This window comes from Pteronotus mesoamericanus, unplaced genomic scaffold, assembly GCF_021234165.1.
Source record: "Pteronotus mesoamericanus isolate MK-2021 breed Mesoamerican mustached bat unplaced genomic scaffold, CSHL_Meso_final contig_1018, whole genome shotgun sequence".
Classification (NCBI taxonomy): Eukaryota; Metazoa; Chordata; class Mammalia; order Chiroptera; family Mormoopidae; genus Pteronotus; species Pteronotus mesoamericanus.
The window spans coordinates 1,781,199-2,342,975 of record NW_026555002.1 but is presented as its reverse complement, the minus strand read 5'-3'; the positions used below and the strand labels follow the sequence as shown (position 1 = coordinate 2,342,975).

At 57.9% G+C, this 561,777-nt stretch overlaps 2 protein-coding genes across 5 annotated transcripts; one reads left to right on the top strand and one right to left on the bottom strand.

Moving 5' to 3' along the window:
* The first annotated feature begins 111,645 nt into the window (after positions 1 to 111,645).
* On the top strand, positions 111,646 to 526,836 carry AGAP1 (ArfGAP with GTPase domain, ankyrin repeat and PH domain 1). 4 transcript variants are annotated; one of them, XM_054571244.1, is made up of 19 exons: positions 111,646 to 112,267; positions 247,631 to 247,689; positions 251,519 to 251,606; positions 252,284 to 252,295; positions 265,818 to 265,903; positions 268,342 to 268,483; positions 271,381 to 271,515; positions 306,398 to 306,525; positions 307,641 to 307,796; positions 314,416 to 314,508; positions 366,497 to 366,601; positions 383,738 to 383,906; positions 401,967 to 402,125; positions 429,484 to 429,645; positions 478,377 to 478,531; positions 481,688 to 481,778; positions 485,247 to 485,469; positions 524,193 to 524,448; positions 526,631 to 526,836. In XM_054571244.1, exons 1-19 carry the CDS (start codon positions 112,105 to 112,107, stop codon positions 526,832 to 526,834), a joined length of 2,586 nt encoding a protein of 861 aa, XP_054427219.1. In that variant the 5' UTR covers positions 111,646 to 112,104; the 3' UTR covers positions 526,835 to 526,836. The 4 variants fall into 4 exon arrangements, with proteins under 4 accessions (XP_054427219.1, XP_054427228.1, XP_054427230.1 ...); XM_054571253.1 differs by lacking the exon at positions 252,284 to 252,295; XM_054571255.1 differs by lacking the exon at positions 401,967 to 402,125.
* A 27,193-nt stretch (positions 526,837 to 554,029) lies between these two features.
* Positions 554,030 to 556,093, bottom strand: GBX2 (gastrulation brain homeobox 2). Its single transcript, XM_054570463.1, has 2 exons — positions 555,571 to 556,093; positions 554,030 to 554,553 (listed from the first exon to the last, which is right to left on the bottom strand). The coding sequence occupies exons 1-2, from the start codon at positions 556,091 to 556,093 to the stop codon at positions 554,030 to 554,032; spliced, it is 1,047 nt and encodes a 348-aa protein (XP_054426438.1).
* Between the last annotated feature and the right edge of the window lie 5,684 nt (positions 556,094 to 561,777).

Here is a 561,777-nt window from a genome sequence, read left to right as displayed (position 1 = left end):
TCCCCAGCCGCTGGGGCTTCGCAGCCATCCAACGTCATTTGGAGAGAAGCCATATTGTTATTGTATAACACAAACCATATTTTACAAAGGCAATTTTCAAGATGTTGCAATCGGGCCATGGACCCCGAAGGAAGGTTCTGCTCATGTTCTCCGGGCATCTGCGGAACCTGGCCAAGAACCCCTCCGGCGAGGAGTTAGCCCGGCCCTGGTCCGCTGACCGCACACGAACGTGCCCTAACTCTCCCCCATCTGCCCTCCCCCAGCGAGGGACAGGGCGTTTTCTGGGCGACTGTTAACTGCCCCGCACGAGCTCGGGGGGCTGTGTGACTTGCTGACCCCGGGTCTTGGGCCTCCTGGTTGGAAAGCCTGGGCATCTCATCGATGGCCGCAGACAACGAGCAGGACATTTCACCCCCATGGGCAGGGGTTGGTGAGTGGCGGCGACCAGGGGAAGGATGTGGTCTCGTGCCCGGAGGAGGAGGTGGCGAACTGGCCCTTCTGTTATGGAAGCGATGAGGTAACGCGCTCCCAGAGCTGTGAGAATGTTCCGCACCCTTGTCTGATCCCACTTCTAGGAACCTGTGAGCGGACTCCGTCAGAGGTACAGTCAAAGCTTGGAATTCAAGGTTGTTTGTTTCAGCTTTATTTATAAAAACAGGAATTAAAACGAACTAAAATAACTGGCAGGGTGGAAATGATTACAAAATTATCAGCCATCCCTTTGTGCAGCCATCAAAATCCAGGCCTTCACTGGCATGAGGCAATGTCGAGTGAAGAAAGGACATAAAACTCTGTTCAGTGTATCATATGTATATGGAAACAGTATATCACATACATGTATGGAAACAAAAAATGCTAAGAATAATTCTATACGGGGAGAGACAGCATTGGTGATTTACAGTATTTTCTAAAATGTCTCCAATGAGATTTGGTAAAACTAGCTACAAAATTCTCTCGTGCACATTTCATATTATTTATTTTACTATTTATTTATTTTTTCCCCAGCTTTATTGAGATCCAGTTGACACATAAATTGTATAAGTTTAAGGTGTACAACGTGACGAATTGATAGATATATATTTCAAAATGATTACTGCATGAGGTTAGTTACCACATCTATCACCTCACATAACTTTTTTTTTTTTTTGTAGTGAGGACATTTAAGATCTATTCTCTCACCAGCTTTCAAGTATGCAGTTCAGTATCGCTAACCACAGTCCCTGGGCCGTATGTTAGATTCCAGGACTCACTCATCTTCTAACTGGAAGTCTGTGCTCTTCGACCTGCCTGCCCCCACCCCCCACTCCACAGCCCCTAGAAACCGCCATTCCGCTCTGTGTTTTAGTGCACGTTCATGTATTAAAAATTAACACATACAGCGCTGACTCTAACATGGTGTGGATTCCAATAACAAAAAGAAAATGTTCTGATCAGAACAGATTTAAAGCAAAACTAAGTACATAAACCTGAAACACCTAGGACCAAGCGACCACAGGTGATAGAAAAGGAGCCGAGGAAAGTAAAAAAGAAGAAAGGAGAAGGCAAACCTCTCCTCGTCTTCAGACGATCAAGCTGACACCTGCTAAGACGGTGGGCTGGGAGAAATCATGCCATTTAAAGGGAATGAGTTACTGAATTAATCAGGAAAGGGTGTGCTCAGACCTGCTCGCGGGCAACGCGGTGGCAGAGCCTGAAGTCCGGGGACGTAAGCTGTGACTCTGAGTTTCAGCCGCGAGCCCTCTGTTGGCCAGAGGAGGGTGGGGACCCCGGTCTCTCCTCTCTCTCTCTCTCTCTCTCTCTCTCTCTCGGCACCGTTTTCTTCTCCCCAAAGAGCAGAACCACCACCAGGGACCTCGCTGAGCTGCTGCGCAATTAAATTAACTGCATGTGAACTCTCATGTCATGATATGTATAAATAGCTGCTCAATAAATTTTCTTTTCATTTCCTGTGCCAAACAGCACAACAACAAAACATGTGAAGGCAAATTTATGAGACAGACGGGGAAGGTGGACGGCAGCGCAGTGGTTATATGCACTGTACGCAGCTCAGGGCACCCAGGGTCAAACACGGCGGCCGCCTCGGGTAGGAGTCCGCGCAGCGCCAGGCCGGCGCGGGCTTTGTGAGGGGCGCGGCCCCACCGTGGGGTTTGTTTCCAAGATGCAAGACAATATTTATGGGAAGAGGTTCTGGCTTTCCAAGGTCATAAAGAAATCCTCAATAAATTTTAAAGAAGTAGAAATCTTATAATCCACATTTATGACCCCAATATAGTACCTAATATTAATATTTATGTTTACAGCAGAAAAATGCTATTCTGTGCAATATTTCTCATGCTCTTCTGAATAGTAATTGTATATAATGAATGAAATGAAAATTTTAATAGTAGTTTATTTGGAAAATAAAACACTGTATGTTGAAATAAAATTGTAATAATAAGTGAAACTATGCCTTTAAAAATGTAATGGAATATTAGATTTTGGATGCAGAGTTAATTTATGAGCTCTGATGTAATAAAAAAAATCACAAAAGAGACATTCAAAAGATTTAGTCATTTAAAAATGTTTAAATACATCAGTGAGAACAGTCCTCACAAAAATTGATTAGAAAAAAATTAAAGATGCCACAGATAAGGAGACAAAGGATTCCAAACCACAGAGCATACTTCATTATTAAGGTGTATAGAAGAGAAGGGGAGCAAATAAGAATATTTCATTAAATACCAATATTTTCTTCCAACGGGCGGGACGTCTCTCCTCCCAGGGACACACTCATTCCTTACTCCCCAACAGCCACCCTCCGAGGGAGACAGCGTTTTCGCTTCCACACCGCAGGCGGGGAACGTCTCACCCACGGCCACACCGGCCACACCGGCCACACCGCCAGGAAGGTCGGGGGGCTGCATCCAGCCCCGGGCCGAGGGAGCACAGGCATGCGTGGAAGTATAGGAGTGTCAGGGCTTTGCGTGTCTAAAACACAGAAACCGCTATAAGACAGATGGGACGTGTCTATGCAACCGAGAGGTCGGGTAATGCTTTTTTAATCCTAATTCCAAGAGCTTTACTGTCATAACAATACTTGAAAAACATGCACATTTTTCTAAGTAGCAAATTTCAATGTAAAGTGCTGATGAGAATTGGATCTTTGAAAAGGCCCCAGGAGGTGAGGTTTTGCTTGCCCTGCCTGGCCTGGACGGGCGGAGGTGGTGTTGCAGGGCCCATAATTTGCCTAAGACAGTCCAGCTGAAAAACAGTCTGCCTCGTCGGGGCACACTGGATGACACGGAGTAAAGACGCGGAAACACAAACTCAGTGCGATACTTCCGTGATAATGACAAAGTCAGGGGCGGCCCCCCCCCCCGCCCCCATGCAGGCCACTTTGTCATTTTCAAAGCGCTGTTTTCTGTCCCTCCCTCTGAAGCATCAGGACTGCGTTCGCCTTGCCTAACCTCAGCGGTGGTGAGGCTGAGGGGGCAGAGACAGCAGCGACCGCTCACGGTCCGCCTGGCGCTCTGAGCTCGCCCGCGCCGCCTTCTATCCCCTGGGCCGAGCTCCCCGAGAGGACACGCGCGCCAGGAAGCCAACTTTACGGACAGAGGGAAGGGCGACAAGGGCATTCGAGTGAGATCCCTAAGATTGCACAGCGGGGGATTGGGCTGGGACTCAGCAGCTCTGGGTCTGGACCCGCAACCGGCGCGTGTAGCCCCTAAGGTAGCGGGTCTCAGAGCATGGTCCCCGGTTCGGTGCGTTCTATCACTCAAGGCCTGGCTAGAGGTGCAGGCCACGGGCCCTCCGCTCCGTTCTGCATCAGAACCTCTGGGCGGAACCCAGAAATCCATGCTTTTGCAAGTCCCTGGGTGGTTCTGACGTGCCCATCCCTGCGCACACGCGTGCGTGTGTGTGTACATACACCCACATATACATGTACCTCCAAACACACATATGCACGGCCGTCAAGTGGGGAGGCAAAGGCTTAAATCCAGGCTCCGATCCAACTCCCATTTCTGCAGCAGCTTTCCTCAGTCTTTCCTGAGCACTGAATCACTTGGGGAGTTGAAAAGCAATTTGTCAGCAATAAAAACAAAAGACACAAAGAAACCAAAGGCGTTGTCTGACCCCACCCCTACTCTCAGGGGGTGGTGCCAGGCACTGTCTTTGTTTAATGCTCCCCAGATGCCAGGCAGCTGTTTTCCCAACTGTCTTCTAATCCTGGGCAATCGGCTCATACCTAAGAGCCAGGCCCTAAGAAGCGGACTGGAAGCTGGAGGGGAGCTGTCGGCTGAGGGGCCGCGGTAGGGGTCAGCCTCCAGTTCCCCAAAGGCATGGCCACTGGGTCACGTCTTTAGGGAACCTGCATGTTTTTGTGTTCGCTAAGTGTTTGAACCCTAAGATGAGCCATGTGCTCACCTCTGGCCAATCTGAAGCCCGAGAGCAGGTCCTCCTGGTCTCCTTCCCCAGGGCAGGGTCAGGGGTCGGGGGCCGGGGGGAGACCTGGTGTCTGCGTTTCGGTATGACCCTTCCCTGGAGCCTCGGGGTGGAAGTCAGGTTGCTCCCTGGCTTCCCTGGTACAGGTTCACCTCTGTTCCTGTGCCTTTCATGCTTCTTTGTGGGGTTGTACCTTTTTATGGTTTCAGTGGTATTTCAGGGAGAAGGGTTACTCCATGCGTGTGTTAAACTTCTAACCAGAAATCTGCACAAAACGTCCTACCAAGGTCCTTCTTCAGCCCCGTTTTGTGTCCAAACTCACTTCCTTGACTCTAGTGAGGTGGCCACCTCCCATCCTCAGGCACGTACACCGCTCTCTCCTGCCCCAGGGCCTTTGCACGTGCTGCTCCCCCTACCAGGGACACTCTCCCCTCGCATCCTGCCTGCCTACCGCCCTCGCCCTCGCAGTTCCATCTGCGGCCTGCACTGGCAGGGCATGGTCGTGTGCTTGGCTATTTGATACAGATCTCTCTTCCCAACTCAGCTGCAAGTTCATGAAGCCAGAAGAACGTGTCTGACTGCTGCACCATTGCTTGTGTCTCTTCTGCTCCTTGAGTGTTTTCTGAATGAACAAATGGATGAACGGGCAGGTGGGGGCTGGAAGGTGTTGTCCTTCTGACAGCAGCGTGAGGGGAAGGGCTTCGCAGGCTGACGAAGCGGGCGCTTCTCAAGGCTCAGCAATGGGAGCGCCGTTCAGACGCACCCTGATCCACGGTGGAACGCTGCAAGCAAACCGAAGCAGGCTTTTGCTGAAAACATCTCTGAGCCCGGAACCATACGGATAAGTGACGCCCTCCCCGTACACACTCATTTAATATCCAGCTCCTAATTTTAACATCCTAGATCAAGCAGAGAGCTAAGTACCTGCGTTCAATTCTTTCTTCTGCGTCTCACCAGTAATCTGCCCATATAACACGTTAAGATCTCAGTGAAAAGGACACACAATCCAGGCGGCGTTAGTGAGCTGGGTTTAGCAACAAATGGCGGGAACGTTCCATACAAACCAAAAAAGAAATGCAAGTGTAGACACCATGGGTGGGAAGAATCGCTGCCCCTTGCAGCAAGGAGCCCCGGGGGGCGGAGCGCGGTTCTCTGAGTGGGGGCCCTCGGGCAAGCGCCTGCCTAGGACGCGTGGATCGGGGCGAGGGCCCCGTCCTTGGTTACAGCGCTCGAGGGCTTCTCGGGCCGATGCAACATTCAGTGGCCGAGACAGGACCCGGTCTCTCCTGTCAGCCTGTCCAGATGGCGCCCCACAGACAGTGTGGATCGGGACCCGCCTCTGACAAAGGCTTCTTGTTGCTCTATGCCACTTAGACAATGCTGGCCTAGGACCAGAGAAGCTTTAATTCCTTCTAATTGTCATATTCTGTGCTTCTATTATGAGTTCTGAACCTCAGCGACTTTTCTCACGGAAGACGCCATTGTGCCTTGCTTGATGACAAGTGGCGAGCGGGGGGCGGGGAGGGGGGTACCCAGGAGAGAGGCGAGGAGTCTGGGATCCATGCTGTCCCCAAATGAAGGTGACATATGGTGGGAATGAGAGAAATAGAACCTCATAGATCTTAGGGAAGGAAACTGGGTCTAAAACATTTAGAGGGAAGTCAGTCGGGTGTAGAGCACACATTAGTTACCTACCGCTGCCTAGCCAATCACCCCCAAACTCTGTGCACGCGCGTCGCATCGTTTCCGTGGACCAGAAATCGGAGCACAGCCTTGCAGCATCCGCGGCTCCGTGTTGCGACAGGCTGAAAGCAGGTGACAGCCAGGTGCTGCAGCTCCGTGCGGACAGCGGAGGGATCGGCCTCCGAGCCCAGGTGGGCGTCGGGAAGATTCAGTTGCTCGCAGGGTGGCGTGCCTCATCCCAGTGTGCAAGCTGAAGAGACGGCAGGGAGTCTGCCGACAGAACGCAAGTCACAGCTTCAGGTGACCTCGTGAGGAAAAGGACGTCCCACCTCCTTTGCCCCACCCCGGGGTCAGGTGTGGGTCTCTCCGTGCAGGCCGCAGCAGGGGAGGGCCGCATCTTTCTCCACGCTCCTGGAAGGAGGGCCTTCTCAGGCGTGTTAGGCCAGCATGGACAGGAAGACGCCACTGTTGCTGTGTCGGGGTCCGGGGCGGCCCCAATGAGCTGGAACTTGGCAGCAGAAACGCAGCCTGAGGTCAGCGTGCAGGTGGGGCTGGGTCCTCCCCTGGGGGGCGCTCCGTGCCGGGCGCCTTCCCAGCCTCTGTCAGCCTCACGCGTCTCTGTCTTCACTCTCTTCCCTCTGCACGTGTCTGTCTTTGGGTCACCACTTCCCCTTTTTATAGGGACACCAGCCACTATTAGGGTCCCCTCTAATGACCTCATCTTAACGTGCTCATCTGTAAAGGCCCTGCTCTCAGAAACGGCCGCTGTCAGTGCTACTGAGGGTTGGGCCTTTGACATCTTTGGGGAAGGCCACGATTCAACCCAGAACAAGGGCCACCGCAGATTTTCTTTCCTGCCATAAATCATGCTTGACTACAGCTTCGGCTCTTTTCAACTGGACCCCCGTTTGGTCCGCCCCCCCCCACCCCAAACATTTTAGTTATTTTTAAATGAGGGTGAAATTCATGGAACATAAACGAACCATTTAGAAGTGAACAATTCAGGGACCCTGAGTCTGTTTACCACGTCATGAAATCATGACCCTTGCCCGGCTCCAAAACATTTTCATCTCCCCAAAGGACACCCTGAGCCCACCATGTCGCTGCCGCCCCTCCACCCGCCCCGCCTCCGTCCCAGGGCTGCTCGCCGAGCGGGCCCAGGCAGGACACCGTGCGGAGGGCGGGGTGGGTGGAGGGACGGGGCTCTCCGGAGAGAACCGCCCGGCTGTGTGCGCACAGGCACGCACACACTCACATGCACCCACTCACGCGCATGGTGAGGTGAAGGCACTGTGCCCAGCCACTCCGCGGTCCACACTCCCTCCCCACGCCTGGCCGACCGCGGCCTCACCGGCCTTAACAAGCTGCACTGCTGATACTTAAGCTGCAACCTGTGATGGCTCCGCCCGCGGGACCAGGGATGCCGGCAAAGGGCCATGGGGCCGCTGCCCTTTCTCTGCCTCTGGGCTCTCGCTCTGCCACCGCGCGTCCCCTGGTTCTGCCGTCAGGTGTCCCTTCCAGGCGTTCGGGTGTCCGGGAAGGCGGAAACTCCTCCGAAAGGGCTCAGGTCTCCCCTCGGGGACCTTCCTGACAGTCCCCTCCTCCAAGAGCCCACCTCTCCCTTCCCTTGCGGCCTCCCCACGTCTCTCCTTGCCCTTGGGCCCCCCTCGCCTCTCTGTGTGTCCTGGCCTCAGCATTATCCTTGGCATTTGCTACAATAAACATGTGTTTGTCTCTCACTGCTGGGAGTCACTGTGGAAGGAACCGACCGCAGGCCATGTAGGCAGGTAGGCGAGAAAAATCGCTTCTGTTTTCTACAACAGCACAGGGTGGTGCAGTGGGGGAGGGGGCCACAGCACCACAACCAGGCGAGGTCCTAGCCTCATTGTCTTTGTGTCCAGGACCTGTCCCAGGCCCGCTGTGCCTCCCCCGCCATCCTCCAGCCAGACACCTGCGAGCACACGTCCCCCACCCGCCCGCCCGCCCTCCCTCTGGGGTCAGGCCCAGCAGCGTCATTGATGGGGAGCCCAGCCCATGGCCAGCCGAGCCTGGGGACCTCAGTCCCTCCTCCCCAGTCTCATGGAATCGCCTGCAGCCTGGACAGTCCAAGCACATGGCATCACTCTGTGTCCCTTAGAATGCCCACCCTCAATTTCCCACACTGCTAAGGGTTTGGAAGTAATCACCAGGACACCCTGTCCCTAATCTGCGGAGGCCGGGGCACGCCACAGCCGCCACCAGCTGAATGGGCAGATGGGCCACAGAAACCGGGGGAGGGCAGACAGACAGCAACACGGACCTCAGGAAAGTATCCTGCCAGCCTGGGAAAGGCTCCGGTGGGCTTCTCTTGGGATCTTTCTTCTTACAGTGTCTGGAGAGAAGGGCTCAGAGGAGACCCACCGCCAAGACGTCCACACCGTTTCCCAAAGCCTCGGCGTCCCCCGCTGGAAAAGCAGGCAGCGGCCGTCCCGGGGACTCAGTGGAGAGCTCAGTGTGCTCACCGACGCATAAAAGCAACGCTGCTGAGAAGGAAACTAAGTCAACAGTTGAGAACTGGAAGGACGCTCGGAGGCCCTCAGCCTCATTTCCTCTGATGGGCAATGTCAAGGGTCTGAAAAATGACATCATTTGCTGGGCCGTCAGCGGGTTGGAGGACGCGTCATGGCTCGCACACCACCCTGTCCCATGCACGGCTCTCCCAGGGGTCCCAGAGCCCAGCCCCGGGGGGCTGCCTCGCCAGGCCCAGAGTTCCCCTGCCGCCCGCAGGGGACAGGCCGCAGTAGAAACCAGGCCCATGGTTTCCACGGCCACTCTTCCTCGTGTCCCCAGCACAAGTCACCAAAGGGTATTTCCAGCCATGAGTGTAAAGTGGTTCACAGCACAGGATGCTCTTCAGGGGCAGATGTCACCGAATGCCAGGCTGTGAGGAGATAATAGTGGGTTTCCAGAAAAAAAAGAGGAAACCGGGATGGCTGAGCATTTCTGCTGCCTTTGAAAAACCACAAAAACCACAGCAGGAGCCCACGCGACAGAAGGAGGCTTCCTGCCAAACGTGGCGAGGGGACGATGACAGCTTTCCTTCCCTGGCCAGCGTCCTCCGCCGGAAGCAGAGGGCGCCTCTCCGGAGAGCACGCGGTTCCCACAGGCACCGAACACTCCTTCCCAAGAGACGGGGGGGCGGGGGGTGGGTGGCCTGTCAGCCTTCAGCGTGTGTCACAACGCAGCTCAGTGCTGACGGGACTCTGCAGCGGAGGGCAATTAGACGCGGGGACGCAGTCAAAGAGGACAGCGGCCAGAGGACACCATGCTCAGCATTCACAACAGACAGATGAGAACAAGACACATAGTCTGTTAACTAAAAACTAAACAGAGTTTGGGTTTTTTCTTAATATGTTTTAGACACAATGGAGTCTTGTAGGAGATTTAAACTTTCTCAGAAGCCACAGAGGTTCTTCTAGCTCCTTGCGGGGTGCGTTGCAATGGCAGCCGGTGGTCCCCAGAAGCCCCTCAACCGCAGGGTTAGAGGCTGTGAAGAGAGGGGGTCCTCGTGGCTGGCTCTTGCGGGCTTCTCCCTTCCCGCCAGCTGATGAGCTCCATGTGTGACCTCATTATACTGGCCAACGGCTCCAAAGGGCGTTTTGGGAAATGGCTTATAAAACAGGTTCTGATAAATTAGGAATAAACAGGAACCACAGTTTTTGGAAGCCCCAGCAAGATAAAGGGGAGCAGCTGGCATTTTCCATGGGCACTAATTCTTTCTCACGGGCTTCTTTTCTCAGCACTCAGTTGTTTTTTGGGTTTGTTTTTTTTATATACCAATAGTAAGTCTAATTGCTAGAAGGTCATGGGATATAAAGATAATGATGCAGCTTTTAAATTATAACAATAGTTAAGAGAATTTCAAGCCCAAGTTCAGGTTGAACTATAGACTTAAAGAGCTCTCTCCTATCCCAACTTTAGAAAAAATAAAATAAAAACAGTTTAGATGAGTTCACCAAATCATATGTCTCAATCTTTATTGAAGAAAGAGTGCTTCCGTATAGCTGTTTAATAGACCAGCAGAGTTAGCTTCAGACCACAACACAGGAGCAGTGATAGATTAAAGAAAAAAAAGCCATGTGATTATCTCAGCTGATATATAAAAAATATCTAGTGATGCTCAATACCTATTAATGGAAAATGAGCTCTTAGCAAGCTGGGAGAAGAAGTGAACTTCATAACTTCCTACAGTTTTATACCCAGCACCTGCAGCCAGCTTTCGATTCCTGATAGAGAAACTTGAGACACATTCCTTCTAAGATTGGTCACGAGACAAGAATGCCTGTGATTACTTGTGCTGACGAAGACCCAGTCAGAGGCCCAGGCCAACAGTAACAGGAGAGAAAAATCGATGAAGAATATAGGATTAAAGGAGAAGAAGTAAAACCATCATCATTTACAAGTGGAATAATCCCTTACTTAGAAAAACAAATAGGCTGCACAAACCTTCAATAGCATTTCCCTACATCAGTACTAACAGCAAAAAGTCAGAAAGGTAATAACTCATTCACAAGAACAACACATTCCTAAGTATTTGGGAATTAGCTTAACACAAGCTTCCCATGGTGAAACTTCAAAATTATGAGGAAGGACATAGAAAATGATATATGAATAATATCTGAACATATCTTTATTTTGTCTTAGCTTTTCAGGGATAATTATCATATCTAAAGAGACCCCACTTATACTTGAACGTCACGCTATGTCCTTTATGTCTGGTGGCAATGGTTAACAATAATGTATTGTATCCATGAAATCTGCTAATAGATCTGGAGTGTTCTTACCACACACACAAAAAAATTAGTAACTATGTGAGGTGATAGATATATTAATTAACTTGACTGTGGTGATCATTTCACCATATATACATATATGAAAACATCGAGTTGTATGCTTTAAATATATACAACTTCTATTTGTTATTTGTACCTCAATAAAGATGGGGGGAGGGATCCATTCTGCTACGCATTGTGACGTTTGCAACGACAGAATACATGGAGCAGTCCACAGAGAGCAGTATCTAGATTATATAATAACTCTAACAAATCAATGTGAAAATAGGTCAGAAACTCAAGAGCCAACAGAAATAAAATAGAAACACATTTCATGGGAGAGAAAACACAGTAAAATACAAGACTTTAAGAGCCTGAAATGATGTTCGATTTCACTAAAAAAAATGCACCCAAAGCAAAAATGTACATTTTTCAGGAATTCATATTGTTACGGGTTGAATTGCGTCCCCCTATAGCCTGTATGTTGAAATGCTAACCCCCAGCACCTCAGGACGTGACCGTGAGTGGAGAGAGAGTCTTCAAGGAGGTGATGAAGGTGTAAGCGAGGTCATCCAAGTGGGTCCTAATCCAACGTGACCGGTGTCCTTGTAAGAGAGATCAGGACACAGACACTCAGGAGAAACACCTTGTGAAGACAGCCCAAGGAGACGCCGTCTACAGGCCGGGGCGGGGGGGCCTCAGAAGACCCCCAATCCTGCCCACGGCTTGAGCTCAGATTTCCAGCCTCAGGTTCTTCCTTTGCAGGTCCCAACACCTTGGTCGTGTCTCGGGGCGATTTTTCATCCGTTCCAGGCCAACATCTCCTAAACATGAATTGAGGTGCTTTATAAACTACTTACGATACCAAAGATGACTAGATATAGAAGTTAGACTGTTTGGAACCTATGTACGGGGGGTAATGGAAACCATTACCCCCCAAAATACCATCGTTTTCTAGTGAGATGATAAAGATGGTCTCTGATTGGGCTCTGAGTTTTAGCAAAGACACAGGAGACAATGTCCCAGCACATACGACTGGACAAAAATGGTATCGGGGCACGTCCAGCCAGCGGCGTCCGTGAGCAGCTGTGACTCCTGAGAGAGAAATAAGGACTCTTTCTCTTTCATCGCCACCTCGAACTGTGTATTGTTGAGTTTCCTTTTCATTCCTTCATGATATCTTGAGTGGAACCCAGAACATTCTGCTTTTGCGTGTTAATACTCAATCCGGCTGAGAGCCTCCCTATGGGCACGACTGCATCTCCCCAGCCCCGAGCAGTGCTGGGGCCCCAACCCTGTCTGCCTGCCCAGTGCGGCGATGGGGGGGGAAGGAGCTGAGCTGGCTGTTGAGTTGACGTCCCTCTTGGTTGGGCGGCTACCGCTGCTGCCCTCTCACCCACGGCTGTAGCTAACTTCTGAGGGTCAGGAAGGGAAATCTTACCATCTCATGGGATTTATGGTCATCTGCTGTATCATCCCCTCGGGCAGGAGAGCCGCTGTCCCCAGGAGCCTACCCCGCAGCCTCCTCCTGGGCTGCCCTTAGCCACAAGCTGCCTGTGGGCGGGGCAAGGGCATTGGGGTGCTGGGCAGTGTTTAGCAGTAAGTCTTCCTGTAAAAAAAGGAGTTTGCGTATATACAAAGATAGTGGTTATTATCAATTTTACTGAAATAACGAATACATAGCACAAAATGCATAACTAATAAAATATGTAATACTCTTTACTGAAAATTCTATGTAGCCAATTGATTCTGATGGAATACTTTCTTGATTTTTGGTGAACTCTACCCACAGCCAGCCCATGGCTGCAATTGACAGACAAAAATAAAACCATGAAATTGCAACTTTATCAAAGGTATATAAAAGTTGTTTATCAAAAGTATAAGAAATTTTTGCTGAATCAGGAAATAGTTTCAGACATTTGAAGATAATTTCCTCAGTGTTTTGCGCTATTCACAATGTAGTGGCTAGAGTCATGCCCACTTTCAAATCTAACTTGCATTATTATTTTTGTCATCAATTTCTGAAGTCTAGGCCATGAACATGACGATAAATTAAGCCGGAGCTTGTAACACTCGGCATTTCCGCGGTGTGAATGCCCCAGGCTGCGGGCGGGGGGAGACTTGGGGCAGCAGGAAGCAGCCCGGAGTCCAGCTCAGTGACAGGTAATCTCCATCATGAGGCACAGATAATCACAAAGTGTAGTCAAATAATCAGGATGACGAGCTTTGAGTATTTATTACCTTTTTTAAAAAAGATTTTATTTATTTATTTTTAGACAGAGGGGAAGGGAGGGAGAAAGAGAGGGAGAGAAACATCAATGTGTAGTTGCCTCTCGCGCACCCCCTACTGGAGGCCTGGCCCACAACCCAGGCCTGTGCCCTGACTGGGAATTGAACCAGCGACCCTTTGGTTCACAGGCCAGTGCTCAATCCACTGAGCCACAACAGCCACAGCTGGTTACCTTCGTTTTTAATATAATTTGTTTTATGGTAAATTTACTCAATTTAATTTTTAATCATGGCTCATGACTGGCTCACAAAATTCCTGAAAATTTCACAGTCAATTCCCACGAGCGATACGAGCTGGCTCGGGGACACGAGGGAACTGAGCGACACGTGTGCTGGTGCGCCAACCCCACCCATGGCCCCCCCGAAGGGACCAGCCCTGTTTGCTGCACACAGGCCGGGACCTCCTCGGTGCCCCGTGCATCCCCCGGCCAGAGCCGGTTGAATCAGGTTGACCACGCATGACCTAGGAGGGTGGTCAGTGGACAGCCTGAGTCAGATGCTCTGTTTCTGGGACCAGAACCAAGGTTCAGAGCAAGAGGCAGCGGGTAGCAGAGCAGAAGAGAAGCCACGCGGAGGAAAACGGAGATGGCCGGAGGTGGAACTCAAGCCTGAGAATGAGGCGTCACAAACTCTTGGCTTAGGGCGCGGAGCTATCCACATTGTAAACCTTCCTGGGCTCCAGGTATTCAGATTCCCCCTTTTTATTGTTTTAATCTTTACTGTGCCCCCCACCTACACCACCCATCTCTGCGCTAGAAACAGACAACCTCTGAGACAGCTTTCACATTATCCACGTTAACCTGACGCTGCCTGGACACAAATGTGGGCACGAACCAGGGGCCACCGCTGTTTGAGGATGTCTCTAATTGCTTTGTTTCAAGTTAGAAATCCTGGACGCTGGAAACACTGTGGGTTCACCAAGGAGTATTGACTTCTACAGGGCATTGTCCCACAACCTGGCGTGCCAGAGAAGTGACAACACAAACGTGGGTGGCCGGCACAGCTCCGCAACCTCAGTGGCCAGCCACAGGAACATAAAGAATCTTAGACGAAGTTAGCCTTTGGTTACAGGCAACCATGAGGAACTTGCTATCACAAGTTGCCACGTGGTTGTAAAACATCTACTAAGAAGCAGATTTTCTCTGCCCCCGTGAGTCATTGTCCAAAATCTGTGTTCTCCTCTGAGTGCATGTGCAATGAGATGATCTAGTTGTACACTTTTCTTATGCTTCTGGAAAAACAGAGCACACAAGAGGCCTATTCTTTCCTCCATTCGCAAGCCTTCAGAGGCCATTGCCTCAGTTCATTGCTCCAGCTTCTTAGTTTAGAAAGCTGCAGTTCTCCCACGAGACGTGGGTAGCCCCTGCACACATTGCCCACCCGTCAGCGCGCCAGAAGTGCACAAGCCTGAACTTGCCCTTCGGACCAGGATGGCTCTGTCCAAGGCCAGGACACAAGAAATAGCGGTGAGGGCTGCGGAAGTCATGGAAAGGAGCCCCCAAGGTCTCCGACCACAGGGAGCATAATTGAGTGGCGGTCCCAGGTGCCGCCTCTGTGGATCTGGCGCCCCAACGTTGTAGAGGGCCCCACTACCGACAAGCAGCCCCCTGCTATGGCCTAAGTGCCGTGGGACCACAGTGCCCGCTGATTCCTGCTGGATACGCAGCTCCTACCACAGGTGGCCGTTGGTTCAAGGACTGCCCATCAGCCTGGCCACGCCGCCCTTGGAACGGCGCTGCAGCCTGAGCCTCTTCCAGGCCTCCCCCTGGCCCGTTCCTCCTTCCGTAGGGGCCAGATCCTCACAGTGAACTGCGAGCCCTCCTGCCTCCTCCGGGCCCCTCCCCTTTGTCTTCGCCCGTGTCAGCCCGCAATAAGTCCACCGTGTGTCCAACCCCTGTCCCAGGTGCAATGACTCCACGCCGGGCTCACTCATCTTCAGGTGCACAGTCTTCGGAGGAGCATGAGGAGACACAGGACCCGCCTGGGCTCGCTGGCCTCCTGGCTGGTGCAGGAGGCGGTGCCCCGGGCCGTGGACGCACCCAAATTCCTGGTCCATGATGTGGGTCCAGAACCGCTAGACCCAACCTCAGGATAAAAGGTCCCTTTGTTAGCCACAGCAGGGACAGAAAGTCCTTGGCATGGTGTCTGAGTTTCACTGCAGGGGGCATGGGGACCCTAAGCCTGTGGAAACCGTGCACACTCCTGACAGCGGTATTCTTTGGCTTTTGCCGGTTAGCTGGCCTTCCAGGCCTAACAATGGAGCTCATTCTTTATTTCTAGAAGGGCGTATGGCCAGTGTTTGTCTGTGCTACCTCTAGTCGTCCCCCCCAAAAGAAGGCCCCCTGGGCGCCAGCGCTGAAGGGCCTGGGCCACAGCCTCCGGGTCCCGCTTCAGTCCAAACCAGCCTCTCGCGCCGAGCGCCCAGGGGCCCGAGCTCACTCGCCCCCTTTTCCTAATTCCATGGTTCGCAGTCGTTTGTCAGCCCGACCCAGGAGTGAAACAAGCAAGGCTTCCTAATAATTCCATGTTTAAACAGCCTGAAATATAAATTATATTCATCTATTACAAGATAACAGGGGAAGAAAGTTCTCCTGCCAAGAATTTTCAATGAACCAGCTAGTGAGGTGTAAGGGCCTCTGGTCTGATTTTACTGATAAAGAATATGTTACCTCATGAGACCTGCGTAATAATTCTGAATAAATTCATGCCGGCATTCAACTAATATTTACCCATGTTTACTGTGTTCCAGGCTCTGTTTTTTCATGCTGGGGATACAGTGGTAGGAAGAGAGAAAAGGAAATCCTAGAATCCCAAAATCACAATAAGCGCAGAAACAAAGACTTGGAGCGGACTCTGTTACAATGCACAAGTTTTATGCGGGGATTTCAAAAAGGCTTGTTAATACATATTAATATTTTCTTAAAAATACTTTTTAGAGCGGCAGTAATACATTTTTAATGATGCAAGAGTCTTCCATATATGACGTAGACCAGGAAGGGCCTCCTGTGCTCGGATTCACGTTTCCTATCGAACAGTCCAGGCAGAATCACCCTGGCTCCGCCCCCTCGGTTTTATTTGCAACTGAAACACCTGAGCTGAAAACCTCAGGAGAGTGTGAAGGGATTGCTCCCAGGTGCTCCCAGGCAAGGCCCAGGTGCCTGGGGCCGTGAAGCCCTGAGTGAGCACCTGTCCCCTACCTCACCCTCTTTCTGTACTGGTGATGGAATGAATGCTTTTCAGCTGTGACTTGGTGTCACCTGTGACCTGGTGGCCGAGAGTGTGGGTGAGCCAAGCTGACATCTGTACCTGCCCCTCCTCCCCTGCCTGACTTTCCTAGAGAAGCCACAAGTAGGGATGGCGTCCCAGGAGCTGCACATGCCCCCAACAGAGTCCCACCTCGGGTTTCGTTCTCTGTGGTCATCATCTGAACTCTCTGTAATTTTCTCTTTGAATTTGTGTTTTATGAGTGAAACCCAATGGGACAACGCCGCCTGCCCCGGGGGACTCAGAGCTCGGCTCACCTCCCCCCAACACGTCCCCCACTCTCTTCCTCCCCAAGCTCAGCAGCTGCAATGGGGACCCAGCAGGGGTCAGCAGGTGCACGCCACCCACCGAGTCGGGGACGGCACCCAGGCGCCGTGGGTGCCTGCACTTACTCCCTCAGCATCTGCGTCTCACGACGGGAACCTGCCAATGAGAAAGGCCGCGGCAGGTAGAGCAAGGAAGTGCAGAAGAGAGGAAAAGCTTGTCCCTGCTTTTTGCACAATGGGTTTCAGGCTTTCCCTCGGCCCGGGGCCGTGCAAACTCTGGGCCAGCCCCGGACATGGACCCAGAAACTACTGCCAGGCCATCTTCACAGCTCAGAGGCCGCCGCCCTGAGCCACAGATCTAGCCGTGGCCACCTAGCGAAGGTAGCGCCCTCGGCACGAGAAGGGCTTGTCAGATTCGTCGTTGATTTCCCAGAATAGTCCAAAATGCCGGCGGTCAGTACAACTTGATAGAATTCACCAATTCAAACACATCGCGTACATAGGTAGTTGCTAATTGTGTTATTCCAGGCTCAAATCATTTTCTCTCTGATCTGTTGAGTCGTGAGAATGACGTGGTATCTTCCAATGCAGTTTTATCAGGACCTCCTTTAAATTCTCACAGACACTTTGTACGGCAGACAGCTGCGTTCAGTGCATCAAGGTTTACATGACAAATGCTTTTGGTACCTTGTATTGATATAAAAACTTTCTATTCTTCTCATGATATCTTGGCCCATTCATTATCAGCAACTTCTTTGTGTTTTTGATAGATCCATTATTAATATTATATAGCTGAATTTTTATATTTTTGTACCCAGTGTGAAAATCTTTGTCTTTCCATAGGCAATGTACTCAATTTGCATTTATTCCATAATAAATGCAATGTACTCAATTTGCATTTATTCCATAATAAACTAAGGATATATATTGCCTATTGGCTGGGTTTTTAAACATTATCTTCATTATTCTTGACTTTCAATGAGTTGTTCAAGTTTTTTAATATGGAGCTTTGTTTTACTTTTCCTATAGTTTTATGGAAGTATTAGGACCTATGTGTGTTCTCTTGACTTAATATTTTACAAGGATGTCTCCAAAGTCCATCATTTTCTTTTAACGCCAAGAACGAAACATCCATACCCTCCTGTCTTCCAGCGACAGGACCCTTATCCTGCTTTTGCTGCCTCACCCCCTGCCCCTGTGCTCTGCCTGTCCCACCCTGACCCTGCCCAGGTTCTGCGGGGTCCTGTGGTGTTTACTTTGGGGCCTACCCTTCCTTATCAAGAACACTTTCTTAAAAATTGCATGGACCGCCATCGCTACAACATCAAACAATTGAGCTGCTCATCCATTGGATCCACTTCCTTGCTCACGCCGTGTTTTTATCCCCCGCCTCTTGACGTTTTCCCTCCGGTTTGCGTTTCATCCTGCTTTACTGCACACTCGAATAATCTTTTTATGATGAACAGTTGTGGTATATTTTCTGAGTCCTTCAGTATTTTCAAATAACTGTGTCTTTCATGGGAACTACCATGGGTTTGGGAATAAAATTCCAAGGCCACATGCGCTTCCTCAGAACCCTATAAAAATCACTGTCTTTTCATTTTGGGTTGCAGTGAAAAGCTTAAAAAAAATGTTATATCTTTCGGCCTAAGTAATCTCTATTTTTTCCTGACTGAAATCAAGCAGGATTTCCTGTCTGTATTTGAAATGCACATGTCACTAAGATATGGCAAAGTGGGGGGCTTTTTTTAGTAGGCTTTCTTTGATACTCTTTTGGGTTTTTCTCTTTCCGATTTGATCTTTTAAAAGAATCTTCCCACTTATTCTTTTAACCATTGGCGTGGTTTTGAACATCCCCCCACCCAACACGCCATTGACTTCCTCTCGCTCCTCCTCCACTTTCACGGGGGGAGAGTGATCAGCAAACTGGGACGCAGGACCTGTCCCTGTTTTCTCATCTTCATCAGCGGAAGGCTGAATTGAACCATGAAGGTCACTCACGTAGCCTTCAGCTGCAGGTCAACGCGCAGTCACACCTGCCAGTGAGGCAGGTAGTTCAGGGCTGCACCTGTAGCAGACCCCTGGGCACGTGGTGCCTTGGAGGAGCGAGGCCAAGGGAACTCGCCCCTCTGAGTGCGGGCGGGATGGGGACACAATGTCAGGACATCTTGCTGTGGAACAGCGAGGCAGGCGTGTGCACAGGAGCAGCTGGTTTGCCGCCTTTGCCAGACCGATGAAGGCGATGAGCCGAATGTCCCCATCACCAGCCTTCCTGTGTTGGGGTTCTGTGGAGCCCCAGGGAACGTCACTCCTTTCCCAGCCGGTCGCCACCGTCCCAGCCTTTCCTCCACCCCCCAGCGGTGGGCGTGGGGGCGCCTGGCCCTCCTAGGGCTGGAAGCCCCGGGAGGCTGGAGTTACGGTGTTGTGACAAAGCTGGGGCGTGCCCGACCTGGGCTCCTTTCTGGGTGCGCTTATCGAAACCAGGGTGCGTGGAAGCCATGGCCCTTCTTTGCCTTCTGACCCCAGGTTAGAAATCTCTGCGCTGGAATTTTACAACCACGCTCCACTTCCTCATCCTCTATTGGGCAAAATGTCCACAGAGAAATAGCGGCACCACTGTCCGTCTCCGCCGTGGGACACTGAGGTTGTCCTCAGGCCGAATCCCAGTCCTGCTGTCCCCCCTCGGCACCAGGCGCGGCGCCCTGGGACTGGAGGGCCTCTGGGCCTCGGCCCCGCCTTTTAGGCAGATCGAGCGCCCTCTCTGTTCTCAGGACCTGTTTGCTCTTTCATGTCACTCATTTCACCACTGGACGGTTGATGGATGCTTCCAATCTAGTGACAAATGTCGAGTACGTGTGCGACGACTCTCTCGTCCTGCGAGGGCAGCAGACGTCGCTCGTCAATCATGGCTTGTTCGGTCTGACTCTAAACGCAGCCCTGATGGTCTGTCTTCCACTGCTGAGATGAACGGCCACATGCTTAGTAGTTTCAATGGTGCGCATGTATTAGCCTGTTGTTCTGCAGGCCTCAAGTCCTACACGGGTCTCGCTGGGCTAAAATCTAGGCGGCGGGAGGCCTGCGTCCCCACCTGGAGACTCTAGGGGGCTTTCCTGGCTCGCTGTGGTGGTCGGCAGAGTCCAGTTCCGTGCTGGCCTAAGACTGCGTCTCCACGTCCTGGCTGGCCGTCACTGGGGCCACCGCTGGCCGCCAGAGGCCTCTCTCAGGTCCCCGCCCGAAGCCCGGACACAGAACCAGCATCAGGGTATCGAGTCCCCGCGTGGCCATCTTTCTCACCCCCTTTCTGTGCTCCTCTTCCACTTGTAAGGACTCTCATGATTACTTTGGTCCCTGAGGGGCAACACTAAATACTCTCCCCTCTTAGTCACGTCTGCGAAACCTCCTCTGCCATGTCGGGTAACATGTGCGCAGGCTCCTGGGAACACCTTTGGGGACCATCGTTCTGCTTACTGCACCAACCCAACCCAAGTCCTGTTTCTTCCATCTTTTTGCGGGGAGAACCTCAGTCCATTCGGGCTGCTGTGGCAAAATACCACAGATTGGATATTTGTAAACAAGGAAAATTGATTTCTCACAGTTCTGGAGGCTGGAAGTCAGGAGTCAGGGGCCAGCGTGGACGGGGGGCCCTCCTCCAAGTTGCCTTGCGCCCACCCGAAGCAGAAGGGGCAGGCAAGCTCTCCGGCTCTTCTAGAAGGGCACAAATCCCACCCAGGAGGGCTCCACCCTCGTGACCTCATCACCTCCCACAGGCCCCACCCCCTAATGTCACCGCTTTTGGGGTTAGGACCTCGACTTCTGATTTGGTGGGGGGACACATTCAGACCATAGCAGGTATGACTGACAAGTGAAAATATATGACTTAGTGTTTTATTATACATATAGATTGTGAAGTAATCCCCAATATCAAGCCAAGCAACATATCTATCATCTCACAGGGTTACCATTTTTTGTTTTTTGGGGTGAGAACACTTAAGATCTACCCTCTTAGTAAATTTCAAGTATACACTACAGCCTTGTTGGCAATTTCACATTGCTGCACGTTAGATTTCCAGAACTTCCTTACCCTGCCTCACTGAACTTTGCGCGCCTTGACCAACACCCTCCATTCCCCCACCCCACCCCTGCCCCTACCGACCCCCATTCCACTCTGCCTCTGCACCCTTGACTACCTTAGGTTCCACCCGCAAGTGAGCTCAGTGCTTGCCTTCCTCCAGGGAGTATTAGTCGGCCTTAAGCAAAGGAGGAAATCCTTCATCCAAGGGTCCGAGGCTGCGCTGCTCAGGATAAACGCATCAGGAGAGCTAATGCACAGCATGGCGGTGGTGTTAATCATGCCCTGGGGACCGCTGGGGACGTGCCGAGCGGGCGGACGCCCCGCTGTCGTCCTGCACCCAGAAGTAGAAGCCCCGCGGAGACGATGTGTCGATTAGCAGGCTGCGGCGGCCGCCCCACCCCGTGGCGGCGCAGCACATCATTCTGCTGCACATTTGGACGAGATACCATTTTTATTTGAAATATCTTTTTAGAAAGAAGAGCATCCTGCCATGGGCCACCGCAGGGATGAAGCTGGCGGACGCGCTGCCGAGTGAAGTCGGCCGATCCCTTCCCACCGCTCCCCGGGCGCTGACTGCGGGCTGGTCGATGCTGGCTCTGGAAGTCAGTCTGTGGACGTTTTCGGAATAGAGAGATAGGTAGGTGTGGCGAATCGGCACCCTCCTCTCAGCGTGAACTTTCAGATGTTGGTTCCTCCCGGGGTGAACTGTAAGGAGATTGACATTTCCAGGACAGAGGCTGGCAATTAAGTGGCCCTCGAGGCCTGCAGAGTGTCATTCCGCGCGGTGCCTGGGCCTCCCGATTATTCCCACCCCGACTGGGGGCATCCGATTCCCACAGCGCCAGCCGCAGCTGCCTCCGCTCGACTTCCAGCCGCGCGGGGATTCTGAGACCATAGCTACCTGACAGCAGAATAACCATCAGCTCCAGAAGACAGCAAGCAAAACAATGATAAACGAAACAGCTGTTTGAACCAACTGTGATTTTTCTTTTCCTTTGACGGGTGTTTTACCCACTGACAACCCCAGAAAGAGCCTTCACAAATCAGGACGTGAGCGAAATAATGGCTTTTTGTGCTGGGGGTGACTTCCTGGATGAGGTGACTGACGTCTCCATGGGTCTCGGACAGGCAAGGATGTAATTAAGAAGCAGCTGATGCAGACCAGCAAATCCCCCTCCGACTTTCTCACACTGATGCATGGAATGAATTTCCTTCCTGGCCTTTAAACCGGCTTCCGAATTAACCATTGCCTGCATGTGCCCTCTTGGCCAGCGTTCGCGTTTTCCTTGCGTTTGTACACATTCGTTCCAGCAGTGCTGTTCTTTAGGCCTTAATGGGTTATCTTTTAAAGGATTATCCATGGATGTCATTAATCTGTTTAGAAATTTATGTGTTTAATTGATTTGTTGTTCAATGAAAGAAAACCTGTGCAGGATTTAGGCAAATCAAAAAATTCAGGAAGACTTAAAGTGAAAAGCAACACATTGCTCCCCCACTCCCTTGTCCCCAAGCCTTGTCGTTTGCCTCTGACGGGTGTCCCGTAGACCTAAATGCTATGCACGTACCACTCCGTTCTGACTTACCCACTTTTGATTTGCTCTCGGCTTTCTGTTATGATGTATCTTGTTAAGTCAACACCTCCCACTTCCCTCCACCCAATATAGTCGCATCGCTATTTTTAGTCACTTTCACAAACGTTACCCACCCCCTTAAACTTCCTCCACTCCTAACTCTGTTTCCACATCTGCTTCCCAACAGCCCAATCAATGCAGCGGTCCCGAGGGTCCCCGAGAACACGGGTGGCCAGGTGGGGCCCAAACAGGATGATTCAATATCGTAAAGATCTCGGCTCCTCCCACGTTAATTCATAAGTGTCAAAATTCCAATGAAAACATCAACGAGAAGTTTTATGAACCTAGGAAAGTCGACACTGATGTTCACATAGACAATTAAACACGCATGGAGAGCTAAGGAAGCGCAGGGAAGAACTAAGTCTGCAACAGGGTCTGGCTCTTCGGAGGGGAAAACATTCTAGAAGGCCTCTGTAAGTAAGGCAGCATAGACTCTCTCACGAATAGGCAGGCAGATAAATGGAATAGAATAAATAACCCAGAAATAGTCCCAAGTACGTATAGAAATTTAGTAGATGGTAAAGATAGTATTTCAAATCGCCAGAGCAAAGATGAACTTTTTGATAAACGGTGCAAGTAGGTAGCCACGTGGGAAAAGGTAAAATTAGATCCACACTTCACACGATATGCAAGAAGCAACTCCAAATGGGTCAGAGCTCAGCATGGAAAAGCTTGAAGCCACGCACACGCTGCCCCTAACAGGGGTGAGCTCTCTTTCATCTCAGTGGAGAGAAGGGCTTGCCAACTGTGAAACCATGGAAAAGCAACAAAAGTAAGGACTGATTAACTTCACTCCATAACATAAAAAAAATCCTCCACACAGGAAACAGAAATCACCATAAATAAAGCTAAACGAAAATAGACAATCGAGAGCTATATTCACAACATATATCGGGGCAAAGGATAGCATCTCTAATATAAAGCGTTCTTTAAAGCTGAGAGAAAAGTGACCAAAATCTGAAAGAAAACTGGGGAAAAAGCATGAGCAGACAACTTACAAAAAGATACAAAAACGGTCCAACAGCCATGAAAACATTTTCAGTCTCAATAAGAGATATGCACATAAAACTACAATGCAATTCCATGTCTCTACTATCAGATTGACAAAAATTCAAAAGTATGGCAATACACGTGTCAATGAAACTACAAGAAACCAGGCTGCTGCTCCCTGGCAAGGATGCGAATTGGCACAATATGTATGGAGGAGAATGTGGCCATTTCTAACAACCTACATATGTGTTTACCTTGGGATCTGGCCCCTGACGTATCAAGACAGGGCTGTTGGTTCCACACTGTTAGTAACTGGAAGCGATCTAGACGCCGGACCTGTGAGAGCGGACGAGTCCCGCGCAGCACACGCGCAGCACAGGGCGACGCGCAGCGTATGGAAGAATGACAAGGGCCGCCGTAAAATGCTGCGGAGGGATTTGCAGGAGACCACGTCGCGCAAATGAGAGGCGGGACAGGGATGGGGCGGGGGCGGGGCGGAGTGCACAGGGGCACAAAGCGGTGCCGCCACCTGTGCATAAGAAAGAGAGAATAAGAAAATGTATGTGTGTCTGCTCATTTGTGCAAAAAGACGCGCAGAAAGGATGGACCAGAAACTGATGGGCATCGGTCACCTCCGGAACGAGATAAAAAGGGCAGGAAAGGAGCAGGCGTCTGAGCTGGTTCTGCCTTTTGAAACCACATTGACGTCTCATATACTTAAAACTAATGAGAACAATAAAACCTCACCATGAAGCACAAACAGAAACAAGTGAACTCAAGTATTATGTGATTTCGAATGAACAGCAAGCACAGTGAAGGAGGAGGAGGAGGGAGGACAAACCCAAATAACACCGGCCGCAACAGGGTTTCGACTCTCTGTCCTTGGGCTAAAGACAGGAAGGACAGTGAACAAACACGGAACTCCAGCCGCGAGGTGCGCTTTGCTCAGCCGTGTGGATGGCACTTCTGAAACTGTATATTCCAGCGCTGAGGGAGTAAGTAAACACGTGGTGGATCATGGGAGCCAGGTTCCTCATTATCTGAGAAGGAAATTAAAACTACAGAAAGGAAGGAGATTAGAGTGAATCCTGATGCGATGTATTGGAGGCATCAGCATGAACACATGGCTTAAAAGAGAGAGAGAGAGAGAGACAGACAGACAGATAGATAGATAGATAGATAGATAGATAGATAGATAGATCGATAGATAGATTCAACAGATAGAAAATAAATAGATGAGTGGGTGGACGGATGGATGGATGAATACATGAATAGATACTGAGTTTTTTTTCTCTCTTTGCTGGGAGGGCATAGAAGCAATGATACCATGTAGTAATAATCAAACCTATTATCCAGATCTTGGGATTCTAAATACATCCCCCAATAAAAAGATCCAGAATTTCTTAGAGGAATGGCTAGTCTGGGGTCTGGGATGGAAAAGGTCTTGGGAAAGAGCCTGGGACATCCTGTGTCTGAAGATAAGGGTTGCTCAGAGAATGGCAGGAACGTGTCAAGGGCACACGGGGCCATCTTGAAAGCCCGTCCACCAGCCCAATCTGGGACAATTTGGGCATCAGAACAAATAATGATAAAATACACACACATCCCAACAAAAGGAGGAAAAAAATCTCTTTCTGGTAGTAAAATACCAACTAATACATGTAAAAAGAATCACGACAGTAGAACAATCACCATTTGGCAACCGTCATAATAAATACTGACTCAAGATGTAGCCGGTGACTCGGTGAGCGTGTATCAGCGCGGTGATGGTACGGGAACACTGCCCAACTTCACGAGGAAGAAAATGAGTCATAGAACAGTTACCAGATCAAGGAGGCTCGTCCCCTGTGAAAAGCCAGACTGAGCTAAGAGCTTGGGCCAGATGGCTGATCAGACAACAAGAGATTCGGTTGTTCCCTGCACAGCCCGTTTCTGTTGACCCTCGTTGCTAGGCACAGCAGAGAGGGTGCCCTTTGGGTAGGAAGGAGCTGCGGGGACGTGCGGGGCAGGCTGGGCCAGGAGCTACCAGACCGGTAGGGTCGCTTTGCAGCTCCCGGGGCGCCCACGCTGCAAGCCAGCATGCAGGCAGGGGGCGCTCTGCAACCCAGCGGGCGGCTGCGCGGCCGCCGTCCCCCGGCTCTCAGCCCCCACTCAGCAGCGCCCCCCGGGATTCATTAGCGCCAACAGCCTCCCCTCGCCCTGGAGCACGCAACCCTCGTTCTCCGGGGGCGGCGTTGGTCCCTGCGTGCAGAGGCTCTCCTGTGAATTGCAGCATTTTTATGAAGTTGGATGTTTCTTGCCACCGTTCGAATGAGACACATCGGGGCAGTCCGGGGGTGGGCGCCGTATGGTTAGCCTCTCTGTCCCTGAGGGCCACTGAGGGGAATAATGACATTCTTCCTGCTCTGACGCGATCATTTTAATCACGGGAACGTTAGCACCCCCGCCGCTCGTCCCAGCTCTGGGCTTCCCGGCTCCGAGGTCGGCCTGGCAGGGAATTCAATTAACGAGCCCCCCTGGCGGCCTCGCTTTCACAGTGGGTACAGCGGGGAAAGCAGACTGGCAGGGACGAGAAGTGGAAATTGCCGGTTTCCCCTCCGCCCCTTTGTCCCTGCAAGGGAGGGCGGGGGCTTTGTTTTGGTTCGATTGTCCTGTCAGAATTTCCACTTTCTGGCCTGTTCACTGGGTACCATCTGTTTAGCTAAAGGGCTGATCCCACGTTTCGGTTTTTGGAATGTTTGTCTGCCCGCTTGGCCGTCCGGCACCCTCCGCACACACCCCTCGCGTGGAGCGGGGTGTACCCCCCCGCGGCACCTGCGGCAGAGCCCTCTCTCCGGCTGGGGCCCAGGGAACCCCAAATGCCAAATCTGCACTTTAATTCAGTACTGACACAGCTTAGAGGCGGCATCCACATCACTGTTCTTTTATTCAATGTTCCAAAATCCTTTCTCACAGTGCTTCTTTAAACAGCCAATTTTACAAGGTTTATTTCGTTCAGAAAAAGCAAACATGCTGCTTTTCTTCTTTATAAAAAATGACCATATGTATAGTTCCCAAAAGAGTTGCATGAGCACATGGGCGAAAAAGTGGCAAAGAGCAGCGGTTGCCCAGGGCCCCCGTGCAAGACAACCCGTGTGGTGTTCGACAGAGCCGTTCCGTCTGTCGTTGGCCGTTCTGCTTCTGCATGTTTTCCATTTTTATTATAAAGATGTGTTGGTTTCCTACTTACAAGCTCAGGAAGTCATTCTTCCTGTACAGCAGTCAATTTTAGCTTCTTAGGGCGTTTTCATATACCTTTTAAACGCTGTAGTCCATTTAGAAATGACTGCATTTCGCTGTGTGTCATGTGCTCCTGTATTGAGTGTGCACCAATATTTTTTGCCCAAACTTTCAGGACAAAAACCTTTCTATTTAATTTTTTAATTCAATGTTTTATTTATTTATAGTTAGAAACAAAACCAATGATCATATTCCAGCATACTATTTTGTATACGGATATCGTTATTGCTTTCTAGACTTGCACTTTTAATGCATAAGCCTAAGTAAAAGAATTAAAAACATAGATACGGAATTATTACTGCCTACGTATAATGCACATCCTTATTCTTCCCTCAAAACCTTGGGCAAAAAAGTGCGCGTTACACAGCGCAGCATACGGTAGGTGCCTCGGTGAAAGACGAGGCTTTCCCCCATCGCTGTGAGAAGCAACAAGAGCTGTGCAGGGGTCACCTGGGTTCCACACATGTCCCTCCCGCCCTGTGGTGAGACAGCAACCCACCTCCCCTGGTGTATCCCGGTCGGAAACTCCTGCCAGGAAAAAGGTTCCTCCTGCTTGTGGGCCCTGGACCCAAGGCCTTCTATGCAGTAAGCCCAGCTCATAGTTCCGTAGGCCCCGCTTCCCCTGGCAAGAGGATGCCCCCCTAAGGGCCAGAACATCTTGTCCTGCTGCTCTCAGAGCTGTGGGGACAGAAGTCACCAGGCCCCTGGTGGGTCACAGGACGTCAGGGTAAGGGAGGCCGCCCCTGTTCCGCCCCGGGTTCCAGGGCGTGGTCTTCGTGCTGCCGGAGCCCAGGCTCGCCGGGCGCCCTGCTGCACCCCGGAGGGTGGCGCCCCGTCTCCGAACGTCGCCGTGCAGGCCTTTCCTGCACCCTGTCGGGCGGGGTCTCTGGGCTCCCCCCGGGCTCCCCCACCCTTCCTTCACCCCTCCGGGCGAATGCTGTGTTGTGTGGGACTCCATGCTGGAGGGCCAACTGCCTCCAAAGAGCCAGAGAGCGAAGTGGAGGCGAGGGTCTGAGACATCGCCAGCAGGGAACCGGGGAGACGGCAGAGGCTGCACCCCAGGCCCCGTGGGATCCCCCCGCCATGGTATAGGCACTGCCCCAGCAGATGCACAACAAGCTCCAGGCCACGTCTGGCCACAGGGCTTGAAAAGCTGAGGCCTAAATCGTCTCGCCGATGACCCGGAGGTAAGCATTCATGAGGCCCCGGTGACGCAGGCCCGGGGCAGAACAGGGGCGCGGACACCAGGCCGCTGCCACGCAGGAGGGCTGACGGCCGCTGGCGGGCCCTGAAATCTGGAAGGTCGTTTTCACAAGCCGGGGAAGGCGACGGGTGTCCGCAGTGAGCGACTGTTGGCAGACAGGACTGCGGCTGCGAAGCGTTCTCATCGTCGCGTTGACTTTGTGGAATGGTTTCTTTCCTTCCAGTTTCTTCCACACGGTACCTTCCCATCTTGGACTTGGGGCAGTGGTTACTTTTAAAAATTAAATACTAAAACTTTGGTAGGTCCTGCATAAAATCGTCAACATTTGTGGTGTATTTGAGTGACGTCTCTTTTTTCTATTGTCCTTTGTGTAGTGAATAGTTGCTGTTTGATAAAACTTGCAGTGTAATTTTTTAATTAGACAAATAGAAAATTGTTCCGTTACTAAGAAATGCGCCCGCGCGCCCCGCACGCAGCCGGGGCAGCGCTCATCGGTGTGGGAGAGCTTGCTTCCGCAGCCAGGAGACGCTCACCAGACGGGGGGCTCCCTTCTTTGGGGGAAAAAAAACGCAAAAAGTAGCCATTTGCCTTTTACGTTGGAAGGAAGTCTGAATGTGCCCTGAAACCTTCCCCGAAGGGACGGGTCTCCGGATCTTCATCACACCTGCCACCTGGGAGGACATGTCTCTCCGAGGCCTCCAGCGCACCAGCCACCTCCTACTCATCACTACATGATGTCGTCACTGCAATGGATTAATGTCACGCGCCGCAGGGTCCAGAGGGGCTGGCGGTCTATGACCGGTGTCCTGACAGAGGTATTGTTGCGCACTCAGGTGACAGTGAATGGTTGGGTGCCACTCTCCTGCTCCAGCACCGAGACCTCGTCCCCTGCAGCTGCCACACTAAGGCTCCTGCCTGGTTGAAGTGGCAGAAGTGGCCCTCCAGACCCACTCAGCAGGAGCCAGACCGGCAGATTGCGCGGGATTATGATGGGGCCCAGCTGCCCTGCACTTCAGGTCTTTGAGAATGGCAGCAACGCCCCCCCGCCCCCCCGCAGGATGTGACAGCATTTCTAATTTGTTATCTTGGGCTGGGCAAAGGAGGCAGTTGGAGGGGCTTCCACTTAACCACCTGACTATAGTAACTCTCAATTCATGGGCCAATGAACCGATATGGGGGTCTTCCGACCGTGAAACCTATCAATCCCAATCATTAACCCACAACGAGCGAGGGGGCAAATGGCACTGGAAGGTACCGCCAAAGCGCTTGGCGCATTCTGAGCTGGACTTTGGCCAGGATGCCGTTTATCACTCGGTCCCCACATGCCCTCACTCCAACAGGGGACACTTCGCCTCTCTGAGTATCAATGTGAACACAGACGCGTTCACCGGAAGTCCACAGAGAGCCCCGGTAACTCCCCTCTGCGGTGTCCAGGCACTGGAACAAAGGGCCGCGGTTCCTCCGGGGGAAGCCTGGGGGCTGGGAAAGCACACGCTGGGGTGATGTCGGGGAGCCCTTCCTCGTGGGAACCTGCGGGCTCTTCAGTCCATGGGCCCAAGTCTGAAGCCTGGCTCAGGCCCAAACGCTTGTGACACTTCATGGGCGAGACCACCCTCCGCCTCCCGCTCATTTGTTCTTGCTTCCTTTTGATTTCACATATGAAACCCACCCCTGTTGGCGGCCCATCCGCTCTCCCTGGGGGTGCCGCGTTTTGTTAAGTATTAAATATTAAATACAACTCTTGGCTGCCGCTCCCGCTTTGCTGGTCGCTCTCCTAATTGTGACCATCTGGCCTCTGGGGTTAGGTCCCCACTGCCTCAGGGCCTCCCACTCTATAAAAACCCCTGTGAACAAGCCAAGCTCTGTGACAGCCCCTCCCCCTGTCGGCTCCGGCCCAGGGTGGCTCGGAGGAGAAGCCGGAGGCTCCCAGGGACACGGGAGACACCTGAACTGTCCCAGTCAATGGCGGGTGGAAGGATTAAGCCTCGGGCAGGTGCGCGTGCTGAGGGGAGCAACTCAGGGGAGCCCGCCTTGCGCTTCTCCTCGATGCCCATGTCCCGCACACCTCACATGCCCCGTGGCCTTGCTGACCGGCACGTCCCGGCCCTTCCCGTGGAACACGGATCGTAACCCTCCAGCCAGTGCTCTGGCCGCTATCCACCCCCTGGGGAGCCCGGGGCAAAGACTGTCCACCAGGAGGCCCCGGAGTGGGCAGCGGGCACCAGGCCCTGGTTGCTGCCTGGCCACGCGCTCTCATTGGCTGGGAGCTGGCCAAGACCGGCGTGGGCTCTTCTCCAGCCCCGAGGGGGGTCCAGAGGACACGGAACCACTGGGGCGCAGAGCCAAAGGGCCAGTTCTTCTCTGAAGGAAGATCAAAGCGACAGACCTCCGGGGCTGCTACATCTCTGGTGCAGTTATAAGTGTTTCCATAATTATCTGTATGGTTTTTATATTTTTTTTATGTTTTCAAAGAACTACAGTCATTTTCTATTCACAGGAAAACATAAATGTATTTTATAAAAAGGAATCGGTGGGTTTGGCCCTTTCCCCACCATACCTTGCGGCCCCTGGGAACCTGGCAAAGGGCAGAGCTGCCCAAGTGGAAGGCAAAGCAAAGGGAAAAAGAGGTCATCGGGGGTCCACCCCCCGCCCCGATCAGTCACGTGGCTGGTAGATTACATCCTTGTGGGCTTTTGCGGCGACCCATGAGGCCCCTTGCACCATCTTCCACTGCCGAAACTGGAGCGGGGCAGGGTAGGGGGCGGAGGTCGCAGGGTGGGGCCTCAGCGCACAGTCAGGATGCGAAGAGACGGTGAGGAGAGGCCAGACGGGCAGGGCGGGCACCCAGACGGAGCCGGCTCCCTGAGACGCGAAGGTGGGACGAGAGGAGCTCTCCGCGGGGCCTCTGGAGAGGCGGAGACACTCAGCTGCTGGAGACAGTCGTTACCGCCACGGAACCGATTTCCCCGTGTTCCCGGACGTCTGTGAGGCCCGTCTGCCCAGCCTCGGGCTGGGGGCGCCCCTTAAAGCCCCCCGCCGGCCACACGGCTCTCCTCGGGAAGACAACGTCGCCGCTCCTCCCCGGGCTCCGCGAACAGGCGCACTGCGGGGCAAGTGCCACGTTGCTTGCTTAAGAATCCGCGTTAAGGAAGCTCCCACGAGTCTTCTCTGACAAGATGGAAGTAACACTGGTTTGTCTTGGGCACATCAATACAAAAATGAAAAGCTATTATCTTCTACCTGCCTCTGTGGCTGGGGATCCTCACGCCAAATCGAGCCCCCACTAGTAGTCGGTGATTCATTTCGGGTCCTTTTCCTTCTGTTAGATGTATTTTCTGATTTATTTCTAGGTAGTTTGTTGTGCTTTATGAATTTTAATTCTTAAGATGCCTTAAATCTAATGGAAGCAGAAGTATAATTCTTAAGTTGAAAAAAAAAATCCTGTCTTACGGCGCCGATATGAAGATTCATGAGTTAATATGTACACGGAGCTTTAAGAACAATGGAGAATAGGATTTTTCTTTTTAACACAGTCAGAACCGGAAGCGTTGTAATAACCTCCTCCACTCTGGAAGCTGGAGCAGGCTCCTTTATTCATTAATTCCCTGTTCAACAAAGCGTCGCTTACAGCGGCCACATTTTCCTGAAGCCCACAAACTTTGCACCTACCCAGGGGTTCTCTACAGAGCCCAGTAACGGGGGAAGAACACTCTGGGACTTTGGGGACATGATTTCTCATCAAGGCTTTGTGGTGACCTACCCTCCGGACCGGCACCAAAGCTCTCCTCTCCCCAGGCCTCCGTCCCCTCGCCCGTGATAAGTGGGTCGGACGGTGGGTCAAAAGTCCTGGGACTGCCTGGTGACAGCCTTCACCGCCTGCCAGGAAGAACGTCACACACAATACTTCTGGGCAGTTTCAGGGGGTTTGTGACACTAGAGGGAGCCACCCAGGGTGCCCTCTGAAGAGGCCCAGTCACCCCTTAGATCTCCCCGCTCTTAAGGTTTATAATTCCATGGTGAGGGCGCCCCGAGGAGGAGGGGCAATGGGCAGGTGCCAAGCCGCCGGCCCGCCCGAAGGGCAGCTGGCCTCTCGGGCCCCTCCCGGTCCCGCCCAGCGGGGCTGCGGGGAGAGAGCAGGTAGCAGCCCAGCAGGACAAGGGCCACTGTGCACGGCCACATGCTGGACATACTTCGCATTGTTTTCCTGAAACCAGAAATACCTCCTTGCTTGGAAAGGGTTACTCCTGGTTCCCAGGTGAGCTTGGCTGCGTGCCCTGCCGCTCGTGCCCACTTCACAGACTGCTCGCTTTGCTCTGTCCAGTGAGCGTCAGCCGGGCTCTAGTATCCAGTCGTTGGCCAATTCCATGAATCCAAAAGGCACCTCTGGAGAAGCTGTGGCCCACTGCTGTGGCCCTTTCTTATGTATCGCAATGTGATTCCTCTTACGCGGCTCTCCGACTTGGCTCTCAAAGGGAACGAGTCTCAGTGGGCACTCCTGCATCGAAACAGAAACCCTGGCACCCAAGGGCCACACTCCGGGCTGGGCCTCCCCTCGCTGGCAGACCCTGAGATGTGTCCCCCGACCTCCTTTCTAGGTGTGATGGCCAACCTCCCTTGGCCTCTTGAGCCCTGGTGGGATCTCCCACCTCCACTTCTCCTGCCCCGAGCCCTCACAGACCCCCCCACAGGAGCTCCGCCCTCTGCCATGCACCCCGACTGCGCCGCGTCCCCCCCGGGGTGGGCTGAGGCTATGCCCTGACCAGGCCTGACCTGGACTCTTTTGAGGTTTCAACGACGAGAATTCTTTGGGTTGCAAGTATCAGAAACCCAATCCAAAGCAGTATAAGCAAAAAATCTAAGGGCTGTATTCAAAGAACCCTAAGGTTTCTCAGGAACTCAAAGGTGCCCTGCCTGGTATGGCTCAGTGGACTGAGCACCGGACTGAGAACTGAAAGGTCACTGGTTCTATCCCCAGTCAGGGTCCATGCCTGGGCTGCAGGCCAGGTCCCCAGTTAGGGGCGTGCGAGACGCAGCAGATCAACGTATCTCTCACCCATCAAAGTTTCTCTCCCTCTTTTTCTCCCTCCCTTTCCCTCTCTGTAAAAATAAACAAATTTTTTTAAATTAAAAAAAGAAAGAACACAAGTATAAGAACGCTTCTAAGCCACAGAGACAAACGAGGCTCAGCAGGCCCCTCGGGGCCTCTGTCCATCCCCCGTCGCCGGCACAGCCCCCTGCCTTGCTTGCATTCACACAACGGAAACCACAGGGGCATGTCCAGCCATCAGGCGCCCATGTTGAGTCAGGCGCCTGCGGGGGACCCAGTCCCCTGCAGCCAGTAGGCAGGGTCGCGCAGCTCTGTGGTGGCACCTCCCGTGGCAGGCAAGGATGGAAGGATGACCAGTGAGCCAAGGCCGCAGGAAGTGGGGCGCTGTTCTGGGCGGAAAGAATGTGCCTCTGCTTTCCTCATCCTCGGGGTTCCTCCAGCCCCTGATTTATAAATGTCACTTAAAAGAGGCTTAGCTCCACCCAAACTGTTCTTCTCAGGGCAAAGCGGACTGCGCAGTAGGCACTACCTGGAGCACTGAGGTGTAAACACCCCTGGAAAAGGGTCCTTTTCCCTGTGATGACAACCAAAGGGACCCAAGGACAGGCTCTGCCACTCAGGCCCCTGCCTGTCCCTCCACTCGCGGCGCTCACGGCGATCGGCAAAGGCCGTGAGGATGGCACGAAGGAGCTCACCAAGCCGGCGGGAGGGAAAGCTTCAAAGCATGCACCCCGGAAATGGCACCTGCAGGGCGTCCTCCTTGGCACCGTGTCATACTGAGCAGGTCACGAGGTTCACATCGTCCCCGCTCCTCCCCTGTGCACATGTTGGCTGATGCCCAGGCTGCACCTCGGACCACCATCACCGTATTCAGGAGAGAAGCCTTCTCCTAAAAGTGTAAAAATACGTGCGATGCCACTCCAACGCCCGCTCTGGGAAGCTTAGGGTTGCTCTTCCGGGCTCCTTCGGCAACTCCGACTGACAGGCTTTCCACGCACGGCGTCTCCAGTCTCGCCAGAAAAGACCTCCAAGGGTGGTAGCTCTAATCTGGCATCTCTGGGCCCCCCGAGACCTCTGGATAGGGGTCTCCGGGTGGCCATCTGGGGAACCACGCTGCTGTTAGTGTTATGTATGAAAGTGTGCGTGTATTTCTCTACGAAGTTCTCAACTTTCTTCAGATTCTCAGTGATTTGTAAGCAGAGAGAGATTTCAAATGTCTATTTTCTGGAAAGAGCAACCATCGATCCTGCCTTGGCTGTCTCCAGATTTCACCCTGTCCATGTGCTGCGAGCCGGGGCCGGAGGATGGAGACTCATGGAAAACACCCACCGTGGAGACAGTTCTCGGGTGGAAACACCACGTCTTGGAGGCTGTGTGGGAAGGACCAGGGGCCCGGAAACTGTGGAACCAGTTGCAGCCTGGGCCCCCGCCCCTAGCATTGCCATCAACGCCACGCGTTCAACCACGGCTTCCAGGTAGCTGACGCAGAGCCTCGCTCCCCCCGTCGCCCCCTACAGCGTGCCTTTGAACTTGGGCGGTCAGCGGTTAACCTCAGATTTGAGGGGAGCGGGGTAGAGAGGAATGGGCCGAAAGCGTTGGGGATGAGCCTGCCTTATTGGAGCCTGACTGTATCACTTCGATGTTGCCAAACCTGTAGAGAATTGTATAAGGGGGTTTTTTTTTTTTTTTTTTTTTTTTTTTTTTTGAGACAAACCTCTGCTGGGAAGCAGGATCTCCAATGCTCCAGGGAACAACAATTTTGCAGCCTCCGTATGCCTTTGGAATTAAGGGGTGATGAAGAACTTGCTTGTTCCCAATGTGGAAACCTGCTAATAGAACAACCACCTCTGAGCTTCACCGTGGAAAATAGGAGGAAAAATCGCATGATTAGTGGAGGCCACGTTTCTTCTGCCCGCAACTGCGGGCAGAAGGGTTAAACTTTAAACCGTTAAAGGCTGAAGCTAGTGGTAAGCTCTGTTAGCACTTAAAAGGAACCAGGAAGACCCTGGCCTGGCAGTCGCCCACCACGGACGAATCCTGTCTTGTGGGGCAAGTCTGTGAATTGCATCAAAACCTGAGGCTCCAACAAAATGCCGTGTGCTTTCAGTATAAAATTTTTCTGATGAATCTCCAAAAATAATTATTCAAATTATGCTAAATTTAGGTATTGTTAAAATCTCTCCTAACCCAGTTTCCTCCCTCATTCTACATTTCCTAGAGTTCTAATAAAACACCAACTTAGAAAATTAGTCAACAATTAATTAAATATAATTAGTCAATGAATTTAAGTCTAACGCTACAGTTAAATGGGGCCGAACATGTGGTTTTCCAGAGTTCGCTCCTCCTGCCTTCTCGGCTCCAAAGACCCACTCTGCTGGCGCATGGGCATTTGTCATCAGCTCCATTAGCTGCTGCTTCGAACACTAAACCCTGGGCAGCGCTCAAGAATTAACCAGGGTCTCTTTAAACAGTGATTTATGGAGCGTGACCACGTGATTACCAGACTCAGGTGAAGCGCCCGTGGGTAGAGCGAGGCTCGGCCGCCTCCGGCGGGACACGCTGACGGAGACAGAGAGCCCCGGGGCCCCACCAGCTCCCAGGGCGTGTGCAGGACGGTCTGCGTGATGCCCTGGCCCGGTGGCCTGATGAGGGCCGCCCCGGCCGCTGCGTGCTTCTGCGCTGTTGCCTCTGCCGGTCAGTAACGCGCTCTCCCGACTCCCCCGTTGCGCCTGCCCTTGGTCTTCCCAGGAGCGCAAGGCCCGTGCGGGCTGGGGCTCTGGGCGCCTTGGCTGAGCAGTGTGGGGCGCCCCGCCTCCCTCTGGTCCCCGCAGAGCTGATGCCGTCTGTGCTCCTGAAGCTCCGGAGAGAGTGTGCGGAGGCCGGCTTTGGCCCCTGGGTGTCCAGGGCAGGCGTGTCCTCTGCGGCTGGGTGTCACCGCTCACGTCGGCCAAAGAGAACATTTCCAGTTTTGTAAGTCCGTTGTTAAACCATCGGTAGCTTAGAATGGGCCACGGTGGGAATTACCCCGCAGAAATGGAGAAACGTTAAGAACTCAGGCTTTGGGGTCCCCCTCCCCCGCCATAGAGCCAGTTGTCACATGTACCAGCATACACTGAGGCTGGGCCACCTCTCGGCCACCTCTTGGCCACCAAGAGACACGTGGTCGCGCCCGGCTTTCTCAGGCTGCGGGAGAGCCTGGGAAGCCGGCGCCGCGGGGGATCGGGTTTCCCGGATGGAAGTGTGGTCGGAGCCGGAGGCTACAGCCAAGGAATCCTGTGCTTGACCTGAGAACATGTCGCTCCTGTGGCCTCTCTCCTAGTCAAGTCACACAGCATTTGCTGGGTCAGCTCCAGAGAGGGCCTCTTGGTTTTCCTCCGTTTTCAATATGGCTCGTCTGGGACCCTGGGACGACCTTAGATGAGAAGGTGAGACAGGAGGTGGCTAACGAGCCCCCGTCACCCCTATCCTGGGAAAGGGGCGAGTTTCTGGTGAAGGGCAGGGCAGGATGGTGTGCCGGGGGGTCCATGCTTTCCCAGGGACACGCGCCACGGCCGCCACCCCGAGCCTCGCCTGTGTCCTAGGACGACCCTGTCTCCTTCCAGCCAGGGCAGCCTCAGCGTCCCTTTGCTGGTGGGCTTTCTGCTGGAGAAGGACAGCCCCCCGGGGTGAGCCCTTAACAAAAGACGGGGCGGGTGTGTGCGTTCCCATACGGGGTGGGCACGCTTCCGGGTGACGTACTCTCCCTGTGTCGCCCAAAGCTGCTCGGGGATTTAAGGTCCAGCGCCGCACGTGGTAACTGACTTAGCAACGCGCTCTCTCTGGGGCTTCCTCCCTTCCCGTCTCACTGCTCCCTCTCTCCCAGAGCCCCCAGGCTCACCTCCCCCCCCCAGTAAGCCACGGGGCCAGGTCCTCGTCCCCACGCCCCAGAGCCTGCCTCGGGGAAGGTGGGCTTAGACCTCCTCTCTCCCGCCGGAACTGCACTCGCCCGGGGCCTGCCGGTTTGTGTTCTCTGGTCTCACAGAGGAGCTGCGCCTGTGCCAGGACACAGTGACTGCGTGTCCCAGCCAGAGACGGCCCTCCTGCCTCAGAGCAGGGCCCGGGACAGCACCTCTGTCATCTAGCTTGTAGCCAAAGGCAGCGGCGGCGGCATCCCACACTGCAGCGCTGGCCTGCGCACCTGCGGGCTTGAGGGCTGACCACACACGTGTGCCTGAGGGGTCCCGCCCGCACCCTGATTTTGGATTCCTGGCCTCCAGGACGGTGAGAGAATAAATGTCTTAAGTCCCCCAGTTTATAGCGCTTGGTTAGGGCAGCCCTGAGAAGCTAAGACTGTACTTCTCACCTAATTTCCCCTGTACAGTGCCCACAGTGCCTGATTCGGGGGTCGGGGCATTATGTTTAAGGCCAGGGCCCATGGCCATCAGTGGAGGCGGACCTGCCACTCTTTGCAAACAGGAGCCTCCTCTCAGCTGGTGTCCGGGCCTCCAGCGGCACCCCCGTGCCGTCCCTGTCCCTGTTCGGTGCCCCAGGAGGCTCAGGGCAACGAGGGAGCAGATCACAAGGGTTTCTAGGTGACTCCGGGGTCTCAGAGCAAGTGTCCGGCCTCTGCGTGGCCTGGCCAGGGGTTGCGACCCCCGCAGGCCCTGGAGGGCTTCTCCCAAGACCTCTAGGTCAAAGGTGGGCAAACTTCCGTAGAAGAGGCACTAAAGCAAGAGAAATGGATTCTCATTCCCCAAAATGGGCCGCCGTCTAAAAATGAGCCCTAACCCAAAGCACTGGAAGGCCTCCCGTGACTCTGTCTCACCGTTGCTGCTGGAGAGGAAAAGTCCCATGAGTCACAGGTGCCGCTTCACCTCACCAGGGACCCGGTGGCTGTCAGCGTTCACACAATGTCCTCGGCACCTCCCTGCGGGATTGCAGCCCCCAAGGCAGGTGTTGCGTTGCATCCAACTCCCGACAGAAATGCTCGACTGGTGTGAGGGCACAGGCGAGGGCATGTGCAGCTCTTCGTGGCAGACCTCAAACTCTTCCCCGCTGCCACCCCCAAGCCTCTGAGGCTTGACTGCGTCACTGGGACTGCCCCTTCCGGCCCGCTCCCCGACATTTCTATCGGGGAGTGTCAGTGGTGGGAAAGGGGCCGGGGGCGGGGGGGGGGCGGGCCTGGCGCCCAGGCCATACAGGCCGCAGTGATTCTAGAATAGCACCCTTTTCTGTGCATGGTGGGATTGTCCTTCCCTGAGACCAGTTGTGCCTCAACTTGGCAAATCCTATCTGGCAAGTGCTGTCTTTCACAGAGGTGGACAAGAGTCCCTCTCATTTGGATGTCTGCGGGAGATTGAAGGTGACCTCGAGTCCTGTGACACTTCTCCCACTGAGAAGGGGGCAGAGGAGGACATCTAAGTCCCCTCCCTGGAATCAAGGTAGGTGCCGTGACTGCCGGACCAATAGATTGTGACAGAAGTAGCCCTGTGTCAATAGGTCATTACCTGAGCTCAGGCCTTCAGGGACTGACAGCCTCCACTTCCTGCCTCTTGCTACTGGATTCCAGCCACCTGGCTGCGAGGAGCCTGAGCTGCAGGGAGAGGCCATGCATAGACGCTCTGGGGCGCCCCCGCCAGGCCGCCTGCTGACTACCAGCTGCGGGCCACGTGAGTGCGCCATCTTGGCTGGAGAGTTGAGCTTTCAGAAGAGCCCAGCTGCATCCGTTCACACTGCACCTCTGTGGGCGGACCCATCGAGAACTGCCCTGTGGAGCCCAGTCAAGCCCCGGGCCCGCGCGCAAGGATGTGTTAAGTCGCCAAGTGTCGGGGTGGGTTGTTCTGCAGCAATCGGTGGCCAGCACAAGGGCTGGCACGTGCCCCCCTCGCCCTGGGATCTCAGTGCTCAAACAGGCTTCATGAGCCTTATTTCATTCAACAAAGATTTATTGAATATTTCCTATGGTCCAAGAGATGTTTCAGGCACCCAAGGTTCCGCAGTGAACAGAATAAAGGTTCCTGTTCTCACAGAATGTAGTTGAGCGTGGCACAGAGGGGGAGAGAAAATACCAAGTAAAGAAAAAGTGATATACAGAGAATTAAAATAAAGAAGCAAACATAACCTAGAATTATATGTATTTTTCCTGATATTAATATTGTTACTTTCTGACTACAAGCTACTAGCTTTCTTTCTGTTAATATCCATCCGGCATATCTTTCCCTATCTCTCTAATTTCAACTTTTTTTTGTCAGATTCTATTTTACTCTTGTAAACAACACATATTTGGATTATACATCTTTTACCAGTTATATTTATGCTTTTGTGTTTTTTGCAATCGTCAATATGGTTTGGACTTATTTCTTCCATATTGTTTTTCCTCTTTTTTAAGGCGTGCCTTTTCTTTCATTCTCAATAACTGAACTGCTCCCGCACCTGTTCCAGGTTTCTCTCTAAGGCCCGTTTCCACTCAAGCATCCGCAGCCCCTGATGCATCTGTTAGGCACTATATTGGTAAGTGACAATATTTCCCCTTAATTTCCGCCCCGTAGTCTTCTTGCTGTGCTCACCCAGAACGTGCCCCATCCCTCTGGATATAGCGTCCCCCTCTGAAAGATTGGCCCTAGGGTCATCTGATCTGTCCCAAGAAAAATGAAACTATTTCCTCTCTCGTTTAGACAAAAACTATCATCGTGGGCACGAAGCCTGAGGGGCTCCTGGGAGCTGGGCCCGTGGTTTGCTCCCAGCAAACTCACTGTCTGCCCGAGCCCTGGCCTCATTTCTCTACCGGAAAGCCACATCTCTGCCATCTTATGTTTTACAGCTACGTTATCTTAATGCATGGGCCAGGCTGCAAGGTTGTCCCCAACTGGACTTCACCTTGTTGGAGTCGGGCCACTGCTCCAGGCTGTCAGGACGGGGGGGTGTCTCCCAACATTGTGTCACCCACAAAAAGAGTCTTCTTTGTCCAGATTTCCCTCTCGGCGATGCCCAGCACTGGTCCAATAATCCTTTCTATTCCTTGTCTTATTTGCTGGAAATACAGTCTCCCCTGTTGGCAGTTTGTGGACAGGGTGAAGGAAAGGACACCCCAAAGAACTCACACTTACACCTTCCTCCCGAGTCTCAGTAGTAAGACCCTCACATAATGGGTGTGATGAGACACCTGTGGGAATAAACTGAGGGGTGTGAACGTGTCACAGAAAAGGCTGAGGACATCCAACAGGCCAACCCCCGAAGTCTCAGGAAGGAAGGACTGCGTTGTGATTGGCTTATAAGATTGAGTAGAAATCTACTCACGTGTATCGTTGCCTGTTTGTACAAAGAAAGGGTAGGTTGATAATGGCCATATACTTTTTTAATGAAGACTCTTAGAAGCAAACGTTACTAGTGTTCTAGATGTGACCATTTAGGGCTGAACTGAGTTTCCTAAAAATTCACAGATTGACATCTCAGAATGGGATTATATGTGGAGACAGGGTCTTTAAAGATGTTACGTTAAAGTAAGATTGTGAGAGTTGGTCCTAATCCAAAATGACTGGTGCCCCTACAAGAAGACGTGACTAGGACACAGACGTGCACAGAGGAACGACCATGTGAGGACACAGGGAGAAGGTGGCCGTCTCCACGTCACGGACAGAGGCCTCAGGAGGCACAGCCGTGCCCGCACCTTGGTCTCCGACTTCCAGCCTCCAGAACTGTGAGGCAGCAGACGTCTGTTGTTTAAGCCACGCAGGCTGTAGAACTTTGTTATACCAGCCTGAGCTGACTAATACAGACCATACACCTTGTTGGCAAGGCCACCTCCTGTGGCAGAGGCTCAGCTTCCCCTGTGCTGAGTCTGTGCCCCCAGAAGCCACCCACCCCGAGTCTCCCCTTGTGGTTCGTCTGTCACAAGCATTTACTTCATGGGCATGTTTCTCCTGAAACGTAGTGAACCAGCAGCCAGCTTCTTAACACAGACATGCATGTACACGTGTGTGTATCAGTGTGCACACCTACACGCTACAGCGCCAGAGAGAAGCATACCATGTTGAGATTCTGAAAATGCAAAGTTGAAAACGAGGCCTTGGGACCAACTGGTGAGTTAGCCCGGATTTTGTCCTCGTATGTGACTGGCCAGGTAGCCCACGGCAACGGCAAGCGCTGCTCCCCTCTCATCACCTACGGTCTTGGAAATAAAACACCAGGGCACACAGAGGTTTGGTCTGTCTGCTTTTCAAAAGCGAAAGGTTAACGATTTAAAAATTCAGACTGCCCCACGGGAAGCTCACGGGGACGTGGCTGTGCCGTGGTGGACGACGGCGTTGGGGCCGCAGGCCCAGCCCCAGCCCCGCCTGCCGAGGACGGCTCGCAGAGGGCCGGCAGGCGCCTGCCCGTCACCAGGGTTCTGGGGTTGGGGACGTCTCGGACATCTGACACGTCTTTGTTTCACACACTGAGTTATTGGCACGTTTGTGGCCAGGACGGAGGTCCGACACTTTTCGGCTGGCTTCGTGGGGCCTCTGGGTGCAGGGGAGGCACCGCCTCTCGCTCGGGATCTGGTGACAGAGCCTTCAAGGAACTTACGGTACCTCTAAAACCTCGGGGTCCCTGTCTGGTCTCCTTCCCCCCAGACCATGCAAAGGCTCTCACCTCCTCTCCACGGCCCGCAAGTCCCCGGATAATCCAGCCCTGACACGCCCCGACCCGGCCACGGCACTATCCCTTTGACCCAGCCCACCTGGGGTGATCCTTGGAAACGCAGCACCCATAAACAACACTAAGCCAGTGGGCGAGGCCGTGTTCCAATAAAGCTCTATTTGCCAAACACGGCCGCAGGCCAGATTTGGCCCCTGGCTGGAGGTTCCCAGCCCCCACCTAGAATATTCCTTTTGTGAGCTCCTCCCTTGCCAGCAGCATCACATGAGGGAGAAAAGGGACGTCGTAGTCTCGGGACCTTCCATCTTTAATGGCTCAACTGTCATCTCACTGGCTCCTGGGGCCAGGCCGCTGCCCCCTGCCCTCTGCCCTCTGCCCTCTGCCCAGCTGGGCAGCTGAGAACGCGCCCACTGCAGAGGAAGCCCTGGAACAGCGGAGGTGTCATTCCTGAGTCTCACCACTCGGCTCTTAGGAATCCTGCTCGTTAAGGCAGGGGCCTCAGTCCGGCAAAGGACGCGGGTTTCCCGCTCTGGGCATCCACCTAAACGCAGCGCCCCGGCGTGGAAGCGCTGGCACAAAACCCTCCTGCGCGGATCCCTCACCGCCTACCTCTGTGTGCCCTCCAGCTTTGTTTCTGTTACTTGCCTGGCTAAGCCCTTTCCTCTTCCTATTTTCCCCTCTTTAAACCTCAAGCATCATTGCCAAAGCGAAGCTTCACATCAGTTAATTAACCATCAATTAATTCTCCCCCCGGTGGTGCTGGAAATGACTCCAGTGGCCAACACGCTGAGCCTGCCGTGGGGCTGGCTCATCGAGCAGAGGCCTGAGGCTGTCACGAGCCCTCTAAAGCCATCGCGGTGTGCCCGCTCGCACCTCCCGCCGCGAGGTCATCTGTGCCGCGACAACAGGAAACAGCATGCGGGGAAACTGCGAGGAGGAGAGGTTTCTCTTCGAGACCAGGAACCGCGGCCCCGGGACTCCAGAAGAGCCAGGTCCATGAGGCCGCCTGCGCCGTGACTGCTGGGCCGTTACTGTGGGTCGAGGCTTTCCTGAACCTCTGCATTTCCAGAACATCTGTATTTCTAGAAGGACTTATCTAGAAGAGAAAAGTAGGACTGTGTTGTATGATACCGGGAACAGCACAGAGGCGGGTGACTGCAAATACTTGTTAATCAGATCTTGTCAAAGTGAGGCAATAAAATAGGTCAAGCCTATGGGCTTAAAAGAAATTTTGGGTCATCCTAAGGCCTTTAATTATGAGGCTAAATAGGCTATAAATTGAACAATTAAAATGAAATTCAATCACGGGGGCCTCTTTGGCGCACAGACTCAGAGGGCCGCGAAGCTAAAGCTGTATCCATCTGCCGGCTCCATTAACCCCAGCACCAAACGTGGGTAGAAATTAACATTTTTTTCAAAAGTATTTAGAGGAAAAATCCCAAAGAAACACAAACGTTGGGTAGAGAAAAGTGTGGTGTTTCACTTCGATCAGGAATGTGGGGCGCTGGGGAAAGCACCGCCCCACCCCAATGATGAGAGAAAGCAGGATGAATGACAAATGACAAAGTCACAGCATGTTTTGGCCTCTCAGGGGCCTGAGGTCACAGGGCGACCAAGCGTCCTGAGGTCCGAGGACGGGAGGGCGGCCCCACGGTCGGGCGCACACACCCGCTTCCCTGCGGCCCAGCCTGGCGGAGGAGATGCTGAGGCCGGAGCCGCAGGCAGGGCGTCGGCTGCTACGGGAACACCACAGCTGGCGTGTGGGCATGTAGGAGAGGACAGGCCTCCTCGTCCAGAAGCTGCTGATTCTTTCCCTTCACACGGTGCATGAAATCCACTGTCCCGCGCCATTGGGACTGCGCCTGGCTGCGCGACTTCCTGTGGCCGATGGGGTGTCAGCGGATGTGAGGCGAGCAGAAGAGGCATCCATGATGTCACAGTCCGGCTTGGCCTCTGGGGGCTTCTGATCTCTGCCAGGACAACGCGCCCTGGGCAGCCATGGCCCTTGTAGCCTGGGAGCCAGAATGAGACACATGGCACCAGCCTGAGTTCAGCTGATGATTGGAGTCCTGTCACCTTGCAGTGAACCCGTGAGCATTAGGGTAAATGACCGCTGTTGGAAGCAGCTGCGATCCGGGGTTGCTTATTACACAGCATTATCATGGCACTACCTGACTGATACGTGCTGTGATAAGGTTCTTGAAGGTCAATGCCTGGCAATAACGGAAGCCTTTCAGGTGTCAGTCATGTTTCCCATGCTGCCTTGTTTCCAGAGTCTTTCCGTTTCTTCTGCTCTGTGCTGGTGGCCCCCGCCCCTCTGAAAAGTCTTCATTGAGCACCTCTCTGCCAGGTCCTAAAAACATAACGCAAACAGCGCTTTATCCTCACCCTCTTACTGCCTAATGACAGCCATGGGTAAGTTAACAGTAAGTAACAGTCTCGTGGATTAGGGACCCTAATGGACCCATGCGAGGCTGCTGTGAGGCCGAACAGAAGGAGCAGCTGAGCTGGGTCATAGGGCCAGCAAAGGTGGCAAAGTGTAGTTGGCAAACGGCGAGTAGGTGTAACCAGGCAGAGAGTGGAAGGATGCCTCTCACACCGAGGGGGACGTCACAAGACCCTCGTCAGCAGAAGCACATTTCCCAACATGAGGTTGCTGCCCCAAATCCTTGCTTTCTTCCGCTGGCAAGCTGAGTGAAACCACAGAGAAACCTCAAGATAGATCTGTGTTTGTCTCAGCCTCCCTTGGGGAGCTGCTTGGAAATACCCATCCCGGGGCCCTTCTGGAAATTCTGAGTGAGCACATCTTGGAAGCGGCTTGGGCAATCTTTGTAAACAAGCCCTCAGAGGGTGCTCGGGCTCACCCGGCTTGGGAATGGCTTCTTTGCTCTCTCCCGGGCACCGCCCCGCCCCCACATGCCAGCGTGCTTGGAGGAGGCACTGGAGCTGCCACACCAGGCCAGCTGTGTGCAGGGGAGAGCCTCCCCGAGGGCCACGGGGGGCGGGGGCAGCAACCCCTCTTGTCTTCCCACTGAAACACCCCATCCGTGGTGGCTGGAAGTTTCCGTAGTTGTCAGATGCACGTGCCCACAAGGACGATGTGCGTCAGGGATTTTGTAGCTCCTGCGTGCAGCATCTCACAACAGGGAGTCTGCGCGGGCATGACCTTGGTTTGGGCTGGAGGGTACAGGAAGGCTCTGGATCAGGAAATTTGATCTCTCGCTGCTTCTGCGCTTTTAAACCCAGATTTTCAAATGGAAAGTGGGTTGTGGCACTTTACTCAAACATATCCCTGGAAACTGAAGAGTCTCACTAAGTCATTTACAAAGCAGCTGTGCTGTACTGCGCTCTGCTCCCCCGTGTGTGAGGACTGCCTACCCCCACCCCCTTCCTCGGGCCACATGGTCACACACAAACACACGCATCCACACACCCGCATCTTCACACACTCTCCCTCTTGCACACGGAGTTGCGGATCAGAGGAGGAAGTGAAGGTCGAAGCCGCCCCCGAACTTTGTACTCGCCGTAGCAAGGACACGTACTTTCGTCCTGTCCGAACGGGCCAGCTAGTTAGGGCCACGCGGGACGACGGGGGTTTATGGTGCATGGCCAGCTTCACAGTGTCCTCCCTCGTCATCTTCCTCTGGGAGAGAAAACCACCCGACTTTGTACGGAGACTCCAGTTGCCTGCCACAGCCGCTGACCTCGGGCGGGGGCGGGGCGAGGGGAGAGGAGGGCTCTAGGTGCGGCGGTGCGGCGCGTGGAGGGGAGGCAGGGCACGTTCCAGCGTGTGCACGTGTGGTGTGCTGTGGGGGGGTGTGTGAGCGGTGTGTCACGGGGGTGTGCGTGTGCGCGGGGAGCGGTGGCGGCATCAGTGTATATGTGTCGTGTGTGTGGTGGGTGTGACGTGAGGCGTGTATGTGTCTGTGTTGGGAGTGCGGAATGCTCTGTGTGTGTGATCGTGTGTGTGATCATGTGTGTGCGCAGGAAGACACGCGCATCCAGAGCAGCGGCGCAACGTCTGGGAAGGATATAGCTCCCTAAAATCCTATTTTCCAGGGTTTCCTGATTTTTCAGGCTTTCTTACTGAGCGTTGTCTTCCCAGCTTGGACCTAACTCAGGACGCATTTCTTTTCTGGAAACAGAAACCACCCAATCAATACACTTCTGAGCAGTATCAGCAAATTCAACTTAAGGGCGATGAAAGGTCAAAATGCCCCATCAGTTACTATAAGTGATGAGATTTCAAATGTCAGAGCAGCTCCCTCCCCGTCCAGCCGCCCCTTGGTCCCCACAGGGATGTTGCGCCGCCGCCACGTCCAGGCCGGCCTTGAACGTCACCCTCTATTCCTGCTGACCTTCCTGCGGGTCCCACGGCCAGGGCAGGACATTCCTGCTCCCCAGAACCCGGGTTTTCTTGTCAGGGCATCCTCTGAGGTCCATGTTCAGAAGACCTTGGCCAAGCAAAGTCTGAAAGTGGAGCAGAGAGGCGAATGGTCCCAAGTCCCGGGGCATCTGCCACGGGCCCGACTTCGCAGACAGCAGCGCACGGAAGGCCGTGCCCTGGGACCGCGCAGCCCTGGGACTTCTGGTGCCACTTCATGCCCGCTCCCCTCTGGGCAGGGCGCTCAGTGGCTCAGGTGGAAGCAGGCGGGAGGGGCCCCTGTTTATCTGGGCTCTTCCAAGAGAGGAAAAATGGGACTGTCCCTGAGCTAAATGTCCAAGGAGATGGCCCAGGGTGGTTGACGGTGGCCGCAAACAGCCCAGCTGGCGGAGCCCCCAGACTCACTCTCCACTTCCTTTCCAGCGTGGACCACCCCCCGGGGCTGCTGGCGTCTCCATCCTGGTGAGCGTGGCCAGAGGGGAGCCCGAGCAGAAGGCAGGAAGAGGGACGGAGTGGTTTGGGGGCTCCCTCTGCTCCCTTGGATGGAGTCGCCCCCAGCTGACTCCTGCCTACTCAGTAACACCCGGGGGATCAAAAACCAACCCCCCTTCTCGTTGATTGCCCCACCCACCGGCATCACAGGAAAAACACTAGACATGGCTGGAAAGGAGAAGGGCTCGCATCATTTCCCTGAAAACGCAAGGAGAGGGTGCGGCCAACAGCATGGGCAGGGGGTCGGCTGGGGCCACTCACCTGTCTCCATGCAAACCGTGGGGTGGGGAAATCTGCGGGGAGAGCGAGCGAGGGCCATCCGCACGCCCCACGCTCATCCCAGAACACCGCCCACATCACTCGAACCAGAGTAAGGGGTGCGGGGGTAGGACGGAGGGACAGTTGCAGGGGGAAGGCAAAAACACGAAGGGTGCCCGGATCCCGCCGAAAGCCAACGTGAGCCTGCTCCCCGCGGCTGCGAGAAGCAGGGGTGCTGCTTGGGAGGGAGCAGAGGGAGCACGGCGGGAGGGCGCGCCGCCCTCTGGGGGCCGGGACGCCCCCTCTCCTACAGCTCGGCCCCCCTCCGGCGCCGGGAGGGCTGTGTGCAGGCAGGCAGGCAGAACCGCATCCATCCAGACAGCTCTCTTTCCCTCTCAGCAGCTACGACTAAGAGACGCGCCCAGCGGTCTGCATGGTTTCCAGGGGAGCCCGCCTCGGCAGCTAATCCCAAACAAGCATCCACGGACAGAGGAGGATCCCTGTGTGTCGTAAGGGATCCGCCCGTTCCAAAGGGAAGAGCAAGTCCTTCCAGCCTATGCCCAGCAGAAGAGTGGCCGCAAGGAGTAGAGCCAACTGCTGTAGACTCTCCTGGGTTCTCACTGCAACGGGATGGACTTGACCTCCTTCCGATCCAGGCGGGCCATCTTAGAAAAGAAAAGCAAGAGCCACCGCAAACCCAAAAGAGACCAGTGTGGAAAATGTGACGACGGAACGTTTTCTGTGAGGGGCAGTGAGCAGCAAGTAGATGGTCTATTGCAGGAAGGAAACATGAAAAAAAAAAATGCTTCCATAACTACAAAGAAAGAGGAAAGCTGGGAATTGAGAGACGGAGTTGTTTAGTACATGCGTGTAACGAATGCTTCCTGAGCGCCCCAGTGCCCCCGGCTCTGTGCCAGGAGCCCCAGACACAAACACCCCAACACTGCAGGCTCAGGTTCCCGCTGGAGCGGACAGACCCCAGGGAGAGGCCACAGAGGGTTAGGAGACACTGATGCTGCAGAAAAGGGGGCAGGGATGGGGCAGATAAAGGGACTGCGAGTCCGCGGATGAGCAAGGCAGGCTCAGCTGTCAACAGAGCGTCCAGAGCGCGCCAAATAGGAGCAAAAACTGGCAGGGAGGGTCCTAGTGTGGGGTTATTTGGGAAGGAACATGCCAGGCAGAGGGAACAAGTACAGGGACCCCGGATGACAGGGCCTGGTGTGGCCAAGGGGCAGGAAGGCGCCCAGGGCCGCTGTGATGATGGGGACAGTGGCGGCTGATCGGCCAGGAGGTGGAGGCTGGGGGCCGGCCCGCATGTCGGGCCACAGAGGCCAGTGGGAGAGGTTTGTTTTCTACTCTGATGAGATGGGAAACCATCTCTCTGGGATTATTTTTGTGCAGAGGAGTAACCTGCTCACAGTTGATTGTAAAAGGATCAATACTGCATTGAGAGAAGAGTGGGGGAGAGGGCAGAGGTAGGGACATGGGGGCTCAGGAGTAAGGACACCAGTCCTGTAGGAGAAAGAGCAAAATGTAAACCAGGGCAGAAGCCAGTGGGGCGGGCAGAGGGGTGTTGGGTTCTGGATAAATCCTGAAGCCAATCCAGTACCAGTAGGATTTCCCCCTGTTTTGATGCAGAGCGAGAGAAGGAAAGGAGGTTTCCGAGTTTTCCAGCGGGAGCTACGGGCAGCCTGGGGTTGCCATGAACAGAGAGGAGCAGCAGCCAGGGGAGCAGGCCTGGGGAGCGCATCCGGGAGTCAGATTTAAACAGAGCCGGTTGGAAGGGTCCGCCCGACGCCCGTCTGAGTGGGAACGTCAGGTTGGAAGTCTAGAGTTTGGGAGAGAGGTCAAGTAAAGAGAGCTTGTAAATGTGAGAGTCTCGGCCTCCAGCTAAATCTCAGCTGGGCCTCACCTGGCCCAGATCAAGCACGTGGCGTTCCGACCATGTTACGTGAACGTGGCAGACGTCGTCACAACGTGGCACCCACAAACGGGCCAGCTGGATCACGCCGCGTTCTGGGAATTTCAGGTGCCCTCTCCTTTGAATTGGATATTGCCACTTACTTACAAAAAGCAATTACATAACAAAGTAAAATGAGTTCAATGCCTGCAGCATCACCTTTCTGCAAAACTGGCCGTGGCGATCTGCCCACCTGCGCGTGCGCCTGACTGACACTCAGCGCTGTGGTTCCACCGGAAACGTAGCCCATCGGTGCCCGGCCACGCCCTGGGAACGGACGCACGCCTCCTTTTACTCGGCCAGCCAACCATCGAAACCTTGGAAGGGTGCTTCAGAAGAACTCTGTCAGTTAGTGGTTGTTGATAAAAAAAAAAAGAATCAGAAAAACATGAATAAGTGAGAAGGTGGGTAGTGACCAGGGAACATTCCTGTCAACTTACACAAAAGACGTCATAGTTGCTGGGTGGATTTTGCCCAAGAGTTTGGAAGTTCTCGCGTCCCCTTTTCAGTGAGTGAGGAGGGATGCGCTGTGGATGGTCAGCGGGGCAGGGCATGCCGAGGCTGCTGGGTGAGGAAGCGTCCGGGGGTAATTTATGCGAACAGCGCTCAGGCTCAGCGCACGGGCCAATCTCTGAGCACCGACCACGCGCAAGGTGCTGCAGAACAAGAAATCAACCATGACCCTTTCTCCCACGTCTACCCGCCTCCACCCTCAGCTGCACTCTTGCCTTCTATCAGCTTCTCCAAGAGGCGTCCTACCGATCTGTATGACCCCTTCCAACCTGGGAGGAAAGGTGGAAAATTACACACACCCCTCCTGTCCTGGCACCTTCCTCCCCCGCTTGTCTGCATACATCCTGCAGAAAGGCAACCCTGGGAGCGGCCTGCTGACCTCGAAGTCTCCTCACTCTCACGGAGAAGGAAGGGAGAGGCCCTCCAGGAGCAACGTAAGGCATTGCAGACCAACGTAGGGGTCTGAATGCACCTGCCCCGCCGGGACATTTGGCAATGTCAGGAGACGGGTTCTGGAGGTCTCCATGGGAGGGGGCGGGCCGGGAGCGCGACCCAGGGAGTCACCTCGCGGCTGAGGCCAGGGATGCTGTCGAGCCTCTGACGATGCACAGCAGGGCCCCCACAGCCAGGGGTGACTCGGCCCAAATCTTAACAGGCGTCCAGAGAATGAAGTCCGACAAGGGGAACGATCAAGGCAAAGCCTTCAATATCCCAGGGGGGACATATAAGCAAATGCTGAATTTACTCGCAGTGGAGTGGGCTGCGTGGCTTCTATGTATTTTTTTCTCGCCCACCTTGATGCTCTGACGTTGGAGGAGCGGGGTCCATGTGAAGGGACAATGGGGCGCAGGCAGACGTCAGGGGGCTGTTCTGCAGCCCCGCTGTGAACCGTGCTAAACTGTTAAGCAGACCGGCCTGTGTCCTCAGCCACTCCTCCGTCATCTTGTCTCACGCGGGAACTAGAGGTGACCCTGCTACCAAACACAAACGCTCCCCAAGGTCAGTACTTTGAGGGCACTTAGAGGGAAAAAGGCCGTGAACACTGGCCGATGAAATTCTTCAAGGGAGTAGGAAAAACACAGACTCCCACGGAGTCACAGGTAAAGAAATGGGTTGGACCTTTTAACCAGATGTCAGGCTTGATTTTTTTGAGTGTTTTATTACTTCCTTAATAAATGAGCATCTAAGCGAAAGCAGATACAAAGTCAGAGTTGATTTTCGCGTTGGAACTGCCTCTCGTGTTCAAAGGGTGGCTGTCTGTGAAGGCTCCTGCCTCCCCAAGCTATGAATAATGTAGTAAAATATTAAAAGAGCCTTTGACTGTGGGAATTGTTTTGCCTCGTTTATCTTGCTGCCACTACAGAAGCTCGGCCTCACTGTTCAGACTCTGAGGACTATTCCCCACGCCTGGAGGTCTGAGGGCTTCCTTTAGGTTGGTCGGCTTTTGTCTCCCAGTTTTGCTGGACATAGCAAACGCCAGGACTAGAGGCACGAAAGGAAACAAGCTGCTTTGGCGTTGTGGGCGTGAGCGCCGCATCCGCAGTGAGCTTGCTTTACTGAACTTGGCCTTGGTCCTACCAAAGGGCAGGCTGTCTCCTACAGAGCAGGGGTGATGAGGGCCCACAGGAGCCCCCTTCGAGGCCACCTCGGCGGGTACAACACTGTCCAGGACCCCGAGCAGAGAGCATCTGCTGCAGAGGACATGGCGCCTAGACGACGTGGCCTGCTCCGCGGATGTGGTGCTTCTCCATCTGGACCGTGGCTCCCAGTCCCTGGGGAAAGGGCCCCTCCCACTCTACTGCCTTCCGGGGGGCCTGACGCAGGCCCAGGAAGCCAGCAGGGCGCCAAGACGGCGAAAAGATGACCCACAGATGCTTCAAAGGCAGACATTTAGTTAGTAAGAGGCTTACTGTCCCCATGCGCAAGACAAATTTATGTTAAATTAATGTTTTCCTTGGGCCTTGGGTTGGGGCTAAGAAGGCGCTTTTGGCAAAGGAAGCAGCAAAGGGCTCCACATTTCCTATTGGATAGGATGGGAACTAATGAGGGACGTAAAAGGGGGAGAAGGCTGTTGTGCCTACTGTGTGCAGGCCCTCAGAAGGCTCCTCTATGTGGTTCCCCCTCCAGCCACCCTGCGGGGTGGGGCATCAAGGGGATCCTGAGGCTTGGGCGCTGGGCAGCTGCACAAAGGCAAAGCACAGACGCGGCAGAGAGGCAAGAGAGGCCCTTCTGGGGCTCGTCCCACTGTGTGTGAGACCCTCCAGAATCAGACGCCTGTGTCAGTCGGGGAGGAGGGAAAAGCGAACCTCCTGACCCCGTCTCCCATTGGCTGGATTTGCCTGTGGCCATCCCCTTGGCTGCGTGTCCCCTTGCCCTTGTGTGGGCGCGAGCGTCCAGGGAAGGCCAGGGCGTGGCTGGCACCGTGGGTCCCGCCTTCCAGCAGCACAGAGACTGGAAGCTGCCACCGCCGCAGGGCCCGTTGTGGGTGCTGGTGGCATCAGCAGCGACCTCGCTCCAAGGCTGCCACGGGGCAGACGTCCCTGCTGGGTGCTCTGAAGGGGCACAGAACCTGAGTTCCAGCCGGGTGGCAGTTCAGGTGCTTCCATGTGGCCCTTTCTCTAGCCATGACTTTTGCTCCACATCTCAAGAAACCGGTAAGGGGTGTATCTCAGAGAGCTGGGGAAATACCAGGGTGCTCTGCAGACCCAGGCCCCCTGGGAGCTCGCTGGGACGTGGGGACCGCCCGGGGGCACCCTGGCATGACGGCAGCCTTCTGTTCACCAGCCCCAGACTTCGGTGTTGGCTCCCCCGGGCCGCCCTGGCTATCCCCGCACGCTGGGTGGCTCCCAACAACAGACGCCCGCTCCCTCACAGTGCTGGAGGCTTGAAGCCCAAGACCAAGGTGTTGGCAGGGCCACCGCCCTCTGAAGGCCTAGGGAGGATCCCTCCCACCTCCTCCCACTTCTGGGGGAGGTTGGCCATGCCTGGCTTGTAGCTGCGTTGCTCTGATCCCTGCCTCGGTCATCAAGTGGCCTCTCCTTGTGAGTGTGTCTCCCATGTGGCCAAATCTCCCCTTCTCTGAAGGACACAGGTCACTGGATTGAGGGTCCCCCCAATCCAGCTTGACCTCACCTTAACTTGAGTATATCTGCAAAGGCCCTATTTCTGAAAAAGGTCAAGGGGATGTTTATGTCGAGGTTTCCTTCTGGCCCGTCCGATGGCACTTGCAGCCCGAACAGGAGACCAGATTCTGGGCGGAAACCTGCTGTAAAACAAAAAGGAGAAACGAAAAATGTGTTCGGTTCCAGCTGCCTCCTGGCTGACTTCCCGGGGCCCAGTGGGGCATTGGGCAGCAGGCAAACCCCGTCACTGTGCCTCTGTGGGGTCTCCCCAAGTCTGTGTGGGGTGGGCAGCTGTGCTGGACAAGGGCCGGACTAGGGCTGCCCAGTCCAGCGTGGCAGCCGTGAGCCCCATGGGCTATGGAGCCCTTGCAAGGCGTCAAGTTCAAGACATGTTGCAAGACTCAACAAGCCAGATTTTGATGAGTTGGTAGGAAAAAAAAAAGAATGCAAATATTAATATTTGAATATTGACTACATTTTGAAATGACACCATATTTGATAGGATGAGATACATGGGTAATCTATGATTGTATATTATCATACAGTTTATCATACATAATACAATAGTATTATAATATGTAATAAATATATTGTTAAAGTTAACTTCACCTGTTCAGCTTTACTTTTGCACGTGGCTCCGGGGAAATTAAAATTACAAGGGCGGCTCGTGTGTGCGGCTCCCGGGACATGGCCCCCGGACAGCACTGGCCAGGAAGACAGCGGAAAGGGACCGGTCCTTTCACGGCAGCATTTCCCGAACCCTGAGCCTGAGACCCTGGGTCCCGGAAGGCGTTCTCCCCTCAAAGCTGCCCTCAGTCACGTGAGTCTGGGAAGCCCGGTCTCTTTCCTCCCTCCCTCAAGACAGCGTGCGTGCACGTAGGTGAGGGCCCTGGGCAGCATGTCACGAGCCAGACCTGCGCAGCCTGGCACGTCCCAAGTGCCTGGACTTTCCCTTCTGCGCGCGGACACCCCGCAGGACCCGTGTTCCGGGAGACCACTCAGAAAGCCTTGCAAGCCCACCAGGGGAACACGGCCACTGGGCCCTGTGGGAGTTGAGGGGGCTCCCTCCGCGGGACTGCGACTTCCCTGTGCTGGGCCAGGCGAGCTGAGGGTCCGAAGGACGTCTGAGCAGGATTGAGAAAGGCCCAACGGACGCGCGACCTGGCCAGTCACTGGCTCGGTTCATCACAGCCTGTTTTCAGGGGCAAGAAAATTACTGCGGGAGGGGCGAGAACGACCCGCCTTACGCACTCTAGGCTACGAGCACCCACCTGTGTGGCCACCGGCTGTGCTTATTTCCACTAATTTAGTAAAATATGATTTGCCTTCGGAAGCCAAGGATCCGTGTGATTTGAATGGTGTGTCTCTCAAATCCTCAACCAGCTGCAGAGGAGCTGGCAGTATCCGCGCTGCGCTGTCTGTGATCGGGGGTGTGGCTGGGGCGGGGCCCTAAAAGGGGCAGCGAGAGGCCTGCCGTGATCCCCACCAGACATTTCTCTGATTTAGGGACAGCGGTCACCCCTCAGTGGCTTCTTTGTCCTGGGGAGAGTCCCTTGAGGGACCTTTCTTAGGCCGTGGGAATAATGTCATTCACCAGCCTTGGCCCTGGAGAAGTGGTGGCTGGTGGGACCATTGTTGGTGGCTTCAAAGGTCCTGAGACCTGGGCCGCTTCTCCATGACACGTTGAGACAGTCGCCTGTCACGGCGCCTGCCCTCTCAGGAGCCCCGGTTGTAGCAGTGGTGCTAATTTCAGTGAAACAGACCTTTCTGGACGCCTCAGATATAAACCAGTTAAAGGATTGTCTCCGCCCGCTGCTCCCCTGTCAAGCGCAGCTTCACGCCCTGCCTGGAAGCGGCCATGTCGCCCCGACATCTGCCTGAAGATGGGGCTTCTCCAGACGGGGAGGGTCTCAGAGAGTCACAAAGGCCCCCTGTCACCCAGAGACTGAGAACAGGTGACCCGGGGCTTCCCTGGGACCTGCCTGGGACCTGCCTGGGAGCCCCATGGGGACCAGCAGGGGGCAGAGGCTCTGAAGCTCTCTCTCCACACCCTGGGCCACAGCCACAAGGCCACACGTAGTAAAAGTCCATTTCTAGCTTCCTTCTTCCCTCTTTGGGAGGTAAAAGGTAAGTTTCTTCATCACCTGTCCATGGAGACATTCATATAAAAGGAAGGAGTGGAGGGGGGAGCTCTCGGCGGGAGGAGACTGGAGGAGGGAAGCAGGGGGTCTAGATACGTTTCCCACCCGACGCGCCTGATTTTTGTGCAGTGCCCTGGGCCCTCAGCTGGGAGCTGCAGTGCACAGTTGGAGGCAGCACGGCCACTGGCTACCTGCTCGAGAGCAACGTCCTGACCTGCCGGTCTCCTGGGCCTCGTAAGGGTCTCCATGAGCAGGAAAGGTCCCAGGGGCCGGAGGGGGCGTCCCCGTGGGGAAGGGGTCTGGGCCCGCAGGAAGGAGCTCATGCTGAAGGTGCCCTGCTCTTGCCCCGGGGGCAGATGGGGCCAGCCAGACCCACCGCACTCGGCAGGGATCGGGGTCCCCAGCTTCCCTCTCCAGCAAGGTTTGGAGGCAGCTCTGGCCACTCAGCCAAGGATGCCCCAAGATTCTGGAACAACGCAAGGAGAGGGTGGGTCCCTCTCACCTGCAATGGAGGATCTCCCTGCATTCCAGGCCAGCAGGACTACCATGTTCTGCCACAAATGATGTCCGGGGGCAGATAATGAGAGTGGAGTTCCCTGCTGTCCCGGAGACAATCCCCCCAAAGGGCAGGACTGTGTCCACTTTCTTCCACAATGTCCCCGCTCCCTGCTGTCCACCAGCCGCTGACGGCTGCCGTGGGAGCCGGGAGTTCGGCACTGGATGGAACAGAAGCGTCTTCCTCCTGAACCACAGCGCCGCGGCCTGAGCCACCGGGACGACGAGGTCCAAAGCTCTGTGATCAGGGCCTCGGCCCGGCTGCCACCCACAGGCCACCGGCACACAGAGCTCAACGCTGGGGAACCACCCCAATTGTCCTTTCGGACCCTTAGCTTTAAAATAGAAGAGCAACTGCATGCATGAATGTTTAAAACCAGCACCCCAGCCTCCCCTTTGGTCTCATTAGAAGTGACGGCTGGGTGGGACCAGGGGAGGGGCCAGGATACTGCAAAGCACATGCACCCCAACTTCCAGATGACGCTGTGGCTGTGCCAACCCCACCTCACCGCCCACGGACCACGCCTCTCGCGCTCCCCCTCGGCTCCGGCCACTCTCTGCGCCGACGACGCCCAAGCACCTCCTCGCTTCCCGAGTCAGGACAGCTCTCTGCCACCCTGCCGGGAACAGGCGGGCACAGGGGCCATTCCAGGGCCTGAGGAGCCACCAGCAAGGGGAGAATGGAGGGCGCAACCTGGCGTCGCAAACCCAGGGCTCTGCAGGCCCGCTGCGAGGTACCAGGACCCCGCAGCGTTTGCTCCCCGCAGGAGGATGCGTACACAGAACCATCATGGTGCAGCGAGCTGGTTAGCCGGTCGGGCGCCAGGCGAGGGCTCCGGGGCGGCGCCATACTCAGGAGAGCAGGGGGTTGAGTCACAAGGCCAGACATCATCGCGGCTGCCTGTGTCAGCGTTAATGAGGCCCCTCATTACGTCCCAGGATGCACGTTCACACCTGTCCTGGCGGGGCTTCCGTGGGCGGGAGCCCTTAGGGGTCACCAGAGGAAACGAGAAGCCGGGGGAGGGCGGGCGCCGGGCCGGAGCCAAGATCTGAGGCAGCACCGCAGCCGGCCCGAACGCCTCCTCCCCCACGTCTGCCCTGGCGGCATGCACCTTTGTCACCGCCCCCTTGTCTGCCCCCTGCCCTGCTTCCTGCTCTTTGTGGCCAAGCTCTTGAAAGAGTTGTCTGCACCTCTACCCCCTCCGCTCGCTCTCCCCCTGCCCACACAGGCCGCTGAGGTCTTCCCCCCGCCCCTCGCCCAAATCCAGCCTGGTCCAGGGCACCCTTGACTTGCCGCTGACAATGCCAACAGCCTGGTGGCATCTTTCCGGCCCCAGTCTGTCCCTGCGCTTCCTTCCGCGCACACCCAACGGCCTGCTCTTTGTCTCTGCTTGGACATCTCATAAGCATCTCGAAGCCGCCCTGTCCCAACAGAACTCTCCTTGGAGCTCCCCACAGCACCTCCTGCACCAGCGCAGCGCCCCCCGCAGCGGTGAGGGACGACCCCGCCCACCTGCCTGACCAGGCCGCAGCCACGCCCCCGCTGGACGCATCTCTTCTGCCTCACTGCCCTCGCCCAACCCATCAGCACCTCTGTCAGCTCTGCCTTCAGAGTATATCCGGGATGCACCCAGTCCAAACCCCTCACCTCCCCCCGACCGGCAACACCTCCGAAGGGGCTCCCTCTGCCCGTCTCCACCGCCCTGTCGTCTATTGGACTTTCAACCTAAATTGGACCATGTTGCTGCCGTGCGCAAAGCCGTGGGACTCTGGTCTTCTGGTCAATAGAAGGGCTTTGTCTGTGTTCCCACGGCTGCATCTGTCCCTCCAAAGTGCTGGGGGACAGCAGACCGCACAGGAAATGACAGAAGGACCTAGAGATCTCTAAGGCTCAGCGTGGCGCGCTGGTGACAGGACCACGCCCGCATGGAGACACGGGGGCGCGCGCTGCTTATGAGAGCCCCAGAGGTGTCTCCGCGAGGGCGCGGGGACGCGTCCTCTCGTGCGCCGGCCGGGGTGCGAGGCGTGCCAAGAGGGCGGACGTGTTGACTGTGCTCGACTTCTTATGCATTTACCACATGTGAAGGGATTGGGAACAAGGAATGTGGCTAAGGAAACGTGCTTCATCACATGTCAGAGAAAACGCCGGGGGAAAAACGTAGATGACACCCAGGGAAAGGCGTCTGTCAGTGTCCTCGTCGAAATCAGAAAATACTGTTTCCAATTTTGGAGCTCTGTACTAGCGGCATATTTTAGGCTTCATCATCGTTGTCAGCTTTCGTTTTCGCAAAGAAAAGGAGCAGCAAGCACCGTCTGTAAGAATTTGCATCAAAGCAAGAGGAAATGGATCTCATTAATGTGGGGCTTTGCTCATTTCAGGAGCCTGGGGGAGGGGGCGGAGCCTCGTCAGGAAGAGCTCGCCAGTCACCGCGAGGAAACCATCCTGAGCTCCAACCGTGGGCTCCAAGCAAAGCATCACGTTCTCAAGGGTCCTCACCAAGGGGACATAGAGGGCTGCTCCTCTAAGTGTGACTGACTAGTTTCCAGCGAACAATGGTGTTTCTCTGCCAAAGTTTATAAATAAAGAAGGAAAATAAAATCTGGCTGTGCTCCTTCCCACGCAGGCAGCGCTCCGCGGCAGAGAGGCCTGAAGACCCAGCCAAGGACGTCTCGCACTTAGCCGGAGAGAAGCTAGGGAGCTTCCAAACCGGGGGCCTCCGACCTGCAGCCCGTGGGCCACATGCGGCCCAGGATGGCTGTGAATGCGGCCCGACACAAAATCGTAAATGTATTTAAACCTTTTTTTTAAACTCATCAAACTTCGTTAGTGTTTGTGTATTTAATATGTAGCCTAAGACAACTCTTCTTCTTCCAGTGTGGCCCAGAGACACCAAGAGGTTGGACGCCTCTGTTCCCAGCCTTCCTTGGAGGAGCCCCGTCTTCTGTAAGCTCACGCCTGCCCCGCCCTCCTCGGCGTCCTGTGCTGCCTTCTGCCAATGGAGTTCCTCTTCCATCTGGTCCTGGGCCAGCACCCCCAGAGCCCCTGCTATGTCCCAACCTCTTTAGAAGTGGCACCGGGCCTCCCAAAATGAGACAACGCCTCCATAGTAAGAAAGCTCGCCCCAGGCCAGGCATGAAGGCTGGGCAGGCCTGGTGTCTCCTGGCCAAAGTGGGTAAGAGACAAAAGAACACACAGAACTCAGTGGGGTTTAGGGGAAGGGAGGGTCCCACTCAGTTCCTGCAATGCACAAGATGACTTGAAGGAGGTGCCCTTCGGATGGGCCCACGTAAGCTTGTGAATGCCACAGAGAAGGGGCGCCCCCACGGAGCCAGGCAGGCACATTCGAGGGCAAGGGGTGGACGGTTAGAGCCCAGCGCGCGCCTGGCCTGGCTGCCGGGGAGTGGGACGGGGTCGAGCAAGAGAGGGAAGGAGCGGGACATCTGGAGTCAGCGCCTGAATGGCACGCTGTGGAACTTGAACTTGATTCAGAGTCTGAAGGACTTGCCGTCTTGGAGGCCACGGTCTGAGCATCACAGGGCCGCTCCCCAGGGAGGGAGGCTCAGAGGCTCCAGAAAACCCCGGCTTCCGATCCGGCATCGGCGTGATGGCCACGCTCCTAGGCCTGCCCTGAGCCCAGCTGGGTCCTTGGCCAGACCCCGACCGAGCAGACACGGGCCTCTCTCCTCCAAAGACTGTCAACACGCCGTACGTCGAGAGCTCCCCAGCCCTCGGGCCTCTTGATATCTGAGTGTCAGGCTCGAAGGAAAGCCAAGGGCCCTCCCTCCCCCCAGGAATCACGCAGCCACACAAACGTGTGGGTGCAGCCCTGGGCACCCTCCACCCCTCCTCACCGCCCGGGACACCAGGTCGAGGCGCCGGCCCTGGGCCGAGAACGGAGACCGCTGTCAGCGGCTTCTCTTCCCCAGCAGCCAGTGGCTGGCGTGTACTCGGCTAACCTGTGATACTGGGTCAGAATAATCAGGGAAAGTAGCAAGAATCACTTGGAGGTTGTGTTGCAATTACAGTAAGTATTGCAACTGCTATACTTATAATTGCCACTTAAATGAAACCCAAAGGCAAAAAGCAGTTCTAGAGCCTGCAGCGGCAGGCGCGGGCGGTCACCCGTGAGGTGGGACGTAAGCACCACCAGGCGGGTCCTCCTGGCCCAGCTCACAGTGTCCGTCACCCCGGCCCTGGGTCCTGTTGCCCCAAACTTGTTGATAGACCAGCTTCCTCTTGTCTCCTGCTTCTCCACCCGGACGGATGGGTCCCTCATCGACTTCTCAACACTAACAGGAGCCTGATCTGGTGTCCACAGTTCTGCCTCCTTGGAATGACCCTCTTCCCAGAGTCCCCAGGAGGATAAAACAGCCCCCCGGTCAGGATTTACCAGAAGCTCACCTGTTCCCCCTCCTGCAGACTCTAAACAGCCTCCCGCGCACCTGCAAAGCCTTGCTTTGCCGTCCTCCGTCCCCAGCCAGCTCAGCACGGCACCTGCTCTGCCCCGGGCTTCCCAGAGGCAGCCCTTGAACCTGAACTGGTTCGGCAGCGTCATTCTCAACTGCGGAAGGAGTTGAAAATGTCTGGGCCCGTACATTGTATGAGGTGGAGCCTGGGAATTATTTCTTTCAGAGGCATCCCGGCTGCTTCTGACCTCAGGTCAAGCCTGCGGACACTAGCCCCCTACGGAACCGGCTCCCACATTCTGTGCCCTCTGACATCGCTGCACAACTGCAGCGTCACCTCTGTCTCCATTTTTTCAATGCCATGTCCAGAGAAATTCCCGAGGGCAGGCACTGTGCTAGGCTCACAGGAGGTGGGGGAGGGAATGCGTGAGGAATTAATACAACAGAGTGCCTGCAATGGAAAAGCTCCTCGTCAACTGCAGCTGACAAAAAGATGGGTATGGCGTCACCATACGGAAGGCAGGGGTCTCCGTTAACATGGTTATCGAATCTCCATTGGAGCTCAGCAGAGGACAGCTAACCCAGCCTGCGGGCCAAGGAGGCTGCCCAGGGTTCTCCTGGAAGACCCACTCGCCAAGCGGATGAGAGAGGGGCGCTCGGCGTGCCAGCCATTCTCCTCTAGACCAGTGTTTTTCTGGGTCACCGGGAAAGCTGCTTAAGGCTGCCCCATAGCCTTAAAGTTGATTTATAAAATCTGCCTCGTATTATTGCCTATTTAGGCTGCTTCTGACGTTTTCCTATTCTAAACATATTACCATCTTGCAAAATTAAAAATAGTATTTCCCTCAGGAAAATTCTATAACATGCAAGTGCCTGGTCAGGATACTTAACATTTAACATTTTTTACTAACCTACTGCAGCTTGAAAGGTAAAAACTTAATTTTTACTTTAAGTTCTGTTAAATATTAATAGATGCTTTTATTTATTGGCACTTTTCAATTATTTATTTGAGAACTTGTCTTTTAATCATGGGTCTGTTGAAGCATTTGTCTTTTTCATCTCAAACAATTTTTTAATCTTACGAAGATACTGACACTTCATTACATATAGCATGTAATGTGTATATTTGCCATTCTTTTAATTTGTTGTTAACCTGTCACTTTGAATAGGATGCGCTTGGGGACACTGAAGCTGCCTTTTGCACAGGGAAATCGACCGAGGTTTTGCTTTATGACTTCTGCTCTGGACAGCAGCGTCTCACTGCTAAATGATGCTTTTAACTGCTGTGTGTTTAACAGCTTCTGCCCCGTTGTCCTGCGTTTTATGTCCTATCAGCATACATCGCAATTAAGTACGGATGGCATCAGCTCGTGACGGGCAGTTTGAGTGCATTCGATTTTTTTGTCGCTATGCAGGCAGCACCGGCTCCGCCTGCCCTGAGCGGCTCCTCCCCCTGAAAGCCTTCTGTTAGTAGGCGGCATCGCCTGGCACTCGGTCCCTAGGCCAGGAAGCTGACGGGCAGCCCTGCTCCCTCCTCTCCCTCACCCCACGGAGCTCATCGCATCCCGTGCCCCAGCGTTTTATGTCCCCTACGTCTTCTGTGAAAGCGAAACCAACATAACTGTGTGAAACGTGCACTTCAGTGGCTTTTCCTGTGCTCGCGGTGTTGCGCACCACGGCCCCTCTGTAGCTGCTAAGCTTTCCCGTCACCCCAGAAAAACACCCTGTACCCACTGCGTTGTCCCTTCCCACCACCAACCCGCCACCCCTGACCCCCACCCCCTGGTTACCACCAATCACCCTTCTGTCTCCGTGGATTTGCCTTTTCTGGAAATGTCACAGGAAAAGAACCAGGCAACCTGTGGTCTTTTGTGACTGGCTTCTTTCACTTAACCTCTGTGTCTGAGGTTCTGCGGAGCTGCCGCATGGATCGGTACTTCCCCTACATTTCTGTTCATTGTTCCCTGTCCATCCCTACGACCGCTGCTCGACTTCTGGGCTCTGCTCTCTCTTCCCAGGCTGTTTGACGTGAGCCCCCGCCTCTCCAACCATCTTCTCTCCTGCAGCCAAAGTGATCACTTCTTCTATGAACACGCCTCGCTCCCCACAGCGGCCAACCGTCCTCACGTCAGGCCTCACACGCAGGTCAACTTGACTTAAAACTCCACGGCCCTTGCTTCTCTCTTCTTCCCCCGTTCACATGCATTCTGACTATGCTGCCTTCGCGAACGCCCCTCGTCACGTTCACTGCAGCGTTGCTTCGTCCGCCGAGCACGGAGCGGGCGTCCGAGTTGCTCTGCTGCATCCACGGGATGGACTGTGATTAGCGTCGGTTGCTGCAAGGAACAAAGCTAAGAGAACTGCCCGCGGACGGCGGTGGGGGGCTGGGGCGGAGCTCTTCCTGGTGTGACTCCCTGAGAAGAACCCAGCATCCCTCGCACAGCGGTCCTGCCAGAAATGAGTCATCTGACACTCTCGTGAGGATGCAGTCGGACAAACTCCGACTGAGGGACGTTCTGCAAACCACTGGCCTGCCCGTCATGAAAGAGGCCAGTGTCGTAGGGCCCAGAGGAAGGGAAGTGACAATTCCAGGCTGGAGAGTTTAAAGAGATGTGACCGCCAAGCGAAATGGGTAGCTCTGGCCTGGATGCTGAACCAAAGAAAGAGCTTGCAACCCAGGACATGATTGGCGCAACTGCCGGAATGTCAATATGACCTTCGAGTCAAGGAATAAGCGTAGGGCTTGCTTCAGTCCTTGTCTATTGAGTGGTAGTCCTTATATCTTGCTAGAATGAGGGTGAGTTCAAGTAATTGCCGTGTAAAGATTACTCCTTAGGCAAAGTCTTCGTGATGGTTAATTTTTGTGCTAACTTGACTGGGCCACACATGCCCAGACGTGGTGTCAAACAATCCGAGCGTCCCTGGGACTATTTCTGAATAAGATTAACATTCGAATCGGCAGACTGAGTAAAGCCTTCTCCCTCTGGACTGTGGGTGGACCCTGTCCAATCACTGAAGACCAGAACAAAAAGGCTGCCCCTCCCCTGAGTAAAGAAGCATTCCCTCGCCTCACCGCTTTTGAGTTGAGATGTTGGATTTTTTTTTTTCCCTGCCTTTGGATTTGAACAGAAGTGGAGACTCTTCCTACACTTCGAGACTGCAGTCCTTGGGCAGAAGCTACCCCGCCGGCCCTCCCGAGTCGGCAGCGTGTCCACGGCGCGATTTGTTCTGGTTTTCTGGAGAGCCCTGACTGATGCACGGGGAGTAGAGAATCAATCCGTTTGCTTTACAGAGAAGAGATCTGGGCTCTGGAGAAGTAACGTGAACTAGACACAGCTCACCCGGTTGCATCAGGGCCGGGACTCAGGACCGGCTCCGCTCGGCCAGGCCAGGGGCGTCCGCGTCGGCCTGGCCGCCATGTGCTGCTCCCGTCACTCCCCCTCCGCCCTTCGCTTGGTCGTGGCCGATGGCTGATGTCAGACGACCTCTGAGAGCGATCAGCTAAAGATGCCAGCGGTCCCAGGGAGAGAGGTACATCTCCTCCGTGGCAAAGGGCGGCCCCGCCTGTGGAGCTGCGCCGGCGGCTCCTCACGGGTGGGAGGCAGCCACGTGCACAGCCCGCGTGTGCGGCTCTGTGCTTGGAAAGGCACGTGCCGGGCGCCTCCTGCCTCTGTAGACCCCCAGCGCCCGAGTCCTCCCCTATCGACTGCGTCTGTGTGTCCTTCTGCCACTCCGCCGCCATTTCCCAGGGACCATTATGCACCCTGCTATTTAATCAGAAAAGGGACTCAAGTCTCGCGATGCGGAGGGGCTGGAATCCTACCACGTGGATCTCGGCCAGACGTGCCGCATTACAGCCCAGGAGGAGGCCTAGCTGTCCAGGGTAGCTGTGCCGAGACCCACGTCCCGCCTTGTGCCCTCAGAGGCCCCTGGAGAGCCCCCAGGCTGAGGGAAAGGCTGGCATCCGTCTTTCGAAGCTGCCACCTGCACAGGTGCACAGCTGCTGGCTGCCTTCCACGGCTGGGCCGGACACCTCCCTGGTGTGGGTTGGTCCCACGGCACCTCAGGAGCAGCAGGTCGCAAAGAGGGACCACAGCCAAGAAGAGAGATGACTGTCTGCCCGGGGAGCGCAGGGTGCAAGGGGCTAGGCCAGACTGAGCTTGGTGCTATCAGTGGATGGTCCTCGGGGAAGGACCCTTTCATGTTTGGGCCAAAGCCAGGGCTGGGGTCAGGGGCCAGGGTTATGTCTCCAAAGGGGCAGAATTTCCAGTGGCGTAAACAGCTGGGACTCAGAACAAAGAAGATGCATTGTTGACCACGGGAAGAATCACTAAGGATGGAGAAAGAAGATTTGCCAAGTGTTGCGCCTTGGTGAATACATTACCTGAAACAATCCGGTTTATATAGAAGAATATCTTCCTCTGTATACAGGGCTAACGGGCCCTATCCACCAGCACAGCCGTCGACAACAAGCTAAGGAAATGTGTTTTGCAAACCAGCATAGCCTTGCATCCACTGCCGGTAGGTTTGATTGTCCAGCCCATGGTGGATGTTTGGGAAAAGTTCATTGACTCCCAACGTCTGGTTTAGCGAGGGCTCTTGTGTGCTTGATGTAACCTAACCCCACAGCCATTGCAGGAGGTGGCACAGGCTCTCCTGTGACAGCGGAGGGGTCCCTGAGAGCCACAGCGATGACTCCGTGTAGACCTTGGTCCCCGCCGGGGCGCAGCCTACGCTGACAGCGCCCGGGGTGCCCGCCCTCGCCCCTCACTACCTGGCTCCGTGGAGCCTGCTGTTCTCTGTCCCAGCCTCCTCCTGGGGGAGGTGTGAAAGGAAGCCAGCAGCACCCTCCCCCCACCAAGCTGATTCCCGCACACAGAGGCCATTTCTGTGCGTGGCCGAAGCCCGACATGACCACCGTGACAATCGGGGCTCAGCAGGGGCCACACGGCCTCCCCCGCCTGATTCTCTCGCCTGGTCTCGGCCGGAGCCTGCGCCCCGCTCCCTTCTCCGCTTTCCCAGCCCTTGTGCCAGGCCCAGCGGAAGCGCGGCTGCCCCGAGGCTCCCCACGGCCTGGAATGTATAATGAAGTCACCAGCCCGGGAAAGAAAAGGCCTCTGTTTCGGCGGACGATGGGGCCCGATTCCGGGACCTGCATTATGCGGCTCCGATCCTCCAAGATAAAGTGGTGACTGTTAGGGGTGTCTTGTGGTCTGGCAGCTCTGAGAGGGGACATTTCGTCTCTGCTCTGTGAGGTCCCTTATGCCCTCTGAATGGCTCTGTGGCTACACAGCCACATGACGGCCGTTGTTTTTCTGCCAGGATGGTATGTGCCACCCGGAAGGAAGAGCCTGACTCGTCCTTCCCCCCGCCCGGCAAACCGCGGAGCGGCAGGGGGACGCTCTGGGCGGAGGGGCCCTGGGAGCCATCTGGCCCACAGCAGCTCCCACTTCAGACCCAGGAAGCGCACTCCCACCTGCGGTGCAGACCAGAGGTGTCGCGCTGTCTCTGGTCCTAGCAGTGAGGTCACAAGGGGCTGGGAACACTGAGTTGACGGCCAATGAGGCCAACGGTCAGGAGCAAAGCCACGTCCACCAGGCAAAGCCAGCGTCAGAGCCCAGCCGGCCATTGGGTGGCCCAGAGCAGCAATCCCGGTGGGCAAAGCAAGGCCCACTGCACGGCAGGGAGCTCCGAGAGGAAGGGTCCGGGCCGGAGAACATGGCGTGCATCTTGCTCCGTCTCACGAATGGGCCGAGGGCCACCTCAGTTGGAACCACAACATGAGTCTGTTCATTCAGAATCCCAGTTCCCACTCCAGACCAATCGGAAAAGAAGCTTCAAAGCTCTGGCCCAGGAGCCTGCATGGCGAAAAGAGTCTAAGTTCAGCTGAGCTCATGAACATTTCACAGAGGGGCTCGGCACAATTCACAGGCGGCTTTTTCTGGGCAGTGGGAAGACCAGGACTTAAGAGAGTGCGCAGAAAGAATCTCCCTCCTCTCATTGTACTTATGTGTGAGGCCCCTTCTACCCTCCCACATCAGCCACTCCCAGGAAGGCAGCCACGCCAAAGGGTTAGGGTGCGCCCTTTAATTGAGATGTATCCTTAAGCAGTGCCTGTTTCTCGGTGTGTGTCCTTCTCCTGTAAGTAGGGTGGCCTGGTGTAGCTCCACAGCAGTTTTCCCGGCTGCACGAAGTGTTTAAGATGCATCCGTGTTGCTAAGGGAGCGCCTCCTCCACTGTGTCCAAGTGCCGTTCACCGCTCCGCGGTGTGTGTGTGACCAAGACCGCTGCTCTGCTGCCAAGGGACACGGGCGCCCTGGTCGGCTTCGCCCCCCGCACCGCATGCACACACACGCACCCACACGCACACCCACGCCCATGTGTGCACTGTGGACAATCTCCTGCTTGTCCATAACAGTGCAGCCAACATATGAGGGGGACCTAAAAACACCAAAATTACCCTCTGGAGGGCGGGCCCCTTGTAGCGCAGGCTTTCCCCACTGGGTGAGTGTTCTGGGAACCCGTCTGTACCAGTGCCCCAGCTGGTGCTGTTGTGAGAGGTAGCGTTCGGCTGCCGTGAATTTTTTTTTTTTTGAAGACGCTTTAAAATGTCACGGTGGGTGATTTATGAGCGCACCTGCCCACACCACGCTGAGCGTTCAGCAGTTTTTAACCAAAAACAGCCTGACCCCTGTGCCCCACCCTCCCTGTTCACCCTATCTCACCCCATGTGACTTTTTTTTTTTTTGTTTCCCCAGATGAAAAAAGTCCTCAAACAGAAACGTTTTGCCGATGTGGAAGAGGTGAAACAAAAAAACAGCAGTAGCACTAAAAATAGCATCAAAATCGACGGGTTCAAAACCTCTTTTGAGCAGTGGGAGAAAAAGGCCCCACAGGCATAGGGCATCAGATGGAGAGGACTGTGAAGGTCACCAAAGGTCAAATATGTAAGAATAAGCACACGATTTTTTTATAAATAAATTCCATGTTTTGAAGGTGTCCCCTCTTGTGTGTGTGTCTCAATGGGTACCCAGAGGCAGAAATGGCCTGCGTCCGTCCGTGGAAGAGACCAGAATGACGATGGACTGGAGTTCACTCACTGAACTGTCACGCGGGTCCCCAGTGGCTGTAGCCACCCGCCCTCCTACAAGCAACACACGAGGGTTCCTGTGTCCCACGTTCCTGCCCACGTTCCCATTATCCAGGCGAATAGATGGCAAGAGAGAGAGGTCTTGCTGTGGTTTTACTTAGCATTTCTCTCTTGACCAAAGAGCCAGTGTGTCTTCAGATAATTGTTATTTGTTGGTTGTTCCCTTTCGTAAACTAGCAATTCATGTCCTTCTCTTGCTGATTAGCAGCCTTCCCTTAGGTATCCTAAATATTATTTTCTTTCCACTTTCGGACATTACAAATGTCTTCTCTCCCTTTTATACATCATTATTGGCATTACAGCGTCCTTTTTGCAACTTAACTGACTGTGAATCACACATTGTACCATCCACCCGATTACAGCACCCCATTCGGTGGCCTCCGGCGCAACGCGGCGCTGTGGGGCCTCCCCAGGGCCATTCTAACAGTTTTTCCATCACCTCCCAAAGCAGTCACACACCCATTAGCAGTCACTCCCCGTGACTGCCCCGCGGGCCCCAGCCCAAACGCGCCAGCCCTAAGCAACCACCAACCTACCCCCCGTCTCAATAGCTTGGCCCGTTCTGGACATTTCACAGAAATGGGCTCACACCGTGGGTGGTCTCTGGGGACAGGCTCCTTTCCCTCAGCCTGCGGGTTTTACAGCTCATCCGTATTGCTGTGCATGCCAGCCCTTCCCTCGTTACTGAACATCATATTCCATGGTAGGGACAGGCCACGTGTATTTGTCCGCTCGTCCGTGGATGGGCATTTTGTTTGGGTTCATGTGTTGGCCATTATGAGTAATGCTGCTATGAACATTTATGCGTGTACATTTTTATGTGGCCATACGTTTTTATTTCTCTTACACACACACACACACACACATCCGAGGCGAAGATGAGCAGTAAGTTTATGGTCAGCATTGGCAGGAGCTGCCACACGGTCCCCGCTGTGGCTGCACCACTTCACGGTCCCACCAGCGAGGCGTGACGGTTCCGATTTCTTCCCCACCCAGGGGGTGCAAGATGGTAGCACGTTGTGTTTTTGATTTGCATTTCCTTGCTGGCTGATGATGGTCAGTATCTTTTCATGTGCTCGCTGGCCATTCGCGTGTCTTGTTTGGAAACGTGTCTAGTCAGGTTTATTGCCATTTTCAGGTTGGGTTATTTATCTTTCCATCATTGAGTTGTACGAGCTCAGTGCACTTTATAAACAACGAAAGATGAGTCCTTAATTGGGTGTAGTCACACGGGGTTGGTTTTGCTTTGTTCTTGCCTCCGAGCCTGTGACATAGGTGATTTGTCTGTGAAGTCCTCCCCCTCCCTAGGCCTCTCACTCACGTACCCACACACACACTTAACTGAATAGTTCACCTTTCTCGCTGAGGCCTGGCTCGATCGCATCTTTGCGTGTGAAGCCGGGCGGTGATCCGGTTTCATCGCTCTCCATGCGGTGGCCGCTGTTCCCAACACCCTCCACAGGACGCCTGCCCGCGGCTGACGGACGGCACCGCCTGGGCTGTGCATTAGGTTTCCGTACACACCTGCGTCTGTCTCTGAGCTCTGTGTTTTGTTTCTTGGGCCCGTTCTGTTCCTTTTGACTAGTTGTTCTCACGCTGATGCCATACTTGTCACCAGCCAGGCCTCTTTGGAAGGCCCTGGACTGTGTCCCCGCGGGACAGCCTTCCAGGTGCCATCCTCCGACCCCTGGGAAGCAGCCCTCTGCCTCCATTGGGGCCTCTGTAACCGTTTGCATTGGGGCTCCTGCAGGACTTCGGTCCCTGCGGAGCCCCCCCGTTTTCCAAGCACCCCGTAACACAGCCATGGGGAAACGGCAGTGGGGTTACGGCGAATGTCCCCCGAATAAGAGCCCTTTCGCTGGCCATTTGCTATAATAAGCCCAATCGGCCTTCAGACAGACGGGTTCCTGAATCAGCTTTAGGGGCTCCTGCAGAGTGTGACTTTAATGACGAGTGTCCCGACGTGGCGCCTCAGCTTCATCCGCACGACTGTCCGTGCTGTGCCCCACAGAGCAACAGGGTGCTCTGCCCTGGGGTCCCGGGGTCCCCGGTGCCGTGGGTAACCAGGGGGCAGTGCGTGCGGCGTCCGGGCCCGGGGGGCAGATCTGGTGCCCCCCTTCTACCGCTGAGTCCCAGGACGGGGAGATCCCAGCACGGGCTCTTCAGCACGACACCCCACAACGCGAGCCTCAAGCTTAGGAAAACATTGCACTCCACAATTGTCCAACACCACACAATTTTTTGAAAAACCATTTACCTCCTGCGTGAGACCGCGAGTGCCCTCTGAGGAAGCATACGAGGCCCCGCGTTCTCAGCTCCGTTCCGAAGGTGGGGGAACCGAGTGCAGGGGTGACGTGTGAGAGCCCCGTGACCCCACCGCCTGAGAGGGACGGGCAGACGGGGACAAGGCCGTAGCGTTGCCCACCCCCACGGCAGGACTGCGTCGGTCTGCTGGGGCTGCCGTGGCAGAACACCGCCGACGGGGGGCGTAGGCCACAGAATTGTGCTTCCACGGGAGGCCGGAACCTCCAGCTCCCGGTCCAGGGAGGGCCCCTCTTCCCACCTGCAGGCAGCCATCTGTCCTCACATTGCCTCCCCTCCTGCGGTCTGGGGAGCGGGAGGGAGGGGGGAAGGGAACGTGTCCCTGGTGTCTTTTTTTATACGGACACATCCCATCGGATCCGGAGCCTTGCCAGATGACCTTGTTCCCCTACGTTACCTCCCAAGCTTCCGTCTCCCAGGACAGTGGCGCCGGGCGAGACAGGGCTTCACATCGGAACAGGGTTGGGGGACAACTTACCTGAAACGACTTACAACAAACTCGGTGGCTTAAAACAACACAAATCTCCCCACTCTGGAGCCCCAAAGCCTGAAATCGAGATCCCACGGAGCCAGAGACGCAGGGTCGACTCCGTTGCCTGGCTCTTCCCAGCTTCCAGGGTGGCCCGCGCCCCTTGGCTCGTGGCTCCTTCCTCGAGTCGCTTCACCCCCTGTTCCCATCCTCACGTCTCCTACTCCTGACCCTCACCTCCCGCCTCCCTAGTACAGGGGCCTTGCAACGTCACTGAGTCCCCTCGGGTGGTCCAGGGCAGCACTCCCATCACAAGATCGTTAACTGGCTCACACCTGCGGAGCCCCTGTGCCAAGGAAGGTGACCTGGACCCAGGTTCCAGGGGTGAAGGCGGGGACCTCTTGGAGACTCTCATGCAGCCCCTGAGTTCACTCTTCTTGTTCAGACCACAGACGTCTCTGCTGTGAAATGAGGAAGTAGAACAAGTGGCTCCCTGGGACCCTTGCAGACATTGCCCTGCTGTGGCCTGCAGTCAGCCGGGCTCCGAAGGGCAATTTCTGGTTTGCTGCACACAGACGTGTCACCTGCCGGCCACACTTTCGCTGGCTCGGAGCACAGATGACCTCTGTTAGGTCACCGCGATTTTTTTGCACTGTTTTTTGTACTTTCTTAGGACACCTCTGTGTCAATACTTTGGCTCAGCAACATTATTTTCCAATTTCAGGAAAACTTCGAAATGAATACATTTGCTCAAATATTAGGTAACAACCCATTCTTCAAAATGTACTGTTTTTTCCTGCGAGCATTGATTAGAGCGTGTGTGCATGGTTGAACCCAGTCCGCAGTGTTTGCTGACATGTGTACTGAACGCGGTACATCGATGCCCACACGTGGACGCAGGGAAGTAGAAGGATGGAGAGTCAGGGCACCTGGCGGATCCGTCAGGGACCAGGCAGGACACCGTTCACATGAAGCGTCTGGCGACAGGATTCCTTGCCTAGTCCAGAGGGGCGGGCAGGGCTGGGGGACCCGTGAGTAATGGTGGGGAACCAGAGACTTGCCATGGTGGGCAGTCGTGCCAACCCCAGGGTGACGGGGACCAGGGAGGATGGGTGAGACCTGGAGCCGAGAGGCGGGATTGGCCACCGTGAAGGGTCAGAGCTACTGCCAGAGCCAGGATGTCAAAACAGGGGGTTGTGGGGAGGAGATGCCCCGCCTCTCACCCCGCCTCTCCCCCCGCCCCTCGTCTGAGGGCGGGGCCTCTCCTTGGCTGAGCCAAGCAGAAGCCAGCAGCGGGGAGCTCAGATGATGCAACTATGGGCGTTGGCCTGGGGCGGAGGAGGCACAGGGCAGCAGAAGAAAACAAAGAGCCGGCCTGCCAGGGCCAGGGGAGGGCACCGAGGGGCTGCCTTCCAGCCTGGCTTAGCCACGGAGCAACTCGCCTCCTTGGGAGAGCGATTCACACTCTCTGGCTTCGTTTTCCACACCTAAAAATGGAGCAGAGAACCGAAACCCACCCTCTCCATCTCTGTCAACTATAAAATCTAGGGCGTAAGATAGAGACATAAAAATAGCAGCATGGAGAGAGATAACATGCAGTCAACACGCCGCCAAGCCATATGCTTGCTTTCTGTAAACACATGAAGGAGTGTGAGGACGCAGCTTTCTAGGCACCCGTGTTAAATAAACCCGCCGGGCCCCTCGGCACACGGCTTACAGCCGGCTCGCCCAGAGTTCAGAGGAAACTCACAAATGTGAGCACACTCCAGCCTTGGGTCCGGCCTGATTTCCTCGGTGGGGGCAGAGGCTGTGTGCTTGCCCAAACTTCCTTGGGATGTGCATCTTTACAGGGACCGCTGTCATGAGAAATAACAAAGGTCATGAGGCCGATGCACGGTGGGACGTGGCCTTCTCTCCTTACGAGCTGCAGATTCACCTACGAGACGGACAGGTACCGATGTGCGCGCCAGGAGGAGTTTTGCAAAGAGCCTCCTGGGCAAAAGAGGATGAATGAAGCCCCTCAGCGCTGCTCACGTCCCAAGCACAGCGGATCTGAGCGTCGCTGGCACAAGGCTATTTCACTCTGGATGGTAGCTAATAATGCCTTTGACCAGAGATGGCCATTGGCAGCTGATAAATTTGCAGCGCTGCATCCAGAGAGCATTAGGGAAGCCAGCTTTCTGCCGCTTGGAGGCGTCCTCAGGTTGGACCCTCTGGCCTTAGCTCCCAGCTGCTATCCTTGAGAGAAGTCACCTTCCGGCTTCGTGGTCCTGGGACAGGTCCTTCTTCGTCAGTGCAGCAGCGACGTCCTCACCCCTCCCGGGAGCCATGGCCAGGTTTGGAGATGGAGTAACTGGAGGAAAACAGTCGCACCTGGTTGCAAATGGCTGGTTGTTAGCTCAAAAAATGACCACATGCATGGAAGTTTCTGGAAGAGCACACAGGCAACAGTGGATCCCCTGGGACATCATGAGAGCTTCCCTGGGAGGGAGGATCGAGGTCCTGGGGGAAGAGAAAGAACTTCACCTTCCTTACAGGTCCTTTCTAAACCTGGGATGGGCGTGTCTTTCTGTTTTGATTCAAAACGCCCCTCAAAACCTTCCAACCTCTCCCAGGCTCCGACCCTCAGATTTTCGGGGAGAAGGCACTTGTCACCGAACGGTTTGCGGAGAACCCATGATGCGTCTGCACATAGCACACAACCCCAGGGAAAGGTATGATGAGTGGGGTTCCTCAGGATCCCTGAAAACAGAAGCAAAAGCCTATAACACGTCCAAAGAGGGGCCACCTCAAGGGCGCGGACGGGCCCAGCAGCGGTGACCTCAGACGGCGAGCCAACATCGCCGCCCAACGCCGCCCAATACCGCCCACACGGGAGGATGGTTGCCGAGCGGCTGTGGCCGGCTCCTCCTACCGACAGGGCAGTCCCGTTGCTGGGTTCCCTTCAGTACCAGGACCGCCCGTCGGCCCCGACCCGCTTCCAAAGGACCGAGAGAGAGCCCACGCGACCTCGGGGGTCTGCCCAGGCCTCGGGTCCGCCTGTGGTCCTCACGTTTGCTGCCGCCTTATTATCCGGGGGTGCTCCCATGGGGAGGAATTCAGGGCTTCCAGAAGCCGCGGACTAGGGAGTATTCCACCTTGACCGCTTCACCTGCGGGCCCAAGCCCATGCTGACCTCTGCGTCGAGGTTCGCCTTGATCTTGAGTTTCAGCTCCCAGGGGCTCCCTGTGGGTCTCCTTCCCATTCCAGCGCCTGCCTCCACCGTCTGATTTTCGTTTGGGACGTTTATCAGTGTTTCTGAACCGTCCTGACCCAGTGCCTGCCCCACTATGCAGAGACAAAGATTGAAATACGTCTCTGGGATTTAATCCTTTCTTGAACCCAATGCTGCAGGCTAAACCGGGCTTTGTCACATCAAAAGCGATTAATGACCAAAAAAAAAAAAAAAAAAGTTAGCGCTGGCATGAAGTGCTCTCTTCTGCCCTTTTTATCAGAAGTCATTCCCCCAACGATTTGCCATGGTGGTGGTCACTTAAAGATATGTGACGGTCCACCGTGCCCCGAGCTCTGTGCCACGATGGCCCTAACCGCACGCATAGCTTTCCAAGAAACAAAAGAGACATTCTGCCCCGGTATGGTAACCGTGAGGTTTACCTGGATCACTCCCAATCGAAAGGAAAAAATGTTCTCTCCCTTAAAGGAGTGTGCCATTTTCTTCCACCCGTCAATCACCGCTCTGTAGATTTCTATTAGAAGCTTGAGGTTCCTTAGCAACCCCCTAGCAACAAAAGCTTACCTGAAATTGCATACGGCTTTCCAGAAATTGTTTTCTAAAGGCGCTGATTCCTTCCCCACATTTTCACCCTCAAGGAAATAACGTCTCTTTATTGCTTTTCCTGATCACAAAAGTAATACAAACTTGCTTTAGAAACTTCACGCAATCTACAGAGAGGAAAGTAGAAATTTCTGCTGGAACTGTTCTGCTCCCTCACTCCGTCCCCGCTGAAGAGACCTCCCTGCAAACAGCACACAGGATAGGTTTGCGCTTGTTGCTGTTGCTGTTGTTAGATGGAGCTGAAGTTCCTTTCATGGGTAATCAGTAACACATCTATTTTGGGGGGACAAAAATAAAAAATGACTTCCCTTCCTGTTTCAGAAAGATACATCCAGAATGCCAGAATTCCAGGCTGTTGTGTTGTTTTCTTTTCTCTCCCAGACAACAAACATTCCCTTTCTCTTGAGTTTCAACTTTCCACCCACCAGACATTTTATGTAATAAGAGGAGGTCCGAATGAGACCAGGGAAGCACAGGCTGGGATGGAAGAGTCTTTCGAGTGAGTTTGCTCAACCCAATCAGCTGTGTCAGCGTGTGAGGCATCAAGACCAAGTCAACTGAACGGGAAGGCTGGGGGTGGCGTGGTTCCTCGGCAGCGGCCGCGGCAGGGAGACGAGCCGCACACCTCTGTACCCAGAAACAGCCAGCCTCCTGCGACTGCCGCAGGGGGGACCGGTCAGCTCCCCCGACCTCGTTCCGATGGGGGCGGGGGGTGTGAGCGAGGGCGCCCTCGCACCGCCTGGCCCCGGGGGAACGCCTGTGACAGAGCGGGGCCTGGGCCCTGACTTCAGAAAGCCTGGCCCCTGCCCTCCGGTTTTCCATATCTAAGTCCGGGTCACACGCAAGGCCGTTCACCCTACGCGGTCCGGGCAGGATGGAAATAACGCTTAAATTAGCATGAAGATCTCAAAAGCACTAAAAAAGGGAAAACCCTGCTTTCCACCCTGGCCGGGTGGCTCAGCTGGTCCGAGTGTTGTCTCGAACACCAAACGGTTGTGGGTTCGACCTCTGGTCATGGTGTCTATGAGAGGCAACCAATCGATGTTTCTCTCTCTCTCCCTCTCTCTCTCTCAAAATCAATAAACATATCCTGGGTCAGGATTTGAAAAACAAAATTTCTTAAAAACTTGCTTTATTGTTGTTATTCATTTACTCAAGAAATATTATTAAGAATAAGCCCTTGCCGCGCCCCCCCCCCCCCCCCCCCCACGCTCCACGCCCTGTGGTCTCCCTGCGTCCTCGCCTCTCCGTGCTGTTCCCATCCCCGCCACAGTGCGAACATGCAAACCCGCAAACCCGCCCACCCGGGCGTCTACGGCAGCGTTACCTGCAACCAAAAACTCTGAAAGCCATATAAACGTTTAAATAAATCACAGTAGATTCACACCATAGTACTAGGTAGTCATTTTAAAAAAATAAACATGTAAGTATCTTCAAAACCTATTTTCAAATGTAAAAGGCAAATTGTTGAAGAACACTTAGGATAATCCTTATGGTGATTTGTCTTTCAAGCACTTACACTTAAAGAGAAGTTCTGTAAGGAAAACCACCATCTCACGCACAGGACTGGGTTTTAGGAAGCAGGGGAGCTTCTACTTGTCAGGTGGTGCCTTTCTGTGCTCTGATTTTTTTTCCCCCATAAGCGGTATTCATTTTATTATATAAAGTCTAGGATGAAACACTCCTCCGAACCTCGAACGGTAACCCGCAGATAACATCCCCACAGACAGGCGGGCGCTGTGATCGCCCACGCCTGCTGCTCCTGCTCCGAGGGCTCCCCGTCCGTCCGCAGGGCACGTGCGCGCCGCCAGGACGCCGAGCTGGCTGCTCGGTGAAAGCTGAGCCTTTTGATATTGGCCAGGAGCCCTGCAAGGTGGCATCAACGCAAATTTATCGGAGGTGATGTCTTGTTGAGGGGAGGAGGAGCCCGGGGGCGGGATGGCTACCCCTTGAGGAACTTCCATGTCCCTGGATCCCTGAGAACCATCTCAGCTTCACTGTGACACCCAACACACCCTCAACAAAGGTGGGTTCCCAGGAACGCGGGGTGGGCAGCCCTCTTGCTTCCATGGCCTCCGAGGTCGTGAGGGAGGAGAAGAGAGGGAACTAGAGACTCCGCAGGAAGGGTCTTCTCGGGCTTGGCGGTGGCTCGCCCCACTCCCGCCCACGTCCCCTGTCCCCTGCGCGGGAGCCCAGGCCCAACCTAACTTCCGGGGAGGCAGAGAAGGGCCACTGCAGAGAGGGGTGTTGGGCTGTCACCGACAGTCCCAGCCCAGACACATCGACCTGTGTCATGACACGTGCGCTGCTAACGCCCCTGTGAAGGGACAGGGAAGGCGCTGCCACCCCCTTCCGGAGACGAGCAAAGGGCCGGCGTCTCTGCATCAGAAAGCAGCCGGGGCGGGGCCTTCGCGCAGGCGCTCGAGCCAGGCGCTCCAGGTGCACACCTGACGCAAGCCTCCCAGGTGGGGAGGCAAGCTCAGAGGTGGGGATTCCTCCAGATCAGGGATGCCCGGGAAAGGGCTGGCGGGAGGGCCCAGGTCTTCAGACCCCGGACCCGAGCTGGGACTAACCCTCCCGGCTCTGTTCGGTCTGCAGGGCCCCCCGGTGGCCCCGGGGTTATATGTCACGACACTGGGAAGCCGACCCAAGTCACGCCAAGGAGTTCTTGGTGTGCGGAGGGAGACTGAGAACCCATTAATGTTCTTTCTTCCTGGGATGAAAGGAGATGCCTTTAGTCCAAAATTTACCAAGATTGAGTCAAACGTGTGTTTAATTTGGAAGCCAGACTTTCTGCGTCAGCTGCTTCTCGTCTCCCACGGAGCCCAGGCCAGCGTGGGAGCAGTGGAGGCGCCACGGGCACAGGGTCGTGTAGGACACAGAGATGGGAAACAGGTAGGAGAACCCGGATTCCTAGAAAGTGCATTTTCTTGAAGGGCCTCATCAAACTCCAGGGCATGGGACTCAGTAGCCTGTGGCCTAGGGTTCATAGAGGCCCCTAGGCCTTAAAATGAACTTCACTTCTTGCATAGGTGGCTTACAGGACATCGTGGGCTTTGGAACCAAAATGGCTAAGTGATAAAGCTATAATCGAGAAAGACCAGCACCCATCAATTAACAATCAGAATGTTCCAGCCATACTTTCCAGAACCTTTATAAAATGCACCTGAGTTGTGAACAAAGTAATTTGGCAGCTGAACAGCAAACATTTGTTTTCCTTGAAATGATTTACTCTTCTGACCAAGCTTTCTCAGCATCAGCAAATTGTTAAGCCCATTTTGTGTACTGTACACAAGTCAAAATATACTGGCAGCACAAGGTAAGCTGCTGTTGTTAAGACAACTGCCTTCGAGGCTGTGGCTTCCTGAATTTCTAGCAGCGCCTGCTGGTCATTCTCGGCCAGGGTGGCTGAGACTCCAGTTTCCTAAATTTCAAATCTGAGTGTGTTTGTCTGTTTTAAGTGCAACAGGAACACACACCCCTGATCACTTGCCCAGAATAGAACAGGAAGGAGAAAGCTGCCTGAAAACAAACTGACGCAGCTCTGCCCCGGCCTTCCCCGGGGACGTGCGTTCAGGGAAGGTGTCTGTGTGGACGCCTGCAGCCCCGCTCCACGCCCGCTCACCTCGCCCCGCCGTCTGCCGGGCCCGGGCCGGCTCCCGGGGAGGCCAAGGCAAAGGCCACGGTGCCTTGGCCCTACAGGAGCCGCCGGGGACCTCAGGAAGGTGGATAGTTAGCCAGGAACCGTGACACCATGTGGCAGGTCCAACGGGAGCACAGCCTCTGGGTTCACAGAGAAGAGAGCCAGGCGGACTGCCAGGCGGGCCCAGGGAAACCACAGAGAAGCGTGGGCGTGGGGACGGCGCCCTGGGGGTGGAATCGCGGGTCCGCCAGGCAGACAGGAGTGGGCAGCATGTTCCAGGAAGAGGGAAGGTGAGTAGAAGCGTCAAGTTGAGAAGGGGGGGGGGGGGGGAGGCTCCGGAAGCTGCTGGTGGGCCAGTTCCCTGGGTGAACCAGACCCCATGTGCTACAAAGACAAGTAGAAATAATTCTGTTCCTTTTTTTTCCTTTCTCTTTTCTTTTATCTTTTTTGTTGTTGTTGTTAATAACAGCTTTATAGATCTTTTATTCACTTACCATATAAGTCACCCCTTTGGGTGTACAATTCAATGGGTTTTATACACATTCACGATGTGGTTCAGCCTTCTTCCTCTCTAATAAGAAATTCCCTGCTCATCAGAACTAGGTTCCTCTCCTCCCCACCCCCTTGGAATCGCTAATCTACTTCCTGTTTCTATAGGTGTGTCTATTTTTGGACATTTTGTATCAATGGAATTATACAACACTGCAGTCTTTTGTGGCTAGATTGTTTCACTTAGCATAATATTTTCAAAGTGTATCCCTGTTGTAGCATGAATCAGTACTTAATTTCTTCTTACTGTCAAATAATATTCCATTGTATGGATATACCACTTTTTTTTTCTTTACTCATCCCCCCGTAGATAAACATTTAGATTATTTTCACTTTTTTGGCTATTATGAATAATACTTCTGTGAACATTCTCATGCAAGTTTTTGTGCGGACATGTATGTTCCTTTCTCCTGGGTGTGTACCTAGGAGTGAAATTGCTGGAGCATACGGTCACGCCATGTAGAACATTATGAGGAGCTGCCAGCCTGTTCTCTGGAGTGGAGGCAGCATTTGCAGTTCCCACCAGCAATGCATGAGGGTTCCCATTTCTCCATACACCTGTCGACATTTGTTATTTTCTGTGGTTTTGATTGTAGCCATCCTAGTGGGTGCGAAATGCTGCCTCATTCTGGTTTGGTTTATATTTCCCTAATGACGAGGTTGAACATCTTTTCATGTGCTTTCTTGTTTAAAGCCCCTCCTGAAGCTCAGTAAATGCCTGACTTCTTGACTTAAGAAGTGACATGAAGAAGCCAGCTGGACAGGTGAAGTAGTGCCTGGCCCAGACTGGCCACATCTCTCAAGCTGGGAAAAGACCCACTCACGTGCTGTCAAAGGGGAAGCTCTGAGAACGCACTGGTGGATTTAATTGCTGGGTTGAAGACGATGCTCCAGTCTGCAATGTACCGTGACTGAATATACTCGTACACATACAGTGTGTGGGAAGGCCGTTTAATACACAACTTAGCCATCAGACAGCCCTAAGTTTTGTTCTCTATTCTGTCACTCCTAAATTGTAAGGCTTTGGACAGGTTACATCATCTTAGCTTCCTGAACCCAGAATCTAGAGTCCAGCTCAGGTCAGGCAGATTACATAGGCTTAGCTTCCTCGTATGTAATCTGGGCAAAACAAATGCTGAACCCACAGGCTTATTGTAAAAATTATGTTATATAAGAACCTGTCACTTGAAGGTCACTAATAAATTTTGCTCCCTTTCTCTTTCCCCTCATGCTTGACCAGGGGCAGTTTCTCAGTAGCACATTGTCACAAACATCATAACTCTTCATGTTTCATAACAACAACAAAGTGCCCCCAGGGCCTCGTGGCGCGTCTCTGACCGCGTTTGCCCCGCTCCTTGGCAGGAGCGGGGTTCTGGGGGCCCGCAGCCGTCAGCAGGCACTCCTATGCCCCCTCCCAGGCTGGGCAAGTTCAGACAAGGATCTGATTGTGTTTTCCCCTGCCCTCCAGGGCCTCAAGCCGTCAGTGCTGACCGCACAGGGAACCAGCGAGATGGCTCCAATGGGACAGAGAAAATGGGCTGCGAACCCAGGAGGCGATCTCCCTGGAGCCGGGGTTTTGGGGGAAGGCCGTGGTAAAGGGGGTCCTGAGTTAGGGCAGGAAGAGGAGGAAGAATCGGGGGGTGAGAGAGGAAGGACATCACTTTCCCCCAAAGAGGAGCTGGCATGAGCCAGGCCTACGCAGGCTTGGGAGGTCTCTGGGTGTTGGCAGGAAGTGCGTAAACCTTTAGTTGAGCAGAATCCGCGTGGAACCAAGCAGGACATCGAGCCATGAGAACGGGTGCTCAGCACCCCTGCTACGCCCCACATGGCTCTCTGCCATTCAGTGTGACCCTCCGAGGCTTCTGGCTGCCGTGGCGTTGCCGGGGACCGCCTCATGGTTTGCGTGACTCTTCTTACGCACGGTCAGCTCACGGATGGTGTTACCGATACCGTCGGCCCCCTGCCCAGCCCGGGGGAGCCGAGTGGGGCTGGGGGCTGAGGCAGAGTCCCCTCGGAGCTGGTCATGGAGCCGGGGTGCCAGTGTCCCTTACCTGGCCCAGCTGGGACCGTCCCCCGGTCCTCTTCGCCTCCTCTGTGGCAGCCCCCAGCGCTGGCGGGGCATCCCAACTTCCCTGGTGGCTGGCTCTCGAGGTCACAGTCTAAAAGCTGTGTGCCTTTGGAGTCAATATATTATGTACCAAGTCTGTATATTATATACACACAAAATATACAGGCCATGGACCGACAGTTTGTGTCTCCTCCCAAATCCCCATGCCAAAGCCCTAACCCCCAGTGCAATGGTATTTGGAGGCGGGGCCTCTGGCAGGCGATGCCGGACAGGCAAGGTTAGGGGTGGCCCCAAGGTGTCATTTCAGACACCAGGTTCTCCATGGGTCCCCACGGGCAGCTGTATGCACACACAGGCCGAGGGAGAGGCTTTAGAATGAAACCTAGCCTTGTTGGCACCGTGACCTTGGACTTCGGCCTCCCAACAGTGAGAAATCAGTTTCTGTCATCTAAGGCCAACGGTCTGGGGCACCGCCGTGAGAGGCCGGGCGCGGCAGTGTTTCCTTGTTGGCGAAACATTTAGCACCATGTTGCAATTGCAGGGAAAAGAAGTTTCACTTTATAAATAGTGTATCAGCTTTTAAAGCAACTGTTAATTTTGTTAAAGTTGTTTCCCAAGAAACCCCTCTTGCATGGGGCAAAGGCCCCTCCTGAGACTGCGGCTCTGAGCCCACACCACTGGGTCACCTTAGCGTCTTGCTTCTGGATCTTCCAGGTCTTTGAAGTCACGAGGGAAGACAAACCCCTTGTAACATTGTCAACCACCTGCTTGTCTTTGTCTCTATGTGAGACTACTTTAACATGTCAATGTTTTTAATTTTGTTGTTTTTCCATTTTACACTAACATCCAAAATACTCTGTTAATGTTATCGTGTAGGACACACATTTTTCCAAGCAGCACAAATGTTTGGGCCTCTTAAACAGTGTTTCCCGAGCACGTCTGTTTGCAGCGCCGCGGGTCCAGGCTGGGCTGCGCGGGAGGGCTGCTCGCTCGCTCCTCGCAGGGGAAGTGGGAGCACTGGGCTGGTGCGGGGGGGCGTTGGGGGGCAGGTGGAGGAAGCCAGCGTCCTCTGTGAAGCCACCGAATTCGAGCATCGTCGCCCCAAGGCCCCGCCTGTCATTGCAGTGTGACCATAGCATCGGCCCCCACCCAGTGCGCCCTGTCGTCTGGCTCCGTTTTGATCACAGGCCCCTTCGTCAGGCCGCCCGCAGCTCCCACGCCGTCAGCGACAGCCTGGTGCGGGAGCTGGACGGCGCTGAACCTCAGCCGCAAACTCTCCAGCCATGTCGCCCGCACGCAAGGTTTTCATAAATAGCTTCAACAGCTGTGTTATCGAAAAATGAGAAAGCCCGGCCACAATGCACCCCGATGGCTGGAGAAGGTCTGGGTGCCATGGACGGTGGGACCCCCCGCGCCTCCCCAGCGGGCCTGGCCTCCGCGTCTCTGTCTTGTTCACCATCCTGCCCCCCGCCCGGGAGAACGTTAGAGCCCAGAGGAAGTCGCAGGCTCAAAATGTCAGCGATGAAAGGGACTTCTGGGTCACGCATCGGGCCCTTTTAGAGATGAGGGTATGGGATTGCAGAGATGCGAAGTGACCCGCCAAGGTCATCCAGCAAGATGGAGACCAAGCGGGGCTACAGCTGGTCTCCTGGCTCCCAGGCTACCGCCCTTCCCCCGCCCCAGGTGGCCTCGCTGTGACTTGCACAGAGAGTAACAGGGGGTCGTGCACAGCCCAGGCTGCCCTCTGTGTTCCTGTCTCGTTCAGGTGCAGCCGCCTGGCTGGCGCATCCGCTGCAGGAAGCTCCCTTTAGCCAAGAACGGCATCAGTCACTTCACTAGAAGGGAAGACACAGCCGCCCCCTGGGCCCTTCCCCTGGGTCAATGCCTTCTCCTCCCCTCCCCCTGCCCCCACACCCCCTCTCCTTCCAGGAGTTAAGGTACAAATGGGAGCTCCTTGCCCAGTGAGAAGGCAAGATTCAGAACGGGAGGTGCAATAATGGGAAAACAAGAAAAATGAAGAAACGTTTCACCACGTCGGACACATGTTCCCGAGCAAGGATCACAGTGCAGCCTCGGAAGGAGATGGCAGGAGAGAACAGAGCAGCCACGTGAGGGACGAGGAATGTCACTGGCGTCCCGGCTTCGTTCATCAAGCACTCAGCGGGCACCGACTGTGTGCCCATCCCCCGGTGCCCATCCCCCGGTGGAGATGCGAAATAAAAGATGAAGCTGTATTATCTCAGGCTTCAAGAGAGCATGTTGTTCTGAAGCGAGAAAACACATGTATCCAAATGGAGTGCGTGTATCCGTGGGAGGCGGGATGCGCTGTCTCACAGGAGCAGCGACGGAGCCCGTGTTTTCTCTGCAGGATGAGGTCCCACGTCTGTGCAGGGCAGGACGAGGCCCTGAGCCCCTGGAACACATGGGACCCAGAGCTGGCCTGCGTGGTTTGGGTGCAGCTCGGGGCCCGCCTTGGGGGCCACATTCAGGAGCTCTGGGATGTCCCGAGACCCTTTTGCGTAGGAAGCCTCAGGGCTGTGAGGAGGCCTTTAAGGGGGACCCAGGACTCAGGTCACCTGCATTTAGGCTAAGACAGTGCGACCCTAGCAGGCGGGGGCGGGCGCCTTGCAGCAAGGCCTGGGACAGACACGTCGGGAAAGAAGGGAGCGCGGCTGGAGCTGAGGGGGGTCCGACAGGTGCGTCGGGGGAGCCGGCGGCCAGGAGGCGCCTGGTGGCCTGCCAGCCGACCTCGCCCACGGGGCTCCTTCCAGACACCCGTCCCGTCCCTGCCCACCCACGGCGTCCAGGGCCGCCTGAAATGGCCTCTGGTTTCCTCCTCCCACTCACACATTCCATCCTGTCCCTCCTTGGCTGCCTTGCCCAGCACAGCTAACTGAGGCCAGACCCCTCTGACATCGCCTGGTGACTCAGCTCCCCATGTCCCCACTCCTGGCTCCCTCATCGGCTGTGATTCCCTGCAGAGGTACTGCCCGCGCCACCCCCGTGTAGCTCTCGCCCCGTCTGGCCCGGATCCCGGGTTCCCCGACCTCCAGGAACCCTCCCTGGGCTGAGCCAGCAGCAACCCTGAGTGGCCGACGGGGACCGAGCAAGAGAAGTGGGGGCGGCCGCCAAGCGGGTCCGGAGGCCACGGAGTCTTGGAAGGGCAGACATGGCTGCATGATCGGGGCGGGCAGGGAGGGGCCCTGGTGACAGCAGCGGTGGCCGGGGGCGACGGCGTCTAGGCCAAGGGAGGGCAGCGGGGCTCCGCCGAACCGGACCAACCGCAGCAGGACGGGCGCCAGCCAGCCCTGTCCTGGTGGGCGGGGGGGCGGGGGGCGCGGTGGTCAGGACATCGCAAAGGGAGGGCTGGGTGACCTCAGAGAGGCCTCCGCTGGGACGGCCTGGAGGCACAGCTCTGACCTGGCTCTGAAGCCAGAATGCGATCCCTAAAGAAAGAACACATTTTACCTGGTGCCCATCACGCATACACACCCCCCACACACAAACGAAACAGGAGTTTCACGAAACATCGGCTACTCGTGCGTAGTCCAACGCACTCGGATATTTTCTCCATTCTATTTCCTCTCTAAAAAAAAATGCAGGTCTTAACCCTGCAAACTGATGTCACGACCCCCTCGAGGGCCAGAACCCACACTATGTGAAGCCCAGGACAAGCGCCAGGTGCCTCTGGGTGCAGGAGAGCAAATGGCTGGCAGCCGCGCGGAGGCTCGGGCCCTGGATGGCTCAGGCAGAGCGCAGGCCTGAAGCCGAGGGCGGCTGTCGCCCCTCCAGGGTCCCGCCTCTGGGGGGCGGGGGAGAGAGACGTTAATCAGCGCTAGTAATTAACAAGAGAAGACTGTGAGCGCACGTTTTTACACACGGCTTTCCATTATAAAACAATGTCTATAAACGAAACACAACTGAGAAACTTTAGGACACTCACCTTGTGAGTGTGTTGCAAATTATTTAAATACACACCCATTCGTGAGTGTCTGCGGACTGTTCGCACATCGGGCTTGGCCCTAAACGGGAGGGATAATCCACACACACTTGGCTGTATGCATGTTTTAAATGATCGGAAAACTCTCAGGCCAACAAAAGTGGTCGAGTGAACCCATGTCACTACACAGGAAGAATACCCCGGCAGCCCCCAACTTCTTAACTGTATAAGGACAAAGCTCAAAACACTGGAATGTACAGTTTAAGGGGGCGGGGAGCTGCAATTACAATGAGGAAGAAGCTTCCGGTAATCACAACAAAGGGACTAACAATCATAGGTCCGATGCCGAGGAAAGGAGCCAGGTGCTGTGCACCCGGAGGGCCGGAGGCCTGGAGAAGCCCGACCAGCCCGTGGTGAGGCAGCCGGGCCGCGGTCACGGGAAGGCGGGGCCGCGCGGGGCGCAGACCGGCTGCAAAGGCGCACAGTGGGGCTTTCTGGGGCATGGGAACAGTCGATGCTTCAGTGCGGATGGTGGTTTTGGGGATAAGCCAGTTATCAAAGTTCACCAAATTGCGCTTTAAAAATGAACACCTTTGTTGTATGTAAATTAGGCCTTAATAAAGGCGATGTTTAAAAAATAACTGAAATAATCACCATGCTCAACTGAAGACAACATGATAATGTGCCGATAAGAAAAAAAGAAACCTGCCCACAAATCCTGGTCATCCACGTGCACGTGGGCTCAGGAGGAGTTTCTAGCTCCCCACGGCGGCCAGGTTTTTTAGACGTCAGCTCAACGACTCCCGGCATGTGCTAGCAGCACACCGGTTTTGGGTTATAAATATTCCGCTTCAGAAGCCGTTGGGAGCTCACTAGTGAGGGTACCCAGCCATAAATGAAACAGCCATCCTTGGATTTTTACGTACCTTGGCTCACAAGACATCAAGGGCAACTCGCTTCATCCCTGCACGCGAGACCCGAATACCACTTTGCCACCCGCCCCTCAAGAAGTAAAGTCCAATTCTCCACCCCCAAAAAGGAGTAACTTGCCTCTGGAGCCCCGTTGAGGCTCCCAGGCGGATCCTCCCACCCTCCAGGCAGAGAATCACTGGACACTTGTCACTGTCCTCCCACATCAGGAGCATGAAGGCGGTGCCTCACGCCGTGAGCACATTTGCTCCGGCTCCGTGGTGCACGACGACCTTCCGCTGTCCCAGTGCCTCACCCGCCTCCCACTCTGTAGAGCGAGTGAAGGACTTGCTGTGAGGCCTCAAGTCCGTCCGGGGCTGTTGCACCAGATCCCCGTCACCCTTAGGTAACCTGGCCGCGCCCACTCTCTGTCTCACCGGAAGGCGGCCTGTCTGCCCACACGGGCGCAGCAGGGGGCCCGGTTTCCTACGGGATGTTTGCTCCTGGGCGAGCGCTGCCCCTCTCGCCCCCCGGGAAGGTGTAGGCCAGGCCGTCAGCCCTGCCCCTCCCCTGGTTTCTCTGCACATCCCAGCTGTGGACCACAGCGGAGACTGGAGCGGGTGTCGCCAGCCAGTGCAGACAGAGAAGGAGGTTTGTGGAGGGAGGAGGAAAATCAGCCCCCCCAACCTTACTGCGTGTGGACATGCCGGGAGGAACACATGGCCCACACCACAGGGCCCAACCCTTCCAAGTTGTACCTTAAGCTGCACTGAAAGTCTGGCCGCACCCCTTGCCCCCCAGAACCTTCAGCTTGCTCCCCTAAATCCACCCCGTGACCTGGAAGCTAAGCCAGGCCTAAGTCGGAGCGCAGATCCGCTGGGCCGAGCCCAGGCCGCTGGGTGACGGCGGGACCTGCTCCATCGGGTGCTCTCCATAACTAATCGAACGCAAGGAGGGGTCGTTGGGACAAGCCCGCAGCTTGTGGGGTCCGATGTCATTGCCAGGTGGCTGGGGTCCGAACTGAGTTAAATCGCAGGACCCCCAGCTGCTGTCTGGGAACCGCTTGCGCATTGGCCGGGGGCGGTGGGGGAGATCCAGACCCTGGGATCGGAGTCAGAACCCCAGCGGCAGCAGTAAACGAGTCAACGTGGGACGTTCACCATGCACCGACAGGAAAAACGCGGATGGTAAAACGGCACATAGGACTGATTCCTGAGAAACACAGACGACCTTCGGAAGGGACGCACGGCAAACCTGTGGGCACCTCTGCGATGACAAGTATTTTCCCTGCTTTTTCTCCTGGTCTGTGTCTCCTGATAACTCACCAATTAACCTATGGTACTTGTATAATCAAGAAACGCAAAATTTTCAAACCGCACTTTCACGCAGTGAGACATCCTGGCCCGCGCCACCTTTCCAGCCGGTCTCCTCTCTGCCCCTCCGGCGCCTTTCGGCGGCAGCGCACGGCCGCCTATTGCTGCGGCGTCACAGCACGTAACCCCCTGATGTGTTGCTTTCTGGAGGCAAAAGAACAGATCAGCACCTTGAGGCAGAGGATGAGTGACCTGCAGATGTTTCCCTTGATGAAGGAAAAGCCTAAATATAGAAAATTCAGCTGTGAGGCTGAGCTTGTACTGTTCCATGACGTTTGCAGGTTCGTTCCCTGGGCTCCTTCCACGCACTGGGTGGGGAGCTGTCTGGTGGAAGTCCGGAGAGAAGGTAGTTTCCCACACGGCACCAGCTGGCTGCCTGTTTCTGGGTCACCTGGCACCGGTTTGCCCACATCATCCAGTTGGAAGGGGCCCAAGGGAAAGACCACGGTGGTTCAGGGCACAAAGGCCGGTCTTTGCCAAGAAAAACACAGGCCGTTCTGACTTCAACGGGGTGGGACTCGGCCCAAGGAGGCAGGTCCTCCCCCCGGTGGGGAGCACAGCTGAGAAAAGGGAAGCATGCCCAGGACCCACTAAGATGTTCCAGGAACTCATAAAAATCAACTGTGTGCCCCACTCCCGACTGAAGATCGAGTCACAGCTCAGAACACAACCTCCCCCGACTCTGAAATGTTTTCTTGTACGTTCATGACCGTTCTGCAAGTTTAAATGTTTATAGGGGAAATAATTGTGTAATTGTCCAAAAAGGCTTCAGCTGAGCCCTGAGTATGCCACCATCATTTCATAAAAAGAATTCTTCTTTTCCAGCCCAAGGGCAGATGCTTTGAGTTTGCGTAAACGCTGTGGGCCACGTTAGGTAGAATGTGAAGCTCCTAGATTTGCCTGGAAGCAGGGGTAGGAACTAACTTGGGGAAGTAAGGAGGGAAGGAGAAGAAGACTGACTGCCGGCGCCAGAAACCCCTCCGGCAGACGGCCTAAGGTAGGCGGGAGTGTGGCCTTTGTCTGAGTCCACCCTACATCAAAGACAGTGTTCCAGCAGCCGCGTGAGCTGTGAAATACGTGGAGGAGCTCGGTGTCCACCGGGTGTCTCACTGGGATAAAAGTAGAGCCTCTGCAAGTGTCCCTGTGAGTTTTAATAACAAGCTCACTGCTAAGAAGGTAGCCGAGGCTCTAGGAAGAACGGACCTTGCTAATAACAGGCTGAGCAACAAGGAAGAACTTCTGAGAGTCGTGACCCTCGCGGAACTTGGGAGACAGGCCAGCCCGGAGTTCATGGCAGCAGAGGAGGGGCCTGTGCACAGAGCCAGGTCCAGAGCCGATTTAATCTACGGAGCCGTGGCTGGGACAAAAGTCCCCAAAGAGGACGCTATCCCTACAAACGGGCAAAGCCAGGGCTTTGAAATTGTTAAACATTGACCACAACAAGGCAAAGCACGGTGGGAAGCCATCTCGTATGTTGACATTGGTCAGTCAACACTCTGCGGGTCTAGCTTTAGGGCAGCCACACACGAGTGTATGAACAGCGCTCCAGGACGCGCTGTGAGCTCTTCACTCCAAAGGTATGGTGAAGATTTTAAGAGGCCCGGGAGCGCCCGTGGAACGCCACAGGCCACTCAGTGCTCCGCCACACTCCCTATCGGAAAAGGCTGTGGGTTGGGCAGCGTGGCCTGTCTGGAGTCCTCACTTGCTGATTCCTTGTGACCACTTCACAGACGAGTCTTTAATAGCAAGCTCTCAAATTTTTCAGGAAACATACTGAAGTTTCTATAATCATATACCCCTTCTCTTCTACTTGCCACTTGGTAAGTAGCCACGGACCCCATCTCTTTACCTGAACTCCTATGTCAACTTCTCCTGCCCCTCTTCTCCCTCAGCTAAAGGATTTGTGCCTGGCACATCAGCCCGAGACCCTGCTTTGTCACCAGGCAAGTCCTCCGTGGCCCCATCAGTGCGTCGGCCCTGACGTGGGTGAACGAGTCGAACGATTTGGACAGTCTGCCTCGTGGAGTCGTGGGGACGGCCGGGGGGTAATGCCCAGGTCTCACCCGCTGCCTGGGACAGGGGAAGCATCAGGGGCCCATCACAGCTACAGCAGAAACCAGCTGTTAGCGTCGAGCAGAGACCAGCGCGCTCAGTCTTCCCCGCTCCCCAAACTCCTTGGGAGAAGGATTCTTGCCTGCTGTGTCTTGAAGGGAAAAACAAAGAAGCCAAAGAGACAAAAGTGGTCCCATAACGCGGGACCAGGAAGAGGCGGACAAGAAACAGAGGCAGAAAGACTTGCTGGCCAATGTCTGGATGGGGCCAGGGTGAGCCTTAGGATTTGGATGCCGGAGGAAGTCAAGGTTTCAGGGAACAGGTCGAAGCTCCAGAGGCTGTTCCTTGCAGGGCTCCAGGGAGGCGCCCAGGAACATGGTGCAAAAGCAAGATGTCTTCACAGCAGGTGGTTATAGGCTCTCTGTCTCTCTCTCTCTCTCTCTTTCTCTCTCTCCTTGAGTTCCCTCTGTCACCTTCTCTTCGGGTCCCAGGCACGAGTGTGGAATGGGCCATTTTGGGACCTGGCTGGGAGGAAGTCGCATGGGTGACGTACTGAGTTGGGGTTTAGTGGGTGCATTCACCTGGTTCGTGGTTTTGCACAGAGTTCCAGTGTAGGAGTGACTGCCAGGAGCGATCCCATCGCTTTCTCCATGACTCCCGCCATGGGCTGACCCGGGGGCCCCTTCAGGGTGACGTGACGGTATCCTGGGTTCCCAGCGTCGCAAGCATGTGTGCAAAGGAGCAAAAGTAAGTTTAAAGCAAGAAGCCAGTAGTGAGGCTGGGTAAAAACCAACGATTCCATGTATAAAATGACAAGGTGAGGTTTCAGTTCCCATGGACACCTAGGAACGCGGAACTTCTCTCCGAGCATCGGAGTAGCCATGCAGCCAGACGCCCTCTATGTTTCCTTTACCACAGGAACTGTGTACCCGGAATTTGTCAGAATTTCTATGCGAGTTGCACTAGCCTGTCGGAGGCACATCTGTGCATGAAGATGCCCATTTTATGCACCCCCAGCTTTTGGATCATGGTTTTTTGGATGTGAAACATCATGTCCTTACAGGGTCGGGTGGTTCTGGGCGGAACGGCCGGCACAGCTGCCGCCCACACAGCCCCACGGCCTAAGCCAGCCGGCGCCTCGCCGAGCACGCAGCGCGCTTCCGTCAGCCGGCGTCTGTGGGAAGAGAGCAACTCAATTGCAAAATTACATATAATCAAAAATCTGTTGTGCTGGTTTTACTGTTTATAAATAAATCCTCACTTTTTTAATCTCATTTTATATTCATAATTTTGCATTCTTCTTTTTTTAAAGATTTACTTATTTATTTTTAGACAGAGGGGAAGGGAGGGAGACAGAGAGGGAGAGAAGCATCAGTGTGTGGTCGCCTCTCATGAGCCGCGCACATGGAACCCGGCCCACAACCCAGGCACGTGCCCTGACTGGGAATCAAACCGGCAACCATTTATTTCACAGGCTGGCACTCAGTCCACTGAGCCACACCAGCCAGGGCTGTATTCTTCTTCTTAATGAGGGCTTCAGAATCAGGTAAGCTTCAGGTGCCACAAAATCAGGACCTGCCCCGGCATAAAACCATGGGGAGAGAACACGCCTCCCCTTAAACTCTGTGTTCTGAATCACTGTTAGACATACAGCCAAGTTGTAGCAGTAGGACACGCTGCTTCCAGCTCCTGTGAACACGAGCCTCATTTCATCAAGAACAGGAAGTCAACCTTGCTATGGCATTATTAACAGCAGACCTTATCAGAGGGGCACCAACTTTTCCTCTAGTCCAGAATCCAATCCAGGATCCAATCCGGGGCCCCAGCCTTCATTTAGTTTTTGGTTGTTAGTCTCCTCCGGGCTAGGACAGCTCCTCAGTCCTTCCCTGTCATTCACAACCTTGACACTTTGGGATCATCCTGGTAAGTTAGTTTGCAGAATGTTTCTCCTTGAAGGTTTGGCCAATGCTTTTTTTTGTTTTTGTTTTTGTGTTTTGTTGGTTGTTTGGTTTTTTTTGTTGTTGTTGTTTGAGATTGGAGCAAGGCTGTGTACATTCTTAGCAGGAATACAACAGAACGGACGTTACATCTTGCCAAGGGGTTCACAGTGCCAGCATGTGTTACTCTCTGTGACATTTACCTTGGATTCAGTGGTCCTCCGAATAAGTTGGTGTCTCCTGGGGTTCGCCATCTAAAGCCACTCTCTCTTCCTGGTGGTGGATAAGACTCTTGGGGAAGATAACTCTGAAGCAATGCAAACTCTACCTCTCCTCAAACTGTCTCCCACTAGCGTCGGCAGGGGTGCATCTCGCCTGCAGCCTCTATTCCAAGGGTGTTTGCTTCGTGGTTATTCTCTCCCTCCCTCCTTTTGTCTTTAGTTAGTCATTAAAACCCTCTTTTGACGCGCCCCCCCCCATTTATTTTCTCACTTCTCCGATTAGTTATTTACTCCAGTATGAACTGGGGTTTTTATTTGATTCTTTATTTGATTGTGTTAAAATCCAATACTATCGCCATTTATTTTGTTGCTCCACTGTTTCGTCTCTGGCCCCTTGGGGTTCCTTCACAGTGACTCCTGTGTCCTTTCGACGAACGCTCATCTTTTCTGAGCACTTCCTTGGCACCACAAGATGTTCTGGGCTCGTCTTGTATTTTCCCCACCCCAGCGCCAGCATCCGCACCTTCCCTGGTTCCTTTTATTGGAGAATGATGGTCAGAGGCCACAATGGGGGCACCAGGTGCGCTCAGCGTTACGGGGCGGGGGGGTTGCTTGGAGGCTCCCTCAGCTAAGAAATAGACACATAGATAATAATCCATGTGTATACACACCTATATTCCTCTAGCCCACACACCTCTGCAAAACGATGAGTTTATACTAACCCTCTGATCCCAAGTCTGCACCACAGGGTTCCAATCAGGTAAATCCACGGGAGAGGCTACCAGTGCCATGGGAATGACCACAAAACCAATTTCCCAGCCCCCGCCCTGCCGCCCCCTGCCCGTCCTGAGGTCCTGGGGCTCACGGGCGCTCCGGGCACACGTGCTGCGCCCCTCCCCCACAGGGGCGGGGGCTCAGCCCCCGTCAGGAAAGAGAGGCGAACCCCTTTGCCCTGTGTGTTGATCATAAAGCCAAGGGTGCAAAATAGAACTAAAATGGCCTAATTACAATTGCCAGGTCCCCACACGTGATGACTGCCAAAGGTTCAGATATATTAATGATGCTGGCAATTTGCTGAATTTTATTTCTAAAATTACCCTTTGTTGACATTGAAGCATTACCAATGTCACAGCAACTAACTGCATTTCAGGTGAAAGGGTCGCATGTAATTAGCCTTTCGAATAAGGGCGTTTGGAAATCCCGGAGCCGAGAAGCCCGCGTGTTGCGATGCCCCCCATGGTACGCAAGCTGATGTGCGCCCGATCCGCGGTGACCCCGAAATAGTGGCGAGACTCCTCCCTCAAAATGACAGTTATAGTAATAACAACCTCTTTCTCCCATGGTTTCCATAGGAGGAATTTTCCCTGAGCACCCTGGTTCCTTGCCCTACCTGCTCACCTTTCCCAGGGGAGCTGGGGTCAGGGACCCGGCTGGGAGTCAGGGACAGGGCACAGGCACGCACAGCAGCCCATCCCCCTCTGCCACCAGACAACGGACCTTCTGGTGGGGTCTGCCAGCCCCGAGCCCTCGAGGCCCAGAGCCACACCTGTGGAGGGGCGATGTCCCCTGCCTGTGTCCCTGCATGGAGCAGGTGGGTCTGGTTCTCAGCCTGGCACTGCCGCCCACGGAGGCTGCGGTTCTGTCTGGGAGGATGTGGGAGGTGGCCAAGAGCACCGGTCAGCGGAGACTTGGTGAGAACGGGCCTCGTGGCTCTGGGGTGGCCACGGTTCCATCCAGACTGAAGACAGTCCAAGTGAGACTTGACTTTGGTGCAGGTGTCTGGGCTAAACAGCTTTGGGCTGTTTTGCTTTTCAGCCAGAAGGGCAGCGGGCCCTGACCTTGACCAAGCACCCACACCGTAGCAATGCTGCCCAGCTGTGACGGATGTCGCACAGTGGGGGGCGGGGAGTCTGCCAAGGCCCGGGCCTTTGCGGAGGTGAGCGCCGCCAGGACCAAGCAGGTGTCAGCCACACGCGCTGTGTGGGTGGCCATGGCTTGCCATCTGCTGCAGCTTGACCTTGAGTCACGCAGGCGCAGCTGACGTTCAAACATGCACACCTGTGCTGCCCGGGAAACCAAGGCTGGAGGAGACCTCCTGGAAGGGCAGCGCATTTTCTGCTTTTGAACCCGGAGGCGGCTGGGTTCTACCTTCCCAGTGAGAGTGGCGGCTCCCTAAGGGGAGAGGCTCAGGCCAGGACGCCCCATAGCGTCATGCTTCACCTCCGGCCAATGAGAAAGCGGAGGGAGAAGCCTGGATGAATCACGTGGTCCCAGCCGGCTCTGGCGTGGTCGTTACAGGAGCCCTGGTCCTGGCTTTAGACCTCAGAGACGTGATGGGATTCACCTTCAGCAGGTGGTGGGTTTTCAGGAATAAATAAAAAGAAATAGGAATCTCTTATGAAACAGATGCTTCGTTTGGAGTCAAAGTAAAACAACTCGGTGAAATCGTTGCAAATTCCAAAGCTAGAAATGCCCATGTCTCTAAAAATCATCTTTGCTCAGAAAAATCAAGAAAACACTAGAATAACCTTTAAAAGTGGGGAGGCGGCTTTAGGCTTATAGTCAGAACAGGAGCCCAGAAAAAATAAAATTAGTCAGACGGGAGGTATGAAACTGGGCGCAGAGAGACTTGAGAGACAGGGTGGGATGTGAGCAGACACCCAAAACAGCGCAGAAGCAGCACCTGAGCCCTGGGGGCTGGGAAAGGCAGGCGGCTGCGCGCCGTCGCGGAGATGCATCCGGGGCGCGTGCGCTCGCGCGGCCGTGGGGAAGACGTTGTTGACAGGACCTTGGGTGCTAACAGATCAGGAAGAGCTCGACTCTGAAATCTCACAGATCTGCCCTCCACCGCTAGGGGGGTCGGGAGGGGGCCAGCAGCATCTAGGGTCAAATCAACCCAGAAACCATCACTCATGGTTCGACAGGTATTCAAAGGGGTTCCAGAAAACTGAACAGGTTCCCGAGAAGGCCACCCACACCACTGTGAAACCCTCAAAGCAGCCTCCACAGGTGCCTTTCGAGGTGACACAGCCGATGCTGTGGTCCCAGAATGCCCCACCCAGTGAGGACAAGCATCAGAAATGAACTCTCCAAGAAAGAGAAGGTACGGCCCAGAGGCCCTGAGCCCGGAGGATGGCAACAAGTCAAGGCCAGGCCGGGCTGCCATGCCCACCTGGTGGGCGGAATGGGTCCACTCAGGAAGCGGGAGGAGAACTCCAAGCAGCAGCTGGTGACCGCAGGCCTGGAACGGTCCCATTCTGTGTTGCTCATTTAGCCCATCTCACGCGGCAGCATGTGGAGGGATGTGTTTGCAAAATCGAAGCCACGGGAAATAGGAGAGGAGAGGAGAGGAAGCCTGTCGGAAAGCGGCTTCAACTTCTGGAAACTTGGAAGGAGTCGGACAGTGAGGGGACCCGGGCCACCAAACACTGTGAGGCCAGGCCCCGCTCAGGGAGGGCTCTCCGGGGAGCATCCCAGAGCAAGGGCTCAGGGTACCGCAGTCCCCAAACCAGAGGTTCCCCTGTGCAGAACGGGGAAAGGCCTCGAACAGGCCTGGGAGCAGGCCTTCCACGGTCCATGTGTGCGCTGTTCAAGAGGGCGGCGGCGGCTGTGTGCCGGCGAGTGGCCCCCGCGAGGTGCACGCGGCACCGCGTGAGTGGGGACGATGCCCCGATGGCAGATCCTCGCCGCGGAGCTTACCTCAGTGGCCGAGGACTTCAGGCAAGCGTCCCAGACAGACAGGCTTCCGGGGGGTTGAAGGCCAGATCCTCTCCACCCACCGCCCTTTGCCCCATGGCCTCGAGTCTCTGCAAGGCTGGGCACCGGCCTGCCTCACGAAGGCGCCGGTGTGTCATGGGGGCTCTGACATTCCTGTCCTTGTCACCCCTGCACTCTTTAAAAGAGAGTCACACAACCTGCTGAGACCTAGACCAGCTTCTCGGCGTGGACGCCCGTTTGAATCCCGAGGAGACTTTCCCAGACTCAGGCCTGGGTCTCAGCCCAGAGATTCTGAGCTAACAGGTGTGGGAGGTGGCCTGGGTGCCTGGCCTCACAGGACCAAAAAATCATGTGCACCCAGCACTTCAGAACGTGACTTATTGGAACTAGGGGCTTTGCAAGGGAAATTAGTTAAAAATCAAGATGACAACGTCTGGGTAAGGGTGGGCCCCCAATCCAATGACAGTGTCCTTATAAGAGACAGAGAAGGGCACAGAGAGGCACGGAGAAGTCCGCGTGAGGGCGAGGCAGAGCTCGCGGGCCGGGGTCCACCAGCTGAGGAAAACCGGGGGGTGGGGGCAGGACCCACCGGAAGCTGGGAGAAGGCACAGGACGCTTTCTCCCCAGAGTCTGCAGAAGGGATGCACCCGGAGGACATCATGACTTTGAACTTCTGGCCTCCAAGGCTGCGAGAGAGTAAATTTCTGTTGTTTTAAGTCCCCCACGCTGTGACACGGGGTTACAGCAGCCACAGGAGACTCACGGGCCAGCTGACTGTCCAGAATGGCGAAGCTGTCACCCCTTTTCCAACGGGAGAGAGCCCAGCGGCACGAGGTGCCTTGATCCACCCCCACACCCTGTCCAGGAAGCTGGTGGCCGAGTCCGAGAGGAATTAGAATCTGGGGAGCTTGGTTTTCAGCCTTTCACTCCTTTGACTTTTAACTCACAAGGGCAAAAAGAAACTTAATTCCAACGTCGATTCCTTTGGATTTCCGCCTCTTTGAAGTGTAGCTTGCAAGGGACCTAATCTGATTTTATTTTATCCCCAGAAACTTCTTCATGCATAAATGGTTTCCATTCAAATGTGTGGCAACTTATGACTGCCTCTAAATTTTCGGAGGATCTTTAGGGTGTCACTTGATCACAGCGCAGAGCCTCTGCTAGACAATGTCAAACAGCACAGCCGGATAGAATCTGAGATAGAAACAGAAGACGAGCGAGTGTGTGACCTTGGGGAAAACGCGACCTTGAGCTGATTTAACTCGCGCGGCGCTGCAGCCGATTTCCAGGCTGTTTGGGAGCAGCATCTGTACTACTCTCCAAGGTCCTTAAAGAATCCAGAAAAGGCCAGTGCTTGGCTTGGGGGTGGCCTCACTCCCAGGCGGGAGCAGCCAGGTCTTGAGGAGCTGCCGGCTTCCTCCCCTGAACCATGGGCCTTGTCTTGGGTGGCCCACCGGCCCACCAGGTGAGCCCAGTGGGTATAGAGGGTAGTAGGCAGGGTGCATGGAAGCGGCCCCCCGGCCTTCTCAGGAGGGGTGTCCCCGGAGGACCCAGCCTCAGCAGCAGAGCAAGCTCCGGCAGCCAACAGCACCAGCCTCCCCCCAACTCTCGCTGCGCTGGGCAGAGCTGCCTCCCTAAAGTCTCCACCCTGGCAGTCTGTCTTCCCCTGCTCTCCCCACCTAGACCTGCCCAGCCCCATGGGGTCAAGTGCATCACCTGGGCACGGGCTCACTCCCCTGCAGCCAAGTCCCCTGAGAGCCCAGAGGCTGCATTTGGGCCCAGCCTTGTCAGCCGTCAAGGTGGTGTGGGGGCCCCTCTGATCGTTGTCTGCCTTGGAGGGCTGCTGTTCGGGAAGCCGGGGGGAGGCGTGCCACTGACCGACCCCGGACACCAGCCCTGCTGCCCCTGCGCGAGGGCCGGGCCTGACAGAGGTCACAGTGCTGGGCTGAGCGGTCAGGCCACTCCGCAGGTGCGCGCACTGGGGCGCGGAGGTGCAGTGACGTCGCGCCGACTAGGAGCAGAAGGGCTGAAGTCTGAACCCGAGCAGCCGGACCCCAGACCCTAAGGTAATGCAGGAAAAGCATATGTGGACAGCAGCGAGCCATTTGCGGTGATATGCATTACGTGTGAGTATGACACACACCCGTAAGTAAGGCGTGAGTGTGGTATGTACACCCATAGGTGTGTATGAGTTTATACACAGACACACACACACACATTCACATACACATTTATCACACACATTCACATATGCATTTATGAGTATATGTGAGCATATATCTGAGCATATATATTCATAAGTCTTTTGATACATATATATCATATATAGTGAATGTATATGTGTATATGTATCCAGTAATTTCTCTTACAAGAATTTGTAACAAATAGTCAAAGAGCTATATAAACATGTATGTAAAAAGCTGTTTAATGCAGCTTCTTTATAATAATAGAAAATGGAAACAAGTTGAATGTCCAAAACAATAACTGGTTAATTAAATATATTACAACAGAGTCATCTCCCCGTGAAAGGGCTGTTTCAAGGCATCCAAATAAGACAAAGAGCGGCCGTAAGGCTTGGCGTTTGGAGAGCAGGCCGGTGAGCGGCGAGGGCCTGGCGGAGCTGGGAGCCCTAAGCAGGACGTGAGCAGGCCAAGGACCAAGGTGTCAAATCCCCAAAAGGTCCGGGAGTCAGGGGCGCCGGGCACCTCAAGGAGCGGGGTGGGCGAGGGTGTGGAGCTAAACAGGGGGCACCAGGTGAGGAGGTGCTTCCTCCCACCCTGCCCAGCCCGGGAGCGGAGCCTCTGGAGAGAGCAGGGCAAGCGGCCCTGGGCTTCCTGGGCGGCAGGGCCTCCTGAAGGCGGGAGGTTTAGTGTGGGCTCGTGCCCCAGGTGCTGAGGCCCGGCCCCTTCCTCTACCAGCTCCCGGGCACGGGCTGCGGGGCCCCGGTCCCAGGCAGGACGTGGGCAGCGCCATCTCTGGGAAAGACCTAAAGATGACAGCATCGGGGCCACCCTCCTCATTGCCCAGCTGCTGGACGACATTGGCAGAGACCGGGATCTAGTCCTGCAAAGGGAAATAAACGGTGCCCTTGGAGGAGAGCCAACTGGCATGGGGGACCCGCCTGTCACCCTGACCATCCACATTGGCTCGTGTGACGCTCCCAAACTGAACACCATGAGAGCCAGATGGAGGAGACAAGATGGGTGGAATGTTTCATAAATGCCAGTGGAAATGCGCCGTGTCTGGGGGCACAACCCGGAGCCCTGCTGCCGGGAGTGGAGAGGAGAGCGAAGCCGTTGGTCTGTTCATACAGGAAACGGCACGAGTACTGGAGGCAAAGTGTCCTAATTAAAGGGACCAGCACTCAGAAGAAACGTGGCAGCGTGTGCATTCAGAGGGCAACCCTTTCCCGTCGCAGAGGGAAGCAGGAGCACCGAGGAAACAGACCACCGAAGCTCCGGTGGGCCGGCGGCCCGTGGTTGGAAAGGGTTCGAGATGCGGGGAGAGCAGAGTTGTCAGAGGTCTTACTAATTCAATGACTAATGGTGACCCTCTGTGTTTGTTTTTATGCATCCGTGGGCGGGGGGGGGGGGGGTTGTGACCAAATAGAGAGCACTGATTACAATCACTGGTCCTCTGTTGGGACCCGGGAGGGCTCTTCTGGAACCCTGAGAAGGGACGGTCAGGCTGGGCGCAGTTCGGCACCCCCAGGACAGCGGGCCAGGCAGCGCTCAGCACCGGAGACCTTCTCCGTGACTCACAGGAAGTGTTCAGACAGCGGGTGCTGTGGGCTGAATTGTGTTCCCGAGAAAGAGGGGTGGTGGTCCCAACCCCCCAGTGCCTGTGCCAGCCCCCCCCGTACCGAGAATGTGACTTGATTCGCAAATAGGGGCTTTGCAGATGTAATGAAGATGTAAATGAAGCCAGGGCCACACTAAAGTAGGGCAGACCCTTTATCCCATGTGACTAGTGTTTTTATATGAGGACAAGAGACACGGAGGGATGTGGAAGAACATGATGTGTCAAGAGGCAGAAATGGGGGAGATGCGCCCACACACCCAGGGACGCCAGAGAGCGCTTGCAGAGCCCAGAGAGACACGTGGGACAGATTCAGCCTCGAAGCCCCAGGAAGGAAGCCCCCTGCCGACACCTGGATTTAAACCTCTGTTCTGCGTCACCATGAGAGGATGAATCTCTGCTGCTTTAAGCCGCCACTTTTGGTACTTGGCTTCAGCACACGAGGGACTTCAGAGGAACCCCTAGAACCAGGGTTAGACGCCACCCCTGAGCACCCCGCCCTCCACCTACTCACTTGGGAGCTTGCCGTCAACGCTCCTCGTGGGGTGGGGGTCGCACAAAACAATTGCTCCATTTGAGACGAAGTGCTGGCCCGCACGGGTTTCGAGTGCTTCATGCACACGCTGCCCGCCCGGCCGCTCTGGCGTGGACGGAGCGGTCAGGCCGCCTCCAATGCAGCCTTTGTTTGTTTTGTTTTGTTTTGTTTTTTACTGGTTCTTAAATAGAAGGCCAAAGCTCTCCAACCTGACTTTGAGACTCAGCGCTGGCAAGGAGGGAAGCAAGCTTTGTGTTTCATCCACGAGGACAATTTCTCATTGACAAGCAGAGGAAGGAAACAGCCGTGGGTGCCAACGATGTCAGCTTCCCAAAGCCCTCGTCCCACTCCTGGCTGTGCTTACTGTGGTTCAATACGGGGCAACTAGGTTCCTGACGGCCATGCGGTCCCTTAACAGCCGCAGGTCCATGGAGCGGGGTGCTGTCGAGCGCAAACCTGGTCTCCTTCAATACCTCCTTAATTAGATGCCTCTTATCGGGACGCAGCCAGGTTCCCTCCCGAGCCCCGGGGAGGCCTGCAGCTGAGCTAAGCGAGGCAGCCGTCCCTGCTGCCTGGGCCTGGATGCCACAGGTTGGCTCCCGCCCAGCAGCCACCCCGGCCAGGAGGGACCCCTGCAGTCACGTGTCCCTGGTGCACGGGGAGCCAGAACAGAGGATACTCAGCCGCTTCTGCCAGAGAGGAAAAAGCCTTCCCAGAAGCTGAAAAGAACTTCAAAATGGACCTCAGCACTTTTTTCATTTCTTTTTATTTTACTTTTGTCTGGGTACTTTGTTCTAAATTAACCTTGAAAGTGGTGAGAAGGAAGCAGACATGTTAACAGGGTGAGAGGGAGGAGGGAGAGGGAATTAGGGAAGACTCAGGAGCGGTTGAAGGAGGGCCTATGTGCCCTACATGTACGACTTCTGTCTCCATTGTCTGAGACCCTCAGGGACGGCCCATTCCTGAGGACAACAGGAAGTAAGTCACGCCAGGTTCGAACCGAGAGCTTCAAGATGCAGCCGCCCGTGGCACTGACCCTGAGTTGACAAGTAGATCCTTCACCCCTCAAACCCCCCACCATACACAGGCTGCCTAGGCAGAGACGAGGGCTCCTTGGGGATCCCTGGTAGACGCAGAGAACAGTCAAGCTGTGGGGGTGGGGGGAGAGTGCTAGAACATTCCCGATGGTCTCCGCCTCCAACCCCAGCAGGCTCCAGGACAAGGCTCCTCAGAGACGGCGGGTGCCTGGGCCTCACTGCCCCCTGAGCGGCGGCTGTGCTGCAGGAACTCGCGGCCGCCCTGCTGCCCCGGGCTGGAGCTGCGACGGGACGGTGGGGGAACTGCCGCTGCCCCCGCGGCAGGGCTGTGCGGGCGCTGGCGGAGCACCCGCTGCGGCGGGGCTGGGACAGAGGGCGGCCCTCCGCTGCACAGACCCCCATGTTTGGTGGGGTTGCAATGTGTGATGTTCCTTCAGGTCAAGTGGAGGCTGAACAGGCTCCCCGATGGAGCCAACTTTGCGGCCACGCGCTCTTGGTGGCCACGGGGGGCTGCAGCCGTGAGAGGCTGTAGGGCAGACCCCTGGGGCAGGAGGTGAGGAGAGTTACAATAAATCAGCAGAGAACAGACCCTCCAAAGAGCTGACACCTCCAGGTGCGACAAAGAGCCAGGGCTTGGGCACCTGCCATGGCCAAGAGCTTCGACAGCCAAGAGTGAACCACAAAGAACACCTGCAACCTTGAAGGTCGTCGGCTCCCTGCTGCTCGTCCCTTCTGCCCTGACTATGGAGGCCTCGGGGAGGGTGGGCAGGAGAACCTCTTCCCTCCAGGCTGGAGCTGGGGACACAGGCAGACCCTGGTTCTGAGACAGAAGTGTGGACGTTGGACGGGCCTGCGCCCTTTTGCCTAGGGAGGGGATCGTCATTCCCGAATGAGCCTGAGAAGACCCACAGGCGGCTGCAGCTGTGCCCGGGCTCCTGGGGCGGGGGCGGGAGGTGCGGCGAGCTGGCTGGACCTGAGGAAACAAAGGCAGCGCACGGCTCTTCTCCATGGAGCTCACGCACTCAGAGTGCTTGGGAGACAAGTCAGGGAAATCAAGGTGCTTGGATAACCTCACAGCCCAATGACAGGCCCCTTCTTACTGGTGGTACCGGAAATTCCACAACAACTTGTCTATTATAAAGCCCGCACACGCCTCCCCTGGGAGAAGGCACATCATTCTGGGGGAGGGCCTTCGGCCCTGCGGGAGGGGGCTTTGGCCCAGTGCTTCCTGCTTGTGACGGCGACTGGGCGGGGGGAGGCTGGGGCAGGCTGGGCGATAACGGCTGATGGGCTGGGAGCGCAGAGCGGCCGCAGGCGCTGAGGCTGACCCTCGGCCCCGCCCCTTTGCCTTGAGCTGGCTCTCCAAGGAACCTGGGGGGTATCTCTGTGTGTGTTTGTGTTTCAAAACCTTGGGAAAACCTGTGTGTATTTGTGTGTGTGCATTTTAGTTCTTAAAATCACACAGGGCAACCCGTTAACTGTTTCTCTATGTTTTCCGCCATCACGGTTAGGTTAAATAGTAGAGTCAAAACAGAATAGGATAGACAGTTGTCAGAATTAATGAGGAATGAATTTCCACCTCCTATGCGAAGGCTGAGGACTAGAGCTTCTGTTAAATAATCGCAACATGCTGAGATATGGTAACCAGAGACCCTGAAAGCTCTTTGTAGAGGAGAAGGTTCCGGATAATCAATGGGCCCAGCAGAGTGTCCAAAAATAGACTCCAATGCATGCGGGGATGGAGCTCATGACAGCGATGGCCTTTCAAACCCAGCGGGGTGACTGGGAAGGAGGTGATGTTGGGACAATTGGTCAGGCCCTTCCGGGGAGAGGGGAAGTGATCCTGACTGCTATTTTAACACCACAATAAATTCTAGATGTGTGTTTGCAATAGAGTAGCTATTGGGTTGGCCAAAAAGTCCGTTTGCTTTTTTTCCATACAATGGCTCCAGTAGCGCTTACTTATCTTTAACTTCACTTGGAACAATTTTGTTAGACTGTATTGTGATGGCTGTCATATCAGTGTGCATTTTAAAAAAGGTTACCAAAATTGGTGAATTTTTGTGCAGCCATTTTATTATTGAAGAAGATATGCAACGTTTTGGCATGTTATGCTTTATTATTTCAAGAAAGAAAAAAAATGCAACTGAAACACACAAAAAAAGTGTGGTGTATGGAGAAGGTGCTGTGACTGATCGAATGTGTCAAAAGTGGTTTGCAAGGTTTCTTGGTACTATTGACATTTTGGCTAAATAATTCTCTGCTGAGGGGCTGTGTCATGCATTGGAAGACCTTTAGCAGCGCCCCTGCCTCTCCCCACTAGAAGCCAATAGCAGGAGACAGCCGACATACGCAAAATGTCCAAGTCAATAAAGTCATTGGTGAAAATGAAAAATGTGTCTTTAATTTTACGGAAAAAACAAAACAGACTTTTTGGCCAACCCAATACTAGCCATGTGTGGCTATTTATTCTATAGTAATTAAAATTTAAAAAAAGTAAGTACTTATTAGGCACATTTCAGGTGCTCGAGAGCACCCTGTAGCTGTGACTACCAGAGGGGGTGAGGCAAAACACAGCCGCTGCCACCAAAAATGCCCGAGAACAGGCCTGCTCTACACGGGCACAAGGCGCACAGGCAAACACTTACCCACTAAAGCCCTAGGAGAAAAACCACATTTTAAAGTCTTGGAGTGGAGAATTTCTAAAAACAACTAAAAACCTAGAAACCACAAATTCCTTTGTTCAAATCACAAAGTAAAAATGAAAATTTTTCTCTGTATGAAAAATAACCAAAGTTACACATGGCGAAAACTCAGGGGTAGGTTCCTAATCCACAAGCCCACAACAAGCTAAGTTTCTCAATAAAATAATAAGAGAAAGACACACGCCTTACAGAAAAATGTGCCAGGGGCCAGGCATATCTGAAAAACCAAAGATAACAATAGCCCACGAATGCATGAAAAGATGCTTTTAACCTCACTCATGATGAGGGAAAAGCAAGTAAAATAACGAGGGGCCACTTTTGAACTACCATTGGCAAAAATTTTAAAGTTTGCATGTACTTTGGGCTAGAGTGTGGAAAACTTGGTGGGTGCCTACACTGTCAGTGGTTTGTCAGCAGGAATCTAAAATTACAATGTACCTTACCTTTGACCTGGCATTTCCTTCATCAAGCATTTACCCGAAACGTAAGCTTGCAAATGTGCTCAAAGTCATGGGCACAGAGTGATCACTTGCTGCAGTATATGTGACAGGCAAACAAGTTTCAAAAGCCTGAATGTCTACTCAAAGATCATTTGAAATAAACCCTGCTACAGTTAGACAGCAAGGTACCATGTGCCCACTGAAGACATAAGCGTGATAAGCACAGATCCCACTGAGAGATAATCATGAGAGAAATGTTCGGCAATGCACAGTGCAACCCGACCTTGGTTTTGTTTGGAGTCCTAGCGCCTGTACACACAGATTCTGCATATTCGCAAATACACACCAATGCTGGGCGAGCGCAAGAGCTAACAGCCCCTCCCAGCGAGTGCGCTGGTGGTGGGCAGGGCACCGTTTTACTTCTCCCTTTAGACCTTTCTGTGCTTTTCTTTCTCCACATGGGTATTCATTGGTTTCCGTTAGAAAGGAAAGCAGTTCAGAGAGTAAGAGAAGTGCTGTGGGCACGGAAGGCCGTCGTCCCTCCTGGCCTGCGTTTAATTCCAGAGCACCGTGTGCGCCTGGGGAAGAGGAGGGCAAGCGGACGGCACGCGTTGGGGGCCGCGGGACGACCCTGCCCGGCTTCCCCTAAGAGCAGGGCGCCGGCAGCCGGAGCTCCCGCTCCTGGTGTCTCAATGTCAGAGCGCCAGGCCAGGTATCGCCTAACTGTGGCCACCGGATACTTGGCCAGAGCACCCAGCTCTGACTCAGAGGAGGATCTGGTTCCAGGGAATGCTGTCATTGAGAGCCAATCAGGCGACACCCGGCTAGAGAAACAGCCGGCCAGTGGAAAGCCGGGGACAACTGAAGCTGGTCTTGGCTCAGGGCTTCGTGGAGCCTTTTCTGTTCGCCCAAGGGGAGCTCAGGGGTGCAGAAGGGCAGGGCAGGCTGCGGGGACCGCTGCGACAGGGCCCCTGCCGTGCCGGACGCGGCCCCTGCGATGGGCGCGTGCAGAGCCGCGGGGCCACGGCGCGAAGGGCCTCTGTGGGCCCGGCCACTCAGCCTGGGGCAGACCCACAGGCCGACGCTGCTGACATTGTGGTTGCCAACAAGTATAAGCCTTGTTTTGTTCTCCTGACAAACAATGGAACTCCAAGGACCAGGGGACATTTTTCAGATTCCCTAACATCCCACCAGCCTGAGTTAATGCGTTTCGTTTTGACATAGTTTCTTCCTGTCTCCTTCACATGGAGACATGTGTCTCTCGTTTTGAATTAAGGCATACACACAATGTAGCACTTTGCCTTTTTAAACCGTATCACAGAATGAGCCGCCCCATCTCCGGATGCAGAGCCCGCCGGCGTCCAGTTGCCCCGTCCTGTGTTTCGCCGAGTTGACCGCTCTTCCTGCTGCTGGCTAGTTGCGTGTCATTGAGTACTTGTGATTTACCACCTGAAATATAGTTCTCCAAAGAACGTCTTCAATGCTCACGGCTGGTCCTCTTGTGAAATTTCTTCCTAAAAGTACGCAGGACTGAAGTTACGAGACATACACAGGGTGCCGCCTCGCCTTCCAGTGGATTGCGATAGCGTTCAGTGCCTGCGAGCTGCGGAGAGCGGAGGGTCTGGATGGGGACAGAGCCACAAAGCCAGGACGGGGCTCAGCGGCAGGAGCTCACCGCTCACAGTTCCTGAGGCTGGAGGTCCCAGATCTGGGCGTCAGCCAATGGAGCCAGCTTCTGCGGGAGCTCCCCCTGCCCTGGCTCATCAACGGTCACCTTCTCCCTGTGTCCTCATGGGGCAGAGAGCGGGAGCACTCTCTCCCTCTTCTTCTACAGACACCAGACCTATCGGGTTAAGGGCCCAGCCTTATGACCTCATTTAACATGAATTACCTCCTAAAATCTCCGTCCACGGACACAGCCACCCTGGGGGTTAGGGCTTTGACATCGGCGTTTGTGGGGAGCTAGTTCAGTCCAGAGCAGCAGCCTCGCCCACTAGGGAAGCTCCTGGGCCACCTGAGCCCGAGGATCCCAGAAGCCACTTCTCTGGAGAAGCGCCAGAGCAGTGTGTGCAAAGGAAATAGGAGCCCTGCCTCTTCCATGGAGCTCAAGAGCAAGTCCACAGGCAGAGGGGTAGAGAGGCTCGATTCCCATAGTGAGGCTCGAGGGGTAGAGAGGCTCGATTCCCATAGTGAGACCCGCACACTGACCCCAGCTGGGTCGGTTTGTCATCAATGGCCATCACTAAATATAAGCCCCACCTGCCACTCAACAATGCACTCTCAGGTTCTCCCTCCTCCAGTCTTGTCGGCCCATGGGTTGACCTGAGGCCACCCCAGGAGGACCTTTCCTGCTTCCTTGGTTCCCTGGGGTAGCACCGTGAGGCAGGTTTGGTTAGTGAGAGAATCTCTAAAAGCACATTTGGACCCCTGACCTCTCCAGCACCTTGGCAACAGGCAACGCAAGAGCTCAGGCAAAGCTCAAAGGAGTAAGCGCCACAAAGATAAGTCCGCAGTGCGTGGCCTTCCCCACATCCGCCCAGTCGGCCCTACCTCCCACCCCACCGCCAGGCTAACACACCCCTGCCGGCCGCGGCTGACCCTGTGGGGGCAAGACCCAGAAGGGCGCCTGCAAAGCGCCCCTTGTAGGTCTCTGTAGGACTTCGATGTAGCCTGGCCAGGCAGCGCAGGACAGCCCTGTGAGGGCCAACACTTTGGCCATGAGGCTTCTGCGTGGAAGCGCCCATCAGGACCAGAGCGGGGCGGGGGCGCCCGAGGCTGCCCCTGCGAGCTGCCCCGCCCCCACCGGTACCCGCACCAGGGGAGGAGCCTTGAGCTTCGCTGCTCGCCCCACCCCCAGCCTCGGCACCTTCCATACAAAGGGAAAAAAATCCATACCTGAGATTTTTATGCAGGTAGTATAGATTTTACTGATTTTCCCATGGAAAGAAAAAAAATGCCAAATAGGTTTTAAAAATCACATCCTACAGTAAAATGTAATGAAATGTCCCCATAAGTCACATTGTTTCTCTCTCTGGGTTTTCGGCCAGACTGCCTGTCACTGGCTCCCTTCCTTGTCCTGTCTCTTCCCGCAGAGCTTTGCAAAACCGCCTTTCATCTTTGGGCGCTTATTGACTCTATTCTTCCCTGAACGTGTATTCCCCCTTTTCAGAAAAGCGACCCCGTCATTTGCCAAGACTTGATGAGCTTATTCTCCTTGCACTGGTTCCTGGAGCATCAGCTCATCTTGCCCATGAAGGTCAAGGTCAAAGGGAAGTTCAGGGCTACAAGGTAATAAACACATGAACCAGGGGAAAGGGAAACAGAAATCTGGCCCAGACCCTTGGACCGAAGACACTGAAGCCGACATAAAGCGTAACTTAGCTCAAGTCCACCGGAGCGCACCCTTGAAATGAGTTAATTAGTGATGAGAAGGTATTTACTTACACTCCGTCCACCGGGCGGCTCTGAGGGGAAGCGGCTTTCTCTGTCGTTTCCACGAACTCCCACGCCTGCAGCGCGGCCTCGCACAGAGCGGGCGCTCCATGAACATCTGTGGACTAGTTAACAGGCCCCACTTTTATGCTCAGTCCAGCTTAGCCCGTGAATGTATCTGTCTTGAAAAATAAAATAAGGTTGCAGAGGGCATATTTAACCTCAACTCTGGGGTACTGGGAATAAACGTAAAAGGGCATTTGACATTGTAACTGCGGAGTGTGTTAAATTAGCAAGGGATGACACTAACAGAGTGCACGGTGACAATAGGCAGAGACATAATCGTGATATTGTATCAGTAGGCGTTTTCCTGGCTCCATATTACAGATGAGAAAACTTAGGCCTGACGATTTTGTGCGACTGCTGCCTCGGCCGCTGGCCTTTGGGTGACTCAAGGGGAGCTTGGGGCCTCTGTTATCTTGTCCCTGAAGAAGAGCCGCCTGGAGGTGCTGGGCGCGGGTCCAGCGTCACAAGCACAAGGCTGGGGTGGGGGGGCCTCCGGGAAGAGCCGTTGGGCCGAGAGCAAGTGGGCCGTGGTCCTGTCTGCTGGCGGGTGGAGGCGGGTGCCCTGCCCGGCCCTGCTCCAGGTCGGGGGGTGGGGGTCGGGGGTGAGAATTGGCTACAACACCCACGTTACCCCATCCGGGACATTTTACCCTGGGACCGACTTCGTGTTCGCGTAACCAGGCTGGACAGAGTGATGGCACAGGTGGTTAAATAGTAGAGTCAAAACAGAATAAGAAGGATAGGACAGGTGGGTCTTCTGGAGCCTCAGAGAAACACCACTGAGGCCGGGCCGGACGGCCGAGCACTGGCGCAGAGGCCGGCGACCTCCCTGCCCAGGGCCCAGCAGCCAACACCGGAGGCTTTCCGGTCAACGCAGCCTGTGTCCTGACTGCGGGGCTCTGTAGGGTAAAAGCAGCTGTGGACGGCGAGCGTGGAAGCGTTCTAATAAAACTTTACTTAGACACTAAAATTTGAATTTTATATAACACCCACAATGTTATGTAAAAGTCTTATTTTGACTTTTTAAAAACCATTGGAAAGGCAAAAATAATTCTTACCTCACAGGCCTTATGGAAACCGGCCGTGGCGGGGAGCTGGGGGGAGTTAGCGTGCCGGCTCCAGGTGGCCAGCCCCGGCCTGTCGTTCTGACAGCCTCTCTCTCCCCGCACCCCGTGCATGGAGGGAGGTGTCAAACAGGAGAGCAGAGGGCGGGGGTCTTATCACAATGCCCCCTCTGCCCACGTCACCCCTGAGGGACAGCACGGAGATGCCCCCAGCTGGCAACAACCTTGAACGGTGATGAAGGAGTGTCATGGGCCCAGAAAGCAGTGAGGTGCCTGGGAAGTATTTTACGCTCCATGCCGGTGCCTTCTGCTTCTTAATTTCCCCAAAGTGAAGCTCATGGGGAATCTCATGTATGAAGGTAAAAAGGGGAGCTTTGAGGTAGAGGAGGCAGGACAGGAGCGGAGGGGAGGCGAGAGAGCCCAGCGCCCTCACCCCCATCTGTCCTCCGGTGGGCCTGCCCCCGACCTCCCAAGAACACAGCTTGACGGCCTCTGCTCTAAGTCTAGGAGGCGGCGCATCTGAACGACCGGCCGCTGCTCCCCTTCTGAAGGCCACCTTATGCCCCGGCACCGTACATGGAGCCGGCCCGCGGGCCGTTTGCCAGTGTGCCCCGATCCCAGGCGGCACGTGCCCGGGCCTGGCCCGCACTCTCTGCTGAGGGTGACAGAGGCCGCACGCGGAAACACATTCCCCTTCTCCAGCACAGTCTGCAGGCCGGGTCGCCGCGTAGCGAAATGTCGCCTTGCAGTCCAGAAGCAGTGCCTGGTGAGACGAGGAGGGAGTGAGGTCAGGGCGGGAGAGGAGCCCTTCGAGGGTCAGGGAGCAGCGCGACGGCCGCGATGGCCGCGACAGCCGGGGACCAGGCGTGTTTGCAATGGGCTTGTCTTCCCTACCACAGGACATGTCCCGGGACCACGCTAATGAGATATCCCGTGTGTTTTTAAAATTAGGAGAGACACTGCACTTAGAATGGAAGGCACGCGTGCTCGCGCTCAGAAAATAGAAAGCTGGGCTTTAAATTCGGGGTGTGTAGCTTCAGGCGGTAGCCTTGGGCAAATCACCGCCTCCCCGACCTGCCAAGCAGGGTCTCAGAAGGTTAAAGGAGATAAGGAGGTTGCTAGCCAAGTGCTTGGCGGCAATTGGATAAATATTTAAACTGAATTTATATTTAGAAACCAAGCGAAAATTGAAGAACAGAACAGCCATTTTTGGTTCCTGTTCTTTTGTCTACATTCAGAGGGTATTAAAACACAGTTTCCCAAATGTAGTCAATCCTAAAGTTTAACAAAACTCCAAAGATATTGTAGCAGATAATTTATAAAACGAACAAAAAGCTCAAGTATAAAGGTGCTTTCAAAACTACGTGCCCAGTGTGAGGAGAAGAGATGAATGTGGTAAGTATTACAGAAACCCCCCTCTGGCTGCCTCGGTGCATGCGTTCTAGATCATTCCTTGGTTTTCACATGATCTGAGGGACGATTATATAATTTCAAAAGTGTCTGTAAACTCCTCATTTGCATCTGGTTTCTCAATGTCTCATTTGTCCATCATCCAAAGCTCTGTGTCTAAAACCAGCTTTCTTGTCGGCTCACAGAGCATGTATAAGCAAATTAAGCTTCCATCTTATGAGAGAAGCACGCGTCCACGCAGAATCATCATGCGATTCGCACCTGGCACACAGTGACTTACACGATCGTGCCAGCGTGTGTCTGCGTGAACACCCACCTCCCACACGGCTGCAAAGCCGGGGTCGGGTGCAGGTTGCAGGTGTATTTTCATGCCCCGGCGTAGGAGCAGCATGGGCCGGTGTTCTCACGGTGCGCACGGAAGGCGGCTTGAGGAGGTTGCTAGGAGCGGAAGGCAGCTCTGCCTTTTACCTTCACTTGGAAAAAAGGAAAATGTAGCAGCAGCTGGCTAGGCAGAAACATTCGAGGGCAACAGTTGTGTGGCTCTTCCTAGCAGGCAAGGGCGGGTGGGGCGGCGGAGCAGCGGCGTTTCTGCGCTGGGGCAGCGCTCCCCTCTGCCCCGGGCTCCCGGACACCCCCAGCCTGGTGGGTCTGGAACCAGATTGAGTCTCACCCTTGCACATGTCAGGACTTGGTGGTTTTCCTAGGCTCAGTTCTGCCCCTGGGTCGGTCTCTCTCTACCCAATGATGCAGGTCAGATCAGTGACTTCACCTGTGGGGCCTCAGTTGTCTCTTCGGTGCTTGAAAGGACCCAGGGTTTCTGTTGACACAAAGTTCCCAATGGCTACCTGGCACGGGCGTGGGAGAGTGGCCTGAAGGAGTCGTGGGGCTGGGCCTAAGGCGGATTCTGGCAGCCCAATATTTCTTTTGAAAACGTTTCCAGTCAGACACGGGGGTAGCTGCAAAGGCAACTACCTTTACTCTCGACAACAGTAAATACATGTGGGATGGTGGCAGAGTTTACTGATGTGTTCTGGGCAGAATAATGTCTCCACCCTTCAAAGATGTCTGTGTCCTAACGCCTGCAACCTGTGGACATGTTCCCTTCCATGAAAAAGGGGAAGGAAGGGGGCAGGCGGAATTAAGGTTACTAATCAGATGACCTGGGAATGGGGAGATTCTCCTGGATTATCTGGGTGGGGTTAATAGGATCACAAGTGTTCTAAAAAGTGGGCAAAAGAGGCAAAGGAGGGCGTCCGAGTGACGGGAGGCGAGAAACACTCAGCCCACCTCTGCTGGCTGTGCTCTAGATGGAAGAAGGAGCCACAAACCAAGGAGCCCCAGGAAGCTGAGAGGGTACAGAGAGGAGTCCCACGCAGATCTAGCAGAAAGGAATGTGGTCGCGGCTTGAGTTTAGCCTGCTGAGACCGTGCCAGGCATCTGACCCACAGAGTTAGAGGGTAATACGTTTATGTGGCTTAAGCCACTGAGTTTGTGGCAGAAATAGTAAACTCAAAAATGTGTCTCGGAAGATGGGTCACGGCCATCAGATAAGGCTGCCTGGAGACAGCACAGAGAACCAGGGTGGGAACTGGACCCTTTCTCAAGGGGTCCCTCGTTCAGGATAAATACTCGATAAATAATGAATCAAGAAGCAAAGATGCCACATGCATGTACTCTCCCCCACATCCCACAATACTGATACCTTTTCACAGAGTTCAAGGACCCCTGTCTATCAATATCTATTACAGTAGAACAACTTAGTCTAAAGGAGAGCAGCTTAAAGCAGCAATCTTTTATTATGTCTCTGAGTTTCGATGAGTCAGGAATTCAGACAAGGCCCAGAGAGAGCAGGTTATCTCACTCGATTGTCTGGAGCGTCGGTCCAAAGTCTTGAGCTTGAACGCTGCAGTCCCTCTGAAAGATCTTTTATTCCTACGCAGCCTGTCCATGTGGCTCGGGCTTCCTCACAACATGGTGGTCAAGAGGCTCTTGGTAGGTGTGTCAGAAGGAGCTTGAGCCTTGTTGGGTTTAAATTGCGTGTCATTCAAGAGATGGTGAGGAGGCAGTTAAGTATGAATTTGTTATTTGAGGGTGAGGTCTGGGTTGGAGATATAAATTTGAGGTCCATAACCTGATTATGATAGTCAAAGTCAAAAGCAGAGCTCCTCGCGTACCTTATGGAAAAGAGAAGAGGTCCAAGGATGAGCCACCTGGGCCCTTCCGCCTGAAAGAGTAAGGAAGTAGGAATCGTAACGGGACCCGGAGCCAAAAAGCCTGGAGAACGTGTTACCCCCAGCAGTCAAGGCAGGGCTTTCAAAGAGGTGGAGGGATCAATGACTGCTGGTGGGCTCCAGAAAAGGAGGCCACCCACAGGCCTTTCAATTATTGCAGTTACTTAGGATCAGTGCAAAGCAGAAGGGATGAACGTGGCTGGCTGGGGTTTGGGAATGGGGAGGGGGACGCAAAGGCCCCTCACGCTGAAGACGTTAGGCAGCTTTGTTTGGGGAACTGTGAGCCCAGAAACTGTAACCCAACAGGCTGGGTACCCGGGTGCATAAGCCAGTCACGCAGGCTGCATGCGGACCGGGGGAAGCCTCAGCAGGTCTAGGCTAGCTGGTCTATGCGCAGCTAGTCCAGCTCCGCGGGGTCCCCCGGGGCTGAGCTGCGCAGGGATTGGGTTCGGGGCGCACAGGCGCGGGGCTGGGGATCCACGCGTAGCAGACGGTAGCGCTCTAGAGGCTGCGGCTTGGTACCTGTGTCTCATTTTTGTTTTTTAAAGGAAAAGGATACCTCGGTAGTCTCCGTGGTATTTCATCGCACCTAGTTCTCATCCTTGTTTGAACTTCAGTTCACTCATAGAGTGTGAACACCCACAGCCCCGCGGGAGCATTCATGTTACTTTCGGAAAAGGAGGCAGCAAGTTAAAAGACAGGGGTGGGCAACATACTGCCACCGGGGTACACTGGCAAGTCGCAAAGCCTGCTCGGGTCAGCCGCTGGGAAACAAATAAAAACGCGGCAGGCGGGGTCGCGCAGTGCCTCCCGGGTCCCGTGGCGCGAGGGCCCGCAGGGCAGCACAGGGATCCGCGGGGCGGGGCTGGGCAGGCGCCCGCAGAGAGGGTTCGGGAAGGAGCCGGGCCGCGCCAGGCCCGGCTGCGCCGGGGAAAACTAGCGCCGAGCCGCGCGTCCCTTCCTCGCGGTCCCCGCCAGGGAAAGACGCGGCGCGGACTACAAGTCCCAGGAAGCCCAGGGCCGGCGCGGGGCGGGGCCTGGCGCAATTCCCCGGGATCCGGCGCGCTGGGAAGCGCCGCGGAGGACGCAGCGGCGGTAACGGCAGCGGCAGTGGCGGCGGCGGCGGCCGGAGGGCGGAGAGCGCGCGGGCGGGCGGGGCGGGGGCGGGGCCGACGTGGGCCAGAGCCCTGCGTGCCAGGGAGGGGGCCGGCCGGGCAGGCGGCGAGCGGCACTGGGAGCGGGCTCCGCGGCTAGCACGGCGCCTGCGGCTCGATCCCCGGCTCAGCGGGCGGCGCACGGCGGCCTCGGCGCATCGGACGGCACAGCACGCAGCGCGCGGACCCACGCCGCGGCCCGGCGCCCGGAGCGGCGCGGCCACTGCCCGGGGGCCGGCCCTCGGCCCCGGCGCTCGGAGCGCGGCGGCTGCCTGGGCTTTAATGGCTGCTCGGAGGGGCAGCGCCTAGGGGTGGAAGCGGCTGCGGCGCAGGAAGGCGCCCGAGCGAGCCTCCTCAGGGGCCGGCCGCGCCTGCCGCGGCGCGCTCCATGGGGGCCCGCTGACCCGGGGCGCCGGGGCCCGCTCGCTCGCCGGCCGCGCGTCCCGGCCATGAACTGAGTCCGCGGGCCGGCCCCGCGCCTGCTCCGCCCGCTCCTTTCTTCTCGCGCCTCCTCCGCCCGCCGCCGGCGGGCCCGGCTCCCCGGGGGCTGCGGCGCCCCGGGCTCAGCGGCCCGCGGGCCCCGGGGCGCGGGGCGGCGGCGGCGGCGGGGGGCGCGCGGCTCCGGGCGCGGCGCCTGCACCATGAACTACCAGCAGCAGCTGGCCAACTCGGCTGCCATCCGGGCCGAGATCCAGCGCTTCGAGTCGGTCCATCCCAACATCTACTCCATCTACGAGCTGCTGGAGCGCGTGGACGAGCCGGTGCTGCAGAATCAGATCCGGGAGCACGTCATCGCCATCGAAGGTGAGGGCCGGCCGTCGCGGGGTTTCTGGAGAGCGCGGGGGAGCGGGCGCCCCCGGCGCGGCGGGGTGGGCGCGCGCGGGTGTGTGCGCGTGTTTACACACGCGCCGGGTTGTGGCACGCGGCTGCCCCGCCGAGTGAACACCGCGGGGCTTCTTACCCTGCAAGGCCGGGCGAGAGCCCGGGGGAGGCCGAGGGCCGGGTCAGCGCGCCGCCAGCCTTGCCGGGGAAGATGGTCAGCAGAGTCTCTCCCGTGAGAAAGTGGCCAGACGTGGTCGCATCCTGGGTCGCCAGAGTGACCCGACCCAGCCGATGCCTTGGGGGCAGCTGGAGGGGTTGGTGACACCGGACCGTGACAGCTTACCAGGTCACTGCGGAGCGTCTTGCTGGGCGACGTTGAAGACCTGTTTTGAGAAGTGCCGCTGCTGGGGGTGCGGCTCTGGCCAGCGTGTTTAGGAGGGGCAGGGCCGCTTGCTTCGCGTCTTTGCTCCATTCAGGGCCCCAGTGGAACAGCTGAGCTGAGTCCTTTGCTGAGAGGCAGCTCCGGCTGCAGGCAGACAGTGTGCTGTCCCTGCCCCTGTGTGCAGGCTGGTCTCCACAGAGGGTTTTCTGCACAAGTCCAGGCCGAATTAGGAGAGCCCCACGGGGGGTAGGGGGGTGGTGTCCCTCAGCCTGAGGGGCTCACCATCCTGTTCCTGGAAGCCTGCCACTCTTCCTGCACATCAGGCCAGACCGTGACCCCCAGCAGAGGGGAGGAAGAGCCTGCCTCTCCTGGGCTGGTGTTCTCTCTGGGCTCTGCTTCTGGATCGTCTCCTTGCTTTACCGACTTGGTCCTGCCAAGGTCTGCCTGGGAGACCAGAAAGTGCGGAACAGGGGCTGTGCGGCAGCCTTCCCTTCTCGTCCCTTTTTGCCAGTGATGGTGAAAGGCCTGCGGGGTGGGTTGCCCGTAACCCAGGACTGTCCGGGCCAAGGGCCAGTAGGGACCCTGTTGAGGGAGGCCTGGCAGAAGTGCATCCCAGAGTCTGGCTGCAGGCTCTCACCTGCCAGCCCCTCTCCATCTTTAGTGTGAGGGCCTCAGCCATGGGAGGGCTTTGCTGTGGCTGCACGCATCCTGCTCTGCTAACCCCAGGGCATCTCGGTGGACGCTTGGCCACTTAGGCAGAGAAGGTGAATGTCACGGTGCTGATTCCCTTTGGCAGCTCCGTGGACGCGAACAGAGGCCAGGCAGGCTGCCGATTGGCCGGTGGTGTCCACAGGGAGGATCTGAGCGGTGCTCCGGCGCTCTGTGGGGCCCGGCTCTCCGCGCACCTGGCCACGCTCCTGGCAGTGGGAGATGCGTCCAGAACTCCTCCAGAGGCAGGGGCTGCAGGAGGCCGTGGCCCTGCACAGGGTGCTGCCGGTCCGGGGCTGGGGCCGGGGCCGGGGCAGAAGCGTCCCTTTGGAAGCCGAGCTCTGTGAGGTGGCACTGTGCCTCTGTCACTTGTCTCTCTGCAGCATCCACAGGAGTCTGATGAAACACTTTGAGAGTCCGTGCCAAGTGCCTACTGAATGCACCTGGCCAAGGGCCCCCGTGGCTGCGTAGACGCAGCCTGCAGCCGAGTGAGACTCAGATGTCTCGTTGTCCTTTCCCAGCCTGGAAGCCCGGCTCTGGGGTCCGAGTGCGCCCAGCAGGGCGATTGGACTTTCTAGAAAGAGGATGCGGTTTCCTCCTTTTTTGGAACACTGAGTGGTTTCTGGATGATGGGTTTGGGGAGCCTGAGATCTGCCTTTACGATGGGAGACTTCAGTCCCCTTCTTGGCTGAATCCCTGTCACTCTTAGTAAGGCTGAGAATCAGGTCTGTCTTGCTGCTGCCAGGGTTATTGTCTTTCTGTTAGAAAAAGGAATGTCTTTTGTCAGGGCTGTTGTTAATTTAATGAGGCTTAAGAATCATTCAAATAGGCTTCCTGTTCTTTGCATTATTATCAACAATGATATCACCTTATTTGCATAGGACTTGAGCAGAAGTTCTCTTGCGTTTGTGACCTCAGGGTGTCCTGAGGGAGTGTGGGCCGCTTTGGGGTTTGCAGGAGGAGGAGCTTCCGGGAGGGGTGCAGGGCACTGACCTCCTAAACGTGTGACTGAGGTCATTCAGAGTTTGGTCATTGGGATGGAGAGCCAGGTCTGCGGTCACCCCAGGCACCTCGCGCGGCCCCGGCCTGGGGACTGGGGCTTCATGTGCCGTAATGAAGTGTTCTCCCGCCCTGTGCTGGTTGCCAGACATGGTTGTGATTTATGTCTCTGTCCTCAATGTTTTGGACATTGAGAGGATCACTCAGTGGTGGCAGCACAGCCATTCTTTTGTTTTGTTTTGTATGAGAAGAGAGCTGTGCCAAAGCTGTGCAGTGCAGCCGTGTGGGGTGTGGTCCTGCACTCACACCGAGTCCGAGGGCCGTGCCGGGAGGCGCCGAGACTGCCGTGCCTTTGCAGCGGCCCCGTGGGATCGCCGAGTGGGCGCCGGGAGCCGCACAGTGACCCTGCGACTTAGGTGCGCACCTGCCCGCGCCTGTGAACCTTGCAGGTCAGGGTGAAGCAGCGGCAAAACGTGACTCTTTCTCCGCGATAACATGTAACCAACCATTTCTCATCAAGAAAGCATATGCCCATCGTAGCAAATAGTTTGAAAATAGCTTGTCCCAGCAGACAGGGAAACAGCCTCGAGGCGGCCCGGCCGGGCTTCCCGTGCCTCCGTGTGCGCGCAGCGCGGAGTGGGAGTCGCTCTTAGGGCGTCACGTGAGCGCTTTTCCATGTTATGAAAAGTTTCAAACATGATTTCTCATGTTGGCGTGCTGTTCCAGCATTGGCTGTGCCATGATTTATGGAAAGTTTCCCTGTTCTCTGGCAGCCTCAGGAGTTTCTGCTGTTGGAATGAGGAGTGGCCTTGTCAAGGGGAAGAATCTTTTGGCGGAGGCTCGTTGCACAGCGACGGGGAGCGGGTCCGGATGGGGACGCGCCTACTAAGGCAGCTGGATTGCACGTGCGCGTCCGGTAGCTGAAAGGGCTTGCGGAGATTCCCCGAGAAGAGCAGGCCTGGCATCCCGTGTGTGGGCGCGGGGGCGGGGTTTTGTTCTCAGTCTTGCTTTAAAACGTTGCCTCGCCCACTGCCAAACTGCCAAAGTGTTTTCTTCATATCTTTATTTCAGACTTGGAGAGATTCGTTCTCCTGCCTCCCCCACCCCAGTCTGTGGAGTCTGAGGGAGCGTCGCTGATGGTTTTCCTTTCGACCCAGGCAGGTGTCTGGGGCGTCCCATGGTGTGTGGCGAGCTGTGCCGTGTGGCCCAGGAGGGGGCCTGTCCTCCGTGCCCAGAGGAGAGCCGGGGAGAGGCCTGGCCCCGAGGTGGGCAGCGTGGCTGGGTGTCCCCTCCGGTTCCTCCTGAAAAAGCCTGTCTGGGCTGGTGGGGTAGGTAAACGGGTCAACTGCCTTTCTGGTTCAGTGAAACTCGCTCTTCTTTTCCGGATAAAGTCTCCATGAGCAATCGCCCATTGTGATTGAGCTTCCCAGCGGCAGATGCCAGTGATAACCCAGCCAGCGCACTCAGCCGGGCGGGCTTGGACCCCCGGCCAGCGCTCCAGGTGGCAGGTCGGCGCGGACCAAGCCTCCCCCTGGGCCGCCAGTGCTTCCAGTGGCTCCTCGGAGCACCGGAGAGGTCACAGTGGCCTCGTCCTGGGTGGGAGAGCTCTGCCTGCTCCCCTGGTAAGGACGCTTTCCCAGGGGGGTCCCCGGGCTGGACCCCACTTTTGAGGGACTCAGGAAGATGGGGCAGAGGGCCTCCTAATCCCATGACACAGCTCCTCTGTCAGCGTCGGCACTCAGCGAGTGCGAAGTGCTTCAACCTGCATGAGGTCATTTCGTCTTGTGGTTTTGCGACACAGAAGCAGGCTGCCCCTGGAGACGGGCTGGGCTGGTCCAACCTCAGCGCTGGAGCTCAGCTCTGTCTGGGCTAGAAACGCAGCTCCTGGTCACTCACAGCTCCCACCAGCCCGGCGCCTGCCCCCCGGGGACGGTCTGTTGTGAGATCGCTGCGAACAACCAGAAGTATCACGTCCTCTGTCCAGCTGCTTAGCGGCAGAGCGTTGGCAGTTCGTGTTGCTGTCCTGCAGAGATGGAGTTCACGTGTTCGCTGCAGGTGTGCGTGTTTGGGGACCTCACATCTTTCTCCTGCCATGGAGGAGGATACTTGTTCTTGGCCACTATTGACTGTATTTGTAAGGTTTCAAATTTGATCAAATGGTGCAGATTTGGGGCCTTTCCATTACTGATATAAATGTCTCAGTTTCCCCCTTAAAAACAATTGTTGCTTTTCTGTTCATCGCTTCCAGATTAAATGTAAGGCCTACAGGCAATGGCCGACCCCTTCCCATGCAGGCGTCTGCCCCTCCAGGCTGGCTGATGTCAGCGTCTTTCCCCGCCTTTCCCTGTCACAGGGGACCCGCCTGCTCAGTGCCCCCAGCCTGCTTTGGCTCAGGTCCTTACACCCAGCTGCAGCCGGTGGGACTGGCGGCTGCCTGAGGGCAGAAATCGGCCGCACCCGCGTTCTGTCCTGCAGCGATTCCACCGCCCTGCCGAGCTTGGCCTTCGGAGGCTGCCCTGGAGGTGTTCGTGGGCTGGTGGACCTGCCGGAGGGGCTCCCCTTTTCCCTGGCATCTGGGTCCTTCTGCTCCTCATCGTTGGTGTCAGGGGAGCGAGTGAGGGCATTCTGCCAGGTCACAGAGCACGGATGTGCGGGCTGCGCTCCTTTGGGGTCTGGTGGGTTAGCTTGGGTGGAGGTGAGATTTTCTTAGTGCACACGGGGGAAGCAAAAGACCTGCTTGCTGGTTCCGGGCAGCTTGCGCCAAGGTTGGTGTTTCCTTACATTGGTGTAAGCAGATTTGAGACAGAGGGTCAGCTTCGTGCACAGGGACAAATGAGAGACAGGCCAGGCAGCGGACAGAATGGGGTGTCTTCGGCGTGCCATCGAGAGCTGTGTCGTCAGAGCTGAGCCTCCGGTCGCTCACACGGAGGGCTGGGCACACAGATTGCTGCCCCCACCCCGAGGTTCTGGCACGGCAGGCTGGTGGGGACACACTTTGAGGAGCACTGCTGGGGTGGCCGGAGCGACAGGGAACTGGGTGGCTTCCCGGGGCCAGCACCCCCCCGACCCCACCGCATGGTACCGGGGAGCGCCCGCAGCCCGCGGGTTGCTCAGGGTCACACAGCTTGGATACAGTAAAAGAGGGACTTAAATCCAGGCCCCAGTGGGTTCAAGTTCAGGCTCATGCTGCCTGCACGATGCCTGGCGCCCTGCGGGGAAAGCGGTCAGGTTGAGGGTGGACCTTGTCAAGAAACTCGTGTTGGGAGGTGGGACCAGCTGGTGCCCTGGTTCCTTCTGGGTCCTAGTCTGCGGGTCTGTGCCTTGGCTTTAGGGGCTGTTGACTTTTAGTGTGAGCTTCTTCCCAGTTTACCTGTCACTGCTCTTTCAGAGCTACGAGAGCATTTCTGTGGAAAGGGGGGCTCCGTGTCGTTCACGTTGTAAATGGGCCACGGCGGGGCGGTGGAGGGAGCGAGTGGGCGGGAGGGGCGGCTTCCGCAGTTGCGGGGACCTGCCGCACAGACCCTGGCCCTTCCATCTCACTTCTGCGTTCTGTCCAGACCAGCCTTTTTATTTTGCGAAGACTAAAATCTCTTATTCTGCATCCTCCTTTTTTCCCTGCGTACCCTGCAGGTGTTTATAGTTTGTCAGTCTGGCTCTGGCTCGTTTTAACTACTGATTTGGTCTTGTCTCGTGTTTCTTAGCATTCAGACTAACTCGTGCCCCCACCCCCGTCCCAACACACCAGAGCCTGTGAGTCTTTGGCCTGAGTGATTGAGTTTGGCAAAGCAGACGGGTCGGGCTTAGTTATTTTTAAAATCCAGCATTCGGGGTTCTGATCCGGTGCTTAGCTACGTAATTCCTTCCCTTGGTTAAGTACCTTTCTCCGAGAAGCAAAATGCAGTCTACAGATGTCCGTCTCAAATCTCTGCAGCATCTGTTATTTTTGTGCGGGGTATGAGTGCAAGGCCTTGTGTGCTGCCGTGGCCCGGCCTTCCGGGAGCTCCGAGGGGCCGCGGGATTGGCGGGGCCTGTTCCACAGCGTGGGAAGCCTGCGTGCGGGGCCGCGCGAGGAGTGACTTCTCGGACACACACTGAGGACCCCGGGGGCGCGGCCGGCACTGTGGTCCAGGTCTCCACCGCCCCGCGCTTCTTGCTCGCGGCCGACTGGGGCTGGAAGGGGGTGTCCCGGTGGCGTGTGGGGGCCGGGGAGGGAAGGAGGGCGAATACCACCCTCACTCGGAGAGGTTGTTAATGGACCCTTTGAATCACCAGCCAAATAGTTCGTCTGCGTTCGAGGTCAGGAGATTTTTCCATAAAGAGCAGACTAAATATAGGCCCCAGGGTGGGGCCCAGGGCCTGAGTGGGGGCTGTCATCGCTCCGATATTGTTTCTTCCACTGGTAACGAGGACACGCTGCCGGCCTGGGACAGGTGCCGCCTGCGCTCTCTGGGAACAGACTGGCGTTTTGTGTAACCAGGGCCCATGTGCATGCTGCGCGCCTCTGCGGTCGGGTGGTGATGGTCTTTTTTGGGCTGCAGTGTCGGGGTGTTCGCGTGGCATTTCTGCACAAGCAACTGTCTGATCTTTAAAGCTGCGCCTGGTTGTCATTAGCATCCTGACAGAAGCTTCTTTTTTCCCCACCCCCCAAGGATGGGAAACACCCTTTTCATGGTCCTGGGGGAAGAATTCCAAATAATGCCTGGCCACGGCCACCAATGGTTTATGTTTGGTCTTAGAAGTATCAGCGCGGCAGAGGCCCTTGCAAATAGAAGCACGTCGATTCCCAGCGGAGGACACGAAGCTCCCCTCGCCGTACCCTCCAGGACTGGTCCTAAGGGGAGGCGTGTCTTCAGGAGGTGACTTTGGTGTCAGTGTCATGAGCTTTGGTTGGGACAGACATGCTAACTGCATCGAGGATCCCGAGGGAAGTAGATTTCTTTCCCCTCTTGCATGCCTCCAGTGTGACCCGCCTGAGTTTCCTGAAAGTTCGGACTTGCTGCATGGCATCTGTGTGCAGGCAGGTGGTGGCCTGCAGCAAGATCGGCCTTGTAGGGAAGGCGACTTGGTGGCTTTTGTAATGCAGCGGCGATGGACTTGGGGAGAGCCCACAGCCCTGATATTCTGTTTGTGTTTCCAGTCGTCCTTTTCCATGAGGGGAAAATGGGCATATTTTCCAGGCGGGGCGCTTCCGGAAGTCTGTCCGTCCGCCTTTGTTGTTCTCAGAGATCTGGGGTGCCACCGGGGGCGGGGGCTCAGCGGCCTCCTGCTCTGATGCCGCGCCTGGTCGCCCAGGCCGGCGAGCCCGACCGCTTTCAACAAACAACCGGGAGCATTGTTTGCCTTTCAGCTCCGCCAGCCGAGCCTGGGTCTCTGGTTTCCCGTGCCTTCCGATGTGGAGCTCGGGGTCGGTGGGGCCGAGGCCCCCGCAGTCTGCCTCGCTGCTAACAGAAGGGGAGGACCTTTCCACAAACTGGCCACTGTGTGTAACCAGCATCCGGGTCAAGAACCAGAGGTGGCCAGCCAGGGAGGCCCAGCCCCACTGCCGGTTGTCGGAGGCTGCGTGCTGCCGTAGCTCACCGATGGCTTCTGCTGCTGGGCATTTGGGCAGTTCCCTGTTAGGGGCTGGTAGGAAAAGCACGCACATGCCTTCGGGTGCCCACGTGTTCCCGTTCCCGTCGGGTACCAGCTGGGAGCCGAGTGCTGGGGCCTCTCACCTCCCTGAGGCTGGACGCCGCCATCCTGAAACCGCAGCGGCAGGTGGGCGGCCCTGGGCTGGAGAGGAGAGAACGACCCCTCCTCGCTGGTCAGGGTCCAGTTTGCGGCTGTCAGGCTGGCGGTGGAGTGGCCGCCTCGCTCCTCGGGTTGCCCTGGTTTGTCAATAAACAAATAGTTCAGTGGCCAGTACATTTCTGGCACTTAGATGTTAGGTTTCTTAAATTTAGGATTGTCTGCAGACTGTTATTTCCTTGTTAGTCAAATAATTACAGCTCTGTAAGCAGAGCTGGGTGGGTGGACTCGCTCACCAGGAAGCACTCTCCTCTCAAACAGGACGGTACCATTCCGCTGAGACCGGCCCGGCCCCGCCAGCCCCCAGGGTCCCAGCCGACCTCCCTGTCGGCTGGGGTCCTCATTCTGGCTGTGCCCAGAACACCCCCCTGCAGCGGTCCTGGGTGTTAGGTAACCTTTTTATCTCTGGGGCTATTTGAAAGGAAACTCATTTGCTACTTTAGGCCTAAACTGCTCTGTGGTCTTAAATAGTTACATATTAGCACTGTTCAGTTTCTATTTGCTTAGTGCAATTATGGGAAGATACAAAAAGCAAAAAAAAAAAAAAAAAAAAAAAAATGATGGCTTAGGGAGGCCACTCTGGGCTGCTCTGGAGGGGGTCGTTCCTTTGTTCAGTGGGCAGGTCCCAGAGCGTCCCTGCCCCCACAAAGGCCATGCCCACCCCTGAGGCCAAACTGGGAGAAGGTGAGAGGCTGCGACTGGAACACAGACCCACTCAGATCCCCGGGTGTGTGCCTGTGTGAACTTCTCCAGTTGCTTTAGAAATGCAAATGTTTATTTTGAGGGATAGGGGTGGGAGGGCTGTGTTTATCTTCACTTTGTTTAGTATGGGAAGTGGCTAATGTGAGAATCAATAGGCATGATGTTATCGAGAACCTACCAAAAAGAACCTACCAAAGCGCAGTGTTTGAATCTGGGGCTACAGGCAGATGTTTGGGTCCTGAGCCTCCCTGCTCCACCCAGCAGTGCGCATGCCTTTCACATCATCTGGGGGGAGGGGGGCCCAGCAATGCAGATGACAGGGCAGGGTGGGAGAGGGAGGGGCCAGGACCGAAGGAGCTGGGCAGGAGTCCAGCAGTGGAGGGCTTTCCAGGGCCCTGGGTAGCAGCAGGGGAATGTCCAGACCCAAACCCGTCAGCCTGCAGAGAACTGGGGAGGCCGTGGGCAGAGTGAAGGAGAAGAGCCTTGTGAGCCCCGGGGGCAGGCCGGGCGCTCGCCCCGGGCAGCGGGCACCACTGAGTCAGGGTTTCTGTCTGGGGAGGGAGGCCTTGCGCAGCTTGGCGGTCGCCCTGCAGGGCCGGAGCGCGGTGGCGGCCGCGGGCTGTGGCAGAGGGGATGCCCGGGCGGGCCCCCACCAGAGCCTCTGTAGGGGAGGGTGGGGACATGGGCAGGGGAGTGGGAAGCAGAGGTGGGCCCCGGAAGAGGCGCACAGAGAGAGGAGCACCGGGGCGCAGGCCTGAGGTCGCCTGCGGGTCCCGGGGGGGAGGGAGCAGGGGCAGGGGCTGGGCTTTGATCCCGGGACACAGGAGTGATGAGCACTTGGGGGGATTCCATCCCCAGGTTTGGGTGGGAGGGAGGTGCTCGGCCACACGGGGCGGAGACCCAGGATTTGTAGCGGGGGACCGTGTCTCCACAGGGTGGGCTTGGATGTGTAGGTTCAGGAGCACCCCCCACACCCACCCCTCCGTCACGCGGGCTGAGAGGCAGGCCTCTGAATGTATGGCATCCGCTCCCTCCTCTGCAGATTCTTTAATGGGTGCCTAAGGCGAACACCCCCCTCGGGAGTACGGCCAGTGTGCCTCTCCAGGGGCTGAAGCAGTCCATGGGGTGCGGCGCGGGGCGACGTAGGTGACTGAGCTTCTGCTCCCGGGCCCTGGGCCGAGGTGGCCCCTGAGGTGTCCTGCTTGTCTAGCCAGGTAGTCTCCCGGCTGTGCCTTTTTCAGAACAATGTATCCATCTGCATCTGTATCTATGTTTGAACAATGTATCCATTTATATCTGTGTATCTATGTCAAAACAATGTTTCCATCTATGTCTGTGTATCTAAGTTGGAACAATGTATCCACCTATATCTGTATTTCTGTGCCAGAACAATATCCATCCATCCATCACTGCATATCTGTGTCTGAATCTATAGCTGTAGTTGTCTGTCTGTCTGGTAGGTGTATGTATTTCTCACTCAGCAGCTTAGTCCATGGGCTGGAAGAGCCTGAGGTTGGGCTGCAGAGACCAACGGGCCCTGTGCTGTGCGGGGCCAGGGCAGGTGCGTCCTGTGGGCCAGCGTGGGGGCTTGGGGCATGGAGGCTCTGCCGGGGGCGGGCCCAGGGGCTCGGGGAAGAAGCCCTGTGTGAACATGAGAAGGTGGGAAACTGATGACATTTGTGGGGGGGGGGGTCATTGACAGGCGCCACGTCACCTCGCCTCAACAGGAGGCCTTGGAAAACTGTCACCTCTGTCCGAAGAAACCCCACTGTCTTCACACAAACTAGTTCGTTTCCAGCTTTCGCTAAGATCCTTTCTCCTTCCCCAGGTGTGCGTCTGCACTGGCCTTCCTGGTCATGGGCTGCTGGGGAAGAAAACAATGATCTGTGTCTCTCTGCCCACAGGCCACATCTGTCCCTGCCACCAGCTCCCGGAGCCCCGCGCACGCTTCCCCTTTGTGAGCCGCAGCTCACCAGGAAGGACCTGCAGGGGGCGCTCCGCTCGCTTGGCGGGGGTGGGGGGCAGTGGGCCTGCCCTTCCCTCGGGGACCTTGAGGCTCCACCGGGGATGCGAGCCGCTCTGGACGTGAGGGCGGATGGGGCTGCCTTTCCTGACTGCGGTTCAGAGGCCCGCACTCAGAGGAGGGGACCCGTGCTTTCCCCAGAACCCCAGCTCCTGCTCCTGTCGGTTTGCAGAGGGCCGGCCTGGAGGTCAGAGGTGGGGCCTTGGTCTTCTGGGAGGACCAGGCGCCCCTCCCCTTATCCGTGGGCATGTTGGCCGCGTGTTTGTACAGAGAGGTGCATGTGCGTATGCGCGGCAGGAACGAACTGCTCCCCCGAGTCAGAGGAGCCGCCGCCACTGCCTGTGCACTCGGGGTCCCTCCTGGGTCCGCCCCAGGGGGACAGGCGTCCCGCAGGCTAGGGTCTGGGGTTTGGTGGGCAAGATGGCCTGGCACTAAAAGAGATGGGATTTCGTTACAGCTCAGGGAGGCTCTCTTTTTCTCAGCATTCTGTGATAAAATTTCCAAATGTGGAGAGGAATTGAAAGAACGCGTACAAGGGCGAACTCTTACATACCCATCGCCCTGGCGCTCTCCTTCGATTTCTCCGTCCACCCGGCCCGGCCTGGCCCTCAGCCGGCACTTTCCCCGGAGTGTGGAGTTTCCCAAGGCTGGTCCCGTCATGTCGTGGAATCTAAAGGATTTCTGGAGACAGGGCCAGTCCACGCGTGGCGCAGGGTCCAGGCGCAGTGCCGGCGCGGGCGGGCAAGGTGCTTATTAAGTGCGGCTCGGACGCGCGGTGTCTTGTCCTGCAGGGAGGCTGGCTGGACTTGCTCTTGATGGGGACAGCTTTCTGTTGCGTTAGTCTTGTTGCCTTTCGAACCTGGATGCCCCAGAAGCTGCCTAGAACCCCACGGCTTAGCGTGTGTGTCCGGTGGAGGGGGCAGTCCCCTCGGGCCTCCGGGGTTTTGGGGATGGGGCGGCGCTTTGGTTGCAGGAGGAGCTGCCGTGTGGATGCGGAGCAGTGCAGGCGTTTTCTTGCTGGAACGTGTTGCACTGTGACCACTTCCTGGAATGATGTCAGGGAGAGCACAGCCCTGATGACTCTCTAGGAGGCAGGCAGCCTGGCCCGGGGACCCAGGGCAGCGCTTGCCTCACTGACTTGCCGGGGACTGCTGGGAAATGCCCGCGTCCCTCTGGGTCTCAGCTTCAGAGGCTTGAACCCACGGGGTTCCACTGGGACCTGGCGGTTCCTCCAGTCTCCAAGGTGACTGCCCCCGCCCCACCCATTGCCCCTCGGTCCCTGAACCGGCCTGGTCTGGTTTGGGGGGATGGGAGGTTGGGGAGGGGAGGCCGGATTGCTCCAGGGCTTTGTGCGGAAGGGCTTCACTCTAGTTCTCCTTCGCCAGCACTCAGTGGAAATCCACCTGGTAGAGCAGCATCCAAACTGGGAAGAAACATTGTGTGTGTGTGAGATCCATAGGGTCTGCGGACAACCTAGCACTTGCGTGCCTTGTGTGACGTGTGTGTGCACACCTGAGTGTGTGCAGGGTCCACAGCGGAACTGACATCTCTGTGGGTCCTGGTCCCCGGATGAAGGTTAAGGGAGAGACAGGAAAGAGCAGGGGCGAGACTGTAACCCGGGTGATGGCGTGTCACGGTCCCTGTAACGAGCACGTGGGAAATGTGGCAGGGATGACGAAGGAGCCCATGCGAGTGGGTGGTCTGCTGGAGGTGTTCAGGCAGACCCTGAAGTCCGGTTCGGCTGTCAATCACGCATTTTAGGGAGGAGCCTCCAAAGCGGGCGTCACCTCCAGGCTGCACGGGGAGCTGAGTGAACAACAGCGCGATCCTGCTCTCCGCTGTTGATTGCAGAACACGATCAGGCCCAAACCCTGTTTCCCAGCCTCAGCCATTGTGCGAGCCATGATCTTGATGACCTCATGGTGGGCTGATGGTCCCCCACCTCCTCCTCCTCCTCTTCCTCAGGCCCCCTATGGCTCTCCCCACATCCTGCCCAGAGCTGGCCTGTGTCCTTCTCGGGGGACTGAGTCAGCAGATCCCTTCTCAGAACCATCCCTTGGCATCTTCCTTCCCCACAGCTCTGTGCTGCCATCCGCCTGTCTGGGACGCGCCAGGTTCCCCGGCTTCAGGCCGGGGGGGCTCACAGCTCTGCCCCAGATTTCCATTGGGATGGGCCAGCGGGTCTCAAGTGTCCAGCTGGAGCTGGCTTTTAATTTCCACTTTGTCACGGTCTCTTCAAAGTCCAAGCAGGCTTTTAGGTGAGGGGAGCTCACATCTGAATGTTTCAGTCGCCGACTCTTTAAGTGCAGCCAGGGGCTGAGTTTTTTCTAAGAGGTCGGTGGCTCTGAGAGCCCTCCCCTTCCTCCCCCCACCTCCAAAGTGGAGCACGCCTCCCTCTGAACCTGTACTCTGAGGATGAGAGGGAGGAGACAGGATTCCTTCCTCCCCTCAGGCTGGGCTGGGCTGGTGGGTAAGGAGTGTCCTGCCTCTGTCCCGGTGGGAGGAGTTTTCAGATGACCTGTCTGTCCATTTCGGCAGAGAATTCAACCGTGGGCAACCAGAATTCTCACTGAGGCTTGGCCCTCTCCGGGTTGTTCCTGAGTGCGATCTGAGAGCCCACTGACCCGGGGACCTCCGCCTCGCCACCACCTAGCTGGTCTCCCCTCCTGCCGCCCGCCCTCCTGTATTCCCTCCCCGCCACACCTCTCCCTGCCTCCAGCCTCTCAGAGCCTTAGTGCCATTTATAATCACGTGTGTGTGGACGTGTTTGAATGTCTCCTCCTCCCACCCCCCTGCAGACCAGGAGCAGGAAGGTGGCTCTGTTTTGTCCCTAGAGCGGCGGCCTGGGCAGGGCTGGTTGCCGGGGGTGGGGACGGAGGTGCTGGCTGTCGGGGCTGGGGTTTACCCCTTCCAGTGCGGGGGCAGGACCCTCCCGCCTGCCGTGGCTCCTGAGCACCAGCCCTGCCGGAGGGTTCTGTAGGAAGCTGCCGTGCAACGCTAACTGCAGCGAACTTTTCTAGAAACTTGTGTTCAGAAGATGCATTTTCCATGGTTACTGTTACCTTGGCTTTTGTTACATAACTGCTGTTAAATTCAGATGCAGGGCTTTCAAAGCTCAGGTTCCAGTATTTAAACACATCAACTTAATGCTGCCTTTTGGGGGCTTTCTGGACAGCAAAAGAGGACATTTAATTAGAAACTCGGGTTTCTTTGACCAAGAAATTCTCTCCTGTTCAGAAGACGCGATGTCTCTGAGGACACTCTTGGTGAGGCGCTGTCGTACGCTGGGTCCGCCTCAGCAGGGCCGCCCCTGCGGGAAGCCCAGCCCCCGCTCGCACTTCCCTCGACCCTAAGCCGTAGCCTCGTCTTTATTCTCCACAGAGATGGGAAGACTTGAGGGGTGGGTGGGGGGCTGAGGTGACAGAGCACGTCGGGCAGTGACCCCAGCCACCGGGGACGGAGCTCAGTGGGGGCCGTTCGTGCGCCCTCCTCGCCGCCCACACTCCGATCGCACGAGATTCCGGCCGTTCCCCTGGGTGCGCTGGAGGGCGCAGCAGCCTTCGCGGACCCTCTCCCTCCCTCAAGGCCCGGGCAGCCAGTCACACTCCCGCTGGGGCTGAATCCCTCCTGGGACCTTCCTGCTCCTTCTTGGGGGGGTTACTTTGCAATCACGTGTGGTCATGTCTCACGCGGAGCTTCTGCACCAGGGAGCAGCTGCTTGGGATCTGTCACAAGGGCAGAGTGGCCAGCGACCTGGGCCCTGTGTGCCCAGCCCGGAGCTCCGTGCCCACGAGCGAAGGACCCGTGGTGCGCTCCTGCCTGCAGAGGCTCCGCGTCACATCTCCGCTACAGACACCTTTTTAGGGAGAGGGACACAAACAGCGACTCAGAAATGCCACGCTCCGTGGGGACAGCGGGGGTGGGGCCGGTCCGAGGCGCTGCGTGCTCGTGGGTGCGCTGGCCCGGCAGCGGGCTGGCCGCGGGCGGGCACAGCTCTGCCCCAGCAGCTGGGCCAGCGGCAAACGACTCCATTGCCCGGAGGCATCTCTGACAGCTGCTCCTGCTCCCGCGTCCAGAAACTTCTCCTAAACATTTCATGAGTACCCTCCTATTTTGTTCCCTTTCCCGCGACTAATAAAATCATGACAGTGCCAGCTGCTCTTGGAGGGTGTCCGTCTTCGCGACCCTGTGGTAAGGTGCGAACCTGCTGGGTGTCACTTTACCCTGGTCACCCCAGGACCGAGGCGGCGGAACCCCCGTTTCCCAGGTCAGGAGCTGAGGGCTAGAGGTTAAAGGCCGGATGCGGCTGAGGCAAGATGCAGGCTCAGGCCTTGGCGACACGGGCCGCCAGGTGGGACGATGAGCTGCAGCAGAAGGCAGACGCCTGGGATCTGCAGGGGGCCTGCGGCGGCGCTGGGACCTCGGGTTGCCCGCAGTCCCTGCGCGTTCCAGCCTGAGGCCGGAAACGCGCGGGCGCACTGGTCTTTCCTCATGGAGGTTAGAAAGGGCGTCGCAGCCGCTGGCTTCCTCCTGCTCCGTCGCCGAGGTTTGGTGGCCCTGGGATGCTGACTGGCGGTTTTGGTGGCACAAGGAGAGGACAGGACGGCAGGACGCCTGCCCGCGATGACAGGTTCGTGTCTGTCGGGAGCGGGGAGCCTTTCCGAACACGGGGCTCTGAAAATTCGCCGAGCCCCGAAGCCCCGCAGCCCGTTGAGCGGAGGCTGGCTGGAGCTTGGATTTCAGCCCCGAGTCCTGTGACATTTCAGTCGTGGGGATGCAGTAAGCAGTTCATTTTTAACGTGGACACATGAAGTGACTTTTCCTCTGAGCTATAATTAGCATAACAGGGAGAGACTGATGCCCGGGGAATCCTAGGGATTTGCCCGAGGCCCCGCAAAGGCAGGTGGCCGGCCAGCGGCAGCGCCCAGCCCAATGCTGCGCGCAAGGGGGCGCTGCCTCTTTCTGTCTGGGAACCTTGGTGCCACCCTGCTTTCTTTCCCTCGCAGGCGTGGGTCCTCTGGGCGGGCTGGCACCGCCCCTCTTTTAGACAGGGACACCAGGGACGGAGAGAGGCATGACCTGCCCACGGCTGCCCGGCCCTTGACCTTGCCCTTGCCAGGCTGAGGTTCCCCGATCCCAGTGCTCTGTGCTCAGCATCCCTTCCAGTGGCAAAGGGGGGGTGTGTGGTCTGGATTCCGGTTTAGGCCCGGCCCCCTTCCAGGCGTGAGCCTGTCATTACGCTTCCCCGCCTGCGCGGGGAGCGGCCACTGTGCCCTGCCACCCGGTCCACGGGGGGCCGTGGGGCTCGTCCCTGGGGGCCGGGAGGGAGTGGGGAGCGTAGGTGGTGGCCGTGCCCCCTCTTCCGCCCCGGTCCCCGAGCAGGGCGTGAGGTGTGTGGCGGGCGCCCCCGCCGGAGCTGTGCTCCCCTGCTGGGGCAGAACTGCCCGCCCCTGGGTTGCGTGGCCTTGGGCAATGGATCGGTGGCCGGATCGGTGGCCGGCGGCACCGTCAGTGCTGTCGGTGACCTCTGGAGCGGCCGTGCTCATTCTGCACTCGCTTTTTACTTCATCCTACAGCTTCACCGCGTCGCCATCCGCAGGAGAGAAGCCACACAGGTCGAAGTTTACAGGCAGTTTGACACGGAACTTGCCCACCGCCCTGACGTTTCCCAGCCCTCTGTGACCCGCCCCCTCCCACCCCAGCCGCTCTCCGTCACTGTGGATTGGTTTACGTTTTCTAGAATCCAGTAGAGATGGAGTCGTGCGGAACGGGTCCTTGCTTTGCCTGGCTTCGTTCCGGCCGTGCGATCCTCTTGAGAGTCACCCATGTCGTTTCGTGTTCGTTCTTGCCACTGCGTGGCATTCCGTCCATGGCTTTCTGCCGTTTATTCTGTTGATGGCTGCTGAGTGAAGCTGCAGCCTTTGGCTTCCACACGCAGCTGCTGTGAACGTCCGCCAACAGTCCTTGGTCCGGGCTTCCGCTCCCCTTGGGTGAACGGGCTGGGAGGTGGGGTGGGCGTGTACCTTGCTGAAACCTGCCAGACCCTTTTCCCAGTCGGCTGTTTGACTGTACACGCCTGCTGGCAGCGCGAGCCGAGCCTGACCTGTGGGTCCAAGGCCAGCAGGCTTCCGGCAGTGACAGTGGGAGAGCACCTGTCCTTTATTTTTTTAAGATTTTATATACTTGTAGAGAGAGGGGCACGGAGGGAGAAACAGAGGGACAGAAACATCAATGTGAGAAACATTGATGGGTTGTCGCTCACATGCGCCCTGATTGGGGAACGAACCCGCAACCCAGGCATGCGCGCTGACTGGGAATGGAACTGGCGACCTTTCGCGTTGGGAGCCGATGCCCAACCCACTGAGCCACACTGGTCAGGGCAGCGCGTGTCCTTCAGAAAGAGGGTTTGGCATCCGTGTCTTGTGGGCTCTGGGGTGTCTTGTACTGACGGGTGGGGATAGGGGTACGGGGTGGGGGGAGGCTGCGGAGATTTGTCCCATATGGGCAAGGGGCCAAGTGGGAAAGAGGTCGAGGAGCCCAGGGGGGAGGAGCTGTGATCCCAGGTTCACGGATGTGAAAGTCAGACCTGTCGGCTCTTACAGACCGGCTGAAATGATCGCCATCTGGGTGAGGAGCTCCGGGCATTGCCTCCATAGCAGGCGCGAGGGGCAGGCCCTGGGCGCGGCGGGCAGCAGGTCCGGAGTCAGGCCGTGGCTCCCCCGCATCGCTTAGCGGCCCCTGGCCTCAGGGTCCCCGCCTGCAGATTCGCGTGTTCGGCCAAGATCAGTGGTGCCTGAAGGAAGGCAGGCGGCCGGTTTTACCTAACCCGGAAGATACTTGGCGGCGTCTGGAGAAACATGTATTTGTCACCACTTTTGGGGAGGCAGGTGTTAATGCATCTGGTGAGAGGGGACTGAAGATGCTGCTAAGCCACCTGCAGCACCGAGCTCCGCCCAGGACCGCCCAGGACCTCCTCAGGGCCGCCTGCCACACCTCTGCGGCCCCCCAGCCCGGGCCCGCGCGTGAGCCCTGCGGGTGGACGCCAAGGGCTCCTCCGGCCCGCGCTTCCTCTCCAGGCGGGGCCCGTGGCACTCCCTGTCATCTGGAAGCGTGTGCACCTGCGCGCACCGCCCCCCGGGTCTGCGCTGGGCCCTGGGTGGGGGAGCGAGGGCCCGCCTGAGTCTCAGCCAGCCCCTTCTCCCGTAGGTTTTGTAGGAAACTGGCCCCCCAGCGGGGGTGTGACTCCCTCCTGCCGCCGCCACTGTCCGGCGGGCGGGGGGCACCCAGCCCGCCGTCGCTGACTGCCCTCCCTGGCCCCCGGCAGTGTCAGGGGGCTGCTGTGACGGTCGCCTCGGCCCTGCTCTGGGAGCCACCGGCCGTTCTTAGGCCAAGAGTGACCTCCTGGCGACTTTCCAGGGCAAACCTTTTTGAGGGTGCCACTTTCTGGAGCGTTCCCCCTGTGATCCGTTTTCTGACGGTGAGGAGAAAAGCCCCTGTAATTTTTGCTCCTCAAAACAGAGCTTGTGGCGGGGTTCAGTGCAGGGGGGGGGTCCATGCCACGTTAGTGGCCACTTCGTGCCCAGAGGCCGCATCAGCAAAGTGCTGGGAGCCGGGCGTCAGTTTTCTTACTTTCGGGGGGAAATCCCAAGGATGGGAAGTGCTGGTTTTGTTGACATGGGAGTGAGAAAATGAACCCGGCACATCCCCATTCCTGTCTTGCTTTCCCTGTTAGGATGCGCCACGTGCAGGCCACTGGACAGGGACTTCTGACCCGGGGTCCTGCCACGGCTCAGTGGCCCCCGCGCCACCCAGGGAACCTGCCTGCTGCCTCCCTTGCCAGGACATTAAGATACCTGAGTGGAAATACTCCTCCTTTAAGTGCTCTGGGTGTTACCAGAAGCACACGCCGTGCCGCCGATGAGAGTGAAGGGTCCCTGGCCGGCCGGCCCCGCTGCCGGGCGGCAATGTTCTCAGGGACAATCTTGAGTCGAGTCGGGCACTCTCGGCTCCGTGAACGTCCTTCCACGGCCGGTTCGGCCACTTCTCCTCAAACCTAGTTCGTGGTTTTGCTGGGCCTGTTTATACTTTTCCAGTTCCAATGTGGCTTCACTAGCTTTTTCTTGGTACCAGCCAAGATCTGAAAGGCTTGAGATCGTGGAGTTTGAAAGTGGATCTTGTAACCCCCCCCCGTTTCCATGGCTGCCCTGCTCCGGCAGCTGGGGCACGAGGCGTGGCCTCCCCGTCTCCTCCCGGCACAGGTGCGCGCGCGTCCTGCTCCGGCAGCGTCCGTGGCCGGCGGCCAGCCTGGGGGCCAGCCCTCGGGGCCGGGAGCCGTCAGAGCGCGGCGGCTGTTCCTGCCTCAGACCTGCCGCGACCGTGGGTGAGGCAGGCTGCCAGGCGCTGCCCCAGGGCTCTGAGTCACGAGGTCCTGTGTGGCGTCCCCGCCCAGGCGGATGCCGCGCTGGGTTCCCACCCTGGGAGCTGCTGCCCCGGGGCGTCCCAGGTGTCCAGGCACAAGGGCAGTGAGCGAACGGCCGCCCGGGAGGCAGACTCTCCTGCAGACACAGTCCCTGCGGGACCACGGCCGCACACCTGTCAGGATCAGGAGGCCCCAGGGGCGGGGGGCGGGCGTTTGCTGTGGCGTCCCATCCCTGAGTTTGGACTGTTTGGCAGGCCTTTCTTAGTTAAAAACAACATGCGGCCTCCGGCAGTCACCCTTTAGAGAGCAGCGGTGCTCTTCCCGGTGAGGGGGGATTTCCTAGCTCCTCAGGCCTTGGAGTGTGACGCCCCGTCGGGTCCTGTCCAGGTGCTTTAGGATCCGCTGGCGCGTGGCCCTGCCCCTTCGGGGCACGCGTCTGATGCGCGTGGGTTTGTGTTCAGGCGATCAAGCACAGTGGTCCTAGCGCGTCGCGCCCGGTGCACCCCAGTGCGCCGGCGCATCTGTGCTCAGACGTCCCAGGAAGCTGACATGGTAATTCACGTCTGACAGCATGGCGAGCCTGTAAATAGATTCTAAAACAAATCTGGCCGGGCCTTGCCCTGCTTGAAAGCCCGTAATGGCTCACCAAGGCTTTCAGGTTGAAGCTGGAATTCCCCGCTACGACGCCTTTTTAGAACAAGTCACGGGGTAGATACAGACAGGCGCGCGCAGTTGCCTTGCTCTGCACCCAGGGCCCTGTGCGTGGGGCCTGCCTGGTCCTGCCCCTCCCTGCGGGCACCTCCAGGTAGACAGTGCACTGGGGGCCCCTGGGCTCCGGATGGTCTGCCTCTCTTTTCTTAACCCTACGGACACCTACTGACACCAGGTCAAGGGTCCCTGTCCCTGGAGGCCAGTCGCATGGCTCCTGACAGGGGCGCCTTTTGTGTAATTGTGGTGTCATCCGTCCCGGCCAGCAGGGGCTCGCAGCGGTCAGGGGCCGTGGTTCCAGGACCCCGCCCAGCGTCTCCTCCGGGACCGCTGTGTGGCGAGCGCTCTGCCGGCCCTGACCGAGTGAGAGGAGGGGCCGAGCCGGGGGCCGGAGGGCACCTTCCCTCGGCCGGCGTGCGTTGCAACTGCAGAAGGGTCGCTTCTGGCGTGTGACGCACATTCGGGGAAGCCCCAAGAAGGCGCTCAGGCCATGGGGATCAGTCAGCAGGGCCGTGTGCCGGGGCGTTGAGGTTGCCACAGCCGCCTTGTGGGGGTCTGCCTTCAGCATTTAGGGTGCTAAAAAGAAATTTCCTCTTACATTTGCATGATCTTTGCCCTAAGCATAGCCGTTGTCTTTTGGACAGTCGGAATTTGCATGCCCGTGATTTGGGGAACAAGGTCACACCGAACACATCAGGATCCCATTGCGGGTTGCACCGGCTGACATGGGGTTCCCCGGGAGGATGCGGGCGACTCTGAGCGGAGGGAGACCAGCTGGAGAGCTGGGCCTGGCGGGGGGGCCGAACAGGGCCCCTGGGGACGTCCAGGGGACAGGCACAAGTCGGTGTGTCTGCCGGGCCGCGCATTTCTGTCTTCGAGGGGCCGCCGCTGGGTTTCCCCTTTCAGAGCGCGTCTCCTTGGCTCAGATTCAGCTACTTCTTGGTCACCTTGATTGACAGCCCCATCAGGACGTCGGCGGAGAGGAGAGGCGCAGGTCCTTACAGGCTCATGGAGAAGCGATCTCCGAACGCCGGGGCGTGGATCCCGAGGGGGCAGAGCCTTGCCGATCGCAATCCTCCGCTCCCTGAGGACGCTGCAGATTCCCTCTGTGCTCCGAGGGTCAGTGACATGGACGCTGAGCTGTCAGGAGTGCACTGTGGGGCTCTCCTCCACCATGGGGTCGCCGCGGAGGGCGGGAGGGAATTCACCCTCGGGAAAGTCAGCCGCGCAGGCGCTGTTGGCGGGCAGTGGCCGGCGGACGCATCCTTGGCGCGCGACCGGATGGGCGGGGGGCCCAGTGGGGGCGGGAAGGGCTTGGTGCGCGGTCAGTCTGCGGGGCCGTCCTAACGGACCACACGGCCTGGGGGCGTAAGCAGCCGAGGTGCGTGGCCTCGCTGTCCCGGACGCTGGAAATGTGCACGCAGGGTGTGGGCAGGTTTGGTTCTACCTGAGGCCACTCTCCCTGGCTTGCAGGCGGACACTTTCTCCCTGCGTCCTCACATGGCCTTTTCTGTGCCTGTGCCCCCACATAGGTGCCCGTCCTATACGGGCAGCAGGCCCCGGGGTGGGGTTCCCTCCGATGACCTTATCTGGAATTCTTTCCTTGAAGACTCTGTCTCCACGTACGGCCACGTGGGGGTTAGGCTTCAGCGTGTGGTTTTGGGGGGCACAACTCAGCCCACAGCAGTGTCCCTCCCTGCCCCGCCCCCCACATCATCATGTGTGATTTCCCAGGACTCGCTGTTGATGCAGCGTTGCGGTGTCTCACGGGCCGCGCAGGTGGGGCTTTGTCGGCACAGCTGTGTGCGGACGAGGGGTGGGCCGCCAGCGACTTCCAAAGCCGTGCCTGGAGCCCGGCCCGGAAAGGACGTCCAGAAAAGGGGACAGACCGACCATCCCCCATCCCTTCTATCCCGCCCATCCCTGCCCGGCGTAAAGACCCCTGTCTGGCCGCATCCTGGACCGTGGGCCGGTCCTCCCGGGGCCCTGGTATTCAGTCCAAGTAAGGACAGTGTGGACGTTTACATCGACCCCCAAGCCTCGGGCAGTCCGCCGACTCTGAGTCTTCCTTCACCTGTGGACAGTGAGCGTCGAATGCTTTTAAAAAGGGGTTTGATAAAGCATTTTAGAGATGACACATACAGCTGGCTGTCAGCCCAAGTCCCACACCCCGCAATGGTGTCTGCCACGACCTTCTGTGACCGCCCCGCCCCCCCTCGCTGGCTCCCTGGAACCACCTTTGAGCGCCTCTTGTCCGACGCAGAAGTCCAGGCGGCTGCCCCCGCGGGCGGCGCGGGGAGTGGCCCCCGGCTCCCAGAAAGCCTCTTGGGCTGGCGTTGCCGCCGGAGCCCCCGAGAAGGAGAGCACGCCCCGTTTTGAACGTTTTCCTGGGAAGACAGCCTCCAGCCCACACACAAACAGGGGGAAAGGGAATGATTGATTGTTCACGGTTTGAGTCCTCAAAATAACACTCCTTCCTGTGTCTTCAACCAGAGGGACAGTGGCGTGGCCACCAGGGACCAGAATCCGGAGGTTCAGGCCGGTGACTCTGAGGCCACTTCTTCGACGGGTGCTGCCCCTGCGGCCGATGGCCCCTGCCCGTGGGCCTCGTCTGCAGCCGCAGCCGCAGCCGCAGGAGGCCCTGGCCGGGGGGGCCCCGCGCCGCTCCGGACAGCGGGGCTGTCAGAGCCACAGGCCTTGGAAGTGGGACTGTCAGTGACGGCAGCCCGCCGATTATGGGACGTGAATTGTGTTAATTAGCTGACATTTATTAATTGGTTTAATCCTCACAGCAACTCAAGGATATAGATGTAATTCCCAATTTATAGATGTGGAACCTGGAGACCATGAGTGTTAATGATAAACGACTCATCCCCCTTCCCTCCCAGGGAGAAAGTCGAATGATATGCACAGAAAATACAGAATTATGTGAGTGTGTGCGTGTGTGTAGAGAGTGAAGGGAGAAGAAACCATTGAAGCTTGATCTTTTTTAGGTATTATTTTCTAAAACTTAGAAAGATTCAAATACCGACGAAGAATCGAGAGCCCTGGCGGGGCAGCCGTCGTCCTGAGGTGCCGGGGCGCGGGTCAGGCCTCCGGTCAGGGCGCCCGGGGGCGTCGGTCAGCCGGTGAGCGGACGCGTGGGCGGAATGGCAGCCCCATGCTTCTCTCTGTCCCTTCCTCTCTCTCGTATCAGTTTTTAAAAAAGCACATAGGACCGCATGGCGACCTTCCAGACCCCAGCAGCCGGCTTCAGCGGCGGCCCGCGGCGGCCAGCCTGCGTCCCCTGCGCAGCCTGCTGCCTCCCAGGACGTTGGGCAGCGCGTGAGCCCGGGGCGCCGTGTCATCTCGCCCGGAAGCATTTCAGTGTCTCCCAAAGACGAAAACTTTAAAAAAATGCAACTCCATGGCTGTGGATCACACGTGAAAAACGAACAATTCCTTAACACCAAATGCTCAGTTCACGTTCAAATTTTCAGTTGTCGCAGGGGTATCCTTTTTTCGTTCCATTTGTTTGAAACAGCATCCAGGCACGGTGTGCTCAGTGCGGGTGGCTGAGGCGGCTCCTGCGTCCTTGGGCGGCATGTCCTTCGCCGTCTGTCTTCCCCGCCCACGGAACAGTTTCATTCCCGACGCCGGGCTGGGAGTCCTGCCACGTTTCCTCAGTGTGGGCCTTGTGGCTGCGTCCCCTCGGACGTGCCCGCCCCGCCCCGCCCCGCCGCCGGCTGGGTTGTCCTGCGCGTTGGTGGTGGTGGGCGCTCGCTTCGGTCCCAGTGCTGTTTCGCTGGGCTGGGCGCTGCCCGGGTGCGGCGGGAGGTCCTCAGGAGCAACACGCCGGGCTGGTCATTGTCTGGATCCCGCCCGCTCAGAGGCCGCTGTGGAGATTTCGTTCACTCGGCCACTTGGTGCTGTCAGGCTGCCGGCAGGCCCGCAGGAAGGAAGCCTCCTTCCGCCAGGGCAGAGTGGTGTCACCTTTGCCGGTGCCTCTCAGGGAGGGAGCGCTCTCCTACAGGCCCGACGTGCCCGCGCCGGAGACGGGGCCAGGTTTGGGGTGGCACCCGGCGCCGCTCCTGGAAGGCGGGCGGGGCACCCCCACCCTGCAGCCGCCCTCCCCACGGGGAGTGGATTTTGAGGAGTGATCGATGCCACCCCAGGCTGAAACAGGGTGTGTTGGTGCAGTCACAGAGCAGGCCGCGCTGGGTGTCCTCAGTGTAGACGGGAGGTGGCAGTGAGTGGCTGGGCGGCTTTGGCTTGACTGCCCCACTGACCGTGGTGAGACCTCAGCAGGCTACGGGCTCGTGCCTCTGTCCCCGCCCACCCAATGGCAGGACGCCGCCCATCGCCGCGGAGCTGTGGGGAGAGTGTTGGAAGGGGCGAGCCAGGCGTGTTCTGAGCTCAGGGCCTGGCACCAGGTACACACTGCTTAGTCGGTGTTTCTTGTACAGCGACATGAGAAACACGGATCCGCTGCCCTCTGTATGCGCCCTGTCTGGGGTCCAAACCTGCAACCCAGACATGCGCCCTGACTGGGAATCGACCTGGCAACCCTTTGCTTTGCGGGAAGACGCCCCACCGACTGAGCCGACTGAGCCACGCCAGCCAGGGCTTAATCAATGTTTCTGATTTACACTGAGACTGTGGTCATCAAGGGGGCGCCCTTGTCAGGTGCCATCTGGTTGAACTTGGGACCCTGCAGCTTGCGCAGTGGACCCCGAACCCAGCGACACCCACAGACATTGGTTCTGATTAGAAGTCCTGCAGGAACCCAGGATGCCTGCGGGTGAAGCTGGGATGCTGGTGGGAAATGTAACCTTCTGTCTTGTTTCACTGTTGGGTTTGGCAACAAAGTTACAGGGCGGTTAGGAAACTGCAGGGTGGTGGGGACCAAAGTAAACGTTTGTATCAAGGCTCCCATAGGGGCAGAAAGCCTGGAGCCTTTGAGCTGAGAGCCTGGAGAGAGGAGAGGATGCAGGTAGACAGTCGCTCGCAAGCCCATGTGGCCATAACCCGTGTTAGTATAAACGGGCCACGCAGCGCCCCGGGGACCTTCTGCCCGAGGGCTGATGGCTGTACACGCCTCACCTCTTCCTCCCGTGGCCCCATCGCACGGAGGAGGAGAGTGGAAGGCTGCGCCTGAAAAGCACGTGCAGCCAGGCCCTGCTCCCTGCCGGTGGAGAGAACGTGCCTGCAAGAGAAGGTCGTGGGCACCGTGGCCCCTTCTCGGCGTCTCCTGGGTCGACTCTTGGGCATTGCTGGCTAGCTGAGTATTAAATGCTAGATAAACTAATTCAGTGTTCAAATTCTAGGTAAAATGTTTCTGTTGCAAAGTAGGATTTTTCATCCTACTTTTAAAAAAAGCTTTGAAGTAGATTGTATATTCCTTCTTAGTCTGCCCAGTGTGACTGTCACCTTAAAATGTCAGGGTTAAATTGCTTAAGGCGAGTGGATTGGGCAGGCGTGAAATTGAGCAAAGCAAACGGAGCTGGATCACTTTTATTTACTTTCCCTTATCTTTGCATGGTAACCATTTAATGTTAGGTTTGTATTTCCTGTCAGCATCTCCTTGGGAACGGGAGATGGTGGTGGGATCTTACGCGAGTCTCTAGGTCACCACGAGGGAGAGGCCTCCCTGATGTATAGCATGGGAGGGGCGGGGTGGGAGCTCTGTCGGGGTGGCTGTTTTTCGGAGCCAAGGCCCGTCAGCAGATGGACGCAGAGGCGCGTCTCCGCAGGTGAGGCAGAAGTGGGCCCCGGGCACGAGGGCGCCCATGAGGCGGCCGTGGGAAGGCCTTCGCCCGGCGTGGGTGGCTGGGCCTGTCTGCCGCGGGGGGCGGCCCGGGCGCGGCTGCCGCCTCTGCTTCTAATTCTTCTCTGTTCACTTGGAAACCGCGAGTGCGATTTTATTTTTGCAGAGAGAAAATCACTTGACAATGTAGAACGTTCCTCTTGTAATCCCGTTACATAAAACGATTTACATTAAAAAAAAAAGCCTCTTGTGAGTAAGTTAGGGTAACAAGGAATGAATTATTTGGAGAAGAGGAAAAAAAAAACCCAAAATAAAAATAAATAAAGCTTTTAAGCACTCGGAGCTTTAGGAGATTGTTGTGCACGAATGAAACTCAGAAGGCGGTGCCATGAAGATGTGGCCTCCAGGACGATGCATGATGGACAAAGGCCGTCGTGTCCTGAGGTTGGACATTTGGGGCACTTGTTGCTTTTTTAGGTTGAGAATAGCTCTAATATGTAATGGACCAAAAGGTTAAAAGAACAGTTTTTCTCTCAAATCATAAGTGAACGTGAGCGAATTCTGGTAGTGTTGCCCGGAAAATACCCGGGCAGACTTCCACGGGTGGCGTGAAGCTGCGGCTCATCTGTGAAGCGTTTCTGTCTGCACTTTTGGGATGGTTGGTGGGCTAGGCTTGTCTTTCTCCTGCAGTGGAGACACTGTTGCTCTTGGAACCTTCCACGGAACTCTGCAAAGTGCAACAGTAGTTCTGTGTCAACTTGGTACTTTGTTCACGGAGACGGTGACCACTAGGAATGGATAGGGGACAGGGGGTGGCCGAATACCCCGAGACTGGACGTGTGGATGGTGGGTGGTTAAAGACGGAAGCTGCAGGTGGCCAGCGAGGCCACTGGGCGGGCACAGCTCTCCAGGACGGGGTGTGGCCTGTCACTTATTTAAATTTGACCTACATGAAGAAATTATTAAGTGGGGAAAATAGCTGAAAAGTAGCCATCCTATTACTTTTAAACAGACTTTTGCTCGAAACATCCATAATTTGTGGTTACTGTAAGACTGGAGACAGAAAAAACAAAGCCCACAGCCGAACGCCGGAAGGCGCGCCGTCTGGGTTTCGGGGGCTATTCGGGCGCCCTGAGCGTGCCCCTGTTCAGGTCTGACAACAGGTGCCCATGAGCCGGGTGAAGCCACGTGCCCCGCTTTCAGCCGGAGCATCGCCAGGTTGTGTCTGCAGCGCCGTTCACTGAATGGGCATTTCATCGTCAGCTACACTTCTGGACAGTCAAGGTGCTTTTGAGTTTTCACTCTTCCCGACAGTGCCACGAAGGGTGTGTTCCCAGCAACCACACTGAGCACTTGTTTTGACGTTGTCACAGATGGTCAATTGTTCCGGCAACATTGTGTTCCATAAAACAATGTGTTATTGCATTGACTCCAGAAAGTTTGTACCGGTTGGTTACCCTCCCAGCGGGAGATGGGCCCCTCCCCCACCCCCGTGCTTGGGCACTGCGTGTCTGAGGGACGTGTTGGGGTGGGGTGGCCTTTCCCAGGCCCCGGGGACAAAGTGCCACCCGCCACTGAGGTTCCCTCCCACAGCACCTGCCCCTTCCACGGGTGTCTGTCATTTCTTAGGCCTCATAAGGCTATCGGTACGGCGTTTTGGCCAACTGCAGGTCTGGAGTTAGGAAGCCGCCGGAGAAGTGTCCCGAACCCTGGGGAAGTGGCGGCAGTGTGTGGGGGAGGTGCCCAGGGAGAGGCGGCCGAGGCCGTCACGTCGTCGTTGAAAGACTGGCTTCTGGGCACACCTTGTCTGTCCCCAGACTTCACGCAGGCGCCGTGGTGTGTGCAGGTGCCTCGCGTGGGATCAGTCACCGGTTCTGATCACGGTGTGACTGCGGTTCCTCAACTGTCCTACCGGGCGTTTCTCCTCCTCCCCCCCCCCCCCCTGCCCTCCGCCGGGTCTGCCGTGCCGACCGCTCCGTGCGCTGCAGACCACCCAGTTCCCTGGCCCGGGAACCCAGCCGTGTGGGGACCCAACTCCCCACCCCCCAGCATCCCCCCCGCCCTCCCGCGGCCTGGTGTGCCTTCTAGCTGCCTCGGCAGGAAGCCCCGTGACCATCCATTGTTGCCTCGCCATAATTAGGACACGGACCCTTTGTTTCCCTCGGAGACGATTGTTCTCAGGCCCCTGCGGGGAGCCGGCGCTCCTGACCCGATGCCGGAGGTCGCTCGGGGCTCTGGTGGTCGTAATAGCCCCTCTTTACTGAGCCTCTGCCGCACAGCGGTCAGTTTCATGCCCACTGGCCACTCTTAAAATAGTCTACAACATCCACCTTTTGATGCTATCGTAGGACTGAGAGACTCAGAGAACGTGACGCGGAAGGCCCTGCAGGTGGCAAATGGAGACGCCAGGTTTGGTGTCCAGGTGTGCCTGACCCCAGAGCCCACGGGCGGGGGCTGAAGAGGCCGGGGCTGCGGACGGCGCGAGCCCGCCCGTGGGGCGGGACCGGGGGGCACGGCCAGCATCAGGCGGCCCAGCCCCGGGGGTTCGTGCGGGCGCCTGCGCCGCCACGTCACCAGCCCCGCGAGCCGCAGGGGAGGACGGGCCAGGTCTTTGTTCCCGTGCTGACCTGTCCCCGCCTGCGTGGTCCCCTGTGTGCAGCGCACACGTTTGCAGGTGAATCTTCTTTGGGACCGTCATGCACTGCGTCCCTCCGCCTGGCAGCCAGTCTGGGCCGTTGGCCAACATCGGAAGTAAAGGCGGAGCAGTCAAGGGGGGAGAGAGGTGAAGCTGGGACAGCCAGAAACCTGGCCCGGGCCGGCCGGCCCTCCCGTGCGGTCCTGTGGTCGCGACGCTGGGGCGGGGCAGAGGCTGCACGCGCACCTTGCTGGGTGATGGGCCGGGGCTCGAGAACACCTGTCCTCGGGCCCCGCAGCTTCGAGCACAGCGCACTGCAGCCTCTCAGGGCCGAGCGCCAGTGTGGCCTTGTGGTGCGGTAGGGCTGGGGAGGCGAGATTCCGCGGGCACCCGGCACGGGGAACCGGTGACCAGGGCCTGCCTCCTGCCTCCTGCCTGTGACCGGACATTTATCAGTCACTCCCTGAGGCTAACAGAGTGCAAGTCTAGAAGTTGCTGTTGAAGAGAGGGTGGCAAATGGACGTGAGTTACAAAGTCCCCGGGGCGGTATATGGGTCCAGCTGTGGCCCGGGGGTGTGCCCGGCCCTGGCCTCGGCCTGGCTCGGCCCCCAAACGGCACGCGGGAACCCCAGCCCAAGGAGGGCGCCCCCACAGGGCCGGGCCCCCAGCAGGGGCGCGTCTAGGTTGCACTTCCAAACGGGACAGAGAAAGTGGGGGTGGGGGGAGCTGATCACAAAAAGTAGAATTTGCAAGAAAATGAATCGAGCGCTGTTTCTAGTAATAAATGTGTTGCGCGCTTCATACAGAAAATGCGGGAGACCATAAAGAAGAAAAAAATCCCAGAATTCTTTCATCTGGAGGCAAATGCTCTGCCTTCGGGGCAGTTTTCTGCTTTTTCCACCTTTCTGTTATATGAAGGCTGGTCTGCGTCTCGTATTTACCTACTTAATTGTTGTCACAGCGACATTTTCCCATGTCCTCACCTTTTCTTCAGCAAATCTGAGGAAGGGGAGAGAGGAGCGTAAGAAACATCGATCGGCCGCCTCCCATGTGCACCCTGACGGGGTATCGATCTCCTAGCCTCCTGGTGTTCGGGACGATGTGCCAACCGGCTGAGCCTCCAAGCCAGGGCTTCAACGATCTTTTCATTTTTTTTCCTGTGGCTGCAGGACATCTAATCACGTGGGTGCATCGGAATTGACTCATCCCAAACTAGATAAAAAAAACCGTTTTCTGAGGGCTTCATGTTTTAAAAAGAATGAGGAAAATTTAATGTTTTAAAACAGATGCAAAGAAAATCAAGAGCCCCTGCCTCTTTTGACCTGTGTGCGGCCCCGCCCTCACGCTGCCCCCTCCTGGCACCAGTCACTGGCAGCCACGGTCCCTGGCGTCCACCGGGAACGGCCTGGCGTCCCTGCCGCCCGTCGCCTCTGCAAGTCGGCAGGCGCGGGTTTGGATCTCCTGGGTCTGCCTGGGTCACCAGCACCTCTGACCAGCCCCGGGGGAGTTCGAAGGGACCCGAAGGGACCCAAGGAAGTGTGTGTTCCTGCTGACCCTGGAAAGAGGGGGGGAGGGAGCAGTGAGGGAGGGGGGGAAGGGAGCAGTGGGGAGAGAGCGAGAGCAGAATGAGCCGAGTCCAGGTGTCCAGGCTCACGAGCGTCAGGGGGGTGCGGAATGTCGGCCCTGCTCTGCAGGTTTCGTTGGAAAAGAATGATTTTCCCATCTAGTAATAGTAGTCCATTAAGAATCAGAAAGGGCCAGGTTCCTTAAAAACCACTCAGCCACGTTCTGATGAAAGAGGCCTTGACTTTCTCCTCTGGGGAATTAATGAAGATCCAGGCATTTGTGGCGGGCAGGACATCAAGCACATTTTAATAGGACATTATGTAAGAAAGCCTGAAGACACTTTTTGGGGTCCGGCCGGCAGGGACGGGTCTCAGGGAGGCGTGTACGCCCACCGCTCACTGGGGTACTGCATTGTCATTGCCATCGTGGAGGGGCCTGTCAGGCCGTTAGAAACTGGGTGGCATTTTGTGCGAAGGATCAAAACAAAGATTTCCCTTGGAATGTTGAGCGCAGTCACTTTCTGGCTGAGGTTAAATGCGGGGCGAGGCTCTACTGCGGTGTTTGAAGCCACCAGCCGGGTCTTCCTGCGCTTTGTGGCCTTCGTTCGCCGTCTTCTGCTCTGACAGTGGGAGTGCACAGCGCGGGGAGGCGAGCGGGGGTGGGCGCAGGGTTTCCTCCCACGCGGGAACTCTCAGCTCTGACCACCCCTTCCCTCCGACCACGGCTCTGCTCCTCATTGGGCTGGCGTTTTTGTCTCTGTCCCCCATGTTGGTTTCAAGGCCTCTGATGAATGCTTGGGAGGTAATCTAATCAGGAGTCTGCTTATGGGCGCACATGCGTGTTTGAATTACGTTACCTAGTTTGATGGCATCTGCCCTCTGCAGGTGGTTCCTGAACCCCTGGGACGGCTGGTGCCTCAGTTTCCTCACCCAGGGACACAGGGATAGTGGCAGTGTCTCCTGAGAGCGGTGCCAGGAAGCTCCGGTGCCCGGCTCCCACGTGCCCGGTGGTGATGCCGTCTTCCCCTGTCTTGTGCGTCAGTTGACAGGGAGTTTTGTTTAACTCATTCTCCCTCCTTTGGGGTTCCTTGGATGAGCCACCAGTTGTGGCACAGGCCTTTTCCCCCCAAAACAGTGTGGTGACTCCCAGGCGAGGGACTTGGGAAGCAGATGCCAGCCTCGAGGGGGCGGCTCAGGACGCCCTTCCCTGCGCGGCCCGTCCCCCTCTGCTGGAATCCAGGCTTTGTGTCTGGGGATGGACGAGGATTCACTCCCCGGCTGCAAGGGGCCTGCAAGGATGTTGCCCCGGTCTGTGGTCTCCCCGGGGCGAGGCTGCGCTCCTGATTCCTGGGCCAGCAGGAGCATGCGCACGCGGCAGTGGGGAGTCGGGGGCCCGCGGCCTGTCCCGCTTGGTCTGCGCCAGCCTTTTCACTGTGTGCACCTGCCCATGGGGACTTATGGGTGGAACTGTGTTCACGCAAAGGAGGGCCTGTGCGTGATGAGCGAGCGGACTGTTAGGGGGATGGAGGGTCTGTGGCTGACCCCCATTCTGTCAGGGACTCCTAAATGCAGGTAGAAGTGGGCAGCCGGCCCCAGCCCCACCCATTGGAGGCGTGGGAGGGACTGATCTCAGGTTGGCGTTCTGGGTTTAAACAGCACAGGAAATGACTGTCTCTGCTCATGGTCCGCCCCTCTCTCTGTTCCGTGGTAGTAAGGCAGGTAGTAAGGCGCGGTGTCCTGGTGAAAGGTCAGCTCAGAGACCCCGGGGGCTGGCGCCAGCCAGGCCAGATGCCCCTTGGTGAGGCTGCTGGCCGGGAGCCCGGCCCTCTGGCCCTTTCAAGCTATTTGCTGCTGGAGGCTCACACTTCCCTTTCTATAGAAACGACTCTCTGCTGCCTTTCACAAAACTTGTATTTTCATGCCTAATCAGTGAGCAAGGCAACACAATGAGCTCCAAGAGGTGAGTTGGAGGCAGGTTCAGCGGGGGACAGTGCTCACACCTGTCTGTGTGTCTGGCAGGCCGCGGTCTACTTTCCAGAACCTTCTCCAGGTGGGGGCCGTGCCTGGAGCCCATAGTCCCAGCCCCTTGGGGCTCCCAGCCTTCTCCACAGGGCCCTTTCTGGCTCATCTCACAGGACACAGGCCTTTACTTCATTCCTGTCACTTGCTTGTCCCCAAAGAGCCTCACCTTTTAAAGCCCAAGTGGCTAAGTCGCATTGCATTTCCCTGTGCTGGTGACTTTTTTACCCCAGGAAAAATAAATAATCTCTGTTTTCATTAGGGGCAGCCTGAAGAACCTGTCAAGGACAGATTAAATATTTAATGTTCTGTGACAGATCTACCTGTGGCCCCTGAGGGGGAGGGGCTGTCTCCTCCTTTGTGGCCCTAGCCTGTTTGCTTACAGCACAGGCAGGCGGCCTCGGTGGGTGTGCGTGCACGTGTGTGCCTGCGTGTGAATGTGCACACACGTGGGCACTGGAGCATGCGTCCGTGCGTGCATGTGTGTGTGTGTGTGTGTGGGTGCGTGTCCTCAGGCGCTGGCGCCATGCCCAGCCTGTGCACCTCGCACTGCGCGCCGTGGTGCTTGGCGCGCGCAGCACTGAGCAGACGCCTGTGTGGTGAACCGCGTGATCCCAGCCCCACCCAAGGGACGGCTTCCCCTTGGGCCGCACACATAGGTGTTTGTAGACGGTGGGGGCGGGTGATACTGCGTGTCAGCTTTTCTCAGCTCCATGTGGCTTTGTTTTCTTCCCTGTTCTGCCACCTTCTCTGCACCTCCCAGCGTGGCAGCTCAGCTCCTGCCTCTTCGACGGGATGGGGGGTGGGCAGGCACCGGAGCCTAACTCACCTGTTCACTCTCTCGCTCACTCGCTCGGAGTGCTCCCACATGTCACACCCCTGCCAGGCACCGGGGGGGTCCACAGCGAACAAAATGGCACAGGCTTCTGGAAGCCAGGGTGTGTGCGGTGGGTGGGGGGTGCCAACCAAGGGCTCAGAGACACCCGAGTGAAATGGGGTGAGAAGAGAAGACAGCAGGGACAGGGCGTGAGCATGTGGGTGCAGGGCAGGGCCGCAGGTGGCATCGCAGAGGGGGGCGCCTGGCTGCGCACCTGCTGACCCAGCACCTGGACGAGGGGCCGGTGGGAGGATGGAGGTGCCCGCGTGGGGTGCTGGGAGCTTCTGGGCAGAGCCCTGAGGTGGGAGAGGCCTCGGGGTGTTTAGAAGCTGAGGGCATGGGGGTGGGGGTGGGGCTGACGGGCGCTCAGAGAAGGGTGGGCCGGGGCAGGTGGGCGGCCGGAAGAGGGTAGAGGGTAGCGTGACCCCCTAGCTTGGGTTCCCTCTCTGCTCCCCGTGGCTGCTCATGTGTAAGATGGGAGAAGTCCGCGGACCTCAGAGCTCTCCGTATGAAAGCCGTCACCTCTCATGGGAGCCTTCAGGTTCCGGTTATTGAACTTGGAATTCAGTACAGTAATTATCTCAGCCGTTGAGATGGCGTTGGCCGTGGGTCACGGATGTTTGACAGCCAGAGTTGCTGCGTGATCGGGGGATTCGCTGCTGGATGTCGCTAGCATTTTTGTTGTTGTTGTTTTTCCCTCCTTTAATTTACATGGCGTTATGTCACCCACTTTTACAGTTTTGCACCTTTTTTCACCAGGAAAACTGATGTGCTTCCTCCGACGTAGCAAGTCCAAGGACTTCTAAAAATATTTTGTACCAGCTACACAGCGGTTTCAGGTTAACTCTTAATTCATGTTTTCTGCAGCTGCTAATATGCCTGATAGAGTCATAATTGTTGCACATTCAAGATAAAAGCTAAATCTCAGCTTCTACCCTGTTATTCCAGGATAAATTCAGAGAACAGCTCTAAGGCCTAATGTACATTGTGGTGGCGGTGAAAAGAAAATCGGGTTTCCAGCTTTATTTGGAGCCTTTGAGTGTTTATGGTAGTACCGGTGGGGTCTTCCTGACTTGTGTGAACCGTACGGGAGAGGACGCCTAAGAATGAGGGCTCTGGGCGGCTCACGGGGCTCACGTGTGTAAAAACCATAGCCTCGTGGCCACTGCGCAAGGGGCCACTCACGCGTGCTGCCCGTCGGGACAGCCTGCCCTGAGCTGCCGCCCGTGCTGCATCCTGCCCTCTGAGCCCCTCTTATGGAGAGGCTTCTGGGAGCCTGTGTCAGTCAATAGGACCCAGACCTCCCCCATCCAATCAGAGCTGCTCTGCAATCCCCATCAGTTTCTTCACTGACCAATCATCCTGGCTCCACTCTGACCAATCAGGACAGTGCCTTCTAGACCAATCAAAGTGCAAGGATTTGGAGTCCTTATTTGCATGAGCGTGAACCAATCGGGGACCTTCTGTCCATATAAGCCAGAGAGTGTGTGAGGGAGAGAGTCTGTGTGTGTGCACGCACCTGCGCGCATGCATGGGGGTCCCATTCTCCAGAATGTTCTCTCTGCACAGGATCCCATTGGCCTTGCTGTCACATTGATGAGTGCATGGAGCAGCTTGTCACTTAGTGATCCTTCCTACTGTAGGAGCTTCCTTCTGCCTCTTAGGTCCAGACTGGCCTGTCTCGGGCCATTGACCCTCCTCGCTGGGCTTCCTTCCCACCTTCTCCTCACCCGGTTCCCTCCTCCGGACGCCTTTTTCTTAGAGGTGACGTTTTCGGAGTGCGCTGTCCAAGACGGGGCTTAGGTTCCAGAGCAGGGCGGCATACCCGGCGGGAGAGACTTGGGCTGCCGTAGGGGAAATAGGAGGGAAGATGCTTTTAAACTCACTATTACTTTACCATAGTATTTAAACCCCATTTCTAAAAGCCAGAAAACCGTTTTTTGAACCTGTTATGATTTGATTAGAGCATTTTAAAACCATTTTTCCCGGTGGGAGGCGGAAAGAAAAACTTGGTTGTGTCTCATCGGCTATTTTTTAAATTGTTCATTATTCACAGCAAGGCAGGAACTGCGTGCATTCTTGCTTATAAACTTTCGGATGCTGTCAGCGAGCCCGCGACCCGGCGTGTCCTCCTGCCTTTCCCGACCGAAGGTGCGCTCTCTGGTCGGGAAGACCCCGTGTGGCGCTGGGCAGCGGTGTGCGGGTGCCCTGCTGCCTCCGATGACCTGCTCTGTGCCCCCGCTCCCAGGAGAAAGCATTGCGGGTGTCCCCTCTGGAGGAAGTTGGTGACGCGCTCGATTCTCTCTGCTACCAGATGACATTGGGAGCGTAGAACCCCAACAATGCTTTGGGATCTAAAAATGCGCCTCCTGCTGAGTGATTATTTTTTTGTGTTGCACGCCCATTGGTGATTTTTCCCTCCACCTTCCTTGCCAGGGCCCCCCTGCCTGGTGGCAGCGGGGAGGCGGAGGTGTGAGGTGCACAGGTCGCGGCAGTGGCCCGCAGGGGTACCAAGATATGGGGCAAAGGTGACCGAGATATGTCCCATTCTCAGTGCCCCTTCCGTGAGTCACCTGGTTCTGAGAGGAGAAGCTGAGATTGAAGATGCTTCGGCGGCGGGTGGTGGGGCTTGGGGGGGGGGGTGTGCTAGTTCAGGGAGCCCGGGTGGGGGAGTGAGAGACAGCAGACAGGCACGTGCAGGATGCCCTTGCACTCGGGTGCTGGGCGTAGGAAATGAAGCCTTGAGCGTGGGGCACGGACGCGCCCAGCGTCGCACCTGGGCACCCCTCCTGGTCCTCTCCCCCCGGTCCTCCCCCTGGTCCTCCCCCTGGTCCTCCCACCCTGGTCCTCCCGGGTCTCCATTCACACTGAAAGGGCTGTGGGACGTCAGCCCTGCCCGGAGAGCCGCCTGCGACCCGTCCCTCTCTCTGCAGGGTCCTCAGGAGGGGCGCCGGCAGGGACAGATGGATGCAGTGCTTGCCCTCGTCCCCCTTTTCTCTACTTTTGTTGAGGGGAGGGTGTTTTTATTTAATAAGATCAAACGAGGAAAGAGCCTGGTTATCAGGCAAGCAAAAGAAATGTCTTTCAAGACTCCCGGCAGCCTCTGCTTACTCTCCCGGGTGCCTTCTCTTTGGAGGAGAGCGGGCGACCAGAGAAAATCCCCACACCCTTTCTTACCGGGTCTGAGAGCGGGGAAGACCATGGGCAAACCTGGGGCGAGTTGAATTGGGGCGAGGGAGGAGCGTGCGGGAGGGCACAGAGCCGTCTGTGAAGGCGGGCGGTCGCGCCCCACAGCTGGGCCGGGTAAAAGGTGAGGGGGAAGCAGCTTGGGGCTGGCGAGTCAGCTTCACGGAGAAATAAATGAAATCGGGTATTTGGGGGACGGAAAATTGAAAAGGTGCAGATGCGGAGGGAAGTTTGCGGCCATTTTTTACCCTGTGTGGTTCTTTGTGTGCGTTCAATTTCTTGAGCAAAGTCTAGGTAGACACAGACGTGAAGAGAACTTATTTTTTTAAAAAAATCAATACTTTCTCATGGTTAAAAAAAAAGAGTTTAAAGTCCAAAAGTAATTAGTTTATTTTTGGGGAATATGCCAGAAATTTCCTGCTCTAATATAAGCACGTGTCTATTGCATAGGCGGCACCAGTTCCGCAGTTATTCTGTTTAACAGCAACAGTTGGACAGAGTCCGGCTTTGGGAGACGTAGGGTCACCTCCCACAGGGACGACGAACACAGCGACCGCGCGGATTCAGGGACGCTAACCGGACGCCAGCCGCCTCCGCCAGCGCACCGGAGGGGCGTGCAGGCTCCCTACGTCCCCGCTCTCCGGGGGATCCCCCCCCCCCCGTCAGCTAACCACTGTCCTCAGTTTCCTGTTCATTACTCTCATTCTTTCACGTCCAGGTTTCCCATTGAATATTTGTATCACTGAAATGTGTATTGCGCAGCCTCACCTGCTGTGGCAGACTTTACCTAAGCGTCATTTGTCTGTGCCACCCGCTTTCTTGGCTGAACATCAGTTTTGTTACGGAGCCGTGATAACGCACGGAGCTGTGGTTCCTCCTTTTTGCAGCTGCGTAGTAATTCCGTTTCAGGACCCGCATGCAGGAGCGCTGTTGTGGTTCTGTCTCGCGCTTTCCAGGGGCAGCATCTTTGTTTTTTTTTCCTTTCTGACTGTGGATGGTAGCCGACAATTTGAGTGGATAAGGACCCAGGTTGCCAGCGATCAGCTGGTTCTGGGAGTGCAGTGATACTTTGGTGGAAGCAGAGTGTTTGCTCTTCAGGCTGGAGCCAGTTGCAGGTCTTATATCTTTTGATGTCACATCTTGTGACCATTCTTCAGAGCAAGACCCAGGGAGCAAGACGGAGTTCGGACACTGGTCCCCGAGGGCCAGTTGTCCGAGAGCCCGAGGTCCGGTGTTTGGAGCCCGAGGGCAGGACCCCATCCTGAGGGCCGGGCCAGGCCAGGCCGGGCCAGGGGTCACGGCCTCGGCCTTCCAGGAGGCCCTCTTTGTGTGGATGAGGGGAGCGGAACTGAACTCTTACGTGAAAAGGAAGCAATCAGTGGAGCGTGTTTCCTCCCGTAGCCCCGGCTGGGCTGTCCCTATCTGATCAGAAGCGCTGTCAGCTCCCAGCCGCCACTGAAAAGAAAAATCTCATTTTCTTTCTGATAAACTTGATCACTGTTTAAAAAACAAGCAAGCAATACCAGGAAAAACCCGAATCCGCGAGTCCTCTGCCCCCACCTGATACTAATACGCGAGTTTCATGTGTCTATTCAGGTCTTTTAAATGCTTATAAAACTGCATGATATGAAATACACCCTTAAAAAGGAGGGTTTTCTCTGAGGCTTTAAACACACTGCGTGCTGCCTTTGCTTTACCTCTGAGCGTGTGTCCATTTCTCACTGACCCATCTGAGGAGGCTTTGCAGGACGCACCACGATGCTTCAGCGCCAGGTGCTGCCGCGCACACGTCCTGATAAACGAGCTTATTCTCCCTTGTAACCGCTGACCACGGACCATCTGTCCAGTACCACTTTCTACTGTGCTGGCCTCACTGACAACCTCCAGCTGTCCCAGTAATGGCCCAGGTGGCTTTTTAAAAAGTCCCATCACCTTACTTTCCCCTGTGTGAGCTGGTCTGCCAGAATACGGGGACCGAGGCGCAGTTGGGCTTTTGTTCTTCATTTTGAGGACTTAGGGGTGTTCTGATAGAGCCTTCCCTGTTCCCTGTTGGCTGGGGCTGGCTTTTCTTTGGAGCCTGTTGGGTAAGTCGAGGCACAGGCATGCCCCAGGCTGCATGGCCCCTCCCTGGTGCCATGTGGAGTCAGACTGTGGCAGCTCCTGGGGGCGGGTTGGGCCCCGAGGGGGAGAGCCAGTTGTCACTACAGCCAAAGGAGCTCAGGGTCACTGGCAGGTTCTGAATGGGGAGGAGGTGACTGAGCAGAGACAGCCGCGTGCTGAAGCATCAGGAAGACCTCAGAGATGGTAGGGGTTTGGTTTTAGACCACGGCAAAAAGGCGATTATCATATTTCAATTAAGCAGGTCACGTGAATTTCTTGGTTTCTCAATGCACATAAAAGTTACGTTCACACTCTACTGTAGTCCATTAAGCGCAATAGCATTGTGTCTAAAAACAGTGTGCTCCCTTAATTAAACAGATATTTTATTGCTAAAAATTGCTAACCATCCTCTGACTCTGTTGGGAGAATGGTGCTGATGCAGTGTGGCCCCAGCCGTCAGTTAATTTAGAGACCCAGTACCTGCGAAAGGCGGTAAGGCCAAGCGCAGTGCAAGCAGGTGTGCCCACACCTCTGGTTACAATGTAGCTGGTCAGGACACACAGTATCTACTTCACTGCTATTGTTTCCCTTCCTGTGGAGCAGGCTCAGTGGGAGATTATTAAATCTGAGTCTGGAGTTTTAGGTGACATCTCCTGTCCTTGTTTATGGGAATCCTGGAGGTGAAGGGCCTGCCAGAGCATCCAGGTGAAAGGTTGGAGAAAGGGTGTTGGACTGAGCTCCAGGGCAGGGGCTGGGGCTGGGGCTGCCTGGGCGAGTGTCGGGGTCTCACCCGGGTCTGGGTCTGTGCCCGGTGGCTGGCAGCATGAGGGCTTGAGCAGCTCTGCCCCTTCAGGCGCCCGGAGCCCTGCGCTGCAGGCTGGGAGGCTGGGAGGAAACCAGAGCCTTCGCGGGAAGCCTTCTCCAGGCCTGCCCTGGCCCTGGGCTGCCCGCCCATTGTTCTCGCTTGAAAGTGTAGCCTCTTCCTCCGGCAGAGATCTCCGAGCCTGAAGTGCCTCCTGGCCTGTGCTTGGAAAGGTCACTTTTCCTGCTCTGGAAACAAAGCCTGTCTGCTAAGTATCAGCCGCCTCCGGAGGGTGCAGCCCCTGCAACAGCGGAGAAGGACCCAGAACGGCCGCCCTGGAGGGAGGCACAGCCAGCCTGTGCCCTGGGATTGGGGTCTGCGTGAGAGCCCCTGCACCCCGCTCCTGCTACCCTTTCTCCCGCGGAGTGCCCCCCACTCCTCCGGGGCCTGGCTTCCTCTCGGGCGGGGTCCATCCGGAGAAGTTGACATCTTATTTCCAAACACACTGAGCAAAAGAAGAGAGCGATGACTCTTCTCTCCCCAGGAGCCTCCTGGCGGGAGAAAGAGTCCTCCTCGCGGACGCTCCTTCTGCTCTGCCCGGGACGGCGGCCAGCGTTTCGGGGACCAGCTCCTGCCCAGGTCCTCCAGGTCCTTCAACAATGACTGCGAGTTCATTTTCCTGCCGGCGCCCTGGGCAGGATGATCAGAGAGGGGACCACAGCGAGGGCACCTGCACTGAACTCCGTCTCGTCTGTGTGACTGAGGCAGCAGCTGCGTGGCGCGGAGGATGAGCTGCTCTGAGCTTGCACCTGTCCCAGCGGGTATGCTTGGGGGACCCAGTGGTGGCATATGCCCTTTCAAACATAGGTCCAGGAGGGTGGTCCCAGGACGGACCTGAGGTCTGTTTCTCTCTGACGACACAGATACGCCAATTCATGTGCTTGCTGCCCACGCAGTGGCTCTCCTGTGGCTTAAATTAGGCTGGCTTTGGTCACACCCTGTTCTCTTGTGCCAGCTGTCCTGTCACCTCCCTGTCCTCATTCAAGGAAGTACATTTAAACAGTGTGATGGGGGTTACCCTTTATAAGGCTAACCTTGAATGGACTCGAATGCTTAGCAGACATGTCACTTGTGACTGGCCACCTGTCCCCTGACAGCATTCTTGCTCCCTTATGCTATTTTCGACACAAGAAGGACACAAGAGCCCAAACAGCTTCACCCTACGGCCCTGTTACTAACAAACCCTTTGGACCTGGGTGGGTGAGACAGGGGCACCTGTTCCCACTAACAGGCTGTGGTCGCAGCGACAGAATGGCTGGCCGTAACCAGCGTCGGGGGGGGGGGGGGGGCAGGGCAGTCCACTTCTCAGATGGCTGGTGACACAGCTGTGGTGCCCCCTGGTTTCAGAACGTGACAGAAGTGGGTGGCAGAGACCTCCAGGCCAGGGCCCCACCAGCGGGCCGCAGGCAGCCCCGAAGACTGATCAAAGCCGGCAGACAGGGCACTGCAGTTTGCTTTTGGGAAAACGTGTGTGAGCCTCAGGGGTTTGTGCCTCCCGGCTTTGCCGGCGGGGCCTCAGTCCCTTGGGCCCGACTCCCCCTCCCCACTCGCCACGCGCGCGCGTGTGTTCAGTTTCTCTTCTGTAAGCTCCAGAAGCAAGGGATGCTGTAGGGCTTGCCCAGCCTCCTTGGGGGCAGAAACTGGATCCTTCCCCCAGTCAGTGGGGCTGGGAGTAGGCTGTGTGGACTGCAAGTCAGGTTCCCTAAGCTGGAGGCGGACCAGGTGAGCTGCCCCGGAAGCAGCCCGGCTGTGGGCCACGCCCACCTGAGTGCACGTGCCTGGAGGGGGAGTGCTGCCAGACCTCCCCCCATCATGCTCCAGGTGTCTAACAGGCTCAAGTGCCTTCCTTTTCACCGGAGGCCCCTCCCCCAGTGTTAACTGTCAAACTTGAATTTCCAGTTGATTAAACTGGAGGTGTCTTCTGGCTGGAATGTTGACTTTAGGGAACCTTGCCTCTCAGGTTTCAGAATTGCTTTCTGTCCTCCAGGGCAAGGCTGGCCCAGGGTCATATTACCTGTGTCTCCACGGTCCTGTAGTCTTTGAGGGGAAGTTTGTCAGTCTGTAACTTTTAAATGGAGGCCTGGGTTAAACAATATTCTAAAGAGATCGGCTGTCGTTTGGCCGTGTGATGTGTCTTCTATACCAGCTGTAGTAGAACGGCTGTAGTAGAACGAGAGGGTTCTGCTCCCCGGTCCCCCTCTGACGCTGGTGGTGGCCATTCCGTTTCTGCGATCGATGGATCACCGTCTGTTACAGGGAACGGGAGCCTGCGCTCTCAGCGGCAGGACACTCCCAGGCTGAGGGCTAGGACCCGCCCAACTTCAAAGGGCTTGTTAGCAACAATGCCATCAGGTGAAGCCGTTTGGGCTCTGGAGTCCTCCTCGTATGGAAGAGAGAATGAAGGAGCAGACTGCCATCAGGGACTCAGAGCCTCGTCCACCTGCACAATCTGGGAGGGGGCATTTTTCTTTTGAAAGGAAAGGACGCCTGCTGCAAGACCGTGAGCGTCACGACAAACGGCGCAGCCGTCCCACTGCGGCCTGCAGGCTGGCGTTTGGAACCCCGCTGCAAGGGTCCTGTGGGGGAAATGGGGCACTGGGCTGGAACCAGTCTGCCTCTTTTGCAACGTCAGATAAGGAAGTGGAGGGATAGGTGGATAGCTTTTATATTTTTTATTTTTTATTTTTTATTTTTTTGTTCCTAACACAAGGGCAGATTGAGTCAAACTCAGCAACTGTGTCCTGAAGCCATTTACCTCCTGAGGATGCTGGGCTGTTGGGCGGTAGCCTGGTGTGTGTCACTGTTAGTTGGACCTGTGCCCCGCCCCGCCCCCCCTCCCCCCGCGATTGTCCCTGTGAAAATCAGGATGCGTGTGGCCCCAGGGCCCCAGAGGACTGCCCTGCGCCCACCCTCCCTGTAGAAATGCTCTCAGTCTGGTCTGCTGGATGTTGCTTTCAGAGGGACGCGCTGGATTTGGCCTCGGCTCTCCCGGTCCTGCAGGCGCTGAGGGCCCAGGGCCGCCTGTCCCGCACTGTTACCTGCCGAAGCGCCAACCTTGGTCGGCATCTGCTGAGTGCTTGCAGGACCCAGAGCATGGAGGGGGTAGGGGCCCAGGTCCAGGCGGGGCAGGCAGGCCTCGGGGGAGAGCCCCCACCCGAGCCCCGGAGGCCAGGTGGGCGCCAATGGCAGAGCCGACCCCACGCTGGTGGCTCCCGTGACTCAAGCCATGGGCAGGCCCTGAAAACCACAGCTTCCCCGCGAGGGTGACAGTGCTCCTTGGGGGCAAAGCAGCCCTAGCCATTCCACAAACCCCAGGCGTTGCCGCAGGGCCCCAGGACAGAACAGACGCACACAGTCCTATGCTGGTGACATTCCATGGGGCAGAGCGGTTGGGAGGAGAGTTCTGAAAAGGCTTTTTAGGACAGGCAGTGTGCAAGACACCTGCTCATACCCAGGGAGAGTCACCCCGCCAGGCCTTCGGTTATGGGGTCCCCCCTGCCTGGACGTCCGCCCACCCATACCCAAGGTTCAGGCCCCACTGATGCCTTGACCTTCCTCATCCCTCGGGGCTCAGCCCAGATTCCGCCCTCTGCAGGCAGCGATCACCACACTGGGCGGCCGTGGTCGGCCGCTGGTGGAGGGGGTCAGAGGGCAGAAATTTCAGCAGGCGGGGACAGCTGTCACCCGCCCAGGCCAGGCCAGGCCAGTCCAGGCTGCCCCGCCACGACTCAGTCGATTTGTGCCCTCACGTGTGATGTTGGGCATCCGAGCCCCGACGGCGGAGTGCGCGGCAGCCCCCGGCCTCCCCCGGGTGGCCCTCCTGTGACTTTAGGGTCTGCAGTGTCCTGTGAAGAGAAAGCAGGTGGCCTGATGTTCCTTTTCAGGGGCAGAGAGGACAAGGGAGTGAAGGTTGTGGTCCGGAGGCAGCCCGGGCTACATGTGCCGGGCTGACCACGGGTGGCCCCTGGCGTCCGGTCAACAGAGGGGCCCATGTGTCCATGCAGGGCCCCTGCTGGGGACTCAGGCCTGCGGTCCTTTCAAGGTGACTCTGCTCTCCATGCAAGATTCGGGTCATTTAGCAGCTGATGGCGACGGGGAGGTGGGAGCTCAGCATGTCGGGGGTCAATGGCGGGGCACCCTTGGGGGGTTGGCGATGGCCAGTCCTTGAGTCCAGCAGCTCGTGACCTCGTGTGGCCAGGAGGAGGCCCTGCTGGTCCGAGCCCTCGGTCTGGGCTCCTAGCCTACCAGCACCTTTCTTCACCTCTGTGGTCTTCGGTTTCTTCTTTGACAGTGGAGAGGTTTTATTTTAACGCTGCTGTGAATTGTGAAGCGGGTTGAAGAAGGTCAAAGCCCTGGCCGGGCACCTTGGTTGGTGACAGTGTTGTCCTGATACGCCAGGGTTGCGGGTTTGATCCCTGGTCAGGGCGTGTACAAGGATTAACCAATGAATGTATAAATGATTGGAACAGCAAACGGATGTTTCTCTCTCTCTTTCTCTCAAATCAATAAAGAAAAAAATTAAAGGAAAAAGAAGGTCAAAGAAAGCCGAGCAGGTGTAGAAGCAGAGTGAGAAGCAGGCCACCGGAAGTCCTTATCTCACGGGCCTGGGTAGGCCGTGATGCTGAGCACAGGTGAACCACCAGAGGAAAAAGACATTGCCACAGCTATCAAGGAGCCTCTGGCTGAGTAACAGAAAACGCATGTGTTCAGGATGGTGACATGAGATGCCACTGCGGAGCGATGTTCCCTCCCTCCAGCGGGAGCAGGGACGTGGCCGCGGCGGTGGACGTGGGCTCGACCCCCGTCATGAGCCCCACGGAGACGGCCCAGCTGGTTTGTACTCACTGGCAAAGTGACGTGCTTCCTCCTATGATGCTAGAAGCCTTTAAGAAATCTTTTAGCAAGTCTTTGCTTATCTGGTATATTTTTGTCTTCCCAACACCTGAATCAAACTCCAGGCAGTAATATGCTGTGTATAGTGACTGTCCAAATGGGTCCCAAACCCTCACTGCTCAGGAAAGTGAGCCTGGGCCCTTCCAAGCCTCCTGGTCCAGGATATGGGAGCATCCTTTACTGCTCAGAGCGTCCCTAACATAATAGGAGAAAAAGGTCACATTCTTCCAGCGCTTTCCATCCGCTACCCTCGGGAAACCAAATGGAGATGAGCAAGACCACACGGCGTGGGAGGTCAGATTTCAGCCTGCGTGCCGTGAACTCTGTTACCAGCCACGTGAGTGCATTTCATCGGAGGGGTGAGCCTCCCACGTCCCTGTCTGCTGGTGGTCGCTTCACCTACCTTAATAGGATCTGTGTGCCCCCAGCCCGGTCCCCACCAGCCGTCTTTGCCTGGTGTGCCTGCTATGCCTGAATGTGGGCTTGTGCGAAGTTGCCTTGAAATGTACTCCCTGTGTTTGATTCGGGGAGGAGCCCCTCTCTCCCAGGAAATACTCGGGTCCTGTGATGCCGACCTCTCAGAGAACGTCATGTTAGCTACCGTGAGCCCTTTCACCTGTGGGGACGGCCTGCCTTCACCTTGAACTTGGGAGTGGAGGTGACAGGCAGATGCTTGGTGTCTGTGCCTCAGAAAGAGCCCCATAAAATTCCATGCTGATCCGTGTTTAACAACCCGCCCTTGAGACCGTTCTGTGAAAAAGCGTGTACAGCGCACAGTAGCTGCCTGTTAGCCAGGCCTTGGGGACATTAGCCCTGATGCTGGTGCTGCCCAGATGTCACAAGAAACACTTAGGCTTGTTTCAGAGCAAGAAAAACAGAATAATTGCTGTCAAGTTCCCGCTGGTTGTGGAGCAGAGAGCAAAGCCCCGCACTTCAGGCGCCGACTCAGCTCAGCCGCAGGGCTCGCTTCCTTCCAGTGACGACTGTCGTGACAGGCGCTGCCCTGGGCCCGGGGTGCGCCATACACCCCCCACCTCGCGCTGAGCCGTCCCCTCCCCCGCCTTGCAGCGGTGGGATGCAGGTGCCAAACGCACTGGGAAATGGGGCCGAGGGGCTTCCTCCTCTGTGTCTTCTCCTCGTGGAGGTTCCCCTCCCCTCTTCCCATGTGCTCGCAGAGGCAATCCCTGCCGTGGCTGGGATTGGGAGGTGCGGCCCCCAGAGTTTGCAGCCCCCTCCCTGGGCCTGGGCTGTTCCGCCGGAGGCTGTTCATGATGGGCTCCTTGTCTGCCCACACACATGAGGGTGCCCACGTCTGCTACAGAGTTAAGCTCGTTTGTAAGGGCCCTTTGGAGCTGGGGTCAGCAAACTAGGCCCCCAGGCCAAGTCCAGCCCCCTGTCCTGCTTTTGGAAATAGAGTTTCATTGGAACACCCACACCTTTTGTTTGCATGTTGCCTCTGGCTGCCTTTTGCCTTTTTCCACCTGGCTCTCTACAGAAAAGGTGCCCCACCCCCTGCCCCAGAGAGAAGCTGGCTGCTGGCACGGTGGCCTGGTGGCCAGGGCAGGGAAGGGCGGGGAGGGACTATGAGCTGAGGCTTGTGTGGCAGCGGTGGCTGGCTCCCTCTGGAGGGATAGCCTCCAGGTGCCTGGAGCTCAGGCAGGTGACCGAAGAGTCCAAGGCTCCCTCTTCCTCCGGCACTGGGCGCCTCTCAGCTTGCAGAGCAGGTGGTGCTCACTGAGGGGGTTCTCCAGACCTTTCACGTTCAAGGGATGTGGACAGAAGAGGCTCCAGTAGCGACCGAGCGAGCAGGGAGGGCCGGGGAGGACCAGGACAGTGAGGGAGAGCTGGGGCGCAGCCCGGCGTGCATCCCAGGTTGACATCCCATCCGCCTTCCTCTGGAGGGACGGCATCCAGGTCTGCTGACGGCCGGAGTCCCCTTCCCTCGGAGGACCCCGAGGGCATCCGAGCCGCCTGGCCTAGGAGCTGCTGCCGGGTTTGAGGAGACGTGAGGGAGACTCACCGCAGGTGCCAGCTGCTTCCTGTTGGTCTCTGTTTTGTGCTCCGCCCACCCGGGCCTCGTGTTGAATTTGCTCCTAATCCTCCACGCGCCTTGTGGGCAGCTTTTGTTCCTTTGGATCAGTTTTCTGTTTAAGTCCCTTTCCACAGTCCAATTTTAAAAGATGAGCCTCAGACTATTTACACGGTAGCCCCTGGTGGGAAACGCACGGAGGATCCACAGTCTGAGCCTCCAGCAAGCCTGCCCTGCACACACCCCGCAGCCGCGTCCTGCGGAGGAGAACCGCACACCCCTCGTGGGGTTGGCTCGGGAAATGGCTGTCCGTGTGCACAGCCCTGAGTGGCAGCTCGAGGTGTGATTGGAGGACCAGCAGCTCGCAGGCATGTCAGGAACGCAGGGTGCGGTCCCCATGCTGTGCTGGGATCGTGGGCGCCTTTGCGCCCCCCACGATGGATAGACCCTTCGCGGTTGGGGAAGCTCTGGGCTGCCCGTTCGTCCATCATCCTTGAGTTTTGTGGACGTGGCTCGTGGTGTGCAGGGAGGCGGGGGAGTGAGCTGTAGCAGCCCCGTGGTGGCCTCCAGTCCATTGGGTGGTCACCCGCAGCTGTGGCGTCAGCCTGTGCCAGAGGGGACGTGTGTCGGAGGGGACGTGGTCCAGCGGAACCATCAGCTGTGCGGACGCAGAGCGGCGCCCTGGGGAATGGGTGCCCCTTCTGTCACCTCTCCACTCATCCACTCACCTGAATGTCACAGGCGCTCCTCCATGCACCTGGCGGGGGTGGGAGGTGGGAGGGGCACCCACTCCTCCACCCGCTGAGGCGATAGCAGGCGCACACGCCTGCCGCGGGTCTGCTGGCAGGTGTGGCTGAGGCGTGCTGTGGGTGCGAGAGGCCCAGACCCTGAGAATGGAGGCAGAGGTTCGTCCGCGCGGGAGCCTGCGTCCGTCCCCTTTTACGGACCGAATTCACTGATCTGTGTCTCTCCGGGTTTCTGTGCATCTCATGTCTCGTTATCCGTTCCCCCAGGGGTGGACCCTTGGGCTACTTCCACACTTTGGCTGTTTCGAGCCAGTTCCCAGCAGCAACGCGTGAGGCTTCCCGTTTCTCCACGTCCCCGCCGGTCTGCGTACTGTCTGCCCTTCCTTCTGGGCAGAGCTGTCTCAGTGGCTGTGAAGGGGTGTCGCTGTGGTTCTGATTTGCATTTCCCTAATGGCTGGTGGTGCTGAGCACTTTTTTTTTCACCATTTGTGTAGCTGCTGAGAAGTGCCTACTCACACATGCGGCGCCTATTTTAATTGGGTTGTCTTTTTATGGAGTTGTGTATCCTGGAAGGTAGACCTTATCAGATATGAGACTTGCAAGTAAATCCTCCTGATCTCTGGGTTGCCTTTTCGTGACAATGTTCTTTGATGTCCTCAAGATTTTACTGAAGTCCAACTCACCTATTTTTTATTTGGATGTGTGGGCTTTTGGTGTGATATGTAACCAATCTGTACCTGGCCCAAGGCCAGGGAGATTTTCTCCTATGTTTTCCTTTAAGGGCTTTACGGCTGCGCCACGTATAATTAGGTGTTTGATCTATTTTGAGTTAATTTTTGTCTGTGGTGTGAGATGGGGTGATTCTTCACTTTTTAAAAGAAAAATGGAAGGAAGGGGGCAGGAGGTAGTAAAGGGTAAAGGGGGTCAAATATATGGTGACGGGAGATTTGATTTGGGGGGTGAACACACAATGCAGCGTACAGGTGATGTATCAGAGTCGTACTCTGGAAACCTACATAATTTTATTAACTGATGTCACCCCAATAAGTTTAATAAAAATATTCCCGTTCCCTAGCTTCAGCGATAAGAGAAGAAGAGCCGCGCTCCCCCGTGACCGCTGCAGTGCCGTGGCCTTCCCCTCACGGGGTGTTTGGACAGGCCTGCGCATTGGCATGATCGGTCCCCCCCTTTTTTAAAAAAAAACTCTTGGGTTATTATTTATTCTTGGAGAGAGGGCAGGAGAGAAAGGGAGAGAAACATTAGTGTGTGAGAGAGAAACATCCATCAGTTGCCTCCCACCCGTACCCCAGCCAGAGACGGAACCCGCAACCTAGGCGTGCGCCCTGGCGGGAGTTGAACTGGTGACCTTTCGCTTTGTGGGATGCCGCCCAGCCTGCCGAGCCGCACCGGCCAGGGCTCAGGGCTTCGTTTTGCACCGAACGCACTCTGTTCCCTTGCTGGCTGTGCCATTGCTTGCCCAGCTGGACTTGCGCCCCGCGCCTCGTGGCCTTGCCCTGCTCCCCTGGATGCAAGAGCCTTGGGCTCCCTCCCCGAGCTGGTGTCCAGAGGGGTTGTCAAGCGCAAGGGTCTTGACTGCCTCATCTTCCTTTACTGCGGTGGGCAGAACAATGACCCCCTCCCCCCAGGACCTGCGATTAGTCACCCTCTATGGCCAAAGGGACTTTGTAGGGGCGGCGAAGTTTCGGAAGCTCCAGACGGGGGATTATCTCCTTCTTTGCCCCGTGTGATCCCGGGACTGGAAAGTAGGAGGGGCCGGGAGAGGACCGGCAGAGGAGGATGTGACCGGCAGACAGAGGGCCTGAGCCGTGCGCTGTTGCTGGCTCCATGTCGGTGGCCTCTAAAGCTTTTGGAAAAGGGGAAGAAGGCTCGTCCCCTGGAGCCCTCAGAAGGCCACACCATCCTGGGGTCTCCGTGACGCGAGCCCTGAGAGACCCGCGTCAGACCATGACTTCCCGAGCTGCAAGGTAGTAATTGCTGTTGTGCCAGCCAGGGAGCCTGTGGCGGTTTGTTTCCGTGGCCGTAGGACACAAATGTGCCCCCTTTTTACGTGGTTTAAACTGCAGGGATTCCCTTCACTGCTGGACAGAGGGAGCCTCAGGTCCCTGCGGGACGTTCTGCCCTCTGTTTTGCTGAAAGGCCACACAGCTGCGCCAGAGGACTGGAGCGTTTCCTGGAGGCATGCCCTGGTACCTTGATGTGCGGGCTGCGTAGAGGAGGCCGTGGGAGCAAAGGTTTCACCCACGGTCGGTGTCCCGGCACTGGCGCAGCCGGGCGGCCTCCGTCCTTTCTCAGGGCTGCTGGGCTGTGGCAGGCTTCGTGGTCCTGCTGCGCGGTCCTTGCGTGGACGCGGTGTGTTGGCTCTGTGGTGGGTCAGAGAGGCCTCCGTGGGCTGGCCGGCGACGGAGCCACCATCGCCCTTGTCACGCCTTTGTGTCCTGATCCCTAAACCGCCCAGGGGGCGACTGTCAGGAACCCATCAGGAACCCTGTGGGTGGAGGGCCGTCAGCTCTGCTGCGGCCTCGGGGGGAGGGTGCGGGGGGCCTGCGGGTTCCCGAACACGTCGGGGTTTCCCTGCGTTCCTACCAGTGGATTCAGGTGTGGAGCCAGGTGCCCCCTTCATCGGGGCCTTCCGGTGGCTGCTCGCGGGGGGACACTGAGCGGAGGCCCAGCCGCCCCTCGCCGCAGCCCAGGCCAGGCGTCTCCAGGCTCTCGCCAGCCGCCTACCTGGGGAGGATGTCGAGGGGATCAAATGGCTAATTCAGTATTTAGAAAAATACCTGTGAACTTAAACAAAGGCCCATTAAATGCCTTTTTTGGATTAGGACTGTAATTGGCTTCATGTTTAAGGCAGAAAGCAAGGCCTTTGATTTTAAAGCTGCTGACAGATGGGAGCGTAAGCGGCTGCTGCTCGCGGCGCAGGGCCGCCGACGTCCTGGCAGGTCAGAGCACACTTCCTGTACGCCCGCCCGGGTCTCCTTCTGCCCATTTTGTAAAACCTGAGGCTTTCCTTTTTTTTAAAAAAAGGAAATTTTATTGCTGTTCCATTATAGTTGTCCCCATTACTGTCCCCTGGCCCCCCCGCCCCATTCAGTCCTCCCCCATCCCTTGGCTTCGTCCGTGGTCCTTTGCACATGTTCCTTCACTGGACCCTTCCCCTTCTTTCCCCATTATCCCCTCCCCCGTCCCCTAAACACAGGCTTTCCATTGTAGCTCCCATTTGTGGCTTTTCGACGGATGGCATGAGGTTTCCCTCCCAACTAGCCAACACCGCGACGTGGTCAAAGCAAGCAGACGCGCACACAACGCAACGCGTGATGAAGTAGTTGAGGTTGGAGATCGGGGTGTGCAGAGTATTCAAGTTTTGCCCTTCAGAATGATGTCAAGTGGCTTTCTTAAAGGAAATGGGTGTTTATTGTCCTTCAAGACTGTCATCCCCTGCCGTTGACAGCATCTCCTTTCCTCACCAGTTCCGTTGGGGGGAACTGAGGTGGCCCCTGTATTTTTCGATACCCTGACAGGTTGGCCGCGCGGTCAAACCACAGCATCCTGTGGCCGCAGGCAGGTGGCTCAGTGTCTGAGTGCGGGTCTTGCCACCGTGGAGCCGAGAACCGAGGACCGAGGACTGAGGACCAAGGAAAGGACGGCAGGTTTTGTTTTCACAGGGCCGATCACTGACCACAGGGAGGAGCGGTTGAGGCTGGCTGGCTCTTTTTGTGTATTTTGGATCAGATCACATCGTTCCTGAATGGCGTGGCTTCCATGCACCCTCCCTGCCCCGCGCGATGGGCGTTGGCCTCTCTGGCCCCCCAGGCCCCCCGCGTCCGCCCGTGAGCCCCCAGCCGTTGACTTCTCTGGGTGCCCCGGTGTCCTGCGGCCTTCCCACGGCCAGGCCCAGGGGCTCCCAGTCCTCCTCCCCTCACTTCGCTGTGGAAGTCCCCATCCTGCTCCGGCTGCGGGCCTGGCTCTGTCCTCTGTAGCCGTGTGACCTTGAACCAGGCGCAGGGCCTCGGCGCCCCACCTGTGGAGTGGGGATGGTGACAGCACCCCCGTGCAGCTCCCAGGGCGGCTGTGGGGGTCCCACACCTGAGGCTGTGCTGCTCTGCAGTCCGCCGCAGGTTCCCTGCCCCAGCATCTTACCCGCCCTGCCCTCAGCCACGCCCCCCGCAGCTGCCCACTCAGCCTCCCGCGCCTGGGGGTGGCGATGCCTTCTGTGGCCTTGGCCACTGCACAGATGCCTGAGAGCCTTCCCGAGCCTGGCGTGTCATCTCAATTCCCCCACCGCCTGGACGCGCCGGCTTCTTGTGGGGAGAGGAATGAACTCATTGGATCCCAGGTCTTCAACAAGCCCTGTGCTATTTTTACAGCCCGAGGGGAAGGTGCGTTGTGTAACAAACTGTAGAAATTGCGACCCCAGGGGGCATGAATTGCTATGATCAAGTTACCATCCCGCTCTTGGCTTTTGGTTTCTAGGTCACTTCTAGGAATTTGCCCCGGTTCCTCGACTCTAATCCACTTTGGTGTGGTTTCAGAAGGGGCCCTGCACAGTGAGGTGGGAGGCAGTGAGCGTTTATCGGGCGCCTGGCATGCGGGAGGCTCTGTGCCGGCTGCTCAGAATGGGATTGGATTTGCTCCTCGCTGCCCACTCTCAGATGAGGAAACTGAGGCTAGGGCGGGTAGGGACGCTTGCCCGGGCTGCGCGGCCGTGAGAAGCCAGGCGATGTGGACAGGCCTCTGGGTCCCGTCTGCGCCCGGCAGCCCCCGTCTGCCTCTTTGTGAAAGAGCGCGTGTGTGGCCGCTGGCGTTGTGGGTCCCCCTATAGGGGCGGTGACCTTGGACAAGCCCGGAGGCCTTCCTCTCATCTTACCAGCTTTTCTCGGCCCACACAGCACGTTGCAATCTGTGGACGACCACGTCCCTGGCCCGTGTCCCTCGGATCCGAAGGCGGTCCAGCGACTAATGACTGAGATGTGGCATCACGTGATGCTTTTCTTGGACTGATGATCTGGGTTTCAGTGACAGCTTTGGGCCTTGCTTTTGAGCAGCCAGACCCTTGGCAGGACAGTGGTGCTGTTACTGGGCATCATTTTCCACAGAAATGGACCTTGCCTGACACACAGTTGGGCTGGGGGTGGGGGGGCCACCGGCTGCCTCCCGCAGGCGAAGCGTTTTGATCTAATTGCTTGGACAAAGCACGTGAGACCAGCTGCCTGCCAGTTCTGCAGAAATGTGGGCGCCTTGAGGATGCCCTCTGTGCGGCCCCCAAATCCGGGGTTCTCGCACCCTCGCCCAGCTCACCCGTGCAGGGCCCACTGGCGGTGAGGGGACCCGGGTCTGGCGTCAGCCCCCTGCCCGCAGGGAGCTGTGCGCCCGCCAGCATCTGAGGCCACGGGCAGGAGCCCTGCTGAGCTTTGCTGTATCGGTTTTAAAGAATTGGGGGAGGCTTTGAAAAAGTCCATCTTTTTAGTGCTTTTTCCCAGTTTTCTGGTGCATGGCCACGCCCACCCAGCGCACCTGAGGTGCGGTGCTTGGCGGGGTTCCCGGAGGGGACTAGCCAGGCTTTCGTGTTTCTGAAGATTATCATGAAAACTGCTCTTTTCTTAGTTGTTTGCGATGAAAGCGTTGTTAAAAAGCCATGCAGACGTATAAATACCAAAGCTCCTCCTGTTCCTGATATTTAAAAACTTTAAAAGGGTATGTGGCCACAGGACTGTTTATGGGAACATGTCATTATGACAGTTTTCGAACACAAAGCACATGTGAAAGGACTTCACAGGGAGCACCTGGCTGCTGCAGGTAGCCCTGCTTCTCCCCGCCCCCCCTCAGCTTTGCATTTTTAAGATTTTATTTATTTATTTTTAGAGAGAGGGGGAGAAACATCGATCGGTTGCCTCTCCTGCACACCCCAACCAGGAACCGAACCTACAACCCCGACCTGTGCCCTGACTGGGAATCGAACCTGTGACCTCTCGCTTCGTGGGACGATGTCCAACCCACTGAGCCACACCAGCCAGGGCAGTTGTTTTAGATTTTGCTGCATCTCCCAGTCAATGGCAGAGGTCAGGACTTTGCCTCCTGGGGCTGCCGCACCCACATCACCTGTTACTAACTCGAGTTCAGGGCGGCTGCCGCAGACCTCGTTTTGAGATAAGCGTTGATATACAGCCAAACGCACATATCCCGAGTGCGCCATACGATGCAACCTGACCACCTGCTCATTGTAAAAACAGGGCTGGGTCCTAAGTGCTGCAAGGGAGGGGGACCCAGCGGCCCTCGGGGAGGGCCTGGGACGAAGACACAGTGGATGCAAGTCCAGGAGGGGAGGGGTTCGGGTCAACACGAGTGGGCCTAGAATTCCCTGCCCGATGGCCCTGTGTGAAATTCCAGGACTCCCCTAACAAAGCGCCACATGCTGGGGAGCTTCAAACAACAGGAATCTATCCTCTCCCAGCCCTGGGGCCAGCAGCGTGAGACCCAGGGGTCGGCAGGCTGTGCGCACCCCAGAATCTCTGGGGCAGGGGTCCCTCCTGGCTCCCAGCCTGGGCGCTTGCTGCCATGCCCGGCCTCCCTTCCTCGGCGGGTACCCGCACGGCTGCTGTCTCCGCCTCCGCTGCCACCCGGCCTTCTGTGTGTCAGAGAACCAAAAAAGGCTTACGAGGAAACACGATCGTCTTGAGCCTGGCCTTGTGCGTTGCTCTGCTGGTAGGCGACCTTCAGTCACTTGACCGGGCCCTGAGTTAAACAGGTGGGCCCTGATCGTTATCCGTGGCCTCTTACGTTAGTGGAGCGTAAGGCCAAATAGACCCCCTCTTTGTCCCCAACTCCTGGCGCAGAGCCCCTAAAAAACCCCCTGGCATTTTCTGAGTGACAGGAATGACTTGTTATTCAAAAGGAGCCTCCCTCGCCCACGCTGGAGCTGGAGCTGAAGCTGACAAGGTCATACAGAGGGGACCCTAGGGAGCCTGGGGGTGGGGCCGGTCGCCAGAGTGATGAGAGAGTCGGACCGTTCATCCCCACCCCTGGCCTCCCGGAAGGGGAGCAGGGGAGGGCGGCGTGCCCGAGCGGCCTGGGGAGCCCCGGGCACCCCTTCCCCTGCCTCCCCCGCCCGCCTGCCACAGCTCACCCACTTGGCAGTTCCTGGGTTGTATTCTTCACCACAGGCGGGCAATGTGGTGAATGAACCGTCCCTGAGGTCCGCTGGCCGTTCTCGCAAATCATCAAACGCAGAGAGGGGTGGGTGGGAACGCTCGGCTTGTGGCCGGTCGGTCGGAAGGCCGGGGGGCGACTGACGGATGCTAACCAGCGTCTGGGGTGGCCGCGGTCCTGTGGGAGTGGGCCCCTCACTGCAGGGTCTGGCCCTACACCGGGTAGTTGGCTTCAGAATCAGATTGATTCTTGGACTGCCGGCGGGTGTCCGAGGGCTTAGAGGACTAGCTGCTGGTGTGGAACAAAACCCACACGCACACTGGGTGTCAGAACTGTTGAGGGACGGAAAGCCTGCCGGTGACCCCTGGGGCGGAAGGGGCCCCGCATTCAGGGTCAGGACGTTGCATTTGGGCCTCGGCCTGGCCATCGGGCCCCGTTAGAACCACGGTTACCCCCGTCATGGGACAGGTAGAGAGACTGACCCATGGCAGCCGAGGGCTTGTCCGGGCCGCACAGCCGGCCCCTGTCCCAGCCAGCTCTCAGGGACCTGCTTGACGGCAGCAGTGACCAAGTGCCTGGGCCTGAAGGTCCAGCCCTTCCGGCCCATCCTGGGCACTGACCGGCGGAGACCATGCACGCGCCAGGGCCCGCAGGGCAGCTGAGCTGGCAGCAGGCCTCCCCTCCGGCCCGGCCGCCCCTGCCCCTTTCCACCCTGTCTCCCCACACGCCCCGCACGCCCGGCACCACCTCCACGTCTTCCCCAAGGGAAGGTTTTATATTGTCTTGAAATCTGGGACTTTCTTGAGGTCCCTTTAGTACACCATCCTGGATGGAAGGCTTTACAATTCTCTGGGAGCCACATAAAATGAGCAAAGAAGCAGGTGAAATTAATTTTACTGGTTCCACCTGTTTAACCCAACACATCCAAAGTCGCGTCCCTCTGATCTGCAGCGGCCTGGCGTTTGCCCCGTAGGTGTGCCACGTTCGGTGTTGGTGCTCAGCCTTTGGGTCGCAGGGGTGCCGTTGGCCCACAGCGTGTGCCAGCTCGGACCGGCCCCGGTGCAAGGGCTTCCCCGTGGCTGGCGGCACCTGCACTGAACAGTGCGGCCTCGGGGTTTGATTTAGTGCCGGCCCTCTTGACTGTCTGCCCAGGGTCTTGGCCAGAGAGACGCTTCCTCTCGCTAAGTGCCTGCATGGAGGGGCATCCTGTGTGTGCACAGAAGTCACCGGAAGCTCTCGTGTCCCCTGCCAGTGTCAGCGGCGGCCCGGGGCACGGCTGTGTGGCTGGTGGGCAGGCGGGCCGTTGGCTTTTTGTGTGTGGCTGGTTAACTCGAGCACTCTGCGCACTCAGTGAGCGGGGAGTGTGGGTCGTCACCCTGCGGTGCTCGGAGGCTCAGGTCCGAGTGGAAAACAAAAAGTGCCTTCAGCAGGGACGCCTGCCCCTCCCTCCTCCGGGAGTGAGCGTGGGCTGGCTATTCCTGAAATGCAGCAGCACCCCCCGCCCCCCCCCCCCCCCCCCCGCCGCCCCCAGCCCTGCACAAAGCCTGTGCCTGCGACCGGGGACCTGACAGATGGCCTTTGTGCTGGTTGAGAACCGAAGCCCGCCGGGCCTGAGCAGGGCTGTTCGGGGGCTCCCCGTGCAGGGGGCAGTGTTTGCGGCTGCACCTGAGACCGTGCCAGGGGCCTGCTGCAGCGCTGAGGCGGCCAGGACTGCCCGCACCCTCCAAGCGGCCGGCCACCTGCTCTGGGCCGGAGGACGCCCGAGTCCTGGGACCCGCTGGGCACCATCTCCGCTCGGAATCCTGTGGCCCAGGGACCACAGTGCCTGCTCGCTCCGCTCACCACTCGTGGGCGTCTCAGGGGGACGTCCGCGAGGCTGGAGGCCTTTAAGGTGGCGCGGACGCGCTCACAGCCGCTGAGCTCCGCACTTGAAAGTGTCAGAGCCGTCGACGTTACATTTTGCCTGTTTTTTACCACAGTTTAAAAAGGGATAGCGCACTATCTAAATAAATATTTGTATTAAAGCCTGAGAGTCTTCTGATGTTAAGGGTCACAATTATACATATGCAGCATGTTTACCTATCATAAATAATTCAGATCAGGCATCTATTTCTATCTAGCTATAGATATGTGATTTGATTTATTTCAGTTTTCTTCCCTCTGAGAGTCAGAATCTTAGGAGAGTTCAGGGTTTTGTTATTACTGGCTAAAGTGGAAAGTCATGCACTTTAATGCTCCTGGAAAGAGAATCCAGAAACAAAACGACCCTCAGGAACTGCCGGCCTCGGCTCCTCCCGGCGGCGCGCGGCTTGCTCTCGCGGCGAGACTGAGGAAAGGCGCGGTGTGCCCCGCGCCGGGAGGGCCCCCGGAGATGGGAGGGCTCTGCTCTACCCACCGCTGGTTCCCGGGGAGCGGGACGCCCCTCAGGAGCCCCCGGAGGCCTCACTGCGATGTGGGGCAAGGAGTGTTGGGGGGCAGTCGGGCCACCGTCCTGGAGGAGCCCCCAGGAGGAGCATCCAGAAGGAGTGTCCTGGAGGAGGAGCATCCAGGGGCACCGTCCCGGAGGAGCACCGTCCAGGAGGAGCACCGTCCAGGAGGAGCATCTGAAAGGATTAGCCAGGGACGGCTTTGCTCACCGGTTAGTCCTTCCTAGGAAGACGGCCTTTCACGGCCCCTCCCCCATGCCCAGGTCCCCTGGCCACAGACCTTTCTTTCCTTCTTCCGTGGGCCACATCAGAGTTCTAGGAACTCGGCAGGACTTAGGTCGGGCCCTGGCTGGTGACGTGGCCTGTGTGTGTGGCCATTTCTTGTTGTTGTTTTTTAATCATGGAGGTACACAGCACGCACATAACCAAAAATGGGCCATTCTGAAGCGCCGTGACACATACCGTTGACAGGTTCCCTTGAAGATGGTCCGTTTTTTTGTTAGGTGTGCGCCATGTGCCTCAAAGACGCCAGACATCAGTGGGTCGGGGGCCTTGGTCCTGTGAACACAGACACAGTCTCTGCTCAGCTGTTGCTCGTTAGTTCTTGGGCCGTTTAATGAGGAAAAATGCTCACTAAGTCCTCATTGAGTGGATGAATCGAGGGCTTGAATGGAGGACCACGTCTTGTCTTTTTAAGTCGATGGAGCGCCCTGGCTGGGCTGCTCAGTGTGTTGCAGTGTCGTCCCGTACGCAGAAAACGGTTACAGGTCCTGTCGCCAGTCGGGGCGCGTGTGGGAGGCAACTAATCGATGGATGTCTCTCTCTTTCTCCCTCCCTTCCTCTTTCTCTAAACTCAATAAATACAGCCTTGGATGAAGATTGAAAAGAAAACAAAACGAGATGGAGTTGCAGAGAGCGGGGAGGGAGAGGGCGTTGGCGACTCCGCAGGTTCCTTGTCGTGTTCGCAGCTTGTTAGGCTGGGGCGCGGAGCTCACCGCGGGCCCCACGTTCTTGGAGGGACTGGAGCGCGGCATTTCCTTAGTCACACAGCGCTCTGCTCTCCTGAGGCGGGCGCTGAGGGCTGCGGGTGGAGTGGGAGCCCGCCCGGCCGCCGCGGCAGGCGGGGGAGCTGGCTGGAGTGCCGGGGCAGGCGTCGGAAACGTTCGTGATGTCTGTCGGGAGGGTTTGCTCCCCGACCATATAATGACAGTTGTTACGGGGTCAGAAGGGTCCCTGGCTGTTAGTGGGGCTGTCAGCAGCCTGTGATCAAGAAGTGATACTCTCCTCATTCAAATTTCTAAATCCCTTCCGGGGAAAATTTCTGGATTTCTTTAAATTCACAGAGTCACACGAGTGGTGGTTTTTCCATTTCTTTTAAATCCGTCTGTCCTGGGGATTATTCGTGTAAATCATGGATGAGGAGTCCCACACGTTTCCTTGCTACTGAAATGTATCGGCGGGCTCTGGGACACGGCGGGGCTCCGCTGTGGAGCGTCCTGGGGACTGCGATTACTGCTGGGGGCCTTGGGAGGGTCCTCCGGCGGAGGGGGCCCCCGCGCTCGCTTTCCTGGTTCATTCCGGGACGGGACGCGGACCGGCCTGGCCCTCAGCCGTTCGGGTTCCTGCTGTCCTTCCTGCTTGGGCTTCTGTGTTTGCTTCCGTGAGAAGTGCAGCCGCGTTTCCTTCGCCTCGACTAGATCTGTCTTAGTTTGGGCCACTGTGACCAAAGGACCGCAGACTGGTGTCCACCCCCCCCCCCCCCCCCCCCCCAGTCACCTCCTGCAGGGGTCACCTCCCGACACCATCGCCTGGGGGGCTGGGCTTCAGCTCGAGTCCATCAGTGGCAGCAGCGCTTGGTCTGTAGGGACACCTCTGCCTCGGCCCCTGTCCCCAGCACTGCTTTCTCCTGCCCTGTCCCCGTTGGGCCCAGCCCTCAGAGCCGGGGGCGGGGGATGGGGAGGAGGAGGAGCAGGAGGCTGCAGAGGCAGAGGCTGGGCACACTCAGGGGGCAGGGGAGGGGCCCACATTCCCCAGAGTCCAGGGAAGGAAGGAGGCAGCTGGGGAAGGATTGGAAACACCTTTGCTTCCTTTTCTCTTCCTGTTACCACCTACCCCGGTTTTCACTCACGTAACCTTTCGTAAGGTTTGAATTTTTTAAATTTATAATTGTTATTGTTGTAGAAAGCGACCATAATCTCTCCACCCAAGAGGGATAAATATCACCAACTGTTTGGCGCACATCATTAATGCTTTTTCTGATGCTGTGCCCGCCGACACGCGGCGCCTTTGGGGAGTTGGCACATGCTAGTGTGAGGCCCCGGGCGTCCTGGGTGAGTGTTGAGGCCGGTGGTGAATGACCACGGGCCAGACAGAGAGTGCAGGGTGGGGGACGAGACGAGGGCCGTGCTGGGGGAGGGGTCAGGGACGCGGGGCCAAGAATAAAACCAGAACAATGTCAATAAAAGGCCCGTATCTGTTGTTTTTGGGATCAGATGCAAAGACCGGCATGGGTGGCAGCAGACTGCTCGCGCCTTGTCCCCTCCCCTAGGGCTCACTGGGAGGTGATGTTGGAGACAGCGATCAAGTCAGGTGGGGCTTCCAAAGATATCACCCAAGGCCCACACTTCACCCTCTGCCTCGGCTGCCCATCCCACCTGGCAGAGGAGGCCCCGCCTTTCTGATGAGGTCAGATGCCATTTTTTAAAAATTTTCACTGAGAGAGAAGGGAATGAAAGTGACTTACTGAGATGGACTTGAATAGGGAACAGTGGGACAGACGCCTTGGGTCTGGAACCCTGCCCCTCCCGGCAGGACGTGTCCCCAAGGCGGATGGGCTCGGGTCCAGAGAGCCCGCCCCTCTTAGGGCCTCGGCCGGGCGCTCTGCCTGCCTCAGTCCAGGCTGAGATGGGACACCCCCCGCTGCCCCCCCGACCCCGCAGCTGAGGGAGCCCTCCGTGGGTAGCCGGGGCCCTCCCTATGCACCGGGGTGGTCCCCCCCCCCACCCCGCCCTGCCAAAGACAGAGGCCCCCAGGTGGGCCGAGCGGAGCCAAAGGAAAAGCTGCATTTCAAAAGAGCCCTTTAAAATTAGCTTTAGAGTAAATAAAAATGAAGTTAATAAATGTCCACGGGGGCAGGTGGAGAATTAATTTTTGATTGTTTTAGATCACGTTTTGCCCGCTAGATTTACATTTTACATGTTTCTGATGGACTTTGTTGAAGATTTTTGCTGCGTTGAAGCAAAAAATGTCTGCCAACTGTGTAACATAAATGTTTTCCTGTGTATATAGCAATATGCTGTATATATACCCTGTGGGTTTTGGCTATGAGATTTTCAAAAAATGGATATTCAATAACCTAAGGCAAGCGCTGCAGCTAGGGAAGAAAAAAGATGAACTGCTATCTAGGTTAACTTATAATACACCATAAGCATATAGAATTACATAGATTAAAGTTTCCACTTTAATTGTAGATTCATTTTAAAGCGACATAAAGGAAGTGCAGGTCGAGACACTTACGTGGAGCCTGGCATTTATTTTTTTTAGGCTTTTCGTATCTGAGCTGCTTACACCAGAGACGGGGCAGCCAGGACTAACAGTCTTTAAGATGCTGCCCCCTTCTGGTAGTGAAAGGGATTCTAATGCTATGTGTTCTTAACAGCAAAGAGGCACTCCGATTTTTTTCACCCAGTGTAAATATTTTTATTGTTACACCTGAAAAAGAACGCGGGGGTCCGCGGCGGCCTCCCTTCCTCTGCCCCCCACCCCGGCCCCAGGAGACGCAGGAGCGACTTTCTGGCCTCTCATGGGGGCCTGTCCGCCTCACCTCGTTTCCTTCCGTCCCGCCTGCCCCGGTGCCTGGAGCGCCTCTACGGGGCGTGTGGTGTGAGGCTCGGTGTTGTGGCTGCTTTAAAGAACAGTTGAGCATATGATATGGGTTTTTTTCAGATTCCTATTTTTATGATGTAAACATGAACGCAAGAGTAATTTTTAAAGAAATTCTGTCTCACCTTAATCCAGAGGAGGTGGGTGGAGTTAGGGCCCCAGGGTGGGCATTGGAAGAGGGACGTTTGCGTGTCTGGAACTCCCAGGCATTGGGGGACAGCTCAGGTGAGACAGGAGTGGAGCCCAGAGGCCCGATGAACTCGCTCCGATTTCCCCAGAAATGAGTTTCCGGAAGAGGGGAAGGGGGGAAGCGGGGAGTGGGAAACCAGGGATTTGTTTGGACCCCACCGGCGTGGTTACGGCTTTGACACCTTGTACACAAGTGCTGGGCTCCTCACTCACTCTGAGAGCTGACGCTTCTTGGAGAAACCGGCAGTGCCAGGGGGCCGGGAAGGGGCGGTCAGCCTGCAGCCCCTTGTGTCCAGGGTAAACAGGAAGTCTGGAAGGCAGGTTCCCGGTGGCCTTTACTTTCCTGCTTATATTGTTTCAATTTTGTTAAATACGTATAGCATTCTAAATTACGCTGTTATTTATGAGTCACGAAGCAATGCCATGTAGGTCTGTCAGTGCCAATTATGTTAAAGCTGAAGCCTGGCCGCTGTGGGGTTCATTTGCAGCAGCCACCAGTAGGTGGGGGGAGTGAGACGCGGAAGGGGAGGCGAGCGGCCATCCATCCGGTGCTGCTCGGGGTAGATCTGTCCAGCAGGGAGCTCCCTGATAGACCCCCTGCTGAGACCCCTGGGATAGTTACAGGCAGTGATTTACAGGAAACTGACCAAACTAGCAATACCATGTGGCAGGGTCTATGTTACAATGTGCCTGTTGTCTTTGAAAATTAGGGAAAATCTATACATTTGTTTGTCTTGCTCCGAACCACTTAAGAATAAATCAGTGTGGACCGGACAGGCTGTGGAGGCACCCCAGAGAGCCTCGGGGTCAGAGTGCTCTCCGCAGGGGCCAGGCGCTCCTCAGCTCCGTTCCTGGACCTGCCAAGCTGGTGCTGGGCTCTGCCCGGCTGTCCTGCTGTGCTTTCAAAGGGAGCGGACGCGGACGTTCCCTGGCCACTGGCCTTGAGCACACCCTTCACGCGAATCTCCAGTCACATGTGAGTGACACAGCCATCCACAGGCACCACAGACACTTCCGACTCTAGACAGAGGTTCAGGCTGGGCATAGAGGACTCGGCCCCAGGTGTTCATCCTGGCTTGTTCCACCGGTGCTCAAACCGGGAGGTGGGCAGGGACCATCCACATGGCCATGGATGGGACAGGCTGTTCAGTCTCCCAACAGAGCCACTCCTGAGTCCCGGGAGAGGGTCTGCGGCTCAGACGAGACCCCAGGGGCCTGGGAGGGGGCAGCAGGGAGAGCTGCCCCCGGGTCACCTTGGGGCCTTGTCACATGCAGATTCGGACTCAGCAGGTGGCCCGAGAGCCTGTCACACTGCTGAGCTCCCAGGTGGCGCCCCAGCTGCTGGTCCCCGTCTGGGGAGGGGCGGGTGGGGCTGGGAGACCTTCCGAGGCTCCTGGCTCGCTGGAGCCCCATGTCATCCTGAGACAGCATTTGATGGAACGGCATCAGTGCCTATTAACTGTTACGTTGGTCCTTAAAATCGTAGTTTTCCATCTCAAGGAAACCTCAGGATCAACTCCAACTCCTCCCCCCGCTGCACCCCAGGCCTAGGGCGAGGAAGCCGCTGTTTCCTCAGGTCTGGGCTGTGCCCAGAATCCTGTGCCCCACCCCGCCCCCCTCACCCGTGGAAGCCCCGCCCCCCAGTGCAGGTGCCAGGAGACGGGCTGTGTTCTGGGGGTGCAGCCCTCCCGACAGATTAATCTGTGTGTGTAAGAGGAGGCCAGAGCGCGCGCTCCCTCCCTCCCTTCACCCGGTGAGGACACGGCGGAAGCCAGGAAGAGAGTCCTGCCCCAGGAGCAGAGTCCGTGGCACCCTGACCTCAGACCTTCGGCCTCTCGAGCTGTGGATTCCTTGCGCCTGGGCTGTGTCTGTGGACTTGGCTGCGGCAGCTCGAGCCCAGTCGCCCCCCACCCAGCAGGTGGAGGAGGTGGGGACTGAGAGCCAGGGCTCCAGACTCGGGGGCTGCGGGTCTTGTGTTCGCAGTGATGCCCTTCCTGGCCCCACGCCTCACGGCCAGGGGCCGCCTCCAGTTAGTTCGTCGTCGCCCCCCACGGCCAGCCTCCTGGAGCCGGGGCACGGGGCCGGGAGGCGAGGGCAGGGCCCGCCTCCTCCTGGGCCTTGACCCCCACCCTGTCTCCAAGAGGAGTCCGCCCACAGGGAGGCGGCCCGGCCCTCACACTGCCCGCCGCGGCCGGCGCCTCTTTGTGTTGCTGTTTGGGTCCGTCTTCCGTTCTTCTTTGTGGGCGGTCACTCCGTCTCCTGGGGTGAGCCCTGAGCCCCAGAGCGGCCGGGGTCCTGCCTCAGCCCTGGGTGAGGCACGGACAGCTCCTAAGGGAAGCGCCCCCGTGTGGCTGGCCCAGCTTCGTGGTGCAGGGGCGTCCAACCCTGTGGCGTCTCTGGGCCGCACTGGAAGAAGAAGAGTTGTCTTGGGCCACACATTGAATGCATTGCGACACATAGTCACAAGAAGAATCCTCTCATGTTTTAGGTAAATTTATTATTTTGCGTTGGGCCGCATCCGCAGCCACCCTGGGCCGCGGGCTGGACCCCGCTGCCAGCAGAGACGCAAACCTGCGTTTACCTTCTCACACGCGCCGCTCCTGGGCGATCTGCCTACACAGTTGAAATTACTAACTCAAATGAAGTGACGCGCGGAGGCGCCACCTGACCTCCAGTGTGGCAGATGGTGTGCCTTTGCTGTCACCGGTCGCCCCTCTGCGTGTGGCTGGTGCGGTGAGCGGGGTGGCCCGGGTTCTGTGCGTGGGGTGTCCCCCTCCTTCGGCTGGGGACAGCTGAATTCCCCAGCTACTTCTGTTGGACCCGTGGTGAAGTCTTTGGTTTTCAGGCTAAGTCTTTTTTTTTATTTTAATCAAAATGAAAACAATGTATCCCTATGAAGTTGTTGAGAAGGAGTCCACTGGTGGCCTTTCAGGAAACCGGCCAGGTGCTTCCTAGCAAGTACTGATCGGCCTTCACTTTCCATGTGTCGCCCAGGAAGATCAAGACACCCCGCTTCAGGGGTGAAGTCACGGGAAGCTCAGGGTTGGCAGAGCGGCCAGAACCGCCCGCAGGCGAAGCCCTTGGCCGATGATGTCAGAAGCCCTGGCAGGTGGGGTGGGAAGGGCGTTGCTGCTCACTCTGGAAGCCTCGACGTGTGATGCTTCAGGCAGGCAGGTGTGAAGTCCAGCAGGTGGGAGGGACTCATGGGGGGCCCTCCTGGTCTCTAGAGAGTCGTGCCCCCTTTGGGAGTTTGGGAGCCCCGCATCACCAGGGAGGTGGGGGAGGGGGTGTGCTTATTCCTCCTTTGTGGGCAGAGAGCTGAGCGCAGGCCACGCCCCCTTCCCCAGCTGTGTGCACCTGAGCGCGCCTGTGTTCCCACAGCACGTGGGCCATACCCTCTCCCTCACTGGCCTGAGCATTTGGGGCCCAGGGTGGGCTCCTCTGGTTTAAAAGTGAGGTGAGTGCCAGGGTGGGGCTGGTCCTGCTCTTCTGGTTCCCACTGGGTAACAGTGCACACAGACCCCTCTCTGTTCCCCTCCGGCCGGGAAGAACGCACTTCACCCGTTTGGTGCCTCCCGAACTAAAGCAGCTTGAAACACGTCCTCTTTTTACTTGTGGAGAACTTCCCTAGAGCAGAAATGGGACACCTCGCTGCTCCTAGAGGGCACTCCAGCTCACGCAGCGAGCCTTCCTCAGGGCGGGAGAGCCCGTGCAGGCGCGCAGTTGGGGGGGGGTGCAGGAGTCTATTTGGTGCAGGTGTCTGTGGGGCGCCGGCGTCCCGAGGTGCGGGTGTCTAAATTTTAACTCCGAGGTGGGAGAGCTGGAGTAAGTTCCCCTGGGTGGCAGGTGTGTGTGCGCCCCTTCTCTCCCCCGTCCCAGCTTTGCCCGGGAGGAGTGGATAGCAGGGATGTGGTCTCTGCCTTTTGCTGGCCTGGCAGGGGAGAGGCGAGGGGGGCGGGTGGGAGGCACCGCAGAGTGAGCTGTGCAGGACCTCGGGCGCCGGGCGCTTTAATTCATCAGCCAGAGTGATGACAACGAAGTCACGTGGGGCTTCACACCAGGGCTACAACAAATTTTTTAAAAATCTGCACAGCCTGTACAACGTGGAAAACTACCCGTGACTGCGCGAGGCCCCTGCCGTGGCTCACATGCCTCCAGAACCTTCTGGAAATGGCCCCGAGAGCCTGTTCACCACCCCAAGACAGAAACCTGCAGTCCAAGCATCGACTTAAAAATGGGCAGGGGACTGGCATAGACATTTTTCCGGAGCAGACTTGCACATGAAGAGCTAACAGGTGCAGGATAAGGTGCTCCTCGGGGGGCGCCCATCACAGCATTTCACGGGGCCCCTGCCAGGCCCATTTGCTCGCCTCGTCTGTGGTGGCTCTCCGGTGACATTGGCAGAGCTGAGGAGTGGCAACAGAGACCTGCCTGGCCCCCTCGGTTGTGTCTCTTGGGCTGGAAAACCTAAACTGTTCCCTCTTTGGCTCTTGACAGTGTTTGTTACGCACCCCCCCGCCCCCGCCCCTGCCTGCCAGCTGCGCAGCTCCTGCCGCTGTGACTTCCTCGCCCTTCCTCCATGGTGCCAGCCCCCGGACTTTCGCCCCAGCTGTGCCCTCTGCCTGGACGGCCCTTCCTCTCCGCGTCTCTCACTTCCTCCATGTCTCGCTCCAGCCCCAGCCCCGCCGGGGGCCGCCCGGTCAGCGCCCCCCCCCCCGGTCAGCGCCCCCCCCCCCCCCCCGGCCCCCAGGTTCTCTGTGTTCCAGAGCGAAGCGACATGGAGCATGCTTCTCCTACGTGTGCTCTCAGCCTGTCCTCCGCTGCGGGGCGGGCAGCTCCGGGGACGCGGCTCGGTCCCTCTGGGCCCTGGTGTGTGCCGAGCAGTTGCTCCTGCTCAGCTCACTGGTGCTGATGACTCAGTGCAGGATAGACATCCGGCTGTTTGGGTGGGTAAGGGAGGTCAGTGTCCGAGTCAGCTCTTGAAACTGGCTTCGTAGCTGGTGCCCACCCAAGAAGGCATTTGGGGTTAGTGGCCTCTTTTGTGTATAAAATCATAGCTTCTGTATGAAACTTTCAGTGATTTTTTTTTTTTTATTTCAGAAAGTAAAAAAGTACCTTTCTATGGCACAGTGAAAAAAGCATCTTTTCCTCTCTATGGCTGCGTGTCTCTCCCTGAGCGGAGTGTTTTCTCATACCTGCAAGGTCCTGTTCGTGAAGGTTTGGCCGCGAGGTGTTACGTGGGGAATGAGGGCACTAGGGTCCCTGCTACTTGGGGAGTCAGCTTAGCTGCTCCCCAGCTTGTGAGGAAGGACGCACCAAGCTGCGTCCCAGGTCGAGGTGGCAGCTGCTGCGCCCGCGCCAGCCCGCGTCCCCGTCCCAATGCCGCACGCAGTGCCGCCACCTCTCCCAGCTCCCGCGAGGCGGGGGCCGCCTGCCTTCCAGCCCTCATTCCCCGCGTCCTTGTTTCTGTGCCTTTTGGAAACTTTACTATTAATAGACCCCTTATCTAAGAATCTGGACAAAAAACTGCTGCTTAGCAGTTGGATCTTGTTAAAAGCTCTCTAGCCCTGCAGTTCAGTTGATTGTTCATGGTTTGCTTTTTTAAAAAATTTATTTTAAGATAAATAGAATCATTGCCCTCAGAACTGAGGTGGCCTCCAGCTATATAACTTGGCACTAGGGAGAGAACTAAAAAAGTTTGGTTCAGGTTTCCTGTTTCTTCTTGAACTGGTAGATAGAAGGAGGGTTGCTTGTCACTTTACTCTTTCTGCCTTTTTTCTTGTTTTGTTTTGGCTTTGGGTCGCGCGTTTCTATTTTTTCTGGCAAATAACACTAAATAATAATAAACTAATCCATGGGCCCTGGCCGGGCAGCTCAGCTGGCTGGAGCATCGTCCTGATACACCGAGGCTGAGAGTTTGATCCCTGGTCAGGGCGTGTACACGAATCAACCAGTGAATGCACACATAAGTGGTGCAACAAATCGATGTTCCTCTTTCTCTCCCTCTAAAAAAAAAAAAAAAATCAATAAAAAAATAATAATAAAATTAATGGGGCCCATGCCGATTGCTTTCCATGTCCCGGAACCATGCTGTGCCTTCCACACGTTCCCTTTTCCGCGAGTGTTGCTGTTGCCAGCCCTGTGTGCCCTGTGTGGGGGGTGAGCTCGGGGAGCCCCTCCCTGTCCTTCGCCGGGTGCCCCTGGGCCGGGCCGTCACCCCTTTCTCCTCATGCTCCTCATTTGCCACCACATCGTTCTTATCAGCGCTCGCTGTTCTCTCCTTCCATGTTGCCAAGTGCGAATAGCCAAGACACCCCAAGGGAGAACATAAGGAAAGCAGCCTTCGAGCAATGGAAGCACATTTACAAAAATTAAAAAAAAAAAAAAAGATGTATTCTTCATCGGAAATCGGGAGGCGCAAAAGATGTAGCTTTCTAAAAATGACCAGCCGCGTCCAGTCAGCACATTCTTGTTGTGCAACACTCCTTCCGCACCAGCAATCAGTCCGCGACTCTAGGATTTCAGCCACAGATAGCCGAGGAAGCGGTGCACGCCCTGCCGGCCCGTTCCCATGGCAACACGCACCCGGCATCCTCTTCCTCGGAGGCGGCTCGGGAGCTCCAGTTGTGTTGTTTAAATGCTGCACGCACAAAGACGTCGTTGGCCCGCTGGAATTCTGTCTTCTCTTGCTACTTTTAAGAATGTTCTCTACTTTCTGTAATAAGCATGTGTTTTATAATTAAAACAATAAAACAAGCAAATATGTTTATGTGTGTGCAGAGACGAATTCTTTGGACACTGGTAACCATTAGCTGTTTTCCCAAGCTGGCGGCTTTCCAAGCCTGTCGTAGGTGTGAAGTGAGGCTTCTGCTGCGGCCAGTTGCTTGCTTGCTGTCAGGCACACTTGGCACACTGTCCAGATGTGTTTGCAGCTGCTCAGCCCACGCCCTGTTTTTAACCTCTTGGCGGACCTGGTGCGGGAGGCCGGGGGGAGGGCTGCGGCCCTCGCCCGCAGCACCGGCTCTGGGCAGAGAGCTGGTAAGGTGTCGGTGTTTAGTGAAGGCAGAGCTGGTTTGCACAAGGGCAGCCTAAGCGCCCCTTGAGCCGCCCCTCCTCTCGTCGGCTTGGGGGCAGGGACAGCTCTCACCGCTCTGAGTCCAAGGCCAGCTGCCAGCAGAGCCCATGTCCCCAGTGTCTAGTGTCGCCCGGGCATCCCCGCAGATCCTGCCAGTCACCAAAGGAGTTGCAGGCTAGTCCCAGGGGAACAGGGTGGAGGCCGTTACGGGCGCCGTGCAGTGTTTAAGCGAGAAACAGCACTTCTCGTAAATTATTATTTACAGACCCGTGTCACATGGGTTGTCTCCTTTGCCCAGCAAGGCTGGGAGGTGGGAAGAATGGGTATTAAATTCTTATTTACATGCTGTGGGTGATGAGACAGGGCCAGGTGCCTTGGGGGCTTGTCCCAGGTTCCCAAGGAGCAGAGTTGGGGCCAAAGTGAGTTCTGTGTCTCTAAGCCCAGAGCCCCCACCTCCCCAGCCCTGCAGAGGAGGGTCCCGGGTGGGGAATGGGAGGTTTTCTAGACGACCAGTGCACGATCCAGCCTGCTGATACTTAGGTTCCAGTTACTCCGCTGCATCCTGGAAACAGTGTGCGTGGAGGACTCTGCCTTCCTACTCAGGACATCCAGCCGTTGTGTGGAGACCTGGCCCCAGTTGCTGGGAATCCGGTTTGTCAGCACTCGGTGCCCCCTGCAGGAACAAGGTGGCAGGCAGGCAGAGCCTGGCAGGAGGAGCGTGCTGGGGGGGCGGGGGAGGGGGGCTCGCTGGAAGCCTGCAGGCCAGGCTGTTGACCGGCAGAGGCTTCGCCTGCAGCCGGAAGGGGCTGGCCTCTGGGCCTTGTGAGGTCCCTTCGTCTGGCCCGTGGGGGGACGGCCTTGAGTCTCCCCTAGAACTCTGGCAGGTCCGGCCCAGGGCCATGTCCAGGAGGTGTGCGTCCCCGGCCACAGGACGCGGTGGTGGGAACAGTTTTTGAGTCTGTGTTAGTGTTTTAGAATTTTAAAAGAATAGATAATATCTAGATGCTGTTCCACCAAAACAAATACTGAAAATATGCTCGACCAGCTGTCCCCCATGTGACATGCCTACAGAGCGAGACGCCCGCTGCGTCCCGGATGCAGGGCGTTCGCCGGCTGGCCCTGCACGTCATGGGATGCTGGGACTTTGGGGGTGCGCAGTGGGGGTCCGGGTTGTATAAACCCTGTCTCCTGCACATGGACTGTGAGGCTCTGAGCTGTGGTCACTCGTGGTTTTGACATCACCGTGGACCTGCCTGGAATGTCCTCTTGTTGGGCCTTAGGGTCACTCATCTGCCTGGTGACATCGAGGTCCCGTCTTACCCTCACAGGGAGAGACTGCTGGCGAGTGGCGCCGGAGGCTGTCGGAACCAGAGCTGGCAGGCTGTATTCTGGAAAATTCCATGGCATGTGTTTTTCCCTTGTAATCTGACTCTGGGAAGAGACGCGCTGATTGGAGTTTCCAGCTGAGAGGGCTTGGCGGGGATTCACTGGGTGTGGTCCCCGGAAGGTGGCACTGTCCCAGGCAGGGCATGGGGGGTGCTCGGGGCGGGGGGGACGGTTAGGCCGCCGCCTCGCCTGCTGCCCCCGTGCGGCCAGGCCCCACGCGCCCCTCCCGGCCTGGCCGGCCCTGCCATCCGATGAGTGGGGAGCGCTGGGGTGCCCCGGTGCTCAGAGGGGTGTCCTGGTCAGATGGCTCCTCCAGGGGCACAGACCCCGGACAATGGGGCCTGGACAGGACACGGGGCCCCCGATTCCTGAGGCTCTGCTGCTTCCCGGCTGCCCAACAAACAATAACAACAAATGTCGCCCTGCTTCTTCGCTTTCAGTGGGATGGAGGGGAGCGGTCTTCCGCGGGCCACGGCTGCTGGAGACCCTGAGGTCAGCCCGACGGGGCCGGGAGGGACAGGCACGGAGCCAAGGCAGCGTGAGGCCTCAAGGGGCAGCTTGAAGTTTCTCTTCACCCCCCGGGCAACCCCGGCTACGCACCCCGACGGTGAGAGCAGGGGCGGCGGCAGGCGTGGTCGTGACTGCAGCGATAAGGACAACAACGGTGGCGGAAGTAGGAGAGCGGCGCCGCAGGACCTCGGAGAAGGGGGTGGCAGCGAAGTGCTGCTTCTCAGTGACTGGCACAGGCCGTGTCGTTGTGGGGGGTGCTTATTCCAGGGGGCCTGGTGGCTGCTTGTCCTTCCTTCTGATTTCTGGTGGTTTTCTTTTTGACGTGCGGGGCGATCTGTGGCTGAGTCCTGGGGCGGCGCCTCGGAGCCCTTTTCCTGGATCCTGACCGCGACCCCTAATAGGCTGTGGGCACGCAGGACGAGAAGGGCTGGAGCTGGAGCGGCTGGTGGTGCTCGGAAGGAAGCAGGGACGTTGGGCCCCTGCCGCCGTGCCCGCTCCCGTCCTGGCTGTGACCCCGGGCAGGCCCGGACCCGGTCTCTGTCCTGTCCCTGCAGCTGGAAGGCTGACCCGGGGAGGCCACGCTCCGCCCGACCGTGGGCTCCGTGGCTCCTGGTTCTCCGTGGCTCTCAGAGGGCTGCTCGGGAGGCACGGTCGACAGACTGGAGCCTGGGTTTCTTTGCAAGGACTGCCCGGTGGACCTGAAGACCGGCACTGCCCTGTGTAGCCTGCGCGCCACGTCCTTCTGGCTGGGGCCACGGCAGCTCCCGGGGTTCTGGGCCCTGCCGGGCGGGTGCCCTGGCTGTCCACTGCTCCGAGGGAGGACTCTGTCCCCATGTGGGCCTCTGCCACCCTCCAACCACCCAGCTGGGGGCTCCCCGTCCATGCTGTTCCCAGAGCACCTGCTCAGCAGCTGACATGTCACTTTGGTTTGCTGCCCTGGTGACCCATCTAACACCTTGGGGTCAAAGGGCCTCCTTTTCCAATGGTGACCCCTTTGAGGGAGTGGAAGACCAGAGCGTGTTCCTCCTCTGGCGTCACGGTCCTCCTCCGTCCAGCCCCGGCGTCTCCCCGATGCGCAGCGTCCCTGGGGAGCGGGCCTTGGCCGAGCGGGCTGCTGAGCTGTGCTCAGGGGTGACAGCGCTGGGGCAGGTGCGGCACTCTGAAGCCGCGGTTTCCACGCCTGTGTGGGCCGCTGGGGCGCCCGGGCCCCGGGTGCGGGTTGAGCTTGAATCTGAGGACTGGCCCGTGAGGGAGCTTGAGCAGGAGTCAGCGCGGGCTGGGTCTCTGTGCCCAAGGGCTTGAACCAGCGGCAAGGAACAGCGGCGCACCCGTGGCGGCTAGTAACAGGCGCGACTCTGAGTTTCTGCTAACACCTACAGTTGCCGGAAATGTCCGTATTTCTTTAAGGAGTGTTTACCAATCATAAGCATGATTTGAGTTTCTCACCTTTGGGGGCATTTTTACAGAAACGTGTTTACATATTAGACAAAGAAACCTTCCCTCTGTCTCAGCGTTAGGTCACACGGTCACTGTTCTGTCACGTGATGGCCGGTCTGCCCCTGTGTGGTTCAGGGGCTGAAACTGCATCCCAGGCCACCGGTCGCGAACCTGGGCACCATGGGCCTGCTCCCAGGACTTCGTCAGTGTTGATGCTGATGACAGCAACTGTGTGAATTATTCTGGTGCGGAGAACAGACGTGCTTTACGTCCGCCGTTGTCCGAATCCGAGCCCCATCTCAGGGCTGCGTTTTCCAGGTTGCGTGCGGGGCGGCGGGGGTGGGGGGGGTGGGGGGACTTCCTGTTGCCGCAGGGGAGGCCTGTGCAGATCGGTCCTCCCCCTTGGTGGGTGCTCGCTGGCTGATGGCGCCTTTCACGACCCCGAGCTGGTGCCTCCGGATGGTGGCGCTTCAAGTGGGGCCCAGATGCACCACCGTGCCTGCGTGATCTTGTGATCACCATGCCCGCGCAGCCCGCAGGCATTCACGTCAGCTGGGGCTCTTGCCTCCCGTAAGGAGATCTCAGGGGCCAGGTCCTGGGCGCTGCTCTCTGGGCGCCGCCCTCCGGGTGGTCTCTGAATTGGTCCTCGGCCTTTGTGCTTTTTCAAACTGACAGAGACCACTTGATCGCTAACCGCGCTCAGGTGCTGAGGGAAGGGGGCTGAGTGGCTTGGAGGGGTTTCCCGCCCGCTGCTGAGAACCTGCACCCCTGGCGTCAGGGTGAGAGACGCTGTGGTTCAGGTGGGCAGAATTTGGGAATTCTCGACTGGCTGGCACATCCGCAGTCCCGTGGTGGGTGGTGGCCCGTGGGTGGGCAGAGAGCCAGGCTAGTGCTGTCTCCTCGGCACGCACGCCCCCCCGCCCCGCCCCCGCCCCCTTGGGCTCTGGCGGACCTGCAGCTGGCAACTCGGGATTCCAGCTTCCGCCTCCACACGAGACCCTGGGCATGGGCAGTCTCGGTGCCTTTTCACCTTTCAGATGCCCTGGGTTCTTGCGGGGGGTGGCTACATGGCATCGACCCTGTGCCCAAGGCGAGCAGAGGGATACAAGTTGTATTTTGACAGAGTTTCACATGTAATATTTTTAACATGGGACTTCGAGGCCACCGGTCTTGGTGGATATAAGGACCTTAAATGGGCACCTTATGACAATGAGTGCTGCCTTGTAACCCGAACTCGTTCGCGTGTGACATGTGTCCAACTCCCTGCCCCCTAAACCCGTCAGCTTCCTTTCATGAGAAGTGTCCTGTCTGCTTGAATCAAAGCTCACAGAACCCCGAGAATGCTGAAACAGGACAGCACCCTCGCGCCTGCACGGTCCTCCTCCTCCTGTTATCGCTGAAAGACCAGAAACCCTAAGGCAGAGGAGAAAAGAGGAAACCGTGCCGCCAGTAAACACAACCACGTCCTAGCTTGTTACTCCAGGCGCGCTACTGGTGAGTTAACGACGTGTTCGAGGAAGCTGGCGGTCACTTTACAGCATTCCCCGTGAGCGCCCCTGGGTGGCGCAGGGCCCGTGGAACCCCAGCCCTCGCAGCAACGAACAGCGCCTGAGCGTCTTGCCTTGCTGTGTGTCCGCGGGTGTCCTTGCCCGTCGGCTGAGCAGGGAGCTGGGGTGACACCTGGCCAGCAGCGGCCGGACGAGTTTTTCGTCATTTAGGGATGTGGAGAGGAGTCATAATCTTCCGTGTGATTTTCTTACATTTAAATAAATAAGTGAATGAAATAATGTACATGAAATACATACTATGGTTTAATAATCACGAAAGTCCCGAAATTTCCTGCCTTGGCATCTGTTTCTTCACACGTCAAATATTCACCGACTGTCAGAGGGGATGCTGGGCAGCGTGCCGGTGCTGGGCAGCGTGCCGGTGCTGGTCAGCCAAGGCAAGCGCGGTCTCTGGCCTCGGGGTACGAGGAGTCGAGCAGGGACGACGACGTTGCCGGGGTCACCCAGCAGCTGTGTGTTAGCCGTGGGACCAGTGCTCCTCGGGGCAGGGGGCTGGGCAGAGGCGCCAGGACCGGGTCAGGGAAGCCCTTCTGAGCAGGCGCGACTTCCCCCGCCGGGTACAGTCCTGCTGTGAGGTCTCCGTGGAGGTGAGAGTGGGTGTCACCCCAGAGTGGGGACAGCGTGTGATGGGGGTGTGTCTGAGGATGCGGAGGATGGCAATTGCCGCGCAGCAGAGGGGAGAGAGCATAGGAAGCATGGAGCGGGGTGGCCGGGGCTTTGCTCTTTGCGAGGCTGCTTACAGTGGGGCAAGGAGGGCCCCTCCAGGAAAGCGGGTCACCCCTCGCCCCCTCCTGTCAGCCTGGCTTGGGGCGTGGGACGCGCCAGGCACGGGGGCAGACCCAGGTGTCCAGTCCGCATGGTGGGGCAGTGGCCAGATCCGCCCCCTCACTGCTCACCCTGAGATTTTGTATGCGAAGTAGGACAAGACATTGGGTGCCGCGAGGTGGTGTCTTTTTCCATTTCCTTGGCCTCTTAGGATTAAACTGGATTCTGTGAGCTGTTAATGGTTTAGCCCAGATGTCCTCTCTACGTGGAGCCCATGCTGTACTTACAAGGAGCCCGGCTCCCTGGGCCTCGGCCGTCCTGGGGCCGGCGCCTGCCCATGGGCAGCGCGCTCGGATACGGGTTCCAGCAAGGTGAGCGGCTTTCCCATCGGCGCGCCGCCGGGACGAAGGCCGACGTCAAGAGGGCCAGCAGGCGGGGCACAGCCTCTGTCACTCATTTGGCTCCGGGCAGCTGTTGTCCCTCCCACAGCCCCGCTGCGGAGAGCCGCGTCCAGGGCTCCATTCGGTCATCCAGGGTCTCATGACTGGGAGTCCGCGCACGGACTTGTCCTGACCGCCCGCCAGCCTCCCCAGGCTGTGCTGCCGCTGGCCGTCTTTGAACCGGCCCCACCGAGGAGCAGCCTGTCTTGTTAACACGGGAAGGCTCCCTTCTTCACTCGCAGCCTGAGAGGCGTTTCCACAGCCCCTCTCTCCCGCGGTTCCTGGCAGGGAGTTGATTACACTTCGCCTAAATTTATCCCTAAACATGGCTCAGATGTGTGTTTGGCCTCGCTCTCCTCTCTGAGCCATTGTAACCTATTTTTTGATGCCAAGAGAAAGTATCTTAAGGCAGCAGCAGGGTGAGCGGTCCCCAGTGCCCTGACTTCACGGGTTAGCTATGCACTCAGCCTCCCGGGGAGCCGGGCCATCGCGAATCTGGGTCAAAGCATTGTTCTCCCCGCTCCGCCTATAGCCGCTCCCGCCGCAGGCAGACTCCGCTCCTCCAAAACCAGCGCTGAAAGTTGTAGAGCCTTCGGACGGCCATCAAAGGCAGAAAACGAAATGACGTCTTCTGAACATCACAAACACTTCAAGCAAAAGTAGGAGACAGATAATCTGGGGGAATATTTGCAACATAGGACACAGGGCTGTCTTCTATGTAAAGAGTTTTTGTAAAACAGTAAGAAAAAGGAATTCTCCAACAAAAGGAACAAGCAGGGTTCATAAAGAGAAATACAGGGGCAACTAAAATGCGAACATGTTTGGTTTTATTCATTAAAGAAGGACAGATAAAGTGATGAGGTGGCTTGTGCCCCGCAGACTGGGTGACTTGTGAACAGCAGGAATTTGTGCCTTGCAGTCAGTCCTGGCGGCTGGCAGCCTGAGATCGGGGTGCCAGCCTGGTGCTGGGAGGGGTGTCTTCAGGTGGCAGGTGTCCTGCACCCTCCTGTGGAGGACCAGGCAAGGGCTCTCTCTCAGGTCTCTTTTTTAAGGGTGTTTATCCCAGTTCATGAGGACTCCGCCCTCCTGACCTCTTCACCTCCAAAGGCCCCGCCTCCTAAGGTCATCACTCTGGGGGTTAGAGTTCAACCCATGAATTTTGGGGTCATGCATAGCAGTCTCCTGTTTCGTTGGTGGAAAGAATATAAGTTGGAACCGCCCTTCTGGAAAAAAAAAATTGACAAAATGTAATAAAAGCCTTAAAAGTATATGTGGCCTTGGACCTAGCAATTCCATTCCATATCAGCCCTCAACCTTGGATTAATTCCACCTATTACATGCAACACACCTGTGGGCGTATAGCCCTCCCCAGCCCCCCAACACCCAGAAGCTTATGGCTCCCACTGAGGGTGTCACCCTGCCCAGCTGTGGTCACTTTGAATAGACCTCTAACAAATGTTTTTGCCCTAAACAGGGTTTTAAAAATTAATAGTGAAAAGAAACATGCTGATCCTCTCACTCGAAGAACCACCTTGCAGGTTAACAAAAGCCCGAGAAACCCGCCCTATCGTTGATCATTGAAGCGAGGGGTGCCTGTGGTGTAATTTTTAAATGTTGCGGTTAACGTCTCTAGAGATGCTTGTAAAACGAACAGATGTGAACCTCCCCCCCCCCCTTTTTTTTTTGTGGTTAAACTTTGAATGAATTAAAACGTCCGAGTCACACCAGCTCTCCAGGGATTGGGCAGGGCTCCCATTTACGAATTTGTAATAAAGAAGGGAAACATTTGTTTTAATTTTTGGCACGCTGGAGTGGCCTGAGGACAGGATCGCAACTTGAATTTTAAGGATTAATTGTGGAGGAGGAAACAACCATTCTTAAAACTGAGAACGAGTATGTGTGAGACGATGAGGAACAGCAGTTGCAGGGATAATTTTTAAAAACGAGGTTAAATTGTCCAGAGAATTAGATTCTCTTCTGTCCAAGGCACAGAGAGTTCCTCTTTGTGCAAACATTTTTGAAACGCTCGAGCCGAAGGGGCAGGGCGCCATGCGGGGGGAAGAAGGGGGCCTGGTCAGCAGGGTGGGTGTTGGGAGCTTTGGCTTTTGAGTTACAATTTTTAGTGGCGCCCTGGCCGAAAGCTGGGGTAGAAACACATTTTACCTTCGAGAAAGTTTTGGTTTTTAAAAAAATTTTCCGAAACCAAACTTCTTTAATTAAGTGGGTGAATACAATGGCGAGTTTTAGGGAAGGCATGAACCCACTTCCGAATTTAAATAACAAAATGGTGGCTTGGGAACCCCAGGCGGGGCGGGGGCGGGGAGGGGGTGTTCACTTAAAGGAGTTGAGTACTGTTTCTTGGAGTGTTGTCCAAGTGCATATGATTTGTCTAATTTTGAGAGAAGTCAGCATTTGGAAGGTTCAGATCTTTATTTCATCACACATCCTCGTTTTGTAGGGCCGGGCTCAGTGCCTTGTTAAGGCGCCCTGTTTTTGCCTGCCTTTCCCCTGCACCCAGCGTAGTTGTGACCTGTGACTTTTGACTGTGTTCTTTCTGGTGGGGACCCGGCTGCAGACCCATGGGATGCGAGCGATTTCTGTCTGGTCATCACGGAACCCCAGGGGCTAAAACCATCCCAGGAGGCGTTGGCAGGTGGCTTTCTGCGGCGGGTGGCTTTCGCGGGCTCTGCCCCTCCTCTGCGGAGCAGTGCGCTCGGCTCTCGGCTCTCGGCCGGATCTGTCTGGTTTAATTGGCCTCCTGCTGCTCCTCTTTTTCTAACTTTTACTTTCCCGCAGGCCCAGTTTGCGTTGGCGCAGAACTTCCCAGGCACATGCCAGACATACGTGAACAGGCTTCAAGTTAAGGATTTATAGACGAAAAAGGCTGTAATTAGCTTATCATTTCTTTTCATTGATAAAATTCATCATTAAGCTTACATTTAGATAACGTACCATAAAAGCTTGAAATTAGAAGACTTTTCATAGTGACAGTCACTACTATTAATAAGCTCTTGAGAGTAATATTTACATTTTATCAAGCCCTGGTTAAGAGGCATGTGCAGTGTCGTTTAATCCTCACCAAGAAAATCATTTTTAAAAAACCTGGGAGAGCCCTGGCCGGTTGGAGCCTCCTTCTGCGCACCAAAGGGTTGCAGGTTCAGTCCCCGGTGGAGGCTTGCAAGGGAAGGCAACCAATGGATGTTTCTCTCTTTCTCCCCTCCCTTCTTTTCTTCCTCCAAAAACAATGGGAGGGAAAAATATCCTCTGTTGAGGATTTTAAAAAAATAAATAAATAAACCCTGGGAAAGTAAAGGTGACAGACGGAGCCATGGCTCCCATAGACGTCGCATGCTAACCCTGGAAACTTGAGCACACGTTACTCCGTACAGGAAATGGGACTCTGCAGACGTGGCCAAGGGAAGGACCTTGCCCTGGGGATCAGCCTGGGTTGTCCGTGTGGCCCAGGGCAATCACCAGGGGCTTTGCAGGAGGGCGTCAGGAAGGCCACAGCCAGAGAGGGAGACAGGAGCACAAAACCGGAAGCTGGAGTGAAGGAGCCACGGCCAAGGACACAGGCGGTGGCCTCTCTCCGCGGGAGCCTCAGGAGGAGCACAGCCCCCCAGCACCTGGCGGGTTAGCCCAGGCTGACGGGGGGCGTGAGACAGGAACTCCGTGCGGCTTTAGGCCTCTGAGTTCATGGTCATCGGCCACAGCCCCAGTGAGTTCAGGTGTTGAATAGTGAAGGAAACCCGGGCTCAGGGAAGGTGAGTCCTTCGCCCGGGGTGGGGCGGCGGAGCGGGGCTGTGCGGCCCCGGGGGCGGGATGGCTCGGTGCCGGTGCAGTCCCCCCCGCCGGTGGGGACGCCCTCCACTGTTAGGGAACTTCTTGCTCGTTGCCCTGCTGGCCCGTGTGCCCCTTCCCTGCGGGGCCCTGACCTTGCCCGGGATGAGTGGCCTGACGCTGCCTCCCGCTGGGCCCCTCCTGCGGGGCCAGTTGCCTTCGGTGCCGCCTCGCAGGGAGAGCCAGGTTGTCCTCGCCCTAGTTTCTTGCCCCTCACGGGAGCACTGGCCTCCGGCAGCCCCTGCCCTGGCCCCCTGCACGCCGTCCCCGAGCAGTCAGTGGATCCGGACCAAGCCCCCGCTGGCCGTCCGGAACAGGATGGCCTTGTGTGGCCCTCGCGCCCTGGCCGGGCCGCTGCTGCAGGCTCCTGACTGATACACTGCCCTCCCCGCAGTTGGCATCAAACGTCACGCAGCAGCCGGGGGCAGCCCTCCCTCTGGCCGAAACCTCGCCCTGGCTTTCACGGTGCAGCGCGCCCCTGGCTCCCAGCCCCCTCCTCCCGCCGCTCCCGGCATGTCCGGCATCCGTCCCCCCATCCGCGCGCTCCTGCCCGTTGCTGCCCTGCGCTGTGTCCTCTCCCTGGAGCTCGGTGCCCTGGGGGCTCAGCCCCCCGTTCCTTCGTCCCCTGCCCAGGTGTCTTTGGAGAAGCCTCACTAGCAGCCATCTCTGTCCTCTGCCACAGCCCCGCGCCCTCCCCCGCCTTGAGTTTCTCTGCAGCATGTCTGCCCTTCCCCCCACCGCGATTGTCCTCTCTCTGCCCACTGGGCGGAGCATAAGACTCGGGAGGGTGGCCCCTTGCTGTGTCCCCACGGCGGGACGAGGGGCTGGCCCGCGGCAGGTGCGCTCTCGGCGCGTGTTAGGTGTGCCAGTGAACGACTGACTCTTGTGTTTGCTCTAGTTCCCGCTGGGTCGTGGCGAATCGCTCCCGGACTTCAGCCCTACGACTGTCCTTGCCAACACGTCGCTGGCCTATGGAGAGGTGGTGAGGTCCGGGGGTCGGCTGTGAGTTCCGGAGCCCAGGGCTCCCTTCGAATCTTGGCTCTGCCGCCCCATCAGCTGGGTGACCTTGTGAAGTCGCTTAATGTCTTTGTGCCTCAGTCTCCTTACCTGTCTATAGATCAGGCTTGTGACCTCCCCTCCGTCCCATAGCAGGGGGGCCGCCAGCAGAGTCAGCGTGTCCGCGGGGTCCACATGTACTGAGCGAAATTTGCGCCGTGGCCAGTGAGCCCCACGCTCTCACGAGTCTATGAAGAGGATCTGTGCCAAGGGTCCCCCCAGCTCCTCAGGCGCCGTCGCGTCTCTGGCCTGGCTTCCCAGGGCCCTGCAGACCCTCTGCCCGGCGGGCCTTTGGCAGCTTCTCTGAGCCCGTGTCAGTGGCCCCGGGTCTCCCCAGGGGTCGGGGGTGGCGCGTTCCCTGACATGTGCGTTCATTCGCTCCCGCATTGGGAGTCGGCGCCTGCTCCCTGCCGGGAGTTTACCTTTCTCCAGTGCTTGCGGGCGGAGGAGCCACAGCTGGGACTTTAGAGGTGCTGGCTGTCCACTGCTGGTCCCCAGGGAGCGGCTGTGACATGCGGCCTCCTGTGGGCAGGTGGGGTGCTGTCTGAGGGGAGCACTCGGAGCCGCCCGCTGGGTGGCAGGTCCGCGGCCTCACAGCCTCCGTGCCCTTCCCTGCAGCGGATGGGGGAGCCGAGCTGTGTGCCTCCAGCCCGTGGTCGGAGCACGGCTGTCCCCGCGAGCCCCGGTCGGCACTTAGATGCCCTGCCCTTTCCTCGTGGGCGGTGGGTGGCTCACATGCGGACAGACTGCCCTGCAGGAGGCTAGCCGTCCTTGGTTAGTTTTGTTTGTTTGTTTATTTGTTTTGCTACACAAAATTAAATGTGAAGTGGCTCTGGTTAAAAGCCTCCGCAGCCTGGAGAGAGGAGGGTGGCCTTTTTTGTTCCCTGGAGCGGCTGGGGGTCCCCAGGCGCTCCTGCCGCTGTCACAGTGTCCACCGGGGCCGAGGCTGTCAGCAGGTTCTGGTCAGAGCAAACGAGGGATCTCTTCCACTTGCTGGCCAGTCAGCGGTCTGTAACCTCCTCGGCCCGCAAAGCTCCCTGGCCTGCCTCATGGGCACTCTCCTCCCCACTGGCGCCCCCGCGTGCCTGGGTGGGAGTGGATGGGGCGCGTTTCACGGAGCCAGGGAAGCGGGGTATGCGGGCCGCTGTGGACGCCATGGTGCTGGCCCCTAACCCGGCTCCCCTGGTCCGTTCACTCCTGTTCATGGACCGCTTCAAAGCCAAAGTCAGCCTGGACCCCTGGAAAACCGGCCCCGGAACACTGGGCACCGCGGCCAGGACGGCAGCAGGCAGTTCTGCTCACTCCCGTAGGTCTCAGAGGTCGTCGGGACCATAGTAGTTAATGTCCCTTGAGCGCGTCCGCCGGCCAGGCCCCATTCTTAGCACTAGTTCACTCGCCCCGCACCCTGTTTTGTGGTGGGATGCAAGAAGGGCCCACCTGCTGCTTCCGGCACAGGCACACACTGAACGGTCACTGTAGGAAGTACACCGTGATGTTTCTAGTCCCCTCTGTCGGTCAGCAGAGCTTTAGGGAAGGGGGCCTAGGTCTCAGTGGGCTGGGACCTGTGCTCCCCGCTCTCCCCACCTGCACCCCAGCAGCGGGGGCTGGGAGAAGTCCACAGCCACGCCTACCCGTTTGCGCGTGAGTGCAGGGAAGTTCGGAGACTGTGTGGGCTCAGCTCAGACCACTGCAGCAAAGCAAACGACCCGCAAAGCAAGCCACACGGGTTTTTTTGGTTTCCCAGTGCATATGAAAGTTAGGCTAACACTATATATACTGTAGTCTATCACATGTGCAATAGCTTGTCTGAAAAAAACAAGGGACATACCTTAATTTTTTAAAAAAAGTACTTTATTGCTAAAAAAGAATACTATGAGGCTTCAGCAAGTCATGATCGCGGTGCCTTCAGCCTGCAGGCCACGCAGGACCCCTGGGGGCTCCGGGAAGCGAGGTCTGCCGCGTCGGGCTGCCAGAGCTGTGGTGTTTTTACATGAATGGGCCTTCCCCTGGAACTTTTGACACAGCCACAGAGACGAGGCGTCCGGACGGAGGACGTGCCCCGGGGACCCGCGCACGCTGCGGGCTGACCTCGGCCGTGCGAGTGGCCTGCTGTGCTCAGCCCGGAAACAACCCACGCGCCCCCGCTGAGCTCGCTTGGCTTTGCCCCGCGCCAACTGGTGCACACGTTAGCAACACACATTTCGGGGATGGAAAATGAGTTAATTTGGAAATGACGGGTAATTACACTCCACTTGTTCTACGTGCAGCAGCTGCGAGAGCGGCCGCCTCAGAGTTCCAGGGCGCTGTGGGCCATCCTGGGCCGGGGCCGGGGCCGGGGCCGGGGCGCTCCCCGCCGGGCAAGGCGGGGGGCGCCGGTCAGGGCGCAGGGCTGTGGGCCTGCGACGTCACGTGTGGGGTGCACTTCCTGACTTTTGGCTCTGCACCCCGCCCCGCCTGGCGGTGTTTTCTGTGAATGAGCGGCAGCCTCTGCGTCCTGCCCCTCTAAGTCATGACTTTCTACATCCCTTTTTTAGTCTTGTCGTGTTTTCCAGTATTTATGAGACACTTGTGCTGTGATCAAAGGTCACATTTAATAAGGAGTGGTCCCCAAGAGGAGTGTTTCGTTTCCGTTTGAAAGATGATTCCAGTGGGAGCTGCCTCATGGATGAGTTAGTTCACGCCAAGCGTGTCCCTGCGTGGGGGCCCCCGGGGACCGCACCGCTGCTCATTACTCACAGGAACACGGAGATGGGGCCAGCCCACTGCGGAGCTCCGGGCCAGATATCGGCTCTCAGCCGCCACGCCAAGGGACACGCTGCGGAAAGGCAGCGTCTTAACCATTGAGAGAACCTTGCCTCTTAATCGTTGAAAGTATTAAATGGTTCTGATACTCACAGCAGGTCACGGCGCATCTCCCTGACGTAGCATTTTACTCTGTTTGCCTTTTCTATACGGGCGCGTGTATGAAGGAAAACATAACTGACAAGACGTTACTGCCTGCGGGGGGCGGGAGACCGTGACTCTGATTGTCCAAAGGAGAAAACTGTGCCGTAAAGGGTGCTGCTATTAACCCAACGAAATAGTTGGTTTTGCACCTACGAGCCGCCCCATTTTAATTCTTTATAAACCTCCACTTGAAAGGGAATTCAAAGATGACAACGTAAATAAGGAAAATGTGTTTCGAAGGTCTTGGCACAACTTCTCTGTTGGCTGTGCCGTATTAGGCGGGGGGTGAAATGGGTCACCTGGGAGAAAATGACGTTCCTCTCAGCTGCGACTTTTTATATTGGAATCCTGGTTTTAGGAGTTTTCTAAACAGAAGATTAAAATGAAAAGGTTTTGGGTGTTTTGACGCACTAGAGAGAGGAGTAGGGATACATTTGCCAGTTCACCTGGACGCCAGGGTGACACCATGTGACTGACACCCCGCTGAGAAGGGTATTTATTACAGGAAAGAGTATTAGCAGAGAGGTTTGGAGAAGGAGTGTGCAGGGACCGGCTCTGTTTGTGAGCCCCGAAGAGGGGTCGCTGGAAGCATCCAGGCGTGTTTTTTGCGGGGGGCGGCTGGCCAGAGCGGGCCGCTGTCCTGGACGTCTGTGCGAGGCACTGACGGCAAGACTCCGGAGAGGTGCGCGGGGCGGGCGCGGCACAGGGCGAGCGCGTGTCCTCGGCCAGCGCCAGGGGGTTTAGAAGTGCGCACGCACGTAGCAATCTGGAGGGACGCCCACGAGAATGTTAGTGGCGGTGACGGTGAGTTTTACGGGTGATGTTTTTCCCTCCTTAATGTTTTTCTTCAATATATATTCCTATTTTTCTCAATGAACACGCGTTACGTACATACATAAAGTTATTTAAAGAGAAGTAACTTGAACGATATTAAAAATTTCTAAGTGTGGCATCCAGCAGGCGCCTTCTGGAGGGGCCGGCCGGTGACCCTGGCAGGCTCCATGGGCGGGGCAGTCCTGTCGCAGGCTCGCAGCTGCTCTGGCCTGGGACCCTCCAACAGGTGGGCGGGGCTGCGGTGCACACGTCATTTACAAAAGCACGTGCCAGGCTGGGGGGCCCACTGGCCGCAGCTTGCGGACCTGGCTTCTGACAGGTTCTAGGAGACTTAACAGGGAAGCCCAGTCGTGCTGGGTCAGGCCACCACGTGGGCATGTTGGGTTTCATTTCCTTGTGCCCATAGAGCAGAATTTCAACCTGGCCCGTGCCGGTGGGAAAGCCCAAAGCGGCGGCAGGGGCGCCGTAGAGCTGACTCACCGGAGTGCTGTGGAGATCGCGCCAGTCTGTCCCGCGAGCGGGGGGGTCCCTCTGATTCGCTCGGGGGCCGCGGGGCTGTGCGGGCCCTTGGGCCGGGTGCGGGGAGCTCCGCAGCCTCGGGTGCTGGCCACTGAGGTACCGAGTCCGGTTCTGTTTGTCATTTGGGGGTAGCAGCAGCACCCACTGATAATTCCAGGGCGGCCCCAGGAAGACGCTCTGCCCCTGACCCTTCACTCGCTCACCGCGGCTTTCCTGTCTGATAACTGCGTATCGGGGTGCACCTTCATTGCTGAGAACACAGTGTTTGGGTTTTTTTTTTTCTTTGCAACTTTTCTCAGTGGTTCGTTTGAGTGTTACTGTTGCGTTCCGGCCAAAGGGAGATGCGGATGAAGTCAAACTAGAAAAATCTGTCCTGGACTCTTCTGGACTTGGGGGAGGAGGCGGGTCGGTGGCGGAGTGATTGCCAGAACGGGTGCCAGGCTTGCTGGGAAGGAGGGCGGAGCTGAGCGGAGTGGGTGCTGGTGTCCGTGTCACATGCTGGGCGGCCTCCTCCAGCACACGGGTGGTCTTCAGCAGAAGGAGAGGGGAGCACGGGGCCCCGGTGAGCGCAGCACGGGACTGCCTTGGGGTGGGTGGAGGAAGCCTGAGCAGACCAGGGCCACTCTCCTGCCACCTGCGGTGACGTTGCCAGAGGACATGCAGCCAGGCCGCTGCCACGGGCTGTGCCCGGTGTCCCTGTGAGGGCGGCTGAAGCGTCAGGCCGGGAGCCCCCGGGGAGGGGGTGGGGCTGGACAGGAGGAGGGGGCGGAGGTGCGGGCTGGGCCACAGGCGGGCGGGCGGGGCGTGCCCGGAGGCCTGAACGTGCAGGACGCCAGGGAAAGGGAAGGTGGTGGCAGAATGTGCTGGAAGGGTGGGTGAGCCTCTGCGGGCCCTGCCTGCGAGGCAGCATGGTGAGCCCTGGGGGCCCGGAGGGACGGGCCGGTTAGGAGGCCGCAGCCGTGGCCAGACCGCACGGGAAGGACAGGACGGCTGCGCGGGTGGCACGTCTGTGGGCGCGGGGACCGGGTGTCCAGTGCGGTGACCATCACTGAGGCACCAGCAGGAACAGGCCTCAGGGAGGGCAGGGGTCGCCGTTACGTGGGCGGTGGCCAGGGCCTGTCGTTAATCAAATCCTCTTCTGAAGTGGACGTTAACCATTTCACTTTCTAGGGACTGTTTCGTTGCATTTTTTCCCATCGGGAACATAATATGTGACTATGGAACTTCAGAGCAGGGAACTGTAGTTCCCTAGAGAGACTTCTGCGCCTCATGAAACACACGCATTGAAAGAAGAGTCATTCTGGGGAAACCCGGAGCCCTGTCACGCATCCTTGCTAACGTTTTGTCGGGGTTTCTGCCCAGTGCTTTTCTGTGCGTCATCTCTGTGGCGGAGTTCGCCGCAGGGAGTGTTCGCCCGAGCCCCTGCCATGTCCTGCGATAGGACAGCAGGTCCCAGCCGCGCAGACCCCGAGTCTGATACAGAGGACGGGCAGGTGTGGGGGACTCGTGGGTGCCTCCGTGTTCACAGGCCATAATCATGCGTGTCACTGCTGTCAAGGCCCTGGGCTCACCACCATGGGGGCGGGGGGGGCGGGGAGGCGCAGCGATGGCCCTGGCCACCGCCATGGCAACGCTCGGCCCGCCCCCTCCGTCTGGGCCTTCCTCCTGACCGCCCGAGCGGAGCGCGGAGGCCCGCGCCGCCCCAGCGTGGTGCGGGGCCTGCATAATGCATGAGCCCCCGTGAGAGCCGCGTGCGCGGCCTCATCAAAACAAAGAGCCGGCCTTGCGTAGCTGGGCAGATTGTGGAAACGTGTCGCGAACACGTTCTCTGCTCACTGAGAACCGTGTCACAAAATGCGGCTCTGGCTTGTCAGGAAATATTTTGACGGGGCCCGCAGTCCAGCGGCATCACCGGCAAGCCTGGCGGCGGTGCCCGGCTGTGCCAGGGCCACAATCCCGGGAGCCTCAGGAGGGGCGGCCTGCGTCGTGGCTAAGGTCCATCGCTCCTGCACATGCACACATTCTGCCGGGTGAACAGCCAGTGTGGCGGTTCGGAAGTGGTCCGGGCCGGGCGGTGACACGAGGGTGTCCCCGGGGACTTGGAAGGGCCGCCTGAGGAGAGTCGCACCGAGCTGTCCACGTGGGGAGCAGGAGGCGTGATGGATTGGCTGACCGCGAGGGGCCAGGCCGTGGGGAGCAGCCCCGGACAGGCTGGGTGCAGGGGGAGTGGGGAGGAAGGCCGCCCTGCCGGCACTGTTGGTGAGAAGGGTCCTGTGCCCCAGGGCCAAACCACGCGGTCCTGGGTGTGCCTGTTGCCGGCCTGTGCCCCGAAGGTTGGTGAGCTCATGGAGAGCCTTTCCCAGTGGTGGGCCTTCCCCGGCTTCTCTCTCCCTTTAGGAGCGGCCGCGGGAGCCAGCGACCCTGGTGAGCGTGGGCACTGGCACCCTCAGCTGGGAAAGGGGCTACAGTGAACATTCAGTGAGGGCTGCGTGGGAAAAGGCTCCAAGATGCTTGTGGAGGATGGAACATGCTAATTAAGCCTGTTTGTGCCTGTCTTTATTGGGGTGCCCAGAATAGAGACCCCTTGCTGTTCGGGGCCCGCCTTGGAGGTGCTCCTGGGGGTGTTACAGGGCAGCTTCTGGAGGCTGTGGGACGAGAGCAGGTGGGCCCCTCCCCGACCCCTTCCCCTCTGTCTCCTGCACGCATGCGTGTCAGGCCCCAACGACTCGAGCCACTTAGGAACTGGAGGGGGCCCGGGTTCATGGAGCCAACGGCCCCGGCGGCAGCCCGGCCGGAGAGGACTTTCGTGAACGTGGGTGAGAAGCCCCTGAGAGAAGCACCGTTCTGCCTTGTTTAAGCCACTGTTGTCTGAGGTTTGCAGTCATGTGTGGCCGAATGCCCTGAGTTAATACACAAGGGGAGAATGTCTTACCTGCAAGACACCAGAGGTTAGTCGCCCTAGCAGCTGAATGTCTGAAGGCGAATTAACAAGCTGTCTTTCTGGCGCCCCACCTCACCGCCTGCGCGCCCTTCCCCGCGACCGCCTGGCTGCAGCGAGCTGCCCGCAGGCCGTGCTCGGGACGTGGGGATTGTTAGGGGCAGCCCTGTGGGGTCCTGACAAAGCAGAGCCTTGCCTCTGCTCCCCGTGGAGCACCTGCTCAGCGTCTCCGGGACAGGTGCTGCGGCTCGAACGTTGCGTTCCCGGCGGGCTGGGGTGAGCTGGCAAACCCTAAATGCACGGGGTGCCCGTGACCGTCCGCTGGTGCCCCGCTTATCAGCTGGCCTCACCCACCCCACACAGGGCGTGGCTGCAGACGACCCCCTGCAGAGGCTTTCGGTTTCCTTAGCGAGCTCCACCAGGCTCCTTGCTGGGACCTGCCGTCTCTCCTGCCAATGTCATCAGGAGGCATGAAAGCCCGCGTGGCCCGCTCCTCTGCCCATTGTTCCCTGTGCTGCACGGTGGCACATCAGGGACAAAAAGCACTGCTGCTTTCATTTTCCTGGTGAGAGGGACACACTTGATTTAGAGGAAGGCGCGGGGACGCGGAGGCAGCGCGTCGGAAGACCTGCCCGGCCCCGGCGGGGCAGCACGGCTTCTGTCCCCTCGTCCCCTCACAATTCAGGAGCCCACCGTGCCGCCCTGGCCCCTCACCGTGGGGCGCTGTGGTGGGCTCTCCGCGTCCGGCTTCCTTGAGCCCCTCCCTGAAAAGCTGCAGCCCCGTTTCCTGACGTGCCAAGGCCGCGGCAGCTGGACCCACGGGTGTGGGCTGAAGCCTGGGACTGAAAGAAGCGGCCGTGGCTTTAAGACGGGTGGTGGGCTTTCCCCTTGACTTCCCCACAACCATGTTCTCTCTTGAATTTCTTCTGTGAGTCCCGGTGACAACGTCTGTATTCTGTGTGTCCTGAAAGACATGCTGGAGTCCGTGCAGGTGCGCCGCTGGACAGAGGCTGGGTGTCTAGAGCTCTGGCTATCAACGCGGTGACGGTTTGTTTCGTTGCGTCTACCCTTCCTTAGGGGTCTTAGCCACAAGCGGCGGCCACATTGTTGCAATAATGATACACCTTCTGTCTAGTACTGTTTATGGCAATAGAGAGCCTTAACTTGGGAGGGTCCCCCAGCTGTTTACGGCTTCTCAGGGGAACTGGAGCCCAGGAGCTGCCCTTCAGAAGGTTACTTCTTGTGACTTAACTTACGTCTCAGGCTGCGAACTAAAGGCATCTCCCGCCGCCCTGTGCCTGCGGAGCGTCGGAACCTCCCTGGCAGGCGGGGGCGTGGGGACTCCCCTCTGCTGTGTCTGTGAATGTCAGTGAGCCCTTACTCAGCAGCTCCATTCAGAGCGAGGCTTCCGTCCCGTTTTTGTGGCTTTTCTCGTGCCAGTTCCTCTGCAGTTGAAATGAAGAATGGCTGGTTTTTATTTTGACCCAAATAAAATCTTTCCAGAGTGTGGGGGTGGGGGGCCGCTTACCTGCTTGTTGGAGAAGGGGGTGGACGGGGCTCGCAGTCTCCTGCCTCCCCGCCTCCTGGCCTGGATGCCCCTGGACTGGGCGAGCCGAACCAGTTTTCCTGTAAGCTCATGACACACAGCTGACGCCGCGGCGGCATCTCATCGGCGTGACCGCGAGACGTCGTTCTCCGCGGGCCTGCCGCACTCCCGGGGGCACCGGCGTCGCCGCCCTGCTCCCTGGAAACGCAGGCTGTTTCCCTGCCTAATGGGGTTGCGCTTGCATCTGGCTTGGTAACGGCCCCGCCGAGAAAATGAGTTGCTCTGAAAATGAGAGTCTTTAGGTATATAAAGTGGATTAATTCTTTCGTCCATCGTTCCGAAAACTCCTGTTTCTGAGATTATTTCAAACACGTTAGCTCGCGACGCTGGGTTTTCTGAGAAACTAGAAGATGGACGCTTTGGCTTTGTTTTGGAAAGAAGCGACGGGCCCAGGGACCTTTCCACGGCGTAGGGATCAGAGTTACAGGTGGGCCTGTCCCGGAATGGCCCCCACCAAAGCCACGGGTGCCTCAGGGAGCCCCTGTCCCCAGTGTGGGGTGTGTGGTGGGGTGGCCCGTGAACACTGACCCGGGTGGGCCGGTGGCTTTCCATTCAGCGCTTTAGAGCCCCACCTCACGGGGAAAACGTTCTAAATGGGGACTGTGGTCCTGAAATTGTCATTCGCTGGAGTTCTAGTGTCCCCAGTGAGCGCTTAGGGCCTTTCTGCTTGGGTTGCCTTTCTGGGACTTTGGCTGGGGAGACACAGGGCAGCGTCCTGTGCACTGTGGTTTGGGGTGACTGTGTTACAGGCCCCTCTGAGTTTCCGTGGGGTTACGGGACTCAGGGAAGGGGAGGGGGAGCCTCGGGTGACGAAATGACCGTGACCGAAGGGACGTGGGCATGCCGTTGCCAGCCCTCCGCAGGTGTCGGGGTGGGACAGGACTCGTCGGACCTTCTGGGGACCCAGGTGCGCTCCTCAACGGCCCTGGCTCCGGGTCCCGCCCCCTCAGCTTGGCCAGGGCGCCCCTGGCTGGGAGGACCTCCAGCCTGACTGAATCCTGGTTCAGCCCTTTGTTAAGGGCTGACCTGTGCCGCCTCACAGTCTGCGCGGTGACGTCCCAGCCCCCAGGACCTCAGGATGTGATCTTGTGTGAAATGCAGTCATTTTAGATGTAGCTGGTGAATGAAGGTGAGCTCATACCAGGGCAGGGTGGGCCCTCATCCAATATGAGTGGTGGCCTTATACAATAAAAAGGGGGCTTGTGGGGACAAATACGCACCCAAAGAGAACACCGTGTGCGCGTGGAGGCGGAGACCCACCAGTCCGGGAACCCCGGCGCGGCCAGCACAGCAGCAGGAGCCGGGGCGGGCCCGGAGCTGTCCCCTCTCAGAGCCTGCAGAAGGCAGCAGCCCGCCGCAGCCTTGAGTGTGGGTGTCCGGCCTCCAGGGCTTCGAGACCGTGTGCTTCTGCTGCGTAAGCCGCCCAGCCCGTGGCTTCCACTCAGCAGCCACTCACGACGCTGTGCGGCCAGCTGACTCACTGTGTGGCCGTGTGCGGTGTGCGGCGATTGCCCCGAGCTCAGTTTATCTGTACAATGAGGAAGAGGCCCCTCTGTGGGGCTGTGAGGTGCCTGGCGCCTTATGGGATCTCGAGTGCGGTCATTTTTAGGAGTGACGCGGCGTCTGAGGCTCTGGGCCAGAGGGCAGTGTGTCGGGCCTTTCGGCGGGGGGGCGGGGGGGCAGGGAGGAAGTGCCAGGTTGTAGAAGGAAACAGGTGTGGTGGGCTGCCAGGGGACCTGGGAGCTGGTGGGGGTGTCACATGCCAGCCCCGCGGCCTGGGTGCGTCCCCGCCGGCTCCCCAAGCCACAGCGTCCTTGGCCATGAAATAGGAAGTTGGACCAGGTGGCTGTGTTCAGTCCCAGGATGTTGCGGCTGTGACAGGCGAGTGTGGCCCCGCCATGGCCACAGCCTGGGGTGGGGGGAGCTCCTGGCGGTGCCACGTTTAGTCTTTTCTGGTGCCCGGCGTGTAGTAGGTGCTCCGCAAACATCGCCTCAGATGAGGAAGGAAACTGGAATGTTGTGGATGGTCTAAAGATAAACACCAGAAACCCGTAGGTGGACGCCAGTGAACAAAATAAACTAACGAAAGAGAAACAGACTCACCCAACGGACGGCTGGAGTGGGGGAAAGAAGCGGGGTGGGGGGGGTGAGGTAAAGGGATTAAGCAGGAAAAAACAAACTCATGTCCAGACAGCCCTGGGGCGAGTCGGAGAGGCTAAAGCGAGGTAAGTGGCGACGGGAGAAGATTTGACTTGGGGCGGTGGCCACCAGAACCGTACCCCTGAAACCTGTATAGTTGTATTAACTGATGATACCCCGATAAATTCAATAAAAAGCGATGAGGGAAAATGTTCATGTTACTTTATTAGCGAGTTACAGAATAGTTGGGTATTATCTCAATTTCGTAAAAGAAAAAAAAATTTAAAAGTTCTATATATTCCCAAGTCAAGGCGGAAAGGAAAACACCACGGTGCCGTCGCGGGCCTGCGGGACGGGCGGGGGACGCACACTGCGGGCCTGCGCGGGTCCTGGAGTCCGGGGCGCCTGCGTCCCTGCAGAGCGCAGGCCGGAACGGCGGGGCCGCTGCGGGTGGGCCGCGGGGGGGGGGCTGCGACGGGGCGTTCCCGCGTGAGCGCCCCTGGCCCTCTGAGCTGGGCAGTTCTCTGTGTTGGGGCCTGTGCTATGCGTCGTGGGGTGTTCAGCAGCCCTCCTGGCCTGGTGACCCATTAGATGCCAGGGGTAACTCCATGTCATTTGTGATGACCAAACGGGTCTCCGGACAGCTCAGCTCAGAGGTCCCCTCTGGGGCACAGTGGCTCCTTGAGAACCGGCCCCTGGCCTGAGACCGTGGCGTGGGGGCGCTGACAGGGGCCAGCGCCGCAGAGACCTGAGAGGGGGCCGGGGGAGGGGAGGGAGGGAGGCGGGGAGGGGCGCTGATGGGTAGCGCTGGCCTTCAGGTTTGGGGGAGCACAGGGATGGTCTCCCTTTGGCCACGCCACCGTGGGGGGCGGTGTTCCTGTGGGGTCACTGAGTGGGGCTGTTTGGAAGGCTGCTGGGCAGGGGGCCACCGAGGCCCGACCGGAGCAGGGGCGGCCGTGCGGCGGGAGAGGACGGCCAGGAACAGGGCCCCGGGGACCCCCAGCGTTTCCTGCATGGGCAGAGGACGTGCAGGCTGAGCGGGAGTTGCTCCCTCCCTCGGGGCGGTGCGCAGGAGGCCCCCGGGCAGACGTGGGTGCGTGGGGGTGACCGCCTGTGGGCGGACTTCCCCTGCCACCTGCTCGGGCCCCCCAGTGGCACTGGTTAAGTGTCTGCTGTGTTTCAGGGGTGCCTGTCTGTTTGCCAAAGAACCACCGGGAGCCTTTGCCTCTTGTAGAAAACAGCGGTGCGGACTCCCCACATCTCTTCCTGTCCCACCCGAGGAGGTGTTTGTCCGGCGCCGCCTGGCCACCCATTTCTGCGTCTGAGCTGCCGCAGACACCCCGAGGGCAGGTCATGCTGTTCCAGGACTGTCCCTGGGTGACTCGCAGGGCCCTGGGGGATCCAGGAACTGAGCGGGTCCTCAGGGGTAGACGGAGTCCCTTCTGGGGAACCGGCATCTTTGAAGCTGCTGCGGCCGAGCCTGGGGTTCAGAGGTGCACAGCCGCTCAGGGTCCCTGGTTTTCCCAGGGGCTGTCTGCTGGCTGCGGCATCCTGTGGGGAGCTGTTAGCCGCCTCCTAGGCAGTGGGCGCGCCCCTCTCTGTTCACAGCGCTTCAGCCCTCGCTCCCCGGTCACCCACACCATCGCCCCCGGCCCCAGGTGGCCAGTGGTGGAGACCCAGGGCAGTCAGGGACCCCCGGGGACGCGGACACCGAGCAGTGAGAGTCTGGGAGCCTTTCCCGCCTCTGTCTGGTTCGAGCCGGCCCATCTCACGAGAGTCTGGCCGGTTTACTGCGCAGCTGAAGAAGAAAAGGGTTCCTGGTGGCCTTTGTGGCCGCAGGCCGGGGGGGAGGTGCGGTCAGGGCCCCGCGAGGCCGGCCCTGCGGGGGCAGAGGAACGTCTTCCAGAAAGGAATGAACCGTGCGTGGCCTCCAGATCCTGAGTCCCCATCCCAGAACTCAGAGGCAGGGAAGGCCGGCAGCTCCGTGGGCCACCTCCCCCCAGCGGACGACGGGCTCGGCTTCCTGGGAGGCCGGTGAGGCGTGTGCCTCCGGGTGGCTCAGGGGCCACTCCGTCCGTGAACAGCCAGGCACGGCGATTACGCTGCCGCCGCTGCGCAGGCCAGGCGGGCAGCGTACCCCCTTGGTCACCGCTCCCACCTGCCCCTGTTTTTAGTTCCTTGTCACCTTGTGAGAGGGCCTGGGGGCAACTTCTCAAGAACAGCGCAGGCTGGTGCCCGGTGGGGGCCGGCCTGGCGTGGGGAGGCGGAGGCAGCCTGTCCCACCCCCATCCCCAGCTGTGGGGGGCTGGGCGGAGCCGGAGAGGTTGCAGAGGAGCCCCCTCTGCTTCAGTGGAGCCGGCCGGCCGGCCTGCCTGCCTGCCTGATGGCCGGTGTTTTCTGGCCTAATCACACAGCCTCCGCATCAGCCTCCTCGTCACCACCGGCCTGAGGCCAGTGCCTCCAAGGGTTCCTCCTTCCCCTGGCAGTTGGATGCAGGCCGGGACTGGCGAGTGTTTGCCATAAATGCCCAGTCAGCGCAGTTCTCGTCCCCCGGCCGGTGGGATCAGACAAGAGGTCAGGCAGGCCTGCCCGTGGCCCAGAGCAATGTGTGATGGGGGTTTGAATTTCAGACAAACAAACAGAAAGATGAACCCTCTAATGTTGTGGTTCAGGCGAGTGAAACTGTACAGAAGCATGTGTTTGTTGCCACGTTGTGGAGTTCTCTTTTTATGTTTAACGTGCCCCGGTTGGGTTTTAGGGAAGCTCATCATCAGAAAACAAATGCTGTGCTCACGCGTGTGGTGTGCGCATATGCAGCGTGAGCTGGTGCGTGGGCGGTGTGCGTGGGGTGGTGTGTGTGTGGTTGCATCTGTCCTGTGTGCGGTGTGTGGTGTGGGCTCGTGTGCGGGGGGCGTGTGTGTGGAGCGCACTCCAGGGCAGCAGTGGGAGCAGCCCTTTGGTAAACGTCAAAACGCTGGAGCCCCGAGGTGCTGGCGTCACGCCCCCGGGGCATCCTGGGGCTCCGTGCGGCCACCTGGACGCCCGGCCCCTCACCACCCTCCTTCTGCTCTTTGTCTAAAGGCTTTGCCTTCCTCCCTCCTGCTCACAGGGATGTTGTCTTTTAAATGTAAAAGACGCATCTATTTCGCAGATGTTATTGCTGCAGTGATACGCTGTTACTACCCTGTAGGAAATAATCTTCAAAGAACGATTCTCTAGCTGCAGTTCGCCAGCCCGGTGACGTCCCCGGGTCCCTTTCCCGCACCCTTATGACGACGCTCCCGAGAAATCGGCTTCGGCTTTCTCCACACGCCCTCCCGCCCTCACTGTCGTGAGTTGGCGGCGGCGCGCGACCCCCACCTCCGTCCGTCCCGCCGCTTCTGTGGGCGGTGAGCTTGTTTGTCGCCGGTGGGCCCTTCGTCAGGCCTCGCCTGCACCTGGGGTCCTGCTCAGCGTGCAGCCCCGGAGCGCATTCCTGCAGGCTCCCGTTCCCGTGGCCCCACGTTCATTCCTGAGGGTCCCCCCGGCGTGTCCCGTCGCTGAGGGCCCCTGGCCTCCCAGCTCGGCCTCCCTCACCCCAGGGACGGCTCCTAAGGCCTGGCAGCTCCCGCAGGCGCCGTGGGACTTCCTCTGAGTGTGCCCGTCTCTCCTCGTGCGTGGGCATCGGTGGGGGACGTTTCCAGAGAAACCCCATGTGGGCCTCGGGGCCGCCACCTCTCACGTTGACTGGCCCGGGGAAGCCTGACCTCCGGCTCCTGAGGTCAGCCTCTGCCGTTATCTGAGGGGACTGTCCCCATGGCCGAGGCATCTGGATGGGGGCGTGGTCTCGGGCTCGCCTAGACTGCAGTGGACATGCCTGAGCGTGCCCCTTGCACTCTGCATGCGTCCTCACGGCGGGCGGCGGAGGCGCGCCCGGGGCCCAGCTGTCCGGGACGGACCGCCCTGGGGGGCAGGCGGCCCTGGCTGCGGGTGCTCTGGCTGCCGGGGTCTTGGGCTTCAGGAAGTCGCACGCGGTGGAAGCTGAGGCATGCGCTTGCTTTTAGAAGAAGAAAACGTGACAGGACATGTGGATCCGTGTCAGCTTCCCTGCAGATTCCCTCGGGGGGGCAGGGGAGGACGCCGCGTTGAACCGGACTGGAGCTGCCATCCCTTCCCTCTGCCCTCTGGCCGCAGAGGAGAAACCCGAGGCTCGGGAAGGGGATGCCACGGGCACCCAGTCCCCAGAACGCTAAGGACATTGAAGAGCTTCCCGCGTTACCTTTCGGTTGTGTTTGTCAGGTGGTGCGATCCGAGTGGCAGGGAGGAAAGGAGGAAACTGGAAAACCTCTCTGTTGGCAGGAAGCGGTGTCGGCCGTTCGGTGGCGCCAGGTGGCAGCCAGAGCCCCGCCCCTGGGAGCCGCGGGGCCTCTGCCTGGTCCAGCGGGTTTGCTGTCATGCCCATCAGTCAGAGCAGAGTTCGGTTTCCTTTTCTTTGACTAGGAAGCCAGATACCGAGATGCTCTGCATTGAGACAAAACTTGGAAATAGACTTTGTACAAATCGACTTATCTTTCCCATTAGGCTGTCTCTTAATAAGGTCCCCAGTATCTGAGTGCTGTGATCTTCCTCTGAGAGAAAACTGATTATCTAATCAAAAGCAGGAGCCGAAGCGCCCGCTCGCGGCCCCTGCAGCCGTCCCCCAGCGCCTGTGGAGGTCTGGGATGTGCAGGGAGGCGGCGCCCCAGCCACAAAAGGGGGGGCCATGCAGCAGCACCGCCTTCAGGCTCTGGAGGAGAGGAGCGCGCTGAGCCCCGGAAGGTCAGCCTCGCCGATGTCACGGGGTTGTTGGAGTGGCTTCCGCTGCAGGTGGGCGGCGAGCGATGAGAAGATGGGGAAGGAGGTCTGGAGGGACAGTTAGATTTCTTCCTGATTAGATAATAGCGGGGAGGAGCGGGCGGAGGGAACGGAGCACGCTGCCAGCGCGCTCGCATTCCGGTCCCCTTGTCCTGTGGCCTGTTCGCAGATCCCTGTGTCCCCGTGGGGACTTCTCGAAGAGTGCGTTGGTCTTGTGACTCTTACAGAGCCGTTTCCAAGGAGTCTCCACCCGGAAACCACAAGCAGCCCCCTGTGTCTGAGAGTAGCCCGTCCTCCTTCCGTGCTCTGGAATAAACAGCCTGCTGCAGAGCCCCAGTCCCCTGCGCGGGAGACCGGCTACGGCCTCCTCACGTGGCGGGGCCGTTCCTGCGGCCATGGGGTGAGCGGGAGGCAGAGCGGACTCAGACTCGCAGACCCGAGATGGCCGGGGGGTGCGGGCCCGGGGGGCCTGGGATCGGAGATGTCGCGGAACGCGGTGCCGTGAACTGTGGGGGTGTCCCGTCTGTGGGCTCCCCGTCGTCTGGTGATTAAGAACCCCCACTATTGACTTATGTAGAAATATTTTTTAAAGGTTTTTTTTTTCTCATTTCGGGGGGGGGGGGGGAAGGGAGAGAGAGAGAAAGGAACATTGATGTGGGAGAGAAACACTGAGTGGTTGCCTCCTGCATGCGCCCCAACTGGGGCTGGAACCTGCAACCTAGGTATGTGCCCTGACCAGGAATCAAACCAGCCACCTTTCGGTGTATGGGATGACGCTTCAACCAACTGAGCCTCGCGGGCCAGGGCATTGAAATATTTGACTGCATTTCAGCCTTGCTCTCTTTCCAGAATGGCTTCTGTAGAGCATATTTAGGTGCCACGGAGCCACACCGATGAGGTGCAAGGCTCCGAGCCTTTGACGCGTGTGCTGCCGTGGGCAAGCAACGTAGAGGGAGGGCCGCAAAATAACCAACCCTGCATGACGTAGAAGGCGGGCGCGCCCTGTTTCAGAGCTGCTTACGGCGAGAGAGTTGGCCCATGGACAGGAGGTTGGGTGAGCAAGTTCCTTCGTGACCCAAGCAGGCGCCTGGGGCTGTCCTGACGGACAGGGCTTGATACCCTGTTGCACACGGGGAGCCTTCTGTTTGCCTTTTTAAGCTGCCAGGGAAGGGTTTGGTCACAACTGCATGCAAATGAGTTTTGTAATTATCACCGTGGCGATTGATCTTTGTCTGCCCTGCCGATGGAGTATCTCAGCGATGTGTTGAGCAGAGAGAACAAGTTGTCCTGCGGCACCTGCAGTCCCGCCCGGGCCTCTGAACGGCCGCGTAGGCACTTCCAGTGGAGGGATGACGTTTCAGCAGCCTGCAAAGGGGATCCCGGCATTGGCATGGCAGGGCTGTAGGCCTGGGGTGAACTTTGGCGGCGGTTTCCGTGTGACTGCCTCCGTTGCTCTTGTCCAGCTTGCCGCCGACCGGTGCGGGGTGGGGGCGGGGGGCAGGTGGAGCCTGGAGCCCCCCACCCCCCACTGTCTGTCCGGATCTTGGCCAACACAGCCACGTACTCCCTGCATCTGTCTGGTTAGAGCAGGTTGCCGCCATGTCAGAAAATATTAACTTTCTAGCTAATGCACCTCCCCCGACCCCAATGCAATCAGAAGAGATGGTCGGGAGTCCTGGGGTGACCGACATCAGCACAGGTGACTTCTTAGCTTGAGGGGACACCGCCCACTCTTAGAAAGTGGTGCACCCTTCCAGGCTGCTCCGGAGATTTTGGCTTGTGGGCGTGTCCTCACGCCTGCGTGATACCACCCCTCCCGTCTCTTTTTCTCCATCTTCTGCTCCCAGCTCACCCCCACCCCCGCCCGCTGGGCCGTGGTCCCAGGCCGCTCCTCTTTCCTCTGGCCCCGCTGTGGGTGAGGGAGGGTCCTGAAGCCGACCGGGCCCCGTCCCTGCATCAGGGCCACTGATGGGCCAGCCATGGGCCCACTCGACCCCTCTGCACACGGAGAACTGTGATGCAAGGACCCGTGATGAGCCTGCAGAAGACAAATTCAAACTTCCTTCAGTGAAGGTGCCTCGGCCCAGGTTCCAGAGGCCGGGGCGAGGTTCCTCCTCCTGGTGGGTGGTCTTCTCGCAGGAAGGGGGTTCTCCACCCACGCGGTGGTGGTGAGTTCAGCCCCAGCTCGCAAAGCGCCTCCTCCTCCCTAGGACCGCGGCCTCGTCATGTCACGGGAGGGCCGTGGAGCTGCAGCCACAGTCGGACAGGATCAGGGTGTGAGGGGTGGGGGGGCGCCCCCTCGCCTGCCCCTCCCCCGCCCTTCGTGGGAACCAGGAGCTGGCAGCACGCGGTCAGGGCCAGGCTGCTGTGCTCCGAGCGGCCTCCCCTCCTCCGCCCGCTGCTCCGTTTCTCGGGTCCGGAGCAGGGGTTTGGGAGTCCGTCTGACCGGGGTCCAGGTTTCTGCCACCCTTCCCCCCTGCTTTGTGACCAGGTGACACCCCCCGTAAGCCTCCAGCCCTCACTTGGGAAAAGGAATAATGGAACCCACCTCCGGAAGTCGCTGGGGACTCAGCGCACCACTCGGCGCTCCTGCGCGTCCCGGCGCCCGCGGCGTTCTGAGCCCTGGGCCGGCCTTGATCCCGGCTGTGGTTGCGCTGCTGACGCGAAGCCCCCCCAGTGACTCCTCTGATTGGACCTTGGAGGACACAGGACATGGTGATGTCTGGGGGCGCCCCCAAGGAAGGTGCTTGGACACTTCTAGAAGGCTTATTTAAACCCTGAACGTGGCAGGCCTCCGAGCTGAGTTGTGTGGCTCCCTAGGGATGGGTGGCGGCAGGTCGAGGTGGGCGTGGTCGCCGGCGGAGCCCCAGCTGGAGGGCTTCTGGGGCGGGGGCGCCGGCCTTCTCCGACCCCGGGCAGGAGTCTGGAGGAGACGTTTATTTTCCTATTACAAAATAGGTCTGAGTGACATTTTGGGTGCAGCCCTGCCTCTATTTCCAGAAGATTGTGATTTTCCATTATTCCATCATTGACTTGGTCACGCTGTAAAAGCCTCTCACATTTGTATACGTCTTCTTAAAATGTTTCTTCAATGATTTTTTAAAAACAGTGCACCGTTCTTCCAAAATCTGGGAGAAATACAAAGGGTGGGGAAAAAAGAGAACATTCGGCTTTTTCACGCAGTCAGTCCGTTGAAGATATTTGAGATAAGTGCTTCAATGTAGCTCTGACACCTGAAACGTCAGCAAACACACCGACACTCTGCGCCCGAGAGCTGTGCACGCTGGTGGAGAGAGGCTTCGAGGCGTCTGGGAGCTGCTGGAGGCAGAGACCTGGGTTCAGAGGGTCTGGGGGGGGCCGGAGCGTCTGCGTTTCTGACGCCCGTGCCGCATCTGCACCCTGGTCCTGGGGCCCCTGCCGCGCACGGTGCCGGAGGCCACGGGACGGACGGCCAGGGCGCCACTCGCTGCGGGACCCGGGATGTGCCCAGGTGCCGTGGGCTTGATGGAAATGAAATCGATTAGAAATACTTTGGCTCTTCCATTATTAGATCATGGACTGGCCTCTCTTATTATTTACTCTGGAGAGCCTTTTACATCAAAGGAGCGGCTTTTTAATTTCCAGCTCCGGTTAATTTATGGAGTTTCCGAGGCAACAGGACTCAGTGAATCAGCCTGGGTGACCGCGCTGATGGGCGGTCAGAGAAACGGCCGTTTGATCACAGGCGAGCTTCGCACGGGGACGAGGAAGATGGGCCTCGGTCAGGCCTGGGGCGCTGAAGAGACGTGAGGGAGCCCTTTGCGGCTCTGGGCGTGGGTGCGTTTGTGGGTGTGTTCACTCACTTGCTCACTCCCCTCCTGCTTTCCCCTCATCTTCCCTTATCTCCTCATCCTGCCAGCTCCCTTCTATATCTGTCCATCCGTCCGTCCATCCATCCATCCATCCACCATCCATCCACCACCCACTCACTCGTCTATCCATCCACCCATCTGTCCACCTATCCACCCACCCAGCCACCCACCCAACTCCATCCAACCATCTACCACCCACCCATGCATCTACCTCACCCACCACACCCGCCAGCCCCGCCCCCCCCCATCATGTTGCCTGTTGGCTGCTTCCCATGACCATCCTGGGCACTGAGGACACAGCAGAAAAGAAAGAACATAACAGAGCCCTGCACACTGGGGCCGTGGCACATGGAGGCCCTCAGAAGTCCCGGGGTTTTTGCCCACGAGCTTGTCCCCCACCCTCTAGCTCTGAAGACGCTGGAAAATGGCACGGCCAATCCCGCCTGGAAAAAGGCCCCGCCCTTCAGAACAGAAAAGGTGTGGCTCCTGCGCCTTAAAGCGGGGGAGCTTAGCGTCAACTGCGACCGGGAGAAGCCTAGAAAGGCTCTGTCAGGGGATGGTTGTGGAAGGGCCGGGCACATGCCTCTGACAAACTCCAGCCTCAGTGACTCTCAGCAGTGTGACAGGCCAGCCAGGACAGAGACACTTCTCTGGGGACAAGATGGGGACCACGCAGTAGGTCCCACCCACTGGCAGAGAGACCCGGTGCCACTCAGAAAACTGCTCCGAAAATTCCCATCACCTTTGTCTTAAAATACTTTATTTTTGGCCCTGGCTGTTGTGGCTTGGCGCTCGGAGCGCCGGCCTGCAAAACCAAAGGATCGCCGGTTCAATTCCCAGTCAGGGCACATGCCTGGGTTGTGGGCCAGGTCCCCCGAAGCGGGGGCACATGAGAGGCAACCACACATTGATGTTTCTCTCCCTCTCTTTCTTCCTCCCTTCCTCTCTGTCTAAAAGTAAATAAATAAAATCTTAAAAAAAAATTCTTTGTTTGATGTACCCTGACCCCCACTGGACAAGAAAACGTATTTGTAGTGAGCGCTGCAGACACATGGCTATCCTTGAGGTCTAAAAAGCTCACGCAAAAAGGCACAGAAACGTGAGGATTCCCGTAGGTCAATGGACAAGCGCCAGTTAGCGTAGGATGTCGTCAGATAAGCAGCGATTCAAACCGCTGATGGTGGCGGCCGGGACCGGCCGCTGCTGTGGCCCCCGTGTGCGCGGGGTGGGCCGTTCCCAGAGGGGGCTTGTGTGTCCGCGTGCAGGGTCGGGGCGGGGGGCACGGAAGCCTCCAAACCAATGATGCTGGGAGCGGAGTCGCTCGCTCGTTCTAGAAAGCACTTTGGAAATGGGGACCGATAAAAGGCTTGCACCTTTGACCCAGAAGTTCCACTTCTCGGAATCTAAGCCAAAGAAAAAGGGATTCTCCCCCTGATGGATGGATCGATTCGCGCCCCTCCCTGTCTTGCTCCAGAGAGGACATAAAGCGGCCTGCAGAGGCAGGCGGTGTGGCAAGGCCAGGCAGCCCGACGTCGAGGTCTCCTTCCCCGGGAAGGCAGCCTTGCGTACAGGGTGTCTTCCGGTGTGAACGAAACGCTTCTGTTTGCGCACCTCTTTGTTTTTGAACTCAGTTCTTTAACGGCTGCTTGACCGGGAGAGAAATACAGAAGGACACTGCCTGCGGGTCACACTGAAGGACGGGGCCTTTGTTGTAAAGCAGCCCCGGACCGGGGGGGCCTGCTGCCCAGCCCCCACAGTGCAGGAAGTGCTGGGTGCCGAGTTTTCTGGTGGGCCTGTCTGTCTGGGAGCAGCCCCTGGCCCCTGTGGCAAGGCCCTGGCTTCCTCGTTTACCAGGGACCTCACCCAGCCTCTGTCCTGCACAGGCTGAGGTCCTGCCTCCCTGCCCCACACGAGGCCTCCCCCTGGGCCCCTGAGTCTCTGAGAACCTGTCTTCCCCACCCCCACCGCACCCCACCCTGCCTCCCACACTCTCCTGGTTGGTTCCCTTAACTTCCAGGAGCTGCCCTAAGCAAGTCACCTGGTCACGTGTCTGTGGGGTGAGGCGATGGCTGCTCACACCTCGAGAGAAGAGCCTCCTACTGGAGGCTTGGGCGGGTCTGCAGGGGACGTAGGTAGCCCTGCTGCCCCGGGGGAGAGGGCTTGAGGCCAGGGCTGGATGCAAGTAGAAAGGACACCAGGCTCCTTTCTTCGCTGAGGAGCAGGTGAGGCAGGCAGCGCGCAGAGGAGGGAGAGCGGGGCTTTGCCGGTGGCCACCCTGCCTCCGAAGTTACTTGACCTCTCAAAGCCTATTTTCTCCTCACGGAAAGGAGGTGAGACCCAGCTGCCATGCGGGGCACTCTCTTGCTGCTACTTCAGGAAAAGGGGTGTAGAGTCATGGGGCTCTCCTACCCGGCTGGTCCCAACTTTGCTTATTATGACTGGATTAAGCAGTAGAGGGGGACCCCGCCCCCCTCCCCGAGAAGCATTGAAGAGCGGCCGGTCTGAGCGGACCACGGGGACGGAGGTACAGGTAGACTTTAAAAGTCATTTCCATCTTGCTCAGAGCATACACAGAATTGTTGAAAAGCCAAACTAAACCCACGTTGAAAAGTTAAACATAGTCCTTCTTTAAAGCAACACATTTCAGCTTGAGACCGAGCCAGCAGGGGCGTCTCACCGTCGCCGAGGGAGGCCGCAGCGGGCGCTCTGCGTGCACTCCAGCGTGCGGGGTGATGCGCACCGGGGTGGGGCGGGGCCGGACTCGGGGCTGTGTGCGGAGCGCGGCGTGCCCCTACCGGGCGCGCTGCGGCCTGCGAGGCGGGACAGGGACGCGGACCGACTCTTCCCTGCCCAGTCATGTGTTCACTGCGGTGGTATTTCCTGGACAGCTGAGGCTGCTTAACTACGTAACTACAAAAGTGAGATGAAGGAAACAGACTTTCCAATTGAATATTTTAACACATGACGGATGGGCAGGGGGCCCCGTATTCTCTGTCACGTACAGAGCGGACTGAATGGTGAAAGGAGGAGTTTTAATAGGCGCCTCGCTGTCCCCACCCGGAGGCCAGAGGACAGGGCGGTGTGCCCAATCGAAGGTCACCCGCAGAGGTCGCTGTGTGGGTGTAGTGGAGGTGAGGTGATCTCAGGACAGTGACACATTTGAAGTGACATGAACTAGGTCTTGGTAGTAGTCCCCCGTCCGCCCTGAAGGTGGCCTGCTCCAATCCTAACCCGTGGCACTTCTTAGAGACCTCTCTTCTATTGCCATGTGACGGTTCTTGATAATTTCATCTGAAAAGTATCTGTCGTGGGTTGTATTTTTGTGGAGGCAAAGGGGCTCAAGAGCGTTGCAATAAAAATACCTGGCCCGTCCTGTCTCCTGTCCGAGCCTCTCAGTCGCTTCTCCTGGGGGGATGTGGACCCCCTTTAAACACGTGTAAGGCGTACACTGTGTGTTCTCAGTCCCAGTGAGTGGTGTCTTTATCACCATGATTTGCATTCATAGAAGGCACCCAGCAGACTTGGAAATAGAATGACTCTCGGGTTGAATCATATGATTCCAAACAAAGCTCGTTCGTGAACAAACAGTATTAATTACTAGAGCCCGAGTGATTCCCCAGGTTTTTTTTATTTCCCTTTGAGCTGTGTGGTGACAGAAACATTTGTTCTTCCACACAAGGTCAGTGTAGATCTGAAAGACATACTCATTGAAAGTGCATTTGTGCTGGCCGGAGAATGCGGGATCAGTGCAGGGGACAGCGGCGGGAAGGTAGACGGCCACCACCTCCCGCTCTGTCCCTTGGAGTGCTTTCTTCACGGGGACAGCGCTCTTTGCTCGCGTGGCCCCATGCGTGGTAATAAACGGACTGCGTGGGTGGGGGGAACCACAGTAGCTGTGAAACCGGAAAGCCCTCTGTAGTGGTTTTGTTTTTGGGTCATTTCCATACGAATGTCGCATCGAGGTGCCCAGCAGCCCGCCACCTCTTTCTGAGCAGCAGCCTCACACGTGAGCAGCCGCGCCCCCGCCCTTGGTTCTGCTGGGGTCTCACCGCTTGTCACTTTTCCCTTTACTTCCCTTTATTCCCCGCTGCTGCCGTACCCCTGCCCCCCAGCTCCCTGGGTGCATGTGGCGGAGTTAACAGACCGGGGCTGAGTGCGTTTCTCTGGTTGCCTCCTAACAACCCCGCGTCTGTGAGGCCAAGGCTGTGTGCGAGCCAGGTTCGAAGCAGAGAGCAGGCCCCTTTGAGGAAGCAGGTGGCTCCCGGGTTGCCTCACAAGTCACCTTGGAGCCGGATGCCTTCCTTTGTGGGGAGTCATCTGCTGCACCATATCTGTATACTCTGTATTTTAACAGAGCCAAACAGGGTGATTTATTCATGCTTGACTTTGTTCACGGGAGGTGTCCAAGCAGCCTGCACATACCCCCCCCCCCCCCCCGCAGGGAGGCTCTGTCCTGGATGCTGCGAGGAATCCCTGTTGGAATCAGAGCCTGGGTTTTGACCTGGAGGTTTGTAGGAGGGGGAGGGGCAGTGCAGAGCGGGACTCCTGTGCAGCTTTGATGTTTCCTTGGGTGACGAGGGGGATGGAGGGCTGAGTCCACCCCAGGACCAGCTGGTTCCCACTGGCCTGGGGGCGGCCTGGGGAGGATGGTGCTGTCGTTCACCTGGGTGCTTTACTGCCGCTGCGGAAACGGGCTTTCGCGAAACGGGCTTTCGCACGGCACGAGCGCCCGCCTTTTTTGCCGGGCAGTCAGGATGTGTGTGTTTCACGGACCCCTGATAGTAAAGGAAAAGTGCGAGACAACAGATTCCACAGCTCACGTCCCGGCCTCTGCGAAGTTAAGGGCGCAGGCCCTGCGGCGCAGCTCACGGACGGGCAGCTGTTCCCTGCGGCTCGGGGCTCGGGGCTCGGGGCCCGGGGCCCGGGGCCGTGGGGTGAAATTGCAGACCACAAGCGTGGGGTCTGGCGTCGCGTTTGAGGGAGATGCGGCCCCACCTCCCGGCTCCCTCCTGGGGCGCCCTTGAGCCCGAGGGCTGGGGCGCCGCCGCCTCCAGCAGGAGGGGCCCAGCTTCGTCCTCAGGCAGGAGAGCTCTTCCCTCAGGCCAGCCTTTGTCACCTGCTCGTAACCGTCCCTCCGTAGGGGTGCCGGGGACACTGGGAGCCCAGCTGTGCGTCGCAGGGTCTGGTTGGTGCGACGTGGGGGTTGCCTTGCGTTTCCACCGGGAACAGTGCCTTTTGTAAACCCAAATGTGACTGTCACACGCTGGCTACGCCCCTTCCTTTAAGAATGGTTGTTAGCATTGGCTAATCGGGTGGCGGCTGTCGTGTGCTCCGTTGTGGGAGTCCTAACTGCACCCCCCCCCCCCATGCCTCAGAATGGGACCGTATTTGGAGACGGGGCTTTGAAGAGGCCACTGGGTTAAAATGAGGCCGCCAGGACGGACCCTAATCGTTATGACTGGCGTCCGTGTAAGAAGAGGGATGAGGACAGGACACAGGCAGACACGGAGGGACGACCGTGTGAGGACACGCAGGGAAGAGGCATCCACAAGCCAAGCAGAGAGGCCCCGGGAGAATCCACGTCTGCCCGGCCCGATCTCAGACCCCTCCCCCCCAGGCTGTGAAAGAACGAGTTTCTGGGGCTGACACCCCTCAGCCTGAGGTCCTCTGTGACGCAGCCCCAGCTGGGGTCAAACATCACTGTGAACTTGACAGTGTTCGTCTTGGTGGTCGAGGTCTCGGTAGCCAGTTAGATGTCAGTGGGCGTTTTTCCTTCGCACGTGTCTTCACCCCCTTTGCAAAGCGTTTTGGCTTGTTTGTGGACACCTCCTCTTTCTATTAGCAAAATGTTGCTAGACGCGAGATTTTGCTTTAGAAGTGACGCTGCTGATGTTGCCCTCGGAGGGCCTGAGTTGCCGAACCCGCAGAAGTCTGGACGTCCCCTCAGCAGTGCGCCATCTCCCTAGTGCCCGGGCCCGGGTGCCGACACGGCTGTATCCGGAACGTGCCTGCGGGTACGGCTTTAGAAGTGAGTGTCGCTGCTCTAGGGACGAGGGGTTATAGGGAAGACGTTTGGAGAAGAGAACGGATGAACTGAGGGAACAGCTGTGGGGTGTGGCGGCCCGGCCCGGCCCGGCTGGTCCCTGGGAACCTGGCCTGCGCTGTGGGGGGCGGGGCGGCGGGGGGAGGCACAGCCTCCTCGAAGCCCTGGACAGGGCTGGCTTAGGGAGGGCCCACCCCTGCCCGTGGCCTGGTGTCTTCTAAACCTGGGGCCAACTCCCCTGGTAAGCAGGTGGGAGCCCCATGCAGCTGGGCTGTTTTGGTCCTGGGACTCCTCGGTCCATTAAAATCCTTTGCTAGGTGTCGCCTGGCAGCGAGTGGGTGAACGGAAGCGCGCGGCACCCACGCTTGCATGGCTCATGCAGAATGGCCATGGCACGGCCACCTGCTGTGTGTCAGCAGGGAGACCTGCCCGCGACCGCGCCGGCGAGGGTGTGGGCCAGGCTGCCGGCATGGAGGGAAGGCGGTGTGGGCAGCCGGCCTGGCGTCTGATGGCAGCCTGAGAATGCTGGGAAGTTCCAGCGGGGGGTGCTCTGAGGGGGCATCTCCGTAGCTTCCTTTCTGAGGTGCCCCTCAAGGACTGGATTTCCTTGGGCTTGAACTCTGCGCTCCCTAGAGCGGCCTTCCTGAGAAAAAGCCCCGGGCGTGGACGCCGTGTCCCCTGCTGTCATCTTCTTCAGGCTCAGGACTTTCCCACAACAGCTGTTGCTTCTCAGCAGACCCTCCGAGGGGCTGGGCGGGCAGTGGGGCTGCGCGGGGCAGCCCTCTCTGTGGCGATGGCCCGAGCCGCGCCGCCTGCACAGGCTCCACGTCGCTGCTGACGGAAGAGCCCGAGGAGCTGGGTGCTCGGACCTCGCCTGAGCCCTGCGGCCGGTGCCGGCCTTCTCCTCCCTGAGGGTCGCTCTAAGGGGTTCCAAGTGTCCTGCCGCTTCCTGGGCATCCCAGCAGCTGGATCGCGGCCCACATTGCTGTCCACCTCGCACGTGCCTGGGGCTCTGCAGGGAGCCCTTGCTCCCCGAGTCTTGGTGAACCAGCTGCCACCACATCCTGGGAAGCCTGGGGGCTCAGCGCCAGCCTCACAAGTGGGCGTGGCCCAGGCCCAGGCCTGAGGGGGGGCTTTCTTGAGGCTCCAGGCCCCCACACCCAGCCCCCTGTTCTGTTCCTGAAAGGAAGCAGCTGCGGTGAGGCATCCTCTCCCCAGGCAGTCACAGGCTGGATCCCCCCCACCCCGCCCCAACACACATACACATTTTTCCACCCCGCGAGGGGCGTGCTTTCTCAGGGGGTGGCCACCCAAGATCAGCTGATTTTTGTGGCTGGGGAAGAGATGAGTCACCCTCTTTTCTGTCTCTCCCTAACCGCTGGAGACTTCATAGATAAACTTGTGGGGTGCGGGGGGTGGGGCACTGTGTGGTGTAGCGGCGTAAACCGGGTGTTAAGGAGCGGTCAGGCAAGTCAGCTGACCTCTGCTGTTATTTGCAACATGACTGAGGCACCGTGGCATCCTTCCAGGATTCATTTTGAACCAGCTGCTTGGATGGAGCAAGCTAACCATCAAGCTGTATTTATTAAGCAGAGCACCGATCCAGGCTGGGATTTAGAGATACAGCTGAGTCCTGGGTCAAGGACCCTGGTCGTCTGGGGGAGGTGGCTCTATAAATTACAGGCGTCGGGTCAGAAAAACGGGGTGATTGATACTGATAAGGGGTGGGCCCAGGTGTGTACAGGGGTGTGCGGGGGGACTCCTGAGCCCAGGCTCCTGCGCCGAGCAGGCTCTGGCGGTGCTGCAGCCTGTCGCCCGCAGGAGGCGGAGGTGACCGCTGGCCGGGGGTGCTCAGGACCACAGAGGAGCCTGGGGGTGGGAATGAAGGACGATGCACACGGCAGACATCGGTTCAGGGCACGGGGGCAGATGCTTCGTGTGCGGCGTCGCTCTGTTTTTAAAGCGGCTGGGCTTTCTTTACATCGCAGAAATTCCAGGCTCCGTAGGTGACCCTCCCGCCCGCCCGGCCCTGGGCGGCCCCCTGCGCCACCTCATCGGCTGGCCAGACGGGACGCAGACTTGGGCCTCTTTCCCGGGCCGCCGGGCTTGCAGCCCCTGGCCCTGGAGCCCGGCCCCGGCCACTCTGTGAGGGGACGGGGTGGGGCAGAGCCTGGGGTGCGCGTGAGGGAGCGGCCTGAGCTGGATCGTGCCGCCTGTTCTGGGATCCAGGGGAGAGCGGGGGCGGGGGCGGGCAGAGGACCGAGGCTGTTGGCAGGCGACTGGTACGCCGGAGGGGCCTCCACTTCTGTGTCGATCGAATGGGAGATGATCGAGTATTTTCACGTGCAGGGCCAAGGAGCAGAGGTGGGGGGGCGGGACCGGGTCCGTTTGCCACTCTGAGCAGGAGAGGCGGGTGCAGGTGGGAGGCCCCGGGGAAGCCGCCCTGATCGCACCTGGGCCTGGGTGGTATTTGCGGGGAAGGCAGTAAGCGGGGTGGCTGGAGGGGATGGGGGCGGGGCCAGGGCTGCAGGGGCCTGCAGGACACCCAGCCCAGCCCCTCAGGTGGGGCTCGGTGTGGTAGACAGGCCCCGCCCTGGAGCTCGCCCTTGGGCCTCCTGCAGCTGTGGAGGCCGGGCCGGGCCATCTGCAACTGAGGCTGCTGCCCCATGTGCACATTGTGAGGGGCCCTTGTCCAGGGGCCAGAGGTGGGGACAGTGCAGGCAGGCCTCAGAGGCACTGGCCGGCAGAGTCGTGGCTGGAGCAGACACCGTTGTGCCTTGGCCTTGGCCTTGGCCTTGGCCTTGGCCGAGTAGGGAAGGACCCAGAGGTTTGGGAAGGAGCCGATGTGTTAAAACAAGTCTCCCGACAGGTGCAGGGGGAGTTCTGGGAAGAAGGGGTCCAGCATGGAATCTGGGGGACAGAGGGTGGGCAGTTGGAGCCCAGGAGCGCAGGGTGGGCCTTAGTCCTGGACAGGCCAAGCGGGGAAGCCCTAGGAACATGGTGATGGGAAAGACCCCTGGAGCAGAAGAGGCCGGTCGCTTCCTTTGGGTGGAGTGGCTATGGGGGCGTGATGACCAGAGGCGAGGGGCCCGGGGTGGCCTGGGAATCCCGGCTCTGCACACTCGCATCGCCAAGCCAACTAGTAACACCTCAGATGGGCCAATCTCTGCGTCCCCGCCCCCCGCCCCCAGTGTCTTCCCGCTGCATCAACAGCTCCCTTCTCCCTGCCCGCTGATCGAGGGTGAGAAGATGCGGCTGTTTTATTCCATTTTATTGCCAGACCTGATCCCATGACCCACTCCCCTTCCCTCCCCAGAACTCTAAGGCAGATTGTAACTGCCAGGGAACTGGGTGGTGGTGGTTTGTCCCCTGACAAACTGGGGGGACTCACTGTGAGCTGGTGGCAGTGGCTCCTCCGTTAGGGCGTGGCCCCGTGTCTCTACCTGACGGGTGGGTGGGTGGGCCTTGGGCTTTGAACAGGCACCTAGTCATGTTGTTTCAACACTTAGAGAAACACATATCGAGCCTTCGGGTCCCCTGGGCTCAGGCAGCACCGTTCTAGGCGTCTCTGCAGCCAGGTCCCAAAGGAAGTGCGGCAGCGATGACTCTGCTAAAGTCGACTGTTCTCGACAGCGACTTTTGTCCCGGCACGGCCCGGAATCCCCAGGGCATTCTTGGGGGCCTTGATTTTCATTTTCGTAGAGGCCCCGGTGTGACAGGTCCTGGCGGGCAGTGGCTGCGGAGACGAGGGCGACGCACCAGATGTCACACACGTTCGGGCGGCAGGCCCCGTGTGGTGCTCCACAGAGGACCCTCCCCTGTGTTTTCATGGCAGCGTCTGCGGGAGGACGGTCCCGCAGGCCTTGTGGCCACTGTCAGAGGAGTCCCTTCTGGGGGGCCCCACAGAGGAAGACGCCACCCGGCCGGCTGGCCCTGTGTGCTCTCGAGGACCAGGAAGATAGGCAGTTGGCAGGAACAGCTTGGTGTTCCTCCACGCACATTCCAGAGCGTCTGTGCAGCTGTCGGGGGACAGGTGGAGAGTGTGCGCTGCCCTTGATTCCGTCCCCCCCAACCCCCACCCGGCTCCCCCGCTGAACCTCCCCAGAGAGCTGGGGGGTGCTGGGTGGAAGAAAGGGGGGCGGGGCTGGAAGGCGGTCTGTAATATTTGTTTCCGTAAAGTGACGGCTAATAGATTTGGTTTTAATTTCCTCTTCAGAGTCTACTCATAGCTGACACTTACTGGCATATCTTAAACATCAAGACTTCTCACCCGCCTGCTGAAGTGGACGTGAAGTGTCAGTTTGCGTTCAGACGCTGCCAGCTGGCCCGCTGTGCCGAGTGTGTGCCGGAGAGAGCTGCGGGCGGGAGTCCCTCCGGCCCTGCCCTGGGGTCTCAGGCAGGTGGCCGCCCACGCAGCCAGCCTCTTTACCTGAGAAACGGGTCTGGGTGCAGGCGCTCTCACGCCTAGTCAGCTGGAGTTCACGCGTCTGTCCCCGTTTGCAGGATGGAGCGACGTCCCGCTGGCCTAGTGCAGGGGTGCCATGGCGGTGGGGGCGGTGTGTGATAACGCAGCTCCAGCCCGGGGTCCATGGGCCTGTCCGGCCCTGTGCAGGGGTCCCTGGAGGGCGACCCAGTGAGCTTAGCGGAGGTCACGCATGCTCTCTGGTGCTCACGGTCAAAACCTTCATGCACCTTGCCGAGGATTTTTTCTCATTAAAAATAATAATATGCTGCTTTCGATTTTAAATAATCTTGGCGAAACAATTATTTTCTTGCCAGCATTTGAATCACATCTATGATACTTTTTTATTTTTTAAATTTATTTATTGATTTTTAGGGGGGGGGGCATTGATTTGTTGTTCCACTTATGCACTCATTGGTTGATTCTTGTACGTGCCCTGACCAGAGATGGAACCTGCGTCCCTGGCGTATCGGGACGATGCCCCAGCCGACGGAGCGACCAGCCAAGGCCCCCGTGCTCTTTTAAACAAAATGTAGCTGATGGCGTGTCTGTGACGGAGTGAGGACCCGAAGTGGCCTTGCCTGTAACTATTGCTGTTCTTCCGGTTCGGTGGAAGGATTACTGGAATAACTGCTTCTCCATGGGGAGGCCTTTGGGAACCTTTCATTAAGAGATTCAGAGTCAGGGATCCAGGGAATGGTTGAAGGAGTAAAGAAGATAAAGAAAAAGTTGTTAGGACGTAGGAACCTCCCACCCCTTTCCCCGTGTGTCTCGCCTGTCCCTCTGGAGCAGGGCTTCTCTGCCGGTGGCACTTTGCCCCCGGGGAGGCATTGGGCAATGACAGTGCATCTTTGGTTGTCGTGGCTGCGGGCGGGGGTGCTCTGACATGCAGACAGCCCCCCAGCGGAGAACGACCCCTGGCACCAGGGCCCCTGCTCTGGAGGAAGGCCAGGCGCCCCCTCCCCTTTTGAAGACTTTCTTGAGTATTGTGGCGAGAAATAATTTCCTGCCTTTCTCTCACCTGCCTCTTTTTTACGTAACCCTTTTTTTCTGGACGTTGGTTATTTGTGGCACTTGTCAGCCCTTGACTTCTGCCCCACCCCCAGGTCCCCCATCACTGGGCCCTGGGCACGGCCATCACACTGCCCAGCACGATCTACCTGCCGGGCCACGGAGACTGTCGCAGCGGGCGGGCCCCTCGCCGAGCACCGCCAGGGCCGCGGCGCCGGCTGAAACCCCTGCGAGTCACGTGTGCGCGCCGCAGCTGCCAGCGTCTAGCCGTGCTGGTCTGTTCTCTAGGAATCCCTGGAAGGGCAGCCCAGAGATAACCTTTGTTGGCAGGACACTGAGCTGGACGCCGGTCGCCCCCCGGGGCGGGCCTCTGGTTCCTTCGCTGCCTGCCCCTCCCGCAGACTCACCCAGCTCCCGGGCCTCTTGGTAGAAACCTGCCTGATTCTCAGCTCCGTGGATGCCTTTGGCCTGGATGGGGACTGAGGAAACCTTTTCTTTCGTCTCATCTCGGTCACGTGAACTTGCGTTGGACAAGCAGTCGCTGAGCCGTGGCTAGCGCATGTTGGCGTTGCCTACTGAGGTCACGCCGTGGGGCCTCTGGTTAGAATGGAAAAGGGGGCGGGGCGTGGGTGCTGCCTCGTGACATCTGCGTGTCCACACCCGTCAGGCAGCCCCACGGTCTGGCGGGCGGAGCCTGCATTGTTGTCCTTGAGGGAAAGCAGGCAGGGCCCACGCGCTCAGACAACCTCCCAGGCTCTGTCTTCCTGCCGGGCCAGGATGCCTGTGCCCCGGGGACCTGCATGCGTCCTCCTGGGACTCGGAGATGAGGGCCATGTCCTCCTCTCTCCCACTGTTCTGCTTGTAACTTTGAGTTTGTGAAGTGAGAAAAATGGGCCCCTATTGGGCCCTGCCCAGGCAGGGCCATTTGCAGGAGAGCTGCCGGCTCGGAACCCCTCCTCCTGAAACGGCCCCCCTGCGTCGCCTGCCAAAAGGGACCACGTGAAAGTGCTCCTGACACATGCCTGTCTTTATGCCTCTTGTATGTGCCCATCAGTCATCCTGCTGCTGGAAAAACAGCCTTTAAAGCGGCCCGTGGCCTGGAGGAGGGCTGCCCGGTGGGCCCGCAGGGGCTGGGTCTGCAAGGCTACATGCTGTAGCTGCGATCAGTCACCGCTACGTTGTTACTTGCAAAGGTGGCCCGAGTCGCGGGTGACTCTGCCAACTACCAGTGGTTCCCTTTAAAGGAGGCCTATCAGCGCCAGAAACACTTGCGAAACAGCATTCCCTTGGACGGCGTTTACTTTACAGGCAGCTAGAAATGGTGCAGGCTGGGGACGTCGTGGGAGGGCTGCCAAAGGATCTCATAAACTTGGGACTGGGAGAGCGAAGCCAGCTGCCAGGGTGGGGCGGTGGCAGGGCTGTCCCCTGTCCTGGGCCCTGGGACCCCTCTGCAGCTGTTTGGTTTACATGTGGCAGTGAGATCAACTACAGGCTTTTTTTTTTTTTTTAAGCCAAAATGGTGATCTACTCCAGGGCACCGGAAAATTCAAGGAAGATGGTCTAGAGGGGCCCGTTGAAAAGGCAGCAGGAAAATAAAGCACAATGCCCTCTGAACTTGTATAGCGGGATTATTTTTATGTAAAGGCAGGGCTGGCTGTGTATAGGGATTTGCAGGGACAGGTTCTGTCTGAGCCTCTGATTCTTTGCATCGGAAGAGCCCAAGTATCCAGGGCAAGAGGGAGAGGCGATTCTGCAGGATTCTCAGCCTGGACCCCTCGGGTTCCCTGTGAAATCATGACGAGGGGCATAGAAAATCAGTGTTCCCTCACCAGGCGGAAGGCACTAAAAGAGAGTGACCGAAAGCACCGGGCTGTGGCTGAAAGAGGCTCCCTCCTTCTCCTTCGGTGTCTGCTAAGGGCCCGTGTCATCTAAGGTGGATGGAATGGAATCTTCTGCTCTGCAGGCTGCAGCCTCCTACAGCTAAGCGCAAAACCTGGCCTGGATTCCAGACGACCTCACGATATTTGGAAGGCATTAGCAGTTCAATATCTGGTCTTTAAAGGGACGCACGCTGTTCTTTGTTTTTTACCTTGTCCTGCGATAACAAAATGCATTTATGTATCTTACTTATGGGCCAGCTCACTTCGTATTAAAATTCATCTCCAGAGGCTGAAGGTACCATGGTCTCCAGTACTGGGAAGGGGCCGAGGGCTCTGTGGGAGCCCTGGGTTCTGGTCCCACCTCCGCCCCGCAGTGCTGCCTGCCGAGCTCCACTGTCTCCACCCACAGACCCTGCCGGCCTCTAAGTCTTTGCAGCTGCAGCTGGAAACTTTCAGGCTTTGGCCCACCTTGCAGTGCTCACCTGTGGGACCGCGTGGCTGGCACTGCATGGCCAGCCCAGCAGCGTCTCCCTCACTGTCGTCTTATGTCCAGTCACCTGGCCTTGAGATGCGCATCATTTTCCCTTTGGGGACCGAGAATTCACTGCCTTTTCACTGCTCAGTGATGCGGTGCAGGCCCAACGTATGTGCGATGAATAGGTCAGCAAACAGAAACGTGACGAAACAAATGAAAACTTCCCGAGATGGTGAGATAGTGTGTCGGTGTCATTAATACCAAGTTCCATAGTCACACGTTTGTTTCTCTCTGTGTTGCCAGCAGAGCAGAATGCTGACACTTACAAGACAGAAGAAATGACACTGTAGCATGGGAGTGGGTTCAGGCGGTGCGACCCCAAGCCCCGAGCTCAGCTCGTGGCGAACAGCTGTGCGGTATGGGGGGAAGCGCCCACTCTCTCTGAGCCTCCACGACCCCCAACCCTGACGGGCGCCAGAAACCCCCTGTGACGAGAGGCGACTGTCTGGCTCCCACTCTACAGCTCGGTGGACCTTGGGTCTTGTCAAAGAGGGCTTTTCATGGAAACGGGGTGAGACCCATCCGTCCTGCGGTCCCCACTTGGCATGGAGGGCGTGGCGCAGGCCCTGCGCCTGGACCCTCGGGCCCCGGGAGCCAGTGGGTGGAGCTGGCGGCCATGTTGGCGGTGATCTATTGACCAGGTGGAGCCACTGAGGCCGGGCCAAGGTGCTTGAGAGGGTTGTCTTTTTAAATAGACTCGATTTTTAAGAGCTTTGTTGGGTCCACGGCAATCTTGAGCAGAAGATCCGGAGGTGTCCTGCACGCCTCCTGCCTCCGCACGCTCGGCCTCCCTGTTGTCAGCGTCCGCCATGGGACTGGCACATTTGTTAGAGCCGATGGACCCACTGGTGCTTTGTCATCACCTGGGGTTCGCACTGGGGCCCACGCTGGGTTCGGGCAAATGCACAGGCGTCGTACAGGGTATTTCTCCTGCCCATTTAAATAAATAATTTGAATCAACTAGCCGTCTTTCTGATGTACCTCATTAAATCTGAATATTTAATTTCACTCTGAGGTGCAATCTCGGTTTCCTAGGTCATGACCTCCACGAGGACTCAGGATTCAACTCTCTGTTCAGTGTCGTGCGCGTGACAGGTGCCCGTAATGACTTGTTAAAAGATGAGTGCAGGGGCGAGTGGCCCCTGCCAGCTGTCCCGGGACCCACAGTGCCTCCTGGCCGGGGGCGCCCTCCCTGGGAGCAGCCTCTGCGCCGTTTCAGCAGGCCCCAGCCTAGGGGAGGCCGTGGAGCCTCGGGCTGGCGGGTGGGCGGCAGTTGCATTTGTGACACTCTGCTGAAATGCAAGCCACCTGGCACATCTCTGCTTGGGACGCCATGAAGAGCTGATACACCGGTTGACTAGGAGCGGACCCTGTGCCACAGTGGCGAGGGAGGCGGCCAGTGGGGGCCGGGCCGGGGGGGGGGCTTATTAGCCCGTACACAGCGCGTCTGGCACGCGGCTTCTCAGCTAATTCAGTGCTCACAGCCGGTGCTCAGGGTTGCGGTACTTTTTCCTTCAGGCCTATTTTACAGGCGTCAACACTGAGGTGCCAGGAAGTGGACAGGCCTTGTGGGGAGAGGCAAGGCTTCTTTCCTCCTGCTCTTTATCCCTGTGCCCTCCTGCCTGTTGTCCCTGTTGCAAGCGCCTGCCTGTCCGGAGCCCTTCCCTAATATCCCCTGGGGATGTTAGGAGTAAATGTCCGAGGCATTCACAGGGCACAGGTGTGAACAGCCCTGCTGGCTCCCAGCCGCCACCCTCACTATCCCTCCCCTTCTCTCCTTCCTGGGAGTGGGCATGTTCTTGTGTCAAGTTAGGGGTAACAGGTACCTAATGTCCTTTTTTTAACGAGTCACTTGTTTGAGTCACAACCTTTTCAATGACTAGGGGTGATGCTTCATAACCCGCAGCAGGGGAACATATTTTGCTCCTTGGTTTTTGCAGCCTCGTCCAGAGTTTTGGTGTCAGGTAAGGGTTAAGCCAGGACACCAGGCATGCCCCTGAGGCTCCGGTCCGCGCGGCTGCGATCCACTCCGGTGCTTCGGCCTGCCCGCTGGGCCGCGCTCCCGCCGCCGCCGCCGCCGCCGCCGCGCTCCCGGGACTCGGCGGCCGGGCTGAGCGCGCGGCCCGCGGAGGCTGCACGTCGTCACCCGCCCTCCCCGCCCCGCCCCGCCCCGGCGCACGTTTCCATTTTAAACCGCCGCCCTCCCGCCCCTCCGCCGTGGCCGGCGTAGCTGCCCGCGAGTCCTGGGCCCTGGGAGTGGCGCAGGCTCCAGAGCCGACGCACTGTGCAAAAAAGGCCGGAAGATACGAGCGGGCCCTGCGCCGCAGACAATGAAGCCGCGGGCGCCGCCGCCCGCCCGGGGCCCTGCGCGCCGCGGCCGCACCTGCCGGCGAGACCGTCCCTGCGCCTGACCGTCCGCCCTCCCGCCGCTCCGCCCGCCCCGCCGGTCCATGGCTGGGAGCCTCGGCCCCGGACCACCGCACTCGGGCCGCGCGGCGCACGGGTCGGCAGTCGCCAGGGGCACCGTCCCCTCAGCTTGAGCGCGGCCCTCGCGGCGAGTAGGGGGCGTGGGCCCTCTCGGGAGCGCCCGCTCGCTCCGCCTCGCCCGGCAACCGCCCGACCGTGCGTCCCGGCCCGCGGCTTACTGGATGCAGCGGAGCCCCAGCGGGCGGCGCGGTGGCCGCGGCCCCGGGCGACATGTATCTGCTGGACGGGAGCGGCGAGCCCGCATCTCCGCCCGCGGACGCGATGCCGCGCGGGACGCCCCCCAGGAAGACCGTCTACCGCATCTCGGTGACCATGGTCAGGAAGGAGCAGCTGGTCGCCCCAGGCCCCGGCGGGCCCGACCCGCGCCCCGCTCGGAGGCTCCGGCCCGCGCGCTCCCCGGACGCGCCCGAGCGGCTGGTGGAAGAGGAGGAGGCAGAGGAGGCGGCGGCGGGCACTGAGGACCCTGAGGGCCGCCGGCCGCGCGCCTGGGACTTCCGCACCTACCGCACCCGCAGCACCGGGCAGCTGGAGCTCGGGCGGCTCCGGCCGTGCGCACGCGGCACGGGGCCAACGGACGTGGCCGACAGCCCCCCGGCAGTGAAGCAGGAGCCCAGCTCGCCCGCGCCCTGCAGCCCCGACGTGGAGGGGGCCCGGGCCGCGCCCCTGCGGCGAAGCCTCAGCTTTAGGCACTGGAGCGGGCCCGAGGCGCCGCGGGACCGGGCCCTGGGCCGCGGGAGGTGTCACAGTAGCTCCGGGAGCCTGGCTTGGGCGCCGGGCAGCGAGGCCGTGTCCGACTCCGGCGTCATCCCGGAGCCCCCGACCGCCGCGCAGCCCGCTTCGGAGAAACGCAACACCCTGGACGTGGGCGAGGTGCTCAGCAAGAACGATGCGCTCTCGGACTTGGAGCGCTGGGAGCGCAGTAAGAGCAAGAACCGCACGCTGGACAACAGCGACCTGCAGCGGCTGGAGCGCGCGCGGGCCGCGGCCACCGGCCCCAGCGCGGCCTCGGAGCACCGGCTGCTGCGCTTCTTCAGCGGCATCTTCGCGCGCAAGGACGGCGCTCCCGCGGGCGGGCCCTCCCCGCGGAGCGTCGTCTCGCGGCCCCGCGGCTACTTCAGCCTGCGGCGCGCCCCGGCCGACGCTCACTCGTCCAGCGCCGAGAGCATCGATGGGTCCCCGCGCAGAGGTGGGCAGCCAGGCTGGGGTGGGAGGGCAGTGGTGGGAACCGGCCCGACTGTGCAGCCGGGCGCCCTGGGACTTGGGAGCCACTAAGGGATCTGCCCTCTCGAGTCCCCAGCCGGCAGGGGTCGTGCTGCAAGTGAACCTGGGTACTGCAGTTTTCCCCCAGGAGTACTGGGTCTCTACGTTCTTGGCTGCCCTGTTTTCAGCCGCGTGTGGTGGCGCCTTTCGGTTCGTTTGACTTAAGGCCCTGGGAGCCTGGGTCGGGAGAGATCCGCTTGCCTGGTGCCGCCTTTCTCCCGCGGGGCCGGAGCAGCCTTCTCTGTCAGCGGCCGGGAGCTGGCCGCTGCTGGCTGTGCTACCTGTGGGTTGCTCCCGGGAGCCCAGCGCCGGCCTGAGGCTGCTGCACAGTTGGCGCAGCCTGGCGGAGGGGAGCAGCGTTTAGCTCGGTTCTCGTCTTCCTCTGCCTCCGAGTGGATGGCCGTCCCTGTGGCGAGGTGGCCGGCAGGTGCTGCACTGTGGCCTCAGCTGTGCGCAGGCCCCCGCCTGTTGCGCTCCTGGTAAGGACCGTCACTGGGTGGTCAGGGAGGTGGGCGTCACCGCCGAGGGGGGTGGCAGCGCAGGGTCCTGCTCCTGTGTGCTGGCTTGCGGGCAGGGAGTCTCTGCTGCAGCCTGCCCTGAGGCCTTGCCGGCCAGTCCCTCACGCTTTCCCACCAGGACCTTGCAGGGAAGGCTCCCCGCAGATGGGATTAACTTCTGGGGCAAGAATCAGGCGGCCTCTGGTAGCATTTGGGGCGTCGGAATCCTCCAGAACCTGCAAAACGCAGACTCCATCTCTCCACAGGCCCAGGGCGTCACTGCAGGAAGAGGCTGGGGTGGGCCTAGTGGTCTCGAGGTGTGCCCACCACCCCCGTTTCAGCACGGAAGGATCCTCAGGCTAATCATGCAGCTGTGCTGACCCTGGGTGGGGTAAACGCTGCCTGGGCCTGTGTGCCGGCCTTCAGGGTTAGAGACTTCCAGCTGCTATCGAAGCCCCCGCCCTGGGGAGAGTCTCCCTGCCTCCTGGCGTCCCGTTACCTGGCTGCCTGGGGACGTATTGAAAACCTCTGAAGCCAAGAGGTTGCCGCCCAGGCTTTAGGTTTCTAAGGTAAACGAAAGACAAACAGCCGTGTCCTGCTGGGCTTCCTCCAGTGATCCTCGCAGTGGGAGAGAATCTTTGGAACTGGTAGTTGAATGTGTGCTTGTGTTAAAATGGGGTGTTTTTTTTTCCTTAGCGAGGATACGGTGTAACATACCTGTTGCCAGGCTGGCATTAGTTTAACTTGTGGTTTTTATTTATTTTTGTTTGAAATCAGTTTGGGGTTTTTTGTTTGTTTGTTTGTTTGACAACTTGAAGCAAGGCACGTGAACTGTGTATTCGCCTGAGGTCGTGTTGCCCACATATCGACATCCACAGGTGCTGGCCCCCGAGCGCTGCGAGGAGGTGCTTGTCTCCAGGTGGAGCCTGTGGACCGATGGCCTTGCCCAGTGATCAGCGTCAGTGATACGGCCCTCACCTTTCACCCCTAAGTCGTTTTTCCTTCAATTACAGTTGACAGCCCATGTTCTACGAGTTTCAGGTGTGCAGCAGAGTGGGTCGACATCCGTATGGCTTACGAAGTGGGCCGCATCCCCCTCCTGCGCCCCCCCCCCAATAATTCTAGTGCCCACCTGGCACCATAGGTAGTAATTGCGGGGGTGTTGACCCTGTTCCCTGTGCTGGGCCTCATACCCCCGGGAGTGGTTTGCACGCTCCGTGCGTTGCGTTGCCTTGGAAAGCAGGCCTCGGGAAGGCGCCTCGTTCGGAGGCAGCCCTGATCCCACCCCTCCCTGTGTGCTGGGGAAACATTTTAAAATTTTGCAAGTTACTTAGTTAAAACAATTAGCTTGTATAAAGTTGCCACTTCCATCCTATGGGGTGGGGGGGTGGGGAGGGAGTTCACCTACGCCCATTTCCCCCTCTGCTAGCCGGCTTGCATCTTTGCTCTCGTGGTCTTCCTAGGAAACAGTAATTAGCCCCCTGGGTTCCAGACCAGTGCGCGCCCTGAGGGCAGCGGGCAAGGGGGGGGGTGTGCACAGACGTGGAAGGACGTGGCCCCTCCTGGCACCTACTACTACGAGGTGACTAGGTGACGGTGTTGGCCTTGGGTGTTTCCTTTTCAAATGGATGAATCATGGCTTTGGGTTCCTAAAGGTCTTGAGGTTTATTGGAATTTTCCCCTCTAGGGCAGTAGCAGATAACAAGTTTAATAAATGTAATAATGCTTGGTTTGCCTGTCCCTTGTGGCCGGTCCTTCCAAGGGTGGAGTTACTTTGGTCTGAGCCCAGGGTTGTGCGTTGTGGGAAACGCTGAGTGTTCGTGAGCCAGGCCCCGGCACACGGTCAGAGCCGCAGGGCCTTGCTTTTCTCTGAAGTCCCAGGTAATCACAAAAGAGCCACCTTTTTCACCCGTCTTTGGACAAAAGGTCTGAAATGCCATGGTTCTTAAGATGGGAACAAAGCCAACGTTGCTACTACGAGGGAAAGCTGCATCCCCCGCACCCCTCGGTCTCCTGCCGTGTTACACACTCCCCACGTTTTATATCCTCGCTTCCTATAACAGTTCTTCTGAATTTGGGCGGTAGTTAAATGAGGTTTTGAATTTAGAGTGGATTCTCTACGGCGCCTTTCAGACGTGGTGACGCAGGCCTGGTTTCTCTGGGGCTGTCCTGAGGGCGGAGGTGCACAGGCCCTGCCCACGGCGGGTCCTGGAGAAGCCGGGTTTGCAGGTACCGTGGGGTGGGTTCCGGGACCCTGTCGTCAGACCCTAATGATTTGCAGCGAATCTGGGATAGTCGCACTCAGCCCGAGAGAGGGTTTTGCCCCCTAGCGCCTGCCCGGCGTTTGTGAGCGCAGCTCCCGTGCTGGGGGCCTTCTCAGACGTCAGAATTGCAGGTCGGCTGTCGTGGACCTGCCCTGTGGTCCGTGCCACGAGGAGCACCGCCGGTTTCCAGTAAACCCTGGCCACGGTCTGAAAACCTGAGCTGCTCTCGGGTCTAAAGGAAAGCAGAGGACGTTGCCATGGGGCAGGCTTCCCTTTTTTCGGACTCTTCCAGTGATTAAAGTTTTAAATTGACTGCAGGAAAATAAAGCACTGCCACACTGAGTATGGCGGTAGTTTCCTGGGTGTTGGTTCCCTGCTTGGCCTTGGGCGGCGCGCCTGTGCTGCTGTGAGGGACCCGCGATGGCTAGAGTCTCGTTTTAAAACGCGCGCAGGCTTCCGCACCACACGCCTGCGATTTCCCTGTATCGGCGACCCCGGGCGCGAGGGTGGGAGGCTCGAAGCGCTGACTTCTGTCTGGCGCTCTGCGCTCCGTCGCCCCTGTTGGTTCTCGTCTGCGGCGGCTCCTTTTCTTCCTTCCCCTGCCTGACGTCTGGTGGCCGCGGCCCAGGGGCCCGTGGCGGCCGGCTCCCCGCGGGGTCCGTAGCTGTTGCCCAGGCCGGGGCGTGTCTGGGCAAGGGCAGTTCCCTGTCGCCCGATGCACATGTAGGAGGCCAGTCTGTTGACACAAGTATCATGTAATACAAAGCAAGGTCCCGGGATAAATGATTCATCGCATCGGCGGGTGTCACTCTCTGCACCCCCGCCAGCCTGCCGGTACTCCCGGACCCCGCCGCGGGCAGCACCGGCCCAGCGCCGCACGCGTCTGCGGGGGCCTGCCGCTGCCCGCAGGATTGATTACAGCAATAAAGTGATTCACTGATAGCCCTGGCCGAGGCTCTTAGCGCTTTAGTAATTTACAGCTGAGTTTTGACAGCAATTTTTTTATGACTGGCTTTGTTCCTTAATTTCTGATTCCTTTGATTGGTATCACTCAATTTCTATTGCATGATAGACTGTTTTATATAGTTTAAAAGAAAGAAAATACTGTAGTGGAGAAAAGAGGAAGCAGCAATTAAATGAAATAAAACAAAAACTTGATACATCTTAACTTTTAAACTGGGGTTGTTACAGAAGAGGACAGGAATTTAAGGAAACAATGTAACTGAGCTTCTCACCTGAAACATTTTGAAATAACGATGTAAGGAAGCTAAGGAATTCACTTGCTTTTTATAAGACTCCAGATAGCAATTTAGGACACCCAGTTTGGTGGTGGCGGTGGTGGTTGTAAGGCTGAGTCACGCCGCCCCCCGCCCCGCCCCCGCCGCACTGAGGACAGAGTCCGCTTGGGGCGCAGGCAAGGCCACCCAGGCCCCCTCCGCGCCGGTGCGGGAGGCTGTTTCTTCTCTCCGGCTGAACCCCACGTTTCAGCAGTCGCCTGCGGGCCTCTTTCTTTGTGGCAGCCTGCCCTTGGAATGTCCTGCCACCAAAGGAACGTGCAGACCTGCGCCCAGCGGAGGGGCTCTTCCAGGCTCGCGCGGGCCCAGCGCAGCTCTCTGGCTGCTTCGCAATGGACCAGCACCTTCGGCTTGGTAGTGCCTGGTCCGACTGCAAAGCGCTGCACTCCTGTTTTCTTCCTTGTTTTGGAGCCGTCTTGTGTTCCTGGGGCGCTCTCCGCCGTCTATCGCGTTTCCGGGGCGTGTGCTGCGGCGGGGCCGGGGCTGGGGCCGGGGTCGTGGTCCGGGCCCGTCTCCAGCGATCAGTATCCTGTTCGGGGAGACGAGGAGTGGATCACGGCTTCCTGGGACACTCGGGGAAGGTGTGACGCTCGTTTCTCTTCACTGAGGCCCGTGTGTTCACGTCTGCCACTTCTCTAATCGCGAGCCCCCGGTGGGTACAGAGCCCCTCTTACCCTGCTGAGTTAGGAGCGCTGGGCTCGGTGTGTGGGCCTTGAAGAATGCCTGTGGGAGGGATCTGTGAGAGGACTGGCGGACACAAAAAGGGCAACAGATGTCTGTGAGCGGGGAACGGAGCTCCTGAAGGCCCCACAGAGGGGTAAAACGGTTTGGGTCTTGCGGGCTCAGCAGGAGTTCACCAGGTGGCATAGAGGAGGTTCTGTATGAGCAAGTTGGTTGGGATTTCTATAGTTAACTCCTAAGAAATCAGTTCTCTTCCCAGATCTGAATGATTTTTTTTTTCTTTCTGAGAATATTTATTGGTGCTTCTAAAAATTGTAAAAGGTAATGAAAAAATCAGTCAGATCTGTATGATTAATGCCAACATTAAGCATTATTAAAAAGGATGCTATGTTTTTCCATAATTAGCTTTTGTTTAAAAAAAATTTTATTTTTTGGCACAAGGTTTCTGTTCTCTATAGGAAATCATTAGGTTACTGGGTTGTTCCCTGCCCCCCCCACCCTCCCGTAATGATCCAAGACAATTACACCAATTTGAAAGGATGTCACAGTAAGTAAAATAATGAAAAAAGCAGAGGCTTTATTTGCTGAGGACAGAGCCTAGGATGAAGCACACGCCGCCGCGATGTCTCTCCAGGCGATGAACAAACGTGGTGTCAAGGCAGCAGATCAGCAAAAAGAGGGGCAACCAGTGGTCTTCGCGTCGCTCAAAGTGCCGCCGGCCCAGCGCGCCCTGGGCCAGGGCTGTGTCCCGCACCGGGAGCCTGTGGCGGCGCCGGCAAGGCTTCTCCGTGGGACCGGCCGCCGGGGCTCCGCTCCTCACGCACTGCGGTCCGCGGGGCCGGCCCATCTGTCTGTCCTCTCTTCTCCTGCCAGTTCACTTAAGCCGTTACTGAAGATCCTCGCATCACTTATAAAAGTAGTGGTGCATGCCTGTTTGTTTTGGCTGGTTTAAATTCTAGGATGGGTCCTGGCCCTTTGTTTTCTTGTAATCTGTTATTTCCTTTTTTTTCCCTTTTTCTTTTTCTTTACTTGGCTTTCAGTTCTCACATCACTGGCAGAAGTAAAGGCAGTAGCTTAAAAAATATGCTTCTGTGGGTCAGCAGACGGGACGGCTCTTCGCTGACTTCGTACCCGGCGGTACCAGCCCGAGGCGTGTGAGGGGCCCCTCGGCTTCTCCTTACCGAGCAAGCGAAGATAACTTTAAGAGGCTCGTTGTAGTCCATGGGGGCGGAGAAGGGAAAAGCAGGGTCTCATTCTCACGCAGCCCCCTGCCGGGGCGGCCCACGGTGGCGGCCCCTCTCTGGCGTGATCCTCAGGGGCCAGGTTTTGCGTGACTGAGTGAGCTGGCCGGTTCAGTCCACACGCAGGCCCGCTCCCTTTATTCAGGGGACTTCTGTGGGTACCAGTGGGACACAGGTTCTGTGGAATGGACGTCCATTTGTCTGCGATGGTTCAAAGGGACTCTCATGGCCCCTCGCCCTCTGTGCCTGGCATTGCGCAGGCTCCTTCGAGCCGCCTGCTGACTGTCAGACCCTTGAGAAGCGACCTCCGCCCTCTCAGGACACCAGATCAGAGTTTCTCAGACGCCGCGTCTTCATGTGATGCGGGGCAGGCGGTGGGGGCAGCCCCTGGTGGGGAACGGCGGGTGTTTTCCCAGTTCAAACGCCTCAGACGAGACAAGAGGTCTTGGCTGTCCTCTTCCCCCGGGCAGCCGGGCAGACCCCTGGCTTGGCCCGGCCGTCCTGACACACAGCTCCAGTTCATGACAGAAGTGGGAAAGCAGAGTGTCCTGGGCCCGCGACGCATAGTGCAGCCGTCCCAAGGGTCACAGTGACCGCTGGCATCGGCCGGCGCTCACCGAGCGGCACACCCTGACTCCCACGGGTTACGTTCTTTAAAAAGTAGATTAGTCTGTCTTTTAAGAGTAGATTATCGTCCGGGTTTCGTACCAAGGAGACTAGCTCCCTGGCTGTGATTTAGTGAGAGGCAGCCCTGACACAGGAGCCGATCAAGAAAGAGGAAGAAAGAGAGAGGAGACAGTCATAGATGCGCTGGTTCAGAGCCCGTGCTGGGGACGCGCACTGTTTCCCGCAGAGGCAGGTACACGCTGAGCGGCCTCCGGCGGAGGGCGCCGTTGAGCTGGTGTGTTTATACTGGGATAGTGCACGCTGGGTTCTGTTGGCTGGCTTTCACATGGGAAGAGAGATCGATGCTTTCCAGCTGGTTGTAGCTTCAGGGGGCGATAGTTGGTTTCCAGGCTGGTCCCAGGGCGGCACGCCCTGGCGGGCTGCGGGCGCTGTGAACCGCTCTCTGGGCTCTCCCCCGCCCCGCCCTGCCCACCCTCATGAGGCCGATCGTGGTTAAAGGTTCAAGGTCAGGCAGGTGCGGCTGACAGCAGCCTCCCCCGGCCTCAGTTTCCCAGTGAAGGGCTGAGCCCTGGCTCTGAAAGTGAACGTTATTTCCAACACCAGAGCCTGGGCGGTGGCCATCAAACAGCCTTGCATGCCTAGGGCGCTCATTTTTGGTGCTGCAGGAGGTTTCTGTGGCATTTCCCCTTCCTTTCTGGTCCTAAGACAGATGCTGGTTCCCCAGAGGAGGCTGAGTTCCCAGGTTCCGTCGGGTAAAGCCGACTTCCGAGTTAGCGTTCCTGGGTGGCGCGTGTTGCCCGCGACCCTTCACATCCCGGGGTCTCATCCTCCGGCCCCCTCAGAAACGTGACTTTGATTGGTAGTAAATGTAATATGATGTGTGTGTGTCCAGTGGCACGTAAATTCTAAAAAAAGGTCCTTTAGCCACCAGGTTAAAATTGTTGACATAAGAATTTGTGTCAAGGATTGTGTCCAAATTTGTCAAGGATTTTTACGCAGTTACTTAAACCAAACTAATGACATTACTGGGGAGCAAGATCTCAGGTGCTCCGGAGAAGGACAATGTTAGTTTCTTTTATGCGGTTGGAGTGAAGGAGGGAAGGCGGGATTGAGGGAAGGCGGGAGCCGGCCAGGCGGCGGTGGCGGCGGGGATTGGATCAGAGCCGTGGTAACAAGGTGCTGTGCTCTCCGGAGGGCGATTGGCTTACTTTGAAGGCGAGTTAACCTAGATGCACGGAAACAGAGGACAGGGCTCCCTTCAGGCAAATGTGAACCTTTACTAAAGAATTTTCGTGTCTGGGACCACCCACCGTGACTGGCCCAGGTAGGGTTGACGGTCCTGTTGCCCTGGGAGGCCACTTTCCGTAGAATCCTTTACTGGGTCCCCAAAATCCATTTTGGGTGATGTCCATGCATAGGCGTCCTTCATGTTAGTTATCGCTGAGTAAAACGTGCAGGTGAAATTGTGTTGCACCTGACACCCAGTGTTTGCAACAAAGTGCGTTCAACGTTTAGATGACCTACCAGCTTGTCACGTTGCCACTCCCAGGAAGTAGGCAGGGATTTGTTGCGATATTTGCAGACGCGGCGGGGCGGCGGGGGGTGGTTCACAATGACTTAAGTCCCTGAGCACCTCTTCTGAGGGGAAGGCCCGCATCGCAGGCGGTAGGCTGTCTGTGGCCGGAAGTGACCTGGATGTCCCCGCTTCCCCTGTGTGCTCAGACCAGCGGGGCTGAGCCTTCCATCTCGTCTTTGGGGTCTGGAGCCGGTCAGGGCTCCTGTCCTCTTTGTCCAGTTCCTCAGTGTGCCTGTTGGACTTTGGGGGTCCTGGGCATATATTTGGGGAGCACCTTTCCCTCCGTCTCCCGTTCTCCTTGGAGTCAGCGAGAGTCGCGTCAGCTCTGCCGCCTTTCACCTCGCCAGCCCCGAGCCCGAAGCACACGTTGGGCGCGTCCGCCCGCCCTGGGTCCCTGCAGCAGCAGCTGCTTTCAGGGAGGCCCTGTCCCACCGGGCCACCAGCCAGGCTGCTCAGACTCTGCCGTGAGCGCTCCTGGCCTCCAGGGGTGTGGGGGGACTGGGGTTCTTTCCCGATGGGGAGGAGGTGTCACGCCCATGGCAGCAGCGGCGCGTGCCCGCTGTGACCGACACACGGCGCGTCTGCTGCTGCTGAGATGAAATCCATCCTGCATTTCCGGGGGCGCGCCAAATGCCTGGCCTTCTGCCCTGGAGGGAATGTGCCCCGGCGACAGAGAGGGCGGGCGCAGGGCGTGCAGGGCAGGGTGTGAAGTCTGGTGCTCCTGCCACCAAATTGCTGCTTGAAGAGCAGACGACTGCCTATTTTTAGACGGGCTTTGCTGCTGTGCTGCGGTGAGGCGGGCGCAGCCTGGGCGGCCACACTGCGTGCTGCCTGCCGGGCTGGCCGGGGGGAAGCTTTCGCTGCTGTCCTGCCCGGCAGCGGGATGGACCGGCCGTCTGCAGAGGGGGGCCTGCAGGGGTGTGCAGGCAGGGGGAGCTGACGGAGAGACCGCGGACCGAGCCCGGGATCCCGCTGCCGGCAGGTGGCAGGTCACCATCAGGATCTCCCAGACGCCTCCCTCCCAGCCCTGCCACAAAGGGTCCGTGCCCTGTCCCCTGGAGGGCGGTTCCTCCTGTTCAGAGTGGTCACAGAGCTGGGGTGGCGGTGGACTCCTGTGCACACAGGTGTGTGCGGGTCAGGTCACGCCCTGCGGGGAGGTGACTGGCAGAGGCGGCTGTGTGAGCGGTGGGCCGGGAGCTCGCGCACGTTCTGCACCCCGGCCTGGGGGATGCGGGGCTCGGGTGTCAGGCCGCCGGGTGCCTTGCCTTCTGGGCTGTGCCGTGCACGTAAGGACGTTTAGTGGCATGGACGCTGTTTTTTAAAATGCTTCTTTATTTTCCCTGGACTAGTTTTATCTGGTCAGTTTCTCCAGTGGCCGCATGTCTTCCATGAAAATAACATGATAGTACGAGGGCAGGTGACCGGGAGCCACTGGCGCGCTCGCTCCTCACGGGTTTTTGTGCCCTGTTGACACAAGTCCCTTCTTCCCAGTCACCGATGGGTCCAAAGGTGCCACTCCTATCTCCTCCTCAGAGGAGGGAAGCTCTTGTTTCCTGGCTCACACTTGGGGCCAGTCCGTGGCTTCCCTTTTACTGTTCAGAGGATATATTTTTAAATCTGGATGTTCTGCATTTGAAACATTCAGGCACAGGTTTTAGTTTAAAATAAAAGTGATCATCAAAACACAAAGTGTGGCTTCCTCTTAGCCCCAGACCAGGAGGCTGGGCGACGTGAAGGCCTCAGCCTCGGCCAGCCCAGACCCTCGGTTGCCACCCCTGTCCTGGGACCGGGGCCTGGCCAGCAGCCTTCCCACGGGGAGGCCTGAGTTGGCGTGGGGTGGGGGCGGCGCTCTTGAGTTCCGTTGTTCTTGCCATATCTTTGGGTGAAGTAGTTGTGCGTTCTCTTGGCTCCTGACATTCCCCCTTCAGTCCAGTCTCGGTTTCGAGAAGTCCCAACCAGAGATCTTATTCTGAGCGTTCTAAATCCGGCGCGCAGACACAGTGAGTTCAGGCCCGAGGGCTTGGCAGGGATCCCCGCTGCTATTTTAAACGCACCAGAAGCCTTCTTGGAAGTCAGTCCTGGGTTTTCTCTGATTGGGCTGTGAGCCTGGGATCTCAGAGCACTGGGGTGGGGGCTGTTGACTAGAAAATTCTACCCTCCCTCCAGATTTTATTCCCTAGGCGGGGCGGAGACCCGCGTTCGGAGGGACCCCGCTCGGCATCTTGGGACCTTCTGTCCCGCTGCAGCGTCTGTGCAGATGGACGCTGTCCGCCCCAGGAGGGAAACGGGCATGCCAGTGACATACTCTCAGGTGGGGACACTCACGTGTTTGCAGCTTCCACGTCTGTTCACGGCCCCGACCTGAGGCGGCCAGCATCCAGCCGGGGCTCCCAGGAGCCGGCAGTGGGCTTCGATACACCTCTTTCCCCTCCCCCACCACGCAGCGAGCTGGGCCTCAGCTGGTCAAGTAACCTTGGTCCTCGGGACGTGACCACGGCCGGGTCGTGTCTCGGCAAGGGCTCAGCTACCTCTTGCTGAGGGTGTGTGCCCGCAGAGGCCTCGAGGGGAGCGAGCAGGGTTCTGGCTCAGGGGACCTGCAGCTCCGTTTCCTTCCTCCTTGTCCTCAGAGTGGCCTCCAGCCCCCAGCTCACCCACTGGGATGCAGCGCTGACCGTGCTTGGGGACGGTGGCTGATGACATCCAGGAAACTTGGAGGCAAGGCGTGGATGCAAAGTTGAATTTCCTAGAAACAAGCATTCAGTGTATGTGAAGCTTTTCAGAGAAATGAGGACCGTCGTAAGAGGCCGGTAGCCCGCTATCTGGTCACCGGTAGACGGCGTGACCAGAGCCGTGCGGCTTTGGAGGCAGCGAGTTGAATATACACCCAAGGGGCTTTGCCAGAAGGTGTGCTATGTATCCAAAGCCAGATAATGGGGGGCTTCCGGGCACCCAGTGGCCATCGTCCGTGAAGGTGCACCCCACCGCCCACTCACCTGCTCCCCCATGTCGAACATGGCATCCGCCGTCCATCCGCCCGGCACCTGCCCTTCTCACACAGCTGTTCTGGGGGCAGCTCCTCTCCCCCGGCTCCCCCCCTCCGCCATCTGCTTTCTTCCTTTCGCGCCTCCACCACCTGGGTCCACGTCACATCCCGTGACACACCTTTCCCCCCTGCCCTGCGCCCTCCGGCTGCTCCGCGCCCTCCAGGCCCCAGCTTCTCAGTGCCAGCCCCTCAGAGACGCCTTCGTGACCCATGTGACCCCCAGGCAGCCTCCCCCGCGCCCCCTTCACACTGTGCCCCTCTGTTTCCTGCTGAGCTGCAGTCGAGGCCTGTCTCCCTGAGGCTGATGCTTGTCATGGGCGGGGGCCGGTCTCAGTGCCGTGCCTGGCTCCCGACGCCCGGGCCGTGGAAGGAGTCCGCCAGGGAGCGGCGTGCGCTGCCACGGGCAGCTGTCTGGCGGGCCGGGTGCTGGGCACCGGGCGGGCGTTGCTGCCCGTGGCAGGGCTGTGGCGGGCCAGAGCCCAGTGCCCCCTGGCCAGGCCGGTGGGCCGGGGCGAGGCTCTGCGCCCCCAGTGGGGGGCGGGGGCTGGTGCTGGGACTGAGCCCCTGAGGCAGCAGGCTCTGCGGGGGGGGGGGGGGGTGGGAGCGGTGGCTGGGCCTCCGCTGAGCCCTGCCCTCGGGCTCCCCCTGTGGGGGGGGGCAGAGCGCCCCTCCCCCGTGTGTATACATCTCATGCCTGTTACTTTACTCTTTAGTGGGCCTTATGAGAATCAAGTGAGATTGTCTGGCATTCACAGAGGAACAGGAAGTACAGAAACGCCAGGGACCTTGTCCTCGTTCCCTCCCTAGCGATGCCTCTTGCCGCTCAGACGTGAGGCAGGCCTGGAGAGGGTTCGTGGGCGCCACCTTGGCCCCCACGCGCGTGGGTCATCGACAGTACACTACTGCTGTCCAGAAAGTGGCTTCCTCACCTTATCGCTAGAACAGTGTCCGTGCATTGTAAGGAAGTCCAGCGGGGCCGGGGTCAGTCAGAGAGAAACCCCCCGAGGGATAGTTGCCGGCGTCCGGCAAGTGGGGTGTGAACCCCAGCACCTGCTGCGGCTGTTCACCCGCTGATCGGCCGTGGCCTGGAGCACAGCTGCGGGCGCCGCGGCCAGGGCGTGTGCTCAGTGCGCCGTGCGAGCCTAGGGTGGGACTGCTCCACGCACAGCCGGGTTTTGTCCAGGGCGTGCGTGTCGCGGGGTCTGCCCCGTGTCAACGAGAGCGGCCGGGGCTCACTGGGGGAGGAGACGAGAGGTGGGGGTAGGTGGGAAGCGAAGCAGGTGGCGCCCAGAGCACGTGTGTGCCCGGGACGTGGCATCACTGAGCTGCTGGGCACAAAGGCCACTGTCCTGCCAAGGAGTTGCGTGAGGAGTGACCCCAGGGGTGCCCTCAGGCGCCCCATGGCACGGCCGGGCTGGGGGGCCGACAGCGTTAGTGACCGCCCCCCGCCCCTCCGTTGTGGACGGCAGGGTTTACTCCTTTCTGTGCTGAGAGCAGAGGGGGTGGAGAGGTGGGTGGGTGCATGGGGGGCGGGGGTGCCAGGACTGGCAGTGAGGTGCTGGGCGCTGCCCTGACCGATGGGGAGGCAGTTCGCACGCTTGTTTTGTTTTCCAACTTCTAGTCCGTTGCTGTGACCCGTGTTGACTTTGAATGTCAGTGGCAGAAGGGGACCAACAATATGGAGTGCGCGGTGGAGTTGCAGCAGGGCAATGAGGCAGGCCCTTCGGCCTCTGCGCTTGGAGCCTGCGTTGCTGCCCCCTGGACGCGTGGCCAGGACCGAGCCACATCCGAGCCCACGGAGAGGAGGGACGGGTCCCTGTCTGTCTGTCGGCCCAGCAGACCCACTGCCGGGACCACGATTCGCTTCCGAGAGCTTCCGAGAGCGGGCGCGTTCAGGGCAGCAGGGCCGTGGGCTGGGACTGTGATTCGGTGTGCCGGGCGTGGCGAGCTGTGTTTGATCCTGTGACACGGCCACCGGGCGGGCAGCGGCCCCGTGAAATCACTGCCTGCCTCCTGTGCCTGGGCTGCGGGCTTGTGGGAGAGCAGTCGTCCTGGCTGACTCGCAAGGTGAGCCCTGCCCCCACCCTGCAAGGAGCAGTGGCCCAGCTTTTTCGCTCTTGGTTCGCTGTCGTCCAAGTTCAGTCCCGGGCTCCCTGCGCCGAGGGCCTGTACGCGGCCCGGCCAGGGATCCAGCATCTCTGACCCTCTGTCCCGGTCAGCGCGGGCCCGTTAAATTGGGAGAAGCTGGGGCCGCCCAGGCATCAGTGGCTGCGGTCTGTGTGGAAGAGAAGATACTAGATGCGAGGGCCAGAGGGACCGGATTTTAGAGATGACAGGATCGGGGCCAGGAAAGACTGGGTGACATGGATTCGAAGCAGGCACGTGTTACACGTCACTAGTCGTCACGGAGCACCCTCAGGGGAGGTTGACGTGCTGGCGCCCACCCGCCCCAGGCCTCCCAGAGGGAGTGACGGCCAGGCCTCGGTGGCAGGTGCAGAGTGGGCCCTGCCCTTGGCCCTGCTGGGGGTGGGCAAGTGCCACCCTGGGCCCCAGGGAGCCCGCTGCCCCACCCCCGCCCGCTGTCCGCCAGTCCCTTTGGCCGACATGCAGGGCATCGTGGGGAGAGGTCGGTCGTCCTCAGCACTTGTTCTGTGGCCGTTGTCCGGGAGCACCATCCTCCCTCGTCAAGCCACCTCTTACTGTGAACAGTCTCGGCGCCTGAACATAAAAACGTCACGTTTACCGCCCTTTATGGCATTAACACCGTCGGGCCTGGTGGTCACGCCGGTCACAGCTCTAACGTGTCCGCCCAGGAGCTGCTGAGCACCGAGGCCGCCTCCGCTGGTGCCGTCAGTGTTTATTTTAACCAGAAGGACTTGCGTCGCTTTGTCTTCACTTTCACAAACGCGGCGGCGGCTGCCTCCCACCCGCGTCTCACGGCGCTGCAGGAATCGCCTGCCTCGCAGCGCGACACGTCCACGCAGGCCCTCGGAAGACGCAGCTGCCTTTCCAGCGCGGGGCGGCGGCTCTGGATCTAGCCCATCGATTTGTTCCCTTGGGCAATTTCTGACTCCTACGCTCTCATAAAATGCCCTTATTTCAGCATTTGTACTTTCAGAAAGTTTCCCATTGCATTTTAAGTGCTAAAATGCCTTCAGGAATCCGTAAGGTCTGTTGACAGGGCTGCGTTGCACACCAGGCGGAAACCTGACTATGGTCTTAGAGGACAGCGTCCCTCTGTTTCTTACAAGTGCCAGGAGCCGCCGGCCGGGCCCGGGTCCTTGGCTGTGACACACCACAACGCGGGCGCCGCTCATCACAGCAGCCCTGGGTGGCTGGTGGCATTATTGTCTCCTAGTTATTCATCGCACAGCGGCCGTAATTTAAAGGTTCTGCTGTGTCATCCCTCTTTACAGAGGCCCCCTGCCCCAGGGCTCAGCGTAAGCGCTCACCAGGCCCACGCGGAAGGCTGCCCTGGGCGTCCTGTGGCGGGGGTGGGGGCCGGGGGTCTTTAACAAGCGCCCGCTGGCAGTGCTCTGGGGAATAGAGAGGCGAGGGAGCGGGGCGTCCCCGGGGCGGGTCCTGGGGCCAGATGGGCGACAGGGGCGGTCGTGGCTGCGGGGCACCCAGCCAGCCCTGCGTCCCGGCTCCCGGGAAGGAACGGCGAGGCTTGTCAAGGCTCCAGGCTGGGACCCGCGCCCGCCGTGTCCCAGGTCTTTCCTTACTCCTTTTGGGGGGGTCAGTGTCACCCCCAGTGTGTGGGCACAAGGCCCAGGTGAGTCTGGCTGCCTGGGGCCGGGGCCCGGGACGGCCTCCTGCAGACTCCAGCAGTGCCTGTGCTTTGGGGGGAGAGCGTCTTGGGGGATGTAGAAAGCTGGAGTGTAATTACAACTAGGCTTTGGGTGGCCCAGCAGGGACCTTGGGGTGGATTTTTTGTAATAGGAACTCGCAGCTCTACTGTATATTTAAAGTCAAGTGTCCTTTTTTATTCCAAAAGTTTTGTGACCCCTTTAAATTCCCACTCGTTACAGGGATCCCCAAACGCTTGATTGTGTGTTTCCCTTTTTCTCAAAGCCCTGAAGCGTTTCTTGACCAAAACTGTATCTTCAGAGCCATGAAACACCCTTCAAAAAGGGAACAGCCACATCCAGGTTGCTTTCTGCCCTGTAAAGGTTAACAAAATTCAAAACCCAAGTTCACAGTCTCTGTTTTAAAGGTGGCGCTTACATCCCAGGGAAGGTGAGCGACTCCCCTCCACCCCAGGACCTCAGTCAGCAGGCAAGGCTTGGCGGGGACTGCGCCTCCCCCCATCGTTTCGCAGCGCCGCATCCGTCCGGGTGTGGGAGCCGGGAGTGGAAGCCGGCGGAGTGCGGGGACGGGAGATGGGCCGCTTTGCCGGAGGGCGGGGCCGAGGGAGCCGCAGAAAGCACTTGTGAGGCTCGCCCACGGCAGTCTGCTGGGGACTGGCCGTCTCCTGGGGACTTCAGGGTGGAGAGGAGGCCCCAGGTCGGAGCTCGGAGGCAGAGCGGACCTCACACGGCTTTTCGTTCTGCGTCAGGCTAACAGGAGCTGGGGACATAGGGTTCTCCTGCCAAAGCCTCCCCAAAAAGACACCCGCAGCACCACCTGTGGATCGCCCTGGCTTTGTAGCGGCGGATCAGAAGTCAGGTGGAGCCCGGTCACAGGTTGTAGGCATGTTGCGTTAGTTGTGTGTGACTTATCCCGAGGCAGCGTCAGAGCATGAAGCGCCTGTCCTCCCGAAGGGGAGGACGTGACGCTGTCCGCCCGCACGGAGCAGCTCTCGGCGGATGCATCTCCTGCTCCCGCGAGCTGTAGGCAGCTCCACGGAGGAGCGTTTTCTCTCTCTCCATTCCCATCCTCTCGTCCTCGTCCCTCTGCCTGCCTTACCCTGAGCCAGGATTCAGAGGGCTGGGACCAGGTGTGCAATGAAGTGTTTAGGAACACTGTTGAGGAGCACGTGGGGAAAAGGGACCATCCGTCCTCTGGGAAGCTCAAAACCTGCAAATCCCCAGAGCTCCTGGGTGGGCGGCGTTGGCCGTGGGCCCCCTTCGGGAGTAGGAGAGAGGATGTGGGTGACCGCTGGTGGCGTCTGGCCTCGGGAGTGATGTGTGGGGTTTCGTGGCGTGGCTGCGTCTGTGGCAGTGGGCGGGGGGGGGGGTCTTGGTGGCCTGGCTCATGGCACCCTATACTTGGAGGGTCTTAGGAACAGGGAGGGGGTGCTATCAGGGAGTGTGGGGGTGGGAAACTGGCTTGTTGGTGGCTGCCCACTGAACAGCAACCTGGACTTCCGGGGAAGCCTCAACCGAATCCAGTATCCAGAGGCTGTATGTTTTATTCCAATTATTGTAGAGATTCAGGGCTTTTCAAGTCAAATTATGTCACGCCCTGGAGAACAGGGCCGTTGCGTGTCGGTGGAGCCCCCGCCTGGCAGTCCTCGTGGATTCGTCGGCATCAGCTCCCAGCGTGGCACCTTCCAGCCGCCTCCGCCCAGTCCGCCTCACGAAGGACGGCGCCCCTCCCCCAGCACGGGCATGGAGTGCTCGGGGACCCAGTTCCCGCCAGCGGCCCTGTTCCGTGCGAAGTGCTTTCTCTCCCCCATCGGGGTCCTCGTCTGTGTGTTGGCTTTACAAATTACAAACGCTTTAAACCAAAACCAAATACTCCTTCATGTTTCTGTCGCTAAAAAAGAATTGGGGGGCGGGGGGAACCTTGGGAAGTTTAAGGTCTCAAATGTCTCAATCTCCGAGATAATGTGGTTTTTCTAAATTTCACCTGCAATTTCAGGTTCCTTTTTTTACCCTTGTGTGTAATTTCCTGAGGGTTGTCTGGAACCTCTGTTTGTGGTCGCTGGAGCCAAACAGGATGGAGCAGAGGGAGAGACCAGGAAGTGGCCCAGTGGTGGCCACGTGCTGCGTGCGCTTCCTCCCGGTTGGCGGCACAGAAGGAGAGAGTCGTAGCTCCGCTGGGAGCCAGGCCGTTCCTCCTCCAGTGCCCCTAGGACGTAGGAATTACGCGGTTTGTCTGTGGTCCCAGGCGGCAGTGAGCAGCCGAGGAAGCAGTTGGGGTTCACGCAGGTGCCCCCACCCGCCCCGGTCTCATCGTGCTGCTGCTGTTCGGCACAAGGAGGTTTTTCAAACAGCAACGTTTCTGGCTTTCAAGTGGGGATGCATATTTTGTGTGTAGTCTAATGAGGGCCCGATGTTTCCTGGTTAAACTTGTGGTTCTGCACAGGAATATTTTGGAAAACAGACCAAGAGCTGAGCCCCTCAATTAGTGTTGTTCGTAAGCAGAGAATGAAGGGAATTTGTAGTCAGGATGGGTTTTGAGAAAGTTTGGGGATGGGAAATCAAACATGTCCTGGGAATAAACATAAAGAGAAACAGAAACGGCTTTGCTTTTAGTTTTCTTCCCCCTGGGTCCCCCTGCAGTTTGCTGTCCCAGATGGCCTTGGGTCTGTCGTCTGCCCATCGGCCAGGGTCAGTAGGGAACGGCCATCGAGGGAGGGCCCGCGTGGGCCAGAGGTGGCCCTGGAAGGGGAGGCTCAGCAAAAGCAGCTTGTGTGTTGAGAGAGGAGCTTTGCCCTCAAACCGGCCTTGACTACTTTGGAGCTGTGTCTTTTGAAAGACCAGGGAGGGACTTGGGGACGTCGGGGGCCAGCGCTAAGCTGCTTCCCTGAAACCCGTCAGAACTCCAGTCTGCCTGTCCTCCGGAGACGAGCCGTGTGCATGCGACCTGGCTGTGAGTCAGGGGTGCCGTGGGGGTGCTGAGGCCACCAGGGGAGGGGCCCGGGAGGGCGGGGCAGCTTCAGAACGCAGGCCCCCGTGGCTGACGGCTCCGGCCACGGGCCGGGCTGTGGGAGCCCAGCTCCTGGGAGGTGGCCTAGTCTGCGCCTGCCCTCACCAGACCCGCCCTGGTCCCCAGCAGGAGGGGGCCTCGGCCCTCACATACCAGAGGCTGTAAAACAGGTGGGTGCAGACACGGGGCAAATGCAGAGGAGGGGAGGTCTCTCCCTTGCGTTGGTCGTCGTGCCTGCTGCTCAGACATAAGAGCAGGAGTTCCCGGGGTGCAGGGTGGAGTGAGCACCGTGCAGAGAGCCCACAGCCACATGCGGCGCCCCGGGCTGGAGCCCGCGCCCTGGCAGGAGGTCCACCTGGGCCACCATCACTCTCATCCTCTCCTCACCAGGCAGCTTGAATCCCGAGCTGCTCTCCAACGATGTCGTCGGGCTCCCTGAGCGTTCTGGTGTTTAGCCCCCAACACACTCACCTCAGCGGGGACAGAAGCCGCCCTCGACCTTCGCTTGCACAAACACCTTTCCTTCTGAGCTGCGGGAGCACCGCTGCCCGCCGGCCGGCCGGTTCCCCGGGCGTGCAGCCCATGCTGCCGAGGGCCAGTCCCCAGTCCCTCCCAGCTGGGGTCTTGCGTTGGCGCCAGCTGCTACAGCGCCCTGTGGCCCCTGCCCCACCAGCCACCCTCCCTCCCTGCCCCCCTCCCTCTGGTGGGTCCCCCTGCCGAGCACCTCCGTCTCTGTGGGCCAGGTGGCTGCACACCTTGTATTCATGTCCCCATGGATTGCGCCCACTTTGCTTCCCTGATGCGTCTCCTGTCCTCCCTCGTGGACCCCGGGGGGGGCCGTGCGGCTCTGCCGTCGGCTGCCGCTCCAGGCCCGTGTTGTTCGAATCTCGTGTGTCCCTTTGAATCTGGTGGCATCTCTTGACTCTTAGGCCTTTTGTGAGTCGCTTTACGTCTTCGTGGATGTAACATAGGATGACGAGGGTCCTGATTCTGTGGAAAATATGTGGGAAATGAATCCGCCTGGAAGGAGAGGGGCCTGCTGTTGGCTCGGGGGTCCCGGAGCGGCTGCCAGGCTCTGGTCTCAGGCACGTGGTCTCTTGACTAGAAGGGGCCAACGGGGGGTGTGGGAGCTCCAGTCGTGTGGGTCACTTGTGTTGAGCGGGTCGCCCTGGACCTGCATGTGGGGGTGAGAGTGAGAGACGGTGGCCGGAGGCCGGGGAGGCCAGCCCACATGCGTTGAGGCTGCAGCCGCCGCTGGGCCCCTCGCCTTCAGACGTTCTCGGGGGGCCCCGACCGGACCCGCAGTGCCCGGTGTGTTTGCGAGCAGCGAGACTTCAGTGTTGAGCCCTCTGAGCCGTCGGGCGTTACGTCGTGGACGTGCGGGTTTTCAGAACCCGGCTGTCCTCCTCTGTAACTTGGTCAACGGGGTTTCAGACAAGTGACTTCTGGCAAGAACCTAAAAGGCCAGAAGCGGACGGGCTGGCGGCTCCGGGGCGCCGGGAGCCTCCCGGCTCTTCAGCTCGCAACGGGCGCCGCCGGGACGCCCTGGCCAGGGCGGGCCTTGGGGCCGGCAGGAGCCTGCAGACAGGACGTTAGTCCGGGAGCCCCTCCGGGCCGGGGCAGCGTGGGCACGGTGGTGGAGGGCACAGCGCGCAGGCGTGGAGCTGCCTGCTGCGTGGGCCCAGGGGAGCCGCCGCTCCTCGGGGGCGGCGGTGACGCCGGGAGCGGCGTGCGCCGTCCAGTGTCGTCTGGTTTGGAAACCGGCACGTGGGGGGCATTGCGACCCTGCGCTTCAGTTGGCCGTGGGTCTCACTCTGTGTCCCCTCCTGTTTTACAGATGCCTTTGTGAACAGCCAGGAATGGACGCTCAGTCGCTCCGTCCCGGAGCTCAAAGTGGTGAGTGCCCCCTCCGGCCTTGGCCACGGTCTGTCCCCCCCTGCGGGAGGGGCTCCGTCACAGGCGGGGCGACCTGTGAGCACGCCCAGGCGTGTACCCCTGGGGTCTAGAGGTGGGGCTCACCTCTGGGGGTGTCCCTGGAAGGGCTGAGTGTCTGGCAGCTTGCGGCTGGGGCCCCGAGTGCACCCGCGAGGCCACGATGGACGGCCAGCCTGAGCGGCCTCATGTGCCCGTGTGGGGTGTCTGTCACTGCTCTTGTGTGTGTGTGTGTGTGTGTGTGTGTGTCTCTGATGCTCCCCACCCCCCCCCCCCCCCGGCCCACGGCTTTTTTCACCCTTTGCCGGATGTCAGGGAAAGTTTCTCTAATGATTCACCAGGCTCTGGAACTCATCCTTAAAAAAAATGGGACTTTTTACTGCGTTACCAAGCAGTGGCTTAGAAGTCAAAGAAGGATTTCATTCACAGAATACACTTTGGCTACGCTTTCAATGAGATTATTTAAAGCTTAAAATGAGCTTATGAAGAATGACCTGGGTCTCTTGCAGCCACACCTTTGAGCACCAGCCCCTGCCTCCACTTTGGGGGAAGGAGGGGACACACACACAGCCTGAAGGGACCGAGCTCTGTGTGTGAAATAAGTGGCATTTGGGGCTGTGTCTGTGCATTGTATGCCCGTGTGTATATTTATATGTATATGCATTTGTATATATGAGTGTGTAGAATGTGTATATATTTGTGTATATGGACCTGTGCATATATGCATGTATGTGAATGTGTATGTACTTGTGTGTATGTGTATATTTGCATATATGATGTGTGAATATGTGTCCGCGTGTGTGTCTCCACGCGTGTGCATGTGTGCCACTCCCGCAGCGACGGGCTCTGACTGCGCCCTGGAGGCAGAGAAGCGCCCGCTGTCTGGCGCACACTGAATGGCTTGGCTCCGGTGCGGGCCACTCCATTCTTTCAGGCCCGCGTTTGTTAGCCGCTCCGGCCTGCCTGCTCAGGGACCCCCGGGGGCCCTGGACACCCTCCCCGGTTGCACATGGGGTGGGGGACAGGGCACTCAGGTGGCTCCCTTCTGAGATGAGGAGATTACGCAATAAGGAATGTCCAGCTTTTGAAGAGAGCGTGTATGGCTTCTGAGCGTGACTCTGCCGCGTCTGGACAGCGTGTGATTGGGCTAAAGGGCCAGGGGAACCGGAGGGGGTTACATTATGGGGTGGACGGGCCTGACCCCAGCTGTGGACGCGGAAATGCGGGGGATTCAATAGGCCTTGAGGGGCAGTTCTGTGCGTCCTGCCCCGGCCCGTGGCGGGGCGGCTGGCTCTGCCCTGGACGGGCGCCGGCCCGGGCGCGGGGGGAGGCAGGCGGCCCGGGCGCGGGGGCAGAGCACGTCTGCGCCGAGGCGCTGCCCACGTCTGCAGGCAGTGCTCCCTTGTCCAGGGACGGCCCCGTGCGTCCACAGGGCTGAGGTTGTCTCCCGCCCTGGCCCGCACCCTGAGACAGGTGGCCCCTGAGGTCAGCGCCTCCGGAGCCCCTGACTCTGTTGGACAAATGCCGCAGCTGAGGGACATAATAGCAGGCCTCCAATGGACTCTTTATGTCGTATTTTGCGATCCGACTTCTGGAATCTGTCAGAGAAAAAGGTCTCACTGTTTGCTTTCTTTTCGAGAATGGTGGCGCCAAGCCCTGTGAGTCCTGAAGGCGTGTTAGGGTTAGGTCATCAGCGGCAGCTGCTTTGGGTGCCACTGTGGAGCCAGACGCCAGCCCCTCTTATGCCAGGCACACGCTTGGCGCTCCTGTCCGGGCAGAAGGAGCGGGGACACCCTGGACATCGAGCCTTGGGGGGGGCGTGTTAGTCAGCTGCTTGCCACGTCCTACTTCTGTGTTTGTGACGAATTCCCAAGTGGGATTTTTACTGAAAGCCTTGACCCCCTTCCGAGCAAGCTGCAGGGGCAGCGGGTAAGCGGCGACGTTGGGACAGCAGCGAAGGCTGCCGGGGAGAGGCCGCGCTCTCCTTCCCCTTGGGAGGTGACCAGGGCGAGCTCACGCCCTGCCCAGAGGGTGCCGGCCGGCAGCCACGGCCTCGGCCGCCTGAAAGGCGTAGCCCTGTCCCGTCGTTGCCAGGACAGCCTCCCCGTGCTGCCTGGCCACCCCACACCGAGCCCGCACGCCCCGCTGAGCAGCACCGCGCTCCTGTCTGTGCCCAGGGGCAGTTCGCGGGCCCCAGGGCAGCTTTGCAGCTGGAAGAGCATTTTCGCTCATTTTATTTCCTCCACCTGGTTTGCTGTTGGTTTCTGCCCGTGGTGTGCAAATGGGCCATTCAAACGCCGTAAGAGCCACCCCTGACCCCCGGGCTGACGGGCCAGCTCCTCCTGAGGGGTCAGCCCGGGCCCTGGCCGGTCGCGGGCTCCGACAAAGGAGGCTGTTGCCGCGCTCAGAACGTGCGGGCTGCCCGGCACGGGAGGCTGAGCATTTTCCTCCTCAGGAAAGAGAAACTCTCATCTTAATTAAAAATTTAATTCTGTGGTGAACTGTTTTGGATTTCCTCAGCATGAAGCTGACAAACAGCAGGTGCCCTAGAGCAAAAGGATAATTAATAGGGAGAAATTCTCAGATTATAGGGGCCTAAGGTAAAAGGAAGACGTGAGTCAAAGCAGGAAGGGAAACGACTTTATTTAGGATCTGTCCACAAAGCCTGGCCTCCTGCTGGGGTCGGACAGCGGCTCGCCCAGGCTCGCCGGGGTCAGGATCATCCGCTCGCTCGCTCGCTCGCTCATTCACTCGCTCACTCAGCCATTCACTCACTCACTCACCCACCCGCCCGCCCGCCCACTCACCTGTTCACCCGCCCGCCCGCTCACCCCGTGTTGCTGAGGTCCACGGGGCTGCTGCTGTGTGTTGTTTCTCATAAAGACTTGATCTGATCATGTTTAAGCACAGATAGGAAAGTTGTCATGGGGGAGGAAAAGGTGAAAAGCTAGGAAGCTGTGCTTCATAAGCAGCTACTCGGAGGAGGCGGAGGAGGCGGAGGAGACGGAGGAGGGAGACCGGGCCCCGGTGGGGCAGGGGGAGGCCCAGGTGCGCGGAGACGCCGCAGCCGCGAGCCCCCACCCCCGCCCGGGTGTCTCGGAGGTGGCCGGCCGCGGGAGCCGCTGCTGCCGATGGCCCGAGCACAGCCAGCCCCGCGCGTGCCCGCCAGGGCTTCCCAGCCTGCGCCCCTGTCTTCCGGAGTCTCAGCGGGCGCTCTGAGTCTAGGAAGGCCGGGGGCCCCTTCCTCCTCCCTGCGCCACGCGCCCCGGCTCGGACGCCAGCCTGCGCTCGCGCTCTGCCTGGGGCCGGCCTTGCCCTGCCAGGCCCTCCCCATGGTGCCATGAACTGGCGCGGCCCTTGTCCCCCGGTCCGACCCGGCTCCGAACTCCGGCCCGGAATCGTGATTGAGATGCACCGGAGTGTCCTCCTCTCCCCCACACTCCCAGTGCTGGTGCTGCCGGTGCGGCTCCAGGGGTGGAGGGCTTGCGATATGCGGCGCCGCCCTGCCTCGTGCACCCTTTCCTGGCCGACCCACCGCCCGGGTTCTCCGGCAAAGGGTCTTGGCCGGCGGGTCCGGGAGCTGGCGAGGCTGATGGAAGGGGACCTGGTGTCCAGGGGCCTTAGTCCCTTCTCCTCCAGCAGGAGGACTTCCGGAGTCCATTTCTGACCTTCCGGTCGAGGCGTGGCTGTGATTGCGTGTAGACCCGCCGCCGCCGGTTGTAACTCTCCATTTGCAGGTTGCTGAGGAGACTGACGTCCCTGTCCTTAACGATCATCTGTTGCTCTGTTTCAGGGGATCGTGGGCAATTTGGCCAGCGGCAAGTCAGCGCTGGTGCACCGCTACCTGACCGGCACCTACGTCCAGGAGGAATCTCCCGAAGGTAGGCTGTCCGGCGGGCAGGCGCGTGCTTAGGGGAGCTTAGTTTTGTATATTTTTCTGTAGCTTATCCTAAGTCATTACTTTGATGTATCACCTGTCAGGAAAGTAATAAAACACCAAGCAGTAGAAACCCTTAGGTGCCTTGTTGCTCCAGTAGCCGTTGCAGCCGACCGATGACTGTCCCTGTGGCGTTTGGAGCAAGAGCAGACCCTGAAATGCTCTTGCGCTGATTTCTTCCCCGACAGTTCTGACCTTGCACATGGTAACCCAGCCTTACTCCCTAGAACGGTGCCCGGCCAGTGCTCTGCTCTGGATATTGCGTTTATGCGTAATTTGCATGTCCTGTGGTTTAGTCATGGACCGGAGCCGTTCAGGCTGCCATGTGTTGGAGTACGTTTCCCCTTTATATTATAAACCTGTAAGGATCATTTTGCATGAAAATAAGATATTTCATTTGCCGTTAGGCTTTTCCTTCTTCAGATAACATCTTTTTTTTCTTTCTTTTTTTTTTGCTTTAACTAAAATATAGTAACGTTAGGAACCCATACAGCCCCCATAGAGTTCACAGGTAGCGTTTCTAAGTTATATTTTCTCTCCGTGTAACCTTTTAAAATCCAACTCTGAGACACTGAATTTCTGGTTCCTTCTTTTTCTTACTGGCTGTTCCATTCTTTGCAGATATGGACGCAGGTAACTATGCCCTTTCCTCATGGTAGCGCTTGTCTTGTTTGGAGAGAGAGGCGAGGCGCAGCTTCGTACTGTAGCGTCCCCTTCCCTCTCGTCCTGTGCTTCATCCTGTTGTGTTTCATTTTGCCTTTTTTTTTTTTAAGTTAAACATTCCACCCTGTTTTGTCCCTTAGATGTGTTTTTAGCAGTAGTCTGAGTAGCTTCCCGTGTCTCCTGTAACACCTGTTCTAGCATTTAACCCCTGCCCTGGGGACGGGAGCCCGCAGAAAAGTTGGGGGGGGGGCGGCGGCGGGCACTCTGGTCTATGCTTGGGGCTCTGCCATTAGTTTGTGGAATTTTGCAAACGGATAAAAGCCTCTCGGTGGCCACATCAGGGAGAGGCTGAGGGGACGATTTAGGGAGGTCGAAGGTGAACACGAAGGCTCGAAGGTGAGAATGGATAAGAAAACACGTGCCGTCCCGGGAAAGTGTGTGCAGGTGCTAGAGGGGCGCATGGTCTAGAGTGAGGCGGGGCGGGTGGGGGCGCAGGCGGCTTCCTGCCCTCCTCCTCGGTCTGCCCCTGCGGCACCGCTGTCCCTGTTCCCTGGGTCCAAGCCAGCGCAGCTTCGAAGTTCCCAGAGTCAGGTTTCCTGTGTGCCCCTCGGGCGCCCGTTGTGCGGGTTGATGACCCCCGCTGCTGGGGGCCTGAGAAGCAATCACCTCTTCAGGGACAGCGCCCCCCACCCCCCCAATTCTGGTCCCGCCCCGGGCTTTGTCCGGGTGCTCTGGCTTCTCTTATGGTCATTCCCCATGTCTGGCGTGGCTGGTGGGTGTGGCGTGGCTGGTGCAGGAGTCTCCGGAGGTCTCACTCAGGGAAGCCCCTCCCGCCCCCTGTTGTCTCGACTCTGCCTCTCCCCTTAGCACGGGCCTGCTTTGTCTAATCTCTTGTGAGCCTGACTGGGACGTCTTTGCAACTGGCCTTGTGTTTTGATGAGCTCGAAGGTGTTTCTGTTGAATGTTCGTTCATGAAAAATGAAAATTGTACCCCAACTACCATCTCTAATAGCCCAGGTTCTTCGGTTTTTCAAGTAACCCGCTTCGCTCCCCTGAATTTGGTGGCATCGCATGCAGCTTTCCAAATGCGTGGTTGCAAGGGTAGAAGAGCATGCGTCTGTATGTGGAAGGGCCTCCTGGGCCAGGAGGAGAATGGCCCAGGGCCGCCTGGCCACTGCCCGCTCCCCGACTGCCTCCCGGCCACGGGGCGGGAGCTGCTGGGAGCTTGGAGGGCGCCCCTGGGGCCCCGCAGCGGACGCTCGCTGGGGCCTCCCCGTGCTGCCTGGTGCCCAGAAGCCCCTGCGCCCCCTTGAGTCCCTGTTCCCCAGGGGCCGGCCACCTGTGCCTCTCTGGAGGCAGGCCGGTGGCCATGCCTTTGTCCCTCTTAACCGGACCAGGAAGCTGACTCCCACGTCCTGTCCCCGGGCGCCTGGGCGGGTCCCCAAATGGCACAGGAAGGAGCCGAAGCCGGCTGTTTCTGAAAGCTGGCGAGAGAAGCCCCGACTGCTCGCTGTCTGGACAGAGTGCGTGTTTTCCCGTGGTCGGGAGCCTGTCTCCGCGCGGCGATCCGTCGAGTGCACCGATGGCTCGGGTGCCTCACTGAGGAGCATCTTCACGGGGGTGGGACTGTCCTGCGTCCCTGCCCGGGTGTGCGTGGAGCACGGCAGCCCGGGCGCCTGGACTTTGAGTCACCTGGGAGACCTGCCTGTCTCTTGGTCTTATTACTGCCTTCTCATCTGTGCTCCTTCCTCTTATAACTGCGGGAGCGATCCTGCCTCGGGCCACACGTGGACAAGGGCTTCAAATGACAGGCCCGCTGCCGAGGGCGGCTGCAGACCCGCCCGTCCGCAGGGTGCGACGGGGCTCCCTGCCCTTCTCCTGGCGGCCCTGGTGGTTCTTTGGGTTTAATGAATGTGTGAACCCCCATTGGCGCTCCTGACCCAGGACGGGGATCTGTTGGTTGCCTGGAGGGTCACCGTGGGGAGGGCCTTCCTGTTTTTTAGAGGAGTTTTCTCTCTGTAGAAACTGCCAGGCGGCCTCTGGCCCCTCACCGGAGGGGAGTGTTTGTCAGGGCGATTCCAGCTGGAGCTCGGAGGATGCATTTGTCGTGTTTTCATTGTGTGGTTTTGGTTGGCAGTGTCTCCTGTAGCAAAGACAGCTGACTCACACAATTCAGATCATTTTTAAGATACAATTTAAATGATGATGGATTTAGATGTTATGTGTTTTTTAACTAGGGAATTAACGGTGCAGAAGTAGGTTACTCAGCAGGAAACTTGGGATTCCATGAATGTAATCCAAAGAGTAAAATTTTTGTATGGGCTTGTGTGTGTGTGTGTGTGTGTGTGTGTGTGTGTGTGTGTGTGTGTGTATGTCTTGCATGTACGCATAGCGAGTCCCAGGGCTGCCATGAGACACCACCACAGACGTGGTGGCGTAAAACAGCAGCCGTTTGTTCCCCCAGCCCGGAGGCCAGGAGTCGGAGCTCACGGTGCCGGCGGGGCTGCGTCGCCCCGGGCGCTGAGGGAGCGCCGGCCCCGTGCCTGTGTCCTCCGCGCCCGTGCGGGCTGCAGCCATGACTGGCGGCCCTGGGCTTGCACGCACCTCACTCCAGTTTCTGCCGCTGTCGCCCCATGGCCTTGTCTGCGCATCCACACTTCCTTCTTCTCGGAATGGAGGACACCAGTGGCTGGATTTAGGGCCCACCCTCCCCCAACATGACCTCATCGGCAAAGGCCCTATTTCCAAATAAGGTCGTTCCTGGTATCGGGGGTTCGCACTTGAACTTGACTTTTGGGGGATCGAGTCCAGCCCACCACAGCGTGTCTCGTGTACATATACGGTGTTTACACAGAAGTGGCTCTCACAGCTGTGGACGCTGCCCCAGTTACTTCTTGGGGGCAGGAAGAATGGGCTGCTGCCCAGGCCTTGCAGCGGCGCTCCCTGCTGGCGGTCTTGGGCTTCACCAAGACCCACTGAGTTGCACGTGTGACCTTCACCCCTCTCATGGGCATGTCACAGCGGCCAGCCCTTTCAGGAAGGGGGACCCGATGAGACTGTCCCCCCGGCCATTGGGCCCCCACTCATGGCTGCCAGTGAGAACGGGGGTGACGTTGGCCCCGGTAACTTGAGTTCCCACCTCCCTTGTGTGTTCATGTCCTTCACGTTTCCTGTGCACCTGGTCACAGACGCCCTGTGACCACCACTCAGTCTTTAACTCTCCCTTCAAAAAAGGAGGAGGAAAGAAAACCAGGCCATTCAGTTTTGCGTAGGAATAGGAAGCAAGGATCTGCCCTTGAGACACTTCCCCCCTGCAGGCCCGGGGCCTGGGTCCCTGTCCCCATGTGGGTGTGCTCCGCTGCGCCGAGCTGCTGGTTGTGTGCCAGGGCCTGCGGTGTAAAGCAGGTGCCCCGAGGCCCCCTGTGCGCCCCCCTCCCCCTGCCCTGTGTGTCCCTGCCAGGACCAGGGCCGCCAGCCTGGGAGCGGAGGTGACAGCGGGGACCCGGCGTGAGACCCGAGAAGGATGGGGACCAACTGCCTGTGCATGTGTGCGCGTGTGTGCGCGCACACCTGCAAGCACGTACACGCCTATGTGGGCACATATGCCACATGCAGCCGCTAATTATTTACAAGAGACGACAGCTTCCGGGCTCACATGCTTTGACCTGAGGAATTCTTTGGCGACTGACCCAGGCCAGGCATGGTTATCGGGGAGCCTTTCATCCACCGCGGATGGCTTCCTGAGGCCCCGGTCCGGGAGGGTGCCCAGGCAGGATCTAGGCTCGGGCTGCCGCCCGAGTGTGCCGGCCGGGGGCCCTGCCCTGCGTCTGGACGTGGCAGGGGTCCTTGCTCTGCGAGGGCCACCTGCGTGGATGGAGGGAGTGTGTGTGTGAAGATGTGGCAGGTGCCGTGGCTTGGTAACAGAAACCAAGTCACAGCATGTCCTCACCTGCATACCAAGGGGACTGGATTTGGGGGAGGGGCGTGAAGAAGGGAGGGTGGAGCCCGGTCAGGCACAGGGGCCCCAGGCGGGTGTACGTGCGTGACCTCGGAGCGCACCAGGCTGGCTGGTGAACACACCCGCTGTTGCAGCCCAGGGGCAGAGGGAGGTGCCCTCGCTCGGGGGGGCGGCCCGTGCAGGGGGGCTGTCACGGGGTCAGGGTGGCCCGGCCCCAGGGCCCCTGGCGGGTCATCGCGTCAGCGCCGGCTCCGCACGGGGACGCAACAGGCCGCAGCAGGGGAGCCCTCAGCCAGCTTCTGGACCTGGGAGCTCACTCCCGCAGTGGCGGCGACAGGCCCCCCGCCCGCCCGGTCCGGAGCAGCAGCTGCTCGTCAGTTCGGAGGACACTGGTTGCCGGCGGGTGGCGGGGGGGCGTCCAGGGCCAGGTGTCCTGGCCCACACTTGCGCTTGGCCAGGCGCCCGGCGGGGCACCGCTGCAGATGCAGGCCGCTTGCTCTCAAATGTCCCCGATGCCGCGGCTCCCTGGGCCGCGCCGGGCCAGGTTCGGCCAGAGAGGCAGCGACGGGTGCACGCGCGCCCAAGGAGGCGCCCGCGTCCTCGGGTGTTCTCGGGGACCAAAGCCCCCTCTTGGGTGGGGACAGACGCCTAGAGACAAAGCCTGCTGGACTCCTTCCGTTCACGTAGTTACACTGTTTCCATGGGAGTGTAACAGTTACGGAGTCTCCCAAGAGAAAATGGAAAATGACGATCCAACCCGCAGCCGGCGTGCGTAAGCCAGAGAAATACAGCGTCCAGGGTGAGACCGACCACCGGGCCCACAGCCACGCAGCTGCCTGCGCTCTGCTGCCCCTGAGCCAACAGGGGTCGTGGCATCTTGAAGGTTTGTAACAATACCTACGTCAACAGAAACGAAGAAGAATACGCACGCAGCGCCTAAAACCCTTACCACCTGGCCCTTTACAACAGGGTCCCCAACCCCCTGTTAGGAGCAGGTGCGCAGCGGTGAGTGAGGGAGGCTTCCTCCATACTTGCAGCCGCTCCCCGTCGCTGCCTGGCCACCTGAGCGCCGCCCCCTGTCCCATCAGCAGCCGCCCCGGTGGGGGGTGGGTGACCTCAGAGATGAGCCGGCCCCTGTCCGCCTAAGACAGGGAAGGCGCGCGGAAGCGCTGTCACACAGCTTGTGCTGATGAGAAGCGGTGGGCGTCACTAGTAGGCAAGTGTGAGTCGGGTGCAGTCCCCTCTGCTGCTGCCTCCCGTGCTGTGGGAGCCCCCGCCTGAGACGGAAACACACCGTTCGCGGGCGTCGATGTCCAGACTGCAACCGGGGGTTCCCGAACCCCCTCCCTGGAGCAGTGTGAGCAGCACAGCCGAGGGTTTGCTGCTTCAGAAGCTGTTTTGACGTGGGGGGGCAGGACGTAGTGCCCGGCCCTTGGAGCCCACGTGGGATCATGGCGGGGTGTCGGGAAAAGCCCTGACTTCACTGCGGGAGCGTGAGTGTGAGACACACGTCTTTCCTTATCTGGACACCGTGCTCCTGGTTCTCCCTGGTCCTTGAATTTGCATTTCAAAACTTCCCCCTGCGTGTGCGGCTTTCCACCTGGGGTTCCCCAGTCGCTGCTGTAACGTAGTGATTGGTAGTTCATTTTTATGCGGTACCTGTGCCGCTGAAGGAACCTGGCAGGTTGCCGGCGTGGGCCCGCCCATGCCCCCCTCCCCGTGGCTGCGCAACAGAGGTGCTGTCCCAGAAGGGAACTCAGATGCCGGCCAGCGGGGAGGCGTGGGCGACGGCCAGCCCGAGCCCCGCGGGCACCCCCCGCCACCCGGCGTGCCGGCCACGGCAGGGCGCCCGAGGCTGGGCCTGCTGCTGAGGTGCTGGGAGAAGCTCTGAGTTCTGTGGAGTGCAGCGTGTGCTTTCGGGGGCTTGGCTTTTAATTTCCAAAACCAGCTCTGCAGGGAAGCCCGCGCGTGTGGAGGCCGCGGAGCAGGTCTGGGGCCCCGGCTCCGGGCCGCGCTTCTGAGGTTCCGCAGCCAGCGAGCGACCCAGGGAACGTCTTGTCGGGAGAATGTTAGTTTACAGCAGTTTCAGTTTGTTTTGTTTTTGTAAAGGAGGAAATACTGATAAAACTTAACCAAAGTGAAATTGGGGCTGTTGCTGGGCAGTGGCGATTGGAGACCGGCCAGGCGAGCCAGCCCAGGCCCTGTCCAGAGCTCTGCGTCTCGTTTGGTCTTACAAGATACTGTTTGGGGGAGAGAGCTCTTAATAGGTTTTATGTCTTAAACTGCCTGTTTACATTTTCCTCCAACATCTTGAGGGAAATATAAGGAAATTGAATTTATTCTGTTTAACTGTTATGCCAAGATGTAAGGAAATGGAATTTAACTATTAGGCAACAAACCACTTCCTCAAACATTAGTTTGCAACTTCTTTTTGAGCAGCAACATCGTGTTTTTAAAACATGTTTTGCGTAGATCTCTGGTACACGTGGCGTTTCATTAACAGACCTTGTACTCCTTTCTGGTTGACACATTTCAGACTCATGGCTGGTGAAAGGCAACAGTGAAGCTGTTTTTATGAACACAGGGTAGGGCCTGAGAGTCTGTTGTTTTGGTTTTACATCTGCCTTTCCGTCCGGTCAATTTTGGTGTTTTTGGCTTGATGTTGAGAAAACGCGAGCCCCACAAATGGCACGTCAGCGTGCACACTGAGCCCACCCCAGCTTCAGGCTGCTTGTCCCCTGGGGGCCCCACGGCGCGGGCGCGGCGGGGCTGCAACGCTTGGGGCGAATCCGCAGCAGAAGCCCTCTCGTCCCGCACGCGTGTGCTGATGGGAACCCCCAGTCCTGCTGGGCGCTAAGTGCACAGCGACACGTCCCCAAGGTGTACCGGCCAGCCACGCACAGGTGGCAGTCATCACACGTGCGCCTGCCTGTCTCTCACGAGGAGGCGGGATGTGTCAGGGTGCTGGTCTGCACGGTTTTGCAGTTTGTGAGAAGCCAGTGCGGAGCCGCAAGTCTCCTGGCGTCCAGATGGCGCGCGCCGCTTCCCGCGAGCGCGGATGTGCCCACTGCATCCCCTGGGCCCGGGCTCTTGGGGCGTGTTGCGCAACGGCTGGTCCTGCGACTCAGTTTCCAAAACAGTTACATACGCGTAAGAAGCACTTAAATGAGCTGTTTTCAAAATTCCCGAATCCTCCAGGGACGGGCCCCTCGCACAGACAGCACTTGGGGAGCCTGTCGCTTGGTGAGCAGCCCCACCCTCGCTGGCTGGCACCCGGGGTCTGTCACCAGCGCCTGCGCCGTCTGGCTTTCACAGCGACGCGGGTCTCCGGTGTGTTGCGGAACGTCGTCTTGATCGGCAGAACCGATCTTTCTGCATTTCAGGAAAACTCCCTTGCATTTCCTCTCCGAATAGCCTTTTAGTTCTCTTTTTGGGGATTTGTTGTCGGAAGTACCATTTTATCCTTTCATTATGTTTATTTTTCTGTCTTCCTGTCAGTTAACTTCTAAATACTTTATTTCTGTCTTTTTAATCTCATTGACTGTGTTAATTTCAAGCCATTTCTCAGTGTTGGAAACTCAAGTTTTTAGCAGTGTCTCTTCTGGTCCTTTTTCACATTTTGTTTATTCCTTTTAGAATGTTTTTGGTCCTTGTTATGGGACAGAAATAGCCAGTCAACCTGGGGCTACAGAGCCTCCAAACACTAGACACCGGATGTTGTTGGCCCCTTGTCTGGCGGGGCACCACCCAGGAGAACGGGAGCTAATGTTCAAAAGCCCGAACTCCCCAATGGCGAGTAGGGGACAGATTCCACAGGACAGAGTCACAGGACACAGGGTTAGGGGTTCGGGGTTGAGCTGGAAGCTGATTGGCCGGAGGTGAGGTCAGGGGGTCGGTCGGTCCCTCCGGGTGTGGAGGGTGGCTCTGAGGTCTGTCCCCCTGTCTCTCTGTCTGCCCTCATGGGAAAGTAGCCAGGGGGTCGCTCCACCTCAGGGCTCAGGGGCTGAGACCGAATTAGGTCAAGACGTGACCTTTAGCGCACAGAGGTCCTGACCTGTGCCCTTCGGTCGGGTCCGGCTTACTGTCTCCTGCCGCTTCGGGGGTCTCGGGGGCTGCTGACAATGGGGGAGGGGCTAGGTCTCTGAGGGGAGAGGATCTCTAGAGCCAGGATTTAAAGCCAGACTGAATCAAAGTCGGAAGGGCGTCCTGGTTCCTCCTCGCTCTCGGGGTCTCCTGTGCGCCCCCCATTGGGCCCCACGCCCATCCCCAGCCCTGTTTTTCTGAATGCCTGTCCTTCGGCTGAGTTCGGGAGGAAGGCACTTGTGAGGGATTTCCTTCTGCTTTTCGGGTTTTGTTTTCCCCCTCCACCGGCTGTTTTGCCTGCTCCCTCCTGCCTCCTCCTCCCGCTTCTGCCTTTGCCCCCAGCAGTCCTGTGCCCTCCCCTCCTCCCGATCTGCCCGGACCTGCCCTGCTGAGGCGGAGGCTGGCCGCTCACGGCCTGGGACGGCTGCGCAGTGAGGCGCGCTCTCTCTCAATCCCCATCAGACGGAGGGTGTCGGGAGCCCCCACCAGCGGGTGTCCTGAGGCAGGAGCCCCCCACGGTGGGTGCACCAGAGGGAGGACAGAGACAGGCCACTGCCCACGTTCCCTCTTGCCAGCCATCAATCGCACATCTCCGTCACTTGCAAGAGAGTGCAGGGGCCAGCCCCGAGGCCGGACGCCGTCTTCCTGAATTACAGTGTAGAATGAGCCCCTCACGCCGTACCCGCCCCTCTGCCGTCTGGGACCAGCTCTTCGCCTCTCTCCGCCAACGCTACGGGGCTTGCGGCGTGGGATGAGGAGCCCCTGCCACCAGCTCTAGAATCTCCCTCTCTTTTCTTAAGGCCGCTGTTGGCGCCGTTCTTCCTGTGGCGCCATGCCCCTTCTCCTGGTGGGGCGTGCGGTTTCTTGCTTTTGGTTTTCACTTTTCGCCCCTCATTTCATTAGGAACAGAGGGAAGGAAATTCAATCCTAGCGACGCTCCAGCTACCGCCTTACCCCGGAGCTTCGGCCTGTTTCCCGATCTCCCTTCTTCCTTTACTTAGACGGGGGCTAAACCCATTCCACGGACCCCGGCCTTCACAGGAGGCGCCCCTGTCCCCGTGGCCACAGCCCGGTGTCACCGTGGAAGCCACGGCAGGCAGTGCACATCGGGCCCTGACTGTTGGCACATTTAACAATAGTTACTGAAAAAAAAAATCGATGTCAGTTTTAAAAAATTGGCAGAGGAAATAAAATCTGACTTGGTTAAACTTTGTAAACTAACATGTTACCAATAAAAATTTTTTCCCAGTGTAAAAATAACATGTGGTCCAACATTTCTTTTAAATGTCACAATACAAAACTTCTCCAAAAATCTTAATGTTAATAAGTTACTGACATCAGTGTTTTTATCAAAGCTAACGGAGTAAAATAAATTTCAAAAATTTCTGGCAGATTTGTGATTAAAATTGTTGTCTACTCTCTCGGAGAAATCAGAGTCTCAGTCTTTGCAGTGCGTCCCTCCCTCTCGCTCCGCTCGGCCAAAGCTGTTGGAAACAGCGAGACCCGGGGCTAAGTAAGGAAGAGGAGCTTTTCAGGCGACTGTTAAAGCTGTTTTCGTGGACGCAAACCTCTAAGCTGTGAGGCCGGCCTGCACCTCAGGGCAGGGTCACGGTTGATGGACAGCAATCCAGGTCAGCGGTAGAACAACGCTCCTCCCCTTTCTGCGGCAAAGGAGAGTAGTACAAATGGAGTTTCAAACACAAGACAAATTTTCATTCTTTGCTTATGCACGGGAAAGTAAAGATGAACAGCAGAAACAAAAATGGAACAAAGTGTAGGCAGGTGGATTTCTTGTTCGCCTCCTGACCGCGGGGCTGAGCTGTGGGCGCCCGAGCTGTGCGTGGAGCGAGGAGGACACGGGCCCTGCCCTCCCCAGGCCGCCCTGTGGGCGCCCGACCGTCACAGCAAGGCCACGCAGCTCACCGGTGACAGTGTGGTGTTGCGCAGACCTTGCCTGAGTAGAAACTCCGGGAAGAGAGGGCACAGGGGAGGCGTGTGGACCCGGGGGCCGCGGTTCCCCTCGGGTGGATCCTCGTGTTCCGTGCAGGAGATGGGGTGTTGGTGGCGGCCTTTGCACCCCGAGATGTCGTGAGGAACCCTGGGGGTGCCGCGGGAAGAAAGCCCTCATGAAGCACAGCACACTCCAGGGCGCGCCGTCATCGCCGCCCCCTCCGAGGCGCGCGGAGGGCCTTCCGTCCGGGTAGAAGGGAACAGACAGCGACGCCGGGCATCTGCGGTGGTGTTTACTCAGCTCCCCCTGCCCCCCGGATTAGGAAGATGAGGTTCGCTCTTTCATTCTCCCCCCTTATGCGGTCCGGCACCGCCCCACACAGACCGCCCTGTGTTTCAGAGGGCCTCTTGCGGCTCTGCCCCTCCCGTCTCCGCCTCCAGGAGCCCGGCTGCTGCGCCCGTACCCCGCGCTGCGCCTGCAACAGGCAGCCCGGGCGGGGGGCGGCGGCCGTGAGGCCTCCGGCAGCTTCGGCTGCGGGTGGGTTCTAAGGGCACCTGTAAGTCGTTCTAAAAGATGTTTAAAAAACAGAACAACTCTATTCTCCCGACGTGCTGTTCACAACACATGCGTGTGTGCATCCCTGTCCTCGTGGACACACTCAGTCTCACCTCTCGCCCATCGCGGGAAGAGATGAAGATCCTGACGCACTTCAGATGTCCAACTGCAGGCAGACGGGGGTGACCAGGGCAGGGACCCCGAAAACTCCCCTTCCGGCGGAGCAGCAGTCGAACAGACTGAACGCGAAGTTGAGTTCCATCCTCTGGGAGCATGGAGCCCAGGAGCGACGCTTTGTTCGGTCCAGCCCATTCCTCTGCCTCTTTCTCTCCAGTGACCGCACAGCATCCGTGGCAGGAATGGACTTGAGTGAAGGAGGGGCCTCCGTCACAGGACAGAGCCCTGGGGCCTCCGCAGCGGCTGGCGGCATGGCTCTGCCCGCCTCGCTCCCCGCACACCTGTAACCTGTTCGCAGGAGTGCCGAGCCAGACACCTGTCGGTGTCTCCGGTACAGAGGCTGGGGGAGACTTTCTAAAAGTAAAACTCTCCCTGCAGTCATTTAACGTATAAAACCGCTTGGCAGCCCGAGGAGGTTTCCCCGCCGCCCATGTGACACCCCCACAGCGCGGGCCGCGGGCCGCGGGCCAGGCTGCGTAGCAAGTACAAGGAGCACGGCATGGGGCGAAGCGGACCCGCAGGAAAATAACTGGGAATTAGGTCATAAAATAGACATTTAAGAAATGTACATCAAAAATGAAATGGTTTTGTCGTGTTTGGCGGCGCCTTCAAAGATTTTGGTAGAAAGGGAGCAGTTGGTGGGGCAAGACGCCGGGGCTGGATTTAAAGTGCTGGCGGGGGTGGCCGCGCCCAGCGAGGCCCAGCCTGGCGCCACGCCCTTTTCATCCTCTGGAAGTCCCTCTGTCCCCAGAGTTAGCTGCAGGATGGGAACCGGAAGTCTCTTTCCTTCCCTGGTAGGCCGTTTCCCCAGTACCGACGGCCGTGTTCTGCGGGAGCCTGCGGACCATCAGCGGTGATAGGGCTTATTGTTTACCCGCGCTTGTGTTAATCCTATTCTTTCTCACTACCTGGGTGCTTAGCCGCCTGGCTGAGTTTTATCTCCTTTCTAAACCTTCGGGATCATGGCAAATGGATGTGTTTAATTTTTGTTCCTTGATGCATGTGTCTGACACGACAGGAAGGTATCGTCTCTCAGTTCCGAAGGCCAGAAGCCCCACATCACAGGTGTTGGCCACACCAGGATCTGTGGAGAGCTGGTCAGAGCCCGGTGGCTGTGACGGTGGGTGGGGCGGGGCCGGGGGCGTTGGTCCTGTGCCGGGTGTGTCCCAGCTCATTCTGTCATGCCCACAGCCCAGCCGGGGGCGGGGGGGGGGGGGGGGGCGGGGGAGCGGGTGCTGAGATCCTTCGCTGACAAGGAGCTGGCGGTTTGGGACCGGCCGCTGGGCGCGGCGGGGGCTTGTCTGGGTCCAGGGCAGGAGGTCTGGTACGTCCCTGTCGGAAGGGTTTCCTCCTGACTCTGCGCAGACTTTGCCCTTGTTTTGGTGACAGTGCCTCAGGGGGTCAAAATGAGAGGGTGGCTGTTTTCTTTTAATACGGGAAATTTGTCTGTGGTTCTCAGTATTGAGCAAGCCGACCCCCCAAGAAAGCGAGTGTGCCTTACCTGTTGCGCCAGTGCCCAGGAAGGGGCATAGGAGTGGATGTGTGTGCCTCTGTGTGTGCGCGTGCGCTGGCCCGCCCTGGTGAGGTCCTGGAGCCTGCGGCTCGGGTGCAGGAACAGCCCAGACCCCAGACGCAGGGACAGCAGGCGCCCTCGTCGGGCCACTGGGGGAGAAGCAAAGTGGTCTCTGGGGGGCGGAGGACCTGATGGGCAGGCTCTGGGGTCGGTGCAGGGTGGGGGTCCCGCCAGCTGGCTCTCCCGCCAGCTGGCTCTCCAACACCTGGTGTTTTGAGGTTTTGATGGAGTTCTGGAAGGCAGCTGTGCAAGGAGCTAAGAGGGAGGCCAGGTACCGATGCAGTCCTCGCTCAGAAAGGAGCTCAGAATCCCCGGGAGGGGTCGCTGGGCTGGACTCGGAGCCCCGAATCCTGGAAGGCGGTCTGTCTGTGGAAATGCAGAGGGACTCCTAGTGGCAGCCACTCTCTCCTGGCAGGCTGGTCCAGGGCAGTGCTGGGAGATGGGCGTGGCCGCCCTGCCTGGGCGCCCCCACCCAAGGCCTAGGGACGGCCCCTGCCACCTCGCGTGGCTGTCCCCTCCCGCCTTGTCCAGCAGGGGTTCCCGGGGGCATCTCACTAACCCAGCTGGCCCTAACCCTCTCCGCCCGCCCGCCTGCCCGCTGCACCGCTCTGTCTCCTCGCGGAGCTGCCGTCCGTAGTTCTGTCTAACCGTGTGTGGTAGTCGGCACCCTCCCCCTCCCGTGCTCTGTGACTGCGAGACACCATCCCATGACGTTCTGTGTTCGCACCAAGAACTGGGTTTCTCTTGAGGAGAATACAGGTTCTCAGCCTCGGACTTGCCAGCCTGTCTTAGACCAGGCACCGGACAGGCACGACAAATTCGTTCGTTTTGCAAACCGAGCAACAAGACAATGACAATTCTGGTGCTCTCTGCCTCCCACCCTGTGCGTCCAAGCACCACGCCCACGTTGAAATCCCACCCTCCCAGCCAGGAGCCGCCCTGGCCTTGCGTGCGGGGCTGTGGGTTCCAACCAGAAACGAGCACGGGTTCTCTAAGGCAAACGTTGAAATCTGAGCTCAGTCCTTTCAAAGCCCAGTGGTTGCCGGAGGCAGATCCGAAACCCACTCCTAAAGGCTCAGAGTGGCCCCCAGGGCGATAGCCCAGGGTGTATTTTTCCACAAGCGAAGCCCACGTCTGTCTGCCCTCCGCTCACCCTGTCTTTCTTGCGTAACGAGATTTTTTGTGTGTGTGGCAGGTGGCAGATTCAAGAAAGAGATTGTGGTTGACGGACAGAGCTATCTGCTGCTGATTAGAGATGAAGGGGGCCCCCCAGAGGCACAGGTGAGTATTACATGCCAGCAGCTCCCCGGCCTTTTCTCCGGTTCCTGGTTAAGTTTGGAGATGTTGGAGCTGGATTTAGGAGTCGGTCCAGTGCGCTCAGCAGAAGGTGACAGAGAAACACCACCGTGAAACGCTCATCTGTGGGACGCTAATGCTGTTGTTCCTTCAGCTAAAACCCTCAAGGGAATCTCGGATTGTGCAGCTGATTGGCACTTCCCTGGTTTTAAGATGAAGGGAAGGCACAGTCTGCACCGATTTGTCAACTCAGTTGAACTGACATCTGGAAATTTCTGTATGGGGCACCCTGCCCCCCTTGCCCAACTCGGTCCCCGCTGAACCTGTGTGCAGTGTAGCATGGCTTCTGGGCAGGTTCTTTGAACGGTAGGCATCCTGGAACCAGAAAAGCGTGAGTGTGGAGAGCGTCTGTCTGCACCTCAGGATGTTACGCACGCGGTGCACGAGCTGGGCACAGGCTGTGAGCCGAGTCGGTGGGCGCCCCCCCGGGGTCCGCTCAGAGATTCCGGGGACGCCTGGAGGTGGGTGCCCGGCGCATCCCGGCCAGCGCCCTAGGTCGCGCCCGTGGCTGGACGTGGTGACAGGGTACGGTCCCCGTGTCTGCCTGCCGGTGGCCCCGGTGCCCGGGCGGGGAGAACCAGGACCCCGGGCGGCCTCCGGCTTGGTCTCTGGACACAGGAGAGTGTACACTCGGGTCCCCGAGGACCAGTCCTTTATCAAGTCACACGGCTCTCCAAAACCTTAGGCCCAGAGCTCACCCTGAAGATTTCTGCTTCGGGGGACCTCAGGATGGAGCCTTTCAAAATTGTGGGGCAGGGCTTTGCACACAGTGAGCAGCGTGTGCTTGGACATTCACGGGGAAGGGAGCTGTCTGCAGTCGCCGTGTGTAAGCGTGTTTGTTTTCATGATACCGCGTCATTTCAGGGACTCTGCCCACAGCCAGCGGCTTCATGGGCGAAATCCCAAGACTTGGTGGCTGCTCGTGTCCCCTGCCCTGGGCTAGTCTGAAACTTGTGCTCAGTAGCTGGCTTTATGTTTTTCTGGCAGCTGCTGAGGGAGCTGGGGGCAGGCGGGCGGCTGTCTGGGGGCCGCCGCCTGCTGGAGCCGGGCAGCCGGCTGCCCCTCGCGAGGTCAGGCCGGTCTGCGCGCCTGCGCACGCACGTTCGGGCTGCGAGGCTGCTGTCTTGGGAGAAGAGGGTCGGCCCCAGGACCCCGCGCCTTCTGAAGGCGCCCTCCCCCCTCAGCGAGGGGAGAGGGAGGGTTCCTGTCACTGGTCCTCTGTCGCTGGTCCTCGGCGTCTCTGGCCGGACATCAGGGGTCAGCATGTTGGCTCAGGCCTGTCTCGGGATTCTTCGTGCCTGAGTTCTTGTTCTCATTCAGTTTTGTTTTTATCATTTGAACTTCAGGTTTATTGAAGTTTTATCATGTCAAATGTTCTCCTGTAACTGAATACATTCTTCATATATATGTGGAAGTCAGAGCTTAAACCACCAAAAATTTCCCCAAATACGTGAGACCTGATGCTTTGGCCACAAAACTGAGGTGGGAGCCACAGGCTCTTCTAGAGAAAGCAAGTGGGTTTTGTGCCTTTTTTTTTTTTTTTTTAATTCCTTTCCAATGGAAAGGAGGAGGGTGTTCGGTGCCCGCTGGCCCCGTCCCGGTGACATGGACGGGGAGGGACCGCCGCTCCCTGGGCGCCAGCTTTGCTCGCTGGCGCTGGGCGTCGAGGAAGATGATGCTGCCGAGCAGTGCGGTCATTTCCGAGGAAGCGGGTCTGGCGTAGGCTTCCCCAGGTGCAGGTGGAACAGGAATGAGATGGCAGCGGACGGGCCGTTGTTGGGTTTTCCTTTCTCCCCCCGATTTTCGTTAATTGCGGTAATTTCTGTAACAGTAAATAACAGTGTCCCGGCAGGGCACTGTTAGAGCCCATCGGCAGCGGGTCTCACACATGCCACCTCGGGCGGAGGAGCAGGTCCCAGGGTGGGGGCGTTGGTTTCTGAGGAGCCTGTGGGGTCCCGGGGAGGACCCCTCATCTCAGAGCCCCTGGGGGGCTCGGAGGGGAGTTTAGTGTGAAACCGAAAGCACGTCCCCAGTGACTCGGGTGCCTCCGTCTGCAGGACTGCAGTCGGGACACAGGGCTGAGGTCCCCACGAGTAAGAACGTGTCCTTGGGGTTCTCTGGAGGCAGGAGTCCTGGGTGCGAAGGGAACGAGGGTCCCAGTCCAGGCACGTGGTGCTCAGGATGAGAGGGTGCTGGCAAAGCCGCGGCACCGGCTACAGCCAAGCCCAGCATTGGACTTGGCCCGAGGGGCGGGGCGCAGCAGGGGAAGGGGGGGGTCTGTCGACCGTGTATGTGTGTGCTCCCGAAGGTGATGTGAGGCTCCTCTCTTGATTCCTGAGCTCCCTGCCCTGCTTCTCTCCTAGTTTGCCATGTGGGTGGATGCTGTGATATTCGTCTTCAGCTTGGAGGATGAGATCAGTTTCCAGACTGTGTACCACTACTACAGCCGGATGGCCAACTACCGGAACACGGGCGACATCCCGCTGGTCCTCGTGGGCACCCAGGGTGAGTGGCGTCCACGGGCGGCTGCGCCGGTGCTGGCGGGGTCCTGGCGGGGTCCTGGCGGGGTCCTGGTGGTGGCGCCTGCCTGCACAGGCGTGTGGTCCCTGTCGTTGGTGCGGGGGAATTGGACAGCGGTTTAAGAAGAAATAAGTTCCCACCGGAGGTTCCCTTGTTACACAAACGTGAAATTGTCCCATTTCCCGAGTTGACACTGTGGAGAAATCACTTAGCTGCCTCAATACAACATACACAGCCCCCCGAAGTGCTTAAGAAAAAATAAAACCTGCGCCCTGTTCTTTTTTATGTTGGGTTGCCTTCATTCCCCCTGTTATGGAAAAATGCATACGCAGCCTAAAAGGCTGTGTACCTGGGTGCCCCTTTAAAGCTGTGCTGACTTCTGCCGGACGGCATGCTTTGTTTTGCCCGTTTGTTAGTGCCTCAGAGTCTGTTTCACTTTTGATCCACAAGGCCCCGCAGAGAGCGGGGAAGTGTTGTACGAGCCTGTTCATCCTTTACTTCCCAGTCACTTAAAACTTCTTAAGCGACATCAGGCAGAGGGCTCCGTTCTCAGTCACAGGCTTGCCGACGCGCTGGTGCCCGCCCGGCAGCGCCCTGTCAAAAAGCAGAGGACGGTTACTTTTCAAACGGCATTGTGAGAAATACGGGCGACTTGAAAAACAGTCATGTCAAGGGAAATTGGATTATTTTCTCATTTAGGGGGGGTCATAGCCTGTTTTCATTCATTCCTTTAGAATTAGCACGTGGGGGAAAAAAAGAAAACAAAACAAAAAAGAAAAAAACAACAAAAAAATAAAATAGAACCAGCACACGGATGCCCTTCCACACCCTGATGAAGGCTTCCCTGATGAGCGCCTGGCTGGGCGGCCCGCCGCTGCGCGGAGCCGGGCCTGAGGCGGCAGGGGACCCTCTGGGGGGGCCGGCCCTGGGGCAGGAGCCCTGCGCAAAGAGCCGGGCAGGCGGGCATGTTGGAAGTGCAGCGCTGTGCGATGAACGGAAAGCTTGTCCCCAGTGCGCTGGATGTGAAGGGTTAGAGTTGGGTTGTCAAGAGAGTAACCCGCCCACCGCAGGGTTCTGTTTTGTTTTGTTCTGTTTTGTTTTGTTAGCACATTTTTAAATGGCCAGTAGTCCAATAAGTACCAGGAGGAGATGTAACCTAAAACCAAATGGAAGGTTTTTTTATGTCTGGAACGCCCTCTACTGGTCAAGAGGAAATAGGACGCTGCCGTAAGAGGTCCTTGTTCTGATGCACAGAGTTGGCGCGTCTGAGTTGGTGACTTGGAAATTCTTAATACTGTTTCAGAGTGGGCAGCCCATGCACAGCAGATCCTGCTCCAAGCTTCCAAAAGGCGAAGCGATGCCCTCCCAGCCAGCGTCCCCTTCTGCAGGCCTGCTCGGGGCGCTTCTGAGCGAGGCCAGGCAGTGGGTGGGTGTCCCCCGGCCGGCTGCCCCTGAGTCCGCGGCGGGGGTCGTGTGGAGGACTCGTGGTGCCTTTTGCTGTGGACTCTCGGGGACAAAGAGTGGGCGAGTTTTCGGCGAGGGCACTCGAGTTGAGTGATACGTTGTCCGACACGTCTGTGTCGGGGGTCAGGAGTGGAGGGGAGGTCAGAGGCCCTGGCAGGGGTCACACAGAGGAATCTGCCTGAGGCTCTCCCTGCGCACTCAGGTGTCAGCAACACGGTTGCTCTTGTCCTTTCATTTCACCAGCGGGCAGTTCCGCTGAAGTCCTGCGGGGGTGCAGAGCACCTGGCTCTCCACTGCGTCCCCCCGGCCTTCTGTGTTCCCGCCTCAGCCATGCCCCCCGCCCGGTGGCCCGTGTGTCTGCACACAGGCCCCAGACGGCTCCACAGCGGCCCTGGGGACGTCCTGTGGTGGGCGCTGAGTGGGACAGCTGACCCCTCAGCCCTCTCATTTGACCATGGCCGCTGGGGCGCATATGGAGGAGACCCTTTGGCTGTCTCCCCACATGCCTGAGACTTGGTCCACACACCTCCCGCGCAGGGAGATGCCAATGTGGGGCGCTGCCATTGGGGGACCCTCCGTCCCTCACCAGAGCCCTGTTCCCGGAGCGCCCAGCAGCCCTGACCGACGAAGGTGGACTGAGTGTGGGCTTCCGGAGGTTCCCCCCGTAGCGACCACTTCCCGCAAAGCCTGCGTGTCTGTCACGCTTCTGCCCCCGGGCGTGGTGGGACGCCAGGACGGTGGCTGTCACCTCCCCTCCTGCAGGCGGGGCTCCCTGACCTCACCCCGCCTCACCCCGCCCGCCCGCCCCCGCCATCCCGCGCCTCGGCTCCCGGCAGCGCCCTGCCCTTGTCCCCGTTCCGCACCTCTGTTATTTTCTACCTCCCTCCCCATGTGACTCGGATCACTGGCCACCAAGCAAGAGCGCAGGGCTTTGCCTGCTCTGTCCACGGAGGTGTCTGTGCCTGGAGCCAGACAGACCCCTGTGGGGGCTCTGAGCCGGTGCCGAGGGGGCATGGCCACGCCCCAAGGGGTCAGGCCGACGTGCGGTGCACACTCAGCGGGGTGCCCTGTGCATCGAAGGTCAGCTGCAGACGGTGGCCCTGGGGTCCTTCCCTTTTAAAGTCTTTTCCTGTGAGGCCCCATTGCCCTCCTGCTCCTTCCTTCTGGTGTTCTGGGCAGTCTTTTTTGTCCATTCAGAAGCAGGGTCCTCTGACACAGGTTTCTGCTAATGACGCCTGTCCTCGTGTCTGAGGGGTTATTTCATGGGTAGTCCGTGTTTTAAAACTCTGGGTTCGTGAAAGGATCGTGTCAGTGCAGGTAAGGTGCAGGCGTCAAGCTACTCAGTGATCTGCTGTCGCAGGGAGGCATCGGAGCTGCCTGTGGTCACCGAGGTGTCTCTCTGCGCTTCTCTGTTCCAGACGCCATCAGCTCCACCAACCCGCGGGTCATCGACGACGCCCGGGCGCGGAAGCTCTCCAGCGACCTCAAGCGTTGCACCTACTATGAGACCTGCGCCACGTACGGCCTGAACGTGGAGCGGGTCTTCCAGGACGGTAAATGCTCCGCTGTGAACGCAGCGCCACCTTCCGTCCAGCAGGTCCCTCACCCACGTGGGTACCAGAGTCGCCCTCTGACGTGGGGCTGTTGGTGTCAGATCTGAACACAGCATCCGGGGGTGTCCTCAGTTCCGAGCCACCTAAAATGGCACGTCCAGGAGATGTGGCCAGATCCCTGCTCTAGACACTCTTGCCGCAAATCCTCTGTGTCACGCCGTGTGACCATTTGGTGTACGTTTCTCAGTTACTTAGGCGCATGTCGGTCGCACTTACCCGTGGCGCCGTTTCTTCTGCGCAGCCGATCTTCATTCCTAATTCAAGCCCATCTCTAAAAAGGGTTAGATATTTCACGTTAGCTTTGAGGACAATGAGCTGAAAGAAGGAAAGAGTCAAGTTGGGGCAAAAAAAAAATATCACACCCTCGGGGGACTGTCGCCCTGGGACCTCGTCCCAGCCTCCAGGCCCAGCCCTCCACCAGACGGGACGCTCTCCGGGCGAGCGGGAGGCTCCTGCGCGGGGCGACCCCTCTCGCAGGTCACCCCTGAGCCAGATGTCAGGTCAGAGGATGGGAGTGAGAGACGGCGGGACAGAAGGCGGTCTCAACCCTGGGGGGATCCGGAAGGCCTGGGGTAAAGTGACCCTTCTGTGGTTGAAGGCCTGGGAGGAATGTCTCCAGCATCAGGCCGTTTCTCATGGGGTTCCTGGGCAGTAACCCCTTGGTGGCCTCCCCTTCCTGTTCAGACCCTCGGTGGCAGTCCCCCTCCCTGCCCCCCACCTCCGGGCTCTGGTGCCAGGGGCGTTGGGCGCAGAACAGGCAGCCAGCACGAGGGGGCATGGACTCCGTGCCACGCGCCGGCCAGGGCGGACAGTTGCCGATGTGGGTAAAAGCGACGATGCCCCTGCACAGCGGCACGTGCATGCGTTTCTTTCCTCTGCCCAGACTGGTTTTCAGATGGCACTGCAGGGACACTGTAGTGGACGCAGCCTTTTGTTCAACTTCAGAGACTGTGCCCCTCACAGTGGCGGGGCCTCCGTGGGCCATGCCCAGGGGCCGCCAGGTGAAAACCTGGGAATCCTGTGGCCTCGCCTGCAGAACCGGTGCTGGTGGCTCCGTGAATGTCAGTGAGACTGCAGAGCATGGAACACGGAGGCACGCGGGCTCCTCCAGGGTCCAGATAGGTCACTGGTTGCCGTCCAAGAGCCCGGCCCCCCAGGCCAGCCCAGTGAACTGGCTCCAGACCCGAGGCCCGCAGGCCACCCTCGGGCCTCTACAGAAAGCCCGCCCGGCCCCAGCGAAGGTGGGGGCCGGAGTTTAGCTGCAGGATGAGGTTGCGCCCCACAGAGATTGCTTTGCTTGCACATTTATTTCACGCATGTGGCTCCCATGAATGCGTGGATTGACCTAGGAGTGACCTGGTCCCGGGGATGTGAGATCGGGGGGCGCCTGTGCCCGGCGCCCGGGCAGAGCTGGCGACGCAGTGGGCGGGCCATGGCCTGGGTGCCGAGTCCTCACCGCCACCAGTGGGATGGAGCCCCCTGGGGGCAGGGCGGGGGGTGGTCTCCGGGTGCCACTGTTTAAAATACAAGTGTCCCTGTCACCGTGGTGCCCCCTCAGACAGCCGCCGGGCTGGTGCAGCTCATCCTGCTCTCGGTGTGGTTCTCGCAGGCTTCGCAGGGCTACACGTTTTACCTCGGGTTTTAGAAAGCCCCCATTCCTGTGAAGTATTTCAATTGTATGGAGTCTGCAAAGGAAATAACACCCGTTCTACTGCGGCGTCTGTGACCGTGGTGCTTTCATGCTTAAAATACAGTCACGAAGATAAGTTTTTAAAATAAAACGGAGGTTCCTTTGCATATATTTTTGTTAAATCATACACTTTTTAGGTGTCCGTGGTCAGAGGAGTTGCTAACATAGGGGGACTGACTCGGGACTTGGAGTTGTGAACAGGAAGGGGGGCCCGTTTCTGTCCTCAAGAGAAAAACCACTCCTACGTTTAGAGTCCAACACTGAGGCTCACGAAAGCCACGCCGCTGGACCAGAGGCGCTCCGCCTGGCTTGGGCCCCGGGCTTGGGGCCGGGAGCCCAGGCCCGGAGCCGCGCACTCCTGAGCGGACGCCGCCAGGGTCCTGCCCGCGCCTGGGGCAGGCCGGCTCCCTGCCGCTCGCGGGCGCCGTGCGGGAGGGGCTTTCTGGCTTCTGTTCGGCCCAGCGCGTACTTTCATGGATTCACTTGTTATGGCTTTGCCTTGCAAAAGAGAACAGGAAGGAAAAGGGACATTCAGCTGATTGGTAAGGGAGGCAGGCAGGCCTGGGGGCTTCACATCGATCCCAGCCGCCCCCAGGATGGGCCCACTCCGCTGGCCACCCGGGCTAATGTCTTATAGAGACCAGGGATGGAGTCGTTGCTTCTTTAACTTTTGGCTCTGTCGTGACCTGAAACAGAAAGAAAGTCGTGCAATTAATAGGAACACAGGACCTCTGTTTCCTTTGTCTCGTTTGTGTAGTTGTCGAATGGCTGTTGGAGGTGGCTCCGGAGGGAGGGCCTTTGTCAGCGGTGGCGGGAGGCGGGAGGCGGGAGGCGGGCTCCTTCGTTCCCTCCCAGTTGGAGCGCCAGCCGCAGCCCCTCTGGTCAGGGGAGGGGATACAGTGGGCGGTACGGTGCGGGGCCCTGACTGGTGACGTGAAGGCCCCGTAGGGAGACAAACGTGGGGCCATCACTCAGAATAGCAGGCGGCGTCCTGTCCGGGGTGTGGGTCGTGCAGAGGCCCTCGGAGCGGAGCATCACGGGGCGCTGGGAGGGAGACGGGGCGTGGCCCCCCGTCCGCGGCGGAGCGTTCGCCGGAGCGTCCGGGGTCTAAGTTCCCTGCGGTTGGGCTGTGGCCATTTAAGTGCGTTTAAGTCCCTCTTCAAGTCCTTTCCCGTCACTCGCCTTCCAGGGCCCGTGCCTGTAGCCCGTTTTGCTGTGAGTGACGGGCGCCCGGTGGACGTGTGTGCGCACTGACTTGTGGGGCGGGGGGTCTTGTCCGCCCTAAGGGTGCGGGCGAGTCAGCTTCCTGTTTCGACATTTTCTTGGATCGACCCAGTGGACCCCCTGTGTTTTGAGGGGGGGTGTTTTATAATTGTTTAACTCTGGTACCCGACTTCTATGTAGCAGTTTAAAGGTCCTGGATGAGGAAGTGTTCCTTCTATGCAGAATGAGTACAACCAGGGGGTGTTACAGTCAAGCGCTTTAAGTTTCCTGATCAATGACACTTCGTGCTCCCCCCTCCCCCGCTCCCTCCTGAGCTGGTGCGGGTTTATCGGACTTGCACACAGTTTCACTGCACACATGGGCTGGGCTGTTGTGCATCCCAATGTGAGTTGTTTTGCATGCAGGACATAACACTCCTGTGCGTGTGTTCTAAAACTGTAGTCACTCGTTAGATCCCAGGTCAGAGCCCCCGGATGCATAGATTTAAGGCAAACGCCCCGCCCAGAAGCCCCAGCCCCTCACGCTCCTAAGCCGGTGTGCGCAGGACAGTAGGAGAGCCTACACGCAAAGCTCTGCTCTGACGATGTGGTGAGACCCGGGCAGGGTCTGTGTGAGCCATGATCTAAATAAACTGCAAATTCCTGCCTCCCCCCCGCCGCCCCCCTGAGACCGCTGGCTTTTGTCCCATGTTCGTCACAGATGACTGAACAGCTTCGTGGTCTCCCGTGGAGGCCTGTCCGTTTCAGGGACACCGGGGCGGGGAGCTGGGCGGCCACGCCCGGAGGGCCCACCCGTCACCAGGGCCACGCGTGTTGTCCTGCTGGGCGGCGCCTCTCAGACGGCGCCCTCTCCGCTCTGGGCCACCCGTGTCGGCCTTTCAGCACCTGCCCCGGCCCTGTGCACCGTGGGGCCGCGCGCGTCCTGGAGAGCTCTGTGGAGGCCGTCCACCCCCGCCAGGGGGCGGCTCACCCGGGCGCGCACGGCCCGCGCCAGGGGCTGAGCCAGGCAAGGGCACACGGCCTGACCGAGGCGCACGGTCGGTCGGGAGCCTCGGTTCGCGTTCCCTCCTTTGCCTCCGCAGACTGACATCCTGACGCACAAGGAGGCCCACAAAGCACTGGCGGCTCTGGGTCCTAATCGCGGGGCTGCCCGGGACGAGGGTGGCCGTGCGGATGAGCCGTCTGTGCGGGCCGGTTTGTGAGTGAGCGCGTCATTAAGTGGAAGCGGCAGCCTCCTGGGGGCCCCCCCGCCGGCCCAGCGCTGTGCCCTTCGTTTGCTGACACCCTGCCTTTTGTCTGTGCCGGTCGGGCCCCTGTCAGGCAGGCCCAGGCTGTTCTCTCCTGGAACCGGCCTGATTTCCGTGGTCCGGGAGGCCTGTTTATTTATTTGCTTTTGTTGGTCTTGGGATTTTTTTTTTTTTCTTTACTATGTTAGAGGCTAGATGAGAACCAGTGTGTTTCTTATATTTTATATGTACGTATTTTTTCCCCCAAGAGTGGCTTCCAAAAGCGAACCATATACATGGGCACATTCAGCATTTACTGTGTGTCAAAAAAGTGAACCACAGAGTCCGGTGTAGTAGTGACCAACATTCACCTCGCAGCCTGAGGGTGCAGGACGGGAGAGGGGACGTCCCCCGTAGATGTCCTAGTGGAGCCGCCCCACAGCCGGGAGCCGCCGCCCCCGAGGCACAGTGTCCTGAAGCCGCATCGCGCCGCGGTGTCCCACCAGCACGTCCTTCTCCGCCCGCGGTGTTCGCTGTACATCTGTGCCCGTCGCTGTCCCCACGCCTGCCACCTCTGTCCTCTCTGCACCGGAAGTCGAACACGCAAGTCTTCTGGGCAGTGATGGGTCAGCTGCTTAAATGCCACTTCCTGAAGGGGCTCTGCTAATTCGACAGTTTCCTAGAACGATACCCACACAGACTCGGGTGGCGCCAACGTGGAGCTCTCGGGTGGGGTGGAGGGGGAAACACCGTCGGCTTCCTCTGTGGTTCACGGGGGGCGTCTGGGTCCTGCCTGGCAGCCACTCCGCCCTCAGCATGAACCACAGTGTCTCTGGTGTCATCGTCTGTGGCTTCTCACACGGTCCGATCCCACTGGAGGCAGAATCTGCACGTCGCTTCCCGAGAGCCCCCTCTGGCCCACAGTCACGACGTCTCTCCGTTGGAAAGAGGCCCATCTGGTGCGCGGTGGGTGGATGCTGGCGCCGCGGCTGGAGGGTGTGTTTGGTGAGGGGGGGGTGCGGGTGCAGCCCTGGTTTGCGTCTGGGTGGGAACGAGCGTCACTGACCTCTAGCGTGTAGTTTTTTAAAATGTGTTGTTGTCGTGACTCGTGTTAATATGCTGGCAAGTTCACTTTATTCCTTCCGCAGAGGGGCCTCACCTGGAACAGGGTCAAGCAACTGACTGCAGCCCTCAGGTAACGCCAGACCTGGAACATACGGTGTTCTGCCGGGCACAGTGTGCTCCCGTGTGCCATGCGCACCCGCGTTTCTGTGTGCAGGATACACGGGATTTTCATACCCATGGATATAACGTGCATCTTTATTTTTCCCTCAAAAATTTGGGCAAAAAGTGCGCATTACACATGGCAAAATATAGGTGAACTTTTTGGTGTAGTAAGCCCTATTTTCAGAGGTTAAAAGAAAAAGGAAAGAAAAACTGTTGAGTTAATGATTTTAGAAAATAAAATTAGTTTGAGTCCAAGAATTCGTACCATTGGGAGGCTGCAAACACGCGTGGTACAGACGTGCCCAACTCCCGGCACATCTGTGCGCACCTAGACTTCTCACACCCCTCGGCGCGTCGGGAACGCGGCCGGCGACAACGCAGAACCGGGGACGGCTGCCGCGGATGTTTCCGGAACTAGTTTCAGAATTTGGTTGTGGTGATGATGGTCCTTGTATTATCCAAGTGGTTTTCAGTGTCATTGATTTATCACAAGTAAGAAATCAGCTTGTTTCTTCTTTGGAAGCCTTTATCTGGAAGTTGCCCCTTCAAGAGTTTATTTCTTGGCTTTTGAATTGTTCAGTGGACCCAAGGGCTAGACTTTTAACGAGGCATGTTCTGAGAACATCAGTTGATTTGCTTCAAATTACCTATCGGAAATGAACATTTTTCGGTAGAGGGAGTATCTAAATTATCTGTGTGGCCCATATTCCACGGCCGGCAGCTGCTGGCCTTAACGGCGTGGACTCACGTGAAAGCCGGTCATTCTTAACTAGTTTATGATCCCGGTAGAAGGAGCCATTTCAAGGAAAGGCCTTTTGATTCTTTCAAGAATAAAATAGGAAGACGTCATCATAACATCTTGATAAAGATTGACGTTATTGCAAACAATGAGCAACAATAAATAACCTTTTATTGCCAGTGCTGTGGAATGTCATGCCGCTAGAGGCTTTGATCTTCTCGGGCAGCTTCTGACCCCCCGTCGGGGACCTGGACGCTGCGAATCTCGCTGCTCGCAGACATGCAGGGGACGCCCGAGTCGCCTTGCGCGCTGCCTCGGCGAGACCGTCGGGCACACGCCCAGTGACAGCGTCTGTTTTGATTTTCACGTCGGGACGCCTGGCTTTTGCCCAGAAGTGATTTCATCGATGACATAGAAAATGGTGGTTTTAATGCTTTTCTGCACGGCGGCACCGCGGCTGCGTGCGCCCCAGGACTCCGCGTAATGCCTTTGGCCAGCTTGAATTAGCTTCCTGTGTCATTAATGCATACAAATGGCCTTTCTTTTCCTTCATAATCTGTTCATAATGCCACGGCCTTCTGCTCTTGCTAATGTTTTTAAAATGATTGAACGACCATGCACTTTCTGACCTATGCAGCCCTTCCTGGAGTGTTTGGTCAGAACAAGATAAAAGCAGGGCCTCACTGGGACAGTGAGAAGGTGTTCCGCTCTCCCACTGATGTTCTGCAGTTATTTTGAAGACTTTACAGCTTTGTCCCCAATAGAATGGGGACATAGTCCAGTGTCAGCTTCACTCGTTGAGTATTTCCTGGCCATGAGCTTAGCCCCAGAATCTTCCGTCCAGGGAAGATGAGGGGAGCAGTCCCCGAGGAGGATGGCTTTTTAGCTGAGAAATGCTTTGCCACAAGAAGGCAGCGTGACCGCGTGGACTCGGACATTTCTGCTGCGCGTGGCTGATGGGTGAGCCTGGAGCGCGTGGCAGGGGATGGGGGGTGCAGTCAGGTGGCGGGCGTCCCCGAAGGCCGGGCTCTAGATTTGGGGGTTAGTTTGTGTACTTAGCACAGGGCCATTGGAAATTTTGTAAAGAACGTGACGCCCTAACAACCTTATCCCTCAGCTTTGATTTTGGGAAAAGTAAACGGGGAAGAGTGGTTTGCAGACTTGGTTGTCTGAAAGAAAAATAGACTGTGAAAACTCAGATGAGTAAGTCAAATCTTGTGAGTCTGCCAAAGAAAAGAGAGAGAGGATTTTTAAAGGGTGTGAAATGTGGAAATAACCGCTCCCCCGCCCCAGCCCCATAACACCCGCTCCCGGTGACTGTTACCGTTAAGGCCAGGCCTGCCTGTGTGCACGTGCACCTGTGTCTTTGAAAAAACAGACTGTTGGGCCCTGTAATGTCTTACGTCCTTCTTCTCAGGTACTTGTTCTACAGCATAATTGCTAAGTTCCGCATTGCATTCTGTTGAGGGAATGTAACAGCTTTTGGCCCAGTCTGCTAGTAGACGTCTAAGTCAGCGTTCTTCCCTGTTTATTCACTTGTTTGAGGACGCGCGCCTCAGCAGGTGGCCCTGTACCTCAGGCCGGTCGCACCCTCCGCCGTCTCTGGAGGGCGCACCTCCGGGACGCGGCTGCCGGGCCGGTGACGGGCACAGCCTTCGGCCCTTGGTCCTTGTCCAGGGGGTCGGTTTCCTCCACGGGTGTCCCTTTCGACACCCTGGCCACCCTGGATATTTTCATTTTAAAAATCCTTTAATTTATTGACAGAAAATAATATTTTCAGTGGGCCTGCCCCTTACCATGAAAATAAGCCCACTTCCCAAAACAGCTGTTTTGTTAAGAAATGGCAGGCAGTCTCCCGGGCGGGAACAGGCTGGCATAAGGGGTGACGGGGGGCAGGTCGGTGGTCCCGGCCGTGCCCTCCGGTGTATCAGGCGGGTCCTCCGAGGCTGGAGAACGTAGTGCCCCAGAGAGCAGACGACCAGCACCGTGTGTAGCCATGACCTGTGGCCGTGAGCGGGGGGCCCAGGCGGCATGTTCCTCCAGCCTCCTCAGGCCTTTCTGATCAGCGGTGTTACAAGCACCGTCCCTGGTGTCCCCCTGGGAACCAGCGCCTGGAGCAGTGGGATCCCTTCTGAGGGGAGCACAGAGAAAGCCCCGCCCCCAGTCCCTCCGGTTTGGCCCTCCCCAGGTCCGTGTCTGGCAGCGCTCGGAGGGGCCAGGGGAGCCCGCCTGCCCGCCTTTCCACACACACAGGTGGAGTCCCAGAGACGCTGCACTGCCCTCGTCATGGGCAGCCTGCAGCGGCCCCAGTTCACATGCAGCCTTTCTCTGCCCGTGTTGTCTTCCAGAGCGGGGTCCTGGGTCGGCATCAGGACCAGTGTGCTCAAAGCGCGCCCCCCTCCCCCCACCAAAGGGACGTAGGAATCTTGTTCAGTGTTTGAAATGTCAGAATGTGGGAAGCCCACACAAGCCACCACTGCGAAAACTGAAGAGTGGGCATGAAAGCATTCATGCTCTTCCTGGCATGCGCTGAGTTTGCCACAGGCGGTGTCTCACCCAGGTGCCGCCCGCGTTCCATCGTGCACTGTGCCCGGGGAGCAGGCCCCTCCACTGGGCGCGTGGGGTGCGGGCCTGCAGGCTTGTTCTTAAACACGCCCACATGCAGTTCCTAAACAGCAGAGAACGTGAAACCTGTTCGTGTGGGGTAGCCTGGGTCATCAAGGCCTCTGGTGGCCAGCGCCGTGAGCAAAGCCAGGGGCGGGGCCTCAGCCGCCTCCCCCTCCTGGTGGGTGGGCTCTCTCACTTCTCTGCCTGGGCCTGCAGGGGGCGCTGTGATCCCGCTCCCCGCCCCCTAGACTCCAAGGGCAGCCGTAGGTCAAGGGGAATTTTGGGGGGGAAACTTTTGGCACTTCAGAAAGCTCCTTCCCATTGAACTTTGTTGTAAACTCCAGGAAAATAAAAAATCCTGTCCACCAGTGCAGTCCTCCGGGTGCTGGGAATGCTCCCATCTCTGCACCAAGATTTCGTGGTTACAGGAAGTACCGAGCTGTGTTCTGTATTTAAGTTCATTTCTTGCCCGACACATGGAGGACAAGGGTTTCAGGTCTGGGAGGACCAGCTCCGCCCTGCGCTTTCCAGCGAGCAGTCAGGGCCCGCCAGGCCTGGCCCAGGGGAGCACGCTCAGTAGCAAACGGGCAGCTAGGAGTTAGGTCCATATGGCCCGGTGGCTCGGGTTTACCTTTGTTCTGTGTCAGAGCCACTGATTGTGTTTTAAAACCTGGTTGTGAACGAAAGTGCTCCTTTAAGTGATAATTCCTTTACTTAAGGTTTTGGGGCAAAATGCCATCCCATCATCAACACAGATTTTTTCCCAAAAAGCTGTTGGATAAGAACTCATTTCCCAGGCGGCAAGGGTCTGTGGTGGGGCGACTGAGACCCTGCGTTCTCTCGCCAAGCTCTCAACGCTGTCATTTAGCCAGCTGCCACGAGGGGGCGCTGGAAGCGCGCGGAAGGATTGTTCCTATTGGCGTAGCTCCTCCCTTTGCAGGCACTGCGGAGAGTGCAGACATAATAAAACTCATTGGTTTAAGAGATCGTTTAGGCCCATAATACGACGCACCCCATAAAGCGTGCGAAGCTCCTGGATCAGCAGCGCACGGATACAGAAGTAAAAGAGTCCCGTTCATTGAAGTGGGGAGGATAGAATTACAAGGGTGAAATGATATATTCTCTTTAACTACCAACCCCTCCCTCTTTTTTGCTTTGCATGTAACTTCAGAGAAGAGCCACAGAAAACTTGGCAAAAGATGGGCTTTTAAAAAATGGGATGGCATGATCAGGTTTATGATGGAAGCCCATCCTTCTTAAATGAACCCACCCAGAGCCCTGCTGGGGTCTGCGCCCTTGCTCCCATCGCAGGTGGGGCGCACCTGGGCGGCGTGGGGCTGGGTGCAGCAGCGTCCCCTCCCGTGGGGAGCCGCTGGGCTCTTGTGTGTGCCGCCTGGGAGTTAGAGCCAGGAGATCAGGCTGATGTCTGGGCAGCGGGGAGGGAACTGTCGCTGTTTGGAAAGTAGACATCCCATCCGCAGAGGGCGCTGGTGGTCTGCAATCACCAGGAGGCGCCCAGGACCCTCTGGACGTTGCACAGTTGTCTTCTCTGTGAGCTCAGGGCGGGCAGGGGCACGGTGCCTGGAGGAGCCTGTCGCATACATTGCTGGGTGCGCTGTCCTGGTTTCAAGGGGGAGGAGGGGGTGGTGATTTCCTCCTTTTTTTTTAGCATTGATTTTTCATTCCGTTTATTTATGCATCCATTCGTTGATTCTTGCATGTGTCCTAGCCAGGCATCAAACCCGCAACCTGGGCCCACTGGGATGATGCTCCGACCCCCCTGAGCTGCTCCTGCAAGGCGGTTTTCCTTCTCTTGTTAGCTCTTTGCACCCTCAGGCCGAGGGCTTCTCCAGGCTGCTGTTCAGTTACTTATTTCTTGCTTTTACCCTTTACTTTCTGCCACTATCTCATTTCCATTAGAAATTGTAGCTCTCAGATCAGAAAGATTCCAATTTATTTAGAAAAGGGGACTAATGACGCGTTTGTACCTCAAAGGAGAAACATGAAGTCACTGGCCAGTCTATACAAATTAAGTTTCTTTTATCAGGTTGCTTACAAATTGAGTGCTTCGGATTCATACGGGAGCAGGTACAACTTGGAGAGCGGAGTAGCCCTCAGGGCTCAGGAGAGCGGAAATGTGGCAGAATCTTGGGAGCAAGGAGGCGTCAGGCAGAGGCGGGGCAGTCTCATCTGGGGGGGGGGGTCCCCAGCCGCGTGTGAGGGCGGCTGCCGCAGGCTGGTCTTGGGTGCCGGCGAGGAGGTGGCCCAGCCCCGGAGAACAAGGACTGCCACGGAGGGGAGCAGCGGCCCAGGCTCCAGGGGTGTCCCCCGAGTCCAGTCAGCGCTTCCCTGAGTGAAGCCACTTGCTGGCTCCGAGGCGGGTCCCCGGCGCCCGCAAGGAGTGGGCTCCCGTCAGAGCGAGGCTGGGGACCACGGCTGGGGGGATCCTTATTTATCCGAGTTTCCCAGTGAATTTCTTACGGAAGAACAGCAGCCGGCTGCTGAAATACAGTTTGGAAAACGTTGGTCGCGTACATAGGACCCCCGATTACAGACCTCGGCGAATAGCCTAATGAATCGAGTAATTTAGGATACATGGCCGCGAAAACTCCCAGCAGTTCCGATGAGGGGCTGTAACGTTGGACCTTCTCCTGGATATTTGGACCTTCTCCTGGATATTCGGCTCTCCTGGGTAGGTCGGGCCCAGGGCGCTACGCACGCATGTCTCGGGGTTTCCCCCGAGCGGTAGGGCGAGCGAGGGTGGCTGCGGGGAGGCCGCCCCGCCTTTGCCTTCCGCCCTTTCCCCTTGGCAGGCCCTGTCCCCGTGCGGTCATTAACGAAATGCAGTTAGTTGTCCCAGCTGAGGCTGCTGTGTAATATGAGAACAATTAGGAAGCTCTCGAAGACATGCTATGTAAAACTCTTTCCACGTAATATGTCATTAATGCCATTGCTGTGCAGCGGTGGCTAAAGTACAGGGGCTGAGCCGGAGGAAGCCGGAGAAGCGGCTGAGGCGCAGCCCCGGTGCACCTCGCACCTGCTCAGGTGGGCGCGGGGCGCACGCCGCCGTTCGGTGCCGGCGCTTTTTGTCTGGGGCTGTGATAGCGGCCAGGGTGGACGGCGTAGCGGCCACAACCTCGTCCCGGAGCAGGTCCTGCCTGGGGAGCTGAGGGGCTGCCGCCCTTGGCGACTAAAATGTGGCCACGTCCTTCCCACGCAGCTTTGCTTTCCACAGTTGTGGTTCACCTCCATTTCTGTTAAAATATACGTTTATATGTATTTCATATATTCTCTATGTACATACTGAAACATTTTTTCCTGATTAACGCCCATTTGTAAAAATCCAGAGAACACTAGCAAAGCCCATTAAAATCACCCGTTTCCACCTTCTGGTGGTAAACGTTATTTTATGCCCATCTTGTCAATTTTCAGTACTTTTAAAGCGACTCTGGGACTTTATTCTATGTCATTTTTAATTACCCTCTTTTCAAAGACCCGAGAAGAGGGACTATTATTTAATTTCCTCTAAAGCTGTGCTGTTCTGAGTCTCCTTTGCCGGCATCTGCCAGCGTGGGCCCGCCGACCCCAGGGACGGAGGCTGGCCGCGAGACTCGCTCACCTGCGCTCCATTTGTCTTGTGAACATGCCCTGCGTGCCAGTGGGGGAGGAGGAGGTATCGCGGCACCTCCTGATCACGTCTCGACCGGGCAGGGTCGGCCTCCTCTGTGCCGCCTGGGGGAGGGGGCAGCCCGCGATGAGCTCCGGGGCGGGGTGGCTGCGTGTCCCGCGGCGTGTGCCGGGGACAGCGCCTGCCAGGCCGCCCTTCCCCCCATCCCTCCCATCCCTGGTCACGGGTGAACTGCGCCCATAGTTGGCATCCAGTAGGCTTTCCCACAGGAAGGGAGGGGCCTTGCCAGGATGGAGACTGTCCCTGGTGCATAGGCCTCTCACGGGAAACGAGGGAGCGGGCGTCGTTAACCGCACACATTCAGCGACGACAGGGGAATCTTGGCTCTCAAACTTAATTCCTCCCAGAAAACTGCCCAAGAAGTGATTTGTTCGGAAACCAGATCTCCTCTGTCTCCTCAGAGACGCGCAGCTTGATAAACGGGCACCGGCACCAAAGGGTTGATGGGTAGAGAACCAAACCCCAAGTTGGGCCCTGGTGGGCTGTTGCGGCAGCTTGGCCCCGCCTCTGACGTGCACGTCTCGAGCGGTCGGGGGCTCCCGAATTCCTGCTTCCGTGCACTTCCTACTCTGTCTTTCGCCGGCCTGGCCGAGGGTCTTGCCTGGATTCTCCGGCCATGTTTAGCCCTCACCTTCTGACCTGGACGGGGGCTCTTTCGGGAAGTTCTGAAACACCTGCCCAGCTCCTCCCAGCACCCTGCCCCGCCCCCCCACTCCCCCCCCACCCCGGCCTTCTGATGGTGCAGGTACCGAGAGCTGGTGGCCTCCACGTGAACAGAGTCCAGGCCCATGGTACGGACGCCATGTACACGCTTCACGCTCAGGACACGGCGTTAGCGGCTACGCCATGAGCAGCGGTGAGACACGGGCTCAGGCCGACTCTCCACTGCGGCCCATGGTGACGTCCCTAGAAAGCACTTACTGAGCCCCACGTGCGTGTCTGCCTGTTTGCTCTTGTGCCCTGGGTCCCTGTCCACGGCCCGGGGGTGCCGATCACCGTGTTCGCTCTCAGGGCACGTGGACCGTCCAGCTGCAGTGGGCACCGGCCTTTCTCCGCACGCTCAGCCTCGCAGCCGGCCTCTGCCCCGCCGGACTTCTCAGAACAGGAGGAAAACACATGCTTCAGATAGCGCAGCTGATTGGGGAAAGTTTGTAGACGGTTAGAAAAATATTTGCACTGGACCTGGAGCCAGAACATTTTCTCACTTTAGCTCTGTTGTGTTTTGTGCTTCATTGTTCAGCCTTTCCACCTGTTCAGAAAAAAGTGCAATGGAAATGAAAGCAGGTTCGCCCAAACTTTCCAGAACAAACCACCAAACTCGGGGGCGGGGGCTGCTTCATGGTTCCATTTAGAAGGTGGTTGGAGTGCATGGAAGCCCCAAAGCCCAGATGTTTCCTGGGTTCGCTCATGACAAGGCAGGCCAAGCCGTGGCGGATGACCCACTGAGAATACGCCATGTGTTCTGCAGAGACAGCTGCTATTGAATGGCTGCGCGCCCCTAGGCATGGGGGCCGACAGATTGGCCGCCGGGGGTGCTGCCGAGATAATTACCAAGGCGCTTGGCTCCTGGGTGGCTGCTGGGTGACACGGGGCCGGACGCGGAGCTCCGGGTCCTCCCAGCTCCCTGCGCCGGATCAGAATCACACTTCCTCAGTGCGTCCAGCTGCGGAATGGGCGCCTTGCTATGACCGCCGCCGTCTCGGGGTGCCCGGGGTAACTGGGGTGTCTGTGCGTTGCTGGAAAGGCTTTGCGGGAGAACCACCACCTGTTATAAAAAGAACGGAAAATCCTAGGAGGCACTGGCACCCAGCCAGGAGCACAGTGTCCCCGCGGGGAGCCACCTGCGCACACGGACGGGGGAGACACGCGGAACAGGCGGGTGGGGCCGCCCTCAGGCCGCTGGCCTCCCTGAGCTGCCGGGGGTCCCCCTCGGCCCAGGGGTGGGGGTGTGGAGGGGGGCTCACTGCCCTGCTGGCCTCGCCGGTGCAGTGAGGGGGTTGCAATGGCTCTGTCCTGCCTGGGTCCGTTGGGGTGTGGGACACACAGCACCAAGCCTTTTCCCTCCGTGTTCTGAAAGCAGCTGAACTCACTCTAAATTCTGATTCTTTTCAGTAGTAACACCAGCTCATTAAAAACGGCGCCCGAGGCCCCAGCGGGCGCAGCGTGGGCTCGGCTCGGCCTCCGCCGGGGGGGCCGGGGGGGCCGCTTCGCGTGGTTTGTTAGCTGACTGACGCGCGCCCCTCGTTGCCTTTCTCGTCCTCGCACCCGGGGAAGTATTAAGCACTTCTTTAAAGTATTACCAAAATTCACTGAAGGGTTTTTCTTTTTCCTGTGTGAAGACGAATCTGTCTCACCTGCTGGTCAATTCGGTCTTTTTTTCCTAGGCTTCTTAGCAAAAACAGCGTCAGTAGGCAGTAGTTGCTAGAGACTCGGAACGAAATCTAAGCGCCTTGTCTCGTCCCTGTCGACCCCCTGTCCTGCTGCGGAACAGCCAGGCTCAGGAGCCGCTTTGTGGGAAGCCTTGAAAAGAAACTTCAGCTCACGGGCTCCTTCCCTCCGGATGGGCCTTCTTCCCTCACAGTGCGGCGCACGTCTAATTAGGACCCCACCTCTGGAAAGTCTGTAGCCCCGAAGTGGCGGCTGCCGCGTCCTCCGCAGCCAGGGCCAGCGTCTGCCGCGTCCTCTCCGGTCACGGGGAGGAGCGGTGTCCGCGGGGACAGGAGGCCACCGTAGCGGTGTGAACCTGACACGCAGGTATGAGCTGCTCGCTCCCTCCCTTCCGGGTTCTAGGAGGGACGGCGTCTGCAGGACCCGCCGCTGCCCCCTAGTCCCTCTGGCCCCGCTCCCTGAGTCGCCAGGGGTTGTGGCAAGAGGAGGCTAAGGGGAGCACAGGGCTCTGATCGCGACCTCCCAGGAGACGGCCTAAAGCAGCTGCTAGTGGAGCGACGAGTGAGGGTGGGAGCCGCAGCGTTTGAGGTGGAAACGCCGCCGGCGGCGCGCCGAAGGGGAGCCCGCCCTCCGGCAGCCCCCGGCCCCCTCGCTGTGGCAGGCGCGCGCGCGCCCTCCCGGAGGCACCGCGGCACCCCGCGCCGCTTCCCGATGAACCGCCTGTGGTGTCTTTAGCGAAGGTCTCAGAGTCCCGAACAGACGCGGTTCTAAAGTCACTGGCCGTCTTCTGCGCTGTGAGGTAATCAAGGTGAGAGGTGCCTGTGCCCTGGGGGGGCTCCCTGGGACGGGTTGGGGGGTCGGCCGTGGGCTGTGGGCGGCGGCCGCACGGGCCTCCCCGGCCAGGCGCCGGGCGCAGTTTACGCGGACCAGGGTCGGTCTGGGAAAAGGCGGTCCTTCCGAGAGTCAAATTTGCTTTCTCATGGGAAGGATTCGCTTTCTGCTGTAAATTCTGGAATGACTGTGAGGACGCTCACGGGGCTGGGAGGAGATACGGTGGCAGCCCGGGCTGGGCTGCTCGGTCGGTCGGTCGGTCGGTCGGAGCGTCAGCCTGGCACGCCCGGGGTGCGGGCTCGCTGTCGGGTCCGAGCACGCCCAGGAAGCAGCCGTGAGACGCAGATGAGTGGGTCGGCAAATTGGCGCTTCTCTCCCTCCCTCCCTCCCTCCCTCTCTAAAATCAACACATTAAAAACCACAGCACAGCCAGGGAGACTGCCATCGTTGGGGGTGGGGATTGGCGCTCTGGTCCGCCAGCAGCCTCGTGGTGCAAACGAGGGAGGTCCGGTGGGGCGTGGGAGCCCCCAAGTCCCACCTCGGCAGGTGCCCAGGCTCGGCCCGTGGTGGACGGTCGCCCTGTGTGGGCACCAGCCGCGGGGTGCAGGGGGCAACCGCTGCCTGAGGTGCGGCACTGCATGCCCCTGCGCCCTGAGGCTGACGTGTCTGCTGAGGGTATCACTGCTCACGCTCAGGCTTCAGCCTGGCTCACCTGTTCAAAAAGGTGCATTTTTATGTGTTCGTTGATTTGTTACGTTTTTCTGTACGCTTGAAAATTCATAATAAAGTGGTTTGGTGGGGGGGGTCTTTCCCTGACCCCTCCCGGCTCCGCCTGGGCCAGCTCCTGTCCCCTCTGCCCTGGGCCGTGTCCCCCGCAGGGTCGGCGCAGGCGTGGGTTCCACCAGTGGGGAGCTTTTCTCTGACCTCGACGACTCGGCAGCCTCTCCCTGGCAGTCCCCTTGGCTGTCTCAGACGCACCGCGAGCCCCGCACTGTCCCCTTGCATCCCAGGGCGGGTGTGTCTGCCCGTTACTGGGTGAGACAGCTGAGCACGTGCTGAGCTCCCTGCTCCCTCTTGAGTCTACTGGTCACCCACCAGGTTCTGTTGGTTCACGTGACCACCCAGCCCCCACAACCAGGGTTCCTTTGAGCAGTTCCTCCCATCCCTCCCGGTAAGGCCAGAGGGACTTTGTAAATTCAAGCCTTATCAGGTAGCGCCTCCTAGTGTCCTGGGGCTGCGTCTGGGCTTGGTACGCGCCCCCCCCCAACCTCTCCTGTTCTTGGCTGTCCCTCCAGCTCTGCACCCCCCGCTTGGTCCCCAGACCTCTTACTCCCTTTTATCCCTGAGGTCCTGCTCCCGTGGCCCCATCTCAGGAGAGCACCGCTTCCGTCCTCTCCTCCCAAGTTCCGTTCTTAGGTGGGGACCCTTGGGTCACCCAGCTGCCCTGCCAGCCACGCTGCTGCCCCACAGCCTGGGTGAGGTGCCAGCCTCTGCTGGTGAGCGGGTGACACAGAGGCCTGCTGTGAACCGGTCACGGCGCAGTGCGCAGAGCAGGTCCTGGCAGAGCAGGGCTCGCCCGCTTGGCCGTGGTGACCCGTCGGAAGACCCCACCTGGCACCGAGGCTGGAAACCACACGGGAGCAGGGACCGAGTCCAGGCTCAAACCAGGGGCCCCGGCGCCAGGGGCCCCTCTGAGTGCTTCCTGTTGATCTGACGACAGACGGGCAGACCTCGCTTTATTGCACTTCACAGATGTTGTGTTTTTCACAAATTGAAGGCAAAACCCTCCCCCAGTAAAAGGACGACAGCTCACTGCATCGCGGTGGCCTGGGCGCAAACGCGCCGCATCTCCGAGGTCGGTCTGCGTCGCTCGCAGCCCGCTCCCCATCCCCCCCCAACATGCCCCCATGAGGCCGATGCAGATAAGAAAACCGAGGCACAGATCAGCCAGGCACTTGCCTGCCTCCTGCAGGTCACGAGGGGCAGACCTGAGATGGCAGCCCCGGCCCTGGGGCCCCAGCGCCCCCGCTGCCCCTGCTGTGCTTGGTTGGTTACAGGGCGGCCAGCGAGTATTGCCCGGGGTTCCCCGTGGCGTGGCCAGCAGAAATCCTCAGGAACCCGCGATGCTAGTGCCAGGGGACTTGGAAAAGGAGACCCTTGCAGGAACCCTGGTGGGCTGCGTTGTTTATTTTTCTGTGGAAGCCTTACGGGCGACAGTTCACATACCGTCAGAGCTACCCGTTGGTTTTGGTTTTGCTGGTGGTGTTGGTGTGGCTTTTGCCTTAACTCTTGGGGTGTTTGTAATCTGAAAACAATTTGTGGTTCATATTGTCTTCTTTTCATACCGTAGGAAGTAAACAGTTCCCATCATAGCATGTTCCTCTGAAACCCTCTGAAGAGCGTATTTGGCTGCCCTAAAACGTGTCAAATTCCAGCCAGCAGCTCTGAAATATTTTCAGGCCGGAGCCCAGGCTGCCCAGAAAGCCCAGGCAGATCACAGCACGGCCACTAGGTGGCAGTGTGGTCACGGCCGGAGATGCCCTGCCTGTGAAAATGTAAGACCCTGTGCTACATCCATTTTAATTTGAAAGCCACAATTAATTAAATTAGGCGTAGCGTGGCTGTGGTAGGAAACTGGAAGCCTGTGGTGGAAGCATGGTCAGCTGTGGAAACAGCACAGCCCAAAGTTCTGATCCCTTGAGCTGCTCTCTAAGTTTGTACCTTAGGAAAAAAAAAATACTTCAATAAAGGTATTTCCTTAAAGGCTTGGTTGACACTGTGCCATCAGAGGAAACGTGGTAAAGCTGTTCACGTGAGGCTCAGGAGATGAGTGTCACCCCGTGAGGGTCCCGAGAAGGCAGCGCGCCCCCCCCCACCGCCCCCCAGGTCTGCACGCCGTCGCTCGATGCGGCCGTACCCAATTTCATTTCAAGAAGATAGTTTTGTGGGGCCTTTTTTTTTTTTTTTTTTTTTTTTACAGCTTTAAAAAATAAGTTGAGGAATTTAAGTCTTAAAAAAAAAAACTGAATAGCTACAGGTAACTGCAAAAGATGATATTGGCAGATGCAGCAAAAAATATATTTCTACAGAAAATTGGATTTTGCACATAAAACTTAGTAATACTAACAAAGACAGGTCATTACCAGCTTTAAGCCAAATAAGCAAACTCAAAGAGAGGCGCTGTCGGTGCGGCGGGCGGCGGGTGTCTCTTTTTTTGCGACGTGTAAATCAGCTTGCGCAGGGCGAGCCCACTTCGGATTCGCTCGCACCTTTCCCCTCGCACCTTTCCCCTCGCTCCCGCGGCGGGAGCGTGGCTCCCGCCGCGTAATTTACAGTCCGGTGGCAAGGTGTGTTTACGTTTGAGCTGTGCCGCGGTGCGGCTAACGAGAAAGACGCGGAATTTATAGTCCCCGGTGATTGATGGGGTTACTGCCTCGGTATTAATTGAAATCCGAGGGATCACAGCTGCGTGGGCTGGCGGCAGGGGCTGGGGGGGGGGCGTTACCTCAAGTGCACGCAAACTCTCAGGGGCGCGCGAGCGTCCAGAGGACCCTCTTCCTGCTGACAGTCTGGCTGGAGGCAGGAACGGGTGCTCCTTGCCCGGGCGCAGGTAATTACACGCACGCAGATACTGACGGCATTTGCGCCGTCCCCTCCTCGTGGCAGGCGGCTGGGCGTGCTGGGGGGAGAATTAAATACTGCGGCGTTTTTTAAATGGCTCTAAAATTTTACACGTATCATAATAAAATTCTCTATGGCTACTCTTTGCTAAATAGTCTCTGGACTATTTAAGACATTAGGGGGAAAAAGACTAATAATGGCAAAGGCAAGCCTGTGATATTAGTCATTTCCTTAAAATTTCCACCGGTTGTATTTAAGCCGGGTAGGTCTGAAGTAATCTCAGAGACCTTTCTTTACCTGTCATTTTTAGATGCACCATTCCTGTTGAAGCTCAGTCTTGTGAAAATGTCTAAATTTTCCCATTAAGTGCTTAAAAAGTAATAAAACTAAAGTCATTAGACTTCACTCATCAGAGCTGTACCAGGAGAAATATTCTTCGGTGCAATAAATCTGGCCACGGGTTCGACATTCATATCCCTGGATTCATTCCCTGGAAATGGACGTTTGAAGGTAAATTGCTTAAGTAGGGCAGTTTAAATTTTTAATACAATCTTATTGTAACTGTTAGCAAATGATTAAAGTGCAAAGGGGACTTATATGTTTTGTAAGATGTATAATAAATGTTCTATGACGCCTCTGCTGTGCTGAATTATCGACACTGTGACAATACAGCACTTGTGAAGGCCAGAGAGGCGCCCCCAAAGAGTTGAGCCTTTGACAGAGACTAAATCGTGCCCTCTGGATGCAGCCGTCTTTTCGGGGACACTTGTCCCTTCCTGTGCTCACAGTCTTTCAGGTCCTAGAAGCTTCGGCACACTGAGGGGGGTCCCACATGGCCTTGAGCCCCAACCGAGCCAGCCGGAGCTGCTTTGTAAAACTCACGAATAGAAGTCGCTGTTTCTGTCCCCAAGCTGCGCCAGGGCGGCAGCTTTCCGCCAGGTGCCTTTGTTCCCTACCGGCAGGCCCGCGGCTTGTAAGGAACCTGGCAGCTCGGGTGCTCTGCTGACTCTAGCCAGTGACCCAGGGCACGTCCTCTGACTGTCGCTGTTGCGCGTTGTTGACCGTAGGTTTGTGGCTAAGCCCTGGGATCAGACGGCAGGGCGCCCCGCCGGACGGGGGCTTCGCTGAGGGTGCGGAGCTGGGCGGCTGTCCTCTGTTTTGTGGACGTTGGCTGGAAGCCATTGTGGGGCGGACTTGAACACGTCGGAAGGGTGGCCGCGGCCGCTGGGCGGGCTGACCTCGTTTTACCGCGCTTAGCTTTCTGGGACGTCACAGATGTGGTTTGCTTGTTTTTTCACAAACTGAAGGTAAACCCCTCACCAGCAGCAGCAGCAGCAGAATATTGTGGCTCGCTTTATTTTAATAGCTCACACCCAGAACCCCCAGTATGTGCGAGGTCCGCCTGTATGCTGCCCTCTCCTTTGCCTTTTTATTTTTTTGATCATCAAGAGACGAATATGTGAAGACAAAGGCAAAATACCTTTATTATTTTCTCTCTCTCTCTCTCTTTTTTTTTTTTTTTTTTTTTTTTGGAGGAAGGAAATAAATACCCAAATTTTCTAAACTGTCTGTGGCATCATTTAGCGTATTAAATTTCCTAGGCTGTGATTTCCCTTTTACCGAAGTGTCTCATCCACAGACATTTTTCAGGCGTCTGCGATGAAGAGAGTTCCTTTCAAATTACTTTCTCTGATTCTTGGCACAGAGACTAATGATTTGGGTTATTAACTAGCACAAACTTGAGTTCTTTTTATCTATCCATGTGGGATTCTTTTCCCCCCTCAAATTGCATTTCCAGAGGCTTGGCTAGGGGAGCTTGTGGGCTGAGGGGCACCCTGTTAGTGGGCAACATGCGGTGCCCCCCTCCATCTGCTGCCTTTGAATAACTTAATGAGAGTCCCCGTCGGTCCCTTCTTCCTCCTCCTGCCCTTTGGGTGGCGCTGGAGGTCAGCGCCACGTGGCTGATTCTCACAGGCCCAGGAGAGGGAGGCCCGCCGGCCGCTCAGCCCGACACGGGAAGGGAAGAGGCGTATGTGAGTATTCAACCTTTTAAACTGCTGGGCTGCACATGATAACCTTCGTGACCGGCCGGGGTGTGTGCAGGTTGAGGTGTGAGAATCTAGTCTGCTGTTCTGTGACTTGTTTGCAAAGCGCCCTCCAGGGGTTTTTATGTTCCCCCTGAGCCTGAACCACACTGCCTCCCAGGACAACACTCCTCAGCGCCTTGTCAGTGACGGGCCTTCCTTAGGGCGGGCTAAAGCGAGACTTTTGGGTGAGGAAGGGAGGCTTCTCGGCTTACGGCCTACAAAGTCACTATAGCCTTTTGTCCACAGCTAACACATACACACCAGGTCAAATACATTGAGAGAACGGCTCAGTGTTGTAGCAACGCTCCTGATGATCGGGTCGGGCAGGGCCCTCGGGTCCTCGGTCTCCGGGCTGCGGACGGGTACCCACCTGGGCCTGTTAGGAGCTGGGCTGCACCGCGGGAGGTGAGCTTGAGTGTAATGCACTTGAATCATCCCGGTGCCCTCCCCCCCTCCCCTCCTCCCCACTCCTGGTCCACGGAAAAGCCGTCACGCACAAAGCCGGTGCCTGGTGCCCGCTGGGGTAGGAGACCACCGTCTGCTCCCAGGACCCGCGAGGGAGGGTGGCGAGGGGCCGCTGAGTTGCACTGGGAAGGGGCAGCGGCTGTGCAGCCCCCTCAGCGTGTGAGTCTGTGCCTCGCCAGGCTGGGGAGGAAGTGAGCATGAACGCTCCTTACCGTGGACGCGCCAATGGAGTGTGGCACCGCGTGCAGGGAGGCGCGCGACAGAGACAGCGAACGGTCTGTCTGCCTGAGGTTCTCCGACAGGCAGGGCCAGCCCGGGGGGCAGGGGACAGGGCGGGGCAGAGGCCCAGGGGCGCCCCAAGCAGGCGGGCGTGTTCTGGATCTTGGTAGTGACGGGTGTTAGGTGGCATTCGTCGAAACTCATGGAAGGGCCGACGAAGGTTTTTCGATGTCGTGATATGGATACTTATTCTCCAAAAAGGAACCTTAACCCGATAACGCAGGATAATTATGCCCATGCTGATTGCGTAAGGGGGGGTGAACTGATGTCCACAACATGTTTAAAATGCAACAAAAAAGTTGACGGACAGGTGGGTGGTCATGTACCAAAGCACATTCCGCAGCGCGTTACAGAGACAGAGCCCAGGGGGTGCGGACACCGGCCTTCACGCAGGTGCCTTCAGCTTCTAAAATTTGCAAAATTATGGGGGAATCAAAACAGTCGTTAATCCATTTACAATGTCACTGCAGGTATTTCACGTTAAGATGGGTTCATATAAATAGAATTTAAGGTGAAAAGTTCCCCACCCACGGTAGGGATGTGCAGGGTAACTCTGGGCTCTAATTTTTTTTTTAAATGAGGCTTCCCAGAATTAAAATGCATGCATGACTGTTTTAAGAATCTCAATAATTTGTAGAAACTGGAGACAGCAGACAGGGACAGTTTGACGTCGTCACCATTACTAAATCACAGCAGATTACAAATTCAGAAATCAATCAGCATTCTCTGCTGAAGTCTAATTAACACTTAAACGTTATTAGTCGCAAGCCTGCGAGATCGTGATGGGCAATGACCTCAGGTATTCTAAATGTAAATAAAATGAGATTTAGATCCCTTTATTAATTACCTGAGGTGCTGTGAGTAATTACAATGGCAATTGATAAACTTAATTTCTTGTTAAGGAAAAAAGAAAACTTACAAAAAGTTTCTCAGCACTGTCAGCTTAACTCTCCAGTAACCATGATCTGTGGAAAAGAACTGTCTTAGGTTCTGTATTATGTAGATGATGTATCATTTCTTTATTTGGGACCCCAAATTCACGCCACTTAAAATCGCCTGCCGCTGCTGTCACATCACAAAAGGCAACGCTCTCGCCCGGGAACTGCACCCATTCGCGAGGGCGGGTTCCCGGGTGAGGGAGCCCGTTAACGAGCAGTAATTGATGGGTGTGGGCAGAGCCCTCCAAGACTTCACGCACAAAGGCTGCTGAAGACCAAGTGGAAATCTGTTCTGTCATCTCATCCTTCTTCCTAATTGCATCACAATACATCGTGTAACCCAACCTGTGTGTCACTGTCACTTCCCCGAAGGCCTCCGCGCAAGGGGCCACCGCGGCGGCCGGTTCCCCGGGGACCGGGCGCCAGGGAACGGTTTCCTGAGGCCCCAGCTACGGCCGCGCCTCCCCCGCTGCAGGGAGAGAGAGAATGTCTTTTCCTAGGGAGAGCGTCGGAAGGAGGATTATTTTTGGAAATAGAAAAACAGCGACAGGGCGAGTATGGACGTCCACGTTTCGTAAAAGGTGCAAGGTTCCTGAGGAGGCCGTGCCTCTGACAGATGGGGCCGCAGGCGTCGCTGACCCCCGTTCCTCCGTGAGCAGGTGTCTCTCCAAGGAGGAAGCGAACTAGACCTGATAAATTGGGCTAAGCCAGTATGAATCAAACTCTATCAGTTTTTAAAAAGAAAACCAATTATTGTACTTGACCGTATTTGTCTCAAGATTGCTGATTCCGAAAATCTGCTTACGGCTTTTTGATGTCTGTTCTTGTCTCTCATTTTGGACCCTCTCCATCCTTTGTCTGCATCTCCACACCTTTGTTTAAATCCTCGCGTGGTTTCTGCGGTGTGGGTGGTTCCAGTCCGTCAGTTCTGCGTGGCTTGCTCTTCTGTGGCCCCTCGCCTTCGCTCACGTTGTATGAAAGCCCGTACGGCAGCCTCTGCTCAGCCAGCTCCGTCTTTGCAGGTTGCCTCCCTCCAGCATCGCTGCGGGTGTTGGCTTTTCTCCCTCCTCTTCACCCGTAAACCGTGTCAGCGTGTTTTGTGACCCGTCACTGGTCCTTTTTAAAAAATCGTGCACCCGAAAGTTGAGTCCTGGGCCTCCCAGGTGCAGAGAGACCTTGGGCCCCGCACAGACCACCGCCTCCCCGGGGCGAGCCTTCGCCTTCGGGTGTGTCAGAGACGCTTCTGCTGGGGGAATCACCGGCTTCCGCTTCCAGACAGCTCGATGAGTTGAGAAGAAGTGACAGGTTCATTTTTCCCCTCTTTGTTTAAGCCATTTATCTTGCCGATCCTCGCCTGCCATCTAAATTGTATTGCCCATTTATTGGGGGACGCGTTGGCCTTGTCTGGGAAGATGCTGATTTGCATCCGAGGTGAGAATGAGTGAGTGAGGGAGCTCATTGCCCCGGGGCCTTTGGCCCAGGTCTCCTCGGGTCCAGTCGCGGCCTCGGGGGGCTCCCTGATCCATCCGTGTTATGTCCACGTCGACCTGGCTCTCAGTGAGGACGCTGTCGCTCCCGGAGTGCAGCGCGTCGCTCCCGGAAGGCCTTTGGTGGACGCTCTCCGCACACCTTCCTGCGTTTCGGGTCACCCCACCTGCGTCACAGCTGCTTCCCCTCTCTGCCGCCTCACGCGCGCGCACAGCTGCTGCCTCCTGGAGGTGGGACGGCAGCGGCGCAGGCCGGTGTCCTGCGTGGGCGGGGACTTGGCCCTGCAGGCTCGGAACCCAGAGCTGTCCTGCGGGAGCGCGAGCCTTTCTTTCTCCAAGGGCCTTTTTAGGGCTTGCCCCCCCTGTCACTTAGCGGCCACACCCGCGAGGAAGCAGCCCTGCCCGGATGAGGCACCGAGTGGAGGCTGTGGGGGATCCTCGGCCAAGGTGGAGGGGCGCCCTCCTGAGAGCTTAGGATAGAAGGTCGCAAGCGGCCGTCCCACGGGGCGCTCCGCGCGGGCGGCCGGGAGGTGAGTATAGCATTCCGGCCCCTCGGCCGGTGTTTCCCAGCGACGGGGCCGCAGGTCTGTGTGGCTCCCACAGTCCGCCGCCCCCGCGCAGGGCCACCTGGCACACGCCTCCGTGATGTGGTGAAGGAGTAAACAGTGAGGGAGGGAGGGGCGCCACAGCGCAGTGAAGGTGCCTCCCTCCCTGCCTGCCCCCCGCACCCGCCCACAGGGAACAGGGGCCGGGCAGACGTGTGGCGTGGCCACAACCGTTCTGGGACCCTCCTCGGTCAGGGGCATCGAAGCTGCGTCCTCTGGCCCATGCGTGCCTCCTGACCTCGCCTGTGCCCGAGGTGTGGCCGTAGGGGAGGCGGGGGCAGGTCAGGGGCAGAGCCGGTGCCTCCCGCCTCCCGCCTCCCCTTTGTCCCTCCTGAGGTCCCCGCTCAGTGGCCGGGCAGCGCGAGCTGGCACGAGTGTGCTCGGGACTGGGACGCGTCAGGAGCACGAGTCCGGCCCAGCAGGTGCCCGCCTCTCTGGACAGTCCCCGAACATGGACGCCCAACGCCAGATACAACTGTGTCCTTTCTCACCCTCTGCTCCTGAGGTCCAGAGACACAGAATGGCCCTTCAGGCCAGGGTTGGCCCGGGGTGAAGAAGCCCCTTGTCCCTGAGCGTGGCGAAGGCCTGGAGGGGTTGGAGATGTCCGGGGGGGGCGGCATGCTGAGGGGACACCCAGCTTTGGGGGCCTGCATGGGGAAGGAGGGTCGATGGGGCCAGGGCTTGGCCTGCGGGGCTGGAGCCGCGTGTGGCGGAGAGTGCAAGGCTGAGGAAGACCAGGCAGCGCGCGTGTGCGTGTGCGTGTGCGCCAGCGGGGGCCGTCGCCGAGGGCCCCCCAGGATGTCGGAGGCCAACTGTGCGTCCTGTCTGTGCTCGGGGCGGACCGGAGCCTGAGGTGCAGTTCTGGGGGGACTCCAGGCGGTGCCACACAGAACACCCCCCTTTCCTCGAGAAGAAGCGCTGACGCGCAGAGAGCCGCCCTGCGGCCACGCAGCCATGGTGGCCGAAGGACGTTGGACCGTGAGGCGTTGGCGTGAATGCCGTCTTCGTTTTCAGAGGGCAGGTGTTGCGGGCCTGTGGGTTTCCCGCCCGGCGGCCCAGAATCCCCGCAGGTGGTCCGCGTCACGGCGCCTGCCGCCCGCCAGTCCAGGGTCTGGGTGATGGACTCGGACACCCCAGCGGCAGCTCCACAGGGGCTCAATCTTAGGGGCTTTTGTGCTGTGAAAAAACACTTAAAAAAGGAGTGTGCACTTCCTGCAGGGTGATCTGATGTCCCTGTTGCCACAAATAATAACTTTGTAGCAGAATTGAGTTGACACGTGGAAAACGCCAAATAACCTGCATTCACTTCAGCGAGTTCTTTCCCTTCTGCACTGCACACTGTTTCGCTTGCTCTGCAAGGAAAAGGGGATCCAGCAGCCCTGGACACGGGAGAAATGTCCCCTCATTCTCAGATTCTCAAATTAATGTCAGCAGCCGTGACTTTGCTCCGTCCTGAAGGTAACTGTTTATTACACTCGGCATTTAAATCCCCGATTAATAGGAGCAATTAAACAATAGCTTCATTTCCAGCAAATTAACAACCCTAATAGGTAATTGCGACATAAATGAAGATAAATTTGTTTTAATACAACGAGATAAAAAGAATACAGACAAGAACTGAATCTCAGATGAAGAATTCAGACTTCATTACTTTGTGGAAAACTCGAACACTTCACTAGAAGAAATTAAAGTGAGTTTGGGTTTTTCACCGTGGCCTGTCTTGGACTAGGGTGCTTTTTTCTTTTTGCTATGGCAGAAATGGTGTCACATTTCTGTGCTCTGGCCCAAAGAAAGCGAGTCACGAAGGATTTCCCCCACGGAGCCCTTTCTCCTCAACAGTCGCGTGGGGAACGGGGCCCATGAGCGGCGGGTCCCTGGCCGGGGCGCCCCCCAGGTGTTCGCTGACAAGGACCCGAAGAGCAGCGGTGGCCCGGAGAGAGCCTCCCTCCTCCCCGCCCCCCGTCCCTCCTGGGCCCTGTGCAGTCAGAGGGCGCCTGCCCTGCCTCAGGAGTCGCAGTCACGGCCAGGGAGCTCTCCCGGTGGCGCGCAGTGCGCTCTGGTGAAATGCAGGCCTGCTCGGGTTGGACCTGCGTTGAGGACGGCAAGCGCGGTGGCCGTGCGAAGGGCGGCTTGTGAGGTGGCCAGCCGGGCGGCTGCAGGGAGGTGGCAGCAACGCCACGGTGGGCGCACCGCCAGGCGGGGCCTGTGTGTCCCTGGCGGTCACTGTGCCGACGTGACCCTGTGACCTGCATCAAAGAACGGGGGTCCGGCCGTCTCGCACATCCTCGTGTTTCGGGGACCAGACCTGGGGCCAGGTTAAAGGTCCAAGTCTGCTTTGTAAGGATTTAAACCCGGGTTTCGCCAAAATGACGTCACTGAGCTCCTGTCACCATAGAAGGACTTTCTACGTAGTTGTGTATCGCCGGGGATCAGCCTGGAATTCCACACCCTGCGAAAGGGGCGGGGTCACAGCCGCTGGGTCAGGAGTGAGAGTCCCCGACACAGCACCTGTGTGCCGCTCTGGGCTGCATGAGCGCAGGCCCAGTCCAGACGCCGGTGGCTCTGTCACCAGCACGGCCCCCCTGCCCTCCCGCCAGTGTCCCAGTAGAGATGACCTGCAGACGCCACACTGGGGGCCTCGTCAGTCGCCCTGGAGTAGTTTGGGTGCCCGCCTGTTGCCTCGAGGGTCAAGTCCACACTTGGAAGCCACCTTTGCATCTGAGACCCTTAGAAAGTGTTGCCAGCTCCCCTGTCAAGCTTCTCCCCGCCCCCACCGGGGACTCGGTGCTCGTTCACTTACCCGGCGGCTCGCGCTTGTGGAGGGCCGGGGGCGTGCTGGCCCCAGAAGAGCAGAGAAGGTGAGGTGCGTGGCATTTCAAGGAGACCTGGAGGCCTGTTGAACGGGCCCGCGGCCCCGGGGTGTGAGCTGTGCCTCCCAGCGGGCAGCCCGGCGGGGCAGGATCTACACAGAAGCGTGTGCCGGGGTCCCCATGCGGGGGTCCCTTGTGTGTGCTAACTGTCGTTAAGCTTCAAATCACCCAGGAGACCTTCAAGAACGCACCCCGCCCCTTTTCATTTTATTAGTTTTTTTGGCACAGCTTCCACCACACTCAAAACAGAGAGGATCCGGAAACAGGCCCAGGAGAGGGGCACGGGGCTCCCCCCGACGCCGAGTACGCCCCCTGGAAGACTCATTAACTTTGAGATTTCCACGGTGAGGAAAATTCCACTTCAGACCTCCATCCCTAAGTCACAAGTTCAGAACTACATAGATAATTTGGTAATTAATTTCTTCTTAATTAATAAGATAGTTTAATGATCACTCAACTGTAATTTAAAACTGAGTTGAGACATTAGGGGATTTTTTATTTGTTGCTGGAAGATTTACAATTCCTGGTGGTTCTCGTTATTTACGGGCGGTCTCCGGTGAGCCCTGCCCCCACCTGCCTCCCACGGAGGGGCCTCTCAGTGGGAGCTGCAGGACACACCGCCTTTGGGTGACAGCACCCACCCGAGATGCAACCCGCCGTGACTCCCAGCCTCAGGAGTAACAATGTTTTCGTGGAGTAAGATGAGAGTCTTGAGCTAGTTGATTTTCCTAAGTGTGTCTATGATAACATTTTAAATATTTGATTAGATTTATCGCTCACACTTCCACCCCTATCTAGCGTTGCTTATGCAGAGCTGGGGGTCTCCCCCCAACCCCGAGCCGCGCACCGCCTTTCTCCTCAGCTGAACGAGCATCCTCTCCCTCAGGTTTGGCTTCATTTACGCCGGGGGTCCATTCGGTGCCTAGTTGTGGCTCTTCAGTGCCAGGGAAATCTGGGTGCTTCCCCCAAGGGCCCCCCCAGCTACACCCCCACTGGCATCCCCAAGGACCCACGGTGCTCACGTGGCAGAAGTGGCTGTGGTAAAGGATGGGGTGATGTCCGGTGTTAAACGGCAGGTCATTACAAAGCTTCCCAGTCACTTAGATTCCCAGGCTCCAGTGGGCTGGCCCGTTGGGGGCCCTGGGGCCCACCTGCACAGAGAGGAGGCTGGGTTGCAGGATGGGAGTAAAGGACACGTGAGGGCAAGGACGAGACCACGCGGAGGAGCGCCGTAGCGGCGGCCCCGTGGCCCTGTCCGCGAGGGAGAAACCGGGGCTGCCGCTGGGGCGGGGGGCTTGCCTCCAGGGCGGGGGCTCCTTGGGGCGAGAGGCCAGACCGCGCCCCCTTCCCGTGCCCTGCTCCAGCCGCCGCTGGGCTCACAGGGTGGTGGGGGGCACCGCGGAAGTTCTCGCGAATTGATTAATTCGAGGCAATCATTCAATCCGCAGAGGATGTTGTGCTGATTAAATTCACTAACGTATATCGGACTGTGCCAAAAACGTCATGATCATTAATGAAATTAAAAAGTGTGATCTGTGCTTAATTTTGGATGTGGTGGTGCCAGCTGGCACCACGCGCACGGAGTCTCTGAGGCGGCCCCGGCCCCCGTCCGGAGCCGGAGGCCAGGCCCCGGTGCGCACGACTGCGGCTCTAGTCCGGGACCGTTGGCCGCCCCCCGTTCGCTGAGCAGTTTCTACCCACCAGGCCCTGGGGGCCCAGGGCGAAGACTGGACTTGCGTCCCTTGGACAAGGGAGGTGGGGCCCTCCATGGGTGTGTGAGCATGTGTGCCTGTGAGTGCACACGCATGCCCCCACGCTTAAGTCAGGCGTGGGTGGAACCTGGCGCTGGCCCCACTAGCACCTGTGGGCATTTGGGGGGTGGGGCCTCCCCTGGGCCGCCAGGGTGGTTAGGAGGGGGAGCCTCCCAGGAGAGGCGGGGCATGTCCTGGGCAGGGCCGGCTGCCACCGTGACTCGTGTCTGGTCGGGCGTGGGCTGTGAGGCTGGGGTGGGGGCCGTGCTGGGTTTTGAGGGCCTCCTGTTCTCCCTCGGGGTCCAGGCCGGCTCAGACAGAAGACCAAAGGCTTGGCCCCGGGGCGGCCATGCCATTGCTCAGTGACAGTAACACTGCCCTGGAGAGCTGAGCTTGTCCGGGCTTCCGTAGTGGGCACCACGGTCAGGTGGGCTTGCCCACCAGGCTCCCGGTGGCGAAGCGCCACTGTCCCGCGCTCCGGGCACGCAGGCCCCCGAGGGAAGGGCCTGAGGAGGGACGGGCCGCTCATCCCGGCTCCCCCGTCGGAGGTCGCTTCTCCCATTCTCAGGAGGCTCTGTCGGAGTGGAAGGAAGCCGCAGGAGCGGAGAGCCCGCCTCCAACCACGGGTGCCCGCTTTGCTGAGGAATTGAGGTGGGCGTCCGCGCTGTGGCGGGGACTGTCGAGCTCTAAGGAGAACGAAGCGATGGGACACTGTGCCTTGGAAAGGGTCACCCGCAGTGTGTGTCTTTGGGGGGCAGGCAGGGGACTGCTCCTGTAACCAGCCGTGGGAAGATGAGGCCCGGGACCGAGGCGGTGGCGGTGAAGGTGAGTGTAGAGGGACTCGGGTGGCAGAACCTGCAGCCTGCGATGTGTGCCCATCCATGAGGTGGGGGCGGGCACGGGCAGCAGAGTCGCTGGAATAGCAGGCTGGGGGCGGAGGCTGGGGCTTGCGCCGTCGCGGGAGCTGTGCGTGCTGCCTGGAGACACAGTTCTAGAATGCAGGAAGGCCTGGGGGGGAGAGGTTGCCGGGGAGCACACGGGGAGGCCGGCCGGGAGCCCTCAGTGAGCGGCTCATGGAGGAGGAAGGGGGGGCGGAGGAGGACACGGGGCCTTCAGTGCTACGGCCGGAGGGGGGTGTGCGGGTCAGGAGGGAAGCAGCAGTGAGGCCCAGGGCCACCCAGCGCACAGGTAAGACACCACCTCTGGGCGGCGACCGGTGACCAGTGGCCGTGGCAATGGCAGCCTCTGCCGCAGGGGCTGCGGCCGCCAGGAGAACGGGAGGGGACGTCAGGGACGGCCCAGCTGCCTTCAAGAAGGCCGATGGTGAAAGTGGTGTTGGAATGGGCACCGGCTTCCGCCCCGGGTACCAGCCGCCCCATGGGGCCTCGGTTACCTGTTACCCAAGGAAAGCTGAAGGGTTGTGGAGAGAGCGAGGGGACAGAGCCAAGGGACCCATGGCCCCGGTCCGGGAAGCAGCGGCATCTCGTGGGCGCGCCGGCAGGGAACGCAGGGGTCCCGGGGCCCCGCGTCATGAGCAGCCGCGGAGCCAGGCCGTGCCTGAGTCCCTCCTCCGCTGCGGGTGCCCCCTCTGCCTCGATCTCCTCCCCTGTGAAGTGGCCCCTTGTCAGAGTGAACCGAGGGCAAGGCCGGCAGGCTGCTGTGGGCGCACGGCGTGGGCCGGGCCTGCCTCCGGTGCGGCTGGGCCTAGTCTTCCCTCTCCCTGCGAGTGGCGGGGGTGCCCGCGCGGCGTCCACACAGGCGGACCTGGGGGCCTAGGGCCCGCTCTCACCGCTCAGTGCAGGGCGCCGCCGTGTGTCCTCTGTCCGATGGGAACTGGGAAATCTGTGCAGAAAGTAAATATAACTCTCTGCCTGTGGCTCGCATTCTTAAGCAAACTTTAAAATTGAGGCACAGAAGTCCGTATGTAGGAAAGGATGCTTTTAAAATGATCGCGAAGCCGTCACCCAGGTCAAGGGCCCCGCCCCCGGTCCCGGGTGCTGGTGGTTTGCTTGCTTGGTTTTGAAGTTGATACAGCGTGGGTACAGATACGGTCGAGGGGTCAGTTAAAGGGCACCTGTCATGTTGCGCCCAAGTCCCGTTCAGAATTGTGGAGGAGGCGGCTGCTGCAGCGCCACTAGCGCGGGCCACCAGGAGGCTGGAGCGACAGGCTCGAGTCCGGCAACAGACAGCGAAGGTCTCAGGACAGGCCGCTGACACCAGGCCATGCTGCCGCGTCACTCGTGAGGTGGCGTCATGGGAACGTGTGTCACCGAACCTGAAGAAACACCCTTCTCAGTGATGAGGATTTCCTATTCTTTTAAGAAACCTCAAGTATGTGCTCCCGTTTAGCTGTTTCATTCATTCATGTGTGTTTATATAAAATGGTACCTACTCATGGGTTGAGTGATCAAATGCAGACAAAACTCAGCGATGATAGAAAGTGCCCGTAATCTGCGGGGATACTCGCGTGTTAAATCTGTTGGCATTTAACTGGTCAGAATGTCCCGAGGCGACAGTTCGTGGTTCAGGCTGCCCTAGAGCAGTGCCGCCCCCATTTTCCTCCGCATTGTTGGCGGGCGGGGGGGGGGCGGTGCTCGCCCACTTGCATAGCCCCTCTCACCTCTCGGAACTCACCCCGACTTCTGTGAGGTCCTTGGAGGGGCGGGCCCTGGCAGGGTCTCAGGTGGCGGGGTCACCTGAGCTCTAGCCCACGCAAACGGTCCGCCCGGACGAGTCTCCGCGAAGTGCACAGAAGCGCGGCCACACCCGGTCTCACAGCGGTACCGGCTGGTCAGCGACCTGCGGTTCACAGGGATCCCTAGGTTTGTTGTCACTGGGAAGGAGGAGGTGCCACACCTGACCCAGCAGTCGCTTCGGCCTCTCCTTTCCCTCTTCCTGGTTGTCTTCCTTCTTAAGTCCTGTACTTGCCTTGTCTTCTGCTACGTTTTCCCTGCTTTGGCGGGTTATCCTGTAGTCTGAGGCAGTCTAATTTAGAACAACAAAGTTGCGAATCATTTTTATTCTTCCATTTGGGTAGGGGCCTATGTGAGAACAGTTATGGAAAACAGAACAAACGTGAGTGAAGTTAAAAAACGCTACCAGTTATGAGAGTGTGTTCTATCACATTTATTACAAAAAATGCTGCTGATGTTTTGCAGCAAATGCAGTAGAACAGTAACTAAGTGGACGGGATTTTCGTACTTACCCAACGGTTCAGGCTTTGTCCAGCCCTGTCCATTGTCTGACACGAGGCTGTGGGACAGAGGCGTCCTGTCCTCGAAGCTCGTGAGACTGTGCCTCCCGGCCACCAAGCGGGAAGGACGGAACCTTCCCTTACTTGACTCATTTTGGAAAGCCGCTCAGATCTCTTTGCAAAGAAAACGTAGGGAAACGCGCACAGAGCTCCGCAGGCAGCCCCGCCCTGCCTAACTCGCATCTCTGCTTTCCGGGTGAGCTCTAGGGTCAAATTCCTCTGGTCACACCACTGCGTGGTAGCTCTGAAGCTGGCAGTAGAATAAAAATGCGTTAAAGCTGATCGTGAGAAACCCCCTTTGGCTCCCTGCCGCCCATCCCCCTCCCCCAAGAAATAAATTGGCGTTCACCAAAACAGTCATGATTCCAACTTAATGTCCTTTGGTCTTTGGGATTTCAGTTCACCCCCACGACACATGCCTTACAGCTGTTATGACCTGATCTTAGATTTTATTTTTGAGTGCACCTAATGATTTATAAAATACTCTAATACACGTCTTCAAAGAAGACCCCAGATCAATATGCCAATGGTTTTGGAATGACGGAGTGCCGCGCTATTCCTCTGTAATTTAAACATGATTAGCTGATGAAGGTTATGATCAATACACTACGGGAAGATAAATTAATTGATATCACCCTTTCAGGATGATAAGAAGCCTGTTGGAGGTGGGCCGTCCCTAATGAAGCTGCTGCCTCGTCTCCGGGGGCCATTTTTTATATGTTGCGTTTTCACTTAATCATATTTGTACTATCATTCATTTACATGAGAGCCATATGCTCGGGACAGGCCAGTTCCTTCTTAAAGTTGTGTTCATTTGGAGGAGAGACAGACTGTGGACGCCCCGCGCGCCCCTCCGCGTCCCAGCCTATTGCGGGGGGCAGTGAGGAGTTCCTTGCGTGTGTGTCGGCAAAAGTAGCAGCTGTCCGGGCAAACCCAAGGATTGAATGTCATTGCACTTAATTACAGCTGGTCCCCAAAGACACACATCTGTTCAAATAAAAGCTGCACCTATTCTGCTGTGGGGACACCTATTGGTGTAGGAAGAGCTTTCTGATCGTTGACTTCCTTTCCAATTAAACCCAACGAGCTTTATCAGCGAGGCTGTTTGCCACGAGGGGTTACGGCTGGTTGGGTTCAGCTTTGTATTGATTAAGAGAAACTTTGGATGTGTGTAGCAATGTATTTAAATAAAAAAGTCTTTGATGTAATTACATGTCTTTGAATAATTCTGTGCAGTAGCTTGTAAACTTAAGAGTAATTCTGTAGGCTATTCAAAAAATAGACTTGATTTTTCATGGGGGTTTGGTTCCATTACCCTGTCTTATGTAGGATTAGTTTTTGCTGCAAGTAACGGCGGGGGTTGGGGGCATCACATTATTAGAGTAATTTAAACAAGATAGGTGTGTGTCTTTCCATTTTGTGTTCAGGGTCTCCGACGTGGTCTGTGCAGGGTGCGGAGGCCCGGTCCCCTCTATCGCACGTGCCACCAAGCATGGCGTGTGTCCCCAAGGTGCCTGCCAGGGCCGCCTAAAGAACATGTGTGCTCTTCAAGGAGCAAGGAGGAGAACGACAGAGGCAGGAAGTGGCCCGCCACCTGCCCCTCTGTTGTCACCCGCTGGCTGGAGCTCGTCCGCCCAACCACGGTCAGCTAGGGCGCGGCGGCTCGGAGCCAGCAAGGCTCCGGAGATGTTGCGGCCGCACCGGCGGTCACGCGCCCAGCTGACTGTCACGAGCTCTGTTACCGTGGGAATAGGGGGCTACACGCAGGGGCCGCCGGCGGTCCCCGCCATGCGCCCCGTGGCTGGACGCCAGCCTCACGCAGGTTTCCCTGTCTCCCCGCCCCCTAGTTGCGCAGAAGATCGTGGCCACGAGGAAGAAGCAGCAGCTCTCCATAGGACCCTGCAAGTCGCTCCCCAACTCCCCAAGCCACTCGTCCGTCTGCTCCGCCCAGGTGTCCGCCGTGCACATCAGCCAGGTACAGGGGCGTGGGGGGCTGGGCCAAAAGGCACGCCGGGGCCGCGGGCCCATGCCTGTCTGCCACGCCGCCAGCCAGCTGCCAGGTGGATTCCCTTTCTGTTTCCAGCTTTCTGAAGAACAGCATGCTGCTAATTGGCTTCACGCTTTCTTCAGAAACACCATGGCCAGGTGGTTTTTAGGGGGAGCCTGGAGCCTTGAGCCTTCCCCGTGGGCACGTGGCCCGTGTTGAGGCGTGCTGGCCACAGGTGGGGGGCGGGGGCTGAGCACGCCGTCCTTGCTGTCTATTTAAATCACCCCGTGCCAGCCCTCCTCCCGCCTCCCTCGAGGTGGGACCGTCACGGGCAGGTGTCGGCAGCCACTCTCTCTGTGTGCCCAGGTTTGGTGGCAGCCCTCAGTCCAAATTACCGCGTCTCCAAGGCCCTGTAGAAACTGTATTCCCATAGTGACGTTTGCTAAATTACTTATTTGGGAATAAACAAAATAATGGTCACATTGGAAATTAATCAAGACCTCTTAAGGAGGCGTGGCTTGTGCTTCCCGCACACGTGTTCTGACGAACAGTTCTGGGGCAGGTGTTCTGGGGCAGTTTTTAAAGAGGCCACGGGCAGGCTGCAGCTTCTAGAGGTCTGTAGGCGGCTCACCTCTTGGCGCGGCGCGTAGGGGAGCGGTCACGCACGCTTGAGGCTCCGCTGTAGGCCTCTTAGTTCTCCCTGAATCCTGAACTCTCCAAAAGCGTCCACGTTTTCAAGACATCATTTTCAAACTGTGAGTGGCAGTTCTGCTGGGCCAAGCAGTGTTTTCTGCGTCGAATGGTGAAGGGACCGTAGAACCAGCTCCTACGTCTTCAGAGGGAAGGGGAAGTAATTACACTTAACTTTCAAAGTTTTTAGAATTAAGCGATAGAGACTTTTGTTTCTGAAGTCACTGCTCAGACCCCCTGACTCCGAGAGGACCAGTGGGTTCCGGAACGAAACCGTGGGCGCCCTGCGCTGGTGCGGGGGGCAGGCCGGAGAAGCCCCCGGCCTGGCGTGCGGGCGCCTGCCTCCGTGGCGTGGGCGGCTCTCGGTTCCTGGCGCGTGTCCCTAACCCCGCCTCGATTTTGGGTCATTACAGACAAGCAACGGAGGCGGCAGTTTAAGCGACTACTCCTCCTCCGTCCCGTCGACGCCCAGCACCAGCCAGAAGGAGCTGCGCATCGATGCCCCCCCCACGGCCAGCACGCCGACGCCTGTCCGGAAGCAGTCCAAGCGCCGCTCCAACCTCTTCACCGTAAGTGGGGTCCCGCTGGGTGGTTCGGTGACGCTTTGTAGGGTCCGGAGTGAGTGAACAAGAACAGGCGTGGCTCCCGTGGAAGCCTGGGACTGCGATGCGATGCACAGGCGTGGAGACCGAGTGGGGTGGGAGTTTCTCGAGGTGCAGAGAGTTCTGACCCGTTTGTCAAATGTGGTGAGTGAGGGGTTTGTACGGAGATGGCTGTGGTCCTGTGACTTTCTCAGTCTCCAGCTAGAGACCTGTCACACCAAATACGAGAGATGACAAAACTCTGCCCAGTCCCCAGGTGTGGGTGCCCAGCCCTTGGGGTGAGACAGAAAAGCCCACCCCATCCCCACACGCCTCCCCATCCCCGGCCTGAGCACTCGCCTCGCAGGTGTTGGGGCTCGTGGCCGGCGAGGCTCCCCACCTGGGCCTGCCTTGGGACTCAGCAGTGGAGCGTCGTAAACCTGGCGGTGCGCCCTGGGGCTGAGGCCCTGGAGCTCCGACTCGGTGCCGGCCCGGGCGTGGGCGGTTCTCAAAGGCTGCACCGGCGGCTGGGATGCGGGGGCCCCCAACCTGCAGAGGACATAGGAGTGCTGCGTCCCTGCCCCGTCCCTCACCTCAGCGGACGTCACCTGTCACGCAGGACTCTGAGCACAGCTGCGGCAGACGTGGGGCCCCGGTCACTGGACTCGGGAAGCGGGCCATTCCTCCCGGAACTGGGTCTGTGCGTTAACAAGTTCATGCTTTTAAACCAGCTGTTCTCAGCCAGGGCGGTTCTGTTCCACAGGTGATATTTGGATATTTCGGGGAAAATTTGGAGCTGTCACAGTGCGGGGGCTGCGGCGCAGGGTTTGGCACTGCAGGCCACCGGTCCCCGCTGGCGCCTGGGATGCTGCTGAACGTCCTCAGCCGCGCAGGTCAGCCCGGCGGCCAAGGCTGGCCGGCTCTGCGTCCATAGGGCCCTGTGGAAACAGTGTGGCTTCTCTTGTGGCTGATGACTGCTGACGGCAATGCAAAGTCGGAGTCTGGTATTTCGGGTCTGGAACTAAAGGGGGCTCCACAGGGGTGGCCAGCAGTTGGTCATCTGACGTGCAGCCCTTGGGGGGAGTGGCATCGACGTGCACGCAGCTGCCAGATGCGGCAGGCCCGTCCCTCCCCGGTGGTCATGGCGGGCGCCCCGCTGGGCGGCCGTGCCTGCAGCAGGTGCCTTAGCTCTGCCGTGTGGCCTGTGCCCCGCAAGCTCAGCAAGTGCTGCTGCTGGTGGCACAGAGGACCAGGCGCAGCAGGCTCAGGCGCCAGCCTCCACTGCCTGCAGCTGTGTGACCTGGGGCAGGTCCCTGGGCCTCTGGGCTGGAATTGGTGGCGGGGGGTGGGGGGCTGCTGGGGAGCTCCCCCGGCGGGGCAGAGTCTCTGGGCCTTGCTTCCGTTTTTCTCACCGCCACTGACGCTGGGACACGGCTGCTGACTATAGGCAGCGGCAGCCATTGGAGGACAAGACTGGGCAGGGGCAGCCAGCTCTCTGCCTGTCTGGTGCGTTGGGGTGGCCGCGGGCAAACTGTTCTGCTGCGGAGTCTCTTCAGACACACCGCGAATGATGGCGGTGGTGACGAGGCAGCCCTCCCCGGCTCCGTCCCGCCCCCGCGGCACTTGCGGGCTCCCGCTGGGGGCTCTGGGTGGGGAATGGGCCACCTCAAAAGCAGGCTGTGCCTCCCTCATGACCCAGCGGACTTGGGGAACCTCATCTGCCAAATGTGCAGAGGGCGGGCAGGACGCTAGCGCGGCGGCAGGGGCAGAGCCCGGACCGAGGACGAGAGTGTCTGTGTGTCTTTGCCGCTCCTCTAGGGCTGAGGCGGGAGGAGAGGACGCCAGCCCTGGGTGCCGTCCCAGGGTGGCCGGTCGCAGGGAAAGAGGTGAGGAGCCGGGAGGCGTCTTTAGAAACAGGGCAGTTACAAGGAGAGGTCCAGCCTGCCTGTCCCCACCGAGGAAAGGGCGGTTCTGGAACGTGCCAGAAAATAGTATCCTGGACCCTGCCTGTGGGGTAACTGACAAGAGAGCTCAGAGGCAGGAAGAATCAAAATGACCATAACTCGGTGACCAAGTGTGCCCGGCCCTGGGCTGTCCACGGAGCCCGGCACAGCCTGGGGTCTCCCACAGCGAGAGAGCAGAGGGGCTGCCTCCCGTTTCCGCGCGCTGCGCGCGTGGGCGGCCGCTGAGCAGGCCAGGGGCCGCAGGCGCCGGAGCTGGTAAGAGCTGCTTCGTTACACCGCAGTGAACACAGAGGTCTGCCCGGGGAGCTGTGCCTCCTCGGTGCTGTTCTCGTCTTGCAGCGTTAGAAGACGGTTGGCTTGTGAGCCATTTTAGAAATTGAGCCCGGCTGGCTACGCGACAGTTCACAGGAACGGAACTTGGGGGTCGCGCAAGGAGCTGCAACAGGCTGGCTTCATGGCCTTTGAGGAAGCAGCCGGGATCCTGGGGACGGTCGTTATGGGGCCTGACGTTGGGGAGCGAGGGTGGTGGCCGTCTTGGTGAAGGTGACGGGTCGGTATTTTTAGGTTGACCATCTTAGAAACCGTAACTCCACTAGGTGTCAGTGTCTGCCAAGGAACGAGAAGGCCAGTTAATTTTGAAATCCTAGCTATTAAACTAAAGTCTCGTTGCTACCAGTTTACACCTGTTCTTAACTACATGGAATTTCAGACTCTTCTTCCCTGGTAATTGTGGGTAATTTTTGGTCTAAATTGGCGCCAAAAAAAAAGTGTTTATAGAAAAGTGTGCAGTAGGACAGACGTGCCTTAGGCTGCACTCAGCGAGTAGAAATTCAGGCAGACGGGGATTGTGGTTCCCAGACACTGGCTGCCTTGTTTATCAGTGTCACGACGCAGCGACAGGTGATTATGCTCACGCAGTGTTTTGCAAGCACCACGCAGACGAGCTTTACTGAGCAGGCCTGTGGCGACGCGGCCGCCAGGCTGACCACCCCGGATGTTTGCGTGCCTACCACTTGAAACAAATCCATGCACTTCCTGAAAAACAGCAGGAACTTAAACCTCTCCTCCAGGAGCAAAGTACGTGTTATATTTGGGATAGGATTTGTACTTTACTCATCAAAAGCTAAAGGACATCTCATTTCGCTTATTTTTTAATTCATTGAGGAAAGATGGACAGGCAGTAGCCGTGCCGGCCCTGGACGGCTGCCTCAGGCCCGCGGCCCGGTTTACGCACAGATACGGTCTCCTTGGCGGGGGTGTGGACACGTGCAGGGCGGAGGCGCACGGGCCTGCGCTCACCATGCAGCCCCGTCCGATGCAGGCCCCGCGGAGGCTTCACGGGCGAACGATCACACGTGACAGGCATAGCCGCCGGCCCCCGCCCCGGCCTGCGGTGTCTCCCCAGGGCGGCCCCCTCCCCGGCCCCCGCCCGGAGACAGCCCTGCCCCGGGTCGGGTGTTGACCGCCTGTGCCCACACTTTAACCCTGCTCTCCTGTGAGTCCCTGGCCGCGCGTTGCTTTGCCTCTCTCTGACCTCTGCAACAGAGGTCCCCCGACATCAGCGGTCCCCCCGACATCAGCGGTCCCCCAACCTTTTTGGCCCCAGGGACCGGTTCACTCGCCTCCCTACTGCTCACCACCTGCTGTGCCCCAGGGGTGGGGATCCCTCGGCTACAGGGTGTGTTTAAAAGCTTAGCGTAGGAAGCCCGCACCATTAAACAGCCAAGCATACCCTGTGGCCAAAGATCGAGAAAAGGCACCGCCCAGCTGTGGAAGCCCCCTGTGAAAACAAGGCAGCCAAGCCAGTGGCATGCGGGGAGCTGGGTGGGTGGCGTTTGGCCTTCCGCAGAGGAGGCGACGCTGAGGACCCCGGCCCCCCCCCGCCCCGCAGAGGTCGGCAGCCGCCTGCATGCTCATTGGCCCCAAGGGAGGAACGCAGGTTCCTGTTTGGCAGGGCTCCCAGCAGCAAAGCTTCCCGTCCCTGTAGCGGTGGCTGGTGGGGTTTTCCCTTCCTGGCTTCTTGGCTCAGACGCGGGGAGACCCATAAGCCTTCTTGTAAAGAAGGAGGAGGGGTCGTTGGATCCACCTTCCCCTTTTTCTCCTGTGCTCAGAGTTCGCCGAGCCTAAGCAGCCCCTCTTGGAGCTCGCTGCCGCCCTTCCGCGGTGGGCGTGATACACACGGGGTGGGTTTCTAGTTGTGCATGTGGAAGGGAGGGGGTTGCACCGCAGTCGCTCCTGGCACGGGCAGCAGGGACCGCGAGCTGCTGCGCGTCTGCTGTCGGCGTGGAGCCCTTGAGCGGTGACGCAGGCTGTGCCGCCGCGATGAGTCTCGGAGGCGGCGGGAGAGCCGGGGGCCTGCCTTCCCGGGCACGTGTGCCGCGGCAGGGTCCGTGGTCAGCGGCTTCGTGTCCGTGGAGCGGCTGGCGGTCGACGCTATGGACACACACCGCAGCCGGCTGGAGAAAGAGTGGCCGTGGGGCTGAGACCCAGCAAGCGCTCGGCCTCAGAGCCGCCGCCACGCCCTCCTCGAGAGGCGGATAGTTTCAGGACCCTCCCCCGAACGTGCCAGCGGTCAGGGCGTCTGGTCTGCTTTCGGCAGCATTTCGCTCCCCCCTTGGGGAGTGGGATCAGGCGCCGAGTTCAGCTCCTCGGGTCCTGCTGCTCCTGGAACCCGGAAATCCTCCGGGTCGCTGTGGCAAGGACAGATGGGCTGCCTGGAGGAAGATGCTAATTTTTTTGTTTGTTTTGTTAATTATTCTGGTTAATAGAGAATAATGAAGATGGATTTCTAAATTCAGAATTTATAAAATTCAGAAAGTACGCGTAATGAGCTCTTGTGGATTTAAATTTTTTTAAATGTTACCGCTGTGAGCTTTGGGTCTTGTGTTACAATAGGGAACCTCAAGCCGCAGCTTTCCCACGGATTGAGAAGTGGGGGTTATTACACAGCCCTTACTCTGCATTATTAATTGAAGAGTTAGAGAAAAGGGAGTCCCTAACCCCTCGCTGGAATTCATGACAAAGAATTGATAAATGTCTTCATTTCCCTTTTAGCCCACAGGAGTAAGCCTTCAGTTTTATGTTCTCCTGCAACTTTGTTGCTTGTTTTGTTTTCTCACTCCAGGCTTATACCATCCTTTAAAAAAAAAAAAAAAAAAGCGCAGTGCCGGGCACATGGGTGTTCAGTAAACGTCAGCTCTTAAAATGGTCAAGGAAACTTTTTTAACTTCACCCGAGGACATGCTTGTTGATTTCTAGAGAGAGGGGGAGGGAGGGACGGAAACATTGATTGGCTGCCTCTCATAAGGGCCCCAACTGGGACCGAACCCATAACCCAGGCATGTGCCCTGGCTGGGAGTCAAACCCGCGACCTTCCGGTTTATGGGGTGACGCTCCAGCCCGCTGGCCCGCTGGCCGGGGCGGAAGCGTGCTTTCAGTGAGCGCCCGTGGAGGTGCCGCCCGAGTGGGCACCGGGGGCACCCCCTCCCTGGGTCCTGTGGCACGGCCCCCTCTGCAGGAGCAAAGCCGGCGCCCACCGCTCCGCCCGAGACACGGGGCGCCATTCCCCGGTTGCCGCAGCGCCGGACACCACCAAGCCTGCTCCTTCCATACATCATCTCAGATTTGAAAAGCACGCGAAAATGTTTCTCCATTTTCAATATTGCGTGAGTAATGTTCCCATTGAAAAGTAATGGAGTGAAGTTGTCACTTGTCAGCGCAGTTATTAAGGAGGACGAGTCTCAGATCTTTCTCTCATAATGAAATAAATCTGTCAGGAGATCACTGTGCTCACACTTGCTCGTGCCACCGAGAGCCGGGGCCTTTGCCACAGTGCCCCGCCCCCCCCCAGCGTGCCCAGGTCCCGGCGGGCTTCCGGCGCGGCCTCCCCAGGTGGGGCACCGTCACCCTCCCGCCGGCCGGTCACCCGCTCGCGGGCCGTTCACAGGACGGCAGCCGTGCGGCTGGGAGAACTGGGCCAGGAACTTGGCCAGCGGAGCTGCCTGTTTTTACCCAATTACTGACTTACTGTCAAAGACATTTTCAACTTTTTCTTCCTGTTCTGTTTTCGTGCTGTTATACACTAGTTTGACTTTGAATTTGCTCTTTTCTCACCATGCAGAAGCAATAAAAAGAAACATTAACGACACCTTGATATGAAGCGAGAGCGTACCATTACGTTGCACAGCTGAGTCGTTAATAGAATTTTTCCAACGCTTCAGACGTTAATTAAATGTATACATTTATGTCGCAGGCTTCCCGAACAAGCAGCGAGGGGCCCCTCTCTCCTCGGCTGGATTAGCTGCAGCTTCAGAGTGCGTTTTCCTGTTGGGCGTTACTTTTCTATATGGTCCATTGGTCTCTAGTAATTGAATTTTGAACTCTTTAAAAAAGAATTAAAAGGTAATTTTGTAGTGGAAAAGTCGGGGGAAAAGTTTAGAACATTCTCCGTGGAATGACGCCTCCGTGGCAACGAGAGAACCCACAGCCTGTGTCTGGGGTATGCGTGTGCATGTTGGTACATACACGCACCACCCGCGGGCGCGAATTCTGCGTGTGCAGGAACTGCGCGGCCCGCGGCAGCCCCCGCGCCTGCTGTGAACCGCGGCCCTTCCTGCAGGCTGACTTTGTTTTCGCTTTTGCAGTCTCGGAAAGGGAGTGACCCAGACAGAGAGAAGAAGGGCCTGGAGAACCGCGCGGACAGCATCGGGAGCGGCCGCGCCATCCCAATTAAACAGGTACGCCGTGGCCCCCGCGCCCCATCTCTCCTCCCCGTAGCTGGGGGCACACCTCGGTCTCCCCTGGCTGGGACGCCGGCTCGCGCGCCAAGGTTCGTTTGATGTGCTCTGTTGATGAATGTAGAAGTCACTCACTTGACATCAATTAGAAGAGGTTCCTGTGTGTATTAAAATAGGATCATTAGAATAAGAAGAGGGAAAATGTGACAACAGACCTAATGAAGTGCGGTCTGCCCGCCCGCATATGGAGCGTGTTTCCAGGCTGAGCTGGCTTCAAAGGCTGCCTTTGTAGCTGGGCTTTGATTGGGCCGCTGGCCGCCGGGCGACCGGGGTAAATCAGATCTCCGCACAAGAGCCCCTTGTGAGCCCGGGAAGAGCCCGACGTGGCCCTAATTTGCTCGCGCAGACGGACATCTGAACACTGTTTCAGGCTAGTTTGTAACAACGAGGCAATTAGTTGCGATAATCATAGCCGGTGTGTCAGCTGTGCGCTCTTGTTTGTAATTTGCTAATGAAGGAATTGTAACTTTGATTAGGTTCAGTTTCATTTAGACCTTATTATATAAAGGAACATTTACAGCTGTAATGTGGGGCCTTAATTAAACTTCCTCATTACACGAGAGGACCTGCATCCGCGCATTTGTTTTGGCCTAGGCTGCTAGCCTGGAATGGGTTTTCATTAGCCCGGAAACCAGATACCAAATTACTTTATGTCGCAAGGAGAACAGGGATTCATGTGACATCTTTTGCTGTTCCGTTTCCAAGGAAAATAGAGAGTGCAACCCGGCACGGTGGTTTCTGGAAACGTCGTCTTTCCGTTTCCTGAGGGAGGCCCGTTGATTTAGGGCACGCGGTGTCTGTGAGGGGGAGCGCCCATGGGCGGGGCCCCTGCTCGGCCTCCCGGCCTGGCTGGGACGGCCGTGTCCCCTCAGGGCTCGCTCCTGGCCAGCCTCTCCTGCGGGTGCCTTGGCACTTTGACACATTTTGAAGGACCTTGTGTTGGCACTGGCTTCCCTTGTCAAGAGCAGGGGTCCTTCAAAGGGGAGGTGCAGGAGCTGGCGGGGGGGGTGGTTAGAACCATGCTGGGGGGGGGGCACCGGAGCAGGGAGGCCCCAGGCGTCCTTCCACAGCGCGGGTGCGTACTGGGCAGCCCCTGTGTGGACCGGCACGGGGCCCCGTTAAGAAAAGCCGTCTTCTGTCCCCGTTGCCGCGGGCGATGATGTCTTCCCTGAGGGGGTCCTGCCTGGAGAGCCCCCGCACGTGGTCGCTCACTCTTCCTGGGTGTGTGTGTTGACCCACCCGGCTCTCTGCCTTCAGGTAATTAATGTGCAGTTTCTATGCTACCGATGCTGTTGGAGCTAGAATTACAAAACCCTTGTACCCGCTCCCTCTCCTTTAGTGGCGGACGCGGGGACACTTCCTTTGGGGAATGTTAGAGCCAAACGCTGGACTGTTTCCTTACCTCATGACTGCTGTCGGTTGGGGTGGGATGGCGCCGGCCGGCAGGCCCCGGCTGTCCCGGGGGCCGTCGCTCCATTTGTGCCCTGCTCGCCCACCGCAGGGCTCTCTGCGGGCGCGGCTCTCCCTGTGCGTGAGGCCGGCAGCCAGCCCTCGGGCGTGAAATGAGGATTACGCAGTCCTTGGGGGCCTTGTAATTGCAGACGCTCAGAACAGTCACGTTGAAAGCCAAGAGTCGCGGCGCAGGATGCGCGCCCGGCCCCTGGTTCCTCGCAGCCCCCCGCCCTGTGCCTGCGGGCCACGGATGCGCCCACCCCAGCGGGCCCGCGCCGGGCAGGTGCCCTGACCTCAGGCTCCGCTTCCGTGAAACGGGGCCCCGGACCCTGTCCCCGTCCCGTGAGTCACAGGCACATGGAGATTCCAGGGAGAACTTCTGAATTCCAGCAAACCTGGGTCTTCAGATCGCTCGCTGCTGCAGCCCTCCTGCGGGGCGCACCGGCCGCGCCGATTTCCAGACAGGGCGGGACTTCACCTCGCACGCGCTCCCACCCCAGTTTTTCCGGGAGCCGAGCTCACGGGCGGAAGCCTGAGTTCGCCGCCCCCAGTGGAATGGTCTCGAGTGGCAGGCGTTGGTGGCGGGGTGGGGGGAGGGGCCTCTGAGGGGACGGAGCCCGAGGGGCCGCGCGGTCCAGCGCGTTGGAGACGCCCGGCAGACCTGTGCGTTGCGTAAACGGACGGTGAAACGAGTGCTGCTTTCTTGTCACGCGCTTCGCACACGCGTCCTGCGGCGGCCTGAACGTCGCCGCGCTGGCGTGGCTGTGTGTTCTGCACTTTAAACTGAACCCCGGCCGGGTGAGCGGGGCCAGGATGGGGACCGGGCCCTTGTGCCCAGGGCCTGGGCAGAACGCCCGCTGGGAGCGCGTGACGCGTTCTGGGTGCGTGAGCCGGGACCTCAGACGACGGTGCCCGGTGGTGCTCGGGCAGAAGGACGCTCGCCGGCTGCCTGCAGGAGGAACCCGCCTCCTCTGGACACCGCAGCCTCCGGGGGCGGGGGGCGGGGGGCGGGGCGTGTCCTCCCTCGGGACGGTTGCCGCGCTCAGGTCCTGCCCTTCTCGCCAGCGGCGGAGAGCGTGCTTGGCCCTGACGCTCTGTGGGCGCGAGGCCTGGCTGGGGCGTCGGGACCCCGCACACCGGCTCCCGGGCCCTTTGGGACCTCAGCGACCTCTGTGGTAGTTTTGATCATGGCAGGGCCTTGTCCCCCTCCCCACGGGAACCTGGTCACAGGCGGTTTAGGACAGAGACAAGGCCCAGCGTGCTCTGCACCTGACCTGGTCGGCAGGGATTGTGCTGCCGGTCCCGGTGAATTACGTTAACCCTTCTGCCGCGGTCACGGCCTGTGCGTTGTGAGGACGGGGCTCCCCTCACCCCTGCCATGTGGGAGCTGCGGGATCACATAGGCAGGGATGCCAGCCTTCCCTTGTCTCCCCAGTTAAGACTTCTCATCAAGGCGATGACTTATTTTCTGCACAATAACTTCCTTTCTGGAGGGCCTGGGCCCACCTCCCCTTTCCTGCCCTTTCTGAGGCCGTAGAGGAGATTCGGTTCAGACAGTGTCGTCTTTCTTTACTAATAAGATAGGGTCTACTGGAATAAAAATTAAAAAGCAAAGCAAGAAAAATAAAAAGCCAGAGGCCCGGCTCGGCGGCAGCGGGCCTGTCGCGTATGAATTTTTCATTGCTGCGGAGACTTGTACATACATAATCGCTTGATTGCGGTGGGAGTTGGGGAGCTCCCATGGTGTCATTTGCATAAATCTTGTTAAGTCAATGGCAGTTAATGAAGTACAAATGAGCCCGGAGAAGGTGACATGCAAATCGTTGGTGGCAGATGGGAGGTCTGTTTGGGGGCGGCAGCTGTGTGCTCTCCTTTCTATCCTTCCCTTTCGCATTTTTTAATCTCTATATTATTGGACAGATCCGCAGCCTGGGCCCTGGCCCCCTGCCTCCGCGCAGACCCCGGGCCAGAGCGAGGCCAGCGCCGGGCCTTCGTGCCCCGACGCAGCCCCTGCCGAGAGAAGCGGGCTGGGGCCTCGCCGGGTGCCTCGCGCAGACTAACCTGCGCTCCAGTGGGTTTGAGCGTCTAACCTCTGACCAGTTCATCTTGTCACGCTTGCACAATTGAAAAAATACGTATTTTAGATTTGGTGGGGACAGGTAAGAAAACTCCACCGCATTTTTAAAAATCCTCACCCAAGCGGGTATTTATTGATTTGAGAGAGAGAGGGAGGAGGAGGGAGGAGAAGGAGGGCCAACATCCATCGGTTGCCCCTTACACACAACCCAACCTGGGCTCGAACCCGCAACCCACGTGCGCGCCCTGACCTGGAAGCGAACCCGCAGCCTTTCGGTGTACGCGGCGGTACCGCTGGCCGAGCGCCCACCGGGGCCCACCTGCCCCTCTCGGCAGGATGTTCCCTCACGTGAGATTCCTGAGTGAACAGGCGTCAGAAGTGCTCTTTGCTTTACTGTGCTTCTGGTCGGGAGGCTGTTCTCCCTTCAGACAGGCTAGCGGCGTCGGTGCAGCTGTCGCTCTGCATCCCACGTGCGTGTCGGGCCGAAAGGGGGCGGGCACGCCCCGGGCCGGCGAGGGATGGCGGAGCAGGCCGTGCGCAGGCCACCCGTCGCCAGCGGCCGCGAGGACCCGTCCCCAGAGTGCAGGCCCCTCGGGAGGCCCCCACAGGCCTGTCTCGCTCGTGGCGAGTGTGTCCCTTGCCTGGTGGTTTGTTTCTTAAAAGATTTAAGTGCTAGAATCTTTAGGTGCTAGTGGGACTCACAGCGAGCTCTTAAAAATTTATGGGCAAAATATGTCACCCGCTTACTGCTTTTGGAAGTTTTTAATGTACTTATCGGGGAGATGTGAGCTGCGACGGCCGCTGTGGTGGTCCCTCAGGGTCGTCAGTCCTCGCTTTGCCGAGTCAGCTCAAGGCACACGTTCTGCAGCCTTGGGCCCCACGAGCGTCCACTGAGGACCTGGTGAGTCTGCATACCTTCTGGATGCTCCGTGGTCCCACTAAGGCACCCACTGGCTTCATGAGACTTAATTTAAGAGCCCAGACGTTGTGGCTACCTCCAGAGTGGATGGCCAGTGAGAGCAGGTTTCTCAGCAACAGCCTCTTGCATCGCGGGAAGACCCTCCCTGGGCAGCAGGGAAGGAGCCAGCGGGGGGGAAGTTTCTGGAAGCACTCGCCGTCGTCCTGTGTGCTGTTTTGAGGTTGTATGTGGTTTTGATTCTTGAGTGGAAAGAAGCAGTTGCCGATGAAGCGCAAGGCACCTCTGGGGTTGGTCCCTTAGGCCGCCTGCTGGAGGCCCCTGACCTCTGTGCACCATCTGGTGCGCCGTCTGGAACCCGTGCTCGACACCAGGGGACGGGCTGTGTGGTGTCGACAGGTGAAAAGCCGCCTAATGACACTGACTTCCAAGTGTCCTGAAAATTGGAGGCCGCTCACAGCCGCCAGGCCGACGGCTCGGGCCAGGTGCTTTCTAGGGGGAGACGGAATCGGAGACCAGGCTGTAACGTTAGAGAGGCTGCGAGAGGAAGGCTGGGCGGCCTGCTCTGCCGTCCCGGTCAATCCCCCTCCCGGTCGATCCCGGGGCAGCTGATGCTGCAGGGCCTCCTGAGCCGTGTCCGCAGAGGCACCGGGACGAGGGTCCCCGGTGGCTGAGCCCGACCCCCAAGGAGCCGAGTCGGGTGGAAGGCGCCCTGAGAAGATGCCGTTCACCCAGGTGGCAAATGAGCACCGCCCGGGCGTCGGGGCCGCGTTCAGTCCGCAGAGGCAGATAATTTACTGACGTGGACCTGGCGCCCTGAAAGCTCATTTACCTCATGTGGGCGGGCGGCTCCCTGGGAGCATTGCGTCCAGCCAGCCTGGTGTGCGCCAGACACTCCACCGATTACGACTATTAATTTGATGGGTCAGGTGGGTGCATCGCATGCCTTTAATTTGAGTCCTCAGCTAGTCTGCCATCATCAGGAAAGCGACTCAGAATAGCTGGATGCCTACCTAGGAAGTCAGTTGCTGTCTGTGAAGGAATAGGGCCACCCTGCCCTGTCCCCTGGCACTTTCGGCAACGTAGGTGGGTGGCCACGGGGTCTCTACAAAATGCTTAAAGAGGCTACGTGATGCAGCTTACGAAACCTGTCAATTAAATAGCAACCTATGGAACAACTTTCAATAGTACTTGCCTGGCTGGGAGGTCTGCAGGAGAGTGATACAAAGTAACACACGCTGAAGCTCTTGTTGCCGTGTGAACTGTCGTGGACATAATGTTATTTCTGAGAATTGGAGGTTCACTTTAAGATTCAGTGTGTCCTCTGTGTATCCATAATCTAGGAGCAGGGATAATATCTGACTAAGCCATGCATTTCTGCAAAATGTTTATTTTCTTTCAAAGCTCAGCAATGATGATGAAACCCAATTCCTTATGAGCTCAGAAATGTAAACTCACATACAAATAAGAGGAGCATTTCTCAAAGCTAGCATTCTCATGTATCGCCAGAACTTATTTTTATCCTGGTGAGTTAATGCGATAATTTGCCTTTGCCATTACTTCCTGCCAGGCTGTATCCTGTGCAGACGCGCCCTGGGTGCTCTGCGAGGGGCGAGGGGACAGAGGAGGTGTCTGCGACCCCGGCCGGGCTCAGACGAGCAGTAATGACCCCGGCCCCCAGGACTGTTGGGTGGGGGCTGTGATGGAGGGGTTTGAAAGGACCCTGGGAGCCCCCGGAGCTCAGGAACGGTGGATGCTCTTAAGCTGCAAAGAGGAGGGTGAGGGAAGTAGAGGCAGGGACAGTCCCGCTGGGCTTTGAGGTATGCGTGGGCGGTCCCCAGAGGCTGGAGGGGGGAGACTGAGCCCAGCTGTGGGGAGGCGGTACCTGCGGAGGGCGCCGGAGGGGAGCCTGGAATGGTGGTGGCATCTGGTGGCCGAGGGCTGTGGCTGCCCTCAGAGGGCCACCAGAGCGGTGGTGGCTTCCGCACACTGGCTGTGGGAGCCGTGACATGTTCCCACACACGAGGGGGTGAGCCTCGGGACCGCACAGAGCTCAGGGTGCCAGGTGCCGCCGTCCCCCAGAGAGAGTGTGCTTCCTCGGTGTCCCCGGGGGCTGAGCGGAGCAGCCTTGGCCTCCCGGGCTGCTGTGCCTCCGTCCCAGCCGGTCGGAGGGCTCCTCCACTCTCGTTACTGTAGGCCCGTGGCGTCCGTGGTGATGAGTAGTTATAACTCGTCAGGGTGCTCGGGGCGGCCGGCGTGTAGTGGGTGGGGAACTGAGCGGGGAAACTGTACTGGGCTTGCCTCTGTCACCCCTTCGAACTCGGCAGCGGGGGACACGGTAGCCCCATTCCCCTGCGGAGAAGCGTAAGGCTCGGGGACCCAGCCTCGCGCAGCAGTGCCCCTGCCTGCTAGGGCGGTAGAAGCAAAGCGCCTAGGGCTGGGCGGCCTGAGCCGCAGACGCTTGTTTATCACGGTCCTCGGGGCTGGGAGTGCCTGGTGACCTCAGGGTGGGTCCTGGTGCGGCCTCTCTCCCTGGCCTGAGACGCTGCTGTCTTGCCGTGCCCTCCCTCCCTCCATGTGTGCTCGCTCTTGGCATCTCTTCCTCCTCTTACAAGGCCACCAGGTGTTGGGTGGGGACCCCACCTTAAGACCTCGGTTGTCTCTTTAAGGACCCTCTCCCTACATCGAGTCATGTTGGGGTTTGGGCATCAACGTGGGCATCGAGGGAGGAACACTGTGCAGCCTGTGACACAGCTGGCGAGTTGGCCAGGAGCTCGGGTCTGGGACCCCGATGGCCACCTGTGACTTCCTCTCCGTTCTGCCTTTGTTCCTCCTGGTTGTACAAGCTACAGCCGCTGTATTCCTATCAACGGTAGGCGCTCTGTTGGGCAGGGAACGTTCAAGACTCAGGACATTCTGAGTTGAGAGTTTCAACTTAAATCCTTTTAAGCTGTAGCAAACCGTTACTTGGGGCGTGACTGTGGCGGGCACACCTCCCACCGCAGAGCTCCTCCCTGACTCCCCGCTACCGGAGTGTGGCATGACTGTGAAGGTTCTCACTCCCGGTCAGGGGCGGCCCGTCAGGTTGGGTTTGAAAAGAAAAACCAAGTGCTAATCATCAGCCCAAGTGATTTCATTGGACCTTTTCCTGTGGGCAGTGGTCTTACACAAGTGAGTCTCTTTAAATCATGTGACCTCACCTAATTCGCCACCACCCTGAGGCAGGACTTGCTGCCAACCCCAGAGCCGCCCGAGGCTCGGGGAGGTGGTGGTGTGTAGCCAAGATTAGAGCTGCTAAGGGGTAGAGCTGGGATCTCTGAGTTCTCCGGGGTGTGTTTCCAGAACAGTCTTCACTGTTACTATCACCCTGATTTAATCTGTACTTACAATGACCCTCTTTTCTAAACCAGATCAGAAATCGAGGAACTGGCCGCCTCTCCTCATGGGGTTCCAGCACCACAGCGTCTCAGGCAGGGCCGTCCCAGAACACGTGCGCCGCCCGGCACCTGCCCAGCTGCGGGCCTCGCGCCGTGGCCTGAGAGGGCTGCCTGCCTGTCCTGGGGGTGACTGCTGCCACCTTCCCTGATGCTCAGGCAGCTGGACCCTCCACAGGCCCCCGTGCCCACATGCGTCCGGAGAGAGCACGCCCTGGGCGGGGTCCCCTCCCGCAGTGTCCGCGGGGCGGGGCGTGGGCAGGTGCTGGTGGCCATCGACTGAGTGGATCAGGGCCCCCGAGCAGGTTTCCTTTTCAAAACAAAGTTTTGTTTAAATGTATAGGTAGCGTTCATGTGCCCCTGAACTTGTGCTGTCCTGTGTTGTCTACTGAGTAGGTCGGGGTTACGCGCCTTCGGCAGGAACACCCCAGAACTCTGCCCTCCTCCATGCCTTCAGCAGGGGGCACATGGTACCCCGCTGCGGTTGGTGGCACCAACCTTGGCCGGTGGTGGTGGTGGGAGGGGCCCGCTGAGTTTCCCTGCGGGAAGTGACCTTTCCCTTGGAAAATGTTGGTGACTCTCTGGGGCAGGTGTGTTGAGACTGTGCTGATGTTCTGTAAGAACATTTTTAACGCTCTAAGTCATGTTCAACAATAAGTAGGTTTTAGAAACAAAGGCCATTTCCTTTTGAGAAATGTGCGTGGTCTTGGATAAAGTGCCTGCGGACAGAGGGTGTGCGTCCCTGTGCGTGCGTGTGCGCGTGCGAGGGGGCAAGGCTTGTTTTCCCCTCTCGTCGGGCGCGAAGGAGGAGTCTAACCAGGAGACGCTTTCTGATGGGGGGAGAGTTCAAGTGCAGTTATTACACGGCAAACCACATTTACGTACGCACTGGCCTTTTGACATAGGGTGTGTCGTCAACTCCTCTCATAGCCTGAGAGAAAGGACAGCTGAGGTGGTTCCGGTGTGATTGGTGCTTTTCCCAACCTGCATTGATTTACCGTCCGAGAACAGGCGTTGAGTGCTGCGTAGCCCCTCCTGTGGGGGGCGGGGCTTGAAAATGATGGGGCCCGCGAGCAGGAGCCGGAGGGGCCCGGGGAGAGGAGGCGCCAAGAATGTCGGACGTGTGCGTGGCCCTGGCGATCACGTGCGGCAGTGCCCAGACGCGGGGGTGGCCAGGAGCTCTGGGCCTTGGAGGATGGTGGGCACGCGGGAGGACCTCACTAAGCCCTACGGGAGGACCAGTGGCTGTCGCTTTCTTTCCCTGAAGATCAGTCGCTGTGTGAGACAGAGGTCGTCTGAGGGCTGGCGTGGGCCGGGGGGCCGGCCACCCGCCGAGGTCTGCTTGCCTTCGGGCTCGGGTCGGTTTCTGCATGAGAGCTGAAATTCTACCACTTGGGAGCTGACATTTTTTTCCTAAGTAATTTATGTTAGAATAAAGAATATGTGTATACGAGGATATGTGTATGACACATACGTTTATGTAATATAGTGCCATATACTAATTCTGCGTATTAACCGTATTTTTCTCTGTGATCTTCCCTTTTTTGTCCAAACGACCAAATGTTTTCCCTGCACTTGTTATGGAACGACAGTGTCCTGGCACAAAACACGCTGTTTTTGAAGGGAAACAGGGTCCCCGGAAGGCGAACGACGTGCCCGGGGTTACGTGGTGTTACGTGTGAGGGGCTGGGAGTGATGGTTTTTTGCGTCACTGCCTGCTCCGCCATTGTTAACATCCATGTCCCAGGTATCTTCTTCATCCTGGGGAGTCAAGAAAAGCAGCAATAACAACTAATGTTGGACACGACTTCGACTGGGCTGTGTGACCAGACCATTTCTCCCAAGTTTTACACCATTCGCTCTGACGGTGCACAGAGTGTGAGGGAGAGAACAAAGGCAGGCCATGGTGTCTGCATGGCCCGGGCCCTGGCTGGGAAGGACCCAAGTTTGTCCGCAGGCTCGGACCCGGCCCCACGTGGCCCCACGCAGCCGCCTCGCCGTTCCCTGGACGAGGCGGAGGAGGCTCTGCTCCGTGGGCTCAGAGCCAGGAGGAGGCAGAGGCGGGATCTCAAGCACGGTCCGCCTCTTCCCCAAGCCTGGGCCCCGCTCTGGCACTGCTGAGGCTCCTGTGCGACCTCACGGCGGGGGGCGGGAGGCGGGGGGGTCAGCGCCTCGGGCACAGGGCCATGGCCAGTGGCCAGCGCCCCCACCCAGGGGTCCTCGGCCGGTGGCACCCACGCCCCGCGGCCCAGCCAGCCCCCTTGCAAGAGGTCCATCCCCTTGCTGCGGAAAAGCTCTGAGTGGATTCCACGGCAGTTGTTTGTAATTGGAGTATCTGGAATTCACTGTGGTTTTAATTACTTGATGACTAGTTCTTTCAAATGTACTGTACTCACTGTGGGCCTTGCAAATTGGTAACTGGTAGCTACCAGCATAATTAAATATCGCCAAGCACTTGGCTGCCGCCGCACTGAACTGTGAAGAAATAATGCGTATAGCCAATCAAAAAGAGATCCTTGTAAACTCATTTACGGCGGCGGTGCATGCGTGGGCCATCAGAGTGCTTATTGCAGGAGAAATTAAAGATACAGTTCTGTGCGGAGAGGCAATATAGAAATTAGTTCCTGAATTACTCGTTAATTGATTTGGTAATTCCCTGGGGTCTGCGCTGTGCCTGTCGCCTCCCTTTCTCTTGTTGCGTTCAGTTAACAGTGACTCTCCTCAGAGCAATAAAAATGTTCGCACTTCCATTCGATACGTCCTCACCTCGGCCCGCCCACGTGCCGTTTGCAGGAGCAAATGTGTATGTTTGCGCCTGGAACGCGGCAGGCGCGGGGCTGCTTCGTGCGCGCTCGTCAAGGGGGCCGCGGCGGCCGGGGGACCGCGTAATTTCTGCGGGAGGGAGGCGGTTCCCTGATGATTTTTTTCCCCTCTGATGTCGGCCCTCCTTTTATTATCAACAGAGGAGGAGATTCGGTGGACTTGATTTATGAAAGTCTTTTCTCGTTGTTTGCAATTCAGCAAGAATAACCATGCAAGAGGCCATTTGCAGAAACATGCAGATGCTCCTGGGAAGGATGCCGGGAGGCGGGTCGGGCCCTCCGCGCGGAAATGGCGCACGGACCAGAGGGGCTCCGTGAGCCTGGGCGGGCGCGAGCCTCTGGGGTCTGCTCCTCATCCGTCCGTCTGTCCATCCCTTCCTGCCTGCGAGAGACAGACAGGAAGTGACTTTGGGATTATGCATGAATCTGTGCAGCTTCGATGAAGAGGTCAGAAACTGCTCCTTTTGGGTCTTTGAAAGGACACCCGCATCATCAGACACAGTTCTAGTATCTTGTTGACTAAGAAGCAGCATAAGAGACTTTCTGAAAAATACCATTACATTCGTTTTACATCAGTCTGTTATTTTTTTCCTGTTACCCTCCCCCACAATCCCCCACTGGGATAAATATCATCATGCTTTTGCTACATTTAGGGCAATTAATGTTTTATTTCAATGTCAACTTCTTAAACTCTGTAGTAACATTTCACTTTCCATTAGGAAAAGCAGAAAACATTTGCATTTAGCATTGTATCTCTTAAGAAGTGCAAAGATGTGACGAGAACTATTTCTTTATAGACTCAACGCAGTGACTCTTGGCGCCATCCAAAGGGCCCCCAGGGACGGGAGAGGCACGCGGGGGTCTTGGGGGGCGTTGGTGAGGTGTTGCGCCTCCAGGAGGCAGGGCAGGACCGCGCCCCCCGCCACCGCCCCCGCCCCAATCTCCACTCCAGACCGAGTCCTTCCAGCCGCCCCTGACGGCGTTGCGGGCCTTGTCCCCAGTGACAGGGCTCCTCGGGGACCCATGAGGCCCCGCCTCTGTCCACAGCTGCGGTGCCGACCGGGCGGAAGCCAGCCGCGCCCCGCGCCCTTTGGGTTTCGTGTTCGTCACTGCTCCCTCCACGTTCCCAGTTTACACGTGTCCTCAGAGAACTCTGCCCTGCAATCTCCTTCCCAACGTCACCTCTCTAGCACTTTCCTCTGTCCGTGGATTCAAAAAGAACAAAATTGAATTTCACCCCAGAACCAGTGGATTTATAGGTCCCTCCCCCTGTGGCCACGAAACAGGACTGAGTTTGATGGATCTGCCTTCAGTTTCCAGGTGACGTGGGTGGTGGGTCCCTCCTTGGAGAACCCAGCACGGAACCCTTTATCTCCCTACTGGGTGGGGGCTGGGGCAGCAGCCCCGGTCTCCCGAACTGCAGAGGACAGGGCATCCGTCCCCTTGAGGGACTTAGAAAGACGCAGCTGTAAACGTTTTACATTTTAAAATATGTGCCTTTTATCTCCTGCTCTGTGAGCCTGTCTGTGCTTGAATGTGTTTCCTATTACTTATCAGTTAAAGTACTAATTGTGTATCTACCCCAAGGCTCACCTTGTCTGCGCTGTGGATTCACGAGTATGTGAGCATTCTGCGGACCCCGGGGTTCCTGGGTCCCCCCAAGCGCCCTGGGTGGGGACCGTAAGGTGCGGCTCCGGGCGCCCCAGGCTGGGGATTTGGAGCAGGAGGTGACAGCTTGCCCATGAAGCTCCAAGATGATGAACACTTCTCCATGAGACTTCTCATGATATTTCTGTGCTTTAATGACTATTTCTACTAATACTTGTACTAATAATTTTTAATGGTTCGCACTGAGAGGGTGACATTTTGATACATTAATGAGCCTTATCAATGACTTCTAAAAGTTCTTTAGTCTGCCAGGACACTCTGTCACAGTCCCCGGAAGGAAGGGGAGGGCGGGGGGCCGGGGCTAAGTGCCCGCCCTCTGCGCAGTAAATCGTGGGTGTCTCTGGCCGCGAGAAGGACATCCGTCACTGAGTCACGCTGGAGACCTGGCCCACACTTCCTGGGCTTGTCGTGGAGGATTTCCCTTCAGCATCACTTGTCTGTCCTAAACGGTGTGTCCGGGCAGTTGGGAAGGGTGAGCCTCAGCGGTGGCAGAGTCCCTGGCCGGCGGTGCGTGGGGCAGGGCCAACCGGGCGCAGCGAGTGTGCACGGGAGGAGAGGCCATGGCCACGCTTCCAGGGCCGGGCGATGCTGGGGTCTCGGAGCAAGGAGGCCTGGCGGGGTGCCTGCCGGGGGCGGGCAGCCTCAGGGACTGGAGGCTGCCCAGGCCACCGTGGCTCCCGAGGCCTGGACGTGAAGGTGGTGGCGCGTCTCAACAGAGTTAAGAGAAGCGTCTGAAGGCGAGCGCACTGTGGCTAACTGCGCTGTCCTGGGGATGCGTTTCCAGTTCATTCTCAGTTTGGGGGAAAATAATAGATATGACTCAGGGATCTTTCTTGGACACAAGAGTTGATAGAGGAATCCTGGGAGCAGGGATGGAGGACTGCCGTTTCGGAGACAGAATCGGGCGTCCCAAGGACCCGGCGCCGGCCAGAGCAGCGACCGCAGGGCGGAGGCCCCCGCAGATGGGACTGGAAGGGCTCCCTGATGACACCAGGGGTGGGGGGGGGCGGGGCCGGAGCGAGCCGTGTTGCTGGCCACGGCAGAGGGGCTGGCTGCGTGTAAGTGAGTTGTACCTAACAAGGTTACTCAGTTGCTGAGTCGTCCGCGCCTGCCTTGGCACCGTGGTCAGCTCTAAGTTTGGGCTTTCAGTGGCCGGCGGGCATCGCCTTTCCTCCACTGAAAGCAGATGCGGGGCTCTTCTGACCAGAAGGTGCGTGAAAGCAGCGAGACCCGCTCATTGTCTTTCCGATGCAGGGACGGCGCCGTTCAGAAGCTGTTACGCCTGAGGGTTCTCTGTAAGAGATGCTGGGGGTCCAGAAAGCCTGGGGCTCATTTGTGGAGGGCAACGGGGCTGTGGTGGGGGCTCCAGGTTCCTGGATGTGCCCAGGAAGGCCCGGGCCCCCAGCGTGCGCACCCCAGCTTAGCAAGCCGACCCAGTGCCCGGCCTCACAGCGGGTTGTAAAGGTATTGGCAGAACGTTGCTTCCTGAGCATTTTTCAGTCATTTACCTCACACCGGAAGCTGTTTGGGAGCCGGCTCACTCTCCTAGCCGCGCCTCTCAGGGAGTCCAGCAGCCTGCACGTCAAGGGCTGGTCGTTGGCTGTCCTCCACTAAATAGGAGTGGGGGTCCTTGCCTGCGGGGTCCTGAAGTGTTCCCGTGAGGCGGGCATTGCATACGTTACACACAGTGTGTCCCGTGGCTCATGGGCCACCGGTGCCGCCTCAACACCTTCATGGAGGGTAAGGCTGTCGGTGACCCCCACCCTGGACTTGAAGTTGACGGGTCCTGAGCATTTGCTGTCCCCCTCCTCCTCCCTGCCTCCTTTGTGGGCAGCGTTTATTTTCTAGAGCAGTTTTAGGTTCACAGCCGAATTAAGCAGCAAGTACAGAAAGCTCCAGCGCACCTTCTTCCCGCCCAGGCACCGCCTGCCTGCGTGCGCGCCGGCACCGCGTGGCGCCTTCGTTACCGTCGGCGCACCTGCACCGACACGGCCTGTCACCGTGCCCATAGGCCGTCTTGGCGTGGCTACGCGCGCTCGGTGCCGCGCGCTCTGCGGGGTTGGGTCCTTGCGCAGTGGCACGTCTCCATCACTGCAGGGTCACGCTGGGTAGTGCCACTGTCGCCATGTCTTGGGTGCGCTGCCCACTCACTCCCCATCCCCCACCCCAACGGCCGTGGGTCTCGTTATTGATCATCTTACATCTGGCCGTTCAGACTCACTGCTTTCACTTCGTAGCACGCATTTAAGGTTCCGCCCCGTCTTTCCATGAATGGGTAGCTCATTGCTGCTTAGCACTAAATACCCCAGTGCCTGGAAGGCCCACAGATGTCCCGCTCACCTCCTGAGGGCATGGCGCTTGCTCCGGCGCTTGGCGTGTTGAGCGAGGCTGCCATACGCATTGCTGGATGGACATAAATGTCCAGTTCACTTGGGTAAATGGCGAGAAGCATGATTGTGAGAATGTTTTTCTGTCGTGAGAAACCGCCAACCGATCTCCCCAGGCGGCGGGACCCTGTTGCGTTCCCAGCGGCAGCGCGTGAGGGTCCTGGCGCTCCCCGACCTCACCAACGCCTGGTGGAGTCTGCGCCTCCGATCTGGGCCCTTCTCGCAGGCGTGGGGTGGTGTCATGGTTTCACTTGCAGCTCCTCAATGACGTCCGATGCTGCGCTGCCTCTCGGAGGTTTATTTGCCATCTGCACATCTTCGGGGAGGTTTCTGTATAGAGATGCTCATTTTTTTCCAGTTTGGTGGTGTTCTGATTGTTGACCTTAAGCACTCTTTGTGTGTTTTGGTTAGATTCCCTTGTCACGTGCCCTTCGCAGGTGTTTTCCCGCGGCGGGTGGCTTGTCGTCCCATGCCTTGATCATGCCTCTTTCCACGTCGGGCGACTGTCCCCGAGTGCGCCCTTCATCAGTGTGCCCTTTCATTTTGGTCTGGGGCCTACTCGGTTTGCCTGTGCTGTTTCATTAGCATTCCCTTGACAGCGTGATAGAATTTCCTGCACCCATTTTAGCCATTGCATGTGGTTGTACGTAAACGCATCTTCAAAGCGGTCAGCCCTTGATTACGTAACTGCCCCGAAGCGTATGTAATTCTCACCTGTACTGTATACGTGGTGTTGACCTTCAAACGGGGGACGCGATCTAGACGTTAGGTATTGCCGACGTCGTACACTTTGCGGTCAGGAACGCTTCAGTTTCTCATGATCAGCGATTCCTGCTCTCCCGGATCAGGGTCAGCATTTGTGGGAGCAGCCGGGGCAGGGAGCGGGTGCCCTTCTGCCCCTGTGCTTACTGATAGCGGTGGCCCTGTGCAGACCAAGCCCCAGTGAGCCTCGGGGAGGGGACCCCCACCCCCACCCCGCCCCGGAGAGAAAGGCCAGTGGGCAGCCCGCCCCCGATGCAGATCAGCTCTCCGCCCTCCTCCGAGGGCACAGGACGGGAAGCCGCCCTCTCCGCAGGGCAGTGAGTCCCCTGCTCGCCCCCAGCACTGCCCCAGGACCTCCGGCCCTAAGACCAGTCCCATCTAGGTCCCAAGGCCCTTCCTTCATCGCAAGGACGCCAAGATTGGAGGGGCAGGTGGGTGGCGGGACGTAGCCGGAGGGCAAGCTTCCAGAGAGCAGGTTTTGGGTCCTCAAACGGGGCGCGCCACACAAGGGCCCTGGGCCCACAGCCAGGAAGTGCAGGCCGGTGGCTGCCTGGGTGCCGGGACACGAGCCTTGAGGGAGACCCAGGGGTGTCTGAGGAGGGGGCGGAGCCACAGGCAGCCCGCACTGGGAGGACAGAAGGGGCTGGATGAAATTATTTTGTAAATTACCAAAAATAAATAAAAAGCAATACATGCTTGCTGCAGCCAAGTTAAGGGGGGGATGGAGCTGCCCGCGATGCCATCGCCGTGAACCGACAGCGGCTACCACACTTCCTCAGGCCCCTGTTCGAATTTACTTCCTCTGGAACCCTTTTCTAACGTCCCCTCCCCTCATGCACACCCTCTGTCACCCTGCACCCTCCCCCCAGCACCCACGTCACCCCGATTGGCCTCACCTGCTCGGAGTTCCATGAGGGGAACGCATCTTGACTCTTGGTTCCAGTGACATCATAATAGGTGCTTGGTAAGCATTTCACGGACAAGTGAGCGAGCGAATGAACAAACGAATGGCGCAGTAACTGGCGGGTCTCTCGGTGTCTGTGTGAAGGGGGATCTCCCTGTCGGGCCGCCGGGGGCCCGCAGGCACCAGTCCCCGTCACTGGAGGGCGGCAGGGCGCAGTGACTCCCGGGGCCTGGCCCTCGGCGCTCCTTCCTCCCCGCTTCCCAGCATGAGTTTCTAGCAGGAGATTCGCTAAGCCAGAGGGCATAGGGATTTTAAGGCTTCAGATATCTATTTCCAAGTTGTTTTCTAGAGGAAATTTACAAACTCACTTTTTTACAAGGATGTGTGCTATTTCTACATATTCTTCAGGTGTCAGCCGGGAATTCTGTACAGGTCCCCCCCCCCCCCAACCCCCGCCTCATGTTTCTCACGTCTCTTCTCACCTGGGTTGCAGGACAGACTCCCCGGAGGGACAGTCAGCCCTCCCCCCGCCCCAAAGGGGTCCCCTTCCACCCAGGTCCCACACTGGTGCTTGCAGGAGATGGCATTTATAGTCTGTCACCCCTTAGCCGGGCACCTCGGTGGCTCCCTGCCGCCTGCACCGCGATGTCCAGAGCCCTTGGCGCGCAGCAGCCTAGCCCGGTTTCAGACAGGCTCCCAGGCGAGCCGCGCCAGAACGTTGCCGGTTTCCAAACACGTCGCATCTGGTGCCCCCCCCACCACGCCCCCACCCCCCGACCCCTGCCTTCCCACGGAGAGGGTCTCAGCAGGTCGCACGTTTGTGCTGCGCCTGCCAGACGGCCTCCCACGCTCACCTTCCGGCGCCGCTCACTGAGCCCCTCTCCCCCGGCCTCCGTGATCATCTGAGGCAGGCCTTCTCCCTCCCCGTGTCCTCTGTCCCCTCCTCTGTCCTGCCCCCGGCCGGTCATAGGAGATTTTCCTGGGGGAAGGTGGGTGGTGCATGAGGCTGTCTGGGGGACGGGCTCCTAGGGGGCCCCGGGCCCCGGGCCTCTGGCCCTGCGGGCCCAGAAGGGGGTCCGAGTCAGTATGAGGGGAAGATTAAGGTAGAAGGGAATGAAATGATGAAGCCACCTCAGGAAGACAAAGGGGGCGGCAGAGCCTGCCTGCCCGCGGCGGCGGCGGCCTGGCTGTCACCAGGCTTATTAATACATTGTGAAGACATTTTGGGGATTCCGTCATATTTTGTATGGTTGCCAACAAAATGTTGACAGTTGTATTGTGGTTAATAAATTCATTTAGATTTATAAGCATTGTTTACAGAACCTGTTCGCCTGCTGAAACTCCAACAGCATCTGTTCCTTCTTACTAATTAACTGCTAATTACGAATGAGCTTTGTGTGTTTGTCAGTGTAACTGGCTCATGCATTTTGTAAGGAACATTAACAAATTGATTTACATAGTGGCAAGGCAATCAAAAGAGTAAACTGAACAGCAAGTCGCGAAAGCCCTTCAGCCGGTTTGCAAAGGAAGCGAAGTTTGGCTGTGGTGAATGCTGCCTCCGGTTCCCACAACCTCCGTTCTTGGCTGAAGGCACAGGGATCAGCAGCCGCGGGGCCCGTGCGGTGGTCGGGCGGGAGGGCTGCGACGGCCGCCTGAGGACACCTCGGGGGGCCCCCGGGGGGGGCCCAAGGTGTGTCCCCTTGGGGAACACTCCCGGCCCCCGGTGGGAGTGTGGGGTTGCGTCGCAACCCTGTCGCCCCCATGATGCTTCGGGTGACGACGCAAAGCGAACGTGCCAGCCAGCAGGCCGTGAGGCGCTGGGCCAGCATTCCGGGCCCCGTTGTCCCTCGCACGTCTTTCTCCCTGGATTCCAGGGTTTTGAACAGCACTGATGCGCATCACGTCCCCGAGAGCAGGCATTTAGAATTAGCCGGTTGACACGGGCCGTTCGAGGAGCGCAGGGCTCGTCGGCTTCGCGGGGAGCTGATGAAGGCAGCCAGCCCCCCCGCCTTGCAGCGCAGCCCCTTCGCCTCCCAGCAGCTCTGCTTCAGAGCCCCTGGGGTTTCCCCTGGAGCTGCCTCCTGGGGACGGGGCGGCGAGGGGGATCGGAGGCAGAGCCGAGGCGCGAGAGATGCGAGCCGGGAGGGAGGGGAGACGTGCGTGTTCCCGTGCGTGTTTCTCCTCCCTGGTCACCTCGGCAGGCATTCCAGGATGTGTCCGTCAAACCGCGGGTCCCGAACTGGGCGGGTGGCGGAGAGCGAGTTCCTGGGTCTTGAGAATAGGTTAAATACAGTAACAGTGTTATATTTCAAAACAAAACAAAACAAAAACCAGTCCTAGTGTTTGCCGAGATGGAGCGTTTAATGAAAAGGATCAAAATACACAAGCTGGCCTAGCGGTGAGGACAGACCTGCCCAGAGGGCTTGAGGCCAGCACAGAACGGAGAGCCTGCGGCCCAGCTGGGCGCCGTGCACAGGCCCCAGCCTCTCCAAGCCCCGGGGGCTCCTCCGTGGAGTGGGGGTGAGCAGGCAGCCCCCCCGCCCTGCGAGGCAGAGGGGCTGAGTGAGACCGCCGGTGCCCTCGTACTGCGGGCGGCCCGTCGACAGCGGAACAGCTCAGGAGGTAGCAAGTCTTCCGTCGCCGTCTCTGCAGGCGTGTGGAGGTCCATGCGGAAACGTGGCCGCAGCCCCGTGAGAGCAGAGCGAGTGCTCAGGGGAGGAGGCGCTGCCTTCTCGCCAGCAGGAGTGTTCCTCTCCACTTCAGACCCACGCCGGAAGTGTAAGCGAGGGTGAAGGTGGGTGCTGTGTGCGCAACGCGTTCAGTGACAGCGGGGGCATCTGATGGATGTCATTAAGTGTCATTGGGGCGAACAGGCAGCCATTGGTGGCTATTTGACTTCAAGCTAATTTTATGGAAAATAAGAGGAATGGTTGGCTGTGACGTTTCGTACAGGACAAGGAAGGGGAGGCCCAGCCTCCCAGTGTGTTCGTTCATTCTTGCGGTTTTTCCCACATGTGAGAGTTTAGGAAACTTATTTCAAAACTGTTCACTGCAGAAGAGTGGGAAGCGGTTAACGGCAGAGTCCGGGCAGCCTCCGCCGGCCACGTGTGCCTGTGTCCGCCGCCGCTGCCGCCACTCGGTACGGAGAGAAACTGGCTTGCGTGAGATGCGGTCTGTAGTCCCGGAGCCCCCAGCTTCGCAGGGAAGCTGCTGGTCTCCATGACTGTCCTGTGTGGCAGACTCTGCTGGTCGCCGCGACAGGGAGGCCTGGGGAACCAGAGGGGACCGCTCCCGCCGGCTCTGCGTTTGCTGTGCTGGTCCGTAGCGCTCCGTGTTCGCTGTAGGTGGCCCTTTGTGAGCAGAACACCTGTGCTCTTGGAACCCAGACGATTAAAGACTTAGAAAATGAAACAGAACATAACTGAGCAGTGTTTCGGACTTAGAGTGGAAGTCCAGTTTCTGAGACCTTCTGGTCGAGTTTGCGGCTCAGGAGCCTAAGTTGGAAATACAAAGCCGTTCTTTCAGCTGCCTCCAGTGAGCGAGGTCGACTCGAGACACACTGATGCCGTTCCAGTGCGTAGCAAGCGAGCCACGTTGGACGGTTAATGTGGCAGAGGGCTCGGTGTCGGGAGACACATGCATGCTATTTGTCTTCCAGTGTAGGCTGCTGCTTCAGTCTACAGTGTTAGAATGAAGCCATCTTTGATGGGAAAAGCCTGCAGACAATGGGATGAGCTTGAAATAAAGAGTCGGAGAACACAAGGCTGTACTTCCCTATGTAAATAGCCCACAGGGGGCTCAGAAGAGCCTTTGGACCAGGGACTCTGTCCCAGAGGCACATCTTTGGGTGTCTGTGTGCGTGCACATACACGCCAGCCGCGGGGAGCCGGGTCTGCCGGACTGAGCAGAGTCCGGTTACCCGTTCGCTAGGCAGCTCTCAGCAGAGGTCCTTCCCCGGCGTCCCGTGGGGCCTACGGGCCGGCAGAGCCTAGTGCTGGCGGGGCCGAGCCCCAGGCCTGGGGACTGGGGAGCAGAGGTGTCTCTCGAGTCGGTTTTCCCAGCCAGTTGGCCGCCACCCCGTCGAGAACAAGTCTGGCGGGACCCTTAGGCCAAGGTGAAGGGGCCGCGGTGGCTCCTGTCTGTCCCACAGTCCGAGGAGGAGGCACGTGTGCGCTTTCACAGGCGAGAGGCTCCCTTATTTGCAGATCATCATCATCTGAAGACATTTTTGTAGCTTGATTTCCGCTCGGAAATAGATGTCACCAGCACAGGATGAGAGAAACTTATAAAGAATTATGAACTTCTCTTTAAAATGAGAAAGTCAATGAAGGGAGGCAGCATAACCAGAAAAGGGGAAAATTAAAATCTGAAATAATTTATGAGCAAAATAATTTTCCAGCCAAGAGTGTATTAGCTGTTTACTCAAAACACGGGACAGGCATGCCTGTGAGCGGGCCCTCGTGGGCGCTCGGGAGAAGTCACCGTCGCCCGGCCGCCCGGCTGCTGGCAGTTCCCCTCCGGACTCCAGCAGCCCAGAACCTGGGGCCTCCCCGGAGGCGACCCCTGCGCCCCCCGCCCCGTCCCCGCCCGATGGCCCGTCTTCCGCAGCAGTGAGCCACTGTCCAGCGGCAACCGTTGTGACGGTGACAACGTTTGAGGGGAGAAATGGTGTGGAGACACAGCACAGTGACACTTCTGCGGGGGAGAGGAAACGCTGCTGGTCCTCTGCCACGCTGTCCCCTGCGTCCAGGAGGAGTTGGGAACCCTCCCTCTCTCCCCGGGTCTCTTTCTCAGCTCCTTCCCTGACTCCTCCGCGGGCCCCGCGGTGGGTCACCTCTCAACACTCGGGGGCCCGGGTCTCACCGGCCGTTTTCAGACCCGGTGGATTCCGCGCCGTCGTTCCGGCTGTGGCGTGTGGGCTGGTCAGGGGCCAGCAGCCCCAGAGGAGGGGGAAGGCAGGTCAGAGGCCCGGCTGAGGGCCCCCTGGGCTCAGCAAGGTCCTGCAGGAGCGGAGGTGGGCGTTGGTGGGGGTAGAATGGGCAGGGTGACTGGCTGGATGTGGGAGGGTGACGGAGAACGGAGGGAGCCTTGACACTGAGATTCCTGCCCCGCCACCTTCATCGGAGTTGGTCCAGCGGCGAGAGGAGAAGCAGGCCAGGGGCTGGGGACCGCAGGGCCCGCGGCGAGGGCTGTTTCCGACGTCCTGGGTTCGCGGAGCCCGTGGAACAGCTGTGGCGCGCAGTCCGGCGGGTCTCTGATAGATGAGGGGCTCCTGCGCGGGGGGCGGGTCGCGCACAGAGAGACTGGCGCTGAGGGCGTGCGCGTGTGCGGCGAGGAGGCGGCGGGCGGCCGGGAGGGCGCCCGAGGAGCACCAGTGGCATCGGGAAGGCCTGCTGCAGACAAGGCCGGCGGGGGAGCGCCTCACCCGGGAGCGGGACAGCGAGAGGAGGACTGAGGGATGCCGTCAGGGAGAACGGGGCGAGGGTTTGTTAAAGGGGGGCACAGGGCCGGGGAAGGACTAGCGTGGGTGTGGGGACAGTGCGGCCGTGGATGCCATCGGCGAAGGGGTGGGTGGAGGGAGCCAGGGGACAGGCTGCTGAACGAAGAGCAGGAGGGGGAGACGCCGGGCGCAAGTGTGGACGCCACCGGGGGACCCCGACTCTGACAAAAAAGACAGAAAAAGCCTAGGAGTCACGGAGCAGTGCAGAACTGTAAGCGACGCAGTCACGAACGGCTGTGCGTTCCCGTGTGGAAGTTACCAGCCGTCTCCCTCACCAAGAAAACCCTGAAGGGTTTTTATGCATTTATTCTAAGAGTCGTTACTCCCTTACGCTTCAGCTTGTATAAATAACCACCCGTGTTTATGACGTCCTTGCCACACATGAGGCACTGGGGCGTGGCTTCACGTGGACTCTGTGGCTTTTCTACCAAGGGCCAAGTGCTTCTGGGCGGCTCTGAATTTTTCTGTGCTGTTCCGGGTAAGCGAATAAATCCTCCCGGCACACGCCCCTCCCCACAGACTCCCCCCAGTGCCGCTTCCTCATGCGTCCCTGTCTCCTCACCCCACCGGCCCACGCCCGCCCGCCCTCCCTCACCGTCTCCGGGTGCCGCTCCCCCCCATTGTTATTGACGGAGTCGGACCTGCACGCTCAGCGACACCGTAAAGCTCATGGAGCCCCGAGTTAGGAAGCATCTCCGTCTCCGTAGTATTTTAAATGAGCCCGTGGTCCCCACTCTGACGGTGCACACGCCGCTGGTACCGCTTGTGCAAGCCGGACGCTGGTGCCCGGTCCTCCGCATCTTCCTGGGGCTCGGCTCGCCTCCCGGCCTCCTTTTCTTAATGCGGGAGCTGAGCCCGCATGTGCCAGAGCCGAGGAGTTCCACTCCCTCGCCGGCCACCGCACCTTGGAAACACCGGGTCCAGCGCACAGACCGGTGCCTCCCACGGGGGGACTCAGGGATCCGAGAGTGTGGGCGGGGGGACTCCTCTTACCTCTCTGACCCCCACTGAGATGTAGCATGTCCTCCAAGTCTGAAGGGAGGCAGCCGCCCACAGTAGCGATCACGGAGCCTGTGGTCCCCCAGAAGGCGCGGTCACGTCAGCTCATGTGACAGTCGCCCCAGCGCGTTGGATGGGTTGCTTACACGCTCAGGCGTCACACGTGAGGGCTTCCTCAAGGTGTTCGCGGGGAGCCGTGTTTGCACCGGCGTGCCTCAGAGACAGTTTGATTCCTGTGTGGGTGTAGTCGGTGCTTTGGAATCCCTGTGAATTTAAGGATGTCCTTCGTGGGAGGGGCCCTTGGGGAAGCACCAGGGAGGGCCCGCTCCACCCCAGCAAGTGTCCCTGCAGCCTCGTGTTGTCCCACCTATCGGTCCTGTCAACTGAAAGTGTTTTCATCTCACAGATGGGTTTGTATTTAAGGTTAAGACTACAGGTGCTCAAAACTGTATGGAAAGGATGGTCCTGCTGGTCTCGTTCTCACGGAGCCCGCCAAGGTCACGGGCTCTGCCGGGTGCCTGCTGGTGCCCCAGGTGCCAGGACCCAGCCCCGGCGAGCTCCGCGCTGCACCCTGGGTCTCCCCCGGACCATCTTCCCCCGCGTCCTCCTCCCCGTGCGCCCCCTCACCCTCCTGGGTCCCCCCACCCACCCAGGACAGTGCAGGGTCAGGCCCCACTCCCAGGGCAGCCACACCCCTCCGCCCTCACGCAGCCACGTGTCTCTCCAACGTGTGATGCTGTCGGAGCTCCTTCCTGTGTGACCCCCCCCTTTCTTCCCTGGGTTTTTGGCACTTCACCCACGCACCCCACCCCACCCCCGGCCCTTCTCCCGGCACCTCTGAGTCCTTCGTCTCCTGCTGTGTCTTACCCAACACACCTCACTCTCTCTGGGCTTCTAGCTCTTGGCATCCTCTCTCCAAAACCAGCTCTGCTTTTAAGGCCTCAACTCTCCAAGATCTGCAGCCTTTTGGGATCTTTCTAATCCCATAAGACCAGTGCCCTAGGGGACCTTTCCGCCTGACCCAGGAGGTCCCTCGGAAGCCGTAGACTTGGCCTGCCTGTGGCCAGACGTGAATAAAAATGTTTAATGCGGGAGCTGCAGGCATGGAGCCTTAGGCGGCCTGGCATGCATTTGATGAGTGTGTTCTGGGGGTGCGGTTTAGGGTTTGGTTCATGGGGGGCACCGGTCGCTCACCTCCTCCCCGCTCTTTTGCTGTGGCCTGTGTCCCCGGGGGGTCCTAGCTTTTAAGAAGCCAGGAACCTGGGTTTGCCTATCCAGTCTCGTCATTAAACGGTCGCAACTGAGTCCAAAAAGCGTTCAGCACTTGTCAGGCCAACGGAAACACTTCCGGGGGCTGCAAGCGGGCCCCCGTCCCCGCCCCCGCCCCCGCCCCGGGACCAGGGCCCAGTGGCACCTGAATCCAGAGGCGGCCAGAAGGCGTGACTCTGAGGCTCAGCAGTGGAGTGGGTGCAGGGGGAAGGGGGGCTGTGCTAACAGCATCCCAAACTGGGGAGGACAGACCGTTCCGTTCAGGAGAAATCATTGCTCCAGAAAGGAAGCTGAAACTGAGATACTTGGCCGTCGTCTTTAGTCTTTTCTCTCGAGGACGCCACTCTGGCTTTGGCCACCATCCCCAGTTGGCACGTGACTCATGCTTTCGATTTTGTTCAGAACCTGAACAGCTATTCGCGACGGGAGCCACGTCGCTGCCTGTGTATGTCCTCCGTCACATTCGTAAGGAGCGCGAGCGTCCTCACCCGCCGTTGAGCTTGAAGTTCATTCTCTCCAGGAAGTCACATCTTTGAGACGCTGTGACAGGGTTACAGTGACTCAAAGTTACCATAAAGGCACCTCGTAGTGATTTAACCTGTCATTTTGTCAGAGAAGAGCAATTGCTACTACTTTCGAACACTCATAACGCAGGTAGTGCAGCAGGTGCTGCTAAGGAGGCCGTCCCTGCCCTTCCGGCTGTGAGCGCAGACCTGAGACGTGTGTCCTGGGCTGGTTTGCCAGGACGGCAGCCGTCACGCGGACGTGTGGCCTCCCGCGCGAGGGTGCAGCCTGGGCCGCGCTTCCTGTTTCTTGTCCCCATAAGGGCAGGATTCCTGAGAGGTTATCTCCTTCCCAGCCTGAGCTCATCAAAGTGACAGATTGGCCTTTACCAGGTGGCCTTTCAAGTCACTTCCCATGGCAGGATTTTAAGGTTCTGTAGTTTCATGTTCTGGACAACGAAGGGGGTGCGGCGGTTAGTGCTAGACGCTTGTATGGGAAACAGCCTCTGGCCAGGCCTGCAAGACCTGCACCTTTCTGTTCGCCCGTCCGAGCTGCGCCCCTGCATTGCGCCTCTCCAGAGAGTGACCAGTCACCGCCTGCCCTGTCCCATCCCCAGCACAGTGCCTGGGTGGAGCCTGCCCGTGGCCAAGGCAGGAGGGGCGGAGTCACGCCCACAGGCAGACAGCTGCCTCCTGGTGCGGGAGCCATTACAGCTCCTGGCTGTGCCAGGCATGGTCAGGGAAAGAACTGTTTTCGCACCAAAGATCTGGATTTAGCAAAAAGGGAAGTGACTCCGTGAAAAGTGACGATCCTTTGACTGATGCCCGGGGCGAGGTCATCCCTCCTCGTGACCACACAGCCTACTCGTCGGGCGCTGCTTTGTGTGTCGGCATCTCGGAATCTCCCGCCACCCAGAGCCCTGTGCTCGCTGGGTGGGCGAGAGCCCGGGGTCTCACCGCGGGGTGCACGTTGCTTTAACCGCCTCCCCCCAACCCCCTCCTGTGGGCGGGGCTTCTCTCCCGGGCTCTGCCTGCTTTCCCGTGTCCTGTCGGGAGGGCTTGAAGAGGTGCGTCCTGCCAGTGTCCCGGGCTGTTCGGGGTCTCCTGTGGACCGAGGTCCCTGTTCACACGTGGGCTCCAGAGGTACCCCAGCCACGCTGTTTCTCAAAGCTCTGAGTAAAAATGACTTTGTTCCGTGGCGCTATGTTAAATTGGCTGGTTAATTCTGGTGTTATTTACCCTGTAATTCATTAGTCTCACCCCTCCATTGGCAGCTGACAGGCTGTAATTTCACGCCTTGCAATAAAAGATGTCTCATAATCTGCTTCATTTAGCAGCAAGAGAATTTAATGAAATTAACTGCAGTCCTAATTATGCCAGTGAATACTAAAGACCGCCATCAAGTTTTCTCAGAAAAAGGACGAGGTCCACCTCGTGAAGGATTTGGAATATAATTTTCCGGGAAAAGTTGCAAACGTCTGCTTTCCATTGGCCAACAAGGGCCAATTAGGAGTACACGTGCGACTGAAATTAACTGTTTTTTCCTGAATGTCTCCCCCAGTCTTCATTGTTGCCAAACAAATTTGAAAGTGAGGCCTCTCCTGCCGGGGCGAGGATGATGGGAACAAACCACTGTTGGGCTTTCCGTTGCCCGTCTGTCCTCCGGTGCTGGCCCCTGGGCGGGCTGGGCGGCAAGCTCTCGGGCGGCAAGCTCTCGGGCGGCTCTGGGCGATTCCCATCCAGTGAGCCACCTCCTGCCCTGCCTGTCTGTCCACAGCTCAGCCCCTGAGCCCCGTGGGCCCGCCACTATCCCGAGGGCGCCAGCCTGGGGGACGCCGCCCGCTCACTGCGGGCGGCGGACCTGTCGGGCTTGGGCTCCCTCCTCGCCTGGCAGCGCACCCCGCCCCGCTCCAGGACACAGGGTCTTGCGCACTTCACCCCCACCCCTGCTCTGCTCCCAGCGCGGGGGGGGAGATGACATGTCCTTGGCATGCAGCGTGCCCATCCTCCTAGCCCAGGCGTCACGAGGGCCCCCTCGCTGCTTGAACCCCTCTGCCTCTGCGCCGCCTCCCCCTCAGGCTCCTGGCCGCCTCCCCTGGTGCGTCCTCTTTGGGGGCCTGGAGGAAGTGAGAGGCGCTAGTGCTCAGAGACGCCCAGGCTTCCCTGCCGCCCAGCCCTTGACAGTGGTGGGTGTGCGCACCATCCTCTGTGTCCCAGCCACTGTGCAGACGGCACACACGTGGCCCAGGTTAACGAGGTGACCGTGAAGAGGACACGCATGGCTCTGCGCGTGAGCCTCGGGCCGAGACCGGAACGGCAGAAGAGCCTCCTGGCGTGCGCAGGGAGCAGCACACGTGCCTTGCTGAGAAGTCCTGGTTTGTTTCCGCTCAGTAGGAACGTCGCTAGGTTGGTAACGGCTCCCTCCCTCTCTCCCTAATCTGTCTTTACAAACTAGTGATGTTTGTGAAGTTCTAAAAACTACAACCCACCCAGGCCCGTAACCTGGCGCCATGGGCTCCGTACAGGTCAGCAGGGGCGCCCGCTGGCGGGGAGCCATCTTTGCGGCTTCCACGGCAGAGCCCCGTCTGAACCATGGCCACGAGGTGTTTCTCCTTTACCGGGGGCTGCCGGCGGGGACAGCTTTGCAAGGAAACTCGGGGGACACCTGGGAACAGCCAGGGTGCGAAGGACGTCCATGTTTACGACCCCCATGGGTCCCCCTGCTGTCCCTGCAGGCTGGGCGCACGCCGGCACGGACACGGGAGGCGGGGAAAGGTGACCGTGCTGCACACGCGGGGGACCGCGGCCGCCACAGCCCCCTCTCACCAGGTCCATCCAGGGCGCTGTGGGCTTGCAGGCCTGCGCTCCTTTGGGGACCAAGGGTGCTGGGGCAGGGGGTGACTGGCACGTCTGTGCTGGCGGTTGCTGGGCCCGGACCCAGCATCTCCCAGCGTGCACGGTTTCCCGACCCCCCCACACCCCGCTCCCGCCAACGGCACACCCATGGGGGGCTCCCAGCTCCCGGGCAGAATGTGGGCTACCCTGGTGTTCACAGGACCCCCCCCCCCACCCCCACCAAGGAGACCTGGTCTGGAGGCATCCATCCAGCAGGTAGCCCTGGGCGGGCCGGCCGGCCGGCCGCTCCATGACCTCTGCACTCCCGGCCTAGCCTGGGGGGCCTGGAGACACCTGCGCTCAGAGCCCCCCTGAGTGTCCTGCTGCTCCTCAGCCTGGCGGGCGAAGGGCCAGATGAGCACGTGGGGTTTGGGCTTGGAGGACCCGCAGGAGGTGGCCGGCTCCTGGGCATGGCGGGGGCTCCGTGCTGCCCCTGCCCCGGCTCCCTATCGCCACTCCCTCCCCGTACCCTTCTCCCTTCCACGCGGGCACCACGGGCACCGCTCTGATCTCGGAGGTTTTAAGGCGAGGATCGCTGCCTGCCCTTGTCATTGTCCCTTGTCTTCCCCTGCCCCGGGAGCATCTGCGCCCGGGGCTGGTGCGAGCTGAGCTTGGACCCCAGCAGGTCAGCCCCCCTGCAAGGCATCCGCAGAGTCCAGTGCAGGAGCGTGCGCCCAGAGGAAGGGGGTGGGGAGTGTTCCCTGATCGCGCTCCATAAAACAACGGCTGTGATACGAACCCGGGGCTCCGGTGGAAGAGGGCGAGCCCGCGTGTTTGGATGCTCCCCCGGCATGTCTCGTCTGCTGTAGCCGGAGGTAATTTTGGCGACAAGCAGTAAGGAGACCTGAAGTATTTCTCTCCCAGACCCTCCCAGCTTATTAAAAGAACTTATAGACATGAAAATACATTAAAGTGGGCAAAGCAGAGAGGGTGAAAGAGATTAACAACCTTCACTGAATAGAGCCTATTGATGAGCCGGGCCTGCGCGCCGCAGCCGGCTCCGAGGCAGGGCGTCGGGGACTGGGAAAGGGGGCCAGGCCTGTGCAGAATTTCGGGGGGCGGGGGGGAGAGATTTACAGTTAAAAACCAGAAGCGCCTGTGTGTTCGTTTCTCTCCGTTCCCTGGTTGGGGAGATGGGCGCAGGGAGAAGAAAGACTATTCCACAGCCGCGTACTCGACTTCAGCATCCAGGTGAACAGATCTGCTTCGCACACAGCAGGGACGGAGCTGGGAAGGGGCGCGTGTGCAGGCCGGTTGTCCGGTGCTGGGGGTTGCTTCATAATGCCAGGCCTCGCGTGGGGGCAGGGCCTCCTGGCACAACAGAGGAGCCGGTGTCACAGGGGGAGACGCGCCGGGCCAGCCTCTTGACAAGTGCCTGGCAGGTGTGGGTGCCTTTGGAGATCCTTTTTAGGAAATTGGGTGTTAGCGCGTCTAAATGGAAGCAGGCATGATGGGGCGTGTGCATGCCCGGGAAAGTTAGCTGTCAGTCAAGTTTTATCTCTTAATGAATAGAGACTGCTGAAGTAAGGGTTAGGTAATTGAGTTTATAATTAATTAGCCATAACCCTCATCAGATAAAGCAGTGGTGAGGAATCTTTTTTTTTATCTCCTTTCTCTCCCCAGGGCCTGCCCTTCTTTGTCCTTGCGCTGACTGCCAGCACTTATCTCGGGCGCTGGGGCCCCGGCCGCCAGCCCTCCCCCGGCCGGCCAGCACCGAGGGGTGGTCAGCCGAGCCCGCATTGTGCTGGGAGGCCCGCAATCAGCGCAGCTGTCCAGGCCGTGATGAATTAGCGGTGGGAGTGCACACAGAGCCGGGCTCCAGATCGGCCGATAGCTCGCGGGCCGCCGCCGTTTGTCCCCACTTCACCGCCGCCCTGATCTTTGACGCCGCGGAACAAAGCGGTTACGGAAGGCAGGGAAGGGAAACGGGGGCCTTGTCCGGAAAGTTGGGCGACTTACAAAAGAGCCCTTAATTTCTATAGCCCAGCAATTCCCTCCACAAAGGGAGGGAATCAATGACAGTGTATATTCTTTCTTTGAGGATCTTTTAAAAAAAAAAAAAAAAAGCCCCGTGTTTCGGACCTTTGCGTGTTGGAGGTACAAGCCATGGTGAAAACATAGGCATCCGAGCTACACATTGTGTACAGGGAGCTGCCTTCCCTGCATCTGACAGGCTGTATGAGGGTGGGGGGGCGCCCCTTCTCTGCTCAGAGGTCGGGGCTCCTGTGATTTGGCCAAGTTAAGCGAGGAATTTTTTTAAGGAACAAGGGCATGACTTTGGTGCTGCGTTTGATACTCAGTGAGAAGACTTCTGGGCTTGTGACGCTAGCTTGCCCGTGTCCCACTAGCCCCCAGGCAGGTGACATAAACCGCTCCGTCCCTCAGGGACGGGGCAGACAGAGGACAGGCCTTCCTGTGCAGCCGCACTGGCTGGCCCTTGTCGACGGTCAAGTCGACGGCTTGGTTGCTGTGTTAGCAAGACCAGGAGTCCCTTCCTGAGACCCTTGGTGTAATTGTTTGGGGACTCCAAAGCCAGGATGTTTCACCGGAAGATAGGACTGAACGATGATTTTGAATATTAATGAAAATTTAATCAGACCGAATATATCATTCAGCCCCATTGAGGGAGCAAAGCGTGGTAAGTGTGCTTACAAGTGCTGAAATTTATTGAACAAATGAGTTCTGTTTCCGGGGAGGGGGTGAGGAGAGAAACCCACAGCCTGATCGATTGAGATGAGGGAACTGATGGTTGTCAGTTTGTCTTGGTTTGGGTTAGAAACAAATGCAGGCTGCTCTCAGGACTAATTTGGGAAATGACGTCATTAGGCAGAATTCCCAGGAAGCGCCGCGCTCTTCACCAGCTTCTGCTGTAGAACTGCCGGGCGCTGTCCTAGAGCGGCACCTAATGGCTCCGACTTTTCCAGGAAGCAAATGCAGTAAACGGACCGGCTCCGGGCTTGCTCTGGAGAGGAGAAAGGAAGCGGAGGGGCTGGCTCATAGAGCGATGGGGACGAAGGTGTGGAATTCACCCCCCCAGCGAGGGGGCTGCCCCACTGGGCGGACACCCAGCCAACCAGCCTTCCTGTTTCTTCCGGCAGCCTCGGGGCCACCGCCACCAGAGCCATGACGGCCCCTACGGCCAGGCCTGGCCGAGCGCTGAGGCTCCAGCCTGTCCCTTGTTCAAGGTCAACAGTCTGAGGCTGTCCCACAGAGACCGTGTTCCTTCTCCGTGTCCAACTGAACCCCGCGTTGCCACCGCGTCGGCAGCCATCAGCCCAGAGCGGAGAGGCCGCGTCCCCTTAGGTGGCACCAGAGGTCATTCTCTAAGTGGTCTCGCGCAGGCCACTCTGGTCAGCTGGTTTGCCTGCCCTTCCTCACAGGGACGGGCCTGCAGACTCCCTTCTGTCCCACCTTCATCTGCACCCAGCTCCGCAGCAGCCGGGCTGGATGCGGGTGTGGCCACGGAGGGATGCCGGGGGTCGGCTCAGGGCCTGGACTTGTGGCAGGAGCGGGGGGTGGGGCTCTCAGTCCCACCTGCTGCCTGGTCCTGCCACGGCCACTCAGTAGCCAGTAGCCACGACACGCAGGTTTGTTAGCCTGGCCACGCTTTGCTTGCATCGTCTGTGACGCCGTGGGTTGTCATGCTGAACGGGCAGAAGTCTCACGGCAGCATCTCAGAAAAGGCTGCCTTTCTTTCTGCTTCTCTTTCTTCCCATTGTTTTTTGTATATGGGTGTCGATGGAGAAAATGGAGAAAACAACGAGAACTAGGTCTTTTGTCGTCTTTATTTTTGGAGCCAGAAAGTTTCGCCGGCGTGCAGGGCCGCAGCCTGGGCGTCTGGTCCGCCCCCAGCCTGCGGCGCGTCCCTCCCGCTGGGCTGCTTCGGAGGAAGGCCTCTCCTCTTCCCTCTCTGTATCTGTTCCTGCGAATCTCAGCGTCAGTGCCGCTGAACAGAGATGACTCATGGACGCTTGTGTCCGTGGGTGAAGGACCGGAAGAGCAGGCGAGGTTTGAAGGCAGCAAAGGCGGAGGCTTCCGTCTGGGAGTCCCTCAGACCATGTCGCGGGCCTGCTGGGCAGGCGGGCGGCATTGCCGACGTGTGGGTGCTGCTGTGCACTGCGGGCGGGGGCGGGGGGAGGCGTGGCCAGCTCCCCCTGGATGAATCCAGGAGTTAATAGTGCAGCAGGCGCTTCAAACCAAATTATTCGTGCATTTTCGAAAAGCAGATTCTCCTAAAATTCTCAGTTCTCTTTGCGGGTCTTTATTTACGTTATCATCACTATTTTATACCCATTGTCTTAAGTTGGCCACAGATGTACCATGTTTCAAACCTAACGCTGAGCGTATTTTACCTCGGATAAATTTTAAAGTTATAAAAGGTGAGTTTCCCTATATCAAAAACGGAGTGATTCCAGGCTTAGACAAAAATTAAGTATCCGTGCTCCTCTCCTTTAGACACAGTGCCCTGAACTTGGGGTGCGGTGTTGTACGCACACCTCTGCTCGGACCCCGCGCTCTCCCCACAGTGCTGCTGGATCCCCAGGTGCCTGGGCAAGCCCTCCAGGCCGCGGCTGCCCCACGGAACTGGGGACGGGGCGCTGGGCGCCTGGGCAGGGGGGCCCGGGCCTGTGGGACCCGGGGGGCTCTCTCGGGCCACGGGCTGCCACATCCCCAGGGGTCAGCCAGGCCTCAGCAGAACCCAGACAAGGTTGTCGCCTTCACGCAGGGTCACTGAGGCTATAGGTCATCCATTCAGGTTTGTCCTGATGCCCAGCAGCTCTGCCAGAATCTCTTGGGTTTTGTGTACAAGAGAACAGCCTCGCTTGGTGTCAGCAAGGAAGGGGTCTGCTGGCTCCCCGAGGCAGAGGGCGGCCCCAGACAGTGGCATGGGGGCACCCCTTGGCTCGGATCTCTGGGTCGGGGCCACCGTCACGCCCTGTGCGTCCTTGTGCACCGTGGGCTGAAACCAGGCACCTGAGGCTCCTGTCCTTACCACGTCAAGGCAGCAGTGGACTCGACTCGGACGTTCTGGGAACGGGTCTCACTCGCCGTGAGCAGCACCCTGCGGACCACCTGCCGGTCCCGCGCCGCACCCGTCCCTGTGACTCGGGACACACAGCGTGCCGTGGCCGGGCAGTGACCTTGATTCAGGCCGTGTGCCTTCCCAGGGCGTGCAGGCCTGTGTGGAAAGGGTGGGCTTCCCACGCAGAGTCAGAGCCTACGGCCACGGGAACAGGGGCTGGATGCAGGACAGCCACCAAGAAACGTTATCTGCCAGAGATGCTGTTCATTGTCAGACCCGCAGGCAGAGCCGCCTGCTCGAGGCCCCTCCCCGAGACCACCTGCAGGTCCCGCTCGGCTCGCCGTGCACGCCGGTGCCCGAGGAGCCCCTCGTCCCTGTATGCAGCCTGGGCAGGCCCGGTTCATGGGTGAGGAAGGGAGGCGCGGACGAGCAGGGAGACATGCGCACACGGTCACGCCGTGGTCACAGGCGCGTAGGTGGGTGTGTGTTGGGGGGGAGCGAGTGCTCCACGGGCACCGCCCTCACTGAGCTGCCGTGGTCCCAGTCCCAGGTCGGCGGTCGATATCCGGGTCCATCTCAGCGCTGAGGTGGCGCGTTCCTGGGGCGCGGCTCTCGGGGCCTTCCCTGAGTGCCTGCCCAGGATCCAGACACGGTTCCCTCCCCTGTCCTGGCCCGACCCTCCTGGGTGGTCCAAACGGGTCACCCTTGTAGCAGCCTTTACTCTCTAAACTACAGACGTGGGTGCACAGAAAAACACGACACTGTTGCATGTCACACACACCCCCCGGTCTGTTTCTGCACGCGTGTACCATGCGTGAGTGACATAGAGGAGCTCCTCGGAGAGCGGCCAGTGCACGGTCAGCTGGGGATAAGGAAGACCAACGGCCGAGCGTGTCATGTGTGCACGCCTGTAACTAACTGCTTTCCAAACACTCAGCACTGGAGTCATTTGGGGGTCGATCGGGGGATAAAGAAAGGCTTTTCTGTTAAAAGCGCTGAAGACCCCAGGAGTCTGCTGAAGTCCATCCCCAAATGCTCCTTTCCACCTGTGCCACGTGTTCTGTGTGACCGTACCGGAGGGTGTGGCCACACAGCGCTGGGGCCTGGGCGATCTTGGGGAATCTTTGTTCTGCCCGGGGACGGGGGTCATCAACAGGCACCCCGACCAACCACGCATCATTTGAGTCTTGTCGTTTTGGGGAAATGCTCATCGTAATTGCTAAAGCCTTTAACTTTGTATGAATTCAGACTGCATAGCCGTCTTCAGCAGATTGCGTCGTTGGGTTGCTGCAGAACGGAAACTGAGGCTCGGGCACGTAACACGGTGATTCATTTCATTTTTCTTCAGTTGGTAAGCCGGTCCGGGCTCCAACACCTTTCTTTTTTCCGGGCTTTTGGTAGCATTAGTTAAAAAATGAAAAAATAATGCTGTAGCATATGCACATAACACTTTCAGAAGAATCTATTTAACTGTCAGCAACAAAGTTCTGGGAGGCTGTCTACCAATTGACAGCATTTTTCCTTATAAAAGATGAGGCTTAGTGTTTCTTTTAATAGAAACATTGAGCCTTCAAGTTGGCGAGTTGATAGGCAGAACGTATACATTTACTTGAATTTGTTTAAAATCTAGTAATTTGGGGGAAATTATTTTAAAACTGCACAAAATTAGGAAAGCAGACCTTTTAAGTAGATATTATGACTCTTGTCCAGAGATGATAGGAAGTAATGAATGGGAATGATTGCGCCCTGAATTCTATTTTGTGTGCACGATCACACGCACCCGGGACTTGACGTGCACTTCGCCTTTGTCAGAAGTTATAACGTATCCATCTACCGGGAAAGGCCCCTGTAACAGGAAAGGTGGCTTCCCCCCAATGCCTGTGAAATTGATGAGCTGATGAGCGGGGAGCGACTCACTCATATTTTAACGCCAGCAGTAACAGTCCTCACACCCAGAGCACCGGGGCATCAAAGTTGGTGGCAGCGAGGAGTATTTGCCGCTGTAATTGACAAATAATACCCCTCATAAATACTGCCAGTCTTTTCAATTAGTTTTCATCTAAAATTCGGGCTACAAAATGATGGCCTGTCAACTGACAATGAATGGCAAAAATTAATAAATTGTCTTCTAAATAGAATGGACACTTAAGAAAAATTGGGCAGCCAATTTAGCACAGCGTGAAGCGGGGGGAACCTTTTGTGCGGAGGCCGGGCTCTGATGTTGCCTCCGTCTTTATTAATGGTGCTCGGCGGCTGCTGACAGTTTTGTTGCTAGTGGCAACTTTCTTCATTAAAATTAAAGCCAGCATCAAATTCCATTAGCCGTACTCTGGGCACCTTGCATTTTCTTATACATATTGTTTCTTTTATTAACTCCCTCTCCACCCATGAGAAGTTTTCAAAGAAGTTAAACGGGAGGCATTATTCGCCAAGACCAGACAATTACTCTTTGTTCTGTGGGAAGAATGGTTACGTGCCCATTAGAGCCACATCCTAAAATCTGTGAACCTCTTTGTTGTTCCCCTCCCTTTTAAAAGGGGACCATGTGTCAATAAATACCTTTTCATTTATTTTTTCTGAGCAGGTATTTTTTAAGTTCTCACTTCCTATTTCTACCTGTATTTCCAACCGTACGGTGATGCAGTAGCAGCCTGACGCTGGGAATTGTATTTGTCTAGAATGCCTTAAGAGTTATTGTCCCCAAAGGCATTACTTTTATCTGTAGACCAAATTTCACCCTCTGAAGGAAAAACATCAAGCTTTGCGCTTAAGCAGTTCAAAGGCCTGAAATGCCTCAACCCCAGAGCATGGTGGCTTTGGGCCACAAGAAGTGACAATCGGTTCAGATTCTGGAACAGCACGGGCTGGGCCTGTGGGGGGCCGCAGCGGGCTGGGCGCTGTGACTCTGCAGAAGGAACTGGGCCGGGGTCCCCAAGCCCGCGGGGCCTCCCCCTCCCAGGCCTGGCCCTGAACTGCTCTCTCATGCCCTGAGTGATGCTAAGCTTCGTGGCTCACTGTCTTCTCAGTGGTTTGCCTTTCAAAATACATCTCACACTGAAAGAAGCCCAGGTGCTCATTATAGCAGTAAAAAGCTAGGTGTCAGCCCACAAAGGAAAAAGCAGAAAACCTTCCCTCAGAGACACAACTAAACTTGAGCAGCCTGGCAGCCAAGGCAAAAAGGGCAATGCAGCTCTGGGCACTGCCTTCTGCGTCTCGTGGCCCTGTCTCCACGGACTGGAAACCATGGGCTGCAGCTCCCTTTTTTTGTTTGTTTTTACTTCAAGGCCATGGTTTATGGGATCATTATGTAAGAGTTAGCTGTTCTCATCATAAAGGTTTGCAGTCCACACCGCCCCCCCGTACCTTCTCCCCTCACCTTGGAGAGAAATACGAGTGGTGTCTAGGATAGTGGTAAATAAGAGAAGCCAACAGATGAATATCCTTGTCTGTCTGATTCTCAATGTTGGATTTTTTTCATCTAAAAATTGAAGTGTTAAACATTTCTTAATTAAAGGTCGCAACTCTCTCTGCAGCGAGGTGGTGGTAGTTGCAGTCTACTTTTACTTTAAAAAAAAAAAAAAAAGGGGCCATCACAGTAGCGAGGCGAACCGGTGCCGGCCCGTCCCTGAGAGTCATCGTGGACGTGTGGCCGAGGAGCCACCTGTCCAGCAGCCCTTCAGTCAGTTGCATTTGAAAAGATAAATATTCACTAAGAGCATATCCCTCACTAAAATGTAAATATGCAATTCCTTTTTTAAATTTAATTTACTGGGGTGACTTAGGTTAATAAGATTACATAGGTTTCGCTCTGGCTGGCGTGGCTCAGCGTGCTGGGCGCCACCCTGCGAACCGGAGGCCAGGGCACAAGCCTGGGCTGCAGGCCAGCTCCTGGCTGGGGACGTGCGAGGGGCAACCACACATGGATGTTTCTCTCCCTCTCCCTCCCTCCCTTCCCCCTCTCTAAAAATGAATGTTTTTTTAAAGAAAGAGGACATTTACATAGATTCCGAGTGTACAGTTCCGTGGCAGATCATCATATGTGGCATGCGTGTTCATCACCAAAGCAAAGCCACCCTCGATATCGATACTGTCTCCAGGCTGATGGGACGAACCGCGCCCAGCCCGGGCACGCGCCCGGCCCCGTGAACCTCGGAGGGCTGCGCGCCCCTCCCCAGTGTCTGGGCCCTGCAAGGGCACAATTGTTACTTGATGACTGAGCCCACTAATATGTTACAGTAAATGGGGCATGAAATACAATACTTTATATATAGTATATACTAAGTGATTCTTATATTGAAACAACAAGGCCATTTTTAACTTGCTGACACAATATTTGCAGTGTTTCATCATTAAATTGTCCTGATTAACAATCAACTTCCAGGATGAGGCCGCTGGAGTCATTTTTTCTTTAAATGTGATGAATCAGAGGATTTCTTGAATACATCGCCATCCTCTTTTCTCTCTCAGATTTTGAAGACTTGGGGGTGAAACAAGGTCTGGCCTGCTGTATGTGTTCATGTTCACAGTGCTTTTTTGACCACCGCTAGGAATTTTATCCTGATTTTTTTATATTAGTAAGGTGGTGTAGGTGCCAAAAAACATCTTTCTCGTCGAGGGTGACAGCAGCCTGCCTCGGGTACAGCCTCTAGGTTGGAGCAGAGGGGACATTCCTAGGGGACATTTGGTAGAAGGGAAGCACGTCCACCATCACCTGCCGCCCACGTGCACTGTTTGCCCTCCCCGAGTCACCCCTGCCTGTGGCTGGGGGTGAGGCCGACGGCTGACTTCCCTATTCCTTGGTTACCGGTTGGTGCAGGCAGATGAGCTGATTGTCGTCTGCGGACAGACTCTCTTCCGGCCCTGCCTCCAAGGGAGTGGTCCCGGGGTGACCTGCCAGGCCTTCTGTCCACGTGTCTGTATTGAGGAGCAGGGGTACCCGTTTGATCCCAACCTCCAGCAACCTGGCATTCCCTCCCGTGAAGCTGATGGGGGGGAGGCGTCGCGATCTGCGGAGAAGTCCCCTGGCGTCCCCGGCGCAGCGTGGCTGGAAACGGGCCGTGTGGGCGTCCAAGGTGCCCCAGTACCTTCGCGGGAGCTTGCTCCTTTTGTCAAAGACCTAGAGCTCGGACTCCCTGGGGACTGAGCACCTGACAGGTGACCACCTCCAGACGAGAAGGAACAGCGTGTCAGGGCCACCAGGGACCCTCTCTCCTGGGCACTCCGGGTGACTCTACACATAGAGCCCCAGAACGTGACACCAACTAGATTTGCTTTGTCTTTACGATACCCCCCCCCGCTTTAATTTTTCTTAATTCTCAATTTCTGATCAGTTCGTGATGGCGTTGGGTTTCCCAGAAGTTTGGCAGCGGCGGTGGCAGAGGGACAGCTCTGTGCCCCGGGCTCCTCCCGCGCCTGCTGCCATCCACGCAGAGGCTGCGGCAGCGCCGTGGGGAGAGCTGCTGGGGGCGTCGCAGGGGCCCCTGCCGAGGGGTGTCCGGCGTCTTGGCCTAGACCAGAGAGGTGGCTGTTTGCACAGACCTTTTTCCTTCCTTCGCCGCAAGGACAACGAGGAACCGCGCCCTCCCTAGAGCTCTCCAGTGGGGACTCCCGTCAGGGTTTGCTTTGCCGTCCACTCCCCCGAACCACGCCCTCACATCCGCCCCGAGGGGAGCACCCCCCGCCTGGCCCCGGGCAGGGTCCCTGGTCCTGAGGGAGTGCCCTGGCCTCCAAGGATGTGTCTGCACGGTGCAAGCCCGGACGGCCTTTGCTGCATTGCGCGGGGCGCCTGCCGTGGTGAGCGTGGGCTCACGTTCGGGCCCCCCGTCTCCCTACGGGTGGCGACCAAGCCGTTGCTTAATGTCTGCCACACCTTCCACCACTCGCGGCTGCGGTCACGGCCGTTCAGTCAGCCCTTTTGCAAGCAGGTCCCTTGCCAGGTTGTGGGAATCAAACGCGGGCCGGACGAGAACAGTGGTGGCCGCTGTGAAGATGGCGGCGCAGAAGCTAGGGGGCCGGACGGCGAAGATCACAGGCGCAGTGTGGGCGGCAGTTTTCCTTCGGTAGCCGCCTTAGAGTAAAAACGCAAACTCGGAACAAGTGAAATTAATTTCAGTGACATGTTTTATTGAACCACGTATACCCACGGTTTAATTATTTCAGCACGTCATCAATAAAAAAATCTTCTTTGCTACGCAAGCCCTCAGTCTGGTGTGCGGTCACACACTGAACCCTCAGATGTCACACGGGGCCCATGGTGACCCTGGCGCTCGGAGCAGGGGACCCAGCTGGGGAGGTGGCGGAGGCAACGGCGGGGATCTCCAGGGCACCAAGGCACGGGGCGGGTGGCTGCAGCCGTCACCAGGACACCGTGCCCGAGGAACCCCGGCTTGCGTGTGACGGGCACCGCCCGTGGGACACCAGGTGATGCCGCCCGCAGCCGGCGAGCGTCCCGGGGAAGGCACACGTGAGCGGCTCTGGCGGTGGCAGCATCTGGAGTCGGGGGGAGGCCCGGAGTGTCTGAGGGCGGCAGCGGCAGTGGGAGCAGAGCGCACCCCGTGGAGGACGCGTTTGAGAGCGTGGTGAGGGGACAAGAGGCAGGCCTCCCACGCAGGTGACCTCTGGTGGTTCAGGCAGGCAGAAGCACGTGTGCTGCAGCTCGCCCGATGGCCTCGCCGCGACCCTTGCTGGGTGCGGCTCCCGGGCACGCGCATGCTGCTCACACGCACTTCACTTGATTTTCTAAATCCTCACCTGAGAAAAGAGGGATTGATTTTAGGGAGAGAAACAGAACCATCAGTCGCCTCTTGTGTGCTCCCCGACCAGCGACCTAACCCACAGCCTCAGGGGTGTGCTCCGACCGGGGCTCGCACCCTCAGCCGTCCGGTGCCTGGCACCCCCGGGCCGCCCGCCAGGGCTGCTCACACACACTGCCCGCGCAGGTGCGGTCTGCGTGGTGGCGGCCGGGTCTCGGGGTCACTTGCTTGACTCGGAAGCAGCTGCAGGACTTCGAGCGCGTGTGTTTCTGCCACGTCCGTGCGTCACGGACCGTGCACGGAGTGTTTGTGTTTGGCGACGTGTGCGCCATCACATGAGGGATCTGGCCTGCCCACCCTGCCCTCCCGCCCCGTTGCCCACCGGGGTGCCGGCGTGTACTGGCTTCCTGGGCAGACGATTGAATTCAGGGTCATTTTCTTTCACTAAAACAGAAATCTCAGGCTTAGCCGAGCCCAGTTCCAGGCCAGGGAGCGCGCCCGTGGGGTGTGTTTGTGGTTCTGGTCTCCAGGATGGGCGCCGGAGGGGAGGGAGCGGCCGGTCCCCAGGGGACGGTTGGTGTTGGGGGGCGCGGCCCGCAGAGGCGGAGCCCGCGGCCATTAAGTGCGGGCGCTGTCATCCCTGCTGCGGAAAGCCTTGTGACAGAAAGAGGCAGGGTGGACGGGAAGAAAAACGAGGCAATCAAGAGATGATATTAACTAGAAACACCGAGAGGGCAGCTGTCAATCCTGGCAGCTTTTCCCCTTTCCTCCCGATGAGGGAGGCTGTTTTTCAATTGATTGTTTTAGCTGTTTTACGATCCTAATGCACCCCGGTTTCATGGCTGCTGTTCCGCCTGTGGTGAGAATTCATTCAGTTCTGGTTGGGTCTCCCGAACTCCGGGCAGACCTGACGCGAAGTGCGGGTCTCTTCGGCGTTAGCGCGGTTCGTTCTTAAAGATGCAGGGAGAAAACCCAACAAACTCCCTTCCCTTCCCCGCCATTGTTCTCGTCTCGTTATTCCGCTGACACGGTATTAAATTACGTTCCGTGTCCATCATTATTAAAATGTGAAGTGTGTCGGTCACAAAGCATACATTTCAGGGCAGTTAGCTGAATAATTCTTTTCTTTATTATCCCAAATTACTGCTGCGCTCTGGAGAGGGGAACAGTTTAGCCAATTATTGCCATTTGAGCTGGATTTGTGGGTGATTAGCTCCTGGTCGAATCCAGTCCCGGCCGGCGCTTTGAAGCCGGGGCTGTGTGATTTTCTCAGCGGTGAGGTAGGAAGAGACGCGGCTAATGACAGGGAGGTCGCGCGGGTCAGCTGACCTGTGTGTGGCGCAGGTTTGGGTTCCGCAAATAGGGCACCGGCAATAACCAGTGTGTCACTCACCCCGCCGAGCATAATCGGGGCTTTATGGGATCGTTGGAGACGCTGACAGCTCAATTACAGGGTAACCCTTTGTACCCTCCAACCTGGCAGAATGACAGAAATATGACTAACCAGAAAGGGGAGGGGTCACGAGGGAGCTGGTTAAAGATCCAGAATCATCTCCGGCCCCGGGCCCCTCCCCCGAGCCTCCTGGGAGCAGAGCAAGCTGGGAGAAAAGCCTCCGTCTGCGTTTAATGGACCCTCCGGAGGGGGCTGCGGAGGCAGATATCACTGTTTTTTTTTTTTGTTTTTTTTTTTTAAGAGTTCAGTTAAGGAGGCTCCCTGCTGTCCCCGTGGGATCCCTTTAAACGAGACAGAAAATTAAAACGGCGCCTTGGTGGCAGAGCCCGCATGCGTAGGTCACATGGGTCCGTCGGCGGCCTCCACACCTTACACCCAAGCATCACGCGTGTGGATCTGCCTGGCCTGTTCCGCTGGGGGAGGATCCACGCACGGGGGTCCGGCGCGCAGCCCGCGGCCCGCGTGCGGCCCAGGAGGTTCGCAGCCCAACACAAAATCTTAATTTACTTAAAACACGATGAGATTCTTTTTGTGATTGCATGTCGCAAGGTATTTACTGTGTGGCCCGAGGCAACTCTTCTTCCAGTGTGTCCCAGACACGCCCAAAGGTCCAACACCCCTGCAGGGAGGCCAGTTCATGGGGGTGACTTTCTGGCGCACGGTGAATTCAAGACACCGGGCATTAAGACTGTCACGTACGGCCTTGGGAGGGGACACCGTTCAGCCCTGACTATGTCTTTTAAGTTACAACCCCATCTGTTCCTTACACCCCTTCTTGTGGTGTTTACCCTCACCCACCAAGCTGTAAGCATTGTTGTGTTCCCCTCCCCCCCAGGGAGGTGGGACCACTGTGTCCCCTCTCCTAGGTGCTCAGTGACGATCGATTGAATGCGTTTACCCGTCCACATCGTATCTGCCGCCTTCCCCCAGAAATGGCTTCCTCCGGCACAGTGACTAAGCCACTGTTCAGTTATCAGAGCTGGAGGCCAGAGTGCCAGGCCAGCTGCCCCGCGGGTCTGAAGCCGCCCAGAACCCCAGCAGGGCCTCACCCGAGGCCCAGCATGAGCGGGGTGCTGTCGTGCCAGCAGCCCGTGCCAGCAGCTTGACCACGGGTGCACCTCTAAAATGCCTTGAAAGTGTAAAAGTGCGCGTTAACGTTCACGCTCTTCCAAGTTTGACCCTTGCAGTTTACATTTATTGGGCGGCCACAAAGCTCCCCTGGTGTTTTCTGTGTGACGGCTCTAGTGGCCCTTAGTTGTCCTTCACTTCATTCAGAACGATTTTGTTGGATTGTTTTGTGGCAGCTGTCCTATCGGCGTGCATCTAAAAAGAACTCATCAAATATGGTGAATTTTTGTGTAGCCATGTTAATATTGAAGATGGAAGAACACACACAAAATTTTTGGCCTGTTATGCTTTATATATAGTCCCAGAAAGGTAAAAACAAAACTGAAACGCAAAAAAAAAAAAAAAAAATTTGTGCAGTGTATGGAGAAGGTGCCGTGACGGATTGAACGTCTCAAAAGTGGGTGCCAAGCTTCGTGCTGGAGATTTCTCGCTAGACGATGCTCCACGGTCGGGGAGGCCAGTTGCGGTTGACAGCGATCACATCAAGACATGAACTGAGAACAGTCCTCGTTACAGCATGTGGGAGGCAGCCGCCATACTCAAAATATCCCAGTCAATAGAGTCCCTGGCGAAAGTAAAACCTTTGTCTTTCATTTTATGGAAAAAGCTAAGCGGGCTTTCTGGCCCGCCCAGGGCTGCCCTTATGACAGACAGGTGGCTCCTACCTTCGTCTCCTCCGGTGCGTAACGCAGGGATGTTCTACGGGACCTCCCTGTTGTCCCCGTTGTCGAGGAAGCGGCGAGTGCCCCTGGGGAGCGGGAGGGCGGTCGGCATGGGCCCCCCGACGTCGTCTCCTAGCTCAGTGGTGCAAGCGCGGGCGGCCTTGCTCGCCTTCTGCCCTTGGCTGGATTTCCTGTGAAACAGTAGGGGCTCCAGAAGGTCCTCTCCTCCCCTGCAGTCCCCTGTTCCCCGGTGCTATCAGGCCCCCCCCGGGGTTAGGTGGGTGCGCTTGGCCTTCGTCTGCCGCTGGTTCCTGACCCGCCCCTCCCTGTGGCGTGCGTTCTGCCCGCTGACCCCCGAGCCGCTGTGGCCATGGCGGTGCCGTGGTGGTGCCGTGGTCTCGCCACCCATGTCACGCCGGCTCTCTGTGAGGCTCAGCGCCCGGTGTCCAGGTTTGCCTCGGTGGCATTTTAACTGAGTGGCAGGATGTTACTCCCTCCCCGACTTTATTTGTATGTTTATGTCTCGGTTGGAGGGCTTTCAGGGGATTGCTTTGGTATTTGAAGATGCTTGGGTTTGGGGGGACCCTTGAGAACTAGAGCTGCCTCTACACTGGAATGACCCTTTCCGGGCCAACCCTGTGCCAGGTCCTGACTCGGGCCAGGGGGTCAGGGCCGGCCCGGGCACCTGGCCCCCAGGGTGTGCTGGTTTCAGGTGCCCAGCAGATGCTGGGGGAAGGACATCCTGTCAGGACGAGATGCAGGGACTCGGGCAAATGGGGAAGTGACAGCTGCAGGTGCACGTGTGACACAGCGGCCCGTGTGGGGAGACGCCGCGGCAGCCTCTCCGTGCACCGGGCGCCAGTCTGCTCGGACCGCGGTGACAGACAGGGCTGGCCGGGGCTGAAGCCGCAGAGGGGCGCTGTCCCGCAGCCCTGGAGGCTGGAGGTCCGGAGCCCAGGTGGCGGCGGCGGCCGTCCTCGTCTGTGTCCTCGTCACCTCTTACGAGGACACCTGTCACATGGGACTAGGGCTTCCTTTTAGCCATGGCCACCTCTTTAAAGGCGCATCTTCAAATGCAGTCACGCCCTGGAACACGGGTTAGGATGCCAACATGTAATCCGGGGCGACGCCCTGGCCCTGCAGCTGAGGACCGAAGGGGACGGCGCTGCTTACCAGGGCCGCACGGAGTCGCCAGGAGGGTACAGCAGGGGTATGGCAGCGAGAATGAACAGGATCAGCCAATTTTAAGTGACGTCAACGGTGCTTGATTGCATCTGTGTGGTTTCAGGTCCTAGAGCTGGGCCCGTCGTCTTCCGTGAAGCGGCCAGACAGCAAGGACTTGAAGCTTTTCAGGTCACCTGGTCTTTCCTGTGACCACGGGCCCCTGCCGTGGACGGGGTGAAGGCGGCCACACGTACAGTGAGCGTGGCTGTGTCCAGTTACCCTTTATCCGCAAACAGGCAGGCGATGGGGTCCAGGCCGCAGGAGGCGGGGCAGCTGGAAGAAGAGCCCCCGGTCAAAGGGGACGGGGGCGCGGTGCTCGCGAGGAGACACCCGGCGCTCGTCCCGGGAGCCGGCTGACGTCAGCGTGTGTCCCCACACGGGCGACGGAGGGTTGCCGGGGAGGCTGTGCAGACTCTGCACCCCCCACCCCAAAACAGCCCCTTCAGTGAGTGAACGCCGCTCCCTTGGATCCAGGCGTGTTCTTGAGAAAGCCTGTGTGTGAGATGCGGCAGGGGCGGGTGGATACGTTTGTGTCCTGGGGGAGCCGGGGGAGCGGGAAACTAGGGAGCTGGGCCGTCTCCCACAGGCTGCTGGGGGCCGGGGAGGGGCCTGCTCCGTGTGCGAGGGGCCCCTTTGCGTCCCCAGTGTCCGGCAGTGGGGTGCCATCCTCCTCCCACCCACCTAAATACGCTTTTCTGGGTTGGTTTGTGTGTTTTTTTTTTTAAGTCAATTAAGCATACGTAAAACACAAGTTTAATAAATGACACAGGAAAAACCTCAATCAGCATAAAAGTAGCACATGCAAATGTGAAAGTCAAGGGATAGGTGTTCATGCCCCGGGTCCCAACGAGGCTGGCTTTTCTCTGCGACATTTTAGGAGCTCATCCCCCCTTTACCTGCTGTCGTGAGAGTCCGTTTGGAAGCGCTCAGAACGTGAGTCCTTAAACACCAGGAAACCGCGGACTGGTGTTCCTTAGAGAACCGAGGGAGGACCCAAAGGTCAGGTTTTATTTTTCACTGTTTTAGAAGTGGAAACATTAAATACTTCTGACCTGGTATGGGTGTTTTAAACCATGGAAAAACTATGGTCTTTTAAACTCGGTGATTGGGCAGCTGTTGGCGCCCCTCCAGCGCAGTGAGACAATTCAATTTACGTCCCTGCTAAGCCCTCGGCTCCCCGGCAGGTGCGTGTGCGGCCCCCAGTGGCTGTTAGTGCGGGTGAGAAGGCAGCTCCACGGAGAGCGCCGCGCACTGTGCACGCGCCAAGCCACGTGCTCCGATCGTTCCGGCGGCAGCCCGCGGCCGCCACGGCTCCCTTGCCACGTGGGACCCTGGCCATTCAATGTTCCCCCGTGTCATGATGATGTCTGGGCTTGCCGACACCAGTGTCAGCCGGTCCCTCAAACTCGAAACAAAGACTGATATGCCTGGTAAAGACCCCCAGTCCCCAATGCAGTCAGTAAATCTTTGTTGGTAAATAATTGCTATCGAGCAGAGGTTTAATATAAATTTATGAGTGGTGTTTTATCACAGCTTGGGGCTGCAGCGAGCCCTGAGTGATGGATTTCAGACTGCACTTACATTCATTACGTTAACTTTGTAAGTTATTTAAAGCTTGTGCACTTAACATTGCTTTTGGCTTTCGGTGACCTCCTGGGACTAGCAAGGACTACGTGTGACTAATAAGGAGATTGCAGCCAGAAGACAGTTCCGCTCTTTGCTCCACCACAGAAAAAGTTCCTTGAGCAAAAAAACAAGAAGCGCCTGCCTTGAATTCAATATTTTGGTTGCAGATCCTTAAAGCTGCACACTCTCCGACGCGTCACTAAATTAGGTGGTGGCTATTAGACCCACGTTTGCCGTTTCCAAGGAAGGTCAGGGGAACGGTCGAGATGTCACAAAACCGTTACATTTCTTTCTGCACAAACAACTAAAAGATGTTAATTGACCTGGTTGAGGGGGGCGGGCAGCATGAAACGACACATAGGAGGCAGCCTAGCATCGGGTGCCGCAGGTAAACGACGCCCCTGCTCTTCCTGCTGCGACGCTTTCCTGTGGCTGGTAATGAGCGCAAGCCACAGCGGTTTAAAACGGCCACCGTTCCATCATTCCTCAGGATCCTGTGCGTCAGCCCTGTGGGCCCAGCGCCCTGGGGACAGCTCGTGTCTGCTTCCCTAGACGCCGGCCGGGGTCCCGCCTTCCCGCGCGTTTGATGCCGGCGGACCACAGCGGTGCTGCGCCTGAGATCCCTGGGGGTCTGTCTCCCCGGTCTCTCTGGCAGAACTGTCTGGCCTCCCATTAGGCTGCCAGGGCTCCCGGAGCTTAGAAACGGGCTGTCGGTCCGAAGGCTTCAGCTGGGGTGGGTGCAGCGCGTTTGATGACGTCTCGTTGGTCCCATGGAGTTGGGGGGCTGGGGCCACCCGGGGAGCCGTGTACCTGAGGGTCCTCTTTGGAGATGGGCCACCTCAGTCTGCCCGCCCACAGGCAGGCTACCCTCGCCCTGTCCCCAGATCTGCAGTCTCATCGCAGCGTCCAGCTCTGGCGTGAAGTCCGGGATTATCAGCGACATCGAGGGCCCCTGTGGACGAGGCTTCTCAGCTGTGACCCTCCCCGTCTGTGGATCAGGGAGCTTGAGAGACAAGTTCTCTCTCTCTCTCTCTCTCTCTCTCTCTCTCTCTCTCTCTCTCCCCCCCCACACACACACACACATACACCCCGCCATGGTGCCCACACGAACAGGAGGCCTGAGGCAGACACTGGTCCGTGGTCCCTCTGAGCCCAGCAGACAGCTGTTCTGACCCACCTGCGCTGGGCACAGGGCGTGTGCTCTGCTCTGCGTGGGAGGGGCATCCTCCTGGGCTCTGTGGCCCAGCCAACCTTCCATTTCCATGAAGATTCTGCAGCGACGGGGCTCCCTGCACCTGCTTCCTCCTGCACTGAGCTCCAGGGCCCCCAGTGGGAGGAGTCTTTGTGAACGCTGTGCCTTTCAGTCCGACATGGTGTGATTCCTTTAAAACTCTCATGGGCGTCCTTTGTATCGGACGGTCCTCCATCCCATCCGACAAAGGCCGATCCTGCTCCCTCCTTCTGTTTTGCAAATCATCTCTGATTGGAAGGGTCCGTGAGGTCCTGCCCTCAACTTTGCTGCGTTCTGGAGGGGTAGCAGGGCAAGAGGGTCCCACCACCACCAGACCCTTGATGGGGCCTGCGTTCTCAGGTCATGTCTGCTGACACCTCCTGGATTCGATCCTCTGCCTGGAGAAGCCGGGGTGAGGAGCTGCTTTTCTCATGGTCCAGTCCAGCAAGGCTTTTAAATGGGACATGGTTTCTCTCCTCCTACTTGAAGACTCCTGCCTCCCAGACTTACCCGAGCACCAGCAAGTCTGCGTGGGAGCCTCAGCCACGTCCACGGGCTCCCTGGGCGCCCAGGATGCCGCGCACCCCCAGGCCTCAGGTCTGAGAACGGCCTGCTGGCCGGTGCGCGGCGCGGCCGGCCGCCCACCCACCTCGAGTGTCATTTTCCCCGCTGTCCCTCCTGCCTCCCTATAGCCATGTCCCCGTCGGCCTCAGCCAGCTGCCTGGTTCCAAGCCGAGACCATGTGGTGTTTACTTCTGTAGCAGGGCCAGACGCTAGCTCTGTGTTCCTGATCTATTGTTGCCGAAGGCTCACTGGTTTGAGAAAACGCTTATTGTATGATTTCTTGCACTTTGGCGGTTCAGGACCATGGACAGCGCACCGCACTTCCACTGATTCCGTTAGTTAGAGTGACTGAGGGCACTTCCACGGCAGTGTGGGCTCGTTGACAGGGGCTCGGATTCCGCCGCCGTGGGGCATCGGGAGCACCCTGAGACCAGCTGCCGGGCTGGCAGAGCCCATGGGGGGATGTGCTCTAGCTCCGCTTGCGCCTCGGGGGCCACGCGCCCCTGTAAAATGGGGACAGTCCTCGTCACCGCCATCACACCCCTTGTCAGCTTGCCGCGGGTTCATACGGAAGGCTCCCGGAGCAGCTCCGGCTCACAGGGAGCCCAATGCTGTGTTGAAATTTTTTTTTAAAAATATTTTTTTAAATAGCTGTGTAAGTCCCACAGAGCCAAATACAGCCTTGACTGTCACTGGGGTCTACACTGTGACGGTGGGTCGGAGAGACACAAGCGTGAACAAGCCACCGGCTTTCCCGTGCTCCAAAGGGGCGTCTGAAGGGGAGGCAGAGGATGCGCTGTGACGCTCCGCCGCCTGGTGTTGCCCCGGGCTCCACGGGAGCGAAGAGACTGAGAGTCACCGGGGCCACCCCCCTCACCGAGGGGGCCGCCCACTGTGTGTCTCCTGCAGGGGGCCTCACGGCCTTCAGAGCTCACGAGGAGCTGCTCCCAGGGTTCTCTGTTTCCTCGGTGCTGCGAGCAGAAGGTGCACATTTGGAAGGATGGGAGCGTGGGGACTCAGTCTGATGCTGTGGGGACCTCTTCTGGTTGCATCGGTAGAATTTGCCCCAAGCAGGGGGCAGGGTGACAGGTTCGCTCCCCTTGGCAGTTGTGGGGGGACCTGCGTTCAGGGGAGAGTCACACAGCAGCAGAGAACCAGAAGCTTCGGCTTTGGGAAGAGCCCGGGACTAAGAGGCGGCTTGGCTGGGTGCCCACGCGGCAGGATGTCTCCTTGCTCCCTGGAAGCAAGGATGTGTCGGGAGAGGCGCCACTCCAGGCGCACGGACCAGGCTCGGCCCCTGGAGGGCAGCGGGTCCCCGCTCGGGCGCTCCGTGGTCCCCAGCCACTGGCGCCCTGACCCAGGGACGCTCGGGCACGGTCTCTGTGAAATTGCCTGGGGACCACGCGAAGCTGTTAGTCTTGAGGGTCAGGGTGCGATGGTGTAACTCCTGGAACCCCCTGAGGAATCTGGCCTTCTGTGATTCTCACTTGGCACAGATACTCTGTAAAAAAAAATCAGTGTTCAGGATTACTGGAAGCAAGAAAAGTAAGTAAATAAGTAAATAGGAAGCTGACGGTAACATGTTTCCTGTGTCTCCAGTCGAGCCTCTGATCACAAAAGTCTGTCTGGCTTGCGTCTGCTCTCCGCTCTCCGCTGCACCGCTCTCCAGGGCTCCGCCCTACCACGCCGTGCAGGGTGGGCTCCTCCTGCTGTTGGTGGAGGCGCCGAGCAGCCCGCTCGCCGCCCCGGGCATGCGGGCTCCCTCCTGTGCTGCAGGCTCATGCGTGCGGGTGCGGAAGGGGACTCTGAGGTCAGCTAGGGGGCACTGGCTCCGCGTGCCAGGGCGCTCGGGTCCAGCCTCGGGAGCCCGGGTCGGCGGGCAGCCCAGCCGTGCAAGGTCCAGCGCCTGCAGAGCCCGCTCGCTGCTTCTGCCGCCGGGGCCAGAGGTCTCAGACACGGAGCCCACAGACACGGAGCCCACATCCGGCCTGCCCACGCCTTCGGGTTGATCTGGATTACGTGCAGACTGTGTAACCTGCCCTGCCGCCAGGATTCTTAAGTGAAAAGCCGTCATTTTTCTCCTCCTCTTGGGTAAGCAGGAAACCTGGTGACAGAGACCTTGCGTTCCCTGCTGTTGCCGTGTCCCGTAATCCAGGGCCCCTCACAAAATGCGTGGCCCTGTGGGTCTGAGCTGAAGGCCCCAGCCCACCGGCCGGCCTGGCCCCTCTGGCCCCGGTGGCCCCAAACACCCGGTCCTGGAGTTCTCTGTCGGTTTCGTAGTGGGGGAAGCGCCGTGGGGTTTGCTGGTGTGCGGCGGGCCCTGGCCTGTTCTCGCAGAACAAAGGCAAAAGGCAGGACTTTCTGTCACTGTGCTGACGGAGCCTCGCTGGTCCCTGCGGGGACATCGGGCTGGAGTTTCCTGCCAGATCCTGGCCCCTTTCAGGTTTGGTGTTTACACCCAGAAGGAAGAGCAGGTGCGTGAGGACTGAAGGCCGTGGGCCGGGCCGAGGCGGGGGCCTGGCGCTTCCCTGTGTGGCTCACTCCCAGCCATGGCGCGGAGCCGTACCTGCACGCTGGGCGCGAGGGGCAGGGGGGATGTGGCAGGCTCAGGAAGCTATCGATGCCAGCGCTCAGCCCGTTCGAGGAAAAGCCCTCTCGCCAGGTCCTGCTCGGCTGCAGGCTGGCAGCTGTGACACGGGGGACAGGGCGGCCACGGCTCGGTCTCCGCGGACTTTTTTGGGGACGGGGGGAGGGGGCAGGGACTACACCCGGCTGGGCCAGGAATATGGCCCTGGGGCCCCGCGGGCGTGTCAGCACTTGGCTAGTAGACAACCCTCCGTGGGAACCACAGGAGTTCCGGAAGGTTGTCAGGACTTGGGCCACCGGCCACCAAGGCAGCTCGTTCTCCTGCCCCGGCACGAAGCAGCCTGCCTGAGTTCCCACCGGCGCCACGCCGTCCCGGCACCTCCCCGTCGGAACGTGTCCCTTTGCCCCTGAGTGAGGGTGTGCGGCTTACCCGGGGTGAGGCCCGCAAGCCACCTGCACGGGTGGCGGGGAGTGCGGGCCCACCGCAGAGCTGGTGCGCGGCTTCGTCAGGCTGGGTTTAAACGCCCCAGCAATCCCGGCGGGGGCGGGGGCGGGGGGCGCGGGGGGCAGTTGAGTGAGTGTAGCGACTGCGTATTTACCATCCCACCAGGCGTGTGGTGGCCGTGTCGCACTCGCGCGCTCCGGTTCGCACAGCGGGGCTTGTGTCCCCTCGGTTTGCCCCCGGCCTCGTTCACTCTGCTGGTCCCAGTGCCGTGTTTGGTTTTTAGTGGTTTAGATTCTCAGAAATCATGCGATTACCCAAAATTACCACGTTTGGGTTTTTTAAAAATAACTTGCAAAAAAAGTGGCCTACCCAAGGTTCGCAGTGAGTTGCTTCAAACTTTGAAATATCCCCCCCACTCCCAGAAGCAACGTTTAAATGGTGCTCAGGGTCCGTCCCTCGCTAGCTCACAGTCCATTCTATTTGTGACATGTGGTATAAGAAACAGTGTTGCCACAATATGGGTCATTAATTGGAACCCAAACTTAATTATGACATTAAATTGCTCATTGGACTTTCCCGGGTTGAGGTTCCCAAGGGAGTGGGACTAGGAGGCCCGTGGAAGCAGCCCCACGCCCATGGGCCCGCGGGGGCACCCCCACTCGCCCAGCGCGTCGCGGCCGGTGTCGCTCCTGCCGTGTGCCTCGACCCCCGCCTCTGTCGGGGTGAATCAGTGGGCGCCAGTCTTGCGCTTTCTCAGTCGCAGGTATGGTCCTGAGGGTTTAAAACAGGCAGTGAGAGGAAGAACACAGAAGCAGGGCCTTCCGTTTTTGTTATTTTACGTGGATAGGAGGTGGAAGATTCCAGAGGTGGAAGCTCAGTTCGACGTTACCTGAGGCAGGTGGGGCACCCGGCGGGAAAGGGAGCGCGGAGGCCCGGCTGGGGCCAGCAGCGCTCCAGGCGCGCGCCAGCCGGCTGCCTCGCCCTGGACGGCGGTCTGCGGGCCGCTGGGAGGCCACGCCGCAGGGAACTCTGGTCCTCACCTGGGGACGTCGCCGCGAGTGCGCCGTGCTGGCGTGGTGGCAGCAGAGTTGGAAGGCTTTTCAGGAAGCCCTTCACCTGCTTCCCTTAGAAACGGATTTAAGTAAATTCCACACCCTTCATCTGTTAAATGTTGTCATTGCTTTTGCAAATGAAAATTCATTTTTAATACATTCCAAATCTGACGTGAAAAGCTGTAAAATAAAATGTTATCATCTGCAAATATCGTAAGGTAAGAATACAGTTAACGTCTTGTTTTTAGAAAAGGGAATTTCGGTTTCTTTTTTTAACCCGTGCTGTCGGCAATGCACGTGTGCGCAGGATAAGTGTAACATGGCACATCCCAGCGATTCATGTTACACCTGTTAGCGCTCAGCATCGCAAAGTCCCCCACGCACATCCACAGCAAGGGGGTCGGCTGCGTGTTATACACACTGCACATACAAGAGGGGGACACCGGGCCACCAAGCTAAAAATAAGTGTCAGTTCCTTTTAGGACAGCAAAGTCTTAAATGAAAGTTTAAAGGTTTTTAAATTACCCAGCTGCCGACTTAAAAAAAGTTACAGGAGACTTCATTCGTTCATATTCGGCTCCTTTTCCCTCACAGGGGATGTTGCTGAAGCGAAGTGGCAAATCGCTGAACAAAGAGTGGAAGAAGAAATACGTCACCCTGTGTGACAACGGCGTGCTGACCTACCACCCCAGTTTGCATGTGAGTATCGCCCCTTTGGAGCCCTTCACAGGTGTTCTGTGTGCCGGGGGTGGGGGGGCGGGGGGCGGCGGCGGCGGCGCTGACCGCGGCCGAGCCACTTGCCTCTGGAGGTGAGGTCGGGCCTGGTCCCCTGCTCTGTCGTGAGATGAGTAACGCGCCCCCGCTCTATTTCCCTCTCCCTAACCGTCGGTCGGTCGGTCGGTCGGTCAGTGGCGCGCTCGCTAATGCCGCCAAGAATTTCCCTAGAAGGCGCAGATGAAGTAAAATTTTCTTTTAAAGATTTTATTTATTTTTTAGAGAAGGGAAGGGAGAGAAACATGGATTGGCTGCCCCTCCCACGCCCCCCTCCTGGGGACCTGGCGCGCAGCCCCGACTGAGGTTCACAGGTTCACTGAGGTTCACAGGTCGGCGCTCAGTCCGCTGAGCCTCACCAGCCAGGGCTGAAGTAAAACTTTTCATGAGTAAAAAGACAGGCACAAGTAGTCAAAGAATGGAGGAAAGAGACCACCCACCTGAAAGCCTAGACGGAGGGACGCGACTGCCCTGGAACCCAGCTGAGGACAAAAACGGGAAGCTAAGTGCCCTCCGTGACCCGGTATCTATTGTCGAGTGAGAACGCACACCGGTTTGTAGGGCGAGAGGCGCTTCCCTCCGGGGGTCAGTGAAACTCGTTCTGTTGCTGACTCTGTGAGGTGGATGAAAAACCGACAGTCCGATCCCCGGATCACACACAGGCCTTCTGCCCGCGGCGCATTTCCTAGGAAGCCCTGGTGGAGCCTGAAGACGGGGCGTCTGCCCCGTAGCACTCAGCCCGTGCGTCGTGCGTGTTGAGCCTGCCTGGATGTAGAGAAACGCATAGATGTGAATATGTAACGTTATCTGGTCAACTGATTGTTTCACTGTGTTCAGCTTTTAATTTAAGAACTCAAATACTTTTAAAATCGCACAGTTATTGAAAAGACAGTAGAAATAAGCATATTGAAGAAAATGAAAATCGCCCCCAAAATACTGCCCAGAGAGCATGACGGCCCCCCTTTGGGGGCGCCCTCCCCGCTGCCGCGCTTGTTCTTCCACCGCGCACGGTCCCCGGGTGGGCTGCGTGTGGTCCCCTCGCCGGAGCAAAGACACCTTCCACGCCTCTGCCTGATGGTTATAGCGCACCTACCGCGCAGGTCTGCCCCGGTTGAGTTAACACTATCTCCAAAGCGGGCGTTGGCCAAATGAGTTTACCCTGCGTTACCCTTACTAAGCAACTAGTCAACATCCTCTGTCCACACCTGGGCCCGTGTCCCTTTCGGCCGGACAGAGTCCCCACAGTCGGCCCCCCGAGTTAAGAGCGTTGTGCTTTGATGGCTTGGGGCACGCGTTGCTGAGTTCCCAGGGAGAGTACCGGTCTCTCTCCAGCGGCAGTGTATCGGGGGCTTGTCCCCCCGCACCCTCAGGAACATTTACCGTCAAAATAAATTAGATGTATTCCAACACGATCGGTACCCAGCGGCGTCCCGGCTGGGGTGCACCGCACCCCTCCCCCGCACCGCCCCTGGTCTTCGAGCCACGTGCAAAACCAGGGGCGTCGCTGGCCTGTGTCTGGCGTTGGTGGGAACACCTCCCAGATCAGAGTTCCTGATTTACTTCCGGCGACTCGGGGACCCCAGTCGGGTGGCTGCTCCAGAGGCCTCCAAAGCAGAGACGTAGCGCAGTCCCAGGAGAGGCCGCCCGAGACCCGTGCTGGCCGCCCCACCCCGCCGCCGCCCCAGGGCCGCGCGGTCCTCCCGGACGCGCTCCCCAGCGCTGCCCCGGCCGCGGGGAAGCTGCCTACCTCCTTGGCTCCGCTTCCCGTGAGACCCCGTCAGAGAGCGGAGGTCTGATTACTGACCTGGTTGCTCGATGTCATTTAGAGAACTAGAACCAAAATGTTCTTGCTGGACTCACTGAGCAGTCAAAAGTGAGATCTGACTGATGAATCATTTTGGGGCCCCTTCCTCCCACTGGCCAAGCCCAGGCCTGGTCACAGGGACCGCGGATGCTCCTGCCGAAGAGAAAAGTGGTTACCGCAGTGTGTACCAGAAGGTTCCCGGGGGCGGCCAAACGCCTGCTTGCTTTTCATCCCAGCCTCTGGGTTGTCTAATCACAATTAGTCCCGCAAAAACCCTCCCACACAGGCTTCGTCCTGTGATGTCCCTTGTTTTCGCCAGTTCCATCCCTTTTTAATGCGTGTGCCTGGATATTATTGGAACATGGAAAAGGAGCACCGTGGGGCTTTGTTACATAATAGCGCGGCCAGCAAGCGCCGGCGCCATTTCGCAGCGCAGCTCACTTAACGTCACAGAGCCCTGGGAACCGGAACTGTGGGTGCAGGTGCATAGGTCCCCGGGTCGTGGCCGAATCTGGGAACGGGTGGACGTACCCGAGCGCGAATGGACAGCATGACCTTCATTGTCACCCTTCACCAATTCCGCTTCCACGGCCGAACTTTGGAGGGGAGCTGGGGGCGGGGGGCGCAGGGTGCTGTGAGCACCAGGCGCATTCTCTGCTGGGTGCCGGGAGCAGGCCTGGCCTGGGCTGCAGGTCCGGGCCGCTGAGTCGCCCGGAGGCCTCAGGTCCGCACTGGGAAGAGGCATCCCCGGAAGTGCTCGTGTCACAGTGGGTCACCTCTGGGCACGAGCCACACCGCCCGCCCCCAGGTGGGTGCTGTGCGGACACTGGTGTGGCCTCGTCGGAACCAGCGGCGTCAGCGTGGGGCCCCAGCTGGGTGACCGGGTGATGTGCTCTCCCAAACTGTGGCTTCCGCACCAGGCTGCCGTCAGGACCTGGGACCACTGGGCTTTGCAGCTCCCGGCGGGGCTGGCGCAAGGGGGGCGGCCGGGCACCCCCGGGCCGGCCGCTGTGGACCGCAGGCAGGGGTCGCACGCCCAGGGTTGCGAGCGAGGGGCCTCCGCAGGTGGTAGCCCCGCGTCGTCACCTCCCAGTGGTCACCGTTGCTCCAGGCCTCTCTCCGTCTTCTCCCCGAGCCCCCTCTTTATCCCAGCCCTGGAGGTCTGCCCAGCTCTGCGGCCGCATCCCTAGGCGTGTCTGTCCGCTGTTCACCCCCAGCCCCACGCTCGGCTCCTGCAGGCTGTTCAGGGTCCACAGCCCTGGGCCCTCTGACGCGCAGCTCGGCCTCTGTCATCTCTTGGGCACAGGCTTTGCCCAGACCTCCCCTGCACTGAGATGGAAGTTGTAAAAGGGGCCATGGAGCCCCGGGCATATGCCCTGCTGTGAAAAATATCACAGGACCCTCTGTGTGATCAGATCGTAGCAAGTGATAGTTTCTCTGGAAATCTGAGTGAGAACAGGTCAAGTATGGACCGAACCCAGAGGGAGAAAGGCCTCCGAAAGTCGATACCAAACCCCAGATCCGCTTCCTCCGTGTTCCATGAAGTCTTAACCCTCCCCCACCCCTCCCCCACCCCACGCATCCTAGCCTGTGCCGTCAGCCTCTCCTCGAAGGCTCAGGAGCCGATAGCAGTGGCCGCCTCAGGCCAGCGGGGTCCCCTACCTCCAACGTTAAAGGCCAAGAGGAGGAGACCCGGGCACAGGGGAAGGCGTGGTGGTGGCTTTCAGCCCCAGGTGTCAAAGATCAGTGGTCCCCGCAGTGGGTGTCCGTGACAGCCACAGGGTCCGGTGGCGGGGACAGAGTCACTGAGCATTCCAGTTCTGCCGGGGGTGGGGTCCCTCACCCAGAGCCCGCAGGTCCTCGGCGGGTCCCTCCCTCTACCCGCACGTGTCCGCCAGCCCGCCTCCGACGTGCACAGAGGTTGGAGCTTGCCCCGGGAGGTCCGCTCACACGTCCGTCCCCGCCCCCAGTCGCTGAGGCCCCTCCCCCGACGCAGGGCATTGGGGGAACCTTGAGATGGGCCGGGTGGTGTCCGGAAACCCGGAGGAGGAGTCCTGTTGCCAGGTGGGGAACCAGATGGCACCGCCTTATGTGAGGTCGCCTCAGACCCTTCAAGAGCCTGCGGCTCCCCTGAGGAAAAGCCTGTCCCAGGGTCAGAGCTGCAGGGGCGGGGCAGGGGGAACACACCGTCACGTGGGGAGACGACTTCCCAGAAAACCCCGTCCACTTGCATTATCTCTGTCACCGTGCTGATGTTAAACTAAGTAAAACCTATCACCCAGTTCAGATGACAGATGGAAGGCTCAACCCAGATCATGAAGACACACCAGGTAGGGGGACAGCTGCCCAGTTTGCCCAGGATGCGGGACTCAGTCGCGGGCCGCCTGGCACGAGCTGACCACTGGCCTGCAGGACGGACCTGCCTCCCTGCTCCTTCAGCCCCACTTGGCATTTTGCAAAGACGACCTGAAACATTTAAGTAAAAGTAAGAGGTTGGAAAGCAAGACTTCTGATGTTTCTCCATGGTCTCTGTTTATTTCTCTGAAAAACTACACATGCATGAGCCCTGAGTACCTAACTTTCTTGAGGGCGGGGGGAGGATACACACGAGTGTCGTGTGGTTTTATGACACTCGGCTGGGCCCCATCGCACTGGGCAAAGGGCAGCCTGTTCCAGGGACTCAAATACGAGCCTCAGGGAGCACCGTGATGGAAAGACGGAGGGATAATGAGAAAGAACTCGCGCCTGGGAGCTTCACAGCATCACCGCCCATCCATCTTCCGTGGTGACAGCAGCTGCCCAGGCTCACTTTGCTCCTGACGGAGGTGTGCGCAAGGAGATTCCCAAGTGCGCCTGTAGGACTCAGCTGGTGGCCACGGTCCCTCCAGCCAAGGACTTTCCGGTGTCCTGGCCAGCTGTCCTGGGTGTCCTCGTGGGGACGTGTGGCCAGAACAGCCCACCTGGTGGGCGCGGTCTTTCCCAGCCTCTGTTGCCCAAGTTGGAAACAGCTGTGACGCAAAGAAATGATTCAAGGAAAAGGAGAAACATGGGTTGTGAGAACAGTTCTTGTCTGTACCCACTGCTGGTAATTATTCAAAGTGCACACAGTTCTCCTATAAAGTAAGGATATTTCACTCGAGGGCTGAAGAGTCGCTCAGAGTCTGCGACAAGTACCTCGGCTGGCAGCACACGCCTGTTCAGGTGGGCCACGCGCTTCTGGAAGTGGCGAGCGTCAAGCTGCCCTAGGAGGGCCCTCCGCTGGCCTCTCCGGAATGTTGCAGAAGCCAGAGCAGCTTGAGCCTGGACGGCTGGACACAGATTCGTGCGCGGTTGTCCCGACGCAGAGCCACTGAGGCCTGGGATGCCGCCTCCCCTCCTCCCCAAGGGTGCCATCAGACGTGCCTGGTCTGTGACCTACTCTGCAGATAGCGTCCCGCGTTCTAGGGCGCGCAGTGACCTCGTTTCCCACGCTGCGCTCTGGTCTCTGCGTGCCTTCCTGGTCTGGCTTCTGGCACCGGCAGGCTACAGTCCGGGCGGGCCTTCACGCCCTCCCTCTGCCAGAGGTCCCCCTCCCCGTCGGCTCCCGGGCGCTTTTGTGTCTGTGCTGCCCTGCCTGGCATGGCCTCATGGAGGGCAAGGAGTGCGCCCGCTCCCCAGGGTTCACCCAGGGCCAGTGTGTGCTTGGCCCCCCAGGTCAGTGCTTGCAGGTTCCGTGGAATCCAGTCACGTGGCTCCCTCAGAGTCTTAGAATCTCGCCATGGAGGGTCCTGGCTCTGCTTTTTCTGGTGCGTTTGGGAGCAAGAAGACCAACCACTGGCACAACTCAACCTCTCTAAGCGCAGGTCAGCTCACGTCAGCGTCGGGGAGAGAATGCGCAGCAGCATTCTAGAAATCTCACCCAACTGCTGGCATCCCAACAAAACCCATGTAAAAGTCTATATATTAGGGAAATACGTCGACATCGAGGAGCAAAGCCCCAGAGCCGTCTGGCAAACAGCGAACCGTCCATTCTGGTCTGAGGGCCTGTCCTGGGTGAGGGGCATGGGCTCACGCACAGCTCGCCACACCACGCCTGCCACCTGCGCGAGCATTTCTCAGACTGGCAGGCGTCGGCTCGGGGCGAGCAGAAAATTCCCAAATTGTCTCCTGTCTTTGAGAGAAAAGCCGTGTGGGGAGCAGGTATTGTTGAGGTTGGGACAGAGCTCACATCCTGGGGTCAGCAAGCGTCTCTGCTTTCCCCGGAAACTGCAGCAGCCTGGGGACCCAGGCAGGCCGCTCGGCGGGCAGACCGGCCTTTCCAGCCTTCGGTGCGGGCGCCCCCTTCAGGGGCGCGGTGTGTGCATCTTGTCTGCTTCCAATCGGACTTAAAGCTCCACCTCTTTCCAAAAAAGGCTTTGTCCCACTTACCAGGGACAGGTGATGAGAAAGTGTATTATGCACACCTGTGAGGCCGCGTGGGCGCGTAGGCCCACATGCTGACACACGGAGCCGTTGGCGGAACTTTATTTTCCTTTGTTTTCCACAGGGAAGGAAATCCAGGTGTGCCGGTCTCTGGCCTCCGAGCGGCCTGCCCGCCACCTCCCTGCATCCCAAGGTGCCCCGTAGCCCCTCTCTGGGAGGTTCTCCTCCATGTTGAGGGGGAGGGGCCCTGTGTGGACCTGCGCCTTTGGCTCCGCTCCTGGCGCTGCCCCCTACCCTGGCGGCCAGGAGGTGGCGCTGTGGAGCAGCAGGGTTGCTGGGCTGCCGCCTCCCCGGGGATCCACCCACGGTGGCCCCGCCCCCTCCCCCGCCCCTCCTCACCTCGCTCCCTGGCTCCCGGGAACCCTCAGACCCACAAGCGCGCGCGCCCTCGGGCCTCCGTAGCCCGTCCGCCCGCCCCCCAGAGCAGCGTCCTCCCTATGACCCCACGTCTCCGGAGTTCCCGTGTGTGAGGAAGAGGTCTCCAGGTGGGGGAGGGGCTGGCAGTGGTTGGTGCTTTCTTGTTGCTGCTGGGTTTTTTGGTTTTATTTTTCAGTTGTGAAACTCATGTAACATACAATGTTACCGTTTATCATGTAGGCCGTTTTTCAGTGTAAATTCAGGAGTGTTAAGCGCTTTCACTTTGTGGACCACCCATTCTCCAGGATGTTTTCATCTTGCAAAACCGGAGCTCCGTTCCCGTCAAGCGCTAACCCCCGCGTCCCGCCGCCCCAGCCCCTGGCACCCGCCGTCTGCTTTCCGTCTCCGCGAGGTGCCTGCTCCACGGACCTCCTGTGAGTGGGATCGCGCGGCGGCATCTTTCCGGGACTGGCTGACCTTACTGAGCACTGGGCCGTCAAGGGGCAGCCATGGGGGGGCCGGGCGCCCCTCCGCTCTCGGGCCGCACCACAGCCCGCTGCCTGCAGGGGCCGCGTTTCATGCGTGCGTTCGTCTGCGGGTGGACACGCGGGCTGCTTCCTGCTCTCCGGGTACCGAGTAAAGCTGTCGGGAACGTGGGGGTGCGAGTATCTCTTTGGAGCTTGAGGTTTGCCTGTCAAGAGAACGTGAAGGCCACCCAGCCTTCAGCGGGGCCCGACGGGGGAAGAAGCCACTGCCGCTGGCTTCTTCCTTGGGGAGGGTTAAGAACCTGAATGATGGCCAGAAGCCCCAGGAATGAGACCACCACCCGGCCCTGCTCACAGGGGCTGCCCCTGCGTTTGTCAAGTGCCCTTGTCGGGGTGGGGGCCGGGGACGTCCCTGCCTGAGCTTCGGGTGGCCTGGGGGTAACTTGGGCGCAGATCCGGCCGGTTTCAGGGAGTGTGACGGGCTGTCCCGCCCGCATCTCCGCGCGCTCAGCGCTACAGATGTTTTCAGGGAACGTCCAGACTTTCATTAGAAAAATGGCTACTGAGACGCTCATACCTATTATTGCGCATCCACCGAAAAGTTAGATTCTTTATCAAAGTCTTATTTCTGCCTACAGAATTCCTTGTTTGTTTTATATAGCCCTCAGGGTTCACAAAGTGTTTCAGATTTACAAGGACCAGGATGCTTGTGAGTGGTCTCAATAACACAGTTGACTGTAAATAGCGTGAGACTGGACAGAATAGAGTCTCCGTGTCTCTTTTTGTGAATTATACAGCCAATTGGATTTCACGTACCCTATTTTTCCTACTTGAAAAATTCTTCCTTCTCACTTTTCTGAATTAAAAAAAAACAAAAACAAAAACCCAGAAGGACGCGTGTGTATGCCTGTAAACACACACACAGGCGTAGCCTCACAGCTTGCGGACTTGCGTCTTCGAGCGCCTAGGAGGGCCGCTGGGTCGTCGGCCCGCCAGCAGGGTGTTTCTCCCTTTGCACCCAGGCTGTAGCGTTTTGTCTTCCACTCTGGGGCCTTCTGAGTGGTAGCAGTTGTGGCCAGGAATTCTTGCAAAAGGTAAATAAATCAAAACCATCCATTGTCCTCACTGACAGCGAGGACTCTGGGGGAGAGGCCGGACGTGGGGGGGTAACGAGAGGACGTCGCTCTACTTCTGCTAAGAAATGGAATTCCGTAATTGTATTTTATAAATATTTTCCTCTCTGGCTCGTCACCTGATTGCCTGCTTGTTCCAAGGCCTGGCATGGAAGGGGGGGGCAGAGGTGGGGAGCCCCCTTCTCAGGTGTGCCTGTGGCCCCAAATGGAAACCAATCAAGGTGCGATTTATGTTCATTAAGTGCTTGTCAAAACTGAAAAATTTTCTAATCAACAGCAATCTAGCCGCGGCCCCCTCGATGGCTGGGAGGGCCGCCTCCTCGAGCGGCTATTTGCCTGTTACAACTCTAGGCTAAAATCCGCTGATGATTACATTAGGCTAAGCTGCGAAGTAAATGAACCGTGTCTTATTTAGGTGCCGCAAGCCCCGCGCAGCCCTGCCCCGCAGGGCACTTGATAGCGCTTTATGGCTTTAAAATTAGTGTGGCTTCCCGTTTGCTGCAGGGCACTGGCTGTTCTGCCTTTGAACTCAATAAGCAAAGGCAAGGGGCCTTTTGTTTTCCCCCTTCCTCTTTCTCCCCTGCATTTCAGCAATTTTGTTTTGCATCTTTTCCAGACGGCATTTTGCAATAAAAATGTCTGACTCCCATATACATGCCTCCCCCACCAAAAAAAAAAAAAAAAAAAAAAAAAAAAAAAAAGGAGAAAAGGGAGAGAAAAAGAAAAAGTGGAAAGTGTCACAGTTTGCAGAGGAAAATTTTCTCCCTATGCTGCGAAGTGAAGAAGAGCCTCGTGGATCCCCCCACCGCCCTCCCCGATTGCTACCCCAAGTGGACCAACGCCTTTAGCTCGGGAAAGGCCCACAGAGAATCAGGGCAGCCCCATCAGTCTCGTGGCTGGACGGGCAGCGTTGGGACTAACATCTGTTGCGGTCTTGGCATTCTTTCCGGCCCTTCGTATATTATCTCAGCTAATCGGCCCAGCCACACCGTGAGGCAGGACTGCTGAGCCCTATTTCTAAAGCGGCGGGCGAGGGTACCCAGAGGATGCGGTAAGACGCCCCGCGCACACAGCTGCTGAAGGGCCGAGGTCGGACGCCCGGCGGCCACTCTGAGGCCGCGCTCGGGCCAGGGGGAAGCTGACCGTGGGTTCTGCAGGCTTAGTTCAGGAAACCAGGAAACCCTGTTAGGCGGTGGATTGACTGCTTCACCTGAGGTGAATCTGATTCTATTACTGTGAACCCCCTTGGTGGGCGGTCGCGTTAGGGAAACAGAATAACACCTAATTAAAGCAAAGCATGGTTGCGGGGCTGGAGGGGGTGGTAAACAACAAGACCCACTCAGGCCCAGTAAGGAAGCATTTAAATTTTGTGTGGGCAGAGGCTGGAGTGGGAGAGCTCCTGCCCCGCAGTGGGCCCCGCGGCAGAAGAGCAGGCCTAGCGGTCATTAGTGCTCGGGAGGACGGCTATGCCTGCTCTCCCGCTGACAGATCTGTTGCCGAGGGCTGTGCGGGCTGGCAAGGGTGTCCCAAGAAGCCCCACATCGTAAAGAGCCGCGGGCAGACCTGGTATCGTTATGGTGACCATTCCCCTACAGCCCAAACTTCCCAGACTCTCACTCCCAGCGCAGTGGTTTCAAGCCACAGCTAATTACTAAAATAGCCACCCAGCCCAGGAGGGACGCTGGCGCCCGGCGTTCCTTGCGGTGACGTGCCGCTCGCGCCTGCCTCCGGAAAGAGGTCAACGGCGGCTGAGAGGGCAGAGCCGTTTTCCTGTCCGTCACGGTCGCTCTGTATGGGCTGGCTTGGCACACGCGTGGACTATGACCGGTGATACTCGATGTAACCTAAAGTGAGAGGGATCTTCCTTGCCGTGGAAAGCTCAGCACACGAGGCCGATCCAGAGGGAGAGAATCAAGACGCAAGAGGTAGATTCCGAACTCTCTGTGGCGTTTTCTGCTGTGTTGATTTGTATTATAGCAGTCTGTCCCCCCAACCCCCCGCCCTGGGCTACTGTAGGACTTGAGCCCGGGGTTCAGGGGTCCCTGGGCTGGAAGGCTTGGCGCTGGCTGTGGGGCCGGGCTGTCCGTGGCGCACGCAGCGTGCCCACACCCCCCACGACGCCTCCCCTGCCTTCTCGCACCGCACTCCTTACCATGCCCCGCAAAGCACTCTGTAAGGAAAGCGCCGGCTCTCCGTCGGACAAGCCCTAGCCAGGTGGTCCCCATGAAGCCAGCTCCGACAGTGAGCCCGGAGCCCCACTGGCTGTCTGGGGGATGAAATGGCTCCTCCGAGAGCTTTTCCTTTGAAGCTGCCCCCTACCTGGCAGCCGTGACACTCGGTGGTCCTTTGGAGAGGAGGAGGGATTGTCATCTTTGAGAGAAGGGATCTGAAGGGACGGGGCCAGGAGACTGACCAGTGTGGCCACATTTGCACAGTGACTGAGGGTGTCGCTCTCCTGTGCCTGCAGCTGTGCCCATTGTTCATTAGTCATGAGCATTGGCCTTGACCACGTGCCTGCACTCTTGAATGGTGGTGTCGTGTTTGTCTTATGGATGAGCTTCCTTTGAAAACAGGATTGAATGGAGTTTGGGAGTAGCCGTGTGTCTAACAATGGCGCCTCTTACATCCTTTTTTTTTTTTGAGCCTAGAAGTAAGGGTTTTTAAAAATAGAACTTATACAAACTGCTGCTTCACCTCTGCACCCGGACCTTCATGAAGCGCCGTGGAACCGAGAACAAGGGGTCGCTCCTTTCTTCGAGGAGGAAACAGACAAACCTGAAGGCCAGGCCTGAGCTCTTCGCATAGGCCCCAATTGAGATTGTTATGAAAGATGCATTTTCCAGAAGAGAACCGTGAGAAGAGTGGCACGACTTACCTGGTTTTGGGGCTCCTTGATGTCTGGCTCCATGACAGCCAGCCGGCTCTCACGTCTGCGGCGCTGTGCTCAGCTGCGATGTGCTGTTCCGCTAAAAGTGTATGAAGCAGCCCTTGCCTGATGCAGATGTTTTGTTAGAAACGTAGACGGTTTTTGTTTTGTGGGGTTTTTTTATGATTTTGTTTTTTAGAGAGAGGGGAAGGGAGGGAGAAAGGGAGAGAGACATCCGTGTGCGGTTGCCTCTCGCACACCCCCTCCTGGGGACCTGGCCCTCAACGCAGGCGTGTGCCTTGACTGGGAATCAAACTGGCGACTGTTTGGTTCACAGGCCAACAAACGGTCAAGCCACATCAGGGAGGGCGAAACGTAGACATTTTTGACTAGCTATTCAGGTCCCTGTGCGTGTCCTCCTCGGACACTGCACCAGAACTCCGCATGCAACAGCCTCTGAGCTGCGGAATGCGGCGTGGCCTCTGCAGCCGCGCCCCCGCATTGTCCCTTCTCTGCTGGGGTCCCTGTGCCTGTCTCGCACTTTGAGCCATCGTCCATCCACATGTCCACCCTTCCCGAGGTGTCATGGGACCAAGGCGGGCTCGGTTCCCAGGGGTGACAGACTTCATTATGTCACAGCCAAAAAGCACATTTATCTCCCCACCAGCCTTGGCCAAAAGTCTCTAAGCATTTGTAGGTGTCGAGCCCGCGGAGGGGGAGGGCCACAGGTTTTGAAAGCTCTTGTTGCCATGGGAAAGCTCCAGTTTTATCGTTGGCCACAAATACTGTCTTCAAGAAAATACCTGTCAAACACCCAATGACTAATTGTCGAAGTCTGACAGAAAAATGGCCCAGCGGGAAGTGGCTAGTCCGCGCACCACTCCAAACAGCTGCACAAGTGCTTTTCCGCAGGTGCCGCCGGCCTCCGGGGTGGGGCGGAAACGCTCTGTGTGGACCTTCGGGTCACCTCCCGGAACACTAAGGAGAGACGTCCTCAAGGGCTGAAATTTTTTAGATCAGCTTCCATGGGGCTGGCTCCTAAGAACACTTGGAAGCGAGGTGGCTCTGGTGGTCGTTGGAGAGCGTCGCAATGGCTGTGGCTGTGGCCGCCAGGACTCGTGCCGGCGGGCCCGCAGCGCCAGTGCCCTTCACGCCTGCACCTCGCAGCAGAGCTCAGCACGGCGGAAAGGCAGGCAGTGTCTTGGAATTGTTTTTAAAACTGTGTTGAACGTGTGACCTCCCCAACCCCTGCCGATAGGGCGTCCAGGACCACAGTTCGAGGACCCCTGAGCTTGATCGTGCAAAGAGGGAAAATCCCAGTTAGGTTGACTGTGGCACAAAGACCAAAACAAATATCCATGTGTCCAAAGTTATATAAACTTGGACAAAAATATTACCCATGAGTGTAAAATACTCAATTTCCTGACACTTAGGTACAGGTAGACATCAGAACATATGGAGAAAACCTAACTGGAACAAAGATTTCCATTGTTTTTTCCACCATTTAATTATGAAAATGAAGCACCTTCACACTTTCTAGAAGTACGTGCGGCACCGGAGTGACGCCAAGTGCACCCTCTGTACTCGAGGAGGGTAGGCTTCCCAAGCACGTCTGACTTCGAGGTGCCGGCCACAGCATCCGGGCCTTTCGGTGAAGCTTTAAGACCTGGTTACCTGCTTCGGGAGCTCTGCCCACACACCGGGCAAGCCATCTCTCTCCAGACAGCCAAAGGTAACGTCCGGACGGGAGGCGGCGAGAATCAATACGGCGGGAGTATTTTTAGGGACTGTTGATGGATTGCTGTGTTTCGAGCTGAACTTCAAGAGCCAGATGCCCCAGAGCTGACTAAGATGAACTCACCATTTACTGAGAACTATACAGGCCATAGCACGTCGAGGGCCCTGGGACCCCCGAGGCAGGACATCAGCATCTTCCCCGCTGGGGAGGGCGCCTGCGTTTGTTGTTTTGTATTTTCTCAGCAGCCTCCTGCGGTGTTGCAGTGCGGACCTGGTGCCTCTCCCGCCGGAGCACGGTGGCATCCAGTTGACAACCTCCGGTCCTCATAACGCGTAACTGTGAGGCATTAGGGCAGCATTGTGCAGCAGCCAGTCAATTAATTCTCCGCGTCCAAGGGGGGGGGGCCGGGGGCACGGAGGCACTAATGACTGCACGGCCCTGGGCAGCGGCCCCGCGGAAGGCGGCGTGGAGCCCAACGCGGTGGGTCTCTGCCGGGCTCCCGCCCGCTCACCGGTGTCTCTCACTGCAGCTCATTTGCATCTGGGACATCAATTAGCATGTTTGTTGAGGCTAATTGAATGAAACTCAATCATAGCTCTTAATTGCTTGACTATGTGAAAAGAAATCACATTAATGCAGCTAATTAAGTGTACGGCAATAGATGCAACATAATTAGGAGCGAAATGCAAAAAAACAAGCGATGGCGAAGGTGCGGGGCCGGGCGCAGCGGGACCGCGGGCGGCAGCGGCGGCGGAGCATCCACACGTCCGGGCTGGACCGGTCCCTCCGCTCCAGCGCTGGCATGGAAGAAATAATCCCTGTGATGAGCATGGACAACTTGAGAAGAAAAATGCAAATAGGGTTGCAATTACTACTTTTTCAAGCTGTTGAGGGGCAGGAGATACCACCTCTGGGGGGCCTGGCTCTTGAGTGGGCCCCAGGGACTTGTTAAGTGCCGTTTAAAAGTACTTGGCTTTGAATTACCCTCAAGCCTTGTTAAAGGGTTTTTTCCCCTTTTATCTTCGATCAGCATTTTCTACCAGGACCAGGAGAAGGGTAGTATCTGTCACATTTGCATATCAAAATCGAGCTTGCTGTCTTTATTTTACCCGGGGAGGTCCCTGCCTCAGACCCAGCGCTGTACAGCCCACTTCTGAGGGACGACGGGGCTGAGTGGTTGTCGCTTTAGTTCCTCCCACACCGGCCCGGGCAGGATGAGAAGGATGAGTTCTTTCAAAAACAGGAGACTTGACGTCGCTCCTCCTGGGAGAAGCCAGAAGCCGCAGGCGCCAGTGTCCCTGCCTGCCACCTGTTCCCACAGCACCGCCTTCGCGGAGGTGCTTTGTGAAGGGCTTTCGGCGCGCAGGACGTGCCTTCTGTGAAGTTTTTACAAATCGCAGTGGCTTGAGATACGAAAATGGCCAAATTTATATTCTGAATTTTTTTTTTTTTTAACAGCTAGTTCTTGTGATGTTTCAGCGTCCAAATAACTCAGACAAGAGTAGCAGGTTCCCCGGCCTGGCCAGCGCTGCGCTGGGCAGAGAAATGTGTCCCCCGGGCGCGTCCAGATCCAGGATCAGACCCTGGGCAGGTCTCCCTGGTAACTTTAAGTGAAACGTCCTGGTTACCGCGCGCTGGAGCGCGCCTGTGGAAGGACCGCGTGCTGAGGCTTGGCCACCATCTGGTCAGCCCCGTTGCGGAGCTCATAAGCGATAAATGCTCAATTACATTCTTGTTACTGTGTTTTAATTTGTGAAGAATCGGCATTAAAGAAGAAAGTTATAGCAGGTTGATATTTTTAAAGGAGTAACTGCACGAGGAGGAATTCGTTGCTTACAAGCCTTAACTTCGGTGCTGAGACGTGGCTTTGCCCGTTGGCGGCACGTGTGAATGGGAGTAAATGGAGGGCGCTGGCGGTGGCCTTGTTAATGGCCGTGCTGTGGGGCCTGCGTTACGCGAAGGCTGCTCGCTACTTTGCTGTGCTCCTCCTCCCTGCCCCCAGCACAGTGAGCTCAGTCCGGGGTCTGCCCGCGCCTCTTCCAGCCCGCCTCGCCCTGCCATCTGATTGAAGGATAACAACTTCTTTTACATCTTCAGTCCATATCCTTTCCAAACCACCGCTCTTTCCGTAGTTGATTATGTTTGAGGGAGTTTTCCAGGCGTCTTGATTTCCATGTGAAGTCTTTGGTCTGTTCCCAGCTGGACCCAGCCGCCTCTGTGCCGAACCCACAACTCCCCAAGCCTGGCCGCGGCCCGCCCCCTTCCTCCGCAGGCAGCCTGCCCGGGGGGCATCGGGGTGACCCTCCCTGAGCCACCCTTGGGAGATGAGGTGCGCAGCTCGGCCAGCTCAGGGCAGGCATGGCTGACGCCGCCAAGGGAGGCCCCGCTCGCTCCCCCCGAAGAGCCCGCCCGCGCTCGCCCGCGCTCGCCCGCCCGCGCTCTGGTCCCTTCCCCGTTTGTCTCCTGCCCCGTGCTGCTCCTGGCCTCGGCTCCTTGAGCTGCTGTTCCGCGTGAAGAATTGGCCGTTGGAGGTCTGGCCTCAGGAAGTCACCGGGGACCCTGGAGCTTTGCTCCCCCGGGCCGGTGCTGGGTGGACCTTCCAGGGCTCTGTACTCTCCACAGGAACGCCTTCCCCAAGTCCGCGCCCTCGTGTGACTCGGTTTCCTGTCCTGCCCTCCTCCCTCCGTCAAGAACCCGTCCACCCTCCCCGGAGCCTGGGCTCCTGGGCAGCCCCACCTCCAACTGCTTGGGTTGTGGGGTGAGGTGTCCCCTGTGGACCCTGAGGCTGCCCCCCGCCAACCATGGCAGACAGGGGGCAGCTCTTCCACACTCTGCCCCAAGGCCTCATGTTCAGGCTCCTTCCCCCGTGTTGGAAGCACATACTTTGGGATTCTTTTTGTATCATTCCCATCAGCAACGTCCATCAAGAACCCAATGACAGCTTCCCGGCCCTTTTGGCCACCGGAACCGTGACGCTCAAAGCGTCCTGTACCTCAAACACCCACCCCCTTCTTCCCGGAGCCGTTCCGGTCCCTCTTGGCTTCCTGCCCGCTCCGGGCCCCCGAAGTGTCCTCGAGCCTCCTCGGCTGACTTCCCTCCTCCCACAAGCTGGGGCTCCACGGGGGCACTTGGCCTCTAGAACTTACGTAGTTCTCTGCATCGGTTGGCCGCGAGTTGGCAGTTGTAAGCAAACAGCCCACTTTCCAGCCGCCCTGGGTCCCTTGCAACCCGCAAGGCAGCGTATTGGTAGTTCTTTAAAAACGATGCTGACCTGAACTTAATTGCTTATACTAAACACAAATTAATGGGATGTCCTTTTTTTTTTTCCCCCCTGAAAGGCACCCACCAAGATTCTGCAAGGACAGAATCTGTTTGTTTCATTTCCGCTTACATTTGAAATGTTACTTACCCAGGAGTGGTTTAGGTTAGAATGTGTCCATTCCTGGTGTGCAGTGTTGATTGACATGTCTACAGAGACCAGGGGCAAGTCTACTCCCTGAGTTTCCCTGCACTTCCCTGATACACCTGCTGGTCCTTCCCCTCCGCCGTGGAGAGAACAGCAGGGCACTCGTGGGCGGACAGGGAGCCATGTGGAGACATCGAACACTTGAGCGCCACACAGGGCACCTCCCTTTTTAACCCCTCACTATCCGTGATCTTCCCGGTGTTTAAACACCGCACCAGCAAGGCCTGGCCCTGCTCCCCGGTCCTGCAGGAGAGGCTTGACTGCTGCTGAGGGCCCTCGCCCACACTCCTTCCAGGCAGCTGCAGCCCGATCTTGACAGTACAGACACCGCGGTCTGAGACGCAGCGGTCGTGCCAAACCGTTCCTGCCCCCTGCTCAGTGGGCGTGGATGCGCAGCTTCGGGGAAGAGCCCAGCTCCCCAGTGTGCCGGCCAGTAAGCGGTGGTTCAAGCAAGGCCACTTCTGTCCCTGCTTGTTTTCTCCAGCTGGTCCTCGTCCCCTGGGGTGGCGACATCTATCTGGTCTCCTTGTCTCACCAGGGCCTGGACTGGCGCGGGACTCGGAGGCCGGGCTCAGGTGGCAATAGAACGGTGACGTCGCTGTGCTAGGTCAAGGCCTCGCTGTTTCCGCAGCGCTGGCCCCGGGGGCGGGGGGGGGGGCGTGGGATTGCAGTGCCTGGTGCCTAGAAGAGCGTCTCGTCCCGGGTGCCGAAAAGCCTGCCTTTAACTTCTCTTGGGTGTTTAACGTTTGCGCAGGATTACATGCAGAACGTGCACGGCAAAGAGATCGACCTCCTGAGAACCACTGTGAAAGTCCCCGGGAAGAGGCCGCCCCGAGCCACGTCGGCCTGCGCGCCTGCCTCCAGCCCCAAAGCCAACGGCCTGTCCAAGGGCATGAGCAGCTTACACATCTCGCCGAACTCCGGTAAGCTCACGGCAGGCGTGCCCGAGCGCCCTGGGCGGCGGCCGGAGGCCCTGGCTGGGGCTCACGGGGGCGGTGACCGTTGCACTGTGGACGGAGGCTCAGGGGCCTCATCTCTTCCTCTGATCCCTCCCTGCACGCTGTGGCCTCTGTGACTGCCAGCTCGCTGGCCGGAGTGGCACCCTCAGTCCCCGCTGCACAGACAGACTACGGGGCTGCCCGGGCCGGGTGGCTGCAGGCGCGGCGTTCCGCCTGCGGGAGGGCACACGTGGCAGCGCTGCCCGAGCGTCGAGGCTGCATGCTCACTGGCTTGTACGGGCCAAGCGCGTAAAAGCGAAGAGGCCGTTTGGAGCAAGGTTTAAAGGAAACCGTTGGGCCGCGTAAGGTTTAAACCCTCTCAGCCCTCTGTCGCAACCGTGAGGTGGTTCTCTACCACAGCGTTGGTTTCCTTGGCTCGCTCTTAAGGGAGAATTTGCTTTTTAATGCAGTGCCAGAGAAAGTCAGTATTTTCTCATAAGTCGAGGTGTTAGGAAGTTCCTGGCTCTTGCAAGCTGTTCGGACGTCACGGCTCAGTTTGGGCTGAGAGTCCTCACCGGTGTCGACGCTCTGGCTGCAAGGTTCCATGGGGAGGGGTGCGCTGCTCGGGGGCCCCCCCTCATCCTCCAGCCGCAGCGGCATGGGCAGCCTCTCTGCATCCGCCTGCGTCCCGCCGGAAGCCCCTTTCTTCTCTCCGCCCTCTCCAGTCTCCTCAGGATAAACTTCTGCTGGGCCGTGGCTTCTGCCTGTGTCTCTGCCTCTTGAAGAGCCGCCTCCCCCTTTCTGGAATGAGAAGTGCTCTGAAAGGGCGGGGCGGGGGCTGACCCCGCCGGTCTGCAGCTTGCGCAGCACTGACTGGTGAAAGCGGGGCCGTGAAAAGGAGCGAGGGTTTGGGGCCCGTGAGCTGGGGCTCTGCCGCCTAATGCCAGGGGGACTCGGGCAGGTCGCTGCCCGTGCATCACCTCCCAACTGGGCTGACCTGGTCTGGTCTGAGCCTGTCACCGATGTGTTGGCAGAAGAGGTGACGTGCAAAAGTGCCAGGAAACTCCTAAAGTCCTACACAGATGTCAGCAGTTACTACTCATCAAAGTAAATGGGGACTTTCTGCTCACAGAGACATCGGTTCATTCCAGAAAGGGGACAGACGCTTGTTTGGCCTGGGCTCATATGACCTGCCGGCCCCCCGCCAAAGACACATGTGACGTTTCCCTTTCCAGGATGACGCGCTAAGGCGGTGGGATAGGAAGAGAGGAAAGAAGTGCCGGAGAGAAAACTAACTGTGGTGAATACAAAGCCAATGCCTATGTTACTTTGTACTTATTTACTCGGGAATGTTTACTGAGCACGGAGTCTAGGCCAGGAATTGGGCGCAGGGAGGAGTCCTGAGCTCTAGAACGTGTGGGCAACACGTCTGACCAGCTGGCTTCCGCTTCTCCTCCTAACCCATCTCGTCACATCTGCTCCCTTATTTATTCAAGTCAGGAAACGGGGACGGAGTTTTGAGAGAGAGAGAGAGAGAGAGAGAGAGAGAGAGTGTGAGTGTGTGTGTGCGCGCGTGCATGCGCGGCACGGGCCTGGGCCCCGGGTACACGGGAACAAGAGGTGATCCCTGGCCTCCAGCATCACACCCTCTGGCAGGGAAGGGACGAGTAGACAAACCAGTGTGGCAGCTCGAGGGTGGGGCCGTCTGGGCACGGAGACCACGTGGCCCCTGTCACGTCCCATGGGGTCGGCCAGGTCCCAGGCCCCCGCCGAGGGACAGGGCTTGTGTCCGTCGTCTGTCGGCCATTCTCTTTCGACTCCTGCTGTCGGGCGAATGGCGGGTGTGGGGCGCAGCCGAAACCCCTCCCCCGGGTCGCGCCCTCAGTCTGGCACAGCGCCTTCTCTGCCCTGAGTCAGATCCCTCCCCACGCAGGGGGCTGCCCGGTTCTCCCTCTTCTCTGGCTCGCGTGGGCGTGGGGGTGGGTCGTCCACAGGAGCAGGTACCACTTGAGGGGACCCAGTGCCTCCTGGTCGCTGTGGCGGTGCAGGGACATGGCCCCCTCGGCTAAGCGTGCGGGTGATGTCATCGGCTGGTGTCCGGGAAGGGCAGCCCTCCCTTCTATTGCTCAGAGAGTGTTCTCGCACGCGACAAGTTCCAACACGGCAAATTAGAAGTAAATTCATGTTATTTTTAAGGGATGGACTTTAGCTAAAAGTAGGTGTTAGTTATTTTTGTTATTTGAGAGCTGTTTGCCAAAGAACTAACACAGGGCTGACCCTGCTCCTTCCCTCCCGCTCGTGCATACCCCACGGCTCTGCTGGAGACCCGGGTTAACGGCGAGGGGCTGGTGCTTTCTGTGTTTGCTTTGCTTTCACTCACTCTCTTCTCTTGGTGCTTAGATCGCTTAGTGCCTCTCCTTCCAGGAACTTTCCATTCACATAGACCCGGTACATGCACGTACCTAAATCTTTCTGCGTGACACTTATTATTGTCTTAAAAGTGCATACGTGAAATGGCTCCGTCCCTGGGTATGAACATTTATAAGACTCTTGATCCAAGAGTATACTTTGCATTTCATTATCATGTCTCTGAATGCAGATACTGATCAAGAAGTCACATAGAGGCACCACTCACTAGAACGTACCCGGTGATGAGTTGAGCGCGGCAGCAGCGGTCCCAGCGCAGGGACCGGCACATTTCATCATCTCGCGCTCAGCGTCCAGCAGCCTTCAAAAGGCAGAGAAAATGTTAAGACTCACATGTAGGATCAAGCGACCAAAGATTACATTTGGGGGTGCAGAGGAATTTAAAATATAGATGTACTATACGTTTTCTTAAATATAGTTAAAGCGTTTTATCCGTGTAGCATTTTTTAAGACTCTTGATCCGTATTACCAGCTGAATGTCTAGAATTCTAGAATGTTTTGTGCACAATAGTCCTCCCTCCATGAAGGGAGTGCCCTTTGACCGCCCCTCACACACACTTGATGGCGTTTCTATTTGAGCATCATTTTTGGACTCTGTGCTCATCCAGTAAGGAATTAAAAATACCGCATGCTTTGTTTACTTGGGTTTCCTCAGTTAGCAGTGAGGCTGAACATCACGCGTGTTCACTGGTCGTACACGTTACTTGTGTTACAGTTTGAAGGCGTCCTTTGCCCACCTCTTGCTCCAGGTACCTGTTTTTCCTTATTGAAGGGTAAGAACTCTTTGTGTATTGGGGATATTATCAACACTTTATAACTTACTTTGCAGGTATTTCCCCAATTTCTTATTCCGTTTTTTATGCCATATGGTCTTATTTTCATATAGCGTTTTTTCCCCTTTAATATATAATCAAATTATGTTTTTTACTTCTGTGATTCCTACTTGAGACATCTAGAAAGCCTTTAATAGTCTTGAAATCAGATAATTCATATATAAGTATTCCTGAGTTTTACCATTTTATTTTTTTCTTTTTTAGACAATTCTAACTTTTTATTATGAAAGTTTTCAAACATTCTGAAGAGTTGAAATAATAGTATAATGAACGACTCTATACCCTCCAGATGTTTGTCGTTTTTGTTCTTTTTTTTTTTTAACCCGCCAATCCACCTTTGATTTGTTTGAGTCTATTTTATGCTGTAGGACAGCTAATTAAACTTAACTCAAATAGGTAACTAATTGTCCTCTGTTGAATGTTTCCTTTCCCTGTTGGTTCTGTTGGTTCCCTTTATTGTACAACAAACGCATTAAATCAGCCGTGTTTCTGGGCTCAGGAGTCCGTGCCGCTGACCTGCTAGGTCTGCTCTGCCTGCGTTGTCCAACCCGATGTGCACTCACCGCTGTCTTCGGTTGTGACTTCATTTCTGTCCGGTGGCATGGCACGGCTCCATGTTCCTGCCTGACCCTCCAGGTGTTCGTGGCCGTGGCCACACTCATGCTCTTCCCAGTAAACTGCAGAGTATCTGTGAAATCTTCTCCTTCCCCTAAAAATAACCTCACGCGCCTGCCATTGTCCCTGCTTCTGCCCTGTCAGTGGTGAGAGGAGTTTCCTCTCATGGGAAACAATTCTTTCCCATTTTACTCAAATTTATTTTATATCGCTTAGCCAAGTTGCCCACTTTTCTTCACTTGGCTCCTGCAGATGTCTTGTTAATATATTGCGTTAGTTTATAATCTTTGGTGAATTGTGGCACTAATTTTGCAGGGGTAGGGGATACATTAATTACGCCCTCTAACTGGTAAGACATAAGCAGACTCCTGATTTCCCTGTGTTTCCTGTCTGGCCGCCTCGCTGAGCCCATGAGCCGGAGGGGCCGTTGCACTTGCCCCGACTTTCTAGGGCACAGTCGTGTGCATTCCACGGTCCAGGTGCTACAGTGCCTGCCTCTGCGTCAGTGGTGACTTTCGGTGTCCGCTAGCCATTTGGATGATGTGGCCTCTCCCTGTTTTGCCTCCTGTCCCTTTCCTTGCTCGCTGAGTCAGCTGCATGCCCAGGCCTGGTTCGTGCCATGGAGATTCGGGGGGCTGATGCTCGAGTGGGGGTGGGGTCAAGATAAATAGGCAGATGAGCCCCCTGAAGCTGGCAGTGGGTGCGAAGCGGGCAGAGGGCGCCCTTGGGCTGAACGCCCGGGTCGGGGGCGGGGCCTCTGTTGTCATGCACCGCAGGTGGTCAGCCAGGTTTGGAAGGCTGACTGCCTTCGGTACAAGAAAACGCTGGGGGCCCGGCGGCCTGAAGGTCCGCCTTGGGCTTGGGGAAAGGAGGGAAACCCGCTGTCAAAGTAGCAGCTGAATCTTGATGACCCCGGGCTGCCTCGCCTACCGATACCCGAGCCCAGTCTCCTGTTGCGGGGGATCGCACGTGACCCAGAGCAGAAATGTGGCCGTGACGGTGAAGTCCGCGATGCAGCCCGAGCCCCAGTGGGCAGCTGTGGCCACAGGCAGAGCAGCGGAGGGTGCATTCGAGTGGGGCCACCGGTGCGTCCCTGCCGCCCCCCCCCCACCGACACTGCCGAGAAAGTAGCAACATCCCGGGCAGGCAGGGCCTCCTGATGTGGACGCTGAAGCCTGAAAGAAAGGGAGGTGGACCAGGAAGCCCAGGCCTCTGTGCGGTCACAGAGGAGGACAGCCAGATGGCGAGGGGAGGCGGCTCTGACCGGGAGGGCCGTGGCTGGCGCACTCCAGGCTGCGCTGCCCCCGGACCCCCACGCATCGGCCCTGCCCGCCAGTCAGCGTGGGCCGCGCACCTGGGCCGGGGCCACAGAGAAAACCCCTCCTGCCGCCTGAAGGGCCCACGTCCCCTCACTCGCCACCGCGAACGAATGACACAGGCGTTTCTGCAAACTGTGACAGTCAACGTGGAAAGGACTGCAATGGACAGGAGGACAGCTGGCCCAAGAAGAGATAATTTGGCAAAAGAGAATTTAAGAGGCAGTTCTAACTACTATCATCAGAAAGGTTTAAGAGGTTAGTAACCGTATCCGTAAAATGAAACAAGCAAAAGATTGAAAACCAATGTTATTGAACATTAAAGAAAAAAAGTTGCTAAAGAGATTTAATAACATGACTAAAGATACTGTTGGTTAAAAAAATATATATATGCTGGAGATGAGGAAGCACATGCAGGTGTCTTCCCATCCGAAGACTCAGGTGTGGTGATGGATGGGAGGGGGAGCTCGGTAAATGCAGGGAAAACCCTAGAAAGCATCCGAGATAGGAGAGCGAGGTTGCCTACAAGGCAAGAGGCTGCTCGTGGCGGGTGGACTCCTGAGACCACCACCATGTGCTGAAAGATAAGGGAAGAACCCCCTTCACAGGATAAGTAATTTCGAACCTCGAAGCCTCTGCCATGCCCAAGTGTTATCAATCAAGTGTAAAGGTAAAAAAGAAAAGACATTTTTAGATGGCATTCAGAGATACAGAGCATTTCCTTCTCAGTGAGTTTTTGAGAAAATGACTTCAGCATCTACTCCAGCAAAACGGGAACAGGAGGAGGAATCCCGAAGATATTTACTCAGGCCTGTTTAGTTGCTCCTCCTCCTCCTCCACCACACCTTCCCCGTCCTCCAGGGTCACTCGCCCAGGATGCCCGTGGCAGCACCTGCTGTCTCTGCTCCTTTGGCGCAGAACCGACAGAGCCTTTCTAATGGGAGTCCCTCCGAAGGCACACTTTAGAGAGTTCACCCAACTGGAATTTCAGCTGCGCTTCCAGAGAAGGCAGCCTGACAAGCGTCTTTGGCCAGGCTGCTTTGGTCACTGGAATCTAGAGCCACGTGTGACAGGAGGCAATTATTCTGACGTTTAAGTAGAGAGCAGGAAAACGTAATGACCTGAAGTATAGGGGCTTGGGAGTCAGAAACACTAAATAGACTCCCCCTCCCCCATGTTCAGACCTTGTGCGGTTGTCTCCCTAAACTCGCCTTCCTCACCTCTAAGATGGGAGAGCGGTGCCTGCGTCGGTTCCCCGGGGGACGGCACGCTGCCCGCCCGCCGTTCCGAAGCCGGGCGCAGCGGGAGTGAGTCTCCAGGGTCGTCTCAGGGGCCGTCTTCACAGCGTGCTCATCACTGATGAAGACAAGGAAGCAGAGGGGAGAAACTGGTTTTGAAGTAATTTTTTTCCATGCCCTAAAGTTCATTCATGAAGCCTTTGAGCAGACACGGCGGGGCAGGCCTGAAGCCTGTGCCACGCAGCACGCGGGCGCGTGCACACCACCACCCCCACCTCCCCCGCCCCGAGGGCGGCGCGCAGGGCCCTGCCAGGGCGCGCCGCTCCGGTTGTGTGCGCCCCATCTCTGTTTCCGCGCTTCTCTGTAACTCCTGATTGCAACATTTTCTCTGAGATGACGGATATCTCCTTGTCCCTAAAGTGGGTCTTTGTTGGTTATTTGCAACTGTGACTATGTTTTTATCCTGACCAGATGGATACTTAGACCTTTGTCACAGGAAACCTTTTTCTCCTCCCCCCATCTCCCCCACTTCAGGCCCCCAGTGGTTTCAAAACACTAAAGCCGGGCTGGGGGCGGGGGGCGGGGGTTGAGGCTGCTGTGGCCGGGGCGGGGGGGGGGGGGGGCGGGGATCTCGGTGTGTTTTGAGTATTGAACCGCCGTTGACATCTAAAGTCTCAACCATGCTGTTTTCCTCTACACTTCAGTAATCAGGACATCCAGCAAACCCATAAAAAACCAAACTAATAGCATGAATATTCAGTGACCTAGAATACTAATTATTGTCATGAATATTAATGCGATCGGACTTGCTTTTTCCTCTCCTCTTTCTCTCCCGTCCTCTCTCTCTCCCTCGCTCCCTCTCTCCTTTTTCCCACTTAGCCGGCTCTAAAGACGGGTCATAATGAGAGCATTTAAGAGGGAGCGCGCTCCGCCGTGACAGGGACTGGGTAATAAGGAGAGCTTGATTAACGCGGCGCACTTGGGGGAGAGATGAGAGGCTTCACGTGGGCCTGTTCGGGGGAGGCAATGAGACACCGGCGGCTCTGTTGCTGCTCCCGGAGATTAATGAGGCCTAAGAGTGCATTAGGAACAGTGACAAAGGTTTCATCTAATGGGCTCAGTCATTTTTCCTTTGAGTGACAGACGCACAGAAGTAATTGGCTGTGCAGAATGGCAGCTCATTGGCGGTACTTAAGGATACATTATCCCCGTTGTGTGGCCCGCAGAGGCTGTTTATCAAAACTGCTCACACTGCAGACGCCGCGTCGCTAAGCTGCTGTTACAGTGGTAATAGCTATTAAAAAAAAAAAAAAAAAAAAACAACGCAGCCTCCAAACTAGATCCGTGGTTGTCTCACAGAAACAAAGTTTTTCTTTGTTTAGTTTCAAATGGTCTAGAAAACATTTTAATAACTCCGGAGTCGGTTCCGTGTACGAGCTGCGCTGAGCGTGTCCCCATGTGGCTCCCGGTGTGTCGAGTTGCGCGCCGCCCGTTAGAACCTCGGGGCCTGGCCCCTCGCCCCGTTTCGGCCCTGACTGCTCCTCCGCTTCCCACTCTGGGGGCTTTGTTTACAGCGCCGAGTCCTCCGTGCTTTCCTCGCAGCTCGGTAGAACCCTGAGGAAGGAGAGCTTGCTTGGTTGTGAATTATTTTGCTGGAAAATAATCCAAAAATCAGTGTCATGCGATGGTCCTCAGCTTCCAAAAACCAGGCTTTATTGGAGTAGGTTTTGATGGCTGGCTGGTCAATAAGTTTTTATTCCAGTAAGTTTTATTTTTCCCTTAGACTAAAGTTTCAGGAGGTTGGCTACAGCTCCTGAAGATGCGCCGCATCTCCAGCTTTTATGAGCAATGCATCCCTATTGTTAGTTATTTCTGCGCGCACATCTCTCCCACGGAGAGTTAGGCAAATGTGTGTTGTGTGGTTTTCACCGTTAAGTCGGGAGCTCTTGGGGGGCATGGGCCACGCTTTCTCTTTCTTTGTTCCCCTCTCCTACTTTTGTGACCCAGCAATTAGTTTTCCATTCGGTAAATAACAGCGTCCCTGCCAGGAGCGGTGCGGGCGGTGGAGACTGAGGCCGAGGATTGTGTGCTGTCTCTCGCAGCCCAGTCCCTCCGTGGTCGCGTTCTCCGGTCAAGGTCTTTGGGGCACCGTCACGTCTAAACCAGAATCCCACGTTCCCGTCTAAGGACGCCTTCAAGTATTTGAACTCTGTAGGGAGTGTTCTTTGCCGGAAGAACTGACAAAGGCCACTTGATCCTTGCTGATTTCAGTTAAACACACAAGACGGGTGTCAGAGACCGAGCTGTGCGCCCCTGTGAGAACAGAGGTCCCTATAAGTCAATAAAATTGCTTTAGAAACTGTGTTTTCCTCTCAAAAACGTGTGTTTGGTGAAGAAATAGCGTTTCAGCCGTTGATGTGACGCTCTCGAGCCCAGCACAGCGGCCCTCCCGGGAGGAGCCGCCGCCGGAGAGGTGGGCGCTGAGACGGATCTCTGCGGGTTGTCCCAGCGGCCTTTGGGGACAGGGGCCTCTGCTGGGCCTCGGCGGGAACCGGGGCCTCGGGGGAGCCTCTCTGCGTCAGGGTCGAGCCGGGATGGGCCTGCCGGCTGCATCCCCGCTCCCACGTTGGAGGAGGAGTTTTCAGAGTGGCCATGGTCTTCTGCCGGCTCCAAACCTTGTGTCGCTGCTGTGTCGTTGCCACTGACACAAGGAGAGAGTGTCTTTCGGGAAGACTCCTACTGAGCGGTGAGACCCAAGACGTGCTGGCCGACATGCGTGGCCCACCTTCACGCCGTCAGAGTTACGGCCACGGTGTCCCCCAGCACTCATGCCCTTCCCCGCTGCCCTGTGCTCTTCGAAGAGGCGCTTTGGTAAGGACCAGACGGGACGCAAGTCCAAGTGCCCTCCAGTTGGCAGGGGCGGGGGCCCGGTGATCACAGCCTCCTCCCCAAAAGGCTTAGGAAGTTCAGTGGTAGCAGGAGGCCGCTCCCCTCAAAACAGTGCTGCCAAATAGGAGCGGATTTTGCGCAAAGCACAGCAGTTGTATGCCTCACTCACAGGAAGGAGGAAGTGTTACAGAAGGGACTGCCGTGCGGGCAGAGGAAGAAACCGAACAACGGAATCGAGTGGTTGGGGGTAAGCAGCCCGGTGAGGACCTGGAGGACAAGCTTGGGCACCTAGGACTTCGTTTTATAAGGCGTTACCACTTCAGTGCCGTCACCGTATTTCCTTGCTTCACAGGAGTCCCTCCGTCCCCCTGCTCTGGGGCGGCACCGCCGCACGCAGGGCCGTGCGCCCCGCGCCACAGCATGGGCTATCGCTGCGCAGGCTGTGGGAGCGCCGGGCCAATCCGCGCGCCCGAGCACCACGCGGCCACGCCCCACGCACGCCTGAGTCCGTGGCGACGGCCCCTTAAGCAGGTGCACAGGCCGGGTGAGGCGCGCAGGTCCCACTCGGCGGCGCTGGGCATGGTGCCATATACCTGGGCACAGCAGACTCTGTCTTTGGAGTAAATATCGAAACTCATTTCTAAGGCCAATCACTTAAGTGAGAACTTACCTTCTGCTCTGCTTAATGTTTTCGTCAGCAACAGCACCCGACGCCAAGTCGTCCCCATCCCCGGGGGGCGAGCGAGGCCTCTGGTCCTGGCTCGCCTCTCCTCGGGCGGGTGCGTCCTCGTCCTCCCTCCGTGGCTCCCTCACGCCCCCCGCCCCAGCCCGCCGCCAGGTTTCTTCCGCCCTCTCTGCCCTTCCCTCATGCACCTTTGACAGCTTTGATGTCCCTGGTCCTCCGACCCTGGGAATGTGAGCCGACTGAAAGTGGCGACTGTTGCCGAGCTGTCCCAATGCTCAGCAAGGCCCACTGGGCATCTAACAGCACCTCCACAGGGACGAACGGGTGGGCCCCGAAGCAAGGGCGGCCGCAGCGCGACTTCCGCACCAAGACGCAGCACCACGAGAATGCGCGCGTGAAATATTCAGACTTTTCAGGTCATGAAGTCAAACACGGTTAGCAACGTTGCCTTCGTAAGCTTTTCCTAAAAAATAAACTGGGGACAAAGGAAAAGCTTTCACTGTTGGTAAAATTAATAGCCACTCGTACCTGCAGAGGCCTTGAGGTTATAAAGTACTTTATGTGATTGAAGCCTTACGTCAGCCACATGGGCATCTTATCATCCTTATTATCACCATTTCATTATTATTATTATTATTTCCATTTAACCAATTATAAACAATTATTTTCAAGATGCCTAGGTTCTATCTTTTTTAGCGCACTGCTCATTAAGAAAACTAGAAGCATTTATCACGAGTCAGAAACATTTGATGTTGTTTGACCCAGTAGTAACTCTTCTGGGATTCTAGCCTAAGGAAAAAAATCTAAAAGCAGAAGATGTCCTTTGCAGTATTGTTTGTAATAGCAAGAAGCTGGAAGCAACCAAAGCTATCCGGGGTAGAGAAGCAATAATATAAATGATCTACATTAAATCAGGAAGATGGTGTGTATTTAAAATTATTATGGAGGTGATGGAACAATGTCAAGGATGGCAGGAAGTCTTACCAATGAAGTAGAATATAAAATGACATCTTTTCATGTGGTCATAAGTAAGACACTGATATGTTTGATACAGAGACTGTCTATAAAATGGGATTTTTGTAGACTTCTAATGCATATTGTTTTTATATCTGTATCATTTCACAAGATAGCCTTTAAGAAATTTGTACGACAGAAGCCTCCTATTTTTTCGCTTGGCGTCCTAATTAGAATAGGGAGAAATCATAATAAAATGAACTGTTTCCACATTTCAATGAACAGTGAGCTCCCTGGTTCCAGTATTTTATTTCTGAGCATGGCCACAATGTTGTATTTGGTAGTAATTACCTCCACCCTTACCACAGGGTCTGGGGTTCGTACATTTGTTTATTCCTCGGGTAAACAGTGTGGAAAATATTCTACAGTAAAAAAACAAAAAAACAGCATAGCCATCAAAAGACAGGACTCCCACCTCCGCAGCAGGCGCGCCGAACAGCACCGTTTTACAGGCAAGCACCCGCGGCACGGGGTCCCGGGAAGGAACCGAACATGTGCGTGGAAGAACCCGCCCCACCACAAACCCCGGCTGCCGGACGGGAGGCAGATGTCCGAGGCAAATAGGCGGCTAGGCCCTGCCCCGAGGCGCGCAAGCCGTTCGCACCTCACTTTTTATGGTAGTGTTGTGAGTTATATTCTTTTTGGGGTTGTAATTAGAGGACAGGACAGATGGCCAAGGCCTGCTTGGAAGTGACGTGCCCATTAGAACGTCCTCTGTGGTCCAGGCCTGATCCCGGCAAATGTGGTTTTCTCGCGGCGCACGGCGGGAATGGGGGACGCCCTCACACCCTGGGCTCTCCCACCGTCTGCGCGGGGCAGGGGGGCTCCCCAGGCAGCCCCCGAGGGAGGAGGGAGCCTCCGTGGGTCACAGCCCTGCAGATGTGATGGTGTTTTAGGTGCAGAGCCCCGCAGTGGAAACAAGCGCTTGTCCTACACTTGCTCGCTCAGTCCTCTTCCTCCCCAAGTATCTCAGTGTAGGTGGAGTTCAGCATCACCAGGCGCTGGGAGTTGCTGTGCTTTTCTCCAGCAATTTAACCAGTCGGATGCTGAGCGTCGTTTTCTTGGTGAAGTCATGGGTAAGTCAAGTCTTGATTGTGAAGATGGACCAAAATCAAAACGGGCAGCGAGCAACATGTATCTTAAAAGAGATGATTGTCGATGAGCCTGTCCTTGGATGCTGTGAAAAGCTTGTTTCAGAGTATAGTTTAAAAAACCAGAACAGCCTATTTTTAATATAATGATCCTATAGCTTAAAAGAGGAGTCCTGCCTTTGATGTCATTTGGTAGATGAAAACATTCGTGCTCAATAGAAAAGCAGCATCTTGCTCATGCTCGCTCGAGATCAGTTCAGGCAACACACGGATAAGCATTCGGATATAAATGCCGTATTTGCTTTGAAATGCAAATTGTTTTAAGAAAAATAGCATATGGTGGAGGTAAATACCTTTTCACATCCACTCGTACACTTCAGGGCTACACGGAAAGCCGCAGTTATTCCATGGGAAGAATCTGGCGCTTGTGACCTGGGGAAGCTGGCTAAGCAGGGCGTCCCTCGGCACGCACGTGTCCCACGCAGCCACACGAGAGCGGGAGCCCTGGGGCTGGTTCAGGGTGCGCCCAGGGTCGGCCACGCATGCTATGGGGCCAGGGGTAGCATCGCGGGGAGATGTTGAGGCCGTCCCCAAGAGGTCCTTCTGTGACCCCGTCCTTGTGGGGCTGGGCCATTCTTTGGGGCTTGAAGCTGATGAAACTTTCTCCCATGCACCCTGACCCCTCAAATGCACAAACTATTCAAATGACCTTTTCTGGCTTTTGGGGAGGAGGTCCATATGGACATAATGTCACGTAAAAAGTGCAGAATCCTCAGTTACAGCTGAGTAAGTACACAAGGAACCCGCACGCAGCTCAGGAAGCAGCAGGTGGCGAGCAGCCCGGGAAGCCCCTGTGGGCCGCGTCCTGCCACTGACCCGCACGCACGCACGCACACTCAGGGTGGTAACCGTCGGATTTCTCAGTCCACAGGGAAGCTGCGCCCATTGACCTGGGACCCCTAACAGCTGGTTCTGCGCTCCACGCGGCTCCGTGCGGTGGCCGCACTGCGTGGCCCGCGCCGGTAGCTCGCCGGGTCTTGCTGGTGTGCAGCATCTGCTGTGGGGCTCCGCCCCGAGGCGCCAGGGTGGGTGGACACCTCCGCCGTCACGTGCCACTATGCACGTTCTCGCCCGCGTCCTCTGGTGGGCGTTTCTGCGCCTGTCTGTATAGTTTTAGTTTGGAGGATGTGAAGGAAAAACAGGATGAGACAGACAGGGAAACGCAATGCGTTGTTCTACAGAGGCGCCCCATCCGGCGAGCCAGTCGGAGGAGCAGGTGGGTGTCCTGGGCATAACGTGATGCCCCTTTTTCCACACTGCCCTTTGTAGAGACGGGTCAGTTTCCAAGTCTGAAATAAATGCGCAGGGGCCCCCGGAGCCGCCCCGTGGGCGTGGACCCCCCGTCCCTCACCCCTTCTCACAGCCCCGCGGCGTTCCTCACCTCGCGTGTCGGCCAGTGCCAGCTCGTCTGATGCTTTCTACTGGACTGGGTGGCAGCTGCGCTGAGGGCAGAGCCCCTGTCGCCTTCGTGGTGCCCGCCCGGTGGGGCGGGCCTGCTCGCCCTCCTTGCAGGGAAGCTAGTGTGCTGGTGTCCCAGCACCGAGGCTGCGAGGTCAGGACACGTGACAGCTGCTTGCTGTGGAAGTAAGGGTTGGAGGGTCAGCACTGCCCTGCACCAGCTCCCTGGGCGCCGGCGGCCACAAGCACACTCGGGAGAGGCTGCCACGACCAGCAGACCCTGATCTGATCACGGGACAGAGCGAGCCCGCCCAGCCTGGGTCCAGGGAGGTGATGGGATTATCCCAATGAGGAGCAGATCGCCCTCCTGTGGAAGATAATGTTGCCTGTCAGCTGAGTCAGTTCACTGTGCAGACAGTCCCGACAGATCGTCGGAAGAAAAGGGCGCCAGTGCCCAGCCCAAGGACGTGGTGAAATGTGAGACCCGCGGCTCTGTCTCCCAGCTCCGGGTCTCATCTCTCAGCCACGTGGACGTGATCGGCTGTCGGGGCGCGGCAGGGTGGAAGGCCGGGGCAGGGGGGTGGCCGGAAGTGGAGCGTGGAAGGCCTTCCCCTGCACCCTCACCGCAGCCCAGTGCTCGCCCCTGGGGGAGGCAGGTGTCCCGTGGGCTTCCTCCGAGGTCCCCGTGCCTGTTGACCCTGGCCGTGAGTTAGAACCACTTGTGAGACCTGCCTCCCCTGGTCCTGGAAAGGGGACCTTCGGATCAGGCTTCCAGAGTCCCTTCCCTCTGGGGATAGACAGACAGATGGACGCGCCCACAAAGATGGCAGCTCCCGGCTCCTGGCTGTGCCAAGAATCCCTCCCCACGGTGTAGGCCGCAGCTTCACAGTTCACGTCTCAGCCACACCTCGGAGATTCAGGAGCAAAACAGCTGCCTGCGCAGGTGGTCACCAGCCAGGGGAGGACTGGAGTCTCCCTCTCCTGGGCGAGCCCCGGGCCGTGGACTCCGTGGACTTGGGCTGCTGCCCCGCCCTGCAGCCCTGCTGGCCTGTGACTGCAGTCCCGCCGGCCACCTTGCACTCAACTGCGATTCTAACGGCTGGGGAGCAAGAGCGCAGGCCTTCGCTAACACGCGTCTTGCCACTCAAGTGTGAGGCAGTACAGCCGCCCCAGCACTTCATGTCCTTGTAGACTGTTGACGGCCTTGTGGGTTCTAGACGCCTGGTCCGGGGTGGCTGCTGCCCGGAGCTCAGTGGGGACCCTGACAGCGTGTCGGCAGCAGGTGGTCTTGACGGGAGGCTCTAAGCTCTCAGGAAGGCGCCAAGTCGTGGGCTTCTCCCACCAAGCAGAGCCCCACGTCCTCGGCCTGGAAGAGGAGCCTGCCCACGGGAAATGGACTGCCGCTCCCGGGGCAGCGTGGCCCTGGAGTAGTTAGAGAATGAAGCGATCTTCAGTTTCGCGTCTCCCTAATACGCTTAGAGGTATTTTCAAAAGTGAAGATGCCCTGCGTGATCACAGAGGGCACACATTGCTGGATGCATCTATATTAAAAACAAAAACCAAAAACACCCCAGAATCAAGCAGTATCACTTGACCAGTGAGTTAGTGCCCTTCATTCAGGCACAGAAACGCAATTATGCATTAGCCTTTGCTCAGGGGGGCAAGGGTGGTGTGTAAAAGTAAGCATCAGAAATTAGGACTTAAAAAAGTATCGTTAGACTTTAAGTCTGTACAGTTACTAGAAATACCCATGGAGCATTTGGGGGTAGTTGGTTTCTTTGATTCTCAAGAAGGTGGAAACGCCTCGAAGCATGACCCGTGGCCCGGGACCGCTCATCCCGGGGCACGACGCTTCCTGGCCGCCCAAAGCCCGCGCGGCTGCTTCACGTGCCTCGCCCGCCTGCTGGTCCCTGGGTGGCCCCCGCGTGCAGGCGCGTGTCTTCATGTATTTACATTTACAGGCCCCCCCCGCAAACTGTATTTTTAAGGCAGAAACTATTTCTTAGTCTTAGTAATTTTTAGTTTGTTTTCATTTAAACAAATACATTTCTGTATCGTCGCAGAGAATAACTTATGTTACAATTATTGGGTCTTGAATTATTTGATGTGCAGGAACGTTTTCACTGAAATTAAAATAAATACATTATATGAAAGAGGTTTGGCCTTCTGAAGGAAAGTCGGGAATGTCTTACTTGAGCCCTGACCAGCGTGGCTCAGCGGGCTGCACATCATCCCGCAAAGCCAAAGGTCTCTGGCTGGTCCCGTTCCCGGTTGCGGCACATGCCTCGGTCCCAGTTGGAATACATACAAGGGGTAACTGATCGATGTATCTCTCACACTGATGTTTCTCTCCCTCACTTTCTCCCCCCCCCCCACTCTAAAAAATACATAGAGTCTTTTTCTTAAATGTTTTGTTTTGGAGATTTTATAACTCAGAGTAACCGAAGACCAGGAACCAGGTAGGTGGGTGGTTGAGGGAAGGGCAGTTGGCGGGGTCGGGGGAGGGGGGGTGTTGCCCAGCTTTTAAGGTGGAGACTACAGTCCTGTAGGCAGACTAGAGCTGTACATGTGGGCCCCAACTTACGGTGATTCAACTTAAACTTTTCCAACTTCAGGATGGTCCAAAAGCGACCCACTTTCCGTAGAAACTGTACATATGAACCTTGAACAGTATGGGTTTGACCTGCACAGGTCCACTTAGTGGCATATTTTTTTCAATAGATACAGCAAATGGGTTGTCTAAATAACACTTCCTTTCTTGTAACTTACTTGCACTTTTCACAAAGTGGAGTGCCGCGTGACAAACAGCTAGAAGTGTGAAACCGAGTGGACAGGCCGCAGAGAGGCGACCAACATCGTCACGGTGTCACATGAGAGTGGACATGAAGGAGTCTCTTCTCCTTTTCCTACAGTGCACAGTTGGCCCTGAGCTGAACTGGTCAGCCTAAGATGAGCTCTTTGCCGGCTACCTCCATTGGAACACTTCCTCGTCTCTTAGCCAGAGCTCAGGCCGACTGGGCTGCCCCGAGTGCGGGGTGGGCCGGGGGAGCCGCTCGCTGGAGTTTGGCCTTGAGCAGTCGGTGGTCGGCGCCCTGAGGGGGTTCTCTACCCTTTCAAGGGCTGTGCCGGGAGGCTGCGGACCGGTCCTTGGGGAGCCACACCCCCAGGACCATGGCACTGGGGGCTCGAGTGCCATTTTGGCGTCATCACAGTGAATTCAGTGTTTCTTGAGGTGTTTCGGCCTGCGTGCCTGAAGCTGGTATAGAAGGGTTTGTGGTCGGACCCCAGACTCGGTCACGACCCGTCAGGTACAAGTGGGCGCTGCAGGGGAGAAAAATCATCTGCTTGGCTTTCCACCGTGCGGCGGGTGTCCCCACGGGCAGCCCGGGCTCAAGGGACCCGGCTGGGCCATGGGGCGTGCCTTGCACGTGTCCTCTCGCGTTGGCTTCCCCCGATTCTCTGTCTTTCTATTTCCCTTTCACCCACCCTGCAAACACTAGCAGTGCCCTGAACCTCTGCCTGCTGGGAGTTTGGAAGGGGCCTGGCGGGGGGGCTTCGATTCCTGGTTTGGGAGATCAGCACCCCATGGGGAAGAGAGGGCCCAGACCCTCACCCTTTGGTTGCGAAGGGTTTATTTTCAGAACAATTTAAAACGTAATTGGTTCTAAACTTAAACAGTTGGAGGAAAGTTTTAAAAGAAACTAACACCCTTGACGACCTGCATATAGATCTTACAAACTCACAGCAGCAAGGTGGGATCAGCCGAGCTTTAGGGAAAGGCACTTGATTATGGTTGTGCGTCTACAATTAGCGTGACCAGGTAACCGTTCATTCTGGTGTCGAGCAGCTGGTTCGAGTCACTAAGTAAGTACACGGCGGCGTCATTTTCCATCACTGTGCCCGAGCCCCATGAAGCGGCTAAGGTGATCTTTCCTCTGCGTCGTCTTTTCCAGGTTAAGGGCAAACGTAGCTGGTTGAAGGGTCTGCACCTCTTCCCACGTCGCATCTGGGAACTCTGGTTGGTGTTGACTGTCAGATCTGTTTTCCCTGTGGAACAGCCCCCGGACCCAACACTGACTCCCAGTCAGTGATCATTTGCACGTCGTTGATGGGGCACGGGGGGCTCCTGTAGGGCTCACCTCACTGGCTTTTCTAAAAGGGAGTCTTCTGCCTGCACCCCGACTCCCTCCAGAGATGGGCGGTTGTGCCTCACGTCAGTCTCGGGGGCGGTCGTCGGAGGCAACAGGCCCCTTCACCAGGGTTTGCCAAGCACCCGAGGTTCGCTCCGCCCTCTTGCTCCTCCCGTGTGTTGTTTTGGGCGACACTCTCACTCCCACTCCCACTCTCACGAAGGCCGGGCGACGGCGCTCTGGGCCCCACGGCCCACCGTGCGCAGGCGCGTGGGCCCCCTAGACTAACTGGAGCTGGCTTCTGGGGTCTGCAGTCCACAGAGTGTTCACCTGGCTTGTTTGTTCCTAGGGACTGTCACTAGTGCATCTGGGTCTCAGATGGCCAGCGGCGTCAGCCTGGGCTCCTTCAACAGCCGACCGGACGGCATGCAGCAGCGGTCCTACTCCGTCTCCAGTGCCGACCAGTGGAGCGAGGCTACGGTCATTGCAAACTCGGCCATCAGCAGTGGTAAGAGAGGACGCGGCCCCACGGACCCACGGCCACCTCACGGCCCTCGGGCGTAGGCCAGGGGCTGGACGCGGCGTCCCGAGCTCTCCGCAGCCCACCTGCGGGCGGCCCGGGGGGCGGCGCGTCCGCCCCGCACGTCTCGCCTTCCATTGGTGGAGCGTTTGTCCGTGATGGGCTGTGTCGCCCACGTCAGCTCACTCTTTCCTCCTCAGCGCAGGGAGGAGTGGCCCGCTGGACAGATGGGGAAACTGAGGCCGCAGCCAGACAGGGCGAGTGGCTAACTCAGGCTCCCTTGAGCGGGCGGCGGCCGAGCTGAGCGAGAACAGCAGGTTTCTGCCCAGATCACACTCCCTGCACTGGGGCCTCTGCCCCTGCCAGGGGCTCCTTTTATATCGTTTGGGAGTTTTCCGTCAAAGGAAAATGCATAGTTCGTTCTTAGAGGGTCTCCCCACCTTTTTCGTGGGGCCAGCTTTTTGGGAGACACGTGTGCGCCGTGGACATTTGTCCTGCCGTGTACAAGGAAGGAGCCAAAAAACCCCAGAGTTACCTTCTGGAGGGCAGGCCCCGTGTAGTACAGGCGTGCCCCGCTAGGCGAGTGTTCTGGGAGCCCCTCTGTGTCAGTGCACCGGCGGGCGCTGTTGTGAGAGGCTGCGTTCGTCTTCAGTGAATTTTTTTAAAGACTCTCTTCACTGTATTTGCCCATTTCATGACGGGTGATTTACGAGCGCACCTGCTCACACCACACTGAGTATTCAACAGTTTTTGACCGAAAAATGGCATGTTCCCCGTGCCCCACCCTCCCTATTCACCCCATCTTGCCCTGTTGCCCCGAATGAAAAAAGTCCTCAGAGGGACACATTTTGCTGATGTGGAGAAGGTGAAACAAAAAAACTGCAGAAGAATTAAAAGGCATCAAAATTGACAAGTTCAAAAACTGTTTTGAGTGGCATAAAAAAACATCTCAATGGGTGTAATGCAACAAAGGGAGAGAGTACTTCGAAGGTGACCGAAGTTTAAACACGTAAGAATAAGTACACCATTTTTATAAATAAATCTGTTTTTGGGGTCCCCCTCCTACGTGCAAACACGTGTCCTGCAGCGTCCAGCCTCGCCTGTGGCGTTGTGTTGCGGCCCGTGCGACAGCGTTTGAAGGGGCTCCCACCGTTGTACGCCATCCGCCAGCCTAACGGTCTCATTAAAAAGAGCAGCGTCAGGCCTTCCCTGCAGACCAGCAGCTGCCACCAGCGGTAAACAACATTCGTGTTTCTGGTGACCCCACGCCCAGCCTTAAAGAAAGATGTCCCCAAACCGAGCGAGGAGGAGCCGTGGAGTCCGGAAGGGCCGTTCCCAAGGAGGCGGTGGCCCAGAGGGCCCGGGAAGGCAGCGACTCATCAGAGTCAGGTCATGTCGCGTGCCAGCAGCCCAGTTCCGGATTGGGGCGCTGCACCCCCCCAGAAGGTGCAGCGGGAGGTGGCGGAGGTCACCTCCACGCTCTCCAGGGACTCCAGACCTGCTGCCTTCCGTCAGAAATCACGAAGATCCTTGGGAACTCCGATGAAGGGTGTCCGACGTCGTCGTAAATTCCTCCCTTGTGGTGGGGTCCTGCGTGCATTCCCAGCCGTCACCAGCCCCGGGAGGCCTGGCTTGGCCTTCCCATCCCACACGTCGGTGCCGCAGCCCCTTCCCCCACCTGCCTCCCGGGAGACCTCGGCAGGCCCCCCCCCCCACCTCCGTCAGCCTCTGTGCCCGCCCCCCGCAGCTGCTGAGTGGGCGCACTTCTCCGCTTTGCGTAGTCTCCAAGCGCACCGCGTGCACCTGCTCCGGGCTCTCTGTCCTGAGCGCCTGCCTTTCTATCAGCGTTACGCACTTTAGGAGGAGCGGGCAGCCCCTGTGTTTCATTATTGCACTATCGGATACACTGAAATGCAGTGATTTTTCAGTGAGTGGTAGTGTTGCTGGCGGGTGGGGTTTATCCAGTCGCCCCCTCTCCACTGAGGTGCTCTGCTGCGTCGCCGGTGGGAGGAGCTAGGAGCCCGCCACGGCCCCGCCCCCTGAAGCCCCGCCCCTGGGCTGCCTGCTGAGCCACGCCCACAGCCTGGTTAGGGCGCCCCCTCTAGGCTCTGTGCCTGCCTACAGGTGGGGACGGACAGGCAGCATCACCGTGGGTCTTTGCCTTCCCTCAGCTCCGAGTATTTCTGTAGAAAAGCTGCAGGCAGCCACACAAATCTGAAGTCTGTTCCATACAAGCTTCCCTCTGCACGGCCAGGTCCACGGTGCAGACTCGCTGGCTGCCTTGCCTCCACCCCACAGCTCTTTGCCTCTGGTCACCCTGCGCACCGACGCTTCCCGGAAGGACGTCATTTCCAGTCCCCGGGCCTGGTGGGGCGTGTCTTCCCGCAGATGGTGCTCGCACCAGCCTGCGCGTGCGTGTGCGCCAAGTCCCTCTAAGAAAACGAGGTCACCGGCGGACAAAGGATGTTTTTAAACTGACCTAGTGATTGCTCCTGTATTAACGCCCTCAGGCCACCGTCCTTCACTCATATAGCCATTTGTGAAAGGTTGGTTAGGTCCCTGACATGGCAGAGCCTGAACCCTGGGCACAGGAGATGAGACACCCGGGCCGGTGGCCCAGCCTCAGCCCGCCACGGGCACGCGTGCAGACGCCGAGAGGCAACCGGCTGAAACCGCGCAGGGAGTCAATCAAGGGAAACTTCCCGAAGAGCATCAAACTTGAGCGGTGCTTCAAGAGCTGGATAGGACTTTCTTGTGCAAATCCACAGGAGGAACTCGTTACACTCGCGGAGGCAATTTGGACAGAGACTTGGCGAGGAGGCCGGGGGAGGGGCGGGAACGAGGGGCGGCAGCCGATCAGAGCCGGAGGAGAGCAGAGACACGCCGGGAGCCCAGAATTGTGGAATTAACCAGCATCTTTAACACGGATAGCTGACATTTTAAAGAGCAAAATCCAGAAACACAACAGAAGTGTGGTTCCTGCCGTTTTCAGCGTCCGTCCTTCATGCCTGTAATGTCTAAGTGTGGATGGAATGCCGTATCACACTAGTGTGGAAAGGGCACCAGGAGCAGTAACAACAATAAAGAGCCCCTGCTCACTGAGGCCTTCCTCTGGACCCCGACGTTCGACCCTCAGGGAGCAGACACTGTCGTGGGCTCCACCTTCCTGGTGGACTCGCTGGCACAGAGAGACTCCATGGTGCCTGCCCGGAGTCACATCCCGCAAGGGCAGGGAGCCGATTCAGGCGGCCTCCTTCCAGGTTGTGGCTGTACATCGGAGCGTCTCGAGGCGCTGCCTACACAGGTGTAGGTGCGTCCCCGGGGGACTGGCTGGGAATGAAGATTCTCAGGCTCGGCGCGCTGAGAACAGGTGGGGTTTGGCGCCGTGCACGGTAGCATGCCCGCCATGGGCTGAAGCGGAAGCTTGAGCACACCCTTCCTGTCTTCTCAAGCCAGTCTTGGACCAAGTGATACCTGGCAGCCCCTGGGGGTGGGGCACAAGGCAGAGTCCCAGGCTACCCCATGACGCACCGGATCGGAGCTGCGTGTTACCACGATCCCTGGGTGGATCGGGGAACCCGGGGGTTGAGAAGCCCTGCCTGCCTGCGGTGGGGGTAGCGTGCTGGCCGCCTGCTTTCATCGGTTTTGCCAAGTGGCCAGACCCCAGCCATTTTTAATGAACACCAGGGCACGGGATCTGACGACTGGCTTCAAGAAACCGCACTTGGGAATGGATTTCAAGACCTCCACTCGAGCACAGCCTTCCCTTCCGTGCGTGGAAAATAATCCCAGAAGACACAAACAGGATGGCGCGCTTTCTGCGGAGCGTTTCCCTTTTAAGTAGCAGTGGATACAGACCCCACCCTCTTTTTTTTTTTTTAATCATTTTTATCTTTTTACCCTGAGTCTTCGTTTTGGATGTTGCTGTCATAAAAAGCTTACACTGCGCTAGCAGCAGGGACGCGAGACGCTAAGCAGCTTTTGAATTCAAATGCCCATGAATCGGTGAATATGCTTTTATTGTAAAACCTAATAATAATAACAACATTGGGATCCCATTTTTCTCTGGCCCGTTGTCCGCACTAAATTAAGACTTTGGCTCCAGAGAACTTTTCAAAGTCTTCCCCACTAGACGCAAAGGTGCCCCGGGGGGTTCTGTCTGTTAAGCCGCTGTGAGCAACTCCTAATGAGATAGATCACTTTGTAGTGTGCAAAACCACAAAACAGGAGGCTCCGGTTACATTAAGGGGGGAAGAAAGGAAGAATCCATTCCGTGCCCTGGCATTCCCCACTGCTTTACGACCATGCCTGTTGTAAGGTTTTACATTTAAGTACCTGAGGCTTCAAATTAAATGTCTAATGTAATTTGGCGTTGCTAACAGGAGACCACATCTGCCCTCAGAGAAAACCCAGACAGCTCAGTTCAGGGTTTCAAATTGCGGTCTGCGGCTTGCAGGCCGCGCAGCGGCCGGGTCCCCCTTCCGCCGGGCGCCACATGCTGCTCAGCGTAATTTTTTAAACGCGGAGACATATTCATCTTGGGCTTCTGCATTGAAAAGGGCCGTTCCCATAGTACATGAAAAATTAATTTTTTTACATTTTTTCTCACTCCCCTAAGTGTTTGACAGAAGTAATTTTTGCAGCGAGAGAGAATAAAAACTGGTGGCTGTAAATTCCTGTCCTGGAACCTCTTGTGCAGATTCTTTATGGACCCAGAATTGATCTACACGTCAGAGCCTGTTGTGGCTTAAACTGTTTATCACCGTAATGGCAGCAGTGAGCCCACGAACGCCAACTTATAATCCTGGGTGAAAGAAATTGGTGTTTGCAGTCAATGAAGGGGCAGCTGAGCTTTATTGATAGATTCAGAACAATTATCTCTGCAACAGCTATTGGCTGAGGGTTTTCTTGAATCTTATTGGGAGCGTGTGATTTTTTTTTTTTTTTTTTTTTGATTAATCATTTTCTCTATAGGTGATTCTCCCTAGAAGCGTTGGCCCAGAGTTAGCATCGCCATGGTAGCGGGAGCCTCCCGGGGGTCATTTGTAGCGCACTTGGCCGTCATCGCTCACTCCAAGGCTAGCCACCCGCGCTGCGCGTCACACCTGTGCTCGGGCCAGCGCGCGGGGCCCTGGCGGAGGGCGGGGGGCAGCCTTGGCCCCAGGGCCTTCTCCGTGGCCATTGCCGGGGCAGCCAGGCTTCCCCGCCCCCTGACTGGCAGGCAGTTCTGCGGGCCCCACCCCCGTGCCGATTGCTTCCTTCCAACTGTTCATCATCTTCCACCCTGACTGGCCATCACCCTCAATATCGCATTGCTTCCCGCCGCCGCCAGGCCAGTGTCCATGCTTGCCAGCATCAAGTATAAAGCCACATCCGTCTTCCCCCTGGTCTAGGAAGGCATGTGTGCTCACTTGTGCTTCCTTAGACCGATTTGTCGTGGGCCTTCCTGTGAGCATCTGTGGTTGGCAGACAAGGGATTGCAAGGCTGATGCCTTTGAGGCGTGGCTGATGTTGACATATTTTTCCCCGTGATGGGCATGTTTTTGTGTGGCTGTTTAAGGGCAGGTTAGAAACACAAGCTCTGGCTTTGGCGCTGACTGCTGTTTCTCCCTCCCTACATAGCTGGCCCTGGTGGGGCTGGCAGGGGAGGGGGGATAGCGGTCAGCACCCCGCATTTGAGATTCCCCAGCGTCTGCTTCAGCTGTGAGTCCCCGGGCTGCTTGCTGTCAGTTCATTGGTTTTAACTTTGATGTTCTGAGCATTTTGTTTTCTCCTTGGACAGTATGCTGACAATTTTAGTATGTGACCAGCAGGTGGCGGTAGTGCGGCGCTCTCACCGGGTGGCTTCATCTGCAGGAGGGTTTTAATGAGGGGAAAGGGGAACCCACCCCATGGACCGTCTTGGTTGTTATCTGCCTCTGCGTGGCAGACCTTGACTCCTCACTCTCCTTTCCTGAGAGTCACTGTCCCCGTTTGATCGTGGAGGTTCCAAAAGGCTGAGGCACTGAAGACCACGCTCGTAATGAGTAGCCAGAATTCAAAGCCAGGTCTTTCTGATTCCAAAACTTATCACACATCCCCCTCTGCTATTTCTGTAGAGAAATGGATACTTCCCATTAAAACGTTGTATTATAAAGATTGTTTATCTTTTAAAAAGCTTGCTTTTTAAAGACATAGACTATAGATAGGCAGGCTCCCTCGCCTCGCGTATCCTGAACTTCTCTTTTATCATCGGTTCCTCCCAAATCTTGGCTGGCATTCAGACGCCGTTCCCTGGGGTTTGCCGTCCACCTTCCGCTGCGCTCTGTGTTAAAGGGCCCGTGGGCTCGCCTCTCTCAAAGCCGGGCACTGCCGGTCTCAGCCGCCGCGGTCTGCTGCCCTCACCAGCTAGCCGCCTAATTAAAGGGATGACCCCGGCCCCTTTCTCCGCTCAGAGCCCGCTTCCCGCTCCCGGCTCGCTGCCGCGGAGAAAGCAGGCGCTTCCCAGGGTGACTGGCCGCAGGGGGTAGAAGGTACGTTTTTCTTCCTCCCAATCAGACTCTCTGTTCTTTGTACTTTGTCTCCTCAGTTCCTTCCTATCAGCTATTTCTAGCAGCAGGTGCCGACCAAGGGGGAACGCTAGGCCCAGCATCCGAACAGGGAGAACTGCATTTCATGCCTGAAGGCCAGCGATTCTCATCTTCCCTGGCAGAAGTCGAGAAATCCCCTAAAGCAGGGGGCTGAACGGCGCACTGTGGCCGATCGCTGTAGCAGCCGGACCACATCTCCCGTCCCCTCTGGCCCTCCGTGTCTTCATCTAGACCAGCGGCTGTCCAGGGGTGATTTTGTCCCCCCAGGGGACGTTTGATGATACCTGGAGACGTTTGTGGGTTGTCACAGCTGAGAAGGAGGGTGCTGCTGGAACCCAGTGGGGAGAAGTCGGAGATGCCGCTCACTAACCCTCAGAGCACAGGTCCGCCCCCACAGCAAAGAGCGGCTGCCCCGATGTCGGCAGTGCCGCGGCCCAGGCACCCGGCTCAGGACCACGCAGACTCAGCTCTGGTCCCTCCCAGCCCCCGCTCTGTACCCCGCCGTGAATTATGTATCCCCCTCTCGAGAGGGTTACTGCGGCCACCCCCAGGCAGCGCCCTATTCCCCGCACGTCAGCCCAGCTTCGAGGGCCGTCGCCAAGGCAGAGGCCGGGCCGGTGGCAGAGGCCTGCGGCTCCTGCCGATTACGACGGTGCCCGGGACACCCGTCGAGCGCGCTCTCTGAGGGCTCTGGGACCCCGTGGGATGAGACTCGGGTGAGCCCCGTTTCCGATGAGGATACCGAGGAAGGGGGCGGCTACGTGCGCACAGCGTGCCGGCCGCCAGGGCTGCGGCCACCCCAGGCTGTGGCCACTAAGGACCTCTGTGCTGTCCTCGTCATCCCCAAGGCGGCCGCTGAGGGAGGGGAGCCCCTCAGCTGCGCTTGGGGCTGGGTGGCCTCGGCTGTTGGGCGGGTCTCCTGATGCCTGTGTGAGGTCACGTAGGCGACACACATTGGCCAGCATCATCCGGACACCCTCCGTATTTAAAGGCCACAGAGCAGGGGAGGCTGACACAGTGAGACTCGGACATAAGTAATCCCGGAAGCCAGCCGTACCCGTGTAGGGCAGGCACCTCCCTCGGCCGGCAGGCCCGACGCAGCCCGTCTGCCCAGCTGCCGTCCGGACGCACTGCCCTGGGACAGCGGGGGGCCCCGACCGCTGCGGCTCAGCTCTGCCCAAACCGCACGGGGCCTGCGGGGTTCTCTTGTGGGGCCACTTTTCCTGAAGGACTTCCGTAAACTGGGTAGTATCCAAAGCAGTGGGTGGGAGGTGAGAAAAGGGTCAGAAATCCACATCATATGGGAGGGATTGAAGAATCGGGGCGGGGGCTCTGGGCAGGCTCAAACCTGGTGGTACCCCCCACTCTTGAGGGTTTCGGGGGCTGGAGATGAGCTGCGCTTGGCCTGGGGTATGGGGTGTGGGGGGAGGAGCCAGGGCCCTGGAATGTTCCTCGGGGTGTTCACGTCCAGCCAGGATGGGGGCCTCTGGGGGTGTGAACCACGTGTATGAACAGTGGTCATGAGTGAGAAATAGGAGCCTTGTCTGTGTGCATCCAGAGCGTTGAACTAGGAGCACACTGGGTGAGGTTCTAGGAGGGACAGCTTTGAAACAAAGTAGCATAAAGTAATCCAATGGACCCTAATGTTTCAAAATGACTGTTGCAGACCTTTTCCTCTGGCATTCTCTACTTTGTCCTGAGCCTGGTGGCCCTCCTCCTCATGGGTCATCAGTATAAAAGGAGAGGGGCTCACCCATCTTCCCGCCCCCACCTGGGGTTGTGGTGCCTGATCTGCCGGTGTGTGTTCCCGTCTCCTCAAGGGGGCCACCCCTCCCCGCCCTGGACCCCATCCCCTCTCGTTTCTGAAGGGCCCTGACCTGCTTCTGCAGCCACCCGGCCGGAGGCTCCCCAGCTGTGGGCTCGTTTCTCAGGGCGCACAGCCCGCTCGGACCGCCGCCGCCCTGCTCCGTGGCCCTCTGCGGCCGCCGTCTCCTTCCCGGCCCGCCTTCCTCCCACGCTTCCTCGGGCAGCTCCCTGACCTCACTGGCCACCGTGCCCATCTGCCCTCCACCGAGTGCTGCGCAAACTCTGCCCCCACCCACGACCAGACCGGCCGCCCGTCGGTCCTGGCGCCTCGGGGTTCCCATTGGCGTCGGCCTCCGAGCGGCGGTGAACCCACTGACAGTTCATCCTGTTCGAACTCGGAGGCTCCCGGGACGACACGTCCTCGGGGTCTTCCCCCCCACTCCCCGGCCCTCATCACCGTCCTCAGTGTCACTCAGGACGCAGCCTCCTCCCCTCATGCATGCACTCCCTGGAAGACCTTCAAGTTCACACGCCAGCCTTGACCACTCACCCCTGCATTGAACTTGGAAGGCTGTTGCCAGCTCACGCCCAGCACCCTCAGAGCAGAGCTCCAGATTTCATTCTGAAAATCTGTCCTCTCACCAGCTCCCTGCACCGCCCCCCACCCCACCGCCGCCCCCCATCGCTGCCTCCCAGCTGCTCAGGCCCCAGTCGCTCCTATGTCGTCTCCTCCCCTCACCGCCTCCCCTCGCCTCGCAGAACCAGCGGCCCGGCTGCCGCCCTCCACTCCACCTCATGGAATACCCGCTGGCGCGCCCCGCCCCCCCGCCCCAGGTCCGCGGTGTCCCGCCGCCACCGCGCCGCCTCCGTCGTGGCCCGCCACCCGCCTCTGCCTCTTGCCTCCCCAAAGGACGCCAGACTCGTCCTTAGTAAATGAAGGTCGGTCGGGTTGCCGGTCCCCCCACACGATACTCTAGTGGCTTCCCCTGCACACGGAACGTGCCCCTGATATTTTCCGTCTGGCCAACGAGACCCCTGCTGGTCTGGCCCCTGATGTTTGCCTGGTGCCCAGCCCCCACTCCAGCCCCGTCTCCACAGCTGAAGTCCCCACTCTGCTCAGCTCCTGCATGTCCACGTTGCGCCGGATGGCCTTTTGTGCCCCCTTCCTCCCCCGGGCTTCCTTTTTTTTTTTTTTTTTGGTCTTTATGGAGACCTGGCTTACGCTGTCCACCTGCTCATCCCCTACCCAATCAGAAGGGGGCGCCCTGCCCCCACGTTCTGTCCCATTACTGTGCTGTGTTGTCTTGTTTTCTTGGGTTCACTAAAACATCCCCAAAGAGGAGTTGGCTACGTACAGGCAGGGGGGCAAGGTGGGCTTGCATGATGAGCTCCCAGGCCTCTGCCAGTTTTCCGCGACGAGATTCATTGACTGTTCCCGTACTTCGTTAATAAAACGCTTTGGTGGTGCTCGGGGAGCCGTTCCCGAGTGCCGCTGGCGCCCCTGCGAACAGAGCATGTGGAGGACGATGGGGACGGAGTCTGGCGCCCCTGGGGGCCAGGCAGCAGCGTGTTGTGCATGCTTTCAAAGCAGCGGCTAGAGTTTAAAGCTGAGCTTCCCGCCGCCGCAGGTTATCGCAGTGCACTGCAGATGCAGGTCGGCCCGGGCTGGCGGGGGCGACCTAATCGGGTGCGCGTCCCAGCAGTCGCGCAAGGTCGTTTATTCCCCGTGCAGTGGCGGGCCTCTGCCCCTGTGTCCCCCAAGGGCCCGGCCCTGGCCGTGCGGCAGAGACCGAAACAGCAGTCCCGGGCCACGGGCGGGGAAGGAGGGTGGGCAGGCGACCCGTAAGTGAACAAGCCAGGTGGCGCGGGAAAGGAGGGGAGCGGTGGCCCGGACCCCCGTGTCTGTACTCTGAAGCCAGGTCTGGCGCGAACGTGTGGGCCACTAAGCATTTTTCCCAGCTGAGACTATAGTGGGTTTTTGTAGGAAGCACTTGATCATGGTGGTGGTGCCCAGGGTCTATTTGGAAGCGGCCCCAGAGAAGTCAGATGCTAACTGGGCCTCCAGTGCTGTAAGAACTCAGAGGGCTAGAGGGCCCGTCCCCCGTCCCCATGCAGAGGGGAAGGGGGCCGTGCCAAGGCCCAGAGGATGCGAGGGAGGCATGGCCTCGGGAGCTTTGTTGGGGGCGGGGGCCGGGGAAGAAGCTGGAGGGAGGCATCGGGAGGGAAGGTACGAGGGGCGCCCTGCGGAGGGTGGGGCTTGAGCCTGCGCGGTTGAGCGCCCTTACGGTAAGGGGCGGGGGGCAGCGATGGCACCGTGCGAGGTGACCGGGGCGGTGGGGGCGGGGGGTCATTGCGGGCGCCGTCTGATGTGCAGACAGCGGTGCAGGGCCGGGCCACCCACGCCGTTCTCAGAAGTCTGGGAGTCTCCTGCAGAGGTGTCACTCTACTTGGTGATTCTCGTCCCTGTGGCGTTTTCAGTGACGTCGTTTCTTACTGACTTCAGTGCGGCAAAGTGTTATTTGCTTAAATTTTTCAAGTTTCCTAAACTATGGGTGTCGACAGTTTTGCAAAACTGCTTAGTATTTTATTTCTTTTTATACCTTCTTCCACCTCCCTTCCCCCACCCCCACAATCGCCACACATGTAACTTTAAAAAAAAAAACAAAACAAAAACGCCATTCGCTACCCCTGCATCAGATCCCACACAGGAACAACAGTGCACCTCGGGCCGTCAAAAGGGTGCTCGGTCTCTACAACTCGGAAGGAAATTTCAAGTGACCTTTTGTGTGTATAATGTTAACACACCTGATTTTATAACATTGTATATTTTAAACCATATAGGAACTTTTTCTCATGGTTTTATACCGCTCTTGGGCCAGGAAAACATTTACCTCGTATCCCTGTGTTACGCCCAGGGTGTCTGCCTAAGACTCAAATGGCCTAAGAAGCTGCGGTCATCCCATCTCTGCCGATTACTAGGATCACAGGTCGGTCAGGTGCACTTCGGTCCCTCCCCTGATTCCTGCTGTAGACTTTATAAACACGCGAAAAGGGAGAGGCGCCAAGGGCTTGATTTTTAGGTCACAGGAAAGGAGTAGACGTGAGGGTGGAGGAGTGGTTTTAGAAATGCAAGTAATTGGGGCGTGGGGTGGGGAGGCACCGTTGACAGATGCACAGCTGTGCGGTGGGTGACCGGGGTCTTTCTCAGACCCTCTGTGTGTGCCTCTCTATTGGTATTGCTGTAGTGCCTTGGTTTTGCATACTTACTTCCACGAATATATTTTTCATTACATCTTTGCTTTATTATCTGACAGATAAGATTATTAACAAAAAGCGATGTTAATATTAATTATGCAATGATACTAAAAATTTTATATCATGGCGAAACAGATGGTTATTTTAAATGACCTAAAATTTTACTCTTTTATGGGAAGAAACGTTTACAGATATTTAGTTATAAATGCTATTTTAATTGCTACATTATCTCTACAGTGGGACTTTAAAATCTTATTACAGAGTCAGGTCAGTGTCTCCGTGTATATTTCAGAGTCTCCTAAACTGTGTTCTTATTTACAGAGAAACAATTATAATTGCGTTGAAAACACAGTTTGAGGGCTTCCTATTATCGACGAGCACATCACACAGGTCCCTGGTCAGGTCTAACACGAGACTTGCTCTCTGCGGCGTTCGCTCAACAACCTTATCGGTTATCTTTTTCACTGAGCACTCTGGTTTTCATAGGATTTGTCAATAAATAGGTCCTAGCTGCACTCGGATACTGTGACTGAAATAAGCATTACTACTTTAGAAACGTTTTCTCTACATACAGTTAGAAAACAGTTACTTCATGGAGAGCAAAATGTTACGCTTGGACTTTGGAGATCAGAAACTCCACTTTGAACCAGCCCGTTGACTCTTCGTTCAGTTCACGTCAAAATCTGCATGGATACAAGAGGCGAAGCAATCCTCTCCGCTGCCCAGACGGTGCCCCTGCGCCTCTGCCTGATGGTCGCTCTCCTCTGACACCAGAATGTGCAGGAAAGCCCGTGGCCAGAAGCACCACTCACGTCCCTGTGCAAGACGCTTTTATGGTAGGGGCACAGAGGAAATTGAAGTCTGGGGGCACGTCAGGCCCCCATCAATCAGCAGGCCGTTGCAGCGCCGGGCAGACCGCGGGTCAGGCCCCCAGATGAGATTTGCGAGGCTGCGCATCCACCCAGGCCGCACGCTCTGGAAAAATTACCGCCGCCTGGTGCCGTCTGCAGCCGTCAAGGTTCGGGTTATTGCCTGGGCCAGCACCTGGCGCTCTCGCACGCCCCTCCCGGGAGGGGTGCGGGGAGGCCGGCCGTACGGCCAACCAGGGGGTTAGCAAGCAGACCCCCTTCATACAAGTTCCCGGGCAATTACTGCTTTTTTAAAAAAAAATTTTTTTCTTTCAAACAATATTCCTTTTTCCTTAAAATTATGTGAGTTATGTTCTGTGTTTAATTTTTAAAATTCTTCTTCTGGAAGCATCAACGATTAAGGAACTGATGTAAAAGTGCTCCCAGTAAGTGGGCGTGACCCCGCTGTGTGTCTGGAACACAGCGTGACACCGGCGTCTGGCGCGCGTACTCCTGCCTGTTCTGGCAAACCCGCCACTTCCTTCCAGCAAGGGCGTGAACTCCCATGTCCCGTCCTGAATTTTTGCAATAACCACTTGGAATTTTTTCCTTCATTATAAAACATTGCGTTTTGGAAACATTAAAAATGCAGAGAAGCTTTTTGCTTTAAAAAAAAAAAAAAAAGGGCAAAAACTCCTACACCAAAGTATTCGTTTGGGGGGTATACTCCGTTTGCAGTTCATCTGTCTGTGTTCTTATTTCCCAAAATTGGATTATGTCATAACTGGCTCTAAGGATGAACACATTAAGTTTCTGCTCTATGTAAAAACAGTTCAGCAATTGGAAACAGCCTCTGTGACCAGCAGTAGGGGTTGGTTAAGTAAATTATGGCGACCTCCTCCCAGGGACAGCGTGGAGCATGAAAGCTTGCTTTCTGTGTATTGCGTTGGCCAAAAAGTCCATATGGTCTTTCCACACAATGAGAGGCACATTTTTTCATTTTCACCAATAACTACTGATTTGGATATTTTGAGTAGGTTGGCTGTCTCCCGTGTGGTATAATGTTGATCATTCTCAATGTCTCGATTGGATCGCTATCAACGTCAGCTGGTCTACCCGACCGTGGAGTATCGTCCCGCTAGAAACCTCTAGCAAGAACCTTCGCAAACCACTTCTGACACATTCGATCAGTCACAGCACCTTCTCCATACACTACACAAAAATTTTGGGGGCATTTCAGTTGCATTTTTACCTTCCTTGAAACAATAAAGCATAATATGCCAAAAATGTTGCGTATTTTTTTCATCTTCAGTATTAAAATGGCTGCAAAAAATTCACCAATTGTGATGTCTTTTTAAATGTGTGTTGATATGACAGCTGTTGCAATGCAATCTAACACAGTTGGTACTAACGATAAAGACAACGAAGCGCTACTGGAGCCTCTGCGCAACGAGAACCAAATGAGCTTCCTGGCCAAGCCGGTAGCAGCTTGGAAGATGTTCACGTCACTGTTCGTGTCGTCATCCTATGAACTGGCTTCAGCTTCCTCTCCCGTGACCCGATGACCCCAGGGCCTTGGCACGTGCTGTGTCGGGAGCCCCTCACCGTACACTCAGGGCGTGTGTGACCACAGCCCCCTCTGCCGCTGCGGCTTGCCTCCATGCCCGCTCCCGCGTTCTAACAACTGTGGTGCTTTGCTCGCGGATTTTATTACCTGTCCCCTTCCCCTTCCCCCGCTGGACTTCCAGTTTCTTAGGGGTGAGGTCGCTGCCTAGTCCGCGTCTCTGCTCCCACGGCCTACAGCAGGGTTTGCGTGGGGCAGCGTCTGCCGTGCGACGTTCCCTCTGGCTCTACAGGACGGTTTGAAGAGCGAGTGTCGTAGCCCGCCGTGTGCCAGCTTGGGGTAGACGCTTGGTACACCTGGCCCGTGCAGCTTAGCCAGATGATACTGTTCTTATTTTTTAATGAGAAAACTGAGTCTGAGATAATTTGAATCACTTGCCCAAGGTCACGCGGCCAGTGAGGACCCGCTGTGTGATGCGCAGGCGGAAGCCCCTGTGTGCGCCCCGCTGCACACGCGTGCACGGGAAAGTCACATGACTGGAAAGCACAGGGCAGATTGCCAGGATTTTAACGTTTTTTCCCTGGTCCTCGTTTCAGCAATGAATACATATTATTGATGAAAAAAACGTTTTCAATGACTTTCAAAAATAAATTCTGTAGTTCGGAAGAACCCACATTTCCACCTGCACTCGGTGGTGGACAGGTTCAGCTTGAAACTTCATCAAAAAAGCAAGAGCAGTGAGTCTTTGTGATGCAAGAAAGTGGCCCTTAACCGGCAGCGACAGAGCCCAGGAGAGCAAAGGGGCCTGAAGTCTTTGGGGGTGGGGACAGGGAGCAGTGTGGGTGGGACCAGCATCAGACCAGGGTGACACACTGGGTTCCTGCCCCGTTCTGCCGCTCGTCACCCCATGAAGAGCATCGTGGAGCTGCAGGGAGACCGGTTTGGTTCCGAGCAGCCAGGCAGGCCCTGGCGGGGGGTCGGCGGGGCAGGAGCAGCACCAGCCCCTGCCCCAGCGGCCGTCACCTGGGACAAAGCAGAGCCACTCACCAACGTGAAGGGTCGCCGTGGGCTGGATCCCAGCCTCCCTGCCCACGCAAGCTGGCTGTGAGCAACGGCCTGTTCGGGAGGAGTGCTGGGTGTGAGGGCAGCCACGGGCAGGCTCTTGCCCTCCCAGATAATCTCATTTTTAATTTTCTCCTGGACACGCACATTAAAGTTCAGTGTGCGAGAATTAATAGCTCTAACACCCTAGCAAAGCATGGTGGCAGGGCCGCGCCTTCCCACCCTAGAAAAGCCCTTGACCTTCCTAACCACGCCCCCTTCTGCACCGTGTCTCCACGCCACCGGTATGGGGCCTGCCTGCGCAGTGAGCCAGCGCGCCTTGCGTGTCCCCTGCACCCCAGGCTCTGGATCTGCCGGTGGCCGCGCCTGCTGAACTCCGGCCGTGTTCCTGTTTTGTGTACTAAGCCCGTAAGCTCCACGCTCTCTTTACTGATACCAGGATCTTCGTTCTCCCCATTTTCCACTCCTCCTCCTAAAACAAGAGCCGAGCAAGAGCCAAGCCCGTTTGGTGGCCCCCGCCGCGCCCCCCGCCCCCGCCCCCGCGGAGCCGAGAGCGCTGGCCACACACAGCCTTTGCCGGCCCCCAGGGCGTGCCTACCCCACGGACAGCCGCTGCCCAAGGTTGGAGTCCGGCTGGTGCCCGGCGGAAAGGTCTGCCGGCGAAGGCGGAGACGCTGGCGCCTGCGGGAGAGCCCCGCGGCCCAGAGTGGGGAGAGACACCTGACCTTTGTGGACGGAATTGCGTGCGTGGATTTCCTCCGTTGGTGAGCCTGAGCCAGGGATCGGAGGGGACGCTGAAAACACCCCCAAGGCTGCTCCCGACAGCCCTGCAAGGCTCGGCCGTGGAAAAGGCGGTGTTTGCTGGGGACCCTGGGGAGCCGGGCGAGCGCCTCGCCTGGGTCACAGCCCCTGTGGGGCTGCATAACTGTGGAGTACACTGTCTTCAGTGCCTGGGAAGCCCTCCCTCCTGGCGGGGGCTCGGGGTCCCCGCCACCCCCCCCCCAGCAAGTGATGGACCCCCGGAGACAGGCAGGAGACAGCCAGCGGTGGGGCCCCCTGTGCCCTAGGATGTCACCGTGTGTGTGGGCCAGAGCGTATTCAAGAGAAAATCACGGATCTCAGAAAGCTTCCGCAGGAACGGGCAAGAGGAGAAGATTGTATTCCTGAGAAGCGGGGGCGGGTGGCCACATCCGGGCTGGGGGGGTTGGTGGGCAGTCGTGTCTTTTAACCTCACCCCAGGGGACACCAGGCAAGAATAGCAACCAGGGGTCCTTTGATGAAAAGCCAGCTGCAGGTTCCACTCCGGGGCTCGCTGCTGCTCCCGCCACTGACCCTTCCGCCTGCCCCTGGGGGCTGGGCTCTGCTTTAGGAAGGAGAGAGAAATAGCTGTTGCTGTGTTGGGGAACACACGCTTACCTTTCCTTTTACTTTACAGCAATTTCCCCAAGGATCCACTGTAATATCGGACTGAACTGTGTTGACAGAGTTTTAGCCGAGATAAAATGCTTTAAACTCAAAGCAAACCCAACACAGGATCTCCACGCACTTTATTTCATTGCATTGTATCATTTTTGCCAGGACAAAGCCTAAGTTCCAAGACAGTCGCAGAGGGAATATGATAAAACTATTGTGGCGCAAATGAAGTCAGTTCCTTTTTTAAAAGAGTGGTCTAGAATTAATGCCAAATGATTAATTGCTTTTTGTCAGAAGTAAGTTAACCTTAGTTTTTAAACACCATCATTACACTCTGATTGATTTCTCATTCAGAAAAATGGAAAAGACAAAGCAAGAGCCACTCCTGTGACCAGATTTATTAAACTCTTAAGGAAGGTTGTATGTTAAACAGCACTTCAGAAACGAAGCGATCTTTGGTCTGCGGTGTCGAATGAAGACATCGCTTGTGCCGTCTTGCTTCCGGGGGTGGTTGGTGGAGACAGCGCCCCGAGTCTAACACCTGACAGCTCTCCGGGCGAGTTAAAATGATCCTCCGTGTTGCAAACTTCCCCGGCGCCCACCGGCCCGGGCACGCTTTCTGGTCGGAGACCGACCTGAGATCGTCACAGCACATAGCAGCACAGAACGCTTTGGGGCAGGTTTTCGGAGCAGCTCCTCCTCTTTCTTGAAACCTCTTCCTTGCCCAAAGCTTCGTCGTCATCACTATTAGATTTCCTTCGACCCGTGTGTTTGTCATTTTTGGGAATGGCCGCAGAGCAGGACTAAGCTGTGGTGGCCCTATGGCGGCAATTACCCCGGGGGGCAGATGTGCACGGGGTTGCCCGGCAGAGCGGGGTCCAGCCCCTGGGCAGGGCGGTCCCCTCAGTGCCTCGGATGGAGCCTTCGTGTCTGCTGGGCCCACGCGCGGGAGCCACTTGTTCACACCAGGACGGCGTCAGCGCTGTCCCCACATCCTAGAGGATGGGACGCTCCACGCACCTCCCACCACGCCGGCCTGCAGGCCCCTCAGGCACAGGACGATCTTACGCCATCAGAACAGAGAGCTCACCGCCCGAAGAGACTGTCAGGCTCCGCCGAGATGGAGAACTCTCACCTCCAGATGTTGGGTGGGAACAGACGAAGGCCGCTGTGATCTCGCCTGCCATCTGATCTGGGGAACCTTCTGTCACCCTGCATGCCACACCATGTCCTGGTGAATACCGGCTTGGCCAAGAAGTCCATTTAGTTTCTTCCATAAAATAAAACATACTTTTCATTCTCACCAATAACTTTATTGATTTGGATAATTTGAGCAGGTCGGCTGTCTCCCAGGTGGTATGATGTTGATTGTTCTCAACTCATGTCTCAGTGTGATCGCTACTAACTTCAGTGGGTCTACCCAACTGCGGAGCATCGTCCAGCGAGAAATCTCCAGCACGAAACTTTTGACACGTTCCATCTGTCCCAGCACCTTCTCCATACACAGTACAAATTTTTTTTTTTTTTTGCATTTCGATTGCATATTTACCTTTCTTGAAATCATCATCATATGCCAAAAATGTTGCTCTTTTTCTTCCACCTTCAACATTAAAATGGCTACACAAAAGTTCACCAATTTTGATTAGTTTTTTGAAATGCACATTGATACGACATCTGTCACAAGACAGTCTAACAAAATTGTTTCTAATGATGTTAAAGACAACTAAGTGCTACTAGAGCCAATGCACAGAAGAAAAAAAAAAATGAAGTTTTTGGCCAACCCAATATATTGTATAAAGACACCGTTTTAACAGCGTAGTCAGAAGGGAAACGCTGTTAGCATCTTTCACTAAAGCCGTGCCAGGTTGGTCTCAGTACTCAATGTACAGGTGACGTTAACATCTAGGCTGCTCTGTGGCAGGCGCTCACCAGCCCCTCGTTGGGGATGATGCCTGGGGGTTGATAATGTCTGGTTCTTGGGAGGGGGGCGGGCAGGGGGCGACCACGGCCCTGGAGTCCATGTATTAATAAAACATATAGCACGGTCATTGGTCAATAGCAGCAGGTTAGCAGAATTCCAAAACAGTAGGAAAGGGGAATGTTCGCTTTGCGGGGGCTCTTAAAGCGGTCATCTCACACTTGGACCAACACCCTGACATTTAGGGGTGGGGATTTTTCCCCTATGTTTTCATCAAAAATGTTTATTTTGTTAAAAGGTCATACAGGTAGAAAACAGGCACGCAGGGCAGCTCCCAATGCAACTACAGGTAAATGCACTTTGAAATCCACTAACACCCGCAGCGCAGTCTGCAGCCTGGTGTGTGCGGACAGACTCACACTTGGATTCGCCTGTTAGGTTTGTGCGCTGGTAACTGACTGATTTTTAAACCTGTAACATCTCTCTGTTTTATTTGCTGCTCTTTCCAGAGGCCCTGAAAGGGCGCCTCCCTGGAGCAGGCAGGCACAGGCCGGCGGCCAGGCCAGGCCATAGCTGCCTGGTGTCGCAGCGCGCCCTCGGGCACGCGCACGCTTCCGTAGGCTGCAGCCCCCGTGGAGCAGAGGGCTTTCTGTGCGAGAGGCCTGCGGGTGCATTGCCCGCAGGACCCCACCCCTCCGAGCTGGCCTGGGGAGCCAGGGCGTCCCGCTCAGCGCCCCCCAGTCCATTGACGGGGGCGATTGTTAGGGCACAGGTGCGGCGGAAAGGAACAGAGCCTCTGAGGCGTGGGACCGCTCTTTCAAGTGGCCCGGCCTTCCGTTTCAGGCACCTGATACCCCGCGGCTGTCACTCGCTGCTCTAACGGCAGCGTGCCACCCACAGTCACTAAGGGCTTGGGAGCCACAAGGGGCCCTTTCATTAGCGAACCACCTGTCCCGTGGTTCAGGACAGGTCGTGAAATTATGTAGAACAGGAGCTTGATTTCAGGTGTTTTAAATGTGCACAAAGTTTGTTGTGATATTTTATATTTATAATATATACTTATAATTTGTCACTTGGCAAATCAGCATTTGATTTTATCCAAAACAAACACTGTGGATGTCAACCAGCAAAAGATGGCCCGTGACACCTGAAGGAAGTTGAGGTCTTTTCAAAAAGGAGATGAAATTTATCACTTTCCTATGTTACTATTTTTTTCTCCAAAGTGCCCAGGACGGTGAGGCTTTTTATAGATTCAGATCTTGTGAGGCTGGTGTGGAAATGACTCTCAAAGCCCCTCCGCCCCGAGCACACGCCTGCAGGCACGCTGGGGTGTGTTGTCTGTCGTCTCCCGCGGTCCAAGGCTTCGCTCGGGCTCCTGCTCCGCCCCGTGTGCTTCGGTGGGCGCCTCGGAGCCGCCGTCACCGGAAGGACCTCTTTGCTGAGCACCTGTTCTTGGTGTCACTGGGCACACACCGCAGCGTTCAACATCCGAGGGGCACCGTCACAGAAGGGAGGCTCCCCAGAGCCGCCCACAGTGCCGGGGGCTGAGGGGCGGGCGGGCAGGTGGCCGGAGTGTCGCCACACCTGCAGGACCCGTCATCGACACCGCAGTCTGTCCCGCTTCAATTGCGGCACGTCCAGATCTCCTCCAATCCCCTCGCATGGGGCAACTTCCCCCTTAAGGTCACGCTCTCCTGCATTAGCAACACTGTGTTCCGGTCGCAGTTCTGCGCTGAAAGCCTTTCGTTTTCACTTCCCGGAGGGGGGTGGTTTTCAAGACCTCGACCGCCCTCTGCCCCCGTGTCGGGGTGCTTTTCAGGACCGAGGCAGTGCAGCCTGCAGCGACCCGCCGCCCCACCTCGGTTCCCTGCCCTCTCTGTTCGTTTTTGTCCCGTGTATGTGTGTGTGTGACATCGTCTCACTGGGATGTCGGCCGTGCAGCACGGGAGCTGCGTTCTGCGTGTTGTTTCCTTCTGCTGTTACAGCTCCAGAAGGGAGCCTGACCTGGGGAGTGGGTCTGTCTGCGGTCCGGTTGTCTGGCCGTCGGCTGGCGCCACACTGAGCTCGTGGCTGGAGGGTGGTGTGGCCTGGTGCGTGGCCCGTGCATCTGGAGAGGAGGCTGCTGTCCACCAAGATGGAGACAAACAGGTTGGAGTCGTGCAGGTCAAGAACAGGCGTTCAGGGCCCTTTATTTTGCCCATTTTACCTGTGAAGCAACTGAGCTGAAAGAGACCAGTCACCCAGAGTCGCACGGCCAGGCGGCCAGGCTGGGACTCGGCGGCGCTCTCGGGCCTCTGCGGCCGAGCCGGCTCCTCTGCACGGGTCCCACCATGTGGCCCCGCTCCCCTCCCCTCCCCTCCGTGCCATCTGATGCCTCCGGGTGCAGGGTCCTGGTGGCTCAGACGCACCCCCTACTGCTGCTGGGAGATGCACGGGGCCTCCAGAAGCAGCTCACAGCGCCTCAGCCTCTCGGCCCCGCCCCAGGAGCTGTCCTCACATAGTGTGCACAAAGGCGCTGGTTTCAAAACCCTGAGGTTCATCTACGCAGCAGAGAAAAAAGCAAGCAAGCAAACTAAGGAGCCTCCTACGCGTTATGATGCAGAAAGAAAGAATGGATGTTTTTATCCTTTTGACGTTTAACCCTGGATAGGTCCGCAGGATGGTGTGTCAAAACGGCACTGGCTCCTTTTTCCAGCCTGGTCTCTGTAGTCCAGGTTTTCTTAAACCTGGGGCACCGTCGCCCTCCTTTTCCGAACCAGGTAATGCGGGCAGATGAAGGGGCAGCCATCAAGCAGCAGCCTCGCTCTGGGGTTTCTGTCCCCAGAGCGGAATGAATTGCCACGGCGCGTTCAGCACCCTGGACAGAGCCCGCCGCTGCCTTTCTCTGGAGCCTCTGACAGCACACCCTGCCCCAGTTGGTGACCCAACTGCCTGTGACTTGTGACAGAAGCAGCCAAGGGTCTAAAGGCTGGAAACTTACGTTCTCAAAGAGGAGCACACATTCAGTTAACTCCTCTGTATTCAGTTGAGTTTCTGCCAGACACGCTGGGCCCTTCCCAGCCCACTCAGCCAGCGGCGCCTGCACGCAAAGCAGCACCTCTCTGTCACGTAACAGCCACAGCACCAAACCGAGAGCTGGCTGAGGCTGACCGTGTAGAAAGGAGACGAGGCTGGAGAGAAACAGGAACCTCGAGGTGATTTTGTTTCCTCCCACCGGCGCTGTGCAGAGGAACTCCGCGCCATTCGCGGCCCTCCAGAGGCACGTAAACTGTGTGCGGCTTGCGGTCGGCTAAAAGTTCAGCCAGGAAACAGTCTGATTTTTGACCCTGAAACATAAAATCCCACTTGCTTTCTCCTATGGGTTTTTTTCCTGGCATGTTGCTGCTCCGACGTCTCAGGTTTCTGCCCCACGGGACCATTTACCAGCGGTCTGTTCTTTCATGAGCCCAGACCAGAGGACGGGATCTCATGGGAGCGGGCCATCGGGTGCGAGGAAACACAGGCAGGGCCTGAGGGTGTCTGCTGCAGTGGGTGACAGGGGAGAAGGGGGCAGGACGAGACAGTGGGTGCAGAAGCAGCAGTGTGCCCCAGGGGTGGGAGGGAGGGGACGCCAGGCATGCGCTCTGCCCCACAGGACAGGGAGGGGACGAGACCGTCCCCAGAGAGCCCGCAGCACAGAGCCAGGTCCTAGCAGGCGGCCGGAGGCCGGGGAAGCCCCATCAGACCCCTCTTGAGCTCAGCTTCGGGGCTCAAGCCTTGCACACAGCCTTTAGCTTCCTTTTCTGAGTGTCCCCAAGCCCCCTCCTGACCCCCAGCATGGCACTCACCCCACACTGTGCTGGATGGTCCAGCTGACATGGTCTGTTTTACTGATTCAATTGCTTTGTAATGTTTAACAACACAGCGACCACTCTTCAGTGTTTTCCTTTTTCGAAAAGCAGCTTCGTTGAGATAAAACTTGCACAACGTGCGCTCCACCTATTTACAGCGTACACCTCAGTCGTCTAGCGTGTTTGCAGGGACAGGCAGCCATCCCATAGTTCCAGAACCTTCTGACCACCTCACAGAGAAGCCCTGTCCCCTAATTAGTGATGAGAATCTGTGCTGGTTTCCTTCGAACGCTTGATAGATGTGCTTCCGCCAGCAAGGGCTTTCTGTAAATGAAGATCGGATGTCTTAAAATCTGATCGATTCAGCCTCATTTTGAGAGACATCCCGCTAGAATCAGAAAGGCCCGGGTGGGAGGAAATGCTGCTCCCATTTTCCCTCTGTTGCCCCTCCTATTGTGTCCCTCTCCTCCCCACTTTGTGACTCAGTACAGCGCTGTGTTGTCTCTCCCTTTCCCCCAACACCTGTCATCTTCCCCGACCCCCCGTGGTGTCCCCGCTGCCCCTCCTCCTGACACCGCGCACCTCTGTGCGCGCGCTGCGCGCGGCGGAGGGAGCCGGACAATGTGGCCGGCTCTGAACCGTCTTCAGAGGCGGGATCCAAGCCGCCGCCTCCCGCTGGAAGCCCCTGTCAAAGGGCTGTGTGAGGGCCGAGGTTTTGAACTCCGCTTCACACTCACCTTTTCACAGAGGCTGGGCTGTTGTGATTTCCTCGGGCGGCAGAGGTGGCCTGTCCTTTATTTACCAGCCTGCACATGCCTCTGAGCTTCAGAAGGGATGGAGCCCGTGTTCAAGACCCAAATGAGCTTTCTGTGGCCGCCTGGCCTTGGAGGGGGCGTGTTGCAAGGTGCCAGCCACTACAATGACTTCATCTTAAGTGTTTAGAGGGTCTTAACCCTCAACTGATTCTCCCCCGGACCCCCCGCCGCACCGGCCCCGGCACTGGCAGAGAACCCTGTCTCTCATCATTTCGAATTCTTTTAATACCAAAAGGGAAAAAAGAGTTTTTGCTAATGTGTTGTTTCTGATACTACTACTGACTGAGTGAGGAAGGGCGCTCACACACACTGTCCTCCTCCCTATTCCATTTCCCCCCATAAAGGTGCCCGCTGCTGTGACCATGCATTTAAAGCAGTGGCTGTCTCTAACCGCGCATAGGAAATTCCCAGTTAGCCAGCCCTGGGGACCACAAGCGCGCCGCCCCCCACCCCCCACCGCCGGCGGTGGGCGCCGCCCCCCCCCACTGCCCCCCGCCAAGCTTCGGCAACCCCTCCCCAAGTCCAGGCCACTGAGGAAGGGTGGTAGCAGGCGTCCCTCCGGAGGGTCAGGGTTCCCCGAAATACAGGCTGCAGATCTGGGGAGGGGCCTGGCCCCTGACCTCAGTGGGGCCCCAGGACATGCCTCGGGAGGGCCTGTGTCAGTCGCCGTCCGGGCGCGGGCACAGCAGGGCCGTGGGAGCCCGGCGCGCGGAGCCCGGTCTGCCTGCAAACCGGTGGGGACATCAAAAACCCATCCACACACCTGGCAGTGGCGGCTCTCACCGAGGCGAGCGCCCAGCAACAGTTCATCAAAAACAGCCCAGCTAATGATCGGCTGGGCAGATAATCAGAGGAGAGTTAATTGTAAGGTTCGATATGGCATCTTGTCAGCAGAGATAAGTTGTCACGTTTTCCACTTGAGCTGAAACTAAATGATTGTAAAATAAGTTATGAGTGTCCTTGGGCCTGTCTGCCGGAATGATAGCTAAGAATCCATTCCTGGCCCATCAGTCTCGGGCAGGCTGCTTGATATTTATGCGAACGGAGTGTTATTTTATCCCTCTGGTCATGCTTGTCAGCTCCCCCAGTGAGGAGCGAGGCTGCCTCTCGGACTCATCCTTCACGTGCTGAGCTCGGAGAGACTGCAGATTGTTATCGTTATTGCTTGGATTATATATTTTTGGGGGTGTACGTCGAACATTGATGCCCGATTGGGAAGAACTAATGGCTGACACTGAGCGCGCGGGATGGCGGTGGACCGGCCCATCCGGCTCGGCGCCGCGCGGCCTGGGGACTCTGCGGCGCCGCCAGCGTCGCGGTAGGTGCGGAGTGATGGGGCGCTTGCCGGTTTTAATTCGGCGCCTCCTTTCCCTTCGCCTCGCCCCTCCTGTAGTGGTTAGCGCAGTCAACTGTCGTCATCGCCTGTCGCGGTGTCTGGTAATTGATACAAAACAACAGGCGTTCTTTGCGGACGGTGTTGCCAGGGCTGCAGCTGGAGCGCATTTGCAGCGTCGGAGGCCGGGCTTTCGGGGCCCCTTCACTCTGAGGGACACCTTGCCGGGCAGGGGCGTCGCTGTCGGGAGCGGGCCAGCCCAGCGGGGAGCTGTGTGCCTTTGAGTCGCTCCTGTTTTATCCTGAGGAGCGTTAACTGCCCTGGGAAGCGATTGCTCAAGACCCGGCAGCCAGGGGCATTAGCATCCCGGCGCCGGGCTCAGGGACCGGCTACCTAGAAACCGTGGCCCACTCCACGTGAGCCCAGGCCACTGTCCCCGCCGGCCTCCCGCCACGGCCTCCCTGACCCAGGGCCGCGCCTCGCCCTCTGCCGTGATGTGCCTCCGCGCGGTGGGTGTCACTGGCACTGCTGGCCACCACCAGCCCACCTGACCCGGCACACGGAGAGTCCTCGAGGTGGGCGAGTGGTTTGGTGGCGGCTGCCTGTCCTCGCCCAGCTGTTCACCCCTGCGCTGTCCCCACTCCCCCTTAGCCCATCCACTGTAGTGGCCGACTCTCAGCAGTCACCACGCTGCTAGCTGTCCTTCCCCCAGAGACAAAATGGGAGTCCCACTTCCAGGGCCACGGTGTGGCCTCGCGGCGCACACCACCGCAAACACGAGGCAGCCAGCAGCGATGGCCAGAGGGGGCCGCCTTTCGGGGGCTCCCTCCCCGGGCTCCCTCCCCGGGCTCCCCAGACCCACAGCTTCTGCGCGTGCGTGCGTGCATATGTACGCATGCGCAGCCTCGCACAGCTTCCCCGCAGAGGGGCGTGGTGCGTCGTGCGGGACGCTGCCGAACCTGGCTCCTCCCCAGCGGAACGGCCCCCTGGTGGTGCGGTGGGGGACCCTGGTGGCCTTTTCTCTGTGTGCGTTTGGTACGTGGGGTTCTGGTGGATGCTCCCCGCCACGCAGGCTTGGGTGAGGGATCGCCGGTCTCAGCACCTCCAGGGAGCTGCGTTCTAGGGCACGTTTGGACACGTGTGTCTAAAAAGATACCTTAGGTTGTGTTTTCCGTTTTTCGACGGATGATGGCATTTTCTAGAATGCCACGCAATGAAGGCATGTGTAACTCAGCTTGCGTTCAAGTATCTTAATGGTTGAAATTGTGTAGCCATTCCGCTCAAAACCACTTCCCGAAGTAGCAGCCGGGTCGTCCGGTGGCCACACGCCCCTCCGCCCTCGTGGCCCCGCTTCTCAGGGTCTGTTTCTCAAACGCAGCGGTGTGCTTCCTTGTCAGGGTCACGTTCTGGCTCTGTCCTCCACCCCCGTCATCCGCCGCCTCCCTTCTTCACCTTCTCTCCAGTCTTACCGCGAACGTCCCCTTCCCAGCGACACCTGCCGTGAGCACCTGTAGGAAGCCCCAACTCCTGGCACCACCTCCCCGACCTCCAGGCCGCCACACGCCCCTCTCCTTTCCGGACACTAAACCACATCCTAAAGGACTCTAGGCTGTGGCCCAGCCGCTGCCTCACGCCAGTCGGGCAGGACGCTGTGTCCGTTTTTCTCAGTGATGGTTCCTGAGCATCTAGAAACCCAGCTGAGCCACAGCCAGTGCTCAGACACGAAACAGACTGTGCCGAGATGTGGGAGGTGTCGAGATGGTGTTTTTCCATCCGTTTTCAGCTGCTTTTCTGGTCAAGCTATGTGGTCGTTGCTGGCCTTCCAGCACGGCGGTCTTCTCTTTGTTAAAGATAAACACAGACGTCATAGATCGAGTTTCAGTGACGGTGAATTATCGCACTTGTGCGTTGACTGTAAAATAATCTAACCAGCTTCCGTGAATCAGAAGTTGGTGGGTTGCTCTATCGACTTGCAAACGCCAGGGCTGAATGCTGGTGAGAGACCCGCTGTTTGCACTAAGAAAGTGGCCCCACAGTCGTGGGCTGCGTTGGGGCAGAGGACAGGCCAGCAGGGACACCTGCCCCTCGGTGCACACGCAGGAGACGACACCTCGCTGTGTGTCTTTGGGCGCCCTGCTTCAATTCCTAACCTGTCGACGTGATGATGGGAAGAGAGCAACAGGCGGCTAAAACGTGTGCGGCCCCCACTTGCCATCTGTGGGGCTCCGGTCTGGTTCGGTGGAGGGCAGTGACTTCTCCTTGGCACAGAGCTGGTGTTGGGGCGCGTGCCCGCTTCGAGTGGCAGGAGGCACGTGAAGACAGGGAGCCCCAGGCCTCTGGTTTTCTCTGCCTTTCCCCCAATGTATAACTGACACATCGCATGGTAGTAGTTCAGGCGTGTAACGAGGATCACGTGTTCTGCATACAGTGACATGCTCACCCGAGTGAGTCCAGGTAACATCCGTTGCTACAGTTACAGAGTTCTTTCGTGTGATGGGAACTTTGGACATCTATTCTCTTAGCGACTTTCAAATATACAATACAGCATTGTAAACTATGCGTATTGCAGACATTACATTCCGTGTACTATCGTTATATTTACTGTATGTTGTAACTTAGTGATTATGTAACTGGACGTTTGTACATATTAACCAGCTTCATGATGCTTTAGTGCTGGGTGCCCTGGGCCTCCCACCCCGCAATCTCGCTGTATACTCTTGTTCTGTGTTGTATTATACATATGTAATAGCTAATAGTAGGCTGGATTCCCCCGGCCTCCCGCCCCGCAGTCTTGCGTGTTATATGCTGTGTAATATACATGCCGTTTCCACAGTGGGTCACTTACGGGCTGGCTGGCTGCGGCCTTGGGGGACCAGGCCTCAGCGGCCATGCAGAGAGCTAACCCTGCTCCTTTTGCCTTTCCCTCCCTGCAGACACAGGCCTGGGCGACTCCCTGTGCTCCAGCCCGAGCATCTCCAGCACCACCAGCCCCAAGCTCGACCCACCCCCCTCCCCCCACGCCAACAGAAAGAAGCACCGGAGGAAGAAAAGCGCCAGCAACTTCAAAGCCGACGGCCTGTCGGGCACCGCCGAAGGTAAGGTCCCCCGGGGACGCCGGGGCGAGCCATGGGGTTCAGTCGCGATGTCACAAGCCCTGAGAACCACAGGCGCGCGATGGCCAGGCCACCACGGCAGGCCCTCGGGCCCTGTCGTCTCGGACTGGTGCTGGAGATCCTCCCACCGAATGACTGCTGTCGCCCGGCAGGTGGCGATGCGGGCGTCCCGTCACGTAAAAGCCGGGCCACTTCCCTGGTGTTCGGGGCGACCTGGGCCGATGGCGGCCACGCCCCCGGGGGCCGCGCGTGTTCGTTCCCTGAGGAAGACGCGCCTCCCCTGATTGAGGCGCCTTCTCCGCCGCGGGCGGGCCTGATTCCGATCCGACGTCCTCCCTTGAGAGCCTGTTGCTCGGTGGTGGTTCCATGAGAGGCCCAGGGGTCACGGTGTGCATTGCGTCTCCTTTGACTTGTCGCGTCCTTGGTCTGCGTTCTCTCTGACACCAGATGCAGTTTTCCCGAAGCAGCTCCTTCTGGTGGATTCACGGTTGTCTTTTTCCACAGATGCAAGTGGGGAGCCACGTGTGCGCACACACCACATTCAGGCAGGTAGAATTCATGCCGTTTTCGTAAGCAAGTTAAAGGCACACTTTGAAGGAAAACTAAAACTCCCAGACGTTGCTGGGCGGCGTGAGTTGTTATGTGTGAGGCCCACGGTGGTAGCAGGGCCTGTTATCTATGGGGGCACCACGTCCTGGGACCCTCTTTAGAACGTTGATGCTTCTTTCTCTGTCTGCACCACGCTTCTCAGCTTGCGTGACTGTTCACAGCCGAGTTGCACTGCTGGGTGTGGCGGTGGGGCAGGAAGCGGCCTGTCCCCTCCAGCTGTCAGGGGGAGCCTGCGAACCCACAGCGCACACGTGAGCAAGGCGAGGACGGAGCGCCTGGCGTGTGCGTCGCGCATGGCGTCCGCCCCGGTCTGCACGCCGGGCCGTGGCGGCGTCTCAGGTTAAAGGGACGACCGAGGTTCAGGGAGTCCGGGAGCTCGTGGGGGCGCTCACGGCGGCTGAGCGGGCGCATCTGAAAGCTCCGCCTCCCGCCCAGGTTCCTGCCATTTCGCCCCCATGGGCGTCCTGCTAACGGGGTTTCCCAACGTCCCTCTCCCTCCTGTCACAATCAGTGGGACTCATTCTGCGGGGGCTGCCGTGGTGAACAGCGGTGACTGCGGGTCAAGCAGCCACGAGATGCCACCGCGCTGCCCACTGGAGAAGGGTTTGCCCGCAGGCGCCGAGCGTGGACGAGGCCCCTCAAACACCTGTCCGGCGGAGCGCGCCAGCCATGCCGACGGCCGCAGCCTGGCCGGCACCGGCTCGGGGTAACGTCAGGAAGCAGCGCGGCCCCTCACCGGGGAGGGTCCCCCGTGCCCCGCACACCCGGGGAGGGGAGAGGAATGCAGCTTTAGGGAGAGGCCTCGACCCGCCTCACAATGAACATCTTACTGGGCTTGCTGCGTGTTTCCAACCAACGGCTCTTCTCAGAAGCGCCGCCTGGCAGAAGCTCTCGGGTCCGCCTAGAACCACAGGGCACACCTCTTACACGTTTTGATTGTCCCGCCCACCTACCGACATGGTGCAACCGTGCGAGTAAGATGCAGCTTCCGCGGGAATTAGTCACAGCCGCACGTTTCACTGGACACGGGTTCAAACCAGCATCCCAGTCAGCCCGCGGTGAGTTCGAAGGAGGTTTGAGGAGTGACCGTGAGCTCGCTGGACGCCCGCGATGCTCCCAGCCCACTTCCCGAGCTGCTGGGATTGCGCATGTGCTCCGAACAGTCGCCTGCGACCAGGCTGACAGATCATCCACCCAAAACAACCGCGGCGTGAACAGGAGGACAGACTCCCGGGCACCCTAGAAATACCCAGATTAGAAATCACAGCGGTGTCTCAGGCATAGGCCTTGAGTGATGGTCCGTGTGCTCAGAGGTTCGCTGCCGGAGGTCAGGGGAAACCGACCTGCTCAAGCTAACATGGGAGGGCGTGGCCTCCGGACACCAATGGCCCTGCTGTCTTCCCAACAGAAGATACGACAGGAAGTTCCCTGTGAAAGACAGTGTGTCATTGCTCCCTGGGAAGAGTTCCCTGCCAAACTATAAATGAGTCGTTTTCTGAGACAAGCCATATTTCATTACTCCTAAGAAATGCCCTTCTCCCCCCACATTTTAACCTCTGAAGTAATCCATCCTTACCACCGAGGCCATTTTAGATACACTGATGTTTCTAAGTCTCAGCACCTTTTAACGCCTTAAAAGCGCATTGCGTAAAGCACCTGCATTTCAGCGTTCTGTTCTTGCAGTTAAAGCTAGCTGCGCTTTTTTTTTAGAGGCTCCTGTTTAACCTTAACCTGAGAAAACGCCTTCCTCCCTCCGTCCTGTGGGCGCTGTTGCCGCTGGTCGTGGCCATTGCCTGAGCTCGTGCTGAAAAGCCTCAATTGCAGATATAAAATGTTTTATAGAAGATGCCATAAAGTAGTTGAGTTTTATGGTTTTTGACATACCCCATTGGAACAAATGACTAGATTTAATTCTCTTTAGAGTGTAAAAAAAATAAAATAAAATTCCACTGAAATCAGGGCTCTGGGGAAAACATGGCGCCCCCCAAGCTGGGCCGTTGAGGGGATTCTACCGCAGGTGCGTCCACAGAGCTATGGGGCCTGCTACAAGCCTGGTGGTACGACGGGGAAAGGAGGGGGCAGCCAGTAGGACCCAGAAACTGCTCTCTGGGAAGACCTCCGGTCAAGAGCTGTGACCTTCAGCCAGGGACATCTCCAACCTACGGTGACCAAGAGGGAGAGGGAGCCGGGAGGCGCCCTAACCTCACTCCCCCTCCCTCGCCTCTGGTCTCCTGCCCTCCCTGCTCCTTGCCCAGTCCCAGCTGGAAGCCAACAGGAGTGAACATCCCGGGGCTGGCCACGCACGTTGGTGTCCAGGGCGGGTGGTGGGGGAGGGGGGCACCAGCCAGAATTTGCGGAGCGGGCAGGTCCCCCCCGGGGCCTCCTGCCGGTCCCCGGGGGGCTGTGCTGCCTGTCGCGCATGGCACAGGAGACCGGGAGCTTCCTACGGGCCTGGCCCTGGCCGGCTGCGGGAGCGGCAGCGCTCCATGCCCTCCCCTTCGCGGGCTCCGGCGCGGAGCGGGTCTCGCCTCCTGCATATGCCCGCGCAGAGGCAGCGGCTCCCGTGCACAGTGTCGTGGCTCACGTTGCTCAGGAGTGGGGAGCCTCCGCCCAGGGGGGGCTCTGGGCGCAGCTGGCGGAAGGCGGGGGTCCCAGCCCAGGCCCCGCGGGGCCCCCGCGCTCCTCTCGCACAGCAGCACCCTCCTCTTCCGCCGGAGAACAGGAACTGATCCAACACTGGACGGCAGAAGGTGCTGCGACCGAACCTGCACGGGATGACCATTTCCTCTGGTTGACAATTTTAAGCGGAGGGAATCAGTCCAGCAGGTCTCCAGGGCAGAAATGGGACAGAAGAGTTCCTTTACGAGTGTTTGGAGTTCGGGCATGGCAGCTCGAGGGACTTGCGTGTTGTGTGACGAGCCACAGAGATGTTGTGTGATCAGGCCTGTCCCTGAGCTCATCAGCAACTATCGGTGTCATTTCGGGAGTGAACAGTGTAGAAGAACTCAGCCCCTCTTTACGCAGGCGTGAGGCGCCAGCAAGGCCCTGAGCTCGTTTGCTGATGGCATCGTCCTGTGTCATTAAAGCAAAAGTGCTCGGGAAGGGCAGCTGGGTGCCTGCTTGTTCCCAGGCTGAGGCCCAAGGCTGCTGCCTTTGGGTGGCCGGGCGGTGCTGCTGTGTTGGCCACAGAAGGGCCCCCACGTGCCCCCAGCACCCGCTGTCCTCACCGGGCACTCAGTCCCCGCCTGCCTGCCAGGAGCCTCCCCAAGCTTTGGATCCCCTCTTCGTCTCAGAGAGCGTGTGAGCTTTGTAAAGGCTGTGGCCCTTTTTGTGACGTGCAGCTGGGTGGTGGTCGCGTTCTGGGGAGTGGGCTGCTGAGAATGTCCGAACTGGGACACTGCCGCTGAGTGGGACTTTGGGAGGGGGAGTGCCTCTTAGAACCAACGTCCCATAGTCTTAACGTGAAACATGGGATGGTGCTGTGAAGCTTTAAAAAACAAACAAAAACGCTCAGGTATCCCATTCTACTTTATTCCCATTGAATAGACCGTTGGGAATATTAGCTATTAATATATCGGTGCTAGGCCCGATTCTAAGTCGGACTTGATTTGCTCAGAAGTAGTAGATGCAGGTAAGAAGACGTTGTGTGTTCAGATGCGGGCGCTGTACTCTGGTGGCCGCGGACCATCAGCAGTGAACTTGGGCGTTGGTGCGCGGGGGGGCGAGGGGGCCGCGGCTCGGGCCACGGAGGGAACCGGTGAAGTGAGCGACGTGGGGAGCAGGGCCGTGACAAAGGACGGGACGCGGAGGCGCTGGCTGTGTTCACAGGTGGGAAGCATCCTGGCGAGTCCTGGCTTGCCCCGGACGGTCCCGTGGGGTTGTACTGGGACCGGTGGGTGGAAGCTCCGAGGAGATGGACGCTGATTCCGACGACGCTGAAAACAAAACCCTGCGGGACCCTGGGCTGCCTGGAGGCGCAGGGTCCCTCTGCCGCGACAGTGTGCACAGCGCCAGTTGGACCGTTGCTGTGGACCTGGGGCTCTGGAAGGGCGACCGCACCGAGGGGCCTGCTCTTGGCCAGAACCGAGCCGCGGGGCCTGGGCCCGGGAGCTCTTGGGCAGCGGGCTCTGGCGGCTCTGGAATGACGAGCCACCTTGTGGCATTCTCTTTGAATTGTGATGCTGTCTCGTGCCTTCCTACACAGCGGCCAGCGGCCAGGCTACCGTTGCTGAAGCAGAGCAGTGGTCCCTGCCGCCCGATCTGTGGCCCTGCATCTGGCAGCTCTCGTTAGTTTCATAACATTCATGCAAGTTTGCGTCGAGTGTTAATTTCCCTGCTTCCCCAGTGACAAGGTGGAAGTAGAGAGAGGTTAAGTGGCTTTCTTGTTCGGGGTCAGGTTGCCGGTGGGTGACAGAACTGTCTCTTGATTCTCCGCCGCAAACTCTTTCCACCAGGCGAAAAGCACGTCTTTGAGGTGTGCGCCGCGGCTTTTGAATCTCGGAGCGGGGCCGACGGCGCAGCTTCCTTGATATTTCTCAGATTCTACGTAAAGACGCTGACTTTTATACGGCTCACAGCACCTACAAGTTGTGCAGCCTAGATCTTTCTTTCAAATGCAGGGCCCCTCTGGGTTTCCCCAATCTTGTTATATGGCAGGGTATGCAGAATTCCCGTTGTGGTGTTGGTGTTTTTCCCCACCTCGCGTTCGTGGTGCTTTGTTCTACAGGTCTCAGGAGGGACTTGATTTATCTCTCTCATCATCAACAATCCCTTGGCTGTTCATCCTGGGTCTTTATAGAACCATTGTCTGGTGGGTCCGGGGTGGATATTGAAATATTATCTCACAGAGGACAAGTCACAAGCGGGCTTCTCTCCGTTGCGGCAGAAAATGAATTGCCCATCACTGCTGCACTCAACTAAGCAATCAGAGGTGAGGCCCCGAGTCTGTTTACAAATTTCATTAACTCCAAGTTGCAGAGGTCAGCCCGGGCTGGGCTTGGCTGCGTTCTTTCAAAGGAGAACCTGACATTGTGAGTCATGTTATTCTTTCATCAAATATCAAGCAGCCGGCACAGAGGAAACAGGGTGTGTTTGGCTCCATGGGAGACACCAGACAGAAAGCTCAGCACCTCTCTGAGCCCGAGGCGCCTGGAGCCTTCAGATGAGCCGTGCACAGGAAGGTCTCCCCGGGATTGGGGGCAGAATGTTGAAAGGTGCGGGTGGTTCAGAAGCAGGACAAACAGCACTGAGTTGTCAAAGTCCGGGGACACTAACCTGCTGTGGAACTTAATTTTATATTCTGCCGACTTAGAACATACTAGTTATCTTATCTAAGAAAGTGCTGCAGAAAGCATCACATTTTCATTAAATGTCATTTCTTTGCCACAACTTAAAACCCCGCTAGTGGCGGTAAAATTGGTTGCAAACCAAATTTTTGTTTTCACTCCGATACCAAGGAACAAATGTTGCTGCTCTCTGTTTTTTAAGTAATGAGTTGATATTTTAGAAGGCACTCTGGGGAGAAACGAAAGAATTGTGCACAAGGCATTACACAGTTTTATTTGGCCTCATCTATGTTCTAATACTTATTACAAGAAATTAGCTCACAGGCCCACAGACAGCTCGTTGCGCTGTGACCCTGGGCCATGTCGGCCGCCTTGCAGCTCCTGGCATTGCCGAGTTATTTGGGCAGTTCGTGTCTTTGTTATTCAAGTGCTACCACCACCATGTCCTGTCTGCGCTCTGCCTTGGGCCCCAGGCCCACACTGGTCGCTCTGCAGCCAGGGCCCAGGACGTTTACTTTTGTATTATTTGGAGGTGTGGCGGGGTGTGGGGGGAGGTTTATGGGAGCTCTGCAGGTGCTGCTTCCAGGCAGCCCCCTTGGGTTTCCTCCTCCTGATACTTGCACACATGCCAGCTCGGCGGCTCCCTGGGGTAAAAAGAAAGGAAACTCTCTGTAATTGACTCCGTTAGAAACTCCATAGTCCAGGGCAATTTTTGATAACAATTAAGGGTGTCTTAATTGAACTTCCTTATTATTAGACACGTTGGCTAGTGCATCTGACTAATCGAGCTCAGCAGTTAATGATAGTGAATGTGAAACCCCAAGAATCGGAGCATGTTCCTGGAAGAGAAACCCAACAGGCAGGAACTGGGACAGGCAAGGGCCCGGGAGGCCTGCGGGGGCTTCCTTGCCTGGGAGCTGCCGTCACGAGAGGCGCGTGTGCTCTGATGGTCTTGCCCGCTGCCCACCGGCCAGGCCGTTTTTCCAGAGAGCCCTCCGGCCATCACCGCAGCCTCCGTGAGAGGGAACCTGTGGAAATGGAGTAGAACTGGGCCCACGCTGGACATTGACGTTGCACACGGGGCACAGTTGACTCAAAAGCCATCCCGCGGGGCAGAGTCCGTCCAACACAAGCCCACAGCAGCCATTGGTGCTCACAGACCCTTTGTGGGAGCCAGCAGGTCGGAAATAAACAAAGATGAGTCGATCACAGCAGGAGAGACTGGAACAGAGGGCTCCTGTCATGGCAAACCGACAACAAGAGAAGGATTTTCGGAACTGCGTGTGTTTTTTTCTTTCAAAGTCACACACAAACTGAAGAGTTAGGTTCAGTGCCATGAAATCGCATCAGCCACCTCCTGCTCGTCAAGAGCTCTGCCTGGGACCGCTGGGGGCGGTGGCCGAGGGGCCCCTGCCTTCGGGACGCCCGCCGCCCCGGCGGCCCGATCGGCTGCAGTGGGCAGAGTGGCCGCGTGGTGGGCCTCGGTCCGCGGGGCCTGGGAACCGCGGGGGCGCTCACCTGCGGAGACTCCGGAGGACATCCAGCACGGGGGGGGCCCACCTTTGGAAAATGCAAACCGCTGTCATCCCTTTCTAAAAGCAGGCACGCGCACGGGGCCCAAACGCCTCTCCTGTGCGTGATCTCAGGGGTGCGTCTTCCGCCGCAGGCTCGGTCGGCGAGCGGCCTCCATCGTCCATGCCGGAGCTCGGGGCGGCGTGTGGTCCTCTGGGCAGCCTGGGCTTGGGGTCCCACCCCGTGCGGGAGAAGACCCCCGCATTGGCTGACTTTCAGGGACTCCGAGGAAATGTCTCGAAATCATCATCTTGACGTTCTCGAAGTGTTGCAGCTGTCAGTCGGGCTCCTTGGGTGTCACTCACGTCAGCGGTGCCCTGGCCGCGGGCTGGGGTGGGATCTGCTCGGACCCAGGCCCCAGAGCCTGGAGGGGGGGGGGCCCGTCCTGCGCAGCTCGTGCGGTCCTGACCGGTCTGATTGCTTGTGTGCGCTTTCTGCCTCCGCCTTGCTGCCTGTATTTTTGCACAGTCAGTACAGGATGCGAACAAAGTCAAGTGCAGAAAAAACGCGAGACGGCGCGTCCGGATCTCGCGTCTCCGTCTGCACACTCTCTGTGAGGTGCGTCCGTCCCGGGACTCAGGGCATCGAGGTGCCTGAGGTGCGTTTGTCCCCAGGCCGCCTGGTCGCACGTGCTGCGTCTTTCCTCCCAGCGCTGGCCATGGGCAGGCTCCAACACATCTCTCTCCACACGTGGCGGGGTCACCATGCCTCATCCCAAGATTGTAAAACAGAAAGAAGAAGATGGCGACGGAACACAAAGCTGCCCTCTATGTAAAAGCGACTTGGCAAACGGAATGTGCGGCGCACCCCGTGTCTCGGCCGGCGCGGGCTGCCACGGCAGGAGACCAGCCTGGGCGGCTACGGGGCAGGCGTTTCTTGCCCCCAGCCCTGGGGGCGGGGCGTCCAGGGTCCAGGAGCTGGCCCACGTGGCCCCCTGCGCAGATCGCCTCTGCGCTGCGAGCGTCACGGCCTTTCCTTAGTGCGGGCACAGAGCGGGGGCCAGGGACAGGGCTCGGCCTCCGCTTGGGAGGCCACCGACTACGTCCTGAGGGCCCCGCCCCCATCATTGGCCCTGTCCCTCATCGCCGCCGAACCCCATCCTGTTGAGTTAGGGCTTCGGCAGGTGATGCGGGGAACACAGGAAGGACGTGGAGCTTTCCGCCCCTGTCTGCGGGATCGGGGTGCCCACCCCATGAGAGAGGACGATAAGGAAGACGATTCTTCACGGACCCGGTCTATCAGGTTGAAAATGGCTCTGGGCGTCGCAGCAGCTCCCCCTCCCCACCCCCCGCCTCTCCCGCCCCGGGGTCTCGGGTCCCTCGTAGGAGTCCGTCACCCAGCACAGAGGCAGGGAGCCACGACGGGGTCAGGGCCCTCGCTCCTGCTGCCTTGCGTCCTTCCAGCTACCCAGTCGCGCTGGCACGGGGGCGGCGTTGTCTCCACGCCCGCGGGCGAGCAGGGTCAGCAGGGCGACATGACCTGCTCGCGGTCAGCAGGCGAGGGCAGGCTCAGGGGCCGCACGCAGCCCCTGGGACTCGGGCTCTGTGCGCCGCCCTCGCACCCGTGGCGTCCCCCTGGCGAGGGCCCGGGGACCGGCCTTGGGGAGGAGCCTCCTGCGGGCCGCGCCCCCGCCTGCCTCTGCCCAGGTCGACCTGCGCCCGCCTGCGCCCGGGGGGCGGCCGCGCCTTTGCCCGTTTTCGTCCCAGTCCCTGTCCTCGGGGTCCTGGCTGTGAAGTGGCTTCTGTGCTAACGTCTCTCTTCCCGTGTGCACAGCACGCTCTGGACGTGCCAGCAAAAGGCGGGCTGCCGGGCCGAGGGGCCGCCACGCCCCTCTCCATGCTATGCGGGGGCACGTCTCCTGAAACTTCGTTGAACTGAGGGACATTGGACTCCAACGCAGCGCGTCTGGGCTTTCCTGTCCGCCTCGGCGGGGAAGGAGGGATGAAGCCGCCCGACGCCAGAGGGTGCGGTGGGCCCAGCCCCCGCCCAGGTCCCCCGCGCCCGTGCGAGCACTGATCGGACGCCGGCCTTGCGGTCCGCCGTGAGCGCTCGTGGTTCGAGATGCACTCTGTTTACTTAGTAATCTTTGCTGATGGCCTCCTGCCTTTCACCTCCGCCCTGTCACATCTCAGACATCTAACGGACACCAGGTCTGAAGCCCAGGGAGTCGCTGGCGATGAAACCGGTCCGCCCTGTGAAGACTTCGGCAGGCGCGGCCGCTCACACACACACACGGCGCAACAAGGGCTTCTTTGTACGCAGGACACGGAGAAAATTGGCCATTTGTCTGTGGGGTAATGGGCTTTGCCGCGATATGAAAATCTCTCAAATGGTTAAATCCAGCAACATTATATCCGAGTTCATGAAAAGCAACGTGTGCACACAATTTAATTCCATTTAATTTTTTTAAGGGGGGAAAGAAAGCAAAGGGAAAATGTTTTAGTTTCTGTTAAGCTGATTTCTCTCTGCTTTCGCTTGAAAGTGCCTTTCTAGTTGCCACACAGTGATGTGATCATTATCTGCCACCTCGTCGCCTTGCTGCCTCTGCATGCAGTAAAATACAAAAAAAAAAAGAGAGAGAGAGAGAAAGAGAGAGGGAGAGAGAGACCAGGGGAGCTTGTGAAGTATGACTTCCTATCCCAAGACTCATTGCCCGCGATTCGTACCGCTTGACAGTAATGATCTTATTACAGTACTCTGGACCTTGAAGAGATTTCATGAGGAGAGGGAAAGGACGGGGCTCCGTGTAATCAAGTGGTGCTGAATATTCCACGCGTTTTTGATCACACACTGATTGGGCACAGTTTTAGCCCATCTTCCAGTCAATTATGCATGGCCCCCGCGCCGCGCCGCTCGCGGGGAGCGCTGATGGCTGTTGTCTGGGCTCGGGCAGCCAGCCAGGGGTCTGCGGCGCCGCGCACACCGACGGCCCGGGGTAAGTGCCTTTTAGTTGGAATTGATGGCCTGCCTTTGGGTTTTGCTTAATAGCAAACTGCATTTGGTTGGGGAGGGGGGAGGACTTCGGGTGAAAAATGGACGTCAGAGCCGCCGGGAGCACCTGAGCTCCCGGTCCGTCCTCGGGCCTCCCTTGTTTCCATCTAATTTCTGGCTAACGACAGGCCGCCTGACGGTGTTCAGGGTACTTCATGGCTCTCGCCGCCCAGCACACACGTTGAGCGTCAAGGGCGGGGTCAAGCACACGACCCCCGCGATCCGGTCCGCAGATTAATTAATCCAGGTGAGACGCTGAGCTTCATGGGATAAATCTGCGTCCATGAGCCCCATCATGGCAGGAACAAAAACAAAAAAGCATTAATTGTCTGGAGATACTGTCACCGCAGGAAAGCAGGTAACGAATGCTTCCTACCGCCGACCGGCCACCGCAGGCAGTGGCAGAGCAAATGGGGACACGGCTGGATCTTTGGGCCGCTCTGCCGCCTTAGGCCCAGAGGACGGTCCCTCACAGTTCACCCCGTTGCTCGCCTCGCAAAGCCTGGTGAGATATGAAAGGATGGGCTCTCTCCTGCCAGGACGGCCGCTTGACGTTGCCGGCACAGCTAAGCACACGATAACATGTATGTAAGAGGCAACAGTTACAGACCAGGGTGTTTTCTTCACCGCGTTGTACTCTTCATGTTATACTCAGGTCCTTGGTGTATGGAGTCAGCGGATAGGAGAACTTCAAAGTCCTTTTTAATGTTTGTGTGCCAGACGGACAGTTTTTGACACGCCAAGGCAAGTGATCAGCGTGAGATGTTTCCAGAAATCTATTTTGAGGGCCCCCGTGGTTGGTGTTCAGTGACCTCCAGTGTTGAGGTGACCGGCACAGGGGAAGGGAACCTGGCGTCTCTGGGTGGGCTCTTCTAAGGGGACCGGCTGGCAGCTGCGCTCTTCCTCCTGGCTCTCACTCGGCCCCTGCTTGCCGTCTGCGGCTGGGAACGCTGCTCCCCTTGAGCCGGCTCTGCAGGGGCTGCGATACGCTGTAGGCAGGGCTCCCGAGCGGCCCTGGGAGCAGTTACCAGAGGCCCTACCCTTACGTGCTGTGCGCACACATGCGCGCGCACACGCGGAAGTCGTTTTTTTACTTCTCAATTTCGTGAAAATGAAGTCTTTTCTACCACAACGTAGAGATAGGGATTAGTCTTTAAAAGAGAAAATCACTCACAAAGCAGAAAATCAAAACTGACCGTCTATTAGCAGTAGCCACTGCAACCACTCCCCGGCTGCAGTCCATGCTACGCACCGGCTACTGTGACCAAACTTCCGTGTCCCTGGTTACCCCGGCCGTCTCCACAGCGACTGTCCCTCCCCGCCCCCGCCTTCGGAAGGCGGTGACCTCGCTCCAGAGCTTGGCCTCTCTCAGTCTGTTCCTGCAGAGTAGACTCAAGTAAAAGAAAGGACTTTTAATTGCTGTCAAAAGGATGTTTCTTAATTTTAATAAGCTCATGTTCAAGCCATTAGAAACTTGTCATTTTACCCATGGCTACATTTCAGTAGGTTGACAAGTTGTGTTTTTACAACAACTGGAAAATATCAGATCCTCAACTAGCAAATGATTCACGTTGTGAAGGCCGTCGTTTCAGAAAGCTGGGTCTACGTGACGCCGCTTCCAGCCTGGCCGCTCACCTGAGCAGGTGAACCCGATGCACGCGTTGAAAGAGTAAATGTGAATGTCAGTAAATGTGAAGATAAAATTTCGCCAGTGAACGCAGCATAATTAACATGTAATTACCCTCACAGGCCAATTAATTGTCAGCAGTTCAAGGATCAGCAAGTACTTTTTTGATCTTTTTTTTTCCCTCCCCCAAACATCAGTTTATTCCTCACCCTGCGAGGGAAGGAGGATCCCCCACCTGCGTAAGCCTGGCGGGGCATCTGGGTCGGTAGGGCCACCATCGGGGTTGGCAGCTTCAGGCAGCCTCCCTCCTTGTTCTACCAGATTGGGGCGGGGGAGGGGGTTGGATGGCCCTATTTCTCTTTGAACAGCACAGAAACACCCCGCCCACGGCCACTTGTGGAGGGGAGAGACAGAGCCAGCTGGCTGCTGTCCCCAAACCCGCACCGCTGTGCCCCGAGTGCGTCCAAAATGCCCAGGAAGGGTCATCGGTCTTCCTGCCTTTTCAACCCAAGCAGATGAATACGTTGCCATTGTCAGTAACGTGTTACCTCCTATTTCCGATCACAGCTAAGTTTGCCTAGGAGTTATTTTTTTTAACCAGTTCTTTTGCTCAAAGAATTCAAAGACAGCATTTGCAAGCCATTAATGTATAGGCCAAGTCTCGTTCTCGGTGGAAGTCTTTTCCCCGCCCCAAAACACCTGGGGTTACCCCTGCACCGTCAGGATGGACACGTGCTGTGGGTGCGACGGGACGTTCCGCGAGCGCCGGAGTCTCTACAGGGCTCACGGCTGTGCGGCGCGGCGCGGCCCGTGGTCTTCGTGGAAGGGCCCCGGGAGAGGAGGCCCGCCCGGGAGAGACTGGGGCCTCCTGGGACTCTGGGGCATGTGGTGACGGACCCGGGGCCCGCAGTGGGAGGCTGCGGCAGGGGCTCAGACCTCGCGGAGGGACGGAGGCCGCGGCGGGGGAATGGCCGGGCCACGGCAGGCGCTCAGCGGGCCCTTCCCGGGCTCCGCCCCTTGCGTCCTCTCCACATTGTCCCCTCCTTCATGTCCCTCGTTCTTGGGGTGGTTTTTCCCTCCTTTTCACTCTTCTCCTTCCTCCATCCAAGACTTTTCTTGCTTTTTCTCCCTTCCTTTACTTTCTCTTTTCCTTTTTTCTCATCCACACCTTACTCTACTCCTTTTTCTCCCTTATCTTTGAACTTTCTGTTTTTTGTGGTAAAACAGATACCGTAAACCTTGCCGGTTTCCAGTATGCGGTCCAGCGGCGTTAACGACGCCCCCGAGCTGTGTGGCCATCACCGCCGGCTCCTTCCGAGACGCTCCCGCCGCCCTGTGCCCGTGCGACCGTGGCTCCCGCTGCGCCGCGCCCGCCCCCGTGCCTGCTGAGCCACTCTCTGTCTCTGCGGCATCGCCTGTTCTGGGTGTGTCACGCACCCGGCACCCTGTCACATTGGTCCTCTTGTGCGTGGCTCTTCGCCGAGTGCGGATTTGTGGAGGTCATCTGAGCTGCAGTCTTGTCACGCGTGCACAGTGCCCCACTGTGCGGAGGGACCAGGCCGCCTGTGGAGACCTGTCGAGGGGTGCCCGCGCGCCTCCCTCCTGCGGGCGGGGCGTGCCTCCATGGGCGCCGGCGTGCACAGAGCCGTGGCAGCTCTGCTTGCAGTTTTCTGCCGAGGAACTGTTTAGCCGTTGCAGAACCGCTGGGTTTTTTCTTTTCTGATGGTGCTGGCTGGCGTCCCGGCCCCCGCGTCCCCAATACAGCATTGAAGGAGCTCCTGTCATTGAGCAAATCAACTCTTTGGCTCCCTCTTAACTACATGTTTCTAAATAGTGTCTATTTGTCTTTTGAAAAATCTTTAGTTAGAGCTTCCTTTCATTAGCATGTGAGCGCCAATGGGGTCCCCTCCTTGGTCCTTGCCGCCCCACCCCGTCAGCGGAGCACACACATTCCAGAACACTCCTGGGAAACATCCGCCCGGGCTCCTCCCGAGGAGGAGCCTTCTGAACTGAAGGCCCCTGTTCCCCAGGGCCCGGGGCCCCGTTCCCCCGCGCGGCCGGCGGGCGTTCCTCACTGGTTTCCGTGTGTCTGCAGGGGTCGGCGTTTCCCATCGTCTCTGAGCCACCTGCGTTTTTTCCTATAACTTCCCAGTAATGAGTGGCCCGGTGGGAAATTGGAATCTTAAGGACAAGAGATGATTATTCCTTCTTTCTGCTGACTCCACCCCGGCCGAGATTAGCTTTCACGTCCCGCTCAGAACGGGCGGCCTAGCATCTGTCCCCCGTTACTCACCTCCCGTCCCTCCGTGGTCCGGGCCTGTCTCCCGGGCTGGGTGTCACTGTCACCGCCTGCCTTCTCACCCTCAGGGCACTTTCCAGTAGATGATTTCCGGCCCCCGGCCCCCGCCGCCTGGTGGTGGTCAGGGCTGACTTGGGCCAGGCGGCGGGGAGCCTGCCTCTGTCCCAGGCTTGGCTCAGCTCCGGGGGGGCGGGCGGGGATGGCGCGGGCCAGGCCATGACTCGGGGGTTTTGTTGCCCACTGCAGTTGTGAAGCTTTCTGGTTTTTCTGTTCTCGGAGTCACAGCAGCCACGGAGGCCTCCTCTCCGATACCCTTCGCACGAAGGCGCGGGGTCAGTGCCAGGAGCAGAGGTGGCGGAATCCGACCCCCAGCCGGCACAGCCCCAGGCCCCGGCAGCCCATTCCCTCTGGGCTCTCCTCCTGCTCTTCTGGGGGTTTCAGGAGCTTTGATTCAAATTAATAACACCTACGGCCGTGTGCCACCCAGGACACCGTCACCTGCCGCTCAGGTGCAGACAGGCAGGGATGAGCCGGAGGCTGCGGGCGGGGACGGCCTGTGGCCTTCCAGGGACGGTTAAGGTCACAATGTCCTGAAAGAAATCCAGAATCCTGAAGCCATCCCTCTGCTGAGCGGCGGTGGGGCGGGGGGTGGGGGCGCAGAGGCATAGGAGGGGGTGATGACAGACACCTCCAGAGGATGGTCCTGAAGCTGCCTGGTGACATGTTCAGGGGAGAGGTGGGCAGCTGGGGGGCCTGCAGGACAGGTGCCGGCTGGGGGGCAGCTGGGGGCAGGCGGGGAGGTGGAGGTGGAGGTGGGCCCGCCCCCGGGGTCGGGGGGGGCGGCAGGAGGAAGAAGCAGGTGGAGGAGCCCCTGAGGACCAGGTGGGGTGGGGGAGGTGGGGCTGGAGGCGCTGAGGGGCAGCCTGGAAGAGTGAAGGGTCAGGGCAGCCCCCCATGGGCGGGGACAGGAGGACAGGGAGCCGCGTGATGCCCTGGCCCAGAGCAGAGTGATGCAGCCGCAGCCTCCGGATTTAAGTTCCACAGAACCTGGAAGGGAGGCGTGGCCTCAGCCGGCCTGGGGACCTGGGCTGAGACCCTGCGGCTCATGGCAGTGCGGGGACCAAGCGTCCCTGAGACTTCTGCGCCCCAGAAGACGGTCCCGGGGCCCCGCCCACTGCACCACCCCAGGGCTCTGCTGGGAGAAGCCCTCACCTGTTAGGACGTTTTCACGTTTTTCTGCTTCTTTTATTGGTTTCAAACTTCAAATGTACAAAACTCCAGTAGTGTGACTTGGTTTGCTAACGAGAGCCCCCCTTAGTATTTGAGTGCTAGCTGCCATTTTCAAGCCGCTCGTGCCCCCGGAAAAGCGCCAGCCCCTCCCCGCGCCGTGCCCTGGGACCAGTCACACAGGCCCGCCGGCCTGGCGCCTGCCCGCCGGCGCAGAGCGCCCCCAGAGCGGCGTCCTCACGGCGCCGCGGCCCAGGGACTAGGACAGGGCACAGCCACGGAGGCTTGTCTCGGCGCCATGTGCCCGGGGCTGCACCCAGGAGACGTAAAGCGGGGGACGCCCGCAGGGCCCGCCCCTCGCGTGCCTGCCTGTCAGTGCGCCGCGTGGGACCGGGCCGCAGCTTCTGGCACGCAGCGGTCGCTCCCTGTGCCAGGGCCGCCTCCTGGCACGGTGGGCGAGCGCCCCGGGGGAGAGGCGTATGGGGGAGCCGCGCTTCCCCTGCCCCCACCTCGGAGAGCACGCAGCATCAGTGCCCCTCCCCGTGTGGCAGTCCCACCTCGGGCCCAGGTGTCACACAGGCTCCGCCGCTCAGTGGAGCGTGGCAGGGCTCTAGAGCAGCACGTGGACCCCAGACGCGGCTCCGGTCCTGACGGGGACTTGGCCGCTGATGGCAAACACACGCGCGCTCGGCCAGGTGCACGGCGCTGCAGCCGTGCCTCTTTTACCGGAGCCCGTGTGCTCGTTCCCTGCACGCAGGTACCTTCCAGGGCTCACAGGGTTCGTTCTTTTTCCAAGCAGCACAACACATCAGAAGATTGCACCGCTTTTAAGAGTGGCGCGGAGAATCCCCGAATGCCAAGGGACACCCAAGGATGATGGGTCTATTTCTATGCATTTCACTCTAACCGTTGAAAGTACAGAAGGTGAAATAGAAAAAAAGTTTTCCCATGATTTTATTCTGCACGGGCTTGTTCGCAGCGGCTGGCGAGGGGCATGAGAAGCGTTCCGACACCCGGAAAAAGACAGGAGCGTGTCACGCGGTGCCCCCTCTGCAGTGCGTAGGCGGAAGGCCATCGTGTGAGGGCACCTCACTCTGGGGGTAATTAAGGCGTCTCACCCCGCTACCCCTTATGCTGAAAGAGAAGAAATTTCTCCTCTGCTGAAATATTTCTTGTTAGGGTTTTATTTCTACTCATTCCTCCGATGCTGGATAATATTCCTTTTACTTCTGATTGTCTTCTGTAATATCTTTTTGAATTGTGAGCCAGGAAAAAAAAAAAAAAATGTAAAGATCATCCACTGATTGAAATTTTTAAAAAATGCTTAGAATCCCGCTGCCTATGGAAGTGAAGCAGCCTGCGCCGCCTGTGTCTCAGCTCCTCCGTCCTGTGTCCGTCCTAGAGACGGCCACAGCTCGCCCCCCCCCCGCCCTGGGCCGTCAGGCAGGCAGCGCCTGTTGGGGGGCGGTTCCCAGGGGGCGGTGAAGCTGCCAGGCAGACGTGAGGGCGGTCGGGCTCAGGGGTGCGGAGCCAGGCCTCCTGGGTTTGAACTCCAGCGCCACCTCCTCCTGGTGGGGTCCCCCAGGCGAGGTCCTGGCTTTCTCCCGCCTCAGGGCTCCGAGCTGTGAAGCGGGTGACCTCGCGTTCTGCCTTGCAGGACAGTTGTCAGGATTCTGTGAGCTCATCCATTTCGAGTGTGTGGGACGGAGCCTGCCCGAGTCCCTTCTCGGGGTTCAGTTTACGCACACTATGGTAGAACTGGTGGGAGCCAGTCACGTGCGACGTTTTGGAGATTATGTTGATTCACCTGAGAAAGGCCCTGGAGTGTGGTGCTCTGACATAGGCGATCACTTGGTAAACTGCGGGCAGCAGCTGTCAGAGATTACCCTCTAACTAGCGCCTACATTTCTAGGCCGATTCTTGAACTCACCTAGACCACCCCGCCCACTAGAGTCCTACCCACCTGTGGACAAGTGGGCGTCGGTGGCCCGAAGGGGGAAAGGACACTCCGCTGCGCTTCGGGCTGGATGAAAGCCACGTGCACACACGAGCGGCGCCTGGCGGCAGGGAGCACTCCTCAGGCCCTTCTCGGACCCCCGCTGGGCGGTTTTCCGTGTGACCTGTGCACTGTCCCTGCCGCCAGAGGCTGGAGAACCGTCTAGATGCGGAGTCACCGAAAAACGTCTACGGTCATGACCGCCACGAATATTGGGCATATCCCAGCAAAGCGGTTGCAAAGGCCACCCTTAAAGGCAAAGAAAAACTAGTGTGAGGCACAGATTTTCCTAGGGGTGGCCTGAAAAATGACTTTACCAAAGCCACCACATCTCAGCGGCCCTAGGTTGCGTGGAGTCCCTGCCCTCAGCAGCGACAGCCGCCTGCGTAGGTGACCCGCAGTCCCTGGCTGTGCCTCTCAACAGCCAGGGCCCCTGGGGGAGGCGGGGGTGCCTCACGGCGACCTTGGTCTAGACGTTTCGTTAGAGAATGACGTCCTGCCCAGGGCGGCCCTGTGCTGTGCACATGATACAATCGTCCGAAACGTTTCACGTGGCTTAGCTGTGCCTCCCCCCAACCGGGTCGAGAGCCCGGGAAGGCAGGAGGCCCGCCACGCTTGCCAGTGTCCCCAGGGGCGCAGCACCGCATGCACGCACCCCATGCCCCATGAAGGCTGGGTCCCCAGGGAGCAGGAGGTGCCACGTGGACCTGTTTTGAACAAGGGCGATTCACGGGGCGTAGGCCAGATTCGCAGATTCGCATCTGTGCCGTGGGGCATGGACGCGGCAGGGTGCTCCAGAGGGCAAGGTTTGGAGATCTCGTGGTCTGCGTCCCTCACGGGAGCACACGAGTGCACTGAAGGCCCTGGGAAGCCTCCCATTTAAAACAAGTAAAATTTAAAATGAAAAAAACTTGTTTAACTTATTTAAATTCTGAGACGCCAAATGCCCACGGCTGCCTGGGCGCCCCCAGCTCTGGCTCCGCCCTCAGGCCCAGCGCTCTGCCCTGGAGCCCGGTTCGGCCGGCGGGGACCTGCCGGGCAGCGTTGCCACTGCTGTCCCAACGGCCATCACACAGCCCTGCAACCTCTGCCCCGCTGACCTGGGAGCGACTCGGGAGGCACATGGGGTTTCCCGCATGGAGGCCCTGGGTGTCAGTATGGCTGTGGCTCCGCCCCGGGCCGCTGTGCCGCAGACACCTCCCCAAGGACCCCGCCAGCCGGGTGCACCCCGGCCGGAGCTGCCGTCCAGGCCCCTGCCGCCACCTGAGGTCACACAGCACGTTGCCAGAGGCGCGTGTCCTGTCTACCAATCGCATCGTATGTTTTCTCATTTCAGCAAATGTCAAAACCTCAGAGAACGCCTGCTCTCTTGGTTTGCAACCCACTGTGCTTGGCACTCTTTCCACGCCTGTGTGCTGACCCGTCCCTGGAAGGCGGCTGTGATTCGGGATGTTACCTGGCTTTTTATGCTGTGCGATAAAAGCCAGCGGAGATAATGTATTGGGTGGGCCAAAAAGTCTGTTTAGTTTTTCCTGTAAAATAAAAGGCACATTTTTCATTTTCACCGAGACCTTTATTGATTTGGATATTTTGAGTACGTCGGCTGTCTCCCGCTATTGGCTTCCGGGGGTGCTGCTAGACGTCTTCCAGTGCACGAAACAGCCCCACAGCAGAGGGTGGTCCGGCCACATCGTCGGCAGCACCAGGAAGCTTCACAAAGCGCTGTTGACACACTCAGGCCCTCACAGCGCCTTCTCCCTACACCGCACAATTCTTTTTCTTGTGTTTCAGTTGCGTTTTTACCTTTCTTGAAATAATAAAACATGATACGCCGAAAGTGGTGCAGTTCTTCCATCTCCAATATTAAAATGGCTGCACAAAAACTCACCATGTTTGAGTAGATTATTTTAAGCTCACGCCGACGTGACAGCTGTCACAATACAATCTAACAAAGTTGTTTCAAATGAAGGTAAAGACAACTAAGCGCTTACAGGAGCCGTCGTGCGGAAAAAGGAAACGCACTTTTTGGCCGACCCAGTAGTTTACAGGGTGCCCCCAGATGCATTTCTTCTCAGGTAACCGAAGCGCTCTTTTGAATTTACGTATCGATATGACAATTACATGAGCAGAGGCTTGTTCCTTTCTGTTTTGAAAGTTGATCTTCTTCATCACCGCTGTAGCTAGTATTTATGACTCTCTCTCTGCCAAAGTACATAGTCATTGCTCCCGTGTCTCGTCTTAGTTAACCCTAACTCTCCCCCAACCTGGCGGCCGGGTGCCAAGCAGGAACAGAGGGCTCAGGCGGCGCAGTTGCACTGGTTTCCACATTGCATGACTCTCTCGGGGGCAGAGCATGTTGAACTGATTGGATTTTTACCAAAACTAGAATAAGAGTCAACGTCTAGTACCATAGAAATGCCTGTGTTATTTTGAGTGATGTTTATAAATTACGCCTTTCATTTACTTAAAGCCACACTACCTACAACCCTCTCGTGGGGGCGAGGGGGCATCTACTGAAAGACACATACATGCTGTGCGCCCAGAGAGGAGGAGGCGGGTCCGCGTGCGCCGCGGCGCATGCTGTCGGGTGACGGACGACCTTGACAGGCCGCCTGAGCGCTGCAGACCAGATGTCACATCCAGAAAAGCTCTGGGCTCTCCAGGGCCCCTCAGCTGTCACCCGCGCTCGATCCCGCAGGACCCCGTTCCCCATGTGAAGGCCGCTCTCTCCGGCCAGGCCTTATCTATCTTGGTTGTTGTCGGGCCTCTTTCTTTCATTCTGCCTTGTGTCTCCCTTGCCCATCGCCCAAAAAATCCATCGTGCAAATTGATTCGGAGCTCAGCGGTGATGGAACGGCAGCGTTCTGCCGGCGCGGCTCCGTGCCGGCGTTATTAGCTGCCCCTGATTCTCTGGGTGCGCGCGCCGGGGCTGCCACCAGGCTTGGAGGTGTGCGGAGATTAACGGGGGCTTCCCAGCCGTTTGTCACACAAATGGCAGTGCCAATACACGGGAAAACGATCAATCATTTTCCTTAAGATCGAAACCTTTTATCAGTTGTGTCAGTTTCATTATTCAATAAACGATTAGCGGCGGCGGCGGCGTCCTTTATTCACCCCGAGCCACCGGCCGGCCCTGCTGCTGCGACTGGGCGGCCGGCCTGCCTCCCCCTCCGAGCCACGGGCGCCTCTGGGGCCCACCCGCCGGCAGGTGCACCGGCTCCACGGGGAGAGCGAGCGCCCAGGGTGCGTCCTCTGATTCTTTTAAGTTACGCTGGGACAGTTCCTTCTGCTGCAGTTGTGAGATTGGGTGGGCTGATTCTTTCAGTTCCCATTGGGCCATATGTTTAAAATAATTTTGCTCTTTAGTTTTTTATGCTTTAATTACAGCTGACATTCACTAATGTTTTGTATTAGTTTCAGAGGTTCAGCATAGTGGTTAGACATTTATATAATTTACAAACTGGTCCCCTCGTAAGCCTAGGACCCACCTGGCACCGTACATAGTTACTGTACCCCCTGTGCTGTCCTTCGCAGCCCCGTGGCTGCTTTGTAACGGCCGATCCGTAAGTCACTGTCCCTCCACCTTTGTCACCCAGGCCTGCACCCCTTCCCCTCTGGCAACCCTCAGTCTGTTCTCTCTGTCTCTGAGTCTGTTTCTGCTTTATTTGTTTGTTCGTTTTGTTCATTAGATTCCACATATAACTGAAATCATACCATACTTGTCTTTCTCTGTCTGGCTTACTTCACTGAGCATAATATCTTCTAGGTCTGTTCATTTCACAGATAGTAAGATTTGCTTCTTTTTCGTGGCCGAATAATATTCCATTGCACACATGCACCACCGCTTTCTTGTCCTCCTGTCTCCTGATGGGCGCTTGGGTTGCTTGCATAGCTTGGCAACTCTAAATAACGCTGCGCTGAACACAGAGTGTTTATCCAGAGGAATCAGAAGCACTGATTTGCAAAACCCTGTGCTCCTGGACATCAAGGCCAGCCATGGCGATGTGAGCTGTGGTGACGTCAGCACAAGTGTGTACTGGAGCCGTGAAGCCCATTGACTGGCGGGAGGAAAGGGGGCGGAGCCATCGCTACGGCCTGTGGGACGCCAGGGCCCGAGTGCAGGGGTCGTCTGTGGACAGAAGTGAGCGTGTGCTGATACCGTGACGAACGCGAAGCAGAGTCCTTTTAGGATGCTGTTGAATCAAGGTCATCAAAAGGGGCCTGCATTGTTTTTAAAAATATTAGGAACCACTGAGAGAGATTGATCTTTGCCAGTTTTGGGATTTTTTTTTTTTTTTTTTTTTTTTTTTTTTACTTTTTCACCCACGTTTAGTTTATCTTAAAAAACAATTGTACTATTAGCTAAAAATAGGAGAAGAGGAACTATTGCTGAGTTTATTTCTGTATCACTGAGACCCTATGCGATTATTCTAGTGGCGCTCAGCGTGGCCCAGGAAGGGGAGGAGATGTGTGTGCGTGCTTGAGGACACGTGTGCACACGGACACGTACACGGCCCTCAGTGAAGACCTTGTAAAATAGTATAGCTCCAGAAATCACTCTGAGTTGTATTCCTGCTCCTTTCAAAAACACATCCACACAGGTCAGCCCTCCGTGTTTTTCCGCCGTGTCCTGTGGCTTCAGTCCCCGCGGCGTCTGCGTCAGTGCACCGCCCACCGTGCATGGCGGGCAGCTTCTCGGATGCCAGTCCCGGCTAAGGTGTGCGACTCCCCCAGTGCCATCGGTCCCCAGGACAACTAATAATGACCTGCCATGTGGCCACCTCAAAAAGCCTCAGTCCATCCCCACGGAAGGTTCTGGACCACCTCCTTCAGCTTAGCACCCCCTTCTGTTAGAATCCCTCCCTGCCACATGGCAGGTATCACTGAGCTCTTGGTGATACTCACGCACTTTGCTCTTGGTGCATGTGTTTATCAGCTGCTTCAAGGCCTGACTTCACGACAAAGGACATGTGAAGAGAGCGTAAGGAGCAGTGTCACGGCCGCCTGCCCCTCCCCGACCAAGGCTGTCGTTAGGGATATTGGACAGGAGGAGTTTCGTCTGTTGCTCTTCAACAGAGGCTCTTGGCCCTTGAGGGTGGAATCCACCGCATCCTCCTGTCCCCCTTGGATGGGACGTCCAGACATCGGGAAGGAGGGACTAACAGATGGACAAGCCATCTGAGCCGTCTGAACGGCTAGATGTCATGAAACTACGGAGTTTTAGCGGAAGTTACAGAAATCTCCTTCCTAACAGCATTCCCTTCAGTGTGTGCCATTTCTTACCTTGAATGCAAGATGTTCTCCACTGAGGCTTATTTCTCTCAGTGTCTGCGCCTCCCAAGAAGGAAACCTGTGTGTGTGTGTGCACGCGCGCAGGGCCAGGGTGCCGGCTCTGCTCCCAGCTCCCTGGCGCACTGCTGAGCCGAAGGAGCATGCGGAGACCCCCGCACGAACATGGACGTGCGCAGCACAGCGCTCAGGCGGCGCCTTCGAGCATCATTTCACTGCCTTGTATCTCCTGCGCTCGTTGAGGCCTTCTCTTCGAGCCCGCTCCTTTCACAGGGCGGTGGCACGTGTGGAGGCCCAGGCTCAGTTCCCCTCTTGGTGTGTGGTCTGCTTCACACCACCTTGTGTGCAGACGAGGGCCCGTGGCACAGAGTTCCGCATCCGCCAAGGCCACCTGTGCAGTCAGGTGGGCAGCGTTGATGCCCAGGCACTGGCTCCTCCCACCACTCCCTGCGCTCACCTTGCGCCTGGGGCCGCCGGGAGGATGGCGTCGTGGGTACTTGCCCCAGCCCCGCACCTCCCCCCGCCGGCGGCGGCCAGGTCTTCGAGAAGGGGGAGGTTTGTGCTGTCGTGATACTTTTTTTGGCATCTTGCACGCCCTGCACACCCCCTCCCCAGAGAATCAGGAAAGAAATTCTTTAAAAGCCTCAACAATGCATGTGTGACACAGACTCATTTGTTTGGGGTCCAGTCGTGGAGCCCGTGGTCAAACCCTCAGAACAGCCAGGCTGCGCCCTTGGTGCGTCCGCCGAAAGGTGCCTGTGCTGTTTCCCTTTCTCACCGCGTATTTGGGGGTTTCCTATGAAATGGACTGTGGTGAGAGAGTAGCCAAATGGGGCACCTCAGGGTGCCCCAGGGATATAGTTCCACTTTGGACAATGTTTTCTGGATACACCTGTGCTTACCAGCTTGTTTTTTGTACATAACCTTCTCCCTGATCCCTTTTGTCCAAGGATGGATGCTGATGTCTCCCACCTATAGCACTTGAGAGTCTTGAGGTCGTTCTGAGTCCAGGGCTTCCCAGAGTTGCTAAATCACCGCAGGTGCATCTCCGTGAATTTCACAAAGCCTGCTCCGCATGACCATGTCACTTTTCTTGAAAAGGTGATTTTTAGGGTGCCGATTAGGAACTGAGATCTAAAGTCAACGTGAGTGCAGACAACATTGTCTCAACAGATCGAAGCTCATCTTGTAATCACTAAAAGCTAACTCTGGAAGTCAGCTGGAAAATTGTTCAAACATAGTACATTCCATCTACAATGGAATCCACTAAAGGGAAAACATAATTTCAGGGTCAACAATTCCAGATAAAATACAAGGAGGCAGCACGGTGTCCTGAGGAACTGCCACAGAGATGTTACCGCCTCTAAAGAATGTTCGTCAGCAAGTGTCCTCTGAAGCTCGCCTGCTCAGTCCTGAGTTGTCGGGTCAGCCAGAAAGCTCATTTCATTTTTACGTACGATGCCTCTAGTAAGTGCTTAGTTGTCTTTAACTTCATTTGAAACAATATTATTAGATTGTCTTGTGACAGCTGTCATATCAGCATACATTTCTTAAAAAAAACATCAAAATTGGTGAATTTTTGTGTAGCCGTTTTAATTTTGAAGATGGAAGAAAATACGCAACATTTTCGGCATATTATGCTTTACCATTTCAAGAAAGGTAAAAACATAGCTGAAATGCAAAAAAAGATTTGAGCAGTGTGGGGAGAAGGAGCTGTGGCGAATCAAATGTGTCAAAAGTGGTTTGCAAAGTTTCATGCTGGAGATTTCTCGCTATGCTCCACAGTCGGGCAAAGCAGTTGGAGTTGATAACGATCAAATCAAGACACTGAGGACAGTCATCGTTCCACCACACGGGAGATAGCCAAGACTCGAAATATCCAAATCAGCAAAGCCATTGGTGAGAATGAGGAAACGTTTCCCTCATTTTTTGGAAAGAACTGCGAACTTCGTGGCCAGCCCGGTACGCGGCGCGACTGCCGCCTGGGGCACGCATTGCAGTGGCCGAGCGTTTCCGTCGGCGGAGTGGGGCGCGCGCTCTTTATGCCGCACTAGGATGGTCAGTCGCCTTTCATTGGTGGCAGGAGATGCAGCGATTAGTAGAATGAATGATACATTGTGATGAGGTGGGTGGTCCCGCATCTCTTCCGAGCCACGCACATGTCCTCTCATTTTGGCAGCGCTACTCCTGGCATTTCGTTCTACGGGAACAATTAAAATGATTGGGGGGAGGGAATTACACTCCTACCCAAAGGCGCTTATAATAGTTACTTTAATAGATTTTATTTTCTTGGAAGGTTTAAGGCATAAAACATTGAGGAGACAGTATGGGTAACTCCCACATACCCTCACACACACGCGCGCATGTGCACACACTGTCCGCCACCATTTACATCTTTTATCAGCGCGGCCTGTCTCTTGCAGTCCATGAACTAATGCCGACACATGGACAGTAACTGATGTCTACTTGGTTCGGATTTCCTTACTTGTCCCCTGATGCCCTGTCTGCCTGCTCCAGGACCCATCCCAACACCATGTGACGTTCAGGTGTCATGTCTCCTTGGCGGGGACATTGCTTCAGACCTTGTGTTTGAGGATCTTGACCGTTCTGAGGTGTCCTGGTCGGGTGCACTGCACAGGTCCTCCTGGAGTTGGTCGGCCGTTTTTCTCAGGCTTGCTCTGTGGTCTGGGTCCCTGAGGGGAAGGCCACGAGATGAGGTGCCACCGTCACCCCATCCTAGCCAGGGCGTATCCACTGCCAGCGTGACTTTGATCACCGGGCTCGCATCTGCTTTGGCAGGTGTCTCCTCCGAGAAGTCACTGCCCCTCCTTCCCGGCCCCTCCCCACCCACGGCCCTCTTGGGGGCGGGGCCTCTGCACTGCACTCTCGGAGGGAGCAGGAAGTTAGGTCCCACCCCTTTAGGGCGGGCTGTCCACATCCTGGGGAAGGTTGATCTCTCCTGCCCACTTACTCATTTATTCAGTCATTCATTTATATCAGTATGGACTCTGGGAAGTTCGTTTTGTACTTTATTTTCTCGCTCAAACTGTCCCAGTTGGGAGCTCTTTCCGTTGGCTCCTGTGCCACTATGCCGTTGCCCCCATGGCTCTGGCCTGTGTGTGTGTCCCAGTGTGGCCTTCCCTCCTGAACAGCGAGATTCTCCGGGCCCCTCCATACGTGTCCTGCCTCAGTCCTCGCAGCAGCCACTCCCCCGAGGAGCCCTGCTGCTTTCTGTCGACAGCGGTCTTAGGAGCCAAGGCGTGGTGGCCGGCGCGCTCGCTGCTGCTGGGCGTCCTTGCTCTGTGGCCCACTCCGCGGGCCAGCAAAGAGGGGAAGTACGCGTGCGTAGACACATCTACAAACACCTGTGTACGTAACCACCTGCATCTACATTAAGTTAAACAATATAGCACTTTTAATAGCATAAAATTGGAAATCGCTGAACGTTTCACAGTAAGGAATGGCTACCGCGGTGGTACGCCAGCCCCACGTGGAGCTGTTCAAAGGGGCAATTTTGAAACCTGTGGTAGCGTAACACCTTATCTTCAAAAGTAGTACAGGCCTGTCCCAGCTGAACATGTAAGTGTGGTAATCACGTGTGTATGTGGATAAACGCTTCAAAACAAATGTGGCAAGGCTAGTTAGATTGGCCGTGGTTTATTCTTAATATTGAACCAATGTGAAAGTCACTTGGCTTTTGCAGCAATATTGAAATTGTCTTCCCATGTGTCTGGCTTGAAGCTGAATTTGCGGGCGTGTGTAAGTTCTTTTTAAAGAAGGGAGCCGTCTGTTACTACTTTGTTGCGTCCACTCTCGCGCTATTCTTCCCGTCCCCCCCAGGATAACAGCGACCTTGTTCGTTCGTTGGCAGGAACCGCGGGGCGTGCCGATGAGTCGGGCCGTTGGGGCGAAAGCCGTGTCTCGGGAGAAGCCCGCTGGGGTCGGAAGGGACGCCTCCCCGCGGCACCAGGAGGCGGCCGGCGCGGGGCGTGCTTCTGCTTTCCCTCCCTGACCGGTGTCCTCGGTTGTCTGAACACAGGCTGCGGGTCTCGTGGCTCCGTCGCCGCCAAAGCCACAGCTCCGAATGGGCCTGGGCATGTCCGGTCGTGTCCCTCCTGACAGAAGAAGGTTAAAAATGTCTTTGGCAGATGCCTTCAGGAGTCTTCACAGATTCAGGTGGCCACACGGGAGGGGCCATGAGTGACAGACTAGCCCTGAAGTGTATCGTTTCACTGGCGGGGGGGGGGGGCGGTGAGTAGGAAGCCGGCCCCAGAGATGGCAGATGAAACGCCGGGTCGGCCGAGGCTGCGGCTGGTGGTCCAGTGATCACAGCCCTTCAATTACAGCCCAGCGAGGGGCACGGGCGGCAGCCGCGGAATAATTGTGCCTTTGATTAGTTGCTGTAACTGGCCATCGCCTTTGAAATATGATAGTGCAACGTGAAGTTTTATTAAAAAACTATTTTTTTCTGGAATCATTGAAAAAGATTTTGTGTTTAAAAAAAAAATCCAACAAAAGCTTGCGATGCATTCTATTGGAGAAAATTGAGAAGAAAGAAGAGAAGAAGGGGAGAAGAGGCGACTGTTTCCCATTAGCACTCGTCTCTGTCTCGGGGGGCCTGCGGGGGCCCCGTGCACCGCCCAGCGGGCCCCACACGGGAGACGCAACGCAACACCCAACTGGAACCTTTTCCCTTAAGTGAGAATTCGATTTGCTCCTTGTTTCTCATTTGAACGGCAACCGTGCGGTGATTAGGGCACATGTAACAGCGCTCACTGAGGAACTAGGCCTCAAAAAAATATCAGATGACTCCTCATTGTGCCGGAAGCCAGCGTCCACATCAGACTCAGTTTCCGTTGTCACCCTCGTCCTACATCCCACAGACAACGAAGCCCAGAGGCCAAGGAGCCCAGTTTCAGTTTCCTAATGAGCCACTCTGCCCCCTGAACAAGCTCCCCCTTCTCAAAATGAGTGGCTGCTCCGGGACAACAGGAGAGAAGTGTCCATTGATGAGTTTCTGGTCTGCGCCTGAGAACGAGCCGGACTAAACTCTGCGTCACAGGCTGACCATAAAGGGTGTATTCCACCCGTGCCGTTTCTCGCTCAGACCCGCCGGAAGGTGTGCGCCCTGGGGGTCAGGAGGAAGCACCCACTGAATTCTGGGTACCCTTGAATCCACCCTCCGCTCTCACTGTGTTTCTAGGCCGAAAGGAAACCCCGCTCTCCTCCTAATTGGAACTTCTGGTTTTATGGCGGATCCTGGAGTTTTCACTCGGTTTTTGTTTTCATTGTTCTCCAGGGTTATTGGTGTTTTCTGTGGGGTCCGCGTTAGCCCGCTCTGTAGATGCGCCAGCAGCTGGCAAATCCAGGAGCATTAAAAGAAGCCACCAACTGGGAGACTGCATTTGCTCTAAAGAAAGCCAGGGTGTGTTATTAGAAATCAAATCAAAATTTCATGATTAAGGGTTGATTACTTCAGAGTTTTACTTTGTTAGATATTTTTTTCTGCCTCCTTCGACCTTAAATTATGAAAAGGACACCAGTCTTGCTGGAAATGGATGATGACCAAGTTGCTCTGCTTCTCGAACATGTGTCCCCTCTTTGCTTGGCCTCAGGTTCTGTTTAATCCCCCAGACGCCTTTTCCACAGACGCTGCCGCGTCGCCTCTCTGGGCGGCAGCCTCCCCACGCAGCTGAAGCAGCGAGTCCGCCCGCCCCATGTGCGCGTGGCCGGGTCGCATCTCAGCAGGAAACCCACTGCCTTTCAGAGGACAGGACCCGGACCCAGCCTTGCTGGTTCCTGCGCCAGCTCAAAGGAGATCGCCAGCCTCTGACCTCTACGGCAAAATCGCCCCCGACAAAGATCAGGGCGCTGCAGGCTGCATGGACCGGAAGGGACGGAACGCTGCGGCGGAGCCTGCCTGCCTGCCTGCCTGCCTGCGCCGTCCCTGGGGGCCGGCTCCGCAGGTGTCCCGGTGTCAGCGTCAGCCCAGAGCGCTCCCAGGAGCACAGGCCCCCGTCTCTGCGTGAGCCACACTTACACCCACGGCACATTTGAAGCTCCGCGTCCCCTGCGGTCTGGGTGGTGCTGCCTGACCGCGTGACCACCTGGCTGCTCCAAGAGGTGCTGGTGCACACCCTCTGGGATGAATGGAGGGGCTTATTTGTTTTCTTCTGAGACAGGACGTTCTTAGAAGTAAGTGGTGCACCCTCTCGGCCCAACCCCCTCCTCCTCGGAAGTAAAAAAAAAAAGACCCTGTCAGTTCTCTGAAGCAAGTTTGGGGGCCACAGAGCCTCCCCTGGCCAGCCTGGCCGAGGCTCGCTGGCGACGTGACGCACGCACTGTGGGACCTCAGCGGGCTCGCGGGGCTGGGACACGCGGCCGCACGGCGGCACTGTTTTTTTAATCAGCTATCCAAGGAGTATGCACCTAATCAATAAAGAGCGCTGTCAGGAGGAGACTGGGAGAACATTAACATACGTCTGCGGTCCTCCGGCACAGTGACGGAGGGAGAGTTCAGGATGGAACGCTGCTCGCCTGGCAGCCCGAAGAGCTTTTCTAGTCCAGTTAGAAAGTGCTGCTCCGAAGGCCTCAGTCGCGATCTATGCGGTCTGAGATGAGCCGTCAGGCACTCACATGCTGCAGGATGAAAAAAAAATATTTTGCTTAGAGAAACAAAACAAACTTTTCTTTAAAATAAAATTTTACGTCGTTGGTGAGCGTCGCATGAATTCACATGAAAGGCTGCAGCTTCCACGAAATTAGGCAACGTGTAATAATTGGGGGTCGTTAACTCTAAATGATTCCAGCTACTCTTACTCGGCACAGAGCCGTCCTTGGCCCACTTTCCCTTCCCCGCTTGTCTCCGGCGAGAAGCCGGGACTGTTAGTAATTACGAGGAGGTGAGGCGATATTTCGCCTCACCTCCCACACCTCACTGGGTCAGCCGTACACACAGGTCCTTGTTTGTGACTCCCTGGCACGTTGAAGGAACATTCTTTGAATCAGAGGCCACCCCAGCCTTGCTCCTTTGGTGTCGGGCTCAGGACGGACGACCCTTGAGACCAGAAGAGCTGGGTGGCAGCCACGCCCCTGCCTGCCAGTCTGGTGGCCCAGAACCAGCATATCTGTCCGTCCTCAAACGTGGGCCTCAGCCGGCCACTCTCAGGAGGGCCCCGCGTCACATGACATCCCCAGGTCACACGCTAGTCCACGCGTCCCCATGGGTGGGTTGGTGCCCGAGGCACCCAGGCACGGCCCTTCTCCCTCCGTAGCTCAGCGGTTGCGGTGGTGCCGTGCGTGTGCGCATGCGCGTGCCAGCGCCAGCGCTCCCTTCACTTTAAGGCCCATGAGCAGCCGCACCGCTGCTGCGAGGCGGGAAGGGATTGTCTTCTCGCGGTTGGGGCGAGGCTCTGCCGACCACACCTGCCCTTCTCAAAGCTCTGGCCCTTCCCGCTGTGACACGGGCGCCTGCCAACCGATGCGGTGACGGGGCTCGTGCCCTCCTGCGGGCTGGCCTCCGCCCCCAGCTGCGTCCCTCCGGCCGCCGCCTGCTGTGACGTTCGTGGAGCAGTGTCATCTGGCGCCTGAGCGCGCTGGGCCTGTGTCGGCACCCAGCGTTACGGGGAGAACACTGTCCTGCCCGTGGCCTCCCGTCCCCAGGCCCACCGGCCGGGGTTCAGGAAGTCCGGGGGGCGTGCAGGCCTCGGTGAGGGGGGCGTTCAGGCACCAGATCTGGGGTGGTATGTAGTGGGGTTTCGTACGCGCTGTGACTTGCACGTGTGTCCTCAAACATTGGAGACAGAGCCGTGGGAACTGCGCAGCACGCATTGCGACTAGACCTGTTAACGGGAGAGGCTGTGGCTTATTGGGGAAGTGTAACAGCCGGATAGAAAACACTAACACAGGGCTCACACTGCCTTTTTGTCCGATAACAGGTGAAATTCCGATATTAAAATGATAGATTTTGGCCCCGGCCAGCTGGCCCAGTTGGTTGGAGCACAGTCCACAGAGGAAAAGGCTGTGCATTCGGTCCCTGGTCGGGGCACATAAGGGAGGCGGCCGATCAGTGTCTCTCTCTCCCCCACCCCCCAAAACCAATAAACAGCCTTGGCTGAGGACCTTTTTTAAAAAATGAGAAAATAGTTTTTGTGAAAAATAACATTAGTGGAAAAAATCAAAATAAGTTGACTTATATTTATATGGAAGGAACTAGATTCCTAAAAAAAAACTAAATTTCTTAAAAAGAAAAAGATGAGCCGGGAAAAGGTAGTTTTTGAGCCGCTCCCCATGAAGTCCTCGAGAGCCGCTGCCTGGTCCAGAGGCCTGCGGGCCTGGGGCCGCCGTGAGCCACAGCCCGGGGCCAGGCTCGTAGCAGCAGCCTCAGGCTGGGGTGGTGCGGTGCCCCCTCCATCTCCCTTCAAGGGGAATCCAGGCCACCACGCTGCCCGTACCCTGATATTTTATCGATGATCATGTGGCTGTATTTTCCTGTTGAAGCTTCTGAACAAGTGGACTCGGAGCAATCGATGCCCCAGGAGACAAATGCACATATCAGGGCCCTGGTATCAGCCAGAAAACATCCATTTGTTTAAGGAGAAGAAAAAGGCATGACATTTTACACATTGAAATTGATTATTTCATCAATAGGTTAATAGGAAACCAGGCCGTGGGTTCACTTCCTGCTTATGCCTCCGCACAGTCAGGGGAGCAGAGGATGAAAAACGCAGGACATAAAGCAGGCGAGAGAGGGGTGCGGGCGGCTCCCCATGGGAGGGCCGGCTCCCCGCGGCCTATTTATATGCAAATGTGTGGCGGAGGCGAGCCTCAGGTGAGGAGTGCAGCTCTGCTTGTGAGTTATGGCCCAAGTGCCAGAGCTTCGGCTGGAGAAAGAATTAAGCACACGTTTCAGTCGATGAACGCACCTGTTATACCTGAGGAACCTGGTGGGTGTTCACTGAACATCTGTCTCTAAAAGGAACATTTGAAAACAGACTAGTTTGGTTGCCTGTCCCCAGGGCGTGACATTACTAACTGGTGGGTACCCGAGGCCCCCTTTCCCAGGTGTGCTGCTGCCTGGGACAGGTACCTTATAGATGCCTTGAGAATGCAGAGATCAGGGGACAATGTCTCGGCCCACGAAACATTAAATTCAGACCCATGCACCACGGAGGGGCTTCCGTCACCAAACTTAGATGCCTACTAGTTTACAGGTTACATTTCTTGCTAAATTATTTGTCGTTTTCAAGCTACAAAGTAATTCTTAGGTGTTTAGTTAAAGCCTAACTTTTTCTCCTTAAATCAGAGGACTAGTAAAGGACTGCTAGTTCTTTTTCTCATTATATAAAATTTGCCCCCTGAATATCCAATGCTGTCCTGCTTCAGAATTGCCTTTGCTTCCTTAGATGTCCTTATTCTGTGTGTGCGTCTTAGGTTGTCACTCCAAAGAAACCTGATATGCCCCAAGCGCTTGAGATCCACTTCAGCCTGGGCCCTCCGAGGCTGGGTGTCTGGACTCGTTGCCCACGGCGGGCAGGCGCAGCCGGCGTGTCCTAAGTCAGGAGCGGGTCGGCGTGAAAGCTGCGGGCCCGGCCGCTGCAGCCCTGTGCCGCGAGCTTCCTACGCTCCTGCGGACGTGCGCGCCGGCCTCCCGGGAGCGCGGCAGGGCGACCCAGAGAGTCCAGCGGGCGGTCTGGCCGGTTTCTCCTCCCGGCTGTGGAAGTTGAGAGGACCGGTGGTCTGGTTGGGGTGCTTCCCTGATCGTGCGTCCCGAGCCCAGGGCGGTTGGGAGGGTGGGGGCTGATGAGGCGCCTCGGGGACACCAGGCCCATTGCGCCCTGACCAGTCACCACGCACTGTGTGCAGGCAGGTGGGCTCCGCCCATGTCAGATCAGTTTGCTTCTGCATTTGACTTTGGAGCTCAGGGCTCTGCTGCGGTTCACTTGGTATTTGTTTTTTTCTTTCTGACGCTTTCTTCGGTGAGCTAAGCACCTAAGGAGTCAGGTGCGCTCTCTGGGGTCCTCGGAGCTCCACCCAGAGCCTCCTACAGCCCCCTAAGGAGGGGTCCCCGCCCTTCAACAGCAGCCAGACGGTAGCAGAGTGTGGCTGATGTAGGCTACTGTCCAGATCTAAATATGCTGGGGTGCGGGGGGGATCTTCGTCGTGTAACAGCTCGGGGTGTGAAGACCTCCATTCCACAACACACACAGGAACTGCTAATCACCATGGTCTCTCGCTTTGAGGTGCTGGCACCCCAGCCCATTCAACAGATGCCACCAGCCCCCAAGGGAAGGCCGACTCTGCGCTGTTGGGAGTAGGCCCGTGGAAACCCAGCAGGCGGACAGGGATGCGTGGGCTTACTTGCCTGGGCGGCGGCTGGGTTTTGTGCACAACTAAGGACGCCGTCCGGACACCTCCGGCCTGCGTGTCACCCCAGTGGGGAAGCGGGGGTGGGGGAGCAGAGGCCGGCGGGGACCCAGCAGCGCCCTCCGCCTCTCGGGAACTGATGGAGGTGACGTCACGTGCTACTTTGACATTTCTTTTCTCCCCTTTTCATTTGATTTCTTCTCCTTTTTGTTTTCTCTCTTTTTCCCCCTCTCCCCTTTCTGCTCTCGGGATGCAGCCAAACGCAAAGCATGGAAACTAAACCGTGTTGGTAGCCTGCGAAATATATACAGCAGCAGCAGCACCAACACCGAAGGTAACGCCGCCTCCCCTCCCCCGCTGCCCGCCAGCGCCCCTCCCCCGGCGCCCGCCAGCGCCCCCGCCATGCCGATGTGGAAATGCAGCCCCAACGCCGCATGCGCCCGTGCTGTGTTTGCAGACTTGTCCCTGTGGTCCCGCCATCTTTTTGTTTGTGTGTTTTAGTTTACCATTCATGTTCCTTTCAGCTTACTTAAATTTTGACCTTTCCCTCCAGTCGTAGACTAGTGATGTTTAAATTACTTCAGAAACCTATTTTCTCCTCTTTTTTTCTTTTGCTTTATACATGTGGGCACTCAATGTAATATTTCCCAAGTTATTACAGTTTTTAAAAGTGTTAGTATCAGGTGTAATGATCTGTAGCCAAATACAATAGTGTGCCGTGACATTTAAGTAACAGTCTTAATTTGTTTTGCGGGCGCGTTCTCCATAACGCTCCGCGCAGCTCCGATCCGGCCCGGGCCATTTGCATGGGCTGCTCTTGCTTGTAAATTCAGTACATTGTCGTGTTTCTAAAGGTCGTCTGGTGCCAAAGTTCACAAATTGACTTGCGTGGCTTTTTTTCGGCGAAGGCAGCCGTCACTGCTTCTGTATAATAGCAGATTGAATTTCTCCCCACCTTCATTTGAACAACACAATTATAAATTGCCTTTTTTTTATGATTACAAATGTCAAGGGTCAGAATTATTTTGATGCCAGGCAAAGGGGAAACGAGCTCCAGCAGCCCGAGCCCAGTGGAGGAGGCGGGCGCTCGCCACGCGCGACGCGGAACAGGTCGCAATCCGGCGATCTTGGCATAATAGGGGGGCATTGTTTTCTTCACTTAAGTGCAAGCCAAATGGGTCAAGTAATCGCCAGCTCGCGCCTTAACGCTAATTGACTTATTTGGGGATGATTATAACTGTAATATTTTTCTTAATGTCACCGTTTTCTGGGCTGTTGATTTTAGCGATTGCCGAGCGGTGGCATTAAATCTCTTGTAAATTTTAAATTGCACGGTATTCCTGTAAACAAGCCCCTCTCCTCACATCCCGGTCATTAACCTTTGCTGATTTATAACGCCACCCTCTTTTCCTGCCTTCCGCAATGACTCCGGTCTCGCCGCAGAAAGCCCTGCTCTCAGCCAGAAAAACAAATGAATCTGGAAAACAAAACTATGCTTTCCTGATGCCTTGTTAGAGACCTGTATTTTAATCATAATTTTTTTTTCCCGTTCCTCGAGGGGAAATCGCCATCTGCTAAGGTACCCGTGGAGCTTGACCCTCCCAGTCTCTTCTTTCAAAGCGCTCAGTCAAGGAAGAGGAGATGAGAGGCAAAATAATAGCCTCTCAGAGACGGTCCCATTCAGTCGCATTTTTGTTTCATTTTAACGGGTATTAAAATACTCATTCACTGTTTTTTAATGTTAGTGTTTCAACCTAAGGCGCATATCATTTCACTGTGTTCTTATCAAATATGTTTTCTTTTGTACATGTACACATTTATCACAACAAACTTGTTGACTGGCTTCCGGCCTTAAGAAATGAGGTGCGACGTTTGACGTTCCGTGGGGTTGGACATGAAGTTGGAGGGCAGGAAGCGGGCAGACGTTGCCCCCGAGACTTGCTGGCAGAGCCCCCCGCGACACTAGTGGGCTGATGCTCACCCCAGGGGCAGCCAGCCGACCGCCAGCAGCTACCCAAGGCGGTCCTGTGGGCGGGGGAGTGAATAATGACCCCCCAGCCCACGCCCCCCCCCATTTTCTTTCATGGCTGTTCATTGTTCAGCTACATTTGTGAACCCTCAATTAAGCGCCACGCTCATTCTTCATGTACTCTGGGTTTCTTTTAAGATTAATATGTGTGCATACACGATCTCATTTCATACGGCCTTTCATAGTTTATTCCTGAATCCATACAGTCCCATAAATTATCAGAACGTCTTTGATTGCCAGCCTTTGGATGTACGTCCCCACGTGTTCTGCCTATGAAACGATTCTTTAGGAATAATTGTATCGTGAGCTGTTCACTTTTGTTGGAACCTGAGGCCGCGACTGTGACACTAAGTGGGGCGGCCCCACGTGGAGCAGTTTTTAAAGTGACCGTGAGGCGCCCACCGAACACCGAAATGCGGCCGGGAGAGTCAGGACTCGGGTTCCGCAACAGTAGGGAGCGTGCCCACCAGGAGCCTGGCCGCTCACCGGTGTGGTCCTCGGTGTGGGGGGTGACTCCACATCACTTTTTCCCCCATCTGGAGGGGTCCGCTCAGACCGTGCGGGACCGGCCGGGGGCCTCAGGCTGGTGAGGGCGGCAGGGGTGGGGGGGCGGGGCGGCGATCGGACCCTGAGGAGTCGCTCCAGAGCCTGCCCTCCCGGACGCCGCTGGCCCCTCGACTGCACGTCAAGGGCTCTCCGCAGCGCCCCGCCCGGCAGGCGCCGTGTGACGATGGGAAAGCAAGGCTGTGACAGCCAGGCGGTTCTCTGCAGGACAAACAGCACGTTCCGGAGACAGGACGTGTGCCCAGGTCTGTGGACCCCAGGGCTTGTCCCCCAGTCCTCAGTGCGTGTCTGTCAGGAGCGGAGAAGAACAAATGGGACCAAACTAATTAGAGAAACACACCCGCAAGCATAGAAAACCAACAAAAATATGTTCTCTCTCGCTTTTTTCCCTCCACTCGGGCTAATTACCTCTGATACCAAGATGGAGACGTAACATATATATTGCAGCAATTTTTAAATCTTTGTTACTTTATAAGAATTTGCCTCTTCCCCAAGGTTGATGGACTCTTAAGTTCCTTCAGCAAGGACACAGCGCCCGTCTTCCCGCTCCAGAGCCTGGAGGCGGGACGGCAGGTGTACTAGCCGTGGGGCTTCCCGCTGCGGAGCTGCCTCCCACCCCCAGGAGCAGCTGCCTCGGCCTCGGATGCTGGGAGACCCAGGAACGCAAGTCCCGCTCAACGCTCCTCTGCGAAAGAACCAAGAGAGCCGAGCTGAAGGGTGACGCTGGGCGTAAGGAACCGCGGCAGGGGGCCTGCGGGGCTGTGGCGAGCAGCCTGCCCCGCCCGCGCGGCCGCGGGGGCCACACAGCGTCCAGGGGCCGGTCCTCGGCCCACACCGCCCCACCCCGGCACCCCCGCAGATGGCTGGGGATCGTCGCCGTGTGTCGGCTGGACAGGTGGACTCCGCTCTCACAGAAGCGAGCACATCAGTGCGCATCATAAAGCATCAATGGGTCGAGGGACGATGCGCTTGGGAACAAGGGGCCTCTCGGGGCGTCAGGCCGCCCACGTTGTTTGAGCCGAATGGGCCACTTCACACTGTCGGCGACGGTTGCACCCAAGTAGCCAGAGGTAAGGCCAACGTGACCCCTGTCCAGGCCATCCCGAGAGGTCCCTTTCTGTGGGTCTGGAACTTGCCCCAGAGACAGGCCCCTGTTTGGGGTGCTCCCCTCCCCCCACAGCAGTGGACTCAGGTCCCCGGACACGGCGGTTCCACACAGGCTCTGCCGTGGAGAAACAAGTGTTTCAGAGAACACGTGTGCCCTGTGCGAGGTTGGTGCCCCGCTCCCCACTCCCCCAGGCAGCCAAGATGGCCCCGTTCCCAGGAGCGCGCATGAGCAGGCCTCGAAGCGGCAGCCCAGCTCGGTGACCGGTCACCACCCCTGCTCACAGGCACAGTCCCGACACACCCACCTCGTTCACGTTGAGCTAAGTTACAGGCCACGCTCACACGCTGTCACTGCGTGGCACAGACACCCTGGACAGGGTCCCGGCAGGTGGGGAGGGAAGGCCTGGCCGCCAGCCTGGGGGTGGGAGCTGCGGGACAGAGATGCTGGTGCAGGGTGAGGCAAGGCGCGTTCGCCAGGGGCCGCCGGTGCCGGGGGGCTTTGCGGGGAGGCGTGCTGCGTGCGACGTCCATCCAGGAAGGTCTTTATGGGCGGTGAGACTCGACAGGGGTCACGATTTCCTGGCTTCCTCTCCGGCGACTCCCTGGAAACCCCTGACAGGGTTATCTCCTCCACATCTTACAAAAGGAGAAACCAAGGCAGGGAGACAGGTGGCCAGGAGCCCTGGGAGAGCACACGAGCACGTGGAGGCTGGGCTGGGTCTGGGGACAACGCTGCCGCCCGGACCCTGGACATGGGCGCAGTCACGGGCGTGGGGCACACGTAGGCCTGAGCAGAGCGGTGCCGATGGCCGTCCTGGGTCCTGACACCCAGCGGCCAGCAGCCCTGGCCCCGCTGTGTGGCCCGTCGAGCCGTCCTTCTGAACGGCTCCTGGCAACATGTGAATCCAGCGCCGCGCCCACCGCGATGTCCCAGCGGCCTGCCCAAAGCCCCCACCCTCGCTGCCTTCCACCGTCCGACAAGCTCCTCTTCGCTCTTATCCTTGCCCTGCTGCCAGTCAAACTGATCCTCGGTCAGGAACAAGGCAAACCCTGTGTGCCTGAGGGGCGGCGCGGGCCGTGGCTGGCGCCCAGGCGGCCTGGGTCCCGCTCTTGTGCCCCCGCCCGCGGTGGGCCCCAGGCACTGGGAGCGCGCATGGGTGGCCCAAGGCGAAGGGGAGGGGGCACAAGAGCGGCACCTGTCGGAGCCAATGTCCAGGGCCGTGTGGCGCAGCGCCCCCGCCGGCCACCTTGAGTCCTTCCCTTCCCTGAGCGGGGAGGGCCGCTCTGTCAGTAGCACGCCTAAGCGCCATTTACAAAGCGAGGAGCAGGGAGGTCCGGCCAGACATGCCCTGAGGGCGTGGCGGGGGGGGGGGTGGTTGGAATCAAACTGCCTTTTCCCCAGCCTGCGGCTCTGCACTCAGGCCCGGACGGCCCACGTGGTCCTCTGAATCGCGCGGCGGTGGCTGCGTCTCACCTCACCTCCCGCGTGCGGCCCGGGGTTCCTTTCCTAAAAAGGGGGCAGTCAAGCCCACCCTAAAGTGTACCCAAGAAAGCAGAGTGCGGCCTGCAAAGTCCTCTGCACAGAGCTGGGCACATGTGAGTGACCTCGGCCATCCTTGTTAATCGTCACAAAGGCTTAAGTAATAGCAAAGCTCTGAGCGCATGCGTGGGCGGGGCACCCGTGGAGCCATGCGCCAGGCCCAGGGAACACACCAGCGCACGGCAGAAGCAGCCCAGGCAAGCCCTGGTCCCTGGGCACAGCGCAGGCCAAGATCCCACGCAGGTGCATTCAGATTTGGGGAGCGCTTTCGTGAGAAATAACTCCAGGACTGACGTCTTGGGGAGAGAAGCAAGATCGCTGGGGTTTCCAGCCTTTGCCTTTAGGAGGGATGAAACTGGTCATCCGAGCCCTGCGCGCACCTGGGCGAGGGGCACCTGGGCGGCCAAGTCCCCGAATCCCCGCGCCGGGCTCTGAGCAGATGAGGGAGCCCCGGGCCGGCCCCGCCAGGCTGAGCCCACGTCTGACTCCGAGAAGTGACAAGTAGGAGCGAGAACGAGTGGCAGAAGCAGAGCACTGCTCGGTGGCTGCAGGAATGACAACGGAGGCCTCTCTCTGCTCTTCCTAAGCGCAAATCCCAGACCATGAGCAAGTGCCGGGAAAGTGATAACGCATCCATCCTCCGCGCCATGAGATGTTTCCAGTTTTGGACCCGATAATTTCTTGTTTCAGGAGCTTTGTTTTCAACTCGCTCCTTAGTTTAAGACATGTGTGGCGCCCACCAGTTCTGGAAGCCAAATCCGGCGGGATGCAGTGTCTGGGCGCCCGGCACGCGGACGGCCCCCCCAGCTCCCCAGCGTTTGGACGACACACGCCTCCCTCGCGTTTGGGAGAATGGCCCCGGGACAACGGGCAGGGTGGACAGTGCTAACCTGGTGACCACCCCCTGGGGATGGGCCTCTTCCCAGCGTCCCCCACCCATGTCCTGCATTAAGCACAGCGCACGCCTCTGTGGGTCTCTGGGCTGAACGGGGGCGGGTACCGTAGTCACGGCTCCGCTCGCAGAAATGCTTACCTGAAAACCAGGAACTGCGTGTCTTGTAATGACCAGAAAAAAATGATTTTCCTCTTTGTTTAAAATAAGTAGCTTCTCAATTGGGGGGGGGGGCGGTGTTTATATTGTGTTACTGATTTTGCACAATCTTGAGCCATATTCTTCAGGTTTCCTTCACATTTATCTTTTCCTACAAAAAGGGAAGAAAAATTGAAAATAAAAACTGACTTTATATATTATGGTGGGTTTTGGCTAGAGCTTAAACGTGTGTGGTTTTCATCTTAACTGAGTAAAATATCCAAGCCACAGTGCTTTGTAATGCGTGCTTTGAAAGCAGAAATACTGAAGTATTTACCAAATGTAGGGCTCAAAAAATTAGCATAAGAGCCTGAGGCTGTGGACGTAGCTTCGAGTAATCTCACGGGGCCCAGGCTGCAGCAGACCTGGCAGTTCATTCCATCCCAGCTTCCAGCTGTGGTAACTTGGTCGTGGTTCCCTGGAGGATGGGGTTAAGGGGATTCGGAGTTCCGCACCAGGCTCGCTGGGCCAGGTTTGAATGTCTGCCCAGCCAGGAAGGTGAGGAGTGGCGCACCTCGGTCCTCCCAGGCCAGCTGGAGCTTCCCTGGCAGGCTGCTTCTGCCGTGCGCTGGTGTGTTCCCTGGGCCTGGCGCATGGCTCCACGGGTGCTCCCCTTGTCCCGCTGATGGGACAAGGCTGGGACGCAGGGCGCCAGGTAGGAGAGGCAGGTGCATTGCGGGCGGGAAGCCCCCAGAGTGGGAGCCCAGGACCTAAAGGGCATCAAGAAAACGTCAACATGGAGACGGAGGCAAAAGCTGGGAGAAACCCATTGCTGACGCTCGCAGGCTAGTGAGGAAAAAGCAGCCTGGCCCAGAGTTTACACTGCCTTCCACACACTCCCGGGGGCGCTGTCAAGCACCCTAAGGCCAGTGCCCTAGTTCTGCAACAACAGAGGTCCAACGCGGAGGGGGTGGCTTCTTTAATGTAGGGTCACTTCTAAACGATGACCACGTGGAAGACTCGGGGCTTCGCTAAGTCTGGGTGCTGTGCACCGCCTCTGCAAGTGGACGCATGCGTCCACCCTGCTGAGCACGGTCACGTCTGCACAGTTCAGACAGCACGTTTTCCTCACGTGTCCTTCAATATGTGAGGAAGGACACTTAGCCGTGTGGGTAGAAATGGACATCGGGGGTCCAGCTTCCTGCTGTGTGGGAACCCCGGGGACCGGGCACAGTCTCCCCCTCGAGCCCGTGGAGACCTCGGACCGCGACCTCTGCGGACGCAGCAAGTGTGCAGAAGAGAGACGCGCCTGCTCCGTCGCTGCGCACACCACGCCCGCCTCTCGCAGGCATTGTGAGCCGTCCGCCTCCGTCTGGCACAAAGGTCCGGCTCCTCGTGGCCTTGGCGAAAGCACCAGGCAGTCCCTCTCGCCCCTGAGCTGCCCCGAGGACAGACGGATGCATCTGTCCATCCCGTCTCCACTTTCACCCGCTCCCCCAAAGTGCATCCTTGTCAGCCGCCTCCTGTTGAAAACAACTTCCAAATGTGAAACAGTTGCAGCTGCTTTGAGCCCTTTAACCCTTTGCTAGGATTCCGCAAAAATAATTGATGACTGATTGGCCCATTAACCTTTAAAAAAAAAAAAAAAGTTTGACAGCCCGGACTTGTATAATGAGGAAGGCTTCCTTGTGAAGTCGGTCTGACGGCCGGGCTGCTTGCCCCTGAGGAGGCAAAATTAGCCCCGTGGGGCCGCGTCTGCATAGAAACTGGACGCAATTAGTGTAATATCCGGTGTTATTAATGTCGTTGGGAATAATTGGGAAGGTTGGTTTCGACAGGTTCATGGTGCTAAAATACTATTATGGCGGACCTGGCCACAGCTCACCGTTAAACACAGAAAACGGTTGAAATCCCTGGGAGCCTAATCACAAACTTTATGAAACCGCCGGGCCCCGGAATGTCACGCTGGGCAACACAACGCGCTCCTTTCTCCGCGGCCCCGGGAGCACCGGGACTTGGGTGCCGCGCGGCCGGGGCGCCGGGGCTGGAGCTCTGTGGACCCCGCGCGTCCTTCCAGCTAAGAGACAGTTTCCCCGTGGGTGTTGTCAGGAATTTCTAGGCCCGGGATTCTGTTTTCCCAAATGAATTAAATAGAAGCCACTGAAACTGTCACCACGGGTAGGTTTGTGTTGGGGAGAGGAAGCCGCTAGAAATGAAACGCGGCCGCGGGGTATTCTCATCGTCGAGGGCCCGTGGCGAGTGGGGAGCACGGAGCAGGGGAACTCCAGGTCCGCCTGCCTGGCTGATTCGGGCTCATGCTGCCAGTTCCCGGCTTCCTCCAGCTCCTGATCACCAGAACACTGTCTCCGAGTCCCTCCCCAGTGTGACGGAGGCCCTTTGGCCCATCAGTGATTGGGGCAGGCTGCGCCGGCTGATAAAAATTCTTCTTTGAACATGTTACATTCTGTCTACACAGAAGAAGGGAAAATTCGTGGGTCCCAGGACCTGCGAACTGTTCACTTAGTGAGTGTATCGGTCGCCGCAGGACGCAGCCGGGGAGGCAGGGTTGAATGAGGGGTTGTCCCACTGTGGGCCTCGCGAGAAGACCAGACCGCCGGCCGCAGGCTCGCCCGGCAGGCCTTGTCTCCGCGATTAGTCAGCACTGGGGTGGCGGTGACGGAGCCCATTTTAAAGGATATAGGCCGAAAAGGGCAGACAGTGGATCGTTCTCATGACCGGCTATAGGAGGCTGGAGCTGGCTGCCCGGTCACCTCTGCCCAGCCACCTGGACAGCCTCCAGCGCTGTCCCCCCTGCTGGCCAGCACACTCTCACCTTGCACAGGCAGCGGCCTCAATAGCAGAGGTTTCCCTTCCCGGGGAGGCACAGAGGCACCTGAACCTGTGGGACGTGGCTTGCCAGCCCCCAGATAAGAGAGGAAGGGAAGGGGCACTGTGGCCCCACACAGGCGCGACGGCCTGGAGAAGGACCCTGGGGTCCCGTGCCCCCTCCTAGGACAAAGCGGAGTGGCCAAGGGCGTCACGTGCTCTGGTTGTCCTGGCGTAGATGGGGCTGCCCTGCCTGTGTGCTGACCGGTCACTGACTAGGGCGCCACGTACCCAGGAGGACGGCCACTGGGAAGTCCCTCCACCGCGTCATGTCCTGGGAACCACCGTGACAGCAAGGGGGACACTTTCCAGTAGCTAGTCATCCGCTTCCCCAGGCGTGACCAGTTTAGGACCCTGACACTAGTGACAAGCTGGTTAGAGATTTGGGGACACCTGCTTTTTAAAGAGCCATCACCTGCTCTTCTGACAAGGGGAGCCAAGAGAAGCCACAAAGGCCACTGGGCCGTGCGGAGCCCCCGCCAGCCCCCCACCAGGACCCCCTCGTGGAGCCCCTTTCCTCGACGTCCGCGCGCGTGTGGGAAGGGGAAGAGGGCCGCGCCGGCCGCTTGGCGAGGAGCACGAACCCGTCGTGTCTCCGGGCGGAATCGGGGCCCGGGAGTCCCTTGTTTCCGTCGCTCCGATTCTGTCACCGCGGCTTCATCACAAGGAAACGGCGTGCCCCCGCGGGAGAGGCCCGCGCAGCGCGACTGACGGCTCCACCGCTCTGTGAGCCTCGTCCTCGTTCTGTTTACTCTTGGGAGGCAGAGTGAAGTCGTGTGACAGATACCATTCAGTTCTGGAATCCTAACCAGGTCTGTAGGTGTTAATGTATTTCTCTCTCTCTCAAAAAAAAGGTGGGGGGGGGGGGAAGCCACTTGGAGACAGGACCCAGGGCACGCGTGCTGCTCTCCACATAGCCAGGTTCCATGTGGTAACGTGACGGCCTCCAGACTCCGCACGGAGGTTTTAACCCCTCACTCAGGACGCAAGGCGGCCCCTTGGCCTGGCTCCTTTAAAGACATCTTCGCGGTGGCCTGGAACCCAAAGGCGGCGCAGGGGTGCCGCCCTCTTCACGGCGCACAGACCCCCTCCTCTCCCGCCCACGGAGCCGCGGCGGAGCGAGTGCAGCCTCAGCGTTCTGCCCGCCCTGTCCTGCGACTGGGAGGGGCCTTCGTGCGTGTGCCGTGCGCCTTAGCGTGTGCGCGGGGTGTCACAGTGATCGCACAGCTTGCGGCGGCCCCCCGCCTCGTCACGGAAGTATTGCCACTGTGGATTCTCATTCGTGTCTTCATTATTTCTAGAGCGTGTGCCTTTCCAGGTTCACGGTCGCCCCACCGGACTCCCCTCTAAAAAGAGCAGCGTCTCTGATGAGTGGACTTCTGCGGGGCTCTTCCTGGGGACGGGAAACTAGAGGTGCGTTCCAGGGCCGCTCGGGCCGTGTCGTGCGGCCCCCCCTTTGCAGTCCTGGGCCCTTCCCCGCAAGCTGGTGTCCGCCAGGCCTGGGTCACAGGGTGTCCTGCGCCCGTGTGCTCTTGGCCCCTTTGAGCCGTCTCGGTATTCCATGAGAGTGCCCAGGCCCGGCGGGACCTCCTCTCCCAGGAGACGAGGCGGGAGCGCATCTGCCATCGTCACATGCTCTTCGGCCAACCCGTCGCCGCCAAATGCAGTGTTACCTGTTACCGTGACTGCAGGTCCCCGGTGGCCCTTGATGTCGTGACTGCTGGGGAAGTATTTGGCTTATTCACAGTTCTTTGTGTCTCTCCTTTGCTCCCTCACAGAGGGAAAGAAAGGAATTTCAAACATACATATATAAACATGATTTCGGTTTGGCACTAGGGCATAGAAGTACTATTCGCCTTTCGTCGCCTTGGGCGTGTACCTTGCTATCGTTATTCCTCGTCATTTGCAGCTTGTTTGGGGCTCCAGTCGTGAGCAATCATGTAATCCATGACTGACAGTTCAGGGTCATTATCTGTCCAGCCCTCAGGCCTTGGCTTCCCTGTTTTGTCTCGCCGTGCTGGCCAGCGGGGCCATCCGTGAGCACCCAGTGATGCAAAATGATCGTTTCTAACGCGTTGCCATGCGTTGCCATTGAAAGACGGAGAACGCGGAGGGCTGGGAGTGGCGTCCGCTGTCCAGCGTAAGGGAGCGCCCTTCTAGTCCTTTGATGAAAGACTGCAATCATGTTTGTTTTTGTTCTCGAATGTTTTTCCTCTTCTGATTTGGAAGCTCACATTGTATATTCTTGTAGAGGTCACTGTATCCTGTGTACCTAATTTATCAAAATCTGAAGTCAGTTCTTACTCCCCTGGGGACAGTACGAAGTCCAGGCCATTTTTACTCCTCACCTTCACTCTCATTTCCCCAGTGTTTGTACCTGCCCCAAGGTAGTCGTCAGTAGTATTTGGCATCATTTTTGTTTCGATGTAGCTACCTATTTAACTTATTTGCTCACCAACCTTCTAGCTCTACTAACCTTTCTAGAATCTTCTGAAGCGTACCTTTTAGTAGTTCCTTTAGTGAGGGCCTACTGGTAATAGGCTCTTGTCATTTTTTCCTTGAAAGCACATTTGACTGAGCCCCCACTCTAGACCTTCTTTCCTCCCCTCACTTTGAGGACATTGTCACTCTGTCCTGCATATGGGCGGGGTCCTTTGAGTAGCTGTCATTTGCGTTATTGACACGTGTTGAAGAGCCGTCTGCCTTTTCTTTGTTCTTAAGAGCCTCTTTTTGTCCTTGGTTTTGCAGTTTTGCTAACTTCGGGTGCAGTTCTCCTTGTGGCTGGTAGTCCGTCTCGGTAAACCTGGTGCCTCCCAGATCGAGAACTCTGTATCGGAACCGGGGCTGTCCAGCCTTTGGGCGTCTCTGGGCCGCACTGGAAGGAGGAGACTTGTCTTGGGCTGCACAAGAAATACATAAACACTAACGAAAACTGATAAGCAAAAAAAAAAAAAAAAAAAACGGTTTTAGGTAAACTTACGATTCCGTGTGTGGCCGCGTCACAGCCGTCCTGGGCCGCAGGTTGGGCGCCCTGTACGGCCCTGCCGCCTGCAGGCTCTTCGGCGAGCGGGTGCACAGTCGCTCCCGGCACCGCTGGCGCTCCGCAGCCGCCCTCCATCACAGCGCCCGCCCTCCCTGCCCCCCGTTTCTCCAGATCTGCCGTGCCCCACCCCCACCCCCCATTCTCACCCAGCCCTTCTCCAAGCGCGGAGGACTTGGTTTCTTGAACATTTATAATTTGTATTTCCAAAAGACTTACCTGTTACTCTGATCCGCCTGGCCCGTTTTCGTGGTCTCCTTTCACTTGAAAATTCGGGAGAGTCCCTTTTTCTGTTCCTTTAAACATCTCACAGCTGTTTTGAGCTCTGTGTCTGTAATGTGCGGATGTAAACCCGCTGTCCTGCGTCCTGTGCGTTGGGTGGACTCGGTCTCGCGTTCCCACGGGTGGCCATCATTTGGAATGGTTTCCTCCCGAGAACTTGCCAGAAGCCAAGGGGCTCTGCAGACCGAGGGCCACGGTGGTCCCGTTCCTTCCGGCATCGCTGGACACAGGACCCGGGTTTCTCTCTGGCACCTGACTGTGACTTCCTCTGCTGAGCCGCCCAGGTGCCCGCTCCCTACGGGAGCCTTCCCCGTTGGGGACGTTTAGCCCTTAATTCTCACAGTTCTGGTTTCTCGAGCATGGATTTGATTTGGGTGGAGAGAGAGGGTGGGCTTGGGGCGTGGCCATTGTGCCCCCTGTGGGTCTATCAGTGCAGTAAAAAGCGGGTTCAGGAGGGAAGGCCCTGGCCCGCGTCCTGTGCGTCGTGTTGCCGGGCAGCCTGAGGTGGAAGGAAGCGGGGAGGGAGGTGCAGGCTGGGCACAGGGCGAGCGGCGCTGTCACGGGTCAGATGGCAGCAGCAAGAGGGGGAGGGTGGCATCGGGGTGACTTTGGAGTTTTATGACTAGAAACATAGCACCCTAACCAGTAACAGGAGCCTGTGAGGGCCACGGCCCAGCTGGCTTGCACATGCTGATTGGATGTGAGGATCAAGTATTTGAGGGGTGACTGTGTGCATTTTTAAAATCCCAGAATGACAAGATTTGGGGGTCCCAGATACAGGCGTGAGAACTGTCCTCAGGTGTCAGAAGCGATTCCAAAGCTAGAGGGGACACTCGGGCTGAGCAGGGGGAACAGGTGGCAGGCGCGCACCGCCCCACCCCACGTCCCCGCACCACCCCCAGGCCAGACATGGCTGGTGGATCGTCGCTCTCCCTCTCCAAGAGCCTGGAGCCAGCCCGGGACCCTCAGCACCGGGCCCTGCCCCGCGCCGCACCAGGAAGGGGCCGCCGTGGCTCACCCCCATGGGGCGTCGGGACTGACGGGCCCCTGCCGGACATCGCCAAGGCGCGGCCTGCCCCGGGCTCCCCCAGACCGGGGAGTGGAGTCCGGGAGTGGTCTCTTCCATCTGGGGGCCGCTCTGAGGGCGGGCGGGCGGGCGGGCCGGCTGAAAGTCGAGGCAAGAGGCTCCGCAACGGGAAGATGCTGGGAACGGAGGCCCGTGGCCAAGCCGAGGCGAAGGGACTGGCCAGGGTGCGGAGGGTTTGGAGGCATTTGAGTAGCCGTAGGCTAGATACAGGAGAGCGGTGCGTCTGGAAATCTGCAAGAAATGAACCCATCATGGTTTGACAAAAGGAGGTGCCCACCCGTCCCTGTGTTCAGGGACCCTTCTGAACAAGTTCCACAGATTTAAGCCCCACTCACCAGGAGGTTAAGTCCAAAAGGCACAGCGATGCCGCTTTTGCACAGAACAATACCGTCGTCACCAGAGCGCGCAAAGGTTTCAAGCACGGGAGTCCTGGCCCCATTTCCATGGCAATGCGTGGTACTTTAGGGAAGCCATCCCCCAGGCCTGGCTGCGCATTAACAAGGACATGAGCATCCCCGTCCTGGGCCCTGTCCCACCCCCCACCCGGGGCCCGTGGGCCAGGTGGGAGGGTCTCAGCCGCAGACTGGGGGCTGCTCCTCTCCTGGGGCTGCCGGGAAGGAGGTGAGGGCACCAGGACACGAGTGTGGTTCCTTCGGAGGTGAGCTGCCTGAGTGTCCTTGTCTGGAGGTCAAGGACTCCTGGCGAGGCAGGCTCTCGAGAGCCCTAGGGCAGCAGGGAGCTCAGCAGAGGTCAGGGGCCAGAGGTCGGGGGTCGCAGGGGATGAGGGCGCCAGGGCGCCGGGCTGCAGGCGCTGAGCGCGCGGGGGCTCATGCCGTAGATGAGAGCTGCGTGGCGGTGTGCAGGCAGCTGAGAGAATAATTAACTAAGGCAGTGGTCACCCAGGCAGGTCGGCGGGTCATTATCATTATTAATATCAACTGCTCACCAGGTGATGTAGCAGCGAGTTCACGGCCCAGTGATCGGAAACTTGGAAAGAAATGAGATGCGGTGCCTAATAGTCCAGCAGGAGACGTCCTGGCGGTTATTTGTGGCGGGTTATGCTGTCTCTGTGTGCCGCCGCCTCTCTCGTTTTCGAGGCAGGGACGGGGGCGGAAGGGGGGCGTGAGAAAAGAGGACAAATGCTGACCATTGTGGGGCGTCCCTGTGGCTCCTGCCGGCCTGAGTGAGTTCCCGCCATTCAGCCCGTGGGCAGCGCCATGCCGTGGGTGGCCTTCCCCCGCGGTAGGGGCGAGGAAGGGGCCGCGGAGGGCCCCGGAACTTGTTAAAAGAGCCCGATGTGGCACGTGGCCAAGCAGGAGCGGATGCAAGTCCAACCCTTCCTGGTCCAGACTGTCGCCACGTGGCGGCTGCGAAGTCCCTTCGGATCTCCGGGGGCCCGCTCTCTTTCCCAGTCAGAAGTCATGGAATTAAAGCCTCCCCGGATCTTCTGCCAGAGCAGAGCCGGAACCCCAGGCACCCCGCAGCTGTGGTGCATTGCGACCCGCACACACGCTTGCGAGGGAGCCAGCGCTGTACCGAGGTTAGCGGCGCTGACTGAGTTTTCATCCCGCAGACATGACGGGTGGAAGGGCTGGCAGTCAGTTACGGTGGGGTTTTCCTGCACCGCCTGCGCCCAGCACAGAGGCACCGAGTCACACCCTGCGTTTCCTTTCCTCGCCCTCCGGCGTAGAGGGTGGCCAAGCCGGGCCACGCGGGCTGTGGGAGCCAGACTCTGCGTGTTGGGAGGCCTCTGGGTCCAGCTCTGCGCTCCGGGCTGCCAGCCCTGTGCGGGCGCCATCGAACCCAAGGGCACTTTTCTGGCCGACGCCTGGTGGCGGGGCCGCGGCCACAGGAAGGCTAAACTCTCGCCCCCACCACTCTGTTTCAGAGCAAGAAGAAAACTTTGAGTTTATCATCGTGTCCCTCACTGGCCAGACGTGGCACTTTGAAGCCACCACGTACGAAGAGAGAGATGCGTGGGTCCAAGCCATCGAGAGCCAGATCCTAGCCAGCCTCCAGTCGTGTGAAAGCAGCAAGAACAAGGTAAGGCCCGCGGCGAGCTGTCCCCCGAAGTCAAGGGCGGCTGATCGGGGAAGGGATGAGGGGACCTAGCGATGCCCGAGGGAGGGCAGAGCGTCGCGGGACACGCGTGGCTGGCCCGCCCCCGGTGCCCCTCCCATGCGGAGAGCTGGCTGAGGGGACGACGAGGACCCTTTGTGTCCGCACGTATCAGACGTCAGGCCCCTCTCGAGCTCGACTAACCACCTTCCTGTGGCCCAACGCCCCGCTGAAATCTTTACTCTCTCAACTCATCCCAGGTCTAAGGCATTGACCCTTAAGTGACAGAAGCTTTCGGACTCTGGTCACATATACATCCACATCTGTTTTTATTTTACGTAGATTACACTCAGGAGAAAAAGATGTGCACTGTTCTGTCCTCCTAAATGCACAAAATTCAAGCCCACGTCAAGTTAGAAACTGACCCTTGATACAGATGGGAACAAAAGTAAACGCGCACACGTGGCGTGCAAGGCGCCGGGGGAGACACCGCGTCCATCTTCTCAGCTCGGCCAGCAAGTCCTGTTGTGTTTTACTCACTAATTAGAGGCAGTGACCTGGCATCGTTTAGCCAGGAAAAACAAAGCGACTTTAACCTGCAATTCCTAGGGCCCTGCCCCGTGTATATTCCTTATGCAAATGTCATTTTTCCCATGGCCTTCTTCCCATCAGGGATTCCTTCAAATTCAGTATTTTAATGCTTGGATGTTTTTAGCCCCTTTCCTGGAACATTTTAGAGTCTTGGAGAGCATTTTCAAACTACAGTCAACTTGGAACTAAGAGAAAGAACATTTCCCACCGACCAGCAGTTTCATTTGTAACAATTTAAAGAAATTCCTGTGCGTGATTTATGTTCAGCTTTGTCATTAAGAAGGGAGCCTGTCTCTCAGCAAGATGGAGTGTCTTATTTTATTACCCTCTTTAACCAGGGTAAACCAGACCACAGTCATTATTATTATAATGTAATTTGCTTCTCTTTTTTAAAGCGGTTTTATACCCAAGGTGGGCTGAAGCGCTGCCTTACGTGTCTGAGCACCTTGGCTTCGTGAGTCCCACAGCCACAGACGTGGTTCCCGGGTGATGCGGCCGCTCCCCGGGCCAACCACCTGCCAAACATGGGGGTGTCGTTTCAGAACAGCAGCAGGTTAGGCGGTGCTGCTGAGCAGATAAACACATCTCCAGATCTGGTTTAAAATCGCAGTGTCTTGGGTCATCCCAAAGCCATACCACGTCGGCATTCAGAAGGATCTGGAAGCGGGTTAGGCTTGTCCCTCTCACACCTCATGAGGCTCCTCCCACTCCCCGCGAAACCCACGGCATCACCCTGGGGCCCAACGATGCAAACACCAGCTTTCAAATGCCCCCACTTTGCTCCGGAGAGACGGGTCACCGTCCTGGGCAGACGGCTGGGCACCCAGGGAGGCAGGCTCGCCCCTCCCGGGGCGTGGTCGAGCAGGCGTGAGAGAGTGCGCACGGAAGCAGCACCCACAAGGAATGTCTCGAGGGCAAAACACTGAGTAGGTGAGGGTGAGCCGCCTGTGGGTGACGCAGCTGGTAGCAGGTGCAGGCACGTGCTTCCGTCCGCACGCTGCTGCAGTGGTACAGCAGACAGAGACGGCCGGACACAGCCCTGCACGCACGCGCGCGCTCACACACTCTCACTCCAGGTGCCAGTGGAAAAGGTTAAACATCCTTTGAATACTTGGGTATCTAACCACAGGGCATACAACCCCAATAATGCATTCCATTATGCTACTTAAACAGAAGCAACTAATAAATTACATTATTAGGTGGTAAGCAATAAAGTATTTCACATCAGTCAATTTGATGTGAGATAGTTCAGTTTATGAAGAATTTACACAAAAATCAAGCTTATTCTAAATGGCCCCTGAGATCTGTTTGGTTTTAACCATTATATTACATGCGCACAGCGTCCACCTTAAAAATGGTGCATATGCTTCTACCCCGCACCTCAGTGGCCAGGAATTTATCCTTAGTTAATAACCACGGACTTGAACAGCGCTCCAAACTGTGTACAGTGGAGGAAAATCGGAGACGTCATAAATAAGTCACTTATTTATTTGCCTTTATTTTATTCCATCCGAAGGGGAATATTGTGCATTTATTTTTTTTAAAGATTTTATTTATTTTAGAGAGGGGAAGGGGGGAGAAAGAGAGGGAAAGAAACATCGATGTGTGGTTGGGTCTCGAGCGCCCCCTATTGGGGGCCTGGCATGCAACCCAGATACATGCCCCTACTGGGACTTGAACTGCAACCCTTTGGTTCGCGGGCTGGCGCTCAATCCACTGAGCCGCACCAGCCAGGGTGCATATATGCAGCATTTAAGATGATGATGTTGGGAAAACAGATGGCACAGAGAGTCAACATATCTTATTAATAACCAAAAGGCAGGTTTCAAAGCAATAAACACTATGCTGTCTTTTTAAGACGTACTTGCATGTGTGTAGATGTGCTTAGAAAAAGGCTGCAAGCATAGCTACCAAAATATTAACAAAACTCACGGGTGATGATGACCACATCCTAGCCGATAGATTTTCACGTGCCTGTCCTCCTTCCCTACGTTCTAAACTGGCTCAGATAAGACAGTCAAGCGGAAGCAGAAGCACAGCCCCGGTGGGCCGCGCTCACTCCCTGCCCCACACCCGGTGGTGAGGAGAGCGGTGTGGGCATGGTCTCCTGACCGGGAGCAGTGACAGGTGTCTTTGCGGTGCCAGTGAGGCCTGGCCCTTAGCTTATCCGCAGAAAATTTCTTCCTCCGCCTTTACCCTTCACGCCAGGTAGACAGACACACGTGTAGCAGGGGTACGTAAACCAGCAACACTGCCCAGGCGGCTGTGTGCTTGCGTTCACTCAGCAGGGATCGGGGCGGACCCCGGTCCCCACCTCTAGCAGAGCCGTTCTCACCTGGTGGATCAAATGGAGGTGTTCCCGCGCAGCACATCCACCACCAGTTCCATGTACCCTACGGACGGCGGAAGAGGGGCAGCTGTTTGGAACTGCCCTCCTGCCGTGTCTGCACGCACGGTGGTGGTTTTCTTTCTCCCTGGTGCTGCGGGAGGCCTCGTGCATTCCCCTCGGGGTTCTCATAGCACGTGTTTGTGTGTCTCCCCCACGTCCAGTCCCGGCTGACAAGCCAGAGCGAGGCCATGGCCCTGCAGTCGATACGGAGCCTCCGCGGGAACTCGCACTGCGTGGACTGCGAGACCCAGAGTAAGTGGGAGCCCAGTGGGGCGTGGGGCGGGGAGGGTCCTAGGGGCGGGGCCTGTGCGGTGGTTGGGGACAGTCTAGCCGAGCTGCACACATGGGGCTGACTTCTTTAGCTCCTGCAGCCCTGTAGCAGTTGGGGCCAGCCCAGGGCCCGCTTACAGGGTAGGGGTGGAAACAGTCTGAAGGCCAGGCTGCAAACCTAGCAGGTCGTGTAGCTGGAGGCAGACCAAGCCCTGGCTGCCTGCTGCATCTTCTCAGAGAACAAGGGAGATGGAGGGACCAGGATCAAGGACACAAAGAGAGGGCATGTTGTCAAAAGCTGTTATTTTTAAGTCGAAATACCAGTGTGGGTATTCTGAAAGGGCTGGGACACGTCCCATCCACAGAGTGACAATGAGCTGTTGGGCAAAGTACAGAGCCTTAACAGCGTGGGACCCCTCACGCTGGCTGTGCCCCTCCAGGAACCCAGCCAGGCCAGCAGTTGGGCGGGGGGGGAGCGATCTGGCTTCAAAGACGTCCGTCACAGCACTCTTTATGGAGCCAAATGTCGCAACATCCCAACGTGTGAAAATGAAGGACATGCTGGTGGGGCGATGTGTTCTCAGGGTGTCATCGTATGCAAACTGGGAGAGTCCCGTTAGAAGCTGCATTCGCTGTGGCGGAGAGACTTCGCGGTGCGCTGCGAACTGAAGGCATAGCCGGGCAGCAAGTGCCGGAGAGCCCAGGGCTCCTCCTTGGTGTCGGGGGCGGGGGCAGCGCCATGAGGTGCGTTCCAGCATGTGAACCCAGGTGTCCCTGCTGGACGGGGTCTCTGGTGATCGGGCTTCTCTGATGTCTCTATACGGAGCACGTGCGTCCTAGGAAATTGCCTGGCCTCCACCTCCCCCGCGCTGTCCCCCAAGCCCCACGCAGTTTCTTCCCGAGGAGAACTGGGGACGCTCTGCAGGTCCCTCAGGCATCATGGCTGAGCGCCACCCTTGATGGGGGTCCCGGCAAGAGCCGCAGGTCTCAGCCCAGGATCTGTCTGGAGGCAGGCCCTTCTCTGGGACGCGCGTGGGATCCGGGCTTCCGCATTCTCCGCGACCGCCTCTGGGCCTCGGGGAAGCATGGCCCACGCTCTCCAGAGCCAGTCCTGGGACCCCAGCCTGCAGCCTCCTGCTGGTGCAGAGCCTGCGCGCGCTCTCTGGACATCAGGAGCCTGAGGCCCGAGACGGAGGCAGGAGACACTCGGAGTCTGAAGGGCACGGGGTTCTCCCCCGGGTGCCGGACACGCAGAGGCACCCGCTGGGCTGTGGGGGTGTCCCTGGTCACGGCTGCAGGTGACACTTCGATGCTGACACTGCCGAGAAGTCACCCATCTGCTGGCGCGGAGGCCACCCCTGCAAGCGCCACGCCCGGTCTCATCGGTGGCAGTCCGGGTCGTGGTGTCACCTTACCCCCCGCCTGCCTTCAGTGTCACTGGTTTTCACAGCAGCCTGCACACGGCCGTCGGGTCATGTCCTGCGTGTGGCTGTCACTGCTCAGGTCACAGGGTTTGCTCCCGGCCGAGTCTCAGAGCTGCTGAAGCTCCCTGGAGCGCGGGCAGCAGCAGTGCTCCCAGCTCAAGGGCTGCTGTGACCATCAGGCCTGTCGTGCAGGGGGCGGGGCGGTGGGGTGGTGGGCGGGCTTCGGAACCAGTAGGAGGTTCTCGCAGCGGTTCCGGTGAGCAACACGGGGCCACATACACCAGCAACAGTGGGGACACTGTGCGGAGGCCCTGACCGCAGGCCTCAGCAGGGGGCCGCACGCGGGGACCGCACGCGGGGACGGGGCGGGAGGCTGGTGAGCCGGGCTCTGAACCCGGCTGCCGGGGCAGCGGGCTGGGCGCCTCTGGGGCTGTGCTTGCTGGAGCCTCTCGGGGGCTCCCCGGGGCACGTGGGGCCTGTCCCCCCCTCGCATGCCAGCGCACGCTGCAGCACCTGCGCCCCCTTAGGGCCTGGCATTGGGCTTGAGGAGGCCGGTCCCCTGGTGTGGGCACAAGCATCCCCAGCGGCCCCTGCCGCAGTGCAGGTCGGCACGGGCGCTGACTGCTGTTACTGTAAGCCCGGTGCTGTCCCCACGAGCCTGTCCCCTCCCTGCCCTAGTCCCCCTGTCTGCTCCCACCGCACCAGCTGTGCCCCTGCTCGGAACCGCCCGTTCCCTCGCACCTCTGTCCCCCCCGCCAGTGGCCCGCAGGCCTGTCCTCTGCTTTGGCCCGCCCGGTCCTCTGTTCACACGAGTCCGTGTTGAGGCGGGCCCTGGGGAGGCGGGTGATGGGGAAGGTGCTGTGGGCGCCAGTCGGAAGGCGGCCTGGTTGGGGGTGTGGCCGGGCGGGGGCCTCCCTGTGGCCCTGCGGTCTGCCCGGAGGTCACCCAGTGTTCTGCTTGCGTTTCCTCAATCCTTATTTCTTAATTGTTTTTATTTGGGGCATTTGCTTTCTCTTCCCAACTGGACTGCCGCCACGGCCACAGTCCTCTGTCCTCGCGTGTGCCCTCTGGTCCAGCCTCCTCCTTCCCGGGCAGGCGTTAGACGTTAAATAAACGGCTGGCTGATTTCCAATGAGTCCGCGCACCGCCATTCCTGGCCGTTTGCCATCTGTGGATGGTCCGGGGTAAACATGTTAGCTACCTGCTCCCGTGGTGGCTGGTGCTGCCGGCCCTTCAAGGGCACCTGGAGTAAACGCCGATCGTCCCTGGACGACCCAAGAGCTGCCGACGGCCAGGGTCAGCCCCACGTCTGTGGGCCGGCTGTGGGGGCCGGCATGAAGCCCACCCAGGGGTCCCAAGCTCTTCTCTGAGCCCATCTGTTGCCCTCGGCGCCATGTCACAAAGGCCCCCTACCATTCGTGCTGCTGGTCGGGGCCAGCGGCATGGGGCGGGGCCCCACCGTGGACCCGCCGCGCCGGGCGGGTGCCGGGGCTCACTCCTGCAACGGGCAGCGGGCTGCCTCCCGTTCGTCCTTGAAATGTGCCCTCAGGCCCCTGCTGTGACGAGCAAAAGCTCGGGGGTGCCTGCGGGCGGGGGGCGGTTGTGAGGATGTCCCAGCTTTGGGAATGACCGAGCCGCCCCGCGCCTGCAGCTGCGGGCAGCGGACACCGAGTCACACGCGACCCTTTCCCGAGGGCCTGCGCGCTCAGGGCTGTGCTGCTGCTGGAAGCACCGGGAGCTACGCGTCTCTGTCCCACCCACCGATCGCAGTTGTCGAGTGAAGAGGCGCTCAAGGCATTGTTTTGGCCAAAGCCAGATGTTGAAACAGAGCCACCAGCAAGCTCGATTTCTCAAGACCCCCAAAGCGGTGGCAACCAGTGGCCTGGGAGCGTCTTTGACACTGTGCCCCGAGGGAGGGAGGCTGGAGGCGAAGCCCGCCTGACTCGGTTTTGCCACCGAGACCCCAGGGGCAGGGCCTGCCTGGGGACTGTCTGACCGCATGTGGCGCCCGCCCCTCTCCCCACAGACCCCAACTGGGCCAGCTTGAACCTGGGTGCCCTCATGTGCATCGAGTGCTCGGGGATCCACCGGAATCTCGGCACCCACCTCTCCCGGGTCCGATCGCTCGACCTGGACGACTGGCCCATCGAGCTCATCAAGGTGATGCTGTCCATTGGGAACGAGCTGGCCAACAGCGTCTGGGAGGAGAGCTGCCAGGGACGGACGAAGCCCTCGCTGGACTCCACCAGGTAGGAGCCTGGGAAGGGGCGTGGCTTCAGGGCGTCCGGCCCAACGCCGGGCAGCCGGAGACAACCTTGACCACGGCCCCGGTTAGAGCTGCCCTGGCACCCTGTGGGTGTGCCGACGGGACCGGCGCAGGGACACCTGGGTTTAAAATCGGTCCTCAGCCAGTGTGGGCAATTTAAGCTTCTTATCTTCCTGTGTTTGTTGTTACACCTTGGGGACTCCCGCTCCCCCTCCTAGAAATGTGTTAAGCTTCTAACCTCATGACCACATCACTTTTAATTAGATGCGTCTCTAATAGGCATAAGCTGCACTGTTAACACCAATTGTGGGCTTTTGATTCTTTCACTTTGTTACGCTTAGGTCTTCGATAAGCATCTCCTCGACTGGTATACACACACAAAATGAGTTTATGGTAACGAAATCTATTTTATTTTGTCAAATATATTTCTAACACATTGAATCAACCCAGTTTGCCATAATGTACAGTCACCCCCCCTATTAATGTTAATTTCGCATTTATTTAGAGGCCGTTTAGTTTCTCATTTTTTATTTACAGCCATCATAAGCCGTTTTTGAGAACACATGCATATTTAATGTACTAAGAGGTGAGAAAATGGTATGTCTTCTGAGGAAGCCTAGTTCCTAGAGGCAGGACGGCCCCCCCACCCCTCCCCCGCCTCCACAGGCATCCTGAGCCAGAGGCACGGGCTGCGTCCCCCAGCTCTGGAGCGGGGTGTGGGGTCGCCGTCAGCGTTCGCCTCTGAGGTGTGCGGAGGGACGGAGGGAGACCGCAGGCCTCCCAGCTCGGGCACTTTGCAGATTTCTCCGGTTCGTTGGCTGGTGATCCGACCACGTGATAGGCCAAGCAGCAGCCTCTGGTTGGGCCACGGGTGAGGGGCAAGAAATGGCGTCCTTCCACTAAGTGGTGTCAACACTGAGAGTGGGCGGGTCTGGTTCATCACCACTGAAAAGTGAATTTCTGGTGCCCCCTTCGGTTCACTTGCGAGAATGAGGCTGGTGTGTGGCGGACCGCGCTCCGCACGCCAGGCGCTTACAGTGGGAGCAGCCGGGGCGAGGGGCGCGCCCCGATGCTTGTCTCTCGCCGCGGAGTTTGCAGCGTGAGCTCTACGTGTGTGAGTTGCCGCAGGTGATGAAAAAGGGCAACTGTCTCACAAACCGAACAGAGGAGGCACTTTTAAAAACATTTTATCTTGACTTAACACTAATGTAGAAATCGGCTGGGCACCAATTAGGAGCATTCTTAAGAGATTAACTCTTAATACCCATTTTTTTAATAGGTTTTTTAATAGTTTCCTTGGAAAGTATATGTAGGTCTGAAAATGAAAAACAAGTGGAAATTGGATTGAGTGTAATGTATGCGTACAGAAAAGAACAATTAAAAGGCACTGGACCCCTGGCCAGCATGGCTGTGTTGGTTGGAGCACTGTCCTGTCACCGAACGGCTGCAGGTTCGATTCCCAGCCAGGGCACGGACCTAGGTTGCCGACTCGATCCTCTTCCCAGGCTCCTATGGGAGGCAGCCGATCGATCGTTCTCCCATCCGTGTTTCTCTCTCCCCCGTCGATGTTTCTGTCTCTCCCTTCCTCTCTCTCTAAAATCAATAAATAAATGTCCTTGAGTGAGTATAAAAAAAAATTGCACCAGAAAAACACTGACCTCATGCATTTTGCTGTTAATGTATAAAAGAAGCATAGGTACCATGGTTAATGTCATGAATGAGAAAAGTTCGTTTTCTCGTCTGCCATTATTAGGAGCATTTAGGATGATGAGAAACAAAGATGTGGGTTGATGTTTTTTTAATGGTAACTATGTTACATCACTGTCATCGCCACTCCCTGCGAGGACCAGGTGTTCCATGTGCAGCTCGCGTGGAGGCCCAGCCCCTGGGCACTCGCCCTCTCCGACCCAGGGCCGGGCCACGGGCAGCACCTCTTGGTATTTGGGGGGGCAAAGCAGAGCGCTCCTTTCCCACGCATGGAGTGACTGCCACTGAGTCCCTCCTGTCCTTCGGTCACGTGCGTCCCCTAAAGAGCTGCTGAGTCGAAAGCCCTCTCCAAGGTGATGGGGGTGGCGGCATGGCTGCCTGGTGTTTCCAAAGGCCACTTCGGGATCTCGGAAATCTCTCTGTCGTGAAGGGGATGAACACACCGGACAACTGAATGTTTCTTTGCACCTCCAGCCACCCTCCCAGGGAGTCCTTTTTTCCCTAAGCCCTGCAGGTGCTCATGGAGCGCCTCCTCCTGGAAGACAAGCCCAGCGGTTGGAGAGCGCCCTTGCCGCCGAGGGGGCGGGGACTGGGCGGAGTCTGTGGCGGGGAGGGGCTCTTCCAGCTGTGGTGCCGGGAAGTACCCCCACCCCACCCGCGGAACAGCATCCCAGCTGGACTTTAAAACGTGGGGTGGTCTACAGACCCAGGGGTGGGGAGTGACCTAGGCAGAGGCAGGGAGGTGGAAGCCGTGGGGCCCATGGGCTGAGTTGGGAGATGAGCATGGTGCTCGTCACCCAAACCAAACCGAGCCAGGGCCTGGGAGGGCCTGGTGGGGGCGGGTGTGCACAACAGCACCGCCGGGTGCAGGCGGAGGGTGAGTCCTTGGGTCTGTCTGTGCGTTCCTGTGTGTTCCGCGCTTCCCAAGAGGGCCAGAGGCCGCCCGCAGCATCACTGGGCGGGGTGGGGACAAGGCAGAGACTGTGGTCCCGGCGCAGCAAGCTGGCCTTCCACACACTGACCACTGGAAAGCGCCTCGAAGTCACAGTCACTCACACGCCCCCGCCCCCGCCGCACTGCCCCCTGGGCAGCTGCTCGGAACGGAAGTGGGAGATGTGAGGTCTGGGCCGGCAACTTCACGGGGCCTTCTGTCTGTGATGTGGGAACTGGCGTCTGGCCTGGATCCCGCCCCCGCCCGCACTTGGTCTGCAGAGCCTGTGCTGACTGGTGCACACAGCTGGAGGGGTCTTTCAGTGTGGCCCTAAGGCGATCCTAAGAAGAAATATTTTGGTAAATTTTTCTCTCTAGCCAAGGAAAAGCCTAGTGCAATCTATCCAGCCTCGTTCTTTGAAAAGGGGCCCAGCTGTTTCCCCGAGAAGCTCTAGTCCATTCCAGCTTGTTCAGAAGATTCATTCTGACAGTGGGATATAATTAGAAATGCGCTTTCCGCCCCCTGCACACACGCTTGCGCGCACGCGTACACACACACACACAGACTGGGGACCTTGGGGGCGTAGGACACAGCAGATCCCGCTCCAGAGACACAGCCAGCCAGTCCCCAGAACCCACCGCGCACCGGGTTTTTGCAGACCTGCGGGTGAGTTGGGGAAACAGGCACCATCTCTGCGCCTCTGCCTGGCCTGGTGCCAGCTGCCCCTGCCCCCGATGAGGGCAGCTTGGCGGCCTGGTAATTGGTTCCAGTGAATCCCAGCCACCCTGAGAACTGCCGGTCAAACTCAGGCGGCACCGTGATCAATCGAAGCTGACGGCGGCGAGGCCGTATTGACTTCCCCTTCCCAAACCGGGGACCATTAGTCAAGAAAAGCATCTTTTAATTACTCCCAGGAAGAAAAAAAAATCCTTTTGGGCGGATTCTGCAACAACTGCCATTTTTTCCAGTGCATTCGATACGAAATGTATTGTCGCAGGAGGGGAGAGGGTGCGCGCCATCCCCCACCCCCACCCCCGCCCAGGGTGCAGTGCAGGTGTAATTTGGAGAAAGGAACGTGTGCAGGAGATCGATGCCGTAACAATTAACTCCACCTGCAGTGGAACCTGAGTTCCCCTCTCTAATTGCTATTGATACCATTTAAGCACACACTTAAAATATTGACTTTAAGCGGGGAGACACGGCGAGCAGCATTGGCTCGGTGGGGGGCTCACAGAGGGGCCGTCTGCTGTGCGCAGGGCTGGGCCTTCAGGGTCCTGAGCCTGTGGGCGAGAGTCACTCTGCCTAGTACGCTGCTGTTCGCGGCGGGGCCGGGGCCTCTGCTTCTGGTGTCAGGGCACACGTTGTGACCACAAGGAGATGTCACTGAGCTCCTTCGTGCCCCTGTGTCATGTGAAAGAGAAATTAGCTCGGAGACGGAGATGCTAACAGTCGAGTGTCTATGTCTCGAGTGAACGACCGAGTGACGGGTCGGCTTGGGTACAGCTGTCAGGTGCCCCTGCTGCCTCCAGGCCTCGGGTGCCGGGAGGGGATCGGGACTTGGGCGCTGCCAGCGCTCGGCAAGCTGTGTGTCCCCTCGCCCTTGGGCAGAGCCTGGGGGCTGGCCTGGGTCGCCGTGCGGGGTTGGCTTTTACTCACGCCTGAGGCTCGCTCAGCAGCATTCGCGCCTGACGGCAGTGAGCGTCCTTTCCTGCCAGGACCGGGCAGAGCACCCCCTCCCTCCCCGGGTGCCACGCTCCGCCCCGTCCCCCCCGCCCCGCATTTCTTCCCTCGCCTCCTGTCTCTGAGTCTCGGTGTCGGGTGCAGCCTGTGCAGATCCACAGGAACAGGCCGCCGGTGCGTTTCAGGGCAGGTGGCCTGTTTATGGGGTGGTTCAGAAAATCAAAGCCGCCCGGAGGTGGACAGCTGTGTCCGCGCTCCCACACGCGAGCCCGAGGGGAGCCCCGTGGCAGCAGCCCCCCCCGCCCCGCCCCAGAGCGTGCTGCTGTAGGGTGCGCCCTTCTCTCTCAGCGCCCTCTCTCTTCCTGTCGTTACGCACCCGTTCGCCTGCACACTGAAACTCCTCTCCTGTCCTTCACCTATAAAAAGATGTCACCTGGGGAGGAAGACCCGGGACCGGACGTCCGGGATCTGCGTGGGAGAGACGGATGCGCCCGGTGGCCCGCGTTCAGCCCTTTTTCAGTGGCGGAAGGCCACTTCCTCTTATTTATGCACATGGAGGTACCGAGAAAGGGGAAATGTATCCAAACTGAAAATAATTGGATCCCCACCGCTAACTCTGAGATATTAAAAGCAGCACCACTTGGCCGCGTCTTTGTCTCGCTAGGTTTGATCCTGAGATCACACTGCGGTCGTCTCGGGCTCCGGTTCTGGCCGAGGGACGCCCGGGTCCAAATGGGGCCTCGGGGACGTGAGTCCCCACAGCCCCAGGACTGTCTCCGCTTATTATTTTTCACCAGTTCTTGGCCTGCCAAGGTCAATGTTTTGTCTCTTTTGAGTGTCCCTCTATGCTTGACACCTTTTCCTATTTTCTTTCTTTAAAAGAAAAAAAAAATGGGCAGGGGGAAAAAAAGGACTTTGCGGTGATGACCAGAGCCCATCTGCAGTCGGGTGGCATCTGCTCCCCACATGTCACTTCCCTCATTAACAAGCAATCGAATTAATTAAATGCTACTCAGAACACGTATAACAAGCTACCGGCAGTGTCCAAATTAGCACTGATAATCAAGGATGATTTCCTTTATTATCCTGCTAAGTGGTGTGCAGGCTCTGATCTCCCTGTCTGCCCTCATCTATTTACATACCCCCAGCTTCTGCCTTTGGACGCGGAGGTTATCTTACCTAGTTAATTTGCCACGATCACCGAGCATGGCCGATGGATGCCCTGCCCCCCGCGCCTCCGACGTCGCGGCCCCCTCCCCGCCCGCCCTCCCCCAGCCCCAGCCTTTGTATCTCAAGCTCACTGATAAATTAAAGGCCACCCCTGTGGTCTCTCAAGTGAGTAATAGAGGCAGAAATTTCATTTTGCAACTGGCTGATTTAATGATCCAAAGGGTAATTAATGGCCTGATTATCTTAATGTTAAATATGTCCGGCAGCAATTACTGTGACCTCCCGCTTGTCAAGGTCCGGGCTGTGCTCTTCTTTCAATTAAGTTCTCTGGGGCTTAATGGTATGAATAAACTCCTCTGATTCTATCTTCCTGGACGGACGCGGAGGGCCGGGAGCCGGGGGCTCGTTCGGAGTTTTAATCAGCCGGTCTTGCACTCCTGCGATCCGAGTGAACAGTCGTAACAAGGGCAGCGTAACTTTGCGCGTCCGTGCGGAGCGCCCCCCGCCCCGCCCCCGCTCCCTTGCCGCGGTCGCCTCCTAGTCCGCGGCCCTGTTTACCGCGGGGCTCCGAGGGAGACTTGTGTGTGTGGAGGAGGCCGCCGTGCTCCGTGAGGCCCGTCTCCTCCGGTATAAATTATCATGTGAGCGCTGCGGTTTCCCGTTTGACAGGCTTAATTAATTGGCAGGAGCCCCCGAAAATGACAGTGCCACTAATTGCGACGCAGAGTGAATTCCTGTCGGCGCGCGCGCCTGGCAGCGGGCGTGCCCCGGCCCAGCCCGCGGAGGGAGCGGCCCGGCCTCCCGGCCCGGAGGGACGGGCAGGTTCCGGCCGGGCCGGCGCGGGGAGGGCGCAGGCACGGCGATCGCGTGCGGGCCTGACGTTTCCTGGTAGTGATGTTGGAACGTCCACGGCCCTGTGGACGCAGCTGCCACGCGGGGACCTCGGGTTTTACTTGAGATGTTTGAGGACGTGCAGCAGGCTGGCTCGGAGCCAGGCGCCGAGCGCCACGACTCACTCGGCGACCGCCAGGGCTGCGTCATCCTCGTCAGCACGGCACTAAACGGGCCTGAGTTTACCGGAGCTCTGTGCCCAGATCAGAAAGATCCCTCTATAAATATTAAGCCAATTAGGAAAATGTGCAAGTGAGAAGCGCAAGTGCATGAACACTGCCTCAAAAATAATCCCTGTGGGTGACAGCTGACGCCGGGTCCAGCCGTCCCTCCGCCGGGTCCGCGGGGCCAGGGAGCGCGGCGGGGGTCCGCGCTCCGGCGCCCGGCGCCGCCCCCAGCGCCCGCGTGAAGCTCTCGTCACAGAGCAGCTTTCATGGGAAAGGTGCATTCAAGGAGCGTCTCCGCGCGGTTGAGCAGAACGGGGTCCCTTCTTCGCGACCGACCGCACCTCACACTGCCTTTGACCCCGGTGGACAGCTGTGCTTCGGCGGGCTCGGGACAGCTGCCGCTGCCCAGGGGCGCCAGTATTAGTTTGATCTCACTGGGGACCAAACAGGTGCTGGGAGCCAGGTTTGCGGCGGCGTGGGGGGTCGGTCCAGGCTTGAAAATCACTGTCACGTCCGCGCTGAAATGTAGCCATGGAGACGATCAAAAAAGGGTTTTTTGGATTTTTTTTAAAGAGTTGTTATGATGACTGGTAGATGGAAATGCAAGTTGTTAGCAAGCATGAGCGGCCCGAGGTGCCGGAACATGTGAGCCTCTGTCCCTTCGTGAGCACATATGTAAGAATGTCACGTGCAGGAGGACCTGCGGAGGCCTGAATGGCGCGCCGCAGACGCCGTTCTGCACCAGGCCTGCGTGTGCTCTCGGGAACCGCCGCCCCTGCCTTGGCCCCGCCACCAGAGGGCGCGCTCTTCCAGCGGCGCTGTGGTCGTGGGCGCCCGAGACCTCCCTCCTCCAGGGGCCCGTTCTGCTGTCCTCTCCCTAAGGCTGAAGGAGACGGGCGAGAAGCCAGCCCGTGTCCCGGGTTGGTGGCCTGCCGTGTGCTTTTCCGCAGCCCGGAGCCCCCTGACAACACGGGATGACCCCCATTTTTTAGGTGAGAAGGATGAGGAGTTAAAGTCCTTGAGGGGCTTGTCTGGGGCCACACGGGGCTATGGGGCAGAGCACCTGACCCCACGATGCGAGTCTGTCACCGCCCCGGCGCTGCTACCATGCGTGTCCTCTTCCTGCTCAGCAGCAGGTGTCGTACACGAAGGCCCCATCCGAAGGTCGCGATCTGCCATGTTCACCAGCGCACGCCCGCCCCCCCCCAACCCCGCTTCTCCCTGGACCCCGGCTCACACTCTTGTTATCCACGTGTTTCCATGTACATACAGAGTGGGGCCAAGGTAGGTTTACAGTTGTTTGCATGGAAAACAAAACAATAATTAATAAATAATAACACAAGAATGAAGTCTGCATTTTGTGTGCTCACAACTAGAAACCTACATTTCCCTTAGGCTGTATAATCGCAGGCACATGTACGAATGTAAACTTACCAGGTGTAATAACATAACTGCAATGTCTTTCCGCTTGTCAGATCCGGAAGCCTCACTCACGGTAACTTAAAGAAGAGAACAAAGCGTCATTCATTTCAGTTTGCGTTCATGTGGCAAACCTGACCTTCTAAGTCACCCCATCACGTCCCAAGTCTTAATTCTCTGTGGTTGATGCCAGTCCTAAGGCACCAACAGAAACCAGCGCCGAGGCCTCCAGACCCCGGCGGGCGGGGGTGGGGGGTGCGGGCCCACGTGGGCACGAGGCTCGGGCCCCAGCTTTGGCAGGACCGCGCCCTCCTGCCCGGCGCGGCTGTGGCGATACCCGGCTGGCCTTCCAGGCCGCCTCGGGCCGTGCTCGTCGTCCGCACGGCAGAGCATGGAGCAGAGGGGACGCCAGGCACGGCTGCATGGCCAGCAGCATCTGCAATATTGATTTTTTAAAACCCAGGGCATTTACTCATTGGTAAGATGAGGCTAGCTATTATTTTCATCCACTCAGTCATGCAGATTTAATACAAAAGAAAATACGTGTGAAGTTTCCTGGGATCTTTTTTATTGGGAAACTCAGTCGGCTCTGTGCCCAGGTCCTGCGTGCTGGCGGTGACAGGCTAGTGGCCCTGCCGCCTGGTGCTGGGAGGGCCGCCGGCCTAGAGGGCGTAGGCGGTGCTCGTTTCGCTTTGCCTCCGTCGGGGGATTTGCTGCAACATCGGCCTCACCTGGAAGTGCCAGCTCCCGGCCACATGCAGACCCCTCAGTCCCCCTCCCGGTGCGGGCGCCCAGGGAAGCGTTAGGCTCTCCAGGAGATTCGTGCGCACAGCCACGTTCGGGAGGCACCGGTCTGCACCGCGCGGCGTAAACATGCCCGCAGCCCTGCCTGGAGTCCCCCACCCCCCCGCCCCCCGGCCCCTGTGTCCTCACCCAAGTCTCTGAACTTTCTTCCTAATTTCTTGTGACCCAGTTATGTGTCCTCTTTCTTCACTGGACTCTGATGTGACTGGGCACCTCCAACAGACCATCCCAGCACACGCAACAGCCCACAGAGAGTACCTCTGTGCCTGGTCCCAGCGCAAGATGATTATGCACTATGATCCAATGTCATTTTTCCCAGGAATGCAAGGTCGGCTTGATACCCAAAAATCAATCCATATCCTACAACACATTAGTGGAATGAAGGACAAAAGCTACATGATCCTCTCGCGAGACGCAGAAAACAACAGCTGACAAAAGCCAGTACCCTTTCAAATACCAACACTCAGCACAGCAGGCATGAGAGGCGGCTTCCTCAGCCTGCTGAGGGGCAGCTGTGGAAAACCCACCGCTGACGTCATGCTGGGTGTAAGGCGCTGAGAGTGTCTTCCCTCAGGTCAGGAGCAAGGCAAGGGTGTCCACAGGCACCTCCTTCCAACCCCGGATCCAGCCAGCGAACTGGGCAAGAAGAAGAAACCACAGGCTTCCAGATCAGAAAAGAACAGGTGAGGCTGTTTGCAGATGATACATTCTTAGGTATAGAAAACCCAGAGGAACCCGCAGTAAACTCTCAGAGCTAATGAGTGAGTTTAGCAAGCATAGGATCAGTATGCAAAAGTCAGCTGTGCTTCCACGCACTAGCAAGGGACAAAGTAAAGTAAAATTAAGGACATACTTCAATAACAGTCGCATCAGAGAGGATGATATGCGCAGGAATAGTTTCACCTGTGCCCTGAAAACTACAAAGCATCACAAAAAGAAAGTGAAAACGACCTAAGTAATTGGCAAGACATCCAAGTTCATGGATTGGCAGACTTGATATTGTTAAGACAGCAGGACTCCCCCAAGCTGATACTTAAATTCAGAATCACAAATGTGTTTTACAGAAATAGACAAGCTGATTCTATAATTTATATGGAAGTTCAAGAGACACTCCCCACCCAGATAGGCAAACCAATACTGAAAGAGAGTAACAGAATTGGAGGACTCATGCCTACCAATTTCAAAACTTGCTACAAAACTCTAATAATCCAAGGACAGGCATATTGATCAATGAAACAGAATTAAGATCCCTGACGTGAGCCCATACATCTGTGGTTAACTGATTGTCAACAGAGATGCTAAGGAAATCCAGCGGGGAAAGAGCTGTCTTTTCGACGGGTGCGGGCACAGCTGGAGAGCTGCGTGGACGAAGGAGGTCGGACCCCTTCTCGTGCCGCATTCAAACGTTAATCCAAATGAACCCGAGACCTAAGTGTGAAAACTAGAACCATAAAACTTCTAAAAGGAAACAGAGACATGATAAAGCAGAAACTACAAAATAAACATAAATTAGACATCAAAATTAAAAATTTTAGTGCTTCAAAGGACAATGTAAAAAGAGAATGAGTGAAAATATTTGAAAACCACGTATCTAGTAAGAGCCTAGTATCCAGAATGCATAGAGAATGAGTATAGTTCAGCAGTAGCAGCCAAATAACCCCATTTGTAAATGTGCACGGTATCAGAGGGGACAGTTCTGTGAAGAAGGCGTCCGGACAGCCCAGCAGCACCTGGAAGGGTGCCGGACACCAGTCCTCAGCACAGCGCTGGCCCCGCAGCCCGGCCCGGGGCAGACGCCTGAGGGGAACGCGCGCCTCTGCGCAGCCCCAAGTGCGGGCGCAAGGCGCCCGCCTTCCCGCAGCTCGGGCCGGGGACAGTGCGTGGGGTGCCCAGGAAGCGGGAGCGACGTGCGGGAGGCGCGGGTCCGCCCGGTGGAATGTTGTTCAGGCACCGAAGGGAATGAAGTGCCACGCGCCACAGCGTGGACGAGCCTTGACAGCATCGCAGTAAGTGAAGGGAGCCGGGTGCCCAGGCTGCGTCTCAGGTGATTCCCTGGCCGCCGCCGCCGCGGGCAGACAGGCGGGGGGAAGGGCAGGGCTGCTCTGGGGACCGGGGAACAACCCGATTTCTGTGGCGGGAATGCTGCTCCCAGACTTTAGAGTACACTAAAAACCACAGAAGCACGCACCTTTAAAGGGTGAATTTTACAGTATATGAATTGTGCCCGTTTAGAAAAAAAAAAAACTAGCCCTGGCTGATGTGGCCCAGTGGGTTGAGCACCGGCCTGCGAACTGAACAGTCACCGGTTCAATTCCCAGTCAGGGCACATGCCGGAGCGGGGCGGGGTGTGTGTGCGCGCGCGCGCACCCCACCCTGCTGTGCGCCCCTCACCCCAGACATTCCCCGGTCGCCGTCCAGCTCGCCTTCCTGGTGGGAAGCAGCCAGGGACCTGGTCTTTCCCAGGTTAGATTGGGTTCTGCCTCTTCTATGTAGTACAAATAGCACTATGTGGAATGCACAGGTCTCATGATTGACTTCCAGCCCTCAAAAAATGTATTGAAAAGGATTGTGCAGTTTTGACTACTTTCAAAGGAATGTCCAAAATATAGTTCCTCTTCTACTGTTTTTAAATTTAAATATTTAATCACTAAGACCTAGGAGCGTCATACAGATCAGAAGCACCTCAGCTGGATCTGGTGCTGAGGCTGAGGCTCAGGTTCAGTGGCCAGGACCACATCGTAGTTTACGCGGAGCCGCTGTGTGGCCGCGCTGCCCGACCCCTGTGAGCCTCAGCTGTCCCACCTGCGAAGTAGCGCTCGCTATAGTGCCGGCCTCACGGGCGGTTTGGAAAGCTCAGGGGCCCTTTCCGTGACACCGTGCTGAACCACCCGATCTTCTAAATGAAGGTCTAAATTCTAGAGAACTATCACCTATTCATTTTTTCTTTTTAAGGAAAAGATCACCGGGGTTTTAAAGGGGAAACATTTTCTAAGGGTTCAGATCCTTTGGGTTCAGATCCCCTCGTTTCAAGTTCAACAAGCTCATTAAAACGTCAGGACACAGACGTGCTTGCTACCATGGCCTGAATCAAGTGGGCGGTTCTTTCCTTCAGCATCAGCAGCTGTACCCTGTCCTTTGCCCGTCCCCTGTGACAGACAAGAAGGGCACTTCTGGGAAGACATTGCAGTTATTTTGCCATGACGTCATATAAAATAGCATGTTACTATGCGCCCAATCCCATGGTCAAGCCCAAGAGAACATACCAGAAGGGAACGAAACACGATTTCTTCTCTGGTTCCGGGGAAGCAGCCTTCTCTCTCGGGCGACGCCCCCGCGTCCTTTGCAGTGACCTACGTGTGAGGCGAGGCTCAGGAATCGGGTGATTTCCAGGTGCGGACACAGAGCCCGGGAGCGGCGACCGCCCCTGGGGTACTTCGTGCCGTGTCCAAAGTGTCAGCCCCTGGGCTTCGAGGGCGAGCCGTGGGTGTTGCCCTGCTGCTCTGGCAAAGGGCAGGGCGCGTGGCGTCTCCTGGAAAACGGAGGGGCTCTTACCAAAATCAAAGCAGTCGCCGCAAGTCAACATGCAACATCTAATAGGTAGAGAGATAGTTACGTTTCTTAACTGAGGCTGCCTCTTATTGGTCTGGGTTTTCGGGGAAAGTGCCGCAGCCCCTCCCTCGCTCCCCTCCCCACTGCCGATAACAGGGACCTGGGGGGAAACCTTTCTGAAAGGAATTTGGCAATATGTCTGGGTTCTTCCTGGGTCAGCGGACCCACGTGGTGCGTGCAGGGCGTGAGAGAGGAGGACAGCGCGGTACGGGCCAGCCGAGCACTCCCGGCTGTCCCCATGGGCCCTCCTGGGGTCCGTCCCTCGCCCTCACCAGGTGGAGCCGCCGGAGGCCATGCTATTAGAGCTCTGCCTGGGCAGAGCGCCTGGTGCGAGGGGCGGCCCCCACCGACGACCTCTGTGGCTTCGGGCCAGTTGCCGTCGGGGCCCCCGAGAGGAGGTCTGCTCTGGGGCCTGAAAGCGGCGGGTGGCACCAGGGCTCCCGGCACCCGCAGCCCGCTGGCTTTCCCCCACGTCCCCGTGTGGGTAGAACGCCGAGCCTGGTCACAGGCCTCGCCCAGTCCTGAGCTGGTTCCCCGGGGCCCTGCAGGCAGAGCCTCAGGCGTGAACTGCCTGTGCCCTCACCTTGAAAATACGTCCCCGGTCTGAAGCTGTCGTAAGAGCCTGACTGGGATGTGTCCAGACTCGAAGTCTGTGTGGCCACGGCTCTCCCGGGCCAGCAGAGCCATCCGCCTCTGTCTGCCCCCACCAGGCGGCCCGCCCCAATGGCCCCCAGCATCACACCCTGGCCTTCGCCCAGACACACGGCTGGTGTAACTGCCCTGGTACTGGCCAGCTGTTGTGTGTACCTGCTGGCTTGTTTCCAGGAAGATCGGGGCTGATTTCCCTGCGGGCGAATTCCCTGCGGGCGGGCCTCAGAGGGGACAGGGGCGGTGGCGCAGAGGTTATGGGCTTCCCCGGGAACAGGTAGCTCATGATTCTCGACTTCCAGACAGTCTTTCAAAGTAGGCAGCCCTCCTTCTCGTTAAAGACCCGGTGACAGTTTCATTAGAGGTTTGTCCCAGTGTCCTTGATCGTGAGTCCTCTGCAAGCTGGTCCTTCTACAGCAGCTGCTAGGACGGAGCAGCTGGGCGTAGTGGGGACCCCAGTGAGAAACCCGGGCTCTGGGCCCACCTCAGTGACAGATCAGTGCAGGTCACGCGACCCCCTGACATCGTGTCCCCTGCAAAGGGAGAGGATGAGCAGAAGACCACCAAGGAGCCCCTTCTGCATGAACATCTGCAGTTCTGTCTCCTCTGCCCCCGTTTTTAATCAGCTGTGAAAGGCCCAGCGTCTCTTTGGTGTGAATTAGTCTGACAGTAGATGGAAGACACTCCTCTAACCCTTGTTGCAGTCACTCTAACGGTCTCTTCCGAAGGCAGTGACTTCCTCGGGCCGTGGCACACAGACTCCGAGGTGCCAGTTCCCGTTCTGCATTCCAGGACGCTAACGATCAGTTTGTGGCTGGCACGACACAGGTGTTCTTAATTTCCAAAAATTTAAACCCAGCAATTTCAGGTTCATTTAAAAAATCCAAAGAGTCCATTTGCTCTTACTAGATAGTAGTCTACATAAAATCTACCACCTAAATACAGCTGGTGTTATTCTGAACAAAAACAGACGTGTGGAAATGTTAGTGAAAATTTTCATTGAATTAGTTGAACGGTGACCAAAAATTACTTCAAAGTGCCCCTTCGGATGAATGTTTTACTTGTAGTTCCCATTTTCATTTGCTTAACAGCGTCTGTGGAACAGACGTAAAGAGGTTGAGTCCTTTGTGGAAGGAGCAGGACGCAAACGACCCACGTAGCCCGTGCGTTCGTTTATGTGCCGCACCTGGAGAGGCCCGCCTGGGCCGCAGACGGCCGCCTGGGCGTGGGGAGGCGGCGGACGGGCTGCCGTGGACCCGCAGACACGAGGGGCCTATGAGGGGCGATGGAAATGTTGTGAAACTGAATTGGGTGATGGTTGCGCAACTCTGTGTACTGACTAAAAATCGTTGCGTTGTATAGTTAAAGCAGGTGGAGTTGGCAGTATGTAAATTAGGCCTCCATAAAGCTCGTGGGGAATCAAAAAGACTTCGTCGTAGGCACATATGGCCGGGGCTCCCAGGTTCTGACAAAAACAGACAAACAGAGGCGGGGCGGGGTGGGGGGCAGGAGGCGAGGCACAAGGGGTCCTGGGCTGCAGCTGTCACACGAGCGTATTTCGCTTCAGCGTGAGGACATGGAAACGGAAGCCAGGTCTCTTTCCTGGGTCGTCACAGCCCTGCGGGTAAATACGGAGCCCGCTATTTATAAACGTGGGCGTCCCCAGCACTGGACGTGGCCTGCAGGCTCCCTCCCGGGAGCCCTGGGCGGAGCACGTCCCCTCCGCAGCTGCAGCAGGCCTGTCGCCTCGTCGGGCTCGTCCCAGGCCTGGGCAGGGTCCCTGCGTCTCCCCCAGGTTCTGGGCGGGGCCTCTGAGGCTGAGGACAGCCATTCGAATTGCCCGGCGTGTCACAAAGATGCCACCATGGGTTGTAGGTTCGAAAGCTTGTGTTGGAGACAGAAACCAGTCAGAGGCTTCTGGATGGCAAAAACGCAGCGGCGGCCGTGGGGCAGAGGATGGCGGCGGCGCGGTGACATCGCACAGGGCCCTGGCCAGAGGAGGCCGCCCCGCCCCTCGCCGAGCTCTCCCGCCAGTCGCGGTTCTCTCAGGAAGCCGGCGTGTCCAGCCTTTCGGCATCTCTGGGCCACACATGAAATACCCAAACACTAACGCGAACTGATGAGCCAAAAAAAGGTTTAAGTAAATTTACAATTTTGGGTTGGGCTGCACGCATAGCCACCCTGGGCTGCGTGCCGCCTGCAGGCCACAGGTGGGACACCCCCGGGCCGAGAGAGTGAAAGTGAGGTGGTTTGCACAGTCGGGGGAATACTGGGGAGATGGCTGGGTCTCAGGAACGTCTGCTTCCTGAGTGTCTTAAACATGGGCCACCACCTTCCCAGGCCTTCTTGGCCTGAGAGCCTGGGGGCGGGGGCGCAGCTGTGACTTCCACTGTGTCCTCCTGGGAATTTTATTTCCCACAAATGACAATAGCTGTTTCTGGATAAAGGGGTGTGAGAAATGAAGGAAACAAAAAGAAAGTGGCTTCTTTCTGGTGTGCACAATTTCACAAGCCAGTAAGAGGCAAAGGCTGTGTGCCATGAACATCCCAGGCAAGCGTGGTGCTTCCCAAACTCACCTGACCACGGAGCCCTTCCTGAAGAAATACCTGTGCAAGGTCAGTGTGTCCTGTAGACTGAGCGGTACACAAGTGCACGCCCGTGCCTGTGAACCCACCCCCAGTCTGTCTGTGCGCGCTCACGCAGCGTCTTCCTACACAACAGCGGTGAAAAGGAACGACACCTTAAACAAGTTGAAGGCTTAATAGGTAGAGAGATAGTTACGTTTCTTAACTGAGGCTGCCTCTTATTGGCCCGGGCATCGCTGTGCCGTGAGCCTCTTTTAGAGTCATCTCTGAAAGCATTCTTTTGAATGGTGTCCTAGTAACTCGTCCCATGAGTGTGTTGTCACGTCACCATTTGCATTTGGACATTGGAAACATTCACAGACAAACACTAGTGAATACGGGGGTGAGCATGTCTGCGGATTCAGCTTATGAAGGATCTTAGGACTCATGGTTTTCCGAGGGTGGGTTCCTCGAGGGAGCCTAACCGGGTCAAAGGTTGTGGTCTTGAGGAATTTAATTAGCGTCATTGCATTGTGCTACTGAAGGGTGGTCTCCCCGACACACACACACATCCTTCCTTCCTTCTTCACTGTACGCCCTCGCGCCCCTGAAGCCAGTCCACGTAATCACTTCAGCCTCCAGGTCAGGAGCCCACAGCACCCCTTTCTTTGATGGGGACACCTCTCCGCCGCCTAACTGCTCTGTCAGCCAGGCTTCCCCAGAGGAAGAGAACCAATGGTGCGTATGTGCACAGAGATTTATTGTAAGGGACTGGCCTGCGATTATAAAGGCTGGCAAATCTGAAGTCTGCAGGTTGGACACTCAGGCAGAAGCTCATGCTGACGTCTCAGGCAGAATTCCTTCTCTAGGACACCTCAGGCAGTTGCTTTGAACAACGTCGACTGATCGGACGTGGCCCACCCATGTTCTCAAGGGCGAGCTGTACTTAAAGGCGGCTGATCATAGATGACAGTAACCATGCACGCAATCCCTAGATGCCTACTTGATGAAATCACGGGGCATCACAGCCTGGCCAGGAAGACACAGGAAACTGACCATCACACTTGCGGTGGCTCCAGCTGCCCAGAGAATTCCATCCCAGCAGAGGCTGCGCAGCCCAGACACACCCTCGCCTGCACAGCCTCAACCTTCTTATTAAAAAAAAGACAAGAGAACAACAATTCTTGCCCCACCTTCCACTAGATTATTGTGAAACTCACTTGAGAAATGCCAGGGGGTGCACTTCTGAACTCCACTGCGTTTAAAATTGCGTCACTTTTTATGTCCTGTTTTTATACCTATGGTGTTCCTTCCCCTTGACCGAGAGCTTTTCTGTGTGTCAGGATCGCGGTGAAGTGCTGACCAGTTGCCAGGCAGACACCATGTGTCCTGGTCAAAAGCCACCAAATCATTAACGAAGGCTTCTCCAGTGGAGGCACACGGCCGCCACCGTGAACTAACTCACTCGTGAAAATACGTGGACGGCAGGAAAGTGTCATGCTTCCATCTGCTTCAGGTTCTGCCGTGTTCTGCAGGGCAATTATCTGTATAAAATACTTTTTTTTCTTTTAAGTAGAATCCTATTGCTAATGAAACCATATTTTGAACATGAAATTGTTACAAAGGAGGGGGAAAAGTCATTATCCAGAAAAGCAGCAATAGCTCACGCATTTGACGGTCTAAATAGAATATTCCTCTTTTAGGGGAGATGAAAGCAGTCCCCTCGTATCAGCCTATGAAATTATTTTAGAATGGAGTTTTAATCCCCGGACCGAGGAAGGGAGACGAAGCCTCACACACAGGTCCCAGGCGTGCGAAGTCAGACCCAAAATTCAGAGGCAGGCTGCGTAGGAGATCACGCCTGGTCAGCAACCCAAACGAAATATGAAAGAAGGGTGTTTGAATGTTGGAAAAAGGCAGCTTGAAAGGTAAGGCTTCCTTCCTGCCGCTTCCCCTGGTGCCCTTTTCCCCGGATCACATTTGCTCGATGTCCATTTCTGTAAGTTTTCCCTCTAGAACAAACCTATCATTTTTCACCACAGGATATTTACAGCTTCAATCAGTGCCAAATTCAATTGGCTTCTGATCTCATCGCTGGAAGTTATAGATGCAGATATTATTTGCACTGCGGTTAATTATGGGGCAATCAAACTTTGGCTTTTCTACTGTAATTTCCTCTGCCAGCTAATTTAATTAATCACCCCCAGCTCAGCTCTTCCAGCTGCGACCAGCAGGGTCATTAATTAGGCATGTGGCGGCCCCGAGACCAGGTCCTGCTTCCAGCCTGCTGCCCGTTTGATCTCGGGGAGGGAGGGAGGAGGCCTTCACCCCAGCACCCAGGCCAGAGCAGAGGTGGGGGGAGCAGTTCCAGCCCCTCCAGACCGAAGATGGCCCCCCAAGCCCTCTCTGGGAAATAGCTCACCTGTGCGGGGTGCGGACGGGTTTCTGAAATTCTCCATTCAAAGAGGATGCCTCACCGCCCACGCAGCCTGGCTCTGAATTTACTGGGGGTCCCAAAAATGCAGGCACAGCTGTGAAGACCAAGTGGGCTCTGGGACAGCGCCCCCTCCCTCCCGGCGCATTACGTCCAGGGAAGGTGGCCGGAGGCTTTTCTGTGAGGGAAGCGGTAAAGGGTGGCTCTGGCTGTGCCACGGGAAATGGCTTGTTTGGTCTGCGCCCGTCCGCATGTCGTCCGAAGGCTCCCGTGGCGAGCGCTGCTTTGCTCTTAGGGGCCCCCTTTCAGGCAGCTGCCCGCTCACCTTCGCTGCAGAGAAAAGACTGTGCTAAGAAATCTCACTGAAATTCTGTACCACGGCGCGCGGGTCCGTGCACACGGCGCGCGTGCCTAGAGAAATAGCCACCCAAATGTGGGAGGCTTTCTTATGGATTCTTCTTAGAGTTTCTTCTTTCTCTTATAATTGTATGGGTTTTTTAAGCTTAATATATTACATAGGGTGTTTTTCGTTAATCTTTAAAGAAACGGTATTCAGTCGGATTTTTTTTTTTTTTTTTTTACTAAAAGGATAAATCGATGAACAGGTGTTTTCAAGAGCCGTAGTAAATCCCCTTAAAACAAGGGGCGCATCGCCGGGGGTCCCAGCCCGTGCCCTGCCTTCCGCCGAGTGAATCGGAGAAACAGATGTGAACGAGCACACACTCGCGCTCACGCACACTGGCACGCACAGCTGTGCTCGTTGGGGGAAGCAGGCCACTCAGGTCAGATGTTTCAGGGGTAATAAGGACACACTGTGCGCCCGTGGAAGGAACCAAGCGGCAGGACACGCCAAGTCTCGCGCGAGGCTTGTCTGTGCCGGGCGGACGCACCCCCACGGTGAACCCCCAGGGCCTGTGAACCCCATTTCCCTCCCTCCACGGCAGCCGTGCCTCCCTGGACAGGTGAGGGGGGGTGGTCTGCGAGGCCGCCTTCACCTTAAGCAAGTGTATTCAGCCCCCAGGGTCAGCCCCAGGACCGCAGGCACGATAAAACTGAAATGCGCGGAACATTCGCGCATTTCATGCTGTAAGGATGGTTCTGGAATGAACTGTATGTGGAGGGAGGTTTTTCCCTTGCATTCCTACTCAGCTGTTGGGAATGTGAGAGGTTCTTGAGAACGGTAAACCAACCGATGCAGATGGCTTACAGATTCCTGTTCTCAAAGAAAGAATGTAGCAAGTAAAAAAAAAAAAAAAAAAAAAAAATCATTTTTCAGCTATTTTCTCCAGAGAAAGCCCTTTTTAGGTTTCAATAATCAAGAACTCTGAACCAAATCTGTCCTGCTATTCCTAACGCTAATGGCGATTATGAGGCTTTCTGTTTACCCGGTTCCGAAACAGGCCCCCTCAGGAGTCCCCGCAACCCAACCGAAGTGCCCATCAGGAAGTTCTCTTACTCCTGCGGCCCTCCCCCGCCTGTGGGGGTGGCGCCGTTGGGCAGGGGAGCGCGCTGGCAGGCGGGTTTTGTTCTGCTGCCCCATCTCTGATAGTCAGCTCAGTCCCCCCACGCAGGGCACCAGCACCCAGCCCCAGAGCTGGAACCAGCTCCAGTCTGTCCCAGAGGCCCGGCGCCTGCCGCGGGCCCTGCGCGCTGGCACCTGACCGCTGCCTTCGCTCTTCCTTTCTCTCCGCCTCCTTTCCTGACGGCCTTCACAGCACCCCCGCCCCGCAACAAAAAAGAATACAGCCCTAAAGAGAGCTGGGGGCAGGGAGAGGCAGGCCTAGGGCTCGAGCAGTGGCTGCTGAGGGTGTCCCATGGGCCTCCAGGCTTGGGGAGCCACCCTGCTCGTGGGCCGGTGTCCTTTGTGCGAGCCAGCCGGCCCTTGGAAGGGGCTCCTGCTGGGGACAATGGCTGTCCGTCAGGGATAACAAACCTGGCGTCCAGGCCTTGGGGCATCAGGCCTGCTGGGGAGGGGTGACTGCAGAAACGGGAGGGCAGTTTTCACTTCTCCCCAGAGCGGGGCCCTCCCCTCCCCTCCCCTCCCTTCCCCTCCCCTCCCCTCCCCACACCGTGAAAACCTGCCGGTCTCCCGTCCATCTTCCTCCCGCGGAGAAGCCGGCTCTGACGGTCCGAACGCCAGGAATAATTGGATTCTAAATTCCAATTCATCTGGAAAGTGTTCGGTGATTAAATTAGCCTAATAGATATTATTTCTCACGTGGCTGCATAATTTTACCCAGATCGCATCTGGGAGACTCTCCCATGCCCCCCAATTTACTGTTGACTGAAACCCTCAGAAGGCGGGACGTTGGCGTCTGCCTCCCCGGGTCCGTTTTCCCAGGTTGAAAGTTAAACTGATGGGCGCTCAGAGGGCTGGCCTCCCTGCCCAGGTGCCGCCGCGCCGTGGATGTCACTCTTTAAGGACAGCAGCGGGAGGAAGGCATTACATTGTGTGACTCCAAGTCCCCTTTCCTGTTCGGAACCCGAGACACACTGGCCCGGCGCTCAGGGCAACACTTTCTGGGGGCCGCGCGGGCTTCCACGGAGCCCGGGATTTTGTCACAGTAAAACCTCGTCCCTCCTGACGGAGACCTCGTGTGTGTCAGTGCCGTCGACAGCTTTTCCGCTGGGCACCTTGTCCCGCGCTTCACAGAGCTGGTTAAATTCTTGGTGGGGGACTGGGAGTGGGGGAAGGCGTGGCCCAGAGTGACGATCAGAGGCTTCCCCCACCACCCGTGTTCTTCGGCCGCATTTCATAGCATGAATTTAATTTTGTCAAGCATGTGCTCCTTCCCCTCCCCCACCCCTGCCCAGCCTCTCTGCAAAAACCTGCAAATAAAACCCAGGGCCCCCTCCCCAGTTCAGGAGCTGGAAACAGCTGGCGGGTTTTGTGTGGCGACTGAGCCGCGGGGGGGAAGAGTTTGGGCAAACACTGGTGGGGGCCGGACGGAGGAGGTAGGTAAACTCAGGAAACTGTTTTCATGAGTAAATGAAGGAAACAAAGGCCACTCAGCAGGGGCAGAAGGGACGCGCGCTCCCTCTGAATAGCTCCCTAAAAACCGCCGCTGAAAAGGAAGAAGGCCCATTTGCTTCTGGGAATCCAATAAATTGTTTCAGGAAGTGAAAGTCTGTCCAGGCTAATGGAGCCCTGATTGACAGCGCTTCTCATTACAGAGCCCATCAGGGGACAGGGCGGTCAGAGCTGTTTAGGGGGTGAGGTGGGAGTGAGGGAGCCCGAGCCCAAGGCGGGCATTCTGCTCACTGAAAGAGCCTTGCGCCCCCGTAGCCCCCCTCTGAGAAAGGCGAGGAAGGAGACGGCACCCTCCAGGAGCACTCACCTTTTCCGTGGCGACTTGCCCCCCTGCTTTGCTACAAACCTGCTGAGCGCCACCTCCTCCTGGGAGAGCCAGCCCCGCCCCAGGGCTCCGCCGAGGCCACTTCCTGCCTTGAGCCCCCCCCACCCCAGAGACCACTCTGATTTCAGGACAGGGAGCTCCCTTTAGCTGGACAACACAATCGCCAATCACCGGCGTTTTTTAAAGCTGTCTTCCACGTGCACGCAATGCCGTGGGTGGTCGCTGAGGCCAGTTACGGGGACATTCCCTGTCCAGAGACAACCAAAAGGCGGCCGGTTTCTCTGTCTGTGAAGGAAGACATCGGGGCCTTGGCCCCAGTTATCCGGGGTCGATGAACCGCTCTCCAAGACCCTGGAACGGGCCTGCCCGCCGCCTCTGCAGGGGAGGGGCACTAAGACTGCCTCTCTGACACACCCCACCGCCAGCTCAAAGGTGTGGCGAGGCCTTCAGGGCTGGTCAGCCTTCGCAGAAGGGAAGTGACTGGGTGCGGCAAGTCCCTTTAAACATCAGCACCGAGCTCAGGCCGGGGCCAGGAAGGCGCATAAGACACACTCGGCGTCCCCTGGCCCGAAGGGCAGGGCACAGGGCCTGGCTGGCCAGATGCGCTGATCCAACAAGACCCACCTCACCCTGGATGAGAGAGACCCTCAGTCCCCAGGATGGTCACCCAAGACCTCCAGCAACGGGTCCTCCCCCGGTTCCCAGCTGTGCGTGCCACAGAGAGCTCCTGGCACTATGCGGCGGGGCAAGACGGGGGTGTTTCCCTACCCACCTGGGCCCAGCAGCTGGGCCTGCGAGTCAGACTGACAGGCAGGTCAGCTGGAGACGAGGTGCACACTCACCGACTCTTCATTTATGTGTGGGGGCATTGGAGAAAGAAGGGACCACCCAAAGGCCAGGAGGGTTTGAGAGCTCACACTCCAGTCTCGCCGGGGAGGGCAGGGAGGAGGGCCGTCACGGCAGAGCAGCCGGTTTCTTGGAAAGGGGACAGACATCGACGTGAGAGAGAGACATTGACTAGTTGCCTGCTGTACACGCCCCGATGGGGATCGAACCCTCAGCCTACGTGTGCGCCCTGACCAGGGATCCAAACCACAGCCTGGTGGTGTGTGGGTCGATGCTCCAACCAATGGAGCTGCCCGGCCAGGGCTCTACACTGCTTTTTTCTTTTTTTTTTTCCATCTTCACCCAAGGACATTTTCATTTGCTTTTTCAGAGAGAGGAAGGGAGACAGAGAAACGTCAGTACGAGAGAAGCATCAATTGGTTGTCTTTGTGGGCACGCAGACCCAGGGGCATCCACGCCCGGAGTGGGGATGAACCCACGACCCTTTGGTTACGGGACTGCGCTCCCACCCCTGAGCCACACCAACCGGGGCCGGGGTCCTATACTTCTTGACTTCAAGTAACTTCAGCCCAAAATGGCCCTTACGCCTGAGTGGCATGTTTTGACGGTCTACCCAGTGAAGGAGGTGACTGTCCTTGGACAACGGTGTCTTTTATTCACCTTGCTTAGAGAGCCCACTGGTATTTTCACTTTGAAGTTGGCAAAAGGCGCGCCCCGCTGCAGAGCTGGGAGGGAGCTGCAGTCCATCGGAGGAGAGGCTGGTGGGCCCGGCTGTGCTTTCAGGAGACAGAGGTGCCCGCCGAGCAGCCGGCAGGTGCGCAGCTTGGGCCCGCTGCTGCCACGCCCCGACCCCCGTCTGGAACCTGCAGGCACTCCTGGTGCCAGGGCAGTGGGAGGCATTCCAAAAGGGCTCTCCTTCCCGGTGAGCCAGGGTGCGGGGAGGGGGCACGGCAGGCGGCGCCCCTGGGGCCAGGGCTCTCGGGTGAGGGCGCCAGCGTTCACGGGCGCACGCCGTGTCCTCAGGCTGCAGGAATGGGTGTTCACCATTCCTTGGGATTTAGCTGCGCTGTAAATTTGGTAAACTAAACCCAGGGCTCTCTACGTAGTGCGAACCACGAGCCCATGAGTTCTCTGTCTCGCTCGGTTTGTTCCTGAGGCTGACAGCAGTTTAGGTCACAAATGTGCTCCTTTCCCCGTCGAGGGGTGTTTTTCCTTCCATCTGCCTCCGATCACCTGAAGGCCCGACCTAACACAGTGTGGGGCCTCACTCCCAGTGAGCGCTCAATTGGTATTTCCTGAGAGAATGAATGCTTAATAGGGCATTCGATGACGGCGGTAATCGAAGCAAATTCGAAGAACTCACTTCAACTAAGAGGGGAAAATGTTATGTTTCAAAAGACAGAAAGGAAAGGGACGTTGACACCTGTCATTTGGAGGAGTGGGAAGACGGGGGGCGGGGGAGCCGTCTTCGGGGTGCCAGGGAAACCGGGAAATGCCCAGGAGAAAAGGGTGCAAGCCAGACCGCTCCCGGGGCGGGGACGTCCAGGTCCACTTCGTGCATTCCTACACGGTTGACTTTGTCTCAAAGACCGTGCACTTCTTCTGTAATTCCCCGCCCCTCGCAAAGGAAACATACAAAATTAAAGTCCGTTCAGTCATTGCTTTCACGCGGAGCTTCTTGGGCCGCGCTGCCTGCTCCCTCCTCGTTCCCTAAAAGGGCAGACTTGGCCTCGGTGCCTGTCACTCTCCCAGGGACAGGACGCTGGCATCCAAGCACAGACCCCGGTGAGCACCTGCGAGGCCTCAGGTGTTCGCAGAGGAGCCCGTGGCGCCTGGCTGAGCACAGGGACCGCCAGGACCCGCAGGTTTCCCGGTGGCCTTTGTCCAGACAGGAAACCCGAAGTCCGAAGCGAATCTGGCCCCTTCCGGATTCCACGCTCATCTCAAGTTTTTGTTTACCACTGGAGAACAAAGAGGAGCCTGCACAGAAGAGAGGGAGGCCATGCAGCCGGAAAGGCCCTCTGAGGATTGCCGATTCCTGTGCAGTCAGCATTCCGTGCTGCTGCTCCGCCGCGCGAGCGGGGGCTGGGCTGCAGGCTGTCGGCAATCAAGGGCGCGTTGGCGGACGCGCGCCGGACCGGCCCCCCTGCCTTGGGAATGGCTGACGAGGTCTAATTGGCATATAACGCCCTATAAATTTGTTAGCAGGCCTCGTCTCTCATTGGTGGACCATCTACTGTTAACCACCAGGAAATTACCAATTTTCGAGAGTTAGTCACTCAAGTCGCACTGTAACTAGGTAAAAAAAAAAAAAAAATCCACGTTGTTCACGTTATAAATCAGGCTAGCGCCCGAACAGCAGCTCTCTGGCTGCAAATGAGCCACTTGGTAGGGAAGAAGAGCCCGGGCGGACCAGGAAGCCCACCGCTGCTCCTCGCCCCTGCTCCCCAGTGCCCTCGCGCTCCTCGACGGACGCTGTCCCCCGGGCTGCCAGCCACGGGGCTCCAGCTGCTCGGCCACCTCGGGCCGGGAGAAATTGCAGCTTTGAGGCCCTTCTGTGCGGGGCTTTGAAGTGCTGCATCCAAGCCTCGGGCATGTCACGCAAAGAGGACACCTCCACCCTCTGATTTCAAGAGCATAATAGAAATATTCAGGAGCGGACATAATTATTTCAATTACTTCTCTCTGGTGTTTGAGACACACTCAAGAGTCACAAATTAGAAAATAATATTCACATGTTTCTTCTAATTGGTAACAGATTAGAGGCATTTTATCTTTTTAAATAATTTCCAAATGTGCCCCTGAGAGGCTGGGGAGGCGCGGGCGGCCCCGAGGCTTCGCCAGCCAGCAGCGGCCCCGTCTGGCCCGGACTGGGCGGCGATGTGTGGGGGCCCTTCGCCTGCAACGTGTTTTCAATTGTTCGCAGGCCTGGTCCTTTCATCACTTTCTCTCTGTTGAAAGCCAGCAGCTTTCTTGCCAACTTGTAAGCTTAAGCCTCACTTATAAATATATTGATGAACACATTTTTTGATCCCTGTACACGGCTCCTTCAGCCGCGTGTTTTCTGTGCACACGCACATACATTTGCGTATCTGTCCGTTTTTACGTCCCCCTCCACGTGCAGAAACAAATCGGGAATCCCCTGTGTCTCCATCTGGGAGGAACCGAGGCGGCAGGCACTCCCGGTCCCGCCACATCTGCCCCACACCATCCTGGGGAGGGGGGTCACGTTCCTCTAAACCAGCAGCTCCCAACTTTTGGGCCCCAAGGACCGGTTTTGCCACGGACAGGACAGGGTGCGGTGTGGCAGGGACAGAGACCCGGGCGGAGCTCAGGCGAGCTTCTCTCCAGGCCCGGCTCCTGACCGGCCACGGGCAGGTGCCAGTCCGCAACCTGGTGTTGGGGGACCCCACCCTCAGCGATGAAGGCCCTGGTCACAATTCCACTTTGATGATGGGGTATGGTTTTACCAAATTTTGTCTTAAAAATTGGTTGCTTCCGTCTGCTAAGCAGTTTGGCCGTTTCTGATAAAACGACACATTGCCCCTCCCAGACGCCCTGGCAGCTGCTCTCTTGGGCGTTAATCCCAGAGAAAGAAAAACTGAAGTTCACACAAAACCGTGTGCGCACGGTTCAGAGCCGCTTTGCTTATAGCAGCCCCGAAGGCAGCGGCCTGGGAGTCCGGCGGGGGCACCCATTCCCCAGGCTGGGGCACATCCGTGCTGCGGAACATGACCAGCCGTGAAAAGGGACGGACCGTCGGCACGCACAGCGGCCTGGGTGACTCCCCAGAGCACTGGGCTGAGTGAGAAAAGCCAGTCCCCAAAGATTACATGCTGTCTAATCCTGTTACAGAGCAGTCTTGGAACAGCAAACTCGGGGAGAGAGCAGATAAGCAGCCGCCGGGAGCTGGGAGCGGGGTGGGGGTGTGGTTGCGCCGCGGAGCCGGGAGCCCCTGTAATGGAAGCAGCGCGCGCGTGGCTGGTGATGGCTAAGGGGGCCTCCTGTCCTAAGGCTGCCTCACACTCAGCGCCTACACCCAGGGCAGATGCACACAAGGGAAACTGGGGACCTCAGACAACAGCAGGGTGTCCTAATTGTCCCCCTGTACTGTAGTGTGTCAGGGCGTCCCCCTGGGGAAACTAGGTGAAGGGGTACATGGGGGCCTCTGTATGGGGTCCTTAAACTTTATGTGAATCTACAGTTACTTCAAAATTCAAGTTAAAAAAGAGAAAGCCAAGTAAGTGGCAGCTTTAAAGCAAGAAGCAGGGCTCCGTCGCGGGGTGGCTCGCTCCAGGTCTGACACCGTGCAGGGCGGGCCTGGAGCGCGGAACAGCCGGGGACCGAGGGTGGCACGTCGGACAGAGCAGAGGGCAGGCGGCGCTCGGGGTCCCCGCTGGCCAGACTGGGACGGCGTGAGCGTCGAAATGAACGATGTCGCTAACGGATTATACGACACGTTTAATTTTTCTTAAAGATGGCGGGTCTACAGAGACACTCCAAGAACAAGGTTTGCGCGGGAGGCTCTTTGCAGAACGTGCCAACTCATAAACAGAGAAGGAACGAGGCGATGGGAAGCATGGGTCCGAGAGTGAACGGGACCCTCAGCCCAGCCACCACGGAGTCGGGGTGCAGGGGGCTCTTCAAGCAACAGGAGAGCCAGCGTCTCACAGTATCAGCCCCGATCCCTTGTTGGTTAGAAAGGGGGGAGGTTCTGGGTGGGGCCCAGGGCTGGGGCCAGTGCCTTCGCCGCTGCTCGGACTCGGAGGTGGGACCCCCTGCAGGCTGTCCCTCCCGACGTGATGTGCGGAGCACACGCGCGCTCCTCACCGAACGTCCGTGGCCCGAATGGGATCAGACCAAGTGCAGCTGGGGGCCCTTCTGCGGTGGGAACAGCTTCGCCTCCTCAAAATAGCGATGGAAGACGAAAGAGGGGAGGCCCTGGGGGGCTGTCAGGTTCAAGGAGAGGAAAGAGGGCGGCCGCAAGCCACGCATCCTCGCCGAGCACCTCCGGGGCTGGGAGGAAAGTCCAGCTTTAGCTTTGGGGGAAGCTAAAGACGGACCACATACTGTCAGTAGCCCTGTGTTACTTTTAAGTCCCTTGGGCACGGCAGCTGGGCCCAGGGGTGCGGGCGCACGACTCCGGAGCATCGCCCAGTCCTGTCGGTGTGAGGGAGCAGAGACCGCGCAGGTCCGGGTCCCTCTAACTGTGGCGGGATAGACAAGACAAAAAATGTGCCGCTTCAGTCAGCTCTCCGTGCGCAGCGAGCGGCAGCGAGCACGCCCGCATCGCGGGGCCGTGCCCCCCACCCCGGACCTTCCGCCTCCCCAGACTGAGGCGCTGTCCCCGTGAGGCGGCCGCCGCCCTTCCGCTTCCTGCCCTCGAGGGCCTGGCGCCAGCGGGAGCTCGCGCTGTGTGTCCTTCCGCGGCGGGCTCGTCTCGGCGCCACTTCCCCCGGGCGCCTGCGCGCTGTAGCGGGGGCAGCGTGCTCTTCGAGGCTGAGCGTCACCACGTTGCGTCGACGGGCCGCGTTGCGTCTCCCCTCGCACCTGCAGCGGACACGTGCGCCGCAGTGCGGGGGCTGCTGGGAAGGCTGCTCCGGGGCGCCAGCCGGGTCTTCCGCATGCGGCTCCCGCGTCTCATGGCTGAGCGCCCGAGTGGGCTTGCGGGGTCCTGTGGGAATCCGCTAATTTTTTCGAAGAAACTCCATACTTTTCCCCCCAGATTTTGGATTTTTAGCACATTTAAGTAGTGAGTGTTGGCTGTCTTGATGGAACCCTTTCTCGAAAAGCCCCTTTTAAAACCCTCAAACACCCTAACACGTGAGGGTGGAAAGGAAAGAACCTGGACTGGAAGCAAAGCCCCGCCCTGGTCTCCCCTTCGGGGAGCGGCGGGGGGCGGGGGGCGTCCCAGTTAAGTCTGAGTTTACCATGTATTTGGGGGATAGAAGGTGGCTGGTTCTTACCTCTGTTAAAGGACGTGTAATTAATCAGTCACTATCGCCACCATTTTGTAGAAGGACAGGTTAGCATCCAGGAGACAGGCAGGACATGACGGGAAAACGAACCCTCCCCCCGCCCCCGCCCCCCGCGAGCTCGTGCGTGTCGGCTCGCGGAAGCCCGCTGCCCAGGGCGCGCTTGGCCGTCCGCCCGCGGGCTCGCCGTCGCCTCGCCACCGGACGGTGTCTGGAAGCGGCTGGACCGTCCAGGGCCAGCGAGAGGGTCCGCTCTTCGTACTCTGGAGGACGCGCGCGCTCGCGGAGAGTCGCTCTCCGATGAGCTCCGCCCCTGCGGGGTCAAACGGAGGAAGAGCCCCTGGTGCGCGCAGAGACCCCGGAGTGACGCGTCACGTTCGCGATTAGCTGGGACGGCAGGCCTAGCTGTCGGCCGCCTGCTGGGTGTTGCCTGCGAGCGGCGTCCGGCCTGGAACGGACTGCCCGCCGTCCGCGCCCCGGTGCTGCGGGGTCCGCCTCGCCGTCCGGTGCTACGGGCGGCGCGCCCCGCCCCGCGGAACCGGGGCCCGTGGAGCCGCTCCTGTTGGTGCCTGTCAGGGCGCTTATGTTTACATATCTTGAGAAAGCTAACATGCAAATTCACTTAAAAGCGCCTTTACCCTTTGCGCGCCCTCTGGAATGCTTTTCCTATTTTAAACACTGTTTCATTATGGTTATTATCGTTCTGTTTGGCCCGTGAGGAACCGTGTGACTAGACTATTTCAGTCTCCTCTGCCCTTCCAACACTAAACCACTTTAGAAAGACTCTTAATTGTTCCAAATCCATAACCTCATGTCTGTTTAAAAAATAACATGACCGCGGGCTGTGGTTCTCGAAGCCACTTGGCAGCGTTTACGAGAAGCCCGCGCGGAGCTCCCCTCCCCTCCACCCGGCACCCGCAGCCTCCCGTCTCCCGCGTGGGGCAGCCACCTGGCCAGCGGGAGGCCGGCCGGCCGGCCCTGTGCAGCGCCCCGCCCCGCCCCGCGACTTCCGCTTGAAGCAGGGCGCTCCCTGGCGTTCGCAGGGCGCCGGTGCACCGACAGCGGGGGCTCGTCTCCGTTTTACAGTTTCCGAGCGGAGGGAAAGGGCCATTTCTCCTCCCTCATCTGTTCATGGTGCGATATGTTCCAGAGCCGGTCCCATCAGCCACTGTTACGGTGTCGCAGTGAGGGGTCCCCGCTCCCGGGGAGCTCCCCGTTTCGCGCCACATTACGCGAGTCGAGGGCCGCCGCTCCCGACGGGCCGGCCCCCGCTCGCTGGGCGCGGCGGCGTCCGCAAGGGCGCCTCGCACCAGTTGCTCGCGTCTTTTCCTGGCGCTGAAATGCGGAACCGCCCAGCATGTGCCTGGCCGCGGTAGCTCGGCTGTGGTTACCATGGAAAACATACACCCGATTTGCAAATCAGTTCACAAACTTGACTTGTCAGACCAGCTTTGTGCAGAATAATAAAGGTGTCCGTGCTAAAGTCCCAACGAGATAAAACAGTCCGTGCACGAAAAGCGCCGAGGCGGGTCAGAAAGTGTGCGTGCTGAGGTGCTGGGGCGGGATTTTTTCCTTTAACGTCCCCTGTTTCATTGTGTTGTTTCACAATAGATTAGAAAATGGGGGGAAATGTTGAAAATAAAGGATGCCGGCTGCTTCTGGAACAATCTGGATGTTTTGCGGTTTTCTAACAGGATAACATGCTTTCAGAAACGACTTTCCAACGCGCTAGACTTTCTCTGAATTGCTCTCTGCCTCCTCCCCCACCTCCCCACCGCCGCACCTGGCCTCCGGGCCCCTCCCCCAAAGCGCCCGCAGCTCTGCCGAGCCCTGGACAGAGCCGCGGGCCTTGCCCGCCCACCCATGCCCACCCTTTCGAAGCGTGAGGCCTGAGCCGGAGGCAGCCGGGCTGCGCTGTGTTTGCGGGGACCTGAGAATAAGCAGCCGCAGACTCTTTAATTCTGGTATTAATTTCCGTGAGCAGCACCTGAGAAAGCAGAGGGGGCCACACGCAGCAGGTCGGTGGGTGAGGCTCTCGGGGGCCGCGGCCTGGGCTGTGGTCCACCCTCGTCTGTCACCACGCAGCAGGTGGCAGCGGGATGGCATCTCTGGGCCACGCAGGAGGAGGCTGGGCGTGGGGAGATGTGTCGAGCTCTGGTTGGAAAACGCGGGCCGGGGAAGCCCCAGCCACCTCCTTGCCACGTCTGTGTACAGCAGCAAGAGCGGGCTGGGTTCCCACCCGGTGGGCCAAAACTGCCCGTGGGCGGCCGCCCTGGGCCACGCGGCGGCTTTACAGGGAAAGCCCAGCGGAGGCGTCGCTTTGGGCGTCTGGCCCAGCCGCGCGGGGCTCCCCAGTCCCCGTCTTCGTGACTGCGTCCCAGACCCGTGGCTGCTGTGCCAATCCCTGGTCTCTCCAGCGGGGGCACCGGGCCCCGAGAGGGCGGTGCTAGGCCCGGGGCCCAGGGCTCGGCACCAGCTGCGGCCCTGCGGCGGGGGCTGGGTCCATCCGTCCCTGTGAGCGCTGGGCACGTCATGGACCCCTGCCAGGGCGTGGGCTGTGAGCAGGTCCTGACCATCCACTGGCCTCACCCCTAGGCCAGGGCGAGCTGGGGACGGGCCTGGCGGTCCCCCATGCCTGCCTCAAGGTCTGGAAGCCAGGTCCCCCCGGCTGCCTCAGAACTGGGGCGACGTTGCACATGCATTGTGGCCTGTGTCCGGGAATGTCTTTTCACTCAGCCTGGCCACGATCCGCACAGGCAGGCGTCAGGAGGTATCCAGGGCTGGTGACACGAAGCCACCAAGCCCCAGCTCTCAACCTGAACCGCAGACTGAGGTGCGGGGGCGGTGGGGGGCCCGGGAGACCCTGCTCTGTGCACCGGGACTTCACCACCGCCTACTGCGACCATGCAAAGCCCCAGGGCCTGCACCTGAGCACGCTCGGTCCCCCTCCTGGCCGCCTGGGTGGCACCTGCATGGACCTGCCCCCTCCCACCCAGCACCTGAGGCCCGGCCCAGGTAAGCGTGCTTCGCAGAAGTAATAAGCCTCATACGGTTGACTTTATTTAATTAATAATGATCCTGTTCTGTTCCTCTGCGCTCATAAAACACCCTGCAGGTTGGCAAAAACACTCATAATATTGATCAGAAGTCAGGCGGGATATTTATTTCACCTCTGCCCCATGAGCATAAATCCCTGTCCTTCGCCTCCTGCCCCCTGCGTGCGGGATTTACAGTGGCCAGCTTCTTAAAAGCTTTCGGTAATTAAAAAATAAATATCCATCGGGCTTTGTTGGCCACCCTCCCTCCGTCCACGGCCTGTCCCCGAGGCCTGCCCCCTTGGCAACGCGGCCGGGGGAGAAGGCATGCGTGCCGGGGGCAGCCGACTGCTCAGCGCTGGCTCCCGGCCGGGCGTCCCCTGCGGAGAGGAAGCCCCGTGTTTTCCCAACACATTGTTCCAGCCCCCTCTTCCACGCCTCCCCTCCCAGTTCCTGTTCTGCTGGAGGCAGGAGGACCCTCTGGAAATTCCTTGCTGCTAGCTAGCCCTTTCTTTCCCTTCCTCTCTGCTCGTCACCTCACCGTCACCGGGTCACGAGGCGCGGGGCTCCTCCCCTTTGTTTCTCCTCCTTGCCCCCAGGGACCGCCCTCACTCCCGGGCACTTTGCTGCAGCCTGTCCTTTAAAGTCGGTGTTAACAAATCCTCCCCGACCCTGCGGCAGGAGGAGGGGGCAGGGAGGGTGTTTGGAAAAAGGTACAGTGTGGCAGGTGACAGGCACCAAAAAAGTTATTGGCCTTTTAACATTTGGGGGCCGGGATGCCCACAGAAATGAACACATCACCCTTGGCGTGGTGGGGGCGGGGGGGACGCCGTTGCTGCCCAGAGTTTTACAGACCCGTCCCCAGAAAGCCTGGTCAGAGGCCGGTCCTCATGCCTCCCAAGCGTGCTCGCTCCCGCGCTGACGATGGCCCCCGCCAGGACCGGTGTCCCCTGTGCCGATGAGCCCCAGAGCCCCACGGAACGGGGTGGCAAGCCATCTGAAGCTTGGTGGTGGTCTGTCAGAAACTTTCTTTTCTGGGAATCCAAGCCATTAACCTCGCTGGCCCTTGGCAGCGTCCAGGGCCTTCCCCGCCGGACCCAGAGGCGCTGATGGCAGTTCGGTGGGACAGCGGTTCCGTGGGACAGCGCCCTGGCAGCCGGAAGCGCACAGGGAACGCGCAGCGCCGCGGCAAGACGCCGCTCTCCTGAGGACGCGCCCCGGGCTTCCCGAAGGGCGGCCGTGCAGGGCGCTCCGCGTGGGCCGCCCCACCGGGTGCCCTCAAAGTTAAACCAGTGCCTGTGCGGAAGGCTCTCCTGCCCAGTGCTGGTGCTGCGCAAGGACGGAAGCACTTGTTCTGACCCTGGGCAGGGTGTCCTGGTCTGTAACTGTCCCACCATGGCCACGGCGACTCTACTTGAATAGAAACTCAGGTCTGTGAGCTGCGCTCCAAATCCCCCCCCTCAGGCCCACACAGAATTGTAAATAAAGGCAGAGAGGCGGTGAGAGGTGTGCGGCCTGCTGCGAAACCCAAGCCTTGTCAAGGGCCGTGTCCTGGTCAGGTCACGTGCGGACGGCCCGGGCCGCACCGTTGACACCCACAGAGCGGAGAAGGGGCCCGTTCTCACTCTGGACAGTGGGACGTGCTGGGGGCGCCGATCCTCCCCACGATGCCCCTTCGTCACCATGTGGCATTCTTGCCACGCGCCCCAGTGGCATTCTTGGCTTCTGGATGCCTCTGTCCCAGACCTCTCGTGGCTCCTCGGGGATGCTCATGTGCCTCCTGGAGCCGAGCACTGCGGCGGCCTGCCGGGCACAGCGACCCTCCCCTGGGACTGCGCCCCACGACCAAAGGCAGAGCCCAGAGCAGCCCGCACCGCTCCCGGGCCATCCCCGGGTCCTGCCAGAGCCACAGCGGCAGAGCCTGCTTCCCACAGCCCTGCCCTGGACACCTTTGGCAAACATGACTGCTCATGTCTGTCCCTGGTCCCGCCACCTCCCCGGTCTTTTCCGCTCTAACTGTGCCCTTCCTCCGCTGAGTCAGCCTCCTTACCGCCTGTGCATCCCCAGGTTGGTATTTGTAGTCCCAGGGTGGGAGGGCAGGCAGAGGTAGGGGCAGGGGGCGCTCTGAGTCCCCTCTCCAGAGAGGAGAGCTGCAGCCCAGCCAAGCGCCAGCCACAGCGAGTCCCCGAGCCCCGTCCTGTGTGGAGGGCGCAGCTCCCCTGGCCCCCAGCCCAGCCCAGCCCCCAGCGGCCACCAAGTACTCTGTCCTTTCCCCTCTCCTGAAACTTGGAATAAAACTGATTCATCTCTTTTTTTCCCCCCTAAGCCTTTCTTTTTTTTCTCACGATTCCTCAGCAGGCGCTCGGGGTTTGATGTGCGCCACGCCCCAGGGTCCCTTTCAGAGCCCCGCGCTGTCAGGGACTCGTAGTAAAGCTGTCCCTGCCATCACGGTGAATGCCAGGCCTCATCGGCCGGCCCACGCGCTGTTTCCTGGTGCCAGCAGGTGACTCCTTTTGCAGGCACAAAATCTGCAGGCTGGAGGTGGGACGTGTCCCAGGGATCACCTTGGGGGGACGCATGGAGCCCTGACCCTGTCATCACCGCCCCCCCAAGGTCAAGCGTGGCCAAGCCTCGTCTGTCGGGCTGCAGGCAGAGCGCCATCTGTCCCAGCAGAGCCCCGTGTGCCTCAGTAGATGCACAGCGCCCACGGCCTGATCCCTAAGTCCTGCGCTGGCCACTGGCTCGCACGCCAGGCGGTTTCCTGGATGGGGCCCGGGGGAGACAGGTCCCCTCCAAAAGCTCCATTGTTGGCAGCAGGGAAGAAAACGTTTACTGCGGTGCCTTTGACTGTGTCTTTATTTGGGGGGACCGGGTCAGCGCCTGTCTTCTGATGGGTTGCCCGCGCTCTCGTTTTCTCGCGCTCCCGAGCGGCTGATTTATATAAAGGTGTGTCAGCAAGGGGCGCAAACGGGGGCGGCCGCCTCCTCCTGCTGACGGCGGCCACGCCAATAATTCATTTCTTAGCTCATTAGCTAACAGGGGCTGTGAGCAGCGGGCCCCGGGGGAGGGGGGCAGGGGAGGTGATGGACTGCCGGCTCCTCTGCTCTTGAACTGGCCTTCTGGGGTGGGGGGGGAGCACAGCCAAGGCAGGCGGCCCCAGAGGGGGCCTGGGACTGCAGGGCGCCCATCGGGCTGCCTGCGCCTGGCGGCAGGGCACTCAGGGCTCAGGGCTTTAGACAGAATACCTGGTTTTTGGCAGAGAAGGCCTCATCGTCAGAGTGCCCGCCTTTCACGCGCTAGCTGTTGGCACAGAAACCAGATGAGGATGACGGAGAGCCGGGGGCTCCAGTGACAGACAGGGACCTTCCCACAGCTGTGGGGGCCGGACGCCGAAGGTCAGGGGGTCGGCAGGGTTGGTTCCTGGTGAGGCTTCTTCCTGGCTTGCAGATGGCGACTCCACGCCGTATCCTCATGTGGTCTCTTCTCTGTTTGGCGGGGGGGGGGGGGGGGGTGTCTCGGGTATCTCCTGTGACACACCCGTCCCATGGGATTGGGCCCCGCCCTGTGACTGCTTTTAACCTTCATTGCCTCCGACACACTCTGCCTCCAAATAAATTACAGCTGGGGGTTGGGAGTCAACCCATGAATTGGGCAGGGCGGGGGGTGCGGGGCACAGCTCCATGCAACTTCCGGGAAGTCTTTAGACGTCTGACCAGACTGGGCCCCTGACAGCCACGGGGTCCTGTCCCGCTGAGCACCCCTCACGCCAGCGTCTCAGGCCCCTCTGCACCGTGGGTGGTGACCAGGGGTGGCCCACGAGACACTGATGGCTTTGTCAAGGCCCCGGCCAGGTCCCCCGCCAGCCGCCAAGTGTCGGACGTGTGAAGCTCAGTCCCACAGATGCTGGGGGCCTGGGAACCACAAGCGTCCAGCAGGCACTGTGGCGCCGCCGCCCCTGCGTCACCAGCGCAGCTCTGTACACGCCGCCCCACAGGCGCCTGGTGGCACAGGGAATCGTCACGGGCACTGTCCTGTGACCGCAGTGCCAGCAGCTGCTGTTTGCAGAGTGAGCGCTGTGGCCAGCCCACCACCGGCCACGGGACCTCACGTCCTGGAGCCCCCACGCCATCTGTCGACACCGGGGCGCCCGCTTCACAGACAAGGAAAGGCGGGCCCCAGGCGGCGCTGCGGTGGCAGAGCCTGCGCCACTGGGAGGCACAAAGCCGAACGAGAGCCGCCGCCTCTGGCGCCGATGGCGCGCCTCTCCCCCCGCTGTGGCCGCCGCAGAGTGCGCCGGAGCTCAGTTCCCCCGGCCTGCCGGGGGGTGGGGGGCGGGGGCAGCAAGCGCGGGGGAGGGGTGTGAGCAATGGTCGGTGCTCGCATCTGGGCGGGGGCCCCCAGAACGCTCACGTTCGTGTCGGAGCCTGCCGCCCCCAAGCTGGTCTCATCCTGAAGAGCAGCGCGCTGACAGGCCCGGAGTCCGGCCGCCCTGAGCTTTCTGGCCGCCCCTTGGGATCCAAAAGCCCACGGGAGTATCACAGTGCTGTGGGGCCCGGAAGCCAGGATTGAATTTTTTAAATATTTTTATTGATTTTTAGAGAGAGAGGGAGGGGGAAAGAGGAACATCAATGGGTGGCCTCCCATACATGTCCTGACAGGGGATCAAACCCCCGACCCTTTGGTGCACACCGGCCAGGGCTGAAGCATTGTTTTTAACAGCACAGGAAGTTTGGGGAGAGAACCGTGGTTCTGTGAAACAATAAAAGCCACGCCTTGAACGGGTCTGGGGGCGTCCTAGTGGAGGGCGCGGCAGCCCCCAGGAGGCCTGGAGGCTCTGCACCTGTGCCGTCCCCTCGCCGGGCCCACAGACGCACAGTGTCAGGCCCGTGGTCCGAAGCCGCCGCCAGAGGTGCTGCCGCGCTCCCCAGGCCGGGCCGCCCGGCTCCGGCGCCCGCGGGCGGCAGGCGGGTCCGCGGTGAGCTAACGCAGCCCCTTCGGCGCCCTGTCCCTGATTTCACCCACGTGGTGTTAGAGTCTTTCCTCTAAAGAAGGCGCCCCAAAGAGCAAGCATTTTCAGCCCCAGCAAACCGGGACCCGCCTTTCAATACTCACTTAAAAGCAGAGCACAGTTCAAACAGGATAATCGTTCAGATGCGGGTTGGGTCCGGTGAATTCAGGTGAGCTTGTCTGTGGGGTGACCAGATTCGAGGGCACAGGTCACCCCACGCGTCCGAGTGACAGCAGGAGAGGATTCGAAACGGAGGGCTTATCCTCCCCTTTGGGGTGTTCGTACATCACAGGGAAAATGGAATTGTGGCCATTAGGACCACCGCTCTCGCCTCCCCTGCAGGCGACTGGCAGGGAGCCTGAAAGCCGGCCAGAGCGGGACGGAAGCCCCCGATTTTAACGCCTACCCCAAAACTGGAGCTGGCGCATTGGACCCGGAAGACGGGCACGTGACCCTGTTTCTTTTCCTCGCGTTCACATCTTGCTCTTCCTTGCTGGTGATTTATGAGATGCATCAACATATGTTTACTACATGTTAAATAAGGTTCTTGAGTACCGTGAGGCCAGGGTTTGGCCAGAGTGCCTGTCTCTTGCCTCCGCTGCTGTTCCCAAGCCGTTGCCTGTGTTCCAGTTCCTGTATTTTGGCCCAAGTGGGGACACCGCGCCGGTCCCCATTGGAGCCACAAGGGCAGGTGCTGGGGTGGCTTCCAAGCTGCGGCCCAGCATTTGGCCCGGAAATCTCTACATGGCAAGGGTCAGGGGTCACTCTGGGGTCTCCCACATGTACCAGGAAGTGAAGCACAACTAATCCCCATCAGCCCCTGGAAGGTGTGTTTGCCTAAGTATTTAAGAACAGATTAGGGCCCGGCAGACGCTGGGAACAGAGTCAGCAGGGGAAAGGTGCAAACAAGGCTCCCTTCTGTACTTGGCAGGAAAAAGGCCACGGGTGACGGGCTTCCCTTCCGAGGATCGCAGGTCAGGGAGGCCCGAGCGACCCCCGGCCGTGGGTGGCTGTGGGCCTGGGCGGTCCTCCGGAGGACAGGCCGGGCTTCAGGGCGCGTTGGTGCGTCCCCGCGCCGTCTCTGTCCCTGGGGCGACGGCAGTCGCTGCCCCTCTGCGGGGCTTCCCTCTCCCATCATCACCCTCATCAAAAGTGCCCGTCCCCGCAGCGCCCCCGCCCCTGCGCTCCCTGACCCTCCCGGGTCACGCGCTGCCGGCTTCGGGTCTGCTGCTGCGTTTTCCTGCCTGGATACCCCCACCCCCAGCCCCAGCGATGCTGCACGGTCTGGAGGGTGGCGCTCTCCATGCTGTGAGCGTCCTTCTGGGGAAGCCGAAACCGAGCGCCCCAGGCAGCAGCCGCGAGCGCAGGGGTCCGCGGCCGGGCCGGGTCCTCTGGGTCCGTACAAACACCGGGCCACTGGCTCCTCTCGTCTCAGCCAGTCCCTCCTTTTCGTTTCCAGCCCTCCCTCCAGGTGTCACGTGGAGCGTCCTGTCCCCTGTGAGGCTGCGGGTGGGGGGAGGGGCGCTCTCATCCTGCCCGCCCGCCTCCTGTCACTCATCCTCAGCGCGCTCTGCCGTTGAGGGCGGGGGAGCCCGCTGCCGCTGTCACGCCCGGCCCCCTGAGGCCCCGCGCCCTCCCCGGCGCCGTCCTCTCCTCCGTACCTCTCGCCTGGCCCCGGGCTCTGGCCGCCTGCCCGGACTCCTAGGCTGGGCCCTATGCACTGTCCCTCAGAAAGCCCAGCGGTGTTTTGTCACTGAAGGAACCCACGACATTCTCCACACAAGCCAAACTGCCCCCCACCCCGGCCCCGTGTCTGGGGAGATGGCAGAGTTGCACGCGGCGATGGGGAGGGGACAGGAGAGGGGTCGGGGGGGCGGGGTAGGGGCAGGGGGCAGCTGTGTCTCTGCTCTAAGCCTCCCCGTCCAAGTCTCTGCCCTTCACGTGAAGGTCTGTAGCAACACTTCCTGCAGTGGTTAGAGCCCCTGCGGGCGAGGCGTGAAGAGCCGGTCAGCCCCCGGGAGGGGGGCGGGGGGTACTGCGCGCCCGGTCCTGCCCGAGCCCGGCCCAGCGTCTTCAGTCCGGACTCACAGCTGCCCTTCCGTGCAACGGGCCCACAGGCCTGCGGCGTCCGTCCCGCGGGGTGCCCAATGCATCCCGGGCAGGGGGCAGTTCTCCCAGGCCGCAGCCCCGCGCGGAGTGGGGAGGGACTCACGCGAGGGCCCGAGGCCGCAGGGCACCCGCAGCGCCCTAGGGTTTGTCAGAACACCCTCCGAGGCCCTGGGGGAGGGGACCCCGCTCTGTGAACCGCGGGTCAACCCCTCCCCGGGGCTTCCCCACGCTGGTGAAGACACGTGCCCCTGCGGTTTGACTTCCCTTCCACGCCTGCTGGCAGGAAGGCGCAGGCGCAGAGGGCGGCAGCCCCCGCTGTCCTGCCTGACCGTGGCCACGCCTGCTTCTTGCAGGGAAGAGAAGGAGCGGTGGATCCGGGCCAAGTACGAGCAGAAGCTGTTCCTGGCCCCGCGGCCCTGCCCCGAGCTGCCCCTGGGCCAGCACCTGCTGCGGGCCACCGCCGACGAGGACCTGCGGGCGGTCATCCTGCTCCTGGCGCACGGCTCCCGGGACGAGGTGAACGCGACCTGCGGGGAGGCGGACGGCCGCACGGCGCTGCACCTGGCCTGCCGGAAGGGGAACGTGGTCCTGGCGCAGCTCCTGGTCTGGGTAGGTGGCCCGAGCGCGGGGGGCGGGGGCGGGGGCGGGCGGTGTTGCTTCGGGTGTCCGCCGGCCTGGACGTGGGAAGCCAGGGCAACGGGGGATTTAGGACTTGGGGCGGGGGCCCCCGCCCAGAGGGCTCACCTGTGGGAGCCTCCGCCCAAAGGACCCGCGCGGACTGGGATGCGGTCAGCTGGACAGGCCGCCCCCCGTGGGGACTGCGGTCCTCTCCGTTCGGCATTTGCTGGAGTTTCTGGGGAGCTCACCCTTTTAGGGAACCCCCTTGATCCAATGTGGTGGGTGGGGTCTCTCTCATTTGTCCACAGGAAAAACGCCCGTTTGGGTCGGGGGGGTGGACAGAGAGGATAAAAACCGAATGGCTTCTATGGCTTCCCATCACCCGGCCTGGGCTTTCTCATTCAAGTGACACAAAACTGCGGCCCTCAGCGGAGCGATTTAACATGGTAGATGTGTGTCAAAGGGTTTCGCCTGGGCTGTTCTGATTAATTTTTACTGGGGAAAGTTGTTTTTTAAATTCCCATGGAAACATCAGTGGTGAACCTGGAACGGGGGCAGGGGCATAAGGGGAAGAGGGGCTCGGTGCAGGCCAGGAGACGCCCACACCCTGCACCCGTGGGGTCCTCGGGCCCCGGGGCCGCTCGGGAGGGGGCAGGGAGCTGCCTGCCCAGAGGGTGCCTGGGTGGGGAGGGGCGCTGCCCGGGGCTCTGCCATCTCTGCCCCCGGGGGGGCCACAGGTGGGTCTGTCCCAGCAGCTGAGGACAGCTCCGCCCCTGCATGTTTTCACTGGGCTTTTGTCATGGGTGTGACGGGAGGGTTAGATGCCCAGGTATCAAAACCACTAAAACGTCCAGCTTCACTCCAGCAGTTGCATGTGGGTCAGCTCGGGCTGCCCGAACAAAGCTCCACGGGCTGGGGGGCTTCCACAGCAGGAGCCCCTTTTTTTGCGGCCCTGGAAGCCAGAAGCCCAAGACCGAGGGGCGGGCCAGTGGGTTCCCGTGGCTCTGCGCTCGGCGGGCGGCCGCCGGCCTCTCCCGTGGCCGCTGTGCGCGCGCACTCGCGGGCTCTCGCCCTCACCCCCGGGCGCCAGTTGCTCTGGGCTAGGGCCCCGCCGTGGCCTCCCTTCGCCCCTCCGAAGGCCCGTCACCAGCTGCGGTCACACTCTTGGGTTTCGGACTCGGTCCACCGTGGACTTGGGGGACACAGTTCCGTAACAAATTGCTTAAGCGGGGATGTCCAACCTTCTGGCGTCTCTGGGCCACACGTGAAATACACAAACAATAACGAAAACTAGTGAGCAAAAAATAAGTTTTTAAGTACATTTACGATTTTGTGGTGGGCCGCATTCATAGCCATCCAGTGGGCTGCATGCGGTCCCCGGGCTATGGGTCGGACGCCCATGCGTAGCCTCTTTCCCCTGCGCACGGGCCTAAGTCCCTTTCATCGCCACACTCCGTGCTGACGGGAGCCTCCCAGGCCCAGTGGTGGCAGCCGAAGTCAGGCTCCCCTTCCAAGGGCAAGAACCGTCGGCGTGTGCGTTCAGGGCGAGCGAGGGTTCCCCGCTTCCTGCCGCTCTGGCAGTCAGAGAGCCTGAGAAACGTCCCATGTGAGGACGTGTACCACGGCACTGTTCACGCCAACGACACTTGTTACACGGAACGTGTGGCGCCCAGCACGGGGTCTCCAGAGTGTATTCACGGGAGGAACTCTGGGCGGCCAGGAGGTGTCATGCTTTTGCATAATTTTTAATGATGTGGGAAAATGAGCCCAGTACAGTGTTCAGTTAAAAAAAAGATAAACATTTGTGTAAGTTTTATTTCAACGATGCATTTAGACTCAAAGGAAAATATGCTGAGCTGTTAACCATGATTACCTGTGACTAGAGAGATGACAGGAGACTTTTCTTATGCTCTCGCGTGTGGCCTCCAGTGACAACTGCTTCTGAGATCAAAAACCGACCAGTTTTTCTGTTTACAGTTGGAAGGTCCAGACAGCAGTAGCCAAATGGGGGTCACCGGGGTTCATTTCTGTCAGACGGTGGGGGGCGGAGGGGCTTGTCGCTGTAAAAGCACGTCCTTGCCTTAAAGTGGACGCCTGGGGACCCTGTTGTGCCCCCAACACGGGACAGGTGGCCCGCCACCCAGACACTAACACGGCTCTGTTGCCTCCGCAGTACGGGGTGGACGTGATGGCCCGCGACGCCCACGGGAACACGGCACTGGCCTACGCCCGGCAGGCGCCCAGCCAGGAGTGCGTGGAGGTGCTGCTGCAGTACGGCTGCCCCGACGAGCGCTTCGTGCTCATGGCCACCCCCAACCTGTCCCGCAAGAGCGGCGGCCGCAGCGGCGGCAGCGGGCGGGTGCCCACCGTCATCTGAGGCGCGACCGCGCTCCCCGCCCGCTGCCCCGCCCTCCTCCCGGGGGTCGCCGGCCGCCCACCCGCCCTCCCTCACCCGCAGCGAAATCACAGAGCCCGGCCAGCCCTCGCGGGGGAAGACGGGGCCCCGAGGCTGCAGGATCGACCGTTTCCATGGACTCCCCCCGTCGGCACGCAGGAGCCACCGACGGGCTCGGTTGGTTGACGAGAGCACACGGCCCGGGACCCTCGTCCCGGCGGCCCGTAGACAGAGCATGGCACAAGGGACGGGGCGGACGCGAGGGGGCGGGCGGCGGCAGCTCGGAGAGGCGCGCTCTCCGGAGCCGGCAGTTAAGCACATCAGTACATTTCACCTCCACCACACGGAACACTTGCCTCCATCTCATCTCTTCTCCGAGGAGCTTGACGGTGTAAATCAGAAGCGAGCTGAGTTTGTCAGGTTTGAAGCCCCTATGATGGTATGTGTCAAATCAGTTGTAGCTAATCTGTCCCGGGAGGACGCTGGCTTCATTACACTCGTATAGTTGAGTTCTTGCAGCATTACCGCTGTTTAATAGAACCTGATTAGTCATCGCCGCGAAGGAAGCCTATTAGCCGGGGAGGCAGTCACGCGGCACGCTCCGGTGAGCGCCGCGATGTGATTGCAATACTCGTAGAAGCATCATATTATCCCAGACATGTTCTTCCGAGCCCTCGGAGCCCTCCTTTCTAAATTCACTGTCATAATTTAGCCTCTGTTTAATTTTTCAGTCCAAAGAGGGGGAATCGGTCGCTGAGTTGTATTTGACTGCAGTCTCCTTGGTGCAAAAACAAAATGGGAAAAATAAATAAGAGGAGCTCAGAAACTCAGAAGGAAACCACACCCGCAGCCAACGGTGACACCTCGGGCGCCGAGGAAGCTGGCTCGGTGCCCGGAAGGCGGGTGATGCCCCCGAACAGGAGAGAGGGTTTGTGTCCTTTTGCCATGGTGGACATCTTGGGTCTCAGCCACTCCCGGGCCACGTTGCCCAAGTCGCACAGGCTTCCGTACTATGTCTTCAGACGAGATGTGTGGAAATCTATTTGAATAAAAGAAGTTCATAAATATGCATTGATTTTTGTACAGACGAATGGCACCTCTGTTAATTTATAAATTGAACTGGATGTGAACTAATAATGTGCAACTAGCTGAGATAGGAGGGTCACAGATCGCTGTACATAGAGGGTGTTCGCAGCGGTAAACACTTCCATTAACGTGATCTACAGCTTGTAAAAGGGGGCACATCAGAACAGGGCGGTAGCACAATTTGCTTATTAAAATCGAGAAAGAAAAAAAAAAAAGACCCAAGCGTACGAGGAGGGGGAGGGGCGCGTGAGAGGCCTCATTATGGAGAACGGGGCTCAGGGCCGATGCCGCCTCGGCCGCCAGCCAGACAGAGGCCCGGCCAGGCGTGCGGGGCGGGGGGTGGGGTGGGGGGGGGCAGGCGCCGGGTCCCGTGCCGGGCGGTGGTTAGCTGTGGCCGCCGCCGAGGGCCCTGTGGCACCGGCTGGCCCCTGAGCATCCCTAAGACGCTCCCTCGGTAGCCAGGCCATCCATTTTCATATGGCTCCTGTTTGTCGTCATGGTTCCGGGCTGCTTCCGGCTTCAGCCGCCTCCCGCGTGGAGGCCAAACAGCGGGCCACGCCAAGGCGCCCTGGGTCAGGAAGGGGGCGCGGGCCTGGAAGGTGGTGACCCGGCACAGGAAGGCGGGCCACGTCCGCCCAGCCGCCTCGAGAATTCCCTGGCTTTCGTATACCCGTCCTTCTATTTTGTAAGAGTTTTTCCTCCTCTTCCCCTTTTTTTTAAAAAAAAAAAGTAGGTAAGAAAAAAACAAAGCTTTACATGGCGTTTCTCTGTGGGTGGGCGCTCCATGGGCATCTGCGCTCTCCGCGCGGTCCGTGGAGCGTGGCCGTTGCCAGAGGCGCCAGGCGTGGACAGGAGACCCCCCCCCCGCCCAGTTTCTACTTCCGTGTGTCCTCACTGTGCAGTTATTTCGAATGTGAATAGGAAAAAAAAAAGTCGCCTATTTTTGAAGAAGCATCACCGCCCTAACCCAGCTACACACGCCCGCCCCCACGCAGCCTTTAGCATAGGCTCGTCGTCGTGAGCACAGATAGAAAATACCTGAAATTCCTAAATTATTTCGTGGTAGTGAGCCCCGCCATAGGAATGCTTTCCACAGCGAAGCCGCCTTCGGGAAGGAAGCGGGATTCCTTGTAAGCCTTCTCTTTGGGATGTATATGAGTATGTACATATTCTTATTATATGTGTTTATAATATAATATTTTCCCAAATGACTTGTTTGCTCCCAGCCATTCACGCCCCGAATGCTGGGGCGGCTCTCCCGCCCCCGCTCCGGCCCGGGGGTTCCCTGGGTCCCTCCTTAGACAGCCCGGCCCGCCCTCCGTCGTGGCGTCGCGGGTCCTGGAGGCGGCCTGTGTCCTGAGCCCTCGCAGCGGAGGAGAGGCACGCGTGGGCTTCGAGGGCTTTCTTTTCAAGTCGGGGCACCTGGCGGCTCGCGGGTTGGCGCCTCCGCGTGGGGCCAGGAGGTCTCCGTTGCTGACGGCGCTCGTGCCACCTCAGAGCCGCACCCGGGCCGAGGCCAGGGAAGCCGGGAGCCCGGGCCGTGTCGGGCACGGCCAGTTTGGGAAGGGGCCCGCGTCGCCATCGTGCCTTTCCTCGTACAGCCTCTGAAGTGACAGTGACGAGAGGCGCCGCCGCCGCGGAGCCCACACGGCCCTTCCGTCAGGGTGGCCGTTTCCCCTCCGAGGAGGAACTGCCCGCCGGGGAGGCCCCCCGGGGCCGGCGGCCACAGGTGGGGGCGGCCACGGGCGGCCTCGCTGGGCCCCTTCCGCGGCCAGGAGAACCCCGCACGCGGGGGGCCTCGCGTACCCCCCGGGAGGACGGGAGGCTTACCAAGCCCAGAACCCCGGCCACGTCCCTGTCCCCTCCGCCGCCCGTCGCCCCAGGAAGCGACAGCTCGGCAGGCGTGGGTAGGCGCCTTTCCCTGTCCTCTGGTGAGCACACGCTGCTCGAGATCGCCCCCGGAAGGAGGGGACGGCCACAGGGCGCCGGCCGGCCGCGGGGCTGGGGGCGTGGGGCAGGGCCGCTCTCGCGGAACTGCCCGGGGCGGGAATTCCACCGGCAGCCCGGGCGACGCGGGCCCTCCGACCCTCCGGCCGCCTCGGCGGCCCCGTCCAGCCGGGTGCGGCCTGCGCGGGCCGGCCTCTGCCTCCTCCAGGGCAGACCCTGGCCCTGCCCGCTTTCAGGAGACCTGCACGCCCTCAGGCCCATCCCCCGCGTTTGCCAAGGAGCTGCCACTGACCTCCTCAGGGAAAAACGGGTCCCGCAGCAAAGCCAGCCCCGGGGCGAAGCGGGCCGGGGCGCCTGGCTCTGCTGTCCCACCTGTGCAGCGGGGGCAAGCGTCCAGCTTCCCGGGCTCCTCCTCCTCTGTGACGCCGGTGTGGCCTTGCAGGGTGTGCTGACATTGCACACTCTGGGATGCGCGCCCCCGATGCCCTGCCTAGGGCTGGAGGTTCGGAGACGGGCGCGTCTGTGAAGAACAGAGACGTGGGCCATGTCCGCCCGGGGGGCCCGCCCCTCCCTGCGAGCCTCCCACCCTCCTCTCCCTGTGGGAGCCCGTGGGTGCTCTGAGGCCCTGCCCCGGGAGCCCCTCTCCCCGCGGGGAGGAGCCCGAACCGCCCAATCCCCACCTCCTCGGCCCCTCACCCCAGCTCGCCCCCCACTTCGCTAGTCTGCGTTTGCTTTTCCACAGGCAGGAAGGGCTGGGTCTCGCCCCGCGCCCCTCAGTGAGGTTGCCTTGGCCCAAGAGGACCCCTTCCGCCCCCCGCACCGTGCTGTTGGCGTGGACAGGCCCCCTCCCTTCAGGAGCCACCTCTGGGTGCCCAGAGGCCTGTGTGCCGCACTCCTGGACTGGTCCTCGTTTCTACGGTCTCTTCCACTTCCTTTGCAAGTCGGAGCCCACCGGGGGCTCCCTGGCTTGGCCGAGTGCGGCTTCGGGCTCTGCCCTCTCCCCTCCTCTGGCTCCCTGAGCTCGCGCGCCGTTGGACACAGCGTCCGCCTCGCTGGGGCTGTCTTCCCTTTCAGAGCGGCGTGGAACTTGTCTTGTGCCTGCACTTGGCCACCACGTCTCCCCCCTGAGAGTGGCCATTGAGTCCGCCTGCCCCCCGCCGTGCTCATGCATTGACAGGGGTCCCCGTGGCTCCAACGCTGCCAACCCTTTCTCTGCATTTAGAATGTTCTGGAAACAAGGGGGAAATCCACGTTCCCCCCCTAGGGAGCTTCGGAAGCCTTGCAACAAGGTAGATACTCTTAACTTCTCAAAAGGCAAAGGGAATTGGGAAGCAGATCCGTTACCTGGGTGGGCTGCTTCCCCTCCCCCCACATCTGCTCAGTGTCTGCCCCCCGCCACGCGCCCGCAAGGCCGGTGCGACTTTTCTAGAACTCCCCTGGGTTGTATTTATGTCCTTCAAGCAAACAAATTGAAAAGCAGTCAGGAAGGGATTCAAATAGAAATGTGCAGAAGATGCACATTCTTTCCCAGGAAATATAATTTATTTCTCACGGCCTCCTCCAGCGTGGGCTTCATGCGTTGTGAGGCCGCGTGTCAAAGTGATTTTCACCCTCATCCTTCACCAAAAAGCTAAATAAGGGCCTTTGGCATCAAGACCTGCGTTCCTCTCCCTCCGCCATCACCGCCTGGACCCCCGCGCGGCTTGCTTCTGGCCGCAGGTGCGCCGCTCCCCTGGGCGGGCCCGGCTCCCCGGCTCCCCACCGCCCTGCCCTGTGCCCCGCCCCACAGTGGCCCTTGGTCACTGGAGCACCTGAGTCAGGCTACCTTTCCTCCCAAAGGTCAGGTCCCTCCAGAGATGCAGGAGAGAGCAGGGGCGGGTGGCCCTTGGGGCGGGCGTAGACATCGGTGCCGGGAAGCGGCCACGGGAGCCCAAGGGGCCGTGGCGTCGCGATGAGAGAGCAACGGTGCCACCCAGGCCAGCGCGGCCCTGGCGGACCCCTGACCTCCCACCTCCCCCGGAAACAGTAGCGGCCGGGGCGTTAGTGTCCCACACCAGCAGCGCCCTCCCCGAGAGAAGCCGCACTGCCCTGCAATGGGGGTTTTTTAAATGATACCTTGGGTCCCCTGTGTCATTTCGGATGTGTCCCACTTTTCTTTAAACATAGACGAACGCTTTTCTACCAGCCTGGGTTTGTCATTTTGGGTCCACGTGGAGATCAGAGGACATGTCATCCGTTGAGCTTTCCCTGAAACCCCAACGCCTGGCTTCCCTCCGTGACTTTTAGAACTCGCAGGTTCTGGAAGTGTCTCAGTATCACAGTGTGGAGGACACCCTCCTGAGGCAGGGGTTGGGCGGCCGGAGGTGTGGGGCGGTCCCCACCCCGCGGTGCCCCACGAGGGGCTCGCCCTCCCTGAGACGGCAGGGTTTGGATCCAGAGACTGCCCCAGGGTAAGACGCTTCCGAGGCCCTCATCCCACCCGAAGGGCCTCGGTGCCCCGAGGTCGGCGGGGGCGGGGGGTGGGGGTCGGGCCGCCGGGGCCGGGGTCCAGGCTGCCCTGGTCAGAGCGGCGGATGGGCTCGGGCTTCTCACCAGGTGACGTGTGCAAGGCAAGCAAGGGGCCTCGGAGGGTACAGGAGGTCGGCCTGGGGGCCCCTCCACTTTGGTCTACGGTGTCTCTAGGGAAGGGCCCCCCGAGGGTGCAGATCCAGCCGCGTGATAGACTCGCCACTCAGGACAGATCTGGAGCTCCCTGTCGCGGGAATGGTGTGATCCTTGTCTCGAGGTGCAAGTGAAAGAAAGGAGCCAAACGAGGCGCTGGGGACTGTCCCGAGCGGGCAAGCCCCCTCACGCCCAGCGGTCAGGAGCGGCCGCCCCTGAGTCACATTCTGCTCTTGCCTCCCTGTATCAGACGGCGTCCGCCGGCCCGGGAAGCTGTCATCCACGCTGGTTCGAAAACGCGCGCAAAAGAAGTTTACAGTCACCCCGCCCCCTTCAAACTCACGCCTGAGCGGTGGCAGGTGTCAAATGGAAGGAGCGCTGGGGCTCGGTGGGGTCTCCCCAGGCCGTTCCACCCCTGGGCGACACTGGTTTGCTTTTCCACAGGAAGGAAGGGCTGGGTCTCGCCCCGCACCTCTCAGTGAGGTTGCCTTGGCCCACTGGGCACTGGGGCGCTTCGCGGAGGCAGGTCCGAGGCTGGCCCAAGGGCGCAGGGGCGGTGGCCAGGCCAGGCCGGGCCGAGGCTCTCACCTGAGCTCCTGCTGCGCCTCGCAGCCCCACCGCGGGGCCGGCGGCTGCCTCCCCACCACGGCCGTGGGTGCACAAGCGGACGGGTGCGGGGTCAGGGCTGTGCCACCGCAGGCAGGCCACGGCCCATTAGAAACCGCCCCACGGCAGGTCACACGTGTCGGTGGTGGAAACGACGCCCCGACCAGCTTGGGGCACACGGGCTCCCGTCCCCTCCTGGGTGTTGCGTCTAAAATATTATCAGGGGCTGGAGGTCACCATCTGGACCCCTCGGGCCCAGGGGTGTTTCTGAACGGGGAGCCCCAGCAGGTGAAAGGCGGCCACCGGGAGACGGTCCTAGGAGGGAGGGGGCCTCGCAAGACGTTTTTGTTTCTGTAAATAGTGATGTACAGAAACTGGGGGAGCAGCCTGGGGTTGGTCCGGAGATGGGTTGTTTTTTGTTGTTGATTTTTTTTGGGGGGTTGTTTTTATATTACCTCATTCAGCAAGTTTCTGTTTCACAATGACTCAATGATACTTTATTTATATTGTTTGTACTGTAATTAAAACCATTGACAGACATTTCATTTGCTTGTTATTTCACATGATCTTGTTTCAATTAAATATGCCGGTTTGTACTTTCCTGCCTTGGGGTTTTTGCGTCCGCTGTACAGTGTTCTAAGGGGAAAAACAAAGAAAAAGGTGAATGTGTAAAGAATGGAAGAGGTGGCTATAGAGTAGAGGCCTCTTTCTAATAAAGAAAGAATATGTCTACACTGCTTCCGTGCAGATTTTTGTTGGGGTTTTTGGGGGGGTCGGGCGGGGGGTTGGTCACTTATTACGACAGCTGGGGTTCTGTCCCCAGGCGATGTCCCTCGAAGTGCACAGGGGCCTGGGCCGCTCAGGGGAGCGACAGGGCTCGCCCGGCAGCCGGGAGGCGGGGCTCGGCCACGCCTGCGCAGAAGGCGTCTCCACTCAGATCCCTCCTCCCCAGGAAACTCCTCCGAGGGGCCTGGAAGGCCCAGACGCTGCTTCCGCCCCACGCGAGTGATAAGGCTCCGGTGGGCGGCTAAGAGAAAACCATTGAGGATGCTATTAATACGACTGTCCCTAATAGCATTAAATTTTTCTCCAACGAAATGCAGAATGGAGTGGAAGTAGGTTTACAGTCGAGAGTATGCAAAACAGTTTATTCTTGTGTTATTATTTAATTGTATTATTTCTATATGTAGACTGATTTCCGCCCCACCCTGTGTATCGCGTCTTTATATCGGAAAGTAGAAAGATGGCAAGTCGCGCCCGACTGCCCTCCCAGGCTTCGCTGGCCTCTTCCCCGGGACGACCCGTGCTGTGGCCGCCCCCTGTGGCCCCGGGTCTCGGATGCAGGGGCCTGTCCCCTCCCCGGCTCAGCGCCGCCCCTGCCCTTGCGCTCGGTGGGCTCCGTGGCCTCCATCGCGCCCTCCTCTCTGAGCTACGCCCCCTCTCGGCACCCTCCCGGCACCCACCCTCCCCGTGGCCCCGGGTCTGTGGGGTCCGCCGAGGGCCGGCCGCCATCGCCGCCTGCAGGAGCGCGCGAAGAAAGGAGGCGGCTGCAGCCCACAGCCGACCGCTTCCTTCGGGTGGTGCTGCTTTTCAGGAAACCAGACTTCAGGACAACTGTGGCAGGGCTGGGGGGCAACCGGCCCAGAGGAATGCCCCCCACCCCCTGGGCACGCGCGCCTGGCCCCTTCCCGCAGGGCTGGGCCCACCCCCGGCTGCCCCCAGGCAGTTCGGTGGAACCTCAGGGGCGGCCCACGCTCCGTGGCCGGGACGGCTTGCTGACGCGCAGGGCTCTCGGTCCTCCGTCCCCATGAGTGTCCAGCCTGGCCCCGGTCCCCTGGTGCACCCCGACCTGCCCCCGCGTGCGGGTGAGCGGGCCACCCGGGGTCCCAGCGCGGTTGTGCAGGCACAAAAGCCTTCAGTGCTCGCCAGCAGAGAGCGCGCGCGGCCACCGCCCCGCCGCCCGGCAGCGTTCCGCGAAGCCGCCAAACCGCCGTTTATCACCGCTCAAGTCCGGTAAGGCGCCTAATTGGCCCATAAATGTGGTCCGATAACCGCACCTGACACCCGGAGACGCTGCAGGCAATTAGCGCTTATTTATTTGCACACGGTGTTGACCGATCCGGCTGCGCTCACTCCCAGGGCCCGTTTATTTGCAAAGCTGGAGGGGAAAGACTCGCATGGACGGCACTGCAAAGGGCGGCCACCACGCGTGCGCACCCCGCACTTATGACAGGCGACACACCCCCCCACACACGCATGTACGCATCGTATGCACACCCCGCAGGCCACACGTGCACACACCACACATACCACATACCCCCCACACAACATACATATGTACACCACAGGCATAGGCGAATCACACACACACAGCACACGACCCACACACGCACCCCCCCCACAAGCCCATCACATATACATGCACACCACAGACATCCACACCCCCCCCACGCGGCGCGCACGTGATCAGGGGCGGTGGGAACTCGGCGCTGCGCCCTCCTGGCCGTCTCTGGCGACACGCAGAGCTGAGCAGGCGCGGGCGCGCTGCCCGCACTGGCCCGTCCAGGCGGCTTTGACAGGCAGGTGGGGCGGGGGCTGGGGGCGCGGCTGGCCCAGGCCCTGGGCCCAGGCCGTGTGGGCTTTGGAAACTCCCAGAGGCCTGACCGCTTCCACTCCACGCCGTTCCTCCTGGCTCTGCCCAGCCGCGCTCGGGAAAAGGACTCTCCCCAACAGGCGGTGTTTCCCGGGGTGTCCCGATCTCTCCGGAGAGCCGGCCGCAGCTCCTCCAGCGCCCAGCCGTTCGGTGCGGGAGGCGCGATGCGCCTTGTACCGCCCCGATGCCGCGCTCACTGCCAAAGCCGCGAGCTGGCGCGACGCGGGCGCGGCCCGGGCACCCAGGCGGCTGCTTCCTCGCGCCGCGGAGCGCCGTCTGGAAGGCGGGCGGGGTGGTCGTGCCCACTCTGGAGGCTGGGGAGGACGGAAGGGTTCGTATTTGGAAAGAACCTAGTGCTCATCCTTAATGACCTCGCGGTAAGTATGGACGCCGTCGTCAGGCCGTCCCGGGAGATGTGGGACATTCCATTCGGGACCCACCCACGGCGTGAAGATCCCCCGACGGTGTGCAGGCGGGAGACACTCCGCGGGAGACGGAAAGATGTGCGCAGCGCTCGGTGAGGGTGTGCGAAGGCAGCCGCCAGGCGGCGTGCGCGCCGTGAGTCCCTTTTTGGCAAGAAAAATTGTATGTAGAATTACATGTATGTTTATGTGTGTATGCATAGACATCCCCCCCAAATTGCAGCAGGTGTTAGCAAGGTGTTCTCTCTAAGGCAAACCTTGATTTCAATTTGTTCTTTGCTTACTTGATTTTTCTGATTCACCTGAATATTTATTGCTTCTATAACTTTTTTAAAACAAGGAAAGGAAATGAAATCATCAATTTACCAACCCCGAAGATATAGACACTTCATGTTTGAATGTGTGTCCTTCCAGCTGCTAAAAAATACAAACATATTTCTATTTAAAAAATAAAATAGCATTCCTTCATCTATTGTGTAGCCTAGTCTTCCCTTCAAATGTCTGTGTTGAAATTTTTCAAGCCTACAGAAAATTTGAAGGACAGAATAGTTCAATGAACACTCAGAGACGTCTCATTTGTTACACTGATTGTTAACATTTTAGCATATTGGTAGGGTAGAGATAGATGATATATTTGTATAAATGATAAATAATGAATGATAGACAATGGATAAATGATAGGTAATAAATGATATATAGAAGATAGATGACAGATGATTGATAGATAGATAATTGATACATGGTAAGTGATAGATGATAGATAATAGATGATTGATAGATGACAGATAGATGATAGATAATAGAAGATCGATAGATGGCAGATACAGACAGGCAATGTACACACACGCTATGCTGAACCATTGGAAAGTAAATTACCAGCATCATGATTCTTACCCTTAAATAAATAAGCACAAGGACTTTCTCTGCCGTAGCTACGAGACCATTATCGCTCCCAAGGCGGTTACCATGGATATGATAGAGTATGCAGTCCATATTCAAATCTCCTCAATTGTCCCAATAATGTCTTTTATAGCTGATTTTCCTCTCATCCGAGAGCCAATCAATAATCACACAGAGCCCTTAATTGTCACGATAACCTACTTCCTTAAACGTAAATGAGCATGAACAACTTTTCCCGTCAAAAAAAAAAAAGCTGATGTGATTCAAACACTCCCCAGCCAGGCCTGCGGTGGCCAGGCCCCCAGCCCTTCACCCACAGGCCGCGGACATTTTGTTTCGGTTTTTTCCAATTAGAAAGGCAAAAATACGGCCTCTCCGCCGTCGGGCATTCTGCCACCACCGGGGCCGAAACTCCTGTGTCTAATGACAGTTGGTGTCCTGTTGCCGCGCCCCCTCGTGTTCTTCGCACACTGTCCCTTCGAGATGCCCTGCTCACCTTTCCGTCGATGATATGCGGGCACCGGGGGCGCGTCCTTTCTCCATGCCACACGCCACATGCCACACAATGCTTCCCGTTGTTTCATTTTTTAATGTATGGTTTTTCAAGGTACAGATTTTAACGCTCTGTCACTGGGCCAGTCACTGGTCTTGGCCTAGCTCTGTGCGGAGGAGGCTCTTCCTGTCCCCCCTGCATGACGCACAGCCCTGGTCCCCTTCCAGGCCGTTCCCGTCGTTGCTACTTTGTCCACTCACGCTTTTCACTCACCTTTCATTCGTGAACATTTTGTTTTTCTCGAATGGCTAGCCTGTCATACCGATCCTATTTATTAAGGGATAGAAGCCTTTTTATTTATTTATTTTTATTTTCAATCCTCACCCGAAGGTATCTTTACTGATTTCAGGGAGAGAGGAAGGGGGAGAGAGAGAGACATCAATCAGTTGGCCCCCGTATGCGCTCCAACCAAGGGCTGAACCTGCAACCTAGGTATGTGCCGTGGCTGGAATCAAACCTTCAGCCTTGCTGCTGTTCAGGACAACGCTCCAACCAACTGAGCCGCCCGGCCAGGCTGGAAGTCTTGTTAAGCGTATGACACAGAACTTACGGAGTATCCATGGAGTAGACTAATATGAACCATGAAAAAGAACAAGTGAGCCTATATGTTCCGACCTGGGGAGCTGTCCCCGGTGCACTGCCAAATAAAAAATTCAACTGGAAGGGCAGTGTGTAGACATGCAGCACATGACCCCAAAGCAAAGGTCCTATGTGTATGCATGTATGTGTGTGTGTACATACATCTACACACAACATACTCTGTTGACCTTCTTGGTCTCCTTCTCCTCTGTGACTTCCAAATGTTGGGAGTTTCGGGACTGAGTATCCCACCTCTTATATTTCTACCCACAGGACCTTGCTAAATGATTTCTTCCAGAAATTTCAATAGTTTCCCTTGACTTCCAGATTTAAATTTCTAGTCTTACCTCCCTCCTGAGTTCTAGACGCTTATGTCCACTGCTGAGCAGGTACACGGACATTGTATAGTTAGGAATGCTCTGCATTGCAAATAATAGAATACTCCAGCAACAGAGGATTAAGCATTAAAGGCACTTCACTGTATCCCAGAACAAAATATTTAGAGGCAGCGCCCAGGGCCGGGGATGCGGCTCGGCCGTGGTTTTGCCCAGACACGGGACATCGGAGCACCCTAAAAGGAGCGCTTCATATCAGGGGGGAAAATGGACTCATAAACGGGGAAGGACAACAGTTGTCATTAGGGGACAAGTGTCCTTAGATTCTTACCCCACCGTGTGCGCAAGTAAATTCCAAATAGATTAAAGCAAAGTGTAAAAACAAACAGCACAAAAATACGAGAAAAAATACAAAATATTTTTATGATCCTGGGCTAGAGAAGGCTTGCCTCGTCAAGAGTTAAAAACCCAAAGGGTAGCAAAATGGACAGATTTGACTACATAAAATGTAACACCATTGTACAGTCAAATGTCTTGGTTTTTTGTCTTAGAGGCTTTCCCCGCGCCCCCCCCCCCCGCCGCGCCCCCATGACGTTTGTCACCAGTAGGGACAGCAGAGGGGAGAGGAAGAAAAACTCCTTTGTGCAGTCAAGAGAGCCTTCTGGAGAATCTGCACCCGAAGCCTTGAAAAGTCAACGTCGCAAACCGAGGGTGTTCGTCTGGCCTGAAGAGAGACTGAAATTCAAAATAACCAAGTGCGACATGCGAGCCCTGACTGGCCCGGGGCGGTTAGAAGGCTGCCGGAGGGGAGGGGGCCGGGGAGTCCCGAATGTGAGCGGGCGCGGCGGGAGCCCGCTGCTCACTTTCTTGGGCGAGTGACAGTTTTTGAGTCATGTAGGCAGATGTCTTTATTCTCAGAAGACGCAAGAGGAGTTACAATTATTCCACAACAAATAATAACATTAACTTCTGTAAAGTGCAGGCACAGGGTATATTAATGTCTGCTGGCTGTTCTTTTCACATACTCATGTTTGAAAATTTCCAAAGTAAAACCTGGAGAATATATTGAATTAGATCAAGCGTACCGATAGACTGGCCTTTCGGCAAGCTATGGGCGTCAAAGACAAAGCCCACGACCCCATCAGAAAACCACTAGGACCCCTGGGTGTTCCTTCCCCCGGGGACCCCGGTCTCTTCAATTTTGTGCTAATCATTCCCTTGCTTTTTTAAAAAACAGCTTAGCCCTACACCATGTTAGTGTTGCTCGTTTCTGAGTTTTATAAAACTGGAATCATGTTTTTTTTCCCCACTCAACAGTTTCCAAGATTTGTCTGTGGTGTGTGTCGCTGAAGTTCACACGTTGGAATTTTCCAGAACGTGAATGTGCCATGGCTCACACATTTACTCTCCGCGCTCTTGACTTGAGTCCCCGGTGGCTGCCGTCCCTGCCCCACCCGGAGCGTTCTCGCTCCTGGTCCCGGATGCATGTCCCCGGGTTCCACAGGGGGAGCGGTCTGCAACCCACCGCCCCCCCCCCCGACCCCGCCTCCTGCATGCACGCTCTAGCAGGGTTTGAACAGCTGTGTCCTACTACAGCTTTTAAAGCTGGAATCTCAATTTTTTATTGTAGCTTTAAGAGTTGAAAGGATACAGGTTCAGCGCATTGTACACAGGAACATTTTAAAATAATTACAGTAGCTTTTAATTTTTCAAGGTAGTTTTATTTCATTGTATTCCAAATGCAGCACACTAACCATTCGTATCTTACAAGGAATACTGGAAAAAAATAGAGAATTTTGTCAAAGGCAGAAAGCAGAAGTAGGACCAATCCAATGGTTAACGGCTAATAAATATCTCATTATTTGCCTCACTTCACAGATAGCTCTGATAGCTCTTCAAGCCACAGCATTTTACAAAAATGTGTCCGGTGGAACCCAGGACCGTGGCGATTTAGTATCCATCACCATCCTATTTAAAACCACATGAACGGCTCTTCCACACTCAGAAATCTTACCCTGCTCCATTTTTTTTTCTAGAAATCATACTTCCATTCCCTCTCCCCACAAAATTTTACCCTAATAGCTACCTCCTTAGAGGCCATTTATTGATCACCTTGTTACGCTTCTCTGCAGGGCACCTGTGTATATGGCATGGATTTTTAATTTATTTTACCTTCCCATGACCTCGTTGCTTTAACTGTTAAGCATCCTTCGTAACGATGGACCTACCGGCTGATAACTAGATTAGTTCCTCTTCCCTGCCATTGAAAACAGGGAATTGGAAACTCCCTGACTCGAAAAAGATTCATTAGACTCCTCGTTCGTCAGTCAGTCTTCAACCTCGACGGGCCGGGCCTCTCCGCACCTTTGGCTGACGGTCTGGAGGAGGTCTGACCGCCCGGGGAGGCGCCCAGGAAAGGGGCTGGGCGTGGGGGAGGGCGGGCGCAGGGCGCGCGCCCTGTGAAAGGCAGGCGAGGAGGAGGAGGCGCGTCTGGGAGTCTGTCCGAAACGACTCCCGTGAAGCCGCCCGTTTTCTCAGTACGGCTCGCAAGGTCTCCCGCGCTCCCCGCTGAGACCGCGGCTCTGGAATTCGTGCTGAACGGGGAAACCGCGGAGGGCGGGGTGCGCGGCGTCCGACTGACGGACTCCATGGGTGTTGCCCACCGTTGCGCCAAGCGAGCGTCCCACCAGCGGGGGGTGAGCGTCCTGCTCCCCGCCTCTCTGCTGCCACTTGCGCAGTCAGGCTTTTTAATTTTTGCCCCCCGGATGGATACAAAAGGGTATTTCACTGTGGCCTTAGTTAGATTTCTCTGCTGGTAAAGGAGATTGAGCACACACTCCTACATTCACTTGTTGGTGACGTTTCTCATCCGGGAAAAGCCTGCTCATATGTTTTTTCCTATATTTTTACCGACTAACTTCTGGTTCTCTTTCACTGACAGGATTGTGCTAGAATTCTTGTTCTTTGTACCAATTTCTTGCAAAGATTTTCTTCTAGTTTGTGGGGTTTTTTAATGCTCTCCTTGTTGAATAGTGCGTTTTGCAACCTGTTGACGAAATCCTTTCCCCTTGAAAAACTATTCTTCTGTATTTGCTTCTAAAAAGTTTGTCTTATACATCAACATCTTTAATCTGCCCATAATTAATGTGCATGTGTGTGGTTGTCAGGAAAGCATCCAGTTTCCTTTTTTTTTTTTTTTTTTTCCCGGAGAGATGATCAATTCCTTCAGCACTATTTATTGGGAATTCTGTGGTAAACCAATTTTACATATATGCATGAGGTGTATGTCCTGGGCTTTCAATTCTGTTTCACTGTTCCATTTGTCTATTCCTGTGACAATGCTACATTGCCTTAATCACCAGAACTTTATAGGGCTTAATATCTTATAAGATACATCCTTTATCTTGTTTTTTCCTCAGGTGTGTCATGGTTATTCTTAACCCAAGTTCTTCACAATCCCCTTGGGGTTTTGATTGAATCTTCTAAGCCAGTTGGGGATAACTGACACATTTATGACATTGAATACCTCTATCCACAACCACAGTGTCTCTCTCCATTTATTCTGATACTCTAAATACCTTATATTTGTGTTGTTCTTAAATGTCTTTCATAAATATGTTTTTGTTCCCCGACCCTTCATCCTTAGGTCTGTTATTTATTTTTCTTATCTTACTGCTTTGGATAGTACCTCTAGCTACAATGTTCAATAAAAGTAGCAATAGTGATTATCCCATTCATTTTTTAGAGTAAAGTATATTGCTTATTGCTTGACAAGTTTAAAATACACTGAGAGAAGAGTTCGCCCTGCATCCATCCAGAGGTGGATCCCTGTCTCTCTTATTGACAGCTGCCTCCCCAGCCCCCAAAGAGCACCAGACTCACAGTGGCCGCCCAGTCATTATTTATTGAATGGGAGACCGTCCTCCAGCCATGGATGAGCGTCCACCTGGTCTTACAAATTTTTGAATATTATAAATTCTTGCATTATTTTTATATTATAAACTTTGCTACCTTGAAGAGTTATATTGGTATTTCATCTTGGCTGTAATATGTATCTCTCGAACAATTTTGTATGCTCATTAGCATATTACCTCTCCGATGGCTTCCTGTATCATTTGGATTTTGAAATAAAACCCAACGTTTTTCCCAGATCCTCCAAGGCCCTTCATGGTCAGGTGCCAGGCCACCTCTGTGGCCCCATTGTCCTGCCACACTCCTTGCCAGTTTGCTCAAGTCACAGCAGGCACATCGCAGGTCCCTCTGTCTGGAATACTCTTCCCCCACGGCTCTGTCTCCTTTGCTTCTTTTGAGGAGCTACCCAACTGCCACCTTATCAGCACGGTTGTCCCTGACCTTCCCATCAAAACAGTACCTCCCACTCCCTGCCTCCTTGCTCTGCCTTCCTCTCCTTCCGGTCAGTGATGTGTCTTCCGACCCCTGGCACCCTATCGCGTCCATGATTGGGTCAGTCTCATCCCACAGAATGCAAGCTGCACCCCAAGGCCAGAAGAAGGGTCCGGCTGGCAGGCAGTGCCCCAGAGCGATTCGTGGAGCCTATGAGTTCGCCTGTCGCCTCCCATGAGTTGCCCATCCAGCCCTTCCCCAACTCCCTTTCCCTTTTCTTCCAGTTCTTTGCCTGGAAACATATTACTCTTCCTTGTCATGTTTCTGATGAGTATTGTTCCCAGTTGTGTCTTACATTTTTAATTGTCTTATGATCTTTTTTAATGAACAGGAGCTTTGGTTTCTTCTGTAGAGAGCTGGGTGATTCTTTCCTCTTGCGCTGCCCTCTCAGCAGATAATGATTCAGCTAATCCCCTTTCCTGGGTTTCGAAGGTTTTCTTTCATGCGCTGGACCCTTTAATCCAGCTGTAATGGATCTGTGGCAAGGTGGGAGGCGAAGGTCTGTTCTGTCTTTTCCCCCAATTAGCCAGTTTTCCCAAATACCATGTAGGCCACGTCTTCCTTTCCTGCCACTTTATGGAGCTATCTTTAGAGTAGATTAAACGTTCATGTTTTTAAAGTCTATGCCTGAGTAAGGTTACCTGTCGACCACACAACATAATCAAATGTGATCCAACACAGGCAGCCCGTCTGGGTGCAAACCCTGGACCTACTGCTTGCCAGCCGTGTCCCCGTGGGAAGGTACTGTGCCTCTGTGTGCCTCGGGCTTCTCATTCGCCACGCGTGGATGACAGTAACACAAGACTGCCACTTTGCAGGCCCCAAAATTCTACCGAATACCGGCCATTTTGTATGCTTAATGTGTTATCTACCTCACGGGTGTGCAGCAGGGATTCAACGAATTAATACATGGCGAGCACTCAGGGGACGGCCCCGCCCTTCTCATGGACATTAGATGGTCGCTCTTGCTACACTAAGTGGCCCTTCTCGCTCTGCTTCTATCTAAATCCCCCACTGCGTTCTTCTGCTTCTCCTTCCAGACACACCGACAATCGCTTGGTCCAGTTTCAGGTGCTTCCTCTGGGATTCTGGCTGGGATCGCCCTGGGGCGATCGGATCCTGGCGGGGGACACTGGCATCTTGACAATCCCTGTCCTCCCACTGGCCACACACGGGTCTCCCGTCGGCCTCGGGTCCCCGATGTCTCTCCGCAGAGGGAAAGGAGAAGGGCATGGGCGGGGGGTCGGGGCGCAGGCGCAGCGTCCGGGAACACTCGGTGTGGCCTGCAGGGCCTGACCGAGGGCTGGGGGCGGGGGAACCGGGGCTCATCGCGCGGAATCGTCACTGCGGGACCAAGGCCGCCGAGCCATGAGGAATCGCGTCGATGAGACGTTCTCTGCCAAACGCCGTCAAATCCCCCAGCGGCAGTGGTGGAAGCGGCTGAGGTACCTGAAGTCCTGGACTTGGCTGAACGTCTCCGAGTTAGACTGCAAGGCCCTCCCTGTCCTTGCTCGCTCGGTGGTGGGACTGCGCGGGGTGGAAGGATTGTTATTATTATTATTTACTGTTGTGAACCATCCATTCATTTTGGGAAAGCATCTCAAAGGCCCAAGCGACCAGACGGAGGCTGAAGTGAGCACAGCCGCCCGAAGGGCCGGGTTGCCCGAGAAGAGCGCCTCCAAGACACACGCACCGAGGGCACTTCATCCGGAGCCCAAGGGAGGGGGCGCTGACCCAGTTAAGTGCGGCGCCACCGCTGCAGGGGGCGGCGGCCTGGGAAGAGGGGGGCTCCTGCGCGGCAGGGCCGCCCTGCAGCCACCCTCCGCTCTACGCCTGGTGCCCAAGGTGCCCACGGTGCTGCCACTCATGCCAGCTGCCCGGCCACGCCCGGCCACGGCCGCTGAGCTCAGGGGGGCAAGGCGGCTCCTCCCACTTCCGAAGAGGACGAGGCTCCTACGTGGGAGCAGGCACTCGAGCAGGGGGCAACTGAGCTGAGGAAGCAGGTGGCCCTGGGGACACCGAGCTCTGAGCGGCTGGTCGGGGACGCAAGCGCTGCCATGCGGGCCTGGCCCTGGACCCAAGCGGCTCCGACGTGGAGTCGTCCCCTGGGCCGCAGGGAGAGGCCCCGGTTAGCGTGGCTTGTCCACCCGGGCTCCTCCCTGAGCACTTTCTCAGCCACTCTGGCTGGGGACCTCGCCGTGACCTCAGGGCACAGTGACCTCCCACACTGGAACTAGCTGCCTGCCCCTGGGCTCTGAGTGCCCAGGCTGAGTCCTGCACCCCGGTGCCTGCTGGGTCCCCAAGCCTAGCACAGTGCCCATGGATGTGTTCGCCGCTGAGGACAGCTCCGCCTCCCTTGAGGACACTTTCGGCTGACACGTGACGGGGTCACAGCTCTGGTATCCGTGGGACAGGCCCCCCACCGCAGTTGTGCTGCCACAGTGCCCGGCAGCCGGGGTGGGGGCGCTCCGCGTGCTGGCGGCCGGGAGGACGGGCGGCCTCCCAAGGCGCTCTCGGGCGGCCCCTCGTGGCCCCTCGTGGCCCCTCCGTGGCCCCGCCGCTCCTCCCGCGGCCCCCAAGCCGCTGCAGAGCCGCCTTCTGGGGAGAGTAATTAGAGGGGAGAGCGAAAACTCCTGACTTTACAAATGTGATTTTGTAAAACGAGGCCGAAAGATGAATCTGTCTTCACCATTATTCATTAAGGAAAGTCCTTTATAAATCCCAAATTAACCATTTCTCATGTAAAGATGGGTGATTATCATTCTTTTCTGGCAATTTATAGCTTTCAAAACGCTGAAACACGAAAATTATCGGGGGGGAAATTTCAGCCGCGGTCATGGAAAATGGAAATCCACTTCGACACTATTGATAAACATTTAAAAAACGATCAATAACCTTCAGTCCAAAAGTACTAGTCTCACACACACACACGGTAACTGACGGCTTCGGTAACATGCCTGTTCTGAAGGGTCGCGGGAGGCGCGGCCTTCCGGGTGCCGCGGCAGGGGACCCGGCTGGGGGCCGGCTAGCCCGGCGGCTCCGGCCCAGCTCCGAGACCCTCGGCTACGGGCAGTGACGGCACAGCCACAGCGTTGCAAGTCTCCCCTCGCTGTCCCGGGGCCGGGCTCCGACCGCTTTCCGAGGGGTCCCAGCAGCCCCCCGGGAGGTGGGCATCTGTGCCGAATGGGGTCGCACGGATACCAGGAATGATGGGGACGGCCTTTCCGAAGCGAGACTTGATGCCATGACTCCCGGGTGGCACCCTTCCTGGTGTCAGAGCCCTGGCGCCTCCACCCCGGGCCGCCCTCGGGGACCCTGGCTTGGGTCGGAGCCGGCCCGGGGGCTCCCACCCCGAAACCCCTGTGGGTAGTGGAGGCCGTTTAGTTTTGTGGGGAACACTGGGTGGAAACGGTCTTCACGGGCGGACGGGGTGGGGAGCCATCCTACCGAGGCGTCTCTTGACACGGGGGTCACCAGCCCACGTCGCTGTTGCCCGCCTTGGCCTTCCAGCTCCTCGAGGGCAGGGAGCACGGGAGCGGGGCCTGGAACCTGTTTGCTGAGTGAGCGAGGAGGGCGCAGCTCACCTGGCCCATCTCCCCAAGGGACGGGCCGACGGCAATGTCTGGGCTGCGCAGGACGGACCTGGTTCGGGCAGGCGGAGACGGGCTGGCAACACAGCGCGAGAGCCAGCAGCCCTGGCTGCGGAGCAGGAGCAGGTGCGGGCGAGGCCCTCGCGGGGATGAGGCGGGACAGTGGCTCATGCTGAGTCACCACGTGCCCAGCTCACCCTGGCGGCCTTTGCCCGAATCAGCTGGGATCAGCCCCGCGGGTGCCGAAGGCGAGCCTGAGGTCGCAGCGTTAACGGCCTGGAGACCGGGGCCGGGTGATGAGACCGCAGCCCTACGCGGGCCACTCCTGTGGCCGGGCCCGTGCACCATCTGTGTGGCTTCGCTGACCTCCCCAGTGACCCAGACTCCCTGACGCTGGGCCCCCTGTGCCAGGTCATCGGGTGACGAAACAAAGGGTCAGCGGGGGAACTGGTTCGGTCCAGGGCGGCTAAGGGGCCCTCTGCTGGGGTCTGACTCCCCTCCAGTGCTCTCTCCTGCAAGACCTGCCTGGTTCCAACTATGTGTACAGGCTCCACTCAGAAGAGAGGAAACAGGGACTCTTGACACAGGGCCACGTGCCCCCAGGACTCCTCCCCCCACCATCCCACGGCCACCAGCAAGAGCGGCCAAAGCTCTGTCTCCCCGTCCCTTCCCCGCCAGCAGCTCTGTCTCCCACCGTGGACCCAACAGGCCCCTGGCGCCACCTGGCCCCTGGCGCCCAGCTGCCGTGTGTGCCCATGGCCTCAGCACCCAAGGCTGTGGGGAGAGAGGGAGGGGGGTTTGGGGCAACCCAGGCCCCACGCCGGAGGCCCCTTCCCCGCTTCCCAGAGGTCTGGCTGCTCCGTCTGCGGAGGGGGAGCCTCCTGCTCACCCCCCCCCCACACAGCTGTGGGACACGAGAGGCCAGTCAAGCTCTGGTACGGGGTCGGCCTTCCCTGGTTCCAGTGCCTCCGGGGCCCCCATACTGGCTGCCGCCGCAGGAGAGGGGACCGGGCAGCTGCCCCGCAGAACCACCCTTCATATTTCCAACACCCTGGCTGCACCCAGCCCGGCCTGCAAGGAGGCCCGACCCTGCCGGGCAGGGTCAGTCCCTCCCCTCGGCTTTTGTCATTCAGAGCCCTGCGCGTTCCCTCCCTGGGGACCTGCGGCCACTTCCAAACTCCGCAGGCCTCCGCTTCCTGCGGAGCGGGGGTGGGCCAGGTGCCAGCGCGAGGTCGGCTGCGGGGAGGGGAGCGGGTGGGAGGCCCGAGTCCGCTGGCCAGGGCAGGGGGCAGGCTTACTAGGCTCAGCTCTGTGTAATCCCATTTCAGCCTTTGTCATTCCGTGGCCGCTGGGCCCGAGCTGGGGGGCCAGGTCCTTTAAGATGATGCGCGGCCACACCAGAGACGGACGGGCATGACAAAGGCTGAGAGGGACCCAGGGGCGGGGGGGGGGGGAATGTGAAATAAAGAGATGAAGGCTTGCGGGGGGGGGGGGGGGGGGGGGCGGTGGCCAGCGTGCTGTCCTCCGCCGTGGCCGTGCCTTTGGACCGGCCCCAATTTCGCGTCCCGGCCCAGGGGGCGTTACCCCAGCAAAGTCGCCTGGGGTCGATATTTGCCGGGGGTTGGGCCGCCGCGCCACCAGACGGCCTCTCCGTCTCTCTCAAGCAGGGGGACCTCAGTGCGACCGGACTTCTTTTCCTTCTCCCTCGAGGCCCACACAGCCCACAGCGGTGCAGGCAGGTCCAGGGTCCTCGCGCGGTCTGGCGGCCTCAGCTCCGTCTCCCTAGCCAGGCCCGACGCTCCGGAGACGGTGGGAACCTGTTCCAGGCTGGGCGCAGACGGCGAGCTGACCGCGGCGGTCGAAGTGGCTAGTCCAGGGCCCATACACGTGTGTGTTACGGGGACTCCTCGCGGGAAGGCCCGGATGTTGGTGGTGGACTGCGGGCTGCGGATGGGTCCAGACCCCGGGAGAGCTCGGGGCCAGATGGGGGTGGGAGCCGAGGCGAACCGCGGCCAGGGTCACCACGGAGACGAGAAGGGGTGGCTCCGCAGGGGGCGGGGGGGGGGGAGCTCAGAGACCGAGTAGGGGTGTGGGGGCCAGAGACAAGGCCCGGAGTCTCCACGCAGGGGAAAGGATTGGGGGTGGAGCTCAGAGGTGCGGGCCCAGCGAAGGGGCTTCCCGCGGGGGGGCGGTGTCGTCGGGAGTCCGGGAGCCCAGAGGCGCAGGCTCCGCGCGCTGGGGACGCTGCGTTTTGCTGGGCCCTGCGGTCGGCGTGGGGTCAGACTCTGGGCTCTGCGGGATCCAGGAAAGCAGAGAAACGGCCCAGCAGGGTTAGACGCAGGAGGGGAACGGCACGCACACCAACACTCTCGCGCCCTTAACTCCACGCCCGCAGGCGCGCGCACCCCCGCTCGGCGCGGAGCCGGTTCCCTGGGGGGCGGTGCGCTCGCGGGGGCCGTCGGTCCGAGCCAGAAATCCGAGCAGCTTCGGGGCAAAGAGCCAGCAACGAGGGGCCTCCCCTCTCGCTCTGGAGTAGGAGGGTCCTACTCCCCGACAGCGACTTGACCGCCAGCTGCCGAGATCAGCGGCACCTCTCGCCCAGCGGCGCTAGGCCACGCAGGGCTTCCCAGAGGGCGGCCCTGCCTCTCCTGCGGCGCGGAGCCCGCAGCCCCCAGCGCGACCGCACGGGGCCGCAGCGCCTGCGCCACACTCTCCGCCCGGTGGTTCCGACCGAAGGCCCGTCGAGGTGAACGTGCTTCCTGACCTTTCCCCAAAGCCGCGGAGGCCGGAAGTCAGCTCAGGCCTCTCACTTCGGAACTGCTCAAGGGGGCGATCCATTTTTATGATGTAATTTATAATGTATGCAGGTTGTCTTCATACATATGGTGTTGCTTTTGTGTGCCGAGGCTTCAGGTGCTTTATTACTCAGACGGTGCGATTTGCATTCACGTTTGGTTACAAAGATCATATTTCTCCTGTTTGCGCCATAAGGGCCCAAAATGAAGATGGATGCCTCCTCCCCTCGCCCAGGCCGCTCCGGGGGACCCCCAGCAGTAGCTCCCCCTAATCCCCAGAGCCCGGGTACCCCAGGGCCCTGGCGCCGGGCTTGAGGGAAGGAGGCTGTGTAGCAGGAGGCCTTCCAGGAATCCCTGGCACACCAGAGGGTCCGAGAGGCCGCCTCCTCGGGCTGCGCGCACCTGAAGAGAGGGTCCACGGGGACAGAAAGAGGGGCGCGTGCATAGTTAGCCTCCTTCTTAACGTGGCTGCACGGGCACACCCAAGTCTCCTACAGGCGAGAGTCCACGCCAGGGCTGCCGGACGCGGGCCTGCGCGGCAGGCACTTCCCACCGCCCCTGGGAACCGCGAAGGCCCCGAGGCCAGAACCAGGTGGTGACCAGATCCCGAGGCTGCCGCACCGTCCCTCCCGGCTTCCGGCACATCCGGAATCCCCTGCCAAGGGGGATCGCAGGGCTCTGCTTGGGACTGGCCAGGGCTGGAGGGAGCCGGCACGGAGGCCCTCTGCGAGGCTTGCCTGCTGCAGCTGAAGTGATTAAGCTAATTAAGCCCGAACAAACAGAGCCAACAGACACAAGCCGGAGCGGACGCTGCCCCGGGGAGAAAGGGCATCGGGCAAGGCAGGTGCCGGTGTCCGCTCCACGCGGAGTGGGGCGGCCTGGCGCGGCGGTCAGGTTCCTGTCCGGCTGGTCCTACAGGCTTATGTGCTCCGGAGAGGACAAGGAAGGCCCCACCCACGCCGTTTGGCTGGAAAGGGCCTGAGAAAGACCCCTCCCATGGGCCGAAGATTAGGAGGCAAAAGCTTGGCATGGAGGCAGGCACCACGTCTCCAAAATTCCAGCTCAGATGGGCGCTGGGGAAGGTTGAAACCCAGCTGACCCGGCCCCTCCAGGGGTACTCCTGCCTCTGCAGGGAGCTGGGGGAGGGGGCCGCCTGATGCCCCGGGCCAATCACAGAGGGCTGGCCGGGGCAGGTGAAGATGTGGCTGCGGCTTTCAAAGTGCCCTCTGTTCGCCAAAGGGTGGGGGGAGGGGCGCGGGGCAGAGGGTCGCCGGTGGAGTAGCTGTCCCAGTGGGGTGGGGGTGGGGGCTCGACCCCCTGCTTGGGTTGGTAAATACCGGCGGGAGCAGGCCCGAGGGCCCTAGTGCCGGTCGGGGTGGGGGGTGGGGGGAAGGTCCATGGTGCTCCCAAGCGTAATTATTTGATCTGCAGATGTAAGTGGAATTTATTGTAACAACAAATATAGTGATGTCAAAACCCAACCTTGGATTAAAGCCGGCAGCCAAAGGGGAAGTGTATTAATTTCCAACAGCATCTCAGGCCAGAGCCTATTAGAACAAGCTATTCTTCAGGCCCCCCCATCAGAATTAATCATTGGGAGTTAATTTGAAGCTCAGACAAGTTGCTGTTAATTTAGTGCAGGGAGGACGGGATGGATAAAAAGCGGAGGTGCTGGCCGAGCCTCGTGGGTCTCATTAATCAGCCAGCTGAGACGGCCTGGCTTGATTACAATTTGCAAAAAAATTCATTAGGGCCCGGGCGATTGACAATTTTTCTCTCTGCCTGTGATGTGACTCATTAGGCAGCCAAATGAAAGCCATGATGACAGCAGCCATCAAGCGCCGCTTGTTTATCTTCCCTCGGTCTGTCTCTCGGCCGCGGCCTCTGCGCCAGGCTCTCAGCGGCGCCCCAGCGGTCACGGGCTTGGGAGGAGGGGGACAGAGCCCTGAGGGGGCAGGAGGGCCGGCAAGGCCCTGGCCCTCTCCTCCCGCTCCCAAGGGGCAGGATCCCGCGGCCGGCGGTGGAGGGGGGCTCCCTGAAGGCGGCCCCCCTTCCTAGGGAGCTTCATCGTCCGGCGGGATTTGTGTAGCCGAGGCTTCGGGCCTCTTTGTGCCTCCCGTCCCTGCCACCGTGTTTCGGAGGAGGGTGGGGGTTACACCTGTCATGGTGGAAGAGGGGGCCCTCCAGGACCTGTAAGGGCGCCCTGCTTTCAGGACCCTAGGTTCCTTCCCCAGACCCGGAGTGTTGGGTGGGGGCGCCCCCACCAGGGCCGGTGCAGCTCCCCGGGTCCTACGTGGGCAGAGACTGGCCACAAGCCACAGTTCTGTGGGGGGGGGGGCGGGCGCATTCCTACCAGGGACTGACTGGCCCAGGTGTGTGTGGGGTGGGAGGGGGTGGGGCTGCTGCCTCCTCGGGTCTCCACTGTCGTGGCAGCGGGCGTCTGGCCAGTGGAGACCTGCCCGAAGCCGAGGACGCCAACCAGCTACCTGGGTGCCCTTAGTGGCGGGGCCTCGTAGCGCTTGCGCCAGGGCAGGCAACGACCCCAGCGCACCCACCCCCTACAGGCCTCAAGAGGCCGTGTGGGGAACAGCGAGGAGCCTCTGCAGCTCTCTGCACCCCGGGGTCGCCTGAGGCCCTCAGAGGACCAGCCAGGGCATTTCATTTTTGAGCAGAATTGTGCTCAAACCCCAATTCCGGGCCATTTGCCACCTCGGGAAATCTTGGAAACGCGGGAAACGGTAACCCAGTTGCGCCTGGCCCTCACCTTGTGCCGAAAGTTTGGCGGGGAGCCTGGGTCCCCAGGCACCTCCGCTGTGGGGCGGTGACCGTGCTGCAAGCTGCATAAATTAAGTCAGCATTAGTGTTGACCCCTGGCGCCGCGCTTCCCCTTCTCCGTCTGAGAACATCGGCAGGTGCCGCGCGCGCGCGGCTCGCACGCAGCCCTCTCTCCGGCCTCCACTGGGGAAGCTGAGGTTGGTGAAGCCGCGGGCTTCTCTTTGCTCTTTGGACTGCTGGTTCCAAGGCGTCAGGGCTCTGGCACCGCGCTCCCCCTCTCCACGTCCCTGGGCCACCCGTGTCCTGTCCCTGGCAGCCTCTCTGGCGGGCCTGGATGCTCGAGTCTGGTTGGGCGCTTAGGGGTTGGGGAAGGAGCCGGCAGAAGGGGCCGGGCCCCGGGGCGCGGTGCCGGGGTAGGGGCAGTGGCATTGGGGATGCAGGCAGGCCCCTCCCAGTCCGGTTGGGGGCCAGCTCCCAGGGACCCCCACAGATCTGCCCCAGCCGGCCTGCGTTCCTCTCCCCTTCTCCCTCTCCCCGCGGACTGCCCCCGCTCCCCCCATCCCCCGAGTCCCCCCACTCTCCCCCCCACCCCCGTGCCCCGGCCGGGGGGGGGGGTGCCCGTGGTGGGGTCTCACCGCCTCGGACCCTGCCTGGAGAGGGAGGTGCCGGCCGGCTGGCACTCCCATCCCGCCTCCGCCTCCGCCTCCGCGCCCAGCGCTGCCGGGAAGCCAGCCTGGCTGGCAGGGCTGTGCATCTGCCGGAAGGTAACCCCTGGCCTGATTTATGGGCGCTCGGCCCTGCCCGCCAGCAAGCGCCACTTCTTTTCGGGCCGGGGATCTTTGTAAGGTAAAGCGTTTCCTCCCTGGCTGTGGTGGATTTAGAACATCAGGAATTTGGGCAAAGCCCCCAATACTCGCTCTCTCTTCTCTTCCCTCCTTCCCGCGCCGGCCTCGGAGGTATTGAACAGGCCGTGCAAAGAGGGGGAGGCTAGATCTCTAAGGTGAAAAACTGCTTTCCTTAAATGTATCGCCCAACTGGGGCTCTTGCTGTCAACTGACAGCCCGGTCAGGTGCCGTGCGGCTGCCTTCCAGCCAGTCTGCGAACTGGCCGGGGACGTCTGTCCAGCCCAGGTCCCAGGCCAGCTGGCCTCCAAACAGTCGAATGGGGACACACTCATGACACCCAGACACTGGTCTTTTTTTTTTTTTTTCTCCCCCTCTCTCTCTCCTTTTTATTATTCACAAGACTGGGATTGTTTAAATGTCATAAGTTATAAGAAAATAAGCTACATTGAAATAAATTAAACACAACGGAGACGTGCTTCAGACATGGCTCAGACAGGAGACGCGAGCCCGGGGAAGAAAGCCAGGCAGAACCAAAGCCAAGCAGATTGCCAGACTGCCCCGCAACGTCTGCTTTTCAGTCAACTAAAAAAGCCAGAACAGAACCAAAAAGGCGTGTCAACCCCAGTGTGTGTTCTTGCATGTCGTGTTTACCTTTGGAAAAGTAGGGACAGGTGGCTGCTATGGGTGGCGGGTTACGGCAGAGGTTTTGTTTTCTTCTGGAATGTGAGTGGAGGGTGTTACAGGGCGGTGCGGTCCTGTAACTTTCAAAATCCTGCAGCTGAGATCCAGTTCATATAGATATCTATGTACAAAGTAGGGTAGTAGAATAAATATTTAGTGCGTCTTCAGCCGTAGCGGTAGCCCCTCCGAAAGCAGTCTTCTGAGCCTGTTTAATGGATACACTCTGAATTTGCTTGGGATGGCCAACCTTGGGGGCGACCGAGTTTCGCTCCCGATGGCGCGGGGCGCCCTGGGTTCCCTCCAGCGCTGCAGCGGTGGCGGCGGCAGCCGGGCCCTCCCGAGGCCTCAGGGCCGGGCCTGCTCCAGCTGCTGATGCTGACTTCTGATAGCGAACCTGCTGACGTGGACGGGGATGGGGACGACGATCTTGGGGTTCCGGGAGGGCTCCCCTGTCTTGGAGTTGGCATTGCCGGCCTTCACACGTTTCCACTTGGCCCTGCGGTTCTGGAACCAGATTTTCACCTGCACCTCGCTGAGTTTGAGGGCGTGGGCGATCTGCGAGCGCTCTGTCAGCGACAGGTACTTTTTGCAGTGGAACTCCTTCTCCAGCTCCAGGAGCTGCTCGCTGGTGAAGGCCGTCCGCCGCCGCCGGTTCTTGCCCGTGGACGTGGTGCTGCCCGCAGCGCCGCCGCTCGGCGGGGGCTCCTCCAGCGCGTGGCCGGGGTCTTCCTCCTTGTGAGCCGCCTGGCCGGGCAGATTGTCATCCGAGCTGTAGTCCAGATCGCTCTCCAGCGAGAAACTCTCCTCCTTGCCCTTCGGGTCGTCTTCCACCTTTGACTCGTCTTTCCCTTGCCCTCTGACAGCCCCGACTGAAAGCAAAACCAAACGGCGTTTTATTACATTTCGAGCACTGGACTGCCTTTCCCCTTCCCGCCGCGCTTGGGCATTCTCTCCCTTGGCGAATTGTCTTTCTGTGACATTAACACATTGTCATTTCCTGGCCTTTGGGGAGGTGGACCCGTGAGAAAGCTCAAACAACAGGAGGGGACAGGGCTGGTGAAGGCCCTTTGCCCAGAACCATCACTCAAGGGGCCGGCGGGCCTCCTCAGTGTCCTCCCAGCCCCCAGCAGCTTACGGCCCCAGTAGCTGGAGGCGTGAGGCCCCAGAGAGCATCCACTTTGTCCCCGAGGTGAGAGCTGGGTGAGGACTGAAGGGGAGTCCAGGCTTCCACAAGGGGAAATGCTGTGAACCTTCGTTTCCTCGCAGAGCCGGGGCTGAGGGAGGTGCAGATCCCAGACCACGATTTTTTTGAGACAGATAATCTCGGTCAAAGGGAAGTTTGGTGGCCGGAGGAGAAGTTCTCACCAGACACCCCAACACACACAGACACACACACACGCAGATGCACGGCCTCTCGGAACCCGATCTCCCAGGCAAACGGCAAGCCCGGCGAAGGGTTGAAAAGGTCTGGGCGCCCGAGGCACAAGCACTGTGGAGACGCGGAGCCCAGCCCGCCCTTAGGGCTGAAGCCTATGCGGGACCTGCGCGAGGTGGGCGGACGGGGGCCGGCGAGACTTTGTCAAACTCACCACCAGATAAGCCGCCCTGCGCGGCAGCTGGCCCGTGGCGCTAAATGCGCTGCCCCCGCCCCCCGGCCCGATCCAGGGACCGTGCTTGTCGCACGCCTCTAAATGCTCCCGGGAGTCCCCGCGGCTCAACTGGGCCGCGTCCTCCCGCTCTGCAGGCGGGGAGTAGCTGGGCGAGGGTCGGGAGTGGGTCGGGCGGGGGCTCGGCCTCGCCCCCTCGGCCCCAGCGGGAACCCGGGGCTGCCTCGCCCCCGCCTCTCCGCCGCACTCACGCCCGGGTTGCGCGCGCTGCCGACTCACCGAGTGACGCCTGCACCGCCTCGGCGGCGGAGAAGGCGAGCAGTGAGCCCTCCTTGGCCAGGAAGCCTTTGCCGTCCTCAGCGTCGGCTTGCAGCGCCTCCGCCTTGTCGAAGTTGCCGCCGCCCGGCAGCGGCTGAGGCGCGAACTTGCGGGCGGCCGCCGCCTCCTGGTGCTGGGGAGACGCGGAGAAGCCTCCGGGCAGCGTGGCCATGAGCGTGGAGGTGAGCGCCATGCCCTGCGCCAAGCTGGAGCAGAAGCCGGTGGGCAGGCTGGGGATCTGGTGGTGAGGGTGCGCGGGGGGCAGCGCGGGCTGCAGCGCGGCCTGGGGCAGCGCGGGCGGCGGCGGCGGCGGGGGTGGCAGCACCACCGGCCGGTAGGGCATGAACATGGGGTAGCCGGTGTAGACGAAATGGCCGGGGCTGGGCTGCGGCGGGCTGCCGATCAGCGAGTCTATGCTGAAGGCGGTACTACTCCCCAGCGGGCGCTGCATCATCATCAGCGACGGCGGGAACGCTGCGCTCATAGACGCGCTCGGGAGAGGCCAGCGAGAGGCGAAAAGTCCCTGCGCCGCGCCGCCGCCAGGAAGCCCGCCGGGCACCTGGAGCGCAGTCGGGCAGCGGCGGAGCGGTAGCCGGAGAGCGGACGCCGCTGCCCCTCAGTCCTGGGCCCGCTGCATGCCCAGCGGTTGCGGGCGGTACGCGGAGTGAGGTCGTGCGCCCCGGAGTGGAGAGGGCGCCCGGGCTCCGCGGGCTGGCTGTGGCCGCTGCCCGCCGCTTGCCTGACGGAGCCTGCGTGCGTCGCGTCCGCGGCCCTGGGCCCCGGATCACAGCTGTCGGCGCGTCTGTCCGTCCGTCCCGCAGTCCGTAGCCTCCGGCGGGCCGCTGGGGAGCGCGCGAAGCAGGCGCACTTGTCTTCGGCGGGCGCCGCCAGCACCTTTAAATCGCGCTCCTCTTTCTCATTCACATTTTGCCAGCTACCCGGCCGGGCTCGCCTCACGTGGGGCCGAGCGCCGCCGCCTATTGGCTGCGCTAGGAGGGGCGGGGGAAGGCGGAGCCCCACCCCTTCCACCAGGGCTGGCAGCAAGCAGGCTGCAGGCGCCACCAGCGGAGCGCGCGGGCCCGAGAGCCGGAGCCGGCCGCGCGGCGCAAACTTGAAAGGGGCGGTTGGCACCCTCAAGGCCCGAATCCGGCCCCCGGCAAACCCCAGGGATCGAGGCCGCCTCCAAGGGCAGCTTCCGGGGCTAGGGCCCGCCACGGCTGGGCCGAGGGTGCTGTATTTCTTTGAACTGGAACAAACCTGCTCTCGGCTCATCCCAGCTCTGGGTGCTGCTACTCCTGGGTCCCGGCGAGGTTCCCGGAGTTGGGGGCACGGTCCTGCCGCTTCCGATCCTCCCCTAAGGCTCTGGCCCGAGGCCAACCGCCCCCGCCCGCCGCGGGGACCCCGCGGGGTTGCTCCTGGCGACCCTCCCACCCCGCACTCTTGGCCGGGCGGGAGGCTGCTGGTTTCGCCATCCCGAGCTAGGCCCTCCCGTGAGCGATCCCTTCTCATTTTTCATGACATTCTTAATCATCGCACCTATTTACACACTTTGCCTGCGCGCACCAAAATAACAGCCACGATAATTATGATAATAAAGCGAGTCCTTTATCTCCTCCATCCTCGGGGAGGAAGGGGGGGAGTCACTGTGCCTCCAGACTGTATAACGTGAGATTATCCTGATGAAAGCTTTATGATGTTTGCTCAAATAAAAGCTGCGTTTTGTAAATAGGCGCTAATTAAGCACGTTGAGAACCGAGGGAGCGCTCACCCCGGCGCCGCCGCCTGGTTTCCAGCGCGCGGCTGCCCTTTGCCTCCTGCAGGATGGAGCCGATTCCCTCCAGATGTTTCTCTCGTCTGGACGATGGTAAAACCCCAGAATTTGGGAGTAAGAGAATTGGCGGGGGGAGGGGGTGGGCTGGGAATGGTCTTACTCCCTTCTCCACGATAAAAACAAAACTTTCAGCGCTTGTGTTCCCTTTAAAAGGGGGAATCATTTCATCTCAAGGGCAGACCGTGCACAGCGCGCCAACGCGCGCGGGGCTTCCACGCGCCTCCAGGGCCTCAGCTCCAACTTCCCGGGTCCAGACGTTCAAGCACCGGGCTCGGAAGGAGAGGAGCGAAGGGCATTGTTCCACTGGCCATTAAAAATCTGCTCACGCCCAGGACCTAGTGGTTGGGGAGTTGGCCCGTGTTGGACGTGTGTTATGTATCACTTACAAGCACATTTAATTGGGAGATAAAGATAAATCGATCTTTATGAATTTATCGACCTGATTCTTTGAAGCTCTTCTTTCTCTTCCTTTTTCCCTCGCTCTCGCCCCAAGGCCCCCGGGGACGTCTTAATCCCAGACCACCTCCTCATCCACGGGTCTGGCCAGGGACCCACGGCCCACCCAGCGGGCCCTGGCCGGGGGAAAGGGGAGGGTGCTGAGAAAAGGAGGGCCCTGCGCCAGCCGCCCTCCTACTGCCTTCCCGCCCCCTTCCCGCCACCCGGACAAAGCCGTCTGGAGCGCGGTCCCCACTCCAGGCCGCAGTAATGGATGGCTCCGGCAGCAGGCGGGCTGAAAAGAATTCATTAGGTCGCTGCCTGTATTGCCTCTACGGCCTTCGCGCCCAGGCCCGGCGGTGGCTGAGGCGGTGGGGGGGCGGGGGGAAGTGAATGCCCGTCGGGACCCACGGGGAAGGAGGTGTCTGTGGGGTGGGTCTCTAGGCTCTACCCCTCTCTCTCCACTTCTACCAAAAAAGAAAGAGAAGAAAAGGAAAAAAAATAAAAAGACAACAAGCCCAGGGCAAAAAGGCTGATTTCTTTATGGGCATAATAAATACTCCCTCTCATTATGAGATAGTTACAGTCGCACAGGCTCCGGCCGGGTGAACTTGTTTTTCGAATCCCAGGGAAAACCGGCCGAGTCCCGGCCTGATTTACGGCGCTGCAGCCGGCCCATCGCCTGTGCAGGCTGTTCGTCATCCTACCCGGCCAGGTTTGCCATCCGCTTTGCTATTTCGCTGTAAAAATATTGTTCTAGGGACTTCCGTCGCCTGATTACCCTGAGAGCCAGGTATCCCTTTGATTATTTTGATGATAACTCTACATTTAAAGTTCAGCAAGAAGATTTAGGTCCGTTGAATTACAGCTGCACTTGAAATAATTTGATGGCATATTATTTGCATCCATAAATTGCCGCGCAAAGTATTGACTGCAGGGTTATAATACTAATCTTCTTTTATTAGGGAGTTCAGAGGATTCTCGTCAATATGAATTTTATTTACTAGTGTGCTTTTTCTCGAATGCAACGCAGTCATATTTTCTCATCTAATGCTTAACTGCTTAGAAAACGACTGTTCGCGTCATAAAAGGATCCTTGTGTTTCGCAGTGATTAACAAGACTCATTCAGGGCACCTCAGCTACCTGCACAGGGCTCAGCGCTTGGGGACTGTGGATAATAAAAGCTCTCAGAGTGGCCCTCAGCTCCTCCAGGAGATGTGTAGGCAGCGAGCGACAGGCACCTGCCTTCTCCAGCCTTTGGATCCCTACCTGCTTAGCTCTCGGCAGCCTCACCCTGCAGTCTGGGGACCTCAGCTGGCCCTGGCCGCCAGGAGAGCCACCCAGAACGGCTCATTGCAACTTCGCTCTCAGAGCCCCCTCCTTTCCCTCCAATTAGGAAGCCTGAGGGATGCACTGGAGGGACATCTAGGTTCTTCAGCTAACTTCCCAGAACTTTTTTTCCCAGAGAACTTCCCTCTGGGAGGAAGTTGGCTCAGCCCCTGGGCGCTTTCCTCGGCGGGTGCCAAGCTGGTGTCAGGGTCCTGTGAAGGCGCTTAGAGCCTCAGATGTCAGTTAGGGGAAGGTAATTAAGTTGTCTCCAGCCCGGGGCCTGTCCTGGTCAGCGGGGGCTTGCGGGGGCTTGCAGGTGTGCACAGCCCCAAGTGAAGCACTAACTGCCCACATAAGTGAGCATTTGGGCTGCAAACCCGCGTGGGCCCTCCGCATCCAGCCCGGAGGAGAGGGCACCGCGGACCACCTGCTCCCGGCTGCCGCCAGGGGCGACATCGCGGGTGGGCGTGGGGAGGAGGTGGCGCGGGGGGCCCGGGTCTCGGGGGTGTTGAGCAGCCCGTGGACCTAGCGGGCCGATGCGCTTGCCTGCCGTCCAGTCCCAGGCAACAGGCTGGTTTCTCGGGTAACCGAGTTGTTTTTATTTATAGGGACTTTGAGTGGCCTGATCATTCGGTCATTGCCGCGGCTCTTGCTCCTGGCAATAGATGGGAAATAGCTTGGGATGGGTCTTATTTATGGAAGGGCAATTGGGATTCACACCCAGCTAACCCAGAACAGTCCCCCCGCCCCTGCCCACAACGCACTTACAAAGGGGGCTTGTGTAAGATTCCCCGTCAGACACACCAATTTGCAAGTAGCAGAAAGCACTGAAGCCTCATTTTTTTAAACTATTTTATTCAGCTTGCTTTTTTTTTTTTTTTTTTTTAAATCTGAAAGCCCAAAATAGACTCCATGTGGCTCTAAGTGAAGTCAGCCCTTGGCTGGCTTTGAAATAGCTCCTGCAATTATGTAAAAGAGCCATTCAGCAACGGGACGGGATTAAAAGGGACCGAGCCGCTTCCCTTTCATTGCCAGCCTCTCATGTTTGGCTTTTCAAAGCGCTTCCAACACGATGTCTTTCTCCGGGACAAAAGGCAGAACAAAAAAAGTCCCCAAACTTGTAAATTGAACGTCAAGGGAACTTTAAACAATTTAAAGCCCATAAATAATGATAAAGGGGACTGGCAAAAAAAGGCAAACCCATTCAATTAATAGAGTTTCCCAAGCAAAGATCAAGTGGTTTATAAAATAAAAGTCTTTGGTTTCATTATTCTGCTCCTTGACCATGCAGAAAGCGGGACAGGGGGTTTTTCTAAAGCGCCCCGAAGAAGAAACACTTTTCAGGACTCTGTGTGCTGTGACATTCTTATGTAGAAAGTTTTGCTTTTTGTCCCCCACCCTCAAAGTGGCAGAAACAAAACCGCCAACCTGAAGCGTGAAGGAGAGGATACTTTTTTTTTTTTTTGCATTTCCTCGGGGGAGTTGGGAAATGGTGTTCCCCGCAGGCCTGAGGCAGGGAAACCTGACCCTTCACACCTGCGCTGCCCTCCCCACCCCAGCGCCGAGGGGCGGGTGGAGCCACAGCCACTGGGCCTGCCAGCCGAGTCCTCGTGGCACCTGGGGGCCGGCCTGCGAGTTCCTGCACCGCGCGGGACCCCGCGGCTGCGGTCGTGGACGCGCCGACGGCGCACCCCGGCGCCCGCTGCGAGCGCTGGAGCCTCGAGTCCCCCTCACCCCTCACCCCACACCCGGCTCGGCTCCGGAGCGAGGCCTAGGCAACCGAGGGCGCAGGCAGGGGTCCAGCCCCACTTTCGAACATCCCTGATGGTTGGGAGTGGCGAGCTCGTGACCACTGTGGGCACTAAGTCGCCCGGGGCCTTCGCCCTGTAAGCCTGCGCTCACGGCGCGTCTCCCTGGAGGCACCCGGCCCGGGCCCAGAGGGATCCCCGGGGACTGAGCCGCCCGCCTCCGGGGCTCCCAGCCCGGGGAGAGGGAGCGTCAAGCGGAGGCCGGCCGGGGAGCGGGGCCGAGGACTGCAGTTCGAGGCGGAGGCCCGGAGCCTGGGCCCGAGGGGCAGGGAGGGCGCCCGCCGGGGCTAGGCGGCCGCGCCCGTCCGCGAATAACGGGCCCTGGGCGCGGGCGAGGGAGACGCAGGCCTCTGCGCTCCCACCAGGCCTTCTCTCCTCCCACCTGCCCCTCGGGTTCCCGCCGCCCCACCTTCCGCGGACTTCAAACGCACCCCGCCACTCCGCGCCCGACTTTCATCTCCCCGCACAGCGGGCATTGTTTGCGGGACTTCACAGAGATGCTAATCCCGGGGCCGCGTTAACGGCGGCCTCCCAGGCCGACAGAGGGCACGGAGGGGTGAAGGGGTGCGCCGGCCATGGCTGGGCCTTGGAGACCACCGTCCGGCCAGCCCTCCTGGGACGCCGGCGTCCGATGCCGCCCTCGCGTTCCGTGCGCCCGCCTGAGCCTGGAGGGCGCCGAGCACGAGGTGCGGGTCCCAGGCTGGACGCAGCCCTAGTTCAGTGGGTGATGAGTAGGAGGCGGCGGGCCGGCAACCGACGGCCGG

What these genes read in the sequence shown, in the direction of transcription:
- AGAP1 (XM_054571244.1), top strand. Translation starts at nt 112,105, where the DNA reads ATGAACTACCAGCAGCAGCTGGCCAACTCGGCTGCCATCCGGGCCGAG. An exon ending in CCTGTCGGGCACCGCCGAAG is followed by an intron (nt 429,646 to 478,376) that starts GTAAGGTCCCCC and finishes ACTCTGTTTCAG; the next exon opens with AGCAAGAAGAAAACTTTGAG. An exon ending in TGGCGCAGCTCCTGGTCTGG is followed by an intron (nt 524,449 to 526,630) that starts GTAGGTGGCCCG and finishes TTGCCTCCGCAG; the next exon opens with TACGGGGTGGACGTGATGGC.
- GBX2 (XM_054570463.1), bottom strand. Translation starts at nt 556,093, where the DNA reads ATGAGCGCAGCGTTCCCGCCGTCGCTGATGATGATGCAGCGCCCGCTG. An exon ending in GGCGGTGCAGGCGTCACTCG is followed by an intron (nt 554,554 to 555,570) that starts GTGAGTCGGCAG and finishes TTTTGCTTTCAG; the next exon opens with TCGGGGCTGTCAGAGGGCAA.